This window comes from Balaenoptera physalus (assembly GCF_965194825.1).
Source record: "Balaenoptera physalus genome assembly, chromosome: 2".
Classification (NCBI taxonomy): domain Eukaryota; kingdom Metazoa; phylum Chordata; class Mammalia; order Artiodactyla; family Balaenopteridae; genus Balaenoptera; species Balaenoptera physalus.
Window position 1 is genome coordinate 21,728,160 of NC_138883.1, and position 488,175 is coordinate 22,216,334.

The following is a 488,175-nucleotide window of genomic DNA, read 5'->3' on the forward strand; positions in this document are numbered from 1 at the left end:
TGAAACCATCAGAGGAGTTGCCTACTCATCAGGCTAGCCTTGGACTTGACCCATGTAATGGGTATTTGGTTAACAAATAGGGTCTTTCAGCCACATACACATTGACCTCCTGACCTGGCCCAAAGGGGCCACTGTTTTCCATTCACTAATGAGGTAGACTTTGGTTTCTTCCTGCGCCAGTTAGAAGTGTGATATTTTGTTTCTCTTTAAATCCCTAAAACCTGAGAGAACAAAGTTGTCAGAGACTCCTGCTGGTGAGTATCGGAGCCAATCTGAGCCATTTGAGAAAAATCTGTTTTTCCTCTTCCCAGGGGAGCTGGTGAGGCTCATATAACAAGCCAAGTGGAGGCCTCGCAGTGGCTGCAGCCGCTGCCATCCTTTCTGCCCGTGGTCTTTCCTGTGAAACATGCGGGCTTGCAGCAGGGCTGACACCAACTTTTCAAAAGCCCCCACGTTTCCTCGTTAGGAAGGAGAAGTCCACTCATCTGTGACCCTACCAGGAGAGTCCAGTTCGCAGCATTTTGGTTTGAAAAAAGCTTTTTCTAGAATGGGTTGAAAAGGAAGCAAAATGTCTACTTTTGATCTATAGTTATCTTCAGGGCTCTACCTTTACACGTCTCACTACCTTTAACAGTCTATCGTGAACAACGGGTTTATATTTTGAACATTTGCCGTTGAAGCTTTTTTAAGCATATTCCTGTTTAAAGCCATGTGTGTAACTGAAAGAAATAGGAGGAGCATTTTTAAACAGGAAGTCTGTCCAACCACAAACCTTTAACCTTATGGGGACCCCCGACCGCACTAAACTTCAATGGATAGGAGCCGCTATTCTGATCCCAAGTTCTTAAAATTCTGTGAGACTCAAGTAACTAAGTCTTGGTCTCTGGTTTGACCAGGTGAGTGGTCACGATCTGTCTGCTCAGCTCACAAAATGTTATTTTAATTGGACTGTGTATTTCCAAGACGGGAATTTTAAAGAATGGCTAACTCCAGCCTACACAGAATGCAAAGGAGGAAAACCATACACTGGGTCGTGAGAGGTGGGTCAAACCATTTTGCTATCTCACACTTTAGATTAATTCCTTTCTTCTCCTTGCCAAAATGGTTCCAGAACCTGGACACACACATTCACACCCCTAAATATACACACATGCATCCATGCTATCATTAGTCGGGAAGAGTCTTCACCTTGGCTTGTCTAACATTTTCTCGGCTTCCACCCAAGAAAAAAAAACCTTACTCCACTTTTAACAGCAGGACTACTTCTTCACACCTCTGCAGCCTAAACATCACACAGTTTATGGTATCAGCCTTTAAAAAAAGACAAAAAACCTTGTGCTTTCCTAACTAAAGGGAAAGAAAGGTCAATATAAATATTGAGAGGGAAGAAATTGCTCCTGGAAGCCAAGCAAACTGAGAGAAAGAAGTTAGCATTTGCTTAGTACCTACTGTGTGTTGGCACTCTGTTTTTGTTTTCTCATTTCAAGAGAGTTTCTCTCTATTTTTTTTGTATGTTATGGTCTCCACCTGATCACACATCAGTATTTTTTTTTTCTTAGAGCAACACTGATCTATGCATCCACTCAAACTAATGTTTCTGCCTCGACTGCCTCATTTAGTGGGAAGAACGAATTCAAAATGTTAGTGTAAATAGAAAAGGGAAACAGACATTGTAGAATTCGTCAGGATAAGAGATTTGTAAGCACATTTTTAACCAGAAGAAAAAGGAAACTCTTGGTATTCTCTCTCCTGTTAATCATAACACAGTCTTCTTTCAATAGCAGTTCTCATTTCTGGTTCTGCTTTAGCGTAAATCAGATTTCTGACATAGGAAACTAGGTTATAGACTAAAAATGTGAATGTGTAAGAAGACTGGATATCTGTAACAGTTAGTCTCTTTAACCAGTAAAAGGTTTATCAAGGAAGACAGAACTCAAAGCAATTATTTGTAATAAAAGGAAGGAATCTAAGAGACATTGTAATATGGAATAGGGCAGTTTTTCTAACTTCCGTATTTTTCAAACATAACATAGTATCAGACATTGCTTGAAGCATGTCAGAAATATTCTTATTTTATCCTAAGAGTGGTACTAACATTTTATTCCTCATCTCATAGGTGAGGAAATTGAAAACAGAGATTAAGTAAATTGCCCAAAGTCTCACAGCTGCTAAGTGTCTGGGCTGGGATTAGAACAAGGCACTTATGACTAAAGAATAGATACCCTCAATCATAGTGTGATCTGGCCTCTATTCTAAAATGATTGTAAAATACAGAGCAGATCAATCACAAGTCTTTTATGATGAGTACACAAATCTCTAGTTGTATAGGTCTGTATATGTGAATGTGAGGCCAGGGATTGTAGTAGAGACCTGAAAACCAGGACAACTGGCCAGGTGCTTGAGAGACAAGTTTTGCGGTCCTAAAAACAAAGGTCAAGTGTGAGATGCCTTCATGAAACTAACAAAGCATTATGCAAAGCCACAGCAAGCCTGAATTGAGAACATGTTTGCTGTTCTGGTTTTAATGCTTAATGAACAATTATGGACTTGAATAAAAAGCCTAGAAACAGTTAAGGAGAAAGGTGACTTTATATCTATACATAGGTAAGGAAGATAAGAATCCCTCAGGCTAGAGAAATAGAGGGAGGAAAATCAAAGTCAGTGCTATTTGGACAAACACATCAGACAAGTAAATCAAGATGCTCCTTACCCAAGAGTACGAGTTTAATTTGTTGACTCAGGAGATGACATAATCTGAAACTATAACAAAGATATGAAAAACAAGTCTAACAAGAGGAGTTAAATTCATAGGTGATACATTAACGGTAAGTTACTAGAAGAAGCTGTTGTGCGTGGCAAATATCCTCTCTATAGCTCACTTTGCTCTATCCCTTGTAATTCTAGAGATAAAATATCTGTAATTTCATGAATTCATTTGTTGCCTTGTTTAGAATCCCTCTTGTGCCCCATTAGATCCACACTAGACGGTAGGCATCCCGAGAGCACAGACCACATCACTAACATCCTCGTATTACCCTTAGCATGCTCAGGCATATATACATTAAGTGCTCAGACGTAATCATAAAAAAATTTTTAAATGGAATGAGAATCTCAACCTAAAGTTAGAACATTGGATCTACATTCAAAAACATTAATTTTGTTTTTGACTCGCTTACTAATTGGCAGCCCTATAGGTCTACTCTATGATATTTCCCCGAAATGCATTATCTTAACTTCCTACCAAACTAGAGATAGTCTGACGGATTATCTGTACGAGCAGAGACAAGAAAGGTTTGAAATTTTTTCTTTGAGTTCTATAGAAATATCAAGCAGGATTTGAACCTAACTCAGCCCAATTCTATGATAAAATTCCTGCTTTTTAAGTTTCACCACACTACCTCTCAGAATCCTCACCACGCTGGACCTAACCTTGAGAGTCCAAGCCTTGCCTTTTACTTCTCACCAACCTTTCTGCCCCGCTCCTACCCCCTTCCCAGGGGCACCAACAAAGTGCCTCATACCTCCCCTCCAGCTCCCTGCAGAAGATGAGGTAGGAAAGAAGAAAGGTTGGAATGATCAGTCCATAATGCTACTTGTGCAGAGAAGAGTTAACATAACTGATTGTATGTATGTGAGACTGCTATCTTTGGAAAGGCCTGCTGCAAGCTTGGCCCTTGGCTGACATTTAGGAACTGGGATTTGGGGAGTTTTCCCACTATTTCCAGAACTGATAAGAATGGCTCACTGTGCCTCAACTATTTGCACAAACAATATCGTTTATTCTGAACACCTGCTTTTATTCTGGGAGTCTGGAATTTTAACGTGTCAGGCAGAGGGTACCTATGTGATCAGTCCTCAATTTAAAAACTTGGATAGTAAGTCTCTAATAAGCTTCTCGGGTAGATAACATTTCACATATGTTGCCACAACTCATGGCTGGAGGGATGAAGAGCGTCCTATATCTCTCTACTGGGAGAGGCTTGAGCCTGGTTTCCTCCAGACTTCACCCCACATGCCTTTTCCCTTTGCTCATTTTGTTTTGTACCTTTTCACTGTAATAAATCTTAGCTATGTCCACTCTGTGCTGAGTCCTGTGAGTCCTCCCAGCAAATTATTGAAACGGTGGGGGGGGGGTGTTCTTGGGAGACCCCCCCGCCCAACACACTACTAATTGCAGCTCTGCTAAAAATTTTCTTGGGGGAAGAGAGAGGATTGAAGAATGAATTGGGGGCTTCCCTGGTGGTGCAGTGGTTAAGAGTCCGCCTACCAATGCAGGGGACACAGGTTCAGGAAGATCTCACATGCTGCGAAGCAACTGAGCCCGTGTGCCACAACTACTGAGCCTGCGCTCTAGAGCCCGTGCACCACAACTCCTGAGCCCGCGTGCCACAACTACTGAAGCCCACGCATCTAGAGCCCGTGCTCCCCAACAAGAGAAGCCACCGCAGTGAGAAGCCCGCGCACTGCAACAGAGTAGCCCCTGCTCGCCGCAACTAGAGAAAGCCCTCACACAGCAACGAAGACCCAACACAGCCAAAAATAAATAAATAAATTTTTTTAAAAAAAGAAGAAGAATGAATTGAAGTTTGGAGACTCTCTGGAGATCCCTAGAATAATTCCAAGGATTATGCTGGAACTCTATTGCCCACACTATGCTATTTATTGTTTAGGGGGGGAAAAATTCCCATTATCCTCAAAGACATTACACATTATCTTAGCTATAGAATAAGGTTTTGCTGGCACTCTGAAATGGCCAGAAAGTATGGATGTAGAGTAGCCTCCAGGATCTGTCCTTAAGGAGACAGGCAATGTGAATGCTCTAAAAACAGCTTCAGAGTATTTACAAACCATGGCATCCTTTGGGATGGGAAAGCTCTCTGTAAACAAAAGGTGATTTGCCTGAGCTTTGTTCTCAAAATAAACATGCTTTTGATGAAAAAATGGCCTTACTTGCTGGTGAAAAATTTCAGGAGAGTTTCCTTTTTCTCCACCCCCCTATGATTAAAATAAGCACCTATCTGGATTTGTATTTCTAATGACAACGAAAAACATATGGGGCCATCACCGTTATCTCAATCACTGACACATCTCCTGAGGATCAAGGCAGGACAGTAAACATGGCTGAGTCAAAGAACACTGGGGAGAATAAAATTACCTTCGCAAGGAAGAGGAAACTCTAGAGACTTTTTCGCTATCAATATTAGATTGGAAGAAGCAAACAGACAAAACAAAAGTCTATAAGCTGAGTTCAATTTTCTTGATGAGCGCTGTTGAATTAGTTGTTTTGTGGAGGCGTTTTTTTTTTTCTCATCGTTTTTCTGCAACGCATGGATTTTATCCAAACCAGGCTAGGGAACTAGGGCTTTCTGTGTCTATTGCCAGATTAGATCCTTGCCTAATAAATGAGTTTTGTGAATCCTGACTGCAGCAATTTACTCCAGAGAGTTTCCTTCTGTCAGTTTCTCTGGAGTAGGGAGATTGGGCTGGGGGGAGAGGGAAGGAGGGGCGGGGATGGGTTTATTACTCCCAATATGCTCTGTGCTGTTGTGACTGGCTGTGCATATGCCTGGAACCCACGGCATATGGCCCAGGGGCTGCCAGTGACCCGCTTAGCAGCTGTCTCCAGTATATTTTGACATAAAAGCCATTATATTTTTGGCTGGCTAATTGCTTTTTATTAAACAATTGTTGGAAGTTGGCTGGTAACTTTTATGAATTTAAAATGAAAGCCTCGCTGGGAACTTCTGAAAGCAAACACTGCTTGGTCCACCTGGGAAAATTTGAAAGGGCTGGCATTCCATCTGCCAAAGAGGGCCTGTATGAGGCACAGCAGCTGAGAACTAGAGAATGACAGTTTCTACTTCTTGAAGTACTGGGTTCTCCTGAAAGGCCAATGCATGGTTACCCTCTTTAAGATCTGCTGGGGAAATATAAGTTAAAAAACAAACAAACAAAAAAACCCAACACCTCTTCTCCCAACCCAGAAATCCTCTCTACAAAGGTAGCAGAGAATAAAATCACTTTTTTTTTATTGAAAAAGCATTAAACCAGAGTGTGATGCACATCACAGGCAATCCACTAAGAGTCTGCAAAGACAGAAAGAAAGCATATTTGCAAGATAAACCATAACTACTCCTCAAGTAAGAGGACTGGACAGCACCATTTGTCACACAGAATTCATCCTAACTTTACCCAGTAATTGGGGTGACCATCTCTGTTAACTAGGTGACTTTATCCAAAAGGGAGGGGAGAGGTATGTTTATGACAAGAGGTAGTTGTACAATTTGGAACAAGGCACCCACTGAAGTTAGTCCGCGATCCCCCCAGAGAAACTGGGAGGCAGGGTACCATCTCCTTTGATGTTTCTGTTTCAAAGAGAAGGCTCCCAGGTCCTTGGGAAAAGACATTCCTGGGTCATAAAGTTGACAAAAGGCTTATTCTGTTTCTAGAAAGATGCATTTCAAAGAGACAGAGAAAGTACTTACTTACATTTACAAGTTTTTTAAGGGTAAATGTTCTGACAAGAAGGGACAGGAGGGAACGGTCTTCCCTTATTTCAACAGGGAGAATTGAGTCTCTTATTTTTCAATCGTATTTGTCCTTACAGGTCTTATTTTCCAATGACAGGTATTAGGGTTTCTCTAGGGACCAAGCTGTACCTCAGATTCCCAAACCACTGAAGATAAAATTAAGTGCAATGAATTATTTTGCTCATTTTTATACCTAAGTCCTTCTTAAGAAAGAAAAAGAAAAAAGAAAGGCAAGGAGGGATTAAAGAGGAAAATATATAGAGAAGATAAAAGGGAAATTACACAGCAGCTCATGGATATTTTTTCAAGTTATTTAGCAGTTTTTATATGGATCTCTAATGTAGAGAGGAGAATGGCCTTAAAAAAGGAAAAATGGAGAAGAAACACAGATTTTTCTCTCCATCAGTTCCATTCTATTCTGAGGCTATACACAGATTCTACCCTTAACTCCAGTCTGAGATCCCCTAAATGTTGGCCACAAGGGGAAGCAGGAAAGAAAGTGTAAAAGACTTTGGAGCAATTCATCACCAAACCAAGAAAAATTCTTCAAACTGCAGATGCTCTGGGCATGTCACTCCAGACATGCTGAATTTTGCATTCCTATAAGACACCAAGTCCTCCTTTTCTGGGGCCTTTTCCAAGGGCCCCTCTCCCTGAAGCACTTTAATCTCTGTGCCCACCCCATCTCCTCCATCCATCTCTTCACCTGGTTAACTCCTCCTTATCCTTCAGGTCTTAGCCTCAATGCCATTTCCTCTGAAGTCCCACAGAGTAGGCCCCCCTCTTACAGGCTCCCACGGTCCCTTGCGAATCCCCTCAGGTAACACGTCACACTTGCGCTCACAAGTAAGGCAACTTCCAGTGCAAACAGAGGGCAGGCAGTAACACAGATGAGTGAGCCAGTGGAGATCTGAGAGCACAGCAGCATATGCCCCTACGTAAAGACAGTCAACTCACTTTCTTCTAAAACATGCGCTGGCCACAACACGTATCTGCTGATCAAACGTAACTTAGTGGCTGTGGAGCTGCAGCAAAGGAAGGAGGGGCAAATGACAAATCACGTAGCAGGAGTTAAGGGGTGGACTCTATCTACCGGGGGAACTTGCAAACCGGGGCTCATCCAAGAGAAGTCTACTGTCCCACATTCTCTCATCATCCCTCAGACAGCCTGCAGGGCAAGGGAGAAGCTTGTGGACACAAAAGGTTTCTGTTCTGGGAGGGATACGGGACGCTGCCCTCCTGCTCTTCTACCTTCTTACGGTACAAGCAGGAAAGCAACCTTATCAGTGGGAAAACAGGGAGAGAGTATCAGCCCTGCAAAGAATTGTCAGGGTACCAGCTGCCAGCACCTGGCAACCTTGCAAGAAGGTAGAAGCAGGCTGCTGGAGGGTGGAGACCCTAGTCCCATAAGAAGTTGTGTTTGAGTACAGTGCCTTCCACTAGGGAGGGCGAAGCCTTCTCCCAAGCACTCTGAGCTTCTGGGATCATTCGTCAATTTTTCTTCTCTCTCTTCCATGGGGCGTCACTAGCCCATAACTCTGATGGCTCTGTCTTTCCTGCCTACAAGACTGTATCATTTCTGTCTTTACCTAGTTGTATTCTTGGAGCCTGACTCAGTGCCTGGCATGTACTAGGAGCTAGAAAAATGTATGTGTTGAATAAATGAAGAATCATCTTCATAGCTTAAACAGGTAGCCTAGGATTGCCATCTAGAGGTTTTACTGTCTCTGAGAAAAATTGTCCTGTGAAAACTGCAATGTGGGAAGCAGGAAGGAAAGCATTCCTTGTGTCTGGCTGTTATCATTTCCTCCCATCCTCCTCCTTTCAGTGAAGCCTCCTTTATTCTCCAGGGCTTTGCTCCATCTCATTAATGTTAATATCTTATCTAACCTTTCCTCGGCTCTCCGAAGTGATGGGACTTCTATTCCACTGCCTAATCGCTCTTACTTTTCATCTTTCAAAATGTCCACCCTAAACTTTTTCCTCTATAGCTTCAGGCTATTTCATGCCTCTTCTGAGACTTAATCATCTTTCTCTTTGCCTGGGTTAGCTCAGAGAAGTAGATTGAAAAATGCAGAAGGGCTTTAGAAAAACAAAGGAGAAATCCTGCATTGGGTACATTCTTTTTCTTTTTTTTTTAAATATACATTTACTTATTTATTTTTGGCTGCGTTGGGTCTTCGTTGCTGTGCACAGGCTATTCTCTAGTTGTGGCGAGTGAGGGCTACTCTTCATTGTGCTGTGCAGGTTTCTCATTGCGGTGGTTTCTCTTGTTGCAGAGCACAGGCTCTAGGCGTGCAGGCTTCAGTAGTTGTGGCACGTGGGCTCAGTAGTTGTGGCTTGTAGGCTATAGAGCGCAGCCTCAGTAGTTGTGGTGCACGGGCTTAGTTGCTCCGCAGCATGTGGGATCTTCCCGGACCAGGGCTCAAACCCATGTCCCCTGCATTGGCAGGCGGATTCTTAACCACTGCGCCACCAGGGAAGTCCTGGGTACATGCTTACAACCAGTAAAAGGTTCATTCATCACGCATCCCCCCTTTCCACTGGGAGTTGAGGTCCTCCTGGTGGAGGGTTTGATGTCAAGTCACGGGCAGGGGAATGAACAGATTTGCCTGCCAACCTGATCCCAGAATAAAATTAGAGCTGAGAGCCTGCCATTTCTTCTAAGTACCTACACTGCTTGCAAAAGACCAGAAGTTTTCTATCAAGGTCACCCTCTCTTCAGATCAATGAGCAAAGGAGATCACAGATTTTAAGGGCTCTTTTGGGTCTAGTTAAGACCACAAGGCAAGCATAAGGAGGTGAGAGGGTTCAGACCTGGAATTCACAGGCATTTAGATCTCAAGTGTTTCGAGATATAGTAAAGGAGCATTTAGCTTCCTCAGACTGCACCTGTACTCAGGCTATTTGAGACTGGGAAAAACTATAAAGCAAACCATCAAAACAGGACCAGGACCATTACCACAACCCAGGTGCCGCCATTACTGAACTCTTTGAAGCACCCGGAGGCAGTTGACAATGGAGCTGAGTAGAAAAGCTATCAAATGCGAACATTTCAGTCAGGGAACAACTTCAGATTGCTCACCCTCTGATTAACGGCTTTAAAAAAATGGAGTTCTAACTTTATATTCCATTCCTCACTCTGAGTCATGATTGCCCTGTAAAATGTCCTTATCAAGAGGGGGGGAAATTAATAAGCTCAAAGAATGACTGGGATTGCTCCAGCCAAACAAAGAAGGCAAGAAAACAATTTCTCAGATATAACTATTAAGGTCAAGGCAGGGATTGGACAGCAGATATTGACATTCGTAATGATACTCAAAATGGGTAGCCTCGAGAAGAAAGACCAGGCTAGCAAGAAGCAACAGAGGGAAGAAGCAGAGAGAAGCAATATAATCAGAAAATAAACCGTTACTCTCATTTTTGTCTAAAAACTCTATGTCAATAATCTTGATAAAATGAGAACAGGAAGAAATCATGGGCATATGCTGTGACTACTATATTTATTCTTGCTTTGCTCTTTCCCAAAAGAATACTAAAGGCTGCACTCTGAGCTCACCTTCGAGAAACGCAACATAAAAAGGCAATTTCAGAACAGCAGGGCATGGCTTCTAACATCTGATCGACAGCCTAAATGCATTTTATCTTATCAGCTCCTCTCACTCTCACTCTCCTCGTTTTTCTTTATTCCCAAGGCAGCCATCTTTTGCTCTTCCTCAACTCCCTGATTCCCACCTCGCTCATGGAAGATTTTAAAAGAAAAACATGTTTTTTATTAAAGTCATATACAAAGCATCCCTGTGTCCCAGGACCCTCAGGCATGTGCACATACTGGTTTGCTTTGTTTAGGAAAAGAAATTGGTGGCATATTTTGTTTCCTATCTTGACGCCAAGAAAATTAAACTGGGTATCTTCCTGTCAGTTGCTACACAAGAACCATGACAATCAGCATGGCTTGTTTTTATTCTTTGGGCCCTTTGAATGAAAATAGTTCCAAAAGTGTGTTTCATGCATGTTATCTAGATGGAAAGAAAGATATTCTGAGCACCAAAGTTTTCCAGAAGAAAAAGGAAATCAGAAAATAATGAAATTATCCAAATTACTCAGAACAGCCAGAAAGATAGGGATACCTTGTATAGGGGCAAGTTAGAAGATAATGCTTCATGAATTATCTGATTTAGCTACACACATCCATCAAGTTCAAGAGGAAAAAAAGGGAGAGGGAGGGGAGAGAGAAAGAGAGAGAAGTAACTGACCATTATCAAATTAATAAACTGTGCCTAGAGATATATGTATTTTCCTACTCTCTTCTCAAACTAAGGGTTAGTTTAATAGAGCTCTGACATTGTCATGACTGACAGCAAAGTAAAGTTATATTTTATTCAGTGTGATAAAAACAGATACTGTGCTATTGTTTACTACTTTATTTCTGGAGATGATGGGAGAAAGAGGAAGCGTATAGCATGAATGCGAAAGTGCAGATTTTGGATTCAGACCACAAAGACTCAGATCCCAGCTCTGCCATTTACTGGATTTGTAAACTTGGACTATGTAAACTTACCTCTGCAAGTCTCAATTCCCCATGTATAAGATTAGATATCCTACTTTCTCAAGTGTGGTGAGAATTAAATAACAATCCGTGAAAGCTTTTTGCAGAGTTCCTGGGGCACGTACATGCACGCACATACACACACATATCAAGGGCAATAACTTTCTGCAGAGTTCCTGGGGCACGTGTACACACATACACATACATATCAAGGACTAGACCATCATAAAAAGAGCAGAAATATCTGCCCATCTTTACAAAGTGTGCACATTTACTAAAGGTGAATAGCATTTTTTAGAATTTAAGGTATGGGTATGTATATATCACTATGAGCATTTTTTTCTCCATAAATTTGTTGAACAAAGAATTACTTCTAACATCTACTCTGTGTACAAAAACATATCATTTTAGTGACATTACCAGGTAACGAGCCATTTGTTGCACAAATGAATTTTTTCAATGTGAAGAGGTGAAACTGTTCGGTAGGGAGCCAAAGACAGAAATGGAGATTTAGTTGGGGGGAGGGGGAGGGAAGGAAGGTGGAACGTTTTAATAGAAATCATTGTTGAAGGCAATAAATATTCACAGGGGTTCTAAAATGTAACCTTTCCTGAATCATACATCACTGATAGCAACGTGAGCTATTGCTTCATGCTGGCTCCTATTTTCTCTAAATAGAAATGTTCTCAATGCACAGTACCACGTAGTAGAAAGAACTCTGTCTAATCGCAGAGTACCCTATAAGTGTTACCTTTTTAAAATTCTTCTCTCAACATCATGTGGTTCTTCTATGTCCCCTCAGCCTCTTAGTCACATGTTTGTTTGTTTGTTTAGACAGTGTTTACTGAATATCATGTGTCAGGGACTGTGTGGAGAACACAGATGAACAGGACACGGTTAACTGTACCGAAGGAGATTGCAGTTTAAAGGAATACACGAACGTTGGTTATTATCCCTTCCTCTACACAAGGTGTGTGATTCTTCCTCATGTCTCTCCCTACCACCCCTACCTCCCTCTCTCTTCCTTCTGCTGAAGGCAAGGAAACCAATTAGCCCAGTTGGTTAAAATGATATTTTTAATGAAAGCAAGCACATGTTGAGTCAGGGGTTCTCCCTTTAGTAAAATACATGAAATTTATTTTTAATGCCCTTGATACATCTAATTCAGCTGTTTAGAAACCATTTGTTTTACTTTATTATTTTCTCTAGTGTTCCAAGTAGAAGAGGTTGCCAGAGTAATGACCTCTGGGTAAGTGAGGAATTCATGTATTATAGTAAATAAAAACCTGTGCAGTTAGCCAACACTTCCAAATACGATTGTACCATAAAGGTTGAATATTTAAGCAATGTTTATGGTATTTCTGTAATAGCTTTGGCAGCAAAGACTGTCCTTCAGATTCCCATTTTACAAATTGGTATCTAAGTTTAGAACAGTCATTTGTCCCAGATCACACACACATTTTTAAACATTAGCATTTGAGAGAAAATAAAAGGAAATATTACATCAAACAACAAGTACATCATATTAACTCATCACCCCTAAGAGGTTACATGGGCTGCACATATGAATAGGTTAGAAAATGACTTGGGGATAGAGGGCAAGATGGCAGTGCGGCTATACTTCTGAATCTCTTCAAAACAGACAAAAAATGGACAATGCAATTAAAATGTCAAACAAACCAAAAAAAAAAAAAAAGCTCCATAGTTATAAAAAAGACTTTTTTTTATTTCAAAACTCTTTAAAATATAATTGGGTGTTTAAAGCAAAACCAGTGGTAATAAATTGTAGGGTTTATAACTTGGGTAGAAGTAAAATATATGATAGTGGTAGTACAAAGACAGAAATGAAAAAATAGAAGTATACTGCTGTAATATTTTTGACATAAACTGCCAGAATATTATTTGAAGGTAGATTACATCGTAGTAAGTCAAAGATGTATATTGTAAATCCCAGGGCAATCACTAAAAACTAAAGCAAAGAGGAATACCCAAAAAGCCAAGAGTGGAGATAAAATGGAAGCACAGAAAATATTCAGTTAATCTATCAAAGACAGGAAAAGAGGTCAAATGGAACAAAAAACAGTGAGACAAATAGAAAACATACAGCAAAGTGTTAGATTTAGGCCCAGCCATATCAATAAACAGTCTAAGAAAATCAAGAACCAGCTAAATTGCTGTATATAAGATATCCACTTTAAATATAAAGACATAGATAGCTTAAAGGCAAAAGGATGAAAAACATGCCATTCAAGCACTGATAAAAAGAAGCTGGTATGGCTATAATAATATCAGACAAAGTAGACTTTAGAACAAGTAATATACCAGGGATAAAGAGGAACATTTTGTAATCATGAAAAAAGAAACCCACAAGAATCCTAAATTCTCACATTTTTAATCTACAGAATAACAGAGTTTTAAAACATATGGGGAAAAAAAACTTAAAGAACTGAAAACAGATATAGACAAATAATTATACTGGATCAATACTCCTCTTTCTATAACTCATAAAAGAAGAAGACCAAAAAAAAAATCAGTAGGTATACAGATGATTTTAACAACACTATGAACCGAGTTAATCTAATTGCCATTTATAGAAACTCAACCCAAGAAGAGTAAAATATGTATTCATCTCAAATACACAAGGGACAGTCACCATGAAAGACTCTATTTTGGGCCAAGTCTCAAATAAATTGGAAAACTGAAATCATTCAGAGTAGGTTATCTGGCCCCAGTAGAACTGAACTAGAATTTAATAACAAAAAGTTATCTGGAAAACCTCCAAGTATTTGTAATCCAAATATGTGGACTCTAAAAAATAAAATAAACAAATGTATATAACAAACCAGAAACAGATTCATATATATAGAGAACAAACTAGTGGTACCCAGTGGGGAGAAGGAAGGGAGTGAGGCAAGATAGGGGCAGGGGATTAAGAGATACAAACTACTATGTATAAAATAAATAAGCAACAAGGATATACTGTACAGCACAGGGAAATAGAGCCATTATTCTGTAATAACATTAAATGACATATAATCTATAAAAATATTGAATCACTTTGTTGTACACCTGAAACTAATATAATATTGTAAATCAGCTATACTTCACTAAAAATATTAAAATAATAATAAAAGAAGGAAAAAAGAAATCATATGGAAATTAAAAATTACTTAGAACTGAATGAAAATTAAAACGGTATATTGAAATTTCAGGGATGCAGCTAAAACAGTTGTTATAGGAAAACATATGGCATGAGAGGTTTATATTAGAAAAGATAATGGTCTAAAACCAATAATCCAAAACTTCAAACACAGGAAACTAGAATAAGAGCAACTTAAATCCAAATTAAACAAAGTATGGAAATAATGAGTGGAAATCAATGAGATAGAAATGGATTAAAAAAAATAGAGAAAATCAATTAATCCAAAAGCTCCTTCTTTGAAAAGTTCAAAGATTGGTAAATTTTTAGAATGATAGAACAAGGAAAAAAAGGGGGGAGGTAGAGAGAGAGAGAAGAAACATTCCCTACCCCCAGGACAGGCATCCTCAAAATGTACATCCAGCAATATTTTAGAATTGCTAGGGGCCAGTGACAGCTGTGTGCCTCTCATTTTTTCTCTTGCCAAATGAGAATATTTATTGAAATTATCCTGTCCCTACTCCATGAAAATATGCTGAAGGACAGAGTTACTGATAACTCATCTTTTTTGGTGGTGGTTTGGGATTGCTTTGTTTGGTTTTTGCTTTTGTTTATAATTTTCCCAGTCAAGAATCACATCTGGAGCTGATGTAACATGTTCAGAAAATCCTGGACTCTGAGTCAATGCTGTGATTGGATGGGACTTTTGTGGTGTTTATTTTGGGAAAGGGTAGATGCATTTCCACGTAGTAAGAAAACAGAGTACAACTCTTTCAGCTGTATTATTTTCCCCAAGCATTTACTGCTAGGTGTCTCAGTGTATAACCCTCTTCAGGAAAATATTTCCACAGAGGATTATATATACTAACCTACTGACATGACTTGCAAAGCCTCCTAAGACAGGAGTATATTTCCTTCCAGAACCCAGGCTATAACAGCCTGGTTCATTAATGAAAGTCAGCAGATACATCACCCCAACAACTAAGGAAACAGCAGTTTTGTATGGCCTGAAGCCTATGAAATTTGGGGAGCCATATTTAAGACAAGAATATAAAATTATAAAGTTAGAAATAAATATTCAGGGGGGCGCATTCAAGATGGCGGAGGAGTAAGACGTGGAGATCACATTCCTCCCCACAAATATATCAACATGTGGAACAACTACAGAACACCTACTGAAAGCTGGCAGAAGACGTCAGACTTCCCAAAAGGCAAGAAACTCCCCAGGTACCTGGATAGGGCAAAGGAAAAACAGAGACAAAAGAATAGGGACAGGACTTGTACCTCAGGGAGGGAGCTGTGAAGGAGGAAAAGTTTCCACACACTAGGAAACCCCTTCATTGGCAGAGATGGGGGGGTGGGTGTGGGGGAAGCTTCAGAGCCATGGAGGAGAGCACAGCCACAGGGGTGAGGAGGGAAAAGCGGAGAGATTCCCGCACAGAGGATCGGTGTCGACCAGCACTTACCAGCCCGAGAGGCTTGTCTGCTCCCCCGCCGGGGTGGGCGGGGCTGGGAGCTGAGGCTCAGGCTTCGGAGGTCGGATCCCAAGGAGAGGACTGGGGTTGGCTGCGTGAACACAGCCTGAAGGGGGCTAGTGCACCACAGCTAGCCGGGAGGGGGTCCGGGAAAATGTCTGGAGCTGCCGAAGAGACAAGAGACTTTTTCTTCCCTCTTTGTTTCCTGGTGCTCGAGGAGAGGGGATTAAGAGTGCTGCTTAAAGGAGCTCCAGAGACGGGCGCGAACCACGGCTGACAGCGCAGACCCCAGGGACGGGCATGAGACGCGAAGGCTGATGCTGCCGCCAAGAAGCCTGTGTGCAAACAAAGGTCACTCTCCACACCTCCTCTCCCGGGAGCCTGTGCAGCCCGCCACTGCCAGGGTCCTGTGATCCAGGGACAACTTCCCCGGGAGAACGCACGGCGTGCCTCAGGCTGCTGCAACGTCACGCCGGCCTCTGCCGCCGCAGGCTCGCCCCGCCTCCTCCGTACCGCTCCCTCCCCCCGGCCTGAGTGAGCCACAGCCCCCGAGGCAGCTGCTCCTTTAGCCCCGTCCTGTCTGGGCGGGGAACAGATGCCCTCAGGTGACCTACATGCAGAGGCGGGGCCAAATCCAAAGCTGAACCCCAGGAGCTGTGTGAACAAAGAAGAGAAAGGGAAATTTCTCCCAGCTGCCTCAAGAGCAGCAGATTAAATCTCCACAAACAACTTGATGTACCCTGCATCTATGGAATGCCTAAATAGACAACGAATCATCCCAAAATGGAGGCGGTGGACTTTGGGAGCAACTGTAGACTTCGGGTTTGCTTTTACCATCTAATTTGTTTCTGATTTTATGTTTCTCTTAGCTCAGTATTTAGAGCTTATTATCATTGGTAGACTTGTTTATTGATTTGGTTGCTCTCTTCTTTTAATTTTATTTTTTTCTTGCTTTTTTCTCTTCTTGTGAGTGTGTATGTGTATGCTTCTTTGTGTGATTTTGTCTGTATAGCTTTGCTTTTGCCATTTGTCCTAGGGTTCTGACTATGCCTTTGGGGGATTTTTTTGTTGTTTTTCAATTTTTTTTTTAGTATAGTTTTTAGTGCTTGTTATCATTGATGGATTTGTTTTTTGGTTTGGTTGCTCTCTTCCTTCATTCTCTCTTTCCTTTTTTCATTACTTTTTTATTTTTATATTTTTAATAATTTTTTTCTATTCTAACAAATTTTATTTATTTATTTATTTATTTATTTATTTATTTATTTTCTTTCTTTCTTTCTTTTTTCCTCCCTTTTCTTCTAAGCTGTGTGGCTGACAGGGTCTTGATCCTCTGACCAAGTGTCAGGCCTGAGCCTCTGAGGTGGGAGAGCCGAGTTCAGGACATTGGTCCACCAGAGACCTCCCGGCTCCACATAATATCAAATGGCGAAAGCTCTCCCAGAGATCTCCATCTCAATGTTAAGACCCAGCTCCACTCAATGACCAGCAAGCTACAGTGCTGGACACCCTATGCCAAACAACTAGAAAGTCAGGAACACAAAACCACCCATTAGCAGAGAGGCTGCCTAAAATCATAATAAGTTCACAGACACCACAAAACACACCACCGGACGTGGTCCTGCTCACCAGAAAGACAAGATCCAGCCTCATGCACCAGAACACAGGAACCAGTACCCTCCACCAGGAAGACTACACAATCCACTGAACCAACCTTACCCACTGGGAGCACAAACCAAAAACAATGGAAACTACAAACCTGCAGCCTATGAAACGGAGACCCCAAACACAGTAAGTTAAGCAAAATGAGAAGACAGAGAAACACACAGCAGATGAAGGAGCAAGGTAAAAACCCACCAGACCAAACAAATGAAGAGGAAATAGGCACTCTACCTGGAAAACAATTCAGAGTAATAATAGTAAAGATGATCCAAAATCTTGGAAATAGAATGGAGAAAATACAAGAAACATCTAACAAGGACTTAGACGAACTAAAGAGCAAACAAACAATGATGAACACCACAATAAATGAAATTAAAAATTCTCTACAAGGAATCAATAGCAGAAAAACTGAGGCAGAAGAACGGATAAGTGACCTGGAAGATAAAATAGTGGAAATAACTACCTCAGAGCAGAATACAGAAAAAAGAATGAAAAGAATTGAGGACAATCTCAGAGACCTCTGGGACAACATTAAACGCACCTACACTCGAATTATAGGGGACCCAGAAGAAGAAGGGAAAAAAAAGGGACTGAGAAAATAATTGAAGAGATTATAGTTGAAAACTTACCTTATATGGGTAAGAAACAGTCAAGTCCAAGAAGCACAGAGAGTCCCATACGGGATAAATCCAAGGAGAAACACACCAAGACACATATTAATCAAACTATCAAAAATTAAATACAAAGAAAAAGTATTAAAAGCAGCAAGGGAAAAGCAAAAAATAACACACAAGGGAATCCCCATAAGGTTAACAGCTGATCTTTCAGCAGAAACTCTGCAAGCCAAAAGGGAGTAGCAGGACATATTTAAAGTGATGAAAGGGAAAAACCTACAACCAAGATTCCTCTACCCAGCAAGGATCTCATTCAGATTTGACAGAGAAATTAAAACCTTTACACACACGCAAAAGCTAAGAGAATTCAGCACCACCAAACCAGCTCTACAACAAATGCTAAAGGAACTTCTCTAGGCAGGAAACACAAGAGAAGGAAAGGACCTACAATAACAAACCCAAAACAATTAAGACAATGGTAATAGGAACATTATATCGATAACTACCTTAAATGTAAAGGGATTAAATGCTCCAAACAAAAGACACAGACTGGCTGAATGGATACAAAAACAAGACCCATACATATGCTGTCTACAAGAGACCCACTTCAGACGTAGGGACACATACAGACTGAAAGTGAAGGAATGGAAAAAGAGATTCATTGAAAATGGAAAACAAAAGAAAGGTGGAGAAGCAATTCTCATATCAGACAAAATAGACTTTAAAATAAAGACCATTATGAGAGACAAAGGACACTACATAACGATCAAGGGATAAATCCAAGAAGAAGATATAACAATTGTAAATATTTATGCACCCAACATAGGAGCACCTCAATACATAAGGCAAATGCTAACAGCCATAAAAGGGGAAATCGACAGAAACACAATCATACTAGGAGACTTTAACACCCTACTTTCACCAATGGACAGATCATCCAAAATGAAAATAAATAAGGAAACACAAGCTTTAAATGATACACTAAACAAGATGGACTTAATTGATATTTATAGGACATTCCATCCAAAAACAACAGAATACACTTTCTTCTGAAGTGCTCATGGAACATTCTCCAGGACAGATCATATCTTGGGTCACAAATCAAGCCTTGGTAAATTTAAGAAAATTGAAATCATATCAAGTATCATTTCCAACCACAACGCTACGAGACTAGATATCAATTACAGGAAAAAACATGTAAAAAATACAAACACATGGAGGCTAAACAATATACTACTAAATAGGCAAGAGATAACTGAAGAATTCGAAGAGGAAATAAAAAAATACCTAGAAACAAATGACGATGAATACACGACAACCCAAAACCTATGGGATGCAGCAAAAACAGCTCTCAGAGGGAAGTTTATAGCAAGACAATCCGACCTCAAGAAACAAGAAAGATCTCAAATTAACAACCTAAACGTACGCTTAAAACAATTAGAAAAAGAAGAACAAAAAACCCACAAACCTAGTAGAAGGAAAGAAATCATAAAGATCAGATCAGAAATAAATGAAAAAGAAATGAAGGAAACGATAGCAAAGGTCAATAAAACTAAACGCTGGTTCTTTGATAAAACTGATAAACCATTAGCCAGACTCATCAAGAAAAAAAGGCAGAAGACTCAAATGAACAGATTCAGAAATGAAAAAGGAGAAGTAACAACTGACACTGCAGAAATACAAAGGATCATGAGAGATTACTACAAGCAACTCTATGCCAATCAAATGGACAACCTGGAAGAAATGGACAAATTCTTAGAAAAGCACAACCTTCTGAGACTTACCCAGGAAGAAATAGAAAATATAAACAGACCAATCACAAGCACTGAAATTGAGACTGTGATTAAAAATCTTCCAACAAACAAAAGCCCAGGACCAGATGGCTTCACAGGCGAATTCTATCAAACATTTAGAGAAAAGCTAACACCCATCCTTCTCAAACTCTTCCAAAATATAGCAGAGGGAGGAACACTCCCAAACTCATTCTACGAGGCCACCATCACTCTGATACCAAAACCAGACAAAGATGTCACAAAGAAAGGAAACTACAGGCCAATAACACTGATGAACATAGATGCAAAAATCCTCAACAAAATACTAGCAAACAGAATCCAACAGCACATTAAAAGGATCATACACTGTAAAATAAATAAATAAATTAATTAAAAGGATCATACACCATGATCAAGTGGGGTTTATCCCAGGAATGCAGGATTCTTCAATATACACAAATCAATCAATGTGATATAAACCATGTTAACAAATTGAAGGAGAAAAACCATATGAGCATCTCAATAGATGCAGAAAAAGCTTTCGACAAAATTCAACACCCATTTATGATAAAAACCCTCCAGAAAGTAGGCATAGAGGGAACCTACCTCAACATAATAAATGCCATATATGACAAACCCACAGCCAACATCATCCTCAGTGGTGAAAACTGAAACCATTTCCACGAAGATCAGGAACAAGACAAGGTTGCCCACTCTCACCACTATTATTCAACATAGTTTTGGAAGTCCTAGCCATGGCAATCAGAGAAGAAAAAGAAATAAAAGGAATCCAAATCGGAAAAGAAGAAGTAAAACTGTCACTGTTTGCAGATGACATGATACTATACATAGAGAATCTTAAAGATGCCACCAGAAAACTACTAGAGCTAATCAATGAATTTGGTAAAATAGCAGGCTACAAAATTAATGCACAGAAATCTCTTGCATTCCTATACACTAATGATGAAAACTCTGAAAGAGAAATTAAGTAAACACCCCCATTTACCACTGCAACAAAAAGAATAAAATACCTAGGAATAAACTTACCTAGGGAGACAAAAGACCTGTATGCAGAAAACTATAAAACACTGATGAAAGAAATTAAAGATAATACAAATAGATGGATAGATACACCATGTTCTTTGATTGGAAGAATCAACATTGTGAAAATGACTATACTACCCAAAGCAATCTACAGATTCAATGCAATCCCTATCAAACTACCAATAGCATTTTTCACAGAACTAGAATGAAACACTTCACAATTTGTATGGAAACATAAAACACCCCAAATAGCCAAAGCAATCTTGACAAAGAAAAACGGAGCTGGAGGAATCAGGCCCCCTGACTTCAGACTATACTACAAAGCTACAGTAATCAAGACAATATGGTACTGGCAAAAAAACAGAAACATAGATCAATGGAACAGGATAGAAAGCCCAGAGATAAACCAACACACATATGGTCACCTTATCTTTGAAAGGAGGCAAGAATATACAATGGAGAAAAGACAGCCTCTTCATTAAGTGGTGCTGGGAAAACTGGGCAGCTATATGTAAAAGAATGAAATTAGAACACATCCTAATACCACACACAAAAATAAGCTCAAAATGGATTAAAGACCTAAATATAAGGCCAAACATTATAAAACTCATACAGGAAAACATAGGCAGAACACTCTATGACATAAATCACAGCAAGATCCTTTTTGATCCACCTCTTAGGCAAACGGAAATAAATAAATAAATAAACAAATGGGACCTAGTGAAACTTAAAAGCTTCTGCACAGCAAAGGAAACCATAAACAAGACCAAAAGACAACCCTCAGAATGGGAGAAAATATTTGCAAAAGAAGCAACTGACAAAGGATTAATCTCCAAAATGCAAAAACAGCTCATGCAGCTCAATATCAAAAAAACAAACAACCCAATCCAAAAATGGGCAGAAGACCTAAATAGACATTTCTCCAAAGAAGATATAGATTGCCAACAAACACATGAAAGGATGCTCAATACCACTAATCATTAGAGAAATGGAAATCAAAACTACAATGAGGTATCACCTCACACCTGTCAGAATGGCCATCACCAAAAAATCTACAAACAACAAATGCTGGAGAGGGTGTGGAGAAAAGGGAACTCTCTTGCACTGTTGGTGGGGATGTAAATTGATACAGCCACTATGAAGAACAGTATGGAGGTTCCTCAAAAAACGAAAAATAGAACTACCATACAACCCAGAAATCCCACTACTGGGCATATACCCTGAGAAAACCGTAATTCAAAAAGAGTTATGTACCACAGTGTTCATTGCAGGTCTATTTACAATAGCCAGGACATGGAAGCAACCTAAGTGTCCATTGACAGCTGAATGGATAAAGAAGATGTGGCACATTTATACAATGGAATATTACTCAGCCATAGAAAGAAACGAAATTGCGTTATTTGTAGTGAGGTGGATGGACCTAGAGACTCTCATACAGAGTGAAGTAAGTCAGAACGAGAAAAACAAATACTGTATGCTAACACATATATATGGAATCAAAAAAAAAATGTTTCTGAAGAACCTAGGGGCAGGACAGGAATAAAGACGCAGACATAGAGAATGGACTTGAGGACACGGGGAGGGGGAAGGGTAAGCTGGGACAAAGTGACAGAGTTGCATGGACATCTATACACTACCAAATGTAAAATAGATAGCTAGTGGGAAGCAGCCACATAGCACAGGGAGATCAGCTCGGTGCATTGTGTCCACCTAGAGGGGTGGGATAGGGAGGGAGGGAGGGAGACGCAAGAGGAAGGAGATATGGGTTGTATGTATATGTAGGGCTGATTCACTTTGTTATACAGCAGAAACTAACACACCAGTGTAAAGCAATTATACTCCAATAAAGATGTTTTTAAAAAAATCAAAAAAAAAGAGAAATAAATATTTATTTATTTAAAATTAAAAGAGAAGTGAAAAGTCACAAATATTAAAAAGCTCACAAATTCATCAAACATCATAACATTTTTTAAAAGCTTAGTATTTTTATTAATTTATTGGCCTGACACACATCTATAACAATTTTTCCTACATTTTTTGCCTGCACACTCTTTATCTCTTGATATGAAAATAATTTTGTTTAAAAAAAAGTTTCTTCCTAAAGTGAGAAAAAAATAACTTCAGCTTTCCTTTAACATGGTTGATCAAAATTTGTGTTTTAACAACAGATAGTTTAGAAAAGTTTCTTTCAACCTCACGACCCTTTATTAGTAACTTTTTACAGTGACTACTCATAAATACTTTGGATTTATGACACTAGTTAATATTAACTAATTTGTCACTGATATCCCTGTTGTAACTGCCTGATGAGCATATTATACTGGATCCTGAAACTTGGTGCCATGGTACAGGTGAGTTGGCACATTAGGTAGGGGGAATCCTCCTGGAAGGCAATCTGACACTGGGACAACTAGCAGTAATTTAACTACACATAAAATGAGGGAAACCGACATAAACATATCAGACTAAACTCAAATTAAATGTATATTAAATTCAAATACCTCTTGACAAAAATGTTCTTAATGATATACCCTTTGAACTAGCAATTCCAATTCTAAATAACTATCCCAAAAATACTGTGGCAAAATTATTAAATAATTTGTGTGCAAGACTATTATTTGTAACAGAAAAAGACTGTAAACAACTCAAATGTCACTAATACAAGACTGGTTTAATAACATAAGGTACATCCACAAATGGAATACTACGCAACTGTAATAAGGAATGAAGAAATCTCTATATACTGTCATGTAGTGGTCTCTAGGATATTTTGAGAGAAAGGTGCAAGTTGTAGAATAGTGTGAATGGTATGCTCTATTTTATCTAAGAAAAGAGGTGGTATTAAAAGAGAGATTCCATAACTCTTAGAGATACATACTAAAGTTTTTACAGATGAAACGATACCGAGTCTGGGGTTGTCTTTACAATATACTTATATGGGTGTAGTGGGTATATTGAAAGAGCATCCATGGGCTTTTGCGTCCTAGTCCTTTCTACATGACTTTGGGGAAATTTTCCAACTACTCTGAGCCTCAGTTTTCTTATACATAAAGTGGGTAAAAGTTACCAACCTCACAGAATTATTGTAAAGATTCAGAGAAATAATATTTGTAAACATGATACAGAGTAGTTACTCAATGAATAGCGTTTATTATCATTAATTGTATTCTAGCTAAAGCCAGGCAAATAGCACAGCAGCCATTTTCACAATGCTATCTTAATTACTATACTTTCCACAAAGATTAGCAGGCATGGGAACTAGCTCTGGCCTTCTAACCTCTGGAATTCAGTAGTGAAATTCCATCTAAAGTCTGGAATAAAATTAAACTTGATGAGTTTTGTCTCTATTCTGTTTCCTTTATATCAACCACTGCCAAAAGTTATAATGAACAAAACATTTCAGGACTGACCAAGCAAATTCCTGCTGCCATGAGGGTGAGGGTTCCAGGAACCTGGAGTTCAAACACAGGACTTGTGGTGTACCGGAGGGACCCCCAGGAATAATCACAGCTGTCAAAAGTACAGGAATCAATCACTGAGGGAGCAAAGAGGTGTGTTTCTCTTCATGTACTTCTCTTTTCACTAGAGACTGACAAAGAGAAAAGGACCACTTTGCCTACCAAGCAGAGCTTTTGCTCAACAGCACACTTCACTGTGGCTACCTGCAAGTCTCTCTCATGCGCTGCACAACTAGGGCAAAAACATTTAGATGGTGGGGCTGGGCGGGGCGACAGGAATGGAAGGCGGACAGGGGTGGGAATTAAATTCTTTAGCCTAGTGTCTTATTCCCTTGCTAAGAATAAATAGAAGACTGAGTTTCCACCAGAGTTGTTGATCCAGGACCCCTTGACACTGACATTCTTCTCCATTTAAAAAAACAAAGTATTTTGAAACAAAATTCAGTTAACAAACACTTGGAAGTAAGAAAGGGGAGGACTGTTTGGGTGGTTTTATTTTCAAGTGGAGTCCTTTCTTTTCTGAAGGCTACAGACTCACCAACAATAACTGCCTGTGGAATAAACTGAATGAATTTATGTCTTCCTTATTCTTCTCTAACAAACCTTCTAGAATCTTACACTCCAACTGACGAAAGCATCTCTTCCTTTGCACGGCAAACCCTTAACATATAGACATGGTCATGAGCACAGCTCCACCTCTATTATCAAAGGTAAATACATTCTCACAGTGTGATTCTTCACTAGAAACTTTGAGGCTAAATGTGGAAATCACAGAGGGGGCAGAGATTTGAGTTCCAGGGATTTTGGAGAGGGTATGGGGTAGAGGATAGAGAGGGAGGGGTCAGCTGTTGATAACATAATAAAGTCTAGAAAACAGCCTTTCAAATCAGGAAAGCATGTGTTCAAGTCTCAGCTCTTCCAATTAATGCCTCTTTGACAGAAATAACCTAAGTGATTTAACCTCTCTAACCTCTATATCCTCATCTGTAAAATGGAGGGAAGAACAGTTATGGATAGTTTTGTGGTGATGATTAAATATATAGAAAGACATTACAGACATGCTCAATAAAAGGAGGTATGTATATATACCTATGTGTGTGTGTGTGTGTGTGTATATATATACACACACACACAAAATGGAATATGGAATATTACTCAACCATAAGAGGGAATGAAATAACGCCATTTGCAGCAACATGGATGGATGGACTTAAGAGATTATCATACTAAGTGAAGTAAGCCAGGCAGAGAAAGACAAATATCATGTAATATCACTTATATGAGGAATCTAAATTAAAAAAAAAAAAAAAACTTACTTACAGAACAGAAATAGACCTACAGATAAAGAAAACAAACTTATGGTTACCAAAGGGGAAAGGGGTGAGGGAGGGATAAATTAGGAGTTTGGCATTAACGTATACACACTACTATATATAAAATAGATAACCAACAAGGACTCACTGTGTAGCACAGGGAACTATTCTCAATATTTCGTAATAAACTATAAGGGAAAAGAATCTGAAAGAGTAGATAGATAGATAGATAGACAGATATAAAACCAAATCACTGTGCTATACACCTGAAAATAACACAACACTGTAAATCAACTATACTTCAATAGAAAATAAAAAGGTCGCCAGTATTAACACTGTTATTATTATTAAATTTTTAAATTAAATACTATTTAAAATAAAATCAAAAGGGTCTATAAACATTAAAACACATATTTAACAATTTTAGAGATAAAGGAAAAAAGATTCAATGAAGGATGGAAGGAAAGAAGAAAGCAGGGGAGGAAGGGAGGGTAGGTGGGAGGGAGGAGACAACAGGTTTGGTGATGGAAGAAGGGAGCCTCTCTGGAAGTTCTCTACTTGGGCACCGTCACTCCGGGTCTTGGGGAAAAAACGTCAAAAAAGGCACATTTCCTCCAATAATGTCTAGAAATGTTAACTCCTGCCTCTATCTCCAGATTTATCTATAGCTACTCATGCCAACTCTTTCCCTTCCACCAATCTGACCACTCAACTTCATATAATTTCCCCAATTTAGGGGGCTCACGTTTTCTTCCTTTGGGAGAATAATTAAGCCCTAAACAATCAATATTTTCACAACACCCCACTCCTGCTTCACAACCTTTACTCACAACTATTGGTTCTCAACTACTGCCCCTACTTGCCAAGGAAGTTGTGAGGAAAATGACAGAAATCACTTTTCCCAGTCCTTTCTCACCATGGGAGAAGGTTGCCGTGAGAAAGAAATATGGGAGAAAAAATTAAAACTCCATGCAGAGCTGAGCTATACAGGGGGTACCTTGCCAGGAAGAAGCAGTCAAGTAACTCAAAAATATCTGAAAGGTACTGTGGACTTTTTGAAGATTAGCGTTATTTAAATTCAGCGTTACTGTTATAGGACTAAAGGAAAGAGACTGTGTTGTTTTGTAAGAAATTTCCACCTCCAAAATCATATGTATAAACCTGGAAAGAAGAAAGGATACGTTTTAAGTGTACAGACACTGAGCCCTTTCCAATCCTCCTTCCTTTGTTAATGACATTGCGTTTCTTTGTTCTGGAGACTCCCAGAATGATACGGGGAAAATTTTTCCAACTTAGCTTTGACAGTCATTTTCTGCTCTTGTGTCAAACCCCTTTTCTTTAAATTTGCATGCCTTGGAATAAACTTTCTTGTTAGATATATTTCCACCGAAAGCAAGAAGCTGGGAAGTTGTTTTATTCTTGAGCAGTTTTATCCGCTCCCAATGGCCTCCTTATTATCCCTACAGAGAATTTTAGCGTTCTCTCTATTAAAACTCAATCTGCCACTTTAGAGGTTAATGATTAACTTTAATAAGTCTGTGTCTTTAATTGTAATCTAGACTCTAGAATTAAATCAAATGTAAGGGAAAGAATAGAATTAAGACAACTGGGCTCTAGTCCCAGTACTACTGTTAACTAGTTGTCTGACCTTAGGAAAGACTTCAACTTCTCTGGAACTTCATCTATAAAAGAAGGTGGTTGGAAAAAACAATCTCTAAATATCTTGTGGCTTTAAAATTCTACGCTCATATTGAGATAGGCTGGGACCTGGGACCTGGGACCTGGGACCCTTTATTGCAGTGCTTGCACCTGGACAAACCTCTCCTCCAGCAACAGAATACAAAGAAACTATAAGGGGGGCTTCCCTGGTGGCGCAGTGGTTGAGAGTATGCCTGCCAATGCAGGGGACACGGGTTCGAGCCCTGGTCTGGGAAGATCCCACATGCCGTGGAGCAACTGGGCCCGTGAGCCACAAATACTGAGCCTGCGCGTCTGGAACTTGTGCTCCGCAACAAGAGAGGCCACGACAGTGAGAGGCCCGTGCACCGCGATGAGGAGTGGCCCCCGCTTGCCGCAACTGGAAGAAAGCCCTCGCGCGGAAACGAAGACCCAACACAGCCTAAATAAATAAATGAATAAATAAATAAATAAATGAAAGAAAGAAAGAAACTATAAGGGACTAATAATAACTGCATGCATGCACAGTTGGGGCAAATTATGAACAATAAGATACAAAAAGACCAAAACCCAAACTGCCACTTCTGAGGTGCCAGGAGCAAAAGCAGGGTCCTGCGCATGATCCCTGCACACAGCACCACCAAAGGGGTGGGCAGACCACCTAAGCCGCCCCTCCGGCGCAACCCACCCTTCCACCCCTACCCTCACCCCATTTAAGCAACCAGCTTGCTCCCCACCACCCTCCCCTGTCGGAACCGAGCAAGGGAACCTGTTACTTGTTTTCGCGCCCTCGTGCCGCAGCACAAGTCCCAATAAAGCCTTGCCTGAATTTCTCGTCTGGCCTCTTATCAATTTCTATTGATTAGCATCCAAGAACCTGGGTCGGTAACAGTATGAAGAAGGAATCCTCAGATCTAAAAGCTAACTGGTTGCAAGCAGCAGTTTTCTCAGCTGGTTAATTCAATTCTAACCAACCAGAACCTAATACAATATTTTCTTCAACACACAACTATCCTTTGAAAGAGAAACAGCAGAAAAGAGAAGTCCACTCTTGTGAGCAGGCAGTCCCGGAAGAGGCAGCTATAGGAGAAAAGGGGACAATAATGAGGAAAAATGACCAAAATTGTTTTCCCCATCCCCTTCTCTCCATAAGAAAAGTAAGAAAGGGATATGGGAACAATAACAAAGTCATGCAGAGCTGAGCTACTCAGGGATATCCTTCAGGGTGGAAGTGATCAACTCAAGGGATCGATCTATTTCCTTTAACTGCATCCTTCCTGTTTTAAAAAATATACTTTACCCTCTCTTTGTCCCTGCCTCACTGTGAAGAAAAAGAGCATTAGCGCTTCCCGTTTTCTCTTTCTCAGATCAGGCAACGGATTCTTCTGCAAGAACAAAAAGGAAATCAAATGGAAAATAAGCTTCCATTTGGGGAAAAGAAATGATTAGGGTGGGTGAGTTGTCTAAAAATGACTGTATGGATGATACACTTATTAAGATCTGCCAACTTGCAAATGTTCAAATCTAAAAAAGAACTACTTTGAGCTTAGGAAGCAGCAAAAAGGTGGTGAAAAACTGAGACATACACTGAGCTTTGGGTTTTCGCTTTGTTTTTGTTTTTTGAGTCCCCTAGTAGAGCCTGTAAAAGAAGCAGGAAAAAAAAAAAAAAAAGCAGAAGCTGAACTTTCAGATTCAATAGTTCACATCATTTAGAAAAAAAAAAGTCTCTCCCTTTCTTTGCCAGATATACTTATGGGGGCAGAGGTGACACTAAAAGGCTGGATAGGAAATTGACTCATCTAAGGATAGGAAATTGACTCATCTAAGGGCTCAAGTAGGAGTGATCGTGTGAGAATCAATCAAGTGATTTTTTATTTGGAAAACCAAAATGAGTGTATAAAATGAGATGGGCTCAAGAATGTGGGCTCGTTATCTACAGGCAGGATCAGAGTGAATAATCTTACTGGTCTCAAAGCTCACATGTAACATAGATATAAGTTGGAGTTTCTTGTCCCTTAAAAAAGAAAAAGGACTGATGTGAATGCTCAATGCATGGATGGAGAAAGGCCAACCATTCTACATATACAAGATTTCTGCAAATAATAGGGTGGGTATGGGGCAACTTCCATAGTCCTGGTCACCTGGCTTTGCGTTCCTACTCAAAGGATCTCCTGTGTCATGTCATCCTGATTTATATTGAGGCAACATGATTTGCAATTCACCCCTTTCCCTTAGTTTATTAATAAATAAGTAAACAAAGAAATAAGCAAATATAAACCCTACCTCAGGGCATTGTACATCTGTGGTGACCATGTACATAGAAGGCTTTCTTGAAGATTGAAGGTTCCTGGCCCCCCAAGTAAAAGCCACAGGAACAGACCTGCAGTCTGGAGCATAGTTACTGGAGCCAACCCCACAGATCCATGAACAAAAAACAAAAATTTTTGTTGTAAGTCTCTGAGGTTTGGGGATGTTTGCTGTGCGACATTATTTTGGCAAAAGTCGACTTATACAAAGAACTCTCTGGGAAAGCGGGGTTATATCACAATAATACAAACAACTTCAAATTAAGAATTAGACATCCTTGTTCTAAAAGACCCTTGGATAACTCACCACTAGGAGTCTGTCAAGAGCCACTACAACCTATGAAATTCCCCTCCTGGGTCACCCTGAGGACTTGAATGCTCTCCTTCCACTTCCACTCCCTTCCACACGTTGCCTCTCCAAGATCCTGTTCTCCACTCCCAACTCTAAAATCTCCTCCATGTATTTTAGAGAGCAAGTCAGTGTTCTTCAACCCCTGCCCTCATAGTGCTGGGCTACCTTTTCATATTCAAACCCACCAAGGATCCAGCAGAACAAAGAGGCTTCTCCTACAAAGAGAAACATCCTTATGAAGGCAGCAGGGGGGTTTTTTCCCACAAGGATTTTTCTCCCTGTTATATATTTATACGTGAAAGAGATAAGCAGTAAGTTCTTACTAAAACTAGGAAGGATCTCAAAGGATTCCAGACATGAAGTCCACTTACACTCTTCTCTCCTGTCTCTCCTTTCCCTTTCCTCTTTCCATACTCTCTGACCTCTCTTTTCTGCCAAGTCAATATCTTCTTCTACGGATGTGGGGAAGACAATGTGTATTACCAATTAGCATAGGAAAGTTCCCTCTCGTTTCCCCTTAAAGTTGAACTTCCATTAAGTAAGGAGAAGTTAGCCATCAATAATTAAGACTATCCCTGGGAAACACTCCTACAGAAGCGAACAGCAGTGCTTTCTGAATAATAAAGCAGATTTTCCTAGCTACAACGATTTTCTTTTTACATTTTCACAATCCCCAAGGAGAAACAGGCAGCCATTTTACAGAGACCCAGCAGCAATTCTGGCACCCCAGGTAGCACGATTAACACAAAATACTCCAAGAGGTTGGCCAAGTTTAGGCCAAGTACTAAATAACACATCACTCTTGAAATAAATGACATGATGTCTTTTGAAATTTAAAAGCCACTTGATTCTTTTTTTTATGTCAATCCAATCTCCCAATTCATCCCACCACCACCACCCCTCCCGCCGCCTTCCCCCCTTAGTGTCCATACGTTTGTTCTCTACATCTGTCTCTCTATTTCTGCCCTGCAAACCGGTTCTTCTGTACCATTTTTCTAGGTTCCACATATATGAATTAATATACGATATTTGTTTTTCTCTTTCTGACTTACTTCACTCTGTATGACAGCCTCTAGATTCATCCACGTCTCTATAAATGACCCAATTTCGTTCGTTTTTATGGCTGAGTAATATTCCATTGTATATATGTACCACAACTTCTTTATCCATTCGTCTGTTGATGGGCACTTAGGTTGCTTCCACGACCTGGCTATTGTAAATAGTACTGCAATGAACATTGGGGTGCATGTGCCTTTTTGAATTATGGTTTTCTCAGGGTATATGCCCAGTAGTGGGATTGCTAGGTCATATGGTAATTCTGTTTTTAGTTTTTTAAGGAACCTCCACACTGACCTCCATAGTGGCTGTATCAATTTACATTCCCACCAACAGTGCAAGAGGGTTCCCTTTTCTCCACACCCTCTCCAGCATTTGTTGTTTGTAGATTTTCTGATGATGTCCATTCTAACTGGTGTGAGGTGATACCTCACTGTAGTTTTGATTTGAATTTCTCTAATAATTAGTGATGTTGAGCAGTTTTTCATGTGCTTCTTGGCCATCTGTATGTCTTCTTTGGAGAAATGTCTATTTAGGTCTTCTGCCCATTTTTGGATTGGGTTGATTGTTTTTTTAATATTGAGTTGCATGAGCTGTTTATATATTTTGGAGATTAATCCTTTGCCTGTTGATTCATTTGCAAATATTTTCTCCCATTCTGAGGGTTGTCTTTTCGTCTTGTTTGTAGTTTCCTTTGCTGTGCAAAAGCTTTTAAGTTTCATTATGTCCCATTTGTTTACTTTTGTTTTTATTTCCATCACTCTAGGAGGTATATCAAAAAAGATCTTGCTGTGATTTATGTTAAAGACTGTTCTTCCTATGTTTTCCTCTAACAGTTTTAAGGTGTCTGGTCTTACATTTAGGTCTTTAATCCATTTTGAGTTTATTTTTGTGTATGGTGTTAGGGAGTGTTCTAATTTCATTCTTTTACATGTAGCTGTCCAGTTTTCCCAGCACCACTTATTGAAGAGACTGCCTTTTCTTCATTGTATATCCTTGCCTCCTTTGTCATAGATTAGTTGACCATAGGTGCGTGGGTTTATCTCTGGGCTTTCTATCCTGTTCCATTGATCTATATTTCTGTTTTTGTGCCAGTACCATACTGTCTTGATTACTGTAGCTTTGTAGTATAGTCTGAAGTCAGGGAGTCTGATTCCTCCAGCTCCGTTTTTTTCCCTCAAGACTGCTTTGGCTATTCAGGGTCTTTTATGTCTCCATACAAATTTTAAGATTTTCTGTTCTAGTTCTGTAAAAACTGCCATTGGTAATCTGATAGGGATTGCATTGAATCTGTAGATTGCTTTGGGTAGTATAGTCATTTTCACAATGTTGATTCTTCCAATCCAAGAACATGGTATATCTCTCCATCTGTTTGTATCATCTTTAATTTCTTTCATCAGTGTCTTACAGTTTTCTGCATACAGGTCTTTTGTCTCCCTAGGTAGGTTTATTCCTAGGTATTTTATTTTTGTTGCAGTGGTAAGTGGGAGTGTTTCCTTAATTTCTCTTTCAGATTTTTCACCATTAGTGTATAGGAATGCAAGAGATTTCTGTGCATTAATTTTGTATCCTGCAACTTTACCAAATTCATTGATTAGCTCTAGTAGTTTTCTGGTGGCATCTTTAGGATTCTCTATGTATAGTATCATGTCATCTGCAAACAGTGATAGCTTTACTTCTTCTTTTCCAATTTGTATTCCTTTTATTTCTTTTTCTTCTCTGATTGCCGTGGCTAGGACTTCCAAAACTATGTTGAATAATAGTGGCGAGAGTGGACATCCTTGTCTTGTTCCTGATCTTAGAGAAAATGCTTTCAGTTTTTCACCATTGAGAATGATGTTTGCTGTGGGTTTGTCATATATGGCCTTTATTTTGTTGAGGTAGGTTCCCTCTATGCCCACTTTCTGGAGAGCTTTTATCATAAATGGGTGTTGAATTTTGTCAGAAGCTTTTTCTGCATCTATTGAGATGATCATATGGTTTTTATTCTTCAATTTGTTAAGATGGTGTATCACATTGATTGATTTGCGTATACTAAAGAATCCTTGCATCCCTGGGATAAATCCCACTTGATCGTGGTGTATGATCCTTTTAATGTGTTGTTGGATTCTGTTTGCTGGTATTTTGTTGAGGATTTTTGCATCTATACTCATCAGTGATATTGGTCTGTAATTTTCTTTTTTTGTAGTATCTTTGTCTGGTTTTGGTATCAGGGTGATGGTGGCCTCGTAGAATGAGTTTGGGAGTGCTCCTTCCTCTGCAATTTTTTGGAAGAGTTTGAGAAGGATGGGTGTTAGCTCCTTTCTAAATGTTTGATAGAATTCACCTGTGAAGCCATCTGGTCCTGGACTTTTGTTTGTTGGAAGACTTTTAATCACAGTTTCAATTTCATTACTTGTGATTGGTCTGTTCATATTTTCTATTTCTTCCTGGTTCAGTCTTGGAAGGTTATACCTCTCTAAGAATTTGTCCATTTCTTCCAGCTTGTCCATTTTATTGGCATAGAGTTGCTTGTAGTAGTCTCTTAGGATGCTTTGTATTTCTGCGGTGTCTTTTGTAATTTCTCCTTTTTCATTGCTAATTTTATTGATTTGAGTCCTCTCCCTCTTTTTCTTGATGAGTCTGGCTAATGGTTTATGAATTTTGTTTATCTTCCCAAAGAACCAGCTTTTAGTTTTATTGATATTTGCTATCATTTTCTTTGTTTCTATTTCATTTATTTCTGCTCTGATCTTTATGATTTCTTTCCTTCTGCTAACTTTGGGTTTTGTTTGTTCTTCTTTCTCTAGTTCCTTTAGGTGTAAGGTTAGATTCTTAAAAGCCACTTGATTTTGAGTCTAAAGTTAGAAAGTTGAATTTGACTGTCATTTTCTCATCAGTGGGTCGGTTGTGGTTCAGCCAGGAATCACTAGCCCATCACCCTCACCGAACAGGGAAAAGGGTATAACAGGCAGAGGGAGGTAAAGTCTTGACTTCCCTTCTGCACAAAAAAATTTACAGAAATATGGGAGGGAAGAAGTTTCTTCCTCCCTCTGGTTGTACTAGGAAACTTGAGTCTATTCTTTCGTCAGATTTCTAAACACCACCTTACTCCTAAGAACAGAGAACATTTTTCAAATCACAATATAGACAATCATCTCAAGCATCAAAATGGAGCTGCAAAGAAGGGGAGCTGGTTGAAGCTAGGAAAAGATGTATTAAGAAGGCTGAAACGATTTAAGAGTCCTTATACCAGCCAACGTGAAAAAGGCAACTGACTATGGATAAAGCTGGGGGCAGGGCAGTGGGAAGGGAAAGAATCTTGGAGAAGAGAAAGAAGCTCCGAATCCTTCAGGAGCCTGAAAGAATGAGATTTCTTGCAATGTGTTTCAATACTGCACCACTGTAGTAGCGAATGACTATTGCCCTCCAAGGTCCAAAGTATGTGAGTGTACCAGATGAGCCAGCTTAATCATAAACCAGGACTGTGCCTCTAAACTGCTAAACAGCCTTTTTGCTTCTAAAGAGACATAGAAATATAAGGTATATAGACTAGATCCAGCTATTTCCTTGCCTGACAACCTAGAAGATTAAAGAATACAGATACCATCATCATAGCTTCTTTCCAGAGCTGTTAAAATAGAAAAGAGAGAGATGGAAAGGAACAGTTTTCCCACCAGGATATGGGAAATTGGAAACCATGCTTTGGGAAACTGTCATGCTAGGGGAGCAAGGCCTCTGTGGATCTGAATAATTAGAGGAGGTGGCAAGGAGGCAAGAAAAGTTCTAGAGTTGTAGACAAGTGAAAAAATCTCCACCGTGACTGCCAGGGAAAGCCCCCTGTACTCCTATATCCAAAGGCAATATGAGCTGGATGGAGACATTGTCTGTACTTCCACCTCTCCTCACTCCTCCTTCCTTGTCCTCTCAGACTCTAGGAATGGCTTGGAGCTCCCTCTATTTCTCTCTTTCTTCAGTATGCACTTTCTTCCTCCTATTGATCAAGACTAATACCAATTAGCTGACTCACCCTTTCATTCAACAAGCATGCAGCATACACTGAGAAACTAAAATGTGTCTGGCTCTGTTCTGGGTATATGGAATAAAGAGAAATAAAACAAGGGGCCTCCCCTTTAAAGGAGGAATATCTAAACTTAGGGAATCAGGGAAGACTTTCTGGAGGAGGTGATACCGACCAGTGTCTTAAAGGAGGATCAGAAGTTAGCCAGGCACAGAAGGTGCATGTGCAAAGACACTGAGGTAGAAAACAGTAACTGGCAGTGTGAAGACACTGACATTTGCTAGATGACCCCAAAAGAGGGCATTCTTACTGCCAATTTTCAATAAATTTTGTTCCAAAGAAAAAAGTGATAAAAGGAAAATCAATAACTAAGAGTTGTATTTTTATGAACTTACACTGTAGTTGATTCACTAAATCACCATTTAATCAACCTCATTTACTGCCTTAATGAACAATTAATTCTATCACTTATGGAACAAGGCCTATGCACAGACAAGCTGGAGTTCTCTTCTCAAAACAACCATAATAATACTGAAAATTCAGAATGGACTACAAATGTCCCAGGAAAAGCTAACCAAAAAGTGGAAGAGGTGACCACGGCACCTGAAATAGGCAAAGGGAGCTTCCCCCAATTCAAAAACATTTTTGCCATACATTTTACCAATTAGAGAGTCAACTGTGTCAACACACTTCTCAAGAGCAGAGGTCAGAGTAAAAATAGAGTAATACTATAAACCATTCACCCCTCACCTCAGTGTCTTCCTTATTGCAGTCAGTGGAGGCGCCATTCTCTAAGTCAATCAAGCTTTTAGAATCATCTTTAACTCCTGATTCACTCCATGTTTGATTGTATTAGATGCCAAGCTTTGGATTATCAGACAGGGTTCTCTGTGGAAAACAACAGAGACTGACTCTGGTTGACTGAAACAACATCAACAATAAAAAGTGTTTTTTAAAGGACATTTCATAGCTCACTGTGGCAGACAGTGTAGACTGTCTGTGCATTTTCTCAACTTATTTCTCCATTTCCCACTTCTGTGATAGAGGTTGGACACTCCAAATATTCACTGAGTACTTGTTTCCCTCCTTTTCCACATCCCCATGTAGTTAGTTGACCATATTACTCAGCTCTGGCCAATAAGATGTAAGCTTAAGTCTGCTGGGGCTTCCAGGGAAACTTTGGCTCCCCTGGTAAAATGGAAAGGTACACCTGGTGCCAACCTGTCTCCCCTTCCTCCTGTCTTGAACAGAGACAGCAGCCCAAGGGAAAGGCCAAGAGGCCAACAGAGAGTCTTGACACCATCAACCAATGTCAGGAGCTACTTAATTCCAGACTTCTTATTTTATGGGGGGGGGGCAGTGGAAACCTAATGGCCTAAGCCACCACCGGCTGTGTTTTCTGTTTTGGCAGCTGAAAGAATGCCAAGCTGACACGTTTCCTGGCTTACTGGGAAGGCTCAAGTCTAAGCAGGCAGCACCAATGGCCAAAAGCACATCCCAAGCACACACCCACCTCTTAATAAAACTTGTTAGCAGTTCCCCATTACCTAAAAGGTAAAGTTCCCTCCCTGGATAAGACACGAGGGCACTCTAGAATCTTTCCATCTCCAGCCCCATTTCCCATTGCTTGGAGCTTCCAAAATATGCTGACCTGCATGGAGAACATGCCCATAACAGTACTGACTGCATCTTACAAACAATTTTTAATAAGGATACTGGATTTTCACCAATAAACAACATATTACATATCAGAAAGGGAGAATCTCTTCTAAAACCTACACTATGAAAATATTAAACACAGCTTGCAAAATTGACATTTGCGTTCATATTAATATAGTACTGAGGAAGGCGATTTAGACAGAGGCAGTGTGTTTCTTCCCAATGTGCGAATGTGCTCAAAATCATTTTAAGAAAGAACTTTGTGATCCCAATAACGAGGTCCTTCATGACTGCCCTAGATCTCCCTCATTTATCATCCATTTCCAAGGCCTAGCAATAAGCCCAGGGATGCCCGCTTCTTTTCGTTGCCATATGTACAACTCTTCTTCTCAGCAATGGTTCTAGACAGTTGGTTCAAAAGTGCAGAGATCTATAAAGAACCTTTCTCCAGAGATCAGGAGCCAGCGGTCAGCCTAAACCAACTCATCCTCTGCGAGACAATGGGAGGTAGAAAGCTAAGCGCTTGAACTGGAGGTTATGAGAAAAGAATGCAAAGGTTAAGCCACTAGAATCAAAGACTTAGGGCTCCTATCAGCAGGGGCAGCTTGTTGTGATGCTGCTGCAGAGAAATACCAATCCCAGGGTTATTCTGTGCACTGTATTGAAACCTCTTGCTGCCATGTGAGACAAAACCAATGCAACAAATACTGATTGAACGTTGTGAAACGTTCAATTGAACGTTGCTGCTGTGAAACGTGAGATTGCTTCTGTCCTCAAAAATCTGAATTACAGCATTGTTAGTACTGTTATTTGTTTTCAACATGTGTTGAGCACTTGCCATTGGAAAGGTTAAAACATTCAGTCCTCACAGCAATCCTGTGAGAGTCTATCACTACCCCCATTGGCAGATAGGGAAACTGAGGCCAGGTTTAATAACCTACCTGCCCAAAGTCACAAAAACGGTAAATGGCCGCACTTAACATCTCCTTCAAGAGATGGATCAAAAATTGTCAAGATGCCAAATAGCTTCAATTGATAACAAATGTCTTTGAATGAGTAAAGGAATGAGTGAAAATCCTAAAGTATAAAAAATGCTATAGAAAGTGCCAGAAGGAAGAGGTTACTTCAATGTGGGGTAAGAAGGAGACTATTACTTGAGATCGTATTCACCTTCTGTGAATGGGAGGACAGGAATCTTTTAGACCATTATACTTAAGATGATACTTTATGCACTGGACTACAATTCAACCCACACCCAAGGTGAAGATTCTAAACAGAACTTTTCTTCCCTAGGGACAAAAAGCACTAAATAGAAAATCTCCAAATAGAAACCAAGAGTGTGACAGTGGGGGTGAGAAACTAGGATACAAAAATCGCAGATGATTTTTTTAAACTGACTATGTGGTAAACAATATCAAGCTGAATTGAGAAACTCATTCATTTATTCACCAAATATGTATCCAGTTCTTACTATGTACCAGAGTCCATGCTAGGTACTAGGGAAACATAGAGGAAAAAATGAACACTGGTTACTTACAAAGAACCTATAATCATATAATTTTCTGACATGTATATAACTGTAGCTTTTTACATTCATGGGTAATTTTGAAACTTAACCAGGTTGTTAATCCAAAGAGTTGTACCAAAAAACAATAGAAAAGTTACCAAAGGGCAAATGTCTGGCAGGCATCTTTGAAAGAAATCTCCAGAATCCTCAAACAGCAGCTTGAGAAATGTTTCCAGAGGCAGGGAGGAGAGACTATTCCTCTTGCTAAGGTCACGAGCCGATTTCATCTTAGATATAATACACTGGTTGCCTGCACGATTGTTACTTTCTTCCTCAAATTAGAAAGCTCTCGGAACCCGATAAAACGAGATCACTCCCTCTAGCTCGAATAATTTCCGGAAAGCTTAGCTGTTCTCAGCACATCGGTAAAAGTGCATTTCTAATTAGCTTCTCTGAATTGGCCTGTTGTAATTCCAAACCCTCCCTGGTCTTAAAAGACATGACCCCTGTGAACAGAGTACAGGGGCCATCTTTCATATTATATTCCTAATTATGTGCCTACCAAAGGTTAAGAAAAGAGTTTTGTTTTCCTATGAAGTGTTATACTGGTCTTTCATAATAAGGAAAGACTCGAGGCAAAAATTAGCGTCTGCAACAAAAAGCTGCTTGGTGTTGAGAGCTATTATTTTTTCTTAATGGTGGGTTTGTTTTGTGTGTGTATGTATAACTGATTTTCTTTGCATTTTACCCTGTCCCTGGGTGATGCATTTCTGGGAGATAATGACTGGATAAGGTTAGAGGTCCTCAACTTCTCCAGCTGCTAAGTATTTGCCAGAGGCAGTTCTTAGGTGCAGCTGTTATTGTTATTATTGCTTATTGTTTAGGTCACAGTGTCCTTTGAAAAATGTCTCTCTCTCACCTCAGGGAAAGTGGAACCCCTTAGAATAAGTGGGAACTGGTCTCACGACTTCCTTTAAGAATCAAGATGGGCGGCCGGCGGTTTCCGCGCTCCCGCCCGCCCGGCCGGCCTGGCCCCGCCGGCCCGCCCGCGCGCCCCACGCCGTTGGCGCCGGCATGTCGGGCCCCGGGCAGCGGGAGCCGCCGCAGGCGGGCGGGCCGGCGGGCCCCGAGGGCGCGGACGCGGCGCCGGGCGAGGCGGGGCTGAGCGTCGCGACCACCGACCTGAGCCTCGTGGAGATGACCGAGGTCGAGTACACGCAGCTGCAGCACATCCTCTACTCGCACATGGAGGCGGCGGCGGCCGACGGCGAGCTCGAGACGCGTCTCAACTCGGCCTTCCTGGCGGCGGCGGCGCCGGGCGCGGCGGCGGGCGGCTTCGCGGCGGCGGGGGGCGCGGCGGCGGCGGGCGCGCAGCCCGTGTACCCGGTGCTGTGCCCGCCTGGGCTGGCCGATGGCGGCTTCGCGGGCGCCAACCAGTGCCTGGGCCACATCGACTTCCAGGAGCTGCGCATGATGCTGCTGAGCGAGGCGGGCGCGCCCCCCGCCGCCGAGAAGACGCCGGGCGCAGACGGCCCGGGCGCCGGCCCACCCCGGCCCAAGGCGCCCGACGGCGCCGGCAAGGAGAACGTGGAGGTCGCGCCCGAGGCGCGGGCCAAATCGGCAGTGCGCGTCCGCCTGGAGGACCCCTTCAACAGCATCCCCGCCGAGCCCCCGACAGCCCCGCGCGGCGCGGATCCCCCCGAGACCGGCATGGCGCTCAACAATTTGGTAACTCTTATTCGCCATCCATCTGAATTAATGAATGTTCCTCTTCATCAGCAACAAAACAAATGTACAACATTAGTGAAAAATAAAACTGCTGCAGCAACTACTGCTCTGCAATTTACGTACCCTCTGTTTACTGCAAATAGTTGCTCTACTAGTGGAAATTCTAATCTTTCACAAACACAGAGTTCTAGTAACTCGTGTTCTGTACTTGAAGCTACCAAGCATCAGCATATTGGATTGCCGAGAGCATTTTCTTTCTGTTATCAGCAAGAAATTGAATCCACTAAACAGACTTTGGGTAGTAGAAACAAAGCGTTGCCTGAGCAAGTTTGGATTAAAGTAGGAGAAGCGCTATGTACACAAGCAATAAATAAGAAGAGTCGGAGTACGATGCGTCAGTTGGACACAAACATAGAACGAAGAGCCCTTGGAGAGCTCCAGAATCTGGGTGAAGGCTCCACAGCAGCGCAGGGTGCTTGGCAGTCGGTGGAGTCGTCCCAGGCGACCCTCGGGGAGCAGACCCAGAGCGGGCCCCAGGGGGGCAGGTCCCAGCGCAGGGAGAGGCACAACCGCATGGAAAGAGAAGGTAATGTGTGGAGTCGGTGGTATACAGTTGTCTTAGACGCCAAGCTGATGACAGTCAGTGGTGGTAACAGGCACCTTTTTGTAGAAAACAATGGTGTAGCCATTTCTGTGTTCAAGGGAGGGAAAGCTGGCAAGAGTCAGTGGTCACCTTGCTTTGCTAGGTGGATGGGGGTACCCAAGACCACCCCCAGGTTTGATGATTCATTAGGAGGACTCATGGCTTTGATTTATTTTGGACAAAGAACCCAGCAAAGTCAGCAGAGGTACATGGGGAGAGGTCTAGGGGCCCCAGGCGCCAGCTCCCCAGAACACTTCTCAGTGGAGCCACTCAGGATGCCTGTCACCCCCCAGCACTGATGACATGTTCCCGGACAGCAAAGCTCCTTAGAGACTCGGGGCCCTGAATCCTACTGGGGGCAGGTCGTGGGGGGTGGGGGTGGGGTGGGGAGGGGCATTCCTTACCTGGCATGCGGCCAAATCCCAGACGCCCAGAAGGAAAGCTGGTGTTTAGCATAAGCCAGTGACCAATGGTGGTGGGAACCCCCCCGAAATCTAAGTTCCCAGGTGCTGGCCGAGGCAGCCTTCCTGGGAGGGAGTCCGCCTGCACGCTGGGTTACTCAGTTTTGCTTGGTTCTTTTAAGGATATTGAAGAAGGAGAAAGTTACAGCTTATGTAAGCTGTTTTATCTGTGGATTTTATTTGTGCTGTTCTGTGTAGAAGCAAAAGATGGTTAATTTTTCTGTTATAGCTGGGTACGGGATGATTCCCTAACATATAATTAATTAACTTAGTCATTTATTGAGTACTTTGTACCAGTTTCTGTTTTAGGCTCCGGAAATAGAGCATTGAGCAAGACAAATATTCATCTCTGAACCTACAGTGTTGAGCAGTGGAAATTTATTTATTTAAAGGGATATATTAAAGCTAAGCAGCTAGATACCTTTCCTAAGGATGTGTCCGCACATACACGCCAAGTGAAGGGCATCACTGAACTCACCGTGAATTATAACGGGCATTGTTTATATTTATTTAATAAACATTTACTGAATACCTAAAAAAAAAAAAAAAAGAATCAAGATGGCCTGAAGAAGTCGATTTAGACAGTGGCATGTCACTCAGAAACAAAGGCAAAACCTCAGTGGGGTATTTAACTCGGAAATGAGATTTGGACCATTTTTTACAAATACTACCAAGCTTAGCAGCAGCCGTTAAGAGGCCATCCCGGAGCACTCAGTCCTCCAGCAATTTCCTACTCACGCATCCTCGAGCGTTCTCAGTGGGGGGGCCCCTGCCCCTGACCACAGCTGCCTCTGCAAGGAGATCCAGCCAGTCCCACTCTCTCCTCCCCTAGTCCACAGAGCAACTTTTCATGAATGCTCACTTTGGACGGTGCTATGAGGCCTTTTACGATGGGGGCTCCAGAGAGGTGAGCGTCAAGTAGGACTCTGGCCTATTTGGAGCAAAACAGCAGGCACACTGGAGATGCACAATAATTATCTAATGCAGGGGTCAGCAAACTTCCTGTCAAGGGCCCGACAGTATCAGGCCAGCAGGCCATGTAGTCTTGGTTGCAACTACTCAACCATTCTACTACTCTTCACTGTAGCCCCAAAGCAGCCACAGGCAATGGATGAACAAATGGGTGCTGACCAATTTGGTCCGCAGGCCAGATGTTGCCCACCCCTGATCTACCGAATGAATAAATCATCAGAGAATTCACTTTACTATATAAATGAATGTTCCAGATAAATGGAAGTCTATTCTTTAAATCCATAAAGGTTTTATTTTTGCTTTGGCTAGTTTGAGATTTTCATAAATTGTATTTCTATAGCAGCCTACCTTTTTAAAAAGCATATTCAAAGCATAACTTTTTTTCCCCACATAACTCAGGGTGATCATAAAAGCAATTATTTTACAATGCTGCAATTCATTACTGCCTTCTGAGAGTTTGGTGCACTGGGTTATTTAACCCAACTCCAGAAAGCCCCAAACCTCTATTGTTTTTAATCATAGCATCCACTTGTGATTTTTCTGTCTCCTCCCTGTCTAGTGGGCTCTGAGCACTTTCTTTTCCATTCTGCCAGTGGGCCCTTTAGGGACATTACACTGGCTTTTCACAACATAAGTCCAAGGAATATCCAGTGCCCAACTCATGCTCCAATATTCCCTACTTCTTCTTCCCACAGAGCCCTGGGACTCAGCCTGCTCCTTGCTCCTTATCCTGTCTTACCAACTTTATCCATTTATGATTCTCCCCTTCCCCTGATCTCAGAGTTGGCCAAAGAGTAGGATACAGCCTCCCCAGACCCCCTTCCCCTTTTTGAAGTTCTCTAGGGACCCAGCCAATCATAGCATTGAGCTCGAAGTTCAGGACACTGGTAGCCTTCAGTAGTCTCTTCATCAGAAGGGAGGTAGGGATAACATTAGTCTTTACATCAGATCCTGACACATGGCTCCCATTGGGCCAGATACCTGGGAACTAAAAAAGTTAAGCTGACTGAACCACCACCCCATCTTCCCATCACCACCATCACCACAGACACACACTCAACAATACAATGGTGAAACAAGGACCAGATAATCTCAGTAATCGTTCCCATTCAGAAAGGGGAAGAATGATCAACCCAGATTCAAGGCATGGAGATATAGTCTCCACCTCCCTTCTTGACAGAAGACTCTACAATGTCATCTAGTAAAGCTATGGATGCAAGAAAGGAAGAATTTGTGACCATTTATACAATCTATCATACTCAATATATTAGAAACATAAACAGAAAATGTTGCTGCTGTAACAAATTACTACAAGCTTAGTGGCTTGAGACAACATGAATTTACTATCTCATAATTCTGTAGTTCAGAAATCAACACAGATCTCACTGGCCTAAAATCAAGATGTAAACAATGCTGCATCCCTTTCTGGAGGTTCTAGTGAGTGCCTATTTCCTAGCCTCTTCCACATTCTATAAGCTGCCTGAATCCCTTGGCTTGTGGCTCCCTTCCCACATCTTCAAAGCATCTATCTGACCATTCTTACAGCATCACATTTCTGTCTGACCATAGCTAGAAAGTTCTCCACTTTTAAGGACTCATGATTAGTTGGGGTCTACCCAGATAGTCCTGGATAATCTCCACATCTCAAAGCCCATAATCTTAATCACATCAACAAAGCCCCTTTTGCCATATAAGGTAATATATGCACAGGTTCCAGGGACTATGGCATGGACTTCTTTGGTGGTTCATTATTCTGTTGACCACACTCAGGAACTCAGACTGTGGCAGTGCCATCACATAATGATGCTGTTATGTCAAGACAAAGCTTCAGAGTTTATCAAATCAAAAGAGTCAGCTCAGGCTGTCACAACAGAACACAGCAGACTGGGAGGCTCAAGCAACAGAAATTTATTTTCTCACAGTCCTAAAGACTAGAAGTCTGAGATCAGGGTACAACAGGTCAGATTCCGGTGAGAGCTCTCTTCCCGACTTGCAGACACCCACCTTTTCACGGAGTCCTCACATGGCAGAAAGAGAGACAGAGACAGAGAGAGAAATCTCTTCCTCTCCTTATAAAGCCACAGTCCCACTGGATTAGGACCCCACCTCTATGACCTCATTTAACCTTGATTACCTCCTAAAGACCCCATCTCCAGATAGAGTCACATTAAGGATTAGGGCTTCAACATCTGAATTCTGAGGGGACAGTCCACAGCAGGAGCTTTCACCTGCAGGTGACCCGTGACGGCAAAGCAAAGCATATGGCCAGGCCTGGATTCAAGGAGGAAGCAAAACATTTCTCGAATATTCATGCAAGGAGAGAAGAACTGAAAGTATTGGCAAGCATCGGTTATATCTACCCAGAGCCATTGGTGGGTTTTAAGCAGGACTGTGACACAATCAGATACATGTAATAGAAAGATCTCCCTGGCATCGTTGTAAAGGATGGATTAGAGGAATCCTTATAATCAAGGAGACTGCTTGGAAGCTCTTGATATAGTCTAGGGGAAGGAAAAGATCAAAATGGGCTCCGGCAGTACGAATGGAAGGAAGTGGTGCGTAGGAACTTACACAGCATATGCCAGCAATGACTTTCTTCTGCAAAACGAATTTTCAAGAAATACACGTTACATGTGCATATCCAAAATTATCGGGGAATGTGCTTTCAGTGACAAATGAGTCTCGGATAACTTAAAGCTTAAATCTTGGAGTTGCAAACATGTTTATTTTAACTGTTTGGGGATAAAAATCTTTGTAAGCTTTTACAGAATATACTGAAATGGTTTTGGATGCTGTCAAGTCATCATTGTGACTATCAGTTTGTGGACTGTGCTTTAAACAGAAAGGCATTCACATGTTTTCCCCTACACTCTTCTCCTTTTTCCGTATTTTCCATACTCTTTCTCCACCAATAGAAGGTGGCTGAGGGAGGTAAAGCACAAGAAAATTTCCATCAGTACAGGGAAATTCAGTAAAGTGAGTCCCTGAGAATTGTAAACTCAAGATGCAACCAACAAGATTAATAAGCAGATTTTGAAAATCAAATGGAACCCTTCCTGTAAGTAAGAGAAAGCCACAGCCTGAATACATTCAAGGAAGAAATGCCTTGACAGAGTGGAAGTTACTTGCATGGATGTTAGAAAAAGAGGAGACCAAGAGCAGGAAGATCAGTTTATCACCAACTCTGTCCAGGAGCAGAGTGTGCTCTGTCCAGCAGATATGAGTATTCTGGTCCACTCGATAGTATAGTCGTCTTCATAAATTAATATCTGTCGTTGTGGTCTATACATTAGTCTCATGTGAGTTTGGTTACAGTGAGTTGCTAAGAGATTGATTCCCTCTGATTGTGCTAAAAATTCTGCTTCAAGTCTACATAGATATCTCAGTTTGGGTCCTTCCAAAAGAAAAGCCTGAGACAAGAACTTGGTGTAAGTAGTTTATTGGGAAGGTAATCCCAGGAATCAGAAATGAGAGAGAGGAAAAGTGAGAAAAGGATGGAGAAGCCAATGTAGGGGCACACTATTGAGGTCACTGCTTTAAGTACACTGGGACCCTCTGAGAACCATACAGAAAGCCTCCTAAAATTACCTGCCCAAAGGACTGGAGGCTGGAGCATTTATCCATTGGTTCTCAGGCCCCACTGGTTGGAGGTGACCCCAAGAGTGTTAAATACACACACACACACACACACACACACACACACACACACACACACACTCTTACTTCCCAGCTGTGCTTGTGCATGCTAAGTGGGCTCCTAGTCACTAGGACAAAAAGTGGAAACACATGGCTGACGCTTCAAGCAGAACACTGTTAGCACAAGAGAAGCAGATCACATAGAGTGATCCCCTGCAAACACAGCTAAAAGCGAAGGTGGTCTAAGGGGATGCGACACAGGGCACCAGGGGTGTCTACAGTGCTGGGCAGCCCTGCATGAGTAGCCACACGTTAGCTTTTCTATCTCACTGCATGCTAACGAAACCATTAAGGGAGCCTTTGCTCCCCAATCACAACTTCAGTGCAGAGCCATGAGGTCATTTTGTCTTGCTTCTCAAAGTACCATAGTTAATCTTGAATCTAGAGTTTCCTTTTCCATTGTAAAAATTGGCAGTAGACTTATCAAGTTTCAAGCTGACATTAAGCTGCTTTTGTGCTACAGAAGCAAGTCTGCCAAAGAAGCCAAGCCTTGGATATAATTGTTTTTAAAAATCCTTTAAACCACTTTCTCTTTGGGTGGGGGAAAAAATAACAAGTTGTGGGCATGAAAGTAAAAAATAAAATAAATAAGAGCATCAAAAAAGAAAGTGCAAAAGCTCTGAGGACTCCTGTGAGAGGCAGGATTTGGTTCCCCATAAGGGCAACACGGCTGCAAGGCACTGCTGAATACTTGTGGCTACAGCGGGATCTAGGCAGCTGGACTCGGCTCCCTCATCAGTCCCTCCAATGGACTGTTTTGTGTTCTCATTAACATGGACTTAGAAATAAAGCAAATCAGAGTTCAAATTTCACCTTCATCACCTGTTCCCTATGTGATCTTGAGCAAGCTATTTAACTTCTTAAACCTCAGAGACCTCGTTGGTAAAATACAGCTAGTAATTGCTCATCTACAGGACTATTGTGAGAATTAAATGAATTATACAGGTAAAGCACTTTGGGCAGTACCAGACAGACTGTAACTTTCAACGTTGGAAATGCCGCGCCATGGCGGCGGCACCCTAGAAACACCTAACGTGAGGTCAGGCACGGGGTAGAGGCTTCATAAATATTGATTGCCCTTTCAGCTGCGTTTTATAGGAGCTAAGAGCTTTACCAAAACTGTGCAAAGTAAGGAATGGCTCATTATTCTAAAATAAATGTAGAAGATGGTAACTCAAGGGGTGCTTTAACTTCTCTGGAAAATTTAGAATGAATAAGACAAATTGTTTCCGTAAGGCCATGTTTAAGACCGAAAACAAAATGCTGGAGTTCACACCATCTGTTCTGCCCTTTTGAGGCCAGCTGACCACACCTTCCCATCCCCCCTTCGCTTGCCCCCTCATGTGAACACCACTCTTTTCCACGATTCTCCATCCCTCCTCATGTGCATTTGACCTGCTAGACCTGACTTCATTTCCCTGATCCAAGACCCTCATCCCTACTCCAGCTCCAGCTCCATTTCTGAACCTTTTGAATATGGCATCTTTCTAGACTCCTCTTTTAACTTCTTTGGACTTCAGATACCACTTGAGTTCACTTGTTCATCATTCAGTCATTCCCACAAATATTTATGGACAGCCTCTATGGACCCCACAACGTTCTGGGCACTGGGATACAGTGAAAAACAAAATACACAAGTCCCCTGCCCTAGATATTTTCTAGTCTAGTGCATAATAACATGAGCAAATTAATACATAATGTCAAGTGCCCCACATTTTCTCAGTAGAGAAGTTCACTCTTGCCTCGCATCCTGCAGACCATACAACAATAGGACTCTCCCCCGATCCCCAGGATGCAGACCCGTATTTATGCCATTCTTACCATTCTATCAAGGACCACTTTCAAGAGGGTCATTTTCCACAAAGGTCAAGGTGCAAGCATGTCAAAATTTTACCCACTAGTGGAAAAAACTAGAGGAAGGGGTATGGAATTTTACTTCCAAGGCCTCTTACAAGGGTGACAATTGCTTCATCTTCCTTAAAGAGCAATTACAATAGTCCATTCAAGATTCAACAGACAGCTAATACCCTGAAATGATGGCCACTGTGAAGTTTTACCTATGACACCGGATGATTTTCTATCCTTTGCTGGGTTTAGAGAGAAGCACCTGGGATACAGAAAAGCTTCCTATGAGAAATAAGAAAAGAGGTCCATGATATGAAACTGTGGCTCACGGTATCTCCAGTGACACACAGGCCAGTCAATCTGAGGCTTCCTTTTTGTGTTATGCCCACACCTTTTAAACTTTGTTATATTTCCCTGCTGCTTCTACTGCCAAGGTTTCAGTGCACCAGTCAACCCCAGACCGTCCACAATTCTTCTGCAGTCCAACTGTTAACCATTTTGATGGACCCTTCCCTGCTAGCTCCCTCCAGGTAAAGAAGTGACGACTTCTTCCTAGATTAGCAGCCATTTTAAATGATAGCCCCCAAACTCAGCAGATGCTAAAAGAATGCTTTAAAAATGTTTTTTGCACGGTTCAGCTGGAGAACTACATGGACACCTGCCCTCTGGTCCCTCCTCCGACAGCATTCTGGGAGGACGGACAAATCACACCTGTGAGCAGCCAGGAACACTGCATTGCCCACAGCTGACCACACATATTTCTGGCCTGTCAGGTTGAATACATTTATTTGTTTCTGCAAGGCAAAGAGGTTAGGACTGTTGCTTTCATTTTAAGCAACTGCAAGGTAAATCAGTCCACATGCACTAGAGGTAAACCAGACCACAGAACTTGGGTTTCATTCCCTGGCAGACAACCAGACCTCAAATTATAAATCTGAAGGTCAACCTCAGTGCTTTTTTCATCCTCTATATCCAATTAATGCCCAACTCCTCTTGACTCTATTTCTCAATGTCTTCCACATCTGCCTTCTTCTCCAACCCCACTGACAGTTCCTTACCTCAGAGCCATTTCACCTTCCACCTGGATCACTGTCACAGTCTCCTAAATGATCCTCTTACCACTAACCTCACTCTCAATCTCTGACTCTCCAATATTTCTTCCACACTGTCACCAGAGCAACCTTTCTAAAATGCAAAATGTATTTTATTACTGATCCTCTTAAACGGGTTTGGTGACTCTTCAATCCCTACAGAATAAAGACTAAACTTAATCTTTCAAACAAGCCTGTGATCTCATCCCTGACCATTTATCTGACCCTCCCGGAAAACCATGCTTGTGAACTCCTTGAGATTCTAAACACATTCCCACGTGTCCACTCCTCCAGCCTGAACTGGCTTCCCTCCCAAACCCCATCTCTTATCTGCAAACAGCTTACTCATCACTCACTACTAGACAATAATCTTTAGGGCAAGGGCATTATGTAATTTTTCTCTGTCCCAGCACTTTGCTTGGCATGTAGTAACCACTGAGTAAGTAATCTGTGTTGAAAGAATTAATGAGTAAGTTGAAAAGAATAAATCAAATGTCTCCTGGCACTAGAGACATGTTAGCTCAAATATCTTCTCTCTCATTACTACTAACACTTGTTATTTAGTCTCATATGACCGCAACTGAATCATAACCATGGCCACATGATCTCATCCCTTCAGATCCACATCTGACACCGGTCTATCTAGCACACTGTTCCACATTACCAGTGTTCCAAAGGGACAGCTCTGACCATGACATCTGACTGTTAACCCCTGTAGCACTCCCCACTGTCAATTCCACGACTTGACATCCTGTGGCCTCCAGGTTCTGGTTTCAACCCACCAATTCAAGTTTATTACCCTCCATTCTTCCACAAGCCCTCTGCTAAACAACCCACCAAAGTCAATGTAACTTCCTAATAAATACATTTTAGTCATGCTGTGTGTTTTGCTAAAAATTCCTTACCAATTCAATCATCATCATTTCCCTAGATCTACCTCAGAAAGCATCTCCTTCCAAAACCTTCCATGATCACCTCTGTCAAAAAGGATTCCAATCTTCTGAACTTCTATGGCATTTTTTTCTATAAGTCTTCCAGGCACTATCAAATTGTATCTTTATTACAATTATTGATGAATATATTTCCACTCAAATGCAATTTCACAGTCATTGAAGGCCATAACTCAACCTCATCCGTCATGTCATCAATAGCAGAGTCCAACACATTCTCTTGCAGGTGGTAAACTCTCAAGAAAAAATTTAATTAGTTATTCAGTTATCCAGCCCACTAAGAGCACAGGTCATTCTGGATAATAATATTTCTTACATATATCAGTGCGTGAATGTACAAACCCCACCTGCCGTCGTTTTTGCACCTCACTACAACCTCACAAGAGAAAAAAGGAGAACCTTCACTGTTTCAGAGAGAAACCATAGTTCTGTTAAATCTTCAGGGTTGTTCAGTTAGTACACGGAGGAGCTAGAATTTGAATCCAAATGCCCAAGCATTATATTCTACTGGCTTTTCCCCACTATTGGTATCTTGTACAGAAGCCTACCGCGCCCCCAAGGTGTGCTCCTCATGCATGTGAATCCAGTAAAAGCAGCACTGCCCCCACCCCAAGCTCCTTTCCGACTTTCTGACTTTCTCCAGGGCTTGACGTGCTTTAAAACGGAAAACAGTGCTCCTGGCTTGTCCCACCATCCTCTTCCTGGGTTCGTTGGCCTGTTGATCCAGGCTTATGCCTCACCTGGTATTTAAATCACCCCTTTTGTGGAACTGGTCAGCTAGGTAGAATGATACTATGGGAACCCACTCAGAACCCCAGAGTTGGCATAAAGACTATTTTAAGCTGAAGACATTTGAGATTCAACTGATGCAGAAAAGCCTTCTCAGAGCTTTCCTTATCTAACTAAAAGCTTCTGAAATGGCTGGGTCTCTAATGGGACTCTGCCACTAACTGTAGTTTATCAAGCACATCACTCTCACCTCTGGACCTCTGAGTTCTTACCAGTAAAATAAGAGACTTGAACTGACCAGGTGACCTCCGAGGTTCCTTCCACCCTGTTAATTCTGATACTCATTTAGGGCCCTGGTAGCTAAGCCAGAGGAGTGTGAGTGACGTCCAAAACTGGGTCGAGATGCTTGCTTCATACCTGTCCATCTCATATTCTGAAAACGCTTCAGGATGGAGGACTTGGGCCTTTCTTTAATCCCAAAGCCAGAGGATTGGGTTCTACCTGGCAGGAACAGAACTGCATGTTTCTTACAATAAAAGCTACATCAATTGAAAAAAAAAAAAACTTCTGAAAAATGAGGCTGCCGTAAGTTTCCTCTTAGGGGATGGGTCTACTCCCAGGAAGATGATGGAGAGTAAACGTACCACAAATCCCCTCTCCAGAGGAGTTCCATGGCCATGAAGAAGACAGAAAGACCCCTCGCACCTGCATAAACAAACATTATCACAAACATTCATATCTCCCATTTGTTCTCCAAAACCCATTTGTCTTTCCTAGAAACCTATAGAAGTCTCATTTCCTCTCTTTCCCCTACTAAGTTAGAAATATAAGCCTCTCACTTTAATCATTTAAATAGCTAGCTACTTCTTTTTTTAACTCCCATAGACACAGGAATAAATCTTTTTTCTCCTGTTAACCTGTTTTTTGTCAGTTTAATTCACAGGCCCCCAGTAACAGAACCAAAGGAGCATGATGATGGAGTCCATGAGCCAAGTTGAATTTAAGCTAAATTCGCAAGCTAGAAAGGAGCACAGAGTAGCAGTTAAGCTCACAGGTTCTGAAATCAGACTGCCAGTTTCAAATCTTGGCTAGCTGCACACCCTGGACAGTTAACACAACTTCTGTGTGCCTCGGTTTCCTAATCTATACAAGATGGGTGATAATAGTCTCTTCCTCATGGGATCACTGTGAGCTTAAATGAACTCATCAATGCAGGGTCCAGCATAGTGCCTGGCATATAAGTAGCCAGAAGTTTAGCTGAAATAACAGGATGTTGACTGATAATTTTTGTGTGTCCCCAAAATTGGCAACGAAGACCCCAAGCTATGAATAAAGATGTCCTACAAACCCCACATTCTAAACAAAGCTGTCAACACCCGGGGCCAGGTACTTTAGCTTACTAAGACTGAACTGCCCTTCCACCTTCCACCACTACTCACCACTACAAATGTCCACCCCTTCCCAATCCATAAAGGAGAACTCTGGAGGGGCCAGAGAGGGAGGGTACAGAGTCATCGGGGCCATGGGCCTTCTCAGAGCATGTAGGGTCCATAATGGGATGTTACTTCTCCATATTCAAGAAAAGGAATGGAAAGCATCAACAGAATCCCTCAGAGAGGTTCTACTGCAGAACCTGTCTCCTGCCGCCATCATAGAGAGTTATCAGGAAGATCTTCACCCCCTACTCTTGAAGATGGGTGATATTCTTGAACATGGAAGCTAGTGCCTGCTTAAAAGTGTGAAGTTTGCCAGAGAAGCCCACTTCATCAGGGTGAGAAGGGACTGTGGCACAGGGTGCATAAGGAGAATAGGATGGGAGCTCCACGCCCTAGGCTCCTGCAGCAAAGATCTCAACAGCTTTTCCATATAAAAGATCACTGAGGAAAAGCCGGAGCCCTGGGGCCATTCTGATGGCCACCCAGAGAGGAGCTGCCTCCCTAGAAAGGAGACTGGGGCCTGAGTCGATCTCAGGGGCCTAGGGAAACACAGCTGCCCTCTCTGGGGGAACCTCAGTGTTGGACAGGACGGGTAGGAACTGACCACTAAACTCACCACCAGAGGCAGATGGAAGCACATGGTGCCTGGAGATACCCAGGGTCAACTCACCACCGTGTGCAGCTGCTTACTGTGAGATAAACCTGCCTGTACCTTCTCCTCCCAGACTCCCAAAGCCCTCCAACCCAAACAAAGTTAATCCCCAAAAAAGAGAGAAGGAAGAGATGGCATCTAAATGAAGGCCATTCCCACCCACATCAAAGTGCTGGAGGTGGAAGAACCCCAGACCTCAGTCAACGGATCACACCTCTGTCAGGGTGACGCAGGGAGGGGAGTTGGGGATAAGACCGAATTCATATTAAAGACTATTAAATTGATCTTGACTTTTAACATCTAAAAATGGCCAGAAAATTATAGAATCTGTCATCAGGATTGGAGAAAGAGACTTTTGTCATAGCATAAGTGAAGGTTCATAGAAAAAATAAAACTGTCTCATGCTATGCTCCAATAGAGCAATTACATTATCATCAGCACTATTCGCAGACCAGAGATGCCGAATCTGCAAGAGCCCAACGCTGCACATGAGACCAGAGAGGGAAGATGGAGCCTTGAATGTGTGTGTGTGTGTGTGTGTGTGTGTGTGTGTGTGTGTGTGTGTGTGTGTGTGTGTAGATCAAGGGCAAGAACTAGCTCAGGAAAACCAAGAAAATTGCCAAGAATAGGGCTTGGGACCTGATGGTTTTAATCAGCCAGCACCAGTGAGGGACATAGCATTAATTGGCTGAATTTGAAGGCACAGTATCAAGGCAGATACCTGGAACCACTTGGGGCTTTGCTGGGGTTTCATATAAATGGGGATAATGTGAAAAATATTATCACCTCCCAGCAGCTTCCTGCTTCTCTGATCACCCCTGCTTTTCATGAGAAAAATGCTAAACCACACCTTTCTTCCTACCCATCCCTTTGAAGGAGGTGGGATGGTCATGGGGAAGGGGAGGTGGACTCTTTCATTCCTGCATTGGCGTCATACGTCCAAGCCAAAGTGGTAGTTACCAGAAGTCTCCAACACCCCCAGGAGGATGAGACTGGGCAGAATTCGCCTGCTCTGCAATTTCCGTTCTATGCAAAGCCAACTCTGTAGCTGCCCCTAATTGGCCCCAGAAAGTAATGAGGTTTCCAGAGAAAAAGAAAAATAATGTAGGAGGAGCTTCAAGATGGCAGAGGAGTAAGACGTGGAGATCACCTTCCTCCCCACAAATACATCAGAAACTCATCTACATGTGGAACAACTCCTACAGAACACATACGGAACGCTGGCAGAAGACCTCAGACCTCCCAAAAGGCAAGAAACTCCCCACGTACCTGGGTAGGGCAAAAGAAAAAACAGACAAAAGAATAGGGACGGGATCTGCCCCTCTGGGAGGGAGCTGTGAAGGAGGAAAGGTTTCCACACACGAGCAAGGCCCTTCGCGGGCGGAGACTGCGGGTGGCGGAGGGGGTAAGCTTCAGAGCCACGGAGGAGAGCACAGCCACAGGGGTGCAGACGGCAAAGTGGAGAGATTCCCGCACAGAGGATCAGTGCCGACCAGCACTCACCAGCCCGAGAGGCTTGTCTGCTCACCCGCCAGGGCGGGCGTGGGCTGGGAGCTGAGGCTCGGGCTTCGGTCGGATCCCAGGGAGAGGACTGGGGTTGGCGGCGTGAACACAGCCTGAAGGGGGCTAGTGCGCCACGGCTAGCCAGGAGGGAGTCCGGGAAAAAGTCTGGAGCTGCCGAAGGGGCAAGAGACTTTTTCTTGCCTCTTTGTTTCCAGGTGCGCGAGGAGAGGGGATTCAGAGCACCACCTAAAAGAGCTCCAGAGACGGGCGCGAGCCATGGCTATCAGCGCGGACCCCAGAGACGGGCGTGAGACGCTAAGGCTGCTGCTGCCGCCACCAAGAAGCCTGTGTGCGAGCACAGGTCACTGTCCACACCGCCCCTCCCGGGAGCCTGTGCAGCCCGCCACTGCCAGGGTCCCGTGATCCAGGGACAACTTCCCCGGGAGAACACATGGTGCACCTCAGGCTGGTGCAACGTCATGCTGGCCTCTGCGGCCGCAGGCTCACCCCACATTCCGTACCCCTCCCTACCCCCAGCCTGAGTGAGCCGGAGCCCCCGAATCAGCTGCTCCTTTAACCCCATCCTGTCTGAGCGAAGAACAGACGCCCTCGGGCCACCTATGCGCAGAGGCGGGTCCAAACCCAAAGCTGAACCCCGGGAGCTGTGCGAACAAAGAAGAGAAGGGAAACCTCTCCCAGCAGCCTCAGGAGCAGCGGATTAAATCTCCACAATCGACTTGATGTACCCTGCATCCGTGTAATACCTGAATAGACAATGAATCATCCCAAAATTGAGGAGGTGGACTTTGGGAGCAACAATATATTTTTTTTTTCCCTTTTTCTCTTTTTGTGAGTGTGTATGTGTATGCTTATACGTGTGATTTTGTCTGTATCGCTTTGCTGTTACCATTTGTCCTAGGGTTCTGTCTGTCCGTTTTTTGGGGTTTTTTTAGTATAGTTTTTAGCACTTGTTATCATTGGTGGATTTGTTTTTTGGTTTGGTTGCTCTCTTTCTTCTTTCTTCCTTTTTTTTTATTACTTTAAAAAATTTTTTTTAATAATTCTTTTTTATTTTTTATTTTAATAACTTTATTTTATTTTATTTTATCTTCTTCTTTCTTTCTTTCTTTCTTTTTTTCTCCATTTTATTCTGAGTCGTGTGGATGACAGGCTCTTGGTGCTCCAGCCAGGCGTCAGGGCTGTGCCTCTGAGGTGGAAGAGCCAAGTTCAGGACATTGGTCCACAAGAGACCTCCCAGGTCCACGTAATATCAAACAGTGAAAATCTCCCATAGATCCCCATCTCAATGCCAAGACCCAGCTCCACTCAAAGATCAGCAAGCTACAGTGCTGGACACCCTATGCCAAACAACTAGCAAGACAGGAACACAACCCCATCCATTAGCAGAGAGGCTGCCTAAAATCATAATAAGGCCACAGACACCCAAAAACACACCACCAGACGTGGACCTGCCCACCAGAAAGACAAGATCCAGCCTCATCCACCAGAACAGAGGCACTAGTCCCCACCACCAGGAAGCCTACACAACCCACTGAACCAACCTTAGCCACTGGGAGCAGACACCAAAAACAACGGGAACTACAAACCTGCAGCCTGTGAAAAGGAGACCCCAAACACAGTAACTTAAGCAAAATGAGAAGACAGAGAAATACACAGCAGATGAAGGCGCAAGGTAAAAATCCACCAGACCAAACAAATAAAGAGGAAATAGGCAGTCTACCTGAAAAAGAATTCAGAATAATGATAGTAAAGATGATCCAAAATCTGGATATAGAGTGGAGAAAATACAAGAAACGTTTAACACGGACCTAGAAGAACTAAAGAGCAAACAAACAGTGATAAACAACACAATAAATGAAATTAAAAATTCTCTAGAAGGGATCAATAGCAGAATAACTGAGGCAGAAGAATGGATAAGTGACCTGGAAGATAAAATAGTGGAAATAACTACTGCAGAGCAGAATAAAGAAAAAAGAATGAAAAGAATTGAGGACAGCCTCAGAGACCTCTGGGACAAGATTAAACGCACCACCATACGAATTACAGGGGTCCCAAAAGAAGAAGAGAAAAAGAAAGGGACTGAGAAAATATTTGAAGAGATTATAGTTGAAAACTTCCCTAATATGGGAAGGAAAATAGTCAATCAAGTCCAGGAAGCACAGAGAGACCCATACAGGATAAATCCAAGGAGAAACATGCCAAGACACATATTAATCAAACTATCAAAAATTAAATATAAAGAAAACATTAAAAGCAGCAAGGGAAAAACAACAAATAACACACAAAGGAATCCCCATAAGGTTAACAGCTGATCTTTCAGCAGCAAATCTGCAAGCCAAAAGGGAGTAGCAGGACATATTTAAAGTGATGAAAGGGAAAAACCTACAACCAAGATCACTCTACCCAGCAAGGATCTCATTCATATTGACGGAGAAATTAAAACCTTTACAGACAAGCAAAAGCTAAGAGAATTCAGCACCACCAAACCAGCTTTACAACAAATGCTAAAGGAACTTCTCTAGGCAGGAAACACAAGAGAAGGAAAAGACCTAAAATAACAAACCCAAAACAATTAAGAAAATGGTAATAGGAACATACATATAGATAATTACTTTAAATGTAAATGGATTAAATGCTCCAACCAAAAGACATAGATTGGCTGAATGGATATAAAAACAAGACCCGTATATATGCTGTCTGCAAGAGACCCACTTCAGACCTAGGGACACACACAGACTGAAAGTGAGGGGATGGAAAAAGATATTCCATGCAAATGGAAATCAAAAGAAAGCTGGAGTAGCAATTCTCATATCAGACAAAACAGACATTAAAACAAAGACTATTACAAGAGACAAAGAAGGACACTACATAATGATCAAGGGATCAATCCAAGAAGAAGATATAACAATTGTAAATATTTATGCACCCAACATAGGAGCACCTCAATATATAAGGCAAATACTAACAGCCATAAAAGGGGAAATCAACAGTAACACCATAGTAGGGAACTTTAGCACCCCACTTTCACCAATGGACAGATCATCCAAAATGAAAATAAATAAGGAAACACAAGCTTTAAATGATACATTAAACAAGATGGACTTAATTGATATTTATAGGACATTCCATCCAAAAACAACAGAATACACATTCTTCTGAAATGTTCATAGAACATTCTCCAGGATAGATCATATCTTGGGTCACAAATCAAGCCTTGGTAAATTTTTTTTTTTTTAATTTTTATTTATTTATTTATTTATTTATTTATTTATTTATTTATTTATTTATTTATTTATGGCTGTGTTGGGACTTCGTTTCTGTGCGAGGGCTTTCTCTATTTGCGGCAAGTGGGGGCCACTCCTCATCGCGGTGCGCGGGCCTCTCACTATCGCGGCCTCTCTTGTTGCGGAGCACAGGCTCCCGACGCGCAGGCTCAGTAGTTGTGGCTCACGGGCCTAGTTGCTCCGCGGCATGTGGGATCTTCCCAGACCAGGGCTCGAACCCGTGTCCCCTGCATTGGCAGGCAGATTCTCAACCACTGCGCCAGCAGGGAAGCCCCGGTAAATTTTTAAAAATTGAAATCATATCAAGTATCTTCTCTGACCACAACGTTATGAGACTAGATATCAATTACAGGAAAAAACCTGTAAAATATACAAACACATGGAGGCTAAACAATACACTACTTAATAACCAAGAGATCACTGAAGAAATCAAAGGGGAAATCAAAAAATACCTAGAAACAAATGACAATGAAAATACGATGACCCAAAACCTATGGGATGCAGCAAAAGCAGTTCTAAGAGGGAAGTTTATAGCAATACAATCCTACCTCAAGAAACAAGAAACATTCCAAATAAACTGCTAACCTTACACCTAAAGCAATTAGGGAAAGAAGAACAAAAAAACCACAAAGTTTGCAGAAGGAAAGAAAGCATAAAGATCAGATCAGAAATAAATGAAAAAGAAATGAAGGAAACGATAGCAAAGATCAATAAAACTAAAAGCTGGTTCTTTGAGAAGATAAACAAAATTGATAAAACATTAGTCACACTCATCAAGAAAAAAAGGGAGAAGACTCAAAACAATAGAATTAGAAATGAAAAAGGAGAAGTAACAACTGACACTGCAGAAATACAAAGGATCATGAGAGATTACTACAAGCAACTATATGCCAATCAAATGGACAACTTGGAAGAAATGGACAAATTCTTAGAAATGCACAACCTTCTGAGACTGAACCAGGAAGAAATAGAAAATCTGAACAGACCAATCACAAGCACTGAAATAGAAACTGTGATTAAAAATCTTCCAACAAACAAAAGCCCAGGACCAGATGGCTTCACAGGTGCATTCTATCAAACACTTAGAGAACAGCTAACATCTATCCTTCTCAAACTCTTCCAAAATATAGCAGAGGGAGGAACACTCCCAAACTCATTCTATGAGGCCACCATCACTCTGATACCAAAACCAGACAAAGATGTCACAAAGAAAGAAAACTACAGGCCAATATCACTGATGAATTTAGATGCACAAATCCTCAACAAAATACTAGCAAACAGAATCCAACAGCACATTAAAAGGACCATACAGCATGATCAAGTGGTGTTTATCCCAGGAATGCAAGAATTCTTCAATATATGCAAATCAATCAACGTGATACACCATATTAACAAATTGAAGGAGAAAAACCATATGATCATCTCAATAGATGCAGAGAAAACTTTCAACAAAATTCAACACCCATTTATGATAAAAACCCTCCAGAAAGTAGGCATAGAGGGAACTTACCTCAACATAATAAACGCCATATATGACAAACCCACAGCCAACATCGTCCTCAATGGTGAAAAACTGAAACCATTTCCACTAAGATCAGGAACAAGACAGGGTTGCCCACTCTCACCACTATTATTCAACATAGTTTTGGAAGTTTTAGCCACAGCAATCAGAGAAGAAAAAGAAATAAAAGGAATACAAATCGGAAAAGAAGTAAAGCTGTCACTGTTTGCAGATGACATGATACTATACATAGAGAATCCTAAAGGCTACCAGAAAACTACTAGAGCTAATCAATGAATTTGGTAAAGTAGCAGGATACAAAATTAATGCACAGAAATCTCTTGCATTCCAATGCACTAATGATGAAAAATCTGAAAATGAAATTAAGAAAACACTCCCATTTACCATTGCAACAAAAAGAATAAAATATCTAGGAATAAACCTACCTAAGGAGACAAAAGACCTGTATGCAGAAAATTATAAGACACTGATGAAAGAAATTAAAGATGATACCAATAGATGGAGAGATACACCATGTTCTTGGATTGGGAGAATCAACATTGTGAAAATGAGTATACTACCCAAAGCAATCTATAGATTCAATGCAATCCCTATCAAACTACCACTGGCATTTTTCACAGAACTAGAACAAAACATTTCACAATTTGTATGGAAATACAAAAGACCCTGAAGAGCCAAAGCAATCTTGAGAAAGAAAAATGCAGCTGGAGGAATCAGGCTCCCTGACTTCAGACAATACTACAAAGCTACTGAAATCAAAACAGTATGGTACTGGCAGAAAAACAGAACGATAGATCAATGGAACAGGATAGAAAGCCCAGAGATAAACCCACGCACATATGGTCACCTTATCTTTGATAAAGGAGGCAAGAATATACAATGGAGAAAAGACAGCCTCTTCAACAAGTGGCACTGGGAAAACTGGACAGCTACATGTAAAAGAATGAAGTTAGAACACTCCCTAACACCATACACAAAAATAAACTCAAAATGGATTAAAGACCTAAGTGTAAGGCCAGACACTATCAAACTCTTAGAGGAAAACATAGGCAGAACACTCTATGACATAAATCACAGCAAGATCCTTTTGGACCCACCTCCTAGAGAAATGGAAATACAAACAAAAATAAACAAATGAGACCTAATGAAACTTAAAAGCTTCTGCACAGCAAAGGAAACCATAAACAAGAGAAAAAGACAACCCTCAGAATGGGAGAAAATATTTGCAAATGAAGCAACTGACAAAGGATTAATCTCCAAAATTTACAAGCAGCTCATGCAGCTCAATATCAAAAAAACAAACAACCCAATCCAAAAAAGGGCAGAAGACCTAAAGAGACATTTCTCTAAAGAAGACATACAGATTGCCAACAGACACATGACAGAATGCTCAACATCATTAAGCATTAGAGAAATGCAAATCAAAACAACAATGAGATATCATCTCACACCAGTCAGAATGGCCATCATCAAAAAATCTACAAACAATAAATGCTGGAAAGGGTGTGGAGAAAAGGGAACACTCTTGCACTGTTGGTGGGAATGTAAATTGATACAGCCACTATGGAGAACAGTGTGGAGGTTCCTTAAAAAACTAAAAATAGAACTACCATATGACCCAGCAATCCCACTACTGGGCATATACCCTGAGAAAACCATAATTCAAAAAGAGTCATGTAACACAATGTTCATTGCAGCTCTATTTACAATAGCCAGGACATGGAAACAACCTAAGTGTCCATCGACAGATGAATGGATAAAGAAGATGTGGCACATATATACAATGGAATATTACTCAGCCATAAAAAGAAACGAAATTGAGTTATTTGTAGTGAGGTGGATAGACCTAGAGTCTGTCATACAGAGTGAAGTAAGTCAGAAAGAGAAAAACAAATACCATATGCTAACACATATATATGGAATCTAAAAAACAAAAAAAAAATGGTCATGAAGAACCTAGGGGTAAGACGGGAATAAAGACGCAGACCTAGTAGAGAATGTACTTGAGGATACGAGGAGGGGGAAGGGTAAGCTGGCACAACGTGAGAGAGTGGCATGGACATATATACACTACCAAATGTAAAACAGATAGCTAGTGGGAAGCAGCCTCATAGCACAGGGAGATCAGCTCGTGCTTTGTGACCACCTACAGGGGTGGGATAGGGAGGGTGGGAGGGAGGGAGATGCAAAAGGGAAGAGATATGGGGATATGTGTACATGTATAACTGATTCACTTTGTTATAAAGCAGAAACTAACACACCATTGTAAAGCACTTATACTCCAATAAAGATGCTATTAAAAAAAAAAAAGAAAAGTAACGTAGGGATTGTAAAGAAACTAGAATGCTACTCTCACCCCCAAGGTAGCTCCTCTCCTGGAGAATGATCTGTAGAGTGTGATCTGGGTGGGTGTCTTTTCTGTTGGTCACAACCACTGGTCCAAACTCCTAGGCAAAGAGTGCTGATGTAGTGCCTGAGAGAGGGTCTCCACCCTGCCATGGAGAAAGAAGGGTAGAAGCTATTGCAGCTGCAGCCTTGACTTCCGCTGCTAGGAAATCACCGCACTTCCCTAAAGAGCCATGCCCAAGGGCATTCACCACTGCCCTTGAATGACTAATGTTTGCAAACCAGCCTTGAGTTTAGCCTCCCTTAGGGAGGAGTGCCACGAGGATGAATGCAGAGCTGAACACAGACTGCCGCAGGGGGCTGGGAGAAAACTTCCTTGCAACAGCAAGTGAGACTTTTGAAAAAAAAAAAAAGCAAGTTGTTTCAGAGAAATTCTAGAGTCCCACCAAAAAGTCTGCAATGCATTGGGACACAAGGGATCAGCCCCGCGGTGGTCTGCTCGCCACCTCTCTCACCAGAATACACTCCATCAGGGAGGACTCTGCTTCTAAAATATCCTCTTAGCTCACTGCTTCTCTTCCCATCCCCTCTTCAATATATTTATTTTAAGACGTTCTATATAACTTCCAATAAAAATAAGAAATACTTAATATAGAAAACTTGGAAAATATTTTTAAAAGTTTAAAGAAGACAAAAAAAAAAAAAAAGAATCACCCCCAAGGCAGCCACCCAGAGAGAGACTGACGATATTTTGGTATGTTTGCTTCCAGACTTTAATGTTATGTGAGTTATGAATAAATACATCTATATACACTTTAATAGAACTGAAATAGAATTTGGAAAATTGAGCTCACACTGCAAACTCTGGAATCAATTGCTTACGTGTAATCCTGTCTCTTGCTATCTGTGTCTCAGCTGTAACAGATGAGACCTACTCACCTACATCAGAGAGTTGTTATAAAGAATAAATGAAATAATACAGGAAGGCTCTAATAACAGGACATAGCACATGTGGGATGAATAAATATATATGTGAGTTGTTACTGCTGTTGTTATTATTATTATCATTATTATTATTACTGGCTTCAGTTTGCTTTTTTTATACCCGTATTTTTTTCTGTGCCTGAGACGAATGAACACTGCTCCTGCTTCCCAATCAATACAGCAGCAGCAAACCTAAGATGCTGTCTGGTTTGATACCATTCTCAGCCAACACCCTGACCTTGCCAGCATCTTCCTGCAAGAGGCTGATGTGACAGGATGGCTGGGGCAGACTCAAATACCTGGAGGAGCAAAGGAAGGTTGTGGAGGTTTCAGCCAAGCCAGCATCACAGCTGTCCTCAATTACCACAAACAGATGCTGGCAGCTCGACGCATTAGAAATGCAACCCAATCACCTTGGCAATCTAATCCGCTTACTGGAAACTCCATAGATAGGAAGACCCTGCGCTCCCAATTCCCTTAGTCAAGTCAATGAAGGTTACTCTCCCTATCCTGAGGAAAAGCAGCCCCAAGCGTATACTCCACATGGCACATCTCCATGGGGACTAGAGCAGTGGTTCTCAATCAGGGTAGATGTTACTCCCCACCAGTTACGTGGCAATGACTGGAGACGTTTTTGGTTGTCACAACTAAAAGGAGTCTGTCATTCAATCCAGTGGACTGCATTCAAGGGTGCTGTCAAACATCTACAAGGTACAGGGAGCCCCCAAAAGAGAAAATTATCTAACCCCAAATGTCAATGGCACCAAGATTAACAAACCCTTGATGAGAGACCCCAAACACATACATTAAAGTCCTTTAAGTTAAAAGTGAGAAATGGCTGTCCCCAGTGAAACAGGTCATCTTGAAGGTCTGTAACATAGATCACAGAAGTGAGCAGATTGGATATATTTATGAGATAAGGTAACTACATTCTCTATATCTTTTCTCTAGGTTGGGTGGAGGGGGAAGGGAGTCAGAGGATATATACATTCCTAAGTAAAGGGCTGCCATCCAGAAACTGCACAACTTATCATGGAAAGAACAGTGAGACTTCTGGGAAGTTTTATATTCAAAAATCTAAGGCCCAACCTCAGGGGATAAAATAAAGCAGCCACCTTATGATGCTTAATTTTATAAGGCAACTTAACCAGGCCACAAGGTGCCCACATATTTAATTACACATTATTTCTGGGTGTATCTGTGAGGGTATTTCTGGGTGAGAGTAACATTTGAATCAGTAGAGAAAAGCAGATTGCCCTCCCCAGTGTGGGCGGGCCTCATCCAACTTGTTGAAGGTCTGAATAGAACAAAAGGGTGGAGAAAGGAAGAATTCTCTGTCTCTCTGCCTGACTGTCTTTGACCTGGGACACTGGTCTGCTCCTGCCTTCACATTCAGACTCAAGACTGGAACTTACACCATCGGCTCTCCTGGGTCTCCAGCTTGCTGACTACAAAGCTTGGAACTTCTTAGCCTCCATAATCATGAGCCAGTTCCTTACAATAAATCTCTTTATGTATACATCTACATATATTGTTTCTGTGGAAAATCCAGACTAATACACTCGTCATGCTACACAGATGCTTTTTTCTCATTCTTCACGACTCAACTCAAACACAACCTCCTTAGCCAGGCTTTCCCTGAGTCCCTAACCTCACCTCTGTCTTATCCTCTGTCTCACCTCCCCTTTCCCTCCAGCTTCTTTCTCGATTTGTAATGCATGCAGGGATCTTGACTCTCATGCTCACTATTATAGCCCCATAACCCAGCACGATGCCTCATACACAGTAGATGGTTGATTTGCTGAATGAATGGCTGATTGAATACCTAGATAGGACACAGATACAAGGAAGTCTAATACATAAGCTACTGTGGAGAGTAAGCTATGAAGTTATTCATTTATTTAGCTTTCACCATGCTAAGGGCACTCAACTGAAGGAACCTAATGTGTAATGAGAACCACCATTTGCCAAGTGCTTTAATCTCACTGCAGATCTTTGAAACAGGTACTATTAGACCCATTTCACAGATGAGGAAACTGAGGCTCAAGGAGGTTAAGGCAGCTCCATGCATCACCAGCCTGAGAAGGAACAGAGAGGAAACTCAAATCTAGGTTTGACCTGAGAATTCTCTACTCTTGTCAATACGCATGGTATACAAACACCTAGAAAACATATGGACCCCTGTTCCCAGGAAACTCACAATGAGCTAAAGAGTCAGGAAATACATGATTAAAATCAACTGGAAGTATTTCTGATCCAGCTTATGGTGCCCTCGTAATATGTGCTCTATAGTGTCATTTCAACAAGCCTCAAAATGCTGAGGGGACAGAGAGAGGAGAGTGGAAAGAGAGGTGAGTTTCATCAGGACGATGCACTTGGAGCAGCTGGGTGAGAATGTGAGCACTGGAGTCAGCTGGATGGGAGTTTGACTCCCAGCTCCACCACTTACCTGTGTGAACCAGTCAAGCTATCAATTTTGTTGACTCTGTGATACCATCAACTTAAGACACACCACTACTTACTGTACAGTTAACAAAGTAACAGTGTTGACTAAACACAAAGCAGAGGTCAGGGCTTGTAAGATGCATCCTAATTTCTGAAATATTTAAATGTAAAAAACCATGCATATTAGAATCATGAAACATTGTGCTTTAATCTCTCTTGGCCTCAACTTTCTCTACAGAATGGGGATGACAACCTTCAAGCCATGGGGTTCTCTCACAGGTAAGCCTACCCCTAACATGCAGCACAGGGAGAGAGGGTCCTGCTTCTCCTCCCACCTCCAGCTGCATCTTGCACTGCCTGGGAGCTCACACACCTGTGAGGGGCCACCCCAGTATAAGCTCTGTCCACATATGCCTCCCCACTGCAAGCGGCTGCACCTTGGTCTCCCCTTGGGCTATCCAGGGTGGGAGCAAGCTCAGGATGAGCAGGCATGCTTCGCCTAAGGACCCTCAACCCACGGGAAGGAGGGCAGCTAAGACCTGGAGCCCCCTTGCCAGGTTCCAAGGGTGAACAGGTTATGATGATCAAATACAATAACAGATGCAACACACCTAGTTCCAAGGCTGGTATCTAGTGGAGACTCTACAAATGAGTGTTTCCACACTCGAGTAGGAAAAAGGGGCTAAACAGAATAATGGATACAGCAGCAGCTACCTATTACTTGACACCTACTACGTGCAAGACAGTGAGTTACATGCTTTCTATTCACTTTTCATTTAATTAGGAGAACTGAAGATGTGCCCGAAAAGGAAACTGTGATCAGTTGGGGAGGCCCTAGATGCCAAGAGGTCTTCTTCACATGGGAGTCACTGTTGACCTGTCAGCACGGGACTCACGTTATAAAGATTATTCTGACCAAAGACTTCAAGTGCAGTAGAGGTAGGAGACTCAGAGAACTCAAGTGAGAGATGATTACAAAGTGGAAGTAAATGATGAAGACCTCAATTATGGTGGTGGGAATGGAAAGCAAACAATGGCAGGGAGAGAGATTTTGGAGAAGGAACCATTCAGGTTATTGAAAAGGGACAAGGGAAAGGAAGTAGTCAAGAACTACATTTTTCAGGGGACTGGGAATGTGATGGTACCACTGGCAGAAACAGGGACGTTATAAGGTTTCGAGGGAAGAGATAAATTCAGTTAGTTTAAAAATGACGATTCCATTATCTGGGTTTTTTAGAGCATCTACTGTGTACTCAGGCTTGTTTATACTTCTCTGCCTCTGCCTCTAGCATCTGTCAGAAACTGTCCCCAATGGTGCCACCACAGAGTTCCCACAACTCAGTGAGACCATCATCTTGGTTTCACACTATCCAGCAAGGCATTATTTTTCAGTCTGGCAATGTACTCCGCCATTACTGCATGGCCACAAAACTACAGTTTTGTTATAATCTAAAATCTAAACTAGGATTTAGGATCCATACTAATGAAATGTATACATTATATAAGCTTGTCTCCACCCTGCCCTTGTACCCACACTTGGAAACTCTGGAGAGTCCAACATGTATAGTATCATAGAAAATCATACTCCTTGAAGCTTTTAATCCAGACTAGAAAATAAAGTTAATACAACAGTGCCATCTAGTGAATGACAAATGTCTCAAAAGGGCATAGATCCATCTCACATTTAAGATTCAGACATTTTACCCAAATAGATCCAGTGCAGAATAGGAATGGTATTAAATGAAGTTGCACTGTGTCATCATCAACCCTCAGAAAAATCCCTCCATGTGATCTGATATTGCCAAATTCAGGGAGAAATCTTAATGTAGGCCATGTAAGCAGAATAAAGAAATTAGTAGAAATCCATGGTTTCCTCTAGAGTCAAATGCTAAATAACAAGAATCTAACACTAATTAGTGATAAGATCTGCAACAGATTCCCATCTCCTGATGCTGAGCTCAACACCCTCTCTGGGACCCAAGGCTGATGGAAGCTCAGATATAGCCTCAGATACACCAGCAGCATATCCAGCTCTGTACTTAGTGTCAGGTGACCTAGGGCAAATGAAACCTCTCTGACCTTGTTTCTTCATCTGCAAGATGACAATGATGATATAGTAATACCCATTGACGAGGAGTATTGTGAGGAACTTTAGGAAAAGCCTGTAACACAACAGTTTAGCACAAAGGGAGTTCTTTCTTCTAGTCTGCCCCTTCTCCTTATCTGCTCATTTATCAAAGGAGAATGAGACACCTAAGCATTCGTTTCTTTAAAAAGCCGGCATGCTAGTTTTTACTCAGTAAATACTGAGGCCCTACAGTGTGCCAAGCACCATTCTAGGCTCAGAGGACAGGCAAGGTTCCTCCCTGGTGGAATTAACCTATATAATAAGAAAGGATCCTGGAAGAAAATAATACAGAATCACAGCAGACTGAGAGATTACGGTCTGCTTTACATGATGGGGAAGGAAAGCCTCTCCGAATAGATTTTGACGGAGTTGACCAGGGAAAGAGGGGAAGACAGACAGAAGCTGAAATGAAGGAAGGAATATACCTTGTACTCTCCCGGAAGACATGAGGGAGCAGTCTCCAGGCTACAGTCTAATCGAGTCACCCGGCAAAGGAGGGGAGCTGAAGGAAGAGGTGCTCACACCCCAAGACAAGTAGCCTCTGCCCTTGATGGAGCCCTCCGCACCATCTTCCCCCAGCGCCTCTCTCTCACCATTCCAGGGATGGGCTTCCATCTCAGGACTGCCTCTGAGTGAGCCATGCTGCCAGATGAAAGGAATACAAATCAGCCGAAATCAGGATGCCCCTTCAGCTTTCTTCCTCCTCCTCCCCCATTTCCCTCCGGGACCCTGAAGGTCTCTCCTCAGGTGGCTCAATGTTTCATACATGGCAGCAACATTCTCCGTATTCTGGTTTATCTGAGTTAGGGTATATTCCCATCCAAGAGGGCTCTTTGGCTTTGCACGTCACACAGCCAAATCGCAGCTGCCTGCAGAGAAGATCTGCCTGCCGGTGGATCTAAGTCAGTGCTTTCCAAAAATTTTAATTGTTCTCTCTAAAAAAAAAAAATTTAAGCTCTATAATTCCACACTTTGGCTGGAAGATACAAATTTAAACAGGTTTCTTTTGGAAGGGTTTCTAAGTCCTCAATATCTTAATAAGAATTGTGAGTTTCCAATACAGTATATGCTATATTTCACAAAATCATTTAGGCAGCAAAACCCTTTCTGTGCAGATTTTCTCTCGGAAATACACTTTAAAAAATGCACTTTAAAAATTTCAGGTCTGTCTGATGCCGACTCTTACGCCAGACTTTGCTAGAATCGTCATGAGGCTTCATGAAGCTTTTCCTAACGCATCACAGCTCCCCTTCGCTCACTTCCGTATCCGATTGACCGACATGCCCCGTCTCCTCACACAACTCTCTGTCACTATTTCTATCACAGCCTCTCTAACACTTTGGTGCCCTTAATTGATTTTATGTTTGTCTCTTTTTACTTTATTGTAGGCCCCGTTAGATCAGGAAACTTGCTTTATGTACAAGCTTCCCGGGAAACTCATGGAAACCCCTGGTGCTTGCACAATGCATGGCGCACAGTAGATGTTCCACGTGGGCAGGGAGGGAGAAAGGGAGGAGGATGAGGACAGCACTGACCCTGATTAGAAACGTCATAGTCCCAGTTCTACAATTCGCCTTTTGATCAATCACAACCTCTCTGAGCATCATTTCCTCCTACAGCCAAACAAGGCTGAAACCATTTGCCCTGGCTTCCTCCTGGGACTGATAGAGATCTCTGATGAGATCAGTGCAAACTCAACTTACAACTGGAAAGTACTAGGCCAATGGAAGATAGCATCGTCCTTAGTATCCAGCCAACATATCCCCTTCATGCCTTCTCCAAAGAGGCAAGGGTACCATGCCCGCAGTGAGATGGCCTATCCCACCGTGCATATACTTTTAGCTAGAAAGATCCTCCCAGACTCCAAAATAATGCCTTTTCCTAAATCCTAACGCTTGGAATTTCTGTAATGTAAGATAGATATTTCTATCCACACTAAATATAACTTAAAATACTTTAAAAGTGCACATTATTGGTTCCCTTCCTGAAATAAATTTCAAAGAGGAAGAATTCTGAGTCTTGAAAATGAGATTAAAAGAACTCTATATAGTGTTTTTTTTTGACAAAAGTGATTAAATTTTATTAATTAAAACAGGAGACCTATGATACATCCGGAATAAAACAATAGCAAAAATAATGGCAGCAGCTAAATGCGCACAATACACAAACATACATTATTCTGATAATTGTGATTAAATGTTCCTCTCAAGATAACTGCTGTCTTCAACTTCCAACAATAAAATTAATTTTTCATTAAACATAGATCTATGCAACTGCTATTGCCATCCAATAAAGAAAGTGACCATCTTTCCTCCACATTATATCTACCCGATAATCAGTCCCTATTAACCTGTCACCCTCCTCCCATGAAAAGTCCAGTCCCTTAATGTCCTGCTTGCTCTGTTCAAGGTCAGTTGGTAGAGGATTCTGTCCTATAACATGCACTGGCCTAACCACAGAAGGGCTCCCTGGACGTAATAAGCATGAGTCACGTCCTAGTTCTACATTATTCTTTGCTGCTCCCTAAGGCTAATTCACACACTGTTCAATTTGATAATTCAGGGTCCTTCTTTTTCCAGGAAACATGGATGTGAATGAAGTCGGCCCCTTCATCTCACTGACTCCTTCCCAGAGACCATCATCAAAGGTCCGTAATGAAGACATAAATTCAACAGGCTTCAATCTTCAGGTTGGAAGGCATAAAAAGTAATGTAGCCTTTTCAACTAAGCTCAAATAATTGAGTATTTTACCCTGAAGATAATAGGTCATTTCCACAAATGTCCTTCATCCTCTCATATAAACATCATAAGTTTTAACATGTTGTGACTTGTAATAATTCTGCAGTATGTACTATCTCAGAGAACTAGACGTATTTATTCCTATATGCATTCTCTGATGTGTGGTCTGTTTTAAGTATTGCTCACAAAATTCACCAAATTAATTACATTTGTAAGGATTCTCCCAAATATGAGTTCTCTGCTGACCCCCGAGGGTGCACTTTTTCTTAAAAGTGTTTCCATGTTCACTATATCTGTATACTTTCTGACCTGTATGAATTATCTCATTGCACCAAAAGTGTGGATACTTGATGAAAATTTGTACAACATTTACTACATTTGAAACGTTGCTCTTAAAAATAAATCCTCTGTGTTTCAGAGCTTTAATTTTCAGGTACAAGCACACATATTGCTTTGCATGGTTTCTCTCAAAGATGTACGTTGAGGAGTCTAGTGCATTGTGAGGCCTGGATAAAGCCTCTGCTCATACATTTGTAGGGTTTCTCTTCAGTGGACTCTTTCCTGTTGCCTAATACTTGAAGTCAAGGAAATGTTTTACCATACCCATTGCATTTGTAAGGTACAACTTCAGTATGTCCCATCTTGTGATCTTTGGGTAAAATCCTTGCCACAAAGGTTACATTTATGAGGTTTCTCTCCAAGATAAATATTCTGATACCTAGTGATAAGCGACCAATAATAAGAAACTTAGCCATATTGATTGCATTCATAAGTATGAAGGATTTTGTGAACCCTCAGTTTAAGGCACAACCCAAAAGCTTTACCACATTCAGTACATCCGTAATGTCCTGTCCAGTTTGGAAAATCTGATGATTGGTGAGATGTGAGCCCTGGGTAAAGGTATTTCCCATTCATGGCATTTATGAGGTAACAATCTCCAGAATCAATTCCGTGGTGTTTGAATTCCTTGATTTCCCTCCAGTATGACTTTATCAATGCAGCTAACATGTGGAAACCTGTCAACACCGTTGCTTAAAGTCCCTCACCAATACAGATTCCCTGATGGTAAGTTAGCCTTGAAAGTACACTGAAGCACTTGCCACGCTCATTATATTTGTAAGGTTTCTCTCCAGTATGAATTCTTCGGTAGAGCTTAGTGTAGGAATTTTGACTAAAGACCTTGAGACATTCATGAAACTTCTACCATTTCTACCTAGTATGGATTATCTGATGGTAAGTGAGGTTTTGCCACACTCATGACATGCGCATGGTTTCTGCTCTGCATGAATCTCCCAGGACTTTAAAGTGTCAATTTTGAATGAAGACCTTCCCACATACATCACATGAAATACGGGTTTCCACCCTGTATTTATTACCTAATGTGTGGTGAGGATACAGATGTGAGTAAAGTCTTTTCAACACTCATTATTTTTGAAAGGTTTCGCTCTGGTATGAATTTTCTGATGAAGCGAAACAATGTTTTCGACTAAACACCTTGCCACACTCACTACCATTATAAGGTCTCTCTCCAGTATGAATTCTGATGAACTGAAAGATATGAATTTCGACCAAAGACTTTCCCACATACATCACATTTATATGGTTTTGTTCCTGTATGGATTATCTGATGTTTTTTGAGGAGTGAGGCATAATAAGAGGCTTTCCCACACTCGTTACATTTGTAAGATTTCTCTCCAGTATGAATTCTGTAATGAATTCTAAGGTCTTTCTTTCTACTAAAGACCTTCCCACACACATTACATTTGTAAGGTTTCTCTCCAGTATGAATTCTCTGATGAATTACAAGGTATGAATTCTTGCTAAAGATTCTTCCACATACGTCACATTTATGTAATTTCTCTCCTGTATGGAGGATCTGAGGTCTATTGAGGTATGATACCTGCAGAAAGATTTTGCCACACTCATTACATTTGTAAGTTCTTTCCCTCTGTGCTTTCTGATCTTGTGTCACTATTAAAGACTGCATATAATTACTCCCATGTATATTAGAAATGTTCACTTGGACACCAGGGGAAATTCCCTGAAGTGGTGAAAATGAGGCACTACCCTTCACACTCTTGTCAGCTTGATTAATCAATTTTCTCTTCACTTTTAAATATATGCAGTTCATCCAGAAAGCTTAATGGAAACTTATTTTCAATAGGATTGATTCCTGCAACATTTCTTCCATTTCGATTTCTCTTATCAGCGAGATTATCATTTTGGTTTACTGGCATTCCTTTGCAATTTCTTTCCTCATCACTCTGCTGAGAATCAAATTCTCGTATATTTTCCCGGATGACTCTGAGGTAAAAACGTTTCATTTCACTCCAGTTATGTCTTCGGAACATCAGTGTTTGGAATACTTCTCCTCTATCAGTGTTTGCTTTTAGTTGTAATTTCTTAATCACATGTATATGAGAGATATCAAGGGAGAGCAGGTTCCTGTAGGTCTCCAACATCACGTCCCTGTACAAGGCCCTCTGAGCAGGGTCCAGGCATTCCCACTCCTCCTGAGTGAATTCTATGGCCAAATCCTTAAATGTCAATTGTCCCTGAGAAAGAGCCATTTCTGACTCCTTTTCTTTTCCCTTCCTCCTCTTCAGGGCTTCCTCCTCAGACAATAGGAGTCTTTAGAGGTCATCTGTAACAGCGACGTCTGGATTTACGTGGGGCGGAGGGCCGCTGCTGGGATTTAAGGTTCGTAGAGACGCCCACACCGGAAGGTGGAGAAAGGTGGACCGCGCAGCACAGACTTAGAAAGGAGAAACTTATGCTTTCCAGTGTAACCTCTCTAGTTTTTTAAAACACAAACTAAGTTGGGATCCACAAAGGGAAATACCACCTTCTTCAGAATTTTATTTAAGTAAATACTCAGATTAAACTAGCCTTTATTGAATGCCTACTAAATAGAAAATACACCTAACATTCTAAAACAAACTATGAGCATATTCATACTATCAGATTGGAAAACCAGACACCAGATCTAAGCCTGAATTCAACTTAAAAAATAAAATTAAAAAACTAATACAGGAGGGACTTTTGTATGGGAACAGGAATAGGGTATCCACTTTGAAAAGCCACTCTAGAATTGAGGCTGTGACTTGTTATCTGATAATGTAAATGCAAGTCATTTTTGTAATTATTTTTATTGTTAATAAATTCTACCCAGTTTGGATGAGGCCATCAACACGTTAATGTCAATTCAGGTTTTGAAAGAGAAAACGAGACAGCAGTCACAATCAAGATGCCAGGATTTCTCCCAATTACTGCCCCCAATTATTTCCACACCTACTGCTGACATGTTTAATCTCCTTCTCCTGGCCTAACCGTCAGTCAGCTCGAATGGGGGAAGAATGCTAGCTAATGCATGACTCTGCGAGTGTAGGTCCAATTTAAATAATTAGAAGTCTGTTTCATTTCATCTCTCCCACTCATCAGTGCACTTGGAAGGAATGTGCATACTGAGCGTCAGGCCTTTAACTTGCCGGGGGATGATGTATTGACCTTCTTTAAGCCCCTTTCCTTACCAGCCCTTCTCTGTTTCCTAGGACACTGAAGATAATTTAAAGCTATTGGATGATAATCAATAAGCAAGGGTGGTCTCTATTGCCTGACTCAAAGGTCTTTGATCTAGTAAATCATCAGTTACCACTGCCTATATTAGCCTTCCAGTTAACCGGGTGACCTGGACTGGTCCTCTTATTCTTCAGGTAGATGAGGACACGAGCCGCACAGCAGTTTTCTGCTGCTGAAGTGAGTCTGCAGTTCACTTGGGCTTGGGGCTTGTCTCCAGTTTCTCTGCAAAGGATTTCCCTCCTCTCCTCAAGTGGTGAGAAATCTCTTTCCATTTGGCAAAGGCCTGAGGAAGGGTTTTGTTGCTTGACTTGGGGACATTCATATGCATCCCCTTCATTGATTGCAGGCCTGTGAGTGCCAGACTTTGTGAGGTTCTGGAGACTCAAATATATGGAACAGGAATCTCTGACCAGAGGACCTTCATTTGTAACAAGTGTCTTTGAATTGCACTTGGAGCAATACTGGGACAGTGATGAGCACAGAGGACTCTGTTCCAGGAACAGAGAACAGAGAACAGAACTCTGTTCTGCATTTTAACAAACTGGGCAATTCTTTTGCACATTGAAGTTTGAGAACCTCTAATCTAGAAGGGATATAACAAGTAAACAACTGACTTGTACAATTAAGTAAGAATGGAATAGAGGCTAAATAAAGCTACTAGCAATTTGCTGTAGAACAGGAGAAAACAGGAAGAGATCAGAAGTTCATTGAATGCTCTTTAAACTGCCCATGAAGGTGACTAGAAGGTGATGGTTGAGAATGGGAGGGAAGATGCTCAGACAAAAGGAATAGCCTGGGCAAAAGCTCATGGAAATAAGAGTGCAGAGTTTATTTGGGAATTTGGAAATAATCCAATGAATTAGGGATTTGAGGTGTACAAGGTGGCGGGAATTGAAACTGACAAGGAAGTAGGAGTCAATCACAAAGCACTTGAATACAGTCCTTCAGAGAGTGAGGGCAGGGATCTGGTCCAATAATTAAGAGCGAATTTAAATAATCAGAAATCACAGAGGGATGGAAAGAATAAATGGGATGGGGGCCAAAATTATTCAACATTCAAGATACCTTTACCCGCTGCCTACTTCATATTTTATTCAGTCCCATATTAATTGAATGCCTGACACAAGAGTAGGCTCCAAAGAAATCACGCTAAACAACACAAACATGGTCTCCCTTCCATCGTAGGGCTTACAGTTTAGCATTTACTATGTGGCAGGCACAAAAACCAAAATGGCACCTCAAGGAATTTACGGTGTAAAAGAGGATTGTCTAACACACACACACACACACACACACACACACACACACACTTACACACGTCACAGTAAACCACAAGAAAGGCAGGAATGAAACGTTAGAGAACTAAGTGAAGAAGGATTACTTGAGAGGTTCCTTAAAGCATAAACAAGATTTTTGGCCAAGGGAAGATGGAGGAATAGAGCATTTTAGTCAGAAGGAAAGAAAGCAATGAAAGGGAAATACAGAATGAAAACAATGAGGATGATGATGACATGGCAATAATGTGCCTACAATGTGATAGGCAGATCTGTCTTACACCAAACTTCTTATAATTTTTCTCTACAACACCCTAACAATTAACATGAATAAAATTAGCACTGGTAAATAATAGTATAAACAAGAGGAAAGTGAGGACCCATAGAAGAAAGGATAATATTTATAACATGTTTTACGTTTTTCAAAGCATTTTTACATATATTATGTCATTTGATCTCCACAAACACCTTAAAAACAGAAAGAAAAAAGAGTACAAAAACTAGTAAACAGGGGCTTCCCTGGTGGCTCAGTGGTTAAGAATCCGCCTGCCAATGCAGGGGACACGGGTTCGAGCCCTGGTCCCAGAAGATCCCACATGCCGCGGAGCAGCTGGGCCCGTGAGCCACAATTACCGAGCCTGCGCATCTGGAGCCTGTGCTCCGCAACAAGAGAGGCCGTGATAGTGAGAGGCCCGCGCACTGCGATGAAGAGTGGCCCCCACTTGCCACAACTGGAGAAAGCCCTCGCACAGAAACGAAGACCCAACACAGCCATAAATAAATAAATAAATAAAATTTTAAAAAGAGATAAGCAAAACATTCTCTCTATAAATTAAAAAAAAAAAACTAGTAAACATTGTGTATTAAATGTCTAATTTTTCACTTTTATCCTAAACTCTTAAAATCTTCCATTCTTAAGGGGTTTTTTGTTTCTTTTTTTTTTCAAGGTATTTTCATTTTAATCAAAAACTAGTTTTACTGTTTTTAAGAGGAAAAAATAAAAACCAAAAATTGCCCATAATCCCACCACCCAAATATCCCTTGTCAATTATTTTCTAACTTTTTATTTTAAAATAATTTTAAACTTAACAAAAAATTTGCAAAAACAGTACAATTTCCATATTTCCTTCACTCAGCTTCTCCTAATTTTAACTGACACAATCATAAGTATTACAATTAGCAAGCCAGGAAATTATCATTGGCTGAACTGAACCAGAGATCTTATTCAAATCTCACCAGTTTTTCTCCTAATGTCCTTTTTCTGTTCCCTCACCCCACACTGCATTTAGTTGTTTTGTCTCTTTAGCTTCCAATCAAAGACATTTCTTCAGTTTACATTTGTCTTTCATGATCTTGATACATTTTCTGAGTACTGGTTAGTTTATTTGGTAGAATGTCCCTCAATTTGAGTTTGTATAATATTTTCTGATTATTAGTTTGAGGTCATACATTTTAGGCATACAACAGAATATCATAAAAGTGAGGCTCTGCCCTTCTCAGGACATTGCATCAAGAGGAACATAATATGAACATGCCTCAGAACTTATAATGATAACTTTAATTACACGGTTAAGGCAATGGTTCTTGAGTTTCTCTCCTGTAAAATTACTATTTCTTCCTTTGTAGTTGACAAACATCTTGGGAGAGATACTTTGAGACTATGGTTTTATACTATTTCTCCTCAACGTTTGCCCACTGATTTTAGCATCCTTCCACAGGTCGTCCTTGCAACAATTACTATCGTGGTGTTGCCCGCTGGTGATTTGGTATTTCCCTCATTCCTTCTATATATATTAATTGGAATTCTTCTGTAAAAAAAAAGAGCTGTCTCTTCTCCCCATTTATTTGTTCAATTATTTATATGAGGATGGACACCTGAATATTTTTTTATTCTTTAAGTCATAATCCAATATTATTGCTACCTTTTATGTTGCTCAAATTGTCCACTTTTGCCATTGGAGCTCTATTAGGTGGGTTTCTGTTCCCTTTTGACAACACTACATCCTTTTAATTAATTTTTTTTATACTTCTTTGCTTTCAGATACTAGAAGATGCTCCAGGCTCATCTTGTATTTCCTTGCTCCAGCCCTAGAATCAGCCATTTCTCCTGCAAGGAGCCCTGTTTCCTTTTATCAAAAATGAGACTTAGAAACCAAGATCTAGGCACTACACATGCTCATTGCTACTGGAGCATTATTGTTCCTTGGCCTTCTAAAGGTGTTCTGATCCCAACTCCAATTCCCCCATACCACCAAGCAATGCTCTGGCACCAGCTTGGTAACCTACCATTCAACTCAATTCTTACACTATCTTCCCGGAGATAGTGGCAGATCCCACAGGTTAAGGGCTCAGTCCCACAAGACCACCCCACCCACTCTCTTCGGTCACCAATCACAAGCCTAGGTTATTACCTATGTTTCTGACTAACTGATTGTAGTTCAGAGGTTCCAACAACCCCCTCCTTGGGTTTAATTTTCTAGAGCAGCTCACAGAACTCAGAGAAACATTTTACTTACTAGATCACTAGTTTATTATAAAAGGATATAATTCAGGAACAGCCAGATGGAAAAGATGCATAGGGCAAGGTATGGGGATGCTACATGCCCTCTCCAGGTGCATCACTCTCCCCAAATTCCCACATGTTCACCAACTGGAAGCTCTCTGAACCTTGCCCTTTTGGTTTCTTATGGAGGATCATTACATGGGTATGATTAATTAAATCATTGGCATTGGTAACTGATTCAACCTCCAGCCCCTCTCCCCTCTCCGGAAGTCAGTCACACGCCTCCATTCATGGTTGGTTTCCTTGCAACCATCCCCCATCCTTAGGTCACCTCATTAATATAAACCCAGTTATGGTGGAAAGGGGCTTGTCATGAATAACAAGACACCCATTTCACCTTTATGGCTCAAGCGATTTCAGGAACTGAAAACAAGAAACTAAATATTTATGACAAAAGATGCTCCAATTGCTCTTATCACTCAGAAAATTTCAAGGGTTGTGGGAGCTGAGAGCCAGGAACCCTGGATGAAGACCAAATAATGTAAGAAATATATTTTGGTCATCTGAATGGCCAAATACATTTTTCTTATAAATTACAGTGTTGCAACCTCTAATCAGACAGTTAGGAAATATGTGTTGTATATTAACCCATGCATATACACCCATTTATATTTTTATCAATTTATCTGTATACATATTTAAAAACATGAGTTCATAGTGATCCTTCCAATTCCAATCCAACACTGTGACGTTGATTCTAGCCTTCCCCTTTTCCTTACTAACAATCTTTTTTTCCAACAGTGAGGAGCCTGGCTCTCATTATTAACAATATACTCACTTATTCAACCTTAATATAAACATAAAGGGTTTAGTTACAGAATTGCTAAATTGTATTCCTATGACAAAAAGATTTACTAACTAAAGTATATCATTTGTATACAGTTCTTTCATCTCTAGCCTTAGAGCATCCCGTCAAAATGCTTTTTTCCAAAGTTACCTAGGTAAGCTCTTGTTTCCCCCAGCCCCTTCAGAGTGGTTATGTTTTTCATTCGTAATACAATTAGGTTTATTTACTACTATTTGTATTCTACTTTGGGTTCACCCTCCAACATTTTGGTTGACTGTATACATGTATTTATTTTGAGAGGTATGTAAAACATTATCCATAATTTTCTTTTTAATCCATTTAGAGATATAGATCTCTTTGCTGGGCACCTACCATGTGCCAAGGACAGTCTGGGTATTTTTATTATATAAGACCATAAAAACATAACATGCCATTTTAAAGATTAATATCTAGGTTATGAAACCTTATGACAAGATAAAAAACTGATTTACCTTATCCACCAAAAGATGGTGCCCCCTGGGACTTCCCTAGAGGTCCAGTGGTTAAGACTGTGCTTCCACTGCAGGGGGCACAGGTTTGATCCCTTATTGGGGAACTAAGATCCTGCATGGCTTTTGTGTGCATTCCAATCACCTTAGGAACTTTTTAAAATCCTGGTGCCCAGCTCATCCCCCAGAACAATTCAATGAGGATGCCTGGGCATGGGAGTCAGGCACCCATAGTTGTTAAAGATCTCCAGGTGATTTCAATATGCAGCAAAGTTTGGGATAGAGAATGGTTACCAAAATGACCAAATATTTAGATCCTACCACAGCTCTAACACTCTGCGAAATAAAAATGATTCTCTCTCCCTCCCTATCATAAATAGATTTTCAAAGACAAGGAGCTTTGGAATTCTTAGAGAAAGATATTATGTAAATACAGGCTACTATTATTGCGAGGTGGCAGGTGTCTAGGACATATAGTTTATTCTCTTTAATCATTCAAATGAGGCCAAATGTCCCAGGCATGTGGAGTCAGCCCATCATTATGCCTAATGATGGCACTGAGGACCCAAACACAGGTGTTGTGAGCAGCAACAGGAGCGATCTTCGAGTTCCTTTCTACCACGGGGACACCCTTCAGCTGCACCTTTCAGGCAACCTCACCCCGCCCCCCACCCCCGAGGTCTAGGATCTGCCACTGTTCAGTTTTGGCTCAGCAACATGGTATTTTCTTCACTGACTGATGGGTATAAAAAGGAACAGACCTTACCCTTTTATCCAAGGCACATCTAGCCTCATTATACAAAATGAGGGTTTAATATTAGTCCACTCATCTGAGTCTAATTAACATCAAACGCACCCCCATCTAAGAGCAAAGTTTAGAACTGCTGATATACCACACAGTAACCTCCTGAGTCTTGTTCTTTCTTCACCAGTAACTACAGCAATGAAAGGTTGGAAGGAGAGTATAAATATTTCAAGGCCAAAATAAATCTTTAAATGTTGCACAACCGGGTTACGTGATGGGTAAACTGGAGACTGGTCTTGAGATGGCAGCTCATGGAACAATGATAGAAAGAGCAAAACCTTGGCCATTCCTCCCCATCAGTACAGCATTAGTGGATGTCAGCTTTGTAATAGCTTAACCGGCGAAAGCCAGCAGATGGTGTTTTTATGGCCCTATATAAACAGTATTCAGTCATTTTAACTCTTTCCCCATAACTCAGGTTTCCAATCCCGGCTGCACTTGTCCGCCTCTCTCGTCCTCTGAGATGCTCATGAGGAAGAGTCCTAACATTTATTAAGCACCCATTATGCACTAGACACTTCTCATAGGGATTTATTAACCAACTGGGGTTAATACAGAGAACAACTACTAGCAGCAGAGCCAAGATGTGAACTGACTCTTTGACTTCATGGCTGTGGCTCCTCCCACTATGGTCCTATCATTCTGAACCTCTATTTTCATTGATTAAATGCACAGGGAAGGGGATAACAGCTGAAAACTGTTTGCTGAATGATTACCCTCACAATCCATAACTAAGAGCATCCAAATCAGTATGGCTCGTTCCTATGTGAAATTATCACCACTTTTTCTCACGTGTTATCTGATATATTGGTTTTTCTGTTTTACACTTGCAAGAAATATTGTCTCTTCAGATATGAAACTTTATCATCGACTTCTTCAATCCAATTAATTTTGCCATGCATTGATTAAACTCTTATTTAAGCACTTCAGCATTTTAAAACACAGTTTTCTAATAGGTGAAGTCATGACTTTCATTCAGAATCATATATGTCAAAGATTTTACTCAGCTCATTAATTAATGAGTGAACAAGTGAGATATATATAGCCAAGTTAATAAATGAACGTTAAGACAGGTTTGCTGGGTTACATGCAAAATTGACTAATGCCTTACAGGGCACTAATCCATAACCCTGGGGTTATCCCTTCCAATAGACCGGTATTATTTGCATCTCTACTGGACAAAAATTGGCAGGTTAACCTATGCCCATATACAATTGTAAAACAGAACAGTCAATAGAAAATCAAGCCCAGACCTGGGCTTAAACACACTGTGATATCTTTTGCTTGTTTCCAAGTTTTTGATAATTTTTCGGACAGTGTTTAAGACACTGAAGTAGAAGAGGTACGTATATACAGTGACTAGGAAGATCTAATCACTGTCTGCAATGCCCTACAGGGGTTCAAAACTTGGATACATTCATAACTTGAAAGACATCTATAAGTAATGTAGTATAAGTTGTACCTATTTGTGCTGAAATAAATCAAAGTTAGGGGAAGATTATTATAAGCTGAGTTAATTAAGGAAAGACAGCATCTTGGAAAAGGAAGGCATCTTTTGAGCAGAGCTTGATAGAAATTGTAGGATGTGGTTTAATGAAGATAAAAAAGCAGACTGATCCAGATCAGCATTAAAGGTAAGCTCAGAGATGCATCTGTTCAACACTGGTTCCCAGACTTGACAGCACACTGTTTTCACCTGCGGAGTGTTTTAAACTCCTGCTGCCCAAGCTGTACCCAGGCCAATTAAAATCAGCATCTCTACTGACCTGAACATCAGTAGTTTGTGAAGCTCCCCGGGTCATTTCCATGGGCAGCCATGGCCTCTGAAGTGTGGCCCACAGATTGGCAAAACCAACAGCACCTGGGACTTTGTTGGATCGCTAGGCTTTCAGCATCCCCTCCCCCATCTACTCAAACAGAATCTGCACACCAACAAGATCCCCAGTGATTCACCGCACATCGAAACTGGAGATGCTTCAAGATACTCTGCTGCCATTCCCACCATCCCTGACTTAGGAACCACCTGGAGCATTTGATTAACATGCAACAGTTCCAGGTGCCTCCCTTACCGAGTTAGTGATTCAGAGATACAGTCAATAGAAGATGGGATTTAACAAGGGATCCTTGATATTCTTATCAGAAGTTTGGGAAATGCTGAAAGTAGTTCCTCATTTGCAGGTTGGTTGATAGCCTTGACTATCAGACTGAAGGAAATTTAGCTTGATCTGACAGTGGTTCTCAACTCTAGTTACACATAAAATTACCAAAAGATGCTTTTCAAAATACAGCTATCTTCACCCCACCCCCAGAGACTATTTGGTCTGGGTTTAGGCATAGGTGTTTTTGTTTGTTTGGTTGGTTGATTTTGTAGCACACTAGCTAATTCTAATTTATAATCAGAGTTGAAAAATCACCGTTAGGAAGCTACCTCCTCTTGAAGGAGGGACAAATGTGACGAAAGTGGTATTTTAGGAAGTGTCATCTGACAATAAAATATAAACTACAGATTAGGTATTTAAAAAATCTAAAGATACCTCCTAGCTAGGTTGTAGTGATCAAGTACTGGGGATAGCTGTTGGAATGGACAGGAAAGGTCTATAAGAGCAAAGATCAGAAAAAATTAATAATTAATTAGGATTACAGAATGGAGAAAATATGGAGGATTACAGAAACATGCCTACAAGACTGTGGAAAAGGGAAGGAGTTGGGGTAGAATCAGCCCCAAATTGGAAACTTGGCAAAGGGAATTAATGGGGGGGGAGGGGGGTAATGGTTAATTTTACATGTCACCTTGACTAAGCCATGGGGTGCCCAGATATTTGGTCAAACATTCTGGTTGTTTCTCTGAGGGTTTTTTGGATGAGATTAACATTTAAATTTGTAGACTGAATAAAGCAGATTGCCCTCCAGGTCTCATCCCATCAGTTGAAGGCCTGAATAAAACAAAAAGCCTCACCCTCCCCTGAGCAAGAAAGAACTCCCCCTGCCTGACTGGGACTTTGGTCTTTTCTTGCCTTCAGACTCAAACTGAAGCACTGGTTCTTCCTGGATCTCAAGCCTTCTGGCCTTCAGACTGGAACCACACCATCAGCCCTCCTGGGTCTCCAGCTTGCTGACTCTTAGGACTTACCAGCCTCCATAGCCACGTGAGCCAATTCCTTATAATAAATCATATTTGTAAAATACATTGGTTCTGTTTCTCTGGAGAACCCTGACGAATACAGTGGGTAAACATACTGTGTTCAGTTTTAGACACAGTGGTTGATTCTTAAAAGCAAGTGTGGAAATAAACGAAGACTAAACAAATGAGACAGATGTGATTTCTTCAGAGCTTGCGATAGCAAGGGAGTCAGCCACCATCACCTGCGCTTGGCTGAGAACTGAAGACAGACAGGGTAGTAGGAAAGGAAAAGAAGGCTTAAGGTACGCCCTCACTGGAGGCTGCTGGCTAGGGTGGCTGAGGGTCCTCTAACTAGAAGCAGCGTACCCTAGATGATTGGTCTGAGAAGCATATTTGTCTTTCTCTGGTTGGTTCCTAGTTGGAGACAGGGGCCAAAATTAAGGAAGCTAGGGGACTTCCCTGATGGTCCAGTGGTCAAGACTCTGCACTTCCACTGCAGGGGGCATGGGTTTGATCCCTGGTCAGGGAATTAAGACCCCACATGCCGTGCGGCACAGTCAAAAATTAAAAAATTAAGGAAGCTTGCAGTCATTGACGAAGTCCTGATTATTCTGAGCCAATTGCTGCAGAGCTTGTGGGTCAGACTTCTATTGTCATATATGGTCTGGCCCTTGTCCATTTATATATTCACTCTCTCATATGCTAAATGAATGCCCTACCATATCAGGTCCCTTCTTCCCAGATTTTTTTTTTAATGAAGTTTTTATCAAGTTCAACATATTCAATACTATTTGGCCACATCCACATTCACATTTACACATTTAGATCTTTCTAGGACTTACTGAGGATTCTGGAAGAGGGGAAGTGTTTCAAAATGTAGGTTTTATTATCTGCTGACAAGGCCAACAGATCAGGAGACAACTGCCATTGAAAAGGTAGTGTATTATACTCACAGATTCCAATAGACGGGGCCATGACACTCCATGGGGGGGTGCTACACAGGAAAGCACAGGAATTGGTCAAGAGGTTCCGGGGTGGGCAGACCTGGGCAAGTGCCTTTATTGTGGTTTTTCCAGGAAGGAACAGGCAAATCAGAGTAAAGAGGTTTAGAATTAGCTAGTTTAAAGAATCTCAGGGGGCTCTGAGCCATAGGGACTGTCCCTAGGGGTGGGGTACATGACCCTGACGTGACCGGGGCAGGGGAATAGGAGTCCTGAGTGTGACAGCCTGGTACAGGAGGTGGTTAAGGTATGGGCTCTGGATTAGTTGGTCTGCATTTGAAAGGCAGACTTGAGGGAGAACTGTTTACTGTGTTTAGGAGCTGGCTAGCCCCGGAAAGGGCAGTTCCTCCAGTGTCAGCAAGTCCCTGGATATCAAAGCATCAAAATGCAAAAAAATTAAAACATGGCTAATGCAGAAAACATAATTAGAAATAGAAATTCAAAGCCCCCACTCTCTATAAACTGCCAACAGCACAACAGTTGTGATAGCAATTAGAAATACTTAATGTGACATTTCAAACGACAAGAGCACTTGACACCACCATGACTCATCTGGGCTTTGTGCCTGGGGTATTAATAGTAATGCTGAGACACAAAGACCAGCAGCCCCCAACAGTAAGGCTTTAGCATAAAGTCTTTCATTTCTGAGCTTTCCCCTTTCAGAATAAACCAAGGACAGACCTCCATTTTCCCTGGCAGCTGGGACACTTGAGAGCTGATTAAACCCTTGTTCATCCATCATATCCTTCTCCATGGCCCTGGAGGTGGTGAAAACATTGTTTTGCACTGTTTCTGCAACACCCCAAGGATTTTCCATTAAGGTAACACTTCCCTTGGTCCTTTATAAGTGAGAGTGAGGGCCGGCACACAGCTCATTTACCTGATGCTCATTTTTTTTTTTTAATTTTTTTGATGCTTAGGAGATTAGCATTCGTCTTAGGACATGTTTAGAAAAACTCCCTATAAAAAAGGGCAATGAACTCTTCCCTGCAATGGGATGGAGGGCTCTGAGCAGACTCTTGGACTCAAATAGGCTTGGATTTGGATGCTAATTCTGTGTAGCCCATGGCCTGACTGCTCTTCATGTGGCCAAGCATAAAAACCCTGTTTTCTTTTCTAAAATCACTAATTATTTTATAGTATAGTAGACTGTACTTGTCTGATTCCTCCCATCAGTTAAAAAGCTCCTTGATGGTACAGATTAGATCTTAAATTCATCCTTTTTATCCCCTAGCCTGACCTTAAGGAATATTTTTTAATTTGCAGTGCATTATACAACCCAGCTGCCTCTGGGACACTTAAAACTCTACTGTCCTTCCAGCTAAGGGACAGGCTGCCTTGCTCCCAGCAAATAGGAAATAAGAGAAAGAAATGCCCAACCTCAGAAAAGGGACATTATAGCACCCTGGACTGAGTGAAGGAAAGGAACCAATAATAGTAACAGCAACAACTTTTATTGGGCCTGCTGTGTGCCAGGCACGGTTCTCAGCCCTTTATGTGGATTAATTACCATCACTGAACCTCCCTGGAAACAAATCTCCCCGTCACCCCTGTGAACCATATTTAAGTTTGAATCAAAAATCTGTTCTTCAGTCTCTTATGCCCTCCAGACCAGCTAGCACATTTACTGTTGTGACATTTCCACAAGAAGCCAAATTACAACTTGGAAGTTGCATGGTGAGCAAGGAATCCCAGTAAGGGAGGTAGATGCATGTTCAAATGATGGATGCCGCTAGGTACAGTTGTCTGATGCCTCCATATCCCTCAAAGGAATTTTCCCACCCAGACACCCAAGCAGCACCCATCTCACGGTGGCAATTTACTCGAGTTGTAGACAAAGCTTTTAGGAAAAATATTATCTGAGATGCTTGTGTTACTGACTGTGGACCTGAAAAGGAGTGGGCAACACCAGGCCTCAGAATTAAATCTGATTACTTTAGTCTATAGTTCCAACAGAAATTATTTCAACATTTAGTCAACATGTGCCTGGCATGTTCTAAGTGCCAGGCGCCATGCTATAGCGATAAACAAGACAGGAACTCTGCCGTCATGAGCCTCAGAATTCAGTAGGAAGCAGACATGTTGGCTGGCAGTTACGATGCAGGGTAGTGCTGGATGTAACAAAGGCTTGTTCTAGATACAGTGGGAGCTCAGGACAAAGGGCCTAACCCTGCCTAAAGGTCAAGAAAACCTGCACAGAGGCCAAGGAGCTTAAGCTGATCCTACTTCAGTATCTGATTTTCACAATGAAAGAAAATGCATTTTTATGATTATATATTACCAATAATACAATCATATAGAGAACTGCTGTTAGTCTTGTGGTATGTTTCTATTTAATTTTATACATTAAGATTTGTACATACAAATTTGGAATCACACAGTGTCATGCAGCTGTCACTTAGCATGATAACATGAGTTGTTCTCATGCGATGTCATTAAAATACATTTAAAAAAAAAAGAAATCTGTTCTTGCTCATTTCTAGGCTTCTTTGTATACTGTAGTTCCTTTCTTAGACATCCCTTTGAAAAAAAATGCAATCATGCCTAAAGAAACAAACAAAAACCAAGTCTTTGTTTGCTCTGTTTTTGTTGTTCACCTGACAGGAGTGAAGACAGATGAAGAGCCAAAATGATTCTGAGGACTGAATGTGGGTTGGAGACAAGGAGAAGGGAGTAGTGTCCCAGGCGACAAAGTCTGGGGATGCAAAGAAACAGGCCTGGACCTGAAGAGCCCCTCCAGGGCAGTATTGCCCTCAGGCTTCATCCCTGCCTCCTACATCTAGCAGGTCGTGATGTTTTTGCTGGTGGAAATGCCTGGCCCCTTCCTATCTACACTAAAGTTCTTCCCATTCCTAAACTGGACCATAGCAAGAGGGAAAGGGAAAATAATCTTTTGAGAGTGCAGTGCAGATCTGAGCTAAGCGATTCAGCCTCTTGTCAGTGCTTTGCTTTTAGCAGGGAAGTGCTTTGCAAACAGTGCCTGGTTCAGCCTCACGGCAGCATCACAAGGTAAGTGTGTAGTATGATTCTTTCCACTTAATGAGATGGAAAGCAGAGGGGCGTATTGCAATCTGAATGATTCTGCCAAGGTCACAGGCTAGGCCTGAGTGCCTGAGGTGGAAACAGGGCTTTGAGAGTCTTATATCTATGTTTGAATTTCCTACACGTGGGAACATGGATTTAGTACTGAATATTATACTTGCCAACTGAAGTTCTTTAAAATCAGTACAATGTAAATCTGTCATTTCACACACTGATACAACCGTCGTGTACCCTTTCCACCAAGAAGTATCCACCTGTGCCTCTTGGTCAGTGTCACAGGATGAGATTCTTTAAATATTCGGCACCTTCACGCATCCTATTCCATCAGTCCTGCTCTATCAGGAGGTTAATAGATACAAAGGTGGCCACAGTATGGAGTATTTAATATGACAGAGATTTCTCATATCTCTGGATTCCCTTGCTGCCCCTCCTGGTGCTGTGGCTAACCCAAGCTGGCACCTTCAATAAAACAAAATATTTCAGTGGCACAAGAAGTATCTAGGTTAATAGTTGAAAATTTGTACTTGTTTTTCCCACACAAAGTGCTCAATAAGCCTCACAAAAAGAAATCCTTTAACCTATTACAAAAACTCAGTCAACAGAAGCAAATGGTAGCCCTCTGACAGAACCCAGCATGGAGCAGAAAACTGTACTCCCAATTCCTAGAAATTTAGCTGATATGAAACATAGTATGCAGGAATGGGGTGACAGATATCAGAAGACTGCTGTTTGACAAGAGACGTAAACGGTCTGCATTCTCTATGAGGCAATAAAAGCTGTTTAATTCTGATCCAGAATTACAGACGTTCTCTATCTGCAAATCATCATCACCACCTTTAACATCATTCTCACCAGAAGTCATCTGCACTCTGTGTTGGACATTGAACAAAGGATCTGGGTCCCAATTTTGTGGGATCTTACCATCTTCGCTTTGCTACACTGACACCTATAGACCTAAAAATACATCAAGCAGAAAAACCTGGAACAGCGTAAGCAATTACAGGAATACAAATTTAGGATCACAAGACTTGAATGATGGAGACGAAGACAGAATTATGAAATTCCATTTTCAGACTAACAGTATTGCACAGCACCAAATGTACAGAGTGAATACTGAAACCCACAGCTGATTATCCAGTGTTGCCATATATTCAGAAGAGTAGCATCAAAACATCTGAATGACAGACTGACTGGCCTGGATTTCATCCAAACATGTCACTTTGAAAATCAGTTTTTCAAAGAAGATGATATTTCAGGAGCTCTTAAAATGCTGGAAAGAAGAAATGATTAAGACTAACATCCACAAAGCAAATTGGAGTCAAGTTTTCAGGTTAATCAATGTTTATATCAGTGTAAGTAATAAAGCCATATTTGTCTAGTTCTGTTACCTGCCCAAAGGCACTACTGTCCTTACTGACCAAAGGAAGACAGAAGGGCCAGAGGTGCATCTAGCTTCACCTTGCTCAGCTAGAGCTACCTACCAAGGTGGACATTTAGTAAGAGCCAATAGAGGAGGGGAGGGTATGGGGAAAGGAGGACAGCACAAGCAGAGATCTGGTCCATGATGCATTCCCTGCTGTTACCGGGACAGAAATAATCTAGTCACCCCTCTGCCAGAGCAGTCTCTATGTGCACCCACACACATACACACACCATACACATCATACACTTTAAATTTCTGGGTTTTGGTCCCAAGCAAGAACAGCTAAATGGAGAGGGGTGACACTGTGGACATTTTAAATTTTTTGGCTGTCCACACTGCAGGCTCTTCACTTCCTAATATACTCAAAGGAAGTACACGTAAGGCCCCCACTGTGTCATAGACGCTACCCCCACTGCGGAAGCTGAAGCAGCCAAAGCCTCCCTTCTTTCCACCCCTGCACAACCTAAAGTGGACAAATAACTTGGGGCAGGCTGACTGAGTGCTCCCAAAACATGGACTCTTGAGCGAGTGTCAGAAAGATGTCAGAACAGCAGAAGTCATTCTTTATGGCAAAAGTAGCAGCAAGAAGCAGACTAGATTGTCTTCCTGCTGGATCAGGAGCTCACTTCCTGTTCTCCCAAGCTCACTCTGTTCCTCCCCATCTTCCAAGCCCACTTCTTGAGACTCCTCTTCCGTCTGAGAGACGCTAATATCCTTCCAATAAATGTTTTTTTGGCTTAACACTAGCAGAGTTGGTTTCTGCTACTTGCAACTAAGAATTCTGACAGCATTACAAATTCTGGAATCTCCCACAACACCCCTCTTGAACCTTGCCCAGCCTGGCAAGAACCATTCCTGATGGCAGCTCTCCATGTCCGGGCTCCCAGCTGTGTGGGAGCAACATCTCACCAACAGCAAGCTCCCTGAGTTCTTTCTCCATATTTCTTTGCCTTCCAATTCCTTTGCTGATGTACTTAATGCCTGAGAGATTTCTCTAAACTCTACCACTTGCTTCAAACAGTCCTGCAACATAGAAGTCTTAGGAAATGATCTTTAGGAGACACTAAGGAGTTTACAACTGGACAAAAGGCAAACTTTTCAATGTTTTAAATTCAGTGCATTCAAGTCATGTACCAGAGCTGTTTTATTTAGTTAGATTTTCAGGGAATCCAGCTTCTGTTTGTCAGGTTGACGGTGTTACTGCATCCCTCTCTCACTGAGATGTTCAGAGTCTTAATTAGATAGTGAGTGTAAAGGGCTTTGACAGCATCAGATGAAAAGTGCTAATGAAATCCCTAGGGAATTTCTTCATTTTTTTTTGGCTCAAAAGACACAAGAAAATTAGAAAGCTTTAACAATCAAGTTAAGGTTTACAAGTAAACTTTTGGGGTTTTTTATGTGTCTGTGTGTGGTATGGTACAAAGATTGAACTTGTTTTTTGTGTGTTAATTTTTATTCTCCTAACTGTAAATAAGAAAGTCATGTTGAACCCCCCTGACGGGACACATTAAATTTAAGTTCTCCATGATGGGTCTGTGGGATGTAAATAACCAAATTATTGTCTGCAGATCTAGAATCTTTTGAGCAAAGGGGAAACCTGCCCAGACTCATGTATTTAGTTAACACTTCTAAGGGGAAATCTGGGATCCAAATTTTAGCAGAGTTATGAAAGGAAACACCCCCTAAAATACACATCTCCTGCGTAGGGGGGTCCCTTCCCTGAGATGGAGACAATATTCATTTGTTTCTTCGAGTTTGGACTTGGGGTTAATTTAACTACTTCTCAGGAAGCCAGGTCCTCTGCTTTGAGGCAGACAAATGATGACAGAGTAAACAGCTGTGTGCACGGATCAAAAGCCTTTTCGTTTAGAAGGAAAGGATGTATGGAGAGGCGGTACTCTCCACGGGGCCCAACTCCACAAACAGTGACACTCACACACCCCAGGGAGGGAGGCAGAGGTTGACCCTGGAGTTAGGTGGGAGTAGCAGACTGGTGTGCTTGCTTGGCAGAGGGTGAGGCCGGATCAGAGTGAAGGGAAACCCAGCAGGCCCGACACAGCCGCCTTTCTAGGGAAGCTTTTGAAATGCCAAACTCACCCAGTCTCTCCTTACAACCCAAACTGTTCACAGCTACCCTTTTTCCACTTCTTACCTTGTAGAAAAGGTTGGCTTAAAAAAAATCTTTGATTCCATGACTGAAAACAATTCCAAAGAACTCATTTAGGGAAAGTGGAAACATACATGTGCAGTATATATTTGGAAAAGGACATGTTGGTCTCTTTTAAATGATGCCACGTATTTTCACAAGAAAAACAAATATTTATTTGTTATACGTAATAAGGTGTTATTTCAAATCAGTGAGGGAAAGATAGAGCTGGGACAACTGGCTATCTTTCTGGAGAAAGTAAATCTGAATCCCTCTAGGGCTCTTTGTACCAAAATACATTCTAAATAGATCAAATATTTCAATACAGTTAATAATATATATTTGTAAAAAAAAAATTAAGTGAATTTTGTTTATAATCTTGAATGGCAAAATCCTTTCTAGACATGACACAAAATTCAGAAGCATAAAAGAAAAGACTGGTAAATTTAACTACGTGAAATGTTAAATTCTTTGTGACCAAAATACAGTCAAAGTCAAAAGACGTGACAAACATGGACAATTTTTAACAAATGTGACAAACTGGTAATGTCATGAGGAAATTGAGATTCCTTATAAATCCATAAAGACAGAAAGACAGAAACAATCTAATAAGAAAATCAGTAAAGGACCTGAGCAAGTAGTTCACAGAAAGTGAAATAAGATAAAATAGCTGCAAAATTTGGAAAAGGTTGAAACTCACTCATAATTAAAGAAATACAAATTTGACAAGAAATTAGTTTCTATTATCCTACCAAAGATGAAAGCATTTGCTAATCCTCAGTGTTACCAAGGATGTGAAGAAATGGACATTCACACACACTACTGGTGAGACTGGGAATTGGTGCAATTTTTGAAAGGCAACTGGCAAGATCTAATAAACTTACACCTCCAGAAATTTATCCCACGGATATACAAATATAAACGTAAGTAGATATTTGCTACAGCATTATTTGTAATAATCAAGATTCTGGCAGCATCTGTATACCAATCAATAGGGAACTGGTAAAATAAATTATGGAAAACCTCTACAGTAGACTGCAGCCATTATAAAGATTGGGGTAGATCTATACGTACTACTATAAAAAGATATTCAAGATAGATAGTTAACTACACAAAGGCTAGTTGCAGAAACATGGGTGTAGTATGACCTCGCTTGTGAAAATAAAAATGTGCTTGAGATGCAGGTTCACTGGACATTTCTGGAAAGAACCATAGGAAACTTCTAATAGTGCTTTTTCTCTGAATAGTCGGAATTTCATTCTTATTTTCACTCTTCTGTACTCTTTTCATTTTTACCATGGACTTGCTTTATTTTTACAATGAAAATCTAGTTTTCAAAAATAAAAATAAACAGGGGCTCATCTACCACTTAAAATTAATTAAATCAAAAGTTTTACGTGGGCTTCCCTGGTGGCGCAGTGGTTAAGAATCCGCCTGCCAACGCAGGGGACACAGTTTCGAGCCCTGGTCCGGGAAGATCCCACGTGCTGCGGAGCAACTGAGCCCACGTGCCACAACTACTGAGCCCGTGTGTCGCAACTACTGAAGCCCGCGTGCCTAGAGCCCGTGCTCCGCAACAAGAGAAGCCACCACAATGAGAAGCCCGCGCACCGCAATGAAGAGCAGCCCCTACTCGCCGCGACCAGAGAAAAGCCTACATGCGGCAATGAAGGCCCAATGCAGCCAAAAATAAAATAAATAAAATAAAATAATTTTAAAAAAAGAAGCTCTATAAAAAAAAAACAAAAACAAAAAGTTTTACTCAACAAATATATCCTGAGGGTAGAATATTAATCAGACTCTGAAGATAGAAAGATGTCTACGATGCCAGCCCTGCCCTCCAGGAGCTTCCCTCATGTCTAGAGAGGTAGAGAGAGAGCCAGGCACCCAAATAGGTAATTGCCCACCTAGATGAGTGTGGGGAAAGACCCCATCCTTTGAGATACCCAATGCTTTCTCAAGCAGGACTCCAGAGTAGCCCACACTGGACTCACTCAGACAAACCACAGCCTTTCTTGTGATCTCACCAGAAAGCAGAATAAAAACCCCAGGAGACGGGGTCTCCCCAGCTCCTCCAGGAATTGGAATCTAGCCACCCTTTGAAAAGACTCTGTCAGTCACTCAAAACAATAACCTTTGGAACTCGTCTCTCAGACGGCCTGGGTCAAGGGATCCGGCTCTCAAATATGAGCCCACTCTCCACAGGAACCACAGGTCTATTAAGCCTTAGCTACGGAGCAATATACAAGGATAAGGGAGAGCGAAGGCCTGAGGCTTTCATGACGGCAGAAGGGTCTCAGCTATGGCTGTGTAACAAGAATTATTCGCAAAGCGCCATTGCCCCCTCCTCTAACCCCACTTTCGTGCTAACACCCAGCTTGCCAAAAGAGCTTGTTGGATAGTTATAAGGAATCACTCAGAAGGAGAGTGATTCCCCGGCTCCCCACACTTCTGAATGGCAGGACTCTAAAGTCTGCGTTCCTCCCCACGTGGCCCTGCTCTCAGGGGTCAAGGAAGCATCCAGCATATAAAGACCAACCTGGCCCTTCAGAGCTCTGGGCCCCACGTGGGCCTTCCACCCACGGCTCCTGGTGAGCACACACTTTGCTGTGAAGATCAGCAAGTGGGACTGATGAGGTGGTGTGGTCTGATCCTGCTGGGAACACAGCCTTGTGTAAAGATCCAAATCAAAAGATTTCGTGCACCAGAGCAGAAACTAAAGATGAGGAAACTTCCGCTAGGTTGGGCAGAGGAAAATGTCAGCAACCCAAGTGAGCACAGCTTTCAGAAACAACCTTAGACTCTCTTACTTCACACTGTGTTATCTCCACAGGCCTCTGGAGGGGCCCCCTCTACGTGACCAGCATGGAGTACCCCCCGCCTTCACGACCACCACCCAGAGAGCCACACAGAAATACTGTGAATGCCACAAATCAAGTGGTCAGGGTCAGCAGAGAAGTTCTCACTACTCTCCACCACCAGCACAGCAAAAACCCCTCAACAGGTCAGGACAGAAGACGGGAGAGAGGGAATCAAAGACCTGATCTTCTGTACCAGTGTAAGCAGACCTTGGACAAATCATAGTTTCTCTGGGACACAGTCACCTAATCTGCAACATACAGCCTGCCTTACAAGCTATCAGGGTAAATCGAGACATTAGTGAATAAGTTTCATGAATGGAGTATCATATTAGCATCTACCCCTTGCTCCCAGGTAGCTGACACATACACTCCCTACCCTGGGAAACAGGAGCAAATCTCGCTCGTATACCATGACTTCATAGTCCAGAAGCAGGGAAATGCAGGATGTATTCCTGCAGAATTTCTGTGCAAATTTTATATCTGTTTTTAACTTTGGGGGAGGCTCAGCAAATAATAAAAGAGAAAAGAGACTTATTTTACATTTGTCCTCAAAGAGAGAATAAATAAATTTCACAATTATTATTTAATTTTTCAACAGGAAATACCAAGTAAGGGGAGAAAGGAGTGTTACTGTGGCAGGATGCTGTAATAGCGTGGTGGTAAAAGCCTCTGTAGTTTCTACTTCATAGGCTGCAGGAAGCACTTCAAAGATGCCAAGCAGGGGCTTCCCTGGTGGCGCAGTGGATAGGAGTCTGCCTGCCAATGCAGGGGACGCAGGTTCGATCCCTGGTCCGGAGGATCCCACATGCCACGGAGCAGCTGGGCCCGTGCACCACAACTGCTGAGCCTGCGCTCTAGAGCCCATGAGCCACATCTACTGAAGCCTCCGTGCCTGGAGCCCATGCTCCTCAACAAGAGAGGCCACCGCAATGAGAAGCCCGCGCACCGCAACCAAGAGTGGCCCCCTCTCGCCGCAGCTGGAGAGAGCCTACGCGCAGCAACGAAGACCCAACACAGCCATAAATAAATTAATTAATTAATTTTTTTAAAAAAAATTAAAAAAAAAAAAAAGATTTCAAGCACCTAGGAAGCACTTACACCTGCTCTATTATACATGGCCCCATTTTGTGCTGGGGAAAATGTGGCAGAGATGATAACTTCCTCTTTCAGGCACAAGAAAGTGGAGCAGTTGCCAGAGAAAGGATGATCCCAGTCTCTCTCAAACCTACCCTTTTCTTTCATTTTCTACAGAATAGGGACAAAACCTCCTTACTGGTCTCCCTATCTCCTTGTCCTGCTCCAATCCTTCTTTACTTTTTTTTTAATCATGTCTCTCTACTTCTCAAAGGTTAGGTCAAAACTTACATTTTCCAAAATGTACTCCACTTCTACTTAGCATTTATAAATGCAGGTAGGGCCCTTCCCTCAGGCCTCTTCTATTCTCAGGCCCCACCCACTCTCAGGCCCCTCCTACTTTCAGGCCCCACCCACACTGAGGCCCCTCCTATTATCAGCCCCACTCACCCTCCAGCCCTTCCCACTTTGGGATCCTCCCACTCATAGGCCCCTCCCACTACTGGGCTCCTCCTGCTCATAGGAGTACCTACTCTTTTCCTTTATGGTTCTGAACGAAGGCAATAACAAATTTCACCTTTATTTTCCACAAGGTGCTGGAGACCAGGCTGTAATATTTAACATGATTTTATTTTAGGTTCGGAGATAAAAATCAGATGCACAGAACAACTTGCAACTCCTAGATTTGGCCACCTGAAGGATTCCAAGCCCAGCCCCTTCTCAGAAATCCCCCATGGGATTTCTCTTCTCAGCAGGTCATCTTCCCTCTACCTTCTAGAGTGGTTCCAGTATGTCTAGGCTAGTCCATGACCAGGACTGGAGAAAAAATCCAGAGACGCCCCAGCTGAAGCCCTGCCATCTAAGAATTCATTTCCTGCTGTTACTCAGGACTAATGAAAATGGAAATATTTACTCTCTCCAAAAGAAACCCGTCTCTAACCAGTAGGATGGACTTGACCCCCAGTCACCAACAGGAAGGCTGTTCCAGATCTGAGTCTGAGGAACATGCAGCATTAAAGGTACAGTCTGGGGTGCACTTCCCCATCTTAATCCAGCTCCTTTCTTTGCCTTGCTCCAGTGCAAGGTAAAGATCACTCTTGCTGTCTTTCCTGCCCCCTTCCAGTCTCCTTATCTCCACAAGAACAAGTAACGCTCTTTAGCCATAGCCCATTCTAAATTAATACACAGAAAAGAAGCATTTGTCTAAAAGAAAGGGTCTTCGGAGATGCAAGAAGCTGACAACATAAACATTCACAGTTTAGTTCCTCAGAGTCACAGCCTCTCAAACACATTTTCTGATTATGATGTGCATTACATTTACCTAATAAAATTGTATTTTTGTGTTCTTTCTAGAACAAAGAAACAGGCTACCTTCAAAAGTGTACTCCAGTCATTATTTCGTGCTAGAGAGAAAATTGCTTGGAGCTTGAAATGCAGGTTTATCAGCTTTTGTCACTCCCCTCTAGGTTTTGAGACTCTTAGGCAAGACTCAGATCACAGTACTCCGTGCTTCTCATCTTGCCAGGTTTCTCTGCTAAACGGAAGCACAGAGCTCAGGAATGACAACTCAGACCTGACCTTACTGCAGCTGAATATCTATTTTCCTCCCCACAACTTGCTCTATAGATTTTTGCTTTTTCAGTCTGCAAGCGATAACTGAACTTCCTGAAAAACCCATACTTAGCCTCTTCAGCTAGAACTTCCCATTTTACCCTACGTAAAGGTTCAGAACAAGCCTCCCCAAAACGTGTCACTTTTGTATGAGAATTACTTTGAGCTAAAGGCAATTGAGACCTCATGGATTCAAGAAAAACCACTGCCTCTCCCATAACTACCTAGAAGAATTTAAATTGGGGATTTTTCCCAGAAAAGAGTTATTACTGGAGATAAATTTATCTAAGTGGCCCCATCTATATGGCAGGGCAAACAACTAATTACCAAACAACTACTTTTCTTCTTATCGTCCTGTGAATGGCCCTCATGTCCTTGGAAGTCCCAGGCCCCTATCCCGTTCCTTAGCTCACGATGGCATATATACCTCATTTTATCTTTCTTTCTCTCACCCTTTCATGCATGTGAGGTCTCTGACCCTCTTATGTATGTGGGATTCCCTTATGGATAGAATTAAATTTGATTTTCTCCTATTAATCTGTCTCAGATCAATTTAACTCTTAGACCAGCCAGAAGAAACTAGAAGGGTTCTTTCCCTAGAAGGGAAAGTTTTCTCCCTCCCCAACACCTACTTTAGAGCCCATGAAGTGTCTGATGATACCAGCCTTTGATATTTCCAAACATTGGGAAGGGCAAAGTCTTCCTGTCCCCAAGGCAAAATGCCTTATATAAATGTCCAATCTCTCTCTAAGCAAAGTTCTTATTTTGACACGAATTATATAGAAGGAGGAGGGGAAGGCCTCGAAAAACAAATGAGCAACTTTTTTAAAAGCTTTCAGAATCAAATGTAAATTTCATTAAGAAAAGTAATGGAAATTTTATGGCTGGTGCACAGATAAATTCATTGCTGCCTCTTCATTCATCAAGCACACATACAAGTGTATGCCAAATTAATTGGAACTAACAGCCTCTTAGAAACTCTAACCAGCTGCAGACTCAGGGTAAACTAGTTGGAACAAAACAAAGAACCCCTCCTCCTCTTCATCCCCCTTCTTCTCCCAGGTGCTGATTTGAATTAAAGGTTAAGCTTTCTCAACTCTAAAAATGTTGAACAATTTTGTTCTTTCATGACTGCCAAGCACTCAGCTGCTGTTCAGGCCTAAGCAGGGTCCCAACTAACACAAATGAGGTTTCTTTGGGTATTAGGAATCCCAATTCTATTTCGCCATTGCTGTAAAGACACAACTGAAGAATTCTTGAAAAGGAGGGTGTTCTAACTAACACACTTATGTTAGATATTGTTCTGATCCTGATGCACAGGTTAGGGGAAGGACAGTTGAATGATTCACTTCTCATTACTCTCTAAGATAACTTGGAAAGAAAGCTCTTAACCTCTTCTTTCAAGCTGATGCTTTAGTTCTTAGACATGGTTTCTAAACTGGCCATTCAGCAGATCCAACAAGAGAACCAAAGTGACTCTAAAAGCAATTACAATTATTTGTTTTTTAAAAGACATGGAGGCCATGTCCTCCCGAAAACAAGTCAGCACTACCTACCTTAATCTAAAATAAACTGTCAGGCAGTTGTAAATATTATTTTATTAGTAAATATTAATTATTCATAATTAACAACTTAATAATATTTATTTGAGGGCTTAGTGTATGCAAGGCACTGTGCTAAGCCTTATACATGTATTATCTCATTTAACCATCACAACAACCTGATGAGATCAATAGTATTATAATTCCCATTTTAAAGATGAGAAAACTGACACTCAGAGAAGTTACATGATTTATCCAAGGTCAGACAGCTAGCATATATGTTCCAACCCAAAGTTACATTGCTCAGCCATCAAGTGATGGCCTGATAGGTGAAGGTTGAAGGCAGAAGCCTGCAGGTTTTTGTCCTCAGAGAAACCACAGAGGATTTGGATAAGCCAACAGAGAAGCTTTATTTTAACAATATTTTATACTATTTTACAATATTTTTATAATCATATATATAGTATATATTTATAATATATATTTATATTTATAGATATTTATAATATATATTTATAATTATTTTTATAATAATTTACAATATTTTAATAATATCTTAACAATACAAGGTGGGTTTGGTCAGAAAGTATTAAGACTGGATTTTGATCCTCCTGTTTGGGATCCAGATCTGATCTCTGAGGCTTTCATCCTCCTGTAGTAGGTTTCTTCAGGTTCACCCACATGGAGCGGGGAGAAAACTTCCACATGGTTCTAAAAGGTACTCATTTGGGGTTATTTGTCTCAGAAAGTAAAGATGACATGGAAACTAACAACTCCTTACTTACAGTTATTAGAAGTACTGGGCAGTTACCATGGGAGGGGAAAGTCTTTGGAGGAAAACAACTCCCTAATTTAGGTGGCCTGTTCTTTTTGTCCCTCCCCCCATAGGAAGGTCTCAGCTTCCAGAAGGCATCTTTGGGGTAGTGACATTCTGAGCCAATATTGTCCATGGACTGGGGCAGCCTGTTAAAAGTTTGAGGAAAAAAAAAAAAAAAGGGGGAAAAAAAAAAAAGTTCGAGGAAGCTTTCCCAAAAAGGTATAAAAATGAACAAATCCTGAATAAGAAGTTATTTTTACTTGCATGATTTTATCAGTTTATCAGTACAATAAACATCTGCTGATTGCTTTCTATATGCCATGTTCAAGGCAAGATGAGTAATCCTAAGTGATTTTTTTCCCCTTTAAATGAAGACAGTGATGATTTGAATAAGAAATTATAGTCATTTTAAATAAGGGGTTTCTGGGTTGGAACACACAGGTAAATGATTTGATTAGTCTATACTTTTTCAAAGATATATCTAATTGGGTCTCTGGAGAATTGATAACTTCAGACTTACAGTGTTTTGTGTATTTGTTTTAATTGTGTTTCTGGGTGACGGCTTAATTAGCCACTTGTAGAGAGGGCCAAGAAAGCAAATGCATACTGAGTTTGTTTCAGTGGTGGTTTTGGCAGGGCCTCTATATCAGACAGAAATTCATTTCTCTGTAGGTATAAGAAAATCTAATTAACAGTGGCTTTAACATATAAGGTATTTGTCTCACATAACAAGAAGTCTGAAAGTACTTCCAGGGCTGACAGAGAAGCTCAAAATTGCCATCAGATACCAAATCTTCTAGCTTTTTCTCTACCATTCTCAGCATATTGGCCTTCATCCTCATGCCAATTGTCTCCTGGTGTCCAAAGGGCTGCTACATTGCCAACCATCATGTCTGAGTTCCCGAAAGGAATAAGGAAGAAGAGGAAGAAGAGACACCAGCAGATTTCCGCTTATATCTCATTGGTGAACACTATCACATGGCCACCCGCTGACTTCAAGGAAGACTAGAAAATCAATATTTGTTTGTTGTTGTTGTTGTTGTTGTCTTAACAGCCTCTCTAACAGAGTCAGAAAAAAAAAAAGAGAAGGAGATTGGAAATGAAACGCTAGTCAGTTACGAGAATCTGTCACTCCTCTCACCTATAAAGAGAGGCCATTTTTTAGGGTTCCTAGATGTTTTTTAAAGGGAGAAATACGAAAAAAGAGGGAAGTTGCAAGAAATGTAGCATAGTTTAAATGTATATATTATTTTTATTATCCAACAAGAAAGGTTTTTTTCAATGTAGTAACTATAGGTAGAATCTCATTTGGTGCTGCCAGCCTTTGAGAGGTCAGGCCAAATGGTGCCCTGCCTTCCCAGTGCTCCCCCAGACGGCCAAATGGTGCCCTGCCTTCCCAGTGCTCCCCCAGACCTCCACGGCAAGCCCCGGTTAAGGGCCTCAAAAGCTGTAAACAATAATCAATGTCCTCAAGAAAAATTCATCATGACAGTCTTTGCCACATAAACCAGAAGAAGGGAATCTGAAATCAAAAGGACAGAGAAAGCTCCTGAAAACGTCTATAAATTATAAAGAGAGATCGCTTAATAATGTTCACAAAATAAGAAAGGATAACCCTAAAATACTGGGGGGAGATTATGACTTAAATGTTACTTTGAAGAAAATCACAGATTTTTGCTTTATGCCATTTCCAAATCAGTGTCCTTTTATTTTTTTCCTTGGTGCTGGTTAGGTTTTATTTTAACAGGATGTTTCCTCGTCATTTGTTTTTCAAAATATCAGTTATATCAATATTAGAAGTGTAAACAGGCACAAAATATTCAGCACATAGAAACAATCTTCTTAACTAGCCTATTGCCTAATAAAAATACGCACGAGGGAGCTGAATAAACAGAAGCCATGGTCTCCCCCCTCGGGAAACAAGTTCCCCACAGGACAAGGAACCAGCGGCTGCTTCAACAGAATGGGAATGGATACTCATGGAGTGTCCTTCTTAGAGTCATCTAGAAATGTGTGGCACAGTAGCCATGAGCCACATGTGGCTCTTGAGCACTTGAAATGTGGCTGGTCCAAACTGAGATGTGCTATAGGTGTAAAATGCATACTAGATTTCAAAGACTTGGTAAGAAAAAAAAAGGTAAGATATCTCATGAGTAATTTCTTATATTGAATACATGTTGAAATATAAACAGTTTGGACATAGGGAATTAAATAAAACATTGTTAAAATTAATATCACCTGTTTCTTTTTGATCTTGTAATGTAGCTAATAGAAAATATAAAATACATATGTGGCTCATATTTGGGTCTTACATTATATTTTTATCAAACGGTGCTGGTCTAGAAGGATGACAGCTTACAAAAGTCCATCTGTAACAGATGCTGTTGATGTCCTGCCCCATGTCCCCGTGGCACATTTCTGAATTCACCAGCAGCCTCCAAGGACACTTACATGCATGCCAGCAGGTTCCCAACTCCCCCCCTCAAGGAGATGTCTTTCTGCTTCTCTGCCTGAAGGCCTGCTCGAGGGCCTAGGAGCTTGTCAGGGCAGCTGAGAAGGGCCCAGGACGTAATGCTCCCAGGAGCGACCCTCAACCGAGAAGGGATGGTGAAAAAACTGTCTTCAGCAGTCCCTCTGTGGAACAATTCTGAAGTGTGTTCTACAGTCTCTCAGGGGGTCTCCAGCAGGATTGAGCCCCCAATGCCCACAGCAATAGCTTGCTCACTAACACAGATTTTGATTCTTCTCCTTTCCTACCTTACCTTCTGTCACTCATGTTTCCTGGGATCACCTCCCAAATAAACTCCCTGACCCCCCCCAGTGTTTGTCTCAGCTCTACTTCAGGGGGAGCAAACCAACAGAACCATTCAAACGTTTTCACAATCCCTCCTTCTAGGACCCAAGCCAAGTATCCTTTGACTTAACAATGCACACTGAGCTCTTCTTCCTGCGCTTATTATCAGAGCTGTCTCTAATTACTATTGTTTTCCATCAATTCATTTAGGATTCCATTGTTAATGGCTTTAAAAAACAAACAAACAAAAAAGATTCTAGTATAGCTGATTCGCTTTGTTATACAGCAGAAACTAACACACCATTGTAAGGCAATTATACTCCAATAAAGATGTTAAAAAAAAAAAGATTCTGCTCTAATTAAACAAATAGCGAATCATTTGAGTTTGCTTATTTTTTTCTTTCCAAGTAATCTGCTTACATTTAAACTGTACTTACCGTAGTGTTGTCTTAATTATCAAGTCATTAAGGACAGTGATGTGGCACTTTGAAACATTTTGTTCTGCCTGGGGGCAATGGCAGGTTCTGAGAGAATCAAACTGCACAAGACTCTCAAACACATTTCTCATCTGATCTGCAAAAAAAACGGTCACGGCCAGCAGGGCAGCAGTGGTGGTAGGGGACAGTCACCATTCCCTGGGCTCTGTGAACACGGATCAAACAGCGGGTACAGCAGTAGGGTGTTCTGGATGTCCTGACCTGCAACGCAACCCTTGCTGTCTGATCCTGTGCTGCTTTCATAGTATGATATAGTTTAAAAACAAAAAGGCTTTAAGAGTCCAAAAGATCCAGGTCCAATCCTGTCTCCACCACTTACCAGTGTGACATTCTTCCAATCACTCATTCTTTCTGAGCCTCAGTTTCCCTATCAGTAGTATGAGGATGGGGCCTATCATAGAGTGAGCATAAGGGACACTTGGCCCACATTTAAAAGAGTCTTATGTTTAGATTGTTTATACTGTCTTCAAATAAAATCTGTATGTGGATAAATTTTTTTAAGGTTTTAAAAAAAACACCTACTTTTTAATATACTTTTCAGTATTTCTTCAGTCATTTGTACACTAACAACCTTCAATGCATCCCAGACCTCTCTTGACCCATTGTGACGAGAGTAACAGTTCCTATCTGCCCAACAGTTCCTTTCATCAATTCACAGGGAGCATTAGAAAACGTGAGACTTGTTCCAAACCACCTGTCCTTTCTTTCTTCTCTTTCTTTTTTCCCGTCAAGCTCTACAGGCACCTCTCCCTGAGGCCTTCCCACTGCGGCCTTTTTGCAATCCCTGGAGTCCCCTGCACTCCATCTTTTCTCTAATGTCTGGCTCTCAAACTGGGCATTCATGGACTGTCATTCCAGGAATAAAGACTTGGTGCGGGGGCTTCCCTGGTGGCGCAGTGGTTGAGAGTCTGCCTGCCGATGCAGGGGACACGGGTTCGAGCCCTGGTCTGGGAGGATCCCACACGCCGCGGAGCAACTGGGCCCGTGAGCCACAATTGCTGAGCCTGCGCGTCTGGAGCCTGTGCTCCGCAACAAGAGGGGCCGCGATGGTGAGAGGCCCGCGCACCGTGATGAGGAGTGGACCCCACTTGCCGCGGCTGGAGGAAACCCTCGCACAGAGGCGAGGACCCAACACAGCCATAAATGAATAAATAAATAAAATAAATAAACCCAAAGTTTAAAAAAAAAAAAAAGTAAAGCTGAAATATTTAGTTAAAAAAAAAAAAGTCATTCAGCTGGTTTTAAAAAAAAAGACTTGGTGCGTCCTCAGAATGTTCTCCCTCGTGAATTATCTCTATGGAAGGCGCTGAGAGCCTCTTTCCAACTCCTAGAACTAGACCCTGGGCTCTCTGTCCCTGTTAGATACTGTATCCAGCAAGTCTCTGGCATGCAGTACTCAATCATCCCTAGGTTTTCCTCTCTTGTACCTAATATGTTTCTACTGGCCTGAAACCTTCTCAGGAAGCTGGGACTTTATTCAGTGTTTCATTTAATTAGAAATAATTATTGAGTGCCTACAAAGTGCAGAGCGCTTTGCTAGATTCTAAAATAAGGAAGAGAAGAGAAGAGCTACTAAGAAGTTTAAAATGTAGCCACTTGTCCTTCCAGGAATTTACATCTAGTTGTCTCTAGTACAGAGAACCCTATTAGGTTCTCAATAACAGCTTGTTAAATGAATAACAGACATATATACAATGAAAAGTTAAAAAATTATTGTCAGGGTTTTAATAAAGCTTAAGATGCTCTTGTCAAAGGCACCTAGCAATGCCCAAATCCTGCCAGCCCCCCTTCCCCACCTTGAGATCCCTCACACAAGGGACAATGACAAATAGGAATGGAAGATCTATGTTATCCTTAATTAACTGGAATTATGCTCTAACCTCCTGTGAAGAGTTGGTTGAAAGCCTGAAGCGTGCACATGTTCTACCTGAAGGCCAAATGGGCCTTTGCCATCTTCCTAAACCCAAACCCAAATCTTGGGATTGCACCACCTTCTGGCTGGAGGCATATAGTACAGGGCAGGGACCCTGAGCACTCGGGAGAGGGGGAAGAGAGAGAGTAAAGCTGGCTGCACCTGTCGAGGCCACCTCTCCAAGCTCTGGTTCAGTGACTGAGGTCACTGAAGGGAAGCAGTACCTGAGGCTTTTTAACACACAGTTGCCCTGACCCTAGTAAACATGGCCCTATTGGTGGACAGAAATTTCACCTCTCTTTCCCCTATGCTAATATGAAGCAATACATCATTAATTGATAAGAAAATGGCAGACAGAGAACACTATAAAACTCAAAGAGGAGTGAATTCACTTTGAGCCAGAATAATAAAAGAGGTAATGAGATATTATTTGACAGAGTTGCTCTTGCCTTAAACATAGAAGAGTTCCTCCCATCAAGGAAGGCCAGAGACCAATCTGCTCCTCCCCTTCTCCCCCAGAACCTGCACATTCTTACAAGGGAGCCTGCTGTGTACTATTTCTCACCCCTTACAATCTCAATAAATACTTGCTCAATGAACAGCCCAATTCTGCAGTCAATTACTAGCACGTTCACAAGCTGATCCTTGTTTAAAACATACATGCAAGATGAGAGCTACTTGGTTGTTTAATGAAACTCTTTTCACAACTTCTTTCTGGGTATTTTCCATAATTGAATTGTCTACAGACAAAACAAGGATGGCTGCTTCTAATAGCATGTGGCATTTCGCAGACACCTTTGAATGAAATGTAACAAAGCACTTTAAACCAATGTTCACTAGCTGTGCAGTTTTGAGGGCAACACACTCTACCTTTCTTAAATGAAAGAGTTCAAGCAATCTAAACACGCCTAAGAAGTACTGAGTAATTCTTGTTCATGAAATAGTATGGAAAATGTCATCCTTTGACAAAAATTAATTTTTAAAATGTTCTCTTTTTATTTTATTTAATTAATGTATGTAGAGAAATATTACATTTCATGTTAGCTAGAGGAATTGCCTTAAAATTTCTGGGATGCCAACTCCCTTTATCTATTCTATCCCTTTTTTTTTTTTTTTTTTTTTTGGCTGCGTCAGGTCTTAGTTGTGGCACACGGGATCTTCATTGAGGCATGCGGGATCTTTTTCACTGCAGTGCGTGGGCTCCTCTCTAGTTGTGGTGCACGGGTTTTCTCTCTCTAGTTGTGGTGTGTGGGCTTAGTTGCCCCGCAGCACATGGGATCTTAGTTCCCCAACCAGGGATTGAACCCACATCCCCTGCATTGGAAGGCGGATTCTTTACCACTGGACCACCAGGGAAGTCCCTCTATCCGATTCTTTTATTTGCATGTCTTTCTGCTCCTCAGCGCAGGTCTACAGTCCAAATATGTTTTGCTCCCTCATCTCTGTCTTCATGGACTTGGAAACAGTGATACATGTAATGCAGCTTGTGAACCTGTCTTTTCCACAGTCACTCAGCTTCTTCTTGAGTACTTGAGTACTTGGGTCACACCATCAAGAGTCTTTGGCCTTGATATTTTGGCCAGAATGGCAAAAACAAATCCATAAAATCAAAAATAAAAAGTCATCTATATTTGGCATATATTTGACCTGTCAATATTTTTGCTACCCCATTATAACGTCCCCTGATTTCAAAAGAAATACAGTGTGTAAGTAATGGAAAGAAGGGACATTAAGCCACTGGAAAATTCAAGTGCTCCAGATGGCTCCAGTTTTCTATTCCTACCTATGGAATTTGGAAAAATACCCAAAGCATATGTATTACTCTATATATTTTTTTTATATTTGAAAGGACCTTGAAGAGTTTTGGTATTTATATATCTAAAGCATCACACTTTGATGTCCCCCAAAACTGGTAGGCATAGTACACAAATTTTTGCCAGGGATATACTGAATAGGATTCTAGTCTAGGAAAGCCAGTTAGGCTAGAAATTGACACATATGGGGACTGGGGACCTCCATATATTTACCTCAATACTTGACTTGTTGGCTGGTACAGTAGACACTTAAAGTGGGCAGCTTAAGCAGCTATCACATGATTTTCTTTAAAAAAAAATAACACTGTGCTATAGATTATAAGGGGCAGGAGGTGAGGGGAAGGAGACAAAATGTTGAACCTGGATAATTCAGACCATCTACAGAGAACAAATGCACTAGATGATTACTCAACTCACTAATTTGGTTGTTGCTGTGATATGCCAAACAGATGGACAAAGTCAACAGCAGGAATGATGCTAGATTCTAGGTTTCAAAGATAAATGAAGTTTAGCACCTGCTCTTCACAAGGTCAGAACCTAATAGGCACAACCATGAAAAGAAGGAAGGACGGAAGGAAGGAAGGAAGGAAGGAAGGGAGGAAAGAAGGAAAGGAGAAGGGGAAAAGGGAGGAAATGGTGTTCCAGGCCGCGGGAACACTTGGGCAAGATATTTGCATTTCCTGTTCTGTAAAATAGAGCTTGCAGTCTGAATGTACTCTTTGAGTAATGAGAAGAAGAAAGTGCAAAATTAGTACAACATTCCTCAAAAAAAGAAAATACATTTTAGCAATTGCCTTTTTTAATACTCTAGAACAGTGGTTCTCAAAGAGTGATCTCCAGGCCAGCAGCGTGAACCTCACCTGAGAACCTGTTGGATTCTTGGCCCCCACCTTCTGACTCAGAAACTCTGGGTCTGGGGCAGCAATGTGTTCTAAGGTGTTCTCCAGAGAATGCTGATGCTTAAGCGTGAGAACAGCTGCCCCAGAGCAAGTAACTTCAAATCAACCTGTCATGTGCTTTCTGCATCTCGCCAGTGGAAATAATGAAAACTTTCTTAAATCTAATTAATAGAAATGCATCACATTACTGGTTCCTAATCTTCTGTCCATGTATAGCATCAATGTCCATCTTGACAAAACTTTTCACTGTTTCCCAACGAAGTAAGTGAAAAAAACCAAGAGTTTTTCATGAAGCAAATTTTTTTTATTCATCAAAGAAATTTAAAGCCCTTTCTCATGAGATTATATCCTTCCTACCTTTTACTGTTAAATCTTCATTCTTTTTATAGAATAATAGTAGTAAAAGAACAATGACTTTTTCCAAATAAATTTAATTGGCAAAATAGATTGCTGCCCTATGTTGGTCCTCAAAAGGTTTTTGTTTTGTTTTTTTAATGTATTAGTCCAAAAACCCAGACATCTGTAAACCACTGAAACTGACAGGATATGCATAGCTTTGCCGGGGGAAAAAAAACCCATATGAATGTATTTTTCCACCTGAGAGTCAATAATGTTTTACTAAGATTTGTATCTATGTGTATTCCAAAAACATCTAAATTAAGTTTGAGATTCATAAAACCAAGTTTTGGTAGTATATAAATGTAATAAATGTCCACCATCTCTAATGATTTTTATTCTGGGATTACCATTTTCTTTATGAACTGTCATTTGGAAGATTTCTTATTTGTGATATAATACATACTATACTGTATCTCCTATGTATATGTGTGGGTGTATTTGTTCGGTAGCTTTTTTGAGATCCCCAAGCACCTTGCTGGGAGAAAGGGTGAGTAGAGACAGTATCATAAATAAACTATCATTATTTATAATGTACATTCTTCATTCTCATGCACTAGTGCACAATGTTATTTAATAGTTTAATCATTGTTAGAATTGTTATTATTATTTCATGACATAAAACTGAAAATGGAAATTGGAAAATGGGAAAGAGAAAAATACATTCTATCTTGAGGACATGTAAGATTTACTATACCTAATCTATACATAGATAAACCGTATTTATTGCTATTACAAGACCTTATTCATCAATGTATTAAATTGCCTACTACTCCAGTAACCACTGGAGCATTGGAGCATTAGTGACCACTGGAACACAAACTTCATTTCTTCTTATCATCTCCACGTCCTTCCCTTCTTGTAGTCTTACTATAAAACATCCTTGTCCCAGACTTAACAGCTCAAGCCTAGATTACTCAGGACAGAGTAGCTACCTCTGCAGGTCCGTGGGGTCCAGAGGGTTCAGGGGATTAAAAAATTCTGAGTGAATCAATTCAGACCTCCCCAGCCCAAGTCTCAGGGTCCTCTTTCCTCCCAACCAGGGTCATGACCTGGGGAGGTGCACCTGCTGGGCTGTGAATTCAACCTCCTCTGGAGATCAGCAGTTCTTGTAATGAAATACTGAACCTGCTCTTCAGCTTTCTTTGCCCTCTGGCTGCAAGAGAAAAGAATATTTATACCTACCAAGGAGGACCTCTAGCTTTCACTAGTCAGTGGCCTTAAATGGGCCACTGATCACCCTCAGTCTTTCACCAGTGCGTAGACAGCCCCCAGCAAGAGCTATTCAGTTAGTAGTCCCTATAATGACCACTCCCCCAAACCGTCCCTGTGCCTGAGCTACTGAACCCACCAGTCTGATCTGTTTTACTGGTGTCCCATCCCAGTTCACCACTGGTGAAAGTTCTAATGATTGCACCATTACTGCACGCCAAGGGCTAGCATTACTCTACCTGCCACCAGCAATGGGGTTTTCATTGCAAGCGGTTTTCTTAGTCTGCTTTCTAGAACAACTGCTGTCTCAACTGGCTTAAGGCAGGTTCCCTAGGAAACAGATACTGAGATAGTAGATTTTCATGCACAAAGTGTACTGGAGAGTGCGCTCCTGAACCACACCTTCAGGGGAGTGAGGAGCAGAGTTGGGCAGAGGGAGACACTGCACTGGGGCAGAGACTTCAGCCCATCCCACGGGAGCTCCGAAACCAACACAGCTCTTAGGGGTTGGCCCACATTTGGGGCAAGAGGACCAGGCCTTTGCACCCCCATCTCAACTAGTCATTGACTAGAGGGCAGAACACTGAATGAGGCAGCTCCCTTCCTGGGGATGGACTCAGCCATGAGCTCTCAGCAGGCAATACTCCTGGCAGCTGCGGGAACACATGCTGGATCTCAAAGCGGGCATCCGGGCAGTGTACGCACCACAGCGTCCACTTCATCCCTGGGGATCAAGAACCGGGATGGTGCAAACGATAAAGACGGTCAGTGCTTCCAAGCCTGGCATTTGCTGGCTTCTCCAACCTCATCTACTGCAGCGCCTCTACTCAGACTTCTTCAGCCAACTGGTCTCCCTCCAAGATGCTCCCTACATAATAAAACTGTGCTGCCTCTCAGCCTTGGCTCACTGTTGCCTCCCACCTGGGATATCATGCTCCTCCCACCTCCTCTCACTGTTTCTCATTCAATCCAAGCCCCACCTTTTCCAGGAAGTCTTACCAATGACTCCAGCCTACACTGCCCTCCTCCTGTAACTCCAACAGTGAACGCCCCATACTAATTCTGGGACACTAAGGAGACCCTGCTTCCACTAGGTTTACTACTTTTATATGCATTTTTCCTTAATTCAACCAGACTTTAAGTTCCGCTACTTGCTAGGATGCAACCTTGGAAAGAGTGAGAAGGTCTCTGAACCTCACCTTCTCCATTTGTGTTAAACCTAGAACATACTCACTTATTACCTGAATGAGTATCTGAGCACCTACTACGTGTCAAGCCTAACAACAGTCCATTTCTTCAGAGCTGGGGGGGAGGCGGGGCGGGGGTGGGGGGGGCAGGGTGATCTTGTTTATGGAATCTTTGGCTCAGAATATAAAAGCCAGGGAGGCCAATGGACTTGCCACAGCCTTGGGAGGAGGACAAAATGGGAACAAGTTAAGGAAAAGGGAAATTCTGGAGAAAATGGACCTGGAGGTGAGCAAACCCAACTCCATACCCACCTTCTTCTGCTTCGACCAACTTTCTCTGAGAGCCATTACTAATACCTGATGTCTAGAGTTATTAGCTTTAACCCAATTCTCCCAAATCCCCAAGAACATTTCCTCCTCTCTCCAAATATAAAAAGAAGTTCAGAAAAAAACACAGCAAAAAAAGAAATTAAAGCCAGTGGGGAGGAAAGAGTAACTTTGAGAGTCTGTCTTTAAGTTTGTGCTAGTTCCTTTAGATTTCAGGGCCTCGAGGCAATGGGCATTTTTTATTCCCAATTTACTTTAAGCATCCAGCTCCCTCACAGGTGTCATCGGCTTCAAAATTGGGCCCTTAGAATGAACTCCAGGGCTGGAGTAAATAAACATCGCTCTTCTATGAGATCATGTCTCCTTTTCATAAAGTATCTTTGTTCTGTTCTCCTGGAATTTCTAAATGTGTGCTTTCTTGCTTCTGCAAATGGGAAGACCCTGGAGAAAGGAAAAGAGTGAGCAGAGAAGAGGGCAGGTGGACCTGAAGATAAAAATGTGGCAAAGCACAAATCTCAGCCCAGTCCTGTCAGAGCGTCTGCAAGGGGCTTGTCTCAAAAGAGGCACAAACTTCCAACACACAGACTTTCAGTCCCACATGAGGGAATCGCGGTCGGTCAAATCCACCAACTGCAGGCTAAACACCTGCCTGCCCTGAAGTCTCCATGAACTAACTGCTTATACCCTGCGGTACCTCATCACCAACGCTCGCACTCCCAGGGTCTTGAAATAAACCCACAGGTGAGACCTCAACACTTATGTCAGGGACCCACCTTGTTTCTGACTGTGCTGCTCTCAACTCCCTCACTGCTGATCACACCCTGCCCTTGGCTCCTTGCTTCTGTGTCCAGGAGCACTCCAGGTGCCATCTCTGGCTTTGTTCCTCCACGTGGTCTTCTCAAGGCTCAGGAATGCCCACGTTCAAGTCTATTCCATGGACACATCACAGAGAACAGTTATTGACCAGCGGTGCTTCTGGAATTGGACAATGTGCTGATCAGCAGGTGAACAGAGGAGAGGGGAAAAGACAGCAATGCTTCCTGGCAACAAGGAGATGACCGTTTTCCCACAAGGACACACAGGCTGCTGGAATTACAGCATCCTCATGGATGGCCCATAGGCTAGGCCAGAGGTGTTGAGGTTCAACTCTTTTTCCCCAGTTTCTAAGCTTCTGCACTTCTTTATAAGCCAGTCCTTCCGTTCAAACTCCCCTGTTGGCCCAAAGTAGAGGTGCTTATGCTAAGTCAGGATGCTGAGTCCTTTCATCACAGCATCACTACTGATTAGCAATATGTGAAGCAAGCCTTCTCCCCTCTGGGTCGCAGTGTCTTTACCTAGAAAGTGAGGAATGCTGGACCAGCTCATCTCTGCGCTCCCTCCAGCTCTCCGGTACCCAAGATAACACATGGGCCTCACGCACATGTTCTTCTCTTACAGCATCAGGGCTAGAACATCCCACCTCTCCCTCTGAATAAAGTTTAATTCATGTTTAAGTTTGCAGGTGCCCCAGTAGACTCCCTGCGTGGGTCAGTAATTGGTCAATTTGAAATAAAGACAGCAGTAAGGAAAAGAGAGCACACTTTTCAGGCAACAGCTAGTCGGTGGTCATTCCAGAGAAGAGGAAGAGTCTGCCCTGCTCATCATGTGCTCCAATAGCAATTACCTCCCTTGAACAGTTCATTGCCCTTTACACATAGGTCCTCTGAATCAAACCCAACAAAGTTGGCTACAGGATCTCCACTTCCTAGAGAAGGAACCTGTAGGTAGAAGAGCAGGAATTTGACTTTAAACTTCATGCTCTTTCAACTTTACCGTGCCTGCCTGTCTTAGAGCACCAAGGGAAAGGTCAGACCAGCATGGTTACGGACATTATAATGTGCAGCTACTTTTTAGCCACACTAGTTTTATGGTTTACCTATTGTCTGGGCATCCTATCCTCTTCCTATTAATAAAACAAAATCAATCTGCTCTTATTTTTGGTATAAAACTTTTATTGTTTCATCAGTTTTCATTTATATATTTCCCCCTGTGATGAACACTTAATAAGTAGAATAAAATTCAATTACAAAGTCAATGAAAAAATTAACACCTATGAGTGTTCCCAGACTTTACTAGGTGTTACACTTCAAGGGGAAAATTGAGCCATGGCATATTTAAGTATATGCAATGATGAATAGGTCTGACTGTTCTCTTGAAATTTCTATGATTCTCCCAATGCCTTGAAAAAGACTCCTAGTACCCAGATGCTGTCACCTTTCTCCTGGACCACCCAAGAGTGGCCGTTTGCCACACCAGCCTGTCATCCCGTGGCTTACTATGACGGATCCTACAACCCATTCTGGCCAGCCAGTCCTATCAACCTGTCTTTGAATTTATGGCAGGCCACAAATGGCACTCGCATGATTGCTATTCAGTTGATAAAAAGCAGATATTCTCAACTTATCCTTCTTATTTTTCTCTCTTCAGATTTTTTTAAAATTAAAAAAATATAGAAAGTACAAAGAAAAACCTAATAATCATCCAATTTCCACCCGCCCAGAGTTAACCACTGTTAACACATCATATTGATTTCCACTCTTTTCTTTGGTTTTTAAATAAAAATCACTCATTTTGATAAAAATGGTACATACCTATTAGAAAAATGGAAAGAATGCAGAAAAATCACAAAGCCAAAGGTGAAAAAAAAATCCAAATCCCATAGCCAGGAATAACTGTTAGTATTAAGTTAAAATGATCACACATGTCTTTCTAGGCATAAATACAGAAAGCAGGAAAGATAGATAAATGAAAAAGAGAAAAAGGGGAAATGTGTTTATTAAAGAGAGCTTATTTTTAATATATGAATTTTTCATTAAAAAGTATTAGTTTCAAATTTACTTTCATTTTACAAAAGTAAAAGAAACTATGGTGAAATAGAAGGAGTTATGTAACATCTAACAAATGTTTTCTCACTTTCTCAAAAAAAAATTTTTTTAAAGGTCTCTCAAGTTAAGAAATGAATTTATTAAAAACATCGGAGAATTGCAGTCTTTTTTAAGGCTGCATATTTCGGTAGAGTTTCTCTTCACTCTGTTATTTCTACATTTCTTCCTCTTCTTTCCCCCTCTTCTTGATATTTGCTAGTTATATTATTATTTTTACATGGTCTATGTTTATAACATTTACATTTGTTCTTTACCTATATGTCCCATAGTTATTTAATATTAATTCTACATTTACATGAATTCAGTTTTCACCACCAATATTTACCAGGGCTTCTAACATTCCTGTATTATGTATTTTGATTCATACATTAAATGGCTGGCTTTACTTGCATGTAGTTTTTTTCCAAGAAGTTCCTACAGGTGCTATTAAGTTCTTTTGTGTTTCAAAATCCCTTTGCACCTGAACGTCATCTTAGACAGGTAAAAGAGTCCAAGGTCAAATATTTTCCCATCAGGATTTTAGAGGTCTGGTTCCATTGTCTTCTGCCATTAAATATTGTTGTGGAGAAATCTGAGACCAACCTGGTGTTTTTTTTCTCCTTGTAGAGGACTTGCTTTTTCTCTCTAGATTCCTACAGAATTATTTATCATTGAATTTCACCTTCTTAACTAAAATATGTCTTAGTGTTGAGCTTTATGCTTCTAATTTTCCTAGAATATAGCATGACCTTTGGATTTGCAGACTCAGTTTTGTCTTCAATTTAGAGAACATTTTCTTCATTACTTCCCTGAACACTTCAAAGATACCCAATACTTTTATGTTGAATTTTTTTGCATTTTGTATCTATTAGCTGCAATGTACTTGCTTTTTTTTTTTAAGATTTTTTTTTTTTTTGATGTGGACCATTTTTAAAGCCTTTACTGAATTTGTTACAATATTGCTTCTGCTTTATGTTTTGGTTTTTTGGCCCCAAGGCATGTGGGATCTTAGCTCCCTGACCAGGGGTTGAACCTGCACCCCCTGCACTGGAAGGCGAAGTCTTAACCACTGGACCGCCAGGGAAGTCCCCAATTTACTTGCTTTAATGTTTGTTTTCTTAATTACATTTACCAAGATTGTCTCAAGCCTTTCTTCTGTGTTAATAATTCAAATTTCAGCAATGTTTAAATTTTGTTCTTTGCTGTTACCAGTTATTAGTTCTATAGTGACATCATTTAGTTCTTGAACTTAATTCCATAGCTCTTCCGTAACTCTCTGATTTTACTCTATTGTTTTATTATCTTTAAGTTCTTGACTGATTATATTTGTTCTCTTATAACGAACTGTTCTATAACATAAAGTGACTGCAAAGAATTTTCTTCTGTTTCTTGAGTTATGTTTTCTTCTAAAATGAAGTCTGTGTATTATACTTCTTGCTTGCTTGTTTTGGTTTGTGGTTTACTTGTTGTTTCTTTTGTTGCAGTACGTTTGCACTGCTGCCATGCTATTTATATTTTGCTCATGCTCGACAGCCCTGAGCAGACTTTCTATCTGACCTGATGCAGTGGGTTGACTGCTTGACTCTCTTTGCACTGTATCTGAGACTTTTAGTTTCCTGTCCAAGACTCAGATGCAAGAACTCACCTGAGATGGTGAGCAGGGCAGATTTGGTTGGAAAAGCTAATCCTGCTCTCTCTTCCACTATTTGATATCTGTACTGCACAAAGGGCCACCTTACCTGAATTCACGCAAATGGCAATGTGTGTATCTCACTCCCATTGCTGGGAGACCTTGGGTTTCAGCAGGTGACCTTGGGCTTCAGCAGGCTTCTCCAATTCCATGCCTGACCATGGAGCTACCCCCACTCATTGCTTTCTTTCAGTATCCATTCCCACTATTCCTCAGTCAGATGAAGAAAAATAAAGGTCAGTGTGCTCAGTTGGCTTCTCTTCAAATTTGGAGCTATCAGTGAGAATTCTCAGAATTTTGTTGTCTCACCAGTCTAGCTTCTGGAGAGTCTGGGCATGGCTAGGATTCTACACTGTTCCTGCATCTTCTGAGTCTTTCCATAAAGGCTAGTTTTTTAAAGTTATTGTATCTTATATCTATAAGTCTATAACTAGACAGATAGATAATTATATAGATAGATAAATTTTATCTATCTATATATAGAGAGATAGATACTATATATCTATAATCTTATAACTATATCTCTTTCCTCCTTTGGTTACTGTTTATGATCTTTTTTTGGTTTCATTATTTTTTCTTATTTTATTAGGTTTTAGGGGAAAGATGCAGTTTGAGTCTGCCACATTAACCCAAAGTCCTCAAATTTTTCTAGAAGATGTGAAATTGTACAACACATGCCCACATTCACTCAGAGTTGTAAGAAATTTCTGGCACACTAGCTGCACCTCCCTCCTTTCCTACTCAAGAATGCATATAAGGAGAGCAAGTGAGAGCCACCCACCCGTTCAGTAAGTACCAGTTGAGCAACTACTCTGTGGTATACACTGTACCAGAGACTAAACTAGCAATGAGGACAACGGGGCATAGTCTGAGCCCTCATGGAGCTTAGAGCCTAGTGGAGTACACAGACACTAATCAAAGAATCACACAAATAACTTAAAACTATCTCAGTTTTATAAAATGAAAGGAATTCTGTGGACAGATTGGTGGTAATGGTGACACAACGATGTGAATGTCCTTAATGCCCCCGAACTGTACACTAAAAAATGGTTAAGATGGCAAATTTTGTCATGTGTACTTTGCCATAATTTTTTAAAATGAGAGTAAGTATTATGAGAGGGAGAAAAATCGTGCTGTGAAAGCATAGATGAGGGCAGGTCAGAAGACTCTTCCCTGAGGAAGAAATGATTGAGCTGAAATCCAAAGGAACAATAGGATGGAAGTTGTTATAGGATAACCTTGAAACTACTCCAATTTATAAAAAGGATAAATCATTCACAAATGTGGGTGCTTTATTATCGGTGTGGCAGGATAATGTATTTGAAATATTAACCAATATTTTTTCCCTGTATTTCCTTTCACCTTTCTATCCTTCTCCCCACACCCAAGCAGCAAGTTTAGTCTGTGCTTATTTTGGAGTAAGAAGGGAGGCAGAGAGACACAGCAAGGGGAAAATCCTACAGCCTTTAAGATTCATTCTAGATTTGGGTTTTTCCTTGAGACTAGGAATTTAGGTGAAACAGAGAATTTGGGATATCAGTTTTTAGAGAGAAATCATGGATAAAAGAGCAAGGATTTCTCCCAATCCTAGACTTAAAAGAATTTTTAAGCTTGAAATAGTGTACGGGGAAGCAATGATATCCTAGAAGCCAGGAATGCTGAGAAAGGGGCACTTTAACCCCAGGGAGGCATTAAAATCTCAGGGAGGTGTGAGACGAGGCATCTGGGAGCAGGAAAGAGGATCCCCATTTTCAGGGAAGAACGTTTGGAGGAGGCAGCAAGATGCAAAGAAGAAAAGGCTACCTGGTGTTTCCGGGACAGCTAGACAGGGCTACTGTGGCCTCACGGAGTGTGACAGAGTAATTCCTGTGCCCCTAGAGGCACAGGAGGTAGTAGAATGAGCTAATGAGTCTGAAACTTACGGGAGAGAGGATGGATGTCTCCTGTCAACCTGAGTGAACTGATAACCAAGGACCAGATGAGTCATGGACTTCTGAACAGACGCCTTCGGCCCAGATGACATCAAGGACTTGAAGGACCGCCCCCACCGACTCACCAGTGCCTTCACATCACCCCCTACTGCACCACCCAACGCAGAATTAGAGCCATGAACTGACTAAGATGAAGTTTCCGCCCTCCTAACAGAACCAGGGAACAAAGTAAAATTAGAAGGACTCATAGGAAGATAAAGCAAGCTACAGCTTTTGCTCCCTGATTTCCAGGCTGAGATTCATGGTAACAGCAAATTTCCTCTTGTGTATTCTTTATAGTTCTTAGTAACACACCTGTGTGTCATGGCACAAAGGTTTAGAACCACTGATAAAAATGTTCCCTGCTGGGACATCACATTGGCAAAGTCCAGCCTCAGCCACGGGCGAGGGCCAGCGCTGGGCCATTCCTAGGGACCTACAATAGTTCCAGATCCAGGCGTGAGAATGGGCAGCCCTGCCCTATTACTTCAGCACATTGTGCCGCTTCTTTCCTATTTGTTACTTTCATTTAGGAATTTGATAAATCTCATATATTGCTTACTAACAGTGATGATGTCTTGATTTGTCTTTTTTTTTAACCTCCTGCTGAATATTCAACACCTAGAACAGTGTCTGGTACATAGTAGGTATTCAATAAATATCTGTTGAATAAAAGATTGTCTTATACAGAGTAAAGAATTTGTACAAACTTCAAATGACTGCCAGGAGGCCCGGGTTGAACAGCTGGGCCAACTCCCCATGAAATTCTGGATATACCCACAGACAGCTTGATGCTTTTAGAAAACTTGGCTTAATTTTTAAGACTCAAAAAGTCAGATCCAGCCGAGTCCTAATTGCAAAAATATTCTCAACATCTGGAATGTGGAACACTTAATTGATCATTCCTATCGATACCCAGTTGAATAGAAGCCTGGAGGTTAGCACCTGCCACTTTTAAAATATTATACTAAGCTGTTTAGGCCTTTAAATGTTGCGTTAAACTCACAGTACGAGGGTAACGCTGTGTTCAACGCTGAAAGCCATCTGTGTGGGGAGAAAGGCGAGTTCCAAACACTGTGGTTCTGCCGCCCTCTCGTGGCGAAAGGCCACAGCATCTGAAACATTTCCGTGGAAAAACTTCCTATACTGACCACATTCTGTGACTCTGTAAACTTAACAGATGTTATTTACTTCATTTAGTCTTCATAACAACCCTACTTTCAATGATGCTACTAATATCCCCACATTACAGATGAGAAAACTAAGGCTCAGAGAAGTTAGCAAGCCCAAGTTCGCTCTGGAAGTAGTAAGTGAAAGAGCTGGGATTCAGACCCAGGTGTGTCTGATTCCAAAGCCCATACGCTTTCCACTATATCATACAAATGATTGTTGTTCATAGTTGTAGCTCCAGCATCCTACAGATAGTGGATACTCACAAAATATTTGTTGGGTGGATGAATAACAGTAGCAGCAGTTGTAGCTTTGCAACAGCAGTATTTTATATGTATACACACACATACACATATATATACACGTATATAATTAATATATATATGTCACGTGTTGACTGCCTGCCATGCACACACATCATCTGAGTATGCTCAAGCAGGGCAAAGTTGACATGTTCTGATATATTTTTTAGCTCATTATTTTAAAGCATTTAAGCCCCCCCTTTTTAGAAACACACAAATTTATCATTCAACAAGCATTCATTAAGAAACTACTATGCGCCAAATACAGTTCAAGCTTCGGTGAGGCTTGGGTGATGTGTCCCAAGCCTCATAGCAGTTTGCTGCCTTCACTTCACATCGCTATGAGCTGCAACCGGACCACAATCCTGCATCTATTTGCTGTGTAGTTCTGGAGGACGGACCTTGGTTATTAACATCCTAGATTATCTAAATTACTTAACAGTCTGTAGCATGTAATAGCACTTTAAAAGGGGAAGGGTAGGGGTGGGGGAACTTGCATTGTGTTTTTTAACTGCACTCATCAAAACAGCCCTGGCAAAATTGTCAGTGTTCGTAAACCTGAACCTCAGGCAGTTTCTATAACTGTCAAGGGGCCTGCTTCAGAAGTCATGAGCCCATGGCAAGACTTGGGATTAAAGCATAAAGACCCTAAAGCCACTGCCTGTTTCCCAGCTTAATGAGCCACTCGACAGCCAGACATTCAGGAAGCATGAGCAAGGAATGGGAAATGTGAGGAAGAACTGTTTGGGTATCTATCCAACAGATATTTTATTCAATTCAAAAATGAAAATATATGAGTACAGGTTATTTAAGCAAGGTTCAGACAGCGAGAAATGCAAGTCATTAAATCCCTATTTGTAAAACAACAAGGAAACTGAATAATCACTAAGATTCCTTTCATCTCCAAGATATTCTGATTGCAATTAGAAGAAAATTGGGGCTTCCCTGGTGGCGCAGTGGTTAAGAATCTGCATGCCAATGCAGGGGACACAGGTTCGAGCCCTGGTCTGGGAAGATCCCACATGCCGCGGAGCAGCTAAGCCCGTGCGCCACAACTACTGAGCCTGCGCTCTAGAGCCCGCGAGCCATAACTACTGAGCCCGTGTGCCACAACTACTGAAGCCTGTGCGCCTAGAGCTGGTGCTCCACAACAAGAGAAGCCACTGCAATGAGAGGCATGTGCACCACAACGGAAAGTAGCCCCCGCTCACCACAACTAGAGAAAGCCCACGCGCAGCAACAAAGACCCAATGCAGCCAAAAATAAATAAATTAGATTAATTAATTTTTTAAAAAAAAGAAGTCAGAGGAAAATTGCCTTTCTGTCTTCTCTCTGAGATCAGAGAATCAATGTTAAACATACTCCCACCGTGTTCTGAAATCTCAATCTTCTTTTTTTTACCCGCAAATTTATTTTCAATCAGCCAAGATCTGTTGGATAATGCTATGTGCACTAGCTGAACATAGCTCCGGGGTTGGGTTTGACAGGGAAGGAAAGCTGACATCACTGATTTACACTCTCTCTTCAGCATCACTCCTTTGACCTCCCTGGCTGTGTCTTTCTCTCCTATTGAAGGGGAGGGGGCGCACAGTAGGTAAGCATCTTTCCAAAGGCTGAAAGGCCTCCAAAGTGTGGCAGAGGAGGAGTGAGGAGGTGGCTTTGGTAGTGAGTTAAACCCTGAAGAGGATATTCCTGCCTGAGGAGTGGTCATGAGAAGGGGACAGGCAAGGAGATCAGTCTTGCAGACTCAGCTGAGCAACTGCAGGATGCACTGACCTTCCCCTCCTCAAATCCCATGTCCCAGCTTCCAAAGCTGAATCCTCCCTTTCCTCCAGTGTCACTGCATACAAATGACACTTCCTGAGAGACTGCATACAAATGAAGCTTCCTGAGACATTGCTAAGGAAAGAAAATAGCACTAAAGCCTCTGTGTTCTCCTAGCTAGCTCGCCACAGCAGGCAGCCAGAGGTCACACAGTGGAGGCAGGAAGTACACACGCAGGATTCATTCATCCTCCTAGAGGCTCTCCGAAGTCATCCCCGGGGGTGTCAGGGGAACAGGAGACTTCCACAAGACCTATGCATGGGGACAAGCCGGCAGAGGGATTTGAGGGCACCCTCAGGAGACCCTGCTGCCCAGCAAGTCACATAAACCCCACAGACAGATTCCAGTCTTATCAGAGCAGATTACCAGATCCTGCTTGACTGCTAGCAAGGTCTTATTATCTTTAGCAAAACTCTGACTCTCTGTGGGTCTGTTATCTTTTCTAAAATGAGAAGGCAGAATTCGATGATACCACAGGACCAATATAGCCCTAAACTTTCCTTTAAAAAAAGTGAAAGAAACCTGCCATCCTAGGTCACCCCCTTAGTCTTTAAAATCAAATGCTTCCGCGGCTGCAGATTTGCAAAACACATTTCCACCTTCTTACCTACTTCCTTGCAAAACTGCACAAGAGGGCTTCCCTGGTGGCACAGCGGTTAAGAATCCGCCTGCCAATGCAGGGGACACGGGTTCGAGCCCTCGTCCAGGAAGATCCCACATGCTGCGGAGCAACTAAGCTCATGTGCCACAACTACTGAGCCTGCGCTCTAGAGTCTGTGAGCCACAACTACTGAGCCTGTGTGCTGCAACTACTGAAGCCCGTGCTCCCTAGAGCCCGTGCTCTGCAACAAGAGAAGCCACAGCAATGAGAAGGCCACACACGGCAAAGAAGAGTAGCCCCCGCTCGCCACAACTAGAGAAAGCCCGCGCGCAGCAACGAAGACCCAACGCAGCCAAAAATAATAAAATAAATAAATTAAAAAAAAAAAAAACGGCACAAGACATGTAAAATTTGCTTGGCTACTACCTACATTTTTGAAGGCCACTTTGTCCCTGTGGTTGGATTTATTCAATTTCCTATGGTAGCCCTAGTAAAAATGGCATCTAATGTAAAACTGGATGAATAAATAAGGAATGGCTGGGATGCCCAATGTGTATAGACTAGCTTACATATATAGCCACTGCCTTAGCCTTATACAGGTCATTTTGGTTTGTGTGCAGAGATGTCCTCTTTTAACTAAACCATACTGAGCATCCACTCAAAACTCCATATAACCTTGAATTCAAACCAGTGTTTCTTAAAATTCAAACACATGCAATACTCTTCTGCAAGGTGGCCTGGCCTCCAGGCCTAACTGGCAAGTTTCTTTACATTCCTTTAGCCATGGCTTTTTACTCAGCTCCCCTTTGAGCACAAACTTGTTAGTTTTTGCCACTAGCAGCAACCCTTCAAATGAGCTGCAGGATCCTGAGCTTCTCCAATTTCAAGTTCATTAGAGGTAACAGCGTTTTTATGGGGGGGGGGGGGGGGCGGAGCTAAAATCTGTATGCCACGCAAGCCCCTGTGTCTTCCTATACTTCCTCACTTTAATTTACCTTCCACAACCAGGTTCACCTCCACCTGGTCACCTCCAGGGCCCAGCCAGGGCTGATCCTTCCCCGTCCATCCGTCTCACTCTAAGCATCAACCTGGCTTTGCTTACCCACCTTCCAAGAACATATAAAGTTTCTACTCTGTCTGAACATTCATTCTGAGCTACCCCAATTTCATTGAATTCGCTCCCTTCTTCTCTCCTTCCCAGTTCAAGACCCCTGGTGACCTCACACAACCTCACTAACTACCTACCTACCTACCTACCTCTCTCAAGCAAGCGATCTTTTCAAGAGGAGTGAAAATTGGCGTCTCTCATTTAAACCAGAGATCCTAGGATGACAGCAGGCTCAGAACTCTGGAATCTTGGTGATTCCTCCCCCAACCCCGACACCCCTACCCTAATATCCATCTCCATCACCCTCAGCCCAACATGATAGAAAGAAGGACCCGGTTTGGAGGAGGTTATTGAGAGGACGTGACCACCGGCTGACCCACCGGTTGGGCTGGGGCAATAAGAGATTCCCAGCCCTCCTCTGTACCTTCTGCCCTCTGGTCCCACAGTGGGAGCTGTTTTCAAGGATGCAGCCTTGAGAGAGTAAGGTGCTGTGTTGGCCATCTGGACAGAATACACCACTGAACCTTGCTAAGGCCTCTGTATTAACTTTTCCGATTCTGGCCGGCGGGAGCAGAATCTACTCGTCTTGGGGCCGCCCAAGACAAGCCTCGTATGTAAGCTTCCTTGCTTATTAAACCAGTCACCTACCAATCTGGAGTGCCTGCCTCTTTCTTCAGTCTCTCCTTGTCCTCCACGTACAGGAGCCAGTTTCAGACTTCACCCGGAGAACTCGCCAGGCTGCGAACCAACCAACACCAGCGAACACGCCGGAAACAGTCCCCTTTCCCCGCCTTCATGTCTGCGCAGGCGCCCTGCACACGCAGGCGCCCTGCACACGCAGGCGCCCTGCACACGCAGGCGCCCTGCACACGCAGGCGCCCTGCACACGCAGGCGCCCTGCACACGCAGGCGCCCTGCACACGCAGGCGCCCTGCACACGCGTTCCCTTCCGTGACCCAGTCCTGCTGTTTGTGCTGCCATCGTTAAGTCCTTCCTGTTGCAATACTTTTTTTTTCCTCAGTAAATATAATATGTCACATATATTGAATAAAAAAATATGCCTTACACAGATTAACTATCTGTGGAAACAGAATTCATATTGTTCAGACATAAAATAGTCTACTTATAAAGACATTCATGTACATTTAATAGTAGGAGATGGGTTTCTAAACATGTTTCTAGACTGCTACATGCTTCCTGAGCTGTCTCTGCACACCACAGTCTGCTTAGTGGACAACTTGCTTATGTCATATTCCTATTTCATTTTTTTCTTCTAGATGTTAATATTCTAATTGTGCGTATGAAGAACTTGAGTCTGCGTGCTTGAGAACATGACCCCAAACTCAGACTGAGTAAGTAACAGAGCTAGAAACTGAAATAGCATTTGTCCTTAAGACTGTACTGTGTATTGGATAATCACACAATTTGAATTTAGAGTACCGTTTTTTTAAAATTTTTTTAAAATTGGAGTGTAGTTGATTTACAATGTTGTGTTAGTTTCAGGTGTACAGCAAAGTGAGTCAGTTATACATATACATGTATCCACTCTTTTTTAGATTCTATTCCCACATAGGTCATTACAGAGTACTGAATAGACTTCCCTGTGCTATACAGTAGGTTCTTATTAGCTATCCATTTTATATATAGTAGTGCGTATATGTCCATCCCAATCTCCCAATTTATCCCTTCCCCCCCGCCCCATTCCTCTCGCAGTTCTGCTCCCAGCAAGCCATATGGCCTTTTTTGTTGTTGTTGTTGTTAAAAGAGATTGCACTTAATTGTTTTAATCTCTGGAAATGTTTACAGTATCTCCTGAAAGAAGTGGGGAGTGGGGGATTGTGAGTATTGCATATATCCTCCAAGGACACAGTTGAACTTGAAAAAACTCAGGCATCTCCCTTTGAATGATTCATAAACATCAGCAGCAAGTGGAGTTGTCAAGGCAGTGTCATCAGTAACAACACTGATGTTTTTATCCCTGTCTGACTTCTGTGTTTTATTTCTTAATTGATTCTGAACCCAGAGAAGGAATGAGGTAGGATTTATTATCTTCCTCAAATCGCAACAAGGAAAACAAATGTTAAACAGATAATATAAAAATTTAAAACTAATTACACATTGGGATAAGCGCCATGGAGAATAACAGAGTGTATAAAAAGTACCTCAGTCCTCCTGTGTTTCTTCTTTACTCTCACATGACCATGCTCACAGCCCTTCTGACACCAGATGTGCATCGTTTTTCCCCGACCTCAGCTGGGTGTCCTACAATATAACTCAATTCGGACACTATCTACCTGGAGAAAGCATCAGATCATACAGGTTAAGGGCTCAGTCCCACAAGACTGCCGCCCCCTCAACTTCAGATGCCAATCTCAAGTCCAGGTGGTCACTTGTGCTTCTGACCAATCAGCTACAAATTGGAGGTTCCCTGAACACCCTCCTCGGGTTTGATTAATTTGCTAGAGCAGGTCACAGAACTCAACAAAACTGTTTACTTACTGTCTACCAGTTTATTATAAAAGGATATGATAAAGGGCACATGAACATCCAGATGGAGGAGATGCACAGGGCAAGGAATGTGGGGAAGGGGCAGGGCTTCCATGCCTTCTCCAGGCATCACTGTCCCAGCACCTCCGTGTGTTCACCAACATGGAAGCTCCCCAACCCTGTACTTTGGGGATTTTTATGCAGGCTTCATCAAGTAGGCATAATCAATCAGTAACTCAATTTCTAGCCCCTCTCCCCTCTCTAAAGAATAGAGGGGACGGGAATTGAGGCTGAAAATTCCAAGCTCCTAATCATGGCTTTATCTTTCTGGTGACCAGCCCCCATCCAGGAGCCCAAGAGTCACCTCATTAGAACAAAAGACTCTCCTATCACCCAGGAAATTACAAGGGTTTCAGGAGCCCTGTGTCAGAAACCAGAGGCAAAGACGAATATATCTATTTTCTATTATCTCACACAGGGAAACCACAACCTGTTGATATTATGCACAAGCTCTTTTTCATTTTTGGATAAATGGTTTTTGGATTACATGTGCACTTTGGGCTGTAAAAAACCATAGGTGGTCTGGGAAGAAAATGTGATCATCTCGACAAAAATTCACATAATGGAGAGAGGAGAGAAGATGGCGGAAGAGTAAGACGCGGAGATCACCTTCCTTCCCACAGATACAGTAGAAATACATCTACACGTGGAACTGCTCCTACAGAACACCCACTGAGCGCTGACAGAAAACGTCCGACCTCTAAACAGGCAAGAAACTCCCCCCCGTACTTGGGTAGGGCAAAAGAAAAGAGAAATAACAGAGACAAAAGAATAGGGACGGCACCTGCACCAGTGGGAGGGAGCCGTGAAGGAGGAAAGATTTCCACGCACTAGGAAGCCCCTTCGCGGGCAGAGACTGCGGGTGGCAGAGGGGGGAAGCTTCGGAGCCACGGAAGAGAGCGCAGCCACAGGGGTGCGGAGGGCAAAGCGGAGAGATTCCCGCACGGAGGCTCGGCAACGAGCAGCACTCACCAGCCCGAGAGGCTTGTCTGCTCACCCGCCGGGGCGGGCGGGGCTGGGAGCTGAGGCTCGGGCTTCGGTCGGATCGCAGGGAGAGGACTGGGGTTGTCGGCGTGAACACAGCCTGAAGGGGTTAGTGCACCACAGCTAGCCGGGAGGGAGTCCGGGAAAAAGTCTGCAGCTGCCGAAGAGGCAAGAGACTTTTTCTTCCCTCTTTGTTTCCTGGTGCGCGAGGAGAGGGGATTCAGAGCGCCGCCTAAACGAGCTCCAGAGACGGGCGCGAGCCGCGGCTAACAGCGCGGATCCCACAGCAACAGGGGCGCAGAGGAAAAAACGGAGAGATTCCCGCACAGAGGCTCGGCGCCGAGCAGCACTCAGCAGCCCGAGAGGCTTGTCTGCTCCCCCGCCGGGGCGGGCGGGGCTGGGAGCTGAGGCTCAGCTTCGGTTGGATCGCAGGGAGAGGACTGGGGCTGGCGGTGTGAACACAGCCTGAAGGGGTTAGCGCACCACAGCTGGCTGGTAGGGAGTCCGGGAAAAAGTCTGCAGCTGCCAAAGAGGCAAGAGTCTTTTTCTTGCCTCTGTTTCACGGCGCGCAGGGAGAGGGGATTCAGAGCGCCGCCTAAACAAGCTCCACAGACTGGCGCGAGCCGCAGCGATCAGCGCGGGCCCCAGAGACGGGCGTGAGACGCTGGGGCTGCTGCTGCCGCCTCCAAAAAGCCTGTGTGTGAGCACAGGTCACTCTCCACACCGCCCCTCCCGGGAGCCGGTACAGCCCGCCACCGCCAGGCTCCCGTGATCCGGGGACAAGTTCCCCGGGAGAACACACGGCGCACCTCAGGCTGCTGCAACGTCACACCGGCCTCTGACGCCGCAGGCTCGCCCCGCCTCCTCTGTACCCCTCCCTCCCCGCAGCCTGGGTGAGCCAGAGCCCCCGAAGCAGCTGCTCCTTTAACCCCGTCCTGTCTGGGCGGGGAACAGACGCCCTCAGGTGACCTACACGCAGAGGCGGGTCCAAATCCAAAGCTGATCCCCAGGAGGTGTGCGAACAGAGAAGAGAAGGGGAACTCTCTCCCAGCAGCCTCAGAAGCAGCGGATTAAAACTCCACAAACAACTTGATGTGCCTGCTTCTGTTGAATACCTGAATAGACAACGAATCATCCCAAATTCAGGAGGTGGACTTTTGGAGCAGGATATATTAATTTTTCCCCTTTTCCTTTTTTTTGTGAGTGTATATGTATATGCTTCTGGGTGAGATTTTGTCTGTATAGCTCTGCTTTATAATAGCTTTATTTTACTTCACTATATTATAGCCTCCTTCTTTCTTTCTTTCTATTTTTTCTCCCTTTTACTCTGAGCCGAGTGGACGAAAGGCTCTTGGTGCTCCAGCCAGGCATCAGGGCCATGCCTCTGAGGTGGGAGAGCCAACTTCAGGACACTGGTCCACAAGAGACCTCCCAGCTCCACGTAATACCAAACGGCGAAAATCTCTCAGAGATCTCCATCTCAACATCAAGACCCAGCTTCACTCAACGACCAGCAAGCTACAGTGCTGGACACCCTATGCCAAACAACTAGCAAGACAGGAACACAGCCCCATCCATTAGCAGAGAGGCTGCCTAAAATCATAATAAGGCCACAGACACCCCAAAATACACCACCAGACGTGGACGTGCCCACCAGAAAGACAAGATCCAGCCTCATCCACCAGAACTCAGGCTCTAGTTCCCTCCACCAGGAAGCCTACACAACCCACTGAACCAACCTTAGCCACTGGGGACAGATACCAAAAACAACAGGAACTACAAACCTGCAGCCTGTGAAAAGGAGACCCCAAACACAGTAAGAGAAGCAAAATGAGACGACAGAAAAACACACAGCAGATGAAGGAGCAGGGTCAAAACACTCCAGATTTAACAAATGAAGAGGAAATAGGTAGTCTACCTGAAAAAGAATTCAGAATAATGATAGTAAGGATGATCCAAAATCTTGGAAATAGAATAGACAAAATGCAAGAAACATTTAACAAGGACATAGAAGAACTAAAGAGGAACCAAGCAATGATGAAAAACACAATAAATGAAATTAAAAATACGCTAGATGGGATCAATAGCAGAATAACTGAGGCAGAAGAAAGGATAAGTGACCTGGAAGATAAAATGGTGGAAATAACTACTGCAGAGCAGGATAAAGAAAAAAGAATGAAAAGAACTGAGGACAGTCTCAGAGACCTCTGGGACAACATTAAATGCACCAACATTCGAATTATAGGGGTCCCAGAAGAAGAAGAGAAAAAGAAAGGGACTGAGAAAATATTTGAAGAGATTATAGTTGAAAACTTCCCTAATATGGGAAAGGAAATAGTTAATCAAGTCCTGGAAGCACAGAGAGTCCCATACAGGATAAACCCAAGGAGAAACACGACAAGACACATATTAATCAAACTGTCAAAAATTACATATAAGGAAAACATATTAAAGGCAGCAAGGGAAAAACAGCAAATAACACACAAGGGAATCCCCATAAGGTTAACATCTGATCTTTCAGCAGAAACTCTGCAAGCCAGAAGGGAGTGGCAGGATATACTTAAAGTGATGAAGGAGAAGAACCTACAACCAAGATTACTCTACCCAGCAAGGATCTCATTCAGATGTGATGGAGAAATTAAAACCTTTACAGACAAGCAAAAGCTGAGAGAGTTCAGCACCACCAAACCAGCTTTACAACAAATGCTAAGGGAACTTCTCTAGGCAAGAAACACAAGAGAAGGAAAACACCTACAATAACAAACCCAAAACATTTAAGAAAATGGGAATAGGAACATACATATCGATAATTACCTTGAATGTAAATGGATTAAATGCTCCCACCAAAAGACACAGGCTGGCTGAATGGATACAAAAACAAGACCCATATATATGCTGTCTACAAGAGACCCACTTCAGACCTAGAGACACATATAGACTGAAAGTGAGGGGATGGAAAAAGATATTCCATGCAAATGGAAATCAAAAGAAAGCTGGAGTAGCAATTCTCATATCAGACAAAATAGACTTTAAAATAAAGACTATTACAAGAGACAAAGAAGGACACTATATAATGATCAAGGGATCGATCCAAGAGGAAGGTATAACAATTGTAAATATTTATGCACCCAACATAGGAGCACCTCAATACATAGGGCAAATACTAACAGCCATAAAAGGGGAAATTGACAGCAACACAATCATAGTAGGGCACTTTAACACCCCACTTTCACCAATGGACAGATCATCCAAAATGAAAATAAATAAGGAAACACAAGCTTTAAATGAGACATTAAACAAGATGGACTTAATTGATATTTATAGGACATTCCACCCAAAAACAACAGAATACACATTTTTCTCAAGTGCTCATGGAACATTCTCCAGGATAGATCATATCTTGGGTCACAAATCAAGCTTTGGTAAATTTAAGAAAATTGAAATCGTATCAAGTATCTTTTCCGACCACAATGCTATGAGACTAGATATCAATTACAGGAAAAGATCTGTAAAAAATACAAACACATGGAGGCTACACAATACACTGCTTAATAACGAAGTGATCACTGAAGAAATCAAAGGGGAAATCAAAAAATACCTAGAAACAAATGACAATGGAGATACGACGACCCAAAACCTATGGGACGCAGCAAAAGCAGTGCTAAGAGGGAAGTTTATAGCAATACAAGCCTACCTCAAGAAACAGGAAACATCTCGAATAAACAACCTAACTTTGCACCTAAAGCAATTAGAGAAAGAAGAACAAAAAAACCCCAAAGCCAGCAGAAGGAAAGAAATTATAAAGATCAGGTCAGAAATAAATGAAAAAGAAATGAAGGAAACAATAGCAAAAATCAATGAAACTAAAAGCTGGTTCTTTGAGAAGATAAACAAAATTGATAAACCATTAGCCAGACTCATCAAGAGAAAAAGGGAAAAGACTCAAATCAATAGAATTAGAAATGAAAAAGAAGTAACCACTGACACTGCAGAAATACAAAAGATCATGAGAGATTACTACAAGCAACTCTATGCCAATAAAATGGACAACCTGGAAGAAATGGACAGATTCTTAGAAATGCACAAACTGCCAAGACTGAACCAGGAAGAAATAGAAAATATGAACAGACCAATCACAAGCACTGAAATTGAAACTGTGATTAAAAACCTTCCAACAAACAAGAGCCCAGGACCAGATGGCTTCACAGGTGAATTCTATCAAACATTTAGAGAAGAGCTAACACCTATCCTTCTCAAACTCTTCCAAAATATTGCAGAGGGAGGAACACTCCCAAACTCATTCTACGAGGCCACCATCACCCTGATACCAAAACCAGACAAAGATGTCACAAAGAAAGAAAACTACAGGCCAATATCACTGATGAACATAGATGCAAAAATCCTCAACAAAATACTAGCAAACAGAATCCAACAGCACATTAAAAGGATCATACACCATGACCAAGTGGGGTTTATCCCAGGAATGCAAGGATTCTTCAATATACGCAAATCAATCAATGTGATACACCATATTAACAAATTGAAGGAGAAAAACCATATGATCATCTCAATAGATGCAGAGAAAGCTTTCGACAAAATTCAACACCCATTTATGATAAAAGCCCTGCAGAAAGTAGGCATAGAGGGAACTTTCCTCAACATAATAAAGGCCATATATGACAAACCCACAGCCAACATTGTCCTCAATGGTGAAAAACTGAAACCATTTCCACTAAGGTCAGGAACAAGACAAGGTTGCCCACTCTCACCACTATTATTCAACATAGTTTTGGAAGTGTTAGCCACAGCAATCAGAGAAGACAAAGAAATAAAAGGAATCCAAATCGGAAAAGAAGAAGTAAAGCTGTCACTATTTGCAGATGACATGATACTATACATAGAGAATCCTAAAGATGCTACCAGAAAACTCCTAGAGCTAATCAATGAATTTGGTAAAGTAGCAGGATACAAAATTAATGCACAGAAATCTCTTGCATTTCTATACACTAATGACGAAAAATCTGAAAGTGAAATTAAGAAAACACTCCCGTTTACCATTGCAACAAAAAGAATAAAATATCTAGGAATAAACCTACCTAAGGAGACAAAAGACCTGTATGCAGAAAATTATAAGACACTGATGAAAGAAATTAAAGATGATACAAATAGATGGAGAGATATACCATGTTCCTGGATTGGAAGAATCAACATTGTGAAAATGACTCTACTACCCAAAGCAATCTACAGATTCAATGCAATCCCTATCAAACTACCACTGGCATTTTTCACAGAACTAGAACAAAAAATTTCACAATTTGTATGGAAACACAAAAGACCCCGAATAGCCAAAGCAATCTTGAGAACGAAAAATGGAGCTGGGGGAATCAGGCTCCCTGACTTCAGATTATATTACAAAGCTACAGTAATCAAGACAGTTTGGTACTGGCACAAAAACAGAAATATAGATCAATGGAACAGGATAGAAAGCCCAGAGATAAACCCACACACATATGGTCACCTTATCTTTGATAAAGGAGGCAAGCATATACAGTGGAGAAAAGACAGCCTCTTCAATAAGTGGTGCTGGGAAAATTGGACAGATACATGTAAAAGTATGAAATTAGAACACTCCCTGACACCATGCACAAAAATAAACTCAAAATGGATTAAAGACCTAAATGTAAGGCCAGACACTATCAAACTCTTAGAGGAAAACATAGGCAGAACACTCTATGACATACATCACAGCAAGATTCTTTTTGACCCAGCTCCCAGAGAAATGGAAATAAGAACACAAATAAACAAATGGGACCTAATGAAACTTAAAAGCTTTTGCACAGCAAAGGAAACCATAAACAAGACCAAAAGACAACCCTCAGAATGGGAGAAAATATTTGCAAATGAAGCAACTGACAAAGGATTAATCTCCAAGATTTACAAGCAGCTCATGCAGCTCAATAACAAAAAAACGAACAACCCAATCCAAAAATGGGCAGAAGACCTAAATAGACATTTCTCCAAAGAAGATATACAGATGGCCTACAGACACATGAAAGAATGCTCAACATCATTAATCATTAGAGAAATGCAAATCAAAACTACAATGAGATATCATCTCACACCGGTCAGGATGGCCATCATCAAAAAATCTACAAACAATAAATGCTGGAGAGGGTGTGGAGGAAAGGGAACACTCTTGCACTGTTGGTGGGAATGTAAATTGATACAGCCACTATGGAGAACAGTATGGAGGTTCCTTAAAAAACTACAAATAGAACTACCATACGACCCAGCAATCCCACTACTGGGCATAACCCTGAGAAAACCATAGTTCAAAAAGAGTCATGTACCAAAATGTTCATTGCAGCTCTATTTACAATAGCCAGGACATGGAAGCAACCTAAGTGTCCATCGACAGATGAATGGATAAAGAAGATGTGGCACATATATACAATGGAATATTACTCAGCCATAAAAAGAAATGAAATGGAGGTATTTGTAATGAGGTGGATGGAGTTGGAGTCAGTCATACAGAGTGAAGTAAGTCAGAAAGAGAAAAACAAATACAGTATGCTAACACATATATACGGAATCTAAGGAAAAAAAAAAAAAAAAGCCATGAAGAACCTAGTGGCAAGATGGGAATAAAGACACAGACCTACTAGAGAATGGACTTGAGGATATGGGGAGGGGGTGGGGTGAGATGTGACAGGGTAAGAGAGTGTCATGGACATATATACACTACCAAATGTAAAATAGATAGCTAGTGGGAAGCAGCCACATAGCACAGGGAGATCAGCTTGGTGCTTTGTGACCACCTAGAGGGGTGGGATGGGGAGGGTGGGAGGGAGGGAGATGCAAGAGGGAAGAGATATGGGAACATATTGTATGTGTATAACTGATTCACTTTGTTATAAAGCAGAAGCTAACACACCATTGTAAGGCAATTATACTTCAATAAAGATGTGAAAAAAAAAAAGAATTGGAATAGATCCCCATGCTTTCTACAAATAAAGTCAATGTTCTCCTCAAAAAAAAAAAAAAAAAAAAAAAAATTCACATAATGCTTTGGAGTTCTCTGGTGGGGTTTTTGCAGGGATTGTTTAGTTTTGTTTGTATGTTTTGGGGCCATTCCCTTATAAGAATTTAAAACCATCTTTGTATTTAACTAACGATACTTTAATTTTAAAAAAACAAAACAAAACAAAAATGAATTCTTAACTCTGAATCTATTCTTCTACCCACACTGCTTTAATGTCTGATATCAGGTGTCAGTACTGCTCTTTGAGCAAAAAGAGAGCTGCCCTGGACCGTATGTCTTAGGGTATACACACACACACACACACACACACACACACACACACACACACACACACATTCACACACAGAGGCATGTGCAAGCACCAAGAACGTACTCAGGCTCATTGCAACCTGCAACATAAACATCATTCATAACTGCCACCATCCAGGCTGGAAAAAATGATTCTGCATATCTCTTGCTCTAAACCCTTGAAACAGAAGGTAGTTGTGTCCAGATGTATTGCTCTGTGGCCAATGTAGGAAGTGTAGATACTGCTTTGGAAAGAGACCACAAAATAACTTTTCCCTCTCAGCATAAAGTTAATAGATTCTGCTATGGTCTGAATGTTTGCATTCCCCTAAAATTCATACTTTGTAATCCTAACCCCCAAGTTGATGGTGTGAGGAGGTGGGGCCTCTGGCAGGTGATTAGGTTGCGGGGGAGGAGTCCCATGGTGGGATTAATGCCCTCAGAAAAGAGGCCCAAGAAAGTTCTCTCATCTCTTTCTGTCCCGTGAGGATACAAGAAGAAGCTGGCAGTCTGCAACCCAAAAGAGGGTTCTTACCAGAACCCAACCATGCTAGCACCCTGATCGTGGACTTCCAGCCTACAGAACTGTGAGCAACAAATTTCTGCTCTTTGTAAGTCACTCAATTAATGGTATTTTGTTATAGCAGTATAGTAGTCTGAAGGAACTGAGACAGATTCTTTCGAAATAAACTATCATTTCCCAGTAGTGCCAAGCATTTGTTTTTCCTGATGCACTTCCTATTCCAATTCACATTTCTGAAGACGCTCAAAAACTTCACGATGTTCATAGCAGTTGCAAATGGTAATGAAGGGACATTTTTCAATTACTCTTAAATTTTGTAGAAATAGGTTTAGATATAACACATATGACGCTTTACATTGGCAACTATATGGACACTGAATGCTGGAATTGCAAATAGTTTTATTTTTATAAAATATTTAATGTAATTTAATTAAATTTTAAGAAAAATTATATTAAAATGTTTTAACTTTCATTTTTATTAAAAGTTCATATTTGTTAATTATAATTTATGCATCACCTTTAATTTTAACATAATTTTGAATACTTCAAAAGAAATAATTTTTGAAAATATACGTAAAATTTTTATTTTTAAATTTATTTACATGCATATTTTAGATGAAAATATGTCTGAATTATACACACTTTGAGTTCTATTGCCTAATGCTTTAGGTCACTGAGATCATGATAGAAATATTAATAAAATATATGAAAGTGGAACTCAACACATTACGTAAATATTTTAAAACTGGAAACCAAAAAAAAAGAGCAAATTTCTGTCAAGCATGACTCACATAAAATTCCTGACCAAGTTATTATATATTCTCTAATGAAAATTTAATTGCTATTTTTTTCTTAAATTAGCAAATTTTTCTCATCAGTTCACAATATGGATAGGTCAGATGAAGTTCCTACAACCTCATATTCTTTATCAAGTAAAGATACAATTACATATCACAAAACATAATGTGCACACAGAAAGAAAATAAATGCAATTATAGCACTGAAAAAAGGGATGAATAAAGAGCAATCGATAATATTCAATAAACGTAAGTGGTGCCAGTTGAGACCCTTACCATGATGTTCTTAAAAGGATGATGTTAGGTATCCAAAATTTGCCAAGTATAATGATGCTTTTTGGCTCACTGAAAGCATAGTATTTACAGAAAACAGTGGGAAATGTTCAGGTTTAGTACAAATGGTTTCAATTTTTGGTGCTAACATAAACAAAAATATAATGCAGATAAACATAATGAAGTAAATGATCACTGTCAAGGACAGAAAATTCAAAATGAGGCCACTTATTTCTTGAGTAATAAGGTGAAGAAAGAAAACATATATAAAGTTTAAAAAGTTATTATTACTCAGTTCAGTCAGGTTGTACAAGCATCAAAATTCATATTAAAAAAATGTGTATTCATTACATGTATTGTTGAACTACCAGAAAAGGAAAACAAGTCAAAATGTATATATCTTACTGGTTTTACAGCAGTTGTGAAAATACGTTTAGACTTTACTGAAAAACTGAGAAAATAACTTTCAATTTTAGGTATTGACTTAAGAGATTGATGAGAAAAGCTTAAGGGCTTGCCAAATCTCACTGACATGGCTGGCAAACAAAAAGATGAGTAAGCCAGAATTTTTACCAGAAGTCCAGAAGCATTTGTTTGTGCTGTGTGTGGAACATAGTTGGAATTTATTGCTGGGTGAAATGGGCTTATCTGCACCAATAGGAATGCTGTTCTTTGGAACAGTTCCAGAGATGAAATGCAGGGTTTCTGGATCTGCCCAAAGATGGACTACCATGATGGAACATGATATTTGACCCTATACCAAAATTTGACTCATAATGAGATGTGTACTGCATTCTGTTAAAGCAACTAGATTCCACTTAGAGAAGATCTAAGATGTACTAGGAGAGTTCAGCAAAATCATATTCCCAAATAAAAAGTGAATAATCATCAAAAATAAAATTAATTTTGAATTTGTGCTATCTGTATTTATTTGGCATGATCCATTGCTTACTTTTAATTTTAAAGAAGAGACAAAACAGATCTACTGTAATATTCCACTTCAAAAGCTATTAAGGCAGTGGTCCCCAACCGTTTTGGCACCAGGGACCAGTTTCGTGGAAGTTCAGGCATTAATGGGAGCAATGGGGAGCGATGGTGAGCTTTGCTTGCTCGCCCGCCACTCGCCTCCTGCTGTGCGGCCTGGTTCCTAACAGGCCACGGATACAGTCCATGGCCTGGGGGTTGGGGACCCCTGTGTTAAGGGAGTTTCCTGGTGGCCCAGTGCCCAGCTTTGATCCCTGGTCAGGGAACTAGATCCGACATGCCGCAACTAAAGATCCCGAGGGCTGCAACGAAGATCCCACGTGCCACAACTAAGACCTGGCACAGCCAAATATATAAATAAATATTTTTAAAAAGCTATTAAACTATATATTTTTAATTTTAGAGAATATTTTTCCAAATTGGAAGAAACTGATGTAAAATATGCAACAAAGTGATATTCTAATAAAATATAAAGAATTTAGAAAAAGAAAATGAAAATGTTTTCATGATTATGTATAAATATTTCCCAAACAGATTTTAGAAAGCCAATCTCTGGCAAATCATGGATCAAGGTATATTGCTAACTGAAGAGAGATTTTTAACAAATTGAATATCTAACTACTATTTTTAAGTTCTCTTTATAATACCTCAGCATTGAAAAATTTGAAAGAAGATCCATGAATGGATTTAGATACTACTCTAGGAACAATTTAAATTATGATACATGGGACTTCCCTGGTGGCACAGTGGTTAAGAATCCGCCTGCCAATGCAGGGGACACGGGTTCGAGCCCTGGTCCTAGAAGATCCCACATGCCGCAGAGCAACTAAGCCCGTGTGCCACAACTACTGAGCCCACGCGCCACAACTACTGAAGCCTGCACACCTAGAGCCCGTGCTCTGCAACAAGAGAAGCCACCGCAATGAGAAGCCCGCGCACCGCAACGAAGAGTAGCCCCCGCTCGCCGCAACTAGAGAAAGCCCGTGCACAGCAACGAAGCCAAAAATAAATAAATTAAAATTTTTTTAAAAAAATAAATAAATTATGATATAAAAATAGCAATTTTATAATGAATTAAAATATGTAATGTTTTCTGTAATATAAATACAATTTACCGCATGCAACCCTATCACAGTATTTGAACATGTTATATAATATTTGCTGTATGTTTCTGAATTTAAGTAGTGCTTTAAAAACTTTATTGGCCATTCAAATTGCTATAGCCTCAGCAAAGTGGTTTCTCCAATTTGGAGTAAAAAGCTATCTAAGAACTTCAGTGCCTCCAGAAAGATTACGTAATTTGGCACACCTTAATAGAGCAGAAATTTTGTGAAAAATCTTGATTGAACAACCTAAGCAGAGATATCGCTGAAATTAAGGCAAGAAAAATTAAAATTTTGGAATAAATGTGTAACTTGTAACTTACGTATGTCTTTATGACTCACCCAAACATGACCATCCACAGAGCACCCAGGCATGAGTGATAGTAATTAAATTCAGCTGTCTGATATTTGCCGAGTCGCAGTTATTTAAGTCTGTAGCTTTGCACATTTTTTGTGAGGGGCATTTGTTTTGGCAGGAGGTTACAACAGTTGGTTTGCTTAATTTATAACTTTTAGTTCATTGGAAACACAGAGTATAGGCCTCCACTTGTACTCGCCCCTGAGCTCTGAAACGCCGGGCACAGACCTGGCAGGCGTGTCCGTTTGCGTCTGTCATCGGAGGAGCACAAGCGTGACACCAGCTCAGCATCGCAGGTGAAGGCTTCCTCCCCCACTGCTGTGGTATCCAGCGTAGTATCTTGTCTTTGCAAGACAATAGCCTTCAGAGAATAGTTATACATGAAAATGGGTCCAAATATTATTTTTTTTTTTTTTTTTAAATTTTTTTTTTTTTATTTATTATTTATTTATTATTTTTATTTTTGGCTGCGTTGGGGCTTCATTTCTGTGTGAGGGCTTTCTCCAGTTGCGGCGAGTGGGGGCCACTCTTCATCGCGTTGCGTGGGCCTCTCACTATCACGGCCTCTCTTGTTGCGGAGCAGAGGCTCCAGACGCTCAGGCTCAGTAGTTGTGGCTCACGGGCTCAGCTGCTCTGCGGCATGTGGGATCTTCCCGGACCAGGGCTCGAACCCGTGTCCCCTGCATTGGCAGGCAGACTCTCAACCCCTGCGCCACCAGGGAAGCCCCAAATATTATTTTTTAATGTTCCTTGAACCACAAATAGTAAATTGCTTATGGAAGGACCCTGAAAAACAAAATCACTGCTGGAGACTCAGGATCTTTTCATTGAGATTCAAAAGTAACAAAAAGGCTTCATACAGAGATTTTCTCCCTAAGAATACAGTACAGAAGGGGGAAAAAAAGAGTAACCTTACAGTAGGGCACTCTGGCAAACATTACCTCAGCCAGGTGATCAAGCTCAGCCTCAACAGTGATAAGTCTATTGATTGTACCCTTGACCTGATGTGGTAAGAGGAGCCCTTCACCTCTGTGATCTTTCTCACAAAACCCATAATCCCAGTCTAATGGGAAAACCGTCAGACAAATCCTAATTTAGAGACATTCTACAAAATACCCTGCCGGGATCCCTCAAAATCGTCAGTCTCAAAAAAAAAAAATAAACAAACAAAAAACAAGGAAGATCTGAGAAACTCTCCTAGCCAGGAGGAGCCTAAAGAGATATGCTTAAATGCAATACGGTGTCCTGGATGGGATCCTGGAACAGAAGGACATGAGGTAAAAACTAGGGAAAGCTGAATAGAGTATGGACTTTAGTTAATAATAATGTATCAGTGCTGGTTCATTCATTGTGACAAGGGTACCACATCAATGTAAGAACGCATTAACAATAGGGGAAACCGGGTGTGGAGCATACGGGAACTCTGTACTATATTTGCAACTTTTCTGTAAATCTAAAACCATTCTAAGATTAAAAGTTTATTTTTAAAAAAATATAATAGAACACGTCTGAAGGACAAAATGGCCTCAAATGAGGCCTCTTAGTTGGAAAGGAGAGCCTAAGAAGACACCGCAGAGAGAGAGGAAGATAGACTTGTGACAGTCAGCCAGGGCTCAGGTAGTCCTAGGAGACGCCTAGTCTGGGCAGAGCAGGGTATTGATTCTGGAACCGTCCTGCCTCCGCCATCCTGATGCCATGGACATGCTTTGTGGGAAACAGTCATGTGTATGTCACCAAGATCTGTAACTCCTGGAGCCTGAGACCATTTTCCCTCCGAGCAGCCTCTGACCTTACAGACCCTGAGGGAAGGACCTTCCTGCCTCCGACCCTGAGCGGACGCCATATCAAGTGATGGCCACAAGGGGGCGCATGAGACCATCAAGAGCAGCAGGCAGGCAGCGCAGTCCGCAGGTGGGCAGTTTGGACTCTGACCTGGGAGGGCAGGTCTGAGTTCCTGCTTCCCTAGAAGGGAGCAGGCAACAAAAGAACCACACATATGATTTTCAGGTCGCTGTGAGGATTGTAAGGGTGACTGAGGTTGTACCAGGTGTATATTTCCAGAGTCACAGCAGTGAATAAAATGCAATGCTATTCATTTTAATTTCTGATCTTTGTGCCAGGCACCTCTCTGATGGCAGACAACTTAATTTAGTCTTTTCGGGGTCAGGTTTTCTTCAGTCTCATAAAGCAAATTTTTTTTATTGCTTTGGTTTAGGTTTTTTTGTTTGTTTTATAATTTATTTTATTTATTTATTTATTTTTGGCTGTGTTGGGTCTTCATTGCTGCATGCGGGTTTTCTCTACTTGCAGCGAGTGGGGCTACTCTTCGTTGCTGTGTGCGGGCTTCTCATTGCGGTGGCTTCTCTTGTTGCGGAGCACAGGCTCTAGGCGCACGGGCTTCAGTAGTTGTGGCTCGTGGGCTCAGTAGTTGTGGCTCACGGGCTCTAGAGCACAGGCTCAGTAGTTGTGGCACACGGGCTTAGTTGCTCCATGGCTTGTGGGATCTTCCTGGACCAGGGCTCGAACCCGTGTCCCCTGCACTGGCAGGCGGATTCTTAACCACTGTGCCACCAGGGAAACCCTGGTTTAGGTTTTTTCACTTTCACTCTAAAATTGAACCAATCCAAGATCTATTGACCCACCCACAACCCCCATCCCAGGGGGACATCTTACATTAGGGAAAGTTTAAATCACAAAGTGGCATCAAGGCGAGGCAGTATTCCTGGTTCCTGATTTTCCCCCACTGTTCTCTCAGCCCAGCACTGCCTCTGACCTCCCCCTGCTGACCTGGCTCACAGCTTGGCCCTGTGACGTAGAAGGTTCGATGGGACTTCAGCCACCCTCCCGGTTCCCAGCAACAAGCCTACTGGCTCTCATGCTCCACTGTCTCTCCTCAGGTACCTAGGAACATTCAGAGCCTCTCCAAAGCACACTCTTGACCCTCCTGTGACTAGACGTTCCATGTCCCCATTTTCACAGCTTCTCTATGCCTGGTGACATGAGGAGACACTATAAGGTTAACATCTCTTATGGACAGTGTTTGTGTCCCCCCAAAATTCATTTGTTGAAACCCTACTCCCAATGTTATGGTGTGAGGAGGTGAGGCCTTAGGGAGGTGATTAGGTTTGGACGAGGTCATGAGGATAGAGCCCTCATGAATGGGATTGGTGCCCCCATAAGAGTCCCCAGAGAGCTTACTTTCTCTCTGCTCTCTGCCATGTGTGGGTACAACAAGAAGTCTGTAGTCTGCAACCTGGAAGAAGGTCCTCGTTAGAACCAACTGTGAGAAATGAATTTCTGTTGGTTACAAGCCACCCAGTTTGTGGGATTTTGTTATAGCATCCCAAATAGAGTAAGACAGTGTCTCCAACGGACCGGGCAGAAAGTGAGATACAAAATCTCTTTATTTCAAACCCAAGGAATTTCAAATTCAAGGAAGGAATTTTCCTCCTGTCCTGGACATTCCTCATGAATACTGTCAGTGCGTGCACGTGTGCACACACACACACACACACACACCCCCCACGACAGGTCCGTGAGTGGGGAGGGGATGGGTCTTGCAGAACACCCTTCTTCGTCCCCTCACTGCAGTTCATTAGCTCTGCTGCTGCAGACTGGGGATCCTTTTGTTGCCTCTCTCTCTTCCTTCCTATTCCTGGAATAGAAAAATAAACTCTTTCTCTTTGTGTCATATCAAAATCCATCCTGCTCCACTTTACAGAAATGAAGAACCTGGCATCTTTGTTTCACGGTGTGAATTGTTTCCACAGCTGTGGATGCTCTTTCCTTTAGCTTTCAAATAAGGGAGGATGACAGCTATTCCTGGCGGCTGAGAAATAGCACATCAGTTAGTACTTTAGAAAGCTATCCCCACCACGCTGACTTTGAAGAAAAGAACACCAGAAAAAGAAAATGGTTTTATGCTAATGAGGGCAGATAAGAGCTTAGAATTACTGTACTTTAAACATTTAAGAAACTGTGCCCTTTGGGGATGAAATGTACAGCGTGGGAAGTACAGTCAATAATATTATAACTTTGGTAAATAGACTTATCTTGGTGATCATTTTGTAATATATGGAAATATCAACTCACTATAGTGTGCACCTGGAACTAAAATAGTGTTGTAAGTCAATTATACTTCAATTTAAAAAAAAGGACATGTAATCACAGTATTCTAATAGGTTCTGCGGTGAACAATGTTTATATCGTTACAATGATGCAAACACTAATTATTGATATAATTAAAAGCATGATAAAATTTGGGGGAGAGGATGAGGAAGAAGAGGTGAGGTATTAAATCTTAATCTCTTATAACATTTATAAATTTAAAAATTGCTTCTTTTCTTTGTATTCTATTTATATATGATAGATGTTAACTAAACCTATTGTGATAACAATTTCACGATATATATAAATCAAACCATCATGCTGTACACCTTATAAACTTATACAGTGATGTATGTCAGTTATTTCTCAGTGAGACTGGGGAAGAAAAGAAATTGTGCCCTTATTTTATACTCAAGACGCTCAAGTCAGACCTTGCTAGTTATATGTAGAAATGGCACGGTTGAATTATGCTTTGTCAAATCATGGCCTGGGCTGGAGTCCGTCATGGAACATCAGGAGGCAGAGTGGGTAGCCATGGAAGGGAAGACTATTTTTATTGAAGTATAGTTGATTTACAATATTATATTAGCTTCAGGTGTACAGCATAATGATTCAGTATTTTTACAGATTATATTCCATTAGAAGTTATTACAAGATAATGGCTATAAATTCCCTATGCTATATAATACATCCTTGCTGCTTACCTATTTTATATGTAGTAGTTTGTATCTCTTAATCCCATACCTCTACTTTGCCCCCCTCCTCTCTCCCCACTGGGATCCACTAATTTGTTTGCTCTGTGAGTCTGTTTCTGCTTTGCATATACATTCATTTGTATTATCTTTTGGATTCCACATGTAACTGATATCATACAGTGTTTGTCTTTCTCTGTCTGACATTTCACAAAGCATGATATTTTCTAGGTCTATCCATGTTGCTGCAAATGGCAGAATTTCATGCTTTTTTATGGCTGAGTGATATCCCATATATACATATATAACTCCCATGTGGTGTTATATATATATATGTCCCATGTCCTAGCTTCCATGTGGTGATTAATTTTATTTTAATTTTTAAATTTAATTTTTTAATTTTTCATTTTATTTTTATTATTTAATTTTTTAATTTTATACACTTGACTGGACCACGAGGTGCCCAGATTAAACATTATTTCTGGGTGTGTCGGTAAGGGTGTTTCTGCATAAGATTAACATTTGGATGGATGGAGTCAGTAAAGCAGATTGCCCTCCCCAACATGGGTGAGCATCACCCAATCTGCTGGGGGGCTAAATAAAACAAATAGTAGAGGAAAGGAGGATTTATTCCCTTCCCCTGCCTGCATTAGCTGGAACATCAGTCTTCTCCTTCCTTTCCTTGGACTCAGCTCCCCAAGTTCTCAGACCTTCAGACTCCGACTGGGATTACACCACTGACTTTCCTGGGTCTCCAGCTTGCAGATGGTAGCTCCTGGGACTGCTTAGCCTCTATTTGTTATGATAGATAGATAGATAGATAGATAGATAGATAGATAGATCACATAAATATGTATTATAAGTATAAATAGGAAGATAGAGAGACCTATTGTTTATGTTTTTCTACAAAACCCTAATATACCCCAGTATCTCAGAATATAACTGTATTTAAAGATAAAGTCTTTAAAGAGTTAAGTAAGTTAAAATTAGGTCGTTAGGGTGGGCCCTAACCCAATACAACTGGTGTCCTCATAAGAAGAAGAAATTAGAACACAAACACACCCAGTGGGATGATGATGTGAAGACATGGAGAGAAGATGCCATCAACAGGCCTCAGAAGAAACCAACCCTGCCAGCTCCTTGATCTCAGACTTCTAACCTTCAGAATTGTGAGAAATTATATCTCTGTCGTGTAAGCCACCCGTCTGCGGTACTTTGTTATGGCAGCCCTAGCAGACTAATACAGTGACATCAGTGTCCTAGAGAAGCCAGAGCCCTCCTCCATGCAGCTTAACATACCCGGAGTTGGAGATGCTGAAGGAGGATTCAAGAAAGTAGAGCAGCTGCAGGTCCAGCTGCTGCTTCACACCAATGCGGTGAGTCAGCAGATCAGCAAGAATGTGTGTGGGCTCTACAGCCTGTGTGAGTTGCTGCTTCCCTTCTGCCCTTCGAATCCCCCACAAAAATCTCGTGACCCACCCTAACCAGAAAAGTACAGGAAGAGGAATTCTGGGGAAGGCAAATCAGCCTAAGCAAGTTGGCATATCACAAAGTCTACATAATCACCCAACACAAAACTTAGCCCCTTCTACTATTTCCATTACAACAACGGTCCTCAGCTGGGCTGATTTCGCCCCACGGTGGGATATTTGGCAACGTCTACATATGCTTTTAGCTGTCACAACTGAGGAATGGGGCTGTTACTAGTATCTAGTGGGTAGAAGTCAGCGATGCTCCTAAACTCTCTTCAATACCTGGAGCCCTCACGACAAAGAATTATCCAGTCCCCAAATGCCAATCATCCCAAAGTTGAGAAACCCTGCCTTACAACAAGTCCTTCATACCAAGAATTCCTTCTTTTTTTTTTTTTAAGTACCTATCTATCATTTCCTATTACTCTCTTTCTTTAAAAAAAATACGATTCCTTTTTACTGCATTTTTAAAATTTATTTTATTTTTTAAATTTATTTATTTTTGGCTGCATTGGGTCTTTGTTGCTGCGCACCGGCTTTCTCTAGTTGCGGCGAGCGGGGGCTGCTCTTCGTTGCGGTGCGCGGGCTTCTCATTGTGGTGGCTTCTCTTGTTGCAGAGCACGGGCTCTAGGTGTGCGGGCTTCAGTAGTTGTGGCATGTAGACTCAGCTGTGGCTCGTGGGCTTAGTTGCTCCGTGGCATGTGGGGTGTTCCAGGACCAGGGCTCGAACCCGTGTCCCCTGCATTGGCAGGCGGATTCTTAACCACTGCGCCATCAGGCAAGTCCCATACCAAGATTTCTAAGTCTTAGCAGATGTAATGAAGACTGAGCTGGGGGGAGGGGCGTGGACAGTCAGGCTGCACAGTGCCTGGCGCACCGTCATCTCTTCTGCTTCTCCTTTTTTCCTCCCTTTGCTCTTCACTCCCCCCTCCCACAATCCCAGGAGCTCCATATTCGTCCCCTCTAGCTTAAGAGTAGTTTTCCCCTTCTCTAAAATCTTGACATCCTCCAACATCCTGAAACTCAGGATTCCATCTTACACCTCAAAGAGTTATCAAAATATTTTTCCTAAACAATGCGACTTCTAAATCTTGCAATTTCAGTTGACTTGTTTTCCTTTTTTGCTTATCTATATTTCTCATTTTTCCCCCACTGAAAATATATTTTTAGTAGAGGAAAACAGTATGTCTTTGGGGGGGAGGGGTAATATATAACAACATGTAAAAATTCTTACAAAGTAATACCAAATGAATAAAGTGTCAAATTTAGTTGCATACACTGTATGACTTTATTCTTAAAGTGAAAAAAATCCCCAAAAAACCCTAACAGGCACAGGGAACAGCAATAAGAACAAATGACTAGAAAGAAATATTGATGCATCAATATGATGTTTCGTTTAGGAAATCAAACAAGAAGTGACTTTGTTTTCTCTGTAGGTGTTTTTCCTAATTTTTAAAAATTAACACAGTGTACATACCCTGACTTAGAGTGGGGGACAGGACCTTTAATTTTGATGGATGTCACTCCCATTATTAGGTTACATTATATGGCAAAAGTGAAGGGATTTTTACAAATACAAGGTCCCTAATCTGTTGACTTTGAGTTGATCAAAAGACAGGTTATCCAGGGAGGGCCTGACCTAATCAGATGAACCCTTTAAAAGACAGTTTACCGTCCAAAGATTTGAAGCAACAGACTCTCTCTTCTGCTGGCCTTGAAGAAGCAGTGAGTTTGCTGCCATGGGTTTTATCTCTTCAAAGAGATGAACTCTGCCAATATCCACATGAGCTCAGAGAAGGAACCCAGGTCTGAGACCCCTGAGACCCCTCAGTTGCAACCTTGTGAGACCCTAACCAGAGGACTCATTTAAACTGTGCCAGGACTCCTGACCCATGGAAACTATGAGATGATAAATGTGTTTTTAAGCTGCTAAATTTGTTGTAATTTGTTGATCAGCAATAGAAAACTAATACAACAGCCAATGAAAAACATACATTTTAATAAATAAACTTTAGACTGGAAACAAAGTGATCAGGGTCTATATCACCATCATTAACCCGCTATATGATCTTAAACAAGTCACTTCTTAAGGCATGAGGTTTTTAAAATATGTAATGTGAGAGATAAAAACTTGAAAATTCTATGATTCTAAATCTTGCCACAATAAACTCTCAGTTACTGTGCTTTTTTCCTGTCTTGCTGGTAACGGAGTCTTGTAGTGCTAAAGATAAGTAGCCCATTAGGTAGGTTGTCAAAATCTTTTCATAATAAAGAGATTCTCTTTATAACGCTATTTATTCTGCAAGACATGGCACTTGCCTCACTACAACCCAATTATAATTTTGGAATAAAATATGTAACAAAATGCTTAAGATCAAATACACACAAACTAAAAGAGCGCAAAGGGATATTTTATGAAAAGGGAGAAAGTCCAACAAAAGATGGATTAAACTGGATGTATGCTTCTTCAAATCTAGAATTGGTTTTTGGAAAGGTCTTAAGACAATCAGAAAATAAGTGCAAGCAGTCTAGCTAGAGGACAGATACAGGAAAGTGCGGGAGAGTCCAAGCAGTATAATTGCACCTGAAGCAGAATGTATGTGCTGTGGACTGAATTGTATGCACCCTCCCCCCAAATTCATATGTTGAAGCCTTAAACCCCCAATGTGATGATATTTGGAGATGGAGCCGTTGGGACATGATTAGATGAGGTCATGAGGGTGGGGTCCTGTGATACCTTTAGTGTCTGTATAAAAAGAGACATCAGAATCTGAGGGCACACTCACTCACTCTCCCTGACTTGTGAGGACACAGCAAAAAGACATCTGTTTGCAAGAAAGCTCTCACCAGAATACAACCATGCTGGCACCTTGATCTCAGACTTCCAGCCTTCAGAAGTGTGAGATATAAATTCTGTTCTTTAAGCCACCCAGTCTATGGTATTCTGTTATGGCAGCCCAAGCTGCCCTAATACATATATGTTAGGGGGAAAAATATAAAATTGGAGTTGTAGAGGACAGGAGAGAAAAAAAGATGTTCAGTGGTCACACGGGGAAATTTTAACTCATTATCCATGGTTACAGGAAATCTTTATAAGCTTTTAAGTAAGAGAGTTTGAGGAAAATGAGTCTGATGATGGTCCCATCAGCAAGTTTATGTGACATGAAGTAATAAGGGTTATGACTGGGATGGTGACCGTGGAAATAGAAAAGAAAGTAGAACTTTCAAGAAACATTAGGGGACAAGAATTGCCAGGACTTGGAGATGAATTTAATTGTTATTAAACTATGAACTCAATTCTTAAGCCTGACAAGTGAGAAATTCTGATGAGGAAAATGTTGGCGGCTTGGCTAATTAGCGTGGAGGAGTTGACGTAGGGACCTTGCCCTCATTACTAGAGGTACCTGTCCTGCCTACTCCCTGGCTAAACTCCCAAGGTCTTCTGGAGAATCCATAAATAACTAAAAATGGTTTTTGGTACCTTTAGTGAGACTGCTCAAGGACAGAATACCCAGGTCTCCCTCTTTCTTAGTCGCCACCTAATCGGTGCTTTTAAAAAATTGCTAAAAATGCTTACAGTTTCCAGATGGTCTCCAACTTTTTCCTCCCCTCTCTTTCTTTATCATAAATCCTTTTTTTCCTTTATTCCTTGACTTAGCACAAAAACCACTCCCTCGTATGTGTACATGCACTCCTTTTGCACGTATATTTGTGTACAAAATATAGAAATGTCTCTAAATGATTCTGTGATACAAGGATGGATGCCTTCTTCCTCTTCATTCTTGGTCTCTGAAATCAGTCGCCAGGTTGAAATACTGGTGCCCACACTCAGTTTGGGGAAGTTACTAAACATTTCTATGCCTCAGTTTCTCTGTCAACAAAATAGGGAAAATTGAAGTACCTTCCTCGTATTACTATTAACATCAAGCTTAAATGACAACTGCATATGTAAAGTGCTACCACAGTGCTAGGGACACTGCGAGTGCGCAGCAAAGCTTAGTTACTACGATTAGGAACTCAGCAAACCTAGGATCTGTCCAGATTGCCAGTAGGAGTGGAATAAGTAGAGAGAAATAATAAGCACCCTTTGAAAATGAATAGGTACATATTTTGCAATGTCTTATGAGTCAAAGTATTTCGAAATAAAAAGTTATTTTTAGAAACATGAACAAGGACAGCCTGATAAGAAGTTCTCCCCATGACCTTTGCCCCTCTACTCTAGTTATCTTTCACACAAGAGGTAGCATTCAAACTGCCCAACCACAATTGGTCATTAATGCACTTGTGCTGGGTAAAAGTCTGACAATAATAAGGCCTTACTCTTTGGTCTTCTGTTGACAGAATCCTTTCTTATTTTATTGCTTTTAATTTTCATGACAGGTCTGAGAAGTAAGGCAAGTTTAGTGATTCTGACTTTGTAGATTAAGAAACTGAGCCTCAGGGAGGTTGCATAAATTGACAAAAGTTCCCTGGCTGAGCTGGCAGATGACACAATCCAGAGTAGGACCCAGGTCTGTTCCACAGCATGGCTTTTTTCTTAGTAGTACATGAGACTGCTTTTTTAAGAAGTGTTTTTTTTTTTAATATATTTTAAAATGAGGCGTATATTAGTTTCCTATTACTGCCATCACGAATTACCACAAATTTAGTGGCTTAGAACACAAATTTCTTCTCTTACAGTTCTGGATGTCAGAAGTCCAAAAATAGACCTTCGAAGGCTAAAATCGCCAAGGTGGCAGGGCTGTGTTCCTTCTGGAGGTTCTAAGGGATAACCCATTCCTTGCCTTTTCCAGCTTCTAGAGGCTTCTAGAGGCTGTCTGCATTCCTCATGACCCCCTTTCAGCAACAGCATCCCTCCAGCCTCTGCCTCCATCATCACTTCTTCTCTTTCTGACTTGGAGCCTCCTGCCTCCCTCTTGTAAGGATGCCTGTGATTATATTTAGGACCATCTGGATAATCCAGGAGAATCTCCCCATCTCAAGACCCTTAACCACATCAGCAAAGTCCTCTGCCTTATAACGGGGGTCCCCAACCCCTGGGCGGTGGACCGATACCAGTCTGTGGCCTGTTAGGAGCCAGGCTGCACGGCAGGCAGGAGATGAGCGGCGGGTGAGTGAGCGAAGCTTCACCTGCCGCTCCCCGCCGCTCCCCATCGCTCCCCATCACTTGCATTACTGCCTGCACCATCCCCCCAACCCCCGTGGAGAAACTGTCTTCCAGAAAACTGGTCCCTGGTGCCAAAAATGTTGGAAACCGCTGCCTTACAAGGTGACATATTCACCGGTTTGGGGATTAGGACATGAACACCTTTGGTGGGGGTCATTATTTCGCAGGCCCCAAGGTATCATTCCATACAGTAAGATGCATGGATGTTAAGGGCATGGTTCTTTGAATTCTGACAGATATACTCATGTGAACCACACACTAATCAGACTATTGAAGATTGCCATTATCCAAAATTTCCCTCTTTCCTCTTTCCAGTGGCCCTACCTCCCCTCAGCACAAGCAACTGCTATTCTGAGTGCTGTCACTATAAATTAGTTTCACCTGTTCTCAAGCTCCATAGGAATGGAATCATAAACAATGTACTCTCTTCTGTGTCTGGTTTCTTTCACTCGCCGTAATGTTTTTGTGATTCATCCATGATGTGTACAAACCAGTCATCTTTCCTTTTTTTTTTTTTTTTTGCTGAGTAATATTCCATTGTATAAATATACTACCGCTTGTTTATCCATTCACCAGAAGGTGGACATTTTAAGTTATTCTAAGATCTTCCCTATTGTGAACATAGCTACTAATGAACATTTTTGCACAAGACATTTTGTGGACATGATCTCATCTCTCTTGAGTACATACTTAAGAATGAAACTCCTGAGTTATACAGTAGGTGTATGTTTCAATGTATAAGAAAAATTTTACTCAACAGTTGAAAGCCTTTACAGCCCCATCAGTTGTATTCTCTTTAAAATATATGTACTGCAAATATTTTCTTCTGTTTTCTCTATGGCTCATTCATTCATTTCCTCAGAGGTTTTAATATAGAGAAAGAGATAAATAGATATAGAAACGGGTATAGATGTGTGTGGCTGTGCATATGTATATTATGGGTGTGTGTATGCATTCATATGTATGCACATGCTTATATGCATATGTAGACACACACACACACACACACACACACACACACCCCCCAACTCAATCCACTAAGAGATTTTGGAAGCATTAAACCCACAGTAGCAATGAGTATTCCTGGAATGTAAACACCGTTCTCCACTGAAAGAAAGCAGGCTTCCTTGGAGAAATGGCTGATTCCAGGGCTGGGTTAGGAAAAGCAGAAAATATATAAATAGTTCAAAATGTAAGGAGATGCTCAAATAATGATGGGGGCATGTCAAAAAGATACAGGACTCAGTTTGAAGGAGCACCCACTGGCCAAATATGAGATGATCTGAACCTCAAAATAATGATAGTGAAGATTATAAACTATTGAATAAAGAATCTATGAATTTGCACCAATGTAAATTAATTAAATGAATAAGAAGAGAAAGCTCTGCCTACACAAGAAAGCTAATAAGAAATATAGAAATAATGATGGAATTAGAAAATAACCATTTGGCAACCATCATGGTCATTATAGGTTCAGGCAAGAATCATGAATACACATGGTAAAACTAGTGGGTGAATGTTTGAGGGATGATGAGATATTTACATAGTCTCAAAGTATCCTCTACAAGATACGTATTAATTATAAAAGGTAAATATAGTGGAAACATCCCTCCTTAACAACTGATTAAAATGATCATTGCCAGGATTTGGACTAACCAATAGCATTTGGCTCCTGATGTGATGCACTGAGAAGAATTTAACGTCACTTCTGAGGTGTTCTTGCCAAACGTGTATAACCTGAATCTAATCATGACACAAACTGAAATTAGGTCACATTCTATGAAATAACATGTTTATACACTTTAAAAATGTCAATAAAGTGAGGTTCAGGAACACACACACACACACACACACACAGCCTCAGGAACTGTTCCAGGTTAAAGGATACTAATGAGACATGACAAACTGGATACACCTCACCATCTTGGATTTTCCGTTGTTAAAAAGACATCATTGTGACAAACTGGGGCAACCCGAATAACGTTGGTAGATTAGATAACAGTATTTGAATCAGTGCTAAATTCCTAACTTTGGTAACAGCTCTGTGATTATGTTAGAGAATTCTTTGTTTTCAGAAAATACACACTAACATATTTAGGGATAAAGAGGCATCATTTCTGCAATTTATTCTCAGTTATTTTAATCACATACATGTGTGCCTGTGTATACACACATTTTTCATGGATATATATTTATGAATGTATATTTTAATATATATAACTCATATTTCTTTTTTGTCAATGCACCCCTTTGAGTTGGATTTATATGAAGTCAATCCGGTATAGGTGGGAGCCTATTCAAGTATAGGAAATGATGAAAAACCCTATTTTACTTCCAAGGGATTTTCATTTACAATATTATTTGAATATTTTGAAAATCCTCATTTGAAGATCCTTCTCTTGATGATGGCTATTTTGCACTTATCCATCTCAATTCCTAACCAGTGTATAAACTTCCTCTGAATCAAACTTTTGAGTACAATTGTTTTAATTGGTTACTTTAGCATTATGTCCAAACAATTAATAAAGAGGTTTGTGTAATTAATTGGGTCATTCCGGTGCAGCAGAGGGGAAATCTCCAGGCCATTACTCAAGCCACACTTCAAGATAGCCAGTCTCAGAATATTAAAAAATCGCATTCTGATTACCGCTTAATATTGACCCCAAATCCCTAAACCTTTTGGCCCCAATCGCTTCTCTGACATCCCCTGCTCCTCCTCTCCTGCTATTCCTTCCTTCACCCTCTTCTGCAGCCACAGGCCTCCTTGCTGTTCTTAGATCCTAACAGGTAAGTTTTTCCCTTGGAACCTTCATTTGGTTCCTGCTCCTTATTCCCGGAAGACTCTTCACTCTCACGTCTTCATGGTTCACTCCCTCATCAATTTAAGTCTTTGTTCAAATGTGTGCATTACAGGGAAGCCTTTCCTGACTTCCCTACTTTAAATTTAAATGGTCCCAACCTTCCCATTAGTATCCTTATTCCCTTCCCTGGCTTTATGTTTTTCCTCTAGAGCACTTATCAGCTTCTAATATATTACAATTTACTTATTTATTTTATTCTTTTTTCTCCCCCTGGCTAGAATGTAAACTCCATGACTTTTGTGTGTTTTGTGGATTGCTAAATCCCCGGGAACAAGAGCCTCACAGGAGGTGCTGAGAAAGGTAAGCAAAGAGCAGCCCCTGACATCCAGAAGCTGGCCTGGCATCCACACCCAGGCCATGTTATTCTCCTACTGGACATAAACAATGTCACGGAATACCAACTACAGACAGGTTACTCTGAGACCAAGATAAAATGAGACAAAGCAAGGCCGTTTCATAATTTTACCTAAGCACAGACAAAAACAAGTTCCCTGTACCACTCACAAAATACAACACTTCCTCTCTTGGCCAAAATGAGCAACGGCTACTTCTTCACCAATGACAATTTTATCCTCCTTCTAGTCTCCTCTCCCTTAAGATCAGGTTTATTGATTGATTTCTACGAGATCATAGAAATCAGGGGTATTTCTAATAGCATCCAATCCAGAGCAAAGAAACACCCTACAGTGTGTGTGTTCTTTCTCATTGCCATAAGTACTAAACCTAATGTGTTCAACTACCGGTGTATTCCTGGTGGTCTTTGGCTGGAAGACATTGACTGTGCCCCCAAAATATGTGTTCAATCAATGAAGGAAGAAAGGAAGGATTATCCTGTGAATATAATGTCCCTAATCCAGCATTCACAAATGAAACACATTGCCATCTACACAGGAGTTAAGTATTCTGAATCTAATGGGAGCTCCCAGCAGTTTATCTCCATTTTCTAAGATTCACTTAATCAAATTCTTATTGAAATTTAGTTTGAATCCAGTCTTTCTCCAGAACTGGTAGTTAAATCTATGAAAAAGTCAGGTCAAAAGATGCCTGTCCATTTATTCAGGGTATAAAGGTATCCTGGCTTTTCCTTTATCTGGTGTGAGTCAACACTGCTCAGAAAGAATACACATCTCCAAAGTAAATGTCACTTCAGGATGACACTTGGTAAATAGAGCCTTACACTCATACACCCGACCCCATTCATTCTATTACTGCAAACTTAGGTAGTATATCAAATACACTTCTCCGCAATCTGGGATCTACCTCCTGACTTTTACAAGACAATTATAATCATAGGAAGTGACTGGAACATTCAAAGCTTATTTATGTTGATTACTAAATTATCTACCTGCCATATACAATCCTGGAATTCTAGGTATACAATAAGATATAAAAACATTGTCTGTTTACTCAAGGAGCGCAGAATGTACACAAAGAGATGCCAGGTTCTATCTCGCAATATGGTGCAAGGTTTTATATTTTCATTTATCCATGAAAAAGAAACACAAAAATAATGACTTTAGTTCAACCATCTACCTCAAAGAAAGTACTGTACGTTCTTCTCCAAGCCCTGAGGGGAAAATATCCTGCTCCCTGTCTCTCCCTTATCCTGCCCTGGCAGATATGTTCATGCAAGTGCTGGCAGCCTTCACACATTGCCAACTCAGATAGATCTCTAAGAATAGCACAGGCAAGGATACTCAACTAGAGTTGGTGACAATCACTCCATTCTCAGGAAAAGGCTCTGAGGGTTATCTCACCATCCTTAAACGAAGAACAAGCTAGATTCATATCCTCAACACTTTCAGGAGGTTCTCAGTATTTGCTGATTGTTTGATTCATTTCAATGGAATAAGGTCACATCAATGTCAACTACATAAAAAGGCACTTATTATCTACCTCCGTTGTGTCCTATGCTGTGTTGTAATGCAGAGCAAACAGGTTTTCTGCAACTTGGAAATCTGTGACAATGACCTAGAACACTGATATGAACAAGTAGAACAGAGTACAGACAGCTGAACAAACAGTAAAAAAGTCTATGAATTAAATAATACTAACATTTTGTACAAATTGAATGAGTACACAACTTTAACTGGGGATGTTGGCAGGAAACCTTGAGAAGTGTATGCTCAGACTGGATAAGGCCATGGAGAATTCACAACCTTTTCACTAATTAATCAAAATGCAAAAAAAAAAAAAAAAAAAAAAATGCAATGTAGCAGGCTGACAAAATAAACCTGGCTTTCCCACACCATATTCTAGATCTGCTCTGGAGACTTGGAATTTCCCCCAGGGAGTCAAGGTCTCAGAACATGTCAATTACTCATTGCTGGCTAAAGACAATAGCTTTAGCAGCTCTAAATCTTTTTCAAATTAAGGGAATAAAGCTAACTTTATTAGTCTTAATAAAAACTAATTTTTAATTTGCTTTGCTCCTTTGCTTCAAACAAAGAATCAATAAGAAATAATGTTTGTAGTCTGTCGTACAGAGTGAAGTAAGTCAGAAAGAGAAAAACAAATACCGTATGCTAACACACATATATGGAATCTAAAAAAAAAAAAAGTGGTTCTGAAGAACCTAGGGGCAGGACAGGAATAAAGACGAAGATGTAGAGAATGGACTTGAGGACACTGGGAGGGGGAAGGGTAAGCTGGGAACGAAGTGAGAGAGTGGCATTGACATGTACACTACCAATGTAAATGTAAAATAGCTAGCTAGTGGGAAGCAGCCCATAGCACAGGGAGGTCAGCTTGGTGCTTTGTGACCACCTAGAGGGGTGGGATAGGGAGGGTGGGAGGGAGACGCAAGAGGGAGGGGACATGGGGATATATGTATATATATAGCTGATTCACTTTGTTATATAGCAGAAACTAACACAACAATGTAAAGCAATTATACTTTAGTAAAGATGTTAAAAAAAAAGAATCACATGGGGATATGACTAAACCTAGGCCCTAGACCCACCATATCAGAATGAGAGGGCTGGGAGTCTGTACTTTAACAAGCATTCCTGGGACCAATTTGGGAAATACTGAATTTTTGTCAAAAATAAAATAACACTTGTCAATTGAAATGTGGGGGAAAAAAAAGAAAGAATGTTTGTAGACCATTCTGTAATGAAGAAAGCACTTTTTCCTCCCTGTATATCTCGAACTTCACAACAGACCTGGTGTCCTGGTGAAGAGGGTATTATTAACATACCCATTTTTCAGGTGAGGTAAGAGGAATGAAGTAAATTTCCTGTATAATAGGGGTGCAAGTGCTCCTTAATATTTCCTCTAAGATAAAAGTATGGTAGATTTTTTTAAGACTAAACTATGGTAGACAGCGTGTGCTTTGAAAATAGTTTAAAAACACTTTATTGGTAAGGTGTATTTATTAATCAACAAATAATTATCTAGTGCTAGTAGGTGACAAGTCCAATGCTATATTCCTATACATTGAATTGCATAGTTGTCTTTGGCCTCAGCAAGCTACCACCCATTTAAAAGGCAAGTTTGTGACTGTTCTGTAGACACTTAGAGAAATGAGGATTAATGAGGACTGGCCTGGACAGAGAAGACTCAGCCAAGATGAAATGGAAGTGAGGTTGGGAAGATGCCAGGGTTGTGGCTAAGAAGAAGAAGCAGCAAGGGCAGTGGGGAGAGGGTAGGGGAGCCCATGAGAAGGCAAGAGAGTGTGAATGTGGAAATTGGGGAAGTAGTAAAAGAGAAGCTGAAAATTTGTCATTGCAGCACCTAGCACAGGGCTTTGAATATAAGAAGCACTCAGTAAAGAAAAAGATGAAAAAAGAAGTTGGGTCTCAACCACACAGTGAACTTTCCCCAATCTTATCAGTCAGGTAATCACTGTTTCTCTTATGGAGGGCAGAAGTTTCTTCCCCAATACTTCCCACAAGAAAGTAGAACTGTCCGTTTTAAGGCAGCCGTTAAAAAATTTTGAAAAAGAAGATGAAAGCAGTGTTTAAGGAAAATTCATCTGGCCATAGTATGCAGTTTAGGTTACAGTGAAGAGAGAATGGTGTTGGTGAGTATGGCTAGAACTCAGGTGCATCAGAAAGGTAAGGGAAAATGAGGGTCAGTAGGGAAGTTTTCAGTGAGAAAGAGAAAAATGGTCACATAGTATACTAGATTTTACTCTATGATTTAAAATGAGAGGAACTCTGAGGAAGCATTGTTAGTGACAAAAATAGAGATGAGTGTGGTAGTAGTAGAAAAGAGAACTCTTTTTCATGAGACAGTATTTTTCCTTCACCCTCTCCAATGTGAATGTTAACAATAGTTTTTTATCCTCTTCCTGGAAGAGAGGACTCTTCATCAAAGAAGATGGAACACAGATGGTATGAAGATATGTGGCCAGTGTGGACTTCGCCAAAATCCTGAACTCAGAATGTCTAGGTTGTAGACCTAAGACCTGACTGTGGGTGAATACTAGGGAAAGCAGAATGACAATTTGATGAAGGGGCAGGAACACTAAGCCACTGCTCTGCTACCTAGTTGGAGCATGCCTGGAGTTGGTACTTAAAACACAAGGCTATTTCCACTTCTGCAATGCAATCTGTCACCTTTATCTCCAAATACACCAACCTAGACTCTTGAACCTAGTCAATGTAAGACCTAGGTAGTCAATGAAGAAGAAAACAATGTAACTTACAAAAGGAGAGGGATGAGGACAAATGTTTGAAAGGGTTTTGCAAAGACTGTTGGCCCCTTTTTCCAGATTATTATTATCTGGTGGATGTCGTAAAAACGAATACTAGCATTGACATAGTCTGTACTGGGTGGGGTTTATTTCCTCTTGTTTTGTAGGGGAAAGGGGGACCAGTAGTGAGTTCCATCCTGGTTTCCGTATATATGGTACTGTTTCGTTTACGTTAACAAAAAATACTTCGAATTCAGTCTAGCTGTTGTATTTTTCCTCAGTGCTGATACCACTATGTCCAATTCAAATTTTCTAAATAAAACGAAGAGGAAGAGCTTAACATATTACAAACTCTTAACCTTATAATGTGTGTTTCTTGATATTTATTTGGCCCAAAAAAATAAAAATAAACCTGTGAGTTCACGGCCTGGAGTTAGTGTCTAGCCCAGGTGTTAGCTAAGTTCTCTTAGCTTTTACAACCACCTGCACTTTTAAATATTGCCCCACGATGGACTACGTTTCCCAAGAGCACACACAGAGAGAGGCCCTTGAACTGCATTGTGGGAATTGTAGTCCTGGGTGACTTTTCGTCCAACCGTGGACTCATACTCTGATTCCGGGATGATTAAACCCAGGAGCTACCAATTACCTGGGGCCATGTCGGTGAGGCCGTGGTCCAACCGGGAAAGCCGGTGTGAGAATCTCGCGTAATGATTGGCCAATTCTTGACCCCAGGGGCGGGGCAATACGGTGGGCGGGAAGGCCGCGGCGATTGGGCGAGGAGCGTACGACGGCGGGCGGGGATTGGCTGCACGCTAGGGCAGGGAGGCCTGGGAAGGGGCGGAGGAAGGAAACCAGAGCAGGAAGAGCAGCGGCGAGGCGGCGGCGGCGGCTGAGTTGGTGGTGGCAGAGGCGAAAGCGACAGCTCCAGCGGGTGGTAGCGGCCCTGAGAGCAGGATGCGGGTCTGGGTTGGGCTGACGCTACTGCTCTGTGCGGTGCTGCTGGGCTCGGCCTCTGCGTCCTCGGGTCAGTATCCGCCCCCTCGGACTGGAGGCCAGGAGCCACCGCCCCCCCCGGCCTCCATCCCGGGGCAGGGCCGTGGGGGCTCCAGCTCACACCTCGCAGTAGCCTGTCCCTCGCTGTCATTTCTTGGGCTTCGGTTGGCCTGGGTCAGAGCGGATGTTTAGGGGAGCTTGAGAGGGGAGGAAAAGAAGGGGCGGTCCCCCTGCTCACACCTCTCCTCACTTCACAAACTTTACACGACTCCTCCCGAATGAGCAGTGACTCCATGGGAATGAATCCTGACAGCTGGCTTAGACCCACAGTGACACAGGAGCCCTTCCGGAGCGTCCACGAGTGTCATGTAGATTATGTGCTGCATCGGTTTTGAAACTTTGGCTTTGGGATTTGTAAGTTAAGTAATTGGCACACCTGGGGTTGTCTGGGCAGAGCCAGGTGCATCAAAACCAGGATGTTGACAGTGGTTTGGTGGGTTTGATTAGCACCTGAGATTGCCCTGTCTCTTTGTTTAAAAAATGAAGACTTTTGATGTAAATGTGCCTACTCCGTACCCGTTTTAAAGAAATATTCTTAAGAAAGTGTTTTTTACTGTGTCACAGTGTTTCTGAGCTGCCCCATGTTTGCTGACAGTAATTTTATGATTTTTGAAAAAAAAATCTTGGTTCTTATAAATGTAAAATGAATAGCATCTAGATTTAACTTTTGACATAGATAGAGAAATTCATATGCTTTTGACTTGATTTTCCAGTTAGCTGATTTATACCCTGGCTCTGAAAATTATCATTTCTCTTTTTTAATAGTTCAGTCTACCTACATCTGAAAATGTCTATTTTGAGAGTGTTGGTAAAGAAGCATTTAGTGTTTCTGAGTATTGGTAAAAAAAAAAACAATCAGTACAATAAAGCTTTTGGATTTTAATCAGTTTCAGTTAACAAAACAGCAGTTCTGTGGCTTTAAATTTTTTTTGGAACAAGGCAGGGTATAAATGTCAACTCTTTTTTTTTTCCCCCCAACAGAAAATTTCCCAGATGGTTATCTGAATCCTCAAATTATCCGTCCTAGTTGTAAGTCAATGCTGTAGCGTCATTCTGCTTCTAAAATAAGAGGTCTAAACCTAAAATTCTATCCATAGTGTGGTTTAAGATACCATTTCAAAAGTAACAAGCATATGCCAGTTACTTTACTGCCAACATCATGCTCTGAGGTCCGCCCCCCGCCTTCTAGTGTTGATTTGTGTTCATGACCAAATCTTTAAAACTCTGTGTAACTCCTGAAGCCACTGCTAGCAGTTATTTGATCAAAGGAAGTATGAAATCAGTACTGTAGAGTACCTGATGGACCATGAACCACCTGCATCAGAATTCCTCTTAAGGGTTTGTTAAAAACGCAGTTTTGGGTCTGGAACAGGTTGGGGTATCTGTAGTTTAAAAAGCTCCACAAGTGATTCTTCACACTAAAGTGTAAGAACTAGTAGTTAGAGAATATGGTGCATATCCCTCTGAATTCAATTTGCAGAATTTAAAGAAAATTAAAGCATGTAAACATTTTCCTGCATCTTCCTTTGACTAGATTTCACATATCTAAAGCATCATGTCAGTGGAGATGATGCCTGAAGAAGTTTTTTAATCAACAGTTGGGATTCTCCATATATTGTAATAGAAGACTGTTAATACTGAAGTGTTAAATCTTTGGGTTGTGTTGATGTACACAAAGGACTATGTTCATAAAACGTCTGTTCTGATTTCCATCATAGTTAAACTGCCAAAACATTTCTCTGGTAGAGGCAAAAATCTTACTCAGCCAGAACTAAAACTATATAGATGTGCATGCTGACCAGTAGTAAAGGCACTACTGTTCTCACATGAAGTGCAAATATCATAAAACGCTTAAGTGAGATAAAGTTTTATAAGTTGAGTACATGGATTTTCAGTTGACTTTTTTATTCATTAAATTGCTTATTTATACAGGATATCAGCCTCATTTTTATTTTAAAGATTTGCTCCTATTTAAAAATCAAGTTTGGGGTCATAATTTTGTGTTGACATAATGTTTGAGTGTTGGTGGTTACCCAGAGCAAGTTGCATTTATTGCCAGGTAGAATTTGATCAGCCAACAAAGGGAATCTTGATCCTACCATTGTTACTAGATGTTATCTAATATCTTGTCTTAAAGGCATGTAAAAGTATAATACTTTTATTAGAAATGTTTTCTTTTCCTTGTGAATAAATAAATTTAAAGGAGGAGATTTAAAAGATACTACTCTCATTTTGTCAAGATAATAATGAAAAATGCTTTAACTTTTCTCACATGCTTTCTTGTTTTTGACAGGAAGTGGCTTACTGGTTAAAATGGTTTACTTTTTTTCTTTATGCCAAATAATATTACAGGGTCTTGTAAATTAGGTCCATTGCTAGGTATTTCAGGTAACAGTTATATTAATTAACACCGTGTATTTAAAGAGTAGATTTCAGATTGCAGAATATGTTTCATTTCACTCTTCTTTTGTTCCTTAAAACTTCGTTGAGAGTCAACAAGGCAGATGATGTTATTCCCTTTTGACACTTGAGGAAGAGGAGGCTGAGCAAACTTGCTATATTGAACCATGTGTGTAATGTTAACATGTAATGAAGCCAGGTTTTGAGCCTAGCTCTCCAGGCCTTGGATTTGGAGTAACTGGGAATCAGCAGTATCCTAGGATCTGCACAGATTCAATGGCAAAGCCAAAGACAGGATATCTGGTCTCTTTTCACTAAACTTGTGAGACTTTCTGTGTTTGAAGATATATCAGTCTGTTTAATTTACATGACAAGTTGCAAAATGATTTTGTAATGACCACTTTTCCCTGAAAGAATATCCCCAGTATTTTGCAGTTTTGTTAGCTGATATAATAAAAATGAAAATTGGTCTTTCTCAAAGGAAGGGGTATGATTACCAAAGTAATGTAAACCATCGTATTTTGGATATGATACTCTTGAGAGAAATCCATAACTCTTCATTGAATCCTTTTGCATTTTTCTTGTTGCTTGGTGTATGTGTTCTGATAAAAGCATTACTATATTCTTTTTATTTATGTGTAACTTCAGTATTTTTAATCCTTACCTGACTGCCTATCAGAAGTCTCTAGGTTATAAGAAACTTCTTTAAAGTGTTATGTGAATGGACATATTAGTTTGAAAGAGAAAATACCTTTGCTTTAAGATTACCATCTGGAGTAGGCTTTCCCAGTTTAGTAAATGAGAAGGAAAGCTCGTATTTACCAGTAACCTGAGTATATATTCCCAGTTTGTGGAGAGAGAAAAGAAAGAGAAGCATGATGCAATTCATACGAAATAACCCCGATGTCACAAGTTCCCATGTCTCTGGGAGTTCGGAAACACATTTTGCTACTCTAATGCCTAACAGCTTGTAGTGTCTCAAATGTACATGTCTTAAAATTTATTTATAGGCATCTATATTATTTACTTATTAGCTGCATATGTGAACTATTGTGACAGGGTACTCAATTGAGTGACTAGTGATTTGAGTTCCAGCTAATCTAAAGTTTCAGTGTTTTGGGATATACCCTATACATTTCACATTTAATGTCTGCTCTTGATTTATTAACTAGCTAATGTTTATGACTAATTAAATACATTCACACATACCACTTCGTTATTAGAGATGAATTTTTTTTCCTTTATCCAAAGATCTGCTGAGAATGGACTTTGAACCATATGTTAGAACTTGGGCTTTGGGTAATACTTGTGAAGAAGTGAGCATGAAGGATGATTGTTCATTAATTGACATCACTACCTAAATGTTATAGGCACTGTGGGACTAATACATGCTATACCCTTCTCCTCCCCACCCACCAGAAATAAAATATTTGGAAGGTAATCTAAAAGTAGTGAATATGAAAATAGCTATAATTTAAGTGTCCTTTGAATTTACAGCACTTTATATATGGCACAACCTCACCAGTAGACTGATTTTTCTCAAATATTCAAAAGAAACAAATACTGTGAAATAGAGTTGGGTATTTGGTACATAATGAGTTGGTTATACTTCTTAAAGTTGGCTCAGTACTTTGGTAACACAAACTCCAAAACATGTTTTTGTTGTACTTTGGAGAGTTACAAGTTACCAATCATATTTAGGATATAACCATATGAAGTAAAGATAAATGGCAACCATAACACCAAATTTTCTAGTAAAAAATCACATGGTCTTTATAGCATTTTGTCTACTGGTTAATTTCTCACATAATTTACGGAGCTGGCAATACTGAAGCTCACAGCTGGATAAAATCAGGTAATTTTAATAGTAAGAAGGAAACTTAGAGATCATCTGACAGTTTTTTTAACTGGCTGGGAATACAAAGATCAAATATTTGTGAACGGCCGTTGGGTTGTTGAATGTGTTTATATAAGATCAGGAAAAAGAATAGCAAGCAACCAGAATAGAAGTAGCAGAGAAATGCAGAAAGAATAATAGAAGGAAACTTAATGTAATTGGACAAAACCAAAGCAGCCAATATGAATTTGGAAGAAAGATGTAAATAGTGGCTGGATTTTTTGTTTATTTGATACAAGCTATTCATTTCTTAATAAATAGATCTCATGTGAGTAAATACATGATAGTGTGATGCTACTTTTTATGCATATCGGGTTATGTCTTCGGTAAAGTCGAACACAAATTCTAACTATCTTTGGCAACTATGCTGTCAGATAATAATAATTCTTAATGCCCATCTTTAGTAGTCTTAGTGAACAATAAAATGCTAGTTATCACTAAAATAAGCTAGAGTAACTCCAGATTCTGAGCTGAGGAGAATGGGTCGAATCCCAAACCACAAAATCAGGCCTCTATTTTTATAAATTTAGCAACTCATTCTCAGTAGTGGACTAACTATATACAAAAGAACTGGATGGCATCTGAAGAAATGTCTGGTTTTGGTGTTGGTGGTCTTGGTCTTCCTACCTGTGTACCAGATGAAGCTAATGTCTTTCCTGAATAAAGAGGAAAAAAATACCATCCCCAACGCCCTTTTTTCCTTTCACTTAATCTTTTCTGAACAGTTGTTGAGTACAACCAATTTTTAGATAATTATAGATTTATTTATCCAGTGTCTTATTATTTGTTGTATTATCAAATGCTTTCATTTAACATACCTGCAATTTCCAAACAAGAAAGATGACTAAATTGTCTTAAAATTTCTTTACAGATGAAGAAGGCAACCAGGATGAATCCTTAGATTCCAAGGTGTGTACTCAGATTTATATTGACCAGTATTTGATGCCCAGTTTAAAAGCATGAATGATGTATCTTAAAAAGGATGTGAAATCTGCATCTTTTGAACAACAGAATTGTATTTTTAAAAAAAAGGAAAAGAAAGATAGCTAGTGCCAATATTAGTTCTTCTGGGAGGAAAAATCACTGACCTATAGGAGAGAGAATAATAAATATTTCTAAGAGTGTTGGTTACTAGATTTAATTCCAACTTAAATGTGCTCTGTGTGTGTGTGTGTGTGTGTGTATGTGTGTGTGTGTGTGTTGAAGAGCCTGAAGGCAGTTACATTTTTTACTGCCTAATGAGAGATTGATTTTATTCTTTTTTTTTTTTTAGTTTTTTAATTTGAAGATTTAACCTCTGCCATTTTTTTCCACTTATCAGTTTTTTTAAAAAAAATCTATTAATGCACTTGGTTGATTGAATGAATAAGGCTGATTATTACATTTTCAAAGAGACCAATCAGTTATGATCCCTGATCTCTAGATTGGAAGGAATGTAGGTAAGAAACAGGAAGTTATAGTACAGGGCTGTCATACGGGGAAGTATGAGATATATTGGGAGCAAGTAGGGGGAAACCCTAACCTAGACTTGGGGAATTTAAGGAAGGCTTCTTGGGAGGAGGTAACATCTAAGTTGAAATCCGAAGAGTCAGGTTTAGGCAGGTGATGAAGGCATTTGATGGACACATACCAAAGTGTATAGAGACGAATGAGTATGACACATTCAAGGAACTGAAGGAGATGTATCTGGATTAGTGAAAGAAATGGTCAAATTAGGTTGGAGGGAGCCTTGTTAGTAGTGGAAACTAAAAATACTTTATATTGTCAGACTTCTTTGCCGTCAGATGAGTCGGTAGAGGACCATAGCCCAGCAGGCAGAGTAGTCGCTGGTCAGATATTCCTTGATTCAGAAGAATCAGAATTGGAATCACCTATTCAAGAAGAGGAAGACGGCCTCAGAAGCCAAGAAGGGGAAAGTGTCACAGAAGAAATCAGCTTTCTAGAATCTCCAAATCCAGAAAACAAGGACTATGAAGAGCCAATGAAAGTACGGAAACCAGGTAGTCTGGACATTTTGTTTACTTTTGCCTTATTTAGGAAGGAGGCAACTGAAATTTTAAAGCTAGTATGGAAGGTGCAGTAGTCCTATTTTACTGATATTCACCACATATAATGTAGAGTGTATAATTTTACAGGATAAGTTACAAAAGCTGAATTTGATAGTCATAATTGCATTTGTATTATATTAGTATTCGAACATTTCTTTCTGGACTCCAGTATGTAACAATCTGTCAGAGTGGTACACAAAATAGAAACTCAGACAGGAAGCATTGTCTAACTTGCTGCTTTGGTTATTTTCAGAACTGTGTTAGGGTTTTTACTACAATAATCTTTTCAGTCATCCTAGGTCATTTGATTTAGTTGTTTATCCTAAAGTTACATAGAAACTTTAATCCTCTTCTAACTTTTGCTTTCTTGACACTCTGTAATTTTTAAATTTACAGCTTGATCTTTCTCACAGTAGAGTGTGCTAAATACCTGTTCTTTTAAAAATTAATTATTAATGTATCCACTCTGCCCTGTCCCACCACCCATCTGTCATTTAGTTCATTATTTCAAAGATCACCGCCATATCTGCTTATTCTGTTATTAGCCAATCTTGAGAATTGATCCAGGTTTTACCTTTTAAAAATATAATTTTTATTACAAACATTTTATATAAAAAAAGAGAAACCATTTTTTTCTTTGATTAAAAGTACCTTAATCCCATCAAGTAGAAATAACAGCTGTCAACATAGTGGAGAATACTCTTTCAGGCTTTTTTCTAGATGTATGGTTTCAAGAAGACTAAACTGGTTCAAAATGTATATACTATTTTACAGCCTGCGTTTTGCACTTAACAGTTTGTCTTGAACATTTTCCCATATTATTTAATATTCTTTTACAATCTAATGGTTAATAGCTATAAAAAATTTTACATGTCAATATACCATAACAATATTTATTTTTGCTGGGAGACCATTTTAAGTTATACCTTTGTACATGTCTATGAAAATTTCCTTAGAGTTAGTTCTTGAAAGTAAACCTTAAAACTAAAGTATAAAATTTGAAAAGACATTTGAGTCCTATTGCTAAACTGTTCTGCAGAAAAGTATGTCTGTTCCTTTTCCTGTACCTCAGCCAGGTGTATATTACCATTTTTTAATTTTTGCCAAATATTTATTTTCATTCCTTTCTTTTTTGTTAGGGAGACTTCCAAACAAGCACAAAAGTAGAGTGTGTAATGACCCCCATGTACCCACCGTCACCCAGCTTCAACAGCCATCAACACTCTTGTTCTTGTTTCATCTTTGCCACTCCATATCCATTTACTCTTTTTTTTTGCTAGAGTATTAAACAAATTCCACATTGTTTTACCTGTGTACATATCTCTAAAAGTAAGAATTTTTTTTCAACAAAATGAAAAATACAATAGTATTATAACACCCACAAAATTAGCTATTATTCCTTTATCACCCAGTACCCAGATTCCGTTTCGTTTTCCCAGTTGTTTCAAATGTCTTTTTGGAATTGGTGTCTGTCAGTCAGTGTCCACACTAAGATCTTAGGTTTCTCTTAATCTGTAACAATTTTCCCTTCCTTGTTTTTAAGTGTCATTTTATTTGTTAAAGAAAGAACATCCTTTTTGCCATAGGATTTCCCTCATTCTAGATCTAGCTGGTCATATGCTAGTAATGCAATTGAACTTGTTCCACCATCTGCTGTCTAGTCTATGAACTGGAAGTTAGCTCTAAAGCCCTGGGTAGATTTAGTTCTATTTTTTTTTTAATTTTTATTTATTTTTATATTTATTTTTGGCTGTGTTGGGTCTTCGTTTCTGTGCGAGGGCTTTCTCTAGTTGCGGCAAGCGGGGGCCACTCTTCATCACGGTGCGCAGGCCTTTCACTATCGTGGCCTCTCTTGTTGCGGAGCACAGGCTCCAGACGCGCAGGCTCAGTAATTGTGGTTCACGGGCCTAGTCGCTCCGCGGCATGTGGGATCTTCCCAGACCAGGGCTCGAACCCGTGTCCCCTGCATTGGCAGGCAGATTCTCAACCACTGCGCCACCAGGGAAGCCCTAGTTCTATTTTTTAATCGATAATATTTATAGTTAGTGTTGTATGCTTCCCATTGCATTACCTGGGAGTTATATAGTATCTGATTGTCCCACTCCTAGTGATTGATCAGCAAGGTTGGGTGGTGTCAGCCTGACCCAGCCATTCGAAAGTTCCTCATTGACCTTTCACCCAGAGGTTTTGGGAACCATTTCGTTTGCTGTCTGGATGCATTATTTCATTAGGAGTTTCAAAATAATGACTTGTTAACTTATCATTCTTCCTGCATTTGTTATCTGGAGTTCTTTTCTAAAGAAGAACTTTCCCTCATCAACTATTTGGTTACCCAGAAATATAATCCACACAGCAAGATAAATGCTTGATTCTTTCCCTTAAAATATTTTCAAATAATGATTTGGTGCCCTACCAACCTCCAAAAGAGACCAGTGAATATGTTTTCTGTTTGTTGTGCTTTGCTTTTGAGCATCATTACAAATCCATGGGTTTTATACAGCTATGCTTTACTCTTTTGCAATCATTCTTTTTTATTGCTCACATTATTCCATTTTTGGCTCTTGAGAGTCCCTTTAAGTTCATTCCTTTGTCCTTTTGACTAATCGTAGGTAACTTTTAAACTTCTTCCTTTTTAGGCAGGACAAGATGTCCCAAATTCATCTTATACTTTTCCTTACCCCAAAATGAATCTCAGCCATTTCTGCAGGGAATCCATATTCCTTTTAGTGGGAAATTGTATTTATTTTAGATACTGTAATCTAGACACCAAGGATATGCATTGCAACTGAATTGTCATTACTAATAGGCCTTTTTAGTGGGTAGGGTTAGGAAATGTAACATTGATATTGATTATTCCAGTTCAAATTAAATATTACAGGTGAGATAACACAGAGGGTCAGAGTGACAAATTAAACTCACAAGAATCAGAGATCCTACCCACTATCAAACTTGACTAATATTTTCAAAGATACAATTATCACAAGACACAAGTCACAGATCTGTGGCTGCCAGAGCTGCTCCCAGGTCCTGTCTTACCTCAATTAAGATGCGCTCTGGCTTATTTTAACATATGTTTTTAATATATGAGGACTTTGAGTGATTCATATGGAGTGTCACTTCCGCAAAAGGGAGCTATTTCGGTTATGAAACATCTCCAGTTTGTTCCCTGATAACTGCATGGCTTGTGTGGTATTTTCTAGGAAGTCATGCCTGATAAATACGTACATCCTAGGTTTATGTACAGTGAGCAGTCTGGACAAACCAGGTCCAACCTGGTAAAGCAGTGCACAGGTAAGGACTCTCCTGGTGGTAAATACCTCGAGTGCGTTTGCCAGAAGGCCTCTTGTTAGCATGTGTCTCGGATGATTTGATCACCTCACCTCTCTGTCTCTCTGTTTCTTGGGCAGTAAAAAGAGAGAGTGGATTTCAAGTCTGCTGTTAGTCCTTTCCACCCATCAGGACTTTTGCTTCTTTCTTTTATGTTTGGGTCTCCTTGCCCTGATGCTGAAAATCATGGTACCTAACAACATTAATGTTATATTACTTTAATCAAACAAATAAATAAAGTATATATCATTTCAAAATAACAATGGCAACCTTACCACTAACCACAGAATGCAGTTTAAGGTTTCTTTGTGGTTCTTTTTGTTCTTGGTATATATTTTACTAGTGATTTGTATCAATAATATGATGTGTTTTAAAATAATTTCAGTAATGTTCTGTGTGGTCATACCAACAACTTTATAAACATTCAGATTCACTTGTTTTAGTTTTTCAATAATTGCTTTGTTTTTTTTCATTCAAACTTGTTTTTAATGTATTATTTATACATGAAAAGGCTTATGTGCATACATGTAAGTTGCATATGCATGACTTTTTGTGCACTCCCAGCTCCATTAGACCTGGGTTATATGACAGTTACCTCTAGACTTGCTTCCTTTGTCAGCCTCTTGTCCATGTCTCTGCATATTGATCTTCCTAAAACCCAAATTTGATCCTATAACTCCCCTATTTACAACCCCCATTATCTTCCATTTGCCTATGAGATGAAGTGCTTGCTCCTGAGCAAGATCCACAAAGCCTTCTGTGTGCACGTGGCCGCCATCTTCTGTGACTTCATCTCCCAAAGCTTCCCCCCATTTGCCCTTTTCCAGCGATGCTAAACCCATCACCCTTCTTCAGAGGCATATACAAGGTCACCCCACTGCTTAGGATACCTTCCTCACCCCCTTGCCCAAATCCATGTATCGCATTTCTGCTCATCCTTAGAGATAAAGTTAGGTTTCTCTTTTCTGAAGTACTTCCTGAACCACCCAAGGGTAGTTACGAATCGCTTGTATGTAAGGGCTTCTTGTCTAGTGTCCCTGCTTTCACCCTTTCCCCTGATGCCGGTTATCTAATAGCAGGCAGACTGATCCTACTTCCTGTTCACAAGCCACCAATGGCTTCCTGTCACGTTCAGAATAAAATCCAAACAAGGCTTTATGTGATCAAGCCTCTCCTCTCTGACCTCATCTGTCACTCACATGACTCCAGTCACACTTGCCTTCTGCTGTTCGTTGGAACATTTCACACTTACTCCCAGTCCCCAAGACCACACCCTCGGGCTCGATGATTCTCTGGAAAGACTCACAGGACTCAGCATATAGTCGTATTTACAGCTATGATTTATTACAGAAAAAGAGTACAAAGCAAAATCAGCAAAGGGAAAGGTGCATGGGGTGAGTCTGGGGGACGCCAGATGCAAGGGTCTTCTCCCAGAGGAGTCACACAGTATGTGTTTAATTTACCCAGCAAAAAGCTGTGACAACACGTGTGAAATGCTGTCTACCAGGGAAACTCCTTAGAGACCTAGTACCGGAGTTTTTATAGAGGGCTCGTCATATATGTTCTCTGTGCCTAGCACGTACCAAAATTGCAGACTCCCAGAAGGAAAGTAAGTGTTCAGCATAAATCATATTTTTTGTACAGTTGGGGTGAGTCACTCATAACAGTTAAGGTAGTGGGAACCCTTCCAAAATCTTAAGTTCCCAGACACAAGCCAAGGGCCAGCCTTGTAAGCAGGCCTTTTCAAGGATAAAAGTTTAGACCTGCTATGTTCACTCTACTCTACGTGGCATTCCCCTTTGGTCATTGGCCAGGTTGTCTTTACAGCAAAATTATTATCAATATGACCCAGACAGCAGAGTGAGACCAACCTGCATTATTGATTTCAGTTGTGCCCTTCACGTGTCTTAGCCAAATAAGAAATCCCATTAATCATAAAGGTCTATCTTAGAAAGACAGGTAGCTTCCTCCTCAAGTTTTTGCTTCAACCTTTTTTACCTGGCTCTAAGCATCAGTTCAGGCCCAGTACAAGTCTGGCCGGTAAGTTGAAGCTGAGTTGAAAGCCTTCCAGGGCTGAGGCAGTGTCGTGATAGTCAGGGTACACCTACAGAAGTACAATCCCAGAAGGAATTGTTGGGGATTCCCAGGGAATCCCTAGAAACGGAGAGTTTACAACTGTTGGGCACCCCGAGCAAGGCATAAATTAGGCAGTGTGATGTGTCTGCCCGCCATGGGTATCTTGTCCTAGGGATCCCAGTGCAGTCCAAAAGATTTAGTTCAGTGCTTGGTCTCAGGGGGACTGCCAATCAGTTCCAAACAGTTTTGTTGCCTGTGACAACAGTTCATCCACCTCATGAGCGTGGTCAACATCTGGAGGTTTTCTGCATGCAAAGTGCAGGGGTTGGGTCAGCTCCTGCCGCCTCATAGTCAGCCCTGCCGGGTATGATCATAGCGCAGCTGTCTGAATTCAGAGCACTCTCAGCAGCTTGGAGAGGTGCACAGAGAGTTTTCCTTCAGGAAGAGGAAGAAGCTTCCAGAAGTAACTTCAAAGAACAAAGATCATAATGCCCTCTCCCCTCCCTTGTGCCTTTCCAGCTGCAGGGGTTTTGGTTTATTTCCCTTGGTTGTTCTAAAATCAGTGTTTTCCACTCAACATTCATAATTTTATGTTTTTACAGTCATCCCCTACTCTCATCCAGACATTTCGTCTGGAGAGGTTCTGTGAAAGAGGTGCAAAACATTTTCATAGAAAAACCCCTTTATACAGCCGAACCAGAAAAACATCATATTCACGAATCGGTCAGGACAAAACTCCTGAATTTTCAAAAAATTTCAAAATAGTTTTACATAACCTCCCACCCCTTTCACTCTGGTGACTTATCTGGTGAACAGCCTAGAAAAGATCAGCCCCTTTCTGAGGATGGCTGCGTGACTAATCAGCTTGCACTCAGGCGTGTGCAGCAGGAGAGACGTGAGGGAAGCAGAGTCAGAGGTGTCAGTCCATCGTTGCGAATGGCAGCTCTTCAGGAGATGCAGGCACAGGGAGTTGACCTCAGTTAGACATGCTCTAGAGGGGATTTGAGTCGTCTCAGCCTGTCAGGAGTGATCAGAGGTCACAGTTCCTGTGATGTACCCTCTCCCAAATTGCAGCTTTCAGCTATAGCTGGTCAGGCTGTGTCAGCACTATACAGGCAGTCAGCAGCTTGATTTCAGATGGTCCCATCAAAGAACAAGTCCTTTCCTGCCGGGATTTGTATGGGACCCAGACGGTGCAGCCGAGCAGCTATGATGTCCTCACAGGGTAGACCCCACAGCGAGGTGGCCTAATGTGCAGAGGTCACAGAGTATGAGTTCTCTTTATGAGCCTATGCCTGCTTTCAGTTCAGCACAGCTCCCGCTTAGGCTGGAAGCTTATACCAGACAGTATCAGGCCTCAGCTTAGAATCAGATACAGGCAATTAGGATCTGTGAATTCAGGAGTTTAAAAAAAGTCAGAGGCAGCAAAGACTAGATGCTACAGGCCAGAAAGGCCAAGTGGCAGATAAGGCTTTCCTGTGACCGTCTGGTTTTGTCATTCTTCAAGTCCAAATCGACCCCTTCACAAATATGCACATCGGTCTCTAAGGGACAGACCTCCACTTTCACAAGCTCTCATTAGCCAACTAAAACCTGCTTTTTAGAACTCTAAAAGTAGATCTCCATCTGTAGATCACCTTTCTTTCTTATTGTCTCCCTTTTTCCAGAAGCTCCAACAAGCAAAAATCCATACCTTCCTTAGCAAAACTCATCAGTTACAGAGACTTGTTCTGTTTCCAGTACTCAGAGAGTTTAAATTCCAACCCGCCCACTGGCGGCAAAAAGCAAGGAAGTTGTGTCCCACTAACACATTTCTTTTTTTGCAGCTTCGCTTGATCAGGATGATTCCTCTGGCATGTATGCAGTTACAAGCATTTAACATTTTATATCCATTTTTACCATACATCCAGATGTCATAACCACAAAATATAGTCACTAAAAAATTTTCCTTTTTTTTTTTTTTTTTCCTCATTGCAAATTTACTTAAACTCCTAGCAATAAATTCAGTGTTTGCAGTGTTAGCATTGCAGCTGGCAGGGAAGATCCAGGCTGGAATGCAGGGGAGGAAGGAGAGTGGAGGAGATACTGCAGCAGCAGCTAGGCTGAAACAACTGCTGTGGTGTTACCTCCCTCCCTTTTTTTGTTGTTGTTTTGTTTTGTTTTATCTAAAATGTTGCTCCAGCCCTGGGACCTGATTTAAACCCCACCCCCAGCCCACTTGGAGAAGAGAACAATGCAGACTTTTAACATTTTTGGCCTTTTCACCTTCGGGCATTTGGGGGCCCTTTTCCCTCCCTTGGAGGAGAGAACAAAACCCAAAGGCATCACTTTAGCCAGTGTGGCCAGAAGCAGTGTGGGATGCAGCACACCCACTCTCCAGGAGTTGGATCTATCATTTTCAGATTCCACAGGTAACTTTTACCTCTCGTAGCATACAGCAGATCAGCTACTGCTGCATACCATGGATAACCCCATAATCAACTGGGCACCAAAGATACATCACACCCGGCCCCTTATTCTTCTTTTCCCAAAATTTCACCATCTTTCAGTGAGTCAGGGTTGGTTTAGGGAACCCCACTTCTGATGCCAGTTGATATTGGGAGACCCCCTAGACCACCCGTGGGTTCATTGATTTGCTGGGAGGACTCAGGATATAGTTGTACTCACAGCTATGATTTATTGTAGCGAAAGGATACAAAGCAAAATCAGCGTGGGATGAGGTCCAAAGGAAACAAGGTGCAAGTTTCCCAAGGGTCCTCTCCCAGTGGAGTCACACAGGATGCACTTAATTCCCCTAGCACAAGTGACAACACATGTGAAATGTTGTCTTCCAGGGAGGCTCATTAGTGACCCAGTGCCTGGAGTTTTTAGTGGAGACTAGTCATGTAATCACTCTCCACCTGGAATCTACCAAAATTGCAGACTCCCAGAAGGAAAGCAGATGTTGAGCATAAACCACATTGTTTGTACAAGCAGTTTAGGTACAGTGTGTCACTAGGGTTAGGGTGGCAGGAGCCCTCCCAAAGTCTAAGTTCCCAGATGCCAGCCAAGGGCCAACCTTTCAAAGGATAGCAGTCATGTCTGTTGTGTTAACTGTTTTCTGCATATCACCTCAGTAAACATCTGTTGAAAATGAATGAATGAAAGACCACCAAGAGGGGAATGATTACACTGTGGTATTCCCCTGTTACAGAATACTCAATAGTCATTTTAAAAGGAACATGTTTTGTTGGCACATAACAGAAAATCCATCAAACAGTGGCAGGAGCAGAGGTTTATTTGGCTCACATAACCAGAACTCCGTAGACAAGGTGGTTCAGGGCTTGTGCCATCAAAGATTGCAGCTCCTTCTCTCTCTCCTGTTCAGTCTCCTTAGTAAATAGACTTCATCATCATGTTTGTCCCAGGCGGTCACACCTGGTGGCAGCTGTATCTCCAGGTCCTAGGTCCTCAGGAAGAAGTGGTGCCTGCATCAGAGGAGCAGAAGCCTCCTTCAGAAGTCACTAGTAGAACCTCCAAAACGATCACTTGACCGTCCCTAGCCCTACAGAGGTGAGGAAGGGGTTACAAATTGTTAGCCAGTCTACACTGGCTGCCACCTGAAGGCATGTCAGTGATAAGTGAAAATGTCACACTGTAAATAATTCACTTAGTATTGAGAGAAGCCTGGGACCCAGGACCCTTTGCTTCAGTGCTGCAGTGCTTGCCCCTGGACACACCTCTCCTCGAGCAACAAATATATAGAAACTGCATGGGACTAAAAATAACTGCCTGTGTGCGGCAGTGGGGCAAAATTATGGTCAAAAGATAACAGTAGACCAAAAAACCCAACTGCCACTTTTGAAGAGCCGGGAGCAAAAGCAGGGGGTCGGGAGCAAAAGCAGGGTACTGAGCATGCCCCCTGCACACAACACCATAAAGGGGTGGGCAGACCACCTAAGGCACCCCTCCGGCCCGACCCCTGGACACACCCCTACCCTCACCCCATATAAGGAACCAGCTCGCACCCCATTGATCCTCTATTGCTCAGGGTTCTCCAGAGAAATATCAATAGAACTGAAGGCCCTCTGCTGGCAGAATTCCTTCTTGCTCTTGTTCTGTTAGGCCTTTAACTGGTTGATTGAGGCCCACCCACATTGTGGAGGGTAATGTGCTTTACTCAAAGTCCATGATTTAAATGTTAATCTCATCCAAAAAGCACCATCACAGAAACCCAGCGTTGTGTTTGACCGAACATCTGGACACTGTGGCCCAGCTAAGTCTATACACAGAGTTAACCATCACAGGTCCCTTATGGGAAAGAAAGCCATTTGTTCCCCCACATTTGCACTTGGAAAGAAAAATGAACCTCTTTTCTAGGAACGGTCATTACCTTCGGAGAAAGATAATTTTCAGTGGTAACTAAAGATGACAGTGATTTTTCTTTAATTTTGTATACTTTCCCATTGCTTGGATTGTCTTTTCTACAATAAACACACTACCCTCATAGTCTTAAAAAAAAAAAAAATCAAATAACCAGCATCTTGGTCTGTTTTGAATGGCACTGAGCTTAAACTTACTAAACATGCTTAAAATTGGGTTCTGAAGTAAGAAAGTTGGTTGAGTAATTGGATAGCATTTTTGCTTATTGTCACATGCAAGGCGGGGGGGGGATGGCAAGGAATAAACAAACCTTAGTACTCTGACTAAACAGAAGATAAATGGTTAAGGAAACATAGGCCATAACCTACAACAGGTCTAACTTTAATGTAGAGGTTTTTTTATCGTTGTTTCTTTTGTTTGGTTGTACAAGAAATCATTTGTGGAAGCAAATGCCTTTGGGAGACCATCCTTGTAGAAAAGCACCCCACCAGGGCTTTTAAACTCAAAATGCCTTTACAGCCATTATTTAGTGAAACTCACTGTTTTGTTTTGTTTTAATATTTATTTATTTATTTTGGCTGCGTTAGGTCTTGGTTGTGGCACTCAGAATCTTAGTTGTGGCACACAGGATCTTTAGTTGCGGCATGCAGACTTATTAGTTGTGGCGTGCATGTGGGATTAGGCATCGAACCTGGGCCCCCTGCGTTGGGAGCGTGGAGTCTTACCCACTGGACCACCAGGAAGTCCCCAAACTCACTGTTCTTAAGCAGCAGTTTTCCTGAGCAAGTTTCACTCTGGTTTCTGACTGCCTGTCACCTAAGTGTCGTGAAGCTTTTGTCACTTTCTTCTGGGCACATGGGCCAATGCTTGCTTCTTTTTCTTCTTTTGAATGATTATTTTCACAGGGAGAACTGAGCTTATATGAACTCTGATCTTAATGTTTTTGTTCATTCTCTAGGTGACTACATTTCATTATTTTTCAGAAAAATACATCTTAATCCTTAAAGCAATACCTTCCTTAGTATAGTCTGCATGTCTGTCTGTCCTTCATTAATGTAATTTCTCAACTGTAGTTAGCATTCTCAACCTTGGGTGAAAACAGTCTTCTTGTAGCAAATAACATAAAATTGTTATTTTCCCTAGAAGATTACTATACCATATTTCTCAGTCAACGGTAAATACCTCTTTATTTGGCCTATACCATTTGCTTTATCTCAAGTATGGTTTGCTTCAAATCATCTGTTATTTGTGTTCCGTCTGTAGTACTTTAGGAAGTTTGATGTTGATTGGTTGGTTGATTGAGTTTTTATCTTCGTGTTTACTAAAATTGCTGAACACTATAGGACAGTTATCTTGAGGTTGGTACTTTTTTAACATTAAATAATTGTGTTTCAATTTTTGACACATTTTTGACTATAAATATATTTGACTATAAATATATTTTTTGACTATATTTTTTGACTATATTTTTGACTATAAATATATTTGACTAAAATGCTACTTACTGCTGTATGTTTCAAACAAGCAGCATGATTAAATAGTCGTCTTATTAACAGAATACCCATCTAAACGTATAGATATAATATCAGTCTTCAATAGAGGGTAAATGCTCTTAAAATGAGGAATTTGCAGAGCTAAATCCCTTGCCTTTATCTGTATGGATCAAGAGGTTGATGTTTTTGTTTTGTTTTGATTTTACAATTAAAAATGAGGAAAAGATACGAGTATTTGTATTCCAGGACATTTAATTCAGTACCAATAGCAACATTCTAGCCACATTTACATTGTTTTCTCTTGGCAACTGAAGAAAAACATACAACCTAAAAGTTGCAAATTATGTTTTATTCGGGGACCTTACTGAGGAGTGTATGGTGGGAGACAGCCTCTCAGATAGCTCTCAGGAACTGCTCCTAAGAGGTAAGGGAGGAACCAAGATATATAGTTTTTGCTGGGAAGAAAAAAATACATGTAGTAAGACATCAAAATATTACTGCTAATCACAAAAATCAGACATCTCAAGTTAATGATTTTAGTGCTTTTCTATGTTTGGGAAGATGCAAGAGTCTGGGCTGATTGAAATTATTCCTTAGATATGCATCTTAACTATATAGAGCCGGTATCCTGTCTTTCTCCATCCTGACTTCCCCTCAGGGTGCACTGTTGGGGACACAGCTGCAGTGGCTGGTGGCTCTATGGCAGACAACATTCTTTGTTTACTGAATGGCAGATGACATTCTTTGCCCACACTCTTGAATTCTTTCCACCAACGTTCAAATATGCTGTAATATCTGAACATTAGAAAAACCAAAACTTGGCCCCCAGTGCCCCTCCAGCAACACCTCACTCCTCTACTCCCCTTCCTAGCATTATTCTTTGGAAGAGTTGTCTCTATTCACTGATTTTACTTCCTCTCTTTCCATTCTCTAATCTGAGTGTGCCGAGGCCATGGTCCCCTCCAGACCACTAAAGCCACTCTCCTCCAGGCGCATTCTAATTGCTGAATACCTGCTCAGTTCTTGGTCCTTACCTACCGACCCCTCATGTATTTTTCTTCCTTTCTCTGAAGATGCTTTCTTCACTTGGCTGTGGTTCCTCGGAACCTGCCTGATGTTGAAACATAAGGTTGCCCCCCAAGACTCAGCCGTTATCTTCTGCTCTGTCTACACCATTCTCTAGCGACCTTTGATTCCATCTGTGTTGATGCCCAGGTTTCTCTGTAACTCCTGCACTGTAGTTGATTTAACCAACCTACTTGTCATAAACCTTTGAGTTTTTTTTGGCTTTATGTTTTTAAAATTATAATGATGCATAAATGCTCTCTTGGACATACCTCTTTGTATCCTCGTGGGAGCATTTCTATTAAGTAAACATCCCAGGAGTGAAAAAATGGGATCAAAAGGTGTATGGAGCTTTTCAGTTCTAACATATTATTGAATGCCCCTCTACACTCCTGCCAACAGTATGGAAGTTCCCATTTACCTATATCCTGGCCAGCACTGAAGGATTACAGGTTCAGGTAGGGTTTGGGGTGGGAGCGGGGTGGAGCGGGGTGGGGGTTGTTAAAAACCTTTCTAGCTTTCCTAAATGATTCTAATTGACTTTGCAAGAGCAAATTTCTACTAGTTTAAATATAGAGCAGTCTGTTCATTATTATAAGTTCTCAAATACCGTAAGTTAAATATCTTACTCTCAAGGTCTAAATAGATTGTGATACTATGTCATTTTTACATGAAGGTGCAGAGTTGACTTAACACATTTTTTTCCCTTTCATTTTAAGTGTCACATTTGATTACTGGCTATCATTAACTCAAATTGCATATTCAGTCAGCCTCATTATGCCAGAGCAGTGATTACCATTGTTTTTAAAACTGGTACTGTTCTCATGGCTGTTTTTAAACTAATAGCTTCGAAATTCTTAGAGAATTTCTCCATGGAAGAAAATTAACTGAAATTAACGCTATTGTGAGGAATATCAACTTGAGATTATTGACTTGAAACTAGCAAGTCCCAGTCAGTACCTTTTGGAAGACTTTAAAATAAGTTTAAAAGGTAATAGCAGTTTCCCTGCGGTGATTTTGCTTGGAGAAGATAGCTGAGAGATACAAATTTTCTTTCTACTAACTTAATAATAAACACATTATTTTGACCAAGATATTTCAGTTTTACTAAATTGATAAAGCAGGTGTACCCTAGGAGTTCTTCCTGCTTAAGTTAGTGCTGACTCAGTAGTAGGTTAAAACCTTTTGTTGCCAAAAACCTTTGGGTTCTCTCCAGTTTCTTTTCTGCTGTATTGTTCCATCACATGAAAACGAATGCTTTCATGTATTTGAACCACTTAGAAAATATAAGTTCTGGCAAACTAGAATTCTTATGACAATTCTTATTTGCTTTTAAAACAGAAATTTCTGTTATCATAGGGAAAAATCAAATATACTTTAAACCATTGTATGTTATTTAAGTTGAAATTCAAGTTTACAAACTGCAGTTGTACAGATACTGTCTTTCCAAAGCAAATTTGAATCTAGTAGCAGTGCGTGGGAGCGCCTTTTTCAGATTCTGTAGTCAAAGTGATGCCTGTGAGGTTGTTGATAAAGGATGCTTTGCTTATATGTTGCATTAAAGATCATTTCTTAAAAAGTGGACAAATCAAAGGTGAAAAGATTATTTGCCTCTGGTCAGTGATTACCAGGATGGTGAATGACATGTATCTGGTGGTAAACCATTTTGAATTCGTTTGCCTTTCATAACTTAATGAAAATAATTTTCAAATTAGTCTTAGAATGTATTCTTCTTTACACAGGAGAGAAAGAGCATACATTTTCTAGCCTTTCAGAGCAGAAGTGCCGGTAATAAAATAGCAATTGCCATCTGCTAGACTCTTACCACCTTAAGTGGCAGGCACCATGATGAGTCCCTTACATGTATTATTTCAGTTCATCTTTGTGAGTAACTCTATGCAACAAGGACTGTTACCCTATTTGTAGATAAGGAGGTTATATCCAAATAATTTTATGGGTAAGGAGAGAGATTAAATAACTTACTCAAAGTTCACAGCTAATAATCAGTAGGGTTTGAGTCAGGTGTTCTGACTCCAGAACCTATACTGTTATTTACTAAGCTCTGCTGCCTAATTAAATTCTCCATGTAAAAGCAACCAATGAACGCTGGCATATATGTACTCATACTTACCGTATGGTTGGAGCCTAGGCGCAGGCCTGGCCCTTTGGTATTCTGATATACCTCTTAATTGGCATTCTTATGCATACTCTTGCCTTCAAATATATCTGTAAACTGGAGAACTTTCTTTTTGGCTACAGCTGAAAAGATGTCTAAGACATTTCACTTGTTTTGTTTTTTGTTAGCTACCTTGAATGTAGCAGGAGCAAAGCTTACCTTGTCTCCCTCCTGATGCATTTCATCCCTCCCCAGTAACCTACTCCTCCGTTAGTGCTCTCTGTCTTAGTAAGGACAGCCACCTACTCGCTTCCTGAAGCCTAGTACCTCGGAGCCTTCCTTGATTCCTCTCTCCTCTCATCTGCACATCTAGTCAGTAAGTAGTACCATATCTACTTCCTTAGCATCACTTGAGCACATCCCCTTTTTCCATTTCATTGTCCTCTTCAGGCTACCATTACCTCTCGATTAGACCACTGTCACAACCTTTAAACCGGTCACCTTGCATCCAGTCGTGCATTCCATTGTCCCCTCTCTAAGTAAAGTATAAGTATGCGCATGTCACTCCTACTTTAAACTCTTGAGTTTCCATTGTTCTCAGGATAAAATCCAAATTGAGTCAGTAAGACTTGTCAGGACCTCCCTAGTCTGGCTTCTTCGTGCTTCTTTAGCTTCTTCTCTTGTCCAGTTTGACGCTCACACTACGTGTTCTGAGATAATGAACTTTATTTTCTCTAATGTGCCATGCTGTCTTTCATTTGATTCTTAACACATCCTTTTCCTTTGTCTGCAATGCGTGTCCCCCTACCCCACCCCAAAGCATTTCATCCACCTCCTCTTCCTAGACATCCATGAGGTTCAGTGTAAACTGCAGCTCCTGACGGGGGGCTTTCCTTTCCATAACATCAATCATACTTTTGTTTAATGTCTCTCTTCCTTGCTAGGCAGTAAGTTCCATGTAGCAGAGACCTCTGCTCCCCCTCATTTCCAGTGCCTGGCATAATTCCCAGCACCTAGGAGACACTTGGACAGAACTTACAGAACAAATTAGAGATATGGTTTTTACCCTTAACAAGCTCAAAGTCTAGTGGGAGCTAGAGTATGGTAAAGAAAGACGCTCAGTGAGTGTGATCAGTACTCTGATACAATGCTGGGGGATCACAGAGGAGTATGTGAGTGATTAACTTTGCCTGGGGGAGCATTCTCCCTGTGTAACTTTATATTATTGAAGAAATTGACTTACAGCATTCAGATAGAAAAAAAGGAGAGTTGTGCTGAGCAGTGGAATTGATTCAGTTGCATTTGCCTTATTTTTTGCTCACTGGTTGGGCAGCTGTTTTCAGTAGACTTTTGATATTCTAAGGTTATTATCTCAAGACCTTCCAAAATTCTAACCTAGATATAGAGCTGGGTCGTCAGCTAGCCATGCTCACTAAGTTGACTCACCTTCACATCGTCCCTGAACAAAATCCGTGCTGGCTCTTTTATGTTCCCCATTACAAATCATGTATCTGTGTCTTTGGATTCTCATAGTTGAAATCGACAGTGTTAAATCCATGACTACCAGAGGTGCTGTTCATGTTTAGATTTTTTTTTTTTTCTTTCCAGCTTTGACCGCCATTGAAGGCACAGCACATGGGGAGCCCTGCCACTTCCCTTTTCTGTTCCTGGATAAGGAATATGATGAGTGTACCTCAGATGGGAGGGAAGATGGCAGACTGTGGTGTGCCACAACCTATGACTACAAGGCAGATGAAAAGTGGGGCTTTTGTGAAAGTAAGTATTGCTCAGTAGGCAGCATGTCCACATTGTTTTGTGTCTCGGGCAACAGTGTAAAGGCCTTTTTGTAGCCGTCCATTTTCCACCTTTGTGAGAAATAGTCAACGTCGATGACGCGGTTGTTGCCTGAAAGCCTGGACGTCAGTGCAGGAAACGTGCAGTGTACTTAACTTCCAGGCCGTCACTCAGGCGGCTTATCACACTTGTGCCTTATTTAGAGGTGGTTTTCCATTGGTGTGCACGGGTTGCTCTGAAACTCTCAGGCAGGCTGCTAAATTAATTAATGTGAAACATTTTTTGGCAATAAAGGAAATCGAACATTATGGTGAAGGTTAATTAATAGTGGTTAAAAGAAAGATAGATCATACCTTTCCTGAATACTTGAGCGAAATGCACTGTGCTAAGGTAACATTTAACAAATATAGTATATTTAACTATCCTAAGTGTTCATGTCAGTACGAAGGGACTGACTTCTAAATGCAAGCTGTGTTTTTGGGAAAAACTTTCTAACTAATAAAAAACAACGGAAAACCTTGAATATACCTCATCTGATACCAAATGACATTTTCAGAATAATGGCTCTGATAGACTATTTAGGCCTTCCTAGAATATGTCATACAGTCCGTCTTTGGATGTAGGCCAGTATGATTAAGTACTCCAGTTTAACACATCAGATTTTGTTTTTATATTGCAAGAACACCTCTCTTCTGTTTCTGTAAATATTAGTCCTCATGAAATACTCAAATGTCTCTTGGTGAGTTCTATATTTCTGTTAAATGCTATATTACAGTAACAAAATAATTTTTGAGAAATCTGCAATAATTCTGTGATTTTCAGGGTTGTATTAGTGCATAGGAAAAAAAATAGAGAACTTGAACATTAAATCAGGATCTGTAGTTAATAAAAATCAATTTTTTTTTACTAATTTTTGTTATGTAATTAATCAAATACTTTCTCCTTGTAAAATATACAGCATTTCAGGTGAGACTGAAGTGTTCTTTGACTACAACAGTATTTTTCTGTTGTTTGCTGTCCTGATTTTAGCTGACCTTGGCATATATAATCATAAGCTCCTACTGAAATTTTAGTTGAATTATATAAAAAGTTAGAATTACTAGCAGAAAAGTACCCTCCAAAAGCAGGTTGATATTGCTTTCTCTGAAAGAAAGTGATTTCAATGAGTTTTTTTTTTTTTCCTAAGTCTTATCTTTTGTCAGATAAAGGCCATACTGAAAACCGTGTGTCTTTAGAGTCAGACTTGGAAATGGTGAAAGACCATGGATTGTGTTTGCATGACCACCCAAAAGAAAGAATACATACTGATGTTTGATAAATAATTGGTGCAGAATTATCCATGTAAATGCAAAATGTAAATTTTGTTTTTAGCTGAAGAAGAGGCTGCCAAAAGACGGCAAATGCAGGAAGCGGAAATGATGTACCAGACTGGGATGAAAATCCTCAATGGAAGCAATAAGAAAAGCCAAAAAAGAGAGTAGGTAGCACGGCCAACTCCATTCTTCCCCTGAGATGGGCCGTTACTGAGATAAATGGATAAGTACTTTTTAAATTTAATGTACTGCCAGAGACAAAGGATTTCTTAAGTTGCATTACAAGAAAACTTAATATGATATATGAACATTAGGGGCATTACTTTTATCAGATTTTAGCTTGTTGGGGTAAAAAGGTCCTAAATACCAGCCACAAGAATGAACAGTGAGCAAATGGCGATATTTGATTAAGTTATAGTAATTTCTCAGAGCCAGGAATACATATAGTATCCAGAATTCAAAGTGACACAAAACAAAAGGAATTGTTGTCGGGTGTTTTCTGTCTTTTGGTTTTGCTTTGTAATTTTCTTGCAAAGTCTAGAATTTAGGAATGAAAGAACATAAAGCAAGTGATTGTCCTGTAACATTTTATGTCCCTTTAATTTCAGCTGATTTTTGTTGTAGTCTGTGCAAAGAAGACAGTTGTGGTGGTTATCATTCATTAGATTATTTACCAGACACCATATTATTACAGTTCTCACATTGCAAATCTAGTTAACTTTTTTAATCGAATTTTTTAGGATTACTATTAGTGTAATTAGAATTCCAAGATATTGCAATAACAGAACTGGTACCTTATGTAAAAACAAAAGTAAGTTTTGTAAGTAACACTACTTTAGTAAAAATAAAATATCAGAGGGATTCTATATAGAATAAGGAAATTAAGCTGCATTTTAGGAGATCTTGAAAAAAATTTTAATGGCAGTTCCAAAGTATTGCTAATTTGTTTTTTCATTACTTATGTTTAAAGAGCATATCGGTATCTTCAAAAGGCAGCAAGCATGAACCATACCAAGGCCCTGGAGAGAGTGTCCTATGCGCTTTTGTTTGGTGATTACCTGACACAGAATATCCAGGCAGCAAAAGAGATGTTTGAGAAACTGACTGAGGAAGGTTCTCCCAAGGGACAAACTGTAAGTGTACTTTCCATGGAGGATCTCTCCCCATACAGCACTGGTTTATTTTAACAGCGTGGTACTCTTCGTTGCCCTGACTTCCTTTAACAAGTAAAACTGTAAATATTAATTTTGTGGCAGATCATTTTCCCAGTCTTCTTGGACAATCTTTTTCCTTAGTTTGAGAACATTTATAGTCACTTAAGGCATTTTTGCAATTGCATCTTGCCAAAATTATATTTGTAGTTTTCCAACGTAAATCTTCAGAGAATGAAACGAAGGTAATTGTTTTTTATCTGAAATTACTCACCATTGTTATTTTTTTTTCCTAAGGTCAGGTGCTCCAGCTTCTGTTAATCTTGGTATTTTTGTAAAAAAATATTTTATTACAGAAACAGTACATGTCCTTTATAAGGAAACTAGAAATACAAACTAAAAAAGCTAAGAAAGTAAACATCACATATGTACCTCCCAGACATAAGCACTGGTAATATGTTAGTCCATGCGTACCCTTCTAGACCTTTCTCTTTGTGTAAATTCTTTATTAAAATAAAATGTCATTGCCTACTATTCCATAACTTGCTCTTTTCAATCAGTAGCCTTTAGCCCTTCCAATTCCAGTAAATTTTTACATCATATAACACCCGTACCATATTCGTACGGTGTTGAGCCAAAACATTTTCTTTATATCTGTTTTGTCCAAATCAGTATTTGGTCCAGGAATATACTTATATTTGGTTGCTACTTATAGCATAGCCCGCCCCTTTCTTTTTTTTTTTTTCTGTGTTAGAGATAGGGCCAGTTTTTCTACAGAATGTTCTACCTCAGTTTGTCTATTTGCTTCTTCGTGGTGTCCTTTAGTTTGTTTCTTCATCATCTGTGTTTCCTAAAACTGAATGACACAGCTAAAGGCTGATGAACTCAAGTAAAATGTTTTTAGTTAGGCTACTGTGTAGCGGATGTTCTGATTCCATATTGCCCTTTGAGCCAGTTGATACATAATATCTGCTTGACTCCCCACTAGTAATGGTAGGATTGATGCCTGGATTTAGGGGCCACCACACTTACTTAAAATGCCCTCAAAAGAGGGAAGGGAAAGGGGCTGGGGATTGAGTTACTAATCAATTATACCTATGTGAAGAAGCCTCCATAAAAATCCCTCAGCTCTGGGGTTTGGAGAGCCTCCAGGGTGGTGAACATATCCATGTGGCAGGAGGTGGTACACTCCAACTCCATGGGGACAGAAGCTCCTGCACTCAGGACTCTTACGAACCTTGCCCTTTGTACCTCTGCATCTGGCTGTTTATCTATATTCTTTATATTGTCTTTTAATTTTGTTTATAAGTTTTTTCACGTAAAATAAGCAACTTTAGTTGAATTTATTCATCTTTTCTTTTATGGTTTCTGGGTTTTGTGTCCTACTTACAAGGGTGTTTTGCCCACTTAAAAAAAAAAAACCCCTTCAATAATAAAGATTTATCAATGGTGCGGGATTTGCTTAAAGATAAAACAAAATTTCTAGTCATAGAGGAAGTCTGTTTTCAGACTATGTAAACAGTAAAGGCATTTGGACCATTGTTTTCCACAGGACTGATAACCTGATCAGTCTGCAACTCTTATGTAGTCTTGGTTTGGGTTTATAAACAGGTTATATCTTAATTGCTCCCCTTTGTTTTCAAAGCTTTTTTCCCTTCTTTACATAAACCAGGTTATGTAAAATTCACACATATATTCTTTATCTTCAGACACATTCTGTTCTGAGGAATGGTTTTACTTTTAAGGCATCTTTTCCCTCTAATAATAGAACGTTACAATGCCACAGTGCTTTATACACTGCAAAGCACTCTCTCCACCATAATTAATTCTAGCTGATGAAGCAAAGCACCAAAATCACAGTGGCTTCACATGGCAAGGAGTTATTTCTTGTTCATGCCAGGTCCCATGCAGCTCTCCTGCCTGAGTTACTCTTCATATGGTGACTCAGGGTCAGGGGCTGCTTCCGTCATATAGCTATATACCATCTGGAACACGGGGCTTCCAAGCCATCACGAAGGGAGAAGGGAGGACCAGAGGATTCTCTGGGATGTTTTTAAGGGCCAGGTCTGAAAATGGCTTGCATCCCATCTGGTCACATCCCAGGCAGTGGCCCTACCTAACTTCAAGGGAGGCTGGGAAATGTAGAAGAGCTCGTGGCTTTTGATGAGAATAGCACCTGCCTTTACAACTTAGCCTATGCTTTCATGTCATCAGGGATGATCCTCAGAGGGCAAAGGGTAGAACCTTACCAGTACATTGTTTGGTTGGTTGGGTTTTTTTAAGAAAACTGTGTATGCTGTAGTGGTGTAAAGTGACCTTTCTCCCTTGACCCCTTCAACTTAGCCCCTTGCTGCCTCTTTTTATTCCTGCGATAGCTTATTTAGTAATCTCTTACCCACTATCATTGTGTATCACCCTTCACATAGATAGATAATATGTTGATGTAATGATATAGGAGACATTTTGTTTTCATAATAGATGTTCATCAAGAATCAAGTAAAAGTCATATTTAAATCCATTTAGCTTCGGTTTTCTAGTTGATGTTTTATTAAATTGTCTTTAATCTTCAAGCTAAGCTTTTTTAGTTGCTTAAAGTTATATTTCATTGTGTAATTTGTAAAACCTTGAATGCATTTCTGAGGCTTTTTAATTCCACAGTTGTGCATATTTGCAACTGTTCAAATCCTTTAGCATTTAAAGATTCTTGCATCTTTTCATGGTTCATAAAACTGTCTGCCTTTTATCATTTTGTTTCAGGCTCTTGGCTTTCTCTATGCTTCTGGGCTTGGTGTTAATTCAAGTCAGGCAAAGGTAATATTATTAAAACTTTATTGTATATTACAATTTGAATTGGGTAAATATGTAACTATGTTGAGTTAAGCATCTTTTGTTCTTTTACAGGCCCTTGTTTATTATACTTTCGGAGCTCTTGGGGGCAACCTAATAGCCCACATGGTTTTGGTAAGTAAGACTTAAATGGAAGGCTAATAATATTGAATAGTTGGTTTACAAGTGGCCACAACTTTTCTATATTTCATGATTGAAATTTACTTATATTCATTAAGACCCAATATTCAATTGAATGTCCTTCAGCTTCTTGTTAATGGATACAGCAGTTGAATCTACATGTGGATGAAAATTGGTAGAGTCCAAAGTTTGTCTTTAAAATGATTAGTTTGGCTGATTGCCCTTAAAATAGAAATCTGATAAATGGTTCTTTTTCAGTTTTCCATAAGTTGGAATTGTTTGTCAGAATCATTTTTTAGATTGGGTTATGACAGATTTTACATTTAAATAGATGAAGGACTAACTATACAAATAACCAGTGTCCTATAAAGTTCATTACAGAGTATCTCTTATGTACTACCTGATAGCGTTGATCACTTAAACGGCTTAGTGTTAAAATATAGAATCTTTCCGCCACGTTCTTTTTTGCTGAGGTGTTTAATCTCCCTTCTACTTTATAAATTGACTTTGGGTGAGTTCACATGACCTCTGACCCATATTACTGTGTTCCAAATGAATATGTAAGTTCTTGCAGGAATGTAAAGAACAGATGGAGCAGAAATGAGACTGAAAGCAGAGAAACCAGTCCAAAATCTGGAGGGGTGTATAGGCCTGGTCATTGATGGGATTATGAGACTTAACAAAGAAGGAAAATCTAGTTTTCTGGCCAATTGGGTAGATCCTGGTTAATTTTCCCTATGTGTATTCCAAAAATATTTACTGAATACTTGTCATTAGAATTCCAAAGATCAGTAAGATATAATACCATCGCACAACAACCTTTTAATGTAGAAAGGGAGACATGAGTAAGGAGGTCGTTATAATACAGCATGAGAATGTCAGGGAATCACCTAAAAGGCACCTCACCCATACTGGCATTGGAAGGAGAGGGATTTAAGGAGATACTTCTGAAGAAAGGAGCAACTAAGACATTGGAAAATAGAATGCCAGGTAGTTTGTCAACAGGACAGGTAGACAGGAATCATGTAAATGGCTGTACGTCACACCAGGGAGCTTGGGCTTAGTCCTGTTACAGAGGTAAACTGCTGAAGGAGTTTCAGTAAGTGAAAAACAAGGGCGTTGCTCTAGGTTTCTGAAACACTCCTCACCAATTTTGAAGTCTTTTTCACTTGTTCGTTTAATCTCCAGGAACGTTTATTCCTCAAATAGTAATTGAAAAGTTATTTTTAGATGAATTTTCAAGAAATATTAGATATTTTTGACACAAATCTTTTTAAACTACTTATCAGTCTCCTTAAATGGTGGCTACAAAACAAGAGCATTAAGTATCAATATTATACATGTTATGGGTCTTCCCTGGTGGCGCAGTGGTTAAGAATCCACCTGCCAATGCAGGGGACATGGGTTCGAGCCCTGGTCCAGGAAGATCCCACATGCCACGGAGCAACCAAGCCCTTGCGCCACAACTACTGAGCCTGCGCTCTAGAGACTGCGAGCCACAACTACTGAAGCCCATGTGCCACAGCTACTGAAGCCCATGCGCCTAGAGCCTGTGCTGCACAACAAGAGAAGCCACCGCGATGAGAAGCCTGCATGCTGCAACAAAGAATAGGCCCCGCTCACCACAACTAGAGAAAGCCTGTGCGCAGCAACGAAGACCCAATGCAACCAAAAATAAATTTATTTTTTTAAAAAAGTTTAACAAAAAATATTATACATGTTATTATACAGTCATTCCCTAAGGATTGTTAAAATTGGTAAAGCTATTTGACTCTGTGCTAAATGGCTCCAGAGAGCTCTGTCTTCTGCTCTTTATAATTAGCTATCTTCCCCCTTATTCTGAAGTCGTTTATTGCTGGTATTACTGTGCCTGTTCTAGTAGTCTCTTGTCTTCCCTATTTTGCTAATTTGTTCCTTCTTTAAGAGCTACTTTGGAAGATTAACCTGTTTTTGTTAAAATTGTATCTGAAGTAAGATTGAAATCTGTTCTAAGCAAGAGCCCAAGCAATTTTCTCTTATAGGTAAACGGGCACACTGCATACATTAAGTTGATGGCATCTATTTTGATTGCTCTCGGAACTTTATTATTTATTTCCTAGTTCTTAGCCTGGTTGTTGAAGTTGCTGAATAAGTTACCTCAGAACGTAAAACTCAGGATAAATGATGTAGCCAAGTACTTGGATCAAAGGACAGCAAAATTACATTCTGTGTATAGTTAGCTTTATTTGTTCCCACAAGAATGCCACTGAAGCATGTGAAACTGCCTTCTTCTCACCTGAAGTTGTATTACAGGGTTACCGATACTGGGCTGGCATTGGGGTCCTCCAGAGCTGTGAATCTGCACTGACTCATTATCGTCTTGTTGCTAATCATGGTATCTACCTTTTTGCCTTCCACCTTACCAAAAGCAAAAAAAAAAACCAAACAGAATTAATTTTAAATACATGTATTTTCACTGTACTACTTGAAATACTGTGACTGTTTCTCTCAAGTAGAATCATCTTTACACTAGTTGATTAAGAAGTACTTTTCAAAAATTTGCTTTGGGTTCCATTTCTTAATATTATGTGGGGAAAAAAACCTGAATTTAGATTACTATTTTGTACTCTACAGACCACTATGGAAACAATTTCCTTTAACATAGGTCTGTCAGCATTTGGCAGCTGGAATTGTACTTCCCTCTGTGGGACAGTCCCTCTGACTTTCATCCCCATCATTACTTTGTCCACATTTCAGTTGCTAGTGATATCTCACTGACGGGAGGCTCAGTAGTACAGAGAATACGGCTGCCTGACGAGGTGGAAAATCCAGGAATGAACAGTGGAATGCTTGAAGAAGATTTGATTCAGTATTACCAGTTCTTAGCTGAAAAAGGTGATGTGCAAGCACAGGTATGTGTTTAAATGTCTCCCGCGAGATCTTACTGCCTTGTATATGACAGCCTCTGGGGGCAAGCACTTATATCTATAACATTTTCACTGAGCTATTATTAGCTACATGATTACCACACTCTCACGACCTTTCATTTGGACTCACCTGGGATGTGGCCCAGGCATATTGATGGTTCCATGAAAGCTGGCCGGGGTGACTCCACTGTGCTCCCCAGTTGGAAACTGCTGCTTAAATGGAGCGGCGTTGCGGTGGTGATGAAGGCTCTTCGGGGGTCACCCAGGATGGAAACTGTCACCCCCCCCCCAAACAAAAAGTCTCTGGCACATTTGGAATTTCAGATGCTCTTCAGAGCTATCCATGTTTCCTTTCCTTACCTTAGACTGTAATTTTCTCAAGGTCAAGGACAGAAGTAGGCTTGTTTGATGTAAACTGTATGATATATTCAGTACATCAAAGTATCATGTATAATATGCTGTTTCATGGGTTGTTTTGATGATATTAAAATAAAAAGGAGAACTTCGCTGTCCATTTTAAGAACAGTTAATTTTCAGACTAACAGAAGGGAATATTAAAAAAAAAAAAAAAAAGAAAAACTTAAGCCATATCTTAGCTCGTGGAAATTAAAATAAAGTTGTCTCTTCTGATTATACATCTTTCTTTTATATGACACCAATTAAAATTCAGAACACTCTAAATGCTTAACAATAGGGAATTATTTGCCTCAAATATGACACTCCAATATAATGGAATTCTATGCAGTCATTAAAAATTATGTCGAATACTACTTAATGTAGAAAGCTGATTTCAGTGTATTAAATGAAAATCTCAAGTTAAAGAAAAAAGTGTGTGGTATAGTATGTCATTTTTTTTTTTACTTACTGAGTTATGACATGAATACAGAAAAGTACACAAAGCTGAAGTACAGCTCAATGAATTATCAGCAAGGGAGCCTCTTGTGTGGCGTAACTAGGACCCTAGAAGCCCCTCTTTGGAACTCTTCTTCCCTAACTCTTCCCTCTTGCCCGTAGGTAACCACTGAGCTGGCGTCTAATACCATAAATTGGTTTGGCCTGTTTTTGAAGGAGTCTTATGTAAAAAAAAATCATACAGCATTTTTTTGGTATCAACTTCTTTTACTCAGCATTATGTTTGTGAAATCAATCCATGTGTTTTCACATAGCTGTAATTCATTCATTTGCATTGCTATATAGTATTTCATTGTATGAAACTACCACAATTTATCCATTCTATTCTTCCCAGACTTGGGCTGTTACAAATAATGCTCTGCATTTTCTTGTACATGTCTTGGGCAAATACTGTCTCAAATTTTCATAGCTTTATAGAACTTGATAGCTAGTATAATACATTTTACCACTATCATATTTTCATTGTATTTAGCTCTAATTTTCATTGTGATTTCTTTTGACCCGTGTGTAATTTAGAAATGAATTGCTTAGTTTCCACATACAGTCAGCCCTTTGTAACAGCAGGTTCTGCATCCAAAGATTCAACTAACCGTGGACCAAAAAATTTATTTCAGAAAGTTCCAAAAAGCAAACTTTGTCACACACTGGCAACTATTTACATAGTATTTACATTGTATTTACAACTATTTACATAGCATTTACATTAAGTATTATAAGTAATCTAGAAATGATTTAAAGTGTACAGGAGGTTGTACATGGGTTACATGCACATACTAGGCCATTTTATATAAGAGACTTGGCGTCTGCAGAGTTTGGTATCTGTGGGGTTCCTGGAACCAATCCCCCATGGATGCCAAGGGACAACTGTACATGGGAATTTTCTGCTTACCTTTTTTGTTGTTGATACCTGGCTTAATCCGCTGTAGTCAGAATATACTCTGTATGACTTCAGTTGTTTGAGAGTTCTTGAAACTTGCTTGAAGCCCCATCTTGGTCAGTTTGGGCAAATATTCTGTGCGCTAAAGAGAATGTGAATTTCTACAGTCATTGGGTGTAGTGTTTGATATGTGTCAATTGTCGTGTTTCTTAATCCTGTTGTTCAAATCTTTTGAATCCCTACTGAATTTGGCTGCTTTTTCTGTCAAATGCTGAGACAGTATTGCTGAAATTTTCCACTCTGATTGTGGATTTGTCTCTTTCTCCTTTTAGTTTCATCAGTTTTGATTTATATATTTTAAGCCATGTCTAATGCATAACTTAATATTGTTATCTTTCTGTTGAGCTAACTTTTGTATCATGAAATGACCTCTTTTATCTCCAGAAATATTTTTTACTTTAGTTGTATTTTGCCCAATACTGGCATAGCTACACTACTTTTTTTTGGTTAGTATTTACCCGGAATATCTTTTTTATCTTGTACTTTCAACCTTCTAATGTTTAAGGTATGTCTCTTGCAAGCATCAAATGACTAGTTTTGTTCATTTTTCTTAATCCATTCAGTCTTTTAAGTAGAGTAATTAGTGATATATTTGAGTTTCAATTTTCTATCTCACTTTCATTTTGCTTTTCCAAGTTCCTTTTTCTCTCCTTTCTTATCCTCTTTTGGTTTGAGTTTGTCTGTATGTGTTTTAATCCTATATGTTTTTGAACCCCACAAGATACTATTCTTTTATACAGTCCATCCAATTTAGATTTACTCACAAATTTACCTTTCTCTTGTTCTTTATTTCTTACTGCATCTCCAAGCTTCCCAGGATAATTTTGCCTCTTCCTAAAGAATACTCTTTAGTTCAAAAGATTTGAACTTTTCTTTAGTTTGTGTGGAAATGCCTTTATTTCACCTCTATTTCAGGATACTTTGCAACTAAAAGCAGACATTTTTAGGTTTTTTTTAAATGTAGGATATGGACTTCCCTGGTGGTCTAGTGGTTAAGACTTCGCCTTCCAATGCAAGGGGTGTGGGTTCAATCCCTGGTCGGGGAGCTAAGATCCCACATGCTTCTCAGCCAAAAAACCAAAACATAAAACAGAAGCGATATTGTAACAAATTCAATAAAGACTTTAAAAATTGTCCACGTCAAAAGAGTCTTTAAAACAAACAAAAAAAATGTAAGAGTAATATCTTAGGGAATTAAGACTAAATGTTTAATTTTCTGTGTTATGAACAGAAACCTTTTTGTGACCAAATGGTTTCTTGTTGGTCTAATCTCATTACATGCCAGAGGCAGGTGCTGCCATTTACTCTTGCCTCCTTTTTGTTCATTTTCAGGTTGGTCTGGGACAGCTGCATCTGCACGGAGGCCGTGGAGTAGAACAAAACCATCAGGTAACCTTCCTGTTCTTAGGGCTTTACATTTCATATTATAGCAAGAAATGATGCTTCAGATATATTTCTTGCTAAGTCAGTGACAGTATCAAGCTTTGTGATTAATGGATGTTGATAACATCACAAATGAGCTTTCAAGATCTAACCCCTGAGGAAACTGAGGAACAAAAATGTGATCATACCTTGTAGTGATGGGAAAGGTTTTATTAATTCCAAAACCTAGTTGTCAATACAGCCAAAAATGCATAAACAGTGTCTTGGTTTTCTATAGGTATTGTGATAGAAGTATGTCTTTAAAAACTCCTATTGGAAAATATTTCCTAGAACTGAGGAAAATTCAGTGTTGAGTTTGTGAGAAATTAGGAGTGTACAACTATAGCAGTCAGATCCATATCCACTCACCAACTTTGGTCTGCTTTTTGTCCTGTGTGTCGCTCATCTCTTCCCTTCTTGCCATCAATATACACCTATCACTTGTGTGAATAATTACCCGCCTGCATTTCCTAAGCAATAGCCTGTCTTTGTAAACTGTGCATCTGATCGTGCAGTTCCATTGCTTAAAACTCTTTTGAGTGGTCTGTAATTTCTAGTAGCTTGGAAACCAAAACCTTTAACATGACCTCCAAGGCCTTGTACCAGTCTCTATTTACCTCACCAGCCCCTTGCTTTCTGAGTCACAGACACACGGACCTTTTCTCAGGTCTTTTGAAAATATTAAGAACCTCCCTGTCTCAGGACTTCTGGAAGGCCAGTCCCTCTGACTAGAGTGAATATTATTATCCCACCTCCTTTCTTCACATAACCATCCTACTCATTCTCCAGAACTCAATTCCAGGATCTCTTCCCCTGAATGTCTCCTCTGACCACAACCCCACTCCAAGAACAGGTCATGGACCACAGTCATGACTTCTGAAAATCTGTATTCCCTGTGGCCTTTGTCCATTATAAATTAGTTAATTATGTAATTGTTTCCCCTGCTAGAATATAAGGTCCAAAACAGCATGAACTATGTCTGCCTTGTTTGCCACTTCATTCCCAGCACCTGGCAGTGCCCAGCATGTATAATATTAAGTTCTTAATAAATGTTCGTCAAACTAATAAAACTTTTTCTACCACACCAGTTAAGTATTCTAATTAAGGTTATTTCAAGCACCATATTGCATCAACTTTAAGAATTAGCTTGTAACAAGATACATTATCACTAAAACTATACCAAATATTGACGCTTTTTAAAATTATTATTCAAACAGCATTTTGACAACTTTAGGTGTCTTTAGGTCATTAAAATTGCATGTCATTAGGCCAGTTAAGCATCAGATGAACTGGTTAGTAAAAATGTCAGGTGAGAGAACAGAATTCTGGTTAAGAATTTGCTACATACCTTTACACAACAAGTTTTGGGATATTCTTGGTGGTGTATGCTGCCTACCTGTGAAACAATTACACAGTGATAAATTTTCACAGAAGAAAAGGAGTTCCCAATATATAACTGCATGAATTCAACCAATGTTTGAGTACCACCTGTCCCATTCACTGCAAGGCATTCAGGATACAATGCTGGACCTTACCCTTGGTCCTTACCTTTACAGAACTTCAAGTTTAATAGAAGCATTAGGTAATTTTTAAATGATCACACCAACAAATATGTAATAAATTGTTGTTACAAAGGAGAATTAATGAGTCCAATGATAGGTTAATGAGGGGGAGGTGGCACTTGTCTCTGAAGAGACGTGGATGACATTTAAGTTGAACCTTGGAGGTAAGATCATTCCAGGCCAAAAAGAACAGCATGTGTATAGGTCCTGAGGCAGTAAGGAACATGGCTGGTGTACCCAGAGTGCAGGGAGCAAGGTGAAACAGTACTGAGATAAAGTGTCTGGTCATGTCAGTGTATTCCCTGCAGCACTTCAAGGGGCTGGAAGGACCAGCATGTTGAGATTTAAGAACAGTCGCTTTGGATGACCCCAAGAATAAAAGCAGAAAGATCAGGGAAGGGAGCGTTCCAGAAGTTCTGCTGAGAGATAATGCAGCTTACACTAGAATTATGGGAATGGAGGATAGTAGATGGATTCAAGATGTATCAATATTTGGTGGTGAAAGAAATAGGACTTAGTGATGGATTGGATATGAGAGGGAAGTGGGGTGGGTACCTCAGACAACCAGTAGACATTGTGTTGCCATTTACTTAAACTGAGATACTGCAGTATAACAAGATTTTTAAAAATGTTCCTGAAGTAATTATTTTGGTTAAAAGCCAAGGGCAGGTTCTATTAACAACTAATAATTTTCATAAATTCCTTTCTCACAGAGAGCATTTGACTACTTCAATTTAGCAGCTAATGCTGGCAATTCCCATGCCATGGCCTTCTTGGGAAAGGTACTGTACATCCTGTGAACATTTTCTGTAATAGCAAGAGGTGTTCACATAGTAAGCACGTATTGTATTCATCATCTACAATTTACCAAATATAAGCTGGAAATAAAATTTCCAATACATGCATATTATATCTTGTCTTAAGATAAGTGCTATTCTGAGGCGTTTTCTTAAGTAACTTAAAGGTAACATAGCATTTGCTTGTCAGTATGTTAATTCTCCATCGAAGTTAACTATCACTGTCTGCACCCCTACTTTTTGTGTATTATACACAGTAATAAGGGATTTATTCATGCTGTGCAGTTTTTTGCTAAGTCTGTCATAATTACCTGTTTACTTTCATACTGAATAAGAGACATTTAGAGTGAGTTGAAATGTGTCTGCAGACCTTTTAATTGTCTTAAATATGATAACCATCACCCACCTCTCAATGCAGTTCTTTTCTCAAGCAAGGGAACCTTTAAGTCTAGAGACTTAATGAATAGATTCCATATGTCATGGCATAATCTCAAAACTTCCTTTTTTCATTATTTTGAAAACTAACACATTATAAACCAATGGATATTTTCATCTATAGCCAAGTCCTAAGGTTAGGAGGCTCAGGTAGACTATATCTCAAAAGCTTTTACAAAGAGAAGATCTAACCAGTATTTGCCACCGCTAGTCATTTGGGGCCTGAGAACTTTACATTTAGACTTCCTATTACAGCATAGAAATTGGTATTGCCTATATATATTTTTAAATTAATTAATTAATTTATTTATTTATTTTTGGCTGTGTTGGGTCTTTGTTGCTGCGCACGAGCTTTCTCTAGTTGTGGCGAGCGGGGTCTACTCTTCCTTGCGGTGCACAGGCTTCTCATTGCGGTGGCTTCTCTTGTTGTGGAGCATGGGCTCTAGGCACGTGGGCTTCAGTAGTTGTGGCACGTGGGCTCAGTAGTTGTGGCTCACGGGCTCTAGAGCGCAGGCTCAGTAGTTGTGGCACACGGGCTTAGTTGCTCCGTGGCATGTGGGATCTTCCCGGACCAGGGCTCAAACCCGTGTCCCCTGCATGGGCAGGTGGATTCTTAACCACTGCGCCACCAGGGAAGTCCCTGCCTATCTATTTTTGTTAGCATTTAACAACTTTTCATTTCAGCCCTCTCGATTCTTGCTCTGATTTACTAATCTTCCTTATCTCAAAAAAAGATTTTCTTTACTTATTTCCTTAATACTTACATTGATATAAACAGTACTACTGGTCATTCAGTTTTCCTTTCTCCTGGCCCTTTTATCAGTTCCCATACCTGGTATACTATATAGACATTCAGTGCTTGAAACCTTTTAAAATAACCTTTTAGTTATTTCTTTTCCTGAATTTAAGACATACCCTGCATCTTATCATGGGGAAAGCAGTGGTAGAGGAGAAAGGAAGGTGGACATTGCTGTCGGCTCTTCTTTTCCTCATTTAATTGCTTATCCCAAACAATTGTTCAACCATTTGCACTGGGACAGAGTGAGAAGAAAGATTTGTCTCAGGGTTTAAGATTTCTTCTTTTGACACATGAAAGGATGCTCAACATCACTAATCGTTAGAGAAATGCAAATCAAAACTACAATGAGGTATCACCTCACACCAGTCAGAATGGCCATCATCAAAAAATCTACAAACAATAAATGCTGGAGAGGGTGTGGAGTAAAGGGAACCCTTTTGAACTGTTGGTGTGAATGTAAATTGATACAGCCACTATGGAGAACAGTATGGAAGTTCCTTAAAAAGTTAAAAATAGAACTACCATATGACCCAGCAATCCCACTACTGGGCATATACCCTGAGAAAACCATAATTCAAAAAGAGACATGTACCACAATGTTCATTGCAGTGCTATTTACAATAGCCAGGACATAGAAGCAACCTAAGTGTCCATCGACAGATGAATGGATAAAGAAGATGTGGCACATATATACAATGGAATATTACTCAGCCATAAAAAGAAATGAAATTGAGTTATTTGTAGGGAGGTGGATGGACCTAGAGTCTGTCATACAGAGTGAAGTAAGTCAGAAAGGGAAAAACAAATACTGTATGCTAACACATATATATGGAATCTAAAAAAAAAAAAAAAGGTTCTGAAGAACCTAGGGGCAGGACAGGAATAAAGACGCAGATGTAGAGAATGGACTTGAGGACACAGGGAGAGGGAAGGGTAAGCTGGGATGAAGTGAGAGAGTGGCATGGACATATATAGACTGCCAGATGTAAAATAGCTAGTGGGAAGCGGCTGCATAGCACAGGGATCAGCTCGGTGCTTTGTGACCACCTAGAGGGGTGGGATAGGGAGGGTGGGAGGGAGACGCAAGAGGGAGGGGATATGGGGGTATATGTATACATACAGCTGATTCACTTTGTCATACAGCAGAAACTAACACAACACTGTAGAGCAATTATACTCCAATAAAGATGTTTAAAAACAAAATAACTGTAGTTAATAAAAAAAAAGATTTCTTCTTTTGAGATTGATCAGTGAACTGATTTTATATATTCATGTTTATAGATAAGTCATTAATTAGACATGATATAGAATATATAAAAAATGTCTACTTTTAAGTTTTTGCTTTTAATTCTAAAATATCCTGTGGGGAATTTTAAACTTTGTTGAAAGATTCCATGAAATCTGACAAACCCCAGAATGAGCTGAGATAGGAGAAAAATGTAATTGGAGAGAAGGTTACAGCTCCTATTGAGACTGGGGTCTGTTTTCCAGATGTATTCAGAGGGAAGCGATATTGTACCTCAGAGTAATGAGACAGCTCTTCACTACTTTAAAAAGGCTGCTGACATGGTAAGACTTCATGACTCAGTATGTTGAAATGTGTACCATATTACTGTTATTTTAATAGGAAAGTTTATTGTGTTAAGGGGATTAGTCATAATCAACTTACTCCATAAATTATTGGAAGTGCTTATGTAAGTATGATTCATATGGATGAATTGGCTAGAAAAAACCTACTCGGGAAAAAGCAGTATGTATTTTTTTAGGGACCAGATTATTGAATATTAATTCTGTGTTTCAATTTCATTGAGAAGTTTCCTGATCAGGGAAATAATGATTTTAGTAATGGAATTAGGTGTTATATAATTTATCCTATTTGTGTTGCAACTTGAGGTTTAAAGCTTACATGACTGGGTAGTTTTGATAACCAGGATACATAAGTTAGGCTTTCTTTGGCCCAGAGAAAGCTGCCTATGAATATTTAAGACCCTCTGGGCTCCAGTGTGTACACTGACCTCTTTGTCAGCTAGTACATGTTACTGTAGTCCCAAATGTCAGTGGAGTGTTTCCCAGAGGGGCACTGTGACACTCTTTTAAAGATGCCTCTGTCCTTCTAAGTTTAGGTGAATACTAGATTTTTCTCTTTTCGGTCTCAAAACAATGATTGTCTTTGCTCCACAACATTCCAACAATCTTAAGCATATCCTTGCCACCTGATCCCAATGTTAATTTGTTGATTCTGCCCCATGGCAACATCTTCTTTATTGGGGTGGGAGATTACCAGTGAAAACCTACCAAAAAAAAAAATGACCTACTTTTAATTTTGAAAAGATTAAATACATGTCATGTTTTATATCATAAATTCATGAAACAGTCATAAGGTAAGTCACCAAAATTTAATTCTAAGTGAATTTACTATTTACTCATTTTCAGCAATTATTGAAAGTCAAATCTCTAAAACTCAGTATCATGTTTAGTCTGATGGGAAGGAGAAAATTTTGTTTTAAATTGAAAAGTACTAAAACATGTTTTGAATATGCTTGTAAATTATTTTGCAGTCATTTATTCTTGCCTATTTTGTAATGAATCTTTCATTTTGTCTCTGGTTGGCAGGGCAACCCAGTTGGACAGAGTGGGCTTGGAATGGCTTACCTCTACGGGAGAGGAGTTCAAGTTGTAAGTCTTCAATCTAACGTCTGACTTTAATGAGCAGTCAGCTGGTGAGGTAGGGAAGTATTCCTTAACTAGCTCCCAGTCAGCCCAGGTGAGACCGTTTCATTATAACCGGAGCTGAAACTCTTGAGTTTGGTTCCCTACCACCCCTTACCCCATCCCACCATAGCAACTGCCTTCTTAGAATGGCTGTGTCTCTGGCACCTTCTCCTCAAGGTATGAAGCTGTTTCTCATTGTTCCATCTATGCTCTCTACCCCACCTACTCTGCCATCTCTCCGAGATTTAAATATCTCCCTGCTATCTCTTCACCCAAGCCTAAGAAAATTCTTAAGTCCTCCCATGTAGAGGGAGAAAAGCTTTCTGTTCTACCCCTTGCCCTTCTAGCTACCACCTCTCTTCTCTCCAGCTCTTTCCTGCAAAGCCAGGTTTCCCCGAAGAATGAATTATGTGAGCTGCTACCATCCACTCTTCAGCTCTCAGCAGTCAGGCTTTTACCTCATGTAACCGCTCTACATAGCTCACCAGTAACCTCCTCAATGTCAACCCCGTGTGACATTTTTTGGTTCTACCGTACTTGAGCTCTTTCTTCCCGGGGGCTGTCTTGGTTTTCCTGGGCCGTTGCTCTTCATTCTTCTGTGCTACTTGCTCATGTTGGATGCTCCCGGAACCTCGTCGCTGTCCGCATCTCTGTGCGGTCTCTCCAAGCAATGTGTTCTTTTAATTTGGGCCCGAAACTGAGAGCTAGGTATAGAATTCTAATCTGTAGGTATTTCCTAGCACAAAAGACAGTAATGTGGTCTCATTTTGATTCCTTCTAGTCATTTTAGGGTACTAAAATCCAGTAGTGACCTTTGTTTTAATTTTTCTTTGGGGATATGTCTGATATTTGAAATCTAATAATCATACAATGTTTGATAAGCTACCCAGGGAAGAACAAACAAGGAGAGAATTTTTCTTATTTAATATTAGAAATATTGAGGTTTAAAAGGGTTAGTTGGTTAATCGAAAAGATATGATGACTGTTTCTTAATTTTTGGCCTGCTGTTCTACTAGTGTTGTTTATGCCTTCTGAGAGCAGACATGCAAATTGTTTCACAAAATAGTATATTTGCTTTTTTTAACAGTCTTAAATGTTAATCCCCCATGACTTAAAAAATATTACCATCTTTGTATTATAAAAAATTAGAAGGTCATCCTTTTAATGATTTTAAGAATATTTTCTGTATGCTTTGTTAATTCTTTTTATGAATGAATCTCCTGACTTCTGAGTATATCAGCCTTTTGAGCTTCCTTATCATGTGATCATATGACCTCTTTTTCTACAGAATTATGATCTGGCACTGAAGTATTTCCAGAAAGCTGCTGAACAAGGCTGGGTGGATGGGCAACTACAGCTTGGCTCCATGTACTATAGTAAGTAACGCTGGAATTAATGATGGACACACCAAATCTAAATGACCTGTTTTCCTCTAGATGCCACTATGATATGGAAGTGAGAGCTATCGAATTTCTAGCTGATTAATGTCCTCCCAATTCAATGATGTGTGCATTTTGTGTTTCATTGTAGAGTATATTAATCTGTATTGATGTAGAAATCTATATTAATAAGATTCACATCTTTCCAGAGTAAGAATTCTGAATTTCATTTAGTTTTATTCCTATGTAAGTCTTCTCTGATGCTTCAGCAGAAAAGCAGATAGTCTTAAATCTTATTTAAGACTATTCCTAACCTCTCGTGTGATTTTCCTTACAGATGGCATTGGAGTCAAGAGGGATTATAAACAGGCCTTGAAGTATTTTAATTTAGCTTCTCAGGGAGGCCATATCTTGGCTTTCTATAACCTAGCTCAGATGCATGCCAGCGGCACAGGTGTGATGCGATCGTGTCACACCGCAGTGGAGGTAAGGGCTTTTCTACCAACCTGTATGTAGGAAATTAATTTGCCCAGTGGGAAAGTCTACTGTTTTATTTATTTTTTTATTGGAGTATAATTGCTTTACAATGTTGTGTTAGTTTCTGCTGTATAACAAAGTGAATCAGCTATATGTATACATATATCCCCTCCCTCTTGGACCTCCCTTCTGCCCCACCCCCAATCCTACTGTTTTAATTCTGGTTTTCTTTGCATGATTTCTTCTAGAGTAGAAACAGACTTAGCCAACTAGCACTGGTATCCTGAGGGAAGGCTCTGAGGGTCTGTGTGTTAGAATCACACTTATTAGTTCCATTTGTCTCTCCCTCCTGGAATCAGCGTTTATAAGTGCAGATATTATTGTCTGCAGTCTCTCTAGCACCTAAGACAGTATCTGAGACATAGTCAGCCTCAAAAAGTGTATGTTAAATGAACGTTGTTAGCTTTCTCGTAATTGGCACTTTCGAGGGGCATTGTTAAATGCTTAGCAAAGTTTCTGAACCACTCTATGCTTCAGTTTCCTCGCTTGTAAAATGGAGCTGTTTGTTACTAGGACTTACTTCATAAGAGAGTGGTCCCTCATGGGAGGAGTAAGTGAGTCAGTGTACATACCATACATAAATCACTAGGACAGTGCCTGGCCGGAGTAAATGGTATATAATTGTTTGCTATTATTTTTATAAACCTGTTCTAAAGACTAAGTGAAAGCTTCAAATAAATATCCCAGACTTTTATATATATATTTAGTAAAACTGCCAGAGATTGAGAGAGCAAGCTTAACAATTGCTTATAGCCAAAGTGCAAAAATGATTTTCCGACGTATCTTTCTTAATCTTGTATTGATTATTTTTCCTGTTTTCATAGTTGTTTAAGAATGTATGTGAACGGGGCCGGTGGTCTGAGAGGCTCATGACTGCCTATAACAGCTATAAAGATGGTGACTACAATGCCGCAGTGATCCAGTACCTCCTGCTGGCGGAGCAAGGCTATGAAGTGGCACAAAGCAATGCGGCCTTCATTCTCGATCAGAGTAAGGTTCATTTTAGTCCTGCCTTGGGTTAACCTGTTTAAAAAGAAAAGCCACAAAGATACTTCTTTATTATTATAACTAGAACATAACAGCACACATGCTCAAGTTATTTTACCTCAGGTTTCTAAGCCATCAAAGTTAGTTTTATACAGTTGACGATAGAAATGGATTTGACGTCCATCATAAAGTTAACTGCTTTCAGTAAATACATTTTTCAAACTACAGCAGATGCAGAAACATTGTTTTTCCAGTGGTATGTAGACCTCTAGTGTTTCAGTAGTCTCGTTATTAGTTCTGTGGTGAAAACGTGTCTCAGGAAGTAGTGTTGCCCTGAATGCAATGATTTCTTTGAACTCAGTACTTTATTCCCATACTTCTTTAATTTCAATAGTTTTTTCATTTAATATTTGTTATATCCCAGTTCTTATTTAAATTATGCTCCATGTATCCACCCTGGTTTGCAGATAAAGCCTAAAAGTCTAGGGCCTTTCCTTAAACACCTGATTTGTATTTCAACTTTCCCTGTAGGAGAAGCAACCATCGTAGGTGAGAATGAAACTTACCCCAGAGCTTTGCTGCACTGGAACCGGGCCGCCTCACAAGGTGAGTGGTTGGTTAATTCTAGGATAAGAATTTCACCCAGGGACCTTTCTTTATTGTTTTTTGTTTGTTTGTTTTTAATCTCACATAAAGATTAAATCATGTCATTCACCACTTTAAAATTAAGCAGAGATACTAACTGTAGCTTTAACTTGTTTGCGTTCATGATTGGTATTCATTCTTAAAATGGAAGTTCCAGTCCCAGGGTTTCTAAGTTGAACTGCAAGGTCTTTATCGTACTGGACATTTATATCATGCTATGCTTTACTCTGGTTTTTAGTTGGAGGCTAGTATGTTGTATTAAATGAGAACTGAATAGAATGTGTAAGACTATAGGTGTAAAACCTAAGATTTCAGCCTTTCCCCACTCCTTTTTATTTGAATAGTTCTTTCTCACACATACTACTCTCAACATTGTCTGCCTATCCCTTTCTCCAAGCCTAAACAATGGTCCAGTTGAATTATTTTATTTTATTATTTTTTAATATATTTATTTATTTTATTTATTTATTTTTGGCTGCGTTGGGTCTTTGTTACTGCGTGTGGGCTTTCTCTAGCTGCTGTGAGCGGGGGCTTCTCATCGTTGCGGTGCATGAGCTTCTCGTTGTGGTGGCTTCTCTTGTTGTGGTTCGCGGGTTCTAGGCACGCAGGCTTCAGTAGTTGTGGAGCGCGGGCTTAGTTGCTCCGCGGCATGTGGGATCTTCCTGGACCAGGGATCAAACCCGTGTCCCCTGCATTGGCAGGTGGACTCCTAACCACTGCGCCACCGGGGAAGTCCCCAGTTGAATTATTTTAAAATGTTAAATGACAGAATAGAGTGATCATCTGAGGAGTATTATTAGTGAAATAGAGATTACACCCACTTTGTTTTACCTCTCCCTGACTATTACAAAAGGCTTCTTCAGAAGAGCAACCCTTCTAGTTAAATTTTTACTGAATTTCTATGTTGGCTGAAGAATTTGTTATAAAGTTTGTGTGTTACAAATTAACATTTATTTTATATAAACATGTTAACAGGAGGAGAAATAAGAGTTTGGTCTGTTTTCAACACACGTTATTTATTGGCAGTTTTGCATTTACCTTTTGTTTCAGGCTATACTGTGGCTAGAATTAAGCTTGGAGACTACCATTTCTATGGATTTGGCACTGACGTAGATTATGAGACGGCGTTTATTCATTATCGCCTAGCATCTGAGCAGCAGCACAGCGCACAAGCTATGTTTAACCTGGGATATATGCACGAGAAAGGACTAGGCATTAAACAGGTGAGTGTGACTTTGAAACAAATGTATGAATAATGTAATTGTGATTGGGGGGGAAACATCTTCATTTTAATAGGAAATAGGTTTGCTTTAGAATGTGCTCAGATTTTAGGTGCTAAGTTAGGAGGCAGTTTTGTAATATTTCAGAAGACTGCCCTGCATCTCTCTCATCCTCGAGCACACACACATATTGATATCTACACTGTTATATTTAGGATATTAAGCCAAAGACAGATTCATGAAAACGGAAAAGCAGTGCTGCCTCTGTTGATAACTGCTGTTTGAGAAACTGTCCATCAATAGCCAAATTCTATCATTTCTAGATTATTTTGAAATGAATTTAATGTTTGCTACTGATGAACTTATCTTCATTCTTTTACCTTCCTAATGAAGTCTAACATTCTTTAGACCCACGGTCTTAAGTTTTTGCCTGTGTACCCTTAAAATAATTTTGAAAAACTGTGTATCCTCTTGCACATTTTTAATTTGACATTTAAAATTTCTCATCATAAGTTTCAAAGGGTCTAAGTCCTAGCTATTTTAACCACTAACATTTTTATAAATAAAATGACTAAATGACTTTAAATACCAAAACAATTTGATAACCCCATTATTAATTTTTTAAAAATACACAGCAAATTTGTTAAATGAAGATAGTATCTTTTCCTTTTCTCCTTGAATTTATATTTTAGTCCGTTATTCCCACAGAATTGTATACCAGTGTAATGTACTGATCACTGATCATGCTTATCTGAAACAAAAAAGTGTATAAATTCAAATTTGAATTTTATTTCCTATGATTATAGGCTCATAAGTATTAAGAAAAATTCTCGAGATATTATTAGCCATAGTTGGTCAGTTATTTATATACTGTTGTTCTCATCAACCTCATATATTATAAAATTTGATAAAATTTTACTTTTTGTGGTAATTATTGAAAATGTATTTTTTAATGAGATGAATAGAGCATTTTTAAAAATTAGCCTAAGTATCGTGGAATAGGTTTACCATTAATTCTTGTGTTCATTTTATAAATATATGACTGGAACCTTGTGCACGTAAATAAGTATATGGGAATGGGAAGAATTTTATTATAGTAAGGTCACTTAATTCTTTAAACTGCTTTAGAGTTGTATGCTGTCTTGGTAGTTTGGGCTGTGGTGACAATACTATAGCGCAGTGGCTTGAACAACAGACATTTATTTCTCACAGTTCTGGAGACTGGGAAGTTGAAGATCGAGGTGCCGGCCGATTTGGTGTCTGGTGAAGGCCCTCCTCTCTCTGTGTCCTCTCAAGAGGAAAGAGCGAGAGAGAAGCAGCAAGCTCTTTAGGGATTCTGATAAGGACACTAATTCCGTTCATGAGAGCTCTACCCTTATGACCTCATCCAGTCCTAATTACCTCTCAAAGGCCTCACTTCCTCATACCGTCACATTAGGGAGTAGGGTTTCACATATGAATTTTGGGGAGACACAAACATTTAGTCCATAACATATGCCAAAAATCAGACTGATCTGTCATTAAAATTACTTCTAATGATCTGTCACTTGTTAACTTGGTTAAGCCCCTGTTCAGTTCTGTTGAAAGCAAAGAATTGGAAACTAGAGACTTGCAAAAGGAGGTGTTCCCTGATCACTGGACTCATACTTTCTCAGTTTCTGGGAGTAATGTCTAAAAGGCTTTCCCAAGGCTTATCAATAGCTAATGATACTCCTTGCTCATTCAGTCACTTAGAGACATTTTGTGACCTTATGTGCTTTTAAATCTAGAAGGTTGTTCATTTCATTTTGTTAATGCACTGTTTTTTGTCAAAGTGCTTTTTTATTTTTAGACTTGAGTATTTTAATTCCGATATGTAAGTTTTGATATTTTACATTTATATTAGTATTAGATACTTGAGTATAGTTTTATCAAGAATCTGGAGCTGCAGGCTGAGTGCGTTCAGTTCTTGGATGATCTCTGCCATGTAACACAGTTGTTGAAGCCTCCCTGCATTGTAAGATCAGTCAGCCAAATCAGACTTAGTGTCTATCAGAAAGTCTGACTTTGTTTATTAATTCAAATAAAAGTAATATGGGTTTGATGCCTAATGTAAAGATTATACATAAGTTATGGTTTTTATACACTTAGTAATAATTTGCTAAAGACAATCAGAATTAAAGTCATATAACTAACAGTCTGTTTTTATAATAGGCTGTAAAACAAGAAAATCAGTGTGCTTTTCTCATCATAATTTAATTTGTAATGTAAAGCTTATACAAATTCTTATGAATAAAGACTATGATAAAAGGCACAGAATTCCTTTGATTAGCATTAGGGGAGGGAACCCTGGGATTCAGCTTTTAAGAATAATTAATCATGTATAAAAATCAGAATAATTTCATTAGTTTTTATAAGACATTATGATCACCTTTTCTTATTTGTTTTCTGTTTTTTTAAATAAAAGAGATACTCATACTCTAAAAGCTAATCAGTCCAGCATCCAGTATAGATAGAAAAATATTAAGTATTAAACAAGATGAGGATTGGTTATAATTGGAATAAGTAATTCAGGATTTGATTGATGGATAAGATTTAGTTACCCTATTGAATCATCCACGCAGAGTCTGCGGATCACATAAAGTTTGATGCATGATCTTGAAAAATATGACTACAAATAAAATTTGTTACATTTTTTAAAAAGTCAAAGACACTGACCATACTGTTACTTTTATTTGAAGGTGCTCTTCTTTTTAACTAAAAAGATTCACCTTAGGGACAAGTATAGAGAATAGCTGAAAGTAACTGCTTATATTTAAATATGTAGAAAAAGTCAGTCTTAATGTTTAGCCTTTCTTTCCCATGTCTCATGGAATTCTTACCTATGAGTTTGGTATTCTTTGACAGTAGTCAGGGGACGGGAGAAGTGAGGCTGTTAAATGAGAATTTTGCACCTCCCACCATCCCATTCTACCACTTATCTGAATGCAGAGCACTCCAACCTGGGCCAAAATTAGTAATGACTTGTTTCGCCCTTTATAGAAATACATCTAAGACAGGAAAAGACAGGATGCGAGTCCCTTAACACTGTCCATGCATGCACCCCTTGAAAAACTTTGAGTATGTCTACCCCAGTTTGAAGGTCACTGTTGCAGACTGAAACCAGGAATTGCTTACACTGACTGGTTATAAGTAGGAAAATATTAACTTGAGACTTACAGGTCACCCCTGGAAGTCTCCAGGTTACCAGTGTTATGCATAGGTATCCACCGTATCCACAGGTATCCACTGTGTCCACCGTATCTGCACAGCAAGTGGGATGTCAGATCAGGGGAACACAAGTTAACTTTTAAATTTTTCAACTAAGTTTGTCAAAATTAAGCAGTTAGATAATTAAACAAATTTTACCTAATTAAAGCTTGGGTTTTTTTCTTTAGGTAAGGGAAATTTTAAAATGAAACTTGAAAGGTAAAATAAACTTTCCTAATATATAAATAGTAATTATTTTTACTTAGTTTAACAAGAGATGAACTTTGGTTTGCTACCTGTGTTATAGGATATTCACCTTGCAAAACGTTTTTATGACATGGCAGCCGAAGCCAGCCCAGATGCACAAGTACCAGTCTTCCTAGCACTCTGCAAATTGGGTATTGTCTATTTCTTGCAGTACATACGGGAAACAAATGTAAGTGGTCTATGCCTCTTTTAACTAAAATACAAATGATGTAACCTTCTCAGTCCACAGTTACGTTTTTGCAAAGTTGGGGGAGGGGAGGAAGGACCTGCAAGTGTCTGGTCTCTTTCCTTCTTCCCAGATGAAGGGACCTCATCAGGTGAGGGATGAGTGTAGCCACAAAGCACTTAACAGTTCCCAGGTAACATTTGACAATGGTGCCCAGTGCTAAAGCATTTTTCATTGGTGCAGATGTTTTCTGGTTTAGGGAAAACTGAGACTAAACCATGGCAATTTGAAATAGTAGTTAACTAAATTCAGTAAACATTAAATCAGATGACTGCCTAGCAGTGACTCAGACCAGCCCCTTAAAAAGAGAATTTAAGACATGGGAAGAAGAAGTAGAACCTGAGAACCAGCCCAGGCTGTTGTATTTCAGATTCTTCTGATAGTGGAACATGTTAAAAATACGACTGGAACTATGTTTCCTAAAAATACCTTGAATTATTTAAATATGCTTAATGGTAGAACTTTGCTAGGAGATGGGTGGGTTACCCATTCTCTTCAAAACTACCAACTCTAGTTACCAACACAATGTTGATGCTCTTGGGTTCTCCAGTTTTCTGTTTTGTTTACAGTACCTGTCGTTCCTCCTAATGGATTCACTGGTACAGCATTTAACTCTGAAAGTCCTAAAATGTATGCAGAAAGAAGGGCTATTTAACTTTAATTCACGCCAGACCAGAAAAGGATGCTGTTTCAACCTTTTGTTAACATCTTTCAGAACAAGTTGTGCACCATTTCAGCACTAGATTCCGGAAGGGGCTTTCCCTCTTTGTTACACAGATGTAAATTTAGTCCATGCTGCTTCAGCATCTATAAAGAGAAATTCGACAACTTCTCCCTTTTGCAACCCTAGCCCGTGCACTGAGGTCCTCCACGCATAGGGCTCCAGAGGGCTGGAGATGTTGGCCTCTGTCCTCTTGATTGCTTATACATTTGTAATGTCAAATTTATAATTGTTCAATAGCGTGAGCCAGGGAATGCTGTACGCTCCGTTAACTCAAAGGATCTTTGTTCCTTTAACTGAAAAGCTAACAGGGTGGCCACCTGCTCTTTCTCTCTGAAGACTATTTCAGACCCTTGTCTCTCACAGTTTTTATTACTAATAAACTACTGATTACAGTCTAGGATTTGGTCATGTAATACACCATGTTAAGTTGTTGTGTTTTATACAGAAGTTTCAAGAAAACAATAAAATGCCCCGTAATCCTACCACCTAGATATTCCAACTTTAAAAAAAAAAAAAAAAAGAGTAATAAGTATTGATGGTAAGAAAGTCAAACAATACAGAAAAACAAAGTCTACTATTGCAGGTCCCACCCCAGGGAACACAGTTAATAGTTTGTTATAATTTTTTTTCTAGAAAAATTTTAGCAACTGTACCTACAAATATGTATTATGGGGACCTTTTAAATGTAATTTTATTTAAACATAAAGGATTATGCCCCATATTTACTTTCTTTGTGGGTAAGTAGCAGTCAGAAAATACCAGGAATAACTTAAGTGACATTAAAACGATTAAAATATCATAGATGAAGAAAATAACTTTTAAGTTCAATTTCAGTTAAATATTTAGTTAAATCCTAACTAAAAAGCATTATTTGTTCAGCTATTAAACTTCTGAATTCCTGTCATTTTCAATTACATGAGAGAAGTAGTAAAATAGCCCTGCTTTCATTAGAAGAGAGCTTTTTAGCTAGTGTGTCATCACTAAAAATAGGTTATAGGTGAGGTGTGTCAAGATACTGATTTCCACCCACCCTTGGTCCTCCATTGTCCCCAGTGTTTGTTTCAAATATTTCCTGTGAAAAATGGTTGGAAATCAGTGCATTAGGTTACTGATGGAAAGGAACCATATTAGATACCTTATATAGTCAGCTGTTAAGAATTAATAGCTCTGGTCCTCAGACATTATTTTGAGTTTCAGTTGAAGGCTTTTAAAACTTCCTTTTTTTTTTCAGTTGAACTCATTGTCTTTATTTTTTTGTCTTGTTTTGTCCTTAATTTTATTAGATTGGATCCTTTGTTAAAGTCTGGTGGGTTTTATTTTTATTTTTATTTTTTTTAATTGAAGTATAGTTGATATACAGTACTGTAGAGTTACAGGTGTACAATATAGTGATTCACAATTTTTATAGGTTATACTCCATTTATAGTTATAAAATAGTGGCTATATTTCCCATGTTGTATGATATATCCTTGTAGCTTATTTTATACCTAATAGTTTGTACCTCTTAGTCTCCTACCCCTATATTGCCCCTCCGCCTCTTCCCTCTCCCCACTGATGACCACTAGTTTGTTCTCTGTATCTGAGCCTGCTTCTTTTTTGTTATATTCACTAGTTTGTTGTATTTTTTAGATTCTGCATATAAGTGATATCGTACACTATTTGTCTTTCTCTGTCTGACTTATTTCACTTAACATAATGCCCTCCAAGTCCATCCATTTTGATGCAGATGGCAAAATTTCTTTCTTTTTTATGGCTGAGTAATGTTCCATTGTGTATATATGTACCACGTCTTCTTTATCCATTCATCTGTTGATGGACGCTTAGGTTGCTTCCACATCTTGGCAATTATGAATAATGCTGCTGTGAACATTGGGGTGCATGTATCTTTTAGAATTAGTGTTTCTGTTTTTTCGGATATATACCCAGGAGTGGAATTGCTGGGTCATATGGTAGTTCTGTGTTTAGTAAAACCCTTTTTTTTTTGGCACACATTGCAAAATGTTACTAAAACCAACTGATTTAATAAATTCTGTATTTATCTCTAATCTGTGATGTAACTTTCCTAGCTACTTCTATTACATTTTAATGATCATAATGATTTTTATACTTTTCTCATTAAGCTTCGAGATCTGTTCACCCAGCTTGATATGGACCAGCTTTTGGGACCTGAGTGGGACCTTTACCTCATGACCATCATTGCATTGCTGTTGGGGACAGTTATCGCTTACAGGCAGAGGCAGCACCAGGACATGCCTGTCCCCAGGCCTCCCGGGCCACGGCCAGCACCACCACAGCAGGAGGGACCGCCCGAGCAGCAACCACCACAGTGACCCACGGCGGCCAGCCTTGACCAGTGACAAACAAGGAAATCGTTTACCAAAAACACTTGCATTTGATTTAGGACTTTGGATCAGTGGCCACCTCCTGGAAGAGGCACAAGGAAGCATTGAATTCCTAAAGCTGCTTAGAATCTGATGCCTTTATTTTCAGGGATAAGTAACTCTTACCTAAACTGAGTTGAATGTCCGTTTCAGTGCCGTATGGAATAACAACTCTCAGTGGCTCCCCTGCCCCCCCTTTTTTTTTTCCTGGAAACATGTGAGACACTCAAGGTAATGTCTGCTGTGTCCAACTATCTTTCTTGGGTCCTTTTGGTCATTCTTTCAATGTGCATAAGTTCTGTCAACCATCTTTAAGGTCTCATGCGTCGACACTAAAAACTGATCGATGTAAAAAGGAAAACCCAGTTAGTTGCAAATTTAACCTTAACGTGTTTGAAAGTCTGAAAATAGAACTTGCCTTTTAAGTTATAAAAAAAAAAAAGTCTTCAAAGTGTTTCAGAACTGCGATAACCGAGGAACTTTTACCAGGCCACATGCAAGTATACATATTCAGCATATTTGTTACTTTAAAAGGCAAGGTTGGGAGGTTTCCTGCTGTTGGTGATTGTCATACTTTATACCATACTTCTCTCCTTCAAAGACTGAAAGGCCATGTTAAAGAGTTTTATGTGAACTTCATTTCCTTGGAATGGAATATATAGAAAACATTGTGAACTGACTTCTTGAGCTAACACGTGAACTTGCCCCAAATTACTCAATGTAATTTGCTTGTTTGTTTTGAGTATACAGAGCCTTTATCTGGAAGCCAGAGGATGGACTAAAGGGGAGAGATTAGGAAACAATATTGAAGAACTCTGGGTGGGGTACCAGGATCACAGACACACTTTCCCAAAAGTTGAAGCATTTGTTCCCAGGATTTATTTTACTTTGCATTTCTTATTGCAAAAGAACAGACCACCCTCCTGAATTTTTAAAATATGAAATATTGTTGCCAAGCTATGGCATACAGTGACTACCATTACAATACTAACACTCAGAGAATCTGAGATGCATTAAAATCAGTGGTTGAGGAAAGCCAAAGCCTGTTTGTACTGTTCAGGGAGATTTTTATTTCTGCAGTTTGATGTTACAGTAGAAGATCAACCACTTGCTTAGCTTTCGTATTCACCACCCTCCCACTGTTAACATCAGGAAAATCAAGGCTATTACACTTCAGAATTGTCTGGTTAAGTACTACGGAGAACAACAACGACAGCAACAACAAAGAAAACAGAGAAGGTCACATACCACAAATGAAAAAATTAAAACTTCAACCAAATTTGTATTCCTTTTTGTTGTCAGATGGCAGCGTTCACCAGCCTGTATCTGGTCTGAGGCCCTCTTAGTGTCTGAGCAGGCTTTCTGTGCCTGCTGACCTCAGTCTGTTTATATTAATCTTTATACTCTTTTTCCATAACCCCTCATCTGCCAGAAAACTTGAAGAGTTGTAAGACTTTGGTTTTTAAAGTAGAGATTGTATTTAGAACTAGAGTGAATTAGTCTGTAATGAACATGAAGGCTCTAAATGTGAAGTAGTGTGCTTTTTTGGTGTTCAGAGTATTATGAGAAACCTGGTAAGCAAACTTTCCTCCTAGATAATTGCTTCTAAATAGGAAGAGGTGGTGACAGCGAGAACCATATGTATAAATGCAGATCTGAAAGGTAGGAAATTTTACCCTCAGAAGTGTAATGTTGCTTTGGGCAGCTCATGTAAATATTAAGACTTGTTTGATCTCTTACATTAGAGATTAGAGTACAGTCGGTACAGTATGTTGGTGTCTTCACCCCTGCCTGTTCTCCCCCAACCTTCAAAATAAGTATGACCCACAATAGCAGCCACGCTTCATTTCGAAGGAACTGTTTTAATTTATTTAAAACTTTAACAACTAAACTTCCATGTTTTTCTACCATCCACCTAATTTTTCGTTTAGCAGCATTCTTATCTCTATCTTTACTTCCCTCTGTTAGTACTTTGAAAAAACATTTCTTAAAGCAGTGTGCACTACCCAGAGGCAGATGGGAAAATGTGGTCTTGTTCTCCAGGCAATAACTTCCCGTTAGTGTACCACTAGCCATGTCCTTTTTATTCATCTTCCAAATAGATCTTTTTCTTGGCTTTTGTCCACCTCCTGTTTTACCCTGGGTCATTTGCTACTGGAAATTTGAATGGTAAATTTAAAATAACTTAGTTCCTATGGCTTCATTTAAAGACTGTCTCAAAATACTTTGCTCCCTTTTTCATTCTGTACAAGGGACATGATACCTAAGCAAATAGGAACTGGGTTTGGTGTTTCTCCTAAAATAATGCTCAATACCTACCTAATCAAATGGCATCCATTTGAATAAAATGACAGTAACTAAAGCTAGTTAATGTCAGTGACATTAAACTAACTCCAGGATTCAGGAGTTTTAATGTTAGAATTTAGAGCTAGCAGATAGAGTACGGCTTCATTTCTCCGTGGTAGCCCTTCTCTCCCAATCCCTTTTATAGTCTGTCTTCCTGCCTTCCAAGGTGATGACAGTAGTACTCTACTTAGCTTCTATTCTCTTGTGCATTTGGTTTGTTGGTTAGTCAACTGTTCCAGAGTCTTGAGACTAACTGTTTTGCTTTTTGTTTTATGTTAACAAAGGTAGCATTGGGGTTTGGGGTTTGGTTTTTTTTTTTTTCCTTTTTGTTTTTGGAGCTTTTGTTTCTGTATTCTGGGTAAGCCTTATCTTATTTTTGGTTAATATCCAATGGCACAGAAAAATAAACCAAAATGTTTCTTTTTTTCAAAATTCATTATTATTTAGCATTTAGATGAACTTGTGAGTCATTAATCTTAATACTTTTGAGGATGTGTTACCCTTCTGCATATAAGGTTAATTTGTGAGAGTTTTACTGCTAAGCCATTTTATCTCTGTACCATTGGGAAGTTGTAGAAACTTCTGCTGGTGATCTGGCCATGATCTGTTGCTTTATTTAATTAAGGAGCTGCTGTTGCCTCCAGGAAACTTAAATATTTTATATAAGCTTTTTTTTTCTCCCTTTCTTTGCTCCTCATGTTTGTTCTTCAAACCAGTGTTTTGGAAGTATGCATGCAAGCCTATAAATGAAGACCACAACTCTTCATGTGTGTAGCATGTGTATTATATTGTCTAGCTACATCTGCAAAAAACCTTTTTCAGAGGTTTGGACTAACATTTCACATGCACATTTCAAAACAAAAAATGCTTCAGAGAAACAGCCCCTTTACCTACCAAGAAGAGCAATGTGGGCTACATTTGTCCCAATAACAGTGTTTGTTTTGAAAGTGAATTTAATTATGTTATACAATATTTTGACTACAACTGTGCAAGAAATAAAGCAAAAGAAACTTCTATTTTCACAAAAATACTTTTCATCAGTCATTGCTCTTAAATATAAATGAAAATACAAAATTTCTGAATATCATATTGTCAGAGGCACTACCTGATTTTTAAATGTGTAGTAGTCCTCGAAAAGAAGCTAAATTTCTCCTTCCACTTGGTATTTCAAGAAAATTGAAAATATTCCAAGTAAAAATGATTTGTATTTTTAAAGTGACTGTTTGCACAAGTAAAAACCTGATGTGTGCATGAGAAGGATGTCTTGGTTGTGTGCAGGGAGTCACCTCACATGCACCGGTTTTCCTGTTTGGAATAACAAGATGACACTATTCTCTTTGATTTAAAAAAAAAAAACCACATAATATTGATACGATCAAGGTGTAACCACTATCAATATTTAGGAAACGTTTTAAAAGACCGTAAGCTGGCATTGGAAAGAACACCATGGTAGACTTTTTGTAAATTTATTTTGTATTTAATTAAATTCAGTATAAAGGCTGGTGAAGTGTAATATAATTGTGTAAACAAATCCTGTTAATAGAGAGATGTACAGATTCGTTTTGTACTGTATCTTGAAACCTGTGAAATAAAGATTCCACCTCTGGTTATCCTGTATGCTATAACATACCATGGCCAGGCACCTCTCCAGGCAGACTTTTTTTAAAACCTGAATCTTTCAATTTTTTCATGAACTTTTTTGGAAGTTCAGAAACTTCTGGAAAGCATTCATTAGGGGCAGTTTGAATCCATCTTACATTTACTTTTAACTATTGAAATTCAGATTTCTATAAGTTGAATTTTATCCTACAGAATATGAATTTGCTAAGAAATGTTTCCCTTTTTAAATCTCTGAGATCTTTGACCTGAATCAGCCTGTGATATATAGTATGCGTATTCACTGTTATCCTGATTACGGTAAAACTTAGCTAAAGTTTGTTTATGCATTGCCTTTTCCCAGAAAGTTTTTAGGAGGGCTTACAGAGCTACATAACGGTGCAACACCATGAAATTTACATAGGATAAGTAAGTAAAGGGGAAACAAAGGAGAAAACAGTATTAAATCAGGAGTGAACTTTGTACACAAAATGCATGTTAGAACCAGGCTACAAATCTGGCCCTAACTTCCTAGCAGCCAACTCAAAAGAAATGGAGTTAAAATGTTCATCTTAGAAGCATCAGATCCTTGAAAAAGTGTGGATGATGCAGATTGTGGCAAGTGGAGAAATTGGGTCTCAAATTTTACTTCTGGGAGCATAGTCAGCCACCCAAGATGACTTTGACCTTGACTAAAATAAAAGTTTTGAGGAAGTTGGACATCGGAGCTGTAACAGCAGTTTGATCATTCAACCTGGAGTTGGGTGTGATGCCTATTGACCAGTTAGCGCCTTTCTGACAAGTCATTAAAATGAGTCCTTGGTCTTCACTGGATGCAACTTGATGAGAAACAGCCTCTCCCTTTTACCTTTATGACACTAATTTTGATTGGCTACACTAACCTGGAAATTTGCTTATACTGTGTCATGACATATACATAAATATATGCAAGTAAAAAATTAGAAATAGTTTCTGTAGTAGAAACTACAAAAAAAAAAAACAGGAGAAGGAAGATTTTTTTACTTTTTGGATATTTTCCAAATACTTGAAGAGTCAAGTAAAAAACAAAATGAGCTTTAGAATCTACCAGTTCAAAAGGAGGTGCTTCTGCATTAACGGATCTTGTATATTTCTTCCCATGTCATTTCCACCACTACTTAGAAAGCCATCAGATTGAACAACCTTGAGCAAAACTCTGGTTTTCCTAGTGGCCAAATGTTTTCAGTCTGGATTAATTTATTTTAAACGACCTAGTGTTAATGCTGAATTGTGTATTAAATCCCACTTACAAAAACCGCACGTGATTTTTTTCTTATGTAAGTTGAGTAGAATATGGTTCGTTAATTGACTTGAGAACATTCATATAAATATTTTCTGGTTTTGCTCAATCCAGTTTCCTTTTGCCTTCTCTCTCCCTCCCAATAGAACTCTTTTATTTAGCCTCTCAGGACTGAAAAGAATTTCTCATAAGTCTTCTAAGTATTAGATATGAGATTTAAGTATCCTAAACAAGGATTCTGACTTTGAAAATGAAGTTGTCACTGAGTTTTACATGATTCAAGATTCAAATGTGAACAACAGAAACCTCCATTCTTGGAAACAGATTTATTTCAAGATGTGAAAGCACAGCTGTGAGTTTCAGAGTTTGTGCATCTGGGTTTCCCCACTCTTCACCCATGCATTGCCTAAATTTTTTTTTTCCTTAGGAAAATTTGATTAATTGAATCTTTTTGTTCTAAATGAAATTTTTTTGAAACAAAGAGAAACTAATCCCGATTGTGCAAGAGAGGAGGGGGAGGAAGTGGAGGGAATCATCCAGTTGGTCTTGTTTCCCTTGTACTAGTAAAGAATTTACTTGAATTTTCTTCAACCTACACAGATGCTATTTCCTTTTGCATACTGTTTGGACAATGTTCTTTGGCTGGTAGCATCTTACACGATGCATGGAAATTTACTGCCAGGACAGAGGTGAGAACAGCACACTGGTTTCCCTATAGTCCCTATTTTGACTCTAGATGAAATAAATGCTGTAAATGGAACTGTCCACACTGGAGCTGTGACCAACAGCCTTTATTATTTCAAAGGCAAGGAAAAAAGTAATTGAAGAAGTCTTAGATGTGTTAATTGGTATTTATATTTCATCACTCATTTAAGGCTTAAAAGTAATTAAAACTGCATAACTAATGCTTTTTGTACTCAAGTTCACGAAACCAAAGAAGGAACCTATAAGGTCTCACCGGGCATAGTGAAGTAAGCTAGGAACTGGACATTATACGTTAAAGCAGTGAAGTAGAAGAAAGGCCTATGAACTGGGATGAAACCCCAGTCTTAGCTACAGAAAAACTACACTGCATCCCAGTAGACCTATTGCCACTAATGAAAGGGGCTTTTTAATTACGAGTCACTATTCCAGTGCCAGAGTCATGATGACAAATTGGACAGATGCACAGGGATGGACCCATACACAACCTCCATGGCCTATAGTTGGGTCTTGCATTCCCAACAGGTTCTCCCGTTGACCCTCCTGAGTTGCCTAATCCCTTCATAAAAGAGATTAGGGATCAGTTCTGCCCCCAGTGAATGGCGCTGAAATGCAAAGGAAGAAAGGAAGGATGCCATAGCAAGGGGGGAAAAGCTCTGGACTGGGCTCTAGTCCTCACGGTGAGTGGATGGTCTTGGGCAAACTGCTCATTTTATCAAGAGGCTGCTTGCACTGGATGGTCATTAAGGTCTAGCCAGCCCTTGGAGGTTTTAAATGCCAAAAGCAATTGAGTAGACATTTTTTTCAATAACCAGCTAGCCTGAGAGAACCTCGCAGTTGGCACTCAGTTTTGGGCTTTGGAAAACTTAGGTCACCATGAAGTCCATCTGGATCTAGGTGTATTTCCTGTTCTGATATCAGATGCCCTAAATATCGAACCTGGGTTTGAGCAAACCGCAATTTTTCTTTGGTGACCTTATATCCCTTTAAGGCTAAAAGCTTTAGGAAGTGGAGACTGTCTTCCTGTGAAGAGACTTGAGAAGGAGAGCAGGGTATTACAGGGGGTAGTACAATGGATTATGAGGCCTTGAGCCTTGTAATCTTCTGCTACAGGCTTTATGCCTTGAAGGGCTTCTTTCTTTATAGGATATTGATTAATTCTGGGAAGAAGTTTTGAAGGATCTATTTGAATCTTGATGGGAGGTGGGCTGCGAAATTTGCCCATATCAGTTGGAGATTTTGCCCACAAGGCGTGTGGTAGCTGATTCAATAGGGACAAATTATCAGTGTTTCCAGAATCAGTCTAGTAGCGTCAGAGATGGAGCAAGCGTCCAGAGATTTCAAAGCGTCATTGAGTTCATTGGTTGGCTGCTTTGATGGCTATTATCAAGTTCTAGAATTACTTTATCCTTTTGGGAGAAAGAAATTCCAGCATGATACTTCCCTAACAAATCTCAGTGTAGTAAATGGCTAGGGGCAGAGAAACTAAGGAGAAAAGGGTGTGTACCTCTCAAAGGGCCTAAACGAAAGAGAATAGCTTTAGAGACTGAAACCTCTTAAGGTTCATTAGAGATCCCCAGTATCTGAACTAGGTTTTTGTTGGGTTTTTTTTTCGCCACGCAACGCAGCTTGTGGGATCTTAATTCTCTGACCAGGGATTGAACCCAGGGCCACGGCAGTGAAAGTGCCGAGTCCTAATCGCTGGACTGCCAGGGAATTCCCTGAACCGTTTTAGTACTCCAAGGAGGGGGCTGCTTTATAGTAGTGGGGTTGAAAAGTAATCCAAGTTGGAAAAGAAGTAAAACTGTCGCTGTTTGCAGATGACATGACATTACACATAGAAAATCCTAAAGATGCTACCAGGAAAGTACTAGAGCTCATCAATGAATCTGGTAAAGTTGCAGGATACAAAATTAATGCACAGAAATCTCTTGCATTCCTGTACACTAACAACGAAAGATCAGAAAGAGAAATTAAGGAAACAATCCCATATAGTAGTGGGGCTGAGCACCGAGAGTGTGGCTCCAGTGTCAGTTAGGACTGGAAAAACTTCATTCCCAATCGGGGGAAATGTTTCTTCAAGCTGATTAAGAGGGAGGATTGGGAAGAGTTCCTGTAGTTCTGTGGAGCCCCGTCACTGAGAATCGGGAGGATGTCACAAATGCTAGTTAACGGGCTGAAGGTGCCTAAGTACTTAAATTTGTAACAATCTCTTTTCCGATGTCCTGGCTCTTTGCAATAATAGCAAAAACTTAGGAGGCTTTGGGTTTCATTTAGGAGCCTTCATTTGTTGGAGATGAAGATTAAGAATTTTGTCAGTCTCCCTTTCAGGCGGGAGAGTGGGAGAGAGCTGGTTTGGCAGAGTAACCAAGTCTAGAGTAGACATCGTTTCCCATTCCATCTCGGTCCTTTTTACTAGAAGGGAAAGATCCTGGTTCAGCCCATTAATAAAGTTAGAGTTAAAAACTACCAGGATGGAATCAGCGTCTGAAGGAAGACTAGAATTTTCTTTAAAAATAATGCAAAGCCAATTGTTCCCTGGTGGCACAGTGGTTGAGCGTCTGCCTGCCAGTGCAGGGGACACAGGTTCGAGCCCTGGTCCGGGAGGATCCCACATGCCACGGAGCAACTAAGCCTGTGGGCCACAACTACTGAGCCTGCACTCTGGAGCCCGCGAGCCACAACTACTGAGGCCAGCATGCCTAGAGCCCGTGCTCCGCGGCGGGAGAGGCCACCATAATGAGAAGCCCGCGCGCCCCAGCGAAGATCCAACGCAGCCAAAATTTAATTAATTAATTAAAAAACAAATGCAAAGCCAATTGTAATAATCATGAACATGTTCAGATTTTTTTGTGCAAGGCTGAATTTTGTTCCAATCAACAGTCTTTGGAAAAGCCCTATGAACTGCTCGATGAAGTCACCTAGGGATTGCCCGAGCCGGATCATGTAAGTTAGTAGGCTGGTCTCCTGCTTGTAATTCTAGAGACCTTTCAGGATGTTTCCAATTAGCAGTTTTCATCTAATGCTGGACCTGGCCTTCACTGACAAGCGTATGAACTAGCTGGTATGTAAGTCAGAAAACCCAGGTTGATAAGTTTGAACGGCTGTATTAAATTCCTCAGCAAATCTGTGAGGATTTCAGCTACTTTGGGAAAACCTTTGACTATGGCTCACAGTTCAGCTTTAGTCCAGGGAATATAGAAATTAAAGGTTTAGCCTCTGGGTCCTCAGAAGTCTTCATTTTAAAGGGAAAGGTTCTGATAACGTTCAGAGGAAAAGGGATCAGGCAGAGTTTTGGAGAAACAGGGAAGTTTGGCAAGAGAATTAGTACGGGGAACCTGAGGGTCTAGAGGGGGGAAGGCAGCATAGGAAGGGAGCAGGAAGATGGACCAGAGGTGGAGCCAAGGAAGAGCCTGAGGCTTCGGGAGCCACCTTATCTTTCTTTAAGTCTGTTTGCCTCGGTTAATCTTAAAATCTTATTTTGCAGAGAGGCAATTTTAGGCTCCTGATAACACTTAGGAAGTCTCAAAATACCAGTCAAAATATGTGTTCTACTCAGTTCTGGAAATTTTAGAGCTATTGTGGTCTAGTTTGTTTTTAAGAAATTTAAGTTTGGGGATGTCAAAAGTTCCCCATAATGGCCATTGATATTTTAAATTGCCTTTGGTCAGGTTGGTCCATTTAGTTAGAAATGCACGTGAGGATGAACTGTGGATTTTTTAAACATAAAATCAGCCAGAGTTCCTGGGGTCGGGGGGACCCTCAAAATATTTAGGTAACTGAGATCCCATTTCTCAGAGGTTTTTCTCTAGAATAATTTTCAAACAGCTTAAACAGCTCAAATAACTCAATTCAAACAGCTTAAACAGTTCAAGTATCTCAAACATCTTGCAGCTTGAATAGCTTGCAGGCCTAATACCAGCCAGTTCTAAGGAACAGGTTGGTCCCAGAGGAACCAGGCCAAAGGTTTTTCAGCCGGTTGCCATAGAACAGCCCCTGTTTCACAGGATGGGGCTGACACTTCTCAGTCAGTTTCTCTTGAAACAGTCTGATCTCAAAATCAGACCGAAGTGCCAATGAGTATTCGCATACAAAACCAGGCCTTAACCAGAAAGGACGAAACCTTAAAATAGATCCGGAATAAAGCCTGGAGAGCTTCAAACACAAAGGGGGCAGAAACTCACATCCAGGAGAAAGAAAGACCTTCGAATTGCAAGGTTGGCAAGAAAAGCAGTGAGCACAATGGGCTCAACTGTGGGTACCACACCTGTTTGCTCACCAGCCCTGGGGCCATATGGTCTTTAGGGGTCTTCTCTGGTCCCCATATGGGCCACCAAAATGTTAACCTAAAACAAATAGACTGCCAGTTATTTCTGCAGCAAAAATGGGTTTATTTGGGATCAGGAGAGAGTTGTAATTTGGGGTCTCCAACCATGGCAAGGCAAGTGCAAATCCCCTGAACAGGGAGGGGAGGAGAACTCTCCTATAGAGGGGAAAAGGAAGTCGGGGAGGCTATAGTAAACATAGAGTCCATCGTTTTTTCATTGGCAAAGTCCTTGCCAGGAAAGAAGTCTTTCTTCTTCCCACTGGGCTCCCCTATTGTTTCAGGCCATGAGAGCATCCCCTTCTGGTCTCCTATTTAATTGAGGCTTCGGCTTATTAACTTTTTACAAAGACATGAAGACCACCTAGAGCACACCAATGTCGGCTCAACTCTGCTCCACCATGTCTAGGGCCTCTGCTGGAGTGGCTTGAATGGCTTGAGAAGCCGTATGGCTGGGGCCTAAGCCTCTTCCTGTTTGACGTCTTCCAGGGCCAGAAAATCCAAGACAGCTCCTTCAACTCATGTCTGGTGCCTGGGCTGAGATGTCCAAAACAGCTGGGCACTTGCCCTCTCAGGGTCCATAAAATTGTCCCAAAGTAAGAATTCCAAGAGCCCTGGTGTCGCTGCAAGGCTTCTTGGGACCTGGCCTTGGAAGTCCCAAACGTCATCTGCACTGCCTCCTGCGAGTCACCAAGTCACTTAGGCCAGCCCAGATTCAAGCGGTGTGGGCAGAGGAATCCTTCCGCTGGAGGATCGGCATGGGTAGACTGGGAGGGAAGGAACCAACAGTGTCCATTTGGAGATAGGCTGCCACAATCACAGTTCGTTTTCCTTCGTGGCATCAGCAACCTTAGAAGTTAATAGACAGCCCAGGGCTTCCCTGGTGGCGCAGTGGTTAAGAATCTGCCTGCCAATGCAGGGGACACGGGTTCGAGCCCTGGTCTGGGAAGATCCCACATGCCGTGGAGCGGCTGGACCCGTGAGCCACAACTACTGAGCCTGCGCGTCTGGAGCCCGTGCTCCGCAACAAGAGAGGCCGCGATAGTGAGAGGCCCGCGCACCAAGATGAAGAGTGGTCCCCGCTTGCCACAACTAGAGAAAGCCCTTGCACAGAAACGAAGACCCAACACAGCCATAAATAAATAAATAAATTTAAAAAATTAAAAACAAAAAAAGATTCTTAAAAAAAAATAAATAAATAAACAGCCCATTGGTTATGAAAATCATCAGTGTTTGACTTGCTTCTAGATAACTCCTCCATATAGAACTCCTACTATAAATTGTGAGAATACAAGGGTGACACAATGAATCAGACATCAGCCCCATCCTCAAGGACTTCATTAAAAAATGGCCTTAACAAAAAAAGAAAAAAAATTAAAATGGCCTCCAGGAGCTTTTTTTAAAAAATTAATTAATTTATTCATTTATTTAATTTTTGGCTGCATTGGGTCTTCACTGCTGCACACGGGTTTTCTCTAGTTGCTGAGAACGGAGGCTACTCTGTTGTGGTGTGTGGGCTTCTCATTGCGGTGGCTTCTCTTGTTGCAGAGCACAGGCTCTAGGCGCACGGGCTTCAGTTGTCGCGGCACATGGGCTCAGTAGCTGTGACACACGGGCTTAGTTGCTCCACAGCATGGGGGATCTTCCCCGACCAGGACTCAAACCTGTGTCCCCTGCACTGGCAGGCGGATTCTTAACCACTGTGCCACCAGGGAAGCCCCTCCAGGAGCTTTTGAAGACCAAAGCTGTCGCCATGATTTCAGTGCTTCTAAGTTAACCCCAACTGCTACCAACCCAATCTGTCTATAAATTTAGAACAAGACCTCCCTCATCCATTTACCTGAAACAGCTGAGCTAGTGAAAAGATTAATTAGAGCTAATGGAGGATTATGTGCACGTGCTGCATTCATCATACCGGCTTTGTTCAAGTCTCCAAACTGCCTTCCTGCCTCCCCTCTGCCCCTTGGCCCCGCCCAATTTCCTCCCATCTCTGCTCAGACTTGCCTGTCCCTGCATTGAATCAGGTGCACCTGTTAGGCAGCCCTCGGTATTTTTCCTTTATAGCACTTCTTATCATTGATTATTTACACTCTTTGTTTAATCTTGGTCTCCCTGTGGGTAAATCCCTGGAGGACAGACACCATTTCTGTCCTATTCACCAGTGTACACTCAGAGCTTGGCATGATGCCTGGCACACCAGTCGATTTGATTGATGTTCGAATTAGTGGATGGACTTAAAAGCGACATTTTAAAAACAGTTAAGATCCGGAGTCAGCTCTTGAGAAAACCTGCCTGAATGCAGGTGTACTTGAAGGGTTTATTACTGTGTGATACACCCGCTTGGTGTAAGATTTCCCTGATCTCCCTGACCTATTCTTCCCATCCCCACGCAGGGAGGGGAAATCCCTGCTGGGAAACAGCTCTCAGGCAAGCAAGAGGAAAAGTACGTCTGGAAGTCGCTTTCGTGTGTGGCCCACGGAGGGCCCAGGAATAACAACTCCCACCCCACAGAGGAGCGGCTCTTCCCCAGAAACAGGGGCAGGAGAGCTCTGCACCAGAGGCAGCTCGCGGAAGTGACAAAGCCCTTTGCAGATTGAAAAGCAGGAAACATTAGTACGTAAGCCACCACTGAAAAGAAACCAAGAAAACCTCTGAGTGGCAGTTCCGCTCAGTACTGCCTAGGTGCTTATTAGGTCCATGACCCTGTGCCAGGACGGAGAAGCACTCAGACTGCAGGGGGCCGGGCGGTGAGGGTGCCTGGACGGCTGGTGCTGTATCCACGTGTCCGCGTGTATACAGTTACCCGGGAAATGGGCCTTTCCACGCAAATCTTTCTTCATCCAGTAGATGGATACCGTCATGAGAACACTGTGATGAAAAACTGGCAAAGAATATAGCTAGGGGATTGATTCACTTAGGGTTTTTGCAGAAGTCTTTCCAAGTAATATTGCTACGAAAAACTGACGACTAAGAAGTTTTCAAATATCTCTTTATGACTGAAAGTGCCTCTCTCCTTTCTTGGGATATTGACGGGGGAGATACCCGGCCATTTTCATTCTATTTCCTTCCCGCAGGTAGCCTCCCTCGGTTAGTTTTCTTTGCGTAAAGGGCCGGGCAGGACCGAGGAGAGCCCTAATCCACGCGCAGGCATCTCCTCCGACTCTGCCTGGCATCACTTCTCTCGAGGGTGGACGGTACATTGTACTGGGTTATAATATAGACGCTCCAAGTTATGTTTGTTGTTGTTTCATTTCTATCCTATGTCTCACCTAGCTGACCATTTTGAATCTGTGAATAGTTTCCTCTGAAAATGAACTTTGTAGTTACCGCAAGTTCCCACAGGTTCCACTAGAGGGCGCCAAATGGCTACATCTGAGGGAAGATGCAGGAGAAAAAAGTCTTTTCTGGGAATAGGCCAGATCTGAGAGGGTTCTGCTCCAAGGCTTTCCGCAATAACATCATTGTAACTGCTAGAAGCATCACAGAACTTTAATAAGTACACTGGACCAGCAGTGTGAGTTGTGAAATGCACACCAAGCTTTCTTGTTGTGTCACTGACACAAATGATGTCCCCTGCCACCCCAAATATTTTAGTCATTGTAGGGGGTCCAATGGTGGCACCCCCCCAAAGACATTTTCATGTCTTAACCCTGGAACCTGTGAATGTGGCTTTGTCTGGAAAAAGTTAAGGATCTCGGGATGAGATATTCTGGATTATTGGGGCAGGCCCTAAATCCAACGACAGCTGCCCTTGTAAGAGAAAGGCAGAGGGAAATTTGACTCAGACAGAAGGAGGGAAGACACAGAGAAGAGAGTCCGTGTGAGGACGCAGCCACAAGCCAACGACCACCTGGTGCCGCCAGAGGCTGGAAGAGGCAAGGAAGGATTCTCCCCCAGAGCCTCTGGAGGGAGGACCCCTTGATTTTGGACCTTGGGCCCCAGAACTGTGAGAGAATAAATTTCTGTTGTTTTAAACCACCAAGTTGTGTTAATTTGTTACAACAGTCCTAGAAAATGAATACAGTCAGCCTATACCACACTATCTCAAAGGGGCTTATATGGCCCCCAAGGAGGAGAAAATTGGTTTTTAGAGGGGGGCAGGGAATGCCTGAAAAAATCTTAGCTGCTGCAATGATGTGTCACCCTCCAAAGGACCACAGTACACAAATATATATGCAGTATATCTGTGGTACTAAACTTTTATTCGTGGAGGGGCAGGGAGGGAAAAGACAACCAGGGAAAAAACAAAATCTAAACAAGGTTCCTTATGGGAATAGCCTTTTTTTTTTTTTAAGTTGAGAATCACTGCCCTACACTTATGCTGCATACACGTCAGTGCTACCTTTAAATTTTAAGATGACATGAGGAAAAATTAAGATGTAACAAAAAAGACAGAAGTAAAATACAAGTGGAAAGGATGAAATGTTTTTCCTCAGAGAAATGCATTTTAGACTCCTCCCTCTTTTCTAGCTCCATAAGTACAAAGAACCTGTGTGCTGGGCACACAATATACCAATAAATATTCAAGCTCACTGCTCTTAAGAGACACACAGCCTAGAGATGGGATGGACCAGGCCATACTTACAACCCAATGGCTGAGGGGGATGGTGGATGGCAGGCCAGGTGGGGCGCACAAGGGGACCCCACCCCTCCCGGCTGGGGAAGGGAGGTAGTAGTCAGGGCGGACTTCCTGAAAGAGGAGTTGGGGTGCATGGGACAAGTTGGACTCGGCCAGGAAAGGAGAGGCAGGGGCTGGAGGCAGAGAGAATACCCCCATATGAAAACAGACGCTTCCTCCGCGCTCTGTCTCCGGTCATCCAGCCTCTTCATTTCTGCTGTTACCACGTTGCTTAAGATCTTCCAGTCCCATCAGTAGCAGTCTCCATGCCATCTCTGTGCGCCTCCCCCGCGATCTCCTGTACCCCAAACTAATCTTCCCTAAACAATCTGCAACAAACATGATCAAGAACCCTCTACGGCTCCCCATTACAGGCTAAAGCCTTCCCCAAGCTTGCTGCCCAGGAGTCCCAAAACCAGGCGCTTCTTTCTTCTTCTCTACCTCTCTCCCATCTAGCGGGTCCTGCGTTTCCCCAGACACTGTCACACTTGAGCTAAAAATTTGACCGCGTTGACAGTAACAAAAAGGCTATTTCTTTGGCTCCAGCTCCACCCTTTCTGTGAGAACCTTGGACCATCTCAAATTCCTTCCAGTTCGTTCCTAGAGTCCCCAAGCAGGCTCAGACGTGGCCTTAGGATCCTCTGCTGACTAGAGTGACATCACCTGTGGGTGAGATTTCTTCTGTGTGACGTGGGCCCCTGCGCCGACGAGCCTTGAGGTGCCCCGGTGGAGAATGTGTCCCTCCGCCTCGTCCCAAAGCAGCATCCCCGGTGCCAGCGCGCCCACACTGGAGAGAGATGTTCGTGGAGCAGCTCCTTCGCCTGACCTTGGCCCCTCAACTCTTGCAGGAAGCTGCGTCATAGGAACACAGACTAAGGTCCAGACCCAAAGGTTGTACTTAAACTTGTCCCCTCGTCCATCTCTAGCCTGTTGTCTTTGGGACATATCTCTCTACTTTGACCGCTAACTCACAGTGCTGTTCTTTCCTCTGAAGATCCTGAGACAAGGCTGATTCTCAGTAAATACAGTTTAGGTTCTCAAACTGAGGCTCCCGTGCATACCATAGATCTGGTTCTTGGGGCACACTGAAAGTGTTCCTTGACCCTCCATCCCAGTCATTTTTCCAGCCTCCAAAATCATTGTGTTTATCATCTGGGCCTCTGTTTGGCATCATCAGTGCTGCCTCTGTGCACTGCTGGTACATAGTGTTTGTCTGTCTGTCTGTTTGTTTAAAGCACTGAGAGAGGAGGACAGAGGTTGTCTGACAGCAACCTGGCGAGCCATCCCGTCTCCCGGGTTGTTGAGTGCAAAGACCTGAGAAACAAAGATCTGCCCCCATAGGTCCATCCATGAGATGCTTCCCCAGACCTCCTGGTCTCTCGTCTTGCAGTCTTGCTCTTCCACACCCATGAGAAGCAGAGAGAAGCAGGTACTTGATGTGGGAAACTGACGGTGTGCATAGGAAGAGTCTTCACTGCAGAAATGAGCCACGGGAATGTCTGCTGTATACAGTGATCCCATTTTTCCAACAAGAGTCTCCAGTGTTGCTTTAGTTTGCATTTCTTCTGTGAGTGAGGTTGCTCATCCTCCGTGTACGAGAAGTCACGTGCAGTTCTTTTTCTGTGAACTGTGAGTCATGTTGTTTGCTCACTTTTCCTATCAGATTGTTGATTCTTATTGATGTCTATGAGCTTTTATGTATTAAGGAAATTAACCTCTTGCTGTAAAAGGAATGGCTGTGTTCTCCCAGTCTGATGTGTGTTTGACTGTGGTCTTGGTGGTTTTGGTCATGCGTAATTTTTTGTGATGTAGTCAAATCTGTCATTTTCCTTTATGGCTACAAGACTTTTTTTTCTTTTTAAATGTACATTTCCAACAAGAAAGAAAGGATATCTTAGAAAATACAAAAACTGATCAGGGCTGGACCGAGACATCTGAGTGCCCTGGGGAGGCTAATATTGAGACTTTTCAAGCTAATCGTTTAAATATTTGTTCGAATTCACTTACAGAACAGGGTGGAAGGTGAGGAGACAGTGCAGCTGCCCTGAGCAGTTCAGCTCTGGCCCTGAACATGCATACCTCCCACAGAAAACAGATGTGCCATGTTGACGAGACCCAATTCCTGGAAGGCAGCTGGCAGCCAGCAGGGCTCCTGGAGCAGCCCCGTGGTCCTGCCCCTTTCCCCAGACACACCTGAAGCAGCCCTTTGCCAATCACATCTGTACTTTTCCTGAGAGGAACTCTTGTAAATGCAGTTTTCTTCATCTGGTTGTATTTCAAGGGTGGTTCTGGCATTTCAGTGACATTTTCTTGTCCCTTGTGCCCTAAGGGATCTGCCTAGCCAGCCAGTACCTCCACCTTGGCTCTGTCCTGGTGAATGATGAGAACAGACAAAGGAAGCCGGCTCAGCCCCAGGAAGTCCAGGCAGGGTTGGCAATCTTTTGAAGGAAGAAAACAAGTCTGATGGGCAGTGTGAAAGGAAGCAGCTGGGTGTGGTGAGGGACCTGGCCTCCTTGTCCCCCGTGAGCCACAGAAAGGGATTCCAGAAGGGACAGGGAGCTATGCGAGCCCCATAGGTCTTCAGGGAGAAAACACTTGTGTGTTAACCAACCCTGAGACAGAAAAGGACCCCTACTGATTTTACTTTTTAATTTGAGGGCTTTTAAAAAAATGGTTTCAACTTTATTGAGGTATAATTGCCATATGAAATGTTTAAAGATATTTAAAGTGTATATCATGATGATTTGTTACACGTACACAAGGGGCAAAGGATTGCCCCCCACCGAGTTACTTAGCACACACATCACCTCACAAATTTATCTTTTTTTTTCGGGGCGGGGTGGGGGGCCGGTGGTGGAGGGCATGTGCGTTCTACTCTCTTAGAAAATGCATTACTCCCTCATGCCTCTTTTCCTTAAAGATCATCAACTGTAATTATTTACATTCAAGGGAGGTTAAGAATCATAATGATGAATAATAATGATGAATAATAATGATGGTTTAGAATAACCATCATTGCTGGGAGTTTCCTGGTACTCTAGTGATTAGAATTCGGTGTTTTCACTGCCATGTCCAGGGTTCAATCCCTGGTCGGGGAACTGAGATCCCGCAGTCCACGTGACATGGCCCCCCAAAAATAAATAAATAAATAAAAATAAACCATCATTGCTGCCAAACGAGTAAATGAGTGGGGAGGAAGGAATGGACTTTTATTGAGTGAAAACGTTTGTGAGGGTTTTTAAAAATGTAGATAGAGGCTCTAAAATAAAGAGAAAACTTTGTTAATATTTCAAGCATTTCTGAGTAAGTCAAGAAAAAGGCAAGGTCGTCACTGGAAGGCTACGTTCACTCATTCAACCCCTGTCCTAGGTCACACAGGACAGCAGAGTCTGAGGGAGGGTCCCAGGGTCCCCATGCTCCTGGTAAGACGCCCACCACCACCCCACCAGAAGCCGGAGTCTCAAGACCACAAGCCCTGGAGGATCTCTGACAGTCACCCTTTCCTCTTGCTCCCAGCATCCCGACTTTGCTCCAACATTAATGTGCACATTTCCAGGGGAAGTGCCAGGTCTGAGCCAGTCTTGCATCCTGTATCCTGTTGACAGTGGGGATTGAACTAATGCAGTGTTAGGGTTTCTCCACTTTTTTTCATTGCTGGCTTCCTAAGGAATCATTTCAGGTATTTTTTCCCTAATTGCACACTCCTGCCCTCATGCAATTTTAATACCACCTCACAGTCATCCCTTGGTATCTATGTGGCATTGGTTCCAGGACCCACCACTGATACCAAAATTTGTGGATGCTCAAGTCCTTCATGGCCCACCCTCCATATCCGACTGTATAATGAATATGTGTTTATGTACTGTATGTATAGCTGTGCTTTATAAATAAAAAGAGAAAGATATCTTTGCACCTGCCAAGAACCCATTTTCACCCCTTTTGAAGGCAATATGATTCTCACTGAAAATGCACGGCGGAAGGGATTTCAACACTGTTGATGATCATAGCAGAAGACTGGAAATCACCTAATGTCCATCAGTGAGGATTATGCTACACCCAAAAATATGATGCTGTGTAGACACACACACACACACACACACACACACACACACAAAGGAGTCCTTCTATGTACTACTATAAGATCTCCAAAACATATTAATTAAAAAAAATGCAAGGATCGGAACATTAACAAAATGGTGTCATTCTTTTAAAAGCAGAGAGGAAGAATACGTATCTGTATGCGCCCAAATTATGACAGAAAAGGTATATGTTGCACTAGTGACACTGGTGGGCTTAAAGGGAAGAAAACTGAGTGACAGAGATGGGGGATAAACTTTTGACTGTGTACCCTGAACCATGTCATTGTGTTGCCTGTTCAAACATTAAATTAAGAGTAAAAAAATCTGACTGTAAAGTTAGTGCTTATGCTTTTTGGTGTATCTTCTTAAAACATTGGTGCTAGTCAAATCAGTCGTGTTTCACTTTCATATCACCAACTGGAGGGGTCTCTCTTTAGCAGGATTTAAGCACCTGATAGACAAGCAAGTGGCTTTTGCCTCCATGTTCTGTTTCTACAACATTGGACTGAGGTTTTATCACCACAGGGTTTTCCATAACACCTCCGTAATTGGAAGAAAATTCTGGTGGACCTCGAAAATGGAACTCCCCGGACTCCCCGTTTTTGTCCCTCTACTCAAGCACTCAGGTAACTCCCACATAGCTGTGGGTTGATTACCCCCACTGTGGTTTCTGTAATGCCTTTTCACACCTGCCACAGTAACTTCTGTCCTTGGGCAAAGTGTCCTTGTCCAGTTTGGTGAATATCCTGTGGCCAAAACTTCCCCCAAACATTCCTGCCTTTAATGACTCATTTTCTGGGCATGGAGAAGCATAAGCCAATAAGGAGCCCTTTACATATTCAGTTTCCTGGGTCCTTCCCTTTCTATCATTAAGGTTGTTACCCAGTTGGATGATGCTTCATTAAGCTCTTGTCTAAATTTAGTCATCAGGTTGCCACCAACAAGTATTAAGTGAGCGCTCACTACGGATTCACAGACTCAGCACTGGTTCCACTCCTGATAGAACCCGTGGCTTTAGTCCAAAAGTCACTGCCAGGGCATTCTGCTGATGATTAACTTGCACTGAATCATCGACAAAAATAAAAAAACCACGGGGGATCACTGACATACTTTTCATCAGGTGTGGAAGCACTGTGAGTATGGTAGCATGTTCACAGCAGTTAGCAGTCAACAGTGGTGACGTCATTGTGCTGATAATTATATTTGCACCATTAGTTCATCAATATTCAAATTTTCAATGCTTACAAATATGATCTTCAGAGATAACTCAGTGCTGCCACCTTAGGTTTTGTTGAAGGACTCTGGTCGATGTAGCTTGGCCAAGAGTGGGGATGAAATCTGAAGATCTGTGGGTGAAGGATGGGATGCGGCCCTTCCTGTTGAGGTGTTGGGGTCAGTTGGCTTTGTGGTGGGTCAGGAACATAGTGCTGATAAGAAGGGAGGGATCATAGTGGTGTTGAGGGCCTACAGAGTTAGAGGGGCAGCAGACTTCTGTGGGTCTCTCTTGGGTGATGGAGGACCCAGTCACCCAGGCCAGCCTGCTGCAGTCATGATTAATGACTGAAGGGCTTTCGATGTGGGGCTTCAGCACCAGGAGGCTGAACTTCTAGTCTTCCAGCTTGAACAGGCACCAATTTGAAGCTGTTTCACTTTCTTCACGAAGGGCTTCTCTACATCCTCACCTAACAGCTGGTGCCCCAAACATTTAGAGATTACCAAACTGTAATCAAACTTCTTCCGAAGACAATTTTGTTCAATAACTGGGGTCTGGCTAATAAATGATGATACATTCTTATATGAGACATGTGCGACTACTAAAAAGCAAGACATTTTCCATAAGAACTACTGGAGATATCATATACCTAAAATGAATACAATGTTATATGGCAATTATATCTCAATTTTGATCAAATTAGTTGTTGGTCGTCATTTTGCCTTCCAGGGAAAAAGAGCTAGTTGTACATTTAACAAGTGAGAGTCTTCCATTCCTTTGATGCTTATGAGAACTTGTTCAAATTTCCAAACTGAAGCAGAATTAAATTAAAATGTATATATTATCTTTTAGATTTATTCTGGAAATAATTAAAAAAAGGAATTTATCATGAGGGTAAGGGGTAGGTCTCAGAATCACACAAAAGCTGAAGATGCAGGCAGCTCTAGTAGTCCAGCTGATTGAAACTGTTAGCACAACTGTTGGAGATGATTCAAATCTCTAGGCTGACCACTCAGCCAGGATAGGGCAGGGCACTTGATTGACAGCCTCACTAAGGCTGTGTAGTTTGGGGGAGAAAGAGAAAAGGATCACTGTATACGGTGATGGATATTAACTAGGCATATTGTGGTAATCATTTCACAATATATATAAATATCGAATCACTATTTTGTACACCTGAAACATATACAATGTTATTTCAACTATACCTCAATTAAGAAAAAGACACCTGAAGCGGAACCTGAAACTAGGATCTGTTTGTGGCTCTCCCTCTGACAATCTGAGATGCGAGAATCTCCTGCAGTGATTTCCAGCTTTTCTCAGTATGATTTGTTTTTTTTTTAATTTCAAGGACCTCCATGTAATTCTCATACTTTTGTATACAAATACACTTAATGAACTAGGAATGAACAAATGCATTTACCTGCAGCTTGCAATAACTCTAATTTCCACCAGGAGGCATCAGCACACATGTTTTTAACCAGAGTACAAAATGGCAAACCGTTTAGATTAGACTGACCATGTGACTTCTAATAATTCAACTAATTTGTTGACAGCTCTCCATGCACCACTAATGTAAGGATGGACTTTGTCCTGGAGACATCTGTGGGATAAAAGAAAAGACATGATTCTAGTTCTGCCTTTCTGTTTGTTGGCTGTGTGATCTTGGCAAATTATTAACCTCAAATTGAAATAACCCATACCCTGTCTTCCTCATAGAGTTGTTCTGAAGAGAAAATGTCTCTAACCTAAAGTATCATTCAGCTTAATCCTCTGCAAAACTCTCACCCCTCTTTCCACTGCGCTTCTTTGTGAGCAGTTAACAATAACGGATGTTAAGTGCTCCTTTAGGGACAAATAGATTGTAACTGCTCCACAATTTTTTTCTCCTTGTCTCCTATAAATATCTCCCAAGTAAAAGAAAAGTTTGAAAGAAAGAAAGAAAGAGAGAGATAGAGAGGGTGGGAGGGAGGGAGGAAGGAGGGAAGGAAGGGAGGGAGGGAGGAAGGAAGGAAGAAAAGAAGAAAGATTCTAGATCTGCGCTGTCCAATATAATACCATTTGCCCCATGTGACTATTGAACACTTGAAATGTGGCTAGTCCGAGGTGAGATGTGCTGTAAAGTATAAAATTTTACACCACTTTTCAAGATTTAGCATTAAAAAGCTGTAAAATATTTCATTAATAATTTTTTATTATATGTTGAGATGATAATATTTTTGATATATCAGCTTGAATAAAAATATATTACTAAAATGAATCTGACTACTGAAAAATCTAAATGATGTCTCTGACTCACATCATATTTCCATTGGGCAGTGCTGGTCTTGACTATGTAGGTTTTCAATTTCTGTCTTGCTTTGAGGTTCCATGATTCAACCATGAACAACCTTAGAGGGAAAAGAAGTTCCAGGTACACCTGGGACTTAGCTCTTCCACAAACTATCCTACAGAAATACACACGTAGGTACCTGTACAATGTGTGTATGTTTGTAGCATTGTTTATAACATGAAGAAAAGAGCTGAAAACAACCCAGATGTTCAATAACTGGGGTCTGGCTAATAAATGATGATACATTCTTATATAAGACATGTGTGACTACTAAAAAGCAAGACTTTTTCCATAAGAACCACTGGAGATATATACCTAAAATGAATACAATGTTATATGGCAATTATATCTCAATTTTTCAAAAATTTAAAATTAAAAAAAAAAAAAAGCCATCTGAGACACTTATTCTGATTCAGATGGTCTGGGGTGAGACCTCTCAATCTCTGTTTAAATAATGCCCTCAAGAGATTCTGACTTCAAATGTTTGAAACATTGAGACACACTAAAATAATTTATAAGTGTATGTAACTACATGGAAAAGATATCCATGACAGTGTTTGGAATAATATTACATGATGACTTTTGTTTATAAAATAGTATTTACATGTGTGTATGTGTGTACAAAGACATATTTACGCATAGAAAAAGATTTGGAAGGATAAGCCCCCAGACTGTTACCTGTGGTTGCCTCGGGGAAGTGGAAGAGGAAGAGAAGATGGATTTTCCATTTTTACTTATATACTTCAGTAGTTGTTTGTTTATACATCATTTAAAGGGAGGAGGAGGACTTGTGATTTCATCGTTCCCAAGCGCTGGGGAGGGAGGCTGACGGAGGCTGTCAGGCGCGCTCAGAGCCCAGGCGAGGCAGCTCTGGGGGCGGCTCATCGTGGGGTCCCTGGGTGGGGCAGTTCCTTCCCAGGATCCGCAGCCCAGCTCCGCCCGGCTCTTCCCCCTCGGCTGCCCGGACGCAGCGGGGAGCCCGAAGGGGACTTGAATCAATGACTTAGGAAGAGAGCTTTCCAGTTTGCAGCTTGGCCCGTGGCAGAGCCGAGCCTGTGAGGTCACCCGGCACAGCTGCGAACTATTTCAAGGAAACAGGTGGTGGCTCTGGCCTCTTCCTAGGCTGGGAGTTTGCTGCGAGAGGCCTCTTCAAGGGCGACCTCAAAGCCCAGCCCTAGACGCCTCTGCGGTTGGGAAAGGGGAGCACAGGGTGACCGGGCGTCTTCCCTCCGGAACTGCGGCCTCAGCCCTGGTGACACATTCATTCACTGGCAAGATTTAGAACTCCTCTGCCGGGGCTGCACCCCAGATCTACAAAATCTGAAACTCTAGGATGAGGTCTGGGCATCAGCATTTTGAAGGCTCCCAGGTGATCCAATATGCAGCCAAGGTTGAGACCACTGGTCTAACCCTTGCAACAAAAGTCCCTGGATCCACAGAATCCCTGGGAATTTTGTTAGAAATGCAGAGTCCCAGGCTTCACCCCAGACCTAGTGAATCAGAATCTGCATTTCCACAAGGTCCCAGGAGACTTGTGTGCACCTGAGGGTTTGGAAGTTTTGCTGTAGGCAGGGGCTAAAAGATAAACAGGCTCTGGGGCCTTGCAAAAGGAATGGGATACTAGCAAAGCCCCTGCCTCCTGTGTCCCCCTGAGAGACCTCCTTAACCTCTCTGAGCCACATTCTCCTCATGGATACAATGAAGATAAGTAATGCTCCTCTTGGGTTGTTGTGATGATTAAGCTTGACGATGCCTATAATGTGCTGGTCCTTAGCACCAGTAAATATTAGCTCCGAGTTTGTTAGGATCATACTGTTTTTCGTCCTGAAATGCAACCTGCTCACTTGGCCAGCCTGCTATGAGCATGTGCTGGCCATGCTCTTGTCCAGCTCATCCCCCATCCCACCAGCACTGAATGTCTTTTCTTTGCAGGGGCTCAGACATGGGGACCAGAAAGTCCATGGTTCAATCCAGACAGTGTCCAATTCCAGAGTTGTTTTTCCTGTTGAAATCATGTGATTGCTCCATCGTTAGGAAAAGAAAAACAATATAAGGGAGTAGGTTCTCGTAATTGCCATGCAAGCTGCAAATGTGGAGCGTTTCTGTGCCAGCTGGAGAGGAGAAGGGTTTGGGGAAGGGGGTTGCCAAATCTCCGCCTGCCTGGGCTTCTCAATAGCAGATCAACCTCAGATGGAGAGTATGAGAAGCTGTGTGAAGGCCTCCAGGACGATGTAGGGAATGGTACATCATGAGGACAAGTATTGGACAACATTAAGCAATGCTGTGCTTTCAGAGACAGCACGGCTTCATCCAACAATGGTACTGGCTTTTTATAGCCCTGTTCATTCGCTTAACAAACAGTAAGCATTTTCTGAGTTCCAGGCATTGCACTATTGTCTCATTTCATCATCAAAATTACCCCTGGATGCTGGTATTACTCTCATTTTATAGGTGAGAACATAGGCTCAGAGATGTTTGGTTTGAAGGTCAAATAGCTGTTGAATGACAGAATTGGGATTCAGACAGAGGCTGTCCGGGGTCCACAGCCCACTCTGGCTCACTCTACCTACCATATGGCTTCTCCTCATCCCTGGAGGATGTGGCTGTGGGGGCTGCAGCTCTTTCCTGTTAAAGATTAGATTGTTATTCTTGGTGTTTTTTCCTCCTAGTGTTGAGAGAGCCCACCTGCCTAAGTCCTCTGACAATCCCTTCATCTCTTGAGAGGGAGACACAAGTTCCAGTACGAACTATGGTTCTGTATTTTTCTGCCAACTACAAGAGTTTAAAATCATCCCCCTTACTCTCTTTCACCTTTCCATTGAAGAAACATTTACTGAGGACATCGGGAGATACACAGATGAGTAAAAAGGAGAGATGAGTCTTATTTGAGGGACAGGAGCATGAGAGAGTAAGCCTTGGCCCTGGGGGAGTGGAGAATATGTAGTGGTTTTATGGGCCCCACCCCCAAAAAAAGGGAGGATTTTAGGCAAAGGGGCCAGTACAGGTAAAGCCACAAAGACATCAGATGTAGCTTTGTGCTCTTTTTTCCCCCCCAATCATCTTGAAATAAAAGCCCATTGGGATTTTCAAGAACAAACTTTATTTTGAATTTTTAAAATAATTCAAAATAATAATATGAATAGTATATAGTAATTCCTAACACTATGTGCCAGCCGCCACCCTAAACACTTGATACACATTAATCCATTCACTCCGCACAAGTACCCATTTTAGAGGTGAAGAAACTGTGGCACAGAGAGGCTAAATAACTTGTCAAGGGTCTTACAACTATTAAGTGACCTAGCCAAGATTCACACCCAAGCCTCCTGGCTCCCAACTCTGTGCTCTTGCCCACCTGCTGTATTGCCTCTCAAATGCCAGATATTCTGACAGACCACTGCAGCCTCTGGCAATCTCCCTTTAACAATGTTTTCTCATAACTCACTTTTAATGCAAAGCAGGGCTGAGATCCAGGAGATCTGTAGCTCTGCTACAAATATCTGTGTAGTAAAATAATAATAATATTAATTATTTGTCAAGCACCTACCATGTGCCAGGCACAGTGCTAAATTCTTTATAGGCATCTCCTCATTTAATGTTCCCCTAAACCCTCTGATGTAGGTATATTATTATCCCCACTTTATAAATACGGAACTGAGGCTCAGGAACCAACCCAGGATGACACCAAGGAGGTGGCAGAGCTGGATGTCAATCCCAATCAGTTCTCCCTCTCAACAAAAATCCCATGGTGCCTCTTTATCTTGGGGGGTCATTTAATTTTCCTCTTTTTTAGCTTTCCTATCTGTCAAATGGGACTAATAAAAATAACTAATATCTCTATGCAATCGCGTAGATTATGAAGGATTCCCAGGTGTATAGTCTCATTTGAGTCTCAGCAAGCTGATCATGGTAGAATGACACATCTTCCGACCAGGTCTTGGAAGTCCCAAGGTATGATGCTCCATGACAGCAAGAGGAGCTAGGCTCTTTCTTTCTGCTTTTTAGTCCTTGGCTTTTTGGCTTTATTTTAGGTTTGTTGCCTTGTGAACACAAGGCGGTTGCCACAGCTCCAGCTATCTCATCTTTAAAAAAGCATATTAAAAGAAGGAAGAAAGTAGACTGGGCTGAAAAAGAGGCTTTCATTTATATCAGGGAGGAAAATCTTTCTCAAACATTCCCTCCTCCCCATCTGGTAAACTTCCCCTTATATCTCATTGGCTAGAACTAAGCCACATGGCCATCCCTAGCTACAAGCGAGGCTGGAGAAACTAGTCCAGTATATGACTTTTTCAACCTCAACAGTCAAAAGTAGGTATGCTGCTGGCAGTACCGTCCTTAGACCAGGCAAATGGGATGCTCACCCAGGCTCCAGGCCTCAGGGTCCTGTGTTTTGGAATGCCTTCCTCACAGTTTTTCAGTTTTGTGCCTGAGACTGGTTGGGGCTGAAAGTGCTATCTGGGCGGGGTACCCTGAGCCTGGGTCAGTCCCCACCTGTTCCCACTTCTCCCCTTGTAAGCACTCTTGGGCTCCCTATGTGCACATGGAATTGAGCAGAGCCCCAAGGAGCTCTTAGATTCATACTGCCGGGATTTTTTGGTACCCTGTGGCTGGATGCCCCATCCAGGAGGCTGGTCTGGGACACGGATTGCTTCACCGGCCTGTGCGCTATTTCTTTTGCAGGATTGCACAAGATGGGCTGCCAGAAAGGTCCTGGTATACTGATTTTGGATGTCTCACTCAAATCATACGCAGGATAAGTTCAGGGCTCTGGGCTACTGACAGTTCACTGCCGAATTTTGACTTGAGCTGCATGTGTGGGCCCCTGCATTGGTCTTGACTGGCAATATTCCAACTCTGGTGCTGCCTCTGGTCTATCTGAGGCATTCTCTACTCTGTGCGGGCACCCAGGGCAGTGACCCCCTCCTCTCCATGGGTTCCCCACCAGTCCTCCAGGGTGATCATCCCTATTTCCTTCTGGGGCTTTCCAGCCCATTGCTCCACAATGCCAACAGGCTTCTCTGGTTGACGTCCTCTCTTGTCTCTGATCAATGTGGTGACATCGTGCTCTCCCTGATCAATCTTAAGCTGTATAGACGAGGGATGGACATTCATGGTGTGAATGAGATTGTTCTTCTCATGCATCCTCTCCTCCCCTCTGGGCAGTATGTGGCAGGCAGGGGTGTGGTTGACATTGAAAGAGATCGCATTCTAGGAATGTAGTGAGTAGAAACTGGAGTTCAAGAGAAGACCTGGTAATGAAGAGCCATTGAAGGATTTTGGATAAGAGAGAGAAATGATAGCATTTACATGTTAGACCATCCTGATAGCTCTGAGAGGAACGCATCAGAGCAGTGTTTAGCAAAGAAAAAGCAGGGCCTCAAACTCAGAACTCTGAGCAGCCAACAGTATCCAGCTAAGATTAGATAACATGGTTTTATTTTCATTGTACTATTTTTGTGGTCAATGTTCTATTTATGGCAACTGGTACTGGTATTCCACTGATGACAATGATACAAAAATTCCCTTTCAATAAAGTTGAGCAAAATGAGAGCCAGTTTAAAGAAACAGTTAAGTATATAATATTGCAGCTGATACATGGAGAATCAGGTACATCTGCAAGAGTGGTGACAGACGGTGGGACACAGATGACTGAAATTTAGGATACATTGGAATAGAAGAAAATAAGATTAAACACAAGAGACCAACGAGAAGGATATTGCAATAGTACAGGTGAGACATTTAAAACTTCTTGAGATTAGAGAGACATATTTATTTTGTTTTGCTCTCAGGATTAAGCCTTGAGGGCAGCCAGAGTGACTGTCCAGTTAATACCCTTGTTAGCAATGCAAACCGTTGTCACAGATGCTGAGCCGGACTTTGATGTTAATGCATTCTTTCAAACATTGGTCCCCAGAGCTTTTCTTGACATACTGCCTCAAATCCAACTTTGGGAGGTGGACAGTATAGATAAGTTAAACATCTTTTAAAGTTGTAAAGAAAAAAATAGCATCTTACATTTTAAAAAGTGATAATCATTTCACAATATATACAAACATTGGATCATTATGTTGTGCACCTGAGACTAATATAATGTATGTCAATTATACCTCAATTAAAAAAAAATAACATTGAATTGGGCAATTGGGATTGACATGTACACACTGATGTGTATAAAATTGATGACTAATAAGAACCTGCAGTATAAACAAACAAACAAACAAACAAAACAACTAATACTAAACTTTCTTTGGGCTATTTGTATGGAAATATGTTAATATAAATATTTCAGACATTACATGAAATTTCTAAAAATCTTATATGTTCTGGTATAATGTTATAAGTCATAATTCTAGTTATTACTTTAAAATGTATATCTCAGAAATAACTAAATTTCCTTGTCAATTGAATTATTATGAACTTTCATCAAATCTTTAACCATGGTCATTTTAAAGTCTTTTGTCATTTACAGACAGTTCTGGGTGTACTCTGATGCTTTTGCAAATATGTTCCTATAAAAGGGTTTCATCTTCAAGGAATTCACGGAAAAGACTCTGACAAGTACAGGTTTCTGGTAACTGACTATACTGCTGAACTGAATGAATAAGCATTTTCAGAACTCTAATGGAAAACTGATGAACTCATAATAGTGTTAACAAAAGATCAAGATGAAAAAAAAAGTAATTACATGGGACTGAGTGAACTGATGAGGATGATTATAATTTTTGTGACTTTCTGTTTGAATAAAAAAAAAAAATCCCACAAGGACTCAGAGGCAAAAAATATACAAATCAATTTTCACTGCAAAGTAAAGGAGCTGTTACAGTAGAGGATTACTGGACTGAATGTCAATATTATGACATAGTATGAGTGTGTTTCATGTTTGGTAATTGCAATCATTGTTGCTTTCGTTGTGGTCATCCATTTACAATGCTTGGTGTCAGTCTATTTATCTCTTGTAAAAATAAAATACAGTGTGTGTGTGTGAAAAAAAAATTCGTTTGATCTTAAGAGATCAGCAACTTAATATAATTATATATATATATATATATATATGGCTACATACAGTGTGGGGAATATAGTCAATAACTATGTAATATCTTTGTAATGGTGACATAGCATAATAGACTTATCATGGTGATCAGTTTGAAATGTATAGAGATATCGAATCACTATGTTGTGTAACAGGAACTAACATCGTGTTGTAGGTCAATTACACTTCAAAAATAAACCAAATTCATTGAAAAAAAATCTTACTTTAAAAAAAATGTTTTAAAAACTCTTATTCATCTTTCAAATTCCTTCAGTTCAAATGTCACCTCCTTTGAGAAACTTTCCCTGATTTCTCTATGTATACTCATTTGTTCCTTGTCCTGTGCTTTCAGTAAACCTTCTTACACATCTAAGCCAAACTCTGTAGAACAATTTCTTTGTGTGTCTTTTCACTAGGCTCTAAGCTGCCCAGTGACCCTGTCTTTCTTTTCATCCATGGCCCCTGGGACTATTCTGGCACAAAAATAAGCAGGAGTTCAATAAACATTTGTGTAACAAATGAATCTTGCGGTGGGGACACCACATTACAGAAGAACACTTAGAAAGTCATTATGTTCTATTGATTTCAAATTCAATGAAAGTTCACAGAAGGGAAAGAGCAACATGAACTGGAAGGTGTATTGAAGGAGTTAAGGACGTTAAAAGGCGTGAGTGGGAAACAGGAAATCTAAATAAAGATTCTTGAGCATCACTTCAGCATCTTAATAGCAAGATTTCCCACCTGAAGAGTATGTGTATGTAGGAGTAGGAGGTGTTGGAGGGAAGGAGGAAAGGAACCAGGTCCTTGTAAGGGATTTCTCTTGTCCCTTCATCCTTTCATCCTTGTCAAGACCAACCCTTGGGAATTTGGCTGACATTGTCTACATACCTTTCTCTTCCCAGAATCCCACAGGGCGCTTGGTCCATAAATATTTATGGAACGGAAGCACCTTGCCATAAAGACAAAACTAAACACTGTATTTGACTGAAGTTCATTGAGTTCATAGAAGGGAGGAGGTTGGGAAGAGTGAGATGGTATTGAAGGATTTCTAGTGGGTATAGTGTTGAGCTGGACTTTGGGACATAAAGACATAGACTCTCCCCCTCCCATGCCTTCCAGTGTTGTTCCAAACTGCCAGTGAAGATGGCTCTAGCCCTCTAAACCAGCAAATGCTACCCTGTCAGTAAAGTAGCCACTAGCCACAGGTAGCTATTTAAATGCAATTTAAAATTCAGTTCTTCAGTTGCACTAACCACATTGCAAGTATCCAATAGCCACATGTGCCTAGTGGCTTTCATAATAAATAGCTCAGATGGAGAACATGTCCATTACCACAGAATGTTCAGTTGGACAATACAGATCTAAGGAATGAATCTCCTCTGGGTTGTGGAAAGCTAGAGCGTGAGGGGAAAGACAATCTGACTTTTAGCTCTTTTTCACAGGCTTTTCTGTTTCTCCACACGTTTATACTTTTAGCTACTACACTTTAGGATTTAACTGACACTCCCTTCATTGACAGTTTCTGCACTCTCAGAATGCATGGCGTGGACTTTTTTTAAAAAACAATTCAGGGACTTCCTTGGTGGCTCAGTGGTTAAGAATCCTCCTGCCAGTGCAGGGAACACGGGTTCGAGCCCTGGTTCGGGAAGATCCCACATGCCGTGGAGCAACTAAGCCCGTGCACCACAACTACTGAAGCCCGCGCGCCTAGAGCCCATGCTCCGCAACAAGAGAAGCCACTACAACGAGAAGCCCGTGCACTGCAACGAAGACCCAATGCAGCCAAACATAAAAAAAAATAAATAACAATTCAGTGATTTTTAGTATATTCACAAAGTTGTGCAACCATAACCATTATCTAATTCCGGAATATTTTCATCACCTCAAAAGGAAACCCCAGATCCATGAAGCAGTCACTCTCCATTTCTCCTTCCCCCAGCTCCTTGGCAAAAACTAATCTGCTTTGTGTCTCTATAAATTTGCCCATTCTGGAAATGTCATCTAAATGGGATCATACAGTATGTGAGCTTTTGTGTCTGGCTTATTTCACTTAGCACAGTGTTTCCAAGGTTCATCCATATTGTAACATGTACTGTATCCGTATTCATTCCTTTTTATAGCTGTATAATATTCCATCATATGGATGCACCACATTTTGTTTATCCATTCATCAGTTGATAAACGTTGGGGTGTTTGCACTTTTCAGCTATTATGAATAATGCTGCCATGAACATCTGTGTACACATTTTTGTGTGCACATATGTTTTAAATTCTTTTGAGTATATACCTAGGAGCAAAATTACTGGGTCATATGGTAACTTTATGTTTAATTCTTTGAAGAACTGTCAAATTGTTTTCTAAATCAGCTGCACCATTTTATTTTGCATACATTTAAGAGAGAACTATTATTTTCTTTCCCTGATAGTGCTTGACATACAGAAACTCCCTACTCACTGTTGGGTTGGATGGATGATCACTTTGACCCACACTAAATAACCATTCAGTTTGGAACTGGAGGATGCCCCGTTGACCAGGATAGGGATGTGGCCCCAGTCTCCTTAGTACTATCCTAGTAACCTGTCAGGGATTTTAGTCAATCAGTTCATGTTTATTGAATACCTATTACTTCCCATTGCCCGACAGCCATGGGAACTAGAATGCTGTAGTGAGGATATAACACAGGTAAGGGGATGACTACCTTTGCCTGGGAGAGTTAGCGAAGGCCTCATGGAGGAAGAGCTACATTAGTTGAGTCTCGAGTGTTAAGTAGAAGTCGCCAGGGAAGAAATGCCACACAGGAATTAGAACTAAGCTAAGCCGTTTGCTAGATGACACAGGGCATAGATGGATACATAAAGAGTTCCTGCCCACAGGAAGATTCCAGAGTGAATGTGATGGAATCCAGATTCTTCTTCCACTTATCCTTCCAGAGGGCTGAGTTTAGTGTGATGATACCAGGGTTGATCCATTTAAGAAATCATCTTGGGTCAGCCTAGTTCTTTGCCCGAAGTAGTCTTTCTTCTTTGGAGTGACAGTATGACCAATCCAAATGGAATTTCTGCTTTGGCAAAAGCCACAGCCATGGAAAGTGAGGAACTGATGCTTGGGGAGGGATGCTGGTGAAAGAAACTTCCTCATACAGTCTGTTGTGCCCTCAGGTTTTTACCAGGTGAGGCTTAGGCTTCACCTATGCGCAGTACATCTTTTCAATACAAAGTGAATTGATTGTCCATTGATATAAACTGGAGAGAACTGACCTAATTTCCTCCAGGGGTCTTGGGCTCCTCAAAGTAAATGTCTTTCAGCTCACACGAGGGCAAAAATCAGGCTGTTTAGAATGGGTCAAGCTGGTTTTCACTAGGGTCTTTTATCTTCTTTATCAAACTAAATTTCTCACTCAAGGGTTCTGTCAACATAGGAAGCTAGAACGCGGGGGGGGGGGGGGGGGGGAGAAATACCTGCAGGAAAATGGTTACATACTTGCTGTCAAGAAGACATTACTGCAACCAAGTTCCTGAAATAGAAACTACTATGTATTTCTCCTCATTGTCTATCTGGGTGTTTTGGGGGGCGTCCTTTTGAGGGGTAGAACAAAGTTCTGGGAGCACCCTGATTTACAGTGGTTGTTTTTAGTCTTTAGAAAGGTTCGTTGCAGGTGGGAGAAAATGTTGGGAGGACTAAAGACTATGAAATGGAAGAAGAAATGAAGATGGGAATAATTTTATTCCCAACAATCCCTCTCCATTCTAACTTGGCGCCTCTCCATCGCAGTGTGGGGTTACTGAGTGTGTCTTCCTGATGAAAATCTCTCCATACTCAGAGCTGATGTCCACTTGTCCACACGGGACATGTGGACATCCTTATGACAGATGTTTCCTGTATTTCTGAATTAATATACGTAAAGTACTTGGAAAAGTGACTGGCAAATAATATGCGTCATGGAAACGTTAGGGTTAATGTTGTTGTTGTTACTGTTATTATTATTATTCAGGCTCGTCTCCCTAGCTAGGTATAAATTCCTTGTAAAGGAAGAACTAGTCGTCCTTCTCGTCCTTAATAATTTGTTAACGTGATTAGGACCTTGGACAAGTCGCTTACTCTTTGCAAGCTCTGGTTGCACCACAAAAGATTGTGTGTCAAGTACGATTTGAGTCCACGAACACAATTTGGCGCCCACTGTTTATAAGCTACTGCCCTGCGTCCTACGCCCTTTTTATAGTAAAAGTATTAAATGAACATGAAGTCAAAACCCCATGTAGGAGCGACACCGGAGAAGCAATGATCCCTACTGTCCTGCCTTGACACACGGTGTCTCCCACCCTAGGCGATCTCCACCCCCTGCTATCCCCCTGCTACTTCGCAACAACGCTTTCTGCTCCGCCCCGTGCCTGGACTCCACTCGCGCGGAGGGGAAGGATCCCGGTTTCAGCGTCTGGATTGGGGAATCTGGGTGCAGCGGAGACGCGAGGCTGCTGTGCGAGGGTCGCCGGGAGCAGGTCCAGTCGGCGCCCGGCCCGCCCCACCGCCCCGGCTCCCGGCTGCCCAATCAGGGCGCAGCTCGGGCGCGCGCTGCGGCCAATCAGGAGCGGCGGGAGCGGCGCCGGGCGCTGGCGGGCGCAGAGCAAGCTCCGACTGTGGAGCGGGCGGTAGGGCTGCCTGGGAGCGAGGGCGGCGAGAGCAGCACTGCGGACCGGGAGCCCCGGGCCAGCCCAGCCCGCTTTGCCGCGGCGACCTTCCTGCCGACTCTCTGGACCCTGCGGGCGGCGTCACAGGTAACCGAGCCCGCGCCCCGCACGGGGAGGGCGAGCGTGCCCGGGGAGAGGGGCCCCGCAGGTGGAGCGGGCGGGGGGCGAGCTGGCCGCTAGGTCCTAGCGCCGCTGGCGCTGCCCGAGCCCCTAGCGCCCCGGCGCCTACCTCGGCCGGAGCCCCCGGGAGACGCGTTTCCACCAGCCGCCGGCGTCCAGGGGTGAGAGGGAGTGAGGTGAGTCGGCCTAAGGCGGGCGGGGGTAGAGTGGGGGAAGACAAGACACCTGCGACACCCACACTCATACACAGACGCTGTTTGCCAGTGGGCGTCTTCCCCGAGATCTGGGTCCCCGGGACGTCTTCATTGGCTTGAGTAAGGGAGGCGACAACAGGTGTCCTTGCGGACGGTGCTTTTCTCCCCCAACACCCCCCCCGCCCCGTCCCCCTGCGCCAGAAATCCCAGTTTGGCATTCTGCCCCACCTTCGGGCTGTCCGGAGACAGGACCCCAGCCTGGCCTCTCAGGCGCGCTGCCCGCTGGACAGCGCCCAGAGGCGGCCTGGACCCGGCGGACCCGGGCTTTGGATGGAGTTTCCTCCTCGCGTTGCCAAGCAATTTGCAGGACACCCGCCTCTCGCTGAGATGAAGAGAGTTGATGTGGTGTGTGTGTGTGCCCGTGTGTTGCAGCCTCTACTAAAATGAGCTGCCCGAGGACTGTGAGTGAATCATTAACTGTGCTCTTGTGCAGCTAGTGGCTTCTGCCTGTCTCTTTTTCTCTTAGGCAGGTCCTTCGTGCTCTGTGTGCCTCACTCTTCTAATCTGTAAAGCACGACAGTGCTTTTACCTGCCTGATAGCGAGCGTTGTTTTGAGGAGTAAATGAGCCAATGCTGAAAAACACTCAGGACAGAGCCAAGTACTCAATAAACGCTGGCTCTTAGTATTTATTACACGGAGTGGATGGTCTTTTACAGAGTAAATCAGACTTGTCCAAACCGGCCCAGTGACTATTTGGAGCTCCGAACAGCTTTTTACACTGGAAGGGGAAAAATACTGTTAATAATGTTAAGGATGGTATCATTTTAAAGGTCCTATATTCTTTGAGGGATTGAAAAAAAAACAAAACCTGCTTCATTGGAATGGTGAGAGAGATAAATGGATTCCAATTAGTAACAGAAAACTTTGTAACATTCGAAAAAAAATGGTATGAATGTTCTGTGAAAAGAATATCTTGGTACTTTGTTGAATGTTTCATTAATATCGCTGATTTGGGGGGAAACTGTGAAGGTTCTTATACTTGCTACTCCTCCCTTAAACAAGTAAAGTTTAAAAAGAGAGAGAGAGAAGAAAGGAAGAACAAACAAACAGCCCAACCACACAACAAAATGCCAGCAGCTCATAGAAACCCAAAATTGCACTTCCCACGTTAGGCGATTTTTTTTTCCCCGTTTCTGACCTGGGTGGACTGGTTCAGTTCTTTGCCACTGTGTCACTTTCCTTGTTTAATTTGAAAAGTCAAATAAACGTTTCACTCCATGAATTTGTCTTTTTAAAAGCTAAAGTATCAATGTGTATCAGACTTGCTGGATTTCTGTGCCTTCTGCTACTTGCTTCCTACCCTCTAACAAACCCAAAAGGACCTTACCAAAAATTCTCTAGGGTGATGTTAGTGGGAACCTGTCTTTTCCACCACATTACCCCCATAACCGGGGACCTGGGGAAAGGGCACAGACAAAGTGCCCCAGTTCTCCTAGGGTCTCCAGCGCATTTGCCAGGAGGCTTAGAATAAATACATCCACTTAAGAGATAGTGATTATCTTCTCAGAGGGTAAGAAGCCCACTTCCAGATGCAAATCTTTCAAGTGTCAAATTAATTCACCAGCCTTTTCAGGTGTTGATGAGGAGACCTACTCTCGTCACCTGAGTGGGAGGATTTGAAAGCTTCGTGCTGGAGGAGGGAGAGAGACGCGTGGGGCAGGGGAAAGATTACCAAGTTCAGAGCCAGACCCACCCCTGGTGAGAACTCTGTCTCTGTGGCTGATGGCTGGGAAACTTGGACAAGTTGCTTTGTTTATCTGAGCCAAAGTCTCTCCCGTTGTAAAATGAGGACTCAAAAAAACATTTTTTTTGGACGAGTTCTAAGGATGGTGCTAATGAATAGAAAGCTCCTAGCACTGTTCCAGGCATGTAGTTATAGACCTGTAGCATGCAGAGGAGGTCCGCAAGGTGAGAGTGATCAGCTGTACCTGGGAAAGAAAACAAAAAAACAAAAAAACAAAACTTAGGGGACACACTTGAGCTGAGTGTAGACTAATGAGCAGTTCTCTTGTGCAGACAGAGTTGAGGTGGGATTAGAAGGAAGGGTAGGGCAGAGGGGAGAAGTCCAGATAGAGAGGATACGGGATATCAGAAGTGCTATAATAGTCATCTTAGGCAAAATAAACAAACATCCCCCAAATCTCAGTGGCTTACAACCACCAAAGTTTATTGCTCACATACTCTGCATGTCCAGGGTAGGTCACTCTTGGTTCTGCTCCTAATCTGTCTTCATTTGGGGGTCTATTAAGGCTTAAGAAACAGCCTGTTTCTGGGACAATGCTAATCTTGTTTATGGGAAAGGGAGAAAAAGAGAACATGACAGAACAAAACTATTATAGTACTTAATGCCTGCTTAGAAGTAGTAGTTCTCATGCTGTTGGCCAAGGTAAGTCACATGGCTAAAATTGATGTCAGTGGTATGGGGACTCGTAAGCCTCCTGCAAACCGTGAGGCAGAGCTGATTCGGAGGGAAAGTGCAGAAGGAAACAAGGCCAGGAAGGTGTCCTAGAGGCAGATGATGCAGGGCCCTGGGTTGTGTGCCAGGGGTTTGGGACTTTATCCTATGGGCAGGGAACAGCCGCTGAAAGTTTTTTTTTTTTTTTTTTAATTGTTTAATTGAAGTATAGTTGATTTACAATGTTGTGTTATGCTGAAGGGTTTTAAGTTGGGGTTTAGTATGATCAAATGTTCAGGCCGAGCACACATCTCTCGTAGCAAAGTGGGAAGAATGAAATAGGTGAGACTTACGGGTAAGAGATGATGAGGGCTCGGACTAACACAGCAGCCTCAAGTCTCTCACTATCTGTCACATGACTTGAGTCCACTCCTAGAAGTGGCTCATTTGGCACTTGGGTGGCTTGTCTTCTTAACAAGTCTCCTAAAATGGATGTCTCTCTCATCTTAAAGTCCTTATTTTATAATTGTCACCTAAAACAGCTGTTCTCAAAGTTTAGGGTGCATTAGAATCACCTAAAGGGCTTGAAAAAACACAGATTTCTGAGCCCCACCCCCAGAGTCTCTGAACCAGTAGGTCTTGGTGGGCCTGGGAACGAGCATTTCTGAGGGGTGCTCAGGTGATATTAATGCTGCTGGTTCAGAGACCACACTTTGAAAACCACTGAATTAAAGGGAGAAATTAAGACATAGTTGAGGGAAAGGCCGGAATAGAGGGGCCTAGTGGAAGGAGGAAAAAAATCTGGAAGGTCCCAGCATAATCCCTGTGGCAGTTTTGCTGAAGGCTGGCTTTGGCCACAAACAGTGGGGTCTGTAAGAGTGACTGAGTCTCTAGGTTTATATTGAATTGCAGATGCAATTCTCACAGTGAGGAAATGAAAAAAGCTCAGATTCTGAGAGGTAAGAAGTGTACAAGTGCTGCTTTATCCCCTCCCTTGTAATTCTGCCCTGACTCCCTGTCAATGAGCACATTGCCTGGTTCCGGACCTTGCACTCAAGTCTGCCAATGTATTTCCCATCCTGATCCATTACACTTCTTGTCATCCCAGTTTTGATATCTTTTGGAGCTGGGTTGGACCACTGGGTGGACATTTGGCTGAATTTTAAAGTAGTCAGACCAAGAAATTGCTCTCTTCTCTTGAGGTCACGTTCATGAATAAACATCTGTACCATATGATCATGCAAATTGTGATCAACCCCCCTAGATAAATAACCCCTTGAGAACCCAAAGTCATCCATGGTTTGGCTTATACTGATGGTTGGAGCAAGTTGTGACAGTTCCCTTAGCTGTGACTCACTGCTCCTGTAATGAGAGAGCATTCCAAGATCAGACGTTAAGGAGAAAATATGTTGGCATGTACAACATGACACAAGAAATAAAGCATAGTGAGGGATTGTTTTCTTTTTACTGTATTTTTCTCAATCTTGGACGTGACAAAAGTTTGAACTCTACTGGGGTCTAGATAATCAGTGATATGCCTGCCCAACAGACACCATGTGAATGAATGAAATACTTTCAGGGTCAACATTTTGAGTGCTAGCTAGCAGGTTACAGTATTTGTTTCAAGGTGGCATGAGTGTAAAATGGTCCATTGCGCCATTGAATATATTGGAAATTCTATGCCTATTAAATTTGTATAAAGTAAGAAATGTCATGGTAGGCCTAAGCTATAATGCGAAGTGAGTGAGATTTGAAAAGATCCTTTTCCTAATAGAGATTTTTTTAAAATAAATTTAATACACTTATTTATTTTATTTATTTATTTTTTGGCTGCATTGGGTCTTCATTGCTGCCTGTCGGCTTTCTCTAGTTGCGGTGAGCGGGGGCTACTCTTCGTTGAGGTGCGCGGGCTTCTCATTGCAGTGGCTTCTCCTGTTGCGGAGCATGGGCTGTAGGCTCGCGGGCTTCAGTAGTTGTAGCACGCAGGCTCAGTTGTTGTGGCTCGCGGGCTCTAGAGTGCAGGCTCAGTAGTTGTGGTGCACGGGCTTAGTTGCTCCGTGGCATATGGGATCTTCCTGGACCAAGGCTCAAACCCGTGTCCCTTGCATTGGCAGGCAGATTCTTAACCACTGCGCCACCAGGGAAGCCCCCTAATAGAGATTTGACAGACAAATGACACCTTAACGGTGTGCTCTTGGAGACGGGAGAATTCCCCAGGTTTCTGGGTACCTCCAGAGGCGGGGATGTGAAAGCTTGGAACCGTAACCTCTGTCCAGCAGGCCTGAGGCCAACTCTGTTGGTCAGATCTGTCTGTTTCCCTGTCCAGGTAATTTTGGAAGGCCAGCTGTTTCCCCTCTTCCTGCAGGGTTGGCCTTAGTGTTACCTTCCCTTGGTCAACTCTACGGTGAACTCCTCCAGTTCCCTCAATCTCAGGTCTCCAGGAAACTTGGTCTAAAGTTTCAAAAGATGTAGCAAACAAAACCCTAGACATGAGTGAGAGCCAGTGAGGAAAGGGACACTTAAACTAGCCAGGAGGGACTTAAAACACTGAACATAGTCATTAGAAAGTGTTACTATTCACTGTTGGTTAGCATTTATCCAGAAATTGGATACTTAAGTACCATACATATTAAATAACTAGATAACTAGTCTACTGTCTGTATGTTTATATTGAATAAGTGCTATAATGTATACCATATATATATTCAATGTCTAGCAATTTCAGGTGGTAGATTTCCAGTGCTGTTGTTGTCTTTCTGAAATACAATAACGTAGATAGAAACAACCAAAATTCTTTAGACAGATAAAAGAAGGGCAGGATTGAAAACTCAAAGTCCCGTGAATCTTTTGTCTATTGTGTACACCTCTGTCACTTCAGCTTGCCCCACACCAACCCAGACTTGTGTGCACTGAGGTGGCCTCACCAACAGGTAACAGACGGTCAATGTTCTTTACAATATTTAGTCACAATGAGGAGTGTGAAGCTACTTGGCAGATTGCTAATGGCCCAGTAAAATCTTTGGAAGGTGGCTTCATATGAATGGCACTGAGCATCTTCTCGGTGCAAGGCTCCGAGGAAGACATTATGAGGAATTCAGAAAAGTGTAATCCTTAGTCCTCTGACGCGGCCTCTAATCTGAGAGAGAAGAGGCATAATATTTATGCAAAATTAATAATAGGTACATAACAGTGAGGCCAAGAGTAGCCATATAATCAAAGGGGGTACGCGTGCTGTGAATCCAGAGATGGGATCTTTCTGAGGTTGTCCTGGACTGGGAAGGCTCCTGGAGGAGCACATGCACTGGATCGGAGGTGGAAGTAGCATTTGGGTGGAGCATTGGGGTTTAGGAAATGGACCTAAGTGATCAGTGGCTCTGATGGTCATCACAGGCTTGTTTAGGACTGTGATTCAACTTCTGTATCTGGAGTGAAGGGGTCAAGTAAGAGAGGAGAAGGGAAGCCTGAGCTTCTTGAGGTCTTCCTTTCTTGACCGCCATCTGACCATCTAATCCAAATATTCTGACGGCTTGCACCTCCTGACAAATGAAGCCATTCATTGATTCATTAGAAGATGAGTAACACTGGACTCTCATCTGACCTTCTTAACATTTCATTTTATTAATAGGAAAGCACTTTGGAGGTAAGGATGACACACCACTTTATAAACACAGTCTAATCCTATCATAAACTCTGTCAAACTGGCAGGTGGTTGGTCTCTCTCCACTTGCAAAATGACTTGGGAAAGTCAAGTGACTTGTTTAAAGTCATGCAGGAATACCCTGGCACGTCCACATCCCCGGATCCCACCTCCCTGACATTTGGTGGTGCCCAGCGTCATTTGCTTTGCAGATCTCCATAGGGATGGTGGCTCTAAGAACTTGGGCCCTTGACATTTAGCTAAGATTTTCTCCATCTATTATTGTAGCCCATGGAGGCCCTCAACTGTAACCCCAAGAGGTCCTTGTTCATTTTAATCTGGGAATGAGATAATTACACCCTTCTCTTTCAGGCTTAATCCTGGCTCTCACTGTAAGAAAGTACCATTTCAGTGCTGTGGGTCTGTGCAAACACTCCCATCTGAATGAAACAGCAATCTCAGCACTCTTCATGCCAAATGCCAACCAGTATAGCAGGACTATCAGTGGCTTTCAATCTGCCTGAACTTTGAAGTGAGACACCAGACCCTTACCAGCACGATAGAATCACTCCATTGGCTGCCTTTTGAAGTTAGCTAATTGCTTTAAAAAAAAAAAAAAAAGTGAGATGCTTTAAATGAAAACAGATTTTATTTCTGTTTGCTTTAGAAACTGAATATGTTTGTCTGTCTTTCCTGACGTAAGTTTTTAAAAGAGGGAAATTATAATAGCGTGGTTAAGTGGATAAGGCTGGGGTGATCCATAGCTTATTCAGTCATACATCGTTTAAATGTTGTCTGTTCCGTGAACCCAGAGCTGTCAGAAATACAGTTTGACTTGGATCTTTGCCAAACATAAAGTATTTTTAAAAATTAATTAATTAATTAATTTATTTTTGGTTGCATTGTGTCTTCGTTGCTGCGCACGGACTTTCTCGAGTTGTGTCAAGTGGGGGCTACTCTTCATTGCGGTGCACAGGCTTCTCATTGTGGTGGCTTCTTTTGTTGTGGAGCACGGGCTCTAGGCGCGCGGGCTTCAGTAGTTGTGGCACGCGGGCCCTGTAGTTGTGGCTCACGAGCTCTAGAGCGCAGGCTCAGTGGTTGTGGTGCAGGGGCTTAGTTGCTCCATGGCATGTGGGATCTTCCCGGACCAGGGCTTGAACCTGTGTCTCCTGCATTGACAGGTGGACTCTTAACCACTGCGCCAACAGGGAAGTCCCAAACATAAAGCATTTTTTTTGACATTACTCCTTGTCCCTACATCTCCCTCCACTTCAGACTCTGAGCAGTTGAAAGGTGTGACAAACTTTTTTAATCAAAATTATCAAAATCACTATCAATAGCTATTATTCATTGAGTTTTACTAATTCCAGGTCCTTTGCTAGCAGTTCACTCCGTATAATCTCACTTAATTTCTGTCTTAGCTCTGTACGGTTGGGAAGAGTGCGATCTCAGTTCACAGACGAGACAAGCAGAGGCTGCAGTTGAGTAGTTTGTCAAAGGTTGTAGTGGACCTGGGCTTTGAACCCTCTTTTAATCGCTTAGCTCTAGAAACTGTGCCCTTAGTCACTATTGTACTGTATCTGGAAACAAAAGGAAAAGTGCTGGGAAGAGTTAACAGGGGCTCTCTGTGCACTCTGACCACACCCACGGAGATCCCTGTGGGAGGAAACGGCCCTTGTTTTTGCTCCGTCAGTTCACACTATCAGCAGGGCTGTTGAAGCACACTTCCTTCTCTTCTTTTCCCTATCTCTTCCTCCTTAAAATTTTTGTTATAAAGTATCATCTAGAAAGGGGGTGAGTTGGGGAGTGGGGATCTGTCCGCGTAGATTCTGCGCGTCTCTTGTCACTCACATCAGCCTAACTGGCACAGGTGGGCGGGCGTGTCTGCAGCAGCTCCTCCAGCTGCGCCATCCATCACGCACAGCACCGTGCTCATGGGACTAGGGGCTCTGACCCCTGTCATTTGGTTGCCTCTCTCCTGCGAAGAGAACAGAGAACTTACAGCCAATCCTGGCTGGGCACTTGGCAGAGGTAGGTCCTGGCCGTAAGAAAGCCAGATAACACGGTAGGTTCATTTATGCGGACTCTGGAGCCAGAGTGTCCAGGTTTGAATTGTGTGGTCTTGGGCATTATTTAACTTCTGTGTGCCTCAGTTTCTTTATCTAAATAAATGGGATAATAATAGTACCTACTTTATAGAGTTCTTTTGAGGAGTGCATGAGTTAGTTAAGTGAGTTGTAAAGCACTTTGAGATCAACGGCTGGGAGATAGGAGGTGTTACATACGTGTTTATCAAATAACGCATAAAAACGAAGTAGTAGGTGAACATCATTGTTTGTAGGTAGACAGCGGATAAAGCTCCATTGTCTACGATGGATAAAGCTCACCTAACAGCTTTAGTAAAAGTACTCATGATGAGTTACATGCAGATGAAATAATTATTGACTGTACTAGTGGAGTTTGCCATTTTAAAGAATCATTTGAGAAATATGTTTGTAAACTACCTTTTCGTAAAATGAACATGAGAGAAACCGTGTAAGAGGAAGAGGGAAATTCAAGATGACTAGATTTTTTTTTTTTTTTTCCCTGAGCTACTGGAAAGATAGAGCTGCCATCATCCTGGGCGGGGAAGGCTTCTGGTGGAGTGGTTTTGGGGGACAGAGAGTAGTTGTTCGATTTTGGATATGTTAAGTTTGAGAGGCCTGTTGGACGGTGAAGTGAAGGTGCTCTGTGGGCATCAGTGGTGTCAGGGGAGAAGTCAGGGCTGGAAACCTCTATGTGGTGGTTTATCCCATCTAGCTAGAGATGGGATCCAAAGCCATCGTGAAGGAATGGAAGCAGACAAAGAAGAGTCCAAGGGCTGAACCAGGGGGTATTCCAGCTTCAGTGGAAGAGTCAGGCTGCTTCCAGTTCTCTAGTTTGTTCTTTCCTTCGATTTGCAAGTGTGAAATGAAGTGTGGACCTACTTAATGCTGGTGTTTTCTTTGGCTAGTTTATCATTTGAGTTCTGTTAATGCTTGGACTTCAGAGTCAATAGACTCTGATCAGATACCACTTGACCTCATCCTAGCTTTGTGCCCTTGGGCAAGCTACTTACTCTCTGACACTCTGTTTCCTTATCCTGAGGTGGGAACTGGTAGTAAAAATGCCCATCTCAGAGATTTGAGGGCTCAGTAAGTGCAGCTGTATTAATGCTATGAAGCTGTTAATCGCTTTATCACTGTGAAATTCTCCCTGTTCGTGTCAATGTGTGAGAAGTGAGGAATTTTTAAAGCCCTTTGAATTTTTCCTGAACTGAAAACCACATTTTAATTTAACCCACACTGCTGCTATTTTCCTTCCTTCTTTTTATGAAAAGTAAAAGAGTGAGGTCAAGGAGGTACTGCAATAAATTTTACATGTCAGCCACTTATACTTCCTCTAATTGAAACACTGCATCCAAAGATCAGATCTGGCCTGTAGATGTGGCAACTGGTATGTGAATCACAGATGCACAAGCCGTCAGAGACCTGAAAACAGAAACACGGAAAAAATGGATATCCCTGGCAGTGTCAGTGTTTCAGTATTATATATGCTAACCTCATACGTGCTCTTTACCACTATGAGCCGGGTAAGAAAGTTCTCACTCTTTTCCAATAAATGAACTGATCCTCCCGACTGTTTTAAATTCGAGTTTTACACTTGGTTGGAAAATGCATCTAAGACACTTGGTTTCACTCAGCAAATAATACAATTCTGAATTTTTATAAGAGTCTCACTCTCAAAGCTCAGTAAGAACCAAGAGATGTGGCGAATGCAATTCTGAAGTCTTGTCTCTCAGTTCTCTAATTAGAATGTCTGCCGTGTTTGCATATGTGGTTTATATGTTACGAATTTGTGGCTTTTCTGTTTTGCAAGAGTCACTGTCAGCGAGACGTCTACCAAAAGAAATACTACTATTAGTGGTGACGGGACCAAATATATGTAACGGTGTGGTTGGTGTCTAAATCTCTACTAGAATTTTTGAGAAACCTTCTCCAGATGGAGGTGGGTGGTGTGAGGACTGAAAGAAAACATTAGAAATAACCAAAGCAGAAGAATTAATAGGCAAGAGTTTGCAGTGATTAAATTTTTCTTTCTGGTCTTTCAGGTTGAGGAAGTAAGGAGAATAGGCATAAACTGTGGGAAATTTCCGTCAACTTGGAAAAAACAATAGAATAAATAATTCTTAGCCATGAGGTGAGAGCCCAGGCAGTCACAAGGTCAAAGGATTCTGTCCCATTTGTCTGTGGTGACAGCTTCTCCCCCCCCAACCCAAAGGAACTCTTTACCCTCAAACAATAGAAGTGTCCCTGGGAAGCTGAAAAGGTGCATGCAAAGGGAATTTTTAGAAATGATATCATTTCAGAAGTACACCAGTGGTTATACTGGTTTTCTATATTTTCCAAATTTTGTTTAGTGAGAATGTATTCCTTTTATAATAAATAAATAAGTAGGTAGGTAGATAAATAAAAATTAGAAAAATAAATTTAAGAGAAGGAAATACACTAGGAGTGTGGAGATGGGTGTGTTGTCACCATTTCAAGGTGCTGAGTTGCTCACATTTTATAATGTGAGGATTATTTTGTCTACAAGTCATAATACTTCCTAATATATCTGCTCTCTCCATTTACAATCTATAAAAATGTGCCAGATGTCAACAGTGAATGTCACTCATCAAAACCCAAGACCTGCTCTGCAAAAGCAGGGCTGGCCCTCAGTGAACAGATACTTGTTCAACTTGCACACTGTGCCAGACCCACCCCGTGTGCCCTGTTCCTTGCCTCTGTCTCTGGCCATTGGAGACACTCACGTACCCCCGCCTTCGTCAGCAGTGTGAACTGGGAGATCTCTTGTTGGTGAGGGGCCTGCTTCACAGGAATAACGTTGCAGTCAGCCCAGGGCCCGGCTGTAGCTGCAGCCCGTGAGGCCCACTGCAGCAGCCTGAGTTTTTAGGGTTTGGCTGGGCTGTTTTGGTTTTATGCCTGTGTGTCTGTTTTGTTGGGGAAAGCGGGAGGGGAGGGATTCTTAGAAAAGGGAAGGAGATATCCTCTGCATTACTGAAAATGGAAATAAGGAATTATCAGTTCAGGGTCAGTAGAAGCCACAGTGCCTGGCTTCCTTCTACTGTGCTCCTCTGGAATGATTTTGCTTAGTTTGGAAAGGTCTGAAAGTGACATGAGCTAGATAAATTGTTCTAGGGTGGAGCTTTTAGCAGGGAGTACAGAGATCCCTAGGGGATTCATGGAGGGACCTTAGGAAAGATGTCCTGAAATTAAACAGAATGTTGCATGTATGTGTTTTTACCCAGAGATGAAGGTCTCTGACTTAATTTATATCTCAAATAAATCCAGAGAGTCATACTTAAAAAAAAAAAAAAAAGGTTAAGAAGTTCTAGGGGGAGGCCTAGAGTGTATCCTGGCCTTGACCCTAACTAGAGACCCCTTCCTGATGGATGAATTGCATATGTAGTGGAAGTACCAGTGTGTAAAACATCTTAGGTGAAGCCCGTGCTGCAGAAAGATGAGGAAGGTTTTACTTCCTGCAGTGATGGAAAGCTGGAAATCCAGAAATGTACGACTCCTGCGCTTCTGTCAAATGCTTCTTGTTCTTCTCCCTCTCTGTGTCTTATCCTGGAGCCTACAGAGCTCCCTGAACTCTATATTACCTGAAGAGTTCACTAGTTGAAGTGAACACTAATGTCTCTTTTACCTGGTCTTCCTCTTGATTCTAAGCGAACCAGGTTGAGTTTCCCTGCAGTTGGGAGATTGACTTTGGCCCTGGCCTCCACAATGTGACATCTATAGTGACATCTATAGGAGAAGGCATCTATAGTGAACTCCTGCTTGGCTGTTTATCCTGAGTCCAGCATGTAAATGTTGACCTTCTCACCCTTGGTTCTTGCTTCTCCTCATATTATACATTCTCTCTGAGTGACCTGTCAATCTATGTGATGAATGCTCCTCTCACTTCTTCTGAGCTCTCAACCTGTCTATTTAACAGGACCCATAGACATCTCGATGTGGTTGTCCCGTACGCCCATCAAACTCATCAGGTCTAAAACTGAGCTCATCGTATCCCTACCACCCCTCAAGCATTCTTCCCCCTAAAGTCCTCATCTTGGTGAATAGCACAAAAATCTCTCCAGTTTTCCAGGATCCTTTTTATCCACCCACCGCTACTCCCTCAATCTAAATGAGCCCCAAATAGACTTTCTCCCCGTGTCTTGATGATGTTACATCTTAAATGGCTCATAAAAAACATCCCCCCCTTTTTATCCCTCAGCTTGCAATGCCTGATCACTATAATTACTAGCTGGTCTTCCCACCCTCCAGTCCACCTTCCTCATTGCTTCCAGAATGATCTTTGTAAAATACAACTGAATCATGTTATTTCCTCATTTAAAATTGTTTGATGGATCTCCATTGCCTTTATGACAAAAGCCAACCTTCTTGGCATGGCCTGCAAGGCTCTGTCTGAGCTGACTCCCAGTCTTGCCAGCCTCTTCTCTTACTACTCGCCATCTGACTCATTGCTTCAGTCAAACTGGATTCTCTATAGTTCAGAAAACACAACACGTTTTTATTCATCTCCGAGACTTTGTATGAACACATTACGCTTTATTACAGCTGTTTGGCGTGGGGGACTTATTAAAAACGATACACTTCAAGGTTCTAAGTCATGTACCAAACAGACACCATCACTTCAGCTCTGCATCACCCCCTCCCCACCTCTCACCCCTTTCCTAACACTAACCCTGAATCTCTGAACTTGAACCTCATTTCTTAGCCCCATCTTCCCTCATACCGTGCCTTATCTCCAGATCCTAACCCATCTCTGATACATACTTTGGGAGTTGGGGTCAGTGATGGGTGATGTTCAGGGGTGGGGTTAGGTAGGAGGGAGGTCTGGGGATGACTGTAAGAGCCAGGGATGTCCGTTGTGCACCCTCTTTTGGTAATAAACAGTGGCTTTGCATGTTAACACAATCATTTAAACAGGGCTAAGTAAAATGGCACCCTCTAATTGACCATATTGTATTGTCCTGTTTTGTTCTTATAGATGCCATACTGCAAGTCCTTTCCCCATGCCTCTACTTTCTGTTCATCTTTCAAGCCTCTGCCCAGGTATCATCTTCCCTCAGTTATTCTTCGCTGACCCCAAGACTGGGCTAGGTGCGACTCCTCTGTGTGCTCATGGCACTGCTGGGTTCCCCTGGGGTAGCTCTGATCACACTGTATTGTGATCATCTTTGGTTTGCCTGTCTCCCTCTCCCAGGCAGGGTCTGGGTCTTAGCCCTCTCTCTATCCCTAGGATTTCACTAGAATATGCCTAGCAATAGGAGATGCTGAATAAATGCTATTGAATGGGTGAAGAAATTAATGGGTGATGTCCTATGACACCTGCAGAAACTCAGTGAGCACAAATAGCCCAGAGTTCAAAAAGACCTACAGATCATCTCCTCTGTGTTCTGTGTATGTGGGACTGCATACCAGCATTGATTCCTGCCTAGGTTTAACCTTCTTGTATTGGCTTCTGCTTCGGTACCACCTCAGATTCTCTTAGCTCCACCTGTCTCTTGGAGACAGGCCTCTACCATCCTGCCATCCAAGGCCATGCTGGTGTTCCTCCCACCACTTCTGGACTCAAATGAAGAACCACCCTGCAGGGTATGGGATCTGGCCTCCCCATCTGCTGCTGAAGGGACCAGATGATACATCCCAGTCGTGTGGGGAAGTTGGGTCACCATGGAGTGAACTTTGACTAATGGGGAACAAGAAACAGGCGGGAGCTGGCAGATTCATTCCCTCTGCTAGCACCACTTCCTCCGATGGAAGCTTTTGAGATGCTGCAGTTCCTAACAGCCTCTCTGGGGACGTCCCGTATGACCGAGCAAGAAGCTATGATTCTTGTGAAGTCACAGCCAGTCCCACTCCATTGTACATTTGCTTTTGCTGCCTCATTTCTCTTCTTCCCTCACTCTTGCTTCCCTGGGATTGCTCTAAAGCCCTGGCATAGAACCTTGGTCTCAGGCTCTATTTTCTGAGGAATCCAGCCTAACATACATTCAAACTACCACCATTTCTCTAGAAAAACAGGGGCCGATAAAGGTAGAAGAGAAAGGAACACCACAGGACAGGTGGTCTCTAGTGTATGGATCTGGCAGGCCTTAGCTGGGAGTCTGAGCCTTCAGTCATGCACCCCTTATCCTTCCTTGTCCATGCTGTATTGGGCACCCTCATTTAGGGGAACTGGGAAGATAGGTTCATTAGTAGAAAAAGATCCATCATTTGGAATCTGTGACCTCGTTCCTGTGCAGGCTTGCCATCTGTTCCATGATTTCTTGTTTGAAGATATCTTTCTAATTAAAAAAACAAACAAACATGTACCTTTAAATGTCAGTGATGCAGTGGAATATTATACATCTATGAAAAATGATCCTTATGAGGATTTGTGATATGTTCTGGGTTTAAAGTCTAGCTCCACTTACTAATTATGTGGCCTTGAGAAAGATCCAAGCCTTGGTTTTCTTATCTGAAAAGTAGACATTAATAATACCACTGTTATAAACTGTGTGAAGCCTAGATAAGATTATGCATGTAAGGCCCTCAGCACAGTGTCTTACAGAGGAAGCAGTCAAAAGATATTTGCTGTAGTTACTATCTATTTTTAAAATACAACTTGAGAATGATGGAGTGTTCATCTCTGTATAGAAAACAAATTCAAGGTGAGATTTTGTAGTTCTTAGGTTTTATTGGGTTTTTAAGAGGTGTTTTCTTGGTAAATCTCAGTCCTAGTTTTAATCTTGCTAAAACAGGTGGGAGGGCCTGATAAAAAGCTTCCATGGAAGTAGTGTTTACCTGCTAGATATTTTGTTGGAGAACATGTGAGAACCACATAGAGTCTGAGACCAGCTAAGTCTATTTCTCATCTTCCAGGTATTTTCAATAAATTTATATCAATCCCCAATTAATAAATTTGTGGAAACTAAAGCGGAAAAGTTTTGCAATTTTGCTGTGGTCGTTCAGAGAATTCATGCTGGGGAAGATCCCAGGAAAAAGCTTCCCCCTCCCCCGAGGCGAGTTTCAGTTTGTGCCAGGTAAATAGAAAAGTGCTTCCTCCATAGATGCTTGTAATCAGGATTAACAATGTGTACTCTGGTATTTTTTGCCTTCTTTTAACAAAAGCTGTATTAAGAGTCATAAAACTTTAAACTGTGATCATGGTATATTATTATTATCTTTTTTTAAAATTTATTTATTTATTTATTTTTGGCTGTGTTGGGTCTTTGTTGCTGCACACGGGCTTTCTCTAGTTGCGATGAGCGGGGGCTACTTTTCGTTGCGGTGCACGGGCTTCTCATTGCGGTGGATTCTCTTGTTGCGGAGCACCGGAGCACGGGCTGTAGGCACGTGGGCTGCAGTAGTTCTGGCACTCGGGCTCAGTGGTTGTGGTTCGTGGGCTCTAGTGCGCAGGCCCAGTAGTTGTGGTGCATGGGCTTAGTTGCTCCGTGGCATGTGGGATCTTCCCGGGCCAGGGAACGAACCCGTGTCCCTTGCATTGGCAGGCGGATTCTTAACCACTGAGCCACCAGGGAAGCCCGATCGTGGTATATTATTAACTCCTTGCAATCGGGCTTCCAGTCTAGCTGCCTTACTTTATTTATTCCACAAATGCTTGTTGCTTTCCTTCTGTGTAGCCGGCCTGGAGCTTTGGCAGTACTGTGAGAAAGGGCATGGACCATCCCTCAAGGAGCCAACACTCCAGTTAACTTTCTTAAGGGTCAGCAGTGACCATCCATGCCCCATAAATGTCTCTTTACAGCGTTTGACACTAGAGAAACTTACCTTCTTGAAAATTCTCTGTTGTCTTCATGATCCTAGAGGCCTCTGGTTTTTCTCTAACCATCTGATGGACACTCTGGGCCCCCTTTTAGTCCCTCTCACCCCCATCATATGTAGGCACAATCCAAGAGTCAGCCGTCTTTTTTGTCTTTTTTACTTCCTCCATTGATAACCTATTCATTCCCTTGGCTTCATATATCTTCATTTTTTAAATGACTCTAAAATCTAACTTTTTACCCCTAATTTTTCTCTAGGCCCCAAATCTACATTTTCTACACCTACCTTCTGGTTTCACAATCCTTGAATCTCAACATATCCTAAATTACCTCATTTCCCACCCCCAGTCCCAATTAATTCCACACTCCTAATTTCCCTAGGCTATTTACTGGGACCTTCTCTGCCCTCAGTTCAGCTGCTATTCTCCTGATTACCCAGGCTTAATTATTATTTCCTATCACTGTTGCTTCACTGGTGAGTGAAGAATAAGCCCAAGGATTCTTATGGCCATAGCCCATTACTTTCATCTTCTTTCCCAGTGGAGGTTTTCTCCTGAACATTCGACATTTCCTTTCTTTTTCTAAAGTGTGGATGTTGAGGTGGGAGGGCGTGTGCTATTTCAGGGCTGCTGGATTTTACACCCGTAGGACAGCATTCAGATAAGGGGCAGGGTCCCCATTGCTTCACGCGTGAATGGCGCCACCCAGAGTTGTGCAGCACTGCGCTGTGGGAGTGTTAGGTGGGAGGGGATGGAGCGCTGGGGAGGGCTTCTGGGTGGTAGGGATGCTGAACACTGCAGTAGAAAGACTAAAGAGGACCTGGCAGTTCAGCCCAGGAGGAAAGTTTCATTTCTACAAAAGAAGGATAGGGATATAGTTTTCTTCTTCATCATCTACCTGGGGGGAATAAAGCTCTGTGTTTTTCTACACAAATCCATATTGAGCTCACTTTATTATAGAGCCACCCATCGAGCTTGAGATCTGTGGCCTAGAGCTCTATTTCCTCTAATCCTTGTTATTCTTGGTATAGGGACCATTGGCAGGAGCTTCTAAAATGAAAGTTCCGTGTTCCTGTAGCTGTGCTGTAAATTGCAGTAATCCCACATTCTCTTGTCCCAGCTGGACTCCTTTAGGTAGGGTTTCCGTAAGGTCCAAAGAGGTTGGTGGCAGTGCAGGTAACACTGCTGCCCCGCCATGAACTGAGACAGCCCAGCTGATTTGGACACACCAGCAGCGGGACACCCTGCCTGGTGCCTCTCGCAGCGGAGTCTTCTGTTCAGGGACGCTTCGAGCGCCCGTCTGGGCAGGTTGCTGCCTTCTGCTACACAGGTTGTGCGATACACACTGCATAGACACCACTCATGTAGGTGACCACATGAATAGGGTCCCAAAGCCGCCCAACGTGGTGTCCCGCCTATGGTATCTTCTTTCACTAGACCTTTCCAGGCCAACGAGTGGCCCACATCCAGCTGAGCAGGCTGTTTCCTGTCTCAGGCTGAAGCTCACACCACTACTTCCTTTTTTCCCCAAATTTCTAAGATCTCCCCCTTCCTCCACTTTCACTTCCTGAATGTCACGACCACAGGAATGAAATCAGCAAGTTTGTGCCTTGTTTCTCCTACTCACCCTTTATTAGTGGAAATAATAATGGTGCTAGATAACATTAATGGAGCACTTATAGTATTCACTGTGCTGAAAGTCTGACATGCAGCATCTTTTTTCATCCTTACAGGAGTCTCTGAAACTATCAATACTAGGTGAAATTCAGGTTTAGAGAGTTTGAGACATGCCCATGATTGCAGTTAACGATGGGGTGACTTGGCCTGCCTGACTGCAGAGCTTGTGCTGTTCATTTTCCTAAGACCCAGGCTAGATATAGCCTCTTGCAGGAAGCCTCCCTGGGTGACCGCATCCCACTCCTGTGACCTTTGGTGGTCCTCCATAGTAACCCCTGCTGTTATTTCAAGTTCAGGACCTCTCTTAGAGGTAGGGGAGAAAGACCAATATTCCTTCCTTTTTCTGAGGTTCCCAGTATAGTAAAGACTGAAAAACTTCTAAGACAGGGTTAGAAGAGTATTAGGACCTTTTTTGTATATTTGCATGAACCAAATTCAAATGTTCAATATATACTCATACACATAGAAACCCACATTGTAATATAATTTTGCTACATACAAGGTAACTATAGGAGCTATAAATGATACTCATTAAACTCTCTGTGAAGGGTGGTTTGGTAATGGGACATGAATTTAAAGTTGGAGGCACATCTTTCAATACTTTCAGTGTATTTCTGTGACTAAACATGTGCTTTCATTTTTATTAGTATTTAAAGTCCTTTGTGAGTATGAGGCCATTGGCTAATTGACCTTTCTGGATTCTGTATTATCTACTTCTCTATTCTTAATGTCTAGCACAGAGTCAGGACTTGGAACATAATAAGCGCTTTTTTTTTTTTTAATATTACTTTATTTATTTGTTTTTTTTTTTTTTGGCTGTGTTGGGTCATCGTTGCTGCGCGCGGGCTTTCTCTAGTTGTGGCGAGCGGGGGCTACTCTTCGTTGCGGTGCGCAGGCTTCTCATTGCAGTGGCTTCTCTTGTTACGGATCACGGGTTCTAGGCACACGGGCTTCAGTAGCTGTGGCACACGGGTTCAGTAGTTGTGGCTCACGGGCTCTAGAGTGCAGGCTCAGTAGTTGTGACCCAAGAGCTTAGTTGCTCCGCGGCATGTGGGATCTTCCCAGACCAGGGCTCGAACCCGCGTACCCTGCATTGGCAGGCGGATTCTTAACCACTGTGCCACCAGGGAAGTCTAACATTGTAAGCTCTTATTCCTTGTTGATTGGTTGGTTGAATGAGTCAATGAATTGTTTGAGAAAAGTCTACAGAGTCAGAGCAGTTTTGGTTGGGATCCCAGCACTGCCATTTACTAGCTGTCTGGCCTTGAGTGAGTTTCTTCACCTCTCTTTACTCAGCTTTGTCATCTGAAAAATAAAATTTTTTGATTAATACTAAGAGTACCTACCTCAGAAGGATGGTGGGAGGAATAAAAAAGATGATCTGTGAGATGACGAAGGTGAGCCTGCACATATGTAGTCCTTGGGTCCAGGGCAAGGAGGTAGGGGATAGGTCTGTGGGCACCACTGTTAGAAAGCAAGAGCCACTGCAGCTGCTCCCCTTCCCTGTGCCTTTGCTTCCCTGACCAGCCATGGGGAAGAATGGTTGGTGGCCCCAGGAGAGTCTGCAAAGCACCAGACTTTGTTTTCTGGGCCCCTGTCCCTTTGCACATTCTCCTTCTTGATTGACAAAAATATGCAGAGCTTACTTTTTGAATCATGCTCTGCAGTCTACAGAGCACTCTCACCCACATTATCTCGCTTAATAATTATTCAGAATTGTAAAATTGTCTGTGGTTTCAGGAAATTCCTGCCCTTGTTATGGAATGCCTGGTACTTGCCCCTCTCCTGCTGATAGAGTTATCACCAAGGACACTTGTTTCTGTATTTACTGAGTTGTTTAGTAGCATTTTCATTTTTTCCACCCAAGCCTGAGATTCAAAGAATCTCATAGAGAAAAGCCACATTTCCAACCTTTTTCTAAGCAGCTAGCTATAGAGTGGCCTGCTTGGTCCAGGACCTCTGGCTCCTACATGCCCTTGTATTGAGGGACAGAGCATGGCAGCTCTCCCTAACTTGGGCTCCCTTCTCTTTTCTGTCCATTTGGAGTCGCAGGGTCCTAGGCCTTGGCTGGAGCATCATAGTGTTAAAAAATTTATCATTTAACCTTTTTAAAGTGTATTGTTCTGTGGAATTAGGTATATTCACATTGTTGTGCAATCATCACCACCATCCATCTCCAGAACTCTTTTCATCTTTCAAAACTGAAACTCAGTACCCATTAAATAATAACTCCCTTTCTCTCCACCCCGACTCCAGCCCCTGGCAACCACCATTCTACTTTCTGTTGCTATGACTCCGACTACTCTAGGTACCTCATATAAGTGGAATAGTACAATATTTGTCCTTTTGTGACAGGCTTATTTCAGTTAGCACATGTCCTCAAGGTTCATCCATGTTATAGGATGTGTCAGAATTTCCTTCCTATTTAAGGCTGAGTAATATTCCATTATATGTATATACCACATTTTGTTTATCCATTCATCTGTTGATGGATACTTTAGTTGTTTCATTGTCTTTTGTCTCACCTAGTACAGTAGCTTCCTAATTGTTCTCTTTGCTTCCATTCTTTCCTCTTCCAATCTTTTCTCCACTCAGCTTCTAAAGAGGCAAATTGAATTTTGGTACTCTTCTTTAAATCCTTCATTGGCTTTTCATTGTGCTTAGGATGAAATCTAAACATCCAAATCTGGCTCACAAGACCCCATATCTACATAGTTCATAAAGTGAACTACCTTTGCAACCTTATCCCATGCCCCATCCTCCTTGCTCCCTCTATGCTCAGTTCAAGTTTTTTCTTTTTTTTTTTTTTTCTTCTTGTTAATTTTTTCCCATATCAGACTCTTTGTGTCTTTGGTCTTTTCTACCATGCATACACTCTACTTCTTGTCATGGTCTGGGTCTTCTCATCCTTCAGGTAGTAGTTAAATGTAACCTCTTCAGAGAGAGCTCCTATCACCCTATATATTATAGGATCCCTTGTTATTCCTTGTCTGAACCCTTTATCGATTTGCAGGATTCTTATTTGTTTATAGTTGACTTGTCCTGTCCCTGTTTTCCCCTCTTGGATAGAAACCCCTTGAAGGCAGGGTCTGTATCTATCTATTTTGTATCCTGACTATCTAGCATGTCTCTACTAACAATTTGTTGGATGAATTAATACATATCCTATTTTTATTTATTTATTTATTTATTTGAAACATTTATTTTACATTTTTATTTGTTTAATTTATCCTTGTTGCACCAGGTCTTAGTTGCGGCATGTGTGCTCCTTAGTTGGAGCATGCGGGATCTAGTTCCCTGATCAGGGATCGAACCCAAGTCCACTGTGTTGGAGGGTGAATTCTTAACCACTGTACCACCAGGGAAGTCCCTACATATCCTATTTTTAGAAAGAGTTTGGAGATTCCACAATTGGTTCTACTTTTACTTTCCTTCCTTTGTGCTCACTCTTCCTTCATCCCACCTCTAACACCTTCCAAAATGCTAACATCCCTAATTGAAGAGTCATTGGCACGATATCATCATTCCTTCTCCAGAAAACTGGTTGAATGTTTGTTGGCCTCCTGATTTTCAAAGGAAAGGCACCCAAAATTGTTGTTTAACATTTTGCACTGAAAATGATCACCCTTTCAGCCTTGCTCCATGTCTCTGGAAAGGCAAGCTAATTTTGCGGTGGCCTAAGTAAGCAAGGCAGATGAAGAAATTAAACTTTCTAGAGAGAGAAATCCATGTAATATGTTCCAAAGTGCTACATGTAAAGCTTAGTGGTATTTTGCTACTGTATTGTTTTTTAATTTACTCCATACTATGGGCAATAGTTGATTTTGGTTGAAATTCAGTCCCTTATCCATATTTGGAAATTATCTAAAGAAGGCTATGCCCAGGCCCTTGAGATTCTGAGCTCTAGAATTAATTCTCCCATTTTTAAACTGTAGCGCTGGCACAGCCTGGGTGGATCCTCTGCCCAGGATGTGACAGGCTGAAATTAAGGATTGGTCACTGTGTTCTCACCTGGAACTCAGGATCTCCTCTAAGCTTATGCCTTTTGTTGGGAGAATTCAATTTCTTGTGGTTGTAGGATTGTTGTCTCCTTTATCTTTCTGGCTCTCAGTTGGGTACCACTCTCAGCTCCTAGAGGCTGCCCTCAGATCCTTGCCCTGTGGCCTCCATCTCAGCAGTGGAGAACCTTCCTTTCACACTTTGAATCTCTCTGACTTCCTCTTCTGCTACCAGCCAGAGAAAACTCTCTCCTTTTAAAGGGCTCGTTGATTAGCTTAAGCTTGCATGGATAGTCACCCTATCTTAAGGTCAATTGATTAGTAACCTTAATTGTATCTGCAAAATCTTTTTTGCCATGTACTATGACATAATCACAGTAGTAACACCAGGGTGTGGAGATTATGGGAGTCATCATAGAATTCTGCTTGCCACAATTTCTCTCTCTTATTTTATTAGAATTGCATTTGCCTGTAAGTATCAGAAAACTTGAATATAATAACTTAAACCAAAAAATTTTTTTTCACGTAACAATAAATATAGAGATGAGTGATTATTGATACTGGTTCAGTGGCTCAGTGACATCAGGATCAATGACTCTGTGATTCTCTTAGCCTTTCCTTGTGGTTATAGTAGCTCCAGCCAGCCATCATGACTGTATTCAAGGCAGGAAAAAAGAGAACATGAGTAGGATTAGGACAGCATGAGTAATATCTGTTATCTTCATTGGGAATGCAAAACAGAGCAAAGATAAAAAACACTTCTCAGAGCTTTATTTCTGACCATACTTCCATTTATGTCTCATTGGCCAGAACTTAGCCAAGTGGCCACCCATAGGTTCAAGGGAGGCTGGGAAAGCAGGAATAGGAATTACTGTGATTGGCTCAACCAATAATGACCTATCCTCCAGTGCTGGATGATAAGAGGAAATGGATGTTGATGATGTAGCTAACATATCTGTTATACCTGTTTTCTGGAAGGTAGAATGTGGTGTAGTGGGAAAAATGCAGAATTTAGAGTCAAGAGACTTGTGATCCTGTCCCACCTCTGTCATGGTTAGCTGTGTGACCTTAGACTAGTCAAGCAACCTCTATGAGCCAGTTCCCTTATCTATCAAGTGAGAGAAATTTCTGCTTTACTTATCTCAGTGTTATTATAAAAATGGATTGAAATTATCTATGAGTTTCTTTGCATCCTGGAACTATATACTAATTGTGGTTTTTGGTAAGTATTTGGTATAAAAAAAGAATGTATTTCATGGATTCTAAGAAATATATGTATGTATATATACAATTTTTAATATTTTTTAAAAAATTTATTTATTTATTTTATTTTATTTTTTGGCTGTGTTGGGTCTTCGTTTTTGTGCGAGGGCTTTCTCTAGTTGTGGCAAGCGGGGGCCACTCTTCATCGCGGTGCGCGGGCCTCTCACTATCGCGGCCTCTCTTGTTGCGGAGCACAGGCTCCAGACGCGCAGGCTCAGTAATTGTGGCTCACGGGCCCAGTTGCTCCGCGGCATGTGGGATCTTCCCAGACCAGGGCTCGAACCCGTGTCCCTTGCATTGGCAGGCAGACTCTCAACCACTGCGCCACCAGGGAAGCCCCCAATTTTTAATATTTTATAATCTCTGAAATTAGATGCAGTTTACAATCTATGACAGCTTCAAAGAAATATAATACCAATATTTTGTTAAGCTTCTTGGAAAGTTTTAGGGTTATGCTTAGGAAATATGGCCATTGGGACCCACAAGACTCCTATAGACTCCTAGGAAACTGACAGTCTCATGATAGAACATCTAAAATATAGATGAAAGGAAATTATCCACACCAACTTCCTACTTTCATACAGGGAGATATTAGTATCTCTATTCCAGATGTAAAACTAAAGTAAGCTGAGATGAGTTTACAAGATGGAGTAAGCCATCTTCTAAGAGTTCAAGGTACTAGAAAGTATTCCACAAACTTTAAAGCTTGACCTCCAACCAGGGTTATTCACTGAATGTGACATACTGTTCAGCTACCTAGGGATGTCATTCCGGTTCACTGCCTCAGGAATGCACCAAGATCAGAGGCAACCTGTTTTGCAAGTCAAGTGTGACATAGATCCTTGACTCTGAATGTGGAGCCATGAAGTTGTGGATAGCACAGCCATCAAGATTGTTTATTTTGAAGAAAAATCACATGATAGAATATTTATAATTATAACCTTGGGATATATATACATGTATGCATGTACACATATATGTATGTATATGTGTATGTATTTGTATATATGTTTTTGTGTATACACACACACACACAAATAATATGACTTTAGATGGGGCAAAAACAGACATCTGGGGATGGGGGATTATGGTGTATATGATTGAAAGAGAGAAATAGGGGTGAGTGAGTCTATGGAGAGTCATAGATACATACTGACTATAGTTGAAATATGACATATGTTCCTTTTGGAGTTCTTTCTCCTATATGCGTGACTTGAGACTGGGGTATTCATTCTATTCACCAATTTACAATGGAAGAAGAGGGATCAGTCTCTTTTTATTTTTAAAAAGTTAAATATTTAAATGAAAGAAAAAATGGTGACAAGATAGGAAGAACAAACAACCAGGGCCATTCTATTTTTCCCTTTTAAGAACATCAAGGCACCTGTTAATTAAAGTGTGTGTGTGTGTGTGTGTGTGTGTTCTCCAGTGAACTCTGTTCAGGTTCTGTTAACATGAGCTCTGTTCTCTCACGAAGGAAAAGAATTTTAAAGAAGAAGGAAAAGAAGCAGCGTTCCAAGTCCTTAATCTGATTTGGGTCTTTGTCACAGGGTAATCAGGCCTTCCGGGCTTCTGCTTATTCTGAGAATTTATGAAGCAAGCAACATTGTTACTTTAACTTCCTGACTAAACTTTTGTGATTTCTGTAGCCCACTGTGACAGAGGCTGCAGAGTGTAAAACCATGCTTGATATTATTTGGTATGACTGTACTGAGCACGGTTCTGAGTGCTTAGTAGATGCTCAGTGTAAGTTTGTTGAATGTCTTATTTTAGAAGACAGTTCTAAAGAAATACAAAGAATTCACACAGTCTTATTTTTTCCCATTCTTCCTTTCTTCCCGGTTTTCCTTTTGACCTTTAGTTGCCTTTCCTTGATCAGGAAAAATTTGAGGCTTTACTTTGGAGTTTGGAATTGGCACCAGGATCTAGTTTAAGATGTATTTGCATAAACCCCTGATAGCTGGCTGGATAGCATTTGCCAGTAACCTCAAAACCCAACAAGTGGATGCAGAGATTTTTAAAGTAACTGTCTGGTTGAATACATATGACAAAGAGATATAGAAGGAAGATCACTAAATTCTCAGATTTAAATAACCTGTAACCAAGCAAGAATTATTTTATGATGTTATAGAGCATAGCTAACCTAACAAAATAGAACATTGTCCCAGCTCTGAAGGGATGGATTTAATCCATATGGCTATATGAAACACTCCTTTCCTTCTCATATGATTTATAAAAGTTCTGTAAAACTTCTTATTAATATTTCCAGGACATCAGTATAAAGTCACCCTAATTTAGATGATCTAGTCTCTTTTTCTTTTTATAAAAATGAACACAAGTCAGTAAGGAATGTTTCAGGGGAGGACTTTCAATTCTTGCTATAACTGGTTAACAAACTGGTCCTTCTGCAGTAAACAACCACAAAACCAGGCAAAATGTATCAGGTAACTGTTTTCAGGTATTGGTCAACAGAAAGCACAATATTTCCATCCTGAGCGAAGGAAAACTCATGAGGTGAGCCCGATGGTCACCTTGGCTGTCTTCCAGGGGAGAGTTTCCTGACTGCAGCATAGTATGCTTAGAGGTTCGGCTGAGCATAGCAGTTTTGCTGAACTAAGGAAACACAGATCTGAGTTTGGGGCAATTGAAGCAGCTAGAATCCACAGGGCAGTGCACTAGAGAGGAGAGGGTTGCATAGGGCAGGGGGGGAACAGGACTCCCTGGGTACACTCTCTGGGTGTACCCAGGGAGTCCTTGGCTAGGCTAGAGTGCACATGAACAGATTGAAACTATATGAGATTTACCAAAAATGGCGGCTCCAGGGTTGAGAACTGGACAAAGATACTAAAGGTCAAGCAGCTGATACTGAGGGACACTGGTGGTCCAGCCCAGAAACAGTGGAAAAACCTTTTTAACACCTTAATAATATCCCAAGCATCCAGAAAAGACACAGAAAATCTGTGTCTTAGGGGCAAAAGTCTATGCTTTCAAGCAGGGTTGGTAAATTTTTTTTTTTTTTTTTAAATAAAGGGCTAGATGGTAATTATTTTAAGCCTTGTGAGCCATTCAATATTTCTCACAACTACTCAACTCTGCTATTGTAGAGCAAAAGCGTCCAAAGACAACATGTAAATGAATGAGCATGGTTTTATTCCAATGTCACTTGTTTTTTAACAAAAAAAGTCAGAGGGCCAGACTTGGTTCATTGCTGTAGTTTGCCAACACTTGCCCTAGAGTAAGGCCTACTTTAAAATCTACCCTAACAAAGCTTAGAGCCAAGTGCTGTCAAGAAAAATTGCAAGGGAAATTGAGTTTGGAAGTTGAGTCCTGCGGTAGTTAGAGGAGGTTGGGGAACATCTTTGACTTTACAAAGATTCATCCAACAAAGTGGAAGACCAAGCTTATGCAAGCCTATGCAAGATCAAGGTGAGCAGACAGTTTGACTTCTGGCAAAAACCAACTCTGCAGAGGAAGATCAAATCTAGAATGTCTTCATGTATCCTCGACAATTGTTAGGTATGCAAAGAAACAGGAAAATATTACCCATAGTTAAAAAAAAAAAAAAAAAAAAAACTCAATAGAAACTAATCCCCAAATGGTCCAGATGTTGGATTTGGCAGACAAAGCTTTTAAAGAAACTATTATAAATATGTTCAAAGAACTAAAGGAAAATATTGTCAGAATGAGTGAATATAAAGGCATCTCAGCAGAGAAATAGAAACTATAAAAGAATCTAATGAATATCTTAGAATGAAAAAGTTGAATAATTGAGATGAAAAATTCACAGGATGAGCTTAAGAGGAGAATGAAGATGACAGAAGATAGAATCAATGAACTTAAAGACAGATCAATAGGAGAAGAGATAGAGGAAAACATATTTTAAGAAATAGTGGCTGAATTTTCCCAAATTTAATGAAAATATTGACAAACAAATTCAAGATATTACACAGACTTCAAGTAGGATGAGTTATAAGAAAACCACATCTAGACATACCATAGTTAATTGCTAAAAACCAAAGATAAAATCTTGAAAAACAGAAAGAAAAGATATAACAGCGAAATAAGAATTACAACCAACTCCTCACCAGAAACAGTAGGGACAAAAAGACAAGATACTGAAGAAAAAAAAAAGTCAACCTCAAATTCTATGTCTAATGCAAAATATCCTACAAAAACAAGGATTAAATAAAGAGTGACTCTTTTAGAGCAATGCTATCCAATAGAAATATAGTACAAGCCACATATGTAGTGTTTTAAATTTTCTAATGGCCCCACTGAAAAATTTTAGAAGAAACAGGTAAAATTAATTTTAACAATATATTTTATTTAACCCAGTATATACAAATATTACCATTTTAACATGTAATCAGTATAAAAATTATTAGATATTTTACACATTTTTATGCTTTTTGAAATCTGGTGTGTATTTTACAATTGAAGAACAACTCAGTTTGGACTAACCACATTTCAGTAGTTACCTGTGTCTAGTGGCTGCTGTTGGAATTGAATAGCACAGTTTTAGATCAAAGAGAAAGGGGAATGGACAAGTTGCCCTGTATTCAGGTTGTTTCCCAGGCTATCTTATACATAGTATTTGTTTATTTTTTATTTTTTAAAAAATTTATTTATTTTGTTTATTTATTTTTGGCTGCGTTGGGTCTTCGTTGCTGCCCGTGGGCTTTCTCTAGTTGCAGCGAGTGGGGGCTACTCTTTGTTGTGGTGTGCGGGCTTCTCATTGCAGTGGCTTCTCCTGTTGCAGAGCAGGGGCTCTAGGCATGTGGGCTTCAGTAGTTGTGGCACACGGGCTCTAGAGTGCAGACTCAGTAGTTGTGGCGCATGGGCTTAGTTGCTCCGCGGCATGTGGGATCTTCCTGGACCAGGGCTCAAACCTGTGTCCCTTGCATTGGCAAGCGGATTCTTAACCACTGCGCCACCAGGAAAGTCCTACATAGTGTTTAAATTAACCTTTCTAAAACATTTGCCAGCTCAGAAGACCTGAAGAAGCTACCTACTATGTGGTAAAACAAGTTAATTTGTCCATTCTTTCATTCATTCATTCAGCTATTTACTCAATAAACATTTACTAAATGCCAGACCCTAGTCAAAGAGTTGGAGATATCCACAAGAACAAAATCCAGTCCCTTTCCTCAGGGAGCTCACAGACTAATTGACATGATAGCCATATTAGCAAACAGGTTCATTATCATTTGGTAAATGAGTGTAGGTAAGATACTACCAGCATACAGAAGACATGGGGGATAAGGAACAAGTGGGATTAGTGGGAGTCAAGGAAGGGTACCGTGTATCAGAGTTCTTCATTGCAAACAACAAAAACTGACTCTGGCTAACATAGGAGGAAAGGAGCCACTGAGGACTTTCTAAGCAGAGCTGTGGCATGGGCATTTTCAGGTTTTAAGCAGACCACGCTGGCATAATAGTTTGGATAATAGGTTAGAGGGGATAATGCTGAAGGCAGGGATAGAGGTAATAGACTGGTAATTGTCTGAATGAGAGACATTGAGGGGCTGAACCAAGGCAATGGCTGTGGGAACGGAAAGGGTAGTTTCAAGAGTTCCAACTCATTCCAAAATTGAGAACTGTCACTGTCCCAACCCCTCCTTTTCCAGTGCACTCAACTTACTCCCACCCTCTTCAGATAAACAGAGCGTAACTCACTGTGAGCTAGACATGCCATTTCTGCTTCTTCTTCCTCGAATGCCTTTGCCCCTCTGCTCGTTTTCTCAGAGCCCTCACTTCCCATTTAAGATGCAGCTCATGACCACCTACTGCTCAAGCCCTCAGTAGTCTCTTAACACCCTAACTCTCTATAAGGTTGCTGTCATTGTTTTGGTGGCTAACTTGTCACAATAGGTTAAAGAGCCTGTTGTGTTATTATGTCACTGTCATACCTCCCTGCATTCTACTGTAAGCTACTAGAGGCTAGTGATGCCGTCTCGGTCTTCCCTGTACTGTCAGGCCCTAGAATGGGTCCAGCACAGAGTACCCAGTACATGTTCCTGATGATGCTGGCCCCTGGCTCTGTGCGACACATTAGGGTCCTGTTGTGGCTGATAGCTTCCATCACCAAATTCCTGCTCAGTACAGTCTGAGGAATGTTCACCTCCCATAAGCACATCTCTTGGGTCACTGTCTGCTCATAGACTTTCACCAACTTCCCATTTCCCACTGAACTCTTCTCCTCAGCTGTTAAGGTCCATCAGTCCATTCTCCCCACATTTCCCCAGTAGATACCTCAGCAGTCATCAGACTGACCTCTTTACTGGTCCAAAAACAAGTCCCATGAAGGTCTGATTCTTAATTGTCACTTAGACTAACACCTGTCCCAAGGATGTCCTTACTGTTCCCTTCCAGTGGTTCAGAACCAAGGATGTCCTTCAAATCCAAAAACCTGCTTGGTCCCTTATGGTTCCAGCCTTTGCAGATCTTTGACCAAACTGTCATGGCTTTTCTGGTGTGTCTTCCAGCAGGCAGTGATTCCCAGATTTGTTGCGTTTGCTATTCTGAGCATCTTCATCTCCACGGCTAGATTGCAAGCTGCTTGATCGCTCAATATCCCAAGGGTGCCAGATACGTTTCTGGACACCTAGGGCTCCTGAATGCATATTAGAAGATTGGCATAAGGCAGAACTATTTCTCGGACTCCCATGTCATCAGTGAACTGCATTCTCAACCCCCTCATTGTAGCGTGTAAGGGAAGCTGAGGAAGAAGCTTCTCTCTGGAATGGCAGCCCAGAGACTTTAGTGAGATTTTTAGTGTCTCTTGGTCAGCACTGCTGCTGATAGTGAGTCACTGCTCGTTTGTGGTGATTCTAAGCCTCACTTTATGATTCATGTTCTAAAAACGGGGTGAGGTTTTTACAGAGAAACCAATTCCAGTGTGAATGTAGCCTCACAACGATCAGGTTCCTCTGAGGGCTTCCAGCTGCCCGCCCAGCGCTGCTCAAGGTCAGGCATCTCAGGGTTCACTGGATATAGCTGTTTCATGGCAAATACCTAGAATCCATTTCACGGGGTTATGATAGGGGGTTCCTGGTGATAAATTTGTTCCCCCAGCCTTTCTTGAGACTTTTCATGGTCTGTAACCAGCCATGTTTGGATCTGGGATGGACAAGTTGAGGAAGGGTAGCTAAATCTTGGGGGCTCTTCTTTTGTTCATACTTCTGAGTAGTAGTCTTGGTTCCTCAGCCAGAAAGCGCTTGCATCTCTAAAGAGGAAGTTGAGTGCTTGACTCCGCTTAGCATCTGGGAGAACTGTTCTAAAAAGCACTGAAAAGGGAAATCACTAAAATCAGAATGTGTAAGTGACAGAAATGGGGTGGTTTTGTGAAATTTGTGTTCTGGTCCCAAGACTTCGACTAGCAACCAGTGTACCTTTGCGTGAGTCATTTACCTACAGTAGCGACGGCCATAGCTGACATTTATAAAGAGCTTGGATTGGGGCCTGGCACACAGTAAGCCCTCTGTAAGCTCACCTGCTATGATCATCATCATTGTTACATAAGGTTTTTCAGTCCCAGTACTAAGCACCTGGTGTATGTTATCTTATTTAATCCTTAAAATTATGACATGAGTTTTGCTGCAGAGGTGTGAGCTGAGGCTTAAAGACCGTACAGTACTCAAATCCAGGCAGTGGAACTCCCGAGCCCATTTCAGTCTCTGTTGTTACTATGCCTGATTTCCTTAGGCCTCGTTTTTTCTTTTTCTTTTTTTTTCCCCATCTGTAAAACTTGAGAGCTGGACTACTGGTCTTTAAAATCTAGGAACTCTAAAATTTCTAGATATTTTCTCCATTATTTTCACCCTTTTCCTTCTCTCCTTCCCCTTCCCCTCATCCACCCACACTCATCCGTGAATTTCGCTGGATTCATCATCATGGGATGGGCAGGATGTTTTCCCCATTGAGCTATATGATGCTGCAAATGTCAGCACGTGGACTTGTAGTATTGTGGCTTTGTAGTGGTTGTTGGACCTGGTTTGCACGCTGCTGTCGTTGGGAGAGGGGGAATCTGACTCTTCAATTTTACTGTCTTATCTTGGCCTGCAGCCATTGCCACATTGAGTGATGCTAACATTTGACGGGCTTGAGAAAGGCTTAATGGGAGAAGCCCACTGGAATCAGCTCTTTGGGTCCGTGGGCCCTGCCTGGTTCTCTGATGAGATCTGGTTTGGAGCACTCACTCTCCAGGCTGTTAGCACATGTCTGGTCCTGTGATTGGTAAGGATATTAGGAGAGGAACTTTGGAGAGAGGTTTCTGGACTTTCCATTCTGCACACAGCTTGGATTCCTGATTGGCAGATTTCCAGTGAGGAGTTTCACCGATCATTTCATTATGGTTTCATTGTCGTTAATGTCTGTAAAGTACTTTAGTTGGTGGTAGTCTATATATATTCTCTAGTATTTTTCTTTGTGGCTATGACCCAAAGATTAGAGTGTTTCGGCATCAGAAGACCTGGGCTCAAGTGTTGCATCTATTGCCTCCTAGCTTGGTGCATCTAACACACCTGCTTGTTATGACCTCTACTTGATCATTTTTTTGGTGGTCTCTTACTATGGAATAAAAAGAGTCCATTTGTCACTATCCTAGGATGTGTGAATTCTTCCACTTAGAAACTTGGGAGAAACATCTTAGAATCTTAGGGCACCAAACAAAGGCTTCGAAACAGCAAAAGTGTTGGATAAGTCACTTAACTTCTCTCAGCCCAGATTTCTTCCTTTGTGAAAGAATTATAATAATACTTGCCCAACTACAATGGCTATTCAATCAAAGTATGGTATGAAAATAGGTTTCTGAAAATTATAGATTCTGTAGGAAACATTACTTATTTTTAGGAAGTATCATGCAACAAAACTAATTGTTTTAAGTACCAAAAAAGCAAAAGCTATTAAATGTTTCTATTCTCATTATCGTTAGCATAGATTATTTACTGCAGATAATAACCTATAGTAAAATTCCAATGTTTTCTTTTTATTGTGCACCAGCTAGAAGGCTATAAGTTAAATTATTCTAGACTAAAGTGAATATTGTGAGTATTCAGTTAATAAGAACTGATACTGTTCAAGGTGGATAGTAGCTTTTATGTGGAAACATTAATTTTGCATTAATTCAGATTTTACTAATTCATTATAAGATCAAGAGTTAGGTTCCAGTTGTAAAAAGACATTAACTGTACAAGCAATATTATGAGTCTATTAAGTATCCTTACATGGAACATAATTGCAATGTGAGTAAAGGCTAGACTTTTACATACTAATTCAAACTGTCCTAGAGTGAAAATGTGTTTCTTTAACTCACATTTTCCACTAAAGTAAATATGCCCTACCCCCTTACTCCAAATGAATAAGATGACTCCATTTCTGTTTTTCTTGACTGGTAAATCATGCTTGGAGATACCATCTGGAGATGGTTGGGTTTCTGCCAAAGATTTAAATCAGGCTTGCAAAGAGCTACCTGCCTAAGGCAAGAAACCACACTGATTTAATAGGAAAGAACATGCTTTTATTTTGCCATCTGGTAAAGGAAAGTGAAAGCACTTTGAAAAATTTTAATATTTGTTCTATAATCATGGCCTTATGGATAAAAGTATTTCCAAAATACAGTAATTGGGAAAATTGGAGAATCTAATTGCTAAAATCTGTGTGATTATTTATGTCTGATATGAAGGCACATACAGAGATCTTGATGCTAAAAGCAGATATTTCTTTAAGAGAAGTGAAGGCAAGACAGGGATAGAGAAAGGTAAATAGGTTGGAAACGACCCAGACCTCCTTGTGGGCAGTGTGGAAAGCTCAAGACCTGTGTGGATTGGTTATAATGTGATGGTTATCCCTTTTAATTTTTATTTTTTAAACAGATTTCCACTTGGCAGATTAACCAAAGGCAAGAGAGGCTAATCTGTCTACGTTCTGAGTGCCACTCTCCGCAAGACCCCCATAACAGACCCCAGGCCCAAGTCCACTGTGCTACCAGACCCCCACCCCACCCCAGGCATTGCTCTGGGGTCTGCCTGAGGCCAGCAGTGTGAAGATGACCAGCACCTTCCTAGCATGACGACCTTGGACCATGTGATCGCTACCCACCAGTCGGAGTGGGTCTCCTTCAATGAGGAGCCACCCTTTTCTGTCCCTTCTGAGGGTAAGAACTTCCATCGCCTAAGTGAAAAGATTAACAGAGAACCACACCTGCTTGGTATGGCTTCTATTTGATCATTCTTTTGGGGGGATCTTGATATGGAAAACAGAGCCCATTTGTCCCTTTCTTCAGGTCCAGATTCTTCCACTTAGAAGCCTGGAGGAAGCATCTTAGGACCTAGGGCCCCAAACAAGGACCTGGAAACACCAAAAGTATTGGCTGCTTTCTTCCAATGAACATTAACTTCCTATTTCCAAAGTACTTTATGCTCGGTCTTTTCGGTTATTATTCCCAACAGCAATTCGGATTGTCTCAATTTTTAAAGCATAATTGTCAAGAGTGACAGGTGCTGGAGCCAGATCCCTTGGGCTCAAATCCTGGCTCCATTATGGATGAGTGATGTGTCCTTGGGTGGATAATTGATTTAACCTCCCTGGGTGGTTGTTCATCTGTGCAGTACGGGTAATCACAGTACCTACCTCAGGGTGGCTGTGAGGATTAAATGAATTAACATGTGAAGTGCTTACAGCAGTGACTGGCACATGGAAAGAGCTCATGATTGTCACTCGTGATCATGATGAAGGTGGCTAGATTGACTTCTGGGGAACGGTGCTCAGGGATGAAGGTCAAGGTGGGATGCAGGAGCTATTTACAGAATCACATCAGCTGCTTCTGTTCCACGGCTGCTGCTACTGCCGCCTGAAATCGTCCCAGCTTCATTCACAGCACCTGGAAAGTGTGAGTTTACAGGTGTGCTGTCCAATACGGTAGCCATGTGGCTATCGAGTCTTTGAAATGTGGCTAGTCTGAATTGAGGTGCGCTATAAATGTGAAATACCCACACTGAATTTCGAGGACCTAGTAAAAGTTAAATGTTTTATTAACAGTTTTTTATCAATTACATGTTGGTATTACACATTTTCAACATGCTGAGTTGAAATACATATTATTAAAAGTAGTTTCACCTGTTTCTTTTTAGTTTTAAAATGTGGCTACTAGAAAATTTAAAATTCATCTGTGGCCCACCTTTTACTTTTTTAGGACAGTGCTTATCTAAATAATTACATTCAGGTAGACCTGTTTGTTTGGCTAGTGATGGGAGAAAGGAGTTTCACATCAGTACTTTTATTTTTTAAACATTTTCATACAGTAAAATTGACCATTTTTGATCTACAGTTGATGAATTTTAACACATGTATAGATTTGTGTAATCACCACCACAATTGGGATCTAGTTCTGTTATTTAAAAACAAATTTTTGAAAGCTATTAAATGTTCCAGGACCAATGCAATGATACAAAAGCTAGAGGAAGCTCTGTGCCATATTCAGCTGGTCATTAGTGCAGGGTTTGCACATGGTGGCCTGCAGATGTGTGTTGTTTGGACTGTGCAGAGTTTGAATTTGAATGTGTTTAGTCCAGACAGAAGCTCTCCTGTTGAGCCACAGTCTCCACCATTCCCCATTGCCTTTCGCTTTTCTAATTCAACCTAGTTCTATCTGTTGCTTGGCCTCTGTAGGAATTCTGTTTGTGACCCCTAAGCACTGGAGTAGATGCTAGGATAAGAATAGTGAACAAGACTCCCAGTCTCAGCCTGCATGGAGACTGCTATGGACACCCTAGGGTATAGTTTTTACACATTTTAAGGTAAACACTGTTTTAGCATAGAGACAGGTGGGCATGGCTGTTTTTCTGCCCTCACACCCTGTAATGGTGAGTCCTTTGATCACTGCTTGCCTGTCCTTTGTTTTTCCTCCACGAGACAGTTCTGAAGAGTGGCCTTCCTCGCGTGATGTGATGGCAGTTTCTGGTATCTGTTTCAGGGGGCACTGAAGAGCACCTACCAGGACCATCGTCTTCCTCAGACCAGTCCGAGAGCTCTTCCGGGGAGAACCGTGTGGTGGATGGAGGCTCTCAGGACCTTTCCCCGTCGGAGCACGATGACTCTTCTGAAAAGATGGGCCTCATCTCTGAAGCGGCCTCCCCTCCCCTGAGCCCTGGGCAGCCTCCACCCGACCTGGCTTCAGCCATCAGCAGCTGGGTTCAGTTTGAAGATGACACACCCTGGGCCAGCACATTACCACCTCATACAGAAGCAGGTGGGGCAGGTAGGACAGGTGGGGCGCTGGGAAGGGTTCTGTCTGAGGTCTGTGCTCACCAGGGACGCTTTGTCATGAGAGGTCTGCAGGGCTGCCAGCATTCTGTTTTGCCTGCTCCAGAGCCCTGAAGCACTGGCCACATAGGAGAGAGCAGACAGAGATCTCATCTGGCTTAATTCTATGACACACGTTTTTTATTAACATAAGCATGTGGAAGGATTTATGTGTTCTGGGCCATTTCCAGCCTTTTACCCTTGCCCTGGCTGTTAATTTCTCTTTGGAAGTATGCATATTTATTCATCTGTTATGGACTGGAATTCTGTTTACTTAGCACCTAAATTGTAAGCTCCTTGTGAGTAAAATGAATATCTCTCAAAGTGTGGACCACCAACCATTTCTAATAGAGTCACCAGTTATACATAGATGTTCTTGTGTCCCAGACCTTTAGAATCCAAATCTTCAGGGGTGGGGACTGTTGTTAATGGTCAGTCTCTTACTTTGTGGCATTTAAATGGCCAGAAGCTGCACTGGGAAGCTGAGTGAAGCCAGGGGAATGATTAGTTCCCAGCCTGGTGACCTGGCTACTCATTTTATTGTGCACTGAAGCATACCAAGGGTGATTTGGGATAACCTTTGGGACTGTATTAGTTTTCTATTTGCTGCTGTAACAAATTACTACAAACTTAGTGGCTTAACCAACACAACTTTATTATCTTACAATTCTGTAGTTCAGAAGTCCGACCTGGGTGTCACTGAGCTAAAATCAAGGTGTTGGTGGGTCTGCATTCCTTTCAGGAGGCTCTAGGGGAGAATCTGTGTCCTTGGCCTTTCTAGCTTCTAGAGGCTGCCCATATTTCTTGACATGTGACCTCTTCCTCAGTCTCCAAAGCCAGCAATGTTGCATCTCTCTGTGCCTTTCTTCTATAGTCAAATCCTCCCCTGCCTGACTTCTGCTTTCCTCTTCCGTGTTTTTTTTTTTTTTAATCTTTATTGGAGTATAACTGCTTCACAAGACTGCACTAGCCTCTGTCGCACAACAAAGTGAATCAGCCACATGCACACATACATCCCCAGGTCCCCTCCCTCTTGATCCTCCCTCCCACCCTCCCTATCCCCCACCTCTAGGTCATTGCAAAGCACCCAGCTGATCTCCCTGTGCTATGTAGCTGCTTCCCACAGCTATCTATTTTACATTTGGTAGGATATATAAGTCCATGCCACTCTCTCACTTCGTCCCAGCTTCCCCCTCCCCCACTGTGTCCTCAAGTCTGTTCTCTATGTCTACATCTTTATTCCTGCCCTGCCTGCCACTAGGTTCATCAGTACCATTATTTTGTTTTTTTTTAGATTCCATATATATGTGTTAGCATACGGTATTTGTTTTTCTCTTTCTGACTTACTTCACTCTGTATGACAGACCCTAGGTCCATCCACCTCACTACAAATAACTCAATTTCGTTTCTTTTTATGGCTGAGTAATATTCCATTGTATATATGTGCCACATCTTTACCCATTCATCTGTTGATGGACATTTAGGTTGCTTCCATGACCTGGCTATTGTAAATAGTGCTGCAGTGAACATTGTGGTACATGTCTCTTTTTGAATTATGGTTTTCTCAGGGTATATGCCCAGTAGTGGGATTGCTGGGTCATATGGTAGTTCTATTTTTAGTTTTTTAAGGAACCTCCCTACTGTTCTCCATAGTGGCTGTATCAATTTACATTCCCACCAACAGTGCAAGAGGGTTCCCTTTTCTCCACACCCTCTCCAGCATTTATTGTTTGTAGATTTTTTGATGATGGCCATTCTGACTGGTGTGAGGTGATACCTCATTGTAGTTTTGATTTGCATTTCTCTGATAATTAGTGATGTTGAGCATCTTTTCATGTGCCTCTTGACCATCTGTATGTCTTCTTTGGTGAAATGTCTATTTCCTCTTCCGTTTTTAAGGACCCTTGTGATTACACTGGGCCCACAAGGATAACCCAGGACAGTTTCCCCATCTCAAGGTTTTTAACTGAATCACATCTGCAAAATATCTTTTGGCATGTAAAAGGACGTATTCACAGGTTCTGGGGATTAGGATGTGGACATCTTTGTAGAGGAGCATATTTTGTCTACCACAGAGACCTCTTAGAAAAGCCAGGTTGATGTTTTTCCGTTGGTGGGTTAAATGTTTTGCTAGTTTTGATGTTTAAAAACAATTCCTTTGTTTTTCAAACATGTTTTCAACATCAATAAAAATAATTTTAAGAAAATATAAAGCATAATTCTACTATATAACAAAATTTCCATTTCTACATAACAATTTGCACATTGATACACTTTTTCACATTTAAGCATCAGATTTCTCAGTGAATTGTTGGTGAGAAAGCCATGACACTCAAAGCAGCATGGATGAAATAACAGGTCCAGACAGGCTTCCCAGTCTGGCTGGAGGGAGGACGTAACCTTTACTGAACACCTAACACAAGTAAGACAGTGGGCTAATTAAGCATTTGTGCATTTGAGGGAAAGTTACTGAACACAGGGCAATGAATCAGTACAAAAGTATGCTTGTTTTTAGTAAGATACATTTACTAAATATTTACTGTCTCAGACACTGTGCTCAGTGCTTTACGTCATCTCGTGAACTCTCTACAACGATCATATGAGGAAGGTATATTTAATATTATATTCATATGACACGTGAGAAGACTGAGACAGATAGTGGCTTGGGAATTTGCCCACAGTTGTATGCTAGGAAGTGGCAGGAGAGAGCTTTACTACCAGGCAGACTGGCCCCAGGATCTTTGAACAGCCTAGGGATGCTGTGTGTGGTATGTTTGCCTTGATCTTCCCGCTATTGCTATAGTTTCCTCTGCTTCCTCATTCCCCGGAGGCAGGGGAGGTGAGGGATGGGTTGCCCTAAAATGGCCCTGCTTTCAGATCACTGATTATATTCAAGGCATTCAGATTCTTTTACATATTGTTCATACCTTACCTTTAGTTTCAAAGATCTCCTAATTGCTTAGAACTGTTTATATGACAGATGGATCAATTTGCTTTAACTCTTCACCACTTATTTTTGCAAAACTAACTTTGGAGTTAGTCATAATTATGTTGCTCCCATCTGACTGAGGATTTTAGCTTGTTTTTGATAATGGTTTTGACCTTTAATGGTTTTAACCTTTAAATCATTAAAACCTTATCCTTTAAGGCAGCAGTTTTCAAAGTGTGGTCTATAGATCTCTGGAGTTTCCCAAGACCCTCTCAAGGGGTGTGTGGGACCAAAAGTATTTTCATAATAATTCTAAGATTTTTTTGGTCTTTTTTACTGTATTGGCATTTGCATTAATGGTGTAAAAGTAATAGCAAGTAAAACTTATGGCCACTGTGTACACATAGTAAAAAAAAAAGTCAATTTCACATAATATCCTTCATGAAGTAGTAAAGATTATTAATTTTATTAAATCTGGATTCTTTTTTTTTAATAAATTTATTTATTTTATTTATTTATTTTTGGCTGCGTTGGATCTTTGTTGCTGCGTGCGGGCTTTCTCTAGTTGCGGCGAGCCGGGGCTACTCTTCGTTGCGGTGCACTGGCTTCTCATTGCGGTGGCTTCTCTTGTTGCAGAGCACGGACTCTAGGCACGCGGGCTTCAGTAGTTGTGGCTCGCAGGCTCTAGAGCGCAGGCTCAGTAGCTGTGGCACACGGGCTTAGTTGCTCCGCAGCACATGGGATCTTCCCGGACCGGGGCTCGAACCCATGTCCCCTGCATTGGCAGGCGGATTCTTAACCACTGTGCCACCAGGGAAGCCCTAAATCTGGATTCTTAAGTACACCTTTTTAGTATTTTCTGTGAGAAATTGGGACATATGCATAAAACACTTGTGTTCCATACCAAGATATAATGGTTGTCTTGAAGAAAAATGGCTATCTTGAAAAAAACTGGGTTTGAAAAATATTTTAATTTAAAAATTAAATTTAAAAATCAAAATTATTTAAAAATTATTTGAGAAAGTCAAAACAATGCAAAAAAAAAAAAACCCTTGATGAACAAAATATCAGCATTTTAAAGACAAAATTCAACCAACACCTGCATGACTGCCACACTGCACCCTAATCCTAGCCCTGGTTCCAGTAAAACTCTATGTACAAAAACAGGTAGCTAGCCTGTGGGCCACAGTTTGCTGATTTTATATTTTTTAAATATTGTATTTAAAATGTTATTTGATTACTAAGTTTTTTGGTAGCCTTTTAAATTTTGCACCCGAGGTGAGTGCCTCACTTGCCTCACCCTAGTGCCAGCCTTGCACTGCACTAAGGATATGGGATTCATTGATATCACTAGAGAACAAATCAAGAAATGACAGCTTTCAAATGTGTGAAAGCATAATTGTGGCCTGAAAACTGCCCAAACGTTCATTACTAGTTCCATCTGTTTCCACGTATGAACATTTAACTCAGCTCTGTGGAGATGGAGCTCTCTGCTGCAGGAAGAGCCTGTTGGCTGGTTTCCCAGCAGACGTGAGGCCCAATGTGTAGGGTCAGCCCCACCTCAGCAAGTGTTTCTAACCCAGGGACCCAAGAACCATAGAGGGCTATGCAGAGCATCAGGGTGGTAAAAAAAATGGTAATAAATCCAAGGCTCCTATCTCAAGTCTCCTGCTGATACCCAATTGCCCATCAAGGAACCCACCAAATAAAGGACCGCCGGGTACATCCCTCTTACCCAAACTAGCCTCACCAACTAGGCCAGCTCCCTCATGGGTTTCCTCACACAGACTGTGTTTAACAATAAGGAGGAGGGAGTGGTTGGTAGAGCTAAGGCCAGGTGATAAGCAGGAGAAGCTAGGCTTCAGGTCCCTCAAAACAGACAATGCAGGTAGTTCCATCCTGGAGGCTGTTGAGCAGCTCAGATTTTAATAATTTGAACGCAGGGCTTCCCTGGTGGTGCAGTGGTTGAGAATCTGCCTGCCAATGCAGGGTACACAGGTTCGAGCCCTGGTCTGGGAAGATCCCACATGCCGCGGAGCAACTGGGCCCGTGAGCCACAACTACTGAGCCTGCGCGTCTGGAGCCTGTGCTCCGCAACAAGAGACGCCGCGATAGTGAGAGGCCTGCGCACCGCGATGAAGAGTGGCCCCCACTTGCCACAACTAGAGAAAGCCCTCGCACAAAAATGAAGACCCAACACAGCCAAAAATGAATAAATAAATAAATTTAAAAAACAAAACAAAAACCCTCACACCTACGGTTGGTCATCCTAGACCAATAAAATCATGAAAAAAAAAATTTTGAATCCAAAAGATTTGGATACCTGTGCTGTGTCAATGATATCACATACGTTAACTGCAGGCATTACACCAAAATAGTGCAGTGTGGACAGCAAGTATCTTCATGGTGATAGAGACAGCCTGAGGCTTCTTGCAGTCACCGCTCCCTGCTCTATTCTTTGGATAATGCTAAGTTTTCCTGGTGTGGCAGGCCGAATAATGGCCCCCAAAGACATCAGGTCCTAGGCCCTGGAACCTGTAAACTTTATCTTATTTGTAGAAAGGATCTTTGCAGATTGATTATGTTAAGGATTTTGAGATAGGGAGATAATCCTGGATTATCTGGGTGTGTCCTAAATACAATCACATATGTAAGAGGGAGATAGAGGGAGAATTTGCCCACACAGAGAAGGCAATGAGAAGACAGAACAGAAAGGGATTTGAAGATGCTGGCCTTGAAGATTGGAGTCATGAGGCCACAGCCAAGGAATGCCAGCAGCCACCAGAAGCTGGAAGATGCAAGGAATGAATTCTCCCCTAGAGCTTCTGGAGGGAGCATTGCCCTGTTGACATCTTAATTTTGCCCCAGTGATTCTGATTTCAGACTTCTGGCTTCCAGAACTAGGAGAGAATAAATTTCTGTTGTTTAAAGCCACCGGGTTTTTGGTATAGCAGCCACAGTTAATATATCAAGTCTCCAAAATCTTAAAATGGAACCAGACTGAGAATGAGTCAGTCTGGGCTAGTGGAGCATCTCTAATAGTGCAGGCCATTTACTAAGCAGATGTTCTCTGTGCTAGCCACTATGCATCATCTCCAAAGTTTGCAGCCCTTTACAAACTTTTTAAAGTTTACACCACCACGCATGCAGGTGGTGAAGTTCAGCCAGAACAAAGGTTCCATGGAAACTGATTTTCGGCTTCAGCCCTCTTCCCAGTCACATAAGTATCACCCAAACAAACGGACTCTTTCCTATAACGGAGTTACAGTTTCTCGGTTTATTCCCATTTTCCTCACGTTTGTCCTATTTGCTTCTAGCAAATGCCTAGCACCCTCTGGTCAGATGTCTTTGTGTCAGGAGAAAGGGAAAAATGTGTATCTTGGACTCATCCCACGCAGCCTCTCTATGAGTATCCTTTTATGAGAAAATCATTGTGGCCTCAGAGAAATAGGTGGGAAGACGACAAAGGAGGACTGATTAGTGACATTCCTAGTCTGGATTCCTGGAAGCAAAAAGTGGAGCCTTACTCAGCCAGCTTGTTTCATACCTTAACATCCTGGCTTGCAAAGAGAAGTTGGGAAAGAAATGATCACACACACAGGAGTGCCTAGGTAGAGAAATGTTATCTGGGATACTCCTTTCCCCTCCCCCAGTCCCCATTCCTTCACTCCTCCACAGTTTTCTTGACAGAAGAAAAGCAAAACAAAACAAAACACCAAAAAACCCCACAAAATAATTTATCTTTTAAGTTGTGCCACCTAAGAATAAAGTCAAGGGGGCATTGGATTTCAGCCCGGAAGGGGAATGTGCAATTTGCCTTCATTAAAATGCAGGAGGCTGTAGGCATGGGGAGTAAGGGACAAAGAGACTGTCATTAGTGTTAAATCTCTTGTTTTTGTGGCATTAAATGCCAGAAGCTGCACAGGGAACTTAGAGAAGCCCGGAGTGGTTAGTCCCCACCCTGGTGACCTGGCTACTTTTTATTGTTCACTGACACATACCAAGGGTGACTGGATAGCCAGGAGTAACAGCTAGAGGGGAAAACAACTCCAGAAATGCTTAAATCCATCAAGGGAACAACTTTCTTTTGGACTTCAACTAGGGCAGGGTTTGAAGTGAATAAGTGCCATTGTGGTTGGTCTGGGAAAAAAGGAGCTACCTGATCTCCCTCAGAAAAATATGAATAAAATCAATTGAGTGACAGAGCCTTTCTATAACTACATATATAGGAAAGAGAGCTGGCACCAGTTCTTTGGACCTGAGGATACTAGGAATGAGAGATCATATAAAATCATGCTTTTTGATTCTTTTGTAAAAATTGTTTCTTCCATTAAGACCCTTGAAATTTGGTGAAGGCCAAATGTGGAATTCACATATCTGACTTAACAGGACCACTTTGGCTCAGGCTGTGTTGATAAATATCCTCTTTAGGAAGATTTTTATTAGAATCTTAACTGTCCAACACTTAAACTTCGGACTTAAATTAGCACAAGAATACTGTTCACACCTCCAGTTTGAAGATGCTGTGTGATCGATCTGGGTTACATGGTGAAAAATATCAAAAAACTTAACTGAAAACTTGTTTGCCAAACTCTGAACTAAATGCACAGATATTCTGTTAAACCATGAGCAGAACCAAAGGTTTTGTTTCTTTGTTTTTTTTTTTTTTTTTTAAAGCTTATGGTGGATCTGTTCAAATCAAAATTGAATCTTTATATTGTTCTCTTAAAGAAATATTTTTGAAAATGAACCTAAACCCAAGTGTGTTTTATTCACATTGGGTCCTTTAGCAATAGTGTTTCTGAGGTTGCCTAGTTGCACAAAGCTTTCCTAACTTAGTATTTGCCTGCTCTGACTTTAAAATTCTACCATGCACCAGGAAGAATGTAGCAGTTAGCTTCCCTGTCACCTAAAATCTCTACAAAGATTCTCTCAGACCCAAGGCTGATTTCACAGATGTGCATTTTACAAGTGTATGGGTGTGCTTAGAATATGTTTGCAAATGCGTGCAAATTGACTGACAGAGCAAAGTTCATCCCCAAATTAAAACAAAACAAAAAAAAATTAAGGCACTATTATCAACATGAGGCTTCCTGTTCACTCATGTTATGTGCTGACCTTCTTCCAGGGACATGGCAGTTTTGTGGCAAGGCCAAGGCTGAATTGGACCCATTATGCAGATACTGCAGGATATGCATAATTACAAGCATAAAAAAAATTTGATTTCTGGAACATTTGTCCCACAGCCCAAGCAAAACACTAGTATTCGCTTGTCCTTCAAATGTCTTCCCTCACAACGTGGACTGAGGCCTTCCCCTTGTGTCTGGGGAAGCTAATTATTTGGGACCAGAGAAAGAGCCACTTGTTTGGGGGAGGACCAGAGATGCCGTCAGCTATTTAAGAGGGAGGCAGGGGTGGCAGCTGAGAGACTTAATCCTGAAGAAGACTAGCCCATTGGTTAATTTCTGTTATGTTTTTCATTCTGGCTACTGGGGGGTGGGTGAATGGTGGATGGGAGTGGGATAAGATCCCAGCCGTTTGGTGAGTACAGAGACCAGACGCCCTGCATTTGACATGCATATATATTTCTCTCCTCAACAGAGGAGGTCTTATTTTCTTTTAATACCTTTAATTATTCTTCTCTGCCTTTAAATGTAATTAATGACCTTTCTGGAATCCGTCTCAGACCATGATGCACTCAGGAATGAATTTAACAGAGCCCTTCTTCCTCGGGGGTCTGCCGCCTCTCTGCCCCTCTCCACTGAGGTCCACTCTGCTCCACTTGCCACCTCTCCTGCTGTTCCCAGAAGTGCATTTCTGCTCTTACTGTTCCCTCAGCTTTTAAAGCTCTTCCCCCACATTTTCACTCAGAGCTCTGCTCAACATCACCTCCGTTCACCAACTCCCTTTTTCTTTTTTTTTAGATAGATAGATAGATAGATAAATATTTTTAAAAAAATAAAATAAAATAAAAATGAACTTGCATCCCTTCTGGGTGGGAAGTGTCCCTTTTTGATGGAACAGGGCGTTTCTCTGTGTTCTGGGTGAGACTGGGTGCTCTGGGAGCAGTGTTTTGGGGGGTCCCTCCTCAGACAACATTCAGGGCCCAGCTGCCCTTGGGGAGGGGGTAGCTGAGCTATCGAAACCCCCCCATTCACCCCATTTTCAACTAGAGCTGTTCCAGCCATGCTTGTTTCACATGTTGGATGTCTTAAATGATTTCGTTTGAAGAAAGAGATATTTGGGGTTTAAAAAAAAGGGAGAGAGAGAGCTGGAAAGCCACTCATCTGAAGAAGAAGCACTAGGCTAGGAATCAGGAAGCCTGGTCTCTCTGCTTTTTCTGGCTTTATATGTCTTTACAGCCCATGTCTCTACCTGAAATTAGGTTATATGCTTATTTGTTTACTGTCTCTCTTCCCCACTAGAGGAAAGGGACTTTGTCTCTCTCACTTACTCTTTATCCCAGAATACGGTGCATGGACCTTAGTAGGTGCTCACTTTGATTTATTGGATTAATGAATGAAAAGGTGAAAGATGTACATGAAATCTAATGCAGAAACATTATTGTTTATGTGGGCCATGAGCGGCTAGGTAGAACTTGAAGGATGGCTTCCTCAGTGAAGTGAATTTTTTTTTTTTTATATAAGCAAACTATACCAGCCTCTTCTCCGTCATGCCTTTCTCTTATCAGCTGATGGTTATCGTCAGTTTTTGATTTCCCACTGTTATGCGCATGGTGCATGTATAAACATACCACATACATATACGTAGATACACACACACAGACATAACGTACACGTGTAACATGTACTCATACACATAATACACATTTACATATACGCACATGTAACATGTACACTTACATATATACACATACACACATATAACATATATGCCTAACATAACATACGCATATTTTATTAAAACTCCAGAATTCTCCTCTTCCAGAGAATATGCTAGCTCACCCAGGGAGCCGTATGGCCTATCTCACCCTCACCCTCAGTGTGGGACACAAAACACAATAAGCTGCCCAAGCATGCATTAATTAACTCATTCATTCATGCAAAGAATATTTAGGTGCTGGGAATGCAATTATGAGAAAGTTGGACACCGTCCCTGTTCTCCCCAAGCTGAGGTTAATCCAGTGGTCGGGCAATCTGTTACCCACGAAGCCTTCTGGGGTGAGCAAGCGCTCCTCTGAGCCACTCCTGGGACAGCTGCTTTGTATTGCCAGCTATGAAATAGCGTGAAAGCCACAAATGAAGAGTCGAATTAGATCTATTTTGTATTCATGGATGGGCATGTTTACGGCATTGGAAAAATCACTTAGCCCTAGTGAGTAAACATCCAAGTATAAATAAAGGACATGACATCAAAATGTATATAAGTATTTGAAGTTTTAGTCTACCCAGGATTCCAAAGTATAAAAAGAGAGAACGGTATTTGCTGTATTAATTGTTTTAGCTGACAACTTGTGAGTTTATTATTTATTCAAGCAACGGTGCTTTGAGCCCCCACTATTTACCAGTCACCGTTCAAGGCACTGGGGATACAGTGGGATATTCCTGCCTCATGGAGCTTCCATTCTTCTGGGGAAGCCACACCAGAAACACGATCAAGAAGTAGGTACAAGTGGGAAGTGGGAAGAAGAGAAAAATGAGGCAAAGAAAGGGAATAGGGTGAGGGAGGATGTGAAATTTTACAGAAGGTCAGGGCGTGACTCTCTGAGCAGTAACTTTTGAGCGAAGACTTGAGGGAAGTGAGGAGTGAGCCTTGCAGAAATCAGGGAAGGAGCCTTCTAGAAGGAAGGAACAACAAGTGACGAGACCCTGGGGAGGCGGCCGTGTTCGTGGAATGTGATTGGAGTGGAGTGAACTAGGGAGAAGTTCGAGAAGAAGATGAGACAGAGAAGTTGAGGGATCTCAGACCAGGTAGGTCCTTGAGGGCACAATGAGGACATCTCACCTTTATTGTGGGTGAGATGGGAAGCTATGGGAGGGTGTTGAGCCAGAGGTGTGGTGTGATCCCACTAGGCTTGCACAGGTAATTCTAAGACTGTGTGGTTGCTATGTTGCGAGCGGACTGAGAGGAGGAGGATAAATGGAGAAGCAGGAGACCAGGAGACAGCCACTGCGGTGATCCAGGAGAGGATGGTATCTTGGACCAGGGTGGTAGCTTGAAGACGGTGGGAAGTGATTGGATTCCAGGTATATTTTGAAGGTAGGACTAACAGAAGCTGGGATGGACCAAATGTGAGAAGAATCAAGGTTTCATTCTGAACATCTGAAAGGGTGAAGGAGCTGGTGTGGAAGGGATAATAGGAACTTAGTTTCTGACTTGTAAGCTTAGAGATCTACGTCAAGATTTCAAGTAGATTTGGACATAAGTTTATGTCTGGAAGTAATAACTACCGCTTAACCCTTTTTGAGTACTTCCTTTGTGCCAAGCATCTTTCCAAGTGCTCTGTCAGTATTAGCCTAATCCCCTTATGAGACAGGCACTGTTTTCAGCTCCATTTTACAGGTGAAAACACAGAAGACCAGATGTATTAAGTAACTTGTCCCAGGCTCCAGCGCTGAATGTGAACCAGGCGGTCTGGATCCAGCGTCCTTGCACACAACCTCAAAGGAGAGGAGAGAAGGCAGATCTCTATCTTTTTTTCACTTTATTCCTTGCAGGGTGGGTGCGGCTCTGAAGCATCGTGATGATAGTAACCTGCTGCTCGCTGGCCAGGCTGTCGGAGGTCTGGTCCCTGGGAGAAGAGTCAGCTCCAGACCCAGTACTTTCTCTCACTGTCCAACTGATCTTGTGGCCTGAGGGTATTCAATTCAGAACCTAAATAAAATGATTTATCCAAGATTTCTAAGCTGATAAATAAAGTGTATGAGACCAAATGAGAACAGTTTGTAGGATGTAGGGACTTTGCCTCTCCCAGCTGCATTATTCTTAGTTTCTCTTTCAAGGGAGACTTTGGAGTTTTATCTAACAAATGTAAAGAGCTAATGTGAAAATGCAAATAGTTAAAATAGCTTCCTTTATTGAATAATTAGTCTTTTGATATGTGGTCTTAATAAGCTCTATTATCTACCAAACAAACACAAAGGAACGCATTTAAAATGTGTATTAAATTAAAAGGACGACAGCACAACCCACCACCCAGTTTAATAAATAGAGCACTGTCATCACCCACAAGCTGCGTATTTCCCTGCTGATCATGACATCCTTTTTCCAGACATCCTCTTCCCTCCCTCCTCTGTCACCCCCTTCCTGCGTTTTGTGATAACTGCTTTACTTCTTTTTTAAAAACTATTTATTTATTTAGTTGTCTGGTCTTAGTTGCGGCAAGCAGGCTCCTTAGTTGTGGCATGCGGACTCTTAGTTGCAGCATGCATGTGGGATCTAGTTCCCTCACCAGGTATTGAACCGGGGCTCCCTGCATTGGGAGTGAGGAATCTTAACCGCTGTGCCACCAGGGAAGTCCCTGCTTTACTTTTCTTAACAGCTTTCCTACCTACATACGCATCGAGAATGACATAAGTGAATTTCCTCTGTTTTCGAACCTTATGTAAGTGGAGTAATACTGCATGTATTATTCTGTGGCTTGCTCCTTTTACACAACATTATTTGCGAGATTTTTCCATGTTATTGCCTGTAGGTATAGTTCCTTTAGTGTTTATTGCAGTGTATTCCATCTTAGTAATATTCCACAATTCATTTACCCATTCTATGAGCGATGGATATTAGAGTTATTTCTACTTTTCTGCAATTAAGAACGTGCTTCTGTGAGCATACTTTTTGTCTTTTCTCTGAGCATTCCTATCCTGGTGAACAAGTGCAAGTGATTCTTTTGTATAAAAAAGTCGGAGGGGAATTGCTGTGCTGCAGGGTGTGTTTATTTTCCACTTTCTCGGCTAACTTTGCCACCAACACTTTTGCTACAGTGGTTCCAGTTTACTCTTCTACCAGCCACATATGAAAGATGCTTCGGCTCCACTTCCCCGCCTACACTGGGATAGTCATGTTTCACTATTTTTGTCACAGGGAGGCAGGGAGAGAGGGAAGGGGGAAGAGTAATGGTATCTCATGTGGTTTTAATCTGCATTTCCTAGATTACTAATGAGGTTGAGTTTCTTTTTTTTCCTTTTCTTTACTTTTTTTTTTCCATTTAGATTTTTTCTTTCATAAAATACCTAGTAGAGTATTTTTTTGTTGAGGGTATTTCCCTTTTTCTTGCTGATTTCTAGGAGTTCCTTGTGGGTATGATGTGCGGCAGATATTATCTCCTACCCTGTGGGTGGTCTTTTGACTCTTTGTGGTGCCTTTTAGTGAGAAGTTCTTAATTTTAATTATATGAAATTTGTGTATTTTTCTTGTATACTTGGTACTTTCTTTGTCTTGGTAAAGGAAATCTTTCCCTACCCCGAAGTCATGACCATATTAAGCTATATGCCTTCTAAAATGCATCTTATGTAGTCTTTCACACTTTGACGTTCAATCCACTTAGAACTGATTTTTCTGTATGGTGTGAAGTAGGAGTCTAATTTCATTTTTTTCCATATAATAGTATTTTCCCAATATTATTTCTGTTGTTTTATTTATTTTAATATATATTTACAAATATATTTATATTATTAAACATTTGATTTCATTCATATCTAAGTAGTGTATTCTGCTTAATATGAGGAAAAAACCATGCTAGGATTTTGATTGAGAGGCAAAACTATATAATCCAATTTAGGGAGAATTAGCATCTTTACCTCATTAATTCTTTCAGTTCCTAAATATAGTATATCTCTCCATCTAATAAGGTCTTCCCTATGGTCTGTTAATACACTTTACAAGTATCTCCTCTGGGGCCTTGCCTATCCTTTGTTAAATGTATTACTATATATGCTTCATATTTTTTGTTGCTGTTATAGATGCTCTCTTGTTTTCTTGCTGGTTAAAGACTTTTAAAACTTTTAATACTTTTGCTTTGCAAAAGACCCTGTTAAGAAAATAAGGAGACACTCATGTATGCTGGTGGGAATGTAAAATGGTACAACAACTTTGGAAAACAGTTTGGTAGGTTCTTATAAAACTAAACATGCAATTACCATATAACTCAGCAGTTGTACTCTTGGGCATTTATCCCAGTGAAATGGAAACTTATGTTCATACAAAAACTTGTACATGAATGTTCATAGCACCTTTATTTATAATAGCCAAGAACTGGAAACAGCCCAGATGTCCTTTAGCAGGTGAATGGCGAAACTAACTGTAGTACATCCATACTATGGAATACTGCTCAGCAGTATAAAGGAATGAAGTATTGATATGTTCAGCAACGTCAGTGAATGTCAAAGGCATTACGCTGAGAGATAAAAGCCAATTGTAAAAGGTTACATACTGCATGATTCCATTTATAAAGCATTCTTGAAATAACAAAATTATAGAAATGAAAAACAAATTAGTGGTTGCTAGGGGTTTAGGAACAGGGCATGAGGGGAAGAGGTGGGACTGAATATAAAAGGGCAACAGGCAGGATCCTTGTGGTGGTGGAACTGTTGTGTATCTTGATGGTAGCGTGGATACACAAACCTACACGTTGATAACATTACATAGAAATAAATACAACACAGACACGTACCACATGTAAAACTGGGGAATAGGAATAAGATTGGTAATCTTATTTTCTCTTTGCTAGCTTTTAAGATCTTCTCTATGTCTTTGGTCTTGATGTCGAAAACTCAGCGTCTGTGCACCAGTGCCGAATCGAATTTCGGAAACAGAGTTTTGGGTGAAGTAGAAAAGAATAGCTTTATTGCTTTTCCAGGCAAAGGGGGACACAGTGGGCTCGTGCCCCTCAAAAACTATGTGTCCCAACCTGGGGGGATTTGGTGAAGACTTACAGCAATGATTCAAGGGCAGGGTCACTGATAAGGATCAGGGTGTGCGAAGGGCCTGCACTCCTTTAATCTGGTCTCAGGTGGTCTCTTGAAGAGTTTTTCTGGTTCCTTTAATCGGAAATGAAGAATGCTAAGTCTTCCATTTGTTGGGGGTTTTAGTTCTGTAAAGAGCTCAAAGATATTTTTATGAGTATCCTTGCCCCAAGGCTGCACTACTGTTTCTAGACTGTTCCTCCCTTGTCTCTGCAACCCCTCCCTTCCCTGATTAGCAACCATTCGAATCTGCCCTGCGGAACTCAGGGAAGGTCATGGAGGCTGGAATCTATTCCCTACAAACAAGAAATGGGGTACACAGAAAAGCTTCTGTACCCAGGAGCCCCATAGGGTCCTGCTTGGTTTCAGTCTTATATAGTTTTGATATCTACTCATGGAGTTATTTTTGGTTACCCTCCTTGAGATACTTTGGGATTTTTAATCTGACAAATAAAATCTTTCATAAATTCTGGGAAATTCTCAGCCAGCATTTTTTCAAGTATTGCCTTCATTCTCTCTCTCTTCTCTTTAGGAACTCAGATTAGATATCTATGGGACCTTCTCACTCTATCCTCCATGAGTTTTACTCTCTTTCCACTATCAAAGTGGAAATACTTCGACCAGGTTCTCAGACTGGAAGTTTTTCTGACCACACAAGTAGTTTTAGCTGCAAACCCCTATATGGGACAGCTTGTGGTTATAAAATCTCAGATATTTTTTTCCCCCCTCTATCTTGCATCCTTAGCATGGGGTTACTAGTGGGGGTTATTCCTAATTTACCCTTTAACTGAGCCCTTTGAGAATTCTAGCTTTAGGCACCCATCTTCTGTTAGATTTTCCATCTTGGGTAAGTCCTAGGTTTTTTCCCCTTTGCCTTGTCAGAGAGGGAGAAATTTTCCTCTACCCTTCTAGGTTCTTCAGACTGGTCTAACAATTAAATTAACATGAGACAGATTAACAGGAGAAAATCAAACAAAACTTTAATGACACCGTATACATGGGAGAGACCCAGAAAAACTGAGTAACTTGTCTTACTGGCTGAAGCCCTCGCCTTATATACCATCCTTAGCTAAAGACTTAAGAGGATGTTGAGGGTGGTGAGAGTCTTTGGTGGGAGGTGACCAGGAAAAGCAGAGTAAACAAGGCTGATTATGATGCAGATTTAAGTCCAAGCCTTCTCCACTGATAAGAGTTTCTGGAGATTTGGTCATCCTCCTCTTGGTATGAGGTACAGCATGAGGGACACACCCTTACAAATAAGATTTCCCTTACAAATGGAAATTTTTTTACAAAAGGGTAACTCTTACTTGGTTTTCAGAGTACTTCTCATGTCTGCTGTTTCTTAGAAAATGACCAGTGTAAGACAATATGCCACAGAGACATATTTTAGGGTGGCAAATTCTGTTCCCCTACACCTTCTTCACAAGAGATTGAAAAAATTCAGATTTAGGAGTCTCCCTGGTTTGTACAAAATCCTCAGGGTATAAAAATCAGGTTGTGCGCTCTGCTTACCATTTCTGGGTTCCAGCTTTCACTCGGCCTCTGATAACTCTTTACTTTCTTGCTTACCCTGTAATGTATTGTAAATATTGTTGTTACATTTTACGTAATATTTTACTTCTATTTCCATAATAGTTAAGTGTCTAATCCATGATACTGTAGGAAATGGCAATCCTGTGATAAGCTTTTAAAAGTTCAGATTTCCTTTTTAAAAAAATTGTTTATTATTATTATTATTATTATTGGCTGTGCTGTGCAGCTTGCACAATCTTAGTTCCCCGACTAGGGATCAAAGCCAGGGCCCAGTAGTGAAAGCGCCGAGTCCTAACCACTGGACTGCCAGGGAATTCCCTTTGCTTTTGTTTTTTTTCTTGGTTGTTTCTTCTTTTTATTTTCAGTGTTTTGATTTTTTTTCCTATGTTTGTGTGGGAGTTTTATTTTAACAGTCTGTATTTAATATAGAATGTCTGTGTATAGACTGTTACGGACATAACGAACAAATCCTTACTGAGTGCCTACTTTACACCAGGCACTATTCTAGAAATGGGGATTTGGGGGGAGGAACAATAATTTTTCCTCTACCCTTCTAGGTTCTTAGCTGAGAAACCCCTGTGATAAAAAATTAACAAGAGAAAAACAAACAAGTTTTTTTTTTTTAACGTCTTTATTGGAGTGTAATTGCTTTTCCATGGTGTGTTAGTTTCTGCTGTATAACAAAGTGAATCAGCTATACATATACATATATCCCCATATCTCCTCCCTCTTGCATCTCCCTCCCATCCTCCCTATCCCACCCCTCTAGATAGTCACAAAGCACCGAGCTGATCTCCCTGTGCTATGTAGCTGCTTCCCACTAGCTATCTGTTTTACATTTGGTAGTGTATATATGTCCATGCCACTCTCTCACTTTGTCCCAGCTTACCCTTCCTGCTCCCTGTGGCCTCAAGTCCATTCTCTACATCTGTGTCTTTTTTTAAAATTTTATTTATTTATTTATTTTTATATTTATGGCTGTGTTGGGTCTTTGTTTCTGTGCGAGGGCTTTCTCCAGTTGCGGCAAGTGGGGGCCACTCTTCATCACGGTGTGCGGGCCTCTCACTATCGCGGCCTCTCTTGTTGTGGAGCACAGGCTCCAGATGTGCAGGCTCAGTAGTTGTGGCTCACGGGCCCAGTTGCTCCGTGGCATGTGGGATCTTCCCAGACCAGGGCTCGAACCCGTGTCCCCTGCATTGGCAGGCAGATTCTCAACCACTGCGCCACCAGGGAAGCCCTACGTCTGTGTCTTTATTCCTGTCCTGCCCCTATGTTCTTCAGAACCTTTTTTTTTTTTTTTTTTAGATTCCATATATATGTGTTAGCATACAGTATTTGTTTTTCTCTGTCTGACTTACTTCACTATGTATGACAGACTCTAGGTCCATCCACCTCACTACAAATAACTCAATTTTGTTTCTTTTTATGGCTGAGTAATATTCCATTGTATATATGTGCCACATCTTTATCCATTCATCTGTCAATGGACACTTAGGTTGCTTCCATGTCCTGGCTTTGTAAATAGTGCTGCAATGAACATTGTGGTATATGACTCTTTTTGAATTATGGTCTTCTCAGGGTATATGCCCAGTAGTGTGATTGCTGGGTCGTATGGTAGTTCTATTTTTAGTTTTTTAAGGAACTGTTCTCCATAGTGTCTGTATTAATTTACATTCGTACCAACAGTGCAAGAGGGTTCCCTTTTCTCCACACCCTCACCAGCATTTATTGTTTGTAGATTTTTTGATGATGGCCATTTTGACTGGTATGAGGTGATACCTCACTCTAGTTTTGATTTTCATTTCTCTAACGATGAGTGATGTTGAGCATCCTTTCATGTGTTTGTTGGCAATCTGTATATCTTCTTTGGAGAAATGCCTATTTAGCTCTTCTGCCCACTTTTGGATTGGGTTGTTTGTTTCTTTGATATTGAGCTGCATGAGCTGCTTGTAAATTTTGGAGATTAATACTTTGTCAGTTGCTTCAGTTGCAAATATTTTCTCCCATTCTGAGGGTTGTCTTTTCGTCTTGTTTATGTTTTCCTTTGCTGTGCAAAAGCTTTTAAGTTTCATAGGTCCCATTTGTTTATTTTTGTTTTTATTTCCATTTCTCTAGGAGGTGTGTCAAAAAGGATCTTGCTGTGATTTATGTCATAGAGTGTTCTGCCTCTGTTTTCCTCTAAGAGTTTGATAGTGTCTGGCCTTACATTTAGGCCTTTAATCCATTTTGAGTTTATTTTTGTGTGTGGTGTTAGGGAGTGTTCTAATTTCGTTCTTTTACATGTAGCTGTCCAGTTTTCCCAACACCACTTATTGAAGAGACTGTCTTTTCTCCATTGTATATTCTTGCCTCCTTTATCAAAAATAAGGTGATCATATGTGTGTGGGTTTATCTCTGGGCTTTCTATCCTGTTCCATTGATCTATATTTCTGTTTCTGTGCCAGTACCATACTCTCTTGATTACTGTAGCTTTGCAGTATAGTCTGAGGTCTGGGAGCCTGGTTCCTCCAGCTCCGTTTTTCTTTCTCAAGATAGCTTTGACTATTCAGGGTCTTTTGTGTTTCCATAGAAATTGTGAAATTTTTTGTTCTAGTTCTGTGAAAAATGCCATTGGTAGTTTGATAGGGATTGCAATGAATCTGTAGATTGCTTTGGGTAGTAGAGTCATTTTCACAATGTTGATTCTTCCAATCCAAGAACATGGTATATCTCTCCATCTATTTGTATCATCTTTAATTTCTTTCATCAGTGTCTTACAGTTTTCTGCATACAGGTCTTTTGTCTCCCTAGGTAGGTTTATTCCTAGGTATTTTATTCTTTTTATTGCAGTGATAAATGGGAGTGTTTCCTTAATTTCTCTTTCAGATTTTACATCATTAGTGTATAGGAATGCACGAGATTTCTGTGCATTATTTTTGTATCCTGCTACTTTACCAAATTCATTGATTAGCTCTAGTAATTTACGGGTAGCATCTTTAGGTTTCTCTATGTATAGTATCATGTCATCTGCAAAACAGTGACACTTTACTTCTTGTTTTCTGATTTGGATTCCTTTTATTTCTTTTTCTTCTCTGATTGCTGGGGCTAAAACGTCCAAAACTATGTTGAATAATAGTGGTGAGAGTGGACAGCCTTGTCTTGTTCCTGATCTTAGAGGAAATGGTTTCAGTTTTTCACCATTGAGAATGATGTTGGCTGTGGGTTTGTCATATATATATGGCTTTTATTATGTTGAGGTAAGTTCCCTCTATGCCTACTTTCTGGAGGGTTTTTATCATAAATGGATGTTGAATTTTGTCAAAAGCTTTTTCTGCATCTATTGAGATGATCATATGGTTTTTCTCCTTCAGTTTGTTAATATGGTGTACCACATTGATTGATTTGCATATATTGAAGAATCCTTGTATTCCTGGGATAAACCCCACTTGATCATGGTGTATGATCCTTTTAATGTGCTGTTGGATTCTGTTTGCTAGTATTTTGTTGAGGATTTTTGCATTTTTGTTCATCAGTGATATTGGCCAGTAGTTTTCTTTCTTTGTGACATCTTTGTCTGGTTTTGGTGTCAGGGTGATGGTGGCCTCATAGAATGAGTTTGGGAGTGTTCCTCCCTCGGCTATATTTTGGAAGAGTTTGAGAAGGATAGGTGTTAGCTCTTCTCTAAATGTTTGAGAGAATTCGTCTGTGAAGCCATCTGGTCCTGGGCTTTTGTTTGTTGGAAGATTTTTAATTACAGTCTCAATTTTAGTGCGTATGATTGGTCTGTTTATATTTTCTATTTCTTCCTGGTTCAGTCTTGGAAGGTTGTGATTTTCTAAGAATTTGTCCATTTCTTCCAGGTTGTCCATTTTATTGGCATATGGTTGCTTGTAGTAATCTCTCATGATCCTTTGTATTTCTTCAGTGTCAGTTGTTACTTCTCCTTTTTCATTTCTAATTCTACTGATTTGAATCGTCTCTCTTTTCTTCTTGATGAGTCTGGCTAATGGTTTATCAATTTTGTTTATCTTCTCAAAGAACCAGCTTTTAGTTTTATTGATGTTTGCTACTGTTTCCTTCATTTCTTTCTGATCTGATCGTTATGATTTCTTTCCTTCTGCTAACTTTGGGGATTATTTTTGTTGTTCTTTCTCTAATTGCTTTAGATGTAAGGTTAGGTTGTTTATTTGAAATGTTTCTTGTTTCTTGAGGTAGGATTATATTGCTATAAACTTCCCTCTTAGAACTGCTTTTGCTGTATCCCATAGGTTTTGGGTCATCGTGTTTTCATTGTCATTTGTTTCTCGGTATTTTTTGATTTCCTCTTTGATTTCTTCAGTGATCTCTTGGTTATTTAGTAGTGTATTGTTTAGCTTCCATGTGTTTGTATTTTTTACAGATTTTTTCCTGTAATTGATATATAGTCTCGTAGCGTTGTGGTTGGAAAAGATACTTGATATAATTTCTATTTTCTTAAATTTACCAAGGCTTGATTTGTGACCCAAGATATGATCTATCCTGAAGAATGTTCCATGAGCACTTGAGAAGAAAGTGTATTCTGTTGATTTTGGATGGAACGTCCTGTTAATATCCATTAAGTCCATCTTGTTTAATGTATCATTTAAAGCTTGTGTTTCCTTATTTATTTTCATTTTGGATGATCTGTCCATTGGTGAAAGTGGGGTGTTAAAGTCCCCTAGTATGATTGTGTTACTGTCAATTTCCCCTTTTATGGCTGTTAGCATTTGCCTTATGTATTGAGGTGCTCCTATGTTGGGTGCGTAAATATTTACAATTGTTATATGTTCTTCTTGGATCGATCCCTTGATCATTATGTAGTGTCCTTCTTTGTCTCTTGTGATAGTGTTTGCTTTAAAGTCTATTTTGTCTGATATGAGAATTGCTACTCCAGCTTTCTTTTGATTTCCATTTGCATGGAATAACTTTTTCCATCCCCTCACTTTCAGTCTGTATGTGTCCCTAGGTCTGAAGTGGGTCTCTTGTAGACAGCATATGTATGGGTCTTGTTTTTGTATCCATTCAGCCAGTCTGTGTCTTTTGGTTGGAGCATTTAATCCATTCACATTTAAGGTAGTTATCGATACGTATGTTCCTATTACCATTTTCTTAATTGTTTTGGGTTTGTTATTGTAGGTGTTTTCCTTCTCTTGTGCTTCCTGCCTAGAGAATTTCCTTTAGCATTTGCTGTAAAGCTGGCTTGGTGGTGCTGAATTCACCTAATTAGCTTTTGCTTGTCTGTAAAGGTTTTAATTTCTCTGATTCTCTTGAATCTGAATGAGATCCTTGCTGGGTAGAGTAATCTTGGTCGTAGGTTTTTCCCTTTTATCACTTTAAATATGTCCTGCCACTCCCTTCTGGCTTGCAGAGTTTCTGCTGAAAGATCAGCTGTTAACCTTATGGGGATTCCCTTGTATGTTGTTTTTCCCTTGCTGCTTTTAATATTTTTTCTTTGTATTTTAATTTTTGATACTTTGATTAATATGTGTCTTGGCATGTTTCTCCTTGGATTTATCCTGTATGGGACTCTCTGTGCTTCCTGGACTTGATTGACTATTTTCCCGTATTAAGGAAGTTTTCAACTATAATCTTTTCAAATATTTTCTCAGTCCCTTTCTTTTTCTCTTCTTCTTCTGGGACTGCTATAATTCAAATGTTGGTGCATTTAATATTGTCCCAGAGGTCTCTGAGACTGTCCTCAATTCTTTTCATTGTTTTTTCTTTATTCTGCTCTGTGGTAGTTATTTCCACTATTATATCTTCCAGGTCACTTATCCGTTATTCCCCTATTGATTCCTTCTAGAGAATTTTTAATTTCATTTATTGTGTTGTTCATCATTGTTTGTTTCCTCTTTAGTTCTTCTAGGTCCTTGTTAAACATTTCTTGTATTTTTGCCATTCTATTTCCAAGATTTTGGATCATCTTTACTATCATTACTCTGTATTCTTTTTCAGGTAGACTACCTATTTCCTCTTCATTTATTAGGTCTGGTGGGTTTTTACCTTGCTCTTTCCTCTGCTGTGTGTTTCTCTGTCTTCTCATTTTGCTTAACTTACTGTGTTTGGGGGTCTCCTTTTTGCAGGCTGCAGGTTCGTAGTTCCCATTGTTTTTGGTGTCTGCCCCCAATGGGCGAGGTTGGTTCAGTGGGTTGTGTAGGCTTCCTGGTGGAGGGGACTAGTGCCTGTGTTCTGGTGGATGAGGCTGGATCTTGTCTTTTTGGTGGGCAGGACCACATCCGGTGGTGTGTTTTGGGGTGTCTGTGAACTTATTATGATTTTAGGCAGCCTCTCTGCTAGTGGGTGGGGTTGTGTTCCTGTCTTGCTAGTTGTTTGGCATAGGGTGTCCCGCACTTTAGCTTGCTGGTCGTTGAGTGGAGTTGGGTCTTAGCATTGAGATGGAGATCTCTGGGAGAGCTTTCGCCGTTTGATATTATGTGGAACCAGGAGGTATCTGATGGACCAGTGTCCTGAACTCGGCTCTCCCACCTCAGTGGCACAGGCCTGACACCCAGCCGGAGCACCAAGACCCTGTCCGCCACATGGCTGCCTACAGTCCAAAGTCCTTGGAACGTAGCTCTGAGTGGCTCCCCAGAAGTTTAATAAACATGTATACTCCTGTATACATGGGAGGTACCCAGAAAAAATGAATAACTCCCTGAAATGGCCCAAGCCACCACCTTAAATACTAGCTCAAGACAAAAGAGGATGTTGGGGGAAGGAATAGGCCAGTTTGGGGAAGTTTCCAGGTTACCCTGGTAAACAAGGGTAAGGTTGTTATGCAGATTTGAGTCCAGGCCTTCTCTGCTGGTAAAGGGTCTCTAGAGATTTGGACCTCCTCCTATTCCTGGTACAGAGAGGGAGACACCTTTACAAATGGAGATTTCCTTTATAAAGGTAAATGTCCCTTACAATAGGGTAACTTTCACTGAATTTTCAGAGCTTCTCCCTCATCAGCTGTTTCTAAAAAATAATGAGGCTAAAATAATCCTTATGCCAAAAAGGCATGTTTTGGGGTAGCAAATCCTGCTGGCCTTCAGGGCAGAAGAGTGAACAATAATGAACCAAAATCCTTGCCCCCAAGGAGCTTGAATTCTAGCGGGGAAGACATTGGATATATAGGATGTTAGACAGAGATAACGTTAAGAAGTAATAAAGCAGAGAAGGGGACTTGCATCTTTGGAGAGAATAGCTCAGGAGTACCTCACTGAGAAGGTGACATTTTTAAGGAAAACGGGGTGTGAGCCATAAGCATTCCAGATAGAGAAAAGATCTATATGTTTTATAAATGCCTAAGAAAATAGAATGAAAATTCTCTGTAGTTTCATATTTACACCATGTGGCAGATATTGCTATTTATTTATTCATTTTCCTCTTAAATCTCAGTATCTTTTCCTGTTTCTGAACCCAACACCATAATTTCGATTCTCCAGCCAGGAGGCCTGACTGACTCTATGTTTTTGGACAAGCTACTTAACCTCTTTGAGTCTGTTACCCCCTGTGTAAAGGAAGACCACTGTCTAACTCTCAGGATCCATGGGCAAAATGAGATGACATTTGTAAAATTGTCTGACATTTCATGGGTACTCAATAATTGCTAGTTTCTTTCTTTTTTTTAATTCTTCCTTCCCTGTCCACACTCTTTTCAGCACTTGTTTTCAGTACTTGTCAGTAAATTTGCAATAAGATTCTTATGCAACAGGGTGGAGAAACCATGTGATAGGCAATTAACCAAAGACAAATTAGGAACATTAGGAAACTTGATTTTAAAAAAGGAAACTTTCCGAAGTGGTTTTTGCTAAATTTGGTGCTCAAGGTTACAGAGATAAAACCAAGCCCTGTGCACTTCCCCCTTAAAGATATTTTTCATTGTATGCCAGGTCAGCAGTCCTAGTAGATCTCAATTTGTATATGTAACAGTCTACAGATTCTCCAGTTACAGTCAAACTCAAGGCAAGCAGAGATATATCACATTCATATGCAAATACATCTATATTCACATTCTTATCCCCTAATCCAACCTAGCTCTAATTTTGCAGTGCAAATTGGTGAGTTTTCTTGAGAGTGTTGGTGTGCCACTAAAAATGGAGGAAATGTAAGGGTAAGGGTGAAACTGCGTGTAGTTTAGGTCTGAATGAAGCCGAAACCTGGGTTTAGAAATAAAAGTAGAGCCTAGGGACTTCGCAGGTGGCGCAGTGGTTAAGAATCTGCCTGCCAATGCAGGGGACACAGGTTTGAGCCCTGGTCTGGGGAGATCCCACATGCTGCAGAGCAACTAAGCCTGTATGCCACAACTACTGAGCCTGTGCGCCTAGAGTCCGTGCTCTGCAAGAAGAGAAGCCACCGCAATGAGAAGCCCGTGCACTGCAACGAAGAGTAGCCCCCGTTTGCCGCAACTAGAGAAAGCCCGTGGGCAGCAACGAAGACCCAATGCAGCCAAAAAAAAAAAAAAAAAAAAAAAAGTAGAGCCTAAAATCATTCATATTCTTTGGTGAGCTTATCTTTGATTTGAGGGTCATTAGACCTTAATTGTAATACCGGTTTTGATACTGACTCACTGTGGGGTCTCAGTCAGTTAGTTTTCCCTGTCTGTATCATGAATGACACTTCCTTGCCTTGTACGGCTGTTGAGATTTCATAGTGCTTGTGTTGTTTTAGTGCTTGTCTGACTTTCATAACATCGAAGTCAGACAAGCACTAAAGATAATGTACAACTATTTATACTGTATGTTTTTGGTTTTCCGTCTGTCCCCAGCCATATCATTGACCATGCCCTGCTGGACGTGCCCTTCCTTCAGTTCCCTGAGGAGATGCCCTCTGCCCTCCGAGAGCAGCTGGACCACACATTCTGAAGACACCAGTAGTCCTAGTTTTGGCCCCTCGTACACAGACCTGCAGCTCATCAGTGCTGAGGAGCAGAGTGGCCTGGCTTCCAGGGCTGACTCGACTGGTAAGATGGAGCCCCAAGCCAGAGGGCTCTGCAAATCACTTTTGGTGACCTGTTGCCACTCATCAAATCTCTGCAGCCAGCTTTGTTTGCAGAATGAGTTCAGGCATAGTCATCCAGTCAAAAAGCTAGAATCCTAAGTGGTTCAAAATTGCATTGGGAAAAAACATTCACACAGGTTGGCTGGTTGGTTGGCAGGTTATCAATACTGGGAAACCATTTGACAGTATATCTTAAGGGGTTGTTTTCTGACTGTTCTGTACAAGTACGGTTCCCCGTCAATTTATTTTCTCCTTGGTTAACCGAACTATGTGTAATATGCACAAGGCTGAATCTTTCATCCTACCACCCACGCACCTTCCCTGTTCAGCAAGAGGGAGGTTAGATTTAAGCAGAGAAAAAGTAAATGTTATGTGAAGTGGAATGAGAATCAGGATGCAGCCGCTGTGTCCAGAGTACAGATCATTTTGCAGTTCTGTTTTTTCTGTTGTGCCTGGATTGAGCTATGCACCAGTCTATAACATCCCATGTTCTCATTTATTACATTTCCGGTAGGTGTAGGGTGGAATGCTGGCTGGCTTTGCAGGTAGAATATGGGCCTGTCAGCAAGCACTGTATTATGGGTTGGGGTTTAGGGCAGCATTGGAAAGATGTTGTGTGTGGTTAGTGTTTTGGTTATTTGGCCCAAGGGATTGCTTTCCTTTGAAAGTGATAGAGTTACTGATGGTTTCTCTGTGGACGAATTTACCCAGTGTGTCCAACAATATTTGTTTTTCCTTCTCAAAGGTGTGCTTTAGGAATTTGTCTCTGGATCATTTTTCAAATTTGGGTAACATTTGTCCTCACGGTGTGTGCTACTGGGAGGTTCTACAAGTAGAAAGAGTGATCCCTCTTGCAGACTAAAGGGTTCAGACAGGATTTGGTTTGGTATTTGATAATATTGCAAGGAATCCTAGTTTATGATGGTCTCTCTCTCTGTCTCTCTTCACAAGCCACAGTTCTTTATTGCATTTTGTTTGCACCGACACACGCAATTCTGGTTGATGCCCTGTGACGGATGATCTTGATCAGCGGCTGAAATACGCCCCCACAACCCCCTCTCCACCCTGGGGAGCATTTCACGGATGGGAGCACCTTGTGGATGGGAAGTCACAAGCTGAGGTGGTGAGGAAGAGAGGCGCTGCTTGCCTCCTGTTTGTGTCTCCTTGCTCTCAACCTCTTTGCCAAGCCTTCCCGTGGAGGAGGCTGAGAGCACACAGACGCTGGAGTCACACTGCTCAGGTTCAGATCCTCCTTCTGCCATTGTGACCTTGGGCAAGATTCTTAGTATCTTTACGACTCGGTTTCCCCATCTGAAAAATGGCCGTAATAATAGTACTTACCTCAGCCAAATTATTACTCACTCCAAGTGAGACAGTTTATGTACAACAACTTAACATAATGCTTGACACAGAATGAATGATCGTCAAGGATGTGATTTCTTCTCTCTCCTGCCCCAGGGTTCTTATTGCTTTAGAGAAGTAGAGGTGGGCTCCTCACTGCAGGAAAAGTCAGGATCTCTAGGCTCAGGCTGGTTTTTTTGGTGGCCTCTTTACTTAGGTGAAAATTGCTTTAATTCCTAGAGGTTCAAATGATGAACGTCGGAGTCCTAGCCTGAACTGGACATTGTTAATCTGTCCCCAAAGCTTATAATTATGTTTAGTATCTCCCTTTTCATTGGGAAAGCCTCCTCCCCTCTGTTGTTTTGGTCAGGGTCCTAGCAGGAAGCAGATGGTGCCCTCAGAGGGGTTTATCTGAAGAGAGTTCAATGAAAGAACTGCTTACAGAGGCAACAAGACCTAGATTCACGGAAGAGGGGCTGCCCCACAGGTGCTATGGCTATAGAAAGAACAACACCGCTGCCAGAGACTTGGCAAAGTGGGGAGAGAGGGGGGAGTAAATACCCAGATCTTGTGTTGGTCCTCCCATCAGCAGATCTTGTCGGAAACCAAAGGGCGTGGAGCCCTGGTGAGGCAGCCCACAGCGGTCAGCCACCAGGCCACAGAGCAGGTGGAGAGAGGTGGGGAATGGCTTTGGAGTGAGGGGTGGTGGTGAAGCAAATGGAGAATAGCCAACACACTTTGGTCCCTACCAGGAACTAAATGTCCTGCAGGCTGGGGTCACTCCAGAGACACAAATGGCAAAACCAGGACTAGAGAATGATGAGTGATGCTCTCGGTTCCCTCCTTCAGCAGGAGGCGGTTTCTGCAGCTACAGGGAGGCTAGAGGTATGGCCTTTTAGCAACCGTCCTCTTTTGCAGAAGTGGTAATAATCATAGCCAGGACTTTCTGAGTGTGTGCTGTGTGTCCGATGTGGATTATCTCTGCCTTTACAAGAATCCTGCTGGCAGGCATCATTCTCATATCCTAGTTGACCCTGAGTCTGTAGAAGGTTAAGAGACTTGTCTAAGAGAACACCGTTAAGGAATGGACAAATCTGTGTCTCAGTCAAAGTTCCAAAGCCTTTTCCAGTGGCTCCCAAACCTGGCAGTGCCACAGAGTCATCACGTTATCGATTTGCTGTTACCTTCCAGACCTTCTATACAGATAGGTATAGAGGAGATATATATATATATGTATACCAGAGCTTGAGGAAAAAGCTCCTGTTTCGTTAACAGATATGCGCTGTGCCCACTGTATTGTGTTACATAAACAAGTTTCTGGACACTGCATTTTGAAAAGAAATATCCTAATTCTTCAGTCTCAGGCAAGGACCCAGATGGGCCCAGGTGCTAGCAGTGCCCCCATCTGCTTATGATGGAGAGGTTTTCCTTTGCGTCTCACCTCCAGTCACTCTCCAGGACCAGAGGTGGGAACCGGTGTGCCTCCAGGACCCTGGAAAATGAGAGGCAGTGAGGTGAGTAGCTCAGAGGGCAGTTCCCCAGGCTGTGTGGATGGTGTCTGGATGCAGCCTTTGCTGTGGGAACCCCATGAGGTTCTTCCCGAACATCCTGACCGGTGCCAACAGGGTGGAGTTCTGGCTTTGAAAAGCCTTTAACTCGTCCTGACTCCCAGGATAGAAGGAAGATAAGGAAAAACAAGGTTTAGGAGGACGACCAAGTATTTCTAAGCCTGTGGCACTTACCCATCTACCCCAGCAATGGGGAATTTACAGATGCTTTCAGCTGAGCTATTGAGAGCCTCAAAGAAATCGATAGACATGGGAAAGACCCCCCCCAGCCAGGTGACTACCCATGCTCTGCCTGGCACCAGGCCTGTGGCACTGGCCAGCCTCTGGGAGAGCCCTACTTTGAGGCTGGATGTTTCAGTCAGGGTAAACTGAATCCCTCTGAGGCCGAGGAGCAGATTCTCATCCACCTCTGTCTCCTCTCCCTGGAGCTTCTCTTCCTCATCTGTGAAATGGGGCTGGGCATCCCTGCACAGGCAGGGCGACAGGGTGTGTGCAGAGGTGCTTCGTACAGTGCGAAGTGCCCTAGGAGTAAAAAAAAAATCCTAATTGAATAGCCCTGTGCCTTACTTCCCTTTAGCATGGGAAATGAGGGTAATTATTGCCTACTCCTTTATTGCCCCAAAGAGGACTGTAAACCATATGCGTTGTGGGATGGGATCCGAGAGGGGCTTCGTGATCCTCAGGAGTGAGCCGGGGTAAGTGGAGAGACGCTGTGGGGTTTCAGGATGATGGGTTCCTGTGCTGAGGGCTTGGGGGTCCTTGGGAGGACCTTCCTTGGGGAGACTTCTGTCATTTATCTGCCCACTCTCGACCCCCATGTCCTTTAGCATTTTGGAGGGAAGAAGAGGGTGAAGAGAAGTTGCCCCGCTGGCCCGGGGGTTTCCCTGGGGATGCGACTGGGGCAGATGCTCCGTGATTCATCTCCTATGTGGAGCGGGATTATGGTGGCCCAGGCCCGGCCTGTTTCCCTGGCTCTGTTGCTCTGTACCAGGCCGCAGCAAGCCATACCTCCTCCCTGTCCTCCGCGGCGGGAGTCCTGCAGGAAGTTGGCATCCCCACAGGGCAATCCCGATTCCCAGCATAATTGTGGAGGGAAAGACTCTGTGATCAGCCTACACTTTCTTCTCGTTTTCTCACTAAGGGGATAATTAGGAGGAGGAAGGCAAACAAATCCCCTCACGTTGGTTAAATCACGGGGTGTAGGCAGAGCTGGAGAGCAGTGTAGATGTTTGCTCTGGGGTTCAGCTTTCCAGTGCAAATGGCACAAGTGGGAATAGGCAAGATCCCTAATAGCACCCCCTGTCTCCCCAGGGTCCCCTTTCCCTAGATGACAGGCACAACCTGTCATCTTCACCAGTCGAGTAGCTCTGTAATGCCCCTAGTCTTACCTGAGTTGATAAACGGTAAGAGGGTCGAAGGAATAAAAATAAGCCTTCTGCCTTGGAAGTCCATTGCAACCAAGAGAAGAGAAAACACAGAAATGTTTGCAGTAGCACAAGCTGCTGTTAAGTAGTGGGCCTCCATTTTGGTTTTCTTTCATGCACGAGAAAGGTGTGGGTTTAAGTGTGGGATGAGAATGCTCAGGTGTGTATGCAAACTGAGAAGTGTGATGCTGGGTGAAGCACATAGCAGGTGTTTAATAATTGTCTGTCGAGTGGATCCCTGTGTGAAAGGAGTGGGATGCCAGGTGGTGAGTCATCCGCATCCCAGACATCTGTATCCCATTTGGGTTTAAGAGTCCAGCATTTCTCCCAAGTGTGTCCCATGCAGCCGCCTAAGAAAAGCCAGGATGCTGGGGCCAATGAGTTAGGTCATGACCTGCCACCTTTGTTTTTTTTTTAAATATTTATTTATTTATTTATTTTTGGCCACGTCAGGTCTTAGTTGCGGCACACGGGATCTTTCGTTGCTGTGTGCGGGCTCTTTGTTGTGGCGTGCGGGCTTCTCTCTAGTTGTGGCGCGAGGCCTCCAGAGCACGTGGGCTCTGTAGTTGCCGTGCATGGACTCTGTAGTTTGCGGCATGCGGGCTCTCTAGTTGCGGCACGTGGGCTCAGTAGTTGCGGGGCTCAGGCTTAGTTGCCCCGCAGCATGTGGGATCTTAGTTCCCTGACCAGGGATCGAACCCACGTCCCCTGCATTGGAAGGCGGATTCATAACCACTGGACCACCAGGGAAGTCCCCCTGCCACCTTTGCTGGAGATTTGTAGCATGTATTAGCTTATTAAAGATTTTGAAAAGTCCTGAAATGATATGGTATTTATGTATGTATCTATGTATATGTATAATTTATATTTATATGTGTGTGTGTATATATATATATATACACACACACATATATATTTATATACATCTACAAATAATTTTAGTCTTTCATTAACCCATAGTGCCTATCTGGTTACCTGGTCATATCTCAAGGTACAGAAACCCAAACATACATAAATTAGCAAATTTGAGTTGGAAGTGCATGCCATTGCTGAAGTGTTGGGAAACCAGAGAAACCAGAAAGAAATATTTTGACAAACTTTCCTGGATTTACAAAGGTAGCTCTACTTTGTCTTATGCTCTGCTATACCTCTTGGCCTTTTTAAAAAATTATAATTCGATAGACTCAGGACTACATTTTGCCAAACGTTCTTTGTATTTAAACCCTCGTGGGATTTAAAACAAATGTAGACCAGATGTTCTTGATTTATTTGCATTTAACTGATCACAATGGAATTCTGCCAGAGCAGTAGGAGATCTCCAGGGATTTTGGACTCCTCTTTTTCTTTTTCTTTTTCCCCTCAGAAACAAGTGTTTGTGATGGGTAGAAACCTATGGACTCGGGAGTTCAATTTTTGTGACAAGCACTTTTTAGATGCTTAGAAAGTTTCTGTTGTCATGATTGGTTAAGGATAGAATGAGAACATCACCGGGGCTGTGTGCCTCTTTATAAAATGTAACACGTTTCTCTGTTGCCTGTTTTGTCGTAATCCTGCTGTAGCTGGTAGAACACTAGACCAGGGGCCCGGATTCCTAGTAAACAGTAATTATCATTGTGCATGATGGGGCTACAGGGGATTCTTGTTATTCTTAAGGCACATTTGTATTTTATGATTTTTTTTTTCACCTTGAATACATTTTGCTTGGAAAACAAAATGAGTTAACTTATTTTAAAAATTCTTTTGCCTAGCTATAAATTTCAGTGATAATTTGTATCCCTCCTGAGTAATAGTGTCCTCCTCAAAATGGAAGAACAGTAGAACATATTTTTAAAACAAATTACATCTTTTTTTTCTTTCATTAACAAATAGAAATTTGGCCCCATTTCTGTTCTTAGGATGCCCCAGGATCCTTGATATTCTTGTTCCCATTAAGTTGTACATTTTGGATTTAAATCAGTATTTTAAAACTCTAATGATTGCTTTCTTTGAAAATTTCTTTTCTAAGAGGTTCAAAAGTTTCTCAGAAACACAAATTTTTATTGAGTAAAACTGGTATTTTACCAGTCATTGCAAATACAGAAAAGAGTAAAAGTGTATGACATCTGTCTATGAAGAACGGATAATCTACAAATTTTTGCTGTTAAAAGGATCATTATATATAACTTAAAAAATAGTTTTTAGCTATGGAACATCTACTGTATGCTAGGAATGTGTTACACACATGCATACACACATTTAATCTTCATAATCTTAAAAGTAGATATTACTACCCCATTTTATAGAAGCAGAAACACAGCTAAGGAGATTAAATGATTTGGCCAAAGTCACACAACTGTAAAGGGTAGTGTTGGGATTCAATCCAAGTCTCTCTCCTCAGTTTCCCTGCCTGGTGCCTGGTAATGAGAGGCTGGTGTTTGTGAATGCAGTGAGTTGTGGGCAGCAGTTATAGAGAGCCTTCTGGGGGCCCAGCGCTGCTTCCTCTGCATCCCGGGAGCTATGTACAAACCTCCCTCGTGAGTTTATCTCATTGGGTGGCAGTGACTTGTTCAGGAGTCCCCACTAGACTGAGGTCTTCTTGGAAGCAGGAACCACATCATATTCATTTTATATTCCCACAACACTGCCTGGCACGTTGAACTTATGCAGTGGATATTTGTGGAATAAGTTAACTATTCTGATATAGGGCTAGAAGACCCTTGTTCCCAATCCTGTTCTCCAATTACCTAGGCTTAAGTGTATTTGCTAATTGAAATGTAACTTCATGACAGGGAAGAATTAAAAGAGAACAGATAGGTGCAGCCAGTGTGGAAATAAGACTTTTTTCCTGTGTTTTCACATGTTAGCCATTTATCCAGTCGTGTCCATTCATTTTGTTTTCCTGTTCTTATTTGGGTTTTACTATAGTCTTTTAAATTTTCTAAAAAAAAAAATTGATGTATGTGTGGGGGTGCAGTGGGGAGTTCTCTCTCTGTCTGGGTATCTCAGCATTTCACTTACCCTATATATTCTTTGACCAAAGCAGCCCTATTTTCCTTTCCTATTTATTTAGCTCAGAGAGTGCAAAGAAGGTGATTTGGGGAAAGCTTTTCCGTGATATTGAAATAGGTCCTTGTGATTATTGAACCATCTATGTAGAAGAAAATCTGAGAAAGAGTGGTAGAGTTTAAGATGCTGTGCTCCATACAGATGATCTAAACTAGATATTTTAGAACTACTTCATAAAAAACCCGTGACCTCCAACCAGAGATTTTGCAAGTCCCTTTTAGAATTGCTAATGCACTAGTCCTGAAGAGGAGGTGACAACTGTAGTGCCTTTTATTGATTACTTTCTGTAGTGTTCTTTGTAGTGTTATGATCTCCCTTTTATAGATGACAACACCAATGCCCAGAGCCACACATTAGTTAAGGGACAGAATTAGGATTGATGTCCAGGCTTGTTGACGCTGTGCAGCTCTGCCCGTCCTGTGGCTGAGCTCTCTGCAAGGACCACTTCACTGCACCCAGTCCTACAGGGTGGAGCTTAAGAGGACGTAGAGAACGGACATGTGGACACAGGGTGGGAAGGGGAGGGAGGGACATAGGCTTGACATAAATACATTACCATGTGTAAAATAGATAGCTAGTGGGAACATGATGTATAGCACAGGAAGCTCAGCTCAGTGCTCTGTGATGACCTTGGGGGGTGGGAGGGAGGTATAAGAGGGAGGGGATATAGGTATACATATAGCTGATTCACTTCATTGTACAGCAGAAACGAACACAACATTGTAAAGCAATTTTACTCCGATTAAAAAAAAAAGAGGCTGTGTTCTTTCATTGCCAAACAGATGATCACAACTAGATATTTGGAACCACTTAGACTTCAGAGGGTCCATGAACTTGGATGATAGGTCAACACTGTCTCTCACCTCTAGGGAGGTTAGTGAAATGAGCATTTCTTTCAATTATGGGTGTAGGCAGCAAACCACAGTAGTAGTTGCAGTATCTCGCACTTAATCATCAACAGAAATCACAGATGTTTCCATAGCACGTTATCATTCTGAATGGTAGTTATTGGTTGTGTTAATGGTTGTACTGATGGTAGTATTAATATTCTGCTGTAATTCAGGTAACATCCATGGTGGCCTGGAGTAGGGGACTGGACTAGGTTAAAGGAAACTGAACAAATTTAAAAGACATTTAGCATTTAGAATGGACAGAATCCACATCACATGTTTCCCTGTTATGCTTCTACATGTTCCATCTCTGTGCCTCTACTCTTTTTTTAAAAAATTTATTTAATTTATTTATTTTTGGCTGCATTGGGTCTTCAACACTAGCAGTGCCACTTGCTATGGAAACTGGATTTTGGATCTGACACTCCATTTAAAGCCTACTTCCCACAGTTACAGTAAGGAGAAAGCAGTTGTTTATGCTTAATAAACCTCTCACTCAGCCTTTTCACCTGCTTATCTATGGGATGGCTTGCTCATTCACGAAGGGGCTGGTTTATCCTGCTGGACTCACTGGCTTACATGCCAATTCAAAAGTAAATATGATAGTTCACAAAAGAAGAAATGCAAAGACGTAATAGGAAAAGATGATTATCCCCACAATCAGTTGTACAGATAAACAATGATGTTTATCGGATTGGTAAAGTTTAAATGATTGGAAGTATCTAGTGTTGAGAGTGGAGAGCTGGGAATTTGCATGCAAGGATCACAGAAGGACCCTTCTGGAGGGCATTCTAGCTGTTGGTGTCAATTTGAATGTCACTCTTTAACCATTAATTTATTCCAATTAAATAATTTGACATGTGCCTGTGTGTGCATAGAAGCACTGTTTATATTAGCAAAGCAAACAAACAAAACCCAAATGTCAAATAAAGTGAAATGCTATGCAGCCATGGAAAGTGTCCCAATTATATTAATTGAAAAAGGTGCGTTACAGGATAGAATGTATAATCATTTTGCTATATTGGCCTATATAGAGTTTTGCCATATTAGTGTGTGTGTGTGTATTTCTGAGTATATAGAAGAACGTTTGATAGGCTGTATCCCAAACTGCTAATATTGGTTATCTTGGGGTAGTGGACTTTTCATTCCTTACTACATTTATTTCTATAGGATCTGAATTATTATAATAACCAAAATAGCTCTAAAAATCAGAAAAAAAAAGAATGAAAATACTTCCACTTAGAAAATTAAATATGTTACTAGAGCATTTTAACATTTCTTCTGTGCTATATGTGTTTGTTTGGGGGCTGGCCTGTTTGTTGGGGGTTGAGTGCTGGCCTGTTTGCTTTGTGGGGGAGGCCATTGTTTCAAACATTGCTGTCATATACTTGAGATTTTTCACTGGCATGATGCTAGTTGCTTACTCTTTGCAGGAAGTAGATATAGAGTGATGAAAAGCCCTGGTCTTCTGAGTTTGACAGACCAAACACCGGTCCTGCTACTCCCCTGCTCCGTGACATTCGGCAGATTATCTAACCTCATAGACCTTTAGTTTCCTCAACTGTAGAATGGAAATAATAATGATAATACTGAGCTTGCAGGTTTATTTTGAGGGTTCAGTGAGACCTGGAACATAAAGTTTCTGGAGTAAAATAAGGAGTAGTCATTATGATGATAGGGATATAATGCGGTTTTCAGAATTCCTCCTGTTTTAGAGCTAGGACTTAGTCTATGGGAGGAAAATTCTTTTAAGTTGTGGAAAAACGGCCAAATGGAACCCAAAAGAGGTTCTACTCTATGTCCTTGGCTAGTTTCTGTTAAACCACCTTTACAGAAAGGCAGTTTCTTCTATTCTTTCTGTTCTCATTGACTGAAGGGTGGGCTCACTCAGCATGCTTTGTGAAACCCCTTGTGTCTATGGCATTTTTCTGCAGAATTAGAATCAGGAAGAAAAGCTTTCCTGAGAAGAGGAGGGAGGGAGGATGGGGTGAGAGGGAGGGCTGGATGGGGGTAGGGAGCCAATGCCAGGTTTACTTTCATGAGGTGCCTCGCCCCTCCTCCTCTTCAGAATTGGTTTGTTTGGACAAATTGGTTGCCTCAAGCAACACATTATTAGTCTGAGCCGGAATGTATCCCGGGAGACTTGCTACTTTCCCTTTGCCAAGTAATTGTCCTTTTCCCAAAGAGGGTGCTGGGGCTGCGGAGGCATTTTCCACTTTGGCATATTTCAGTCCAGTCCCCCCACCTCCCTCACACTGAGCGTCTGCTGCTGGCACTACGCATTTAGAAAGCAACCAGTTGTGAGCTGTTAATCTTTGTTTTCAACTCCAGGATTTGTCATCCATCCTTCCTTAAACCCTCAGTACTGGTGTCTAAGGAAAGAAGATTGTACAGGCAGACCTCGGAGACATTTCAGCTTCCCTTCCAGACCACTGCAACAAAGTGAATATTGCAATAAAGCGAGTCAGGCAAAGTTTTTGGTTTCCCAGTACATATAAAAGTTATGTTCACACTATAGTATGTTATGTGTGCAATAGCATTATGTCTAAAAAACAAGATAGATACCTTAACTAAAAAATCCTTTGGGGGCTTCCCTGGTGGCGCAGTGGTTAAGAATCTGCCTGCGAATGCAGGGGACATGGGTTCAAGCCCTGGTCCGGGAAGATCCCACATGCCACCGAGGAACTGAGTCTGTGCGCCACAACTACTGAGCCTGCTCTCTAGAGCCCACGAGCCACAACGACTGAGCCCATGTGCCACAACTACTGAAGCCCGAGCACCTAGAGCCTGTGCTCTGCAACAAGAGAAGCCACTACAATGAGAAGCCCGCGCACTGCAACCAACAGTAACCCCCGCTCGCCACAACTAGAGAAAAGCCCGTGCGCAGCAATGAACACCCAACACAGCCAAAAATAAATAAATAAATAAATAAAATTAAAAAAAAACCTTTGTTGCTAAAAAATGCTAACCATCATCTGAGCCTTCAGCGAGTTGTAATCTTTTTGCTGGTGGACGGTCTTGCCTTGATGCTGACTGATCAGGATGGTGGTTGCTGAAGCATGGGTTGCTGTGGCAACTTCTTAAAGCAAGACAGCGATGAAGTCTGCCACGTTGGTTGACTCTTCCTTTCAGGAATAATTTCTCTGCAGCATGCAGTGCTGTTTGATAGCATTTTACCCACTGTAGAACTTCTTTCAAAACGGGAGTCAGTCCTCTCAAACCCTGCCACTGCTTTATCAACTAAATTTATGCAATATTCTGAATGCTGTTGTCATTAAAAACATTATCACAAATGTGTTGTCATTTCAACAGTCTTCACAGCATCTTCACCAAGAGTAGTTTCCATCTCAAGAAACCACTTTCTTTGCTCATCCGTAAGAAGCAACTCCTCATCTGTTAAGGTTTTATTATGAGATTGCAGCAATTCAGTCACATCTTCAGGCTCCACTTCTAATTCTAGTTCTCTTGCCCTTTCTACCACAGTTATAATAGTAACTTCAAAAATCACTGATCACAGATCACCATGACAAATGTAATAATGACAAAGTTCGAGATATTGTGAGAACTACCAAAACGTGACACAGAGACATGAAATGAGCAAATGCTATTGGAAAAATGGCGCCGATAGACTTGCTAGATGCAGGGTCACCACAAACCTTCAATCTGTAAAAAACAAAATATATCTGTACAGTGCAATAAAGCAAAATGCAATAAAATAAGGTATGCCTTTGTCATTGGTCAAAACGTTCCCCGTACCCCCCGACCCAGCCGCAGGACGTAGGCCTCCCTTGCAACAGGATGATATTCCTGCCCCGTTGACGTCAGGCTTGACCATGGGACCTGCTTTTTGGCAGTGCAACACAGGTGGAAGTGACACTTTCAGCATAGATTTCCACATGCTTTTCCCTTTGTCAGAGTCACCCACTCTGGCCCACAGGCCACCCTCAGACCCTGGCTTGGCCCTTGTTTTGGTGCTCCTCTGGCTTCGCTTGTCCTCCCACCCCACCTTCTAGACCACAGTCCGCGTGCCCAGGACTCCAGAACCCTTTGCCTAGATAGCCATGGGCCCACTCCCTGGTCTCTCCCTGGATTTGTGCACCCAGATGCAGCCCACGCCGTGGGTGTGTGCAGCCCTAGGCCTGCAGGAGCTGGAAATAGAGCTTGGAGCTGAGGACAGTGCGGGATGGAGTGGGGTGGGGCAGGGGAGTGAGAAGGGAGCGGCCCTCAGGCCAGGGGCCACTTCTCCCTGCACAGTGATGTTTCTGTGTAGAGCTCCAAGGAGGCCGGGAAGTCACAATTCCATCTTGGCCTTCTGGGTTGGTATGAACATATATCGATCAAGGAGGATAAGACATGCTTTATTTAACAGTTTTTAGCTCGGTCCATAGTTTAAAGTACTTGGACATATGTTATGTGAGCCTGCATCTGAACCGCTAGGGTAGTGCTGATGAATGCTCAGATGAGTCTAACGTCCTGAACAGGGGCTGCTTTTTCAGCCTGGGCCCCAGAATGATGTGGACAGAGCTGCAGCTATTTCTTGATAGATGTAATTGGAAAAATAAATCTTTGTAATTGTGAGCCACCAGGATTCTGGAGTTGTCTGTTACTGTGGCTTAACTTAGACTAAGGTCACTAACTTCAAAATGAACAGGTGACATTTATTGAAGATGTCTGACCTCACCACTTTATTTATTTATTTATTTAAAGATCAGGTTTTGTTTTATTTTACTTATCTATTTAATTTATTGGCTGTGTCGGGTCTTAGTTGCGGCACACGGGATCTTTTCGTTGTGGCGCATGGGCTTCTCTCTAGTTGTGGCGGGCAGGCTCCAGAGGACGTGGACTCTGTAGTTTGCAGCGTGCAGGCTCTCTCCTTGAGATGTACGGGCTCAGTAGTTGCGGCATGTGGGCTTAGTTGCCCCGCGGCCTGTGGGACCTTAGTTCCCTGACCAGGGGTCGAACCCGTGTCCCCTGCATTGCAAGACGGATTCTTAACCACTGGACCACCAGGAAGTCCCCTCACCCACTTTAAATATAGTATTGGCAGAACTTTTTGTTATCGTATGTATGGTAGTGCTACCCAGAAGAGCCTGGAAGAAATCCTGGGAGTTGACTGGAGTTCTGTGACTGGGCACGTATGTGCCCTCTACACTTCCAGTTGCTCGCATTTCTGTTCCTGAATTGCTAACATTCAATGCACTTTGAGGCTCCTTTTCCAGTAGTGATGGTTTGGGTTATCAATACATCTACCTTGCTTCACTTTCTTTGTGACCTTCCAGAAATAGAATTCAGGGCCAGATCTTGGTAAAAAATTTATAAAATGAGAGAATATAAATAAAGTCCCTAATGTGAAAAAGAGCAGATAGTATTTTTATTTTTTAAAGGTATCCATTATTTGTGAATTTACATTTGAGTGTATCTACCTATCCGTTTCCCATCTTGTACCAGAAAGAATTATCCCAATGAATGGTTTTCAGGTCATGTCTGCTCAGAGTATATCAAATATGAGGCACTTGCTAGAGCTGAGAGTCTTTCTGACTTGGAACAAAGAAAAGTCACCTGGTCCTTGCTGGAAGTAATACTATGAACTTGGCCTAAGGATATCAAATATGGACATTTTTAATGGCAGTTAAGGTAATTCTATTGTAGGTTAAAAACACACTTGTTTTCAAAAAGCTTTCAAATACTTACATAATTTTATTCACTCTTTATTATAGCCTGTGCGATAAGGAGAAAAATATCCTGCCTTTTCACAGGGGAGGAAACTAAGGCTTATTAATTTTCAATGATTTGCCCTCTGTTCTACTACCAATACTAATATCAGTATTAGGAATATTAATATACCAATTAATGTATGAATATGTATTGTAAAATACAGATGTTATTGACATATCAATACTTTATATTATACCTCATATGTATTTAATATACTTTATATTATATATTGATATTAATAATATTGAAATAATTTATATAATGTCCTTATATAAATTATACATAGGCGGCTAACTGCTCTAACAACTCCAAGATTTCAGTGGCTCAGCACAGTTCAAGTTTATTTCTCATCCACGCGACTGTGAGTGCAGGGTGGTGACAGGGTGCTGTGCTCCAGAGTTCCGGGACCCATGCTGTGCTCAGAGTCTCCTCCATTCAGGTGGTGTGTGGGAAGTGGACGTGCATAATCTGTTGGCCAGAACTCAGGGCCTGGCCATGCCTTCCTGTCAAAGAGGCTGGAAAATGTGGCCTCGCTGCATGCCTGGAAAGCAGAGAACACAGATGTTCATGAACACAAGAGGCTGTGCCACAAAACTTATAGAAATCTGTAATGTTTATCTCCCCTGATTATAAGGACCCTGTTTAAGATCTGTAGACCATTATGTTTTTCCTCCAGCTTTATTGAGGTATAATAGGCACACAATAAACTAAACACTTTTAAAGGGTACAGTGTGATGAGCTTTGAAACATGTCTACCATCTGTGAAGTCATCGCTAGAATCAAGATAATGAACGTATCTGCCACCAGAAGTTCCTGCTGTCTTCTTGAAATCCTCCTTTTCTCACTACCCCCCCATCTCCTGCCCTAGGCACCCACTACTCTGCCTACAAAGATTCGCTTGAGTTTTTAAGAATCTTGTATAAATGGAATCATACAGTAGGTTCTGTAATTTGGCTTCTTTCATTCAACATTATTATTTGGGATTCATCCATGTTGCATAAATTCATTCCTTTCTATTGATGAGTAGTGTTTTATTGTATTGTTACACCACAGTTTGTTTTATTTGAAAAAACAAACAAATCCAGCTTTTCAAAGATTGAGGACCTTCTTGATACTTCGCCTTACAGTTTGAAAAGTCTAAGAAAAGCCTTCTTTGGGCAGGTCTGAAAGAACAGCCCCAAGTCTCTCATACAGAACATGAGTCACAAGAAAAGAAGGACTAGATTGAGCAGGTGCTGTGCTTTTCTTGTTTCTGAACTTCCAATTGGGTGGACTATTAATCAAGTCCTGGCAACCTAATGTAGACCAATCACTGTGCCCCATGACCTTGGGAATTCAGTCATCCCTTGGTATCTGCAGGGACCACAGGAGCCCCTGTGGGTACCAAAATCTGCAGATGCTCAAGTCCCTTGTGTGAAATGACGTAATGTAATGAATACAGTCTGTGCTCCATATCCGCTGTTTCTCATCCTTGGAGGCAAAAAGGCCAACTATACAAAAGAAACAAGACAGTTAATCCCGTCAGTTGGTAGTCTGAGGTCGGAGGCAAAAAGGCCAACTATACAAAAGAAACAAGACAGTTAATCCTGTCAGTTGGTAGTCTGAGGTCTATACCATCATTTGCTTGTCCCCGACCCTGGAACCACACTCCACACTGTGTTCATCCCAGGGTGGCACAGTGCTGCCTGTGTCCCTCCTGTGTCCACAAACCTTCCATGACTTCCCTGCCTAAACTCTGACCTTACTGTGGTATCCATGGCTCACTCTCGGGTTTAACCTAGCGTCAGTTTGTCATCTTTAACATGAGCTTGGCAATGTGTATTAGGAGCTACTTACTAAAAGAAATATTTATTTCGTTTAATGGAAGAAATTTTTATTTACTGAAATAAATAATAAGTGAAATCATATAAAGTACCTATTCCCACACCTGATGGATAGTTCAAAAATTGTATGTTTCCTTCCCTTCTGCCCTTTCTCCCTCCCTCCACATTTTGGTCTTATCTTACCTTTCCTTCCTGATTGTCAACCACTGCCCTCTGTCAGATGTGCTGTCCATCCAAACCAAACGGTTCTTTGTCCCCCACGCACGTCCTTTGCTTTTCTCCTTTTGGGCTTTGATTGACAGTGTTCTTTGCCATGGGTCCAGATAGTTCCTCCATCGTGGTCCAACTCAGATGCCAGTACCTCCAGGAAGCCTGCCTTGATTCCTCATCATGCTCTCCCCAAATACACCAACACCCCAAGGCGGGAGTAACTTCTCTACCACAGCAGCTTCACTGTATCACTTACTACCTTCTGCTTTATCGTATTCATTCAGAACTGGCTCATGTGCTGTTCTTTGCTTCAGGGCTTTTTCTCTTGCTATTCCCTCTGTCTGGAAGACTGTTCTTCAAGACTGTCACACATCTCACTCCTTTACTCCATTCAGGTCTCTGCTCAGTTGTCACCTCCTCATGGAGGCCTTCCCAGATCACCCCATCTAACACAGGGCCTCCTGTGCCCTATTTACTCTCTATCTCCCTACCCTGCTTTGTGTTTTTCATTGCACTTAACCCCACTTGATAATATTTGTCTGTTTCTAATTGTCTATTTTGCCCACATGAACTCCGTGTTCACAGGGACTTTCTGTGGTCACTGGTGCATCACCAAGTGCCTGGCACATAATAGATGCTCAATAATTATTTGCTGAACAAGTGAATATTCACCATCAGGTTACACTATAGTCTCTGTCAGTGTGCCTTGAGGCTAAAAGCAGTGTCAATGTCTGATTCATTATTAGATCACCTCAAACACTGTTGACTGTAATAGTATACAGTAAGTATTTGGCTGAAAGACAAAAGTCAACAGTGAGGAGAAAATTTCCCGAGGTCCGCATGACTCAACTTCAGTTTCAACCAAAGGTTATCAAGCACCTGCTATTTGCCAGGTACCATCAGGTACTTTTATACACATTGTCTCATCTAAAGCTCACAGTGATGTTCACATCCTCACACTAATATTCCAGTTAGAACCCTGGGACTAGGACTTGGAACCTTGGGAAAGTTCCACAGCTTCTGTAGCAACTAATCCTTTCCTGTCCCTGTTACAACCCCACCCCCTCTTTTTTTTTTTTTTAAAAGATAGCATTCCTTTTTTTTTTGTAATTTTATTTATTTATTTATTTATTTATTTATTTATTTATTTATTTATTTATGGCTGTGTTGGGTCTTCGTTTCTGTGCGAGGGCTTTCTCTAGTTGCGGCAAGTGGGGGCCACTCTTCATCGCGGTGCGTGGGCCTCTCACTATCGCGGCCTCTCTTGTTGCGGAGCACAGGCTCCAGACGCGCAGGCTCAGCAATTGTGGCTCACGGGCCTAGTTGCTCCGCGGCATGTGGGATCTTCCCAGACCAGGGCTCGAACCCGTGTCCCCTGCATTGGCAGGCAGATTCTCAACCACTGCGCCACCAGGGAAGCCCCCCTTCTTGACCCACGGTCTCCCTCATCCTTGCTGTCGCTCATGATTCATCTGAGGCCAGAGCCCCTTTGCCCTGCTCCTTTGCCTTTCATTCATTCACTCATTCCAACCTGAGCCATCTTGTACCTTTCAAACTCTTGTTGATGGTGAGGAAAAGTCTACGTCCTCTACCTGTACATTGTTCTCCTTATACTTCCTTCTCCTAAAGTCATCTGGCTTCCCTTGCCTGTGGCTCTAATTTCCTCAACCTTGGAAGGACTGGCATCATCTCCTTTCCCCTTGGTTACTTTCATGCCATTATGGAGCTGCCACTGTTCCACAATTTTAAATAAACCTGCATGTCCACTTCCACCACCCCCTGCCCAGGTTGTGCATGTGCATTGCTGACTCTGGCCCTTGACTGTCTTCTCCAAGCCCATCCTCCCCTTAATGTCATTGCCAGTGATGTGGAGTCCTGGGGTAGTGGAACGAGCCCTGGACTGGGAGTCAGAAGAGCTCATTTGGAGGCCTCACTCTCCCACTTAGCAGTGAGAAGATTTGGGGAAATCACTCAGTGCCTCTAAGCCTCAGTTTCTTCATCTAGAACATGGCCATAATGATACCTACTCGATGTAACTACTTCACAGGGTTTATTGAGGAATAAAATGAGGTATGCATGGTCAAGTTAACTTCTAAACCATGAATACTATGTAGAGGGCAGGTATTATGGGCAGTTGCCCTCTCAGCTGTCCAGTGGTATGCCAAACTTTGGGTCTCACTGCTGCCTGGAACTTCTCTCAGTGATCTTCTGGCTTCACTTTCCTTCCTACCCAGCCTGGACCCCAAGGGTAATTTTCTTCTTCAGTGTTCTACCAACAGCCTTAGAATCTTTAACTCTTTGACTTGCCACTATATCCCTTTGGCTAGTTCTCAATCCTGAGTAACCCCTACCACATATGTGTAACCTCTGTGCCCCTGAGCTCTACTGAAAACCAAAAAGTCTCGAATTAATCCTATTGCCTCTTCAAGAACCTTGCTCTTTCAATATCTGCCTTGCATATTGTGTATCTGTCTCTCTTCCCCACCCCCAAATTCTCTTTCTCCTAAATATGCTCCATTAACAAATAATACTCTTAACAAGTAATTTATTTTGATCTTGCTTCCTCTCATATTGACATTTTTTAATGACTTTCCTCAACTAGGTTACACGTCCCCTTGTAAATTTTGGCAGGACTGACTCCATAGTAAATCCAAGAGTATTATTTATGAAACTTGCAGAACCCATAGCCGTGGTCTGAATTCCTGGTCTTCCTTTAATTTAGACCTTTGTCTCTCCCTTCAGTCTCTCCTTGATCTCCCTTTTAGATGCAGGGTTTTTCCTGTGGCAGCATGGCTGACAGTCTAGCTGTATCCACAGAACCAAAATTAGAAACAGCTCTTGAGAGGTGAAGCAGTGGCTGTTCCTCACTCAGTACCTTCCTGTCTTGTTCCGTCCATCTGTCTAGACCATCTCTGCACATCTTGTTAGATGGATATGACAGGAAGTGTTTGGGGTGAAGAGGGACATGATTAGGGCTTGTACTGAGACCTCTTCCCCCTCCCTTTTTCTTTCTTCTAGTTCCTTCTCTCTCCCTTTTTCCTTTCCATTCCATTAGCACACAGATGGTTATTGGGTAGTGTCTTGGAGAGTGTCTCTGGTCAGTCTACATGCAGAGAATGGGGCACCGATGTTAGTGCTGACTCTTGTATCTAAAATCGGCAGCAAGTCTTTGTTCAGAAGAGCTGCCTGGCCCCCTGGGACGGCGCACCCATTGCTGCAGGATGTTCCCACTCCACGTGTCTTGCTCCTTCCCGGTCTTCCTTCTGTATTATTTCCGACTTAGGCTTGCCAGTGGTTCCTTGTGCCAGCCTCGCTTGTGGAAATAACATCAGCCAAAGTGCTTCAGCTCCTGAAAAACAAGATATGTCCCTCTTTCCTTCCAGGTGCCCAGGGAGGGTGTTTTGGCAAAGTTGAGAAAGATCTGGAAGTAGAAAGAGAGGAAGGTGTGAAGAGCTTGCTTGAGGCCTAAAATCCTAGCTGTTGGCCCTCGGAATAATAATAGGTGGTGGTTGTCACTGTTTTAGAGGTTCTAGAAAGTTGGTCAAGATTCTAAATTATTTCAAGCCTGGATGATGAAATTAGCACCTTCCCCAAGTCCTTTGTTTTGAAAGCTCCATAGTGTGTGGTGGGATTTGAATTGTGGCCGAATATTTAAGTAAATGAAGTGAAGGAAAAAAGTAGTCAAGCCAGACAAAATAAGCAGTCTTTCAACAAATCTAATGTTTCACTTCTCCATTATAGATGCTTCTTAGATGCACACTTCCAGCAGAAAGGAAGTGGGTATTGGACTTGGCCAACTACTAATGCCCTGGAGGTGGCACAGTGACTTCCGGAAGGCTGGTTGGCTGGTTTGCCGGAATCGTCTCTGGCCTCACTGCCACGCGTGAACCTTGACATCCATTCTAACCGGGGCCTCGCTTACGAGTAGAGCGAGCTGCAGGTGCTGTGTAGCGTCCTTCTCACTGATGAGCTTCTTGGCTTTAGAACAGAAACTTTGACCAAGACATATTTTACCATCTGCTTCCAAGAAGAAGAAGAAAGGGAAGTCATTTGGGAACAGGTGTGCAAACCAAGCTCTTTTCTTTAGACAGATATGTGAATATCATGTGTGACGACAAACGGATTCTCTGCTTTTTGAATGACATACGCACTTCCTGATAAATGTGGGAAAATGTAACTAGAGAATCTGTTCAAATCTAGAAAATAAAAGCATATTGATACTAAGTAGCTCAATATCATGGAATATGAAGAACTGAGCATCACCGGGGACCAGAGCGGGTAGTTTGCCAAGGTCCCAAGTGAAGCTTTTTTTAAAAAATTTTTTATTGGAGTATAGTTGATTTACAGTGTTGTGTTAGTTTCAGGTGTACAGATAGTGAATCAGTTATACATGTACATATATCCACTCTCTTTAAGATTCTTTTCCCCTATAGGTCATTACAGAGTATTGAGTAGAGTTCCCTGTGCTATACAGGAGGTCCTTATTAGTTACCTATTTTATACATAGTAGTGTGTATGTGAGTCCTCAGTATGGCAGTTCCTGCCTGAATACCTAACTTTGAAGGATGCAGTCACTAGAGAGGCAGCCCATTCCATGTTCAAGCGATGTTTACTATCTACCCACTAGTCCTTTGGCAACTAACTGCCTGGTTTGAACACTGGCTTCCATACTTATTAGCAGTTTGACCTTGTAGAAAACACTTAACTTTCCTGAGCTGCAGTTTCTTTGTCTACAAAATTAGAACAATCATAGTAGTAATTTTATAGGATTGATGAGATGAATGAGAAATGTATTTAATGTTCTTAGAAAACTGCTTGATACTATAGGTGTGCTTAATAGATGTCAGTTCTTCCAGTATAATGATAATTATTATTATAGTTATTATCACCATGCCTTGGATCTATAAAGGATAAACCCAGTCTTTTTTCTGTATGACATCTTCTTCCTTATTTGAAAAGAGCTAAATATTCTCAGTCTCAGAAACAGTTTACAGTTCAGCTTAGTTCTACAAAGGTGACAAAAGAAGTTCAAGGCACTGAGGTAGGTTTAATATACTCATGCCCATTTGGAGACCTCAACAGTAAAATATGTTTAATGTTCGAATAATGATGACTTTTTTCCTGGAATTTATATCCCCAGAAGAGCGATTTTAAAGGGTATAAATAAAATAAGTCTAACAAGGCAATGGTTCAGTTTTCTTTGCTGGATTAAAAAATAGTGCTTGCTTATGATGTATACAAAGTACTTTTTTTTGTCATTTATGTGCTTAGAATCTTGGACATTTTAGAGTGTGCATGTGACTTTTTTCAGAATCATCTCAAATCTGCAAAGCCAGCTGGATATCCTCATTTGCTAATAAATGGTATCAGACAAATACGCCCATTACTTTGAGACCACAGGGGATGTGGCCAAGAGAGCTGTTTGTGGCAGCAGCCCTGTGAGGGCCATGGGCTCCACCAACCTCGCCGTCCCTAGTGGTGACATGGGGAACTTGCTCAGGAATTTGGTTTTGACAGGCCCGGGGAGCTGGGAGAAATCCAGCCACTTTAGAGTAGTTGGGGGGTTATAACCCCATACACATGTTTATGATCCGTTTTATTGCTGACTTTTGGTTTTAAAGGAGGATCTGCTGTGTTGTTTGAGAATAAAAATCAATCTCAGACAGCCATGGAGTTTGTTCCCTGGGAAGATGACAGGCCAAATCTTCATTAAGCTGTTGAGGAATGAAGGAGGGCGGGGGCTCCCTTTTCCCTTCCCACAGTGGCTGGCAGCAGTGAGGCGAGGATATGTGGGCTCCTGGGAGCCTTTTGTTTGGTTTCTATGGCTGTGACCTCGATTAGCTGCTCTGTGTGGAGAGGAGGGAGGATGCAGCTTTTAACCCTCATTCGGCAGCTTCAACGAGGTCATCTTTTTCTCCTCTGTCCAAGGATAGAGAGATGCATAGAGGCAGCTTTGTGGAATCGTTTGAGGGTCTCTGGTCAAAGTTCATTGCTCATACTGGTGAGTGATGGATGCATGTAGGGGAGAAAAAGGGCTAGGGACTAACAACTTTACTTAATACTTTTCTCTCCCCTCCCTCCCAGTAGGGTAGAACTGTGGTCATGCAGAAAATCTCTGCTGGGGTCACCAAGACAGGAGATCCATACCGGCTCTGCCCTTTCTAGGCAGCTTCCCAACCCCTGAAACAGGGTTAGTGCTACCTGAGGCGAGAGCCTCTGAATGGAGTAAGTAGAGGAGCAGATCTAAAGTACTTGGCACAGTGGCTTGCACATAGTACTCCTGTCCACATTTCCAAAGATGTGAGGGGCTAAATTATCCTGGTTGCTTCCAGCAAGCATCCAAAGCATCTGTGGCAGTCATGAAGGGACAATAAAATTCCAGAGGCCTTTTATTTGCTCTAGCCTTCCAGTATTATACACATGGCAGTGTGCATGCACACACACGCATGCACGCACACACATATACATCTCTTCTTCAGGTGCTGGTGCCTCACAGGTGGCTCTTGCCATGTTTTGCCCTGTGGTCTTGGTGGTGCCATTTCAGGGTGAACCAATAGGAAATGAAGAAGCAGACCCTAAAGGTGAACGGAACTCTTAGTCATACTCTCTTCTGCTTCCTTCCTTGCCTTAACATAATCACTAGGCAACTTGCTATGGCTTGTTTTCCAGAAAGGTCCAAAGAAGTCTATTGCATCGTCTAGTTTATAAGGCCAGCTAATCCTGGGGCATGGTGGGCTTTTGAGTAGGTGCTAACAGATGGTGTGAAAGGAGGTAATTCCTGCCCTGGGGGAACTAACCTGGGAAAATAAAACTAGCATACCTGAAATAATTAGCCACCAATTACGTGCTAAATCATGTGCTACTGACCCAGTGTTAGTGCAGTGGGGGTGAGGGTAAATTGGAGATTGGTGAGGGTACCCGTCTCCCGAGGTACCTAGTGCTGTGCCTTGTGGGAAGATTGAGCAATGTGTGTGTGTGTGTGTGTGTTTGTGTGTGTGTGTGTGTGTGTGGATATATATGTATATATATAAACTACATGCATATATACACATACACATGTGGCAGCTTTTCCCACATCTTTTTTTTAAATTAGATCAGAGTTTTAGTTTTAAGTATTTCATTATAAAACATTATTATAAAATTAAAAGACATTTTAAGGGGAAAAAAAAAAAAGGAGCCATCCCCAATCCCACATCCCCAACACACATTCTTAGTCTCTTCAGTGTCCAGCCCAGTGCCCGGCACGGAAAGGGGGCTGAGTGAATGTCTGTGAATGGCCATACCACTAGTTCCTATACCAAGTATCTAGACAGTGACGTTACAGAGGGTGCCAGCCCAGCACCTCTCACAGGCTGAGTTCTTTACTGCGTTATTGTGTTGACATCTTCTCATAGTGTGAGGGGGGCAGTAGCAGAGGCTCAGCACGGCTAGGTAACTAGGGGAGTGCTTAGCAGCTTTTCCGTTAGGCCATCGAGCCTTCCTGAGATACAGTAAATGTAGAGAGGTGGGTGCCTAGGGTGGAGTGTTTCTCCCACTGCATCTGGGCAGTGTTAGTGTTTCTCCTTTACCCCGTAGAAGAGGGTGTCACTGTTTCCCCTGCCAAATTTCTCAAAGAACGTTCTCCTTCCTAAGGTATCAGTGCCAGCAAGTTCTGTGGCTTCTGTCTACCTGCTTTTCAGGTAAAGCAGGCTTACCTGTTGGTACTTGCACAGCTTTGAAGAGTCAGTCATGGACCTAGTTGATGTAAGATGAACTAAAACTGATTCAAGTTCTCCTGTCTAGGACCCCCTCCCCTCCCCTTTGCTCTCTTTATCCCACTGAACAGTTTGAGCTGCAAGTAGGCCGATTGGTCCAGATCTTTGGTCTGGGTTCACTGGATGTATTAGCTTCCTAGAGCTGCCCGAAAAAGTTACCACGAACTGGGTGGCCTAAGACAAGAGAAATTTATTCTCTCATAGTTCTGGAGGCTAGAACTCCTAGGTCAGCGTGTCAGGAGGGCCGTGCGCTCTCACAAGGCTGTGGGGAAGAATCCTTTCTTGCCTCTTCTATTATCTGGTGGTATTGGCATTCCTTGGCATTTCTTGGTTTATGGCAGCATAACATCAATCTCTGAGTCCATCTCCACATGGTCTTCCCCGTGTATCTCTGTGTCTCCCTGTCCCTTATAAGGACACCAGTGATTGGATTTAGAGCCCACTCTAATCTGGTGTGACCTTATCTTAAATAGATTACATTTGCAGACTGTATTTCCACATAAGGTCATATTGACAGGTTCTGGGGGTTAGGACATCAGCCTACCTTTTGGGAAGATACAGTTGAACCCAGTACACTAGGTGAGCCTTCAGTGTACCTCAGGCCAAGTCAAAGGTAATAATAGTACTGATTTATGGTTCTTATGGAGAAAATTGATTCCTTCTTATGTCTCTAGTGATGTAATTGAGTTGATCTTGTTCCTCTCTCTTGCCCTAACCCTGTGGGTTACCAACAGTACTTATTTTCAAAATAGCCAACTGGAATAATTATTATCCTGGAACAAATAATGCCCATCTCCATTCCTTTATACGATTAAATGTAAATTCATGAGCAGAGACTTTGTTTTGTTCACTTCTATGTCCCCAGCATCTTAAAGCCATCATCAACTTGGCACAAAGTAAACCCAACATCCCTTTATTTATTCACCCAGCATTTATTAAGCAACTGCTGTTGGCCAGGCACTGTGCTAGGTCTGGAGGAGACAGTGCTGCAACTAGTAGTAACTACATTTTATTGAGCATCTACTCTTTTTTGGACACTGGAACAGGCTCTTTGCATACTTTATCATGAATCCTCACAAAAACCACAAAGTAGGTATTATATCCCTATTTTATAGATGAGAAAACTGGGTGTCAAAATGAGAAACTTTGACCAAAATCATAGAGCTCATAAGAATCAAGTATGAATCTGAATGATGTACTGTGGACCCGTCTTTCTCTACCCTTGGAGTGAAGATTTCTGGATAATGTTTCCCAGTTGTTTTCCTCAGAAATATAATTGAGTAGTTTTTTTTCTTTTTAACTAGATCATCTTTTCAGTATAATAGATTTTAATAAAATATGTAGATAGAAAGGAACTCTGATATACTGTCTAACATAAAACCTCATGGCCAAAAGCAGAAGTGGGAAATATATGCTTTCATTTCAGGCAAATATAAACCTTTAATAATAATAGCATCCCAATTAATAAATGAAAAAGTAATGGGAGAAAATCACCATTTTCCATTCCGTGTGAAATAATACCTAGGCACTGATTCTCAATGGCTGCTAAGCACACAAAATCAGAGGTAATCGATATGAATTGCCTCCTGATGGAAGTACACAATACCACCTATCAATTTGCTATTCTGTCCAGAAAACAAATATGAATTTCATCAAGCCTCTAGATCTAACTGTGAATTCATGGAAACATGGGGGGCAGAGGAACTTGTTAAATCACAACATCATTAAAATGTGGATTGTGGGACAAACTATATGACAAAAGAACCAGGTTCTTTAACTAACAAATAGAAAGGAAAAAAAAAAGATGAAAAAGGAACTTTTATATTAAAAAAGACAACATTTATCAACTAATTGCAGAATTGATTTGAACAAAGTGCAAAAAAAATCTTTGAGACATTTGGAAAAAATTTTAATACTAGATATTGGATAATATTAAGTAATTATAGTTTTTTGATGTAATATTTTGGTTATGCTTATAAACAGAATCCTTATCTTTTGGAGATACATGCGGAAATGTTTTTGGTTAAAATGATGTGATACTGGGAACTTGCTTCAAAATAATGCAGAGTGGGTAGGGATATAGGTGAAACAAGGTTTGAATGCATTGATGATTAAGCTGGTGATACATACGTGGAGGTTTGTTACACCTTTCTCTCCACTTTTATATATGTTTGAAATTTTCCATAACAAAAAATTTTAAAAAACGTTTTCTAATTATTGCTAAAAGGAAGTAGTTCAGAAGGTCTGATAAAACAAGAGGAATGAAGGGAAGAAAATCTGTGTCCATATGAAAAATAAGCTGGTCCATTTTCTACTGGAATTGTGTTCACCTACTAGTTAGTATTCTGATGGACCTGCTCTGGGAACAGCAGCTGAGTAGGCCATGGGCTGGGGGACCATGAACAGCAGAAATAACTTAGTTCCTCTTTTAAAGCAATTGTCATGCTCCACCGCCAACACATTTAGAGCTGAGAGCAGGGATGGTCACTACTGCTATTCATGCTGTTACCTGGAACTCTGCCGTTTAAAGAATGTTTCACATACTTCTTTCAGTTAATCGTCAATCACAGCGTCAATCACAGTGATGATATTATCGTCACTCGAGAGACCAGGAAGCTGGAGTTCCGACCTGTGAGTTGACCAGAACATACGTAGCAGAGCTGGCACCCAAGCCCTGTCTCGGATGCCATTAACCACTGCTGTTCCTTCCTTACTCCTGATCTCACAGCAGCCAAAGCAAGCATTTCTTTTTTTTTTTTTAGATTTTTTAAAAAAATTAATTAATTAATTTATTTTTACTTTTGGCTGTGTTGGGTCTTCGTTTCTGTGCGAGGGCTTTCTCTAGTTGTGGCAAGCGGGGGCCACTCTTCATTGCGGTGCGCGGGCCTCTCACTATCGCGGCCTCTCTTGTTGCGGAGCACAGGCTCCAGACACGCAGGCTCAGTAGTTGTGGCTCACGGGCCTAGTTGCTCCGCGGCATGTGGGATCTTCCCCGACCAGGGCTGGAACCCGTGTCCCCTGCATTGGTAGGCAGATTCTCAACCACTGCGCCACCAGGGAATCCCAGCAAGCATTTCTTTTAAACACGTGCCTTTGTCAGAGCAGGGCTGCTCTACCTGACTTCTTTCTGGATGGACAGTCGTTGCTGAATGTAATTGAGAGTAAGAAACAATGCACTGGACATGAAGGTTATGCTAAATTAGAGGGCAGGACAGGGGACAAATACCCCTCACTTGAATAAGCTCCTACCATCTTCTAGGTGCTGTGCTGAAATCTATCTTCTAGCACTGGGGGTGGGAGTCAAAGCGGAAGAGGGAAGGAGTTAGATCCTCCGTCCTTTTTTTTTTTTTTTTTAACCCTTAGAGTAAAATGCATAGCATGAAGTCAACTGTAACCACATTAAGGGAATGCGAGTCTCTCCTCTTCCTCCCTTCTCTCAGTTGGCCCCTCTGTGACTTACCTCACCTTCAAGGCTTTCCTTGCCTGGGAAGAAGGATGGGGAACAAAGAGAGAGAGAGAGAGATTGGCAGGAGGATCAGGTCAGAGCATGGGCGCCCCAAACCAAGCTAAGACCCTGAGTGATTTCCCAAACTGTAGAGGTGTTCTGCAACTATGTTAGGGGAAAAAACCTGGTGGACTGATGTTGAAGGTCTCTGGCTTTTTTAGGAAAATGTATTGAGAGGGTAAGAAGGTATTGATTCCCTTTTTCCCTAGACAGTTTTTCTAAGAGAAATGAGTCAGTCAAATCATTTCTCAAATGACCTGTTAAATTCTAAGGAGGCAAGAAAAGCTATTTCTAATTAAATATTTAATGCTTGTTCTAACTTGTGTACTAATATGTCAGATTTGTGATACAATATATTCTGTGGTACAGTGTACATATAGAATATGTTGGAGTCCCTTGTGTAGTCATATGGGGTTCAAATGTGTGCACATTTAAAAACTGTTTCATGACTGAGACAATGTAACAGGGTATGTGCCCAGAAGTGACCCACACATTTTCTGGATGTTATTTCATTAATCAGTAAAAAGGAAGGGCTGTAGGGACTAATCTCTCAAAAACTCTGAGGCATGGAACATCATTCTGCTATTTTAAATGAGATTAGTATCTCTGTTTTACAAGATCTTATTATATCTGGAATTTATAGGAAGCCAAGGTCAGATGTTAGAACAGAACCCCCAATTATCAATACATTATCCTAAGGGAAATTGGCCCCTGCTTTCTAGTGCCACTTTGAGGAATATATCGTGGCAAAGATCGGGGTTGCCGACATCCTGTTTACTTTGTTGATAGAACTTCAAGCACTTACTGTGCACTTATTGTGTGCTGTGTGTGCACTCTGAGATGGCTCTCTCAATTTGAAAATGGGGATAATAATAGCACATCTTCAAAGGATTGTTGAGAGTAAGGCTTCATCGAATTAATACGTACAAAAAATGTGCTGGCGTGGTGGCTGCGGTGTCACTGTCATCATCGTTGTTGATCCTCACAATGGCTGGTAGTGTGGCTTAGGTCTTAGGGTCCTCTCCATCCTGTACGCAAGGGTCAAGTGTGGGGTTAGACAGAGCTGGGAGGGGAATCCAGGCATTCTGACGCTGAGTCACCAAGCATCCTGTGACCCATGTAGGGGACCCTTTAGTAAAGCGGTTATCCTATATTATAGATCTACCTTTTACTTTTTTTGATTCTGACTTGCTAGTAGCAATTCTATATGCTGATATGGAAAATCCCAAATACATTATTAAGTTTAAAAAAAAAGTGCCGAATAACACATCCTGGTTATACTTTAATCCCAGTTGTGTTATTTTTAAAAGGGTAATTCATATATGCTTTACACACACAAACATTTCTGAAGCGGGTACATAAGAAATTCCTAACAGTGGTTACCCCTGGGGAATGGGAATGATTGCTAGAATAGGTAGATTTTTACTTTTTATTTTATATCCTTATATACTGTTCGAAAGTTTTTGTCATGAGTTTTTTTTATGTTTAAAAAATTTAAAAAAAAGAAAAGAAAAAGGAAGGTGTGTTAGCCTGTTCAGGCTGCTGTAACAAAATACCACAGACTGGGTGACTTATTATATAAACAACAGACATCATTTATTTCTCATAATTCTGGAGGCTGGAAGTCTGAGATCAGGTAAGGGTCCTCCTTGTTGTATCCTCACGTGGTGGAAGGGCTCCTTTATAAGAGCGCTAATGCCATTCATGAGGGCTCCACCCTCATTACTTAATCATGTCCCAAAGGCCCCACCTCCTAACGCCATCACATTGGGAACTGGGTTCCAGCACGGGAGTTTTGGGAGGACATCAACGTTCAGAGTAGAGCAGAGGGGGAGAAGAGTACAACAATAACCCATTTCTGTAAGTGTTTCCCAAACCCAGAAGATCTCCTTGTCCCAAGTAGAAAACCTTTGGGAAAGGAAACATGACACTTTAAGTCTGGAGCTAGGAGATTCACAATATATATATTAGCATATTAAAGGTTGTGAGGAGCTACAGTAAAGAAACCTGTACAGCACATTTTGTTTTCATCTTTATTACACCTATTAGTATCCTGCAGAATTACATTTCATGGCACAGCAGTTTTGGAAATGGTATAAAAATTTAAGAAAAGGTGACTTAGCCTTCTGTCAGCTGCGAGTAGAAGAAAGGTGAGTATTTCTTCAGGAATGGTGGGAGAGGTGCCTGGTGGTCCAGTGGGACGATGCTGGGTCTTAGATTCAGACAGACCTGGGTCCAAATCCTGGCTTTTCCATTCACTAGCTGCCTGAGCTCTAGCTAGGTTACCTAACCTCTGGGTCTCAGCGTGCTCACCTGTGGAAGAGGAAGAGGAATTCCTCCCTCCTGATGATGTTTTCAGGAATAAATGAGATAAGTACCTGGTCCTAATAGGTGTTAGTTCTCCTCACCCTCCTCCATCTCTCTATTTCCTTCTATTGTAATGCTGCTGTGCCTTTGTTCATGAACACCCACATTTACCAAAACAAATTACTGAAGGATTCCCTCCATTTATGAAAGGCTTCATTTCAGGATTTATCAAAGGCCAGGCTCTCAGGTAACAAGTTCTTGCATTTTCAATGTGACTCCATTTCTAAAATCTTGATTTTCAGATACCTATTTCAAGAATGTGCCTGATAGAGAAATTCATTCTCTAAATCGCATCTGGGTTTGCCTGCTCCAGGTTATTCCAGGCCCCAGCACCAAGGTTGCCTGTTACTCTCATTTTCTGTGCCAGGATTAATGCTCAAAAACAGTGGAAACAAATTTCAGAGTTAAATGTAAAAGTATGTGCACGAAAGCATGGCCTTTTCAAAGTAACCTTTGCATTGAGCTCTTGGAATCTAATTTCCCAAGTGTTATTTGCCTCCCCAGAGTACCCACGCTTGTGCAGATTGAGTTGAAAGTTCAGGAAGTATTAACAAAAGGAATCAGAAGCAAGATCTCTGAAGAATCTCCCTGTCTGCGCCTGGCCTCTCTCTCCTCCTGGGTGTGCCCGCCCCGCCTGGGAAGGCCAGTGAGTAACCTGCGCATTTTTTTTTCCATCTTGGCCCTTCCCACCCAGACTAGAGAACTGAGTGGCAGGCAGGCAGGCAGGCAGGCAGGCGGCGGTGAGTCCTGTTCAAGCATGCACGGAGCATACCTCTACCCGCACCCACGTCCTGGACCCCTCGCCACCCTTCCCCCGCCCTAGGAGGAGCCAGAGCCCCGGCCAGGGTCCACAGGGGGTTTTTGCCCCCCCACGGTAAGGGCTGCCAGCAGTGGAACCACTTCATTTTATTTGCTTTGGTGTTGGCTTTCCTTTTCCATTGTGTTTAGATGGGAGAGTTTCTGATAGAATTGAAGGTGTTTTGTTTTGTTGATTGGCTACTTCTCAGTGGTCCCAAGACAAAGGCATGTCTTCTCCCAGCAGGGTTTATTAGAACTTGTAATCTGATAGCCTGGCCTTGAGCAAACTTTAACCTTCTAATTACCTCTGGTTAGTATAGTTTACCCTTTGGCCCCATAGGGAAAAAAATTACATTGCTTACCAAATGGGTTTTGGAGAAGGAAAAGTGGTAAGAATTGTGAGCATTTCAATACACCAGCATGTCTGACTAATTGAAAAGTAGCTTAATTGTTACCATAGCTTTAAAATAGACCAAGATGACATTTTGTCTCAAAACTAAAATTAGTCAACAGAAAACCCTATTTTCAGTGTGGAATGAAAGATGCCAGCAGAAGGGTTTGAGTCAAAGAGTTAAAAGATAAGTTGGTCCCATTAAATATACACGAACATGGAAGTATTGAATTAAATCTGTGGTGCTCTGGGAAAAAAGAAGTCAGATGTTCAATGTGGGATTCATGTGGCATTTAACGGAGAAAACTGAGACCTTTGTGTGGTGTGTGGAGAATTCTTTGAGGGGAGAGTCAGAAGGCAGATGGGGGAGGCTGGGAAGCAGGTTTTTTGCGTGGAGCTAGTGCCAAGGACTTCTCCCTTGATTGCTGTGGGTGAGAGTAATTCAGAGCAATCAAGCGCTGCATTGTTAACAGGCTTCTGAGTTTCAAATATTTATTCTAAACACACGACGTTGATTGCACTGGCATGCGAAGGAATAAAACTGTTGCCTCTGGGTCCTGGCCTCACCCAAACTTTAATACCTAAGGAGCTTTCAAGAAAAATGCCACAGGAAAGACAACATTTGTGTATGTGTCACGTGAATTTGGTACTATACCAGTATAGTACTGTATATTTGAGACGGCCCTATTCTTTTAACAGCCATGAGGAATTACATCGTCATTAGAGTGTGAAGGTGATGCGCTAAGCGATTTTGTAGGAGCACGGCCTGGGAAGCTGTAATAGAAATTGCACAAACTGGAGGCACTTCCAAGACACATGTGAAAGTTTGGCCAGGGCCCAGGTATCTGCAAAGGCAGCCCAGGTTCTTTCTTGGCACCGCTCTGCAGGCAACTGAAGGATTCTCTATAAGGAGCAACCTGTACTTCACATGTCTAGGTTTTGAGAGCAGCAGTAAACAATAGCCCTGAAAAGTACTGTACCCAGAGGGTATGAAGTCGCGGTATGTGTGTATTGAAGTGGGAAGGGGCACAGGCAGGGTGACTGCCCCCTTCTTAGATAGCATACCTCTCTTCTAAGTTTCAGGAAAGTACAGGGTGGCTTTTGCTGAGCAGAAATCAGTAATTCTTCATCATTGTCATTATCAATGTTCCTGTGGTGATAATGCCAGTAGTTTGCTTTCTTACAGCTCTGGATTCCCCTTGGCTAATGAATCAAAAGCATAGATTGACTGCGGCCCAGTCAGCCAGCTCATTAGAAGACATCCAGGAACGCCACTTATTTTGTTGCCAAGTGAGCAAGAGATGGGGGTGGGAACCCTTATGATGATTTTACCTGGAGATGCAGGGTTTCAATTTGTGACTCTTTTCAGTGATGATTGATAAACAAACAGATGCCGCTTCAGGCCACCTGTGGAGTTAACAGTACTGATAGCCATTCTGGGTCTCACAGGCACTTGCGCTTTGGATCCTAAGCATTACAGTATAAAAACATCGCCATTCTTACCAAACCTCCTTCTCTCCCAGATCCAGTGCTTAGGAAGAGAATAAAGTTTTGAAGAGTGTGGGCAACGTTTCTTCCTATAGAGGGCCTGTTCTAAATGTTTTCAGAACTTCCTGGAATTTCTACATAAACTAAAACGAGTGCAATATCTTCTTGAATCTGGCTTTTCTGAGGCATCTTTATGGTAAATTTATCATTTCTTTTTATTTCATTGTGTTTTTCATCCACTCCTGTTTCTTAGTCTTTGAAGCAGTGATCCTACCAAGCAGAATGAAAACTGGCTGTATTAAACGGGAAGCAAACCATGCACTTGAGACAGCTTTGCATTTGAGCAGTGTCTGCTTTCTCCTACACTCTCCAAAGAGCCTTCAGGCGCTACCCAGGCCTGGCCACTTCTCTGCCAGCCTGTGTTTTCTGGTTTCTGCAGCTCTTTTCTCTACCACCTCCTGCTGTCCCAGACCTCACAAGTAGGTATTTAGAGAATTCAAGTGGAGCTAACCAAAAGGTCATGGTGATTTTTCCAAAACACAGAAAGCAGCACCTTAGTGGTAGGGATGCTATAATAGCTGCTGCTACATCCCAGCCAGGCTGCACACATCGTAGGGCCTGGGGCAAGGAAGATAGTTGTGGATTCAGCCACTGTAGTTTAGTGCATTTCCTAAACAGTCACAGTCAGGGCAAGGGGGATGAAGTAGGGAAGTGGAATGAAGAGGGCTTCGCCAGCAGCTGGTGGCTAAAATATAATTAGCCTCAGCCTGTAATCTTCAATGAGCTCCAGCTTCCTGCTCCTCAAGGCTATTTGCTACTTTTGTGTTTTCTTTTTTCTGTCATATTTCTTCTGCGTTGCTGCTCCTCCTGTTAATGGTTTGGGGTCCTTTGGAGGATGTAGCCCTGGTAATCATTCAGTCGCCTTTCATCTGTAGGCATATCCTCAGCCAGGAAGAGACATCACAGAGAGACTTGCCCTAAAACAAATCCTCGTAAGGGTGGCATGTCATCCAGCATCATCTTTAAAAACATCAAAGGATAAAATAAAATGTGCTGAGAATAAATAGATTTCTTTTGCTTTAGTTTGAGACCAAGATCGTGAGGATTAAGATGTGTGTGTGTGTGTGTGTGTGTGTGTGTGTGTGTGTGTGTGTGTGCGCGCGCGCGGGCAGGAGTAGAAATGAGGAATATCAGATGAAATGTCAACCTGAAAATTTTATAACTTTGTGAGCTTAGGGTGAAAACTTTGGCCCACACGTAGAAATCACATTTGGCTGGAGCCGACATTTTTCTTCCACTAGGTTGTATAATAAATTGATTGAAAAAATGGCCCCAATTATTTCCCTCTTTGAATCTAGACCCTTGTGATGTGATTTCGTAGCTTCTCTTACCAAGAAGTGGAGTCTGTTTCCCCAGCCCTTGAATCTGTGCTTGGCTTTATAACTTACTCTGGCCAATAGAATGTGCAGAAGTAAAGGTGTGTGTGTGTACTGGTCCCCAGCCTAGGTGTGTTTTTTTTTTAAACATCTTTATTAGAGTATAATTGCTTTACCATGGTGTGTTAGCTTCTGCTTTATAACAAAGTGAATCAGCTATACATATACATACATCCCCATAATCTCCTCCCTCTTGCGTCTCCCTCCTATTCTCCCTATCCCACCCCTCTAGGTGGTCACAAAGCACGGAGCTGATCTCCCTGTGCTATGCAGCAGCTTCCCACTAGCTATCTGTTTTACATTTGGTAGTGTATATATGTCCATGCCACTCTCTCACTTCGTCCCAGCTTACCCTTCCCCCTTCCTGTGTCCACAAGTCCATACACTACGTCTGTGTCTTCATTCCTGTCCTGCCCCTTGGTTCTTCAAAACCATTGTTTTGGTTTTTTTTTTAGATTCCATACATATGTGTTAGCATATCGTATTTGTTTTTCTCTGACTTACTTAACTCTGTATGACGGTCTCTAGGTCCATCCACCTCACTACAAATAACTCAATTTCATTTCTTTTTATGGCTGAGTAATATTCCATTGTATATATGTGCCAAATCTTCTTTATCCATTCATCTGTTGATGGACACTTAGGTTGCTTCCATATCCTAGCTATTGTAAATAGAGCTGCAGTGAACATTGTGGTACATGTCTCTTTTTGAATTATGGTTTTCTCAGGGTATATGCCCAGGAGTGGGATTGCTGGGTCGTGTGGTAGTTCTATTTTTAGTTTTTTAAGGAACCTCCATACTGTTCTCCATAGTGTCTGTATCAATTTACATTCCTACCAACAGTGCAAGAGGGTTGCCTTTTTTCCACACTCTCTGCAGCATTTATTGTTTGTAGGGTTTTTGATGATGGCCATTCTGACTGGTGTGAGGTGATACCTCATTGTAGTTTTGATTTGCATTTCTCTAATGATTAGTGATGTTGAGCATCCTTTCATGTGTTTGTTGGCAATCTGTATATCTTCTTTGGAGAAATGTCTATTTAGGTCTTCTGCCCGTTTTTGGATTGGATGGTTTTTTTTTTTTTGATATTGAGCTGCATGTGCTGCTTGTAAATTTTGGAGATTAATCCTTTGTCAGTTGCTTCAGTTGCAAATATTTTCTCCCATTCTGAGGGTTGTCTTTTCGTCTTGTTTATGGTTTCCTTTGCTGTGCAAAAGCTTTTAGTTTCATTAAGTCCCATTTGTTTATTTTTGTTTTTATTTCCATTTCTCTAGGAGGTGTGTCAAAAAGGATCTTGCTGTGATTTATGTCATAGAGTGTTCTGCCTCTGTTTTCCTCTAAGAGTTTGATAGTGTCTGGCCTTACATTTAGGTCTTTAATCCATTTTGAGTTTATTTTTGTATATGGTGTTAGGGAGTGTTCTAATTTCATTCTTTTACATGTAGCTGTCCAGTTTTCCCAACACCACTTGTTGAAGAGACTGTCTTTTCTCCATTGTATATTCTTGCCTCCTTTTCAAAAATAAGGTGACCATATGTCTGTGGGTTTGTCTCTGGGCTTTCTATCCTGCTCCATTGACCTATATTTCTGTTTTTGTGCCAGTACCATACTGTCTTGATTAGTGTAGCTTTGTAGTATAGTCTGAAGTCTGGGAGCCTGATTCCCCCAGCTCCGTTTTTCTTTCTCAAGATTGCTTTGGCTATTCGGGGTCTTTTGTGTTTCCATACAAATTGTGAAATTTTTTGTTCTAGTTCTGTGAAAAATGCCGTTAGTAGTTTGATAGGGATTGCATTGAATCTGCAGATTGCTTTGGGTAGTAGAGTCATTTTCACAATGTTGATTCTTCCAATCCAAGAACATGGTATATCTCTCCATCTGTTTGTATCATCTTTAATTTCTTTCATCAGTGTCTTGTAGTTTTCTGCATACAGGTCTTTTGTCTTCCTAGGTAGGTTTATTCCTAGGTATTTTATTCTTTTTGTTGCAATGGTAAATGGGAGTATTTTCTTAATTTCTCTTTCAGACTTTTCATCATTAGTGTATAGGAATGCAAGAGATTTCTGTGCATTGATTTTGTATCCTGCTACTTTACCAAGTTCATTGATTAGCCCTAGTAGTTTTCTGGTAGCATCTTTAGGATTTTCTATGTATACTATCATGTCATCTGCAAACACTGACTGCTTTACTTCTTCTTTTCCGATTTGGATTCCTTTTATTTCTTTTTCTTCTCTGATTGTTGTGGCTAAAACTTTCAAAACTATGTTGAATAATAGTGGTGAGAGTGGACAACCTTGTCTTGTTCATGATCTTAAAGGAAATGGTTTCAGTTTTTCACCATTGAGAATGATGTTGGCTGTGGGTTTGTCATATATGGCCTTTGTTATGTTGAGGTAAGTTCCCTCTATGCCTACTTTCTGGAGGGTTTTTATCATAAATGGATGTTGAATTTTGTCAAAATCTTTTTCTGCATCTGTTGAGAGGATCATACGGTTTTTCTCCTTCAGTTTGTTAATATGGTTTATCACATTGATTGATTTGCGTATATTGAAGAATCGTTGTATTCCTGGGATAAACCCCACTTGATCATGGTGTACGATCCTTTTAATGTGCTGTTGGATTCTGTTTGCTAGTATTTTGTTGAGGATTTTTGCATGTATGTTCATCGGTGATATTGGCCTGTAGTTTTCTTTCTTTGTGACATCTTTGTCTGGTTTTGGTATCAGGGTGATGGTGGCCTTGTAGAATGAGTTTCGGAGTTTTCCTCCCTCTGCTATATTTTGGAGGAGTTTGAGAAGGTTAGGTGTTAGCTGTTCTCTAAATGTTTGATAGAATTCGCCTGTGAAAGCCATCTGGTCCTGGGCTTTTGTTTGTTGGAAGATTTTTAATCACAGTCTTACTTTCAGTGCTTGCGATTGGTCTGTTTATATTTTCTATTTCTTCCTGGTTCAGTCTCGGAACATTGTGCTTTTCTAAGAATTTGTCCATTTCTGTCAGGTTGTCCGTTTTATTGGCATATAGTTGCTTGTAGTAATCTCTCATGATCCTTTGTATTTCTGCAGTGTCAGTTGTTTCTTCTCCTTTTTCATTTCTAATTCTGTTGATTTGAGTCTTCTCCCTTTTTTTCTGGATGAGTGTGGCTAATGGTTTATCAATTTTGTTTATCTTCTCAAAGAGCCAGCTTTTAGTTTTATTGATCTTTGCCATCGTTTCCTTCATTTCTTTTTCATTTATTTCTGATCTGATCTTTATGATTTCTTTCCTTCTGCTAACTTTGGGGTTTTTTTTGTTCTTCTTTCTCTAATTGCTTTAGGTGTAAGGTTAGGTTGTTTATTTGAGATTTTTCTTGTTTCTTGAGGTAGGATTGTCTTGCTATAAACTTCCCTCTTAGAACTGCTTTTGCTGCATCCCATAGGTTTTGGGTTGTCGTGTTTTCATTGTCATTTGTTAGGTAGTTTTTGATTTCCTCTTTGATTTCTTCAGTGATCTCTTGGTTATTTAGTAGTGTATTGTTTAGCCTCCATGTGTTTGTATTTTTTACAGTTTTTTTTCCTGTAATTGATACCTAGTCTCATAGTGTTGTGCTTGGAAAAGATACTTGATATAATTTCTATTTTCTTAAATTTACCAAGGCTTGATTTGTGACCCAAGATATGATCTATCCTGGAGAATGTTCCGTGAGCACTGGAGAAGAAAGTGTATTCTGTTGTTTTTGGATGGAATGTCCTATAAATATCCATTAAGTCCATCTTGTTTAATGTATCATTTAAAGCTTGTGTTTCCTTATTTATTTTCATTTTGGATGATCTGTCCATTGGTGAAAGTGGGGTGTTAAAGTCCCCTACTATGATTGTGTTACTGTCGCTTTCCCCTTTTATGGTTGTTAGCATTTGCCTTAGGTATTGAGGTGCTCCTATGTTGGGTGCATAAATATTTACAATTGTTATATCTTCTTCTTGGATTGATCCCTTGATCATTATGTATTGTCCTTCTTTGTCTCTTGTAATAATCTTTATTTTAAAGGCATTTTGTCTGATATGAGAATTGCTACTCCAGCTTTCTTTTGATTTCCATTTGCATGGAATATTTTTTCCATGCCCTCACTTTCAGTCTGTATGTGTCCCTAGGTCTGAATTTGGTCTCTTGTAGACAGCATATATACGGGTCTTCTTCTTGTATCCATTCAGCCAGTCTTTGTCTTTTGGTGGGAGCATTCAATCCATTTATGTTTAAGGTAGCTATCGGTATGTATGTTCCTGTTACCATTTTCTTAATTGTTTTGGGTTTGTTATTGTAGGTCTTTTCCTTCTCTTGTGTTTCCTGCCTAGAGAAGTTCCTTTAGCATTTGTTGTAAATCTGGTTTGGTGGTGCTGAATTCTCTTAGCTTTTGCTTGTCTGTAAAGGTTTTAATTTCTCCGTCGAATATGAATGAGATCCTTGCTGGATAGAGTAATCTTGGTTGTAGGTTTTTGCATTTCATCACTTTAAAAATGTCCTGCCACTCCCTTCTGGCTTGCAGAGTTTCTGCTGAAAGATCAGCTGTTAACCTTAATATGTGTCTTGGCGTGTTTCTCCTTGGATTTATCCTGTATGGGACTCTCTGTGCCTCCTGGACTTGATTGACTATTTCCTTTCCTTTCCTTTTCCATATTAGGGAAGTTTTCAACTATAATCTCTTCAGATATTTTCTCAGTCCCTTTCTTTTTCTCTTCTTCTTCTGGGACCACTATAATTTGAATGTTGGTGCATTTAATGTTGTCCCAGAGGTCTCTGAGACTGTCCTCAATTCTTTTCATTCTTTTTTCTTTATTCTGCTCTGTGGTAGTTATTTCCACTATTATATCTTCCAGGTCACTTCTCCGTTATTCCCCTATTGATTCCTTCTAGAGAATTTTAAATTTCATTTATTGTGTTGTTCATCATTGTTTGTTTCCTCTTTAGTTTTTCTAGGTCCTTGTCAAACATTTCTTGTATTTTCTCCATTCTATTTCCAAGATTTTGGATCATCTTTACTATCATTACTCTGAATTCTTTTTCAGGTAGACTGCCTATTTCCTCTTCATTTGTTTGGTCTGGTGGGTTTTTACCTTTCTCCTTCATCTGCTGTGTGTTTCTCTGTCTTCTCATTTTGCTTAACTTACTGTGTTTGGGGTCTCCTTTTCGCAGGCTGCAGGTTCGTAATTCCCGTTGTTTTTGGTGTCTGCCCCCAGTGGGTGAGGTTGGTTCAGTGGGTTGTGTAGGCTTCCTGGTGGAGGGGACTGGTGCCTGTGTTCTGGTGGATGAGGCTGGTCTTGTCTTTCTCGTGGGCAGCACCGCATCCGGTGGTGTGTTTTGGGGTGTCTGTGACCTTATTATGATTTTAGGCAGCCTCTTTGCTAATGGGTGTGGTTGCGTTCCTGTCTTGCTAGTTGTTTGGCATAGGGTGTCCAGCACTCTAGCTTGCTGGTCATTGAGTGGAGCTGGGTCTTAGCGTTGAGATGGAGATCTCTGGGAGAGCTTTCGCCATTTGATATTACGTGGAGCTGGGAGGTCTCTGGTGGACCAATGCCCTGAACTCGACTCTCCCACCTCAGAGGCACAGGCCTGACACCCGGCTGGAGCACGAAGACCCTGTCAGCCACACGGCTCAGAAGAAAAGGGAGAAAAAAAGAAAGAAAGAAAGATGGAAAAAAATAAAATAAAGTTATTAAAATAAAAAGTTAAAAAAACTAAAAAGTAATTAAAAAAAAGAAAAGAAAGAAAGAAAGAAGAGAGCAACCAAACCAAAAAACAAATCCACCAATGATAACAAGCGCTAAAAACTATACTAAATAATAAATGGGCAGACAGAACCCTAGGATAAATGGTAAAAGCAAAGCTATACAGACAAATTCACACAAAGAAGCATACACATACACACTCACAAAAAGAGAAAAAGGAAAAAATAATATATATCTATATATATAAAAAAAAGGAAGAGAGCAACCAAATTAATAAACAAATTTACGAATGATAATAACCTCTAAATACTAAACTAAGAGATACATAAGACCAGAAATAAATTAGATGCAGACAGCAAACCCCAAGTCTACAGTTGCTCCCAAAGTCCACCGCCTCAATTTTGGGATGATTCGTTGTCTATTCAGGTATTCCACAGATGCAGGGTACATCAAGTTGATTGTGGAGATTTAATCCGCTGCTGGGAGAAATTTCCCTTTCTCTTCTTTGTTCGCACAGCTCCCGGGGTTCAGCTGTGGATTTGGCCCCGCCTCTCCGTGTAGGTCGCCTGAGGGTGCCTGTTCTTTGCTCAGACAGGAGGGGGTTAAAGTAGCAGCTGATTCAGGGGCTCTGGCTCACTCAGGCCGGGGGGAGGGAGCGGTACGGAATGCGGGGCGAGCCTGCGGCGGCAGAGGCCAGCATAACATTGTAACAGCCTGAGGCGTGCCACGTGTTCTCCTGGGGAAGTTGTTCCTGGATCACGGGACCCTGGCAATGGCGGGCTGCACGGGCTCCCGGGAGGGGTGGTGTGGATAGTGACCTGTGCTTGCACACCGGCTTCTAGGTGGCTTCAGCAGCAGCCTTAGTGTCTCATGCCCGTCTCTGGTGTCCGAGCTGATAGCCACGGCTCGCGCCCTTCTCTGGAGCTTGCTTAGATGGTGCTCTGAATCCCCTTTCCTCTCACACCCCAAAACAGTGGTCTCTTGCCTCTTAGGCAGGTCCAGACTTTTTCCTGGGCTCCCTCCCGGCTAGCTGTGGTGCACTAGCCCCCTCAGCCCAGCCTAGGTCTTAAATGGCCTTGTATACCTTTGCTTGCTCCCTTGGAATCCAGCGCAGTCACCATAGTGCTGACTCCTGGACTCGCTTGCTGTGGCGCTAAGACCCTTGTCACCCCAGCTGATAGTGATCTTCTACCAGACATGTGAGTGAAGCAGTCCTAGACCAGCCAGCTGACCTTAGACACATGAGTGGGTCCAGCAGAGATCAGACAAACTGATCCAGATCCATAGACTCATGAGCAATAATTAGTGCTTATTGTTTCAAGCTACTGAATTCTGGAATGGGTTTTCATGCTAACAGTAACTAATGGGTACATGTGGTCATCTGGAAATAGTCCCCCTGTGTTCACTTTTGGGTCTTTTAATGTCATCACAAATGCTTAGTGCAACTCAACATAAGAGATTCAGTCATTGGATGGAGAGGTTCTATTAGGTGGGTGCGTGGGTGGGGTCCCAGTGCTTATCACTATCAGCATTACTTTGAGACCTTTTTAACAACACAGACCCCTGGGCCTTGTGCCAGAGTATTCAACTAAATATCTATAGATGGGAACCAGGAATCTATAATTTAGAAAGCTCTGGTGATTGGCTAAGATTGAAAACCAATAATCCAATGGTCTTGTCAGTTCCTTCCATTACTGAAAGAGGTTATGATTCCAGTTCACCTGTACTTAGGCAAAGAACACTCAGGTGGTTCAGAGTTCACTACTGACTTGGTGTACTTCCAGCTGCATAAGTAAACTTTATAATCACCTTTGAGCAAAAGCACATTGACCTGGTCTTAGATCAGAAAAAATTCACAGGTGCAGACTGATGGTGGCTGGAATTGTGTATCGTTCATCATTGCGTCCCCTGGAGTTTAGAACATGGTATGGACTCCATGAATAAATCTTGGGCATTAGGGATGTCATAGGACCCTGCTTTGAGGACCTTGTCGTGTAATGGGGGGAAAAATCAGAGATCCATTACTTGTTATGTGTTAAGAAAACAAAGCAAAGAAAAAAAGCAAAAAGTGTTTTAATTCATAAATTACAGGTTAATTTTTGCTATGGTGGATGTATCAGTTAGTTGTTGATACACTAATGCTGAGTTACAAGCAACCACAAAATCTCAATGGCATACAACAGTATGCTTTTATTAACCCCCATGACTGTACGTTGGGGTGGGGAGAATCAGCTGATCTTGACTGGGCTTACTCGGGGGTGGCTTTACTCCACATGTCCCTCATCCTCCCCCTGGGACCACCTGTTAGCTTGGGCACGTTCTTCTCATGGTTGATGGCAGAGGTACAAGAGCACAAGCCACAATGAGCAAACTCATTTCAGTCTTCTGGTTGTGTCGTTAATCTGTTAACATCCTGTTGGCGAAAGCAAGTCACACGGCCAAGACCATTGTCAAAGGTCAGGGAAATATATGTTTACAGGGAGAAACTGTAAAGTCATGTGGCAAAGGACATGGATACTGAGAGGGGTGAAGAATTAGGGCTATTAAAAGTAAGATTCCACAGTGGGGGAGTGGCATATGAGGGGGGTTGTACTTTTTCCTGCTTAGAAAAGCTGGTGAAATCATAGGTAGATCCCAGAGTAACCAAGAGGCAGAAAGTGTCCATCTTCTGAAACTAGCCTGTTCCTTCTAACGTGGAAGTAAGCAGCAGACTCTTTGCTACTATGATCTAGCGAATGGAATTTTAAAGGGAAAACAATTCTTGCAGGTACTTCAAACTTGATAGATACAGACATGGCACTGGAGTTTCAACAAAATGCTTCCATTTCCGTTCTTGCTCTGTCCTCCAAAATGTCAAGGGTTTGGGTCACTGGGCTTGGCTGTGTATTTCCAGGATGGGCATTATTTGGGTGGAGTCATTAATTTATTGATACATTACACCATATCCCTTTGCTATCATCACTTCTTTCTCAGGCAAACAAAAACCAGTTTCCATCTAGTCTGAACACTTGGGACCTTTTCCTTTTTGACTGAAATGAAAATGCACAATGTAAAAGTTGTGAGGTAAATTTTATTTGGGGACCTTACTGAGGACTATAGCTTGGGAGACGGCCTCTCAGATAGCTCTGAGGAACTGCTCTGAAGAGGTGAGGGAGGAGCCAGGTTATATATGACTTTTTTTGCTGGAAAAAAACTTGTAGTTGAACATCCAAAGATGACTGCTAATCACAAAGAGCAGAAATCTCAAATTAATGATTTTAGTGTTTTTCTATGTATGGAAAGATGCAAGCGTCTGGGGTCATTAAATACTTTTCTTAAATATGCATCTTAACTGTATAGGGGCCAGTATATCCAAAGCACAGAATGCTTCCTATTTTTCTCCATTCTGAATTCCCCTCAGGGTTCACTGTCAGTGGATGACTAGAGTGACATCCTTGATCAATGACTTGATCCTTGTAGAAGTGGATTGGCGTGCAACATTCTTTTCTTTACATCCCAAACCCTACTCCAGGGTTGCAGTGGTTAAAAGAGATTTGGGTGAATAGCCCTTCCTGATGGCCCATTTTCCCTGATGTGTTTCGTGAAAGGCTTATACCCTGTGCCTCTGGTTGAAGCCAGTGTTCTAAAAGACGACTGAGGTTCTCAGGGCAGAAACCCTGTTTTACAGCGCTGCTAAGAATGATAACAGAGTACTTTATTTCAGGCATTGCTGTTGATCCATGTGCCTTTGGATCTATGTGGTGTATCAAATTTACCTTTGAGGAAACTGAGGTACAAAGGTTTATGTAACTTCCCTGAGACCGCATCTTACTAGCCAACCGAGATTAGTAACCTGTCTTCTTGGTTTTTCAGCTTTTGCTTGGTGATCTGATCGATGCTGCCATGTTTCACAAAAAGCATATGAGGATATCATTACCTACCGAGTTTATCCTCCTAAGATAACCTGCCTTGCTAGTATTTGTGCTCCATGGGAAACAAGGAAGTCTAGCAGGAATCTCAATAATGTGAGATTTTACACCACAAAGTTAGGGAAAGTAGGCTGGATTACAGGTCATTTCTAAATTGTATTTCCTGAGGTTTCTTTGTTACTCTATCTTGACCAGAGAAATAAATTGGGGTGAAGGCTGTTTAGAAGTCCTCCCAGGGTCCTTAGGACTGTGCTTCTTTCATGTATTTTCTGAGCCCTAACCTGCTATTTCTGTTCCCTGGTGACAGTTCAGCAACTGCTCGCAATGTTCTCCAACAAACAATCCTGTTTCTTTTTTTTTTTTTAATTAATTAATTTATTTATTTTTGGCTGTGTTGGGTCTTCGTTTCTGTGCGAGGGCTTTCTCCAGTTGCGGCGAGCCGGGGCCACTCTTCATCGCGGTGCGTGGGCCTCTCACTGTCGCGGCCTCTCTTGTTGCGGAGCACGGGCTCCAGACGCGTGGGCTCAGTAGTTGTGGCTCACGGGCCTAGTTGCTCCGCGGCATGTGGGATCTATCCAGACCAGGGCTTGAACCCGTGTCTCCTGCAGTGGCAGGCAGATTCTCAACCACTGTGCCACCAGGGAAGCCCCCTGTTTCTATTTTATGTGGAAAACTGATTTGATTAAGTAGCTCATTTAAACTAATGCTTTGTAGGAGGCATGATGTGATTGGAATATACATTTCTAGCGGTATTTTTGTCAAATTACCACATGTAAACAATCAAATAATTGCAGTTGTCTGCTGCAACTAATGTATAAGCTGGTTTTCTTGGGTAGGTTGTTTCCATTCTGGTGATGGCTTTGCTGAAAACTGGTGCCTCCCATGTAACACTGATGCTTCATGGTATATTGTTATTTGAGCAGTGATTTAATATCTTATTCCTCCTCTTGCTTAACACCAAGGGCCATGTTTGCATTGTTTGCCACTGAAAACCTAGGAACCAGCATAACAGAATCTAAATGAATGGCTGTTGGATGAATGAATGAGTGAGTGAATATTAAGACTACAATATCCAGCTCCTAGAATAATTTAGGATTCATCCCAGGTGTTTCTGCCCCTGAAAAGGGACAGTGAAGGGTTAATGTTCTCTTTGGGAGCTGGTGGGATTTGGATATGAATCTCTGCAGAGCTGCTGGAATCACATTCTTTCTGCTACTATAGCAACAGGTTGAGAATTCTGCGGGCATTGTCGCCTGCCTACTTTGGAGATGCCTGTGTGCAGGCGACTTCATTGTCTGGGGGACAACTGTTTTTTTTCTGCGATGTTTCAATGAAGCAGCTTCTTTGCAGGGACAAAGAGGCCAACACAAAGCAAGGGCTAAGAATCGTGGAAAGGCAGAGAGAGATCTTGTTTTGATTGGAACATTTCCAATCTTTTGTCCCCTGAAGAGGTGTGAGGAGGGGAAGGAATTGACATTTAATCTGTAGTCAGTAGAATCTTTTTCTCCCTTCTTAATAAGACCTCTCTTCTGAGAGATATCCTCACCCCACAGCATTTGGAAGTGAAGGAAGGACAAACTAACCGAGAAAGCGAAGTGGCAGTGTTAGTTTTTCCTTGGTGTAGCGGTGTCACAGAGAGGAAAGAAAATAGGGAAGCTGCTGAGAAAGGCGCTTAGGTGGTGTTGACTTCCCACGAGGCTTCACAGGCACTTAAAAAATGCTCCGTCTGTCACTCAGGGCTGCCGCTTGTCATCTCAGGGGTGGTGATGATCAGTTTAGTGCTTATTGTAGTTCTCACTGGGCTAATGGATGAAATCACTAGACTTTAAATATCAACTTTGGATTGATTTATCACATTGCCCCATTGCTGTTATCACTTCTACATCTTGTTTTCACTTTGCATGCAGATGGTGAAATCTGCCTGGCTCACTCTTTGTTCCTGATTTACAAATACTTTTTGGTCAAAAAAACCTTGCACAATATCAAGCCATTCTTCAGAAGCAGCGCTGAGTTCTTTTTATTAAAAGTTCAATTTTAAAAACCTTTTATCCCCAACCCACTACATACCATTTGAATATGGGATAAGCCCTCGATCTTTATGTCTCAGAGTCCCATCCGTCACTGCCTTTAAGTCCGTTGTGGTCACTGAAATGCCATTCTTGTTGCCGTGTAGTCCACAGCGTGCTCCAGGGAGCTCTGGGCTGGGAGCCAGGAGCCCAGGGTCTAGTCCTAGCTGGAGTGGCCTTGGGCAGCTCATACAAGGATTTGAATTCTATTACATGTTAAAATGAAAGATTTGGATGACATTCCTAAGATTTCTTTCATGTCTCTCCCACACACACAAAAAGTGGTACTCCAGTTGTTTCAGAAGTAGAAAAGCCCTTTGCTTTGTCCACCGTCTTATAATTTGCAACTCCCTTAACTCCTACTCAGACTTTGGATTTCTGTTTCAGTGTCCCTTCCTCAAGGGAGCCTACTCTGACCCCCAGGCTAGATCAGGGCTGGGCATATGTTCCCTGATAGTGTGTTCTTTTCTTTCACCACACTTATCAAAGTTTGTAGTGATCTATTTCTCTCTTTCTTTCTTTTTTTCAAGTAATTTTCTCTCTTGTCATGAGTCTGAGGGCTCTCTGAGGCAAGCCCCCAGTCTGTTTTGTTCACCACTGGTTCTGTATATTGAAGCCACTCACTAAACGCTGTTGCGTGGTTGACTTAGGCTCTATGGAGAGTGCAAGGTGATTATATCACAGTCTCTGCCCTCAAGGGTCTTCAGATTTACTCTCCCTGTTTTTCTTCTCTACCATCCCACTCCACACCCAAACTATACTTCCAGAAATTAAAACGAAACCACAAACCCTGGGTTCTGGTCATTGATCTGATCATTCGATAGGTTTTCATTTTCCTTGATTGGACCGATTAGCCTCTTGTGTCACAATCCATGAAATGGAGCAAGGCCCTGGAAGGAGATTTTAGAAGACAGTATAAAGAATGGAAGTGGTGGACTAAAAAAAGAAGGAAAGAAAGAGAGAGAGGGAGGGAGAGAAAGAGATGAGGAGGAGGAGGAGGCGAAGATAAGAAGAGCAGTGAAAACATGGCCTGTGTCTTTTTATTTAATTTGCCAGTAAGTGTCTTTCTTTTTTGACTGCCAGGGTTCACAAGCAAGGACAGGTTTCTTAAGCAGAATTCTTACCCGAAGTGTTGAGTAATGGTACGAAGAGGTTGCTACCAAAAGGTGATTATAAATACACGAAAAGTTGACTGGAGTCCAGAAATCTCTTTGCCTTAAAAACCAGAAAGGTACTAATTTTCAAAAGGATTGGCAGGTTCCTGTAGACCAGTACAGTTATGATCAATACAGGCCAATGCATCATGAAACCAGAGCTAGCTGTTACATGATTCAACAGCCAGGGGCAATTTGATTTTCAACAGCAAGCCTAGTCTAGATGACACCAGGAGGGAAGAGCAAGAATTCCTTAGGTTGGAGGTGTGATGGATGTTCATCAGCCAGGTACAGGAGGCCTTGGGGGTGGGAAGAGATTGAATTAGAAGATACAACTCCTTTTGGTCTCAGTGAATTTGCAATGTGTAGGGGAGGCGGCTTCGGGGAGTTTTACTAATTAAGTTTCAGTAGAAAGTATGAAATCAGGAGCTTCAAAAAGCCAAAGCAGCCCCAATTTATCTTGAGAACAGGTATAGAGAGAGAGTATGGGTGGGTGAGACAGGTAAAGTTTCTCTTCTGATCCTCTCCCTAGAGAGTTCAGCTTTAATGGCAAAGGACAGCCTTTTCCTGCAGAGTTGTCCCTGCTTCCTTTTCTCACCAACACCCACAGACACAGAGGGTGTCAGTTGGGAGCTTAAACCCCAGCCAGACTGTATCCGTCCCAAAGCCATTTCAGGAAGAGAAGAATGACTAAAACAGTCACATGATCTCTCTTCTTTATGGGGAGGAAGGAATGTGAGCCGAGAATGCAAGGAGTGCCTGTGGCTTTGTGCCTACACTGCATAAATCCTACACACACACACACACACACACACACACACACACACACTTCCATTTTGCTCATTCATGGACTTAGGTGGAGATAATATGGTATGCTGTGTTGGCCAAAGACCAGGAAATAACTGTGTTGGGATAACAAGCAGCCAAGCCGTAAGGCTCATGTGTCTCACTGGGCGATATAAATTGACCACTCCTTCATTTACAAAAAATAGACACAACAAAGATAATCTGTGGGTTATGGTGCTTTCCTATCTGATGTCTCCTGGCTAGTTAGTTCCAGAGAAGGTTGGCTATAAGGAGTCTCTTGGTTTCCTAGGGATTTGCCTTTTTCTAGAGCTGCCAGGAACAAATACCACTTTAACAAAATTCTTTACAAAGCAAACCCCTTGTTTTCAGTTTTGGTGTTTTCAGCCTCTCTTCAATCTCAGCTCTGCCGCTTCCTAACTGGACACCTTGGGCATTTTATTTAACCTCTGGGTGCCTCATTTTCTTCCTCTTTATGTGGTATTGATAATAGTATCGCCCTCATAGGATTCTTGTGAGAGGCAAATAAGATCAACTAAAAAAAGTTTTTTCACTGTGCCTGGCACATAGTATGAATTTTAAAATTATTATTGTTTTTAATTCCATGAAGAGATATTTCAGCTTTTTCTCCTTTGCCCCTCCGGAATTAGAAACACCCCTTGACATTTGGTGCTTCTCAGTATCAGGGTTTTATTCCAGTGTTGGGGGAGGGGAGGAGAGCAGAGCAGAGATGGTTGGGCAGGAATGGGGGTGATGGAGACCTATGCCCATGTTCTTCCACTCTCTCCTGTTCTGTTGCTCTGTCCAGTATGCTGTTCTACTTCTTTAACTGTTGATTGATTAGTATAAAACTAGGTACAATACGTAAAGGAATACAAATTCAGCTCTATCTTCCAAGAAGTGGTAATCTCAGTTACAAGCTCGCTTTCTTCTGTTCCCCAAGTGCTTTACATGCACTTGCTGTTCCCCCAAATGCATGCACTAATGCCTGACACATAACAAGCACTCTAGGGATATCAGTGCTACCAGTTGACTTGATCATGGGAGATAGAGGTAGTCTCCGAACCGTTTGGTGCTTAGAGGAAGACACTTTTAAAAAGTTAAAGAGTGGGACTTCCCTGTTGGCGCAGTGGATAAGACTCTGCACTCCCAACGCAGGGGGCCCTGGTTCGATCCCTGGTCAGGGAACTAGATCCCACATGTGTGCCGCAACTAAGAGTTCACATGCCACAACTAAAGAGCCCTCATGCTGCAACTAAGGAGTTGGTGAGCCGCAACTAAGGAGACCTGGAGCTGTAACTAAGGAGCCCACATGCTGCAACTAAGGAGCCCACCCAAGTGCTGCAACTAAGGATCTGGCGAGCCACAACTAAGGAGCCCGCCTGCCTCAACTAAGGAGCCCACCTGCTGCAACTAAGACCTGGTGCAACCAAAAAAAAAAAGTTAAAGAGTAGGTCAAGTATCAAACTTCCCGAGCCATCCAATCTCTCGGGACTTTTCAGGCCTGAGAGGAAAGGATGTGAATTACTGGACCAGGAAAAAAGGCACAGGGGAAAGGAAATAGATTTCCTGTTCATCTTCACTGTGAAAGAGCTGTCAATACAATTTGGTTGAGTAGCATGGCCAGGACCCTGAGCTTCTGTAGCCCTAGTTTTCTGGCCCACAAAATAAGGGTGATAATCAAATATTTAGGTTATATGTATGTTTGTGTGTGTGTGTGTGTGTGTGTGTGTGTGTGTGTGTGTGTGTGTATACACATACATATGTACAGCACATGGCTTTAAGGCCAGGCATATAGTAAGTACTCAATAAATGTTATCCATGATTAGCTCATGAATAACACCTGGATACTTAGCTATTTAGAGGCCTGTTAGGCTTCTCAGTCCTATATAACTTAAACCTCACCACCTGCCCCTGAGGCTGCCATCACTCACCTGTTGACCACAGAGGTGCTCTATCTGTCTGCAGCTCTGGTTAGTCTTGACAGTTCCTCAGCTGGTATTGAATGACCCATTTTGAGGGTTCACAGCTCTTTTTCTGTCATTGCCATAGATGAGAGAGAAAGAGCGTATGACAAGCAGGCACATCACACGGTGAGCAGACAGCTCTCTGGTAATGACTGCAGGATGGCACTATATATTTTTATCTTTAACGTGAATTCATATTTTATCATTTCTTTTATTTGTGATCTCATCAAAGCAATGTCATACCCTTTGTTCTAGTCGAAGGGAGGTGGCTTACACTGTTTTCTTTCACAATAAAAAAGTAGAAGAATGGATATGAATTATAGGGTTTTAAAGACAAGACAAATTCAGGATCATCTAATGCAAAACCTTCACTTTACAGATGTGGAAATTGAGGCCTATGAGTATTAAATGAATTCTCCGAGTGGCAGAAGGACAGGTCTTCCAGCCGTAATTCAGGCCCTGAATATGTGGCCTCTTGGTTTATCACTCTTCCAAAGTGACCATGGACATAAAATGATTTGAGAGCCATCGTTTTGAAATGTGAGGGTGGTCATCAGTGGGGGCTTTTCAAACAAGATGACACCTTTGACCAGTCTCTTCCTGTCTTTGGCACATTATCCCTGACTCTCTGTAGGAAATATACACTTACCTATTATGTGAAAGAGGCAGTGATGACAAAGTGGACAGTTCTGTTTTTCCCTCTGAAGGATATCTCCTCCACATACCCTGTGCCCTTAGATACAGTCATGATCAAAGCAGAGCCGGATCCCTGAGCTCCACACATGGTCCAGGGGATTGATGGTTCCACAGGGGAACGTCATCCTCCAGCTCTGCAACTGCAAGAAAGTGTCAGGTCTGCAGAGCATAAGACCCAGCTATTTAGGAATAGATTTTCTCAAGGATAATTGATTAAGTGATTATTTTGTTCTTTTAACGAAGTAAAGTTGTATGATGTATGTAGATAAATAAAAAGGTATAGAGAATGTATTTCAAGAAAATATACATTGAAGCTATAATAGCAATTGCTCAAAATTCAGGATTCAGAAAATTCTAGAATTATCCAGACTAGACCTAATTTTTTTCTCAATCTATGGATTATTATCTTCCTAATAGTTCAGCTCCAAATATTTGGCATCTCTTTTTGTATAAAGCCAATAATAATAGTAATTGCTATTTATCAGGCAACTGCTATGTGCCAGAGACTGTAATAAATGCTTTTTATGAGATCTCATTTAACTTGCATAGTACTGTGAGGTAAGCATGAGTTTCCTCATTTTATTGATAAGGACCCTAAGGCTCAGGGGTCAAGGTAACAAAATTTTGTGGGTGTTTTGATGACCTATTTCTGTTCCCACAGAAGCAGAGCAGAGCAAAATTTTAGGCAAACACCAAGGAAAGGTTGCTAATCCAGTTGCTGAAACAAATAAAGTTTTTCTACCAGAAGACCAGCCTGTTCTACCTGGCTAGCACTATGCTAGAAACCAGCCCTTCTGAACTTTGAAATTCTGATTTTTGCTTATTAAAGCAGCCTTTTTGTCCCTAATCCTCCCAGAGTCCCTCACTGTATATGTCCTTGGGTAAAACATGTCTCTGGGTGAATCTGGTTGTCCCTTGAGAATTTCTGTTTCCTCCATCAGTTCTTTCATTTTTCCCTTCACCACAGTTAACCTGTCTTCACGGCCCGCTTCACCTCCCACGAGTTGCTAGGGATGAACTCAGAATTAGAGCATGAGTGACTAGGCCTTGTCGGTCACCAAGAAGCACACCTGTGAATAAATATCCCAGCTTCAGTACATGGACTCTGTGATTGTGTTTTGTGCGCTCAGAGTCCTTTTAAAAATAATTTCTGGGTCTGAGCTGGATTGCATAAATCCAGAGACAGTTTAAGTCTTGACACTCACAAAGACTATGCTAATGCATAAAGGCTGTAAACTTCTTTTCGGGAAGTCCTTTCAGAACCAATTCACATTCCACAGACAAAAGTCATTCTCCTTCCTTAGTCATAACAATAAAAGTTAAAGATATAATAGCTTCAGTTACATTATCTCATTTACCAGCCACACCCATCAGATAGACTGCTAGCCCCCCCCCCCTTATTTTTTATTGAAGTATAGTTGATTTACAACGTTATATTAGTTTCAGGTGTACACCATGGTGATTCAATATTTTTATAGATTATACTCCATTTAGAGTTATTACAAAATAATGGCTATATATCCCTGTGCTATGGAGTATATCCTTGTTGCTTGTTAGTCCCTTCTGATGCATAAAGAAATTGAGGCTCAAGTAGACTGTTTTGTATTCAAGATCACACATCAGCAAGTGTTAGAATCCAGATTTCTCTAAAAGTCAGTACTCTTAACTGCTATGTTGCATTGTCTCTTTTTTAAAAAAGGAAATAAATTTATAGAAATTTACTCAACAGCTTTGACTCCAAGTGAGTTTTGACTCTTTTGAAAAATCAAACCCAGTTGACCTCGAGGAATAAAGATTTGCCACCACTTGGGTCATGCTGAAGACAGCACTGCCGGTTCTGAAAACACTACCCAAAGCTGTAATCTGGAACGCCTAATGTTATAATTACATCAGTGCAATATGTGTATGACTTACCATTATAGACTCATTTGTAGTTATAACTTCTGTTTGTTTTTTTACTTTGAATTAAAAAAATTTTTTTTAATTTATTTTTTTAACATTTATTTATTTATTTGGTTGCACCGGGTCTTAGTTGTGGCAGGCCGGCTCCTTAGTTGTGGCATGCAAACTCTTAGTTGCGGCATATATGTGGGATCTAGTTCCCTGACCAGGGATCGAACCCGGGCCTCCTGTGCCAACAGGGAAGTCCCTGTTTGTTTTTTTAAAATCTCTCTTGTTAATGTTGGCCTGTGCTCATATTTTGTGAAATGTGAACGGTCTAAGAGAGCAATCACTGAGATGATTCCCCAGACACCCTTCCAGTTTTAACAGTGTTTCTGTAGATTGGCTTTTCAGGATAAATTTGGTTTTTAGAAGTGCTCCTTATTTAAACAATATTCCACCCAAAGTATTGTTTGCTCTTCCATTTAAATTATCAGTGCTCGTTATTATTACCTACCAGCTAGAAGAGATAGTAATTATCATGCTTAGGCACAGCTACAGAGCTGCCTTTGCTTGATAATTTGTTAAGGGGTTCATGCCCTATTGTACCTTTTTATTGTCAGCTTTACTGGAGAATGTCCAGTTTTAGCTAGATTTCCCCTTCTTCATTTCCCTAAGAGCCAATGAGTTGAAAATGCCATTGTTTTTCCTAATGTGGTGAGTGTCAAGGCAGAGCCAGCTCTGGGATGCCAGAAAGCTCATAGTTCTAAAAAATTATACTGGAATCATGAAAGTGTGTGAAACCGATCAAGCTGTACTTCTGTGCTTAGTGCCATATATAAAAAGAGAGAGAGCAAAGAAAGGAATCGATAGGATTTTTTTGGTTGCAAGCAACAGAAGTAGATTCTGGCTAATTAGAAATAGAAAAGGAGGGTTTATTGAAAGGATATGGGGATTGGGGAGGAGGGTGTGCTCACAGAATTGAAGGAAAGGCTAACAAATCAAACCGAAAAGCCAGACGCAGAAAGGACAGGAGCTAGAACAGCATTTGGGTCTTTGACAAGGACTTGCAGATGGTTTCTTCCAGTGCTACCATTGTCATGAGTGAATGACAACCATCTTCAATTTTATTTTCAAACAAGAGTCAAATTCCAGGGAAAGAGCTTTGCAGTGGCTTCGCTTAGCTCATGGGGCTACAGGAAGGCAGGGAACCTTGATGGCTAGTGCCACTAGTGAATCTCTAATGAGGCAGTCCCTAAAAAAAGCACATCTTAAACAAGACCCCAAAAGTACTAACTATAAAGGAAAAATAACTGATAAATTAGACTACATTAAGACTGTCTGTTAATCAGTAGATACTATTAAGAGAGTTAAAGGTAAGCCACTGCGTGAAAGAGGATATTTACAATAGTTACATCTGACAAAAAACTCATATCCAGAATATATAAAGAACTTCTACAAATCAACTTCTACAAAACAGCAGACCACTCAATCGGCAAAAGCCTTGAAAAGGTACTTCACAGAGGGGATATCCAAGTGGCCAATAAACATATGAAAAGGTGTACACTGTCATTTGTCATCAGTGAAAGCCCAATTAAAGCCACAATATGATGCAACTACACATCCACCAGCATAGCTAAACTGAAAATAATGGACAATATCAAGTGGCAAAGATGTAGAGCAACCAGAACTCTCAAATACTGCAAATGAGAATGTAAACTGGGATGGTCACTTTGCATACTCAAGGACAGAACAGTTCCACTCCTGGGTATGTACCCAAGAAAAATACATGCATATATATGCCAAAAGACATGTATGACAATGTTCACAGAAGCACTAGCTACAGTTATGCAAATCTAGAGGCTATCAATTGTCTAATAACACCAGAATGGATAAATTATGTCACATTCACACGATTGAATACAACACCAAAATACACATTAATCATACCACGTGCAACAGAATGAATGACTCTCATGAATATAAAGAGGACATACTGTATGATTCATTTATATAGTTTAAAAACAGGTAAACTAATATATGGTGTTAGGAATCAGGATAGTGGGTACCCTGGGGGGGTATTTAGTGACTGGGATGGGGTGTGAAGGGGTCTTCTGGGCTGTTGGCCATGTTGTCTCTTGATCTAGGTGTAAGTTACCTAAGTGTCTTCACTTTATGAAAACCTGTTGAACTTTAAATGTGTGATTTATGTGGTTTTCTTTCTACATGTGTTTTATACTTTAGGACACAATTTATGAAAAGGGGACAAAATCATGAAAGGCCTCCAATCCATGCATGCCCTGGAGTAATGATGCCTGAGTTTGAACCTTACTCCATCCCTCCCTTGGGCCAGTTACTTCTTTATGCCTCAGTTTTGTCATCTGTAAAAGGGAGATGATTGGGTTGTTGGGAGGATTAAATGAAATCAGGTAAAGTGCTTAAAATAGCATCAGATGTGTGCAGAAAGCAGAAAATAACTGTTAGGTACATGTATTTTGGAGTAATTGCTCCATACTAGGTGTGCTAGGGGGATGTAAAAAAGTATAAAAACCCTGGCCTCAAGGAGTTTATAGTAATAATTAAAAAGACAAGATACGTAAAGGAACAAATAGTTGACACTACAAGAGAGTATTGGGAAATTCCAGATGGGTGGTACACATAAGAAAAACCTAAGGATTCAATGGAAGGAGAGATTGTCGTCGAGTGTTCTGGGTAAAACTCATATAGAGTTGTGAGTGTATTGGCTACCATTGGAGGGGGAGAGTGATGAGAAAGGAGTACAGAGGACTTGTTTCCTATCTGGGTAGTGATTACATGAATGTGCTCAGTTTGTGAAAATTTATTTAGTTATACACTTAGGCGTACCTTTCTGTATGTGTATTCTACTTCAAGTATATGAAAAGGGCATTGCTTTGAAACCTGGTGAATATTTGACCTCAGGCCGGTTACTTAACCCCTGTGAATTTCATTTTCTTACCTATAAGCTATGACTATTACCTCCCATAGGGTTGTCATGAGGATTAATGGGAGCAGTGTATATGGAACACCTAGTCCAGAGTGGAACGGTAAAATATTTAACGCGCCTGATCTGCTCATTAGGGTAGAGGGTGACCTGTGTTAGGATTTGGAGCCTTCATCTGGGGTTTATTGCTTTGTTGGGGGAATGACCTCATGTCATTATTGTTGTTGTGAATGGAACCTGTCACAGTGCGCCAGTGCGGTGGTGGTACAGTGACTCAACTGCTGGGACAAAGGGCACTTCTGCGTGTCAGAGCCACTGCTTGGCAAGTGTCCCTCACCACCACCGCTGGCTTCCTTTTCCTGTGTTTAGTCACAGCCACACCTGCAAGTGAGAGTGCAGCGCCTGGTCCGGGAAATGTTTACCGAGTGCCTGCTGGGTGCCAGGCGTTATGGTAGATTCTGATGGAGCACGGAATAATGACTAAAAAACAGGGCTGAAAGTGAAATAAAGCAGAGGCCTTGCCTTCAAATAGCTTATGGTCTAGGAACAAGACGTACATGTTTCTTCTCAAAGCTTTTTTTCCCTTCTCTTCTGATATCCTCCACTCACCTAGTACATATTCTCATATTCTCTCTCTCTCTGTCTCTGTGTCACACACACACACACACACACACACACACACACACACCCTTCATTGAACTCCATGTACACAGGCTAAAAGCCACTTAACATGGCGTCTATCCAACAAAACAATCCACTCTTAGCATATATCTTTCCCTTGGCTCCCCCCAAACTATAGACGACCATGCGTTACATTAGTTACAGTAACAGAGATGACCATTTACTAGGTGTCCACTGTGCACAAGGCGCCGTGCCAGGCACCTGTCTACATGATGTACTCTCACAGCATCCCGTAGGGCATCGTCCCACTTTAGAGGCGAGGAAGCTGAGGCTTGGAGAGCTTTACGCAATTTGCCCAGCGCCGCCCACAGCCGCTGTGCACTAGGACACAGTGCGAGCCCGCTCTCTCTCCGTGTGCCATGCTCCTTGTAGAGTCGTCTGCAGCGTTTGCCCTGATGATTAAACCATGCAAACACCCTTCTGCGTCAGTTTGTCAGTCAGCTGTGTACATATAAACCCACGTGGTTAGGAGAGGTAGGCACTGTGGTCGCTCTTGCTGTAATTATTCTACTCTGACTGGAAATGTCAATAAAGAGCCGGTCAGCCTTGCAAACAACTTCTGAGCTCTTGTTTTGTAAATGCCTCAATATTCAGCCGCACTAACCTGTGCGCTGTGCCACCAGGAAGGATACTGGGCCTATTGCATTATCTATATTAAAATCTTGGATGCAGGCACCACGGGAAGAGAGAGCCTCTGTGTGTCGAAGAAGTTCTGCCATTTTGGTCCTTCCCTTACTGTCTCTCAGATTAATTTAATACTGATTGCTAACCCCTGTTCTGGAAATTTGTAGACCGATAGGGGTATCTGATGCAGATTAAAGTGAGCGTTGCTGTGAGCTGGGCACAGAGGAGGCAGCTGATAAAGTGCGTGTTCTGAGCGGTTTTGTGCAAAGAGGCGCAGTGCAGAGTGGCTGCTACTCCCACTGGTCCCAGTGTTTCTGGGTCCCAGCCGCTAACCTTCCGTAAGCCAGTCTGAGACAGCCAACTCTACTTAACCCACAGTCTCATATATTGGGGCTCAGGTCATGTTCAGATGAGGAGAAAGGTCAAAAGCCAGCAGATTGCCATGGGTTTAAGATATAGTCTTAAGCTTTTCAGCCTCAGAAAGTGAATCATATTCTTGTATTGAGAGGTGAGACTTTCTGGGATTGACACAGATTTACAGCAGGAGATGTATGTTAGCAAGATGACTGTCACCAGTGATTTGTTCCAAAACTAAAAGCTACTGTGAACTGAGTTTCTTCTGCATGTGCTTAGATCTTTACAGGTATTGTTTCCAGTTCTCACAACAACCCTTCAAGTTGTTGGGTACTCACATTTCACAAATGTGAATCCTGAGCGGGCATCTTAGCCAGGTGTATTTAGTTACAAATCAAGTCCTTCCACTCTACCTCAGTGCCTGAAGGCATCCTGTCTGTTGTTACATTACCAGCTCAAGTGTTTGCCAGTTTGGCTTCAATCAACTCTGCAGAATTATCAGTCATTTCCCTTTTTGAGTACACACAGCACTTTGCATATACCTGTAAGAACACTTTGTGTTAATTTGTAATTGCTTATACTGCACCGTAAACGGTTATTTATCTGCCAGTTTCTTCTGCTAGATTCTGAACTTCTTTAAAAAAAATTTTTTTTTTAAATTAAAGTATAGTTGATTAACAGTGTTGTGTTAGATTCTGGTGTACAGCTGGACTCTGAACTTAAAGGTAGAGACGGTCTTATTTTTTTTTTTCATGACAGGCCCATCATATTACCTGGCAGTATTGTGTAGAGGAAGGACTGGGTCTAGTTTTGCTAACATTGTATCCTCAGCACACGCTGCACTGCCTGCCGGCAAACAGTATGTGCTCAGTAAATATTGAATGAACTAATATAATCTTGGAGATTACTTTTCCTCTCTGAATCTTTTTCATTATTAAAAGAGGGATAATAGTATCTACTTTATAGGGTTGGTATGAGATTAAATGAATGAAACCAAGGTGAGCGACGGTGTGATAGGACTCTTAAGATTCAGACGGTGGTTTAATGATTCATTATGTGGTTGTGTGTCTAAATAGTTCACTTATGTTTATCACTGTAGTGGTGTTCTGTTATCACACTTTCTAAGCCATTCTAGTGGATGTGTAGTATCTCATTGTAGCTTCATCTACCCTTCCCTGGTATCTAACGATGTTGAGCACCTTTTCATGTGTTATGTGGCCATTCATATAGCTTCTTTTATTCCCTTTCATTACCTTGTTGCGATGCCTAAGGACTCTAGTACAATATGGAATAGAGTGGTGAGCTTGGATGAAAGCATTCAATATTTCACCATTATGATGTTAGCTGAGCTTTTTGCAATACATGCCCTTTATCAGATTGAGGAGTCCTCTTCCATTCCTAGTATGCTGAAAGTTTTTATCACTAATGGGTATTAAATTTTACTAGATACCTTTTCTTAATTTTTTGAGATGGTGTCACAGTATATTCTTGTACAGCACTATTCTGTGCATGTATGGATAACTTTCATAATATTCCTGAGAGGTGAAGAGGAGTTGCCTAAGAGGACGGAAGTCCAGGCATGTATATGAAAGTGACCACCAGATCCTAGTACTATACGTGGTTTAGTGTCACATGACAGTTAACTTTTGAACACTTCTGGCTGTTATTTTCATTTTCTCCTTCATCAACCTTCATAACAGCACAGATGTCTCATATTTTGGTGGTAAAGGTGGAACTTTGGGTGCTTTTTATTATTTTTTTCACTTTTCTGTATTCTGTAAATTTTCTTCAGTGGACATGGATTATTTGCAAACGAATCAACGGACAAAGGATTAATCTCCAAAATATATAAACAGCTCATTCAGCTCAATATTAAAGAAACAAACACCCAATCCAAAAATGGGCAGAAGACCTAAATAGACATTTCTCCAAAGAAGACATACAGACGGCCACGAAGCACATGAAAAGATGCTTAACATCACTAATTATTAGAGAAATGCAAATCAAAACTACAATGAGGTATCACCTCACTCCTGTTAGAATGGGCATCATCAGAAAATCTACAAACAACAAATGCTGGAGAGGGTGTGGAGAAAAGGGAACCCTCTTGCACTGTTGGTGGGAATGTAAATTGATACAGCCACTATGGAGAACAATATGGAGGTTCCTTAAAAAACTAAAAATAGAATTACCATATGACCCAGCAATCCCACTACTGGGCATATACCCAGAGAAAACCGTAATTCAAAAAGACACATGCACCCGAATGTTCATTGCAGCACTATTCACAATAGCCAGGTCATGGAAGCAACCTAAATGCCCATCAACAGACGAATGGCTAAAGAAGATGTGGTACATATATACAATGGAATATTACTCAGCCATAAAAAGGAACGAAATTGAGTCATTTGTTGAGAAGTGGATGGATCTAGAGAGTGTCATACAGAGTGAAGTAAGTCAGAAAGAGAAAAACAAATATCGTATATTAATGCATGTATGTGGAACCTAGAAAAATGGTACAGATGAGCCGGTTTGCAGGGCAGAAGTTGAGACACAGATGTAGAGAATGGACATATGGACACCAAGGGGGGAAAACTGCGGTGGGGTGGGGATGGTGGTGTGGTGAATTGGGCGATTGGGATTGACATGTATACACTGATGTGTATAAAATTGATGCCTAATAAGAACCTGCAGTATAAAAAAACAAACAAACAAACAAAAAGTTTTTAAACTTCTATGTAATTAGATTATGAATAGTAAACTTTAGACTCACTCCTATCAAATCTTTCTGAAATTATATCCAAGTCACCTTTGATTGGTTTTAGGTGTTTCCTAAATCTCTGAGAGCAGCACATTCACAAACCATTTAATGGTGGATGACTAAACTCTTCTTTGTTGATCCTTTTATCATTTAATTTCAGGAGAGGCTCATTTTTCCCTCTGTCCCAACATTGGGTTCCTAGATGACGTCCCTAGTGCAATTCAGTTCAAAAGGCTTTTATGTAGCTTCTCTTCTCTAGGAACTTACTGGCCATATTTGGAAAATAAACACAAAGAGATCCTGCCTGTGTGTGCTGTGATAGAGGAATGGACCAGGGACTCCAGGCCTGCTTGGGAGTTGAATGACTTCCAACAGATCAAGTCTGAGTCCAGCGTGTCTTTGCCCAGAGGTAACTCTTTCTAACCTTGGCTTTTAAATTCTGGCATTTTTGTCTATCTCTGGAACAGTGAGGCTTTAGAGGCCTGGAGCTGGAGAAGCCTCCTTCAGACCAGACTAAGAATGGCAGCCCTAGGATGTTGAATAGGGACCAGAGATAGGTTGTTATTTCAGTGGCTGGGCTTTGTTTTTGTGGAGCAGGAAGTCATTATCTGGAGAGTCACAAATCCTTGAGAGTTCATTTCCATTTCCGGAAAGGGAAGTGTCACTTGTCCGCCAGCAGTTAGAGGAGCTTTTTATCACCAGAGCTACCAAGCCCCCCAAGGAGCCATTCTAAGTCACTGTCCTGTCAAAATAATCACTATTTTTTTTTTCTTTCTTAATCACAGGTTCCTGATACAGGGAGTGTTTTCTGCTTTTTATCAATACTTAATGTACCTACTAGTGCATATCAGTTATTTTCATTGCCTTATGTTGATTGTTAAAATTAAAACTTTTATAGTAAGCCTAAATAAAAAACCCAAACCCTCAAAATGAAGAAATCAGTACTCTCTTTCTCTTCCTTTCATCAGTAATAATAAAAATAATTTAAACTGTAGAGCATGCCATATTCTACAAACGGCAATCACATGCATTCATGTGTCTCATTTGGTCCTCACAACCGTACTGTGGTAGATAGATTATTATTATCCTCTTTAAAAGTGAGGAAACTGAGACAGAAATTGGGTTACTTGTTCAAGATTAGATAGTTCTAAAGACATTGAGCTGCAGTATACGGGAGGGGTCAAGCTGAGGGTTGTGAATTCGAACCTCTGGGGTTTAGATCCTAACGCCACCACTTGCTTGTCTGTGACATTGATTTAGTCACCTAACCTCTATGCCTGTGTCCCCATCAATAGAATAGGGATAATGGTAGGACCTACCTCATGTAGGTGTCTCCAGGATCAAATGAGATGGTTTTGGTACAGGCCTATGCAGAGCACCTGACAGGTGATACATGACATGTGATACGTGACTGGTGAGTGTCAGCTTTGCCACTGCTGTTGTCTTGGAGGTGGTGGCCATGGTGAGCTATTATCCTCTCTCCTTGCAGCAACCTCTCCTGCCCTAAAACCCAAAGTCTACTCCTGAATCCCCAGAGTACTCCAGACACACTCCAAAAGTCACCATGGGCTCTGTAGGGTTAGATAATCCAATCCTAAATTAAATGCTTTGAAGAAAAACTAACACCATCAAGATCTCTTTCCCTGACTCAGTTTCGCCCTGATTCTAAAGACAGTTTGTACCTATCTCCTCGTACACACTCCTAACCCCTCTTAATCTTAATCAGAAATCTTAAGGATTTAGAGTACATTCTTCGTCTTTCAATATTTTTGGGACTATTTATTCTTTATTTGCTAACAACCTTTATTAAATCCATGCTGACTAGTGTATTTACCACAGTCAGCTCTTAAAGATAGGATAGCAATTCCTATGGTATATGACATGCTTTTAAAAAGTCGTTGAGGCAGCAAACCTCAGTGTTTTAGGTTGTGCGCCCCACCCTGTGATGTAACTGAGGTTCTGGCTTAGAGGTGGGCTGATGCTTCTGGCTTTACGTCCTTCACTTGACTTCTGTCATATATGCAAAGAAGAAGAGGCAACAAGTAACCACGTGTACTGATCAGCTGGCTGTGTGTCCAGCTGCAGAAGAGATTCATTATGACCCCCAGGAAAGGCCCTCAGTGAGGACACAAAGGTTACTGTTTTTACAGAACGGAAGGCAGCATGTTTGTCAACATCTCTGTGTGTCACAGCGGGGCAAGAAGCTTTAGGTTTGGAGATAGAAGTCCTAATCCCATTACCTCATCCCTGTCTACTGCAGTCCCTGACTTTAAATGTCAAAAGGAGTCAAATTTACTTCATGAAACAAATCATCAGCATTGATCATCCTTCCTCCAGTGTCATACTTTCTTATTACTTTTCTGCACATCCCCCCTGAGGCGGCTAGACATTGAATATATGAACTGGAATTAATATATTTTCATGCTCTGCATTCCAAACTCTTTTAGCAGACATAATGCTCATACTAACAGCTCCGTCAGATCCTGCCAACAATTACTGGCACTTACTTGTTTTGAATGGTGTCCCATGAAAATTCTCATCTGAGAACATTAAGCCAAAACACCTAGGCCCTAAAACTGCATATGCAGAATAATCCCTACTTTGTAGAGAGGTGTGTGCTCGTGAATGTGTTATGTGCAGAGTGAGAGAGCTTGAAGGAAGCACACTATGATGGTGACATCAATCATCTCAGGTGGCAGCAAGATTCAGGTGCTTTCAGTTGTCTGTATGTGTTTCTGCACCATCCAAGTTTTCTAAATTACAACTTCTTTCTTAAAATTATCAAAAAGTTTTACCTTCTTTGTATTATAGAAACAAAATTTATTTACTTTAGAACTTGGTGACTGGAACATTCATGAAAATGGTTTGTTTTAAAATGAACTCACATGGGAGTACATTAGGTTCTGTGGGCCTTAAACCTTGCGTTGTCCCCAGCTGAGGCAAAGAACACTCAACCTTGGTCCCTGGGACAGTTGGGGAGCAAGTCAATTAAAGGACATCTGTCAGTTGAGGATGTATAAAGGTATGAAAGTGTTCTTGCCCTTCTACTTTCCTCTGTTCCCTAGTTACTTGATTTCATTTCCCTTCTTAGAAACACTTAACAGTTTCTGGGAGACTTTTGAAAAGGCCATGGCCTCTTCGATCTGATATGTAACCAAGCCTCTCAACACACAAGTTTTGGTTTAATATCTTTGTAAATAAGTCTTTATTCCAAGACTGCTTTCTGCATTTTTATGGTCTTCTTCTATCTCTAAAATGCAATAACTGCCCACCTCAGACCCACTCACACAGCGTGAAGAATTGTAGGACTCACTTGGAACCTAAAACTACCTCACTATGTGAAAAGTAATCACAGGCCTTACCAAACAGTGGTTGAGCACTTCTGAATGTTTAGAAGCATGTTTACATGTGTTATTTCATATTTGCTTCCAAACTAGAACGGGGATTATGATTATCCCATGTTAAATGGGGAAATGGCACAGAGAGACTTACCCAAAACCACAGTGGGTTTTCGGCAGAGCCAGGACTAGAAATAAAACCTTCTGTTCTGTGGCTTTATCAAAATTCCCACAATGCCAAATGTCTCTTTTCAAAATCTTCCCCAAGGGTACCTGGACTCTAAGGAATAATTGTGATAATAACACTACTAAATATTTATATAATGTTTGTTATGCAAACATTAAATACATTAACTCAGTCCTCACCACAATTTAAGAGGTAGGTACTATTATTATCTCCATTTTAGAGTTGAGGGAACTGAGGCCTGCATTAAGTAACTTGCCCAAGGTCATAGCGCTAGGAGGTGGAGTAGCCAGGATATGAACCAGCCTGAAGCTAGAGTCCGTACTCTTGACCACTTGACAATGCAGTCAGGGCCTAGCCACTTCCTACCTGTTTATGCCTAGGGTGACCTGGGCCAAAGATGACAATTCTAGGGGTAAGAGTCTTAAAATTCCTTCCTTCCAAACTTACAGCGTTTGAAGTAAGTGTCTTGTATTAAGCAAGAAGAATACTGTTCTGTTTCCTTGTGAAAAGAGCAAGGGAGAGTAAAGAGGAGCAATAAAATGGAAATATTTTTGCTCAATAACCAGACAGTTTGGAAGGTTCTAGGAATTTATGTCTGCCCATGGTTCCTACAAAGATCTTTTCATCTGTCTTCCGCCTGGTTGCTAAGGAGCTTGGACTGCAAGGAACAGAAGCCAACTGTACTACCTTTAAGTGAAAGGAATTTATTTTAAGGATATAGTTGTTTACAGAATCAGAAGAAAAGCTGAAAACTCAAGCTTCAGGAAGTTGGTGTATCAGCTTTTACTATGTTACAAACCACCCTGAAAACTAGTGGCCCCCCTAAACAACCATTTGTTTATTAGCTCAAGATGCTGCAAATCATCAGTCTGGGCAAGCTTGAGCAATTCTCTGTCTATACTAGGCTGAGCTGATCTCCTTAGGCACTCACTCATGTGTCTGCAATCAGCTGCCTGGTTGGCTAGGGTGCCTTACTTCTCCATGTGGTCACTCATCTCCCTGTAGACTTGTTTGAATGATGATCTCAGGGTTCCAAGTAGGGCAAAAGAGGGCAAGCCGCAGCATGCAAGCACTTTTCAAGTTTCTGCTAGTGATGTATTTGATCTTGACTAAAGCAAATCACATGCTCTAGCTCAGAGTCAATGTAATCACATGCCCTAGCTCAGAGTCAATGTGGCGGGGGTGTGGGGGACTGCCCAAGAGCATGGATAGAGAAAGGAAGAATCTGTGGCCATTTTTGCTGTCTCCCACAGATGGTTGGGAACCTTAGGATCCTTCAGGCTCAAGTCAGCAAGGACCTATGTGCAGACTCTTCAGGGTGCCTCCATCTGAATAACTCAGCTCCCACCACTTTCCTGCACTTGAGTTAGTCCATTCAAAATTTCCAACAAGGGCTTCCCTGGTGGCGCAGCGGTTGAGAATCTGCCTGCCAATGCAGGGGACACGGGTTCGAGCCCTGGTCTGGGAGGATCCCACATGCCGCGGAGCAACTAGGCCCGTGAGCCACAACTACTGAGCCTGCGCATCTGGAGCCTGTGCTCTGCAACAAGAGAGGCTGCGATAGTGAGAGGCTCGCGCACCACGATGAAGAGTGGCCCCCACTTGCCGCAATTAGAGAAAGCCCTCGCACAGAAACGAAGACCCAACACAGCCATAAATTAAAAAAAAAAAAAAAAAAAAAATTCCAACAAGAATCTGACTTTTCTTGGGTCATATGCATCCTGGGTGGGGCACCTTCACTGACACTCCAGAAAGACATGCATGAGAGGAGAAAAGTTCAGTTGTGATGCTGTTACCCCAAGTAGCAGGGGAGGGATGCAGGGAAGGTAATACAATATTCCTTCCCTGTATATTGTTTGCTGTATTGACTTTGTTCTTCCTCTCTGAACCATGTGGGTTGACTTTTCCTCTAAGACTTATTGAAAGCAAAAGTAACAGTCTCAACCTGTTATTTGAGCAATAGGAGAGTTAAAGCATTTAATTCAAAAGATATTTGCTATAAAGCTAGTGATGACCCTGGCATGGGTCAAGATCTCACAGACAGCCCCTCTTCCTTCCATTGCTATGTATTTATTGGGCACCAAGAGTATAACCAAGAAAGGGACATCAAAAGACCTCTGTTGTGATAGTGAGGTCGCATAATCCTTGGCCCTGGCAGCAACTCCAATAGTTATTTGTTCAGGTCAGTTTTATAATTTTTGCAGAATTAGAAGACTGGTTTTAAAACTTTCTAGAGAGCAAGGTGGGTGGTGGTCAAGTCATGCTTAGTTAGATTCAAAGCCACATGGAAAGGCCAGGATAGGTTGTTAGCATGGCCACCAGGGAGCTGGAGCATGTAAGAGTCAATTATTGCCTAAATAATGGGAGAGTTTAAGGGAGTAATAGATCCTTCTTATTTGCCAAAGTACCTTTCCCTTTGGACTGACAACCAAGGCCATTTTTCTGGTTACAGTGGCCAACTCTTACAGAGGACAGGGAAGAGGTGATACCTTTGTGTGTGTGTGCACCCATGCTGAGTATTTGAAATATGCCTAGTGCGCTGAACTAGCCTTCTCCAAATGTTTGGTTGTGATTCTCCAAAGGTTTGATCATGAGCCTCTAATATTTGTATGTTTATAAATATACTATATTATAAATATATTTATAAATTACAAACAAGTATTTTAGTATGTGGTTTCTAACATATAAACAAAAGTTAGAAATGTTTAAAGGATGGGTTAAAAAGTCAACAATCCAAAAAAGAGGGGATATATATATATATACATACAGCTGATTCACTTTGCTGTATAGTAGAAACTAACACAACATTGTAAAGCAACTATACTCCAATAAAAATTAATTTAAAAAAAAAAGTCAACAAAAATAGAAGTTCTGATATTTTCTCCCTCCACGCCAGTGGATCATCCTGTACCTCCTTGGGTGCACTGCTCTCCTTTGGGGACTGCTTCTCTGGAATACTCTAACATCTTAGACCTGCCCAGCAATTACAAAGGCAATCCTTAGGGGTAATAGAAAGTTGTATGTCCTATCTCGACCAAAGTGTACTCATGACTTAGCACTTCTGTTACGTGGTAGATTCTAGTGCTGTTTTGTTATAATCACAGTGACTTCATGAATGCAGACTCTCACATCTCTTGTAATTCCCAAGCCTTTGCAATAATTATGGAAAGATTTGGATTCATGGACTCATAACCTGAGATGAACATTCTTCTTTCTTTCTCCATCCCACTTTCCCTTGATTCTAATGAAACTTCAAAGGCATTTTTTTCTCCCACTTCTTCCCATCTCTCCTCTTTTTTGCTTCCTTAAGAATTCTGAAATAATAATAATATTTACATATTTTTTATTGTGATAGCTAACATTTATTGTGCTACGGGTTAATTAAATTCAATGTCCTTTAACGATCTCTGTTACCCTGACAACAACCCTACAAAGTGGGTACTGTTATTAATCCCCCTTAAGAGGTGATAAATACGAAGTTTAGAGAGGGTTAAGTAACGTGCCCAAGATCACACAGTTTTCTAAAGCAGGGCCAGGTCAATCTGACTCCAGAGCCCAAGTCCAAGCTTTCCCCTCTGCTGCCTGCAGTGGCACAAAATAGGTGGTGAAGACAAGCATGGGGCCTGGAGCTCAAGCCAGCATTAGTACAAGCCACTTTTTTTTTTTTTTTTTTTTAAACTTTTTTTATTTATTTATTTATTTTTTAATTTTTATTTATTTATTTATTTTTAATTTATGGCTATGTTGGGTCTTCGTTTCTGTGCGAGGGCTCCCACCAGTTGCGGCAAGTGGGGGCCACTCCTCATCGCTGTGCGCGGGCCTCTCACTATCGCGGCCCCTCTTGTCACGGAGCACAGGCTCCAGACACGCAGGCTCAGCAATTGTGGCCCACGGGCCCAGCCGCTCCGCGGCATGTGGGATCCTCCCAGACCAGGGCCCGAACCCGCGCTCCCCGCATCAGCAGGCAGACCCTCAACCACTGCGCCACCAGGGAAGCCCAGTACAAGCCACTTTTAAGCTGTCTTTTCTGTTATGGGCCTTGTGTCCACCCAGGAGACACTGGTGTATATATGCTGGATGGTGAGGGTGCTGGAGCAAGTCAGGAAAAGTACTGAGTGTGTGTATGAATCATCTGGAAATAGCTTTTCACTCTGTTTGCCTTATGAGTTCTTCTGAAAAACTTGACAGGTTCAGGAGTACAAAGAGATCTCTACCTGCTAGAATAAATCTGTTGTCATGCTCGAAATTAGTTGTTTTCCTACTAGGTTATTTTAACTTGATATGTTTACAGTTTATAAATCGCACCTACTATCAGTCTGTAAGAATGTCTCCTTTGATCTTGGTAACTAAAAGGGAGCTGGACAAGTACTGAAATGAAATCAAATTACTTACTCGAAATTCAATTGAAAAGAAGTGGCTTACTGCATACAGGAGTTGTTTGGTTATTTTGTTGTTGTTGCCATTGCTGGAAAATCCACATAAAGAGCAGTGAGCTTTGGGTAATATAGGTGAAAGGAGATCATTGGTACGGATCCTTTCAGCTTGCAAGAATTGCCCCTAACCTTTCTATGGGTGACCTTAGCCCAGCTGACTATACCCCCATCCCAACAGACCTTTTGAATTCCTCCTGGAAGGTGTGTTATAGCCTAGCCAAGTTAACAAATGGAAGATAGGCCTTATACAGACTCAGTTAGAATGCCTGCTCTTCTCATTCCCAATAAATACACATGTACACAAGCAAATGTAATAATGCATGAGAGCCCCCAGCTCTGTTTCTTTGCCCCCTGACCAAATTTACAGAATCAGCTGTGGAGAAGTAGCACTTCCCATCACTATGGTTCAAAATGATCAGACTTTGAATCTGGTCTACAGTAGAATGGCTCTGCCTGTAACTGTTTCAGGACAGTGAAGGGAAAGAAGGCATTGCTGTGTGTGCTTGAAGTGTGTAAGTTCATCAGGGTTAGACACTTCCAAGCAGTTGAGACTCCCAAGCTCCACCCCCAGAATAAGTAGGCAGGGGTCCTTGCCCATGGTGTAGGTGCTCCATGGCCCATGCAGGGGACGTCAGAGTTAGAAGTATCATATGTAAAGAGGATGATGAGTCCGAGCTCTGTAGGGGCACAGACTGATTGGCAGGACATTAGTACCAGTTAAAAGTAGACCCATGTATTGAAGGGAGCAGAGAGGGAGATGACAAAGCCATTGGCGAGACTGAAACCTCTCGGTTAATTCCATTTGGACACTTTGACATCCCCTCTGAGGCACAGTTCTGTTTTCTGTTACTCACCGACATAACCAGGAGGACCATCAAGCCCTTATCCTTGGGTGCTCCCTGATCCTTCATAAGTCTGGTCCTTTTCTCTGTTTCTTACTACTGCAGTTAGGAAATGGTAAAAGTAGGGCTTCCCTGGTGGCGCAGTGGTTGAGAATCTGCCTGCCAGTGCAGGGGACACGGGTTCGAGCCCTGGTCTGGGACGATCCCACATGCCGCGGAGCAATTAGGCCCGTGAGCCACAATTACTGAGCCTGCGCGTCTGGAGCCTGTGCTCCGCAACAAGAGAGGCCGCGATAGTGAGAGGCCCGTGCACCGCGATGAAGAGTGGCCCCCGCTTGCCACAACTGGAGAAAGCCCTCGCACAGAAACGAAGACCCAACACAGCCATAAATAAATAAATAAATAAATAGATAGATAGATAGATAGATAGATAGATAGATAGATAGATAGATAAATAAATAAATAAATAAATAAAAAAAAAAGTAAGAAATGGTAAAAGTAGTAAGATGTGTCTTTACCCTCCTCAGAAGTTCCAGGATTTGGGGATCATCCTGCGAAACATGAAACCTGATTTTACCTGTTCATATAAGAGTGATGAGGGTCTTAAAAACTGAGATCTCTGACCAAATGTACCAGCACGGTTTAGTCCCTTTTAACCCTAATCTAGGGCATACTGATTCACCCCAGTTCTTCACTCAAGTCCAGGACCTTGACTGTTCCCTCACCCGCTTAGGGGCCCAGTGGTTCCTTGGAGCTTACAAGCATCCTGGCTTGTTGCTGCGGTGTGTCCTCACGTGGTGACCAGGTGAATAGTGAGCAAGGACCTGGGGGCACACGCAAGTGAGACTTCCACTGTGGCAGTGGGACAGGCAGTCGCGGGGAGTGACCTGTCCTGGTCACAGTAAGGGCACGAGCACTGTAGGCTTGCCACTGTTTCTAGGAACTTGCCCAGTGCCCCTCCAGGCAGTCCTTTTCCTGGTCCCCAGCGCTGGCGCTTCCTAGGCATAAGAACTATGCTCAAATCAGAGTCAGGATGAAGACCCCTTTTCCCCTTGCGTCTACCATACGTTCTCCCTGACAGTAACTTCTGGATGCTACTCCCTTCTCTTTTAAACTCCTGAACCAAAAGAGCCCTTTCCACTATCTTGTCACATCATAGAAGAGTTTGACAGGCCATTAAGCAGAGAGTTTCACAGTCCATCCAAAAGGGCTCAGACCCTAGAAACTCTTCTTTGTTTACTCCTCTTTGGTGGGCTCGGAAAATAGTTTAGGATGGGAAGGAAACGCAGGGGGCCTTTTGCTATGGCAATAAAAAATAAATAAAACACATATTAGGTTAGGTCAGCAGGTATCATCACTAGTTAAGTCTCTGAGATGCCGTGATATATAAAATGTTAAGAGATTAATTTATGTTAAGAGATTAATTTATTAAATGGATTGCCAGTTTTTCAATTTACCGTAGATATTGGAATGCAGCCCTGCCCCTTGCCTATGACCTCTGCTGGGGAACTGAAGTTGGCCCTGTCAGACAACAGCAAGGGGTTACAGTGGGATCTCTGCCCAGGTGGGAGAATAGAGCCTTCATCTAAGACAGCATAAGAAGCTGATATCAGAAAGGCAAATTAAGCCAGGGAAACCAGTAAGCCAGTTCAGTGGAAGTTCAGTTGTTAGAGGAAGAAGCCAAAAGCAGGGATCCAAAGTTGTGTATTGAAGAAGCCATGGGGAAATGGGCAATGGTAAAACAGGCAAAAGTTTAGAACCAGATTTTAAAAATTTAGAACAGACTAGGAACATACAAGATATTGGGGCTGTTCCTGGGCCATTCATCAAACTTAAAGTCTGATGCTTGCTTTTATGAGCAAAAAAAAAAAAAAAAAAAAAAAAGGGTGATGAAATGTATTAGGTCAGTCTTGATAAGCAGGGAGGGAGTTGGCAGGGTGAGCTGGACCAGTCATTTGAAGGTGCTCAGTACTGCTTCTTAGGTCCTCTTAGCAAATAAAAACCAGAATGCAGTGTAAAATGTTCTTGATAGGGATTCTGTCAAGTAGTGGTTAAGTGGTAGTTTGATGAATTGACTTCTTCACTTCGGGGATATCTCTGACCAGCATCAAAGCATCCCCTCTCCACGACAATTCGAAGGACAGATAAATAGACTCAGATCCTCTGACTCTCCTTTTTATCAGTGTACTGTGATGATTAAGCAGGTCTCAGTTTATTTTATCCAAATTAGAAGCTCCCTTGATAAGGTTCAAATGAGTAACTCCTTTCTCTCACCCATACACATTCACATTATCAGGGGATGACTTTATGCCCAGAGGCTTCCCTGTATAAATGTCAATCCTGTTTAGTTAACTTCTTTTCTCCCACTGAACAACGCTCCTAAAAAGTTGTGTGTCAAGATGACTCTTGCCAATCTCAAAGGTAAGTTAACCAGATTTTAATCTAATGAACAAGCATTAAGAAATTACCAGTTATTGAATATTAGAAGTGGGACTTGACTTTTAATTTCATCTTGGGCAGTTGAATTAAACTCGCTGAGCCTTGGTCTTCTCAGCAAGATGAAGGGGTCGAGTTTTATTATTTCTAAAATCTCTTCAAGCCCGAAAATTCTGTGTTCCTCCTCTTGCTTTGCAGATTACTACACAAATATTTAAGTGCCTACTGTGCATCTGAGTCTGGTCATACAGTGTATGCTCTCTTGCAACAGTGACTGTTACCTCATGTTGAGAAAACCACAATAATCTAAGAATATTTGTTCTTGCCACTGCTCATAAATTCCAGCGAACAGCTCTCAATAAGTTTTTTGCACTTGTCATTGCATTTAACAAATTAGGTTAACAAATGGGCGAGGAAGATGGCAGACTGTCTGCTGTATTCAAAATACCATCGAATCTGATTTTTTTCCCCATAGTGCTTACTTTTTCTTCAGTTTGGTGGTTTTGATTGCCATTGTAATCAATTAATTTAATCTTTGTGGTATTTAAAATAGATAGTGGTCTAAAATTAAAAGAATCCCCCATTTCTCTTTAGTTTGCATCAGTAAAGGCATTAAGGAAGCTCTTAGGTACTGGAAATTCTCCCTGTGGTGTAGAATAAGAACCTAATCTTCATCCATCGCTTTTATTTGGCAGAGGCCAACTCATAATACTAAAAGCAGTATGGAAGAGAGAGTAATTAAAATGATGCTGGAGTTCTGGCTATATTTTAATAAGTCAGTAAAACGGAATTGTGGATGATAGTTAATGTTGTTCTGAAGATAATTAGTTTTTGCCGATTTCTTAGTGGAGAAATTTGCCAGACTTTTTTTTCCCCCTTATTGTTTCCCATACCAGCCACACCAGTCATAAGTGTCTTAGGAAGAAGATCTAACTGCTGCATTATCAACATGGACGACAGCAAAGCTGTTGGTTTTCTTGCTCTAAGGTTAATTAGTGGGAGGAATAAAGATAGGTTTTGACCTTTTAATATTTCTTTATTTTGTAAGCAATACAGCATTTTTTTAAAAAGAAAGAATACAGATTTAGAATTTTAAAAATCACCTCTCACCCCACATGAGACATTTGTTTTCACATCAAAAAGCTTTTTAGTACATAAATACGCTTTATATCATGAATATGTATCATTCTAGCAGCAGTAGCAGCAGCAGCAGTAGTTATAGCAGGTAACATCTACTGAACATTTATTATTTGCCAAACACAATTCTAACATCTGTATTAAATTTTCATAGCAACCCTGTTAGGTAGGATTTAATATTCTTCTAGTTTCATAGGTGGGAAAGCTGAGACGCAGAGAAATTAAACAACTTGCCCAAAGTCACATAGCTAATAAGCTGCAGACACGGAATTGAAACCCAGGCAGTCTGACTCCACACTGTAGGCTCTTGTTATTCACTCAACAATATATATCATGATCAGCTTCCAGTGAATTAACATCATCAACAGCATTGTCTTGATTGATGCATGAGATTCCATTTTAGGTGTATAACAGTTGATATAACCAATCTCCCATTATTGGACATTTGTTTCCAATTTTTCCATGATACAAACACTGCTATGATAAACATACCACTATATACATCATTACATGTCTGTCTTGTTCTTTCCTTAGATAAAGCCTATAAGTAGAATTCTTGGATTATTTTTTTTGAGACTTTTGTACAAATTTTCAAATTGCCTTCCAGAAAGATTTCTTTTTAACACTTACATTATAGAGTGTAAATTTCCACGTGTCACCAGTAATTATTATTCTTTCTAAATCTTTGTCTCTCTGGCACAGGGAGAATTGTATTTATTCTTTTTTAAAAAAATTTTTAATTAATTTATTTTTAATTGTATTTATTTTTGGCTGCATTGGGTCTTAGTTGTGGCACGTGGGATCTTTCGTTGTAGCGCGCGGGCTTCTCTCTCTCTAGTTGTGGCACGCAGGCTCCAGAGCACGTGGGCTCTGTAGTTTGTAGCACTTGGGCTCTCTAGTTGAGGCGCGCGGGCTTAGTTGCCCCGCGGCATGTGGGATCTTAGTTCCCCGACCAGGGGTCAAACCGCGTCCCCTGCATTGGAAGGCGGATTCTTTACCACTGGACCACCAGGGAAGTCCTGTATTTATTCTTTTATAAGGTTAAACTCTTTTTTCCAAAGAGTTATTAGATATTTATATTTCTTCATTAGTGAATAGTCTGTTTTCATCCTATTTTATTGCGAGGGTGTATCATTTTTATTAAGGATACACTGTCATTATATATTAAAGAGGTCGAATTTTTGTCTTATATGATACAAATATTTTCCCCCAGAAATTTTACATACAGATTAAGTCTTTTTTTTTTAAACAAATTATTTATTTATTTATTTATTTTTGGCTGTGTTGGGTCTTCGTTTCTGTGCGAGGGCTTTCTCTAGTTGCGGCAAGCGGGGGCCACTCTTCATCGCGGTGCGCGGGCCTCTCACCGTCGCGGCCTCTCTTGTTGCGGAGCACAGGCTCCAGACGCGCAGGCTCAGCAATTGTGGCTCACGGGGCCAGTCGCTCCACGGCATGTGGGATCTTCCCAGACCAGGGCTCGAACCCGTGTCCCCTGCATTAGCAGGCAGATTCTCAACCACTGCGCCACCAGGGAAACCCAAGTCATTTTTTTATACGTGAAAGTCTCAAAGACCATCCTTTAATAAAAAGAGGCTCAGAAAATATATGACTTAACCTTTATAAAAACAATTGAGGATGTCCTTCAGTCAGTGATAAGTGAAAAAAAAATTAAGAACTCACAAATAGGGAAGTCAGTGTTAACAGGGGATAATTTTTAAAAGTAGTATTTGGCGGTCCTTAGGTTCACCTCAAGAAATGCTTTATTTTCATACGAGAATATGAACCACTATGACCTTATATGAACTATGGATCACTTTTGCTTTTCATCTATAACAGTGTCTTTATTAAGATATTTTTTCTTTATAAATGATTTTGTAGAAAAACAAATTCTCATTTTCAGAAATTTGACCTATACCCCACTATCATCCCAAAGGATGGATTTTTAAAACAGGTTGTAATCATGGAAGATGAAAATGCCAAAGGAGAGACTTTATAACAATCTTTTGAAACTTTTTGATGGCTGTCTAAGAGAATGTAGAATCTCTAGAAATTAATTTAATTCAAAAAATTTCCCCCCACTGCGGTGGAGTGGGGATGGTGGTGTGCTGAATTTGGCGATTGGGATTGACATGTATACACTGATGTGTATAAAATTGAGGCCTAATAAGAACCTGCAGTATAAAAAAACAAACAAACAAAACAACTAATACTAAACTTTCATTGGGTTATTTGTATGGAAATATGTTAATATAAATGTTTCAGACATTACATGAAATTTCTTAAAATCTTATATTTGTATTTGTATGGAAATATGTATGGGAATATGTTAATATAAATGTTTCAGACATTAAAAAAAAAATTTCCCCCTAAATTTAAAGATACTTCATTTAAATTTTATTATGAGTCAGATGCTTCACAGCTGTGTAGGACTTGGTGTGATCTCAAGTAACTTGGCTTAAAAACAAGTTTATTATAAGAAAATTATCTTCAGTGGAGACGAAGGCCTTTTCCCCCCCTTTTTTTGGTTTGGGAGAGGAAGATGAGAAGTGCTATTTTGGGGACAAGTCTCCCAACAGAAGAGAATCCTTTAGCAGCAAGAATAAACAGCTTTGGCAGAAAGCCACCCTCCAAAGGAAAAGGACTTAGGGCACGTTTTGAACTAGGGAGTAGTAATGAGCTCCAAGGCAAAAAGGATATCCCTAGTACAAGGGGTGGGTCAATACCAGACTGTCTGGGTGGAAATACTGCTTACAAAAGCTCCATAGAGCTGCTTCATTAGAAAGTGATGCATTTTGCAATACACCCCTTTGCCAGTTCTCTAGGGAGGATTAGTTACTGTTCCAAGGAAATGATTGTATTTTACTCAGGGCCACATTGTTCCCTTTAGGCTTCATTACAACAACAACAACAGCAGTTGTAGTAGTAATAAAATATAAGTCCTACAAACCTGGATTGTTTTCTGACCCTTTTCCCTTCATTTTCTAGAAAATAAAGCACTTATGCATCTACAAAAGTGGACTAATGATTAATTTGAAGGAGAGTCTCATCTTTAATTTTAAAACGCTTTGAAATTCTTTTGTGATGCCGCATATATAGAAAATACTTTTTGCTCATTATATTTCTGGGGCGAGTGTGGGTATGTATGTGTGCTCGCTCATGTATTTAGCTTATATTTTCAAACTGCTGTTTTCAGTAGAGGTAATTGCTATTTGTTTGAATAAATATGCTTTGAAAGACAGATGAGAGGCGGCCATCCCATCCATGTGTAATTACATGTTAAATTCTATGTGACATTGCTGATTTGGTGTGGTTGGATATGATATTTGTGAAGATTTAGCAGGATGGTAAGAAAAGTCAACTATTTGACTTAACCATTTGAGTATTCATTTCTCTTTGATTCCAGATTTCTGGCAGTAAAAACAGTGGGTGGAATGGCGGCAGAGATCCCCATACACATTCCTCCAGAGACAGAGAGAATAGAACTGCTCCAAAGCAAAGTTTCTTTTCTCACTCATGCAATTAACAGTCCTTCACTGAGCGTTTACTATATGCCAGATACAGATTTGTTTTCTGTGCCATTCCTTCCTCAGAATCCACTCCTTGCTTTATAAAGGCCTCATTTCCTCCTCCTTCCCATAACCCCAGCAGATACACAGTATCTTTACTGAAAAGGTCTGGGTCTTCCCTGCATGGAAACTCAACTCTTGTATCTCCTTCCTTGAAGGCCCTGCTAGGGTGGAGTTTTACTTGTAATAATCTTTTTATTTTTTCCCATAAATTAAACCCCAAGATGGAAAAGTATTTTAGAGAAAAAAGAAGAGATTAATATCAGGAGCATTTTCTCATGTTATACATACTTGTAAACATTTTAATGGCTGCGTGTTATTCCATTGTATGCCTCAATTTCTTAACGTTCACCCAAAACTTGGTTCCTAATTTGGATTTATTTCCTTAGGGTGAGATTACTAAGTCATTGTTCATGAATATTTGTAAGACTCTTAATACAAATTGCCAAACCATTTTCAGAGAGTTTGTAGCAACTTATGGTCCCATTAAGGGTCTATTTACTGTTCATATTATAGCACCTTTACCCTCATCGAATACTAAAACTTTAAAAATCTTCACTGATTTTTGGGGTTTAATTTACATTTTTCTTATTACTTGTGAGACTGAACATTTTCTACATGGTTATTAGACATTTTTCCTTTCTCTTTCCTGGGTTGTCTGTATATGTCCTTTGCCTGTATTTCAAGTTTTTGTATTTTTGTTATTCACTTGTGTAAATTTATTTCATATTAAGGATGTTAACATTTTGTCTTTAATATTTATTTACCACATTTGGGTAAAAATCTCTCCGATTACATTATTTGCAATCATATTATCACTTAGAGCATATGGCTTGTTTTGTTCGATGAGATAAGCTTTCTATCATTTTATGTAGGAGGTAGTTTTCAATGTTTAAAAATATAAGAATACATACTTTAGAGTCAAGAAAAAAATATCTATTCCAGAAACTTTGATAAAATAAAGGGAGAATGTATAAGAGTTAAATTGCAAGGGACCTGGGTCCTATCAGTGCTTCTGTATTGACATTTGTATTCTTACTGCTTATTACAAAACTGGTGTGCTTATTACAAAACTGTGAGAGCTGTGCCCAGACGAAACACTTGACGACAAGTAATGAAATGCTTTGGAATTTACTGGATTCCAGATAAAATTCTAGTCATCCCTCATTCCTATACCTCTAGAGGCCCTGAATAGCAGCCCCTCATATGTTTTCCTTTTCCTTTTAGACAATTCTTCCTCTCTTCAGGAAGATGAAGAGGTAGAGATGGAGGCCATCAACTGGCAGGCCAGCAGTCCAGCTATGAACGGACACCCCGCCACTCTAGTGACCTCTGCTCGTTTCCCTAGCTGGGTCACTTTTGATGACAATGAAGTCAGCAGCCCTTTGCCACCAATCACCTCTCCTCTGAAGCCGAAAACACCACCTCTTGCATCTGTGATCCCAGATGCACCTTATAACTCAACTGGGTCATTTAAGAAGAGGGAACGTCCCAAGAGCACTTTGATGAACTTCTCCAAAGTTCAGAAGCTGGACATCTCCTCCTTAAACCATCCGCCTTCCGTGCCTGAGGCTCCTCTTTGGAGGGCAACCAATCCTTTTCTGAATGAGACTCTACAGGATGTACAACCCTCCCCTATAAACCCTTTCCGCGCTTTCTTTGAGGAGCGGGAGAGGCGCTCCCAAGACAATTCCATGTCTGGTACCACAGGCAAAAGCCAAAGAGATTCTCTCATTGTCATCTACAAGGATGCCATCAATTTTGATGATTCAAGCAAAAACCAGTCACACTCTGATGCTGTTGAAAAACTCAAACGACTCCAAATTGGGGATCCCGATCACTTAGGGAGTACGACCCTCCCTGATGATGACCCAATAGCCTGGATTGAGCTAGATGACCACCCACCAGGTTCCGCACCGGCCCAGCCCAGGGATGGGTGGCCCATGATGCTTAGGATCCCTGAGAAGAAAAACATCATGTCCTCTAGGCACTGGGGACCCATCTACATCAAACTGACAGACAGCGGGTATCTGCAGCTGTATTATGAGAAGGGCTTAGAAAAGCCATTCCGTGAGTTCAAGCTGGAGATCTGCCATGAGATTTCAGAGCCCCGGCTCCAAAACTATGATGAGAACGGCAGGATCCACAGCTTGCGGATAGACCGCGTCACCTACAAGGAGAAGAAGAAATACCAGCCTAAACCTGCCGTGGCCCACGTGGCCGAGAGGGAACAAGTGATTAAGCTGGGCACCACCAATTACGATGACTTCCTGAGCTTCATCCGTGCAGTTCAGGACCGTCTCATGGACCTGCCGGTGTTGTCAATGGACTTGTGCACAGTTGGCTTGAACTACCTTGAAGAGGAGATTGTAGTGGATGTCCGAGATGAATTCTCTGGCCTTGTGAGCAAAGGAGACAACCAGATTCTCCAGCACCGTGTCTTGACACGGGTCCACATCCTGAGTTTCCTCTCTGGCCTTGCCGAGTGCCGGTTGGGTCTCAATGACGTCCTCGTCAAAGGGAACGAAATCGTTTCCCGGCAAGACATCATGCCCACCACCACCACAAAGTGGATCAAGCTCCACGAGTGCCATTTTCACAGGTGTGTGGATGAGGGTGTATTCAACAGCTCACGGGTTATTCTGTTCAACCCTTTGGACGCCTGCCGACTTGAGCTAATGCGGTTTAGGACAGTATTTGCCGAGAAGACCTTGCCTTTCACACTCAGGACTGTGGCAAGCATCAGCGGGGCAGAGGTGGAGGTGCAGAGCTGGCTGAGGATGTCATCTGGCTTCTCCTCTAACTGTGATCCTCTCACTCAGGTTCCCTGTGAGAATGTGATGGTTCGCTACCCTGTGCCCAGTGAGTGGGTGAAAAACTTGCGCAGGGAAAGTGTCCTGGGGGAAAAGTCTTTGAAAGCCAAAGTGAACCGGGGGGCAAGTTTTGGCTCAAGTAGCTTGTCTGGCTCCGAGCCTGTCATGAGAGTAACTCTGGGGACTGCGAAGTATGAGCATGCCTTCAACTCCATTGTGTGGAGGATAAACCGACTGCCTGACAAAAACGCAGGTAGGCAGAGCTTTCTCTTCTGTGAAAACCGCCACATGGTTGTGAAAGAGCTGGGATCAAAGTTCCACATTCTCTTTCCCTATGAAGTGCTGGTTTTTGTTATGTGATAGGAATGATGATGGGGAGGGATGGGGGAATGGGGGACCAGAAAAGCAAAAATATTTGAGCAAAGTACTTAACAAACATGTATGACCCAGTTCACTCCATCTTTCTACTCTCTTACTATCACACTTCTTCCATAGAACTATGCATTCTTCTCAGCTGGGCTGCTAAGCAGACTTCCAAGGAAGCTTATGATTCTGTATTATTTTCTGACTCTTTAAAGTTTTCTCTGGTGTTGGAAGCTATACTTTTCCAGATCCTAGAAGGCTTCCGGGTTTTGAAGAGACGTCTGTGCCCCAAGTATAGGTAAAAGAGCCAGTTTATGGCCAATCATGTGTACAGTACAGGCCAAGAGTTAGATTTATGATTCCAGTCACCCTATGCAAGGCCTGTCAGTCATAACATTCCAGGTTCAGAGCCAGGATCTGGAGATGGGGAAGGGGCCTCTGATCAGACTGAAGATGCAGCCAGGACATGAAGGTCCAAAAGGACTGAAATCCAAAAGGACAAAAAGTAAGGGAAGGGATGTTTAATTTAAACAAAGGAGACAGTTTACCAGCCCTAGCTGGCCTGCTCACAGCTAGCAGGGGTGCTTCTGTGCTTGAGTGGGCCCGAAGGCAATGACTTTCCTCATGGGTCCAGTGAGATTTGGTGAAATGACAAAACTAAGGAGTAATCAAACCAGCTCTAATAGCTTTATTTCTTAGAGTAAGTCTGGGTGACCCCAGTGGCAGGCAATAAGCCCATGATCCTGTGACCCTTTAAATCATTTTCCTTCTTGTTTATAATAAACTTTGCTCATCTGTTAAAAAAGTGGGTATTTGGGCCAGAAGGAAAAAAAAAGAAAAGAAAGAGAGGTTTGGAAAAACTGTTGGTTAAAGTCTTTCTCTTATGCAGATATTCTTTTTTCCATTCTCACTATTAAATCCTAACAGTATGTTTGGAGTCTTCATTTCCTGTTCTGAGCGTGGAGCGGCTGTGTTACCCTAAATGTAAAACAACGTGAAGCCAAGAAGCAATACGATCTGGCCAACTCCCCCGGCAGGCCAGGCAGTGGACACACACCAGGGCTTTCTTGTCAGACACTGGGTGTAGCAGTGCAAACTGAAGAGACAATTGGACCTCTGTGTTTGAGGCTGGATTTGCCACCCCCTATTTCTAAACTGACAGAATTTTTAACATAAAGTCTTCCTCTCTGAGCTTGCTTATTCATTTCCCTGAAATCAGCACTGTATTCTCCTGGTGATAGCACTGTGATTTCTGCCTCAGCCGTGAGGCCGATGTGAATTGATGGTAGAAAGGAGAAACCCTCGATTCTCCTTTGGCATGGATGCCCTTGAGAAGAGAACTGAGGTAACAGGGAGAAAATTACTGTTTAACCCGCTAGAGGCTTGACGTGAGAAAAGACCTCAGGTTTATGCTTACTGGAATTTTTAGCTCTGCAATTTACTAAGCATGTATTCAGATCACTTCATTATGGAATAATTGGATTTTTGAGCTGGAAATGACCTTGGGGATAACTTAGTCAAACCTCTTCATTCCACAGATGAGAAAATTAAGGACTGGGAGTGACGTGACTCATCACATCCAGGGGTCTTTTTTCTCCATACCACAGCTGCCTCTTAGTAGATGACACAAAGCAGACACAAACTCAAAGTTACTTCCACTATGAGAACAGAGATTTGCAGTTTTCTCAGTGTGTACACACATACCTAATTTGTTTCAAAATTCTTTCTCTCAAATATTTAAAAGTACCATGTGAGGGGCTTTATAAGCAGCAAAGACTGACTGGCTTCTTTTAGCGAAAAGAAATAAATTGTTGGAAAGATATAGGTAGCTCCTAGAACTGAAGGAGCAAGCAGGCTTCAGAAAGGATAGCTCTTGATAGCAGGAACTGTGGATGTCTCCTCAGGCTGCAGCCTTTGGGACAAACCATCACAGGCCATTTTCTGTCCTTATGCCACTTCCCAAGAGTAAAAGGGAGGACAGGGCATTTTGACTGACATGACCACCAAGATGACATGCAGTGCTGGGGAAGAGTATTTCTCAAAGAGGAAGAAAAAAGAAAAAAAAAAAAAAAAGATTGTTACCAGAATAAAAAGGGAGCAGATGCAAGGCATGGAGTAAATAGTCCTCAGCAACCACTTCCCTGAATGCTTCCCAGCGGGGTAGTGTTAAGTAGGCTCAAGGCCAAGTAAATGCAGCCTATATACTACATACATATTTCTAGATTACTGGAACCTTATTTGTGAATGATTTTTAAAATACAGGACAGCATAAGGATATTTGGGGATATTTCTCACTTAAACCTACCCCCCCACTCAATTACTGCTTTTGCTGTCATGGTTGTATATTTTTAGACATGAAATCCCCCCAAGAGCTTCTTATTCTACTTCTGGCCAATGGTATACTTCTGTATCAGTTCAGGAAATTAATAGCACCCTTTTCTGGAAACTTGAGATGTACAGGATCTGACTTCCAGTCAGAATGCGAGTTCTTACCATTGCTGGTATTCTCTGTGCCCAGCCCCTGCCCTCTCCATCCATGAAGCCAGAGAATTGACGATGATCTGTTAGTAACTGTCCCTTTTCTGAGCTCTTCTTAGTCTTGAGATAGCTTTGGGAAGGTGCCTTTTATAGGCCATTTTTCACAATCCTCACACCTCTATTTACTGTGAAAGAGGACTGAACCTCTGCACGTCTGCTCCCGCCTGCAGTGGCCCTGCACCCCTAGCCCCAATAGGTAGGATGGTCGGACTGCAGGGCAGCGTGAGCCAGCAGGCTGGCATCCCGGGCTTTGTCGGCACCTCAAGGCTGCAGCCACAGCAGGCTTATCCCAATCAAGCCATCAAAAGGCTAACAAGCTGCCATTGGATTCCAACATGGCTCCCACCGGCAGGGTCCCTCTATCTGTGCTCTCCCAGGACCCCTCCCGTCCTAATCCCAAGAGCTTTCCTTTAATCCTAGAAGGCACCAGAACAAGTTTCTGTGCTTTCCCAGATTGTCTGCCAGGAAACAAAACATTCTGTTCTGCATAGGTAGCTTTCTTTGCTGGAATTCCAGTTCTCATTAGATCAGGTGAAGAGAAAACAATTCCAGTATGATTCCCCTTTTATGGAAAATAGAAATCTGAATTTTAATATTCAATTTTCTCAGCTTCATCAAGGGAGATGACATAATGTGTGAGCTCATTAGTTCATTAACATGAATTAAATTATACTAGCTTTCAAAATTGTACTTCCCTATCTGTCCACTAGCCCTACACATCCATTAGCTGATGCTAGAACTCAAGCGAGAATGTTGCTTTCATAGACTTTGCTGTGAATACGCTTTGGTGGGGTGAGAAGAGGGGGGTCAGTTTTGTGGAAAGTTATGATTTTCAGTGTTCCAACAATGTGTAAATAAGGGTAATTAGATAAAACTGTTGTTCAGGTTGCTATTGAATTAAGTTAAGAAACTCCTCTAAATACTTTGTAATGATCTAAATATATAGCAATATATTGAGAGGAGTGTAGGACATAATTTGGAGTCAGTTAGATAATGAGTTTTATTCCCAGTACTACAAGTTAATGGCTGTGTGACCTCAGGCAATTTACTTAAACCTTTCAGAGAAATCTCAAGTTTCCTCTTTTATAAAATAGGGTTATTAACACCTAGCTCATTAAGAATGGAATTAGTAATGTTTTTAAGTGTTTAGCACAGTCTCTGGCCTGTAATAAGTGTTCAGGAAGTGACAGCTATATAATTACATCTGTGGTACACAATATAAAAAAATTGAATGGATTCATTTTCAAATAATGTAATTTTTACTACTACATATATCTTAAATTCCTTTCCTAAAAAACTGCAATTTTTTCAATTAATTTTCCAAAGTATTACTCTTTATAAAGACCCATTGAAATATGTTACATTTGTGAAACAGAGCAAAACAAATACTTCACTCTGTTATGTTTTCCTTGGAGAGCGGGTGTGTATGTCCTCACACTCTGAGATTAAAAAGTCCTGCCCAGACCAATAAAGGAAATTGGAACTGTTTATTTGGGGAAACTCAGATAGCTAAGGGCTGTTTCAGTTACATAATGAAGTCAGAGTCACAGGGTTTATCCACAGTGAGTTGCTTTATGGGGTTTCTTACAGCTTCCTTTTTCTCCACCCCTGTCACCCTGCAAACCTGTCTTGAGGTTTGAGGACTGTGTGGTTATGACTCAGACAAACGGGTTAAGAACATCTAGGAGTCAGACTGCTGGGTCCAGTTCTTGGCTCTGCCACTTCCTAGCTATGACCCTGGGCAGCTGACCTTACCTCCCGAAGCCGTAGTTTCCTCATTTGTGCAACGTAATAATTATGACCTCAAGGGACTGTATGAAGACGCAGTGAGAGAATCCGCATAAAGCACTTAGCACAGTACTTGGCTCAGAGTTATCAACAAACGTTTCCTGTTACATCTGACGAACGACGACGATGTTGCAATGGTGATCGTCACAGGACTAAGTTCTGACTCTTTTCCCTCAAATAATCTAATAACAATCCTCAAATGAAAATCAAACCATAAGTTTGCCTTCCAAATACAGTAGAACTAGCCATAGATTTATAGAGTTAAATAGCGGTAAGGGACGATGCCTGGCATTACCCAGCCCACCCTTTTCCACCCCCCACCCCAACTCCCCACTTCACACGTGAGGAACTGAGGCCTGGAGAGAACAAAAAGGACTTGGGTGTGGGATCTCTGCACTTAGGAGAGCTGCAGGTCAAACCCAGGTATCCTATTAGTCTGTGTTCTCTCCAGCGTTCCACATGCTTCCCTAAAGCATATGTGCTGTTTCTAAGGGCTCTGTCATTTTTATATGCCGTTCACCCAAAAAACATGCCAAAAGCATTTTTTAAAAAATATAAAATGCTATTAAGAAAATTCATCTTCCAAAGGAAATTGATGATCTTGCTCCAGGTGGCTGTCTTCGATGTTTTATTAGGTGCGAAGTGCTGATCTCTTTTATTCCTTTCTGCCAATCTACAACCTCTATTTCACAGTATTTACCCTGTGTTCACATAGCACTCTGACCTGAGCAGGCAGAATGCACTCCATTTCTCAGGTCATGGGTTTTATTGCTAGGATACCAGGCTACCGTAGTCAGATAGTGTTATGTCAAAGGGTCTGAAGCACATGCAGTGACTTCTGCCAAGGCAAATCCTCTGCTCAGAGTTGGATGCTCTTAAAGACTGCCAGGCCTCCTTTTGTTTGTTATTGAGGCTCTTCCACTTCCTCCCCAAAGAAGCTGAACCCTAGATTCTTTGTCTTTCTTTCATAGCTTCTGGTCACCCACACTGTTTCTTCTGCCATCTTGAACTTGGCTCTGACCGGGAAGTGCCTTCCAGATTTGCCAATCACGTAAACGTCGAGTTCAGCATGCCTACAACTTCTGCCTCCAGAGCTGCCGTAAGGTCCATCTCTGTGGAAGACAAGACGGACGTCAGGAAGTGGGTCAATTACTCTGCACACTACAGCTACAAGGTAGCCTCGGGAGGCATCTGGCTAATGTTTCCAAGTCTGTCTGTTCACCCCCATGCCCTCCCCCTTCTCATTCCTTTTAGCAGTGCCTGCCCAGGGTGCAGGGTGTTCTACCACCTTGCAGGCGGTTTACCATGCATAGCTGTGGTCGAGTCTGCTCTGAGTTAAATGAATAATCTCTCTAGCAGGCAAGAGAAAGGTTGGAAAGAGAAGTACAGGCTGATGAAGGAGGAGTATATAATGTCTTTCAGTCATCATGAACAACAACAACAGAGTAATGGGGTAATGGGATTATTATTACTCATTTGTCATATAATTTATGTGCAGGGGAGTGAGTTTGGAAGTGGAGGGAGGGTCAGGAAAATGCTAACCCAAAGCATATATTTCAGCTACAGGTGTTGATGAAGTGGATCTGAATGAAGTTTACATAGTGAAGTATGACAGTATGTATGACAGTATGACAGTATGTCATAGTGAAGTATGACATATACCAAGTCATACAACCTGGTCACTGGGCTATAACTGGACAAACTCAAAAGCCAGGCAAGCTTCTATAATAGTAACGGGATCAGGGCTGTGAAGGAGGAAATGAAGTTGGAGATTTCCGACATAAATAGTGATTATATCCTGAGTAGTTAGAAATTCAATAGGAGGAGATTATATGCCAAAGACAGAAAACCGGGGGTTACTGAAGAAGGATTTGGCAAAGTGGTTTAATAATTTTCTATTTGTAGGAACATCCTTAGATTTATACGATCATTTAATTGTTCTTTAAATATTTCCTTACTTGTGTGATTTAAAACATTAAACTACCAAAAAGAACAAATACTCCATCTTGTGGCCAGGAAAAAACCCAGCACTTTCGTCAAACATGACCCTAGTCAACTGTTCTGTCTTGAATTGTCTCCCTCATCATAAATATCCAAGTGGTATTGAGAAGAGCGGCTTTAATTATGAAACTCCTTCAGCTCAAAGGATTCCCTGCCTGATTTATCAAAGGCTTCAGATGAGGTATATCACTCTCAAGGCAAGATTAATTTATTAATCTCTTTACAGTTACAGCTACAGTATTTTCCAAAAGATATAGGCAGAACCGTAAACACTACAATACTTATCCATTTGGAGACTTTTTAAAGGGATAAGATAATGGAGAGTATAAACAGCCAGCTGCAGAGGCATTCATTCATTTGATAAACCTTCGTGATTGCCTGCTGTATGCCCGTATTATTGGGGTACAATAGTGAACAAGGGCCTGCCCTGTCCTACGGAGTCTGTGGTCTAGTGGGTACAGGGTGTAGTGGGAATATACACAGGGGAGCACCTGACTCTACCTGGTGAGTCAAGAATAGCTTCACAGAAGAGGTGACCTTTGAGTAGCTGTGTAAGGCAAAGAATAAGAATTTTCCAGATGGACGGAGAGGGAGAGGAATTCCAGACCAAGCAAAGGGCATGTGCAAAGACAGAGCCATAATATACACATGGCCAGTAGCTTGGTGTGACTAAAGCCCAGAATATTAACCAAGTTACAAGGACTCTCAAAGAACCTAGTGAGGTTTTCTCTTTTTGTTTATTTATTTGTTGGGATGTTTTCCTGATATTTCTTCTGATATTTCTCTCCAACTTCTATTCTTGACAGGTGGAAATTGAGCAAAAAAAGAGTTTGAAGCCAGACTTTGAAGGAGATGAAATGGAAAATCCCAAGGAGTGTGGGGTCCAGTGACGAAGCCCTACTGCAGGGGGCCCTGACCTAAGCATCACGACAGGATGTCTTCCTGAATAGCTGAAGTTCAAGGCACTGCCTATCATGGCTACTCCATGTTGGGAACAGTGTATTGGACCTCCCTGTTGGTAGTTACCTGTATTCTAACAGGAAGCCCTAAGGTGCTTGCTTTGGAGAGGCTCTGATCATGCCTGAAGCACCTGGGTCACCTGACTCTTTGGAGCTTACTGTATAATTAAGCCTCCTCTCCCCTCTGCTTATCTCACAGCACTTGGGTATGGTTTGTGACTGATAAAGTCAGGAAAAGAAACTCCCAACATCATTGTTGGCGCAATTTCCTTCCGATGTGCATCTGTCACTTACATCAGTTTCTGGAAAACAATCTTGAGAAGTTAATTAACTAAGACTCCGTCTCTGTCACTCCCCTTAGAAAAAGTTGAGAAAAGGTACAAAACCGATTTCCTCTTTGGGTCTGCTAGACCTTTCATAGGTGTCTCCATTCTTCAAATGTTAACACTATGCAACAGAAGTTTTTGAGATGTTTCCCTCCTGGTTCTAGACAGTGTTGATTGAAACACTTTTTCCATCTTTCTAAGGCATCAGTCCCAGGGTTCATCACCCTGAGTCACAATAGACAATGGAAAAAAGGCACAAGAGGACACTTTTAAATTCTGTGATTAGCCCCACATTCTGCGAAGAGTGGCTATTGAAGGGAAAGCAAAATTGAGCTTACTTTTCTTCATTCTGGGGAAAAAGAACATTCATTGTAAGATTATATTCAATTCAGGAGACAGCTTAAATCTCAGTGAATTTCCAAATTCACACTGAAAAATATAGGCCATTTCTGCTTCCTGAAACAGATGGATACATATATCTCAGGCATTTGTCAGGGGCATTTGGGAACTCTTTTTATACCTCATAGCCAATAGACAGCTGCGTGTCTCTTTAACTCAAACTTTACAGGAAATAGAAGTTGAAAAGATCATTTTAAAAGCTGTTTCAAAACTGAGCTTGTATGAGCTTTTCCTAAAAATTCAGAGTTTGATAATCACAGTATTGTAATAGATCTAAAAGGCAGAAGACTCTAGGGTAGAGATGAGGGAAAGCCATATTTTTCTAATGTTGGGAACATTAAATCCTGATTCCAAGAATCTAGGACACTCAATATTCTTTATCTTCATCTGTTCCAGCTCACATTCTGTACCTCTGAATCCCAAAGGGGATACGAGCTCAACAATTTAAAGGCAGCTTTTACCTGCCTTCCTGTTTCTCCCGTGAAGAAAAGAGTAAGGGTTATCCGATTTGTAGATGACACAGAAATAGACATATAACTAGTCTGTTGACTGGCAGATTTGGGATTAGTTCATTCCGTGAATATTCACTGAATTCTAACTATGTATTGACATTAGGATATAGAAATCATTGTAATTTTTTGAAATACCTGAACATAAGACTGAAACTAAAAGGATGAAATTAAATAGGCATTAATGAGAAACTCTATATTCTGAGTTTCTTAAATGCAACCCACTAAGTACAAAATGGGGTACCTATGTGTGTATGGATGTGTGTGTTTACCTGTGTGTGTTAATGGGAAGGGTGTTGGGAAGTCCTGGTTTCACAGCAGTTTTTGTATAAAATGTTTTCTTAGGGAAATGTGAGCTCAGTTTTGAATCGGGAGTATATCGTAGCTATTCACAAAACTAATGCATTCAGCCTGTGGTAACAGAAGTCTAGGGAGCCCTGCATGCTGCACTGGTCAGTCCACATCTGGATGGAGGGCTGGGTTCAATTCTGGGAACCACATTTTAAGAGAGATGTTAATAAATTGATTGTGTCCAGTCAAGTGGCCAGGGTTGTGGAGAGTGTGATTATACACGGAATAGGGGAATAGTTCCCCTGAAGAACAGAAGGTATAGCTGGAAAGGGAAAAAGAGGGAATGATATAATAGCTGACTTGAAATCTCTGTTGAGCTATATAAGGGGAGAGGAATTGGACTTTTCCTGTGTTGCTTCAAAGGGCAAAAAGAGGAGCTTTATAGATGTTTGCTTCAATATAAGAAAGAACTTTGTAATAAGAGTTGTTCTAAAGAGGAATGCACTCAAACAGTAAAACTTCCAGTTGCTGCAAATGCACGAAGGCTAAAATAACCCATCCTAAATGCTATGAGAGGGACTCTTAGATTGGATTTGGGCTAGATTCTTAACAAGATCCCTTCTACATATAGGTTTAGTTTCAACAGTATTAGGACTCTCTTGTTTGTTTTTAGTTTGATAAGTGGTTTTTCATGCTCTTTGAAATACAGTGGAGTCCCCTAGAGGTCTTTGTCAAGTGAGGACTCCAAGGCATAGCCCTTCCCCTGTTGTGCTAAAAGCACGTGAGATTCCTTATAGAGACATTGAAATGGGTTCAAGAGTTGGCAAGGTGAAGGTCATTCTAGCACCTTCTTTACCCAAGGTTAGCACCCGTGCACCCTCTCAAGATCTCTGCTTCACCTGCGAGCATCACATGTGTATCGGTGGTTGGACCCTTTTTTCCTGTTGGTTAATTCTCATTGCCTTTGTACTTTCACCTGGACATTTTTTTTTAAACCAAGGGATGGGAAAATCCCTTCCATGCTATCTACATTCAGCAATCAGATTATCATTCATTTTTAAACACCTTCCACCTTGATTTCATCAGATTTGTTTTCTCTCTACTGTTTTTTGGAAATTGATTATGGGTAGCATTTAGGGGGTTGGAAAATATAATACTATATATTTTTAGATGTAGTTTCTATGTAGTTATTTTGTTAATAGCCTACATAGAAAACATTGTTGGGCAAATACCTTTTTGATATGCAGATTCTAAGTTTGCCACCGTGGACTTGGATTTTGTGTGTGTGGCCACAAATTATTTGTGGCCACCAGTAATCCTTGTCTACATTATCAGTAATGTGAAAATATTAGAAGTGAATTCATTTTACCAATACATAGTCTTACTATTAGAATATAAATTAGATGTCCCATGATATTAAGAGCTGCGCTTTATTTTTTTGAGACTGGTGACTCCCTTTTTTGACTTTATAGTAAAGGAGGATAAGAGATGTACTCATTATGATATATCAAACAAGACTATGAGGTACTTTGTGGGTGCACCATTAAACTCCCTTTGCCACTCTTGTAAACGTACTACTAGTTATGCCTTATGAAAATTGTGTATTTTACTTATATGAAATATAATCTGGATAGTTTTTTTTCTCTTCTATTTTGTTCTCCCCCGCCACCTCCCCCACCCCAACCTTCCTGCATTATTGGCAGAGCTCATAACCCTTGAGAACATTTTTTTTCTTTTTGGCTGTGCTGCACGGCTTGCGGGATCTTAGTTCCCTGACCAGGGATTGAACCCAGGCGACTGCATTGAAAGCGCCGAGTTCTAACCACTGGACTGCCAGGGAATCCCCAAGAACATTTTTTTAATGTAAAATATTTCTTATTTGAAATTAGAGTAATTTCCTTTCAAATCCTGTAGATGAGGGCAGGAGCTCTCATATTGGGAAATTCGTAGTCCCAAGAAATGTGATCCATGGAGGCAAGAAATGCCTCTTATTCTTTGTTTCTAGTACCTTCCACCAAGTTTGGAATATAATAAGTTTCAGCTACCTTAAATCCTGTGCTGATAGGACAAACAGATATTAATGAAATAAAGGAAAATTAGGTATTCAATAAATGTTTGCTGAATGAATACTGACGCTTAGACTCTAAGACTACCTAACCCTTACTTATCATCAAACACATTAAAGCACACATGCATGCTTTTATTTCCTGGAGAACTTAAATAATTTTTCTTTCCTTGCCTCCACTGTCAACTAGTGATAACTGCCAGCACTTAAGCACTTAATGTGCAGCTGAACTTAAACTACAGTATATCTTATTCATATTGAAAAACATTTTTGTGCCCAAAGATAACAGTAGCACAGATGCTGTCATAGTCCAGATTATTGATTCAGTTTTGTTCTTGCAAGTCAGACAGCTCTGTGAGCCTAAGCCTTGCCCATTCGAATGGTGAGAGAGAGAAGAAAGCATTTAATAGAGTACATGGACAGTCTTGGTGTGCTAGGTCTTTGTTTTCCCCAACATTAACCACTGACCAATGTTACTGCGTATTTATTTTGTTACCATAGTAAGAAAGATGGAGGCCTGGGGTAGTAAGGCTGAAACGTGTGAAGTGACATCATGATTTCAGAGCTGCTTTAAATCTCATAATAAGTTTCGTGGTGGGAAAATAGAGAATGATCTGAAATTTTTCTTAAAAATCTTTAAAACATTAAGTTGATTTGACTAGGAAGCACTGCCATTTAGCCTACTTTAAAAATTTTTCCCAGGTGGGAATGGTAACTTTAACTCTTCTACGAATGATGATTATAAGTTAATTCTAGCATATCTAGAGTTTAGGTCATGTTAAGAATGCAACAGGAAATTCAAACAAAGCTGACCAAAAAGCTAAATCCACAAAAAATATTATCTAGTAAAGGAATTATCTCTTAACATTTCACTAACAAGTGTCATTCAAAACATGACAGCTCTTATATAAAATTAGTCATAGCATTTTCACCAACTTCTAAACATATTGTCATTACCAATGTCTAAGTGCCAATTCCCTACAAGTCACCATCTCTCTACCATTTCTTAATTATGTTCTTTTTAAGTGAAATTTGCTTTGGATATTGTGACTCATATTTATGTATTTAAGGAATTAAAAGTGAAAGAGATATAAATGTAGAAAATAAATGTGTGTCAGTAGTATTTTCCCATGTATTAACTAAAGTAGGAATATGGAATTTTTACATTTCTTATACTGTGCCTTAGCAAATCTGAATTGAGAGTCTAGTCCTTTTAACAATTGGGGAAAAAAAGAAAAGTATCTATCTCTGAATTTGCAATTCCAGGCCTGTAAAGGCGGAAACAAACTATCCATAGCAATGTGTTTGGTAGTGCCTGGAGAGAGGCAAATAATAACTGCATGTAATGAAAAGCTATAAAAGAACAGAATCAAAAAACAGAATTGCAATATGAAAAAATAAAGTATGGAGAAATGACAAATAGAGCACTGGCCACCAAACCTCAAAATACTTGAACTAGAGGCCATCCCTTAAATGTAAGGAGCCCCAGGAATAATAAAAGATTGCCTAGCAGGGATAAACAACAGAATTAATTCAGTTCAACAAGTATTTGGTCAAGGTGCTGTCCCAGTAACCGGCTTCCCTAAAGGGAGCTAAGGCCAAACACAAGGACACTGAGGACTGTTGATGTAAAGACATTGGTGGGCATGCCCTTTATCAAGGGAGAATTGGGGTTTCTATGAATCTTTAAAGGACACAGTCATGAAGACAATCATCATGTTAAGTCACTTGCAATTTTCCCAGTTGGGCTTCAGAAACCTCAGCTAAAAAAGTGAGGACGCTGGACTAACCGTTCCCTCAGATCCTTTCCAGCTCGAGTGTTACGGATTATTTTACGAACTATCTTTGGTGCCACTGTCAGTGATACTTCATGTCAATAGGACTCTTCATATAATCTTAAGAACCAAGAAGTTTAAAATTTGAATACTGGGAAAAGCAGCTGGCCCATCTTTTCTCTTTTAATGTCTCTATCCTTTACCATCTGCCCAGACAACCCTGCAGTCCTCTATTTTGTAGTTGCCTTCAAAACACAGATAAACATGGAGGATCAAAAGGACGGTGAAGATCAGCTAGAACACTGCTCTGGAAGGTCCTCTGGCATCACCCAGCACAACAGTGGTGTGAAGGTGAAGAGGAACTGATTGATAGGATTTGGGTACTACCTGAAGTAGAAGTCGGTCTAACCCTCCAAGGGGCTATGTCAGGATGATCAACGATTTACAGATATATCCTTTTATACAAAAGACTGCAGGAATCGAGGGAGGAAAAAACACTCAGTAAACATTCTGGGACTATCTGTAACACAGTTATGGCAAAACGAGATGAAAGGGTCGGTCCTCCCTATCCTCACAGTCTCTTAGTAACATGCAAATGTAATTATTTTTTAAAAACGTGTACAAGCTACAAAATAGCATCTCTTTTGTGGTATGTGTGAGTATGATTTTAGTTTCCTGTACTAAGAGTTGGTCAAATATAATGGCTCAATTCCAGCCGGACAAAGTAAAGGAATTCTAGCATCCTCTTCCTGTTCAGTCCCATCTTCTGCCTCAGATCAAACCCTCAGTGCTGGCTGTGGACACCATCTAGCCGCACTGTGACTGAAGCCGTAAGCACCGCTGTTTTGCCTCTGTGTGCTTCAGGGTCAGCACCCACACGTGGTTTCCAATGGGAGCAGTTCTGGGAAAGCAGATGTGCAATCAGATCCTGACAGCAACCTGTCGCACCAAAGCATCTTAAGGGTTTTGAAGTACTGGGGTGACAGAGGGAAGAATATGAACTCCTCTGACCCTAAGTCAGCATGCATTTAACCTTTGTGTCAACCTGCCAACAGAACCTGGAGAAAGTTTACCATATTCAAGAAGTGAGACAGAATCAGTCAGTGTTTTAAGCCAGGGAGTGCTAAAAGAGCACCCGCTCCTCACTCTCCATTTTTGTAACGCTCATAGAGCATTTCAACGTGTCAGGATGGAAGGGACCCAAGATCCAGTGAATGATTCAGCTGATCCAAGGCTTGGCTTTTCCTTCCTTCATCATCTATCCTCATTCAGTGTAACTTCTTGTACTATGTGATTTATTTTATGTAAAAACAGCTTGCTTTAAAAAAATGTGCCTATGTAATAAAGTCTACACACTGGCTAACTCTATAGAGGTGAGGTTTTGTTTTTAATTGTTCTGCTGATTATCACCTGTAATACCCTTTTTGAGCTAGGAGAAAGAGCTGTTAATAAAAATTTTTAAACAAAATCTGTCACTATGCAAGATTTAATGAGGTCAAGCATAATAAAAAATATTTAAGAAGATTCATCACCCTGTTAATATGGTTAGTGATCATAGCTGACAAGTTAACAAGTGACCTGTATCCTAGTTAAGCTTATGAACATACTTTAGTCAATTCAAGATATATTTATTGCATTGATATTTTGTGTCTAATTCTGTGAGAAAACAGTTCCTAAGGTGGTTTGTTTTTGGCAATAAGTACATACACACATAAGTAAGTTAGAAATGTAAAAGAGCACATAATCAGTAACGAAGTATTTGCGTTACATTCTTGGCATACTGTCAGCACTCAACAAATAACTGTTCAACTGATTGATGAATCCAAGTGACCAATGTCAACATACACACCGAAAAAAAATCAATATGGACTAGAATACTTGGGAGATTTTCACAAGAAAGATGGTTTTTCAGTGAGATCTGGAGGTGGGGATAAAATTTAGCTCAGTGGCAAGAGGAAGGGAGTTTAGGGTTGGGAAGAGGCAGGTGTAAAAGTGGTTGGATTAGCAGGTGAGCCTGACCTGGGTGAGGGGTTCATGCACATCAAGAGGTAAGAGTGACAAGTGAGGCCACGCTGTGGAAGAGCTGGCCTCCAGGTTGAGCTTGGACTCAATCTAATAAAGCCTATGAAGCCATTTCAGAATCTTGCCAATAAAGCATTATTCTAGAAAGACTAATCTGTCTACAATGTGCAGGGTATTTTGGTGTAGGGAAAAGATTAAAGGCAAGGAAAACAAAGGTTTTTTGGAGTAAACAAGAAAGAAACAGAGCTTTGTGTTTTGTTTAGTTCAGACAGACCATAGACATTGCAAAGTGCAGTTATCTACAAGGGGAGAACTCAGGCCAGTTCAGTGGCCGCCTGCCGTTGAGAGAACTCTATCCTGAACACACAGAATTTTATAGCCTAGTTGGTACAAAATTAACTGATACTAGTAACTGTAATCAGGTGCACAATAGGGTTAAAAGCCAAATAAGAGCATAAAATTTTCTTAAGTTGTGGATTCTGAAGAATAGTCTACTCCTTCCCCCTATTCTTCCATCCCTATCTGCCCAGAGTCCTCTTGAACAAGTTTTGAGACCTAATTGTCTAGGTCCCACATTATCACAAGGTTTTAGCCTCTAAGGTCCCCCTTTCCTTTTAATATCCAAGTGGAATAACTACTCAAGTAACTGTCTGAAGCTAAGTATGCTCCCTAATGTTCCTCCGGATTTGGGGGAAGGGGAGTTGAGAATGAGGGGAAGTGAGGATGAGGATTGAAATGTCCTCAGTGTCATTTGTCAGCTCTTATTCTAAACTCCCCCCAGCTCCTCTCTGATCACCTCTGACTGCCTCCTCTGTATTCCTCCACACTGGGCAGCTTTCTGTATTCCCAAAGCATAATAATATGACCTAACACTTACCTAGTGCTTATACACTGGTGCAGTGACCTGCAGTAAGTATTTTAGATGCATTATCTTATTTAATGAAAGCAGCCCCCTCTCTCCATTCTGCAAGGCACTAATAACTCAAGGCTGGTGGTACAACCAATGTTTACTGAAGGTTAGCAATCAATGGTGAGTATTTACAGCACAAAACAGGAAAAGAACTTAAAACTGAATATCAGATATCCCTGTTTTTAAAGTTCATTACCCATACCCCACGGAGGAAGTCCTTATTAAACATCTTTCTTGCTCAGCTCTAGCCTGAGTAAATGGAACCAATCCCTCAAGTCCCCGAACCACTGTCTCACTGCCAAGGGAAAACTGAAAACTCTTCTTAAAAATTCCATCTTAAATGAGAATTAAGTTCTAAAGTTCAACACTCTTGAAAATCACTTAAATTGTCTATAAAATAAAGCAGACTACAGTGTCAGTCTTCTTTAATGAACGTCGCTCTATGACCCTCAGTTAATTTTTCAATTTCTTCATTGAGGATACCAACAGGAGTCATCACCACCAAAAATCCCGGCCACCTGAACAGTGCCTTCCAGTGCATGGCCAATGTGGGGAAGTCATAAAAATGAGTCACACAATTATTCCCCGAGTTTTACCAACATGAATTGACTGTTTCAGTCTTGACAGCATCTTTTATCTGCCTCACAGACCCACTGAGTGGAATGGCAGACCAAATAACTTGAATAGAAGTATAATGTCTCCATTGTACTTCACTTTATTATGCAAAGCAATTTTTAGTTCCACTCTATCACATCCTGTTATGGACCCACTGAAGTATCTTTCCAAACCGAAGAGAATTATATCTTAGATCTCCAGAAAAGAACTTACAAAAACTCACAATTTTTCTTTAGTGGTGTCAAAATTACAGATAATATTTTTCAAAAGGTGTTAAAATCAAAATACATGTACTTTCCTCCTCAACACAGTCTAGGTCAACAGAAAAGAACAGGATAAAATCTATTCTCCACCTGTCAAGAGCAGACCCCAGGGGTCAAGACTTTTCTCTCATCTCCCTCTTGCTCTCCTCCCCTCTCTTCTTTTCACTAATAGGCATAAAGTCCTGACAGCCTAGGCTAATCTGGTGGCAGTGGCACAGAAAGGGACATACCTCAGAGACTGGGACAGTCTCCAGTTATTTCTTCCTGTATTGAACTCTTTTGAACAAACCCCTATTGTACATCTCTTCTACTGCCTTTATCACCTGTGTGCTGCCTTTTAAAGTTTTATATTTATTAGGTTTATCCTCCGCATTAAAAAGCAACAGAGAACTGGCTTTCTCAGCATGTGGCCAAAATGCACCAAAAGCAATATGAATCAGTAAGTGTAAATCAACATGCAATTGAATATGACTAAAATTCACTCTGTATTCAAGACTTTCTTGAAGTCAACTCCTCTTTCCATCTCTGAGCCTCTGCAGTCTGGGAAGTCTTCTCTCTACTACTGCTTTTCTTTCTCTGTGCAACTCAGAGGTTACTGCTGTTAGAAATGCTGCAAGAATGTTTAATTCTCCCGACTTCCTATGCAGTACAAAATTTATCTCTTAATTCCACTCTCTTAATACACATCTAATAAGGGGATGACAACTGCAATGAAAAAAGAAATACTCAGTGCAAAGGATACAAGTGTTTGGTGACCAGACTGAATGCTGGGGCAAAGGAGAAAGAATCAACAATTTTGAACTACTGAACCTGCTTATATTTATCCTGCAATCCTGCAAGTAGCCTATCAGAAACCTAATGTTTAAAAAAACACAAAAACAAAAACAAAAAACTTGCTATTTCTTTTGCTACCAAAATAACAGATAACAAGTTGTATACCAATATATTCTCTCCTGAGATTTTAAAATGATGAACTGAAAGAGTACCCAAGACATCAAGTTAAGGCTCAGTCTGGGAAAAGCTAAGAAAGTCTATGTGATTTGTCAAGAATAACATATAAAAGGCTCCAATCAAGATGGTGGAGGTAAAAGACCTGTACTCAGAAAACTGTAAGACACATACACATAAGTTTGATGAAAGAAATCAAAGATGACACAAACAAATGGAGAGATATACCATGTTCTTGGACTGGAATAATCAATATTGTGAAAATGACCATACTAGCCACAGATTCAGTGCAATCCCTTATCAAATTACCAATGGCATTGTTTTACAGAACTAGAACAAAAAAGCTTAAAATTTGTATGGAGACACAAAAGACCCCGAATAGCCAAGGCAATCTTGAGGGAAAAAAACGGAGCTGGAGGAATCAGACTCCCTGACTTCAGACTATACTACAAAGCTACAGTAATCAAGACAATATGGTACTGGCACAAAAACAGAAGTATAGATCAATGTAACAGGATAGAAAGCCCAGAGATAAACCCATGCACCTATGGTCAACTAATCTATGACAAAGGAGGCAAGGATATACAATGGAGGAAAGACAGTCTCTTCAATAAGTGGTGCTGGGAAAACTGGACAGCTAGCTACATGTAAAAGAATGAAATTAGAACACTCCCTAAAACCATACACAAAATAAGCTCAAAATGGATTAAAGACCTAAATGTAAGACCAGATACTATAAAATTCTTAGAGGAAAACATAGGAAGAACACTCTTTGACATAAATCACAGCAAGATCATTTTTGATCCACCTTCTAGAGTAATGGAAATAAAAACAAAAATAAACAAATGGGACCTAATGAAACAAAAGCTTTTGCAAAGCAAAGGAAACCACAAACAAGATGAAAAGACAACCCTCAGAATGGGAGAAAATATTTGCAAATGAAGCAACTGACAAAGGATTAATCTCCAAAATATACAAGCAGCTCATGCAGCTCAATATTAAAAAAACAAACAACCCAATCCAAAAATGGGCAGAAGACCTAAATAGACATTTCTCCAAAGAAGACATACAGATGGCCAAGAGGCATATGAAAAGCTGCTCAACATCACTAATTATCAGAGAAATTCAAATCAAAACCACAATGAGGTATCACCTCACACCAGTTAGAATGGGCATCATCAGAAAATCTACAAACAACAAATGCTGGAGAGGGTGTGGAGAAAAGGGAACCCTCTTGCCCTGTTGGTGGAAATGTAAATTGATACAGCCACTATGGAGAAAAGTATGGACGCGTTCCTTAAAAAACTAAAAACAATTACCATATGACCCAGCAGTTCCACTACTGGGCATATACCCAGAGAAAACCATAATTCAAAAAGACACATGCACCCCCAATGTTCATTGCAGCACTATTTACAATAGCCAGGTCATGGAAACAACTTAAATGCCCATCGACAGACAAATGGATAAAGAAGATGTGGCACATATATATACAATGAAATATTATTCAGCCATAAAAAGGAATGAAATTGGGTCATCTGTAGAGACATGGATGAATCTAGAGACTGTCATACAGAGTGAAGTAAGTCAGAAAGAAAGAAACAAATATCGTATATTAACGCATATATGTGGAATCTAGAAAAATGGTACAGATGAACCGGTTTGCAGGGCAGAAGTTGAGACACAGATGTAGAGAACAAACGTATGGACACCAAAGGGGGGAAGGCAGCGGGGTGGTGGTGGTGGTGGTGGGATGAATTGGGAGATTGGGATTGACATATATACATTATAATATGTATAAAATAGATAACTAATAAGAACCTGCTGTATAAAAATAAATAAATAAATAAAATTAAAAAAAAAATTTATGCTGACTAAAATATATTTATGCTGTTCTCTCAAAAGAGAGAACATAGTATATGATTCCAATTTATATAAAACTCTAGGAACTGCAATTTTATCCATAGTGACAAAAAGCCGATAAATGAATGTCTGGCAGAGGGAGGTGGATTAAGAGTGGGAGGGAGGGGAAAAAAAAAAAGAAGGATGTGTGGAGCTCACTTCCTCCCGCAAGTACATCAATAATACATCTACATCTGAAACAATTCTCACAGAATACCTAGTGAACACTGGCAGAATTTATCAAATACCCCAAATCACAAGAAAGATCTCCATGTAACCTGGTAGAATGAAAGAAAGAAAAAAAATAAAAAAGAAATCAGGAAAGGACTTGCACTCCTGGGAGGGAGGTGTGAAAGAGGAAAGGTTTCTGCACCCTGGGAAGCCCCTTCACTGGCGGGGAGGTCAGATGGACAGAGAGGGAGTTTCAGAGGCCTGGAGGAGAGCGCAGCAGTCGGTTTGTGGCAGGCAGAACAGACAGAGACCTGCACAGATGATCTGGGCCCTTGCCCTATGCTCCTGAGCCTGAGACGTGTGTCCACTGGTGTGGGCAGGGCTGGGTGCTGAAACTCGGGCTTAAGAGCACAGACCTGAGGAGAGGACTGGAGTTGGCTGTGTGGAGACAGCCTGAAGGGGCTGGAGCATGGTACAGGCCGCAACCAGGGGTGTATGCGGAAGCCTGGGCCCACCATAGAAGCGAAGCACCTTTGTTAAGGAGTGTGGAAGGAAGGAAGGGGGCACCCATAAAAACCTCTTTCTCTCAGATGACTTGGCACCACCTCTATGAGTTCTGGGAGTGCGCCAGCGGGTTGCCCACACACAGTAGCATGTCGGAAATCTGAGTTGTGCAGATTTACACCTCCACTGCTGGCTTTGTAAACTCAGAGCCTATGGGAAATCTGAGTGGAAGACAGAATAATGGAAATCACCCAATCAGAACAGCAGATAGAAAACCAGATAAAAAAAAAATGAAAGCAATATGAAGAGCCTATGAGATAATATAAAGCTTGCCAATCTACACATAATAGGGATTCCAGTAACAGAAGAAAGAGAAAAGGGGATCGAAAATGTGCTTGAAAAAATTATGGCTGAAAACTTCCCAAACCTGAAGAAGGAAAGAGACATCCAGGTACAGGAAACACAGAGGGTCCCAAACAAGATGAACCCAAACAGACCTATACCAAGACATAGTATAATCAAAATGGAAAAAGTTAAAGATAAGGAGAATTCTAAAGGCAGCATGAGAAAAAGAGTTAATTACAAGGGAACCCCCATAAGACTATCAACTGATATCTCTACAGAAACACTGCAGGCCAGAAGAGAGTGGCAAAACATATTTAAAGTCCTGAAAGGGAAAAATTTGCAACCTAGAATACTCTACCCAGCAAGATTACCACTTAGAATAGAAGAAGAGATAAAGAAGTTCTCAGACAAGCAAAAACTAAAAGAATACAGCAATATTAAACCTATCCTAAAAGAAATATTTAAAGATCTTCTTTAAATAGAAGAAAAGCAAGAATCTATAGGAAAGAGAAAATCACAATTGTAAAGTAAATCACTTATTAAACCAGTATTCATACTAAAAAAAAACAAAAAGTTTTTGTGAAGTGATGATAACCACAGTGAACAGCAAAAGAATAAACACGAAGATATAAAAGAGGACATCAAAATCATAAAATGTGGAGGAAGACAGTAAGAAAATGTAGATTCTTTTTTCTTTAGAATGTATTTGAGCCTATTTGACTAACAGTCTAAAGCAAGTAGATATAAGAAGGGGTTAACATACTTGAAAACAGAGTAACCACAGATTCATAAAAGCCAAAAAGAGGGGCTTCCCTGGTGGTGCAGTGGTTGAGAATCTGCCTGCCAATGCAGGGGACATGGGTTCGAGCCCCGGTCTGGGAAGATCCCACATGCCGCGGAGCAACTAGGCCTGTGAGCCACAACTACTGAGCCTGCGCATCTGGAGCCTGTGCTCCACAACAAGAGAGGCTGCAATAGTGAGAGGCCCGCGCACCGCGATGAAGAGTGGCCCCCGCTTGCCGCAACTAGAGAAAGCCCTCGCACAGAAACGAAGACCCAACACAGCCAAAAATAAATAAATAAATAAATAAATAAATAAATAAATAAACTCCAATCTCTTTAAAAAAAGCCAAAAGGAAGAGAACACAAGCATAATACAAAAGAAAATCATCAAACCACAAAAGGAAAAACAAAAAGAAAAAGAAAGAAACAAGGAAGAAATACAAAATCAACTGGAAAACAAGGTCTAAAATGGCGATAAATATATATCTATCAATAATTACCTTAAATGCCAATGAACTAAAGGCTCCAATCAAAAGAGTAGACAGAAAAATAACAGCCTACAATATCCTGCCTACAAGAGACTCAATTTAGGGCAAAGGACACACATCAATTGATAGTGAGGGGATGGAAAAAGATATTTCATGCAAATGGAAATGACAAGAAAGCAGGGGTCATAATACTCATATCAGACAAAATAGACTTTAAAACAAAGGCCATAAAGAAAGATAAAAAAGGACACTATATAATAATAAAAGGATCTATAAATACAAGAGGATATTACACTCGTCAACATATATGCACCCAATATAGGAGCACCCAAATACATAAAACAAATACTAACCCACATAAAGGGAGAAATGATGGGACTATAATAATAGTAGGAGGACCTCCCTAGTGGCGCAGTGGTTAAGAATCCACCTGCCAGTGGAGGGGACACGGGTTCGAGCCCTGGTCCGGGAAGATCCCACATGCCGCGGAGCAACTAAGCCTGTGCACCACAACTACTGAGCCTGTGCTCTAAAGCCCACGAGCCACAACTACTGAGCCCGAGTGCCACAACTACTGAAGCCCGCGCACCTAGAGCCTGTGCTCTGCAACAGGAGAAGCCACCCAATGAGAAGCCCGTGAAGTGCAACGAAGAGTAGCCCCTGCTCGCCGCAACTAGAGAAAAGCCAGCGTGCAGCAACAAAGACCCAAGGCAGCCAAAAATAATAATTAATTAATTAATTAAAAAATAATAATAATAGTAGGAGACTTGCACACCCTAATTAAAAAATAATAATAATAGTAGGAGACTTGCACACCCTACTCATATCAATGGACAGATCTTCTGAACAGAAAATCAATAAGCCAACAGAGATCCTAATTGATAGCACTGAACAGTTAGACTTAATATTTTCAGGACATTACATTCAATGTAATGGATGTAATTACAAATCCTTTTCAAGTACACATAGAATGGTCTCTGGGATTGACCACATATTAGAGCACAAAACAAGACTCAATAAATTTTAGAGTACAGAAATTATTTCAAGCATCTTTTCTGACCACAAAGGCATGAAACTAGAAATCAACCACAGAAAAAGAAACGAGAAAAAAATGATTACATGGAGACCAAACAACATGCTACTAAAAGAATCAATGGTCAACAATGAAATCAAAGAAGAAATTTAAAAATACCTTGAGACAAATGACAATGAAAACACAACTATACAAAATCTATGGGATGCAGCAAAAGCAGTTCTTAGAGGGAAGTTCACAATGATACAGGCCTTCTTCAAGGAATAAGAAAAATCTCAAATAAACAACCTAACCTACCACCTAAAAGAATTAGAAAAAGAAGAACAAACAAAACCTAAAGTCAGTAGAAGGAAGGAAATAAAAAAGATCAGAGGAAATAAATAATATAGAGATTTTTAAAAATAGAGAAAAATCAATAAAACCAAGAGCTGGTTCTTTGAAAGGATAAACAAAATTGATAAACCTCTGGCCAGGCTCACAAAGAAAAAAAAAAAAAAAAAGACCCAAACAAACAAAATAAGAAATGAAAGAGAAGAAATCACAACTGATACCACAGAAATACAAAACAACGCTAAGAGAATACTATGAAAAATTATATGCCAACAAATTTGACAACCTATAAGAAAACGCCAAGTTTCTAGAAACATACAACCCACCAAAACTGAATCAAGAAGAGATAACTTGATAACTGATTACTACAAGTGAAATAGAATCTGTAATTTTAAAAACTCCCTAAAAACAAAAGTCCAGGACCAGATGGCTTCATAGGTGAATTCTAACAAACAAAGAAACAAGAATTTATACTGATCTTTCTCAAACTCTTCCAAAATACTGAAGAGGAGGGAACACTCCCAAAGATATTCTATGAAGCCACAATCAACCTGATACCAAAACCAGAAAAAGACACCATCAAAAAAAGAAAATAAAAGGACAGTATCTTCGATGAATCTAGATGCAAAAATTCTCAACACGATATTAGCAAACCGAATCCAACAGTGCATAAAAAAGATCATATACCACGACCGAGCTGGATTCATCCCAAGTTCATGAGGATAGTTCAACACATGCAAATCAATCAGTGTGATACACCACATCATCATCAACAACAACAAAAAGACAAAACCCACATGGTCATCTCAATAGATGTAGAAAAAGCATTTGACAAACTTCAACATCCAGTCATGATAAAAACTCTCACTAAAGTGGGTACAGAGGGAACACATCTCAACATAACAAAAGCTATTTATGACAAAGCCACAACTAATATAGTACTCAACGGTGAAAAGGTAAAAGCCTTCCTGCTAAAATCTGGAACAAGACAGGGATATATCTATATCTATCTATATATATATATATCACAATGGAATACTCAGCCATAAAAAAGAATGAAAAAATGCCATTTGCAGCAACATGGATGCAACTAGAGATTATCATACTAAGTGAGGTAAGTCAGGAAGAGAAAGATAAATACTATATGATATCTCTTATATGTGGAATCTAAAATATGCCATAAATGAACATATCTATGAAACAGAAACATACTCACAGATTTAGAAAACAGACTTGTAGTTGCCAAGGGGAGTGGGGGAGGGAAAGATTAGGAGTTTGGGATTAGCAGATGCAAACTATGATATATGGATAAACAACAAGGTCCTACTGTATAGTACAGGGAACTATATTCAATATCCTGTGATAAACCATAATGGAAAAAAATATGAAAAAGAACATATATGTATAACTGAATCACTTTGCTGTACAGAGTAATTAACACAAATTATAAATCAACTATATTTCAATTAAAAAAAAAAGAAATCATCCACATGCAAAGCTAGTAGGAAGGTTAAAAGACAAAAGTAGTAAAATCGTCTATACCCACAAAAAGCAGTTACGGAAAACACAAAACAGTTAGATGTAAAATATGACATAAAAAAACGGTAATTGTGAGGGGAGGAGAGTACAAACGCAGGGTTGTTAAAATGCATTTGAAATTAAGAGCTAAGCAACTTAAAACAATCATATATATGTATATGTATGTATGCATATATATAGCTATATAAAAACCTCATAATAAATAGAAACCAAAAAATCTAAAATAGATACACACAAACACACACACACACATAAAATGAATCCAAATATAACACTAAGGATAGTCATCAAATCACAAGAGAAGAAAAAAAAGGAAAAAAGACCTACAGAAACAACCCCCAAATAATTAACAAAATGGCAATAAGAACATACATATCAATTACCTTAAATGTAAAAGGACAAAATGCTCCAATCAAAAGACACAGACAGGCTGAATGAACACAAAAACAAGACCCATATACAGGGTGCCTACAAGAGACTCACTTCAGATCTAAAGACACACACAAAATGGCAGGGAGGAGATGGAAAAAGGTATTCCATGCAAAGGAAATCTAAAGATAGCTGGGGCAACAATACTTATATCAGACAAAATAGATTTTAAAATAAAGCTGTTACAAGAGATAAAGAAGGATGCTACATAATGATCAAGGGATCAATCCAAAAAGAAGAAATAACAATTGTAATGATATAGACACCCAACATAGGAGCACATAAATACATAAAGCAAATAAAGGGAGAAATCGACAGTAACACAATAATAGTAGGGGACTTTAATATCCCACTTACATTAATGGACAGATCATCCAGACAGAAAATCAATAAGGAAACACTGGCCTTAAATGACACATTAAACCAGATGTACTGAACTGATATTTATAGAGCATTCCACCTGAAAGCAGCAGAATACACATTCTTTTCAAGTGCACATGGAATATTCTCCAGGACAGATCACATGTTAGGTCACAAGACAAACCTTAAAAATTTAAGAAAACTGACATCATATCAAGGACCTTTTCTGACCACAACACTATGAGAAAAGAAATCAACTAACAGAAAAAATATGCAAAAAACACAAATATGTGAAGGCTAAACGATATGCTATTAAAACAACAATGGATCACTTACAAAGTTAAAGAGGAAATCGAAAAATATCTAGAGACAAATGAAAACGAAAACATGATGATCCAAAACCTATGGGATGCAGCAAAAGCAGCTATAAGAGGGAAGTTTATAGTTTATACAAGCTTACCTCAGGAAACAAGAAACATATCAAATAAACAACCTAAACTTACACCTAAAGGAACTAGAGAAAGAAGAACAAAGCACAAAGTTAGTTGAAGGAAAGAAATCATAAAGATCAGAGCAGAAATAAATGAAATAGAGACAAAGAAAACAATAGAAAAGATCAATGAAATTAAAAGCTGGTTCTTTGAAAAGATAAACAAAATTGACAAATATTTAGCCAGACTCATCAAGAAAAAAAGGGAGAGGGCAATTGATAAAATCAGAAATGAAAAAAAGTTACAACGGACACCACAGAAATACAAAGAATCATAAAAGACTACTAAGAATAAATACATGAAAATAATATGGACAACCTAGAAGAAATGGAAAAATTCTGAGAAATGTACAATCTCCCAAGACTGAAACAGGAAGAAATAGAAAATATGAACTGACCAGTTACCAGTAATGCAACTAAATCAGTAATTTAAAAACTCCCAACAAACAAAAGCCCAAGACCAGATGGCTTCACAGGTGAATTCTACCAAACATTTAGAGAAGGGCTAACACCTATCTTTCTGAAACTATTTCAAAAAACTACAAAGGAAGGAACACTTCCAAACTCATTCTATGAGGCCAGCATCACCCTGATACCAAAACCAGACAAAGATATCACACACACACAAATTTACAGGCCAATATCACTGATGAACATACATGTAAAAATCCTCAACAAAATATTAGGAAATTGAATCCAACAATACATTAAAAGGATCATACATTATGATCAAGTTGGATTTATTCCAGGAATGTAAGGATTTTTCAATATTCACAAATCAATCAATGTGATACACCACATTAAGAAAGTGAAGAATAAAAACTATATAATCAGCCAAATAGATGAAGAAAAAGCTATTGACAAAATTCAACATCCATTTATGATAAAAACTCTCTAGAAAGTGGGCATAGAGGGAACATACCTCAACATAATAAAGGCCATATGACAAACCCACAGTTAACATCATGTTCAATGGTGAAAACCCGAATGCATTTTCTCTAAGATCAGGAACAAGACAAGGATGCCCACTCTTGCCACTTTTATTCAACACAGTATTGGAAGTCCTCACCATAGCAATCAGACAAGAAAAAGAAAAGGAATCCAAATTGGAAAGGAAGAAGCAAAACTGTCACTGTTTGCAGATGACATGATTACTGTACATAGAAAATCCTAAAGACATCACCAGAAAACTAGTAGAGCTCATCAATAAATTGGGTAAAGTTGCTGGATACAAAATTAATATACAGAAATCTTTTGCATTTACAATGAACTACCAGAAAGAGAAACAAAGGAAACAATCCCATTTACCATCACATCAAAAAGAATGAAATACCTAGGAATAAACCTACCTAAGGAGGTAAAAGACCTGTACTTGGAAAACTATAAGACACTGATGAAAGAAACTGAAGATGACACAAACAGATGGAAAGATATACCATGTTCTTGGACTGGAAGAATTAATATTGTTAAAATGACCATACTACCCAATAATCTACAGATTCAATGTGATCCCTATTAAAATACCAACTGCATTTTTCACAGAACTAGAATAATTTTAAAATCTGTATGGAAACACGAAATACCCCAAAAGAGCCAAAAAAATCTTGAGAAAGAACAGAGCTGGAGGAATCAGGCTCCCTGACTTCAGACTATACTACAAAGCTACAGTAATCAAAACAGTATGGTACTGGCACAGAAACAGACACATAGATCAATGGAACAGAATAGAGAGCCCAGAAAAAAACCCATGCACTTATGGTCAATTAACTATGACAAAGAAGGTAAGAATATACAATGGAGAAAACACAGTCTCTTCAATAAGTGGTGCTGGGAAAACTGGACAGCTACATGTAAAAGAATGAAATTAGAATATTCTCTAACACTGTATACAGAAATAAACTCAAAATGGATTAAAGACCTAAATGTAAGACTGCACAGTATAAAACTCCTAGGGGAAAACATAGGCAGAACACTCTTTGATGTAAATCACAGCAATATTTTTTTGGATCCATTTCCTACAGCAAAGGAAATAAAAGGAAAAAGAAAAATGGGACCCAATCAAACTTAAAAGCTTTTGCACAGGAAAGGAAACCACTGACAAAATGAAAAGACAACCTACTGAATGGGAGAAAATTTTTGCAAATGATATAATCGATAAGTGGTTAATATCCAAAATATATATATAGCTCATACAACTCAGCATCAAAACAACAACAAACCAAACAACCCAATTAAAAAATCTGCAGGACTGAATAGACATTTTTCCAAAGAAGACATGCAGATGGCCAACAGGCACATGAAAAGATACTCAACACTGCTAATCATCAGGGAAACTCAAATCAAAACCACAATGAAGGACTTCCCTGGTTGCGCAGTGGTTAAGAATCTGCCTGCCAATGCAGGGGACACGGGTTCGAGCTCTGGTCCAGGAAGATCCCACATGCCGTGGAGCAACTAAGCCCATGTGCCACAACTACTGAGCCTGTGCTCTAGAGCCTGTGCACCACAGCTACTGAAGCCCGCACGCCTACAGCCCTGCTCCGCAACAAGAGAAGCCACCGCAATGAGAAGCCCGTGCACTGCAATGAAGAGTAGGCCCCGCTCACTGCAACTAGAGAAAGCCCATGTGCAGCAACAAAGACCCAACGCAGCTAAAAAATAAAAAATAAGTAAATAAATTTATATATTAAAGAAACCCACAATGAGATATCACCTCACACCTGTCAGGATGGTTACCACCAAAAAGTATACAAATAACAAATGCTGGCAAGGATGTGGAGAAAAGGGAACTTTTGCTCACTGTTGTTGGGAATGTTAATTCATGTAGCCACTGTGGAAAACAGTATTGGAGGTTTCTCAAGAACTAAAAATAGAACCACCACATGACCTAGCAATTCCATTCCTGTATATCTGAAAAAAATTAAAACACTAATTTGAAAAGATACATGCACCCCAATGTTCACAGCAGTATTACTTACAATTGTCAAGATATGGGGGCAAACTAAGTGTCCCTCAACAGATGAACAGATAAAGAAAACATGGTGTGTGTGTATATATATATATATATATATATATATATATATATATATATATATATATATATATATATATATGTAATGGAATACTACTCAGCCATAAAAAAGAAGGGAATTTTGCCATTTGCAACAACATGCATGGACTTGGAGGGTATTTTGCTAAGTGAAATAAGTCAGAGAGAAAGAGACAAATACTGTATGATTTCACTTGTATGTGTAATCTAAAAAATTAAACTAATGAATATAGCAAAAAAGAAACAGATTCACAGATATAGAGAACTAACTAGTGGTCACTAGTGTGGAGGAAGGGCAATATAGGGGTAGGAGATTAAGAGATATAAATTATTATATAAAAAATAAGCTATAAGGATATATTGTACAACACAGGGAATATAGCCAATATTTTATAATAACTGTAAATGGAGTGTAACCTTTAAAAATTGTGAACCACTATATTGTACACCTGTAACTTACATAATATTATACATCAACTATAATTCAATAAAAAAAGAACAAATATTGTATGATCTCACTTATATGAGGTACTTAGCGTAGTCCAAATCATAGCGACACAATGTAGAATGATGGTTGCCAGGGGCTGGGGTTAGAGGGGAACGGGAAATTATTTTTTAATGCACAAAGAGTTTCAGTTCTGCAAGATGAATTGTTCTGGAGATAGATGGTGGTGACAGTTGCACAATATGAATACATTTAATATCACTGACCTGTACACTTAAAAATGGTTAAGATGGTAAATTTTATGTTATGTGTATTTTACCACAGTAAAAACCATTGAAAAAAAATCAGTTGACATCTTTAACCCCACCAAATACAATCCTATTTCTGTGCGCTAACAACAAAGCTTCTCAAAAAGTTGTCTATATTTGCTCTCACCATTTTACTTATTTTCTTCTCAATTCACTCCAATTTATCTTCCATCTCCATCACTACACTATAATGGCTTTCTTTTTAAAAAAGATAATAAATTTATTTATTTTTGGCTGCGTTGGGTCTTCATTGCTGCGTGCGGATTTTCTCTACTTGCGGTGAGCGGGCTTCTCACTGCGGTGGCTTCTCCTGTTGCAGAGCACGAGCTCTGTTGTGGCTCGCAGGCTCTAGAGCGCAGGCTCAGTCGTTGTGGTGGACGCGCTTAGTTGCTCCATGGCATGTGGGATCTTCCCAGACCAGGGCTCGAACCTGTGTCCCCTACATTGGCAGATGGATTCTTAACCACTGTGCCACCAGGGAAGTCCCTATAATAATGGCTTTTGTCAATGTCCTTCAACTTGATAAATCCAAGATCTTTTCTATCATTATCTTATTTGCTTCTCAGCAGCATTGGACAGCAGTAACCACTCTTTCTGAAACATTCTCTTCCCTTGGTGCCTGTATCCACCCCTTATCCTTACTCCTATTCTCCTGGTTCATATGCTACATCATTTCTTGCTCCTTCCCAGTCTTGTTTTTTGGCTGTTCCTCCTTGGCCCATTCTTTAAATATCAGCATGCTTCCCCTTTCTCCCCTTACACTCCTCCCATGATCTCATACATTCCATGGCTATAAATACCTACACATGCTAAGTGATTCACAAATCTTTATCTCCAGGTCAGTTTACTGAGTTCTAAACTCATATTCAACAGAAAATGTTCAACAGATGTCTAAACCTAACCAAAACAGAACTTTTCTCACCCAAACATGTCTTTCCCTCAATTTTCCCCAACCTTAGTATAGGGCACCAACATCCTCCCACTTACTTAACAGAAACCTATGAGTTTATTTTTTTTGGCCGCGCCGTGCTTGCGGCATGCAGGATCTTAGCTCCCCAATCAGGGACTGAACTCGTGCCCCCTGCAGTGGAAGTGCAGCATCTTAACTGCTGGACTGCCAGGGAAGTCCCAGAAACCTATGAGGTATTTTTGATAGTTCCTTTATCTAAACCTCATGTTCTACCCAAACCAAGCCTAACTGGATCTCTTTTCAAAACATATGATGACTCTCTTTCCATCTCCACTCTTCTCACCTGAATTTCTACAATTACCTAACATGTTATATAATATTTACTTAGTTATCTCATCTATTGTCTGTCTCACCAGTCTTATGAGCTTCATGAGTGAAGGGAATTTTGTCTGTTTTGTTCTGTGCTGTACCCTCCTAGCCTAGAATAGGACTTGATGTGCCATAAATATCTGTTGAATGAATGGAAGAAAAGTCTAGCAGGAATCAGACAAGTAAAAAGTAATTATAATACTTTTTTAAAAAAGGAGAAACTATGTACAAAATTTAGAAAAGACAGTATTTCCAGGCCTTAGAATTAGGCACAGCTTAATCTTTCCCTTTGTATGAAAGAAAAATAAGTACCAGAATAAAGAACACTGGGGAAATGTTTGTTTTAGTTTTCCCTTTAAAATGTATGCTGAAACAAAATACACAAGTAATTATACCAAATATTATTACTTTCCAAATGATTAAAAAAATATAGAGAAATAATGATAGGGGAAATGATGGAAGAAATTAAAGGTTTCAAGAGCTGATTTCTCCAGAAAGGAAGAAAGGATAAAGATATGTGAAGAAAAACATTATAAGTGTGTAGTATGAAGAAAGATACAGAAACAAATTTTAAAAGGCGAAGAACTTTTTCTGGAGGAATGAGAAAGGAGGTTGGTCTCAACTTTATAGGACAGCTACGTGGGATCGTTATAAAGTCAAAGAAACAGGAGGGACAGCCTATAGCGTGGGTAACTTGTGACTATCAATTAATACTTAACAGGTGGAAATCCTAAGACTCATCAACTCCATTTCTTAGAATCCACCCTACAAAGATAGTAACAAAAGCATATAAAGGGGCACTCACAAGGATATTGTTGCAACAATGTTTAAAATAGCAAAAAAGGAAAGAGTCTAACTGCACTTTCAAGAGAACAGTTAAATAAATTATTGTATACTCATACTATGAAATTCCATGCAGCCACTAAAAACACCTGAGTTAGCTTGAAATTTACTAGCCTGGAAAGAGATCTGTGATAGACTGGGTCTATGAAAAAAGCAAGTTGCATATAAAATTTAAAGCATGATTCCATTATCTAGAGATAGGTACAGGGAAAACACAGGTGTGATTGAGAGGTGTGAGTAGAGTCAAGAACACAGGAGTTTCATTTTTATTTTCTATAGTTTTTCTTTGATGGTTTTGGTAATTTAATTTCCCTCATTTTGTGGTTCCCCCCCACCCCCAATAAAATATTTTTTAAATGTTATGATTGGCTAAGGTTAAAATTAAGAGGGCTAAGTATGGAGACTAAGAACATACTGAGACTTTCAAAATGGTCTGTATTTGATAATCATCCAATCACATTTGTGAAAAGTCAGACAGAAATTTTGATTTCATTTTTTAAGCCAACACTGGAATGATGAAATTACATCAAGGTCACCGAACAGAGGCTATGTTTGGTATTCTGTAACTACTGCATTAAAAAGGAAAATAAAAGCAAAGGAAGAAAGGGAGACTGAGAAGGGAGGGAGAAAGGAAAGTACATTAAGGGAGGTTAAGAGAAAAGGGGAGAGAGACAGAAAGAAGGGATTTGGACTTGATTGTGTTTTCCTTTGCTAAAATTAGAATTAAGAAGCAAATATGTGATGAATTCTACCGTTTGAAAGTAAAACCATTGTTAATGATAAATGTCACTAAGCAGGCAGCAAAATATATGAAGAGGAAATGAAACACCATTCTAGGGACTGTGGTTTCCTAGTCCTGTATTCTATCTGGGCTCAGGTGTATTTTGCCATCCTGTGGCCAAATAACAGTATTGATTTTTATCATACACTACAATATATCTGAAGCCTGAAAACTTATCATTTTAATTTGAGATTTACTGAGGAATGGTAATGCATTCTATACTTCACAAATGAGCAATTATAACTCTTGACTTGAGTTTATATAAAGCCTCAGTTTTAAACAATCTGAGTCATTTCAGGAAAGTGATGATTTTCAACTGATGTTGAGACAGAGAAATCAGTTATTCAAATGATCTATCCTCAAAAACTGGTATTAAAAAATGTACTTATCTAGACTGTAGTATGTGTTTTATCTTAAACTTGGAATTGCTTTCTTCTTTGATTCTAATTTTACCAATGGAAAAAACTTACACATTCAAAAGATAGATATGAACTTGCACTATCACAACACTGTTAATCAACTGTACTCCAATATAAAATAAAAAGTTAAAAAAAAACCCAAAAGATAGGTATGAGCTTGCTTAATTGGTGAACTCAGTTCAGAAGTGTGTTCTGATTCCTAATTTTTGTTCCACTCCACTGCTTAACGTAATCTAGACAAAGACAAAATAGAACCCATTTCATTTTCATTACCATCAATATTATTATTATCCCTAATCTTTATGGAGGACCTACTTTGTGCCAATCACTGTGCTAAGGGGCTTTACATGTATTATCTCTTAATTCTCCCACAACTCTCTAAAGTAGAGAGAGTTACTAATATTACTGCCATTTTACAGATGAGGTAACTAGCCTATGATTGGAACAAGGACAAGCATCTTGGTCTATCTGATTACAAAGCTCATGCTCTTGGGTACTGCTGTACCACTATCCCTGTCAATACACATGGCCTCTTCTTTTTGTGCAATGACATTGGCACCGGCCCAATTTCACTTATTTTTCTATCTACACAATGGGAGTTATACCACTGGTCCGTGAGGTAAAATAGAAAGACTTCCCCTTCCCAATGTTCTACCACTAAAAATGGTAACCCTCCATTTTCTTGTTTTATGAAAGCATTTAAAATATAATTATAAAGTTAGACAGAAATGTTTTGATTATAGAGACTCTTGCTAGAAAAATGACCATTCTCACCAAATTCAATAATTGAGTAAGTGCTATTTGGAATGGGAAATGGATGATTTTCAACTAATGTAGAAAGAGAGACATCAGTTATTTAAATGCTTTAATAAATGCGTTTTGATGATGCTTTTAAGAAGGCAATTACATTTAATCAGGACAAAATCTCACTTTCAACTCTCCAATTTTTATGTTATAGTTTCTTCTCCCAAATGAAGTTTAACACATATATAATTAACATATATTTGACAAGCTTAACGACCAACATAATTTGATTCAAAACCTTCACATCCTCCTGGATTGATAGCTTCTTATTTCTAAGACAGGTGGAAAGAGCCTTGAACCTGGAGCTCTACAATTTCATGAGTAAACAGCAATATAACCTTGGGCAAGACACTGCTTAACCTGAGTCTCAGTTTCCTATCCATAACAAAGGGATAATATTACTCGTCTCATTGGACTGTTACAAGTTTTAAAGGAGGTACCTTGTGATTAAATTTTTTAGACTAAGTCCATTATAATTATTATTGCTTCTCAACTTGGCAGGGAACACAAAATGGCAAATTCCTCTTCTTTTTTAAATCTCCGTTTTCCCTGTTTAAACATCCTTTCTTTTTCCCTAGTTGCTATCTCCTTACTTCGAAGAACCATCCTACATTAATGCAGATCCTTGTTCTCAAGGAGGTATTTGAACTGCACCTCCTGATTTTCTCCCAGAAACCCTTGTTAAATCAAAGACCAGCCCTCAGTATTTATGCAAATTCCTTACTTCCATCATGGCCTGGAAGCTACAATAATCTTTCTGCCACCTCCCTTTCATAATCAATACTACCTTTACTATCAGAGGAAGGTAGGTTCTGGAGAAGAACTGAAATTGAGCCATCTAGTTCCAGTTTCTGTAATAATTCTCTAAGATAAAGTTTGTAGATGAACTCAGATTTAATTTATCTACTATGATATATTTTATTAGAAAATTGTCTGTGTGGAATTATCGTTCATATCAGAAGCCTCTATCAAGTTAAAGATATATGAGTAAGAAGGTAAAGTTGGTAGGTAAATCAAAGATAACTTGGCCATTAGAAGAATATTTTTATAAAAACATCTGAGCAAGCACCTTACTTTTCACCATTTTTAACTGTCCCAAATCACAACTGTTCAACTTGTAAATCAAGGCATATGTAGCTGAGATGCAAGAATCAGAGAAAGAGGAAACCCATGTAATTAAACACAATGCTTAATATTAATTACATTTATAACACAATACCTACCAGGCCTTCTTGGGAATACCAACGGTCTTTCCACCGGAAGACAAGCTGTATGGATAAAGAACTGTTACTGATTGTAAATAAGGATTCATTGGCTTATTTTTAATTTTTTAATGGAAAATTTCATTTAATTCAATAATTCTTTAATTTCATCATATATCCAGTAAGCGTTTGAATTTCCAATTGTCTCATAATTGTCATCTTTCTTTTACAGTTTATTTGAATTAGGATCTAAATAAGTTCCATATATTGTGATTGACTGATATGTCTTTCAAGTGTCTTTCTCTGTAGGTTCCTTTCTCTTTCTGAATTTGTTTGTTGGAGAAATTACATCATTTATCCTGTGGCTTCCCAGAGTCTGGATTTTGCTGACTGCATTTCTAATACATAGTTGAAAATGTCCCTGCAACCTGTGTATTTTTTGTACATTGTTAGTTGGATATAGAAGCTTGATCACATTCAGGGTATATATTTTGGGGTGGGAGTGTGGGTAAGACTACCTTACAGGTGGTAGCATGTTCTTCATCAAGAAGCACATAATACCTGGGTATTTTATTTCTTTTTTTATGATGTTGGCAGATGTCAGTGCTTAACACCTCCATCTCTTAATTCATTAGAGGTTGCAAAATGGTGATATTCTATTATTCCTCATTCACTTATTAGCTGTAATACTTCTTTAAAGAGAAACGTCCTCTTATCTACTGTATTAGTTTTCTGAGGCTTCTGTAATAAATAACCACAAATGTGGTAGCTTAACAACAACAGAAATTTATTCTCTCATAGTTCTGGAGGCCAGAAGTCCAAAACAAAAATGTTGGCAGGGCCATACTCCCTCCAGATTCTCTAAGGGAGAATCTGTTCTTTGCCTCTTCCAACTTCTGGTGGCTGTTGGCATTCCTTGTTGCTGCATTGCTCTAATTTCTTCCACTATGGTTACATTTCCTCTTCCTCTTCAGTTTGTTCACCTCCGTGTCTCTTATAAAGACACCTGTCAATAAATTTAGGGCCTAACACAGTAAAGATCTCATCACAAAATCCTTAACTTAATTATACCTGCAGAGACCCTTTTTCCAAATAACATTTACAGTTTCTGAGGATTAGAACATGGACGTATCTTTTGGGGGGCTACCATTCAAACCACTACATCTACTATTTGATACTTGGTACAATTCATGTAGGAAAGGCTGGAAATGCTTGATTATATTTCTTTATTTACCAATCTTCAAAATGATGAGTTGTTTCCCTACCATTCTCCAATGGCGACCAATCAGAATTTTCATGTTTTGTTTTTTAGCAGCATTATAAATTAATGGATTTAAATATATGATGCAATTCAACTTGCTGCAAGTACAATCCTATTGATACTCAAAGTGTCTCATCTTTGGCCAGTGGGAGCCTCTTCACGTTGGCTCTAAATTCTTTTGACATGACACTAGGAGTCTTTGATATCTTCTGTTATGAGTTGAATTACCTCCTCCCAAAGAGATATGTTGAAATCCTAACCCCCAGTACCTTAGAAAGTGACCTTATTTAGAAATAGTGTCTTAACAGAGGCAATCAAGTTAAAATGAGGTCACTAGGATAAGCCTTAATCCAATATGATTGGTATCCTTATAAAAAGGGGAAATTTGGACACAGAGATAGACATGCACTGAAGGAAAACAATGTAAAGACACAGGGAAAATGCTATGTGAAGATGGAGACAGAGATTGGAGTGATGCGACCCAAGGCAAGGAATTCCAAGGGTTGCTGGCCACCACCAGAGGCTGGGAAGAGGCAAGGAAAGATTCTACCCATAGTGTCAGACAGAGCATGGCCCTGCTGACACCTTGATTTCAGACTTACAGCTCCCAGAACTATGAGGCAATAAATTTCTGCTGTTTTAAGTCACCCACTTTGTGATACTTTGTTACAACAGCTCTAGGACACTAATATACTTTCATGCTATCTGTATGAAAATATATTCTAGATTCATTTTGTATTAGGTAGGGCAATAATAGGCAATTCATTTGGTTTAAATTAATATGTTTCTTGCCCCAGTCCTGGAGTGAGAAATATTTCCAAGGAGCTCTAATTCCTTTTAGTGGAAAATGGTACTTCAAGATCATAATCCGGGAGCTAGTAGTGCTCACAGATACTGGGCTGATCACCAGTGAGGTGTTCAGACTTCTTCAGAACTATGTATTCAATATATTTTATAAGTTAAAATGTATTGAGTTTGGGTTTTTGTTGCTTAAAAAAAAAAAAGACATTTCCTGCTTTTGACCTAGAATCAGAATAAGATATTTCTCCAAGGAGCACTGGTCTTAAAGTACCATAATCTAGATACTAGGTATACACATTGCTAATGGGTTGGCTATTGTTTCTAGGACTTTTCAGAGCCAGGGAGAAATATTTAAGACAAAATACACCATGACACTTCTAATTTAAATTCAGGACTACAGAATTTTCATTTATCCTCTTCTGTCTTAAACCTGAATTTCATTTCTCCTATGTTGGGAATCCTGCTTCTCAACAATGACTGGGATGGTATAATTAGATCATATAATTACTCATCTTCTTTATCCCACATATCACATTCAAAAAAAAAAAAAGGGGCTTCCTTGGTGGCGCAGTGGTTGAGAGTCTGCCTGCCGGTGCAGGGGATACAGGTTCGAGCCCTGGTCCGGGAGGATCCCACATGCCGTGGAGCAGCTAGGCCCATGAGCCACAGTTACTGAGCCTGCGCGTCTGGAGCCTGTGCTCCGCAACAAGAGAGGCTGCGATGGTGAGAGGCCCGCGCACCTCGATGAGGAGTGGCCCCCGCTTGCCGCAACTGGAGAAGGCCCTCGCACAGAAACGAAGACCCAGCACAGCCATAAATAAATAAATAAATAAATAAAAATTAAAAGCAACAACAACAACAAAAAAAAAACCCCACACTTTAAAAAAGATTTAATGGTATCCTTACTATAAATTGGATAAAAGCACTGACACTCTCATGATCACCTTTAAAAAAAAAAATACATATACAACATTACCACCACAAATAAAAATATTGAGAGCAGTGAAAAAACTTTTCATATTTTTGTCCTTAGAGAATATCCTACTACAGATATATATAGTTTAATGACTGTGTTTTAAAGTCACTTGGAAAAGTTCCTCTTTGTGTGTAATGGAATACACTGTTAGGTTAATTTGCTTCATTTTATTTTCAATTTTGGGATTTCTTTTCAAAAGTTAACTTTGTTTTATAATCTACCACCTAGAAGAATTAGAAAAAGAAGAACAAAGAAAACATAAAGTCAGCAGAATGAAGGAAATAATAAAGATCAGACAGGAAATAAATAAAACAGAGATTAAAAAACAGAAAAGATCAATAAAACCTTTCTTTTTTTGAAAGGATAAACAAAATCAACAAACCTCTAGCCAGGCTCACCAAGAAGAAAAGAGAGAGGACCCAAATAAAGAAAATAAGAAAAGAGGAGAAATAACGGCTCATACCATAGATACATAAAAAATCATAAAAGAATACTATAGTTATATGCCAACAAATTGGACAACCTATAAGAAACGGACAAGTTTCTAGAAACATACAGCTTGCCAAAACTGAGTCAAGAAGAAACATAATTTGAACAGACTGATTACTACAAGTGAAACAGAATCTGCAAAAGCAAAAACAAAAAAACAAAAAAACCCTCTGCAAACAGAAGTCCAGGACCAGACATCTTCACTGGGGAATTCTGCCAAATAAAGAAGAACTTATACCTAGCATTCTCAAACTATTCCAAAAAATTGAAAAGGAAGGAACACTCCCAAATTCATTCTATGAAGCCACCATCACCCTGATACCAAAACCAGACAATGACACTACAAAAAAAAAAAAATTACAGGATATGTTTGATGAATATAGATGTGAAAATCCTCAACAAATATTAGCAAACCTAATTCAACAATACACAGAAAGGATCATACACCATGATTAAGTGGGATTTATTCCAGGGTTACCAGGATGGTTCAACATATGCAATTCAATTAATGTGATACACCACATTAACAAAAGGAAAGACAAAAACCACATGATTATCTCAACAGCATAGAAAAAGCGTCTGACAAAATTCAACATCCATTCATGATAAAAACTCTCATCGAAGTGGGTACAGAGGTAACATATCTCAACATAATAAAAGCTATTTATGACAAACCCACAGCCAACATAATATTCAATGATGAAAAGCTGAAAGCCTTCCTACTAAATTCAGGAACAAGACAAGGATGCCCATTCTCACTACTTCTATTCAACATAATATTGGAAGACCTAGACACAGCAATCAGACAAGAAAAAGAAATAAAAGGCATCCAAATTAGAAGGTAAGAGGTAAAACTGTCACTATTTGCAGAAGACATGATACTCTACATAGAGAACCCTAAAATCTCCACACAAAAACTATTAGAAGTAATAAATGAATTCAGCAAGGTAGCAAGATACAAGATTAATATACAGAAATCAGTTGCATTTCTTTACACTAACAATAAAATATCAGAAAAAGTAAGAAAACAATCCTGTTTAAAATCACATCAAAAAAACATTTAGGAATAAACCTAACCAAGGAAGTAGCTATACATTAAAAGTATAAGACATTGATAAAACAAACTTAAGATGATTTAGAGAGGGCTTCCCTGGTGGAGCAGTGGTTAAGAATCCACCTGCCAATGCAGGGGACACAGGTTCAAGCCCTGCTCCAGGAAGATCCCACATGCTGCCGAGCAACTAAGCCCATGCGCCACAACTACTGAGCCTGTGCTCTAGAGCCCACGAGTCACAACTACTGAGCCCGCATGCCACAACTACTGAAGCCTGTGCGCCTAGAGCCCGTGCTCCACAACAAGACAAGCCACTGCAATGAGAAGCCCACGCAACACAACAAAAAGCAGCCCCCACTCGTCACAACTAGAGAAAGCCCGCACAGCAACGAAGACCCAGTGCAGCCAAAAATAAATAAATAAATTAAATAAATTAAAAAAAAAAAAGATGATTCAGAGAAATGAAAAGATATCCCATGCTCTTGGATTGGAAGAATTAATATTGTTAAAATGGCCATACTACCCAAAGCAATCTACAGATCTAATACAATCACTATCAAAATACCCAAGATATTTTTCACAGAACTAGAAAAAATAATCCTAAAATTTACATGGAATGAAAAAGACCCAGAATTGCCAAAACAATCCTGAGGAAAAAGTATAAAGTTGAAGACATAACCCTTCCAGACTTCAGACAATACTACAAAGCTATAGTAATCAAAACAGCATGGTACTGGCAGAAAAAACAGACAAATCAATGGAACAGAATAGACAGCCCAGAAATAAACCCACACACCTATTAATCCACAACAAAGAATATAAAAGAATATACAATGCAGAAAGGACAGTCTCTTCAAGTGGTGTTGGGCAAGCAGAACAGCTACATGTAAATCAATGAAATTGTAACACTCCCTCACACCATATACAAAAATAAACTCAAAATGGTTTAAAGACCTAACTATAAGACATGCCACCATAAAACTCATAGAAGAGAGCATAGGCAAAACATTCTCGAACGTAAATAGTAACAATATTTTCTTAGATCAATCTCCCAAGGCAGAAGAAATAAAAGCCGAAATAAGCAACGGAACTTGATCAAACTTAAAAGCTTTTACACAGCAAAGGAAACCATCAACAAAATGAAAAGACAACCTATGAAATGGGAGAAAAGATTTGCAAACAATGCGATCAACAAGGAGTTAATATCCAAAATACACAAACAGCTCATATAACTCAATATCGAGAAAACAAACAATCCAATAAAAAATTGGGCAGAAGGCCTGCCAATGCAGGGGACACGGGTTCGAGCCCTGGTCTGGGAGGATCCCACATGCCGTGGAGCAACTGGGCCTGTGAACCACAGCTACTGAGCCTGCGTGTCTGGAGCCTGTGCTCCGCAACGAGAGGCCGCGACAGTGAGAGGCCCGCGCACCGCCATGAAGAGTGGCCCCTGCTCGCCGCAACTAGAGAAAGCCCTTGCACAGAAACGAAGATCCAACACAGCCAAAAATAAATAAATAAATAAAACTAACCCCAGTCATTCTCAACTAATTCTTCAAAAAAAAAAAAAAATGGGCAGAAGACCTAAGGGAGGCTGCAGAGATAAATTAGTAGTATGGAATTAACAGATACAAACTACTATGCATAAAATAGATAAGCAACAAGGATTTACTGTATAGCACAAGGAACTATATTCAATACCTTGTAATAACCATAATGGAAAAAGTCTGAAAAAAATTACATATATATAACTGAATCACTTTGCTGGACACCTGAAACTAACACAATATTGTAAATCAACTATACTTCAAATAAAAATTAGGTGAAACCTGATTATAATTTTATTTGGTAGGACTGAAATATATCAGTGCTTTTTATATCTTGAATGAATGCTGTAATTATGCAGTATGCTTTACAATAAGACTTCCATTAGGATCAGCAAGTTTGAGATATAAGATCTTTCCTCTCAACTTTTGTATTCTCCAAAACAGCAGTCCCCAACCTTTTTGGCACCAGGGACCAGTTTCATGGAAGACAATTTTTCCACGGACTGGGGAGGGGGGTGGCGGTGCGGAGCGGGTGTGGTTTCGGGATGATTCAAGCACATTACATTTATTGTGCACTTTATTTCTACTATTATTACATTGTAAGACATAATGAAATAATTATACAACTCACCATAATGTTGACAGGAGGTGGAGCTCAGGCGGTAATGCAAGCAATTGGGAGCAGCTATAAATACAGATGAAGCTTTGCTTGCCAGCCACTCACCTCCTGCTGTGCAGCCTGGTTCCTAACAAGCCGCGCGCACTGCAACGAAGAGCAGCCCCCACTGGGGGCAACTAGAGAAAGCCCGCAGGCAGCAACCAAGACCCAATGCAGCCAAAAATAAATAAATAAATAAATTTATTAAAATAAAAAAGTAGTACTTACATAACAGGTAACAAGTCCTCTTAAAATAGTAAGAAATGAAAAGTATTGGTTAGTATAACTTTTCTGGGTAATGGTCACCCGACTATTAAATGAATTACAAATGTTGATGGAATCATAATTTTATATAATACATAAAGAATACTATGATTTGTTTTTTGTTTTTTGTTTTTGTCCTTTTGATGTTCCCAAACAAGCAGCTGTGCAGGGAACTGAGAAGCAACTGATATTCCTCAACTATGGTTTCAGAGGCATAGAAGTTTTACATTTTGTTTTGCTTTGCCTTTCGAGGATAAACTCCCTCACTTGTCCAGCCTACATTCCATGTGTCTGGAAATTCCTAGGGACAAGAAAATTAGGTACTGTGAGCTCTGCCTCCTAAACAGAGCATTCTCTGTTCTGCGTGAAATGTTGATATAAAGGCGAGATTAGCTTGGGCAGAGCAGGTCAAAAGCCTATTGAGTTGCAGTCCAAGACATGGACATTTTCTGCCCCTCTTCCGCAGCGAGAGGCCATGTGACTTGGTGTGTCAAATGCCAAGTGTTTCAGATGTCAGTATGTCCTGACCATGTGGAGTCACTGAATTTGGGTAATATTTTTAAAAACCGGGAAAAGTTGTGCGGTCATAATCCCGGTTATTCGGGTTGGCGGTGGGTGGGGTGGGGTGACATTTCCACCACCTTGAAAAGTCATTTAAAGTACGTGGGATAGTAGAGGCCGGACCTTTGGGGAACTTAAAGCCAGAGACTTTGTAGCTTACTGGTGGAGAGAACTCATACGGTTTCAGATGTTATTAATTCTGGAATGTGTTTACGGGGGGGCCAAATCAGGTTTCATCCCTTTTAGGAACTCGTACACAATTCTGCAAGCTAAAGGCCCATCCTAGGCAAGAAGTGCCAACGCCTCGGAACTCGGAATCTGAGTCTAGCCCGTTCTCGGACATGACTCCGCATTTGAAACTTCCCTCAGTCCGAGCGCGCCAGGGGCGGGAAGCTGGGCCACGTGACCGGCCCTCCTCCGCGGCCATTCCTAGCGGGGCAACAGCCAGCGCCCCTTCCGCATTTCCTATCCCCTCCAGCGCGCGACGGCGCATAAATGCCCGACGGGAGGCGATCCCAGCTAGCTGTGGACTCCTGTGTCACCAGAACTCACGCTTTTTCCAGCAATACTTAGCAAGTTCCTCATCCCAAAGCAGGTGCCGGAGACTTCCGCCTGGGTGCCGACCACGTGATCACGCGAGACTTGAGGAGACGGCGGTCCAACTTCACTACTTAAGTCCCCGGGCCCCGCCCTCACCACAGCCTCCATTGCGCGTGACGACGCGCGGCGGCCTCCGCCCCGGCAAGCCTGCGCACGCGGCTCTCGCGGTGTCTCGCGCTCAGCCCCGCCCACCTCTGCCCCCGCCCCTTCCGCCCCTCCCTCCCCCTCCGCCCTGTCTCTCGGCGGCAGCGGTGGTGGCGGCGGCTCGCGCAGCTTGTTGGCTCACTATATAAAGGGGAGAAGCGGGCGGACCGGACGGCTGGAGCTGCAGCCGGTGGCGGCAGCGGCGGCGCGGGGAGCGGCGACCGGTGGTGGTTCCCCTCCTTGGTGCGGGGTGGGGAGCGGGCAACGCCCCCCAGGACCCCTGAAGGGTCGTGGCCTTTTTTTTTTTAAGGGCGATTCTCGAGTTTTTAGCTCCGAGGACTGCTCTCCTCCTTCTCTACCTCCTCTCACCGCTCCCCTCTCCTCCGTCAGGATCCGATTTTGTTTGAAAAATTTTTCCCCCCAATTTTGCGGTGGCTTGGGTCACCCTCCGGGTGTTCTTTTTTTGTTTGTTTTTGTTTTTATCTTTTCTCGGGGTTGCCCCCCTCTTGTTTGTGTTGTGTGTGGAAATGGCGAACTCGGCAAATACAAACACCGTGGTAAGGACGTGGTTTGGTGGCCGGCGGGGGCTTCGTTCAGGCGGCAGCAACGGCCGGACCGGGCGGGGGCGGGGACGGCCGCGACTCCCGGCCTCGACTCTCCTCAGCCGCCCGCGAGGCCGCCGCCGCCACCGCCGCCGCCGCTTCCCGCCTCAGGCGGAGCGGGCCGGTGCGCCGGGCGGCGGGCGCGGGGGGGTGCCGAGGCTCGCGGCCGCGGCGGCGGGGAGGGCGGGGGCGCCTGCTGGGCCTGGGGCCGCCGCGGGGCGGTTGGGCCGGGGCGAGCGCGCGGCCCCGGCCCCAGACCCCGGCCGCCAGGAGGGAGGGCGGGAGGGGCGCCGCCGCTTCTCCCCGAAGCGGGCCCGGGCGCGCCGGCTGGAGAAGGGCTCCCGGAGCAGCCTCAAAACAAAAACCGTGTTTGGGGAGCTGGGCGAATCCCCAGGACCCATCGCGATCCACTTTAACGCAGTGAAAGGTTAATGGCTACTTTGGGGGTTACTTTGGGCGTTTTGGCGGTTGTGCTTAAAGAGCCTTCACTGGGGCCATTTTATGTTAAAAAAAAAAAAAAAGACGAAGGTTGAAAAGCACTTATCTCGGTTCCTTCCGAATCGGTAAAATGGCGAAGGGGAAGCAAAACCCCCATCGTATCTTCGACTAGCAAAAGCACCAAAACAAACAAAGCCTACAGTAGTGGTCAAAGTGCCCCGCTTTCGCCTTGAAATTTGCCTACTTCTCACCGTTTGTCCCTTTTTTCTTACTTGCGATCACGTAGGTTTGCAAAAAGCAGTCACATAAATAACCTTTTCAGTCACCAACGCAAAATGTGATCACTAGTCCACCCCACTCTCTTATTTTTATTATGACAATAAAACACTTTTTTGCCCGGTCCCAAATGCAGACAAGCCCACGGCAGCCCGGCTCCGTACCGTTGACGACTCGGGTCGATCCATCATGGCTGCGGCCGCTTACCCTGCTTTTCAGTCCCTGAGCCTTGTGGTCCTCCTCCCTTTGGCTGCCCTGTTTATATAGAGCCATTGCCGCTCTCTAATATAGACTCTGCCAGGATGGGAAGGTGCTTTTCAGGCCTACGTCACCGCCTCTCCATTTAAACACCAGATCCGGCTTTAAATAGTGAGAGCTGCTGAGAGCGGGGCTGGGAGGTGCGTGCTCCCGAGGCGAGAGGCTGGCGCGTGCAGAGCTCAGTTTATTCCTAAGTCCTTTCCGTACACTGTAATTTAGTGCCCAACCGGGTCTGCTTTTAGAGCCCCAAGTTTTTGTTTTCATACAGCAGCTGGGATTTGCGGTCTTTGATAAGGGAAAATAGACTTGCCCTCCTTTTTTATTTTATTTTTATTTTTAAAAGAGAATTTAAGCTCAGATGTCTAATCGTTCTTGTATTCAGAAGATGCATGCATTATTGTCGGTAATTTTTTGTTTTTTTGAAAAGTTTTCTACATTAATTGTTAGCTGTGGAGGATTTGATTTTGGTAGTATTTTGTTCATCACGTATTCAGGAAATGTTAGAAATATAGCTCCTAATATTTCATTATGTTTTCCTATAATAAATATTTGAGATACGAAGCTTTTCAAAGAAATAGATAAGTGCCTAAAGCTTCGACGTAGGACCTATGTCTACAGTACATTTATGGATCGGGGAATTGTGAGTAATTTGCTTAGTGCAAACTGGGTATTAAAAAATTAAAATTCTAAGTAGACGGTGTTTTTGCTGCATTGGATGTTAATATGATATCCAATATAGAAATTAATCCAACTTATTTTACAATATTGTACCAGGGACTAAAACTTTTGAAAGAAATCCTTTAATTAATCATTAGATAATGGCACTAATGGCCCTTTAATTTACGAGTTTTTAAGTTTGGAATATCTGGTTTTTGAAAACCAGGACAAACCTAAATTACTGTGTATTTCATAGAAGGCAAAAACTTTGGCTTAAGTACGATTTAGTATTTTAAATAATAATTCAGAATAATGCCTATGTACTCACATACTTTGAAAAACGTCAGTATTTTGCGCGCTTTTTAATTCTTGAACAATTTTAAATTGCGTATACTTCATGAAGAATACGCATTTCCCTTTCTTTAACTATAGTGCATATGAATCCATTAATTGGTCAAGTTGTGGGTTAATTAAAGCACAAAAGCAAAATCTTAAAGCAAGATTGATTCATTAAGTAGGGAGTGCCAGAAGAAAGCACATTGTACCTATAAATGTGTGGATATCCAAGCAGAATATTTTTAGGGATGACTGACTTCGGAAACACCAAAACAACATGTAGTTTGCTGAAAAAATAGTTTATATCGTCAATTTGAGATTTACACTACCTATTTAAAATTACACTGTATCTTTATAATGCCTTGGGTCATTGGTTTAAAAAAAAACACTTTATAAATGTATTTTTGTAATTCAGTAGTTGAATTGCCATAGATAAGGTGATACCCATAGTCAGACTTTCCTTATATATAGAATCAGAATGCTAACATAAGGAGGCACTGTAGAGATGCAGAAATCACGTGAATAATTTTAGTTCACAGAGGCAGATTTGGCAAAATAAAAAGCGAGTGAGTGGAACGGCAAAGGTGAGAACCTAGATACATGAATTGTTTTTCTGGTTGTAATGAAAAGGAACAAATAGTTTTTAATGGTTGAGGTAAGTTGTATAGAGGAACTCATTATTTGTATTTTTGGCTGGACGAGGACACATAAGAGGTTTCCCCTCTGATAACAGTATTGCTGGGAGAGATGCTAATGAAACATTTATTTCTGTTTGAGGTTTGCTTATGAGAGCAAACCCTTGGTTTTATTGGGTAAGCAGTAACTTTTAAGCAAGATATAAATCACAAATAATGACAAAGTATTAAAAAGGCTGTTGATCTTAGCTCTGTGTGATAATGGATAAGATTTATAGCAAGGCATCTCTGGTTTTACACTCTGACAAGCAAACTTCCTTTTGTCCATTAAAAATAGGATGTGGGTTGGGCAAATTCTTCCATCTCTTACCTTTTGGTTTTTAAAAAGTACTTTATACTTTTAAAGTGCTTTCACATCTATTCTCATTTTATTTTTCTGGCAACCTTCTAAAAGCAAGCTTCCCCCCAAGTAATGCCAACAACAATAGTTATAATAATAATAGTTTAAAAATAAATATCGAGGCTGCTTATAATTCTATTCCATAGCATTATCTGGGCAGTAGTAGGAGAGAAATCCTGGAAAAGAGATCATTGTGTCTTGTTCCTCTGAGACTTTGAGACCTGTTATTGTGGTTACATGAACAGCTTGATGGTATAATTTAAAGGTACAGACTGGGTAACAAAAACTGAAATTAGGTGATTTTTAAATTTGAATACTTATTAGGTTGCAGATTATTACCAGGTAAATCACAGGACATAAGTTTCTGTTAAGACAGCGATGAGGTTAGGAGATAAAACGGGTTAAACCAAGCAAGGAATAATAAAAACCAGACATAGCAACCCATAAAACTATATCGTTGGATATAGTCAAAACACATTAAGTGTTTTGACTATAACAACATGGGAAATTACAACTGGAAACTGTATAGACCTTGTATCTGTGATGATCTTCTGTATATGAATTGTATTAAACAGTCGTAAAACCTCTATTAAAATATGCAGTCATCAAATAATTCATTTTAACTAAGGCAAATGATGTTTATGGGAATGGCCATACCTTTAAAATTATATCTTCTAAAATAAGGTTTAGAGTTGGAAAAGGGACTGTTGTATTAACATTTGTTTTGAATTTGTGAAAATGTTACATATTTTAATATGTGAAAAGCAGTGTTTTTCAGCAGTCTTTTATTTTCCCTTTAAAGCCTAAATTATACAGATCTGTGATTGAAGATGTAATTAATGATGTGAGAGACATCTTTTTGGATGATGGAGTCGATGAACAAGTTCTGATGGAACTAAAGACTGTGAGTTTGCCGCCTTTTTTTTTTTTTTTTTTTTTTAAACATTCTCTTCAGTCAGAAACTATACTCCATAATTTTTCCATATGATGACCATTTGACTTTGTTGCAGGAAGCAGTATAGTTATGTGAAGGGTGCTGGTTTTGAATCCCAGCTCTACCATCCATTCTTCCTGTGACCTTAGGCAAACTGCTTATATTTCAGTTTCCTTATATGTGAGATGAGAATTAGTAGTACTTACCTTTTAGGCTTGTTTTGAGGATTAAATGTAATAACTATATAAAGTGTTTAGCAAAGTGCCTGGCAATAGTATTAGCTATTATTAATGGGCAGTTAATATCCATTTATGTTTTAATTACCTGACATTCCTGTAAGGTTTTTTTTTCCTTTTCCTTTCTTTGTGGTCTTAATGCACTGGTATTCTAAAATGTATTTATGTTGTGGAGATTAAGTGCTTGATAAATTTCACGTTCTGGAGTCCGATTCTCTATGTGGGCCAAATATTTGGTTTATAATGTATTCTAGTTTGGGAGCTGCTTTTCTGCCTCTTCTGTTTACTTGGTTTTAAGCAGAAATATATAGATACTTTTATGTAGCATTTGTGTTTTCTTGATGCTGTAATGACTCATGAAATCATGGAATATTTTTGCCTTACTGCTCAGCACAGTGGTTCTCAAAATATGGTCAGTGGACTTCCCCACAGGCTCTTTCAGGGGGTCCATGCGGTTGGACAGATGCCCAAGTCTGAATAATCATAGTATGTTTGTTATATTTCCAGTAAAAGTTGTATTCCATGAAAAAAGTGACCAGTTAAACTTGCAACTCAAATGCACAAGTGCTTTTCCTTGAGATAACTGTTCCATATGCAGCAGAAGGGCTTTATGCATGCTTCCCATTTTGATGTACCAAATATTAAAAAGATGTTTACGTAAAGGTTGAGATGAGATCATTGTTGATATTAAGACATGCAATTGTTTGATTTTCTATTCATGATATTCTGTAATGAAATGTATTAATATTTGGCATATCTGCATACTTCACTGAACTCATATTTTCCAAATGACCAATGCATGATGTTGCAAAATCCCTTCAAAGTGAAAGATAAATTGATGGATTTTAATCGAAGAGTATGAAAAGTTAATTAGTATATGGTTTCAGATTGTACATTGCAGCTAACTGTTAAGAAACCATCACTTAAAATACTTTTTCCTTTCCCAACTACTTAGCTATGAGAAGGCAGATTTTCTTCATATACATCAACGAAAGCAAACTGAATGCAGAAGCAGATATGAGAATCCAGCTATTTTCCTTTTAAGCCATTTCTCACGAAATTTTTTTGGAAGATATGGTTATTTTCATTGAAAGTATTTATGTTAACATGTAATGGATACGTTATTTTTAAATGTCAACATTAAAAAAATCTTATTTAAAATTTCATAAAAGCTCATTGAGGTCCTCATTAATTTGTAAAAATGATAAAGGACTCAGACTAAAAAGTTTTAGAACTGCTGGTTTAGAGATTGGGAATTGAGCTCCTTTAGAGCTATGTATAAATAAGTAATCACAGTTAATGAACGCTAAGGAACATTTGTTGTGGTCTTATTTATCCATTCAACAGAGGTGTGGAGGCTACAATTTAGCAACTTACTATTTTAAATAAAGCAAATCTCACCTGTGTTGTGGTGATGAAATACATCTTAGAATGTTGCAGCATCAGTGGGCAGCTTCTATAGAGTTTTCAATATGAATCTGCCCCTGTGAGGAAGGGAAAATATAGGTTTGAATGAGATGAGGAAATATTTATTTACCTTGTGAGAAACGTAATGGTTACTGAAAGTGAAGAGTAGGTATTTAAAAATACAAGTGAAGGAATGCCAACTCTGAGACATGAGTTGGAAGAATAGCAATATAAACTACTCAAACACATGAAGTATCTCAGGGATATGAATGAGAAGAGAATAAGCTTATTTTGATTTCTTCGTGTTACATGTAATGAATATTTTACAAATATGTTATACCCTTATAATGGTTGTCCTTGTAGTTCTGTGATCTTATGTAAAAGGTACAGCATTTTTAGGTGCAAAAAATTAGTCCCAAAGGCTTTAATTTGCGCTAGGTCAGACTAGTGGTCAATCCAAGTTGTTATCTCCTCTTGCTTTTCAGAGTCTGTTGATATTTTCCTACTGGTTCCAGTTAGAATCAAGATGTTCTTTCCAAACAGAATGAGCTATCTTTGAGACCAAATAGCTCCACCTGCATTTTTAGTACATAAGACTTTATACATGTATACACATATATACAGATATATGTACATATAATATAGTATAAAAGTAGTATAAAAAAGTAATATCTATGTTTTATAGGTTATGCACTGATTTTTTGTTTAATGCGTAATTTTCTGTGACAAAAATTGTGACTTATTCAACTTTGAATCCCCAGCCTCTACCACAATGCCTGGCATATGTGGTTGGCATTCAGTAAATACTTAATTAAACAAATTAATAACATGTTGCTCCAGAATCTAACTGAAAAAAGTAGTTTAATGTTTTTGTTGTTTTTTAAACAGGACATACTCTTTTATTCTGGGTAGTAGCTGAATTTAAATATAAAACTGTTAGACTGAAATGAGTTATTTTAATTCTCTGCACTAAATTTCTTCAGGATCTCATTAGAATTTCCAGAATGTGCCCTAGTTTTAACAGTCTGACAGCCAGCATTATGCAGTAGAACTTTCTGTGGTGATGAAAATGTTCTATATCTGTGCTCTCCAGTATGGTAACCACTAGCCACATGTGGCTATTAAACACTTGAAATATGGTTAGTGGAACTGAAGAACTGAATTTTTATTTAATTATAATTAATTTCACTTTAAATCACCATGTGTGGCTAGTGGCTACTGTATTAGACCTTGTAGGTTTGGATATTCTTGCTAATGAAAACTAACAATATTTCATATTTTAAGGTTTATAAAGGACTTTGTCATTAGCTCTATCCCCTTTCTCACCATTTTATAGTGTTTCACAAACTTTTATCAAAAGCTTCCATACGGCTGTGAAGGATACAGTGGTGTATTAGATTATGAATTAAGATGAGTAATGAGAGTGCCTGTAATTTGAAGTTTGACTAGATAATTCAGGAAGGGACCTTCTACATTAAAAAAATTCAACCTGATTCTTGAGGTTATCTGTTAACACTGTGGGTCTCCTTTAATGTATGAACTGTGGGAGATAGAAAAGATGCATAAAGCATAATGTTGGTTTTCTTGCTTTTTTTTCTAATTGAAGTGTAATTGACCTACAACACTGTATTAGTTCTAGGTGCACAACATAGTGATTCAGGATTTCTATACATTAGAAAATGATCACCACTTGATTTTCAATAAAGCTATATTTGAATGTAAATTGTGTTTTAGATTGGTAAATGACTATGGGTGGAAATGACAGTCTAGAAGTCCTTTTCAAAGTAAGTGATAAAATTATCCTGATTTCTAAACTGTCAGACCCACCCCTATCCAAATAGCAAGTACAATGGGAGATAGAAAACATGGCCTCTGGGTAAAACAAAGTGAGAAGAATTCCTCATTTGGAGACAAATCTGAAAAAGTTAGTCTGCCCCTAGATCTGTTTTCTCATCCTTGGCAGTACTGACATTTTGGACCTGTTAATTCTTTGTTGTAGAAGGCTAGTTATCGTAGGATATTAGCAGCATAACTGATCTCTGCCCACTAGATGCCAGTAGCACCCCTTAGTTCTGACAACCAAAAATATCTCCAGACATTGCCAGATGTCCCTGGGGCAGAAGGGGAAAAACTACCCCTGACTGAGAACCACTGTTCTAAATATACTCTAGTTGTATATAAATACTTGAACCATAAGTTGAACGATGACCTACTGTTCTACATCATTTAGCCTTGGGGAAAGCTCTGTTCCCCAACATCATTTCTAAAGAGCCCAAAAATTCAATTGTCTTATGTTTTATCCAGGAGCTAGTTGTTCTTGTGAGAGTAGGAGGATCCTTTAGAATTTCTAGCCCAGCATACTGCCAGGCAGCAGTAGATCTGATAACGTTTTATAGATCAAAAAATGGAATAAATACGCTTTGACAGATAATTTAGCAAGTGGTAGAGACTTGAAGCTAAGCCTTTTGTCTCCAGATAAGGAAGGTACCAGAGTTGTGACTAGACCTACTCTGATAGCAGCAGTACAGTTTAGAGATTAGAACTTTGGACCAGAGCTGGGATTACGGTGAGGCAAGCAAGGGCCTAGAGTCCAAAATTTAAACTTTAAATTTAAAATTTAAAGGACATTTACTCTTCACTCTCAGGGTCCAGCCCTGTTGAGTCAGATTGCCTGGATTGTATGATGGTTTTGCCTGCTGTTAGTTGGTGATCTTGGATAAGGTACCTAACTTCTTGTTCCTCAGGTTCTTTTTCTGTAAAAAGGAGATGATAATAATGTCTGTTTTAAAGAATTTTTGTGAAAAACGAGTGTACACGGAAAGTACTTAAGTGCACGTTAAGAATTCAGTATTAGTCTAGTAAACATGATGGGCATAACATGATGCATATCCACATCATTTTGGGAACAGAAAATGAATTTTCTCCATGTCTAATTCCGGACACCTGGCAAAGATTGTTGAAATAGGACTGCCAGAAATAATAACTATGGTGTTGGGGGGGAAAAGTACTATAAAAATGTGGAGAAAAGAGTTCTTCCTATTTTCTAAACTAGCTAAATAAATAAATAAATACATAAATAACAATTCAGTATTCTTGGTAGTCTTCAAGGGTATTAATATGATTACTGTTGCCAAAACAGTATTACATTATTTTAAACATGATATTTTAAAAATAAAATATTTTGATAAATAAAATTATTTTAAAATGAAATTGGAGAGAAACAGAAAACATTCAACTAATTTAAACTTTACATTATTTGATGTTATAAGTGTAATGCTAAATATTTGTATGGTATTATTCTTGTATTTTTCACATTACCTAGAACAGTATTTGGTACTTAGTAAATACGGATTCTCAGTGGCCCACTACTCCAGCATCCCCTTGCTCCCCCAGAAGCAGTTTGAAATGTGTGGTTCCATGTTTGCTTGTTATAATGACTAATGGGCATCTTTGGCATTTAGTAGGCTAGAGGAGTGTTGTATTTCATGTACACTTCCTGTGGTAATACCCTGTAAATAAAGAGTTATTCTGCCTAAAATGTTGGTAGCATCTTTATAGAGAAACTACCTTAGAAAACAATTTCGTTTTCCATTCTCTTTGAAATTAATATTAAATTTCTGTTAAGTTCTTAGTCATTTTATTAGGTTATGAATAAGACATAGTCTCTGCCCTGAAGGAGTTCATACTTTAATAGAGAAGGTAGACTTAGTATGAAAAGTGTACCAATAGAAATATCTCTAATGTATAAAGGCAGTGAGCGATTTCTTCGCGGCTATGTGACTTTGCATTTGCATTCTTTGGGGAATTGTGTGGGAAGACTGCCAGTCATAAGGAGTAGTTTACGAAAGTTTAGACAGGAGGTATGTATGCTATATTCAGGGAACTGCAAGTAGTTTGGAAAATAGAGTGCAAGTTATAGTAGCAGTTGGAGAAGTTAACATAATACTGCATTAAGGAGCTTGGTCTTTAGAGTGAGAAGGATTCTCTGGCGTGCTAGTTAAAAGACAGAGTTTTGGACTTCTGCTTCAAAGAGTCTCAGTTGATAGGGGTACAGTCTGACATTTAAAAAGAAAAATTTGATTGCATTTACCAAAAAATAATCTAAATTAACTTTTAATAATGCATGAATGGATTGCAGTCTGCAGTTTGAAAAGTACTGGTTTATACTTTAAAGCAGCAGCTTTCACTTTAGTGTACATCACAATAACCTGGATAGGTTATTAAAACAGATTCCTGGCTCTACCTCCAGAGTTGCTGATTCGATGGGGTGGGGCCTTAGAATTGGTATGTCTAACAAGTTCCCAGGTGATACTGATGTTATTAGTCCAGGATCACATTTTGAGGACCACTGATTTATAGAGGATAGATCGGAAGCACAAGTTTCCACTAAAATGTAGGCTCTGTAAGGACAAGGATCTTTGCCAGATTTGTTCTGTCTGTTCTCAATGCCACTAACAGTGTCTAGCTGGGAGATATTCAATAATTATGTGTAGAATGTATGATTTGAAGCAGGGAGCTCAATTAGCTTTGTCATTAACACTTTGCAGTAATACTGATGGGAGGAAGGGACTTGAACTGGGGCCATTATAGTAGGGATAGATTGGAATAATGCTTTGGAAAGGAAATTGACAATAATGATAGGGCATTGGGGTAGATTCTGTCTCACAGATCATTGACTTGGGAGACTAGGTGAGTAGTGGTACGCAGCACTTAGCACATAATGTGTATTTGTTAATATTTACCATTGTCATGGAAGCTTAATTGAAGTGATGGGTCAGGATTGCAGTGGGTAGACCAATTGGAGGTGATAAAAACTGAAGCTTTAAATTTAGAAAATTATGGTTTAAAGAGCTGTTTCTTTATTTTTTAAAAATATTTTATTTATTTATTTATTTATATTTTTGGCTGTGTTGGGTCTTAGTTGCAGCACATGGGATCTTCGTTGCTGTATGCAGGGTCTTTCCTTGCGATGCTCGAGCGCTTCGTTGTCGCACGCAGGCTTCTCTCTAGTCGTGGTGTGCGGGTTTTCTGTCTCTAGTTGTGGTGCACAGGCTTCAGAGCACTTGGGCTCTGTAGTTGTAGTGCATGGGCTCCAGAGTGTGTGGGCTCTGTAGTTTGTGCCATGCGGACTCTCTAGTTGCGGCGTGCGGGCTCAGTAGTTGTGGCGCGTGCGGGCTTAGTTGCTCTGGGGCATGTGGGATCTTAGTTCCCCGACCAGGGATTGAACCTGTGTCCCCTGCGTCGGAAGGTGGATTCTTTACCACTGGACCACCAGGGAAGTCCCTTAAAGACTGTTTCTTAAAGCATTAATTAATAGTACTTTTTTCACCTTGATTTTGGCCTACAAGAAGCGAGGTTTTGTTTTGTTTTGAAACAAGGAAAAGAATTGTAGACAGTTTGGGTGATAACTGTTTGGGAGGCTTACCTATATAGCCTTACTATATAATATATTTAGAGCGTATTTTAAAGTGTAGAGTATATTTTATTCAGTGTCTAAGCCTATTTTGTACTGTGTGTTATGCTAGGTGCCCACTTTATAGAAATGAGCCAGACAAAACTTGGGCTCTCAAAAAGTAGTTTTTTGTTACCCTAGGAAGAACCCTAGCTGTTTTTAGTCTGGGATTTGCACTGACTTAGAAGTTAGCTGGAAGTTCGTTTAGAAGTAATCTAATTCAACTTGTTCCCTTTTTAGATGAGTAAAATGCCCAGGGAAGATAAATAATTTGTCTACAAAGCTGTTTAGTGGCCAAACCAGGACTAATTGGGTTCCTGACTTCTGATGTAATGCTCTATTACACAATTAATACCACCACTACAATAATTATAATTAACATTTATTGATGACTGACTTTATGCTAGACTCTGATAAATGCTTTACATGGATATCTTATTTACTCCTCACAACAACGCATGAAATAGATATTGTTACTGTCTCTGTAAGAATAGTCTTCAGGTGAGCCTAAATACTGAGACTGCTAGGGGAATGGTTGCTCTGGGGAATTGACCTTTAGTTTACTTTTTCGCTAAATCGTTAGAGATGTGCTGGAATTGTTATTAACATGTAGATCTAGAATTTCTAGGACAGTTGGAAGTGTCAGCAGTTTATAAAAATCCCTGTTAGTATGGCAGAGGGAGCTTTTTGAAGGATCTGATAGAAGCCTTGCATGAGTTAGGCAATATCCCAAGAGTAGATCCTAGGGGAGAAAACAAAGTATCTGTAGATCCTTGTGTACAAAATGACTGAATTAAATTTTATATGTATGTTTAAGGAATGGTTTGTAACTTTCTTGGGCAGTTTTTTAATAAGGGCTCTATAGATTGAACACTAAACCTTGTAGAGAGGAAATGTGTTAGGGAGAAGGATGGAATAGTTGTAAATATTTTCTTTTACTTCCTTGTTTTTGCCCACTTTTGATTTTTTTTTTTCCTTCATCACAGAAGCTGTCCAAGGGTGAGATGAGAAAATAGAAGTGGTTAAGCAAAAAAGGATTGTCAGTCCTTGTCATAATGAAAGAGGGAAGGGAATTTCAAGAAGTGTGGAGGGTTGAGAATACCTCTGAAAGCATATTAGGCATTGCTGTTTCCTTTTCCTTATGTAGGGTTGGACAGATAGAAAGGTGGGGTTTTCTAACCTGAGGACTGCCTCTGTAATGTTTCTTATAGTTCAAGGAAAGATGAATTTATGTTTTATATGTTATTTAAAACTTAGGAAAGAAAGATTTCCATAAAATAGCTAACAATGGATTTGATACTAAAAAGGATGATTTTTGATTACTGAAAAATTGCTTATATGAAACTGCTTGGTAACTAAGGAATTACTATGGAAAGTTTGTTGGAGATAGAAGAAACAAAAGAATTCTTCAATACTCTTAAGTAGCAAAAGTGAGGTTTGATACTTTAAAAATTGGTTTTCATTGTGGCATACACTTGGGTAAGAATTAGAGATTTGTAGATTTATCAGTTTTGAAAATGTCAGAATTTTATAAACTGACTAATAAAGTATGTTTTATCCATATGTCCAGCGTTGTTTTCCCTGACTCTTACTTAGAAATCTTTAATATTCTTTGCCTTAGTTATGGGAGAATAAACTCATGCAGTCTAGGGCAGTAGATGGATTTCATTCAGAAGAGCAGCAGCTTTTACTGCAAGTTCAGCAGCAGCAGCAACCCCAGCAGCAGCAGCATCACCACCACCACCACCACCAGGCTCAACCGCAGCCAACAGTACCTCAGCAAGCGCAGACCCAGCAGGTCCTCATTCCTGCGTCACAGCAAGGTGAGGCTGGATAATCCTACTACAACTTGGAAATGAAAGCTGTCATTTTCAAAGAAGAGAAACACTCTGGGTGTCTCCTTTCTGTTGGCTGAGGGGGTTGTATCTGTGTGTGTATAAAATGTGGTTCCTATTTATGTAGTAATGATAAACAAGTAATTCACTAACAGAAAGCCTAAAGTGATATTCAGGTAAGTATATTATTACTTTTTTTCAGATGGCTACACAATGGTGGATTTCCTAAGTCAGATCTATAAAGGTTTATTTACTAAGGGTTTCATTATTTTATATAGTAGAATCGTTACTTTCTTTGAAACTGATTTGTTCCTACAAAGACATTTGAGTTTAGTTTTTATAAATAAACACTGGAGGGTTTTTGTAGCTATACTTTGGCAATCTGAAATTCTAATTCCCTATTAATTTATGCAGTTAAATTGACTGAATTAGATTTCCTTTAAGTGAAGAGTGGATATATGACATCTTAATTTATATTATGTGGTTTAAAGATAAGAAAAAACAAGTATTTATAGACTGCGTCCATAGTGCCTTGTACTGGGCAAGTCATTTTATAGATTTTGTTTCATTGCAGTCTAATAGAGGCTCTGTGAAGTAGCTCTTAAAACATCACAGCTGAGGAAAATCTGGGCCCTGAAAAGGCTTAGAAGCTTGATCCTGTACATGGAGTATTTTCTGTCATGACAAACATTTGTTCAGTTATAAAACTTCCTAGTAAAACTTCCTAGGCCTTCAAGTTTTGTAAATCTTGTTGTCAGAGAGGAGAATAAAGAGAAATGAAAACTTCATCTTAAGGTAACTGTTTAGTTACTCATTTGCCTCATCTGAGAGTGTATGTAAGACTTGAAACTGATATTGATGCACATTAGAAATGTCTGTTTGAGTTATTTTACTGTTTATATCAAATAAGACTTAATATTTGATTTTACTCTGTACCTTGCATCAAGTAATTTTATCCTTTTAATGTTTCTTGATGACCGTTCCTCCTATTGCCTTCAGGCCTGGCACTAGGATTTTAGGTTATCATAAATTAAAATTTGATTTTCTTCACTCAGAGAATATTAGGATAATGGGATTATCTATTTATTCTCTGAAATTTGCGGAATCAAACACTTAGTTCCTTTTATGCTTAAGTGATATTGCCATTATTTATGATTTGTATTTTTTAAAAAGTTGATGGAAATAAGATACTAGAAACTGTCAAATTGGGAGAAAAAGATTTTAAAAGACTATGTAGATTATAACTTTTTGAGCTCACTCTTAATGGGTCAATAATGCATTCCAGTAGTAGTATCATTATATTAATAACACAGTTATTGCTGAGTTGGCAAGACAATATTAAATTATGTTTGAAAATTTCCAGTTTAAGAATGCACAGAAATATATATGTTGAGGTGTTAGGTATCTCATTACGTCATGTTCCCAAGGTCCCTCGTGTCCTTAGGTGTTGTTAAGTCTTTTTTTTAATTGTGGTTTTTCCAGTATAAGGTGGGTATGTCGCAGCTGTTATTTACCGTAGAAGTTTATAACATTCTGAGATATCAAATGGTTGAGTGTATTTGCATGCAGAAAATGTGGAAAGCTTGAAAAAAATTTTCAGTATGGTACAGCTTTCTTATGAAATAGCCTCATGGTTCCTTGTTTTTATGTGTGCCTGTGTTTTTTCATAGCTGCAGCACCACAAGTTATTGTTCCTGATTCTAAGCTGATACAACATATGAATGCATCAAACATGGTAAGACTCAGGACATAGCACTTTGCTTGGCTCTATTTATTCTAACCCAAATTGTGATTATGCTTGTGTAGTATATTAACAACTTGAAGTTTATTCAAGACTTAAGCAAAATACCTATTTTGTTTGGTTTCCTAAGTATTGGATTTAGCAGCAAATCTAAAGTTTAGCTTGGTACTTAGACATTAAGGTTCATAAAATTATGCAACTTTCTGTTGAAAATACCAAAAGAATGATGCTTTGTGGGAGCTGTTTTATTTTCTGCTATTTTTTGAAAATAGGTTTATGGGACCTACCAAACATTATGCCAAGTATAGTTATGTTGCAGAAGACCCATTAACTGAAAGAGGTTAGGAATGCTAAGAATTATAAACTTTTTAAAAATGAAAATGAACCATTTGGGTAAAGATAACTAGTATCGTTAAGATCAGACATTTACAAATTTTGCTCTGATTTAACCATAGCATAGCCTAATAAGTTTTATTACAATATGTAAATTGCTACTTTAAAATGCATTTTAGCCAGTTGAGTTTATTATACATTAGACTTTTGATATTTCTAAGAGATAGCCACTGAACTTCATAAGTCCTCAAATTTTCAAATTTCACTTAGCACATATAATATATCCCATCAGATATAACTATAAAACTGAAAGAAAGAAACCCTCAGATCCTTAGAAAATCTTTACTTCTGTCCTCACAGTTTTTTTTTTAAATAAAACACTAAAACAAAGTTTAATTAGAATAGTTGTTCCAGCATTTTCTCGTAAATGGCTTCTCTTCTGTTTAAACTACACAGACTGTTAGTGGTGTCTCTGCTCTGACATTCCATTCTTAAATTCAGCCAAATCCTTTTATTAGGTAAGAATCATTATTTTAAATAAGATCTCTTAATCTAGTGTTAGCAGTGAGATTTTCTTTTCAGATCCAGATTTTTTTTTTTTAAATGAAAAAGCAATATTTAAAAAAATCAGTTACTATATTTTGTGAATGATGAGTGAACCTGAAAGTTCATTTGTGTTTTATAAGCCATATAGGAAGCAGGGCTTACCTACTAGACAAACGACTTCTTTCTATTGATATATACCAGCCTTAACAAATGTATAACTTTACAGAATTGCAAATTTCTACACGATACAAATTGGAATTTTTAAATTCACAAAAAATCAAGAATCTCTGTTTGTACTTCCAGTTCAGGTTCCTGGAGTCAGTTCTTTTGCATGAAAATCACAAAAGTCCATGCCTATCGAGTCTCACAAGAGTTTTATTATTCAAAAAAAAATTCCCTTTCAAGTTTAAGGCACCAAATTTCTTTTTAACCTCCATCCTTAAAAATAAGTCTCACTGTAGGATCCATATTGTAGTTGGTACTATTGAGACTGTTTCCTAGGGAATAACTTGTATCATTTTAAAACAGAAAGTTTGGTAGAATCACTTGCAGTAGACCCATCTAATTTTGAAGAATTTTAAGTGTTGTGGGAGAGAATTTTGAATTAAAATTGTGTTTAAAAAGACAGGTAAAATTAATGGCCCATCTCTTACTAATTTGCTGTGTCTCCTTGATTCTAAAGAGCATATGTATTTAAACAGATCATAGGTCAGACTTCAATCAATAAAATGTTAGCATTTATACGTATTTCAGCATTTTACTTGTTTTCAGTTAGTGTTTGCTTCATGTGTTTTTCATGTTCTAAAATGTAATCAGTATAGGCTTTTTACAAATAAGTTTTTTTGGTTTTTGTTTGTTTGCATTATTCCTGATTCAAAGATATCCATTAAAAACAGTTTGATTTTGAAAAAAAAATTTTTTTAATATAAGAATATGGGATAGTGATAATATATTTGGTAGAAAGCTATTTCAGGGAACTTATGAAGCAGGACCTTATATCAAACTAGTTTTGCAGGTTCTCTTTATGAAATCGCTCAAATGCATTATTCACGTTAGGGCCTTTTCACAAAATACAAGAAGGAACTTTCAGCAGACATTAATAAAAGATGGTTTGTGTATGATACATCACAACAAATATTTATAGCAACTTGAATGTGCAGAGGTATGCAGGTGGTTATTTTCTCATGTATGCTCTAAGGAAAATGCTAGGTCAGTTTGCTAGTAGAGGGAGATTATTAATCTTATAAAATGTGAATTATAGGCACTTAATATTCCTAAATAATATTTCTCAATAGTAAGTGGTTGTTAATATATTCCTTAAATTTAGATTACCTTTCATTTGCTTATATAGACAAGATTTATTTAAATCTTTCATTTATTTAATAAAATGAAATGCAGAACCTGCATTTTATAAAGAGAACCTGGTGAGCTAGAGAGCTGGATTTTGGGGACATAATGGGAGTTTCAGGCTTAAGATACAGAGAATACTTGTTGCCTGTCAAATGGCAACAAGCGTATTTTCTTGGAAGGCTATACTTAGAGCCTGACTAGATAGTTGTATCATTAACCTACTTGAGTGTAATTTTCCAAGTTTTGTTGACTTCAAAGCACAGTTAATATTTATTTCTTGAAGTGTACTCAAATAGAGGTATTTCTAAAAATGTATAAGTTAGATTGAGTATATGAAGGTTTGGTACCATAAAAAAGATTGAAGGGGGAGGGGGGAAAAAAAACTACCTGTATATAGTTACAGTGAGATACATGGAAATACTTTGAGCTCAGGATTTTAAAAAAACAGTAAAAATGTAGTGTAATTCTTTCAGAGGAAAGGGGAGAAGTCTCCAGAAGCAGTAAATCAAGAATTTATCCTGAAAAAAAAAAAAAAAAAAGAATTTATCCTGGATTTAAAAACATTCAGAGTATAATTTCATGTATATTTTTATAATTTAAAGTCAGATACTAACTTCATTTTAAAGTGTAGAAATTAATTTTTGTGACTTAAGATTTTTAAGGTATTTTCTATATTGATAAAACTGTCAGTAATATATGTTTCACCTAGATAATGCCAGTGTTGTCACGTTATGGCATCTTAGAAGAATTGCCGGCTAAGAATTGCAGTCTTCTGATATAAGGTTTTCTTTAGAGACCTGTTAATCATGGTATAAATTAAAAATATTAGGATTTCTAAAATGAAGATACTTACACTTTTGCCATAAGTATATTAATTGACAACAAGGAATTGGGAGTAAGGGAACAGAATAAGTAAGGAAATAATGGAATGGATATTTTATTTATTGTACAGCACTGTTAGTGTGGGTTAGATTTCCTTAGAGTATATTCTCCAGGTGAAAAAACCTTCTAATTATATTATTCTACTTAATTGCTTGAAATAATGAGGTAAGATGTTTAGGCTCAATGGTCTTTATTGTACCATTTTATAAAATGGCAGTTAGTCTTATTGTTAGAACTTTTCATTTTAGTATATACTAAATGAAACTTTAAATACTATTAAAATATGCCAGAGATAAACTGATGTGCTGTTATGCACATACATGGTTTTGATTGTTTTTCATTGGTTTTTTCAGAGTGCTGCTGCTACAGCTGCTACCTTAGCACTCCCTGCCGGTGTGACTCCTGTTCAACAGATATTAACAAATTCAGGTAATTAGGAATAACTGATCCATTATTTATATAACTCAGAAAATTGTACCGTCTAGCCTTTGTTTTGTCTTCGCTGAAAGGCAGAAGATCTTAATACTTCTTTTACCATTTGGCTTAACATTATTAAAATAAGATGATTTGAGGACCATGGCATATTAAACCATAATCACTGCTGAGGATGCAGTAGAGAAGATGAGAATTGCACTTGAACTTTTGATCCATGAATGGAATCCTATTTATTGAATGAAGTATGATTATATAGAAGTGCTTATTTACTTGGTTTTTTGCTAAACACATTTAACTTACCAAATAAGTTAAACTTAACTCATTTGAACTAATTTGTGATATCAAACTAAATCCTATAGTATCTTAAGAGCAAATTTATTACATTCTATTTTATATAGTATCTCTCCATAGCTGGCAAAATTTACTTTTGATAATGTTTGAAAAATTTATTTACCTGGATTTTAAGTATTTTCTCTGTAATTTAATTATACAATTTCTTGCAAATCAAAACTACAATGAGGCATCACCTCACACCAGTCAGAATGGCCATCATCAAAAAATCTACAAACAATAAATGCTGGAGAGGGTGTGGAGAAAAGGGAACCCTCATGCACTGTTGGTGGGAATGTAGATTGGTGCAGCCACTATGGAAAACAGTATGGAGGTCCCTTAAAAAACTAAAAATAAAACCACCATACGACTCAGCAATCCCACTACTGGGCATATACCCTGAGAAAACCATAATTCAAAGAGTCACATACCACAGTGTTCATTGCAACACTATTTATAATAGCCAGGACATGGAAGCAACCTAAGTGTCCATCGACAGATGAATGGATAAAGAAGATGTGGCACATATATACAATGGAATATTACTCAGCCATAAAAAGAAACGAAACTGAGTTATTTGTAGTGAGGTGGATGGACCTAGAGTCTGTCATACAGAGTGAAGTAAGTCAGAAAGAGAAAAACAAATACCGTATGCTAACATATATATGGAATCTAAAAAAAAAAAAAGGTTCTGAAGAACCTAGGGGTAGGACAGGAGTAAAGACGCAGATGTAGAGAATGGACTTAAGGACTCGGGGAGGGGGAAGAGTAAGCTGGGACAAAGTGAGAGAGTGGCATGTACATATATACACTACCAAATGTAAAATAGATAGCTAGTGGGAAGCAGCCGCATAGCACAGGGAGATCAGCTCTGTGCTTTGTGACCACCTAGAGGGGTGGGATAGGGAGGGTGGGAGGGAGACGCAAGAGGGAGGGGATATGGGGATATAAGTGTACATATAGCTGATTCACTTTGTTATAAAGCAGAAACTAACACACCATTGTAAAGCAATTATACTCCAATAAAGATGTTAAAAAAAAGAAGTACAATGATTTTACAATTTCTTGTTATTTTGTTAATTTCTAAATTTTTGAAGAACAAACTTAGCGGCTAGCTACATATTTTAATGCGATATAATTGCTTACTACTTAATTAATTCAACATTCTGCATCATTTAAAACAATATATTAGAGGGATTTGGTATAAGCCAGTCATACTGTTAGTGTTATGTGGCAATGATAATTGGTTCAGCAAACTTACTGTTTTTTAAGTCATCTTGAAGCTAAGGAATGCTGTGCTTTTGTTCAAGATATTAACGCATTATTATACTTTTGTTTCCTTAAAGCTTTAAAAATGAACAGCCCCTGAAATGTCTGCTGATCTTACTTATTCCTCTCTCATGACTTGTTAGCGAAGATAATTTACGCTTTTAATCAACTCTCATAATCTGTTGTTAAAACTTTGTTGGAAACAGCTTTATAAGGAAAATAAAACATATTAAGCATTGTATTTGAGCATGTCGTAAAGTCAGAGACGGTAAGGACTATAGTTTACTGTGTATGGATGACAGCCCTTAATAAAATTGTTAGCCTTCTTAGTAATTTTTGACATTCACTATGGTCTGACATTCACTCTGAATTCGTTTGTTTTGAGGTGGTCACTGCTAAAGTGGTAACTTGGAATACATACTTTTTACTTTAGGCCAGCTTCTTCAAGTGGTCAGAGCAGCCAATGGTGCCCAGTATATCTTTCAGCCTCAGCAGTCAGTAGTTCTACAACAGCAGGTTATACCACAAATGCAGCCTGGTGGAGTACAAGCTCCTGTTATACAACAGGTAAAAATCTTAAGTTCTGACCACCATGGGGTTCTTTTTTCTGCTTCTGTATGAATTCTCTGGGTGTTTCCCATCCCTTTTTCCATAGCTTTATCTATACAAATTCTTAGACTCTTCTCTAATACTACACAACCTGTCATTCTGAATTCCTCCTGTATACCTCACAGCTTAACTTACAGTATGTTTAAGACTAAATTGTTATCCCTACTCATCCTTTATCATCCTCCTTCCCGCTTTTTATAAGTGGCATCACTCTCCATCCAGCCTCCTAAGCTAGTTATTCAGCATTCATTCAACACACATTTATTGGGTGGCTACGTATCAGGGTCTTTGCAAGAGACTAGAGATTTAGGAGTGAACAAAGCAGGCATGAGTCTAGTTTCATGATGGTTATGTATTGTCTGGAAAGGGGGTATGTGGAATCCTCCCTTTTGCTTACCTCTAATATCCAAGGTATCATGAAATCCTACCAATTCTTCTTAATAGTTCCTTTTTTTCAGACTGCAGTTTAAACATGCTTTCAGTCCCTTAATAATATTTGAAACTAGTTTTCTTTTCCCACACTCTCTTCTGTCATTTCCTTAGTTCATGCTCTCATAATTTCTCACTTAAAATACTGTGTTATCCTCTTAATTGATTTCCCTGCCTCCAGCCTTGTGCCCTCCTAACTTGACTGCTACTCTATATTTATAGTCATTGTTCTAAAAATCTTAAAATTTTTTAATGATTTCCCATTGCTTATTGGAAAAAGTGTAAACTCCTCAGCATGGGTTATGAGATCTTTTTTGGGTTCTTGTTTTTTTGATTTTTCCACATTTTATTTTTTGCCATGCTTCCAGTTGTTACCTGGTTCAGCTGCTGTTTATATCAAAGTTGACAAATATTTGCACATGCTTGTGTGCTAGGTGTTAAACTCTTGTACTGTGAGGACAAAGATGAAAGAGAAATGGTTATTTTCTTGAGGAACTTGTGTACTTTGAAAAAGAGATACATAAATGAATAACATTAATATGGTAGTACAATGATAGAGGTACAGAAGAGGAACATTAATCCAGCCTACTTACAGCCTTCCAAATTTGTCCTGTCCAAATTTGGTACTTCTGGGTTTCACTTGACGCTGTTCTGTTTAGAATGCCACCTTTGGCCTTCCTTCTAGCAGTTCTCTCCAGTCCCCAGCAAACAAACAAACCAAACAGAAAAAGCGTGGCTAATCTCCCAAAACACAAATAGAAACTCAACTGTTGCCTACTAGGAAGGCTTCCCTGACCAGGCCTTGTCCCCGCAAGCTGAATTTAGTACTCTCTCCTGTCTTTTCATAATGCTATATATCGCAATTCTCTGACATCTTCTATCTTTTTGAGTTGTTATTGCTTTGTCTATTGCATCATTAATCTGTAAACTTCTTAAAAGAAATACTGTCTTATTATTTTTGCTTTCCTTGAACCTAATGACAAGGAATTGCCATTTAGTGCTTTTAATTTATCACTAGGCATTCTCTGCTTTTTATTTAATAACTATAATTATAAATATGTTCATTATAATAGATATAATTACTATTTGTTAATAGGTTCTTTTTGAGTTGTGGTTTACTTTAGAATCCTACGATGCAGAGGCTGGAAGGAACTTTAGAAATCATCTGATCTGGTGGTTCACAGCTTTGGTTGCATGATTAGAATTACCTGGGGAACTTTAAATAAAATGAATAGATGTCATCTTATACCAATTAAGTCAGAATATTAGGATTGGGGGCTTAGGTATCAGTATTTTTAAGTTACCAGGTTGTTATAATTTGTAGCCAGTGTTGAGAACCATTGACCCTAATCTAACAGTGAAGAGAGGTTAAATGACTTGCCTCTGCTACATCTTTATCTGTGATCTTAGACCAAACTGGAACCCAGGGCTTCAGATTCCAGGGCAGTGTTCTTCATAGGGAGGCAGTGAAGCATAATAATAAGAGCAGAACCAGAAAACCTAGGTTCACATTTTGCCTCTTAGTCACTTGACTGCAAGCTTTGCAAGTTATTAAACCTCTATACCTCAAGCAAATAAACTAATAACGTGTAACTCTTGGCCTGGAATCTGGCATATACATAGCAAGTACTTGATTAATGGAGCAGTTATCTTCAGAAAATCTTTTTCCTTTAGAAATTTGGTAAAATGAAAATTTAGTGGATCAGTACACTCACTAAACATTCCTCTTGTGCTTTGGTAGTTTTAACTGCGTATGAGATATGGCAATTTGGGGTGATTCTTTAGCATTGGGGCCTATTTCTGTGTACCAGGCAATGAAACTGAGCTACTTGATCCTCTAGCTAGTTACTAATCTGTAGTTTTTCTTTTGCCTTAGGTACTGGCCCCTCTTCCTGGAGGGATTTCACCACAAACAGGTGTTATCATCCAGCCCCAGCAAATCTTATTTACAGGAAATAAGACTCAAGTTATACCTACAACGGTGGCAGCACCTACACCAGCACAAGCACAGCTAACCGCAGCTGGCCAACAGCAGCCACAGGCCCAGCCTGCTCAACAGCAAGCCCCGCTGGTGTTGCAGGTTGATGGGACTGGGGATACGTCATCTGAAGAAGATGAAGATGAAGAAGAAGACTATGATGATGAGGAGGAAGAAGACAAAGAGAAAGATGGAGCTGAAGATGGGCAGGTAGAAGAGGTAAGTTTCTAGTAAAAGACTAGAAGTAAGAAACTTACTCAATCATTTCTTCTTTTACTTGGTACCAAACTGATGAATTATATTTTTTTAGAGGCTGTTAGGGTACTATACCCTAAGATTTTTAGATTGTTCTGGATGTATTTATCTTCATAAAATATTTCTATAGCTGGTAACAAAAAAATGAATGAATACCAAATTAAGCTGTACTTATAAAGGTGATGGAGACAGTGCATGTAATTCTAATTCTTTGGCTTATGCATTCATCATGATGTAGCTTAAAGATTAAACACTGGTAGAACAGATAGATGTGGTAATCTTTTCCTTCAGTAATTTAAAACAACATTTTGGAAGAGAAGAAACTTAAGAAAAAGCTAAATGTGACCGATTTATTCAAAACCTCCTTTTGTTCCATATTCCATACCAGTTCCGTAGATAACCTTATCTACTCTTCGTGTCTATCTTCAGTTAAACGACCATATTTACCTTTTTTTTAAATTTTTAAATTTTATTTAATTTATTTTTTTATACAGCAGGTTCTTATTAGTCATCCATTTTATACACATCAGTGTATACATGTCAATCCCAATCTCCCCATTCATCACACCACCACCCCCACCCACCACCACTTTCCCCCCTTGGTGTCCATACGTTTGTTCTCTACATCTGTGTCTCAGTTTCTGCCCTGCAAATTGGTTCATCTGTACCATTTTTCTAGGTTCCACATATATGCGTTAATATATGATATTTGTTTTTCTCTTTCTGACTTCACTCTGTATGACACTCTCTAGATCCATCCACGTCTCTACAAATGACCCAATTTCGTTCCTTTTTATGGCTGAGTAATATTCCATTGTATATATGTACCACATCTTCTTTATCCATTCGTCTGTCGATGGGCATTTAGGTTGCTTCCATGACCTGGCTATTGTAAATAGTGCTTCAATGAACATTGGGGTGCATGTGTCTTTTTGAATTATGGTTTTCTCAAGGTATATGCCCACTAGTGGGATTGCTGGGTGCTATGGTAGTTCTATTTTTAGTTTTTTAAGAAACCTCCATACTGTTCTCCATAGTGGCTGTATCAATTTACATTCCCACCAACAGGGCAGGAGGGTTCCCTTTTCTCCACACCCTCTCCAACATTTGTTATTTGTAGATTTTCTGATGATGCCCATTCTAACTGGTGTGAGGTGATAACCTCATTGTAGTTTTGATTTGCATTTCTCTAATAATTGGTGATGTTGAGCATCTTTTCATGTGTTTCTTGGCCATCTGTATGGCCTCTTTGGAGGAATGTCTCTTTAGGTCTTCTTCCCATTTTTGGATGGGTTGTTGTTTTTTTACTATTAAGCTGCATGAGCTGTTTATATATTTTGGAGATTAATCCTTTGTCCGTTGATTTGTTTGCAAATATTTTCTCCCATTCTGAGGGTTGTCTTTTCGTCTTGTTTGTAGTTTCCTTTGCTTTGCAAAAGCTTTTAAGTTTCATTAGGTCCCATTTGGTTATTTTTGTTTTGATTTCCATTACTCTAGGAGGTGGATCAAAAATGATCTTGCTGTGATTTATGTCAAGGAGTGTTCTTCCTATGTTTTCCTCTAAGAGCTTTACAGTGTCGGTCTTCCATTTAGGTCTCTAATCCATTTTGAGTTTATTTTTGTGTGTGGTGTTAGGGAGTGTTCTAATTTCATTCTTCTACATGTAGCTGTCCAGTTTTCCCAGCACCACTTATTGATGAGACTGTCTTTTCTCCATTGTATATCCTTGCCTCCTTTGTCATAGATTAGTTGACCATAGGTGCGTGGGTTTATCTCTGGGCTTTCTATCCTGTTCCATTGATCTATATTTCTGTTTCTGTGGCAGTACCATATTGTTGTGATTACTGTAGCTTTGTAGTATAGTCTGAAGTCAGGGCGACTGATTCCTCCAGCTCCGTTTTTTTCCCTCAAGACTGCTTTGACTATTCGGGGTCTTTTCTGTCTCCATACAAATTTTAAGATTTTCTGTTCTAGTTCTGTAAAAAATGCCATTGGTAATTTGATAGGGATTACATTGAATCTGTAGATTGCTTTGGGTAGTGTAGTCATTTTCATAATATTGATTATTCCAATCCAAGAATATGGTATATCTCTCCATCTGTTGGTATCATCTTTAATTTCTTTCATCACTGTCTTATAGTTTTCTGCATACAGGTCTTTGTCTCCCTAGGTAGGTTTATTCCTAGGTATTTTATTCTTTTTGTTGCAATGGTAAATGGGAGTGTTTCCTTAATTTCTCTTTCAGATTTTTCATCAGTAGTGCAAAGGAATGCAAGAGATTTCTGTGCATTAATTTTATATCCTGCAACTTTACCAAATTCATTGATTAGCTCTAGTAGTTTTCTGGTGGCATCTTTAGGATTCTCTATGTATAGTATCATGTCATCTGCAAACAGTGACAGTTTTACTTCTTCTTTTCCAATTTGTGCTCCTTTTATTTCTTTTTCTTCTCTGATTGCCGTGGCTAGGACTTCCAAAACTATGTTGAACAATAGAGGTGAGAGTGGACATCCTTGTCTTGTTCCTGATCTTAGAGGAAATGCTTTCAGTTTTTCACCATTGAGAATGATGTTTGCTGTGGGTTTGTCATATATGGCCTTTATTATGTTGAGGTAGGTTCCCTCTATGCCCACTTTCTGGAGAGTTTTTATCATAAATGGGTGTTGAATTTTGTCAGAAACTTTTTCTGCATCTATTGAGATGATCATATGTTTTTTATTCTTCAATTTGTTAACATGGTGTATCACATTGATTTGTGTATATTGAAGAATCCTTGCATCCCTGGGATAAATCCCGCTTGATCATGGTGTATGATCCTTTTAATGTGCTGTTGGATTCTGTTTGCTAGTATTTTGTTGAGGATTTTTACATCTATATTCATCAGTGGTATTGGTCGTAATTTTCTTTTTTTGTAGTATCTTTGTCTGGTTTTGGTATCAGGGTGATGGTGGCCTCATTGAATGAGTTTGGGGGTCTTCCTTCCTCTGCAATTTTTTGGAAGAATTTGAGAAGGATGGGTGTTAGCTCTTCTCTAAATGTTTGATAGAATTCACCTGTGAAGCCATCTGGTCCTGGACTTTTGTTTGTTGGAAGATTTTTAGTCACAATTTCAATTTCATTACTTGTGATTGGTCTGTTCATATTTTCTATTTCTTCCTAGTTCAGTCTTGGAAGGTTACACCTTTCTAAGAATTTGTCCATTTCTTCCAGGTTGTCCATTTTATTGGCATAGAGTTGCTTGTAGTAGTCTCTTAGGGTGCTTTGTATTTCTGCAGCGTCTGTTGTAGCTTCTCCTTTTTCATTTCTAATTTTATTGATTTGAGTCTTCTCCCTCTTTTTCTTTGTGGGTCTGGCTAATGGTTTATCAATTTTGTTTATCTTCTCGAAGAACCAGCTCTTAGTTTAATTGATCTTTGCTATTGTTTTCTTTGTTTCTATTTCATTTATTTCTGCTCTGATCTTTATGATTTCTTTCCTTCTGCTAACTTCGGGTTTTCTTTGTTCTTCTTTCTCTAGTTCCTTTAGGTGTAAGTTTAGATTGTTTATTTGAGATTTTTCTTGTTTCTTGAGGTAGTCTTGTATAGCTATAAACTTCCCTCTTAGAACTGCTTTTGCTGCATCCCATAGGTTTTGGATCATCGTGTTTTCATTATCATTTGTCTCTAGGTATTTTTTGATTTCCTCTTTGATTTCTTCAGTGATCTCTTGGTTATTTAGTAACATATTGTTTAGCCTCCATGTGTTTGTGTTTTTTACGGTTTTTTTCCCTGTAATTGATTTCTGCGCTCATAGCGTTGTGGTCAGAAAAGATGCTTGATATGATTTCAATTTTCTTAAATTTACCGAGGCTTGATTTGTGACCCAAGATGTGATCTATCCTGGAGAATGTTCTGTGCACACTTGAGAAGAAAGTGTAATCTGCTGTTTTTGGATGGAATGTCCTATAAATATCAATTAAATCTATCTGGTCTATTGTGTCATTTAAAGCTTGTGTTTACTTATTAATTTTCTGTTTGGATCATCTGTCCATTGGTGTAAGTGCGTTGTTAAAAGTCCCCCACTATTATGATGTTGTTGTCGATTTCCTCTTTTATAGCTGTTAGCAGTTTCCTTGTGTATTGAGGTGCTCCTATGTTGGGTGCATATATATTTATAATTGTTGTATCTTCTTCTTGGCTTGATCCCTTGGTCATTATGTACTGTCCTTCCTTGTCTCTCGTAACATTCTTTATTTTAATGTCTATTGTATCTGATATGATTATTGCTACTCCAGCTTTCTTTTGATTGCCATTTGCATGGAATGTCTTTTTCCATCCCCTCACTTTCAGTCTGAATGTGTCCCTAGGTCTGAAGTGGGTCTGTTGCAGACAGCATATATATGGGTCTTGCTTTTGTATCCATTCAGCAAGACGGTGTCCTTTTGTTGGAGCATTTAATCCATTCACGTTTAAGGTAATTATCGATATGTATGTTCCTATTACCATTTTCTTAATTGTTTTGTGGTTTTTTTTGTAGATCCTTTTCTTCTCTTGTGTTTCCCACTTAGAGAAGTTCCTTTAGCATTTGTTGTAGAGCTGGTTTGGTGGTGCTGAATTCTCTTAACTTTTGCTTGTCTCTAAAGCTTTTGAATTCTCCATCAAATCTGAATGAGATCCTTGCTGGGTAGAGTAATCTTGGTGGTAGGTTCTTCCCTTTCATCTAAGTATATCATGACACTCCCTTCTGGCTTGTAGAGTTTCTGCTGGGAAATTAGCTGTTAACCTTATGGGAGTTACCTTGTATGTTATTTGTCGTTTTTCCCTTGCTTCTTTCAATAATTTTCTTTGTCTTTAATTTTTGCCAGTTTGATTACTGTGTGTCTCAGTGTGTTTCTCCTTGTGTTTATCTCGTATGGGAGACTCTGTGCTTCCTGGACTTGGGTGGCTATTTCCTTTCCCATGTTAGGGAAGTTTTCGATTATAATCTCTTCAAATATTTTCTCGGGTCCTTTCTCTCTTCTCCTTCTGGGACCCCTATAATGCGAATGTTGTCACGTTTAATGTTGTCCCAGAGGTCTCTTAGGCTATCTTCGTTACTTTTCATTCTTTTGTCTTCATTCTCTTCTGCAGCAGTGAATTCCACCATTCTGTCTTCCAGGTCACTTATCCATTCTTCTGCCTCAGTTATTCTGCTGTTGCTTCCTTGTAGTGTATTTTTCATTTCAGTTATTGTGTTGTTCATCTCTGTTTGTTTGTTCTTTAATTTTTCTAGAGCTTTGTTAAATATTTCTTGCATCTTCTCGACCTTTGCCTCCATTCTTTTTTGGAGGTCCTGGATCATCTTCACTATCATTATTCTGAATTCTTTTTCTGGAGGGTTGCCTATCTCCTTTTCATTTAGTTGTTTTTCTGGGGTTTTATCTTGTTCCTTCATTTGGTACATAGCCCTCTGCCTTTTCATCTTGTCTGTCTTTCTGTGAATGTGGTTTTTCTTCCACAGGCTGCAGGATTGTAGTTCTTCTTGCTTCTGCTGTCTGCCTTCTGGTGGATGAGGCTATCTAAGAGGCTTGTGCAAGTTTCCTGATCAAACCATCCTTTCTTATTGATTTTTTGTTGTGTGTTTTTAGAAGCATGTGAATATATCTTTGTTTTCCTCAGTGTTCCAGCTTAGTTACTTGTATTCAAGATGGTGTTTGTCTTACCACAGTTTTCACTGTTAATTGCCTTCTGCAGCCTAAGATGTAATCTTCTGGTTTATCTTAGTACAAACTTCTTCTAAATTATCTAAGTCATGGGTCCCCAACCCCTGGTCCATGGACTGGTACTGGTCTGCGGCCTGTTAGGAACTGGGCCGTACAGCAGGAGGTGAGCGGCAGGTGAGCGGGCGAAGCTTCCTCTGCCTCTCCCCATCACTCGCATTACTGCCTGAACTATCCCCCGCCAATTTTTTATCCATGATAAAATTGTCTTCACGAAACTGGTCCCTGGTGCCAAAAAGGTTGGGAACCGCTGATGTAAGTAATGTTTTTTTAAAGAATACTGTTTTATTAAATATTGAATAGATGAAACAAATAAAAATATTTTATGATATAAACAACCCAGTGTCCACATCTAGTTAAAAAAAAAAATCCCACTGCCTAAATAAAATCCCCTGGGTGCCCATCTCCAATCCCCATCCTCTTCCTTCTGCCATCAGAGTAACCTTGCTCATGAATTTTGTGTTTATCACTAACTTACGTTTATATTTTACCATATGTATTTATATTCCTAAGGAGCATATTGTTTCGTTTTACATGTCTGTTTATAATAAACTGAAATAATTGTGTATTCTTCTGCAAGTTGATTTGTTTTGCCGACATGGTATTCCTGAGGTTCATCTGAGTTGTTGCATACACCTATAATTATTTTCACTGTTAAATGTTAAAAATTTATCCATTTTTGTGATGCGTTGGGCATTAGGGTTGTTTCTACTTGTTAACTGTTACAGTTATAAAATATTCTGGTATGTGTCTTCTGGGGACACATGTAAGAGTTTCTCTAAGTGTTGTACCTAAACATTGAATTGCTGAATCATAAGGCATGCATATCTTCAACTTACGATAAAATGCCACATTGTTGTACTAATTACACTTGTGGCAGTCAGTGTGTATAATGGTGCATATGTCTATACGTCTTCACCAATACTTGACATTGTCAGGCTTCTTCATTTTTGCCAGTCTGGTAGGTAGAAACTTTTGTTTCATTTTGGTTTTAATTTTTATTTCCTTGATTAATGATGAGTAGCAAAAGGCTTCTGCTACTCCACTTATTTTTTGTTTTTCAATTTTCTTTTTTGTTATAAACACCATAGCAAATTTTAAAAAGCTGTTTGAACAGAGAAAAATATTGTAGTTCTTGATTTCCCACGTGTACTTAACGCAACCTCGCTGTACTTCCCGGCTCCTTCCCTGGACACGGCGAGTTGATCAAGGGAAATGGGGTTTTCAGGTGGGGGCGCTGGGGGCTACCGTCATCTTTATTTACCAGGTAGCCTCTTTTGATTCTTTCATGCTTTTTCTGTAGGCAGTCAAATCAAAAGTGAAAAAATAGTTTTTCTTGCCTTGTTGCCTAAGCTCTATAATATTGATTAGAAATGGTGATAGTGGTGATAATTGCACACATTATGAATGTACTAAGTGCAAATTGTACACCTTAGAATGGTTAAAATGGTGAATTTTACCTCAGTAAATTTTCTTTTTACATTTACATTGGTGATACCTACTTTAAATTAAAGAATATATATACATATACATGTGTGTGAGTAGGTAGAGGCCTAGACTTAATATCATCCTGATTATTTTTCTTTCCACTTTCATTTTGTCCTAGCTTCTCTTTCTTCATTAATTAGAAATCAGAGCTGTATGTTTTATTTTCTGCCATAACTGAGGTCAAGGTTAACTTAGTTGGTCATTTTATGCTCTAGTTAGATCTTGGCCTTTAATTCTCTTTGATACTGAGACTGAGATCCTCCCCTTCTTTTTAAATATGATTGCCTTAACTATGCTGTAAGCCTCCACTAATACTAATTTGTATTCCTAGTCCTAGTCCTTAATGTAAAGACTGTCCAGGCTGCCAAGCTGTTTTATAGCCCTGTTTTCCTATGCCAATTTCACCATTGTTTTTTCCCTTTTACACTGCTGCTTCTGGTGGTACATACTACCATTATCTCATTAAACCTTCATATTTTGTTAGGTCCACTTCTAGGCATCTTAAAACAGTTACTAAAGAGAATCATCTTTTCGTACTATTGGGAAAGAATAAAGGAAGTAAAGTTAAACATCTTTTCAGGCTTATAAATTATATAGCTTAACTATTTTAATTATTGTATTTAATTTCTTGCTGGAATTTCAGTGACATTGGTAGAGTCTTAACACAGCCAGTTAACAATATGTTCATGGCATATATGCATCTGTCTGGCCCTTGGTTCTCAAAGAACATCAAGGTCTTTGTGTTTCTTTTCACTGAATATTAGAAGGGCCTTTTTCTAGTAATACATGAAGTATAAGTAAATGAATTCTCCCTTTTTCATTTTTAGGAACCGCTCAATAGTGAAGATGATGTGAGTGATGAGGAAGGACAGGAACTCTTTGATACAGAAAATGTTGTTGTATGCCAATATGATAAGGTAAGGGTTTTATGATCAGGTTACTGACATTTTTTCTGTTGTAATTTCTTCCCTAAACCATCCTGTCTGCCTTGTTCAAGCATTTGGTCAGCTGATTGATGCCTCTTATATTCAGTATAAACAGTGTGAATGAAAACAATGTTATAGTTTAGTTAGATTATTTTAATAGAATGAGAAATTAATTTGTATAACTTTACAGTTGAAAAAAAAGTTATGAAAGAACTCATGGGAAGTTATGTTGTTCTCAATTTAGACTGTGTCTCCCAACCTGTTAACAAAGTAAAGCCACTTTGTGGTTGTCCTTTAACATGAATAGTAACTCAGTGGGTTAACCCTGTTTTCCCTCTGACCTCAACTACCTCAAAACTAAAAGGCTTTAATTAAATTTCTGTAACCTTTTTTTATTGCTAAGGAGAGAAGAACAACGGCAAAAAACAAGACTGATAACTGACAAAAGATACATTTTTACTGAAAATTATTTTAAATTATTTAGCTTTGCTGTATTTTGGTAGCAGTAAAAAATTTTTAAACTAGGTTCTATGAGAATTAGTTATTGATTCCTTGATTTCTTAATTCTTAAAAAGGATGCTGCTTCCCAAGTATTTTTGTTATAGTTATTGGCATTGTTAAAATTTTGGTTATTTGCTGAAACATTTAATTTGGAATAAAATTTTTTTTCTGGTTATAATCATTAAATATATAGTAAATCCACAAATTATATTGCATTTTTATAATTTAATTTCAGCAGAGGTCTTTAAAATGTGCTGAAAACTCTAACAGAAGTAGTTGGGTTTTGTTTATAAGCACTACTCATTCAGTAAACATATATTTATTAAGTGTCTAAATGTGTCAGGTACTGGAGCTAAAGTCATTATTATGCAAAATTTGTGCCCTGCATGCCCTCCTTTACAAATGATGAAAATCTTAAATTTGTGTTGCTTTTATAGAAATGAATATTATAAATAGCCATGTTTACAGCAAACAGATCTATAGGGAAAATGTTAAGAAAATAAATATTAGCATTTCCTAATGAAAAGGTAAAGTCAAGCGAGTTGAATACCAGTGAAATTATAGAATTAAGTTAGTGAGGTCATTGATTCAGAGTTATCAGGGCATCCACTTTTGTACATTATGACTACTAAGTAAGCACTTTTAATACCCTACACCAAGCACATTATAATAAAAGTAATTTCTCGTTACATGCATATAGAGGAAGCGTATTGAAGTTAAAACAATGGGAGATACCAGTAAATCTTTATTGCCAGGAAGACTCAAGGGAACCTGTTGGCAGCCAAATTATCCAGGACACAGTTTCATGATAGCAAGATGTCAGATTTATCAGTCAAGAGAGGACCTTTACCTTAGCTTGACTGAAGAATATGCTTCTCAGTATTCTCATATTATAAGTGACTAGTTGTATTCTCCTTTGTACACTTAATATTTTAAATGTTAAAATTGGTTTGTTTTGCTCCAAGAGACAATATTTTAATGTTTTAAACTAAGAAATTAAAAAATAGCTTTAAGTAATGTGTTGAATGATAAACAGTTATAAAGTTTGCAGAGATCTAATTTTTATAATCAAATGAGTTCTGGAGACTGGAGGGTTGAGTCTTGATGTTTTAGCCAACAGTAAAGAATGGTGTGTTCTAAAATGGGCGTGAGTGTGGTTTGAGACAACTTGAACTTTAGGAGTTTATTTTTGAAGACTAAACTTTAGAATTTCAACAACGAGTCAATTTTAGAAGCAATCATAGAGTTATTGTATTGCCAATCAAACCTTAAACTTAGTAATGAGGCAGGGTTCTCCCATAAGTATGGGTGGATAAGGACTGATGGCATCAGGTATTGAGTCTTCAGCCTTATTTGTAGGTAATTTTATTTCATATGTTTGTCATTAAGAAATTTCAGAGGCCTTTTTCCTGGCACTCAGGACACTCCTCATGAAGGGCTTAATTTAAGGCCAATGAATTGTTAAGTTGTATTTTGTGATTTTATTCAAGTAAAAATATTTACTACTTATTACTCAATTTGACTTCAGTGCTTAGTATATGGACTATTATTTGATCCATGAAACTTTTCTACATTTGCTTTTTGCAAGTTGTCTTGCAGCAGAATGCAGTCAGTTTCTTTACTTGTCTGTGGAATTCCTTTTTCCTGGCTACTCAGCACTTGTTTGTTTGCTTATTTATTTATTTATTTTATATATATATCACTTGTTTATTTAATTCCATGTCTTTCAGGTTGTGGTCACTTGGTTTGTACTGGAAATAAATTTGTATATCCATTTTTAGGATAGTTAATACTTTCTCTACAGGAAGTCAAAGAAAAGAGGAGACAGATATCTGTTTATTCAAAAAATACTTATAGAGTGTCTATGATGTCCCAGGGTGCTATTCTAGGAACTTGAGATACACCAGTGGACAAAACAAAACAATCCCTGCTATTGAGAAGCTTACTCTAGTTGAGGGAGACAGATATTAAAACATAACGAACAACAAATAAATTATGGTTGACTCTTGTACAATGCTGGGGTTAATCAGCATGTAACATATAGGCAGTCCTCTGTATCTGTGCTTCCTCCACATGCATGTAGTCATCCAGCCACAGACTACTTAATTCTGTAGTATTTACTATTGAAAAATACCTATTTATAAGTGGATCTGTGCACTTCCAAACCCATACTGTTCAAGGGTCAACTGTAATTAATATGCTATGGTAGAAGCTGATAATTGGTATGGGAAATTATAGAGTGGGAAAACGGAACAGGAACAAAGACTTGAAGAAAGTTAGCCCTGTCATTATTCAGTGGCATAACCTGCCTGTTGTGTGTGAGGAGCAAAAAGGAGGCCAGTGTAACTGGACTTGGGGGAGTAGTATAGTAGTATATTAAGTCAGAGCTAGGTGAAGGCAGAGGGTGTAGGAAGACATGGACTCTTACTCTGAGTGAATTGGGAAGCTATTGGAAGGTTTCAAATAGACAAAAGTGGTATCACTTACATTTTAATCTTAAGAGGATTACTTAGCTTTCTTTGTTGAGAGCAGAGAAGAAGCAAAGGTTGAAACGAGGAGATTAATAGAGGGATATTGTCGTAATCCAAGTGAGTGATAATGGTGACTGAGGCTAGGATGATAGTAATGGAAGTGGTGAGAAGCAGCTGGATCTTGGATGTTTTGAAGGAAGAGTCAACAGGATTTCCTGACTCTTGTATGTGCAGTAGAAAAGGAGGGATCAAGAATGAGTCCAGGAATTTTTTTTGATGAGGAATCAGACAGAAGCATGGAGATACCATCAACTTGGATGGGGAAGGCTGCAGATGGAGCAAGTTTGGGAAAGGAGAGTGGCCGGTTTTGGACATGTTAAGTTTTGTATCTGTTAGACATTCAAACCATCCATCCTAAGGTGTTAGGTGTAATAATCTACATAGTGTAATTAGACCAGCGCTATAAGACCACTTAATGCAGGAGTCTCTGTCCTGAATACTGTTTCACTTTATTGTACTCTATTTTGTTTTAATAAGTGGGAAAAAATTGACACATGTTAAATTTATATATAGCTTAAGTTAGTGATCTAGAGGAAGGGCATGGGAGTGATTTTCAAATATACAAAGTATTTGATTGTTTTTTAAATTAACTCCCAAAAGGCAGAACTACGATCAATAAATAGAAGTTTGGAGTAAGCAATTTTAGTAAGGGGTAAAGTATGAAAGAGTTATAATAGAGCTGTCCCAGGAAGGGATAACTTAATTTGCAGTTCTTTGCCCCCCACTTTTAATCATACTCAAGCAGACACCAAACAGTGATTTGCTAAGAATGTGCCATGGAGACTGTCTGCACAGGGATGTTAGACCATGGAATTTTAGCAGTGGGATAAGAAAATACCTGTATATAGTGAGAATTTCTGCATTATTATATAAAACAGCCTGATTAGTAGAAAGCATCTTGGACTGGGGCAAGAGAATCATCTTTGTCACTTAACTGTGATATGCCCTTGGTCATGCCATGGAACCTCTCCAGGCTGTAATTTTCTCTTCTGAAAATGAAAGCGTGAAGTGGCAGTGATACTTAAAAGATGATTGGAAGGAAGGGAGAGAGTGAAGTCCTGGAAATCAGCTAAAGGATACTGTAATAAATCATATGACAAGAGGCTGTTGACATGGTAACTAGAAGATTATTGATGGCCTTTTAGAAAACCATTGCCAGGTGTCCTGAAGACAACTAAAATAGAATTAGAAAGTAATAATTAGAGAAATACTAATATTAGTGTGAATTCTAATACAGTGGGGCCACGGTATTAAAAAGGTCAGCAATATGGAAGTTGTTACTGTATGTGAGGAAGAAGAAGAGAGTAGTTGTAAACATGATACCAATATTGAAAAGATAGTGTCCTGGTGGTCAGTAGATAAAAGGAATGAAGAAAAGCCTAAGGTCAAATCAATGGTGTAGACATAAAAGGAGTTACAGAGAAAAGACAAAAAAAAATGGTCTAGAAGCATCAGGGAGAACAAAGGGTATTCCTGTTTGAAATATTTGCCAGTATAAAATTTCCTATGAAATGACATGTATACGCATACCTGGTAGAGATAAGATATTTTTCAGAGAAATATTATTAACTACTTTAATGAACGCAAGTACTGAGAGCTATAAAATAAGTATTACTAATTATAGATAAATTTACTTTTGAAAAACGCACCTAGTGAATTTTTTTTTTTAAGAGAGGTTGTCAAATTAAACTATTAAAAACCAATTTGACCACACTGGTATTAAACTAGAAAACAATTAGATGGAGATTAAACAATATGCTACTGAAAAACCAAAGAAGGGTCAAAGAAGAAATCAAAAGAGAACTAGAAAAATACCTTGGGACAAATGAAAATGGAAATATAACATACCAAAACTTGTAGAATGCAGCAAAAGCAGTTGTAAAAAAGAAGTACATAGAGAGAAATGCCTACATCAAGAAATAAGGAAAAATCTCAAATAAACAATCCAACTTTACACCTAAAGGAGCAAGAAGAAGCCCAAAGTTAGTAGAAGGAAGGAAATACAAAGATCGGAGTGGGAATAAATGAATAGAGACTAAAAAGACAATAGAAAAGATCAATGAAACTAAAAGCTGGTTATCTGAAGAGATAAACAAAATTGACAGACCTTTAGTTAGACTCACCAAGAGAGAGAGGACTCAAATAAATAAAATCAGAAATAGATGTTACAACTGATAGCAGAAATATAAAGGTTCATAAGAGACTACTATGAATAATTATACGTTTACAAATTGGACAATCTAGAAGAAATGGATAAATTCCTAGAAGCACACAACCTTCTAAGACTGAATCATGAAGAAATTGAAAATCTGAACATTCGGATTACTAGTAAGGAGATTGAATCAATAATCAAAAACTTGCCAATAAACAAAAGTCTAGGACCAGATAGCTTCATGGGTACATTCTACCAAACATTAATACCAATTAATGAATTAATACCAATCCTCAAACTCTTCCAAAAAATAGAAGAGGAGGAAACACTTCTAAACTCATTTTACAAGACCAGCATTACCCTGATACCAAAACCAGACAAGGATGCCACAAGAAAAGAAAATTACAGGCCAGTATCATCCTGATGAACATAAATGCAGAAATCCTCAACAAAATATTAGCAAACTGAATTCAGTAATTTATTGAAAAGGTCATATACCATGATCAAGTGGGATTTATTCCAGGGATACAGGAAGGTTCAACATCTACAAATCAGTCAGTGTGATACACTATGTTAACAAAATGAAGGATAAAAATCATGTGATCATCGCAGTAGATGCTGCAAAAGCATTTGACAAAATTCAACATAAAAAGTCTCAACATTAAGTTGGTATAGAGGGAATGTACCTCAGCTTAATAAAGGACATATATGAAAATCCCACAGGTAACATACTCATCAGTGAAAGGCTGAGAGCTTTTCCTCTAAGATTAGGAATAAGACAAGCATGCTCACTCCTGCCATTTTTCTTCAACATGATATGGGAAGTCCTAGTCAGAGCAGTTAGGCAAGAAAAAGAAATAAAAGACATCCAAATCAGAAAGGAAGAAGTGAAACTCTCACTATTTGCAGGTGACATGATATTACATAGAAAATGCTAAAGACTCCACCAAAAAACTGTTAGAACTAATAAATGAATTCAGTCAATTGCAGGATACAAAAATCTGTTGAGTTTCTATACACTAATAATGAACTATCAGAAAGAGAAATTAAGAAAACAATCCCATTTACAACTGCATCAAAAAGAAAAAAATATCTAGGGATAAATATAACCAAGGAGGTGAAAGACCTATACACTGAAAACTGTAAGACATTGATGAAAGAGATTGAAAAATACACAAGTAAATGGAAATATATTACTTGCTCATGGATTGGAAGACTTAATATTGTTAAATTGTCCATAATATCCAAAACAATCTATAGATCCAGTGCAGTTTCTGCCAAAATTTCAATGGCATTTTTCACAGAAAGATCAAACAGTCCTAAAATTTGTATCAAACCACAGAAGACCCTGAAGAGCCATAGCAATCTAGAGAAAGAACAAAGGCATCATGCTTCTTGATTTCAAACTATATTACAAAACTATAGTAATCAAAACAGTATGGTATTGGCATAAAAACAGACACATAGATCAATAGAACAGAAAAGAGAGCCCAGAAATAAACCCATTCCTGTGTGGTCAATTAATTTATGACAGAGGAGCGAAGAATATAAAATGGGGAAAGGACAGTCTCTTCAATAAATGGTGTGGCTAAAACTGGGAAGCCACATGCAAAAGAATGAAACTGGACTACTATCTTTTATCATGCAAAATAATCAGTGCAAAATGGTTGAAAGACTTGAATGTAAGACCCGAAGCCATAGAAGAAAGAAAACAGATGATAAGCTCCTTGACATTGGTCTTATTGGTGATTCTTTGATTTGACACAAGAAAACAAAGGCAACAAAAGCAAAAATAGACAAGTGGGACTACATCAAACGAAAAAGCTCTTGCACATCAGAAGAAACCATCTACAAAACAAAAAGGCCACTTGCTGAATTGGAGAAGATATTTGCAAAGGATATATCTGACAATGGGTTGATACCCAAAATATACAAAGAATTCACACAATTCAACATCAAAACAAACAACCCAGTTTAAAAATGGGCAGAGGAACTGAATAGACATTTTTCCAAAGAAGACATGCAAATGGCAAACAGGTACATGAAAAGGTGCTCAACATCACTAATCATCAGGGAAATGCAAGTCACCCACAATGAGATATATCACTTCACACCTGTTAAAATGGCTGTTATCAAAAAGACAGGAGTTAAAAAGGATGTGGAGAAAAGGGAACCCTGTGGTACCATTGGTGGGAATGTAAACTGGGGTAGCTGCTATGGAAAACAGTATAAACCTTCCTTTAAAAATTAAAAATAGAACTACCATACAATCCAGCAGTTCTACTTCTGAGTATTTATTAAAAGGAAACAAAAACACTAACTGAAATATATGTGCACTCCCCTGTTCATTATAGCATTATTTACAGCAGCCAAGAATGGAAGCAATCTGGGTGTCCATCAGTGGATGAATGGATAAAGAAGCTGTGGTGTATGTATATGTACAGTTGAATATTATTCAGCCTTTAAGAAGAAGGCAGTCTTGCCATTTATGACAACATGGATGGACTTTGCATTATGCTAAGTGAAATGTCAGACAGTGATCTCATATGTGGAATCTAAAACAAAAAAAGTGAACTTATAGATACAGAGAACAGACTGGTGATTGCCAGAGACGAGGGTTTGGAGATAGGTGAAATGGGTGAAGGTGGTCAAAGATACAAACTTTAAGTTATAAAATAAGTAATCAGGAGGATATAGTACAGCATGGTGACTACAGTTAATAACATTGTATATTTGAAAGTTACAAAGAGAGTAGATCTTAAAAGTTCTCATCACAGGAAAATAATTTGTAACTATTTATGGTCTTTGTACACCTGAAACTAATATGTTACATGTCAGTTATATCTCAATTAAAAAAGAAACCAGTTTGCAATTGCAGTAATATACAAGTTTGATGTGTGAATGGTTTTTCTGTTGTTGTTTGTTTCCTCTTTTTATTTTATCTCATACATTTTTTACTTATTTATTTAGATTCACAGAAGTAAAAACAAATGGAAATTTCATCTCAAGGATGGCATTATGAATCTTAATGGAAGAGATTATATATTTTCCAAAGCCATTGGAGATGCAGAATGGTGAAGAGTTGGTTCTTTTCTTTTATAAATAAAACAAAAGAAACTTAAAAAAAAATTTAAAGTGGACAGTTTGAAACTTGGGACATATACCAACCAAAACTTAACTTCTGCATGTCAGAGAAGTGCAGTAGAAGCAGAGCTACTGGAACAAAGAGACCTTGACAACACAGACACTACTTCTAACTGGCAAGCCATGGAACTGTAGCACCTGGGGTTGTTGGGGTGGCGAGGGTTGGGATTTTGTGTAAGAAAACCGTAATTGTCGATTTTAAATACAGGTACCTGCCACTGGTAATTAGCATGTAAAGCTTGGTTTATATTCCTTCCTCCAACTTGAGTTCAGTCAGAAGATACTTGTTGGAATGGACTGAAGAAACTTCCCTTTTGATAGATTGAACCGAAACTGCTTATTGTACATGGTTATATTTGGTAAAAATTGCGTGTGAGCTTTTTACAAAAGGGTAAGAATATGTGTTGAATTTTAATTCACTTGTATAAGGAAACAATTTAGAACTCTCATAATAGATCTTAAATATTTTTACTTGCTGTCCTCCTTCAGTAATATATACCTCTTCCTTCCCTGGTTTATGAAACATCTATTTAAGAGTTAAAGGAAGTAAACAGTGATCACAGTTTGGAGACAAAATTTACCCAGGAATGGGTATTTATTTTAATTAGGTTTTGAGACTCATTAAATGTAGGTTAAAGACTTGGGTCTCATCTGAGTTGAGCAGAATTAAAATACTTCAATTTCCTAACAGAAAAATTGTATTTGTTTCTTTTAGCCCCCCCCCCCACCTTAAAAAGAAACCCCAAGTGGCTCCTCAGGAATACAGTGTTATTGCACAAAGGTACCATCTAGCTGAAATTATATACATATGAATAGATAGATTTTTTTTCCTGTTGGGCTGAAGAGTGTATGCTTATATATGTGTTTAGTCTTTAAGCTAAACAAACATTTAGGTAACATTCTGTGCATTGATTGAAGCATTGGGCAGGTGGTGAGGACCTGGATTTTTATTAAACAATTTAGTAATTATAAAAGTTTTTTTGTGTTTACTAGTAAAGAATTTTAAAATGATTCTAACTGAACACACTTTTAAAATGCAACTTTGTAATTTGAGGGAGAAATTTTGGGGTTAGAGGAGGGTGGGCCACTAAATACATATTTACCTCTCTTTCATTTGGTGGCCCTTCCAGGCCATTGATAATATAGACATGGGCTCCAGTTTGCACATCGGGAAGAAAGCATAGAAATTTGACTTGTATATTAAAAATAATTGAGATGTAATATGTATATTAAGAATGCATAGCTCTGTATTCTCTAAGGGGCTATAAAGAACAATGTGGCAGTGCTATGTTCAGTGTGAACGAGTTGCTTGGGAGAACTGTAGGAACTTGTGTCTTCACCTTTGTTCTTACACCTAATTCTTTTCATGGTTTATTTTGACAAAATTCACATGTGTTTAACTTACTTGTATATTGAATTTTTTTTTTTTAAGTCTTCCATTTTTGTCTTCCTTTTATTTGCCTTTGTGTTTCCAGAAGTAACATAGAAACACTTTAAAGTACATTGCAAAGAAAAACTGTGAGGTATTATATATTGTTTTTCCTTTCTTAACACAAATCTTTAAACTTTCTTGAAAAGGCTAATCTTTTTTCTTTTTTTTTTTTTTTTTTGCCTGCTTCCCACCCCACATACCACCTTGGTCCCTTTAACTTATGTTCTGAACTTTGGTATAAATGTGGTTTCTAGCATGCTAGTAGTTAGGTTTTATTTAGATGCCATAACTGGTGATACGGTTTTAATTTTTACTATATTAATTTAGTTTTCTGGAGGTTTATTTGTTTACCCCACTACGCTCAAAGCACACACAGGTTTGTTTTTTTTTTTTATTAATGAGACTGGGAGGAGAGAAGGGAGAGGGGGTAAAATCACAGAAGTCCTGTTGTTTGTTTGCCCTTGAGTATAGTTGCTAGTAGGTTTATATTTACCCAGTGAAGAAGTCAATGACCTGAACTACCTATAAAAGTTTAGCATTGCTGCAGTGTTGATTAAAACCCTTTCGCTATCTAGTAGTTCTTATGCTACTGAACCTTGGATTACTGTATGATATTCAGCTTATATTTTGGGCTCTCTATGTAGACGAAAACATTCGTATTCATAATAGAATTGTATACTGGCCTGTTTTTATAACATACTCAAACATGAACAACCACTGCTTTCAGAGTGACTCATTAGGGTTATTTTGAAGCAGGAAATAGCCATTTATATTTGCACCTGTGTATATTGCATATTAATTATGACATACTTGGCAAGTGCTTTTCTTTTACCTGTGAATATTCTGAAAGCTGGTCCAAACAACACTGCATACCAAATTGTGCTCTTATATATTACTGCATCGTGTTCCTTTTTAATCAAATAGCATGTTTTAGTTTTATTATAGTGGTTTGCTATAAGAATGCCACTTGCTTATCTTTTATTGTACTTGAATTCTTAATCATGCTTTTAACATTTTATTTAACAGATCGTTTCATTAGGTTCTGTCATTCCTTTGAAAAGGCAAGGATTCCCACTTTCAGAATTTTGAAATGAAAATAACATGTTTATTCAAAGAGGGAAAATAGTTCAGACTTAGTATTATGAAATAAGTAAAGGTTTCAGAAAAGGATTTGTTTAGATTTGCACAGATGGTGATGGCACCTTTTATTAAAAAACAATCAACAGTGCTAAGGAAAATTTACGCAAAAGTACTAGATAAAGTGTGGAAATGCGTGCCTTTCAGTGTATGTACTGCTTTTTGGTGGTCGTTTGGATAATCAGACCATTTGAATGGCTGAGAGCACATTTAAATTCTGTGAGCGCCACATTTGGCTAAAACAACTCTTTAATGTGCAATTAGTTTCTAGAGTAAAATGTCTGTTATATGAGGGGGATCTTTATATTGGGCTTTTATATTTTTTTAAATGTTCACATTTCTTTCTATTAAATGCCATCATAATACCACGTTTATATTGTTGCCTCTCTTAAAATCAAAGCCATCTTGATGTTATTCTTTTAGGGATACATCAAGATTTGAGCAGTGTGTATAGTGATTAAAATGTGTTCTTGAAGAGCATACTCTAATAGACTGGCTTAGACAGCAAGAACATAAAAATATAATAGCTTTTGTATAAAGATTTTCTTTTGCTATATGAAAATCAAGGATTTGGTTTTCTTTTTTTCTGGCTTTTATGGAGGAATGAAAAGGGTTATCTCCTTCTAAGAGTAATTTTTGATTATCTTATAGCAATAACGTCACCATTCTTTTCAGAAGATAAATACACCTTGTATAGGAAATCAGACATAATTTTCTTGGGAGTCCCCTTTATAACTTAGCTTTTTCTTCCACTTGAGAAAATTCCTATATTTTCAGATTATTTCATCTTGAACTTTTTTGAGCTTTCGTGCAATGTAATATTTTATTGATCCATCTTTGTACATTTTCATTTTATTTCATATGTCTATTTCCCACCTATCTGTCTGAATCAGCTATTTCAGATTTTGAATTCATTGGTTAAAAAATAGTTGCTTTATAAATCTCCTCATGGGTTTATGTTAAATAGTTTTGCATTTTAATCTGTTATGCTATGGAAATTATTCTGAAGTTTGTATTCCCTTTTTAAGCCTGCCTTAGTCTATTTTTTGTCATTTTTTTATGGTTTAAGGAAGAACACACCAAACTTGATATTTTTGTTTATTTTGAGGAACAAGATAAACTTGTTTTTTCTTCTCTCTTAAGGGAAGAACTACATTGAGTTAGTAGCTACTATTTCAAGTCAAGTTTCCTTAAATCATCCAGTATGTATCAGGGCTACAATTTGGGGGAGGGACTAATCCTTTTTGCTGTTCTGAGCTACTATTGTCAACTGCTGTTGTACATACTGTTATGTGTAAGGGCGTAAATATATTTATTATGTTTGTAAAATTCATTCTGTACAATTGCAGATCAAGGTTGCTCTTCTGTGATATATGGGATATTATGTTTTAAAGACCATCTTGGAATACAATTAGAGAACTTAGTATTTTGATGTACTAAGACCTATTTTAAGTTTAATATTTTACCTTTGCAAAAACTTTAATTAAAGATGTTATTTAAAAAAAGTAATGCTGCTTGCTTTGCTTACTAGTTTATAACATTGTTATATAGATAACTGAATAAAACTATACAGTTTAGAAAGGAGAATGCTTTACATTGTTAGTAAGTTCCATTTATCAAAAAAAGGTATCATTAAATTCTGTACCTTTAAAATCAGTAGGGTGGGCTGTCAGTCTGAATATTAAACTGTGTTATAAATTCTTAGTAGCTTTTAAAGAGAATAGTTGTAATTTCTAGGCACACAGGAATTTAAATTGGGCTAAATTCGCACCAACAAAGTGTAGCTAAAATTGATATAATTAACATACTGTATTGAGTATTTCTACTCCAAAGAATAGATTACTTAGGATAAAATTATTTGAGAACATACTTGTTCTTTAATTCCACCATTTAGCCATATATTTTTCTTTTAGTTCAGAGTTTGTAAATAATTGCATAAAAGGAGAATCAGATTATTAAGGCTTGTATTACATATTGAATATATTTTGTGTTATTTTAGAAGGTATTAAATAATTAGCAAGTATTTTAATTTATAGTTAATTCAAATGAATCATTAAGAAGCTTGCTTTTTTGTAATTTTTTAATCCTATTACGGACTACTTTATCTAGGAAACATGCAAATTTTAACCATTAAAACAATCATAATAAAGATATTTTGTTTATTGCCAGCAAATCTTGTATTTTTGCAGTTTAATTCAAGCTCCTACATTGATGATCTTAACCTTTTTGGCCTCATTTCTCCATATGTAAAATGACAACAATATGATTTTGAGGGTTAATTAAGATAATACATGTAAAGATTTTCATTGTACATGGTAAGCACTCAGATATCCCAATTATTTACTTAATTTCATAATTATATAATTTAAAATGACCTGTGGAGTGGAAAAAAATGTTTTTAAATGGTCAAAAATAGCAAAAGAGAATGTGGTCTGATTTAAGAAGGGGCAGTGAAAGATTTGGATACAGCCAAGCAAATTAAGCCTGGGAGGCTGAGTTAGTGAAGCAGTGCATCTGTCTGTAGCAGAAAGTGCCTGAGGGAAGAAAAGGGAATGATGGGTATGGACAGGAATAATGAAACACACCAGAAGGCTTTAAGCCTTTTTTCCCCTAAAGTAAAATTTCTTGAACTATATGTCTAAAATACATTGAATTTTCCCAAAGCTAAAACTGTAGTAGTGATACAACATTTTAAAAATTGTATGATCTTCCTAAATATCAGTGGATTTTGCTCATTTCATTTATGGAGAAAATGATAATGAAATATTATTGAAAGACATTGAAACTATGATTACATCACTCTGAGTCTGACCTGAACCCCTCTCCTAGTGATTGTTGGCAATCCTATTTCTGGAGGCAAATGACCTTTGTGTCAATGCTCCTACTTCCCAGCCAAGGAAGAAGATGCATATATAAATAATTGGTTACTTGTGTTTCTGTTCTGAAATACAAATTTTCTTAGTTTGAAAGGGAATCGAGCACAGAGCACGTATTAACTCACTCATTCAACTCTTTGGTGATCTCCCATAGGCCAGGAATTATGATCAGTATTATTGGATGAGCCAGAGGTGAGTTAAGATAGTTGCTGCCTTTAAAAGCAGTGTGGTTGGATTGTCTGGGTTCTAATCCCAGTGTGGATTGGATTGACAGCAGTGTGAGCTTCACCATGTTACCAAACCTACTACCTCATAGAGTTGTGAAGATAAGATAACGACATGATGCATACATTGCATTTAGCACAGTCCTTGGCACATGTGTATATATCCATATGTTTTAGTAAGGCATAATGGTCACAGAAAAGATCTTAGACTGGCTAGGTTACTTTTGTGAGTTTTCCTTATCTTCCTATCTTAATAGAAACACGTTCGCTGTCTGTATTGATGCTTCTGCAGATTAAAGTGAGAGATCAGAGGACTTAAAACTAGCAATTATAGCGAGCATTGAGCTTGCCAATGGAGATAGTTCTGGAAGCTTACTTGTAATTGTGGTCTTCACATTGGAAATGAATTTTGTGTTCTTGAATCAAGAATGTTCTGGATCTTATCTTCAAACTTCATCTTTCTGAAGGTTGTTGAGTTGAAATGATACCAGTTACCTCCTGATCACTTCTGGAATAGCCTGCTTTCTTAAACACAATGTGACAGAAATGGAATTCATTCCAATTTCTATTTCCCCATTCCCAAACCTTGTGTGTATCAGTGACTACTGTTCTCCCAGTCACTGGGATTTGAAGCTCAGTATCATCTAACCTAGTCTTCACCAATATTAGGAAATAGCTCCACTGCCTACCAGGTGTTCAAAACAAAACCCACAAGTTGTTCCTAATTCCCTTCTTTTTTTCACTGGTACCTAGTCTGAGTCACCTCAAAACCAGACTTGCATCAACTAGTCTGACAAAGGTTACGCTTGGCCTTTCCTATGAAGGGAGAACCTGGGGCCGCTTCCCTCAACTGGATCTCACCTGTGTCTATCAGAGCCCCTGGCCTTGGCCTGCCTCTCAGTGACAGGATGTGGGCCCCTGCTCATTCTTCTCTTGCTGACCCTGACTTTGTAGATTTGTCTCACTAAAGCCCATTTCTTAATATATGTTCATGTGGAAGTGATTCACAGTCTTGATGCACAGGTGGCAACTACATAGGGGGACCTACCTAGTAACACAAACACAAAGTTCAGTTCCTAAGCAAGGCATTTACACCTGATTTTCCCCTATGCCTGCAACATTCTCCCTTTAGATCTTTATATTCCCATTGTCAAGAACATTCCTTTTGCTTCTACCATGCTTTGTCTTACATTGACATCTCTTGATTTGTCCTTCCTCATCCCAGGTTTGCTCTAACTCATTTTTTATTAAGACAATTGATATTTTTAATATAATGGGCTCTTAAAAATTAATAAAATACTCCATTAGGGAAAATACATATATATAACAAGTCAGTTCATCTAAGAAGAAAGGCAAATGTCAATTAATTGACCCTTTTAATATTGAAGGCATACAAAATAAGACAATAATAATAAATCATTTTTCCATCTACCCAGTGACCAGAAAAAAATACCCTGTCATGGTCAGGGTGTGGAAAAATGGACCTTATGATGCATTGCTTGCGGGAGTGCAAAATGGTAACAGCTGTCTGGTGGACAGAGGGAACAAGAAACACAAGTGCTTCAAGTCAGGACAGGGGGATGGTATCTACAAGGTACAAAAGTTATCTAAGAGGCTCAAGTGTAGTGAGTATGGGAGAGGACAGATATTTGGGGGAGAAATAAAAAGATCCATATTTGATACATTAAGTTTGTGGTACCCGTTAGACATTCAGGTTGAAGTATCAAGAAGGCAAGATGGATATAAGCAGATGGAGCTCAGCGGGGATGTCTGAGCTGAATAAGACCATTGGTATTTATTATCATATTGAGAGGATTTAAAGCTATAGAAATGATTCACCTAAGCAAGAATGTAAAAAGAGAGGGGTCCAGGACCAACCCTAAAGGCACTCCCAAGACAGATATTGGGAAAAGGATTACTTAACAGGAATGGCTGCATAATTTGTAGAACCTAATACAGAATGAAAATGCGAGGCCCATTGTTCAAAATGTATTAAGAATTTCAAGATGGTGACAGTAGAGCCCTTTGTGACTGCATTTGTCACATACCTTCGAAGCTGGTCCTGGGAGTCAGTAAGGGACAATGAGGAAGCAAGCCCAGTTAAGTAGGAAGCAAGCCCAGTTAAGTAGGAAGAAAGGGGAGAGGTTGGTGTTTTACAAGTCAAAGAGGATAGTATTTTAATAAAGATGAGGTCCTGGTTAGCTCAAGCCGTTCTTTCCTGGCCATGGTCATTGATTCAGGGGTTCAGGATTCTTGCTTGAAATGCTCAGACTCTCTCCTGTCAGATTTGGATGAGGAGGCATTAGCTCCAATTGCATTAGCAGCCGTCCTATGACCTTGAGAAGAACTGAGCTTAAGATAAAGATGATACAGGGAGGCAGAGCAGAAGATGGAAAGAAACAGCATCCTTCATGACTTCTTTTTTTTTTTTTTTTAATAAATTTATTTATTTTATTTTTGGCTGCATTGGGTCTTTGTTGCTGCGCACAGGCTTTCTCTAGTTGCGGTGAGCAGGGGCTACTCTTCATTGCGGTGCATGGGCTTCTCATTGCAGTGGCTTCTCTGTTGCAGAGCATGGGCTCTAGGCACGCGGGCTTCAGTAGTTATGGCACACAGGCTCAGTAGTTGTGGCACGCGGGCTCTAGAGCACAGGCTCAGTAGTTGTGGTGCATGGGCTTAGTTGCTCCGCAGCATGTGGGGTCTTCCCAGACCGGGACTTGAACCCATGTCCCCTGCATTGGCAGGCAGATTCTTTTTTTTTTTTAATTTTATAAATTTATTTATTTTATTTATTTATTTTTGGCTTTGTTGGGTCTTCGTTGCTGTGCGTGGGCTTTCTCTAGTTGCGGCGAGTGGGGGGCTACTCTTTGTTGCGGTGCGCGGGCTTCTCATTGCAGTGGCTTCTCTGTTGCAGAGCACGGGCTCTAGGCACGCGGGCTTCAGTAGTTGTGACTCGCAGGCTCAGTAGTTGTGGCTCGCGGGCTCTAGAGCACAGGCTCAGTAGTTGTGGCACACGGGCTTAGTTGCTCCGCGGCATGTGGGATCTTCCCGGACCAGGGCACAAACCCGTGTCCCCTGCATTGGCAGGCGGATTCTTAACCACTGCACCACCAGGGAAGCCCCTTCATGACTTCTTATAACTAAGCATTTTAGTAGGTAATTTATTCCATTTACTGTTATCATAAATAGTGATTTTGTATTTTCTGTTTACCATTCTTTTTCTTTATTTCTTCTCACCTGTCTGCCTTTTAATTGTATACAATTTTCTGCATTTTTCCCTGATGATTTGCTGGCTTGTTTTAGGCCTAGGTTGTGAGACTGTGTTTAGCTTGGGAAACTCTTGTTTCCCTATACTCAGAGGGGCCTATGAGCATAGCTCCTAGACACACAGTGGAAAATACTGTAGGGTGAAACAGCTCAGGCTTTGGAACCAGGCTGACCTGGGGTTGAGTGCCAGGTGTACTACTCTCTGAGCCTCAGATCCCTCATCTATAAAATCTATAGTAAAACCATTATTATAATGGTTATCTTGCATCCTTTTTTGTAAGATATAGTGTATGTAAAGTGTAGGGCACATATTAGGTCTGAATTTTTTTTGGCCATGTGGCACAGCTTGCAGGATCTTAGTTCCTTGACCAGGGATCAAACGCGGGCCCCAGCAGTGAAAGCACTGAGTCCTAACCACTGGACCGCCAGGGAATTCCCTGAAAATATTTCATTATAGTAGCAAAAGGGCCTTAAGGTTCTTTTGGTTTGATCTTCATACTCTACAGTTGAGGACTTTAAAAACCCAAAAAAAGTAATGCAAATTAGCCAACATTGTGCAACTAATAAAAGGTATAGCCAGAAGGTCTACCTGAAACCTAGGTAGATTCCTTGAGGCATGCAGCCTACAGGCAGTGATGTCCCATGGCCAAGTTTCCTCGAACTTGTTTTAATAATATACAATGGTGGTTTTTTAATGTACAGTTGAGACGAAAGGATGGCAATTCCCCTATTCTTACACCTGGCCTACTTTACATATTTGTACTAACTGCTTGTGTTTTTGGCAATGAATCTCTGATCCCATGTGACAGCCTGTCACATGTTGGTTTTAAGAACAGATGCAAAATGATTTGTGAAAATATCCCATTCAATTTGAGGTCAAGTAGTTACCCTCCTAGACCATTCTGTTTTCTCTGGGACTTATCCGTGAGAGGCTGCTGTAAGCCTTGTTGCCTTTTCAAAATAAAAGGCAATCGTATGACAGACTCTAGGTCCATCTACAGAGTGAAGTAAGTCAGAAAGAGAAAAACAAATGCTGTATGCTAACACATATGTATGGAATCTAAAAAAAAATGGTTCTGATGAACCTAGGGGCAGGAGAGGAATAAAGACGCAGACCTAGAGAATGGACTTGAGGACATGGGGAGGGGGAAAGGTAAGCTGGGACAAAGTGAGAGAGTAGCATTGACATATATACACAACCAAATGTAAAATAGATGGCTAGTGGGAAGCAGCTGCATAGCACAGGGAGATCAGCTCGGTGCTTTGTGACCACCTAGAGGGGTGGGGTAGGGAGGGTGGGAGGGAGACGCAAGAAGGAGGGGATATGGGGGTATATGTATACATACAGCTGATTCACTTTGTTATACAGCAGAAACTAACACACCATTGTAAAGCAATTATACTCCAATAAAGATGTTTAAAAAAATGTCAATTGTATTCTACAACAAGGCAGACTATGGGGTGGGAGGGAATACCTGGGGACTGCCAGAGTGTCTCTGTGGGCTTAGTCTTGTACCTCCTTGTGTGAAATACTCCTGATTGTAATTAGAGAAACAGGGTACAGCTGGCTGTTTTGTTGTTTTAAGGGAGCTTGGTTTAAAGGCATAATTTCCATTCCTCAATAATCATCTCTTTATGAGAGCTCTAAAATATGAAAAAGCTCAAAATCTGAAAATTTTACACATCCCATAGGATAAGGGTAACTTGAGGGGTTATCTGGGCCATTTTTGTTTTCTTATGATGGCCTTATGGAGGCCATCAAATTGATGAGAATGTGGGCATTTATTAAAAGCCTCAAGAGAAGAGTATTCTATGGCATTCCTTAGGGGCTGAAGATTGGGTCACTGGACTATACATTCCGTTAGGGCTGTGAATATGTCAACCGTATTTCCAGGACTGAACTCTGTGCCAGACATTAAAAGTACATATTTGTTAAATGAACGAGTGAGTAAATAAAAGTGCTGTGCTGGTTATTATGAAGAAAGTCAAGGATCTGTCTTCTTCATTTTGAAAAAGGCACACTGACTTTTCTGCAATGTTGACAGATCTTCCACACTCTGGATGCCGTAGGTGAGCTTGGAAAAGCTGGGCAGAGCAAGTACAGACAGGAAAACAAAGAATTCCACCCAGGTTAGTTTCAAGAGATGATGAGAATAAAGGCTTTTTAAGGCTGTTTAATTTCAATAGGATAAAGGAAGGACCTTTGTTGTTTAGGCTTCCCAGAACACCGTGCAGATTTTGCTTCAGGCCAAGCAGGATGGAGGGCAGGGCTATACCTCTTTTTACAGAAGTAGAATGGGGCAGGCAATCACTCATCTCCCTCTGCATCCAGAAACAGGGCCAAAATCTCAAGGGAGCCAGTCTCATGCTTACACTAAGGACTTTGTTGTGTTTTTCCTCCCAGTGTTTTAAATTGTGGTAAAACACTGGTAACATAAAATTTATCATCTTAACCATCTTTAAATGTAAAGTTCAGTTGTATTGAATACATTTATAATGTTATGCAACCATCACCACTGTCCATCTCCATAACTCTTTTCATCTTGTAAAACTGAAACTCTGTAACCATTAAACAATAAATAAATTCCTGTTCCCCCTTACTCCCAGCCCCTAATCATGGTTCTACTGTCTGTCTCCATGAATTTGACTGCTCTAAGTACCTCATATAAGTGGAATCATATAGTATTAATCTTTTTGTGGCTGGCTTATTTCACTTACATAATGTTCTCAAAGTTCATCCATGTTGTATTATGTGTCAGAATTTCTTTCTTTTTTAAGGCTGAATAATATTCCGTGTGTGTGTGTGTATGTGTGTGTATACTACATTTTGCTCATCCACATATCAAGTGATGGACACTTGGGGTGCTTCCACATTTTAGTTATTGTCAATAATGCTTCTGTGAATATCTCTTCGAGATCCTGCTTTGAATTCTTTCAGGTACATATCCAGAAGTGGAATTGTTGCATCATATGATAGTTCTATGTTTAATTTTTTGAGTAACTGCCACACTGTTTTCCACAGCAGCTGTCCCATTTTACATTCTTACCAACAGTGCACAGGGTTCTAATTTCTCCATATTCTCACCAACACTTGTTTTTCTAAAAAAAATTTTATAGTAGTTATCCTCATGGGTGTGAGGTAGTATCTCATAGTTTTGATTTCATATTTCCCCGATGATTAGTGTTGTTGAGCTTCATGTGCTTATTGGCCATCTGTATATCTTCTTTGGAGAAATGTCTATTCAAGTCCTTTGCCCATTTCTGAGATGGGTGGTTTGTGTTTTCTGTTGCTGAGTTTTAGGAGTTCTCTATATATTCTAGATATTAATCTCTTATCAGATATGTGATTTGCAAATATTTTCTCCCATTCTGTGCATTGACTTTTTACTCTGTTGATATTGTTTTTTGATGCACAGAATTTTTTAATTTTCATGAAGTCCAGTTTATCTATTTTTAAAATTTTGTTGCCTGTGCCTTTGGTGTCATATCCAAGAAATTATTTCCAAATCCAGTGTTGTGAAGCTTTTGCCATATGTTTTCTTCTAAGAATTTTATAGTTTTAGGCCTTAGATTTAGGTATTTAATTCATTTTGAGTTAATTTTTGCATTTGGTGTTAGATACAGGTCCAATTTCATTCTTTTACACGTGGATATCAAGTTTTCTCAGCACCATTTGTTGAAAAGACTGTCCTTTCCCCATTGAATGGTCTTAGCACCCTAGTCAAAATAATTTGGCTATATTTGTGAGGGTTTATTTCTAGGCTCTCAATTCCTTTAGTCTATGTGTTTGCTTTTATATTAGTGCCACATTGTTTTAATTACTGTAGCTTTGTAGTAAGTTTTAAAATCAGAGGACTTTGAATCTTGAGGGCTTGAAACAAAGTTTCAGGACCAGGCAGAGGTCCTATATATGTTTAGGTCCAGTGGTGCGACAGTGACTGTCTGGGGCAAGGGTACCTGTGGCAGCCTCCTAAGCACACTTTTGCTGGGGCAGGGCTGTGGCTTTGCCTCCTTTGCTTGATTGCTCACTGAGCCTGGTTTTTCAGCCTTCCTGTTGATTCTGCAAACTACTCTATTCTTCTAATCAATTCTTTTTCTGCTTAAATTAATCAGATTTTGCTTTTATTGTTCACAACCAAGAGCCCTGACAGTATAGCTCAGTTCACTTGGGAATGAGCCACACTGAGCAATGAGTTAGCATGAAAAGCTTTCTTAATCATGCAAAGCAGTGTCCTTTGCATGGTTCAGCAGCAAGGTTCCTGTTCAGTTACACATCTATCCAGTGTTCAAACACTTCCACATTTGTCTCTTGGTAAGCTGGGGTAACAAGGTTTGATTCAGCAAAACTGGAAACAGAGGCATGTCTTAAGAATCACCTTCCTTCCCTTGCAGGGAGTCTTCTGCCTTCATATTAACCCCTTCCTCCCATTAGGCATTCAATATCCTATAACCTTCACTGGATACACAAAACAGCAATGTATTTACATTATTATTGTTAACATTATTTACTGTTTAATAGTTACAATTGTGGTTGGCTGGCTGATTATACTTGAGCATAAAGGAGTTTCAGTTACATTTTAGCTCCTTATTTATAGCTGTGTCATTATTTATTGAATACTTACTACATGCACCATGATAGCTAGACCCAAAATCCAACCCAATACAGTCTTGGTAGAGTGAGTGGTCAGGAGGGTCGGCAGAGTCAGGTCAAGATGCCTCGTCGCTAGTATCTCTGCTCTCTGCAGGCTGGGGCTTGCCTGGATGAGGCCACTGGAGGCCCATTTGTAGGAAACAAGGAGCACAGAGGTTCCATAGTCATTAACATCTCCCTAAACCTGTTCTAGCACAAGTCTGCCTGCACCGGGCCCCCCACTCTAAAACTTCCTCTCTTTTCTTGGTATGAACATACATCAGGACCCTGTGCCCTATCCTGAGATGGCACTTTTTAGTTTATATGTTCTACGTTATGAGGAGTTTGTGTGTGATGTGTACTTAATGTTATTTTCATGTCCTTTATTAAACCCTCTTTTTGACATGTCCTATATATTCTGGAGCCTCCCCCTAGAGTTTTACCTCCCACAGTCAAGGGACCTTATGTGGAGAGTTCTTGTTCCCAAATAAGAAGGGCATCAAAGATGACAGGAGAAGCACACTGAAAGGTTTTATAGACACAGCTCTTAGTGGAGCAGAAAGAAAAGTTTGGGAATACAGGTTTCGATGAAGGAATGAGACTAGGAGTGAATCTTTCTTGAGTGCCACAAGCTTTGGCTGCTCTTTTAATTCTCACAATAGCCCTGAGGGTGGTTATTTTTATGGAGGTCAAGTAATTTGCCTAAGATCACATAGTGAAATGATGATAGTGAAGCTTAGGCTTGTTGCAGAGTGAGGCCAAGATTGTAGCTCGAGGATGAGTTAGGTCTCTCCATCTCCTTAGTTTGCAGGAACAAATGGTTTTCACCTTAGCTAAACCTGTGGACAAGGGGCTGCAGCCTTACAGCAGCCTGGTCTCCTGTTTTTGTTCAGGGGAGGCACTCTGGGAACACTCGTTGACTCTTCACCGTTTGCATTCACCACTCTAAAAAGACACTGAAAAGACAGGGAGAGAAATAAATACACCACCTGGGGCCACAGTGGCAAAGCCACTCTGGAGAGTGGTTCTGTGCTCACTTGAGGATCAGCAAAGTGGTTAGTTATGGCTTTTCCCCTCTACTAATAGGATCAGGTTAAATGAGTTAAAGGAAAAGAACGTGTTTTCAGGAAAAAAAATTTTTGTTTACCCGAAGGGAGGGTTGTCTACACTGAGCTCACACCACTTCTCTTCTGGAGGTTTATTCCCAAGTAAGCTCCCTAATGTAATCAAAATGGTTCTTACAGCTTTTGAAGGTTTCATTGTAGGGCGCAGCAGGAGTATAGAAACCCAGAGGCTGATGCCCTGTGGTCCCTGAAAAGCCCTACTTTCAGTTTTTAATTTAAGTACGTGAACATGGGCAGCAACTCTTGTTGCCCGGCCTGGCCTGCCTCCGGGGAAAGCTGTCGCCCGTGGCCCTCCTAGGCACATTTTGCAGCAATGGTATCCCCAAGGCAGGGGGAAATCTGTCCCAGGAACAGGCAAGAAGGGAGCGAACTGTTTGCAGAGAATTTAGACGTGATAATAAAGCTGATTAAATTCGGTGTTCTTTTATTATTACCACTCCCTGCAAGAAATAATTTTTTAGTGTAAGTTCTAATTGGCCTAAATACAGCAGTTAGTGTTGAGTTTTTTTTTCTTCCCGGACCAGGGCTCGAACCTGTGTCCCCTGCATTGGCAGGCGGATTATTTTTTTTTTTAGAGGTTTTCTGGCTTTTATTTATTTATTTATTTATTTATTTATTTATTTATTTTTGGCTGCGTTGGGTCCTTGTTCCTGTGTGAGGGCTTTCTCTAGTTGCGGGGGCCACTCTTCATCGCGGTGCGCGGGCCTCTCACTATCGCGGCCTCTCTTGCTGCGGAGTTGAGGCTCCAGACGCGCAGGCTCAGTAGCTGTGGCTCACGGGCTTAGTTGCTCCGCGGCATGTGGGATCTTCCCAGACCAGGGCTCGAACCCGTGTCCCCTGCATCGGCAGGCAGACTCTGAACCACCGCACCACCAGGGAAGCCCAGTGTTGAGTTTTAATAATAATATATTTGTTAGCTTCACTTGCATTACATATCTTTTAAAAGCCATTTTTCTTCATTTCACATGAGTGAAATAAGACAATTACAAAAATACAAATACCATATGATTCCACTGATAGGAGGTATCTAAAGTAGTCTGATTCATAATAACATAAAGTAGAATGGTGGTTGCCAGAGGCTGGGGAGAGGGGGAAATGAGGAGTTATTTAATGGGTAGAAAGTTTCATTTTTGCAAGATGAAAAAGTTCTGGAGATTAGTTGCACAACAATGTGAATATGCTTAACACTACTGAACTGTATGCTTAAAAAATGGTTAAGATGGTTAAATTTTATATTATGTTTTTAACCACAATTTTTTAAAGTATACATATTTTTTAATAAACATTGTAATCAGTGTGGAAGTTAATTTGGACAACTGCCAGTTATACAGTCAGACCCTGACACTTGGGGTACAGTCATATTCGTTGGTTTCAAGAATAAATTCCCGTGGGATCAGAATTCTTCACACTCATTTAAGGCTAAGCTCATGCGTCCAACTCTTGTGGTAGTGTATAATTCTGTCTTTAAACAGTAGATTAGGAAGAAACAGTTGGAGCACAATAATTGTAAGGGAAGAAACAAAATTTAGGTATTTAATTATGTCCTTCGTTGTGACCACTGGGAATTTTATTTATGCTTAAATATAAAACAGTATAAACTCTGAAGTGCAATCCTTTTGTTTGGTTAATGAAAATTTTAGTCTGTAAATGAAATACTCTCATTTCATGACTATTACTGAAGATAATTGTGTCATATATGAGAGGAGGAGGTGTTAAAAAATGAAGTGCTCTGGGTGTCAAATATTCTAGAAACTGGGCATCGGGATCAGACCCTATTCTTTAATAATTTGAAAACAAACACTTTATTAAATACAGAAATAGAGGCATGGTGGAAAGAGCAGGGGCTTCAGAGTTAGGTAGATCTGAATTTGAGTTAAGGCTCCACCTTTCCTCAGGGGACTTTGGGCAAGGCATTGTTTAGGGGGAAGAACAATACCTCCCATGTAAGGAGGATTTGCCGTGAATAAAGGAGAAAATGAAGGCAAAGCACCTAGCACGGGTGTAGGCACAGGGTAAGCGCAATGTGGGCCAGTGCATTCCGTTCCTAGGGCTGCCATAACAACTTACAACCAACTGGATGGCTTAAAATAACAGAAATTTATTCTCAGTTCTGGGAGTCAGAAGTTCAGAGTCACGTGTCAGCAGGACTGTGTTCCCTCTGAAGACTCTAGGGGGAGAATCCTTCCTTGCCACTTCAGCTTCTGGGAGCCCAGGCTTTTCTTGATTTAGAGCTGCATCATTCGAGTCTCTGTCTCATTTCCACATGGCCTTTTCCTCTGTGGGTCTAATCTCTCTGCTTTACTCTATTAAGACACTTGTCACTGGATTTAGGGCTCCCTTGGGTAATCCAGGATAATCTCATCTGGAGATCCTTAACTTAATTACATCTACAAAAACCCCTTTTCCAAATAAAGTCATATTTAGGGGTTCCAGGACATGGACATATCTTTCTGGGGGCCACCATTCCACCCACTACAGTTAGCTATTAGTATTATTAATATTAAATACTGTACGTACTGTATATATATTGGTCTCTGTACAGAGTATATCCAAGAAATAGTATACTTCTCCCCTTGTCACATGTCAGGGCAAATATGGTTCTATGTCTTCTCTTTTCGCTGTGTGGTTCAGAGAATGTGGTAGACTCTAGAAGCTCCTTCAGTACAGTGTTTTCTTGCCTCTAGGTCTTGGCAACTGAAAGAAAGTTCCTGAGTAGGAATGTGAGGAGGCCTTTTTTTCTGATGAACTCTTTAATTGTAGCACTTAAAGGAGCGGACAGGGAGAGGTGAGAGCTCTGTGGAGGGAGATGGTGTTCTCAAGCTGGGAGGTTTCAAGGAAAGGAACAGATCCCTGCTAGGTTATAAATATGTTTAAGGAGAATTAGACTGAAAATCAAGTGGCCCTGTCAGGCGCTAAGCATAGTGAGATAAGGGCCTTGCCTCTGTTTGATTTTTGCTGCCTATTGCCTTGGGTTTTCTGATGAGATTTAAAGCCAGTGTGAATTGCAGGCTCTGGCCTTGGCAGGAAAGGTACTGTTTTACAACCACCCAAGCACAATCAACCCATTGATGTCATTGCTTTTGTCCTTTCATAGAGGAGTAGAATGAATAAGTCAGCCACCATTCTGTGTTTAGGCATAGGATCTTGGTTTGCCTCTCATCTGGGCTCTGGCCATTAGGAAAGGGGAGTGGGGTTGGGGGAAAATGGAGAGAGGATCACAGCCATTCCCAGTGCTATTGATGGCCAGACCTGGGGCAGAGGATGCTCTTCAGGGGAGGTATGGGGTGGGAGACAAAGTCACCCTCCACTTAACATAAACCTTGCTCCTTGTTGCTTACTGAGTAGTAAGAGGAAGGGAAAAGCTAGTGTGACCTCTCAAGCAGTATGCAGCTTCTCTGAAGCAAAGGAGTAGACTTGTAGCAGCCCTCTCTCAAGCTCAGGTTTTAAATAGCCCTCTAGGACGACAGGGGCAAATGCCATCGCTGTTGCTTGGTGGTGCTTTATTGTCATTTGGAAAACAGGAGCGGAGGCCTTAGAAATTACTGTGTAAGCACCAACTCATAGTCAGGACTCTTTCAATCACACAGTACAAAAACCCAACTCTAAACTGGCTTAAGTAAAAAATAGAAACTTAGTGACTCACAGAATTGGGATACTAGGCTTTTTAAGCAAGACTGGGAGCAGAGGCTTAACTAATGTTATCAAGGCATTCTCTCTAGCTCCATCTCTTGGTCCAGTTTCACCTTAAATTTTAATCTCATTCTGGTCTACCCTCGACAGACTCTATGTCAAAGGAAGATGGTGGCCACCAGTAGCCCTATATATAAATCCTTAAAGCTTGTGAGCTGAGAAGAAAGGGATACCCCTCTTAACTTCCTATTTTGAAAGATCTGGAGATATATACTGATTGGCCTGGCTTGGACCCTGTGCCCAATCCTTGGACTAATCACTGTATCCAAAGAATGCAAGTCCATAATTGACCCAAATTGGTCACATGTCCACCTTTACCCAGGGATGGCAGGGGACACACCATTCTTGACAACAAGGACCACACGGAGCAAGGAAAATGACTTCAAGCAAAAGCAGATGTAATTTCTTTCATTCATTCATTCATCCATTATTCACTCATTCAGTGTATCCAGTTTATTGAGTGTTTACAACATGACAGGCACTGTTATATGTGCAAAAGATTTAATGAGGAACATAAAAGACTAAGTCCCTGCCTTCATGGAGCTTACATTCTAACTGGGAAAGACAGATGATTAATAAGTAAAATTTTAAAATTAAATAGATAAATAAATGGACAGGATAATATTGAAAAATAGTAAGTACAACTGTGATCAAAGAAGGATGGTGAAATACATAGTGGCCAGGGGAGTGGATACTACTCCAGAAAGTGTGGTTGGGGAAGTCTTCTTGGAGGAGGTAATGTTTGAGCCAAGACTTAAAGGATGAAGAGAAGCCGGACCTTGCGAAACTCTGGGGTAAACGTACTAGGAAGAGGAAATAGCAGCTACAGTATATTTTGTGTGAGGAAGTGTTTTCTGTTTTGTTCACTGATGTACCTCAAGTGTCTAAAACATTACCTGGCACATAGTAGATGCTCAATACATATGTCTTGAATGCGAGCAGTGAAGGAAGGCCAGTATGGCTGGAGTGTGACAGCGTAAACAAGAAGGGCATTGAAGGGTGATGAGGTTAGAGAAGTATGAAAGGGCTAGAAAGTAGGGCCTGTAGGCCCTAGATTATATCTGAGTGCAATGAGAGTCTATTGGAGAGTTTAAAGCAGAGGATAGCATGATAAAATGATTTATTTTTTTAAAAGATCACTATTCCCAAAAGGAGAGGAAATAATACCAGTCAAAATCAGAGCAACCACAATGCCTCCATACTTAATACAGGCCTGGCAGTTTGCAAATGCTTATCCACATGTGTCGTCCTCATTTCCACTGGAGAACAGGTATTACTTCCTGTAGTGGGAAGGGAAACATTACTATTTAAAACAAAAAATGAATTGTCTTTGGTTCTTCTTAAGGGAGATAACAGGAGGAGGTGGCATAATTCATATAATGGGAAGAATGAGTCTTTATACTGGTTCCTTCTCTGTAAAGACACTGAAGAGTAAGGGAGCCACTTCTAGGAATGTGATCCTACAAAGCCCGATGTCACAGCTTCTGCTGTGTTTGGGGTTGGAGCTAGGAAATGGGGAAAAATAGATGGCCCTTTATTTTTGAAGCACCTTAATGACGTTAAAAAGTAGGCTTCAGAAGGTTTGAGGTAAGGAGTACAGAGAAGAACTGCTGTGTGTGAAAAATGCCAAGAGATTGTGAGAACTTGAAGGCTGGTTGGAGAAGAAGGAAGAGAAGTGAAGAGGGCTGGTCCTGCGTCACGTGGAGGGAGGTCCCCAACGAGGAAAACAGCCCGGGAGAAGTTTCTATAATCGAGGATAGTTGAGGGGCTTTTAAGAACAGCAGTGTCTAAAGTTCAAATTGAAGGCATATGCGGTTATGATTCTGTGATGGGAGGCATTCCCCACCCTCATCACCACAAATCCCTTTGACTCTTAAGCCTTCAAAAAATGGTCTGATTCATTCAAAAGGCTTATCATCATGGTGGCTTTGGGGAATCAAAGGAAGAGGGAATGCCTTTTGAATTGGGCTAGTTGAGGGTGAAGGGAAGACAAAACTGCAGGAGACAAGATGTGAGTGGGATTGAAGATACAGTGGATCAAGAAAACCAGAGCAGAAGGTCAACAGGAGAAACATATACTCCTGGGCGTCTCCAGACTATTTAGGGTGGGAGTCAGCATGCTGCTTCCTCCTGTGTTTGAATGGGAGTTTACACCTTTTAATTTAAATATTAAAGAAATGGTGACCTACAAGACTGGAGAACTGGGGTATAATCAGGTGTCTGGCTGACACTTAGGTCGTTCCTTGAGGTCCATTAATGACATACAAGAGAGTAAACAGCAGGTCCCAGGTCTGAGCCCTGATCTGGTTGATGTTCCTCAGTGGAGGGCCTTTTTCACCTACAGAGACTCCCTCCCACCCCACCTCTGTGGCCATGAGCTTTTGTCATCAGGGGCTTCAGATGGGAGAACTTAGGGGAACCATGGACTAGTTTCACAGCTAGTGCTTATATACTGTAGTTTTGCAGCTGCCAGGTAAATAATGGTTTAGAAAATCACAACAAGTTTCATGAGCAATATTTAAATTACACTAAATTCTGGATAGTTAAATTTTATCGACATTGTTTTTCTTCCCGATAATTTGTTTTATTTCTTCCTATACACATTAGGCAAAGAAAAAATTGGTTCTATCAGAAAAGCCTGCAGTTTGACTTATTTCTTTGAACTTCCAAGCAAAATATTTTTGATGAATATATTGTACTATTATTTCTTCCATTGTATAAAATGATTCTAGTGAGTCTAGGAAGATTATTTTTGTTTAATAATTAAGACAAGAGATTTTTGGAAAGAGGCTGGGGTTTCAGAGGTGACTTCTTGTCTGCTTTGCTCGTGTCCTACAGATTATAAGAACTTTCGGCCCCTAGGAGTGATGTGCTGTGGAAAAGGCCACATGTTGTCAATGAGATTTTAGAAAATTAAAGCACATTCTCAAATAGAATTAGAGAAGAACTTGTGGTGTTGCAAGAGGAGCCTTTTCTAGCAATGGCTTTGACTGAAGAGAGTGTTCAAAATTCAGTCGCTGGCTTTGGATTCTGGCAACACAGCAGACAGTGCTAGTGTGAGCTGCAATCCCTACTCCTCATCCCTTGCCCTAACCACTCCTCCAAACCTTTTTGGTACAAAAGAAGAAAACAATTGTATACAGAACTGAGTGTGAAAGAAAGGAAAGAAAATCCATTGAACCTTAGACATCGTGTAAAAACAAGCAAACAAAAACCTCTCCATGACTGTTTTCCTTTCTGTAAAATGAAATTAATAATAATACCTACCTTGTAAGGTTGTGAAGATTAAATGAGTTCATATAGTAAAATATTTAGAACAGTGCAGGGCACATGTCATGTGTTATAGGTGTTAGCTTTTATTGTCATTTTTCGGTGGAGTTTTCTAATCCCCCTTCACTGAAGAGGGACTTCAGACAGGAAAACTGAGTCACAGAGAATGTTTTTTTTTTAACAATATGCCAGAAGTTCAGTGGTATTACAAACGTCACATGAAGATGGAAACCCAGGTAGTCTTTAGAATCAGTGCTTTTAGTCTCTGCACTGTATTGCCTTTCAAGGAAGCATGCATCTGCCCAGGGCTCTGGTGAAACAGAAAGAATCCCATGAGAACTCAAGCACAGCTGTAGAATCTACATTTACATCTAGTCCTGAGCAAGATAAATAAAAAAAGATACCAAATTGCTTTTTATGTTACAGACACTGGTCATGCATGAATCTTTCAACAATCCAATGCAGTATGCTTTAGATTTCCCCCCATTTTACAGATAGGGAAACTAAGCCACAGAAAGATTGTGTATTTTCCCCCCAAGTCACACAGCAAGTGAATGGTGGAGCCACACTTGGACCCAGGCTGAACTTAGAGACCAGCTACTTACCCACTAAGATAGATTCCTCATCAAAAGCAAGAGCAATGACCTAGTTAGTATATTCAGAGTGCTAAAGTGGACTAATTCAACCTAGAAACCTATACCCAGTTAAAACTACTATTTGAGTGAGGATGAAAATAAAAATAATTTTAGATAAAACTGGAAAGTGTATATTATTTATAAGGCCCAGGCTGAAAGAATTAGTATTGATAAATAATGAATTTCAGGAAAAAAGATTATGGGAACCAGAAGGGGGATGAAAGAAGGAATGGAGAACAAAGAAATTGGTAAGCACGGATAAACGTGAACATTAACTGTAAGAAAAAAATTAGTGTGGGAAGTTTTAAAAGAAAGCGAAACAAATGTCATTATAACAAAATCAATTACTCCATGAATTATAGGCAATGGAGGTTCTTTATATAAATCAGGACAGTTTCTAGCTTTTATCTCAGTTCAGTTGTCTCTCCTCAGAGGTGATGTCCCAATAAACATTTCTGACATATAAATATGTAACAAAAATTCAAAGATAAAATGGTGGCATCAAAAATATGTTTTGTCGATGCCACTATTATTACTCTCCAAGCCTAAGTTAATTCTACTCAGAAAATGTACATTTTGGTTATTCCATTTTTTATATTTTACCTTTATTGGTGGAGATCCATACAGGTGAAGACTACATTCCTCTCTCTTAAGCATTTTGACTTGTATTCATTCTGAACACAAACTGTTCCTTGATTTAGTCTAAGCAATTCTCACGGTTTTATTAGTCATGTAGCATTAATACAGGTGTCAAAAAATGTCAAAATCATTCCTTTTAAGAAAAAAGTTTTTTGAAATTTCCTTTTGTATACATCGGGCAATGACAGTGATTTCCTGTGTAATTCGGGGATATTTGTTGACAGTAATGTATATAACATGAGGAAAAAATTTACTTTTCCATGAAATGGCCATTATGGGATTATTATTAAAGAAGGAATATAACACTATTTAAAAATTTTCTCCCAACTATTTACATTTGGATTCAATGCATTTTATTTTATTTTTATTTTTTAAAGTTTTTAATTAATTATTTATTTGTTTTTGGCTGTGTTGGGTCTTCGTTTCTGTGCGAGAGCTTTCTCTAGTTGGTGGCGAGCGGGGACCACTCTTCATCGCGGTGCGCGGGCCTCTCACTATCGCGGCCTCTCTTGTTGCGGAGCACAGGCTCCAGACGCGCAGGCTCAGTAGTTGTGGCTCACAGGCCTAGTTGCTCCGCGGCATGTGGGATCTTCCCAGACCAGGGCTACGAACCCGTGTCCCCTGCATTGGCAGGCAGATTCTCAACCACTGCGCCACCAAGGAAGCCCCCAATGCATTTTAATTCTAAATTTAGCATCATGGATTAGCATGATTGTCTAAAGGACTGCATAATTCTGTATTATTTATCTGTGCTGTCAAATAGGTTTGACATGGAAGGAATTCAAGTAACGTTGGCAAAGAGTTCAACTATGTTCTAACTATGGAAAAGATAAAGGTATGTTGTCTACCGTTGCTCAATTTCTGAAATAAAGGGGTAAGAATACAGTGTAAGAATGTGATTTAGTCAAAGAAAGTGAACTCATGTAATGTTTCTTTAACTCCAAGGTTCCAGTGGCTTAACTCAGTAAAGGTTTGTTTTTCCTGCATGTCACAGTGCACTCCAGGTTGGTAGGGAAGGCTCTGCTCCACGCAGTAATTCAGGGACATAGGCTCTTTCTATCTAATAAGTTTACCTTTCCCTGGGATTTCAGATACTCTCTCCCTCTCCCTGGGATCCTTTGCTTCTGTCTGGCAGAGACAGAAGACAGAGAGCACAGGAGGATTGTGTGGGAGGTTTTATGGACCTGAATGTGACACTCTTACTCCTGTTTATATTCCATTGGCCAGACCTCAATAACTGCAAGCATGGCTGGGAGATGTGTTTGTAGGTGTGTGCCCAAGATGTAGGGAAGATGGGTTTAGTTGAGTATATGACCTGGGTGTTTGCCATAAGATAGCTAATCATGACTTTGTTTTGCAAGTATGAAAAAGGTAACAAGGAT

At 40.5% G+C, this 488,175-nt stretch overlaps 3 protein-coding genes, 3 long non-coding RNA genes and 1 pseudogene across 23 annotated transcripts; 6 read left to right on the forward strand and 1 right to left on the reverse strand.

The window, feature by feature from the left end:
* Nucleotides 1-39,183: 39,183 nt before the first annotated feature.
* Nucleotides 39,184-40,780, forward strand: LOC309655604 (transcription factor-like 5 protein pseudogene; annotated as a pseudogene). The gene has a single exon. The product of its transcript is annotated as a transcription factor-like 5 protein pseudogene (transcript).
* A 47,271-nt stretch (nt 40,781-88,051) lies between these two features.
* Nucleotides 88,052-101,869, forward strand: LOC309655450. The gene is made up of 2 exons (XR_014260845.1): nt 88,052-94,468; nt 101,568-101,869. It is a non-coding gene; the product is annotated as an uncharacterized lncRNA (long non-coding RNA).
* Nucleotides 101,870-154,695: 52,826 nt separating this feature from the next.
* Nucleotides 154,696-210,958, forward strand: SEL1L (SEL1L adaptor subunit of SYVN1 ubiquitin ligase). Of its 2 annotated transcripts, XM_082451271.1 has the most exons (21): nt 154,696-154,888; nt 160,086-160,123; nt 160,983-161,214; nt 177,310-177,477; nt 178,867-178,972; nt 179,779-179,941; nt 182,717-182,770; nt 182,861-182,920; nt 185,219-185,300; nt 185,663-185,817; nt 189,014-189,070; nt 191,379-191,447; nt 194,188-194,265; nt 195,310-195,372; nt 196,697-196,784; nt 197,125-197,273; nt 198,149-198,314; nt 198,843-198,917; nt 200,007-200,179; nt 203,712-203,840; nt 206,742-210,958. In XM_082451271.1, exons 1-21 carry the CDS (start codon nt 154,819-154,821, stop codon nt 206,949-206,951), a joined length of 2,385 nt encoding a protein of 794 aa, XP_082307397.1. In that variant the 5' UTR covers nt 154,696-154,818; the 3' UTR covers nt 206,952-210,958. The 2 variants fall into 2 exon arrangements, with proteins under 2 accessions (XP_082307397.1, XP_082307398.1); XM_082451272.1 differs by lacking the exons at nt 185,219-185,300; nt 185,663-185,817; nt 189,014-189,070; ... (8 more) ...; nt 203,712-203,840; nt 206,742-210,958 and adding an exon at nt 184,322-185,198.
* A 29,015-nt stretch (nt 210,959-239,973) lies between these two features.
* Nucleotides 239,974-394,618, forward strand: STON2 (stonin 2). Of its 12 annotated transcripts, none has more exons than XM_082451240.1 (8): nt 239,974-241,293; nt 274,282-274,562; nt 275,089-275,297; nt 276,324-276,665; nt 301,842-302,036; nt 378,551-380,389; nt 385,797-385,999; nt 387,633-394,618. In XM_082451240.1, the coding sequence occupies exons 4-8, from the start codon at nt 276,515-276,517 to the stop codon at nt 387,714-387,716; spliced, it is 2,472 nt and encodes an 823-aa protein (XP_082307366.1). In that variant the 5' UTR covers nt 239,974-241,293; nt 274,282-274,562; nt 275,089-275,297; nt 276,324-276,514; the 3' UTR covers nt 387,717-394,618. The 12 variants fall into 12 exon arrangements, 11 of the variants coding, with proteins under 11 accessions (XP_082307366.1, XP_082307365.1, XP_082307358.1 ...); XM_082451239.1 differs by having other exon boundaries at nt 276,381-276,665; XR_014260957.1 differs by lacking the exons at nt 275,089-275,297; nt 387,633-394,618 and adding an exon at nt 381,427-381,844 and having other exon boundaries at nt 274,282-274,616; nt 276,381-276,665; nt 385,797-385,863.
* LOC309655800 lies at nt 334,879-341,637 on the forward strand. Its single transcript, XR_014261005.1, has 2 exons — nt 334,879-335,531; nt 335,566-341,637. It is a non-coding gene; the product is annotated as an uncharacterized lncRNA (long non-coding RNA).
* On the reverse strand, nt 384,024-428,164 carry LOC309655776. Of its 5 annotated transcripts, none has more exons than XR_014260979.1 (3): nt 425,248-428,164; nt 415,434-415,478; nt 384,024-385,937 (listed from the first exon to the last, which is right to left on the reverse strand). It is a non-coding gene; the product is annotated as an uncharacterized lncRNA (long non-coding RNA). The 5 variants fall into 5 exon arrangements; XR_014260981.1 differs by lacking the exon at nt 425,248-428,164 and adding an exon at nt 423,576-423,772; XR_014260982.1 differs by lacking the exon at nt 425,248-428,164 and adding an exon at nt 422,172-422,361.
* GTF2A1 (general transcription factor IIA subunit 1) lies at nt 423,858-467,947 on the forward strand. The gene is made up of 9 exons (XM_082451391.1): nt 423,858-424,324; nt 428,172-428,273; nt 437,020-437,221; nt 438,904-438,968; nt 442,439-442,514; nt 444,553-444,686; nt 447,034-447,354; nt 455,443-455,532; nt 463,696-467,947. Exons 1-9 carry the CDS (start codon nt 424,295-424,297, stop codon nt 463,801-463,803), a joined length of 1,128 nt encoding a protein of 375 aa, XP_082307517.1. The 5' UTR covers nt 423,858-424,294; the 3' UTR covers nt 463,804-467,947.
* The last annotated feature ends 20,228 nt before the right edge of the window (nt 467,948-488,175 follow it).

Bases quoted from the DNA above. Each gene is read 5' to 3' on its own strand.
- SEL1L (XM_082451271.1), top strand. From the start codon at position 154,819: ATGCGGGTCTGGGTTGGGCTGACGCTACTGCTCTGTGCGGTGCTGCTG. The intron at 179,942-182,716 runs GTAAGTGTACTT...ATTTTGTTTCAG, and splicing joins GTTCTCCCAAGGGACAAACT to GCTCTTGGCTTTCTCTATGC. The intron at 198,315-198,842 runs GTAAGGTTCATT...CTTTCCCTGTAG, and splicing joins GGCCTTCATTCTCGATCAGA to GAGAAGCAACCATCGTAGGT.
- STON2 (XM_082451232.1), top strand. From the start codon at position 274,475: ATGACGACCTTGGACCATGTGATCGCTACCCACCAGTCGGAGTGGGTC. The intron at 274,617-276,380 runs GTATGGCTTCTA...TATCTGTTTCAG, and splicing joins CAGAGAACCACACCTGCTTG to GGGGCACTGAAGAGCACCTA. The intron at 276,666-301,841 runs GTAGGACAGGTG...GTCTGTCCCCAG, and splicing joins TACAGAAGCAGGTGGGGCAG to CCATATCATTGACCATGCCC.
- GTF2A1 (XM_082451391.1), top strand. From the start codon at position 424,295: ATGGCGAACTCGGCAAATACAAACACCGTG. The intron at 424,325-428,171 runs GTAAGGACGTGG...TTCCCTTTAAAG, and splicing joins CGGCAAATACAAACACCGTG to CCTAAATTATACAGATCTGT. The intron at 444,687-447,033 runs GTAAAAATCTTA...CTTTTGCCTTAG, and splicing joins AAGCTCCTGTTATACAACAG to GTACTGGCCCCTCTTCCTGG.